This window comes from Ursus arctos, unplaced genomic scaffold, assembly GCF_023065955.2.
Source record: "Ursus arctos isolate Adak ecotype North America unplaced genomic scaffold, UrsArc2.0 scaffold_23, whole genome shotgun sequence".
Classification (NCBI taxonomy): Eukaryota; Metazoa; Chordata; class Mammalia; order Carnivora; family Ursidae; genus Ursus; species Ursus arctos.
In genome coordinates this window covers 6,982,297-7,494,370 of record NW_026622908.1, presented here as the reverse complement: position 1 = coordinate 7,494,370, position 512,074 = coordinate 6,982,297, and the positions used below count along the sequence as shown (strand labels likewise).

The following is a 512,074-nucleotide window of genomic DNA, read 5'->3' as shown; positions in this document are numbered from 1 at the left end:
TTCAATAGTTATTACCCTAGGGCTAATCTTGTTTTATCCATATTAGCTAGGATGGGCCTAGGTATAAAAATCTTGTTTTATTTTTTTAGGATTCGCTATTCTTAAATTTTTCTTCAGTTCTGAATATTTTATTTTGACTTCCTTTCCAATTAACTACTTCTTTCTTCAACTGTTTAACTCATCCATTTAGTTTTTAATTTTGGTTGTTGTATTTATTTTTTTAAAGATTTTATTTATTCGACAGAGATAGAGACAGCCAGCGAGAGAGGGAACACAAGCAGGGGGAGTGGGAGAGGAAGAAGCAGGCTCCCAGTGGAGGAGCCCGATGTGGGGCTCGATCCCAGAACGCTGGGATCACGCCCTGAGCCGAAGGCAGACGCTTAACCGCTGTGCCACCCAGGCACCCCTGGTTGTTGTATTTTTATTTTCTAGAGCAACTATTTGGTTATTTTTGTTTGCATCATGATCCAGGAAAGACACAAGACTGCCACGATCAATGGGGAAAGAGGTTTTTCAACAAATGGTGCTGGGACAGTTAGCTAACTACATGCAAAAGAAGGAAGTGTAGGACTATGAACAGCATATACAAAGATTCAGAATACATCAGAGACCTAAATTAGCTAAAATTATCAAACTCTTAGAAGAAAACATAGGTGTACATCTTTGTAACCTTGGATTAGACCAGAGTTTTGTAAGGATGACACAAGAAGCCCAACCAACAAAAGAAAAATAGATAAATGGGCTCATCAAAATTAAAAACTTCTGTGCATCAAAGGACACTAGAAGGTAAAAAGACAGTTCTCAAATGAGAAAGAATACTTGCAAATCATGTATCTGATAAGGCGCTTGTATCCAGAGTATTTAAAGAACTCTAAAACTCAACAACAGAAAGCTACCCTAATTTAAAAATGGGCAAAGAACTTCAGACATTTCCCCAAAATGGCCAACAATCACATGAAAAAATGCTCAACTTTATTAGTCAATGGGGAAATACAAATCAAAAATACTGTGAGGGACACCTGGGTGGCTCAGTTGGTTAAGCATCTGCCTTTGGCTCAGGTCATGATCCCAGGGCCCTGGGACCGAGTCCCATATCAGGCTCTGCTCAGCTTGGAGCCTGCTTCTCTCTCTGCCCCTCCCCCTGCTCGTGTGCATGCTCGTTCTCTCTCTCTGACAAATAAAATCTTAAAAAAAAAAAGAAAAACTACATGAGATACCAATTCATACCCACTAGGATAGCTAGAATTAAAAAAAATTGTGGAGAAACTGGAGCCCTCATTTCTGGTGGGAAAGAAGTGGTGCAGCTGATCTACACAACATTTGGCAGTTGTCAGAAAAGTTAAACAGTTACCCTATGACGTGGCAATTCATAATGTAATTGTATATAATTTCCAAGAGAATTGAAAACATGTACTCAAATACTTGTACACGAATGTTCATAGCATTATTAATGATGGCCAAATAGTAAAAGTAGGCTAAATGTCCATCAGCTGAGGAATGGGTAAGTAAACTGTGGTATATCCTTGCGGTGGAATACTATTTGGCCATAAAAAGTAATGAAGCACTGGGGCACCTGGTTGGCTCAGTCACTGGAGCATGTGACTCTGGATCTCAGGGTCCTGAGTCCAAGCCCCACATTGGACATGGAGCCTACTTTAAAAAAAAAAAAGGAAAAGTAATGGAGCACTGACAGATGCTACAACATGGGTGAACCTTAAAAACATTGATAATGAAGAAACCACATACAAAAGGCCACATACTGTATGATTCCATTTATATGAAATGTCCAGAACAGGCAAATCCATAGACACAAAGCGGATTAGTGGTTGCCAGGGCCTGTTGGGGGAGGAGAGACTGGAGAGTTAATTGCTTAAAGAGTACAAGTCTTCTTTCAGGGTGATGAAAATTCCTGGAATTAGTGGTGATTGTACTGTGAAAATACTAAAAGGCACTGAATTGTACACTTTTAAATGGTTAAAATAGCAAATTGTATGGTATGTGAATTTTAACTCAAAAAAGATATCTAAAAGTTCAATCCTGGGGGGTCTGGGTTGCTCAGTTGGTTGAACTTCTGGCTCTTGATTTTGGCTCAGGGCCGTGGGATCGAGCCCTGTGTCGGGTCCCGGGCTCAGCAGCAAGGAGTCTGCTTGAGATTCTCTCTCCCTCTCCCTCTGCACCCCCCTTGCTGGAGCACATGCGCACTCTCTCTCATAATAAAATCTTTTTTTAAAACAGTTCAATCCCTAAGGGTGCCTGGATGGCTCAGTTGGTTGTGTCTGACATCAGCTCAGGTCGTGATCCCTGGGTCCAAGCCCACCTTGGGCTCCAAACCATTTGATCACTGAATCTCTATTTTTATTAATTGTGTTAACAGTAACCTTTTTAGATAGAATTCCTGTCTTATAAAAAAATCAGGTTTTGATTCACAAAAGGTTCAAAATATGCCACACATAAAGGCAATACGACATGCCGTAAGAGAAGGTAAACACCATTTGATTAACATTCAGCACACACGTATTTTACCTTTGATATTACTAAATATACAAACAGCCAGATAAGGTGAATTAAAAACTAGGGGAACGGGACACCTGGGTTGGTTAAATGTCTGCCTTCGGCTCAGGTCATGATCCTAAGGTCCTGGGATCAAGTCCTGCCCGGGGCTCCTTGCTCAGCGGGGAGCCTGCTTCTGCTTTTGCCTGCCACTCCCCCTGCTTGTGCACTCTCTCTGATTAAAAAAACAACTAGTGGAAGGCTTAAACATGACTAAAACAAAAAAAAGCCACCTGAAATAATAGTTATAATTCCTATTCCATGAATATTTAAGTCAACATTCCTTATTAGAAATATTATATGGTCTTTTTACCAACTGATTCTAATGATCTTTTTTTTAAACCAGAGTGACAATCTCAAAAAACAATCTAGTGTTACTGTTGGTTATATCATAATCCCTCAGTCAATTCCACCGTAAGACATAACTGTGGGGGCACCTGGGTGGCTTGGTCGTTAAGCGTCTGCCTTCGGCTCAGGGCGTGATCCCAGAGTCCTGGGATGGAGCCCCACATCAGGCTCCTTCTCTGAGAGCCTGCTTCTTCCTCTCCCACTCCCCTGCTTGTGTTCCGTCTCTCACTGGCTGTCTCTCTCTCTGTCAAATAAAATCTAAAACAAACAAACAAACAAACATAACTGTGATGACAGGTCAGGGGGCTCAAAGCAAATCATTCCAGCAATGCCTGACCCAAATTACATACAGATGTATTGTGATCTGGTCTAGTTTGCCAATCTTATTCTTCTATCTTCTGCCTCCTGAAAAAAGTTAGTAGTCTAGACATCTTCAAATGGGGAAAAAATTAGCCAGTGTCATTCAAATAATTATTGAGTGCCTAACTTCCTGCCTGCCAGGCACTGTTTTGATTGCTGGAGGCAATGAAAAAGCAATGAACAGTCTATTCTCAGAGTTGGGTGTTGTGTTGTGTTGTGTTGGAGGCAGACAACCAAAAAAGCAGCTATAAAGGAAAATGTCAGAGATTTGTGCACTATGAAGATAGCAGGATGTTATGTTGGAAGGGAAGACGACTTTAGGTGGTCTTCCTCAGGGGAGGCTTCTTTTGAGATGACCTAAGGTCAGGATCTGAAAGGCAGACCTGAGAAAATCTTGGGGGAGAGCAGTTCAGGTAGTAGCAACTGAGAGTAAAGGAACACCCCTGTTACCTCAGAGGGTCAGAAAGGGGTCTAAGTGTGGCTGGCATATTTAGAACCAAGGGGTGTGGCAAGATCAAGGGTTTGGATTTTATTCTAAATGCGCTGAGAACACAGGAGGCAGGGATTTACTCAGAAGAGTAGATTATCCGATTTATGTTTTTATTTTATTTTTTAAAGATTATTTATTTGACAGAGACAGAGCGCCTGAGCACAAGCAGGGGGAGCTGCAGAGGGAAGAAACAGACTCCCTGCTGAGCAAGGATCCCCATGTGGGATCAGGACCTGAAGGGAAGGCAGACGCTTAACCAACTGAGCCACCCAGGCGAACCTCGATTTCTGTTTTTAAAAGATCACTCTGCTAGGGGTGCCTGGGTGGCTCAGTCGGTTAAGGGTCATCTACCTTTGGCTCAGGTAGGGGGGTCCTGGGATGGAGCCTTGCCCTGGGCTCCCTGCTCAGTGGAAAGCCTGCTTCTCCCTCTCCCTCAGCAACCCCTCCACCCGCTAGTGCTCGCTCTCTCTTCCTCTCTCAAATACATACATTAAAAAAAAAATTTTTTTTTTAAAGATCACTGCTGGGTGGAAAATGTGTTGCAAGTGTTTGTGGTGGGCACATGAGTGGAAAGCACAAATAGCTGGGATACCACTGAGTTGCCCAAATGAATGATGATAGAGGCTTGGAGTAGCAGCAGGAATGGAGAAGTGCGAATGTATTCATGATATATTTTTGTGGTAAAGCTGAGATGACTCTTTTTTTTTTTTTAAGATTTTATTTATTTATTCGACAGAGATAGAGACAGCCAGCGAGAGAGGGAACACAAGCAGGGGGAGTGGGAGAGGAAGAAGCAGGCTCCTAGCGGAGGAGCCTGATGTGGGGCTCGATCCCAGAACGCCGGGATCACGCCCTGAGCCGAAGGCAGACGCTTAACCGCTGTGCCACCCAGGCGCCCCGCTGAGATGACTCCTAATGGGAACAAGACAAAAAGGACAAAACGAGATTCCAAGGTTTGTGGTTTGAGCAAATGGGTAGTGTTTAACTGAAATTAAGGGGTTTGGAGTAGGTGGATAGGTATGGGGCTTAGGAATTGGAGCCTTGTTAATTTTGAGTTATCTATTCCGTATCTGCACTAAAGACGTAAATTTGGCTAGTGGTAAGAATGCATCTTTGCTACGGGACAATAGATTACTCAATTTGAATGGAATTCCTAATGCTTTAGAAGAAAATTCCTCATCAGGCAGTGACAGGTTGAAAGATTGGTGGTGGATGTTTTAGTAATTTCTTTCTAAGTCTTACCACTTACTTTAAACATTGACGACAGCCGTTTCCTGATTTGACTTCCCCCCTTCCCAGACCCATGCGGCTTTTTAAACAAGCCCCTTCATTTGCCCATTCTTTCGACTCATTCCTATGTACCAGCACTGAGTCTTAAAGAGTTACAGTGACAGTTCCCTTTTGCCAGGAAGTTCAATACCTGTTTCTATTTCTCATCCTCCACACCTCCTCTCATCTCTACACCCAGCACCTGCCTTTGCAATCGTTTCCCTGTTGGCCAATCTCTCTCACAGGGGCACGCAACTCTATGAGGATCCGCCCAACACGCCTCCCTGCTCAGCCAAGAGCCCCACAACCCTGTGTAGGGGAAACGTGGAAGTTTACCAGGTGGAGGGGTAGGTAGTGGGTAGGGGGTCCAACCCGGCCTGGTTCAAATCTCTGGGTTCTTCTCTGTGGTCAGTAAATTCTCCACAAGACATTAAAGTAGGATAGAAATAAGAAATGGGAGGGCGCCTGGGTGGCTCAGTGGGTTGTGTCTGCTCAGGTCGTGTTCCCGGGGTCCTGGGATGGAGCCCCGGGTCCTGGGATGGAGCCCCGGATCCTGCTCCCTGCTGCGCGGGGAGTCTGCTCATCCCTCCCCCACTGTCGCTCTCCCCTGCTCCTGCGCGCGCTCTCTCTCTCAAATAAATAAATACAATCTTAAAAAAAAAAAAAAAAAAAGAAATGGTAGCGGTGGCTGGGCGGTAACTACCAGGCCTTCCACTGTAGCACTTACCGACATGGTATTTTACCAGTGAATTTATTACGGGCAGGGACAGACTTTGAAGTAGCTAGCCCAAGACAAGACCTGGCGCTGCTGAATGAATGAACCGTTGTGTATGGCTGAACTTCAGGCACCCAAATTCGCTGAGCGGCGGTGTCGCACATGAACGGCCCTTCTAGGGCAAGGACCAAATCCATCAACCCCTGCCGCAGCTGCGCCACGCTCACTCCCAGGCCGGGATTCGAACCTGCACAATGGTAGCGCAGGCAGCTCCTCCATGAAGTCGGCCGGCCGCAGTCTTAATTTCCCGCTCGGGCCACGAGCCTCCTCAAAGACCGACGCATGCTGGGATGTGTAGTCCTGTCGATTGAGGAATCTTGCAGTACCACGCTGAAGTGCATTTCGGGATATGCAGCCTGCGGACGCCGGGGCCACGCAGCGTAGCTCGCCGCCTGCACGCGAGAGGCGCTGCCGTGTGTGAGGTCACTTCCTGTGTGCTGGGTGGCTTCCTGCGGCGTTCCTATCCTCGCTCTCTTTTTCGCAGCTTGACCGCCGCCATCATGGGTCGCATGCACGCTCCCGGGTGAGCTCGGGTTTCTGAGCGGGTTGCAGGGCTGGGCCGCGGGGTGGAGTGGAATGGAGAGAGTGTGGGCAGCGAGTCGAGAGGATGATCTTCTAGGCCGTTGTGGCACTGAGCACCATCTCATCCGGAGACTGTTTCTTTCCCCAGGAAGGGCCTGTCCCAGTCTGCTCTGCCTTACCGCCGCAGCGTCCCCACCGTAAGTAGCGTGGGGGGACGCCGGAGAAGTCGGGGAGGGGGGGCTGCCATCCGTTTCTCGGGAGACTCGGTGCCGGGTCGGGGGCCATGTGTGCACGAGGAGCGCCGCTGAGGGTGGTGAGGACGGCAGTTTCGGAACCATCTCTGGTTTCTCGTCGTAAGGCCAGTTTCTTTTCCATAAACAGTGGCTGAAGTTGACGTCTGACGACGTGAAGGAGCAGATCTACAAACTGGCCAAGAAGGGCCTGACTCCCTCACAAATCGGTGGGTGTTTCTGTGTAACGTAGCCCCTTCCGCCTGCCCTCGTGTGTAATGTGCTGGAAAAGTCGCTGGGGGTAAATGTGCCGCATACGTGCTTTGAAAACTTTTTGCTCGTTTTCCTGGCTTTTCTACTGATGACCGGCGCCTGGTGTTCATTTGTTGGACTCTCAAGCTCTTATTTGGAAGAGGAGAACATTATTAAAATGCTCTCTGATGGGCTCGGTGCTGTCCAGCTGAATGGTTCTAAACATATGTAAAATATACTGACTGCATTTAGTTCTGACCGCTGTTACTTTGAAATGCGAAGTTTTCTCCATCTTACAGTTGAGGAAACTGAGGCACGGGGCAGCTATACAACTAGCTCCAGATCACTCACCTATTAAATGGAGTAGCTGGGATTGGCAACTCAGAGTACTTGTTACACTCTTACGTTGTGGTGTGAACCTCAGTTGTGTGTAACTTCGTGCAAGTCGTTTGATTCATCCAATGTTTGCCTGCTGTGTGGTTCTGGACCGTGAGAATACAGTAGGCCAGAAAAGGGCAAAATATGTGCCTTCTTGGAGCTTATATAATCTAGCAGAGGTATTATACGCTGTAGGAAATAGGTGATAGACTGTCAAGTATTCAGATGGTGCTATTTTGAGGTTTAAATAATATATGTAAAGTTTTTAGCAGAATGTCTGATACAATTTCTTAATAAATGTTGGTGGGTTTTAATTATTGAGCAAATATACATAGCAGAAATCTCATTGATTTCCAGCAGGTTCGCTCTGATGATGGTCTTCCAACATTTGCAGTTTCTTCTAGAAAGGTTTTTCTTAGCATGGGGTAAACCAGCCTGGGATGACTGAGCTTTGTGTGCATTCTCATGGTGGTTTCTGTGATATATAAGTAACCCCATTTTACAGAGGAGAACTTGGAAAATGACTTGATCATAGAGCTTTGATATCACATGCTTCAGCTGTGTGTGTGGTGAGGGAATTTGTATTACTCCTTTTTCAGGTGTGATCCTGAGAGACTCCCATGGTGTAGCGCAAGTACGTTTTGTGACAGGCAATAAAATCTTGCGAATTCTTAAGTCCAAAGGACTTGCTCCTGATCTTCCTGAGGATCTCTACCATTTGATTAAGAAAGCTGTTGCTGTTCGAAAGCATCTTGAGAGGAACAGAAAGGTAAGAGAATAGAATTGCTTGTACGAACATATTTCAGTAAAGTATAATGCATCTGATGTGAATTACGTAAAGAGGCTTAAAGCACAAACTTGTCACACTCCAGTTGCTTTGAAATAAATTGTACCAGAAGAAGCTGGGGTGGGAGAGTGGCTTTGGCTCTGCAAGATACGGTATATTCAGTTGGTTGGAAATGTTGAGGTGTTTATTTGCAGAGTTTTGTGGTTGCTTTATTTTTTTTTATTTGCAGAGTTTTGCCAATCATTCATGTTAAGATTTCTGGAAGCCTTAAATTACCTTAAGGACTTACTCTAGCTACGTGAACCCTAGTTTATGATTCTGTTACAGGCCATTGGGTAACTTCATTAGAGTGTGTGGTAGCTATACGTTCTTTTGTTAAAATAATATTTGATAATGTTGTTTTGAGTTTTTTTTTTTTTAATTCCATCAATTTTTACTTTTAGGATAAGGATGCTAAATTCCGACTGATTCTGATCGAGAGCCGTATTCATCGGTTGGCTCGATATTACAAGACCAAACGAGTCCTCCCCCCCAATTGGAAATAGTAAGTATTAATCTTTTTTAAGAACAGACGTTAGCCATATAGTAAATATAGTAGCAATGTAGTAAAAGGCTAGTTAGTTACACGTTTTCGGCCATGGCTACTTGGTCAGCTACTCTTTCAGCTTTGCCATTATTAGGAGGAATACAGCCATAGACAGTACATAAACAGGCATGGCTGTGTTCCGCTGAAACTTTATTTCCAGAGACAAGCTAAGGGCCATGGTTTGCAGATCCCTGGTTTAAAACATGAATAAGCCCTTTGAATCACTTCTAAATGGTGGGTAAAGTTGCAGTTCATAGCACTGATCTCCGTGTCTATGTTGTCTCCAGTTTTGCATAAATTGCTCACTACAGTAATTTCCAAACATTCACAGTTGCTACCAGCAGGGTTTTTCCTTATTTTAGCCAGTTCTCCCTTAGATGAGTGACCATCTTCATCCCTTATGCTGGACACAATGAGCTAATTCAGGAACCTGGCATTTCAGTGCATTTTATGTATCTGTGGTTTATTTTAGCTGTTTCGAAGTAGCTGTGTTAGGTGTGAGAGTCTGTGAATGAATATGGAGGACCTGTTTTAATTCAGTTCTTCCCCCTTTTTTCCTTTTCAGCGAGTCATCCACAGCCTCTGCCCTGGTCGCATAAATTTGACTATGTACTCAAGCAATAAAATCATTGTCTAACTAGAAGGATATTTTGTATTTCTTTCCCTAAAACATACGTATCATTCATTCACGTATGTTGATCTTTTTTGATGTGGAAGTGTGTTGGCACAATAAGCGTGTGATTCCGCAGGGAGCAACCAGATAGCACCCATCAACTAGTTGAGCAGTTTATAACTTCATGGGTGGTTGTTAAATGGGGAGGGAGGGTGGCAGGACTGGAAGAGACTAGGAGGTGTAGTGACTTAATTATTTTGATGTCATGACAAAGATGTTTCTAAGTATTTTTTTTTTTAAGATTTTATTTACTGAGAGCATGAGCTGGGGGAAGGGCAGGGGGAGGGGGAGCAGCAGACTCCCCGCTGAGTGCAGGGCCTCATGTGGGGCTCCATCCTGGGACCCTGAGATCATGACCGGAGCCAAAGTCAGACAACTAACTGACTGAGCGACCCAGGCGCCCCATTTCTAAGTATTCTTGCTACGTTTGCTGTTAATACTAAGGTGGACCTGTGATCAATGTCATCCAGCATATGTAGTAGTCTAGTCTAGTCTAGTCAGAAACGTGTAAGAAAGCTCTTCTGCGGGGGGGCATCTTTACTATGGACGGACCGCAGGAAGAACTGGTGTTTGATCCCAGTCTTGCTGGTAAGACTTAAAGATGAGGAAGAAGGAATTCAGATAATAGCAAGCACAGTTCCATCTGGAGCAGAGGGAACCAGAACAGGTGACTGAGCCTTGCAACTTTTGGATGGGTTAAAATAAAAGGGACTCACCTGGGTGTTTGCAGAATATTTAATTCTTCAAACAACCTTATGAGTGATGTGTGGGTATCCCTGTGTAAAAGAGGCAAGTTGGCACAATGAGTTGTTGAAGATTGTAAGACAGTAAACTAATAAGCTTTTTACTTAAGCTTTATTCTAAGCAATTAGTTTGAAATCCCACTATTAGGCAAAGTCCCTTGTTTTCAAGAGACCAGTATCAGCTAGCACTGATGGCCTTTGGAGTGCTGTGCTCTGGGGGTACAAACACCAAGTGACTTGCTCCTTAGGGCACTTGCTATATTCACCTACCGGACACTGTGTGCTCTATGCTGTGTATACAAGCTGATTCAGCCCCCGCTTCCTAATGGGTTCACAAATAATAGGAAGAAGTCTGTTTTCAGTATTTTACTCAATTCTTTTTTTTTTTCTTCATAATTCCTACCTTTTTTTTTTTTTTTAAGATTTTATTTATTTGACAGAGACACAGCAAGAGTAGGAACACAAGCAGGGGGAGTGGGAGAGGGAGAAGCAGGCTTCCTGCCGAGCAGAGAGCCTGATGCGGGGCTCAATCCCAGGACCCTGGGACCGTGACCTGAGCCGAAGGCAGACACTTAACGACTGAGCCACCCAGGCGCCCGTTTTACTCAATTCTTAACCTCGTGTTAGATTTCTTAATCCCTTGTGTTTGCGTTCATGTCTTAAAAGTGGCTAACCATCATTAACCAGGAATTAAACTGACTAATAAGACAAACGTCTCCAAGAGTGATGAACAAATAAAACAAGGTAACTCAACACGGTCCTTTGCAATCCCTAGGTAGCTGTGCAAATGTTGGATATTGGTGCTTCTGGACCAAAAACTAGTCAATAGTTGGTGGGGCGTTTGATGTTTCAAAGCATATCTAGGTTTCTTTTTAATTAAGTATTTGCGGGGCGCCTGGGTGATTCAGTCGGTTAAGTGTCCCATCTTGACCTTAGCGCAGGTCTTGATCTCGGGGTCAGGAGGTCAAGCCCCGTGCTGGGCTCTGCATTGGGCTCCACACTAGGCATGGAGCCTACTTAAAAAAGCATTTTGTGTATTTGTGTCTTGCCATCAAGCCAACAGAAGTACTGCAAATATCAAATATGACTACGTGTGGGAGGTTTTTAATGCTTTAAAAAATTAGTATACTCGATAGTAAATAATAAAATGTAAAAACACCTGCAGTCCTTTTAAGGAGTGGATAGAGGGGGTCAAAGTTGGTTTTCGGCAACAGCCCTGCCACTGAAAGGCTGTGGGGGTAAAATCTCAAGAATCTAAATTACTGTAAGGACTACAGGAGGTACTTAATACGTGGTGGTAGTTAAATCATTCAGAGAGACGTAGCAGTTTATTCGGTGAACACTCCCCCAGAGAGCTGCCTGTTCGGATAGTCACAAAGGCATTTGTGGTACGTGGGCATCATTCCATCGTCATTTTGTACTGCTTTTGTCCTGGTTTTGGAATTCCATAGGTGTCACCTACTGTAATTTGCCTTGTAGTTGTCTCAAGGTAAAACTCAGGAATGGGAACTTTGGCATGGATCTTTTATATACATTTTGTGTATTTTGCAAAACTGCATTTCAAGATTCTACTGATAAAGTTCTCAAGTGCATGAGAATGTCATTTCTTCACATCCTTTCAGAATTGGTTTTGAAAGAGAATGAGAATGATACTGTTTTTGTTTTATTCTGTTGTACTTATTTGGTTAACAAATATCTTACGGTTCCTTCTTGTGAGCTGCCTATGCATGTTATTCCACTTTGTGTCTTTTGGAACATGGTAATTCTTAACACTTTATCGTGTGCTACAAATATTTTCCCCAATTTTCTGTCTTTTCATCTTGTTTAGAAGTTTAAGAATTTTATTGATACTGTCCCTGATGATTTTTCTTATGATCTGTTTTTAAAAAATGGATCAGTCTAATTAAATCGTTTTTTTCCTGCTTCCCCTTCTGTTTAATAGGGTCTTCATCTGTCTTTCAGACTTAGACATTTATTCTTCCTTTTTAAACAAAAGTTTCCGTGTGTTTTTTCTTCATAACATCTTTTCTGACACAGTTGGAATCAGCATATGCATACTGTTTGTCCAAATCTACCCATGTGTGAGCAGCTAGGGTTTGAAGGTTTCCTTCAACAACTGTTCTCTTCATTTAAAAATCATCTTTTTGGGGGTGCCTGGGTGGCGCAGCGGTTAAGCGTCTGCCTTCGGCTCGGGGCGTGATCCCGGCGTTATGGGATCGAGCCCCACATCAGGCTCCTCCGCTATGAGCCTGCTTCTTCCTCTCCCACTCCCCCTGCTTGTGTTCCCTCTCTCGCTGTCTCTATCTCTGTCAAATAAATAAAATCTTTAAAAAAAAAATCATCTTTTCTTTGGGATGCTTGGCTGGCTCAGCTGAAGGAGCATGCAATTCTTGACTTTGGAGTCCTTGTGAGTTTGAGCCCCATGTTGAGCATAGAGTTTACTTTTTAAAAGCAACTTAAAAGGGGCGCCTGGGTGGCGCGCGCAGTCATTAAGCATCTGCCTTCAGCTCAGGGCGTGATCCCGGCATTCTGGGATCGAGCCCCACATCAGGCTCCTCTGCTGGGAGCCTGCTTCTTCCTCTCCCGCTCCCCCTGCTTGTGTTCTCTCTCTCGCTGGCTGTCTCTCTTTGTGTCAAATAAATAAAATCTTAAAAAAAAATAAATAAATAAAAGCAACTTAAAAATCACGTCCTTTAAGTGACAGGTGTTCGGTTTTTTTTAAGTAAACTATACATTTAAGCACTTAACCACCTTTACTACAACCGTCCTAGCCCAAGTCACTTTCTACTCCTACTACAGTGAAAGCTGCCTAACTGTTCTCTTTCCACCTGTGAGCCCCACTGAGCATTTTCTACATCCAGCATCTAGAGTGAGCTTTCAAAATGTAAGTTGTTAGGGCGCCCGGGTGGCTCAGTTCGTTAAGCGTCCAACTCTTTTTTTTTTCTTTTTTAAAGCGTCCCAACTCTTGATTTTGGCTCGGTCGTGAGATCTGAGCCCACAACGGGCTCCGTGCCGAGTTGGAGTCCACTTAAGATTCTTGCCCTCTCCCTCTTCCCCCACCCTCCACCCCCCCATTCACACGCATTTTATAAAAAATAAAATGTAAGTTGTATGATAGCTCATAGGTTCAAAAACCTCCAGTGGTTTCCCATCTCATTCAGAATAAAATTGAAAATCCTCTTGCCCTATAAAGGAGTGTCAGGCTCCTGGTGGAAAACATGTCCTACTCACATTGAGGAATTTGGAAAGAATCTACTAAAGGAACATTTTACAAAGATGTGAGTGGGGTTTAGGGAAGCCACAGGGCATAGTGTGTATGATTCCCTCAAGCTAGAAACCTTGGGGAGACACTGGGCATTCTCACCCCTAGCCTGCAGAGTGCAAGGGAACTCAGAGCTGGGGAGGGTCACCTGACGGAAGCTGTGATCCTCAGTAAGGACTCTGGCCTTCTGATTTATTGCAGGGGCTTCCCATTGGCCAAATCTCAGGAAGCCAGAGGTCAAGGGAGCCTGTTGATGTGGTCCGTGAACATCAGGTTCCCAGGCAGCAGAGAAGGGTGGTGAGTGGGTCTGGAGGGACAAGAGGAAAGTATCCAGTACAAAGGGCCCCTGTGTCCTGGCCTCCTCCGGCCACCTCTGTTCATCTAATACCCTTTCCAGTCCTGGTGGCCTGATTTCATAGATACTTCCCAGAGCCATTGCCCTTGTTAATTCCTCTGCCTAGAAGGCTCTTACCCCAGCTACCCATGTGACTTGTTCCTTCCGTAGGTGTGTTCAACTATAACATAGGCTCAATCTAAAAGAGGGCACACTCCCAGCCCTCCTTCCCCTCAATTCCTGCCGTTCTTCAGAGTACCAGTTACTACCTGGCATATTATGTTGATATTTTCAGATTATAGGATCCATTAGAGCAAAGACCTTGTTTGTTCACTGCTATATCCCTAGTATTTAGAATAATGTCTGGTACATAGTACGTTTTCAATATTAATGCACATAAATGTTAGATGAATGTACACAAGAGTAGAAAAAAGTTTTGGAGATCTTGGAAAAAGGCTTTTTCCAACCCTCATTAATGGTTGATAGAGAACTTGACTTGGAATAGAATCTAGGTGGGAAATAATTTTTCCTAAAAGTGTTTAGTGCTTATTGTTTCTAGATTAAAAAACTGCTGTTTGAGAAGTCAGGTGTCATTCTGTCTCCCACTCCTTTGTAACCTGTGTCTTGTCTTTTTTTTTTTTTGTGGACTTGCTTTTAGGATCGTCTCTTTATAGCTTAGTTTTCTCAGTTTTGCAATAATACCTTGGTTTCATTTTTTTTTCATTTTTAAAAAAGATTTTATTTATTTGACAGAGAACACAAGTAGGCAGAGCAGAGGGAGAGGGAGAAGCAGGCCTCCTGCTGAGCAAGGAACCCAATGTGGGGCTTGATCCCAGGACCCTGGGATCATGACTTGAGCTGAAGGCAGACGCTTAACCGACTGAGCCACCCAGGCACCCCCTTTTTTTTTCACTCGTTCCATGAGGTACTCAGTGAGCTATTTCTTTTTTTCTTACCTTTTTTTTTTTTTTGAAGATTTCATTTATTTATTTGAGAGAGAGAGAGAGCACGAGTGGGGTGAGGGGCAGAGGGAGATGTAGACTCCCCATTGAGCAGGGAACCTGATGGGGGGCTTGATGCTGGACTTGATCCCAGGACCCTGGGATCATGACCTGAGTGGAAGACAGACACTTAACCGACAGCCACACAAGCGCCCCCGCAGTGAGCTAGTTCGGTCTTAAAATTGTCTTGCAGTTCTGGGAGATTTTCTTGAATTATTCCTTTAATGTTTCTTTCACACTATTTTCTGTGTTCTCTTTCTGGAACGCATTATTTGCTCAGACGTTTTGGACTGATCTTTTTATTTTTTTCTTCTTTTACCAACTATTGTCCATCTCTTTTCCTACATATTTTAAATTTCCCAGAGTCAGTGGTATGTCGGTGTTACATGTATGTTGTTGCATGTGTATACACATATGTGTGTATACATATATGTTGTGGGTATACACACGTTTATGTTGTACACATGCATGTATGTTTTATGTTGGTGAAAGTTTAGCTCTTGTGGAGGAGATGACAACACTGATTTGTAGTGTTTGCCTATTTCGGTGGTGTAAGAACTCCCACTGTGGCCTACTGCGAGCTACCAGAGGGATGTCGTCGTGCGGAGTTGGGAAGAGATGCTCGGCGGTGGACCATCGTATAGGAGTCCCCAGACAGAAACAAATGTAAGTGGCTGCAAGACCATAAGTAATGGTAAAACTATAAAACGGGAAATGATGGGTTAAGTATTGATTACGTTTGTTTTGAATATAATTTATTTACCTTTGAGTTCATAATTTTATTTTTAAATAATGCCTGTGTTTAACTGGCTTGCAGAATTCCCGAAAATTTAACAGTTGGCTCAGAGCTCATTTTTGTTCCTTTAATTTTTTTTTTTTAAGACTTTATTTAGGGGCACCTGGGTGGCTTAGTCGGTTGAGCATGTGCCTTTGGCTCGGGTCATGATCCCAGGGTCCTGGGATCAAGCCCCACATTGGGCTCCCTCTTCCATGGAGCAGCTTCTCCCTCTCCCCCTGCCTGCTGCTCCCCTGCTTGTGCTCACTCTCTGTGTCAAATAAATAAATAAATAAATAAAATCTTTAAAAAAAAGATTTTATTTATTTGAGGAATGCTTGAGTGGGTCAGTGGGTTATGTGTCTGCCTTAGGCTCAGGTCGTGATCTCAGCTTCCTAGGATCGACCCTGAGTCAGGCTCTCTGCTCAGTGGGGAGCCTGCTTCTCCCCTTTTTCCTGCTCGTGCTGTCACTATCTCTGTCTCTCTCAGATAAATAAAAATCTTTAAAGACAAGATAAAATGCTTATAGTTGCACATTTAAAAAATATTTGTGAGAGAGAGCACGTGAGAGAGCACAAGCAGGCATACCCAGATGCAGTTACTCCTTTTCGCTACTAGGTGGCGTAGTGTCGTTGCTGCTGCTAACAACGACCATATAACCTGCAATGTACGTTCACATTTATTATTTCTTTGATTTTCACACCTTTCCAAAAGTTAACTCCAGATATTCTTGGAAGGAGGCTGGCATAAACTCAAAAAAATATATATTCCATTTTAAAGATGGGGAGGGATACCTAGGTGGTTCAGTGAGTTGGGCATCTGACTCTTAATCTCAGCTCAGGTCTTGATCTTAGGGTTGTGAGTTCAAGCCCCACATTGGGCTCTGCACTGGGCGTGGAGCCTACTTAAAAAAAAAAAAAAAAAGAAGATGGAGAAATTGAGGTTCAGAAAAGGTAATTCAAACCAAGACCATTAGGAGGTCTAGTGTTCCTATCACTATACCTTGATGCCTCCTGCAATCCTTTTTTTCAAGTTTTTTTAGATTTTATTTATTAGAGAGAGAGCACAAGCAGGCAGAGGGAGAGGGAGAAGCAGGCTCCCACTGAGCAGGGAGCCCGACGCAGGGCTCGATCCCAGGACCCTGAGATCATGACCCGAGCCGAAGGCAGACGCTTAGCCGACTGAGCCGCCCAGGCGCCCCTGTAATGCCTTCTTTTCTAGCATAGGTTTAGGTGCAAGGGGTTTTTGTTATAGTCTCTGTGTCTTTTTGTATGTCCAACATAAAAAGTCTCTGTGAGGTCTACCATTATAAAAGCAGTTTGTTCCCTCAGCAGATATTTACTGAACACTTCTGCGACAAAGATTCTTCTATACAGCGGTGAGCAGCAGTCGACCTGGGGTCTGCATTCATCGCTAATCCATTCCCATCGCACACTGAGTGCACAGTTTCTGCTGTGGGCACCATGCTATGCCAGATGCTGATAAGATGACCCGTGCCTGGCCCTGCACTGCCTGGTCCTGCACTCACTGCCTGGCCCTGCACTGCCTGGTCCTGCACGTGAAAAGACCTCCAGATTGGGGCACATTATCCGTGAGGCATGCAAACCTCACGAGGCCGAAATTAGCTTCAGAAGAGAGATGAAGATAAAGTGTTAAGGAAAAATCACAAAATTTGGAGGGCTTCAGGAGAGGAGATGGCAGTTAAGCTGGATCGGGAAGGACACACTGGGCAAGCAGGGAGGGGGTGCACTGCAGGCAAAGAGGCTTCGAAGCAGAGGAACAGCGTGAGCAAAGTATGGAGGTGGAAAGCGTGCAGTGTGAGGGTCCAGTGAGTTATCTGTTCGGTGAACTTAGTAGTAAAGTCTGGGAAAGGAGTTAGGTCAACTCCCAGAGGGCCCACGTCCAGGCCAAGCTGCTAGACTATTCTGGAGGAGACCTAGGGCTATCTGCTGTTAGTAAGGGCGGGAGAATAACCACCTGGCATAGCACAGTCGGGATGGCCCCTGGTCTGTGAGTGCCTCCGCCCAGTTTTCTCCATTCCCGCACCGCCTCGCGGTGGTGGCCAAGTCTCACTGCGGGCTGACCCTCATCTGGAAAAGGAGCTTGGACCAGGTAGGCATGCTGAGTTCTGGAAGAAGATGAAACTATCCAACTCCAGAAGATAGCCCTGGGGCAGGGACGATGAGTGTTTCCAGTCCTAACGGAATCACTTTTTCCTCCAGCTTACTAACAGATTCCCTTCTGGCCTCACCTCTGCCTGAAGGTTGGAAAATCAGGTGTATTGTGAGTCGTCTTCTGGGCTCCGTCCAACCTGCCCATTTCTTCATTCAGCAATGTTCTCTAAATGCTTCCAATGGCCCTGGCCCCTCTCCTCCCCTCTCTCATCTATCCATCCATCCGTCCATCCATCCAATCGCCAAATGTTTATTGAACTATGTGTCAGGTGCTGTTTTAGGGTTTGGGATATAAGAGTGAGCAAAACCAGACACGGTCCCTACCCTCATGGAGCCTGCAGGGTTTTGGAGGAGAAAGATATTCAAATAATCACCACACAAATGTAGATGCCAGCTGTAACAAGTACAGAGATTGCCTGGTGCTACAAGAGCCTACCAAGGTTGGGAGGGTGAATCTCACAGGTAGGCGGAAAAGGCTTCTTGGAGGAGGTGACCCTTGAGCTGTTCATCTGCAGGAAGGGGGAGCAAAGTGGGAAGGGGCATGGGCATTGCTGGCACAGGGATACGAAGACCTTGTGGCAGAAGGGAGCAGTGAGTGTGCGGGAGGGAGAGTGGAACTGACAGGAGGGAGGGAGGGAGGCAGGACTTTGTGGACCTTTTAAAAGATCTGCCTTTGCTTTAGGGCAATAGGGATAGAGGGCATTCATCAGGGGGGAGTGCCATGATCAGCTTTACATTTTGAAAATATTCTGTCAGCTTCTCTGTGAAGAAGGGATGTGGGCAGATAGAAGGGCCTAGTGACTTTGCAAGACCAGTAAGGAGGCCAGAGTCCAAAGGAGAGATGACTGTAAGTTTGGACTAGGTGTTAGGGTAGAGATGGAGAAGAGTAGAAAAATTAGAGAAACATCTAGAAAGTAAATTTGTTAAGACTGGGGTTCGGGTGGGCTATGGGGAGTGAGAGAGAGAGTACGAGGTATAAAAGATGACCGCCAGGCCTCTGACATGGGCAAGAGGAGGGAAGGTGGTCAGTTCCTGTAGGGAGGGGACACCGAGGAAGGGGCAGGCACGGGCAGCACATTATGAGTTCAGTGTTGGGGACGTTGGGTTTGAATTGTCTTTAGGATAACCACACAGAGATGCCAAATAATAACAGCCACTTACTGGCCGCTTACATGCGTTAGGCTGGAGGGGGAGAGTAGCAGTGCCTCCATTGTTCACAAGAACACATAGACAGGAGTAGAAACTGAAGCCACAGTCAAATGGTATTGCCCCTGGAGAGGAGTCCAGCTTCTTTCCCGCCACCCCACCTCCAGCTGGGCCCCACTCAGGCCCGCCCTGCCATGCTGGGCAGCCAATGGGGGGCCTGGGTCACCAGGTGTGGTAAATGGTGTCAAAGACGGCCACAACGAGACCTCCCGTCCCACTGGTCTTCTTGGAACCTTACTCTTCTCCAGTTCAGACATGGTGTCTAATCATTTTCCTGGTCCATCTGGCAGGCCTGTGGCTCGCTTGTAACCAACAGGATTCTGAGAAGTGACACTTCAGGACTTCCGTAGTGACGGCAGGAGAGGCCCTGTTGCCTGGGACACTCCTGTGTGGGGTCCTGAGCCGCCACGTAGGGCAGCTGGGACCCTGATGCCTCCATCTGTGTGAGCCGACGCCCTGCATAGGCGCTCTGGAAAACTGCCACAGTTATGGCCCAGGAAATAGTACTAACCTTGGGGCACGCGGGTGAACATACCTCCGTGTGACTCCTGCCCCCAGCCCTGGAGTCACCCCCAGCCACCGATCATCCCAGCGGAGGCCCGAGACATTTCAGAGCAGAGACAAGCCATTCCTGCTGTGCCCTCTGATTTCTTGACCTATAGAATTCTGAGCAAAAGAAGATGATTGTTTTGAGACACTGAATATTGGGATAATGTGTTTCACAGCAAAAATGACGGGAACATCTTACTGAGGAGGGGAAGGGGAGTTTCTATAGCTTCATGGTGGCTGGAGGGACAGGGCGGTGGCTTCCCTGCCTCTCTCCATTTGCTGTGACTTCCAGTTCTCGCCTCATCTCACCCTGATTGGAATGACACATGGACGCGTCTGTCTGCCCTGTCAGGCTGGCTGGGAGCCCCCGTGGGAAGAGGATGGCTGGGCTGTCCTGGTTGCCACGTATCCCAGGCACCCGGCACAGAGCCCGACAAGAAGAGAATCGGTAAATGCTCGCTGGGTACATGCCTGCCTGCGGTTGGTCTGATGTTTATTTCGCCAAGGGTGGGGATCTCAGACTTCTTCCGAGTTCACAGGGGAGCTGCACGGAAGCTCTTGCTTGCTGGCTGCCTCACACAGATCTAGGACTGGACTGAAAGCAGTCTTTCTGAAAGCATTCTCATGAACACAACATTTTGATTGAAACAATGATTTGATTGAAAATAAAAATTCCCCAGTTGCTGGGTTTTTTTTCCCTATTGTGTCAGCTGTTTTCATGCTCCATAAGGCAATTTTCAATCCTCTAAAAATTTTTAAGCATTTTTGTCCATTTTCAGAACTTTTCAGAGTTTTCCCCGTATTTGAAATTTGTTTTAGCCTATTTTACTGCTTTTCAATACTTGCAGTGACTGAAAGTTGGAAGAGCCTAAGGGTCTAGTTGAGGAAGGGACTGCCCAGGACCACTGACTTAGATCTCAGAGGAGGAAAGCCAGACAGGCACTTTATTGGGGTGCTCATTTTTTCGTGTATGGTAAGTTGAGGCTCAGGGTCACAGAGTGAGGGGACAGTGAGGACTAGAACCCAGTGTCCTGGCTCCTGGCCTACTACTCTCTCCCCTCTGTTCCTGCTCCAGATAGGAGCAGAAATGGTCTCCAGATGATATTAAATCTTCATGTCTATTTTCTGATGTTTCTAAAGGAATATCAATTGCCTTTGGCAAAAGATAAAAAACAAAGAGTGAAAGAATAAAAAAATCCTATTAAAGGCATTTCACCTGAAGGACCCACACCCCCCTCCATCCCTCCACCACACACACACACACACACACACACACACACACACACACGCACAGAGAGAGAGAGAGAGAGTAGTTTACCGCCCGCCCATACAGCATTGCCTCTTTCAAGACAGTGGCCTTTATGGACATTCTGGCTCAGACACATGATCACACAGGTCCCAGCTTTGAGCCACCGGGGCCAGGAAAATCCAGTATATTCTGGGGGCACATACCCACCCAAGTAGACGCCAAGCGGAGAGAGGTAGGTCCTGAAGAAGGACGTGAGCCCTAAGGAGCCCCAGCAGAGGGCAGCAGGAAGCTGGCCCAAAGACTCTTAGGAGTCCCCCTGCTAAGAATATCACTGGGGGTCTGGAGGCTCCATGGAGGAGAATTTGGGTCAGAGGGAGGGGAGTGGAAAAGCTAGTTTAGGTTTGTGTATGGAGATGGCCTGTGTAAGTTTGGGGAGACAGGAATTAAGAAGGCAAAACTGCCAGAGGTGAGGATGGGGACTGAAAGTTCTATGCAGGCTGGGTGGAACTGTGTCTGTTTCATGCGAGCAGCTATACTGTTAAAACAGTGCCTGGAATACAATATAAAGTAGTATTTGTTAATTAAATGCACAAATGGAGATACCGTGGGGTGGGGGTGAGGGAGGGAAGGAAAGGGATGGCAAATGTTTGAGTGGAAGACAAAAAACAAAGGAATTTTTACTTGTTGAGCACCTGTTTGTGGGTAACATGCCGATAATAAGCTCTTTAAGTTCATGATATCTCTTTTTTTGCAAGTTAGTTTTTTTTTCAAGATTTTATTTATCTATTTGACACAGAGAGAGAGAGAGAGAGAGCGCACAAGCAGGCAGAGGCAGAGGGAGAAGCAGGCTCCCCACTGAGCAGGGAGCCCAACGCAGGGCTTGATCCCAGGATCCTGGGACCATGACCTGAGCCAAAGGCAGACACTTATCTGACTGAGCCACCCAGGTGCCCCTCAAGTTAGTTTTTTAATTGAAAAATAGTACATTCTTAAGGGTAAAAAATATGAAACAGGGGCACTTGGGTGGCTTAGTCGGTTAAGCGTCTGCCTTTGGCTCAGGTCATGCTGTGGGGGGAGGTCCCGAGATAGAGCCCACGTGGGACTCCCTGCTCAGTGGGGAGTCTGCTTCTCCCTCTCCCTCTGCCTCCCGCCCCACTGCTAGTGCTTTCTCTCTCTCTCACATAAATAAATAAAATCTTAAAATAAAAAACACAAAACGAAACAAAAATTTAAAAATAAACCTCCCTCCCAGACCCTCAAGCACCCTCAGAGGCTGACAATGTGTTTTGCGTATCTTTGTAGAACTTTTATATATCTCTCTCAACCTCCAGGTTGAGATCAGAGTGGCATTTTTCAAAGTGTGGTCTGGGACCACCTTCAACAGAATCACCTGGTGGGGATATCACTTATTTAATGCAGAATTTGAGGGGTGCCTGGGTGGCTCAGTCGTTAAGCGTCTGCCTTCCGCTCAGGGCGTGATCCCGGTGTTCTGGGATCCAGCCCCGCATCAGGCTCCTCTGCTGGAAGCCTGCTTCTTCCTCTCCCACTCCCCCTGCCTGTGTTCCCTCTCTCGCTGGCTGTCTCGCTCTCTCTGTGTCAAATAAATAAATAAAATCTTTAAAAAAAAAATTAATGCAGAATTTGAGGCTTCCCGTACACCACCATAATCAGGATAAGGGAATCCCTGATTTTAACAAACTACCCTGGGCATTTTTTTTCTTTTTCTTTTTTCTTTCTTTCTTTTCTTTTCTTTTTTTTTTTTTAAGATTATTTATTTATTTATTTGACAGAGAGACAGCCAGCGAGAGAGGGAACACAAGCAGGGGGAGTGGGAGAGGAAGAAGCAGGCTTCCCAGTGGAGCAGGGAGCCCGATGCGGGGCTTGATCCCTGGACCCTGGGATCACGCCCCAGGCCCAAGGCAGATGCTTAATGACTGAGCTACCCAGGCGCCCCAATCTTTTTATTTATTTATTTTAGTAATCTCTACACCCAACATGGGGTCCAACTCTCGACCCCGAGACCATGAATGGCGTGTTCTTCCAACTGAGCCAGCCAGGCGCCCCCTCCTGGGCATTTCTGATACCCACTAAAGTTTGAGAAGCACTGACCCATCTCACAGGATCACTACATGGGGGTGGGGTCCAAAACAGCTCTGGGTACAGGGGCGCCTGGGTGGCTCAGTCGGTTAGGTTAAGCGTCTGCCTCCGGCTGGGGTCATGATCCCAGAGTCCTGGGACTGAGGCCACCATCGGGCTCCCTGCTCAGCAGGGAGTGTGCTTCTCCCTCTGCCTCTGCGGCTCTCCCCGCTTGTGCTCTCTCTCCCACTCCCTCTCAAATAAATAAATAAATAAAATCTTTAAAAAAAATAGTTTTGGGTACAAATCGAGGATCCCCTAGGCCCTCATCTTATGACCTTGGCCTTGGGGGACAGCACTTTACTTGTCTCAGTCCGCTTAGGCTACCGTAACAAAGTACACCCGGCTGGGCAGCTTAAATAATGGACATTTATTCCCTTACGGTCCGGAGGCTAGAAGTCCAAGATCCAGGGGCCAGCAGGGTAAGGCCTCTCTTCCTGGTTTGCAGATGGCTGTCTTTTCCATGAGTGCTCACAGTCTTTCCTCTGTGCCTGTAAAAGATGGGAGAGGGAGATGGGGTGGGGGGAGAACCGGGAGGGAGTCAGCGCTCTGGTCACTCTTCCTCCTCTTCTTCTTCTTTTTTTTTTTTTTTTTTTGATTTTATTTATTTATTTGAGAGAGAGAGAGCACAAGCAGGGGGAGCTGCAGGCAGAGAGAGAGGGAGAAGCAGACTCCCTGCTGAGCAAGGAGCCTGATGTGGGGCTCAATCCCAGGACCCCGGGATCATGACCTGAGCCGAAGGCTGATGTTTAACCCACTGAGCCACCCAGGTGACCCTCTCTTCCTTTTCTTATAAGGACACCAGTCCTACTGGATTAGGGCCCCACCCTTATCACCTCATTTAATCTTAATTACTTCTTTAAAGACCCTATCTCTAAATAGTCACATGAGGGATTAGGGTTTCAAGATACAAATTTGGGGGGTTACTAATTCAGACCATAATATCTCTTATTCCTGTCCTCCCCCCAATTTGGTGTCTTCCTCCTCACAGCAAGTCTCTCCCATTTACTCAAGTTCTATAAACTTTGTAGTAACTGCTATTTTATATATATATATATATAAATTTTTTTCTCCACATTGAATTTTCACATTTCTAATAAGTTTATTGCTAAATATTTTAATATTTAATATTTTTTAACTTTGCCACCCCCCAATTTTTATTTGGTAAACATTCTAATCTATAAAACAGTTACAAGATATAAAATGAATATCCATATTCCTGGATTCATCAATTGTTAACCTTTTGCCACATTTCCTTTATCTTTCCCCATGTATCTCCTTTTTTTCTCCTGAACCATTGTCTCCAGGCTCCTGCAACGCTCCCCCAGCTGCTCCACAGCAACTCTGGTCTTCCGTCATTTAAAGGACATATTTCTTCCACATACTAAGAATTCTTCAGGGGAGGGACCATGGTGTGTGTTCCCCCGAAGCTCTGGGATTTGGTAGTGTCTACTGCCAGTAGGTGTTCAATAAAGAGGAGAAGGGGCATGCCCAAGGCCGCACAGCCTCGTGAGGGCCAGCAGCCAGAGTCTCATGCAGGCCCGACAGACCCCAAAGTCCACGCTCTTCCATCAGGCCATACCGTCTCCTTGATAGCAAAGCAGACTTTTTACAGGAGAATAATGCGTTATTGGTGACCTGGAAGCTGAAAACTTGGAGGCACGTGTTTGGTTGACAGAATCGCATTGATTCATCTTGGAGCAGGAACTATTTTGCGTTTAAGTTGCTGGCTTAGCACCATGCACACCAGCAGGACTATCTGGCATAAACTGAACTGCTCCACTACGGTGGGGAAGCGAAAGAGCTCTGGACAAAAGCTGCTTTTATCAGAGGTGGTAGCGATTTGTCCTGAGACAAACTGGTTGGAAAGGGAGGGCCTTGGACGGGTGTCACGAAAGGTGTGTTCCAATCTAGGCTATGTTATGTAACTAGTCACACAATCTTTGGGAACCCACTTGCCCTCTGTGGGTCCCAATGTCTTCATCTAGAAATGGGGATAAAAACTCTTGCCTTGCCCACATCCTGGAGATGCTGTGACCAGAAAGGGGAGAAAGCACACAAACCTTTGTGTTGTTGTTTTTTTTTTAAGATTTTATTTATTTATTTGACAGGGAGAGACAGCCAGCGAGAGAGGGAACACAAGCAGGGGGAGTGGGAGAGGAAGAAGCAGGCTTCCATCGGAGGAGCCTGATGTGGGGCTAGATCCCAGAACACTGGGATCTGGGATCAGGCCCTGAGCCGAAGGCAGACACTTAACGACTGAGCCACCCAGGTGCCCCCAAACCTTTGTGTTTTATTTATTTTTATTTTTTAAAGATTTTTTAAAAAATTTATTTGACAGAGAGACAGCCAGCGAGAGAGGGAACACTAGCAGGGGGAGTGGGAGAGGAAGAAGCAGGCTCCCAGCGGAAGAGCCTGATGTGGGGCTCGATCCCAGATCACTGGGATCACGCCCTGAGCCGAAGGCAGACACTTAACGACTGCGCTACCCAGACGCCCCAAACCTTTGTGTTTTAAATCCATCATCTACTCCATCCGCTCAGAACCAGCTCAAATATTAGTAACTGTGCTCTGAGAATCATGTAAAACTTGAAAAAAAAAAAGAATTACTTCATTTTTATTAACCGAAAATCTTGCCATGATCAGGTCATAAGCTGGGAAAAATTCACATCTTGTTTTGATCAATCACAGGAGGAATCTATCTATCCGGAATGGAACTGGCACCACGTCTCAGATTTAAATGTTACTTCTTAGCCTCGTGAGTACCTTTCCTTAATTGTAGGAAATGATAAATGTGAAAAAGAATTCTGTAGGGCTTGATAGCTTGAGGTCGGTCATGGTGGTTATTAACCTCGGGAATACATTAGAATCACCTAAGGGAGATTGAAGATCGTACCGATGCTACCAACACCAATTGTATTTCTTGGGGTAGGGCCCAGGCTTTTTTCTGTTCCTTTCCTCTCCTCTTCCTCTTCCTCTCCTCTCCTCTCCCCTCCTCTCTTCTCCTTTCCGCTCCTCTCCCCTCCCCTCCTCTCTCCTCCTCTCCTCCCCCCCCCTCCTTTTCTAGATTTATTTATTTATTTGAGAGAGAGAGAGCATGAATGGGAAGGGCAGAGGGAGAGGGAATCTCAAGCAGACTCTGCACTGAGCACAGAACCCAACACAGGGCTCAGTCCCATGACCCTGAGATCATAGCCTGAGTCGAAACTAAGAGTCCCATGCTTAACTGACTGTGCCGCCCAGGCACCCCTGGGCTTTTTTCTTTTTAATGCAACTAGGTAGGGGTGCCTGGGTGGCTCAGTCAGTTAAGTGTCTGCCTTCGGCTCAGGTCACGATCCCGAGGTCCTGGGATCCAGCCCCGTGTGGGCTCCCTGCTCAGCCAGGAGCCTGCTTCTCCCTCTCCCTCTGCTCCTCTCTCAGCTTGTTCTCTCTCTCTCTCCCAAATAAGTAAATAAATAAATAAAAATCTTTTTAAAAAAAAAGCAGCTAAGGGGGCGCCTGGGTGGCACAGCGGTTAAGCGTCTGCCTTCGGCTCAGGGAGTGATCCCGGCGTTATGGGATCGAGCCCCACATCAGGCTCTTCCGCTATGAGCCTGCTTCTTCCTCTCCCACTCCCCCTGCTTGTGTTCCCTCTCTCGCTGGCTGTCTCTATCTCTGTCGAATAAATAAATAAAATCTTTAAAAAATAAAAAATAAAAAAAAATAAAAAGCAACTAGGTAATTTTAATGGGCAGTAAGGTCTATAGGGACATGAAAGTGTGAAATGAAAAAGCTGTAACAGTGAATTGAAATATGATGTGAGCCACAAAGGTGAGCAAATACACGTGACTTAAAATGTTGCAGTAACCACTATTTTAATAATAAATTTTACATAAGCCAATACATCCAAAATATTATTTCAACATGTCATCAACACAATTATGAATGAGATATTTTACATGTTTATAGTAAATCTTCAAAATCTTTTGTATATTTTATACTTAGAACACATATCAATTCAGAAGATGCAGACTAGTCATAGTTCCTGGGGCCAATGGCTACTCTTTGGAGTAATGCTGAGCTAGAATATATAACATAAATGTTTTCTGCTTATAATTCATTGGATGATGGAGTTGCAAGAATTTCTAAATCTTACCAAGACCCTTAGAATGCATGCACTGCTTTCTTTTTTGTTTTTTTTTTTTACACTTACATGCTTAAATTTGAAATAAAGTTGTTATAACATTCACTATCTCTCAGTAAAGCTTTTCAGTTTTCATCATACAGGTTTTATACATATATGTCTTGCATATATTTTTTCATTAGGATTATTCCTAGGTCGCTCGTATATTTGCTGCTATCATAAGGGAGAGTTGTTCAGTAGCTGGTTATTGAGCTATTGATTTTGTGATACTATCTTGGTCCTGGGCTCCCTTATAATTCTAAGAGTTTGGGGTTGTTTTCCACATAAAGCATCATGCCATATTCTCTGCAAATAAAGATAATTTTATTTCCTTCCCCATACTTAAATCTCTTATTTCTGTTTCAGGTCTTATTATATTGGCAAAAACTTAAAAAACAACATTAAATACTAGCATCACTATAGGTATGCTTGTTTTCTTTTTAATGTTTTCTTATTGTAATGAGAATGTCTTTAAATGTTTCATTGTTAAAGAATGTTTCTTTTTTCTTTTTTTTTAAGATTTTATTTATTTATTTGAGAGAGAGAGACTGAGAGAAAGAGAAAGAGAGAGAGAGCATGAGCAGGGCAGAGGAAGAGGGAGAAGCAAAGCTCGAGTCAGGGCTTGATCCTAGGACCCTGAGATCATGACCTGAGCTGCAGGCAGATGCTTAACGGACTGCTTAACAGGTACCCAGGTGCCCCTGTTAGAGAATGTTTCTATGGGTCTGAGAGAGAGACTCTCAAAAGAAACATTTGGTTATTTGTAATTTTCTAATACTTTTTAAAAACTTTCGAGATAATTATAGATTCACAGAATTTTGCAAGACAGTAGAGACGTCTCGGTTTACTCTCCACCCAGTTCCCCAATGGTTATATCGTATGTAACTGCAGGACAATAGCAAAAGCAGAACATTGACATTGGTACAATGTGTACTGCTACAGTCATCTTATCCACCTGTGTAGCCGCCATGGCAGTCAAGATAGAGAATGGTTTCATCACTACAAAGACCTCCCGCATGCCATTCCTTTACGGCCACATCTTTCCCTCGCCCCACCACCATCCCTAGTCCCTGGCAACCATTAATCAGTTCTCTGTCTTTATAATTTTTCTTATTTTGAGAATGTATGGCATCGTATAATATGTAACCTTTTCAAATTGGCTTTTTCAGCATAATGCCTGGCCATCCATTCAAGTTGTTGTATCAATAGTTTGTTCCTTTTTATTACCAAGTAGTATCCATGTGAAGTACCACAGTTTTATTTTGTTTCTTAATATGAAACACTTCAGGAATTTGCATGTCATTCTTGTGCAGGGACCATGCTTACCTCTGTACTGTTCCAATTTTAGTAAATTTGCTGCTGAAGCAAGCACTGTACCACAGGTTTTTTTTAACCATTCACCTATTGTAGAACATTCTGTTTGTTTCCAGTTTTTGTCCATTACAAAAAGCTGCTGTGACCAACCATGCACAAGTTTTTATGTGAACATGTGCTTCATTTCTCTGAGATAAATGTCCAGGAGTAGGATTATTGGGTCATACGGTAAGTGAATATTTATTTTTTAAAGAAACTGCCAAAACTACTTTCCAGGATGGCTATGAGATTTCACATTCCCACTAGCAAAGTGTGAGAGATACAGTTTCTCTGCATATTCACCAGCATTTGATACCGTCACTATTTTTAATTTTAGATTCTAGCGTAATTTTAAAAATTAGCGATGGTTTTTATCAAATAAATCTTTTGACATTTACTGAGATAATTTCATGGTATCTCTTATTGGCTCTTTTGATGAATTACATTTTTTAAAAGATTTTATTTATTTATTTATTTGTCAGAGAGAGAGAGAGAGACAGAGCACAAGCAGGGGGAGCGGCAGGCAGAGGGAGAAGCAGGCTCCTCGCCGGGGAAGGACCCCTTTCCCGGACTCAATCCCAGGACCTTGAGATCATGACCTGAGCTGATGGCAGATCCTTAATCAACTGAGCCACCCAGGCATCCCTGAATTGCATTATTTTATCCTTAAGTATACATATACTTTGTTTTTCCTCCAATGTTACATTTTACTTTTTTTGGCGGGGGGGAGAATAGGAGAAGGAAGAAGAGGGGGAAACAGGTCCCACTGGAATCTCCAAAGTATGAGACTGGTAGTACAAAGATGGGAGGAGATGGCTAGGCAGATTGGATGGAAGGCCTCCAAGATTCTTTTTTTTCTGATTTCTATACTCTAATGAAAACGATATGACATATGTAAGTGCCTAAAACACGGTATTCGGTAAATGTCAGTTGCCTTTCCTAGCAGGGTTCTCCATAGGCTAGGTTTTACCTAGACATCATCGTCCTTTTCCTTTCCAGGAATGAGACTCAACCTGCGAAACTAGGGCACTGACAGTACAGTAGTTTGGATGATGTGTTTGGTTAGCTGGCTCAGTGCAGGGTCTCACTGTCTCCCTGTCCTCCCCACTCCACTCCGCCAGGGATGGTTTCCCCAATGGCGGCCCTGGGGCCTAGCCAGCTTTTCCCAGCAGATTCCAAGCATAGGGCCGTGGGTTGTAACTCTCCAGTGCACAGTCCTCTCCTGGTGATGACGCTTATACAGGGAGACGCAGACACGCGTGCTGACTTTGCTGGCTGTCTTCAGTGCTCAATCTCTTGGAAATCCACATCATTCACAGCTAGGGTCTGGTCTCTTTCCTGAAGTCCTGCCCAATGTGTGTCAGAGTAGGGAATCACCTTGGAAATGAAGACACCTAGCTGGGAGGCCTCTCCTTCTTGGATGTGAAATCCCAATTGAGCTCCAGGCGGCTTCTTCAGTGTGATGACTGGGGGCAGAAACTGGGTCAACTCATTGTTGTAGCCTTCGTGGCATACCCCCTCCAGAGGAGGAATCCGTGTAGGGGCAGGGAGGGGGGCGGCGGTGCTCACAGGCAAGGAGGAAAACTGCCAGGTAGTCATCATAAAGAATCTAGCCGTCCATCTCCAAGGCCCCAACAGCCGGCCTCAGCCACCTCAGGCTGCGCTCGCTGCCAATTCCACATATACGTTTTAAACGATAAAAATATCAAACAGTACAAAAAGGAACACAAGGAAAAGTAAGTCTCTTCCCATCACTACCACTGGAACAATCACTTAACCTGTTTCTTGTGTTTTCATCTACTATATATATTTGTATTTATGGTTATTTATGTATTAGTTTTAACAAGTAAGACGTGTTGATTTGATGCTTACAGATTGTGAAGTGATTACCACAGTAGCATTAGCTAACAGCTCCATCACCTCACGTAATTACCATTTCTTTTTTGTGGTGAGAACGTTTAAGATCTAGTCTCTCGGCAACTTTCAAGTATATAATACAGTGCTGTTAACTATAATCACCATGCTGTATATTAGATCCCCAGAACTTAAAACCAGATGTTTGGACACTATGACTACGTCTCCCCGTATCCCCTACCCTCTGGCATCCACCACTCTACTCTCGGTTTCTAGGAGTTCACCTATGAATTTAGATTCTGCGTGGAAGTGCTATCACAGTATTTATTTTTCTCTGACTTTTTTCACTTAGCGTAATGCTCTCAAGGTCTATCCATGTTGTCACAAGTAGCATGTTCATGACTGAATAATATTCTCATATATATATGAGAATATAGATAGATATCTCTATTCTCTATATTCTCTATATAGAATATTCTATATTCTAGAATATTCTATAGATTCTATATATAGATTCTATATATAGATTCTATATATTCTATAGAATATAGAATATTCTATAGGAGTTCACCTATGGAGTGAACTCCTATGGTTTCTAGGAGTTCACCTAGAATATAGAATATTCTATAGAATGTATTCTCTCTCTATATATCTATATCCTCATTTAGATATAGATACCTGTATCTATATACATCTCACAACTTCTTTATCCAGTCATCTGTTGACAGACATCTAGGTTGTTTCCATATCTTGGCTACAGTAAATACATTTCATGCAGTGAACGTGGGAGTGCAGATAGCTCTTTCCTTTGTTTTTGTTTTTTTTTTAAAGATTTTATTTATTTATTCGACAGAGAGAGAGACACCCAGCGAGAGAGGGAACACAAGCAGGGGGAGTGGGAGAGGAAGAAGCAGGCTCATAGCGGAAGAGCCTGATGTGGGGCTCGATCCCAGATCGCCGGGATCACGCCCTGAGCTGAAGGCAGACGCTTAACCGCTGTGCCACCGAGGCGCCCCTCTTTCCTTTGTTTTCATTTCCTTTGGATGTAAACCCAGAAGTGGGATTGCTGGATGATATGGCAGTTCTATTTTTAATTTTTTAAAGTTATTTGCGAGAGAGTGAGAGCACCAGCGGTGGGGGGCAGAGAGAGAGGATCCCGAGATCAGGACCTGAGTTAAAATCAAGAGTAGGATCCTTAACTGACTGCACCATCTAGGTGCCCCTATTTTTAATTTTTTGTGGAAACACTATACTATTTTCCATAGTAGCTGTACAAATTTACACTCCCCCATAGTGCACAAGGTCTCTCTTTTCTCCACATCCTTGTCAACACGGATTATTTCTCGTCTCTTTGATGAGAGTCGTTCTAACAGGTGTGAGGTGATATTTCATGGGGAGTTTGATTTGCATTTTCCTCGTGATTAGCGATGCTGAGCATCTTTTCACGTATCTGTTGGCCATTTGTGGAAAAATATTCAGATCTTCTGCCCACTTTTAGTTGGATTGTTTTTGGCTATTGACTTGTATGAGTTCCTTAGTTTGGATATTAACCCTTTATCAGATATAGGCTTTTAAAATGTTTTTTCTTCCATTCTGTAGGTCGCCTTTTCATTTTGTTGATCGCTTCTCTTGCTTCGCAGAAGCTGTTAGTTCGATGTAGTCCCGCTTATTTTTTATTTTTATTTTTTTTGCTTTTGATGCTTATGCATTTGGTAGCATATCTGAAATATCATTGCCAAGACCAATGTCAAGGAGCTTTTTCTCTATGTTCTTTTTTTTTTTTTTAGAGATTTTATTTATTTATTTGACAGAGGAGAGTGAGCACAAGTAGGGGGAGTGGCAGGCAGAAGGAGAAGCAGGCTCCCCGCTGAGCAGAGAGCCCAGTGTGGGGCTCAATCCTAGGACCCTGGGATCATGACCTGAGCCGAAGGCAGCCACTTAACGAGCTGAGCCACCCAGGTGCCCCATCTCTATGCTCTTTTATAGGAGTTTAATGGTTTGGGGTCTTAAGTCTTTAATCCACTTTAAGTTAATTTTTGTGGATAGTGTAAAATAGGGATCCAATTTCATTTTTTCTGGATGTGATTATCTGGTTTTCTCAACCCCATTCATTGAAGAGACTATCCTTTCCCCATTGGGTATTTTTGGCTTATTTTGTCAAATATTAGTTGACCATATATGTGAGGGTTTATTTTTGGGCACTCTATTCTGTTACACTGGTCTATTTTTATGCAAATACCATACTGTTTTGATTATTATAGCTTTGTAGTATAGCTTGAAATCTGGGGTTCTGCCAGCTTTGTTCTTTTTTCTCAAGATTGCTTTAGCTATTCAGAGTCTTTTGTGGTTTCATATGCATTTTAGGATTGTTTTTACAATTTCTGTTAAAAATGCCACTGGAACTTCAGTAGGGATTGTATTGAATCTCTAAATGGCTTAGGGTTGTATGGACATTTTAATGATATTAATTCTTCTGATCCACAAACATGGGGTATCTTTCCATTTATTTGTGTCCTTTTTAATTTCTTTCATTGAAGCCTTATAATTTTCATTGCAAAGATCTTTCTTCTCCTTGGTTAAATTTATTCCTAAGAATTTCATTGCTTTTGATGCTATTGTGAATGTTTTCTTTATTTCTTCTGCACATATTTTGTTGTTATTCTATAGAAATGCAACTGAGTTTTGTATGTTGGTTTTGTATCCTGCAACTGTACTGAATTTGTTAATTAGTTATAACAGGTTTTTTTTTTTTTTGGTGCAATTTTTAGGATTTTCTATGTACAAGATCATGTCATCTGTAAACAAGACAATTTTACTTCTTCTTTCCCAATTTGGATGCCTTTTATTTCTTTTTCTTGCCAAGTTGCTCTGGCTAGGACTTCCAGTGTTATGTTGAATGGGAACGGTGAAAGTGGGCACCATGGTCTTGTTTCTGATCTTAGATTAGAGGAAAAGCTTTCAGCCTTTCACAGTTAAGGATGATGTCAGCCATCAGTTTCTTATATATGACCTCTCTTATGTGGAGGTGTGTTCCTGCTGTACCCAAGTTGTTGAGAGTCTTCAATCACGAAAAGATGTTGTACTTTGTCAAATAACTTTTATCTTTTGAGATATGATGTTTACTTTTTTATAATGTCCATTTTATAATTGACGGAAAGTGAAAGTATGCACACACACACACACAAAGAAAATAAAAATATTCATGCCACCCAAAGATAATTGCTTTGTCAAGATTTTGGTGTAGGACTTTCCATCTTTCCCCCCAATATTTCCAGACCTCACCTAGGATCCAATGACTAAGGTATCCAGAGCCTTACTTTAGGACTATGGCTAGCATTCCTTCTGTTTGCTTACTACCTACGTCTTTTTATTTTTTAAAAGATTTTATTTAAGTAATCTCTACACCCAACATAGGGCTTGAACTCACAACCCCAAGATCAAGAGTCACATGCTCCACTGACTTAGCGAGCTAGGTGACCCTTTTAATTTTTAAAAAGATTTTTTAATAATGGGCAGAAGATATGAACAGACACTTTTCCAATGAAGACATACAAATGGCTAACAGACACATGAAAAAATGTTCAAAATCATTAGCCATCAGGGAAATTCAAATCAAAACCACACTGAGATACCACCTTACGCCAGTTAGAATGGCAAAAATAGACAAGGCAAGAAACAACAATTGTTGGAGAGGATGTGGAGAAAGGGGATCCCTCCTACATTGTTGGTGGGAATGCAAGTTGGTACAGCCACTCTGGAAAACTGTGGAGGTCCCTTAAAAAGTTAAAAATTGGGCTACCCTTTGATCCAGCAATTGCACTACTGGGTATTTACCCCAAAGATACAGACGTAGTGAAGAGAAGGGCCATATGCACCCCAATGTTCATAGCAGCAATGTCCACAACAGCTAAATCGTGGAAGGAGCCGAGATGCCCTTCAACAGATGACTGGATTAAGAAGTTGTGGTCCATATATACAATGGAATATTACTCAGCTATCAGAAAGAACGAATTCTCAACATTTGCTGCAACATGGACGGCACTGGAGGAGATAATGCTAAGTGAAATAAGTCAAGCAGAGAAAGACAACTATCATATGATCTCTCTCATCTATGGAACATAAGAACTAGGATGATCAGTAGGGGAAGAAAGGGATAAAGAAAGGGGGGGTAATCAGAAGGGGGAATGAAGCATGAGAGACTATGGACTATGAGAAACAAACTGAGGGCTTCAGAGGGCAGGGGGGTGGGGGAATGGGATAGACTGGTGATGGGTAGTAAGGAGGGCACGTATTGCATGGTGCACTGGGTGTTATACGCAACTAATGAATCATCAAGCCTTACATCGGAAACCAGGGATGTACTGTATGGTGACTAACATAATATAATAAAAAAATCATTAAAAAAAAAAGATTTTTTATTTGAGTGTAGTTGATACACAATCTTGATGAGTTTCAGATGTATAACATAGTGATTCAATAAGTGTATACATGATGCTATGCTCACCACAAGTGTGACTACCAACTGTCACCAGACAATGCTATTAAAATATCTTCGGGGCACCAGGGTGGCATAGTGGGTGAAGCGTCCGACTCTTGGTTTCAGCTCAGGTGGTGATTTGTGGGATTGAGCCCCATGTTGGGCTCTGCAGAGTCTCCTTGAGACTCTCTTTCCCTCTTCCCTTACCCCTCCCCCCACTCTCTCTCTCAAATCAATCAATCAATCATCAGTCAATCTTTAAAAAAATATCTTTGACTGTATTCCCTATGCTGTGACTTCTATCCCCATGACTTCTTCATTCCATACCTGGAAGCCTATATCTCCCACTCCCTTTAACCTATTTTGCCCATCCTCCCATCACCCACCCCTCTGGCAAACATCAGTTTGTTCTCTGTATTTATAGTTCTGATTCTGCTTTTTATTTGTTTAGTTTTTTAGATGCCACAAATGAGTGAAATTATATACTACCCGTCTTTCTCAGTCTGACTTATTTCACTTACAATACCCTCTAGGTCCATCCATGTTGTTGCAAATGGCATGATTTCATCCTTTTTATGGCTGTGTAATATTCCACTCTGTGTGTGTGTAATCTCCCCAATGTTTATCTTTCATTCTAATATGTGGTATATCACATTTATTGATTTGCATATGTTGAGCCATCTTTTCATCCCAGAGATAAATCCCACTTGATCATAGTACATAGAACATCCTTTTAATGTGCTGCTGAATTAGGTTTGCTAATGTTTTGTTGAGAAATTTGGCATTTATATTCATTGGGCTATTGGCCTGTAGCTTTTTTGTAGTGTTCTTTTTTTTTTTTTTTTTTTTAAATTTGAGAGAGAGAGAGATGGAGAGCAAACACAAATGGAGGGGAAGGGCAAAGGGAGAGGGAGAAGCAGGCTCCTGGCTGAGCAAGTAGCCTGATGCGGGGCTCGATCCCAGGACTCCAGGATGACCTGAGCTGAAGGCAGACACTTAATGGACTGAGCCACCCAGGCACCCTTCTTGTAGTGTTCTTATCTGGCACTGGTATCAGGGTAATGCTGGCATCTTAAAATGAATTTGGGAGTGGTCTCTTCTGCTCAATTTTTTTGAAGAGTTGGAGAAGGACTGGTGTTAACTTTTTAAATTTAGTAGAATTCACCATGGGAACCATCTGGTCCTGGGATTTTCATTGTTGGGAGATTTTGATTACTGATTCAATCTTCTTGCTTGCTATTGGTCTGTTCAGATTTTCTGTTTCTTCATGATTAAGTCTTGGTAGGTTGTATGTTTCAATGAATTTATCCTTTCTTCTGGGTTATCCAATTTGTGGGCCTCTGTTCGTAGTAATCTTTATGATTCCTTCTATTTGTACAGTTGTAGTGCCCTCTTTTTCATTTCTGATTTTGAGTCTTTTCTCTTTTTTTCTTAGTCTAGGTAAATATTTGTCAATTTTGTTTATCCTTTCAAAAAAGTAGCTCTTAGTTTTCATTGATCTTTTTTATTGTTTTTCTGGTCTTTATTTCATTTATTTCTGCTTTGATCTTTGTTATGTCCTTCCTTCTGCTAAATTTGGGCTTAGTTTGCTAGCTTTTTAAAAGATTTTATTTATTTATTTATTTATTTGAGAGAGAGTGAGAGAGAGAGCAAGAGAGAGCACGAGTTGGGAGGAGCAAAGGGAGAAGCAGGCTCCCAGCCGAGTGCAGAGCCTGACATAGGGCTCGATCCTGGGACTCCAGGATCCTGAGTGGAAAGCATTTCTAATCAACTTAGCCATCCAGGCACCTCTTAGTTTGCTATTTTGATTTCTTTTTTGGCCCATTTCTTTTTTGACTCATACTCATTCAGGAGTATATTATTTATTTATTTATTTAATTTTTTTTTTTTTAATTGAGTAAACTGGACCCCCAACATGGAGCTCAAACTCATGACCTGGAGATCAAGAGTTGCATGCTCTACTGACTGAGCCAGCCAGGTGCCCCAGGAGTATTTTTTTAAAAGATTTATTTATTTATTTGAGAGAGGGAGAGGGAGAGAGAGAGAGGAAGAGAGAGAGAGCGCGCAGGGGGAAGGGCAGATGGAGAGAGAGAATCTCAAGTAGACTCCCCACTGACATGGGGCTCTATCTCATGACCTTGAGATCATGACTGGAGACCAAATCAAGAGTTGGACACTTAACTGACGGAGCCACCCAGGCGCCCCAGGAGTATTTTATTTAATTTCCACGTATTTGCTAATTTTTCAGTTTTCTTCCTGTTATTGATTTCTAGTTTCACATCATTGGGGTCAGAAAAGATACTTGGTATGATTTCAATCTTCTTAAATTTGCTAAGACCTGTTCTGTGACTTATCACATGATCTCTCCTGGAGAATGTTCTGTGTGCACTTGACAGGAATGTGTGCTCTGCTGCTGCTGGATGCAATGTTCTGCGAATGTCTGTTAGGTCCATTTGGTCTAAAGTGTCATTCAAGTCCATTGTTTCCTTATTGATTTCCTGTCCGGATGACCTATCCATTGTTGAAAGTGTGATATTGAAGTCCCCTACCATTATTATATTTTCTGTTTCTACCTTTGGATCTGTTAGTATCTGCTTAATATAGTTGGGTGCTCTAATGTTGGGTGCATATATTTTTAAGCTTATCTTCTTGATGAATTATCCCCTTATCATTATATAATGCTCTTCTTTGTCTCTTGTCACTGTTTTGGGTTTAAAGTCTATTTTTCTCTAATATAAGAATAGCTACCCTGCTCTCTTTAGGTTTCCATCTACATGGAATATCTTTCTCCAACCCTTCCCTTTGAGCCTATGTGTGTCCTTACAGCTGAAATGAGTTTCGTATAGGCACCATATAGTTGGGTCTTTTTTTTTTTAATTTTTAAAAATTTTAAAAAAGTTTATTTAATTTATTTTTAAAAAATATTTATTTATTTTAGAGAGAGAGAATGAAAGCAAGTAGGGGGAGGGGCAGAGGGAGAGATTCTTCAAGCAGACTCCCTGCTGAGCAGGGAGCTGGACTTGGGGCTTGATCTCACAACCCATGAGATCATGACCTGAGCCGAAACCAAGAGTCAGATGTTCAACCCACTGAGCCACCCAGGCACCTCTGTATACTTTTAAGTAATATCTACACCAAGGTGGGGCTTCAACTCATGACCCTGACATCAAGAGTTGCATGCTCTTCCAACTGAGCCAGCCAGGTGTACCAGGTCTTGTTTTTGTTTTTTTTTTTTAAATCTATCCAGCCACTCCATGCCTTTTGGTTGGAGAATTTAACCATTTACCTTCAGAGTAATTATTGATAGGTAAGGACTTACTAATGCATTTTAGTAATGGTTTTCTGGCTATTTTATAGTTCATTTGTTCCTTTCTTCCTCTCTTGCTGCCTTCCTTTGTGAAATGATGCTTTTCCTTAGTGGTATGTTTTGATACCCTTCTCTTTATCTTTTGTGAATCTACTGTAGGTTTTTGCTTTGTGGTTATCATGAGGCTTACATCAAACATCATATAGACAGAACAGTCCATTTTATGCTAATAACAACTTAACTTTGGTTGCACAGAAAATCTTTACCCTTTTGCTCTCCTCCTTTTTTGTTTTTGATGTCACAATTTACCTCTTTTTATATTGTATATTCACTAAGAAATATTGTAGTTATTTTTAATATTCTTGTCCTGCATCCTTTATCCTAGAGTTAAATGGTTAACATACCACTGCCTCACAGTATCACGAGTGTTCTGAATTTGTCTATATACTTGTCTTTACCGGCATGTTCTATATTTTGGTATGTTTTCTTGTTGCTAATTAGTATCCTTTCATTTCAAGTTAAAGAACTCCTTTCAGCATTTCTTTTAAGTCAGGTCTAGCAGTAATGGACTCCCTTAGCTTTTGTTTTTCTGGGAAATTATTTCTCCTTCATTTCTGAAGGATAACTTTGCCAGGTAGAGTATTCTTGGTTGGTAGTTTTTGTTTTATTTTGTTTTTCTTTTAGCAGTTTGAATGTATCATCCCATTCTCTCCTAGCCTCTGAGGCTTCTGTTAAGAAATCTGCTGATAGCCTTATGGGGGTTCCTTGTAAGTTACATGCTTCTTTTTCTTCCTACTTTTAAGATTCCTTCTTTGTCTTTCATTTTTGGCACTTTTATTATAATGTGTCTTAGAGAGGGTCTCTTTGAGCTTCTTGAACTTGGATATCCAAACCTCTCGCCAGATTTGGGCAGTTCTCAGCCATTATTTCTTTAAATAAGCTTTCTTCCCCCTTCTCCCTCTAGAACTCTGTAATTCATAAATTATTATTATTTTTTAATATTTTATGTATTTATTTGACAGAGAGAGAGAGCACAAGCACGGGGAGCAGCAGGCATAGGGAGAGGGAGAAGCAGGATCCCCACTGAGCAGGGAGCCCGATGTGGGGCTCCATCCCAGGACCCCAGCATCGTGACCTGAGCCAAAGGCAGCCGCCTAACCGACTGAGCCACCTAGGCGCCCCTAAATTATTTCTTTGGATGGTATGCCATAATTCATGTAGGCTGTCTTCACTCTTTTTCTTTCTTTTTTCTTTGTTCTCCTCTGACTGGATCATTTCAAAGTTCCTATCTTTCTAACTCACAAATTCTTTCTTCTTGATCCATCCTGATGTTGGGTTTTTGAGTTTTTTTTTTTTTTTTTTTAGATTTATTTATTTATTTGAGGGGATGGGGAAGGGCAGAGGGAGAGGGAGAGTCCCAAGCAGACTCTGAGCCGAGCACAGAGCGAGACACAGGGCTCCATCTCATGACCCTGAGATCAGGACCTGAGCAGAAACCAGGAGTCAGGGGCTTAACCGACTGCACTACCCAGGCGCCCCCTGTTGATGGTTTCTATTGCAGTTTTCACTTCATTCATTTTATCTTTAGCTTCAGAATTTTTGTTTGGTTCTTTTTTTTATGAATTCTCTTTGTTAAACTTCTCATTTTGTTCATGTATTGTTTTCCTGATTTCATTGGATTCTCTTCTGTGTTTTCCTTTAGTTCATTGAGTTTCCTTAAAACAGGTATTTCAAATTATCTATTGGGTAAATTGCAGGTCTCCATACTGAGACTGGTTACTGAAAGATTATCGTGGTCTATGTTTCACATTCCTTGAAGTTTTGTATTGCTGTCTCCATATTTGAAAGAGCAGTCACCTCCTCTAGTTTTTGGTAACTACCTTCTTCAATGCATCTAAACTTGTGTTTTTCCTCCAGCTGTGTGCTGGAACTTCTTCACTGGAAACCTGTACTTCTACAAAGACTCTCTCATCTGTAAGTGATTGTCTAAGACAGTGCTCTCCAGGGGCTGCTGGCTGGGAGAAGCTGGGGTTGATTCATGGGCCACTGAAGGTCCACAGTGGGACCAAGGTATGTATGCCCATTGCCCAACGCAACATGTGGGTGAGACTCTTCTCAGGTCCCTTGACATATGGTACTGTTTGTTTTTTTTTTTTTTTTTTTTCACTGCTAGCTCATTCTTTTTAGCAGCTGAATAGCATCCCATTGTAGCAGTATGACTTAATTTAATTAACCTGTTCTTTTCTATTTAAGTTGAGGCATGATTGACACATGACATTATATTAGTTTCAGGTGTGCAACATAATGGTTCAATATTTCTATATATTGCAAAATATCACCATACTAAATCTAGTTAACATCACCATACAAACCTGTTCTTTTTTGACAGACATTTAGGTTGTATCCAGTCTTTGTAACTATTGACAATGTTGCAGTGAATACTCTGGTACACAGGTCTTTGTGTCTCTGAGCACCAATGTAAGATAAATTTCTAGTAGTGGAATTACTAGGTCAAAAGGTATTGCATTTAAATTGTAATAGCTGTTGCCAAATTGCCTTCAAAGAGACAACCATTTTATAGTCCCACCAACAATGAATGTCTTTCTCTACAATGCACATTTTTGCCAACCTGATATCTAAAAAATAGTATCTCACCTTAATTTTAATCTGTTATTATGAGGTGGTTGAGTATCTTTTTTTTTTTTAAGATTTTATTTATTTGTCAGAGAGAGAGAGAACAAGCGGGGGGAGCGGCAGTCAAGAGGGAGAAGCAGGCTCCCTGCTGAGCAAGGAGCCCAATGTGGGACTCGATCCCAGGACTCTGGGATCATGACCTGAGCTGAAGGCATATGCTTAACTGACTGAGCCACCCAGGCATCCTTCTTTTTGTTTGTTTAGAAGCCACTTGTATTACTTTTCTATGAACTGTGTCCATATCCTTTGCCCATTTCATTATGATTTTGAATTAATATTTAAGAATAAAAACACAACTTTCTCATTGTCATTTGCTCAAGAACCTCCTCGAAGGCTGGAGACCCTCTCAAACAGATGTTCAGTGGTCTCCACAATCACACCAACTCCCTCTTTTTAACTCCTATCAGCCACCTTCCCCAACAACACTGTCTCAAGGAAGGGCATCTTTATGGCCTCAACATACCATACCCTTCCCAGGAGCCTGTGTTTGTTCTCCCATCCTTCCCCTCTGGGATGCTCTCTTCTGAGTCAAACCTGACCACTCCTTCTGGGTCCAACTGTCTGGGGTGCCTTTCTGAATAACAGTGCCCACACTACCTAGAGTCTCCTGTGAGCCTTTCCACCAATTACAGCCTATGCTGCTGGAAGGTTGGGCTTGACATCTCCCAGAGTCCAGTTTACTATGTCCATGCTCAGCATACAGGATATCAGTGTGGAGTGTGTATTATGCACTTTTCCAGCATTTATTGAATGTGTACACCAGTCAGGCCCTGCTCTAAGCATTGGGAATATGGCAGTATATGAGACAGAACAAGGTCCCTCCCTCCTCTCATCCCCCTGAAATTTTAGTGTGTGTGCAGGTGGCTAATATACAACATACAAGGCAATAAACACACACACGTGCACAAGAATGTCAATGGAGTGTACACAAGTAACGGAACAGAGAGTGAAGGGAGAAGGGAAAGGGTCTCCTTTGGACAAAGGGGTCAGGGGAGAGACCCCCCCAGGAGCTGAGATTCGAGCACAGGCCTGACTATCAGAAAGCTCCAGCCATGTAAAGAACTTTCTAGAGGCCTCACTAGAGGCCCGGTCTGGAGGGTCTGCTCTTCTAAAGATGACTGAGATACAGCCGGTCTACAGCATCTCTCTGTCACTTGACAGGAATCGAAGGCAGAAGCCTACAATCCGAGTAACTTCGGGGCTGTGTATGGTGTATGTGGGGAGAACCTGCACCCTGCTGCTTCATATGCGAGCTGCAAACCTGGGAAAATGAAATCATGCTTGACCTGCCATTAATAATAGAGCACCTGCTCCAGGCCAGGGTCCAGTTAAGCACTTTACACCACTGTAACTTCATATAATCTGCACAACAATCCCTTGTGGCACTTACTGGTAACTTTATTTTGCAGAGGAAGGTACAAACCGAGGCTCGAAATATGGATGCCACCTGTTTAGGTTTGCGTGGTTCAGAAAGAAGTACAGTTCCCGGAGGCAGAAGGTTTGTCATGGGGGTCGGGTGGGGTTCCCTGGAGCATTCGGGGCACACCTTGTTTCCGGAGTTTGCTCGCGGCGCCCCGAACACGGCCCTCGGCCCCGCCTGGGGCTCCGGGCCTCAGGGGCCAAGGGGCGCGCGGCGGGCGCGCCGGGGCCGGCGGGCTGGGGGCGGGGAAGGCGCGGGGACAAAGGCCGCGGCCACCGCGCTCGGGTCGGCCCGTGCGGCGGCGAACTCCGGCGGCCGTGCCGGGACCCGGGACTCCAGGGACGTCGCCGCCGGCCGCGATGGAGCGCCGCCGGCCGCCGCCGGGGCCCGCGCAGGCCGAGCCCGCCGTCCCGCCGCCCCCTCCTCCCCCTCCCCCGCCTCCGCCCCCTCTCCCCCGCCCCGCGGCGGCCGCGGCGGCTCGGCGCTCGGCGAACATGGCGGCGGCGGCGGTCGGGCGGGACACTTTACCTGAGCATTGGTCCTACGGCGTGTGCCGGGACGGCCGCGTCTTCCTCATCAAGTGCGGCGCGGGCAAGCGGGCACGCGGGCGTGGGCGCGGGGCCGGGCGGGGTGCGGGGCCGGGCGGGCGCCCCCCGGAGCGGCCGCGGCGCTAACAGGTGCGCCTCTTTCCCGCAGTGACGAGCTCCGCTGCACGACCTGGCTGCACCCGCGCACCGGAGAGCCAGTGAACTCGGGCCACATGATCCGCTCAGGTGGGAGCCGGGCCGGCGGGGCGGGGGGCAGCGCTCGGGGGGGTGCGCGCCTGGGCGGCTCAAGTTTGACCCGACTTTTTTGGCGTTTCCGCAGACCTGCCCCGCGGCTGGGAGGAGGGCTTCACGGAAGAGGGAGCCAGCTACTTCATCGAGTGAGTGACCCGGGCGCCGCGCTCGCACCTGTGCGGCGGGCTCCGACCGGTTCCCGCCGCGCGCCCCCGCCCTCCGCCTCCCGCGCGGGTCCCGGGCGAGTTGGCGCGCACAGCGCGGCGGCCGCACCCCTGTGGGGTTTTGTGTGCCGGAGTTGTGCGGCGGGCTCCGGGAGAGGGGCGGCGGGGTCCGCATCTCCGCTGGGGGCCCGCAGTCCGGGCCACAGAGGGGGCGGGGGCCGCAACCTACCCCCGGGTCCTGCAGTTGGGCGGGATTCGGGCGCTGGTGTGAGGGGCCGGACACGCCTCCCCGCCGGGGTCCCGGGCAGCTCCGACCCCGGCTGTGCCCCACCGGGGTGGGCGGGGGTGGGGAGAGTGGAACTACGAGTTGCGTCCGGGGTCTGGGAACTGGGGGCTGGGAAGTGGGGAGTAGAGACGGAGGGAATCTCGTGTGGGGAGGACTTTGGTTTCCGATGTCTTTCTCTGGGATGGTGGTGGAGAGTCGGAGCCGCACCTCCCTGGCCATCCAGAGCGCGGGCCTGCGGGGGAGAGGTGGGGGGTGGGGAGGGAACCCATCAGCCAATAATATTCCTCGAACACCGCGCGTCTGGGAAAGCCGGTGCTCCGCGGGGCAGTCACTTCTGCCTCCGCTAGTCAAGCGGTAGTTGTTCAGAAAAGGCCCGCGAGCGTTGCGCCGCTAGCCAGGTTACCCCAGACCTGGCGCTAGGGACCTGAAATCGCGGGGCAGTGCGCTAGGGCGCCGCCCAGCCGCGAGCATTAGTATGGCCGTTACTTTCCCGCTCCGGCGGGTAGCGGGCGGGTACCTGTGTTGCTGCGTTTCTGTGTAACGCTCTGCGTGCTCGGCAGTCAGCTCGCTGAGGTCAGAAGCTGCTTTTGGTCCTGTGCCCAGTGCCTGGCACGAAGTAGGCACTCGGTAAATCTTTGTTTACGGAATGAATGAACTTGCCAAGGTCTGGACGGCGGTCTGACAAGTGCTATTACTTTTGGGGGCCGTGAGTCAGAATTCCTTTCTTCACCACCTGGAAACACTACTAGTCCGTACTGGGGCAGCCTCATCGAAGCTCGATGGTCACAGAAAGTCCTGGATCCTTCCTCCCTAGTTTGGGCTCTTGTAGGATGTTTGAAATTCTGGTGGATGAGATTTATACAAGTGGACACTAGGACTGTGGCTGGGGTCCTCCCTCACGTCTGTGTGTGAGAGAGAAGTTGGAGAGCTAAGACCTCAGAACTTGTCAGTCAGTGGGCCTGTCTGGGCATAACTGCATTCATTGATATTTATTAGATTTCTCCTTGTGTGCCACGCATTGTTCTAGGCATTGGAACCTCAGAAATGAATGAGGCAGATAATATCTGGATGCTCATGGAGTTTGCAGTCTGGTGGGGAGAGGGAGCAAAAAATAAATTTAAAAATCAAGAATAGTGTCAGCGGTAACTACCATGCAGAAAATTAAAATAATGTGATATCAAGTGACTGGGTGGTCATTGGTGGTGTTTCTGAATAGGTGACATTTAAGGTAAAATTTGAATGAGAGGAAAGAGCCATCCTTGTGTTGATGAGATGGCCAAGCATTTCCAGAAGAGACCAGCCAGTGCAAGGGCTTTAAGGCAGAAAAAGCTTCAGGTTCAGAGTGGAGAGGCCATTGTGGCTGGAATATGGTGAGCAAGGGAGAAGGTCACAAGAGAAGAGGTTACAGATAGGAGAAAGCAGATGGTGTAGGACTTTATGAGCAGGGTAAGGGATTTTTAAACTTTATTCTAAGCCCAGTGAGAAATCACTGGAGGGTTTTAAGTGGGGGACCAATGTGGTTTGATGTGCATTTTTAGAAAGATCATTCTCCCTGTTGTAGAGTGGGCTGTATGTAGGTGGGCAGCTGTAGTGGGCAGGATAGCAGTAGCAGGCTGTTGCTGTTGACTGAGCGTGTAACACTGGAGATGCTTTCATCTGAAGTGGTCAGATCAGGCTTGATGATTTGGACGCAGTCTGTGAGAGAGAGAGGAGTCAAAGATAACTCCCAGAGGCTTAAGCACCTGAATGGATGGAACTCATATCATCAGATGGGAGGGTTGGGAGGAGGAACAGGCTTGGAGTGGGGGAGAGCACGAGAGCCTGTTCTGACATTTGAGATATGAGTATGTCCACTAGTCAGATGGATGGATCCTGAAGCTCAGGAGAGAGAGAGGACTGCAGAGGTCTATTTGGGTATTGTAGGTGGTGTTCAAGGCCACAGCATTAGTTGAATTCACCTTGGAAGAGAGTGTAGACAGTAAAATGACCTAAGCCTTGGGACATAGCAGCATTTAGAGGTTGGGAAAAGAGGTGGATCCAGCAAAGGAGACTGAGGAGATAGGAGGAAACCCAGTAGAATGAGAGGTTCACGAAAGCTTAAAGGACAGAACCTGACTGGAGTAGGTGGAGGGGAAAATATGGGGCGTGGAATTGGGGTCAATAAGCATAGGTGAATCTTTCAGGCAGTTTTGTTATGAAGCAGGTTTGAGACATTAGCTGAGAATTGGGGAGGTTGTGGGTTTGAGGTGGGGGTGGAGGTATCTGTTTTTTAGTGGGAGAGGGTAGAGCATGTTTTGTTCTGCTGGGAATGATCCAGTACAGAAGGAGAAATGGATGATGCAGGAAAGAGATGGGACAGTTCCTGGAGCAGTGTTAGTGACAAGGTGAGAGGGCGGGGATCTGGGGATCCCGGGCTTAGGTCTCAGGGGTCCTAGCTGGGAACAGGGCCTTTCATTCATTTGATGGGAGGGAGGGCTGCCCATGCCAGAGCCCGTGCTAGAGGCCAGTAGGTTCGATGAGGGGAGACATGGGTGTTCCTGTCTGACGGTATCTGTCTTTACCATGAAATACTAGGCTAAGTCTTGACTTGGGGGACTTGAGGGCTGGGTAGGCCTCTGTCAGCCATTGCCACAGCCTCCCGACCATCCTCTCTTTTGTTGACTCTTCTGTGGTGACTCTATGAAGTCCCTAGTGATTATCCTATAGCAAGCTCTGGCTCCCCACCCCCAGGGTCCTCCTAGGCCTAGGGGAAAGCAGTCGCCTTCTGAGACAACTTCTTGAGAGACTGAAGGGTTTGGGAGTAATTGTTCTCCTTTTGCTCACATAAAAAATGCTTTGCTTTAGTCGGTCAGCTTTCTGAGATTTGTTCTGATCATTTCTGAATGTTCTTTTTTTTGGGGGGAGGAATCCTCCTCTAATATGCCTCAGTTAGAAGGACAAAGCATCGGCGTAGCTGGGTTTATTTTCCCCGATGGTCTGGAAGGTTGTGTGAGGTTTTTAGGGTGCATCAGGTGCTCCTGGTATTTAGCAGATGTTTGATCTCTCCAGAGCACCTGCCTACCTTTCTTCCTTCTCTTTTCTTTTCTTTTCTTTTCTTTTCTTTTCTTTTCTTTCTTTCTTTCTTTCTTTCTTTCTTTCTTTCTTTCTTTCTTTCTTTCTTTCTTTCTTTTCATACAGGGTTCTTTAACCTTGCTGTACATAAGAAAACCCAGAGTTTTTTTTTTTTTTAAAAAAGCCCCCAAATGGGGCTTGAACTCATGACCCTGAGATCAAGAGCCTTATGCTTTACCAACTGAGCCAGCCAGGCACACCCCCCCTCCCCCCCCCGCCACCGAGTACATGTCTTAAAGCAGAAAAACTCGAGCTAGGGCTGGTGAATTTTGATTTTGATTTCTGCACTTGGGTTCAGTTTTGGATTAGGGGAAATACATAAAGGAATCTACTCCTGGATCTCCTAATTCTAGACTGGGTGATGCTGATATCCTCTTTAAGAAGACTTACATACTCTAGGGGCGCCTGGATGGCACAGTTGGTTAAGCATCTGCCTTTGGCTCAGGTCATGATCCCAGGGTCCTGGGATCGAGTCCCATATTGGGCTCCCCGCTATTGCCTGGCACTCCCCCTGCTTGTGCTTTTTCTCTCTCTCTGTCAAATAAATAAATAAAATCTTAAAAAAAAAAAAAAAGAATATCCTTAAAGTGGGGGGCCTGGGTGGTGTAGTTGGTTGAGTGTCCGGCTCTTGGTTTTGGCTCACGTCGTGATCTTAGGGTCGTGAGACTGAGCCCTGCGTCAGGCTCTGCAGTGTCCGCACTCAGCGTGGTCTGCTTGGGATTCTCTTTCCCTCTCCTGTCCCCTCCCTGCTCAGCTGCGAGTTTGCTTCTCCCTCTGCCCCTCCCTCTGCTCATGCTCTCTTTCTCTTTTGCTTTCTCTCTCTCTCAAATAAATAAAATGTTAAAAAAAAAAAGGAAGACTTATACTCTAAAACTTTCCCACTTTCTCATGAGTCTCTTAGCCAGGTAGCAAGATATAATACTAATGGAGATAATAGTGTCATTAACAGCAGCAGCAATAACAGTAGTAGCAATTATGTAATAGCCTCATCTTTTCCAGTCTTTGAAAAATGCCAGGAACTGTTTTGTAACTATTATGTGATTTAATTCTCACAATTTGATGAGGTAGGAACAGTTACTAGTTTCATTTTACTGATGTGGAAACTCACAAGAATCCTGGGCATTCCAACAGCAAAGGGCAGTTGGCTTTTTCTGGTACCTTTTCTTACTGGGTTTTTGTAACAGCAGAAGAGCAGAGATTATCGTATTCTTCAGATGATCAAACTCTGGTCTATGGAGGTTCAGTGATTTGTCTGGAGTGCTTAGAGCTGGGACCAGAAAGTAGGTCTTCAGTCTCTAATATGGTACCCATGGTAGTGGGGTGGCTTCTGCCCCAGGTCACAGATGTGAGGCAGCATTGGTATTTGAAGGAGCCTTGTACCAGGTGCCATTGCTCCGAGTCAGGCTGACCAAGGCTCACAGGGCCAGAGTCCTTCTTTGCATTTGCTGGGGATTGAGGCGCCCCAGAAAGGCAGCAGCCCTTGGTCTCCTGAGCTGATTGGTGGTGGTATCAGTCTTTGGTTCATAAGAAATGGAAGACATTAATTATTAATTAGTAAAAGCAGTGTGGCAGACACAGCCTTTTCGAATGTGAGACCCATGAGGGTAAAGTTCTAGAGCAGGCCTTAGGAGCAAGAGTCTTACACTGGGCTGGTTTTTGGGGGGTCTGTGGCACCCCGTGGGTTGGGTTCTCCCTGCAGCAGGCTTTGAATAGGTCCTGAGTCATTAAAGAGGATGCATGGAGAGAGGAGGGGTCTTAGCCACCCTGCCTGTGCCGAGGCGGCTCCTTGAAGCCTGGTACCCTGTTCTGCATTTCAGAGACATCGGTACCCAGCCCAGCGTTGGGCTGTGAGTAGGCACTTGGTATTTATTGAAGCAGTAGTGTCTTAAGGGACTCAGTGAGTTTAGTAGGTATTCCAGGTTTTGGAAAACTTGTTGGGGAGGAGATCAGGGTTGGGGAAGACTGGGCAAGGTGAAAGAAGCAAAGCAACCAGGAACCATGCCTGTCAAGGCTGGTGCTTGAATCTCAGCCTTCTTGGATATAGTTGCTTGCTGTCAAGAACAGCACTTGAGGTAGGAACCCAGCCTCCTCTGGCTCCTTCACCCCATAACCTCATGCTCTGCATCTGGGGAATGGGTCATCTGTTGGTTCTTTGCCTCCCTGGTTGCCAGGTCCTGGTGTTTTCTGTGACTTGGCTCCAGGGTCCTGGTGGGAAGCAGCTGATTATGCAAGGTTCCTTTAAGTTCCTCAGTTTTAGCTTTGGAGACTTGCAGGCCATCCTGTGTAGGTGCCATTCTCCTTGTGGGTGTGCAGCCCCAAGTGAGGCCAGTGAGGCTCTTGGGAAAGACAGTTCTGAGGCTTGGAGCAAGACTGACTTTCCCCTCTCTAGCCCTTCGGACCGCAGCAGGTCCTGCCTGGCTACATCATTTGCAGGACTCAGTGCAAAATAAAGTGTGGGGGTACTTGCTCACAAAGCCGAAAGAAGTGCCACTCAAGGTATTTAAGTATTAAAAACTTTTTCTTTTCTTCTGTAGTTTTTTCTTCAACTTCTCATGGTGTTTTTTATTTGCTATTCAAAGTTATTCTAAATAAAAAAAATCAAATTACTAGCATGACTCTCAGGTTCATGTCTGTATTGTGAAATATTTTTTTCTGAATTCAGAATGCAGTATTCTGAATGCAAACATCAGGGCGATGACCTTGTGCGCTGAGCCGCCGCCACCATGCCCACTCCAAGCACCACAAGCAAGAGTACTGGTGCTCAGGCTCTCCTGGACAGGAATGAAGAGCAGGGAGGCTGGATGGAGCTTGGGGCTCTAGGTGGCTGGGAAGAGGCAGTTAAGAACATGTCCCGTGGAGGCAGGGAGTGGGGACAAGGCACGAGCCAAGACTTTAAACCTTCTTCAGAACGGTTACTGTGCTAGAGATAATGCTAAGTATCTGGAGCATGTTTTTGTATTCAGGAAACCCATTTTCTCTGAAATTAAAGGGAAAGCGGAATTGGGGAATGAAGGCTGAACCAGGGACGACAGAATGTCCATGCGGGTTCCCAGTGGGCTGTAGGCACCAAGTATGGAAGGTCCTTTGGAAAAGTCTGTCAATACTGGAAGGCCCGGGAATGTGCCCTCTTGAGATTTAATTATGCCATCACCCAAGGGACAGTCTTCCAGGCCCCCCTACATTTCCTGTCTGCCACATTTTTCTCCCCAGATAAATATTGAACTTCATGTTAGTGAAATTTGTCTTGTAGAGTGCCAAACTGTTTGTTCATTCATTTGCCCTCTTTCTCATTTGTCATCTTTCTCATTGCTGGGAACAGCAGTCCCAGAAACTTTATTTCAAACCAGAAAGCAACAGTTCTGCAAAGAATTTCTGGGAAACGGCAGCTCACATCTATTTAAAATGGAAATTCTGAAACCTCTTGTTGAAGGTTAAGAAAAGCTTCTCCCAGCTTGGCCAGTTTTGGCATAATCCCACACTTTACGTTTCATTTCCTGGTTGTTTTATCAAGAGTGAAAACTGGCTCAGGGATTGGAGTGTTAGGTCCCGTACAAAGGGAACAACAGCGGTGTTGTGCAGGAAGCAGAAGGAAGGATTAGGAGCCGTGATTTGTACCACGCTCTCAAAACCATCCCAGAAAAGATCTGGGAAAACCTCTTTAAGAAAAACGGTTGTGAGTTGCTCTTAAGGCTCTTCACCCCTGTGAGAGATGTGCTTCAGAGAAAGGACAGGGGTGGGTGGTGAGGAGGGGTGCTATCCCCGATTTCCAGTGCTGTGTGTATGGAGGGGGGTGGTGGAGTTTTCATGTGCATTCATTGTCCATTCTCTTGGTATTTGTGGGAGTAAACTTTGGGCTTCTTAAATTAGGGCTTCAGAAAAAGGAGTCTCTTTGAAAAAGCACATCAGAATGTGGACTCTAGTGATTTAATGAGGTGCTTGCTCCACTTTTCCCATCTCTTCAGAAGAGAGCATGGGTTTGAATCTCTGCTCAGTAAACTGGCATGGGTCTTACGTCAATACTGGCAGAGGGAGAAACATGGAGGAATATGGTTTTGTTTGCCTGTTGCCTTTAAATGGCTGTCAAAACATTTGTTTCTGATTTTCTGAAATGACAAGTGTTTTGGGTTAATGTTTTATTGTTTACAGAGCGCTTCATGAACATATCTGGTTGGAGGCTCACAGTTACTGCATTTTTCAGTGCAGAAAAGTGGGCTCAGAGGGATAAAGGGACTTCCGAAAGCCTCATGCTGTGTTAGTTCAGTCTTTTCAGAGTTCAGAGAAGACATGGACATGTTGTTGTCTCAGACAAGGGCTTCTCAGACTTCTCAGCCACAGCTGAATGACAGAAGAGGATGAACTCCCCTGGGAGATTGGATGGTAGAAAACGTCGTCAAAATGTGGGTACTATCCAAAAATTCATGTAGTCTTGACCCTCAATTTAACTTATTATAAAATCCCTTCCCATATCTTCCATCAAGATCAGTGCTTTGGTGGGACGTATCATGTTTGTCGTATGGCTTTGGTTTTCCTAGACAGAAACACGTGCTCCCGGGACACCCAATTCCCCTGTTCAGTCTAAGGGACCAGGGGAATGTGGGGAGATGGCTCATTGGCTTTCCAGCCTCTCTGGGCTGTGTCTCCAAGATGTACAGCCTCTGAGGAAGACGTCAGCAGCTGTTGAGACCTCGGGGCATCTTTTGAGTTGTGCCAGACCACCCCTCTGTCTCCCGGTCACCTGGATGCTGCCTGGGTTTTTCTGGAAGCCAAAGCCAGCCAGGCAACTTCGTCGTGCAGAAAAATGCACAGGCGTTGTGTATGTGGTGGTAGTGTGTGTAAGGAGGTGGTTGCTGGGTAGGCGCATGGGCTCTGGATTCCCAGATTCTAATTCCAGTTCCACCAGTTACAGCTCCTTATCCTGGTAGGTTACCTACTCCCTTTAAGCCTCACGTCCTCACCAATGAAATGGGGATAAATGTGGGGATTACATGAATTAATTGGTGGAAAGGGTGCCTCGCAGGTGCCTGACACCTAGTAAATACCCAATAAATGTGAGCTCTTTGTACATCCATACAGCTATGAGATGGGGTGGAAATGTGAATTCTGAGTCTATTACATTCAGCTGCTGGTGGAGAAATCTGGTGCCCTTGAACTGGGGTTGCCTGGGTCAGGAGCATGCAAACTGTAGGACTCAACTCAGAATTTGGACCAGTAAAAACTGTGTAACCATTATGGTTATTAAAAAGATGTCCTCATTCTTGGGAAGTACTGACGCATTTGCTCTCCAATGGTTGAGAAAAATGGTGTGTCTGTGTGTCGGGGAGCAGATGTTAGAGCGGATGGAGCAACATGTTAACAATGGATGATGCTGGGTCAGGGGTGCTATTCTTGTATCTCTTCTCTAAGTTTAAAATGATTTTCAAATTAAAAGTTAAAAAAAACAACACTACCTTGACCATCAGGGCTATGCTGCCCCAGGGCCACAGGTACCTTGTCCAGGCTGCAGGGACCTGGGGACCAAGAGCCCAGGGTAATGAGGTGTGAAAATACTCCTGGGTTGGCTGTTTCCTGGGCATTCAGAAGGCTGCACAGATGTCCGCCCCTTAATCTGGGTGGCCACCTGGTTATCGGCTCTGACTGCTGAAGACAGACTTACTGTCTGGTGCTGCCTGAGCCCCAGATGTCAACAGTAATAATCTTCATGGTACTCTGTAGTTGAAAAACACATACATTCCTTTTAGAGGCAGGTATTTTTATTAGCCTCATTTTACAGATCAAGCAGTGGAGGCTGGGGGAGGGACAGGGGTTAAAAGATCTTCCTGATGCCAGAGCAACAGTAGGCGAGCTGGGACTTAGAACCTGAGTCGTCTTGGCTCCAAATCTGTGCATTGTCTCTACCATGGTGTCTTCTGACTCGCATAGCCACTCCCTCTGTACTGAATCCTCCTGTAGGGTTATCCCCCCCAAATTGGTCCTCTGTACCTTCCCTGATGACCGTTTGGGCCTCCTTCAGAAAGTGATGCGTGGGTTGGATGGTCCCTAGGCAGGGCAGTGGGCAGGTCCCTGGTGCTTTGGGAGAGTGGCCCGCGCCCCACCTCCCCATGTCAGCTGACCACAGCTTAGGGGCTGATGAGCCTCTTAATCCTGCTTACAGCCAGGCTGTCTCTTTCAGGTTCTGCCAGGAGAGTGTTTCCAGCATCACAGCCAGTGTTCTCAGGGTTTCTCAGGGACGTTTTCTGCCAAGGCAGAGCCCTCACCCTCTCGAGGTCTGACAGCTTGGAGTTAGCATGCAGTCTCTTCCAGGGGCTGCTGGCTACCTCTTGTACTTCCCTGGAACAGTCTGCACTGCAGGTGGGGTGCGGTGTGCTCGGGGATGCAAGGGGCAGAGGGCCCATTGAGGCCCTCTACCCAGGCCCCTGGCTGCATAGCCTCCAGCGTTCTTGCCCCCTGGGTGAAGTGGGAGGTGAGACAGTCTCCTTCCCGGGAGGAGTGGAGCCAGGAAGGTTAGATTAGTGCAGTCACCTTTGCAGTAATCTTACCTTCTTCACTTGCAAACTGAGTTGTCTGTGTATGTTCACAGATGGAACCAGTAGGCCACCTTGAAGAGTGGTGAACATCTTATTGGAGGGGCAGTTTAATGAGAGGCTGGATGGGCTTTTGGTCCAGGATTCACCTGTTGAGACACCAGACTCTGATGAACCATCTGCTATATGCCAGTCTCCACACTGGGTGCTGTGGAGAGGAATGCACATCATCATCTCTGCCTTCCAGCAGTGCCAGTCCAGGAGGGGAGAGGGACACTGGACAACTTCAGTATAGGTGACAGGGGCTGGGGGCCCTGAGGACGGGGCCCTAGGGAGCTTCAGAGGGTGAGTATGAGGAAGGCCAGGCATCTGTGGAGCAGAGCAGTGCGCAGCCCGAGGCAAGAGAGGCCAGTGGAGGAAACTGGAAGGAGTTGGGGGTGGGGGCGAAGGTAGAGTATGTGTGTGCTTGTCTGCGTCTTGAAGAGGCTGGTGCTGAGTTGAGGCATAGGGACTGGTCCTGGATAACACCCTTCACCAGTAGTAGCTGGGCTTCAGGAGAGTGGTATAATTGGGGATATTGCCGTAGGGGGTCCCCAACTCCTGTGTCTGAGGGGTGCTGCTGCGTGGGGCTTATAAAACATGAATTCTGGAGTCTGAGTACCGGGGTTGAAATCTTGGCTCTGCTGCCAGCGTGGACAGGTCACTTAAACCTCTCTGTGTCTTCAGATGTTTCTTCATCTGTAGAATAGGGACAACGACTGTACTGTCGGCTTAGAATAGTACCTCACAAATCTCACAGGCTATGTAAGAATTAACCATTATCATTACTACTTCTAGAAAGGAAGCCCCTTCCTGTGATGAAGTGAAGTGTGGCACAGTCAGCAGAGAGCTGTGGTTCATTGTCTTTGGGGAAATCTCCCGAGATCAGGCTAGCAGGAGGGAGAAGTGTGTTTTCTTGTCGAGACTTGTCCTTAAAAGGAAGCTGGGCACTAAGTCATTGGTGCCTAAATACCAAAGAAACGATTCTCCATCTTTGAAGCCCTGTGTGGCTGTATCCAACCAGAGAGAAGTTGAATAAGTTTCTTGTACTTATGATCAAGACATTTTCCAAATGGGCGGTTTTGATCTCCTCCCCTTTCATCCTCCACCCCCACCCCCTGGGGAGAGGGTTCCCTGGTGTTAGTATTAGTGTTTGCATTGCCCAGCAGGGCATCTAGCTCTTTTTTTGGAGGTAGTGACCCTGGTGTCTATGCCAGAGCACTTCATGAAGGAGTAGTAAGGGTGGACGTGAAGTAGAAACTGTTCTAGAATGCTGAGTCAGAACTTCTAGAGGGTGGACCTGGGAATCAGCATTATTACAAGTTCCATGAGTGGTTCTGTGGATGCCAAAAGTGGAAACGTCTCAGAGCTTCAGCTTCCCCACAATAATGATATTGTGCAATAATGATAATGCTGCTTTCCTTTCTGGTGTTATTGAGAATTTACTGAGACTCTGATGTGATGGCCTGTCTGCAGCTCCGTTAGGCACTTGGTAGGTGTTCACGCGTTGCGAGCCTTTTCATTTACAGAAAGCCCTCTGTTGGAACTGATTGGATGAGGCTCTGGGAAGGCCCTGAGAAAGTGTCAGTAGGCACAGCTCTCTGTTAATGCCCACCCTGTTACCCAGAGTAGATCGCTGGCCCCTGGTGGGCCTCCGGTTTCCCCCATGGAGGTTGGGCATGTGCTGCCATTCCCTCTGCCCAGACAATGCTGGCGGTCCTAGAGGTAGACAGTAGGGCTGGTCATGTGGGTAAGCACTGAGTGGGGACTACATCTGCCTACGGGGGTGGGTTGGCACATCCGCATCTCAGAACTCCAGGACTACTTAGCGATCCTTCTGAGGGCAGAGGAAGGCCTGGAGTAGGGGTGTGTTATTCTGAGTGATGGACGTTGAAAGCCAGAGCCGGCAAGCACACTGCAATTAAGTTGAGAAATGGGAATGCTACTCTGCGTGGGAGAAGAGATGTGTCCTGGTGAGCAGTGGTGATGATGAGGGAGTTGTAGAGGTGTCTGGTGTTGCTGTCGCCCCTGAGCTGGTCCTGGGGGAGATGGAGCAGGGGCAGGACTGTGACTCGGGGCCACGAATAGCTCACCAGCTCCTTGGGAACAGTGTCAGGCACAGAGCCAATCCTCAACCAAATTGGTGTGGGTTGGTTGATCTGACATTTGGCATGACCTCCTTGACATTGGCAGACATACAAGGAGAGAGAGTTGATTGGAATTGGGAGTAAATCGCGACTGTAGGCTGACCACAAAGTCCATGGTCAGGATCCCTGGGAGGGAAAAAGGTTTCTTTCCTTGCCTACGAAATTGTTGGGAGAGATTTTTTTCTCAGCACATTGTGACCTGGGGATTTAAAGAAATGGAAGAATGCTGTGAAGCTGAAGATCTCTAATCACCATGCCCATTAATGCATTTCTAAATGGAATTGGTGGTACCCGAAATTACGTCCATTTACCGAGGCTTTGAATAATTACATTTTTTGAGCCCTGGTGTGTGGGCGGGAGCTGGAGAGCTGCTCCGTCGGCTTCTCTCAGCCCTCCGCACCTGAAAATGCATAGATGTGTTTGTGTGTTTGGCACCAGATGGTTTATAAAACTCAGTGGGGATATTAATTCTTTGGGGTGGAGGAAAGTAATTGGCTTCCTACTCTGTGAATAGGTAGATATTTAAATTAGAATCCAAAGCACACTCTTTTTATTTCAAAAGCTCCATGTGTCTGAGGAGCCCAGCGATTCTAGATGTAATGACTGTGTTGTGGACGATGTCCCTGGGCCTTTTGAGGCTGCTCCTTGGGGCCGCGCGACTGGTTGGTGCTGATTGTCTTCTTGAGTCCGTGGAAAGGTTTGAGAATTTGTTTTTTTCTTTAAGGTCTGTGTTGGATTTGACTTGGTTTTGGGGTTCAGTGAGTGCTAGGACAGAGGGCCCGTCACACCGAGAAGCCAGTTGCTTTTGTTGAGTCCTTATTTGGTTGTTTTACAAATGTTTATCTAGTGCTCAACACGGGCATTGTTTTAAGGGCTTAACAGACATGGGCTCATTTAATCCCACTACCGACCCTATGAGGTAGGTACTTATCCTCATTTTACATGAGGACTGTGAGGCCCAGGCAGGTTAGAGAACTTGCAGCACTGGTGAGAGGGGGCAGGGCGGGGATCATCCCCAGCTGCCCCTAACTGGTGGTCTCCACGCGCCCTTTGCCTGCGTGGCTGCTTCCACCGTGCTGCAGTGCATAGGGGAGCTGTAGGGCTGCGATTGGGCTTGCAGGCTTGGCGGCCCAGCTTTGTGGCCGTGGAGCTCAGGTGAGTCATTTGACCTCTGAACAAACCGGGGCGGAGGCCGGTATCTCTCCCATGGGTCCTTTGTTGTGGTTAAATGAGAGTAATACAGACAGGCCCCCACTTATAATGGTTCACCTTATGATTTTTTGACAGGACGGTGGTGGTAAAGTGATGCTCATTCCCTAGACACGATACTTTGAATTTTGAGTTTTGATCTTCTCCTGGGTTAGCGATAGGTGTTGCGACATTGTCTGGTGATGCCGGGCAGTGGCAGTGAGCACAGCCCGCAGTCAGCTGTGAGATCATGAGGGTAAACAACCAATGGACTTACAACCATTGTTTTTTGTTTTTTGTTTTGTTTTGTTTTTACTTTCAGTACAGGATTCAATACCTTACACGAGATTTTCAGCACTTTATTATGGGCTTGGTGTCAGATGATTTTGCCCAACCGTAGGCTAGCCTAAGTGTTCTGAGTACATTTGAGGTAGGCTAGCCTAAGTTATGGCGTTGGATAGGTTAGGCGTATTGAATGCATTTTTAACTTTGATATTTTCTTTTTTTTTTTAAAGATTTTATTTATTTATTTATTCGACAGGATAGAGACAGCCAGAGAGAGAGGGAACACAAGCAGGGGGAGTGGGAGAGGAAGAAGCAGGCTCATAGTGGAGGAGCCTGATGTGGGGCTCGATCCCAGAATGCCGGGATCACGCCCTGAGCTGAAGGCAGACGCTTAACCGCTGTGCCACCCAGGCGCCCCTAACTTTGATATTTTTGATTTACAACAAGTTTATCAGGATATAACCCCACTGTAGGTTGAGGAAGTATGGACATGTGAAATACTCAATTCTCAGAGCACAGTATAGTTTAGCAAATTTAATAAGTATTTCCATGAATGCTTTTCTCTGTAATGGCTGATTGGTCCAAGCATATTTGGGTAATTCCTTGGCTTGTATCTCACAGCAACTCTTATCTTCTGATATACACCGAGGGTACTTGTGTATACTGTTCCAGTTCAGACTTTCAGTTACAGGCATTTTCTAATAGAGGACACAGAACATCCTGATGCGTTTCGCTGAGGGTTAAAAATGTCCAGCTGTGCTTGCTGTTTGTAACGACTGCTGTATCCTAATTATGACGTTGACTGTTACAGCTGAGGAGCTTATTAGGCAGTTTGGATATAGTTGCAGCAAAGATCGTATCCGACCCAAGCTCTGGCTTGCTTCCCCTGGGCATGGGGAGACATAGCTCTGGTAATAATGGAAAAATGAAGAGGGGAGGCTGGATTCAGTTTAGCCTTTGCTGTGTACTGGCACCATATTTGTTGCACTCAGGGGAAGTTCAGGGAGCCCAGGGAGCTGGTGAAGCAAGATACCTGCACAGCTTCAGGTGATAGGACGGTCAAGTGGTGTGTGACTAAGTGTCAGGTAAGTAGTGTGGGTGAGGCATGGAGAGGAATGTCCAGGAGGAAACAGTTCAGGGGTTGGAGGAGTCATGGAAAACTTGGGGGGGGGGGTTATGAGTTGGGATTGGGTGGGGACAAGAGAGGGAGTGGGTGCTTCAGGGGGACAGCATTCAACATCAGGGTCCCTTCATTTAGCAGACTTTTACTGAGCGCCGCTGTCTGGGCACTGGATACCAAAATGAGTAAGGCAGGCTGGAGAACATAGTATTGAGAGGCACAGTGGCCCTTGGGAGCATAGTGTGGTGCGGGATTGCCTGGGTTTGAATCCCTGCCCTGCCACGTACTAGCTTATGGATCCTGAGCAAGTTAGATAACGTGGAACATCAGTTTCTTCATCTGTAAAATGGGAATAATCATGATTGTGCTGGAGATTAAATGAGTTCATATAAAGTACTCAGAATAGTCTTAAACGTGGAAAGTAGTCCTGTGTGTTGGCTGTTTATTATCCTAGAACGTGACCTCCACGAGGGCAGGAATTCTCTCTCTCGGGTTCACTGCTATGTTGCTGGCTCTCAGATGCTCTCTGGTACATAGTAAGCCTTCAGTTAATGAATCAAAGTGCCATTGCTGTCGTCCAGGAACCTGGAAGCCTCACCTGTGGTGGGGACACAGACATGTGGACAGCTAGACGATACTGTGCAAATGACTTGATAAGGAGAGCATGGGGACTGGAGGGGCACAGAGGAGGGCTGGCCAGGAAAGGCTTTCTGGTGGGGAAGGGGAGCCTGAGCTGGACCTTGGAAAGCAGGGATTTGTTGGATGACAAGAGGGAGTTCGGCTGGGAGAGGAAGCAGCATGGGCAGAGCAGTAAGAGAATACGACTCGTTCAAGACGTTGGAAGAGGGAGAGAAAGGAGGCGCAGAAAAGGGCTGCTCCGAGGAGCTGCGGCTCCGTCCTGAGGGCAGTGTGCATCCAGGGCACGAGCAGGGCCATGACTGGGGCCCCACCATGGTTGTGCGGGAGGAGAAGGGGATATACTGGGGTGCTGGGCATCCGCAGAGGGGGGCTGGAGAAAGTGGGTTGGAGCCTGTGAGGGATCCCCCCAACAGGTGACGCGTTGGCCTCCAAAGGAGGAGAAGCTGGGTAACCCATACCGCTGCCTGGCAGCACTGCTGCCTTAAAATAGAAAGAGATGGAGATAAAGACTGGGTGGTGTGAGTGTCCTAGCGGTGACCTAGTTAAAACCTGACCCCCTGGAGGGGCGCCTGGGTGGCACAGCGGTTAAGCGTCTGCCTTCGGCTCAGGGCGTGATCCCGGCGTTATGGGATCGAGCCCCACGTCAGGCTCCTCCACTATGAGCCTGCTTCTTCCTCTCCCACTCCCCCTGCTTGTGTTCCCTCTCTCGCTGGCTGTCTCTATCTCTGTTGAATAAATAAATAAAAATCTTTAAAAAAAAAAAAAAATAAAAAAATAAAACCTGACCCCCTGGAAGGGCGAGAGCCACCCTCAACCTCGCCCTGCTTACCTGGTCCCTCCTCAGCTCTGGGCGATGTGCATAAATCCTGTGGCGGGTGACCTTGGCCCCACCTGATTGCAGGAAGTCTGGTTCCCAGGCTGTGTACTCAGTGCTTCTAGGGGAAAGGGGTAGGGGTGGGGGTGCTGTGAGTAAGGGAAAGGAAGGGGAAGGAGCTGGAGTCGATTGAAGAAGACTTTGAGGAAAAACTCTTTATATTTAGGCTTTAGTTCCCCCACAGAGTATCATAATTCCTCACAGACTTCATGATTGACAGATAGTAACACTCTTCCCCTCCCTTGTCTCCCCACCCTGGCTCCTGACTTCCTTAAATGCCACCCAGAGATAGTGGGGAAGAGTAAACGTGGAGGCTGTCACTTTCTTAGGCCCACTGCCTCATTTTCCTTTGGTCTGACTTCTCTGAGGCCTTCAGGACTGACTTAGAGAGCTGATAATTCCCATGCAGGATCTGCTGAAGGTTCTTGAGCAGGACGTTTTAAACTTGACCTGGGGTTGTGAGTCTGACACACTGTGAAGATGGCCGGTGAAGGCGTGTGGAGTGGGTTCCTCTAACCATTGTGGCAGTGGTGTTTTTCTGGTCTGCAATCTGGTGTTGGGGGCGGTGCCCCGCATTTGTTTCTGTAATCACGTAACCACCATGTATTCAGCACCTACTGTGTGCTTACTGGTCCTTCTCGAGGGCCCTGTGAGGCTGGTGCCGCCAGCAGGGAGAGCCCCTGGAGCTGAGAGCAGAAGCTGCCACCGAGCACCCATAGTGCTGGTTGTTTCTAGGGAGCTAGAGCCTGAGGCAATGCTTAAAATGGGTGGGACAGGGGCGCCTGGGTGGCTCAGTCGTTAAGCATCTGCCTTAGATGCCTTTGGCTCAGGTCATGATCCCAGTGTTCTGAGATCGAGCCCCGCATCGGACTCCCTGCTCAGCAGGAAGCCTTGTTCTCCCTCTCCCACCCACTCCCCCTGCTTGTGTTCCCTCTCTGCTGCCTCTCTCTCTGTCAAATAAATAAATAAAAATCTTAAAAAAAAAAATAAAATGGGCAGGACATTTTGCTGAGCATGTGGGAGTGGGCTCCTGGTACTGAGCCTGAAAGGAGGGAGGAGTGTGAGCTGAGGGTCTTCCTAATGCCTCAGCTTCTTCTCATGGTGGGCAGGTGGGAAGGGTGGACAGGGTTGGCAGGGGCGAGGTGATGGCATAGAAGAGATTCAATAGGATCAGATCAAATCTCACTTATAAATATCACCAACATTTTTCACACATTTGTTTTAACCCTCACGGTAGCCCTAAAAGGTGTTATTCCCCCCACTTTATGGATGAGGATGCAGGGGCCCAGGGAGACGATACGTCCAGGGTCACACAACTAGGAGTGGGTAGTGTATTCTGATTCACCTGTTGGCCAGCTTTTGCACAGCACACATTTAAACTTTGTAAGAACCTTAGGTCGTATGTTACAATTCTCATTTGCACCTGTGGCTCTGAGACCCAGACTCAAAAGACTTACCCAGGGTCACACAGTGGGAGGTAGTGGAGCTGGGACTGGGACTCAGATCACCAAGCTGCCTCACTGGTGTCCTTGTGAAGGAGTTTTTCCACCTTTAGAAAACAGGAGCAGTTTGCCCATGAGCCACCCAGCCCTTTAGAGGCAGGGGGAAAGGGATGGTGAGTGCTGCAGGGAGAGACCCCTCCTGGCCAGGTGAGGGCTTCTGCACCTCTCTTCACACCCAAACCCAGAGTCACATGGCTTCCTGCCTGCCACTCTGCTGTCATGCACTTTCCATATTCGTATGTCTAGGCTGGGGCTCTGGAGACCAAATTCAGTTTGTCTTTTGGTGTACTCAGTACAAGCAGCTGGTAATGCCCAGGACTACTTGGCATCAGGCACATTTCCAGGGAACTTTTAAAATCCTGCCATCTCTACTTTGAAATACATCTAGAGTCAGATTGTACCCATGACCTGTTACCACCTAAGTCCACGCTCTTGTCATCTGTTGCCTGGACTGTTGCAATACCTTCCTTACTAGTCCCTGTGCTTCTCTCCCCCTCCCCCAGTACAGCAGCTAGAGATTGTTCTCCAGTGGAATTTGGATTATGTCACCCCTCTCAAACCACCTAAAGGCTCCCATCTCCCACACAGCAGAATCCTAGGTCCTCGAGGCTCTGCATCATCTGCTCCCACCCCTGCTACCCCTCTGACCTCATTTCTTCCCGCTCTCCTGCTGCTCTGCTCTAGCCATGTTGGCCTCCTTGCTGTTCCTCCAGCATGTGAGGCAACCAGCCTTCGGGCCTTTGCACGCACTGTGCTCTTTACCTGGAATGTTTTCCTAAAGATATTCCACTGGCCACTGCTCCCTCACTTCCTTCAGGTCTCTGCTCAGATATCACCTTTTCAGGGTGGCCTTTCTGGACTCCCCTCCCCCAGCACACTCTATTCCCTTAACTCTCTCTTTTTCTTTAGAGTTCTCAGTCAACCCAAATACATTATATTTTAATTTGTCTTTTCCACTAGAATTTAACGTCTTTGAAGACACAGAGAGTGTCTGTTTTAAGACTGTACCTCTAGTGCCTGAAACAGTGGTTGGAACAAGTAGGTGTTTAGAAAATATTTTTTTTTAGATTTATTGAGATACGATTGACAAAAAAAATTGTATGTAATTAAGATGTACCCCTGATGTTTTGAGATTACACGTATATATGTATATATACATACACACACGCATATTGTGGAATGATCACAACTGAGATAGTTAACACATGCGTAACTTCTTATGGTTACTATCTTGGTGTGTGGTGAGAGAAGGTAATTGTTGAATGAATTTATTAAATGGTACATTGAACCTGTGCTATTCTCTCTTGGGACTCTTTCTGAGAAGCTAGTCAGCCACTGAGTGGTGCCTCCCTGTACCCAAGGGAACTGTAGCCTGAAAGCAGAGGGATGGGCCTTGGGTCTGCTGGCTGGGGTGTCCCCAAAGACTCCTCTCCAGTCTGGGGATCACATGGCATTCTTATTTATCTCCATTCTGGCTTCCAGTCACTCCTTCTGGGGCATTTTCTGAAAAATCAATGTGTTCTGTCATGCTTATCCACAGTGACCACAGCAAATGAAAATGTGCTGGCTTACCAGCTAACCACTGGGAGTATTTGGATGCCCGTTGAGTTCCCAAAGCTGTACAGATCCTTGTGGCGGCCGGAGGAGATGCCATCCCGTACCTCGAGGTTCTCCCTGCGGAGCTGGATTTGAGCTGTGCCCAGGACAACAAAATGATTCAGAGCTGAGGGTGTACTAGGCTAGAAGGAAAGAAATCGAGGTCGAGTGAACCCCTATTGTGTGTCGTACACAGGCACGATGTTTACGTAATCGTCTCACACCGAACCTTGAGGTTCATGATTGTGTGCCCATTTGATGGGATGAGGAAATTAAGGCTCAGAAGTGATGGGACCAAGACTCTCACTGACTTCAGAGCCTTAGGGAGTAACTGGGAAAGGCTTTAAAGGGGAAATCACAACCTGGCTGTGAAGGACCATTAGTATTTGGGTCATGGGGACAGGTGGCATCGAGCGGCGGCACAGATCATGAGACAAGAGTGCTCTATTAGGTGTGGCTTAGATGATTTTGAGACAGCCTGCTGAATATGAACAGGTGTGTCCTTCTTTTTCCTATTATTAATTACCTGGGAACTGGGAGGGGATGTCTGTAATGAAGCCCTCGAGAGCTGGGGCTGGCGAAACCCTGGCATCACCCCTCCGCAACATAGGACGTATGCATCTTGGGGTCACCAGGGGCCATCCCAGACAATGCTCATCTGACTCCATGCAGCTCAGCCTGGCTCCAGAAGCAGGTGAGGGCAAACCTCACCAGTGTTGGAGGTCTTGTGGTTGGGGAAGGCAGAACGTGGCCATGTCCTGGGTGGGGGAAGAGCCCAGAGAAAGAACTGGGGACTGTGACCTTGGCTTCCCTGTCTGGGCGTGGGAGGTAGTGCTGGCCTGATTCGGTATGCAAGCCCTTATGAAGTAAATGCTTCTTGCCCCCCAGCTAGTGCTGGTGAGGTTGGAGCTGCTAAGAGGGCAGAAGGGGTTTCTATCTTGGTATCAGTTTAATCAACTTGTTCACACAGTCATTTGCTCATCACAGTTTATTAGCTCCTGCTCTGTACCAGATGGCACCATGCCAGATTCTGGGGCTACAAAGACAAGGATGTCTTCAAGGAATTCATAGTCCAGCATAGGGAGAGACAAACCAAAGATGATCTTCAGGGGGTAAGGGCTGTGGGACAAGAAGACAGCCTGGGGCTGTAGCATGGTGCCAAAGGCCACAAAGCTTTGTGTTGGCAACTTGGGTTTGACTCTTAACCACTTATCATCTTTGGTCTTGGCATGTTCTTGGTCTGGGCTAGGTGCTCACATACTTTGTCTCATTTATTCCTGGACTCAGCCTAGGGAGGAAAAATTTTTCCTCATTTTGTACTTGAGGATTTTAAAACTTGGAGAGAATGAGTAATTTGTCTGAGTCGCTCAGTAAATAAGTAGCAGGACTAGGATTCCAATCCAGGTCTGACTCCAAAGTTCCTGTACTTTCTGCTCTATCCGGCTGAGGAGAATGAGCTTTGTTCATGCTCCTGCATGGCTGATGCCCCCTGGGAGACGCAGCTCGGGGGGAAAAGGAGTTTACTGACCATGAACTCCATAGGAGTTGACAGGATGCTGTGACCCTCCAGAATGCTGGTTTTGTTTTAGGCTGCATTAATGAAAGTATGGTGCTCACCACAGGGGAGATGATGGTGCTTCTCTCCTCTTGGAGATAGAGTATTGGGGTCCATTTTGGGATTACCTTTTTAAGAGGTATGTGACTCCTCGAAGCCCTTCTGAGGAAATGACTATAATGGGCACTGGAAACCTTGTCTTCTGAGGAACAGCTGAGGGAACTGGTGGGGATTTCATGTGGGGAGGAGGAGACCCGCAAGGAAATAAGGGCTGGTTGCAAATCTCTGAAGGGCTGTCACATAGAAGAGCCTTATTATCTGGAAAATCTATAGGGAGAAAGGGTTTGGCTCTGGGTTTACAGAACCTTCTAAAATATCTCAGTCTATAGTGAGCGAACTGTCACCAGAGGTAATCACGCACAGATGGAGACTCTGTGGAGAGTACGGAGTAAATGTTCTCTTCCATCCTTTGGCCTGGAGTCCCTGACTGTGGCTCTGTCTCTGCTGCTGTTGGTGTCGCTCCCAGGAGTGGGTACAGAATGGGAGGACTTAGGTGACTTCTGCCCAAGCCCAGATCTCAGCAGGCTCCAGGACTGCATGCACCGCCAGGCAGGCCGCCAGGCGTGGTTGGGAGAACACAGGGTTAGAATCAGAATGGGAAGACCTGGGTTTAAATCCTAGCTCAGCCCCTTGTAGCCGTATAACCTTGGGCAGCACATTTGCTCTCTCTGTAGAAGGGGATCATACCAGTTCCTCCCCTGCTGGACTTTTGTAAGGTAGTGAGTGAGAAAGCTCTCTGTCAAGGAGAAAGGGGTCAAACATGGGTCATTAACAGGTGCTGCTCTGGCCACCAGGAGCATAATCAACTTCAAGGAGCTTGGCCTTCCAAACAGTGTCTGGAAAACTTCACTCAGTGGTATTGAGGACTTGTTAGGTGCAAATGCTTTAAAGAACTGGCTCCATCGGGGTGCCTGGGTGGCGCAGCGGTTAAGCATCTGCCTTCGGCTCAGGGCGTGATCCTGGTGTTCTGGGATCGAGCCCCACGTCAGGCTCCTCCGCTGGGAGCCTGCTTCTTCCTCTCCCACTCCCCCTGCTTGTGTTCCCTCTCTCGCTGGCTGTCTCTCTCTCTGTCAGATTAATAAATAAAATCTTAAAAAAAAAAAAAAAACTGGCTCCAGGTTTGTGCAGAGCCCTCCGAAATATTTTGTGATAAAGTTCCCCGTTGCTAGCGATGAGTAAGAGTCCCCTGCCCTTGAGACCTGTTGAGTGGAGGAGGCAGGAGAGAATGGAACAGGTGTTAAGAAGGGAGAGATCCAGGAGGCCTTCATGGAAGAAGTGACATTTGAGTAGGGCCTAGACAAATACTTCATTATGTGGAGAGAGGGGCAAAGGCCTAGAGGAGGCACAGGCAAATGGATACAAATGACATGGAGAGGGAGAACCAGATGCTGGGGTGGGTGTTTCCTGCCAGCTGGAAGACTCTTCCCTTCCTGACAGTAGAGCTTGAAGCTCTCTGGTAGATTAAAGAGATTCAGATTTACTTCAGTTTGCTGGTGACACTTGGGTCATGAAGAGGTGGGAAGAGAAGTTCCTGGGAGACTTTATATTCTCTTTGTTTCTCAGAGGAAGGTGAAGCCAGAGATGGGAGAGGGTTTCCTAGCCAGCATAGGGTGAGCTGAGGCTAGAACTCGGTGCCCCATACGTCATCTGGGGGTTGTTTTCACTGTGCCCCGTGGATGACTTTGCCCAGACTCCATTTTTGCTGGTTCTGCCTCCTGGCAGGCTGTTACCCTTAAGAGAGAAAAGGAGGAGAGAACAAAGTTGTATTTACCAAAGGGGCTGGTTGGGCAGGTCTTGCTGAGGCTGGAGTCTAGGCCAAGGTCAGCTGGGCTGGCTCCTGGAGGGTGGAGGTGGGTGGGGTCAGGCCCTGCAGGGCTATAAACTGGAGGCTTTTGGTTGGGGGTGACTAATGATAGGAACTGAGGTTTGTCCAGGGTATTGCCCCTGAGCGCAGTGGGCTGGAAAGATTACAGCTCATGCATTCTTTCTCAGATTAGGGCCATGGGAGATTATGGGATATGCAGGAGGCTGTAGGAGGCCTGTAAATTTCCCATTTGGGGTAATTAATTTGATGGATTGTAAAACAGCTCACCACTTCCTCTCCCCCTCCCTTGGCTGGGCAGTTAGACTGGCCAGAGAATGTCCCAGAATGCTCTTCCCAGAGTTCTGCACTACCTTCCAGGGCCCCTCGTTAAAATGTTCACTGGGGGCAGGGCCTGGGCATGTCCTCCTCTCTGGTACGAGGAAGAGCACACAGTAGGTGCTTTATAGAGCCATGCAGAGCTGGTACCTATCTGATTGGAGCTTTTCCAGGGTGTTGTTAAGGGTGGGTTGGGATGGGGCTCGTGGTGGCAGCTCTGGTTTATAGATGGGGAAGCTGAGCCCCAGGGGGTGACGTAACCTGCCCAAGGTCACTCAGATCATTGGTGATAGCTGGGACACTAGCCAGATTTCTCCTCTCCTACGCCAGGGTGTGTTCTCCCAGTTCTGGTGTGCTCAAAGTGAAAGTGAAATAAATAGCACTTTTTTTTTTAAAAGATTTTATTTATTTATTTGACAGAGACAGCCTGCAAGAGAGGGAACACAAGCAGGGGGAGTGGGAGAGGAAGAAGCAGGCTCATAGAGGAGGAGCCTGATGTGGGACTCGATCCCAGAACGCCGGGATCACGCCCTGAGCCGAAGGCAGACGCTTAACCGCTGTGCCACCCAGGTGCCCCCAGAAATCTCACTTCTAATAAATAGCACTTTTTCTGGTTCTCTCCCCTGACTTCCTCCTTGCCCCCAGCCAGTCACTGCCTTGGTGATTGTGTACAGGGTGTGACATGGTTCTACTCCCATCTCCGCCAAGCAGTTTTGCAGCATGTACTTCTGTGTGCCCACAAGCCTGCAATGGCTCATCTCAGTGTGTCCCTTGCCAGTGAGGTCCAGCACCTGTAACTGGTAAGGGGTTCCTGCACATTGCCTTTCTCTGGTGCCTCCTGGAGGCCCTGCCCTCACCAGCTCACACTTGGGCTGGTGCAGTTGGTCCTGACATTTGTCAAGCCTCAGCCCTGTCTTCTCTCCAGGGACCCAAAGACCATCTCCTCACGTACCTCCTGATTAGGGCCTTCCCAGGTGTTCCTACCCTGGGGCTTCTCTTTGTGTGGTCTGCGTTCCGGCAGAGCCCCCTGTTCACCTTGGCCTGAACTCAGCCCAACACCCTCATATTGTGTCCAGCACTCTCCTGCTTCTAAGCCTTTGCTTTTGCAGTTTCCATTCCCAGGAATACTCCATACCATCCAGATAGCTCCTGTGCGTGCTTAAGGCTCAGACCTTACCTCGGGAGGGCTTCCCTGACCACCCTCCACCAAGGCTTTGTGATATCCCTTCACGGCGGCTTTCTTCTCTTGCTCAGCAACCATGTCATGCGCAGCGGTGCCCACAGTGTTACAAGTGCTGGGGATTACAGCCCGTGAATGAAACAAGGCGCCTGTGCTCCTGGAGCTTACAGCCTAGCATCCTCTCTTGTCACATATCTCCTTAGTTTATGCAGTGTTTCTCTCTCTCCCACAGTAGCCTGTGAGTTCTCATGCCTTATTCATTCATGTATCTCCAGCACTCGGCACAGGGTCTGGCAAAGAAAACCTTAAAAGTTAGTGTTGGATGAATGAGAGACCCCCCTAATCCACCTGAGGCTTGCGTGCAGCACCCCGTCTTCCCCCGGGCACTCCCGGCACCGTGCGTGCTGCTCACATGACCGGCCTGCTTCATATTACACCTTTTGTGTCTACATCCTCTCTTTCTCCCTCCCCTGGTTGTCAGTTTCTTCAGGGCAGTGTCCATTTCTGGTTCCATTTTGTGTACTTGGAGTTTCTGCCCTTCCTCGTAGTCAGTAAAATGAAGAGCAATATCTGAAGTGCTGCAGAAAGAAAGAAAAATGTAAGGAGAGACCAAGTGCCTAGAGGTGGGTCGATGTATTTAGAAACTCTGGTGGGCACCTGCTGTGTACCGGCCCTGAGCTAGGTGCTGGGCATTTTTGATGAAGGAAGCAGAGGCATCTGCCTTGAGCCCAGATGGAGGAACATGAGGACGGTGGGGTGTAGGATGCTGGATCCTTCCCCTTGGTGGCAACACAGAGTTAAAGGGGGTGTCAGACAGGCCTGGAGTTCAATCCCATCTCTGTCCCTTGGTATCTAGCTGACCTTGGACAATTGAGTCAATTTTTCTTGAACTTCAGTCTTCTCATTTATAATAAGGGACTAGTAAAAAGGTCTCCTTTGTAGAGCCATTCATCCCTCCCTCCATCCATCCATCCGTCCGTCCATCCCTCCATCCATCCATCCATCCATCCATCCATCCATCCATCCATTGAGTTCGTAATCTGTGCCAGGCATTGGTCTAGATGCTGGTGAAGGGATTGTGAACAAAGTCAATAAAAGTCTCTGCCCTCATGCAGTTTACATCTCAGTGGGAGAAAGACGGGAAACAAAATGGTTAAAATATATAGGATCAGGATGGTAACCTCAATGAAGGAAAAGAAGCCAGGAAAGAGGTGAGGAGCACTGGGAGAGCAGACTTGGTGGGGAAGTAGAATGGTCAGAGGAGGCCTCTCTGCAGAGATAAAATTTGAGTAGAGATGTGATCAGGCAGGTAGACATCTGGGGGCAAGACATCCCATGAAGAGGTAACAGCAAATGCAGAAGCCCTGAGGCCACAGTATGCTTGGCTTGTTGATAGAATAGCAAAGAGCCATTGTGGCCAGGATGAAGGGAATAGGAGCTGAGGTTAGAGAGGGGGTGTGTGTGTGTGTGTGTGTGTGTGTGTGTGTGTGTGTGTGTGTGTAGAGTGTTTGCAGACCTTTCATGGGACTTTGGCTTTCACCGTAAGTTAGGTGGTAGTCCTGGTTTGGAGGGCTTTGAACAAAGGAGTGATATGGTGCACCTCTTAGTTTAGGAGAAGGATAATTCTGGTTGTGCAGAGAACAGACAGCTCAGAGACAGTGTAAGTGGTGTGCTTAGCACAGGGCCTGGCATGGAAGCCTTCCTTAAGTGGTGGTAGTGTCGGTCTTGATGATAATGTTATTAAAGATTGACCTGGATGCCTGCTGGTCCTGGCCTGGGCCCCCCTCCTACCTACCCCCTGCCCTCCCAGGAGCTGCAGCATCCACGATGCTTTCTTTCTCCCTGAGCAGAGAGATGGGTTCTGGGCTCAGGAATAAGGAGGGAGAAGGTGTCTGAATCTTAGGCTGTGTTTTTTCTTGATCTTCTGTTTAGTAGTCTTGGTGAGGGGGTGGTGGCAGTGGTGATGTTGGCAGTGGTGCAGGAGAGGAGGCAGGAGAAAAGTCCTGGCCGCTGTAAACCTGGACTAGAAAGCCTGACCTGGCCCTCGGGAGCTTCCCGTCAGTCGCATGGCTCACTCCAGGTCATGCCAAGCCAGCTGTCCCCGGAATGTGTGTCTTCTCCATCTCTGCTCCTTCCTTCCCCTGGTGGTCTAGGATTCTCAGGAGCGGCTGGAGCTCTGCATGCAGTGCTCCAGCCCCTCCTCCCAGGGCTTCACCATGATCATCTCCTCCTGCCTCCACCCCCAGAATCTCAGGATCTCAGGCCTTTATGGAAAGATCTGGTCCCTGATGTCTCTGAGGCAGTTTACCTGCTCACCCCATATAGAAAGGCCTCTGGCATCTGATCAGACTGCCTCTGATGGATTACTTTGGATAGCAGAAGGGGTGCACAGCCTGACAGGGCGGCCCCTCCTGGAGTGGTGTTTGGAGGCTCCTCCTGGAGTTGTTTGGAGGCTCCATTCTGAAGTTGAAATCTCTTCTGCTCTGACTTCCTCCTTTGCTTTTAGTTCTGAAATACAGGGAGTGAGTGATGGTTCCTCTTACTGCCCCCCCCTCTCTATCTCTTACCCACCCTCTATTAGGTAGAAGTTTACTAGTTTCTCAAGAGGCTTTGTGCCGTTCTGGCTCTGTTAACTCAGGGATCACCTGGTTGGAGAGGTCAAGGAGAGCTTTGTAGAGTACAGGGTGCTTGAGTGGGGTCCTGCAGGGGGAGGGGTTAGCCAGATCGGGAAGGGAAGAAAAGCCTTTGCGGCAGAAGGTAAGATGGTGTCTTTAAGTAGTGTGTAGAGTTCAGGAATTCTAGATTCTAGGTAATTTGGTATCACTGGAATAGTAGGGGGTGGGGGAAGAGGGAGACAGTGGGAAAGAAAGGGAGGGAAGGAGGGAGAGAGATAGGGAGGGAGGGAGGGAAAGAAAAGGAGGGAGAGGGAGGGAGGGAGAGGGAGAGAGAATGTGTGTGTCTGTGTGTGTGTGTGTAGGATACAGGGTACTGTGGGGAAGGTGAAGCCTGAAAGGTCAAGTCAGAGCACACCAGAGTCAGAGCATGAAGGGCCACCTGTGACCTGCCAGGGGTGTGGACCTGAGGTCAGAGGACTGCCTAGGGGAATGGGTTTTTGGGGACCCACGGGTCTCACATTCTCCTAGAACTGATACATGGGTTTTTGAGTACCTCTAACTCTCCTTTCTGCTGTGGCCTGGGGTTGCCGATTAAACCTGTCCTTCGGACTTCTGCAGAGTGGAGCTGGGGACAAGTCAGGACCCTGAATGAGCCTTGGACATCCTGTTTCTGTGTTCAGTGTACGGGTGCACCTGGTTCTCGGCTCCTGCATCTTGATAACCCCTTTCATGGGTTGAGAAGGAGGCCAGGATGCTGTAGCCATGGCTGGTCAGCCTCAGTTTGTCTCTGTCCCATAGTGGGCTGGACACACAGGCCTGTCTCTGCCCTGTAGGGTGTCTCATTTATGCGGGGACTCGGCACGAACAGTGTCTGGACTCCAAGCCCTTGGCCAAACATTCCAGATTCTTTGGCCATAAACATTTTCTAAAGGGGCCTGGGACCCTTCCAGGGCCTGGCAGTTTCTGTTTATGCCCCACACAGATAGCTTTTTGTATCTGATTTTTGTATATTCCCCAAAGTACATTTCCAGCCTCCTGGGGCAGGGGCGCTGTCTCTCCCAGCCTGGCCGCCTCCTCGGGAATCTTCTGGCAGACCCGCCTCACACTGCTGGCATATGGAGTGTCCTCCCACCACTGTCTGTCCTTCCTTGGTGTCTTGGATGCTGAAGGGCTGATGGTGGAGTGGGGCTTTTTGTTTTGTTTTTAAATAGGGGCAACGTGGGTAAACAGAGCAGCGTTTCTGGTGCTGTTGGGAGGGCTGGGACCCCACATTCCGGTTCCATGACGACAGCCTGTTTCGTTGCTGCTTGCTGGGCTGTGGGCAGCAGCAGTTTAGACGGAGACAATGGTGGCTCTGTTGAAACGCTGCTGAGCTCCAGCAGAATGCATTTTAATTGAACACTTTACACCCTGAAGTCTGCGGGGATCTGGTGGCCCACTCCTCCTCGTATGCTCCTTTTCTCTTTGCAGCTCAAGAGCCAGGTTGTTACTGCAGCGCCTTCCCGCTCTAATATTAGCAGCCTCTTGTGGGGGCAGAATGGTTTCCAGCCTGGGGGTGGCTTGCCCTGGGCTGACTTGGCACTGGGAAGAGAGAGGAGGGCTGGGGGTGAGGGCTGCAGGTGGCTGGGAGACATACCTGTAACTGGGTCTGGGTGTCAGCGTGGGGCAGGGAACAGCAGGTGCTCCGGGAAGCTCTCCTCCCCTGGGACTGGACTGGCTGGTGCTTGGGAGCACTGGGCCTGAAGTCAGGCTGACTGGGTTGCAGTTCCAAGGTACACTTCCCAGCTTAACCTCTCTGGACCTCAGTTCTCTCATCTGCAAAATGGGGATAGGAATAGCGTCTGACTCCTAGGACAGTTGTGAGAATTAAGTGAATTTAGCAGTATCGAGTGTTATGGATAATACCTGGAACCTAGATTTACTAGTAAGTTTTTTACTTTACTCAGTAAGTACATGCATCATTATATTATGTCAGTTTATTTTTTAAAGATTTTATTTATTAGAGAGATTGAGAGAGAGCACGAGTAGGAGGCAGAGAGAGGGAAAAGCAGACTCCCCGCTGAGCAGGGACCCTGACATGGCGCTCGATCCCAGGACCTTGAGATCATAACCTGAGCCAAAGGCAGACGCTTAACCAACTGAACCACCAGGTGCCCCATATTACATCATTTTAATATTATGTCTTGATCATCATTAATATTACATTTTACCCTGCAAGGGTTTCCTCTGAGACTGCAAGAAGGACAGAGCAATATTCTTTCTAAAATGCAAGTTTGTTCTTGTCACTCCTTAGAAAGCCTCAGTGAGTCCCCATTGATGCCTCTGCATACGGAGGAAGGAATTTCTGCTTATTGAAGGCCTACTGTGTGCTAAGTACTGGGCACTTGGTGTACATGTTTAGAGTAAGTCCAAAGTATAGCTTTCATCCATTGGCCCTATTTTTATTTTAGTAATTTATTTATTGAAGAATAGTTGACATACAGTATTGTGTTAGTTTCAGGTGTGTAACATACTGATTTGATATCTATGTACATTATGAAATGGTCTAGTTACAGTATTATTAATTATATTCCCTATGCTATACATTACATCCCTGTGTAATATTTTATTAATGGAAGATTGTTCCTTTTAATTGGCCCTTATCTTGCTAATCTTTTCTCCCCTACTCTGCCAAACCAAACCAAAAAAAAAAACCCCAAACCAAAAAAAATATAACTCTGCCTCAAAGGATGGCTTGTTCTTCTCTGGTGTTTTATTGGCCTTTGTCCTCTATGTCTTTGTGCGTGTTCTGCCTTCTGCCAAGGATGCCCTGTGGGTGGTGGCTGTGGATCTGGAGAAGTAGACTGGCCTGGGGAAGTTTGGGGGTTCCCACAGGGGATGGTGGATGCAGGCTGAGAGCCCACTGGCCAGTCTGCAGGGGGCTGGCTCTGGTTGAATCCTGCTCCAGCACTCCCTGTGTGGCCCTAGATACGCCCTACTAATAGCTGCCTCATAGGTTTGTTGTGAGAGTTAATACATATCAAGTTTTCAGAATAACGCCTGACCTATTTTGAGTGTCAGCAGATGTTAGCTGTTCTTGCTTTTGCAATCTCTCCAAAGCTTTGATGTAACATTTTTTCTGTTTGGAGTATTTCTCTTTCCAGGCTCAACACTAGACCGGTGTTCTTTGGGGAAAAGAGGAATTGGAGAAGTTCAGTGGCTCAGGGAGGTCTAAGCAGGGGTTCCCTATCTTACCTAGCACTTCCTGTGGCCTTTGGCCATTATGTGGGCCAGGGACGGTTTGCCTCACTCCAGTCTGTCCATGGCAGGACCCCTTCCTTCTCAGGCAGTGACTGTGCTCCTGGATGTGGCCACTCCTTGTGGTGACAGCTAGGTAACAGACACAGGGTTGACTCCCAAGGTGTGGAGACTCTGTGTACACAGACCTGCTTGCTTATGGATGGGTTTACCTGTCCGTGGATGGGCCACTTGGTAACCAAATGAGAAGTCTTTGTGGACCAAAGTGAATTGCTCTGACTTGAGATTAGCCAGATAACCCATTTCTGCTGAAGAAGGCTGGAGTATGTGTTTTTTCATCTTGCAGACTTCACAGGGCCAGGTTCTCAGAGACTGAGTTATCTTGCAGGTACCTCTCACTGAAACAATTAAACTGGTGAAATGCCTTAGAAAGAGCAAGGGAAACAAAGGGGGGGGGGATTTAACTTTGGGAAGCCATGCTGATGTGCAGTTCATGTCCCCTTGGTTCTCTGATTACGGGGCTCAGCAGTCAGGAGAGCTGCGGCCTTATCCTGGTTCTGTCACTGACTATATGACCTTGAGCAAGTTGAGCCTCAGATTTCCTATCTGTAAAGTGGGAATAACCATCTAGCTTTGCCTGCCTCCCAGGGTAGTTTTCAAGGTCTTGTGTTCTTGTGTATTCGCATTTGTTCACTCCTTCAATTAATTTTTGCTAGACCTACTGAGTCCCAGAGCCAGGCATCTAAGTATGGACAGAATATGATCTCCTCCATCCTGGAGCCTAGAGATGGAGGTGAAGGTAGGCAGATGCAGGTGAGTGAATAGCCATCATGAACATGACTGGCAAGTGCTTTGCCAGAAGCATATAGAAGGTATGTTGGTTCTTAACTCTGAGAGGTCAGGGGATACTTTCCAGAAGAGGTGACACTTGAGTGGGGTAGAGATAAGAAGGGAAGGGGGCACAAGCTGGAGGCAAACATGGCTTCGTGCTATAGAAATATGCCCAGGGTGAAGGTGGGGTTGTGGGCATGTGGGGAAGAGGCCACCTGCGGATCGGGCTGGAGATGGGCTAAGGGTTGAGTCTTTGTCAGGGGTAGGGGCAGAATGGCTTGAGGCACTGGAGTGCAGGATCAGGTTGGTATTTTGCAGATCTCATTCTGGTGGCCCTGTGCAGGGAGACCTGCTAGCTGCCCTGACCGTGATCGCCCATGACGATCTCCGTGAGAGATGATCCAGGCCTGAACTGAGGCAGGGCTGTGGGCACGGAGGAGAACACGAGGCACATTTGTGTATTGTATGTGTGTGTGTGTATTTGTATGTATGTGCTCTGGGAAAGGGTCAAACCTTCTATGTGCACATTGGATAGTTTCCTTGCTGATTGAGATCGTCAGAAGTACAGACACCTAGCATTTCCCTTGCTATGGCTCCATCCTTCCAGGGTGGGAAGTAGACGATTGGCAGAGGTTTACGTACAGGGTGGTCATCTGCAGCCTTGTTTATAATACTAAGAAGCTGAAAACAACCTAATTGTCCATCAGTTAGGAGTCAGTTAACTAAATTATGGAGACACGCTACCATGAAATGTTGCTGCTGGCCTATTTTTCTGAACATAGCAAGATAACATACATGTATCACATGAAAGAGTAGAATAACATATGTACAGCACCTAGCCTGCTACCCCTTTGCCATCATTTTCCATGATTCAAAAACCCATTGAGGTCAGACTTGCTCTTTTTCCCTGTGTATGACTTTCTGTCTTAATGTTACTTGATAACTGTTTTGTGTCTGGGTCTCTATGAATAAGAACCATGGCTTGTTCTTGCTGCCTTGCTTCCCTCAAGCAACAGGAGTAGGTGGCCGCTAATTATTGCAGAATTTAATTGAGGGATGTGAACAAAAGGCCTTGTTATCACCATTAAGTGATATTAAGCTGTAGGCTGATTCTCCCTCTTATAAAGAGAAACAGTGTGTCTGGCTCATAAGGAAGCTTTTAAACTAAAGTTGTGTTAACAAAGACCTCTTCCAGAGACCTCCCTGCTTGGGGGGAGCCGGAGGACATTCAGGCTTTGTTTCCTCTGTCTTAGGGAGCCAGCTGGAGGTGAGGGGAGATGAGGTGTGCTTGCTGTCCAACCGGTTTCATGCACATCTGAGCTGATGGGTTTTTGTTGGGGTGGCAAAGGGGCGGGGGAAGCTTTGCCTTACATCTATTCGGTGCTAGCACCTTATGTTACCTTGTTTCATCCTTACGGCAGCCTGAAGGTGAAGGAACAACTCTGTCTCATTTTGTAGACAAGGATACCAAGGCTCAGAGGTTGAAAAACTTGCTCAGCTTGCCCAGCTGGGAATCGGTAGAGCCAGGATTTGGTCCCAGCTCTGTCTGCCCTCAGACTTTGCTTTCTGCTCACTGCTAATGATTCTAGAGCAGGGGCTGGCTCCAGGTTGGTAGGCCCGGTTGCTGTGTGGTTTAGCACTGGTGGTGGGCAAGGGGTTGGGAGCGTCTGAATTGGGGCAGGATGAGAGTTCACCTGTCAGGTATTTAATTCATATCTGCTGTGTATGCAACATGATGCTGGGTACTGGAGGACACAGAGAAGAGGCCAGGATGACACTGTCCTTGTCTAGTTAGCCATCTGGTTGAGGTCACTCATTCTTATCTGGGGAGATAAAGCTGGAGGTGGTGAGGGGTAAAGAGGGATGGCAGAAAACAAGAGGTGGACGGAGGCTGAAGACAGCAGCCAGTGGAACAGATGTGGGCTGGTGGGCTGCAAGAGGACGCCGTGAGCAACTGTGTAGGGATGGCGGGTCTGGGCTGAAGTGGGGGTTTCTTGGAGGTGAGGAGTGCAAGCTTGGTTGGGAGGCTTTGCTTTTTTTTTTTAAATGGAGATATAATTGACATACATTATATTAGTTTCAGGTGTACAAGATAACGATTCAATATTTGTATATATTGTGAAATGATCACCACAGTAAGTCTAGTTAACATCCGTCACCCATACATCCAGATTTTTTTTCGCTGATGAGAACTTTTACGATCCATTCTCTGAGCAACTTTCAGATATGTAATGCAGTATTACTAATATGGTTGCCATGCTGTACATTATATCCTCAGGACTTATTTATTTTATAACTAGAAGTTTGTAGCTTTTGACTCCATTACCTATTTCGTCTACCCTCCTCCCCACCCCCCCACCTCCGGCAACCACCGGTCTGTTCTCTGTACCTGGGAGCTTGGTTGTTGTTTTTAGATTCTACAGATAGGTGAGATCATAGAGTGTTTGTCTTTCTCTATTTGACTTACTTCGGTTAGCATAATGTCCTCGGGGTCCATCCATGGTGTTGCAAATGGGAAAATTTCATTTCTTTTTATGGCTGAATGATATTCCACTGTACGTGTGTGCATACACATACCAGTTTATTCATCAGTGGACACTTCGGTTGTTTCTAGATTTTGGTTAGTGTAAATGGTGCTGCAGTGAACATAGGGGTGCAGATATCCTTCTGAGTTAGTGTTTTTGCTTTCTTTGGATGAGTACCCAGAAGTGAAATTGCTGGATCATCTGGTAGTTCTGTTTTTAATTTTTTGAGCGATCTCCATATTGTTTTCTGTAATAGTTTTACCAATTTACAATTTCTACCAAGTGCTCAAAGACTTCCTTTTTGCCACATCCTCACCAACACTTGTTATTTTTTGTCTTTTTGATATTAGCCATTCTGACAGGAGTGAGGTGATCTCATTGTGGTTTGGATTTGCATTTCCCTGATGATGAGTGGTGCTGAGCACCTTTTCATGTGTCTGTTGGCCATCGGGATGTCATTGAAGGGTTTTGAACGGAGAGCTGATATGGGGGAGGGGAGCAGTCCTAGGGTTGTTCATCCAGCCATGGTATAAAATGTGGAGTGATGAAGGGAGAGAGGGAGAGCTGCCTCACCTCTCTGGAGTGTTTACCCATCCACCCTGAGAATAATGGTGGGAGGGGTAGAGATGTCCTGGCTGAGGGGGACTGGGTGTGTCAGATCTACTTTGACTTGGATATGTGATAGTCCTGACAGTAAACAGAACAGATAGCTGTGTGTGCTAGTCCAGGGGGTGTGTGGTCACACTTACAGAAGGGTTAGATTAAAGAATGGTTGGCAGCATGCGTTCATTCAACAATTATTCATGGAGTGTCTACCATTGCACTTAAGCTAGAGTATATGGTAGGGAGCAAAACAGACACAATCCCCTCCTTGGGTCTGGCTTTGAAAGTAAATGTCATGTGAGGGGAAAAAAAAAAAGGGACAGAAAAAACATCTGAACTGCTTTAAGAAAACAATTTGCTCCATAGCCTGGTGGTTCCACTAGAGTGAAAACATTGCTTCTCACTATAGGTAAGATCTTATGGAGGAAACTCTGGGACAGAGCTTTACTGGAGGTGTCGGGTTTTAGACAGCATCTAGTCCAACCCCCTTAACTTAGAGGTGAGTCAAACAATGGGGCCTTCTAGAGGTTGCGGGAATTCCTATGAGCTGTACAGCAAGTTCCTGTAAATCTCTGTGCTTCTTAGTAGTCCTGCCCCATACCATACTGGTTCTTCTCCCTGGATGAGCCAGTGTTTCCAGCCTGGTTTCTGCCCTTGGGTGGGAGAAGGGGCTAGAGGAGAAATGGGGAATAGGGTAGACATTAAAAATGGAAAGGTGAGGGGCGCCTTGGTGGCTCAGGTCGTGATCCCAGGGTTCTGTGATCAAGCCCTGTGTTGGGCTCCCTGCTCAGCAGGGAGCCTGCTTCTCCCTCTGCCTGCCGCTCCCCCTGCTTGTGCTCTCTCTCTCTCACCCACACAAATAAATAAATAAAATCTTTAAAAAAATAACTAAAAATGGAATGGTGAGGGGCGTCTGGGTGGCTCAGTTGGTTAAGCATCTGACTTTTGATTTTGACTCAAGTCATGATCTCAGGGTGGTGAAATTGGGCTCTGCACTGGGCGTGGAGCCTGCGTGGGATTCTCTCTCTTTCTCCCTTTGCCCCTTCCCACTTTTGTTCTCTTTTTCTCTCTCAATAAAATAAAATAAAATAAAATAAAATAAAATAAATTTACATAGAAATGGAAGAGGGAAAATGTTTCAAACAGGAGCAGCCTCCCTTCCTCTGTGGGTCATTGAGGCCCCAGATCAGAAGTTCAAAGAGGCTTTGGCTGGGCTCACATCCTCATCAGTTGCCCAAGGTTTGATAGCTCATTCCCAGGGCTTGTTTCTGAAGGCCCAGGTGGTGGCGACCATGTCACTCACTTCAGAAGACCACATACCCTGAGAAACTCAGTGGCTTTCCTTTGAGCCTTGGGGCTCTGGCCAAATAGCCCCTGGTATGGCTGTAGCTCTGGTCTCCATAAGTACCTGAGGGCAAGGCCCTGTCTCAGAGGGGCAGGACTTCTGTCTGGCTCCGTGAGGGTAAGTAACTTCTTAGAGTCTGTCTCAGTCAGTAAAGGAGCTCACTCTGTGTGCTTGTGGGCCAGCCCACCCTACCTCAGGCAGAGCTCCTCTTCCTGCCTCCCGGGGCCTGAGTGTCCCAGCCCTTGTGGGGGCTCACCCAGATGAACAAGGCCTTGCTTGTGTGACACTCGCAGTTTTTGGGGAGGAAGACCCGGATTGAGTAACTAGAGGGAAGAGCACCAGCATGGGAGGGCTTGGACTTCTGCGGCATACAGAGTGGGCTGCAGCCCCAGCCGCACCCGTTACTGGCTGTGAGACTCCCAAGAAGTCACTTAGTTCGCTGAACCTCAAGCCCTGTACCTGTGAGATGGCACTAGGGAATGTTAATGCCACCGGATCATTGGGAGGAGGAAACGTGGGTGTGCTCAAAGCAGAAGGCACAGGGCCTGGCTAAGAGGCAGCTGCTCAGTCTAAGTTGCAGGTTGGATGTGCCCATTAGGCTGTATGTGAGAACCTTCTGGTATACTTCCAGTCAGAGTGGAACCTCTCCCTTTTCACCACTAGTCCACTTTTTCCCCACGAACCCACCTGGGTCCATGGGTTTGTTAGGGGTCGTGGGATCTATGCCTCTTTGGGAAACCCTTTGTTTTATTGTAGCAGGCGGTATGGTTACTGGCCAGAAGGTGTCTAATTTTTCAGGCATTTTTGAAAATTAGCTGCTTGGTGACACTGCATGTGTCTTGGTATGTTGATGTCCATTCATCATAATATTTGGAGGTGTTTAGAAAATAAGGAGGCCAGAGGTGCCTGGGTGGCTCAGTCAGTTGAGCGTCTGACTCTTGGTTTCAGATCAGGTCATGATCTCAGGGTTGTGAGATTGAGCCCTGACTTGGGCTCTGTGCTGAACATGGAGCCTGCTTGGGATTCTCTCTTTCCAGCTCCTTCTGTCCCTCCCCATTTGTACACTCTCTTTTTCAAACAAACAAACAATCAAGCAAACAAACAAATTAAGAAAAAATATTAAACAAAACAGGGGCGCCTGAGTGGCTCAGTCGTTAAGCGTCTGCCTTTGGCTCAGGGCGTGATCCCAGGGTCCTGGGATTGAGCCCCACATTGGGCTCCCTGCTCTGCTGGGAGCCGACTTCTTCCTCTCCCACTCCCCCTGCTTGTGTTCCCTCTCTCACTGGCTGTCTCTCTCTCTGTCAAATAAATAAATAAAATCTTAAAACAACAACAACAACAAAAAACCCCCCAAACAAACAAAACAAAAAACAAGGAGGCCAGATTCTAAAATATCCGTATACCAGAGAAACATTTTCAAAAGCCTAAAATACTAGATTGAACTTGGATATCTCACCGCAGCCTGCGTCATGATAGTAATGGTGGCTAATATGGCAGTAATAATAGCTTACATTTACTGAGTATATTCTAGAGTTCTGCACTTGGAACACCTAAGCTCAAAGGGTTGCTGAGGAGATTAACTATTTCCATATCAGAAATCAAACCAAGCAAAAAACTGCTTCCATTCACTGGTGATAATAGTCATACAGTGAATTACTATGCATGCATTTAAAATGGTGCTGTAAAATATTAACTAATGATATGGAAAATGTTCCCTGTACCTTGGTAGATAAAAGAAAATTATGAAACAGGCTGGCATTTGGAGGTTCTCAGTGAATGTTTAAACCCACATTCATACAAAGCAATGCTATCGCCTTCCTCATTTTATTGGAAGGAAATTGACTTGCTTAAAGGTTACATAGGATTTTGGGTTTGGGGCTTTTGTAAGAATCCAGTGTTGTCCTTACTGCCTTCATCTGTTTCTATTAAATAAAATAGACATTCTGTAATCAAGAATTAATTGCTGTGTTCAGAGCAAAAAAGACAAATGAAGCAGGGGTACCTGTTTAAGAACTGCATTGCTTTGTTTCCATAGCTCTTAAAATTGGCAAAACACTTTTTAGGATTTATAGTATATATAATGTATTCCTAATTTTAAAAAGAATACATGTTCATTGTATAATTAGGAAAATAGAGAAAAGTCCAAAGAAGGAAAAACTATTTATAATCTCTCAAGGATAATCCTTGTTAACATTTTTCTTCCTTTTTCTTTGCAAATGTATTGTAAAATTTATAAACTTGGGATTGTGTTGTACATATGGTTTTGATTCTTGTTTCTTTCACTGATCTGTTGTAGACATTTCTGCCCATCATTAATTGTTCTTCTGCAGTGTCTAGTTTTTATGAGTGATCCTCAAATCTAGGACATTAGGTTGCATCCAATTTTTTCATTATTATGAATGATGCTGTTATAAACACCATTCCCTTTATGAACGTCACTGGTCGTTTCCTTAGGATAAAATCTGGCAGAATCATTGTTGGGTCCTATGACATCAGCCTCTGATAATTCACTCTCCATTTACATTTTCTCTTCTGATCCCTAAAATAACCTTTGAAGCTGGTTTGGGAGGGATTAGTATCTCCATTGTACAGATTGGAAGCTGAAGTTTATAGAAGTTGCAGTTTCTCAAGATACGAAACTACTTTGGAATGATAAAAAGAATCACTTTAATCCAGTGAGTTAGAATAGAGTAGGAGGTGGGTTCAGGTTTATCAGTTTTGTCATACTATACAGACTTTCCAGAAATTCCACTTTCTATAGCTTCCACCCATGTCATGGATCTGCTCTCTGGCCCCACATAGAACAAGTTTGTTCGTTAAATATTAACAGAGACTCCCATGTGGCCATAGCATGCCCTTTTCTGAGTTAGTTCATCCTTTCTTGCTCATGAAGTATGGTTTTTCATTTATTTACTGTCTTTGGTACTACCGTGGACGTATAGTAATTTATCAGTAATCCTCTTAATGTGTGTATTAATCAGGACTTCAGGTTGGAAGTGACAGAAACCCAACTCAAACTAGCTTTAACAGAAAAGCAAGTGTTATCAGTTCCAGTAACTGGGAACTCCAGGGGTAGATCTGACCTGGCCTTGGCACTGTTGGACCCCAAGTGCTCACTCTCCTAGGATCTGTGTATCACTTCTTGGAGAAGATTTTGATCGGCCCTGTTTGGATCCTAGGCTCACCCCTTGGATGAGTACCCTTTGGGTAGCTGACAGGTGCAAGGTAGGGGAGGTAGTCTTCATTGAAGAAAAGTGTGTAAGTAGTGCATGCCTATACTGTGATATGTAGGATTGACCATTGTGTGCCCGGTGGTCTCTGGCCAGCTCAGAAGAGAATGGAATCACCATCTCTCTTTTTCTCGACATTATACTTCTATTAATGCAACCTAAAATCAAAATAGGTTCCCTATTAATGTGTAGTCATATCACACCAAGTGCTGCTGCTCTCTTTCTCCTCTCTTGTACTATTTTTGCTGGGATATTTTGGACTGAAATTTAGGTTTTTACGCTTATCCCTGTTAGATTTCATATGGCTGTGTTGGGTCCAGAGAATCAGCCTGTTGAGACCCTTTAGCCCTGATTCTGTCATGTGGCATATGGGCTCCCTCCAGCTCAGTGCACTCTGTAGTCAGGTGATAGGTGTGATTGACATTCAGTGAGGGGAGGAGGGATGGGGGGGATGAGGGAATGAAGGCCTCATTAAAAGAGCCGGAATCTTCTCCGACCTCCCCCTCCCCCTCCCCTGAAAACCTCTACAGTTTTTGTTGTTGTTGTTGTTGTTTTATTTTTTGTGGCCCATGAGGTCAGCCTTCTGGTTCAAGTTCAGAGCTTGCCAGGAAGGGCATCAGGCAGTCTGCTTTCTTACTGAGGCCCCACACGGACTTAGCTGAAGTAGGGAGGATCCAGATGAGATATTAAGAACTTGGCATGGGTGGGTATGGGAGGTATGCTGGAGAAAGCAGAGGTCCATTTCCAGAGGCTACCAGGCACTGCAGGTTCCCTAGAAGTCTTCAGTGGTACAGGGTGGCGAGCCCTGGATTGGAAGTCCCTGGGGGCTTCGTTGGGTAATAGGTTGATTGTGCCAGCCTCCTGCATGCAGGCATTCTTGGTGGTGAGCGGGTGGCATTGGTGTTGCTCTGCTGAAGGCTCCAAACCGTGTTGTTCAGCTATAAAAACAGTTTTCTTCCTTTGCGAGCAAGAAACACAAAGCGGCCCTTCAGAGAGGACAGCTGGACGGGCAGCCGTTCCGGCGGTATGTGGTGCTAATCTGATGCAGCATCAGATGGCCTGGCAGAAGCAGACTTGGACAGCAGCGTCCGGAGGGACCCCTGGAGAACAGGGGACAGTGGGGGAGCCTTGCCCTAGAAGGTCCTGAGTCCACAGACAGTGACAGGCAGGAGGTCTAATCTAGGCACTGGCTTGCCGGTGAGTCAAGCAGGAATGACACCAGAGAATGGCCTTTTCTCTGTGGCCCCGTGGGTCTGGGGGAGCCTGGTGTGCTGTGTGTCTTTGTGTCTGGATCTGAGTCTTCGAGCAGTTCCTGTCGGTTGCCTGGGAGGAGAGGGAGGCGGTTCCCTCTGAGCATGAGCATTAGGGGCGCCTGGGGTCTCCTCACCTCAAGGTGGGTCTGCCAGGCCACTCAGTACTTTGGCAGTCTGTCCTGTTGGCATCTAGGTGACTTCCCGTGACTCCCTAGTAGCTCTCTGTCCCCCTGGCTGCACCAGATCCCGGTTGGACTTTTGGTTTTGCTTTGTGCTGAATGGGGTCTGTCTGCTCATCCTCGCTCTTTCACTCTGTCTCCGTCTCTCTGCCTCCCTTCCTCCCTCTCCTTCGTTGTTTGGGGCACTTTTTTTTTCCTTCACTACATGCCTTGAGCCCCCATTCCACCCTATGGGAGGTTGGGGGTTGGTTAGACCAGGAGCAGCTTCCGCATATTTAGATGAGCCCCTCTTGCAGGGCAGCAGGGTTCAGGAAGGGTCTAGAGTCCAAGGCTGAGGTTGGCGGCTGAGGAGGGGTTTGAGGCGGTGAGCTGGCAAGTCTGTGTGTCTAATGGGGGTGCCTAAATCACTCTGGTACCTGGAGGATGCAAGACAAATGCTTGCTTGTCTGGGGCTCGTTTTGGGCTCCTGGGCTGTCACACCAGAGGAGACTGGTTTGCAGAACACTTTTGCACTGGAGAAGGGGAGCAAGTGGAGGGAGGTGAGACAGCTGGTGGGCTGTTCTTTTCTGGGTCCAGGCTCCAGTGGGACCCTGAGCTCCCTGGCAGGAGATGACTTGTGGGTAGACCTCAGGAATGGAAGAGGGTCTTGTGGCATCAAGCAAAGCTGTTTTCTGCCTTCCCGTTCCCTAGCCTGGTGGAGAGCTTTCTGTTGAGTGTCTGTTTAACATTTGTCCTTGATCGGCACAGCCCAGACTTGGGATACCAGCTGAGGGTCTCTTTGAATTGTCCTTATCTCTGCTGCAGGAGAAAAGAAGCCAGATTGGGAAAATCTGAGTGGGGGAGAGGACGAAGCTGCTAGTTGAGGCCTGCCCTGATGACATGCTCTCTGGCCTGTTCTCAGAGTTGGAGAAATTATATGTTAATGGGAATGTTCTTTTCTAAACTTTAACTGGCAAACCAAAGAAGTGTTTTCCTGTTAATAATGTACCTGGTAAGCTGTTGAGCTGAACTTTCACAGCCAATTTAAAAAACAAGGTAGGGAATTTAAAAAATAGGACATCCAGAGCACGCGTGTCCTGGAATGATTTCTGTGTTTCTGTTGGAATAAGCGGTTTTGTGCTGACTGGGAGGGTTTCAGTGGCCCTGTTCTTGTTGGTGGCCTTTCCAGGAGGTGCTGATGTTGGGCTCCCTGTCCCTGAAAAGTCATTTACTGTGCAGCCCATTCGCAGATGAACCAGAAAGCCATTTCCCCCACTTTGTGAAGCCATAACTCCGGGGCAGCTTTTCCCAGGGTGGGAAGCCCCGTCAGAGAGGCTGCCGCAGAGCCGTGAGCTCTCCACATCCTGCAGCAGACTGATGCTCCGGGCGCAAGAACGGTAAAACCCTCAGGGCCCCGCAAGGGTGGGGCTGGCTGAAGGAATAAAGCAGGGAGTGGAGTTCTGCTCTGGTATCTGAGATGACAAAGTCCTTCTGCAGAGTTTGCTTTGGAAGAGAGAAGAAGTTAAAAAAAAAAACAAAAAAACCCACCGAAATCTCTGAATGGAAAATTTAGGGAAATTGAAACAAAGACTCTTCTTGGATTCTGAGCGGTGTGTGTTACAGCAGGAGATTGGTACCTTTTGTTGGAGTCCCTGGATCTCAGTCAGGCCCTCTCGAAGCTTAAGCTTCCGACTTCACTTTCACGCTGTGGCTACTGACTCCAGATGTCCTTGTACCTTGCTGGCTCTTGCTGGTGCCCCGGTGGGCTTGTGGTTCACAGTGTGGCCCCGGACATGAGCTCAGACAGTGGACTTTGTCTGGTTTGTAAATGTGTCCCTAAAAGTGTCTGACACTAGTGGTTGCTCAGGGGATGTTTGGGGAACACATGGGGTGGTAACTTACAGTTGTGTGCAACATGCGCGTGCACACACACACACACACACACACACACTCTCCATGCCTCCACTCCTGCCCCCAAGTCTGTCCTATCTCCCCAGCCTCATCCAGAGTTCTCCTCTTCCCTCGTGTGTGTCCTCACCCCACCTGTGTTAATAGAAGACCTAGTCCACACCGAGCAGGCGTTGCACTAGTGTTTTATGTCGACTGACTCCCCACAGCCACCCTGGGAAGTAGGTGCTAGTATTATAATGTTGCCATCTTACAGATGAGAAAATCAAGGTCAAGAGGGATTCATTTATTTGCCACAGAAGTTAATGGTGATTCCACGGCTTACCCACAAATATCTCTGATTCAAAAGCTGAGTTCTTAACTTCTAGGCTACAAACCTCCCATTTTCTAGGCTTTGAGCTGGAATAGAGTAGGTACCTGGGGGAGAAAAAAAAATGCTTCCATTCTCCCCTCCCCAGCATTCCACTGTTTACAGACAGCTGTCTCTCACCTCCCTGGCATAGGAGCCCCATAAAGGTGAGTTGGCAGTAGAGAAGTGTCAGGCTCTGAGAGGTTTGCCGTGGTGGGTTTTGTGAGTTTATTTCCCCCTGTTATCATTATCATGGCCGTCGGTATAATATATAAAAATCAGAAGGGAAAAATGGCAACAAAGGAGGGGTCGGTCTAAGGTAGGAGTCTTCAGACTTTTTTTTTTTTTTTTTTTAAAGATTTTATTTATTTATTTGCCAGAGAGAGAGACAGCCAGCGAGAGAGGGAACACAAGCAGGGGGAGTGGGAGAGGAAGAAGCAGGCTCACACCGGAGGAGCCTGATGTGGGGCTCGATCGCGGATCGCCGGGATCACGCCCTGAGCCGAAGGCAGACGCTTAACCGCTGCGCTACCCAGGCGCCCCCAGACTTTTTTGATCATGTATATCCCATTAATAAATTAGCATGTACCCAAATATATGTAGACGCATTTATAAATTATATACACAAACTGCTGTGCTAATGTACGTAGAAGACACGTGCACACACACACGCACACACTTAAAAGGATGATGTACGGATCATGATCTCAGGATCCTGGGATTGGCCTGCGTTGTTGCGCTCCCTGCTCAGCGGGGAGTATGTTTAAAAAAAAAAAAGATGATGTAGAAATAAACATGAATAGATGTTCTAATATTTTCTTCCTGAACTGCAGTAGGTCATCTTGAGCACCTCAAGGTTGAGTATGCCCCACTTTGGAGACCCCTGCTGTCCCCCCAGTTATCGGATCAATGCTCTGTGATTGTGGTGCCCTGTGAGAAGGCACATGTGACAGAACCCTCCATTTGTAGGTGCTCTAATTTGCAGAGGCGGGCAGGTCCTGGCCTTGCAGCCTCATGATTTTTGGTTAGAGTTTTACCAAGTGGACTGGAACCAAGGGGGAAGCTCTCCTAGCTGCTGCTCTGGCTGCAGGCCTCTGTTGTTATTCCTGAGCTCGGCAGTCAGTCCCAACACCTTGCAAGTCATCCTAGGGATGATGAGGGAAAGGCTGTCCCCTGGGGCTTGGGTACAGCCCAAAGATCGGTGAGGGTGTGGAGAAATTGGGACTCTTGTGCGTTGCTGGTGGGAATGTAAATGGTGCAGCCACTATGGAAAACACTGGTGATTTCTCAAAAATCCAAATAGAATTAACCACATGATCTAGCAGTTCAGCTTTCAGGTATATACTGAAAGGGTTTGAAATAGGGACTTTACAATAGCCGAAAGGTAGAAGTATCCATCAACAGATGAACAGAGAAACAAAATAGAGTATACATGTGGGATGGAATATTGTTTGGCCATAAAAAGGAAGGACATTCTTACACGTGCTACAACGTGGATGAAGCTCAAAGACATTCTGCTAAGTGAAATAAGCCAGACAGGAAAGGACAAATATTCTATTATTCCACCTGTATGAGGTAGCTAGACTAGTCAAATACATAAAAAACATAAAGATTAGAAGTTACCAGGGGCTGGGGGGCAGGGGGGAGGAGGGGTGTTATTGCTACTAATGGTTATAGTGTTTCTGTTTGGGCTAATGAAAAAGTTTTAGAAATAAATAGTGGTGATGGTTACACAACATTGTGAATATAATAAAATAAGAAAAAACTTTTAAAAAGGAGGAGGAAGCAAGGAGAAGAGGCTGGGGGTTGGGGTGGGAGGACAGGCGGTTGATTACTTCCTTTGTCCAAATGTGGTGCCACTGTGGGTCAGATGGCAGACTGTCCCCATCCCTGTGGGCACCGGTGCCGGGCATTAGGGCTGCTAGAATGGGACACCTGTGGCCACACCCTGGCCATTCTGACTGGCTGTACAACTAGCTCTCCAGCCTCCCCTCAGGGGAATGGTCATCAGGATTGAGGCCATGAAGTAGGTCCATTTGTCCCCCGTCTTGTCCCCTCTCCCAGTCAGCTGTTGCCCGCTCTGGTACTGCAGCCCAGCACCCTGTGATCGAGGACACACCTCTCTGGCTGCTCGGTTGTCAGAGCTCTCTGATTTTCAGAAGCAGGTAATGGTTTTCCTGGGAGGGTTGGAATCATGAAGTAGGGCAGACAGGTTTCTTTGGAGTTAAATTTAGGGCTTAGAATCCAGGGGTGGCTGAGAGAAGCTGTATTTAACTGTTACCCCACCACCAAAAAAGAAAAAAAAATGTCCTAAATTAAACATGGTACAGGGAACCTGAAGATACCTCAACCAAATTAGAACACATCCCTCTAAAAATAAAAGATGCTGAAATCTGGAAAATACCATGTATGGCTGCTTGGTCAGGTGCTTGCTTCTCTGCTTTTCTATTTTTGCCACCCCTGCCCCGTCCCAGTGCTGGAGCGGTACAGGGACAGCATCACCCTCCTCCCAGAAAATAAGGCCCTGTCTTTCACGATGCATGTTGCTGGTGGGGGGAGTGGAGGCTTCCTGTTCTACAGATGAGGAGGCTGAAGCCAAGAAGTGCCATGACGACTGTCCCCATGGGTCACCGTGGCCGCCCCTGCTTCTCATTATTGCCTTTCCCAAAATGTCGGTGAGCCCTTGATTCTCCTGGGGACAGGTGCCCTTAACTCAGAAGCCCCTTTGTAACACCTAGTTCCCAAGGCTCCAGTGGCCAAGCCCCACATCTCGGGCACGGTGACTTTTCTTGTTGCTCCTGGGTGCTGGCAGACTGGGGTGCATGAGAGAATCTTAGAAACACAGGTTCAAGGGGCATATCCAAGGGCTGGTGTGCACAGGCCCAAGCCGAGACTGCAGGAACAAGGACTTGGGGTTGTTTTAGGAAGTGAGTGTTGCATGGAGAAGATAGTAACTGTAGTGAAGGATGGGCACTTACTGCATATGGGCCTGTCTCCGAGGGTCTTTGTGCAGACTGGCCTCACGATAACCCTGAGAAGTGCACATTGTGATCGTGCCCAGTTTGAGTGGGAAAACTCTTAAGTATCCGGCCCAGGGCCACCCAGACGGCAAGAGGTAAAGACGGGATCCGAACCCAGGCAGTCTGTCTCCAGGGCCTGTCCACCTAGCTGTTTCTGCCAAATCCACAGGCCTCCTCCTCCCCTGAGGCACAGAGTTGAGACTCAGGGCCCTGGTGCTCTTCCCCTGACCTCCTGAATTGGGAAAAAGGACATAATGAAGGTTGCCCTGCTGCATTCCCCCACTTATTCCTCTCCTGGAGTGGTGGTTGTGACAGCCTGACTTCAGCATGCAGTCTCCTGCTTTCCATCTGGTGCATTTTGGTGGGGCCCACCATGACCACCTACTGTATGCAGACCCTTTGATAGGTGTTCACCCATATTATCTCAATGGCCAGGGAGGTAGGTATTACTGCTCCCAATTTACAGGTGAGAAAACTGAGGCTCAGAGAGGTGAGCAGCTTGCCCACATTAAATAGCTAATAAGCAGAACCTTAATGTGATTTCAGGACCATCTGACTCAAAAGTCCGTGGCCTTTTCACCCTCTTCCCCATGCAGCGCAGTGGGCCTGCTCTGACCTCCCTCACTCTTGGCTCTGCCGAAATCCTATCTCTGGCTTTGATAATGCCAGGGTAGGTCTGAGGGCCAAGGTTGAAACAACAGTGCCCTTTCCAGGAAAGATGCTGGGGCAGAGACAGGTGAGGAGGGTCCTCATGACCTCCCCCAGGTGTCCCGCAGGTGCTGTTCTGGGAGAGTAACAGCTAGGGTGCCCCCATTTGGGTGTGGCCGGGGGGGTGTGCAGGACCAAGGGCCTCTTTTCTGGGCCACTTCTCCGGTTGCCTGTGGCCCGTAACTGTAAACTCTCTGGAGTTCTCAGCCAAGGGCAGCAGAGGGAGGATCAGTGCCTTTAAGGGGCCGAGGCAGGTGTGAGAAGCAGGTGCTCTTCCCTTTCTGAGGCTTGTCCTCTGATGAGCCACATGGGAGCTGGCAGCAGGATCATTCGGGCTGGGAGCCTTTCTGCAGCCCTTCCTGGCTGAGTTGCCGAGACTCTGTCATTTCTTCAGGAGCCTTGGTTTTCCTGGTGAGTGGCTGAGGAGTAAGCTTGGGTCAGGGGTGGTTTGGGAGACTCAGTGAGGAAACTTTGCTCAATGATCTGATTTTCCTAAAACCTGAGGGCTTTGTGTTTTGGGTTTGGAGAAAGCTGTAGCCAGAAAATGAGGAGGAATATGTTTCAGAGAATTAGGCTTTTCAGTCAGAGACCCCCACGGGCACAGACGGCCGTGGGCTTCCGGGAGGGATGCAAGGGGGAGTTGCTGGCTGGGTCTGTTCTTGGGGAGCATGGACTGGAGATGTGGAGGGTGGGGACAGAGGTGATGAGAGGAAGCCCGAAGTTTGAGGACAAGTTTGGGTTCAAGGAGCTGGCTGGTAACTAGAGTGAGAGCTTCTTCCCCACCTGGGCCGGCCCCCTGTGTGCCTCAGTGCCTCCACCTGTATGTCGGGGTGAAATTCTCTGCTGGTAGCATTGCTGCCGTGCGGCTTTGCAGGCCGCAGCTGTGGAGTGTAGCCGTTACTCTGTTGTTGTCATTATTTATTATTTAAGCACCTCTCTTGTGGCTGAGCAGGGGCCTGTGGGTGGAGTGTCACCTTAAGTTGCGGGTCCCCTTTCTCGGCTGGACCCTGGGATCACCTGTTTGTAGTTAGCACCAACTGCTTGCCTAGGGTGTGCACAGGTGTTCCACATGGCTTAGTCGTGGAGGCCAAGGAGCCGTTCTGGAATTTCCAGAGAGGCTCTTCCCTCCTGTTTGGGCTCCTGCAGTGCCTGTGTCTGCTGGTACGGTATGCATGTCCCTCTCTCCGCACCCTGTCCCACCCTTCTCCCCTGCCTCCAGGGAGTGTTGCTTACTCTCATGGTGCCTGGCACACAGGTCTCAGCAACCATTTAGTAAATCCAGCGGGGAGCGTGGAATCCACATCTTCGGTGGCTTCTCATCTCATTCCTGTTTCCTGGCCCAGCTCAGGCCCTGGGTGCCATACCTCCTGCTCAGAGTGCCAGACACTTGGAGGCTGTGCTGACCTCTCCCAGGGCGGTTAATTTTAAAATTAACCATTTTAAAAGCAGGAGTGCTTGGGCATTTGGGACAAAAAAGGAGTCAGCATCCAGGAAGAAGAGGTCATGGGAACTGAAAGGAAACGTGGCCCAAGGTGGACAGAAAAGCCAGTTAACAGCAAGGGGTATGGTGAGCCGTGGGCGGATATGAAGGTGTGAAGGTGTGTGTGTGTGCGCGTGTGCATACAGTCTTAGTGGCAGTGTGGAGGGCTGCGACGTGGAGTGCACACAGTTGGCACGCATCCTTAGGTCTTCAGTGGGTCCCTTGGGGGCAGTCGGTTCCAGCTCTGAAAATCCATTGGTGGTATCTGGGCTCTTTCCCCTGGGTTTGACCTGGGGTGAGCCATTTGGAGGTGCGGGCCTTTGAGGGAACCCTCAGCCCCCTCCACCGCAGAGCCACATTTTATGGGAGAGCTCCAGCCAGGAGCATGGCTGATAAAGAAGTGTTCTCATTCTCAGGGACGTTAATCACCACAGATTAGATTTCTACTGAGTGGGCCTTTTGTTGCAGGACCCTTTCTAACCAAGGTGGTTTCACTACTCGGGCGGTTTCAGTGAGCCAATTCAGGTTCATTACTTTGGTCTGTTACCACCTGGGGTATTCAGCCCTGATGTTATTACTTAGGGCCCGGTGGGTTTGCTTTTTCCAACTCGGTTTAACTCCTGGCCTGGCGTCTCCCTGAGACATCACTCTCATAGGGTGCTGAGCCTGGAAAAAGATAACCCGAGCATGTAGAGACGTTTTCTTGGCTCTGTGAGTTTTATTAAACATTTACAAACGTGTTTTCTTCAGTTTCCCGAGGTAATCTGGCACAAACAAGATGGGCTTTGAATGTTCTTTCCAGTTGTCATGTTCATTTATAATTCCATCAGTTCCCACTCTATGGAGGAGACTGGAAATGGCTCAGGCAGTGGTGGTAAGGAGTCCAGGAGGGAAGTAGGAAAGGCTGGGCCAGTTGGTGGCCGGTCCCCGAGTGTGAAGACGGAGAGTTTCTGGCTTGGGCAGGGTCTGGACACTCACCCACCCGCAGCCTTGACAACTTCCATTCTTGCAGTGGGGACTGCTTGTGCTCCTGAGAGACCTCACGCTTTTCCTTTTCAATATTCTTTCTCTGGTTACAGCTGCTGTGTCACTAAGGAATTAGCAAAGAGGAAAATAAGTCACCCGTAATCCTTCCACCGCAGGATAATAGATAATGATAGTCAAGGTCTTACCGTATTTCCTTATAGACTTTTGGGGGCCTTTAAGAATATTATTGAGGTCTTGACACTCTCCATATCTGTCTATATCTTGCACTTACAGAATGGTTATTTCTTATGACAGACACAGTGCACATTTGATTGTGGAAAACTTGGAAAATACAGAAGGAAAGCACAGAATGAAAAGTAAAAATGACTCGGATTATTCATCCAGAGCCAGCCATTTGCTGTGACTGTTTGCATTCACTGCCAGGATGTACACACGTTATCTCTCACCATGAATTGGTATCATGCATAGAAAGACATCCTTTTTCTTTTCTCTTTTTACTTAAAAATATCCCATAAGTGTGTGTCATGACATACAGTTTTCCTGAGACATGATTTTTAAAAAAATAATTTATTTAGGTGAAATTTATGTAATGTGAAATGAACCATTTTAAAGTGAATGGTTCAGTGGCATTTAGTATATGCAGAGTGTTGTGCAACCACCACGTCTGTCTCGGTCCAAAACATCTCCCTCACTGCAGAGTAAAACTCCCTACCCATTAGGGAGTTCTATTTCCCCCAGCCTCTGGCAACCAACCCATCTTTATAGATTTATCTCTCCTGGATATTTCATGTAAATGGAATCCTACGTGAGACATGATTTTTTTCTGTGTGTTTTGTTTTTGTGGGGTTTTGGTTGTGTTTTTTTTTTTTTTTTTTTTTTTTTTTTGAGACATGGTTTTTAATGGCTGCATGGTGTGGTTTTTATCTACTTGAGGAGGTCCCAGGTCTTCAATGTGAGGTCCACCATCCACGAACTGGGATTCTGTCATAGGGATATACCATAATTTATCTAATCCCTTGCTTCTGGACACTGAGGGGGTTTGCAGTTTTTAATGCCTACAGGTAATAATGTGTCGAACGTCTTTGTGCGTAAATTTCTCTTTGTATTTCAGATTGGCAAGGACACGTGTTCTTGAATATATCCATGCAATTTAATTTGGAGTCATTTGAAGTAAAATCATTCTTTTTCTTTTTTCTTTTTTTTGGGGGGAGGTCTCCTTGAATGAAATACTCTTGCCTCTAACCTTTGGGCTCCCTGTTGCTTTTTTGAAAGTCTTCTCTCTCCCATCAAAGCAGTTCCTTAGCAAGGGTGACTCCTGCTGCCTTAGACCCTGCAAGGTGATAGTGCCTCAGCACTTCAACCTGCCTCTTCCCTTGGAATCATCTAGGCTGTTTTTGCAGAATCTTTCTGTTCTTCAAGGGCAGCATAACTTTCGCAGAGACTGGTTAAACTGCTTTAGATGGAGTTGACAGGGCTGGCCAGTGCTTGCAGAACTTGAAACTGCCAGAGACCTCAGGTAAAGGTAATTTGCTGCTGCTTGTCTCTCATCCGGGTGCGGGAAGTGCCAGAGTAAGGCTGGCTGTGAGATGTCCCTGTAGACATTGTGGTGAGGGCACAGCCAGGAACAGGCTTCCTGGAGGGGCTTCAGACTTCCTGCAGAATTCAAGACTGGCATGATTTCCTTTATCCTTGTCATAGACCTGGGGTAGGTGTTATTAAAACATGAGCTACCTTTGACTCCTGTGGCCTTGTGAGCCGGGGATGCTGATGGAAGGAACGCTGAAGGGAAGTCTTATCTTTGCTGTGCCATTAATTAGCTGTGTGACTTTAGGCAAGGCACTGCTCCTCTCTAGGAAACAGGTCATCTGTACTTAAGTGAGTGTTGAGTTGCCCTGGGCATTTGTGCCCCCCTTCAGAATTGCACTTGCTGGGCCATCAGTGATGACTATTTTCTCCAAGCCTAACACAGTGCCTGGTCCAGAGTGAGCACTCAGCATGCACTTGTGTGAGCACGCACACACATGCACACTCCTCTGAGCTGCTCTATTATTATGACTGTAGGCTATCCCTATTTGCCTGGTCCCTGTAGGATATACACAAAAAGAACATACTCCTACAAACTAGATCACTGGGTGTGGTTCCACCCACATTGGTTTCCAGTTGCTGTGTATGGTCTCTCAAATCTCCCCTTTTCTAGGTGGGTGGGTCTCTAACCATGCCCCAGTCATTTTAAATCCATTGTGTGGGCTCATTAACCCTGCCTTCCTTTTAGGTAACTGGGAGTAGCCCTTAAAATACCATCCTTCCCTTCTGCCATTGTAGAGTTTTTTGGGGGTTGTCTTTACTGTTCTTTATGGACATTATGAATTGCTGGCTCATGTTTGACATGGCCTGGAGAAGAAAAAAAAAACAACTTAGAATTCTATCTAGATCAGTAATTTTCTTTAAGCTTCATTGATTCTGAGCTTAAGTGTGTATATACTATCTTCTCTTTTAGTCTGTAAACAACTGAATTAATTCAGTTAACGCTGGGGAATCAGAGAGGAGCAAATCATGGCTTCTCAAGATGCCATAGTTCAGTAGGGACAAACAGATACACAAACAACTGTAATGTAACAAGTGTCCTCAGGAGGATGTGTATAGAATGCAGCAGGAACCCAGTGGGGGTGTGGGGCTTGGATCCATTCCATGGGACAGGCTCAGTTGGAAGTAACGTTTGAACCAGGCCTTGAAGGATGGATGGGTAAGAAGTTGCCTTATTGACGGGTACGGGAAGAGTATTCTGGCAATACTCATTCTCATTCATCATTCATTCATTCATTCATTCATTCAGCAAGTCTCGTGTTTACCCGCTGCAGCCTAGGCCCATGGTTTGTTAGGAGTTTTCAAACTGAGGGCTTCAGAGGGGAGGGGGGTAGGGGAATGGGATAGGCTGGTGATGGGTAGTGAGGGCACGTATCGCATGGTGCACTGGGTGTTATACGCAACTAATGAATCATCGAACTTTACATCAAAAACCAGGGATTGGTGACTAACATAATATAATAAAATAATATAATATATATTATATATAATTATATATGTATATATATAATATATGTAATCATAAATATATATAAAATATAATCATAAATATATAAAAAATAAAATATATATATATAATCATAATATAATAAAAATATTATTATAAAAAAGTTTAGATTTTCTTCTTTGTATTCTCTACGGTGCTTTGCATAGTGCTTTGTATATACCAGTTGTTTGGAAACACGTGAGTAAATAAAAAATTTCATCTAATACGTAAGGGAAGTAAAAATTCTGACATTTGTAGAAACCGACTTTCAAATGAATGTGTATGAAAATAAAGCATTAGGCAACTTTAAGGTATGCATTTTATATTTAACCCTCTTGTTAACTGTTTTGTTTTGTTTTCTAGAGGGATTTATTTGGAGGATTTTTTTTTTTTTTTGCTCTTTCAGATAATTACAACATCTTATATATTTTTTTATTCTGTGCTTTGATAGTACTGGGTAAGAGAACATTGATGGTGATGTTTTTATTTTATTTCGTGATTGGTTGTTATTGAGTAACACAGTATAGAGGGGCAGAAACCCTACAAATCTCTCTTACCTTGTGGGGTTTCCTTTGTGTGAAGTCTGCTGCTTACCCAGTGAAACCCTGAACTTCCATTCTCACGCCTTGATTCAGGTTAGCTTCCTGTGGGCCTGAGGGGTCAGTTTCTGAACTTTCTATAAGTTTCTGTTTGGTGAGTCAACTTTCTAATCATGATAAAGGCCAAATTATTCTTTTAGAGACCTGGTGCAATTTGGCACATTCCTGTCTTACCAGTTTCTTGAGGGGGAAGGGAAAGAAAAACATAAGCACCCTCTAAATCTGTTTTGCATTTTCCTGCAGAGTAAATAGTAGACTTTTCATTTATTTGAACCACAAAAATAAACACAAACTAGAAAAACATTGTCAATTCAACCAGGTTAATTTTCCTTTAGCAGATAGCTTAAATTGTGTTTATAAATGCAGTACTATTTATTCAAACATTAAAAGCTAATTAGTAGGGGCACCTGGGTGGCTCATTCGGTTAAGTGTCCAACTCTTGATTTCAGCTCAGGTCATGATCTCGGTGTCATGAGATTGGGCCCTGAGTTGGCTCTGTGCTGGGCGTGGATCCTGCTTAAGATTCTCTCTCTTCCTCTCTCTCTGTCCCTCCCCCTCCCACCTTCTCTCCCTAAAAAAAAAAAAAAAAGAAAAAAAAAGCTAATTAGTAAAGAGCTTGGATGTAAACTTTGTCAGTAGAAGTTCTTCTATTTCAGTATAAAAATACATAGAGCATAAAATGAAATCTTACATTTTAAACATGTGATCAAGGGTCTACGTGGTGTATTACCATTCTGAAAATCCCTAGTCCTTATCATTTGGTCTAGCTTATTTAATTTTTAAATTGCGATGGTGCACATAATTGTTCATATATATATAATATATAAATATATATAATATAAATATATTTGTATATAATATATAAATATAATATAAATATAAAAAATATATAAATATATATAAATATAATATATAAATATACAAATATATATATTTTTGGCACAAACTCTTAGAACTCTAAGACTTCTTGTAGATTACAGTCTCAGCACTCACAAGAGAACTTTCTTATAACTTTTTCTGGTTCCTTCACTTTTTCATTTAGTCAATAAACTAATATTAGCTGATTAGCTGATTACCGTGAAGAGCAAGGTTTAAGGCTTGTCTATGAGAATATATAATCCAGTGGAATCTGGATGTATCATTTCCATGCCTTTACATATGCCTGGAGTGCTCTTTCTTTATCCCTCTCGTGCATCTGGCACCTTAATCCTTAGCCTTTAAGACCTAGCTCAAGCCTTCATGAAGCTTTCCCTGACCTTCCTGTGTCTTTCAGGGTAGTGGTTCTCCAACCTTGGGCACTCAGTGAATGTTCCTTGAAATAGTGATCAAAGGATGCTGGGGATGTAGGTAAGACTGGTTCCCTGCCCTCAGGGAGCTCACAGATGATTTATACCCAGTGTAATGAGTGCCAAAATGGAAGGATTCTCTGAATGTTGTGGGAACTCAGAGGAGGGAGTAGTTGGGGAAATGTGAACAGGGAGGTGGGGTGAGGGGTGGGTAGGAGACAGTAGATATGGGGCTTAAAGGCCTGGGAGTTAGGTAAGGGTACCTGAGTCAGGAAAAGATGTTTGGAAGAAGGGGCTTCATGCAGCGTAGCCCTGTGTGCATCGGCTTGGAGGTGTGAAAGGCTCAGGTTGAGGGGACAGTTAGATGGTGTGTGTGGCCAAGGTGGGTGGGGCTAAACTACCTGTGGAGGCAAAGTGGCAGGTAGGCCAACCGGGCACTTGCGCAGTAGACTGGGTCATGCAGACTGTGCTTAGGAGTTGGGACTTCATTCTGTATCCAGTAGAGGTTTTCTTTCATGAAAAAGAAAAATCGATCTGATTTTCTCAAAGGTCAGGGAAATAGGGAAATCGCTCCTTTCTGGGTGTGCATGTCTTTTTTGATCCCCTGATGGCCTGAAGGAGTTGCTCCTCACATCCCTTTCTGTCCAGCTCCCTGGAACATTAGGGACAGCTTTGTGCCAGGAAGCACTGGTTCCCTGGAAACTTCTCCACAGTGGGCATCTCTTCCCAGCACTGGTGTGGGAGCTCTTCTTCCATTCCTTCAAGGGCTCCTCTGCCTTCACCTGAGACTTCACCTGTAATGGTAGTCACGGCCATGCCCATTGGTTCTCCATGGTCTCACCTCACAGATTCTAGGGCCATGGTCTGTAGTGAGGAGGAAACCCTTCTCAGCTCTCTGCTGCCCGACTCTGACTTCTCCTTTCTCTGTGGCCCTCTTCTGCCTCCACACACTCAGTCACTCCATCTTCACTGGTTTGCACTCCCCACTCCTCTCTGAGATCTGCTTGGCTTCCTGCTTACCAAGCCCAAAGGCCACTTCCCTCACTCTTTGACTTTATTAACCAGTCTCTCTTTCTCAAAGCCTCATTTTGGCTGCTGTTTGGGTCTCTCCCCTCTGTTCCCCTCTCCTGTCTCCAGTTTGATTTCTCTCTCTCTGAATTTCTGTGGCTTATGATATCTCTAATGGCATTTGTTTCTCTTTTTAAAAATTTTTTTCATTTTAAGTAGGCTCCACACCCAACTTGGGGCTCAAACTCACGACCCTGAGGTTAAGAGTCACATGCTTTACTGAGTAAGCCAGTCCGGTGCCCCACGTTACTGTCTTTCTTGTACTTTGGTTTTCTGTGGTGATTTATATTCATGTCTTTTAAGTCCAGTGCTAGACTCTTAGGCAAGATCCAGTTCTTAATTCTCTATATTTCCCCGGGGGCCTAGTACAGGCATATAGTGGGACATTGGAATACAGGAATGAGCTAACACTTTTTTGGGATTTGCTGTAAGTTAACCACTTAGTGGAGTTTCTCAAAATGTTTCCCATAAACTGTCAGCATCAGATCCAGGTATGCATGATGACTTTTTTTTCCCCCCCAAGATTTTAAATTTTATTTATTTCGGATGGAACATGAGTAGGGAGGAGGAGCAGAGGGAGAGGAAGAGCGGGAAGCAGACTCCCCACTGAGCAGGGAGCCTGATGCAGGGCTCGATCTCAGGACCCTGGGATCATGACCTGAGCCAAAAGTAGATGCTTAACCGACTGAACCACCCAGGTGGCCAATGCCTTACTTGTTAAAAACACAGGTTTCAGGGCCCTTTCCGGATTTACTGGAGCAGAATCTCTGGGAGTATGACTCTGGAGTCTGTGATTGATTGATTAAGTTTTTATTCATTTGAGAGAGAGAGAGGAGGGGCAGAGGGAGAGGGAGAAAGAATCTGGAGCAGACTCCATACCTAGTGCGGAGCCCAAACCAGGGCTTGATCCAACAACCTCCAGATCATGACCTGAGCTGAAACCAAGAGTTGGACGCTTAACCCACTGAGTCACCCAGGCACCTCTGGAGTCTGCATTTTAAACAAGCAACCCCCCCCCCCCCCGCCCGGGGATCTTATTCTTACTGGAATCTGAACTTCTTGTTTAAGGGTCAAGCTTATAAATGCATTTCAGTTGCTGAGCACCAGGTGTCTTCTAGATGAGATCTGAGAGGTGAGCTGGATTGCTCTCAATCCCTTCTCACCTTCAGGGCAGATGGGACTTGGGTGGAAGTCATGGCTTTTGTAAAGTGGAGAATGGGAGGGGAGCACAGAGGAGGTGGGGGAGGTCACACTGAAATGGGTGGACAGATAAGGCTTGCTAAGTAGAGGTGGACAGAGCATAAAGAGAGGGGCAGTTGGGAGGCTTTCTGGGAGGGGGCACCGACATGAGCAAGGCGTGGAGGTGAGAAATCTGGAGTGTGGGGATGACAAGGAGTCTGGGTTGGTGGATGGGAATACATGAGGGGGAGCAGAAAACAGACTCAGGTCATGAGGGCTTGAGAGCCATGCTGAGGAGTGGTGACTTCCTGCCTTAAAGATGCTGCGGAGGAGACTGGAGTGTAGGCCTCTGTGTGCACCTGTTACCTGCAGGGCCTGCTGTTCCCTCTCTGTGTTGAGGATGTCCTTCAGGAGTGGGGGAGATGGGGAGGGGCTTCCTGGAGAGGGCAGTGGGAACCCTGGTGCTCACGATCAAGTTCTAAAACGCTTCATCCATGTTTGATGTGAGAATGTATCTTCCTTGTTTCAAATTTCGGTGCTTTTAAAAGTCATCTTCAGCTTCTGTGAATTTGCTGGAGAACCTAGAAGGGTGTGTGTGTGTGTCCCCTTTATCCTGCCTCACAGTTTCCCCATCCGTGTGTGTGTGTGTGTGTGTGTGTGTGTGTGTGTGTACACGTACGCGGGTAGTTGTGCAGATACTGTTTTACCTAGCCTTTCCTTTTTTTTTTTTTTTTTTTAAGATTTTATTTACTTATTTGACAGAGACAGCCAGCGAGAGAGGGAACACAAGCAGGGGGAGTGGGAGAGGAAGAAGCAGGCTCATAGCGGAGGAGCCTGATGTGGGGCTCGATCCCATAACACCAGGATCACGCCCTGAGCGGAAGGCAGACGCTTAACGACTGCGCCACCCAGGCGGCCCTTACCTGTCCTTTCTTCCTCATTGCTACCACTGGTAGCAACTTGCTGTGTGTGAGGGAAATGGAGGGGGAGGGAATGCAGGATACGCTGATACATTCGGATGTGCTTTTAGTTGAGAAAACAGTAGCCTATTCTGTGTCACCAAAGGGGCTTAATAACACTACAGCTCCCCAGGTCGGGTGGGGCCCGGGCGTCTGTATTCTCCACAAGCTACCAGGGGCACTTGCTGATGCTGATGGAGCTGCATTTTGGAACCATCAGCCCAGATAACCCAATCACTTTATCTTTCACCCAGGGATTAGGGGCCGTGAATTCCTCCGCTGGAATGGGTTTTTGAACTTGAGAATGACTCCTTCCTCCTCCACGTTGATCAGCAGAGAGGAAACTGCCTTACAGAGGAGAGAGGCAGCTGCGGGATGTTCCCCTAGGTCTGCAGTGTGCGGTGGGTGTGTGTTGCCGGAGCTGGAGTCGAACAGAATCTCATTAAGACCCACAGCAAGTTGGGGCCTGTCAGTAATGAGTACTCTTTGCTGTTTTCTACAGAAATTTCACTTCAAAACCTGATTTGCCTTCAAATGCCCTGATTTGCCATTCTAATTAGGCACTGGAGTCGGGCTTTGTGGGCAGGCTTGTGGCACCCTTTGTGCATCCCGATTTTGTGAACCTCTTGGGAGACACTTGAAGTGAAATTCTTTGAACACATCAAAAAAGTCAACATAAACAAAAATCCCGGTGATTCCCAAACCCTAAAAATTTTGGGTGTCCAATTTTGAAGTTCCTATCCCCCCTTCACTTTAAGGTTGGTGTAATCCTGCTTTGTGATACTAAATGAGGAAAGAGGGTTTCACACTTTAAGAGGGGGAGTCTCAGGATTGAGGGCTCTGCAGGTGGGGGTGTCCAGTCCTCTTCAGGGCTGGTAATTCAGTGACTAGACTTTGGGAGAAGGCACTGGGAGGAAGCCTGGAAGCCTCAGTCCCAGGGTGACTGGGTTCCTGCTCGCATGAGTGCCAGCTTCCCTGGTCAGCTTTGCCCACCTTTCCTCATCTAGCAGCATGAGGGCTGAACCAACAGCGGAAGCACCCCGTGTGGAGAGCGAGGGTGGCGCCACAGACGGTTCCTGCTGCCCCCGTGAGGACGACTGGGAAAGTGAGGAACTTCCCCCACAGTGGAGGTCTGGCTCCCCCTATATGAAGAGGCTGAGGAAACCACAGTGGAGGGAATCTGGCTGGCTGCTGTCTGTGGCTCCATGGGTGAGCTGACGCAGATTGCCTATCAGGGAATGCTTTTTTTGCTTAAAAACAAAACCAAAAGTACCAGTCATCAAAATGAGAGAGCAAAGCAGTGGTGTGCTTTAAGGCCAGAGAGTGAAAGTAGGAGATTTCGTAGCACTTTGTTCCAGTCAGGTCCTTACTGGGCTCATGGTCCAGACTTTTCCTACACCCGGATCCCCGATTCCTTTGAAACTGCCTTTTAATACAGCCTTCTTATTCTGGTACTGTGCCTTCTTCTTTTCAGATCTGTTATCTGTAGGACCCCCAACTCCCCTCCCCCCATGTCCCCTTGCAGCCCCTCACCTCCAAAGAGCACCAGATATTCCTGACCAAAGATTTTATTCTGTTCCTTGCTTAGTAACCTTATGGAGCTTCCATTTATTTAGCTGATAAAGTCCAGCGACCTATCAGGCTTGTATCCATCCAACTAACGCTTACCCGGTACTACAGGATTTTGTGACGTTTCTGGGTACAGAGACACATGTGACAGAAAGAGGTACAAATATTAAAGAACCCCAGGCCGCTGGAGAAGGCAGACAACAGTCAAGTACAGGAGCAAGTTTGGTGGGCTGTGGGATGACAGAGGAGGGGCACCTGGGCTGGATTTGTTAATGGTCATTCATCGTGTAAGATGAGAACAGATTAGATGCTGGGATGAAACCTACCAGTTTTGAGTACTAAGGGGGATAATGATAGTGATGCTTTTTAAACAGACCTACTTCAAATTAAGCTTGTTTAAAAGTATTAATTCTTATTGTGGCACCTGGGTGGCACAGTTGGTTAAATGTCTGACTCTTGGTTTCGGCTCAGGTCGTGATCTCAGGGTTTGAGAACAAGCCCCATGTTGGGCTCTGTGCTCAGGGCAGAGTCTGCTTGAGATTCTTTCTTCCTCTGCCCTTGCCTCCTACATGCTCGCTTGCTCTCTCTAAAATAAATAAATAAATCTTAAAAAAGATACTAACTCTTCTGAACTTCAGCTTCCTCATCTATAAATTGGATGAGGCGTAACAATAGCACCAGCCTCATAGGATTGTTAAGGATTAAATGAGGTAATGCATATTTGTGGAACATAGTTACTGTTCCATAAATATTGGCTATTGTAATTATTATCAAAGTCAGAGAAGAAACTTCCTCCGGGATCCTTGGAGGGAAGTCACTGAAAATGCAGAGAAAAACGTGAACAATTTGCTCAGCATGAATTCCCCAAGTCGTATAAACCTGTCTGTTGCAACATGCTTCAGCATAAGTGAAAGGAATAACACCAACAGTGCAATTTGGTGAAAGAACATCTGCGCAGGGCCTGGAAGTCTGTGTTTTAAATAAGTGCCTTCGGACAGTCTGTTTTGCAGCTCAGGGAACCTAGGACAGAACCCGGCACTCTGAGGCCAAGTACTAGGCTTAGCTTCTCCTGGTACTGCCTCTGTCTACCTGAGTGACCTGTTGGTTACTAGGCCCTCTGAGTCCCAGGCTTTTCAGATGTGGGTGTCTGACGAGATGGTGAGTGAGAGCACTAGTATGTGGGCTCCCTAAATGTAATTATCATTTCTGTTCATTCCTTATGACAGTCTCTTCCTCTCAGTCCCACTTCTTCCCCTAACAATTTAATCAGAGTCACCACTGCACACATTTATCTTTTAAGCCTGTGGTTGCTTCTCATAGGATTTAATATTGTAAAATAAGGAGTAAGAGCCTGTGCTTTGGCCTAACAGCAATTTTTTTTGCTGTTAAAAGCCTCTGATTCTAAGCTCGGGTCTGTCTGCATACTTTTCTTTTATCAGGTGGAGGGGGAGACAATGCCAGGCGTTTATGATGAAGGATTTGAAAGCTTGAGGTCTGTGCTGTCGTGAAAGGTAGCTGTTAGCTACATGTGGCTATTGAGCACTCGGAATTTGAAATACATCCCAGATCTGAAAGACTTAATGAAAAAAAAATGTAAAATATATCAATAGTTTTTATACTGGTTACAGGTTGAAATGATAATATTTTGGAAATATTGCATTGAAGTATATTATCAAAATTGATTTCACTAGTTTTTACCTTTTTTAATGTGGCTACTAGGAAGTTTAAAATTGCATTATGTGGGGTGCCTGGGTGGCACAGCGGTTAAGCGTCTGCCTTCGGCTCAGGGCGTGATCCCGGCGTTATGGGATCGAGCCCCACATCAGGCTTCTCCGCTATGAGCCTGCTTCTTCCTCTCCCACTCCCCCTGCTTGTGTTCCCTCTCTCGCTGGCTGTCTCTATCTCTGTCGAATAAATAAAAATAAAATCTTTAAAAAAAATAAAATTGCATTATGTGGCTCGCCTTATATTTCATCAGGCAGTACTGCTTTCTGGTTTTAGTCAATTTTAGGGGCCAGTTCAAAAAGTTTACGATGTTTCCTCTGTTTGCAAATTCAAAAGGTGGGCTTTACATTTGAAATGGACATACAGAGCAGTTATTCCAAATCATTTAACTTGACCTTGAATATTTGAAGTGTTGTTTTTGCTTTTTTTTGAAGTGGAGATTTCATGAAATTGGGTCCAAAGGGCATTTGTGGCTCATCTGCTATTTTAAAAGAGTCTTTTCTAACATCTCTAGGAGGGGCAAGAAGAAAGCCTACGTGGAGAAATGGCTTTGCTCAGATCGGATTTTTATTGCAGAGCTGCAAAGCCCAGAAGACAGCAGTGTGTGGTGGACACCGCCGTTCATTTTTTTAACTGTAGGCTTGGGATGAAACCGCTGTGCTACAGCAATGAAAGCACTGCTTACCCTTTTTCTAATCATTTTTGGCCTCTCCCTGGCCCTCTGCTTTCTCTCTCTCTTCCCCTGATGTGGTTTTGTGATTACCGTGTGTGAGACCCAGCCAGGCACTCAGCGGTGAGGTTGAGAAAAACACATTTAGCAATGGCCAAGTTGGAGTGGGCACTGGTTGCTGATTTCTCTCTCTAAATGGCAGTATTCCTGGGAATTCAGAGCATTTTCTTCATCTCTGAAGTGGCAATGCTAAAAGTTCTTGTGTCTGCCTCACGGTGGAATTATGAGAAATAAAAAGGAAAAATCAAAAGGCAGGATATTAGGTACACGATAGTAAAGGTCTAGTTTCTCTGCCGTTAACTATTTCTGGGGCAAGCAGGCTCACTTCTGTAGGTCTCAGATCTTTCTCCTGCAATACATTAAGGAAGTAGAGGCTCAATGTAGTTAAAAGTCTGACTCCAGACTGAATTCCCGTTCTGCTGCCTACTAGCTGTGTGACCTTGGGAAACGTACTTGATCTCTCTGAGCCTCACTTTCCTCATCTGTAAAATGGATACTGGAACCTCTTGTGAAGTTAATCGAGCTAACAAAACCTGTAAGAGTCTTAGAATAGTGCCCAGAAGATAGTAAACACTCAGTGAACATTGGATGCATTCAGTCAGCAATAGTTTTCGAGTGTCTTCTATGTGCCAGGTGCTGTTCTAAGCACTGGGCAGAGCAGTAAAAAAGCAGTAAAAGTCCCTGGGAGAGAGGCATTTTTAGTAGAGGAATTTAAAGTGTATTTATTAATTATAATTACCAGAGTATGTCACTGCCTTAGGAGCCTTACAGACCCTGCTGCTTCATTTTATTTTATTTATTGGATTTGACAGTAAGATTTTTTTTTTTAAAGAATTCTATTGCTAACACAAAATAAAGCAAATGCAAAACCTTGGATTTCATTCCTAGCTCCCCTGGTACTGTGTGACCTTGGGCAAGTTATATTAACTCCCCAAGGTTTCATTTTCTCACCTATAAAGAAGTTAACAAGTAATATCTTACTCAAAGGAGAGTATGAGCTTTCACTGTATTAAGTGAGATAATGCCTGTAAAGCTCTTAGCATATGCTTGACTCCTAGTAAGTGTTCTATAAAGGTTAGCTATGATTGCCATTGCCTCTAGCTGTAGAGATTCTGGACGTCAGTGGTTCTAAATGAAAAGATCCTCAGGCTGGTGGAAAGGGAAATTGACTCACGTTCTCCTCTGGTGTCCACTCTCTAAGCAAGGTTGTTCAGGACTACCTTGGAAACCATATTCTTTTCCTGAGAAAAACAACAGATCCAGAATTTCAGTAAAGCTGCCCAAAGATATAGTGGGTTTCTTTGAGAGGTAGTGAGTCATTCATCATTGGTGATATCTAAGGCAGGCCACCAGCAGGCAAGGGATGGGCCTTGCGGTTGTGAGCTCTGGGGTTATGGAGGCTTTGTTTAATCGTCAACATAGGATCCAACTGTGTAAGGAAGCCCGAGGGAGGGGCACTTGATCACCCTAGCACCTTGGGGCACTCATTTCTAAAGGGCAACTGGTGACCTTGGAGGCACTCTGCCCCATCCAGCCAGGTGGGGGCATTTGCTGTGGCAGACTTTCCTCTCGTGCTTTTCTTCTCCTGCGTGGAGTAATTTCTCGCAGGCAGGCATTAGGGTTGAGTTGGAGAGGGGCAGATCCTTCGTCACCACACTCTTCATCCAGAAAGTAGAGGGCACCTGAGCTTGGTGCCACACCTGCCCTTCTCTGGAGTTGGGGTAGATGGAGGTAACTTCAAAGCCAGGTGGCGAGTGGAGGAGTGTCTGGAGCGTTCAGCCAGCCCTGGGCAGACGCAGCCTGCTTTTACGTTTGGTCTCAATCACTCCTTCAGCTGTTGGCTACCCTGGACTTGCCTACAGGGAGTGAAAAACAAAGGCACTTGTTCGCTGGATTCATTTGCTCTTTTTCTTTTTTTTTTAAAATGATAATTATCGGGGCGCCTGGGTGGCACAGCGGTTAAGCGTCTGCCTCCGGCTCAGGGCGTGATCCCGGCGTTACCCCGGCGTTACGGGATCGAGCCCCACGTCAGGCTCCTCCGCTATGAGCCTGCTTCTTCCTCTCCCACTCCCCCTGCTTGTGTTCCCTCTCTCGCTGGCTGTCTCTATCTCTGTCAAATAAATAAATAAAATCTTTAAAAAAAATGATAATTATCTTTAAAAAACAAAGCAAAATGCTGTTCTATCAGGCAGTTTATTTGGTTTTACAAGAACCATTTCCTGAGCATCTGCTGATACAGAGCACCTGCTAGCCACCAGAGGGCAGAAGAGAAAAGTTGGGATCTTCTGTTTTTCATTCCCAGAAGTAGCTCGGTTCTTCTATTCCCTCAAAGTGCCTGTGATGTGCCGGGCACCGTGCTAGGGCCTGGCGATACAGGGCTGAGAAGACACAAGCGGTCCTTCTCGTAGAAGCTGTAACCCAGCAGGGGAGACATGCGCTGAGTCAGTAATTTTAAGGCCCTGGTTGTCTGTGAGGGGGAACAGACCCACACAGACAGTCCGAATGGTGGCTCTTCCCTAGCTGTCTTGCTCAGGTCTCCATGTCCCTGCCTTTGGTTTGGCAAACCTGGGACCATTGTCTGCTTTCCTGGGTTTCTGACTCACTTCCTGTGGCGATGTCTGGGTGTCACAAAATCCTGGGTGTCAGTGAAATGTGACTGGTCTTTGTCACTTCACTCTGGTCAGATACCTCTGTCCAGGCAGCTCAGGGAAATCCCCTGCGCCCCGCACACGTTTGCTATGCCTGGGCAGCCTTTCATCCTTCATAATCTGCAACAAACCAGGAATCCTCTGGCTCGTAATAGAAGGAAGGCCCGGAGGGATAAGAGTGACATGGGGATGTGTGTTGCCAAGCTAGCTGGTCTGGAGGAACACGAGAAGAGAAAAGGGGGGCGGGGAATGGCCTCAAATGAACTGCTTTATGAGAGGGACTTAAAAAAATAGACTTTATTTTTTGAGCGGTTTTAGGTTCTTAGCAAAATTGAGCAGAATTTACCCTCCCATACATACCCCTTTCCCCCACATACGCACAGCCACCCCATCACAGCACCCCCCACCTGAGGGCACATTTGTTACAATTGATAAGCCTACACTGACATGTCATTATGACCCCAAGTCCATAGTTTACATGAGGGTTCACTCTTGGTGTATATTCTGCGGGATTGGACACTTGTCGTGACTTTTACACTGTATCTGCAGGGTTTTATTTATTTGTTTATTATTTATTTTTAAAGATTTTATTTATTTGAGAGAGAGAGAGAGTGGGAGAGAGCACGGGAGCAGGGTGAGGGGCAGAGGGAGAAGCAGGCTTCCCACTGAGCAGGGAGCCCGATGCGGGGCTCACTCCTGGGACTCTGGGATCATGACCTTAGCCAACTGAGCCACCCAGGCGCCCCAGCATTTTTCTTTAAATTGACCCAGTTAAAACTAAAGTGAATTTAAAGAAATAATTTCATATTCATTTTTATTAGCCTTCATCACTCTTATCGATGTTACATGTAACTATTATTTATAGTATTTATGTATTTTTTTCCAAGCGTTCTTGCCACATGCCACCTTAGGCGCCCTTGGGTATTTGCTCCATTTTTAGGGAGAGTACCCAAGAAGTTAATGAATGGACTTTTAGGAGGTCCTTGAATCCCCTCAAACTGTCCAAAGTTGTGTTTATGTATTTTTGAGATAGTTTAAAGTTTTCACCATATAAACGGACCCAATAAGAAGAACAGCATCTCAATCTGCAGTTCTTGGAATTATGTCTAATTATCATTTACAAAGATTTTATCTTCCCAGGAAGAGGAATGGAGTTTTCTATAAGAAATGGACCTTTTACTCATAAAACATCCTATTTTTTTAAATGGTGTATATAAATGGCACATTGAAAATCAGCAACAGCCCGTCTCACCTCCCCTCATCTCTAATCTTTTTTCAACTTTCAACATGTGAACATGAATTCATCACAGGGGAAGAATGACTGTTTTCTGATCCAAAACTTGTGACGTATGGCCCGGTGAGGGATTTGTATGTGTGTACCATGCCTTTCAGAGGTGTAAAGGCAATGCTCTAGTTATATACTTAATGAGCTGTCTTTATTAAACAGAGAAAGTTGAAAAAAAAATAAAAGTGGGGGTGGGGAGGGAAGGGAGCTCCTATCTTGGAATATCCAGAATATAGGTTCACTGTAAATATAGGTCAGTGAACGTTTCAGGGAAAAATGAGCTAAAGGAAAGCTGCTTGTTAGGATAGAAATGTGACACGATAACGTGGCTCTGGGAAAAAGCACGACTGTGCTAGATGACACAGTCACAAGGAACGCACTGCTTGTACAAAAGCGGACCAAGCCACATGTCTTTTTCTGCCTCTGGGGTAACACGCCAGGCAGGGATACAAAGGGCACTCTGTTAATTCTTTCCAGTTCAGCCCCTTAGCCTTAGAAAGAGTATTAATAAGTCTCTGTTTGCATCCTGCTTCCTTCTACCCAAGATCCATGAACACTAGATACGATGATAAAATAGAAATAGGAATTTGAAATCAGGATCAGGGAAAATATAAGTAAGAGGAAGAAGACAAACCAAGGGGGTTGGGGAGAGTATAAATACTCATGCATTACGGGTTTGTATTATTGTTGAGCTTTACGTTGGATTTAGAGCTTCCTGGCAGCCAAAACAAAAAGGGAATAGTAGGTTTTCTGGATTTTACTGTTAGGAAAAACATCCTACTCATTAAGAGGAAGCCAAGAGCGTCCTACTTTGTTCCTTTAAGTTAAATATCTTATGTAGAGGCACTGAGGGTGTGGCACCAACGTCCTCTTCAGCTTTCTTCTTTGCCTTTACTAAGCCCTTGGCCTCCTGCAGCTCCTCAGACCGGACCAATTTCCTCATCTTAGGTGGCCATGTTACAGATGGCCATGTACCTTTCCTATATGTACTCACCACAGACATACATTTACATCTACTCTTGTGTTTATTTTGAAAGCTTGTCGTCTTCTTAGACTATCAGACTCAAGAGGCCAGGCCATATTGTCCTCGTGCTTCGCGTAATCTCGGCACACTGTAAGAGCTCAGCAAATACTTGTTTGCACAAATGAGTAAGGCCAAAGCAGCCAGGGATTTTATGTGACTGATCCTTGTACCTCTCACGGAAAATTGAGGCTCTCTCAAGGTTGCCAATTATCTCTTATCCAGAGAGCTTGACCACCATGGTGCCCAGGACACCCCAAGTTCATTTAACTCCACCGTGCCCTTCAGGGACTGTTCATCGTAACAGCTCCAGGGTATCGTGCACCTTCTGTAAGTCCAATCCTGTAGTCGGCCCTTGGTGCACGTTGCTGCCAGTCCTACCAAATGAGGGAAACTGAGGTTCCGGGGAGGGAATCAGCTAGCTCAAGGTCACAGAGCTGGTAAAAGTCAGGCTGTTGGTCTGACTCCAGAGCGCCTGCTCTTTCCTTTCTGTCTGCTGTGTCTGAGCCTGAGCCACAAGTGTCTATGTGAGTTATGCGTTCTTATCTCTTGGCAATTAGAGCTGCGCAGCCAGAGTATTTCTGGCATAGGCCGTTGCTGCTTTCTGACAGCTGTTACGTTCCAGTCTCTCTTGAGTTTGGGGAAGGAAGGCCCACACCTGGGGTTGGCAAAGGTGGTCTCAGATCTCATTCTCCCTGGTTTTTGCACACAGAGAATATGTTTATTGCTCTTGTCACGTAGTCTCCTGAAGTGCAGGTGCGTTAACGTTGAATATTATTTTCATAAAAGTCACTCGGGAGAAGGGGAGAGGAGATGCACAGTTCGGTCGTCTCAAGCAATAATTGGATTTGCCCAATGATTGGTAGAGTGCAGGTGGGAAATGACTGCATGCCAGGAAGTACATTTGATGGTGCATGATTCCAGATTTGTCAGGCATGTATTTTTAATGACTTTGTGCCTGTTGTCATTATTTTGATAGAGACCTAATTTTTAGCATGGAGTTCATTATTACATTAAACTTTCCCTATTCACCAAGGCTGGCAAATGGAATAGTCTCATGGCTCAGTGTTGCCACCTACCGTGTTCTGCGTGGAGTGTCAATCTTCAAAAACCGAGAAGGCAATAAAACACATTTCAAACTACAACAAGGCATAATTTGATCTGTCTGTTCCTCTACAAGGTTGCAAGTCCTCAGGGTGCACGTTATAAGCATCTGTCATCACTGTGTGCTCTAGAGTGCCAAGACACTGGTTCCAGTGACTTCTGGTGATAAAAAATTTTAGTCTAAAACACCACATTTCCTTTGCTCCCTTGAGGATAAGCCTCCTCAAAAACATTTGCTGCCTGCACATGGGGATCTGAATAATTGCTACATTCAGGGTTATGGTAGAGAGAGTATTCCAGAAGAAGGCACTTAAGGGGATGTTTGTAAATGCGAGGAGGCTTTTGGTTCTATCTTTGGCCCACTCGTCTCGGGAAGGATTTTGGGCTCATGTCAGTGATTTAGAAAACCTAATAATTTTTATGTCTCCAAAGTTGCATTCCCAGGCTGCCGGTTACTTCATATTCTTAAGCTTGTTCCTGCATTTAGGAGGACACCAGAGAATATGCCTTTACCTCCCCATGCCAGGAAAGGATGGAGATTCCAGCTCTGTGGATAGATTTAGATGGAGTCTTATTCTGATCTCTTTCAGTGGCTTTGACAGTTTCTTATTTGGAAGATGAAGCATCACAATTATTGTACTGGCATCCTGTTGTTCCCAGTTTGAATGTTAAGAGCCACAAAATCATCCATACCTACGTAAGACAGAAGATTTCACCCCCTCTTTCCCCATAAGTTATTGTGTAGAAAATTAGAGACAGAAAAATATGAAAAATGCAGGTGTTCATTATTACCAGACTTTTTTTTGACATAAGGAGATCAAAATTTTTAAGTGTTTTACATATTAATTAGGGTATTTCTTCCCCGTTACCTGCAATTAATATCCACAGTAAACAGCCTTTGAGAACTATGTGGATTTGTAAGTTTAATATCCAGGAATGTCAAGACGGTGCACTATTTGTCTGTTCATCTCTTGCTTCATCCTATTCCACAGTGGATTTGAGGCTGCTTGTGGGAGGGAAAGGGATACAATATGAATAAGAAATAAAACAATCAGCATCAGCCACAGTTGAGTATAAATTATGTTAGGAGATTAAGCCTAAGGACACAAGGAGAATGAGAACAGCCTGGGTCTGTTTCTGTTAAACTAAAAAGCCGTTTCATTGGACAAGTTGATGTAGCCATTTTTTTTTTTTACAGCTACTTGGAAGTGGGTCTCCGTTTTGGAAAGCTCTGTGTAAACATGGGCTACTTCATGTTCCTGACATTTCAGCTGAACTTTAAAAGTTGCCATTTTTTCTTTCTTCCAACCTCTACCTGACCTCTAACGCACACACCCATTTCCTCCGAGCCAAGGAGGTGTCCATACCGAAGGTATTTTATCAAGCGAGGTTGCTGCTTTTCTGGGACTGCTACAGCCAAGACGCCAGGCTGGAATTTGGGAAGCCTGAATGTGGGAGGCTTATTTTGGAAACTTTCATTATCATTGCTCTCAGGCCCTTGTGAGCAGTCCGGGGACTCACACCCGGACGGGCTTCAGTGATAGGAGGACTGAAAAAAAGTGTTGAAGTGGAAGGGAGGGGGTCAGAAGTCCCCTTCTCACAAGCCGGCAAGATGCCCGATAACCTTCCTTCCACAGCTATTTCCAGCCTCTCCTCCTTGACCTCTAGGCTCTGTGTGTTGCCTCTTGGAGTCTGGCTCCCAGGAAGCTGGTTCAGAGAATGGGGCTGGGATGCAGACTTTACTGGACCACAGAAGGTCGGCTGGGCAGGGTGCTTTCTGCCTCAGAGCAAGTTGTGAGCTTATGTTGAGATTCAGCTCTGCCCTTGCTTGTTACAACCGACCAGAAAGGTCTGTAGCTGGGAGAGCCCTCTTCCCCCACCTCTCATAAACACGCAGATACTAAGGAGTCATGTGGTGATGAGATTCCAGAGTGGAGACTGCCACAGCTCACTGCCTTTCGGACTTCTCCACTTAGACATCCTCCTCAGACCTAATGTGTCCAACAGAGTTTTTTGTTTTTTGTTTTTTTTAGATTTTATTTATTTGAGAGAGAGAGAAAGAACACAAGTAGGGGGAGCAGCAGAGGGAGAGGGAGAAGCAGGCTCCCTCCTGAGCGAGGAGCCAGATGCAGGACTCGATCCCGGGATCCTGGGATCGCAACCTGAGCCAAAGGCAGACGCTTAACCACCTGAACCACGCAGGCAGACGCCTCTAAAACAGAGTTCTTGATTCACTTTAATGCCTCCCCTCCCTGGATTTGTTCTCCCCCCAGGCTTAATCATCTCAGGAAATTGCACTGGCATCTACTCTTGCTCAAACCAAAAACTTGGGAGTCTTCTTTGCTTGTCTCTTTCCTTCACCCCCGTCGTAAATCCTGTCAGTGGTGGAATTAGCTACTGCCAGCAAGACGTTTCGTGCAGCTGACTTCCCCTCAGCATTTACTCTGTTGTCATCTTGCCAGCCACTACCCTCTCTCGCCCATACTCCTGCAGTGGTCTTTTTACCTTGTCTCTCTGGTTTTCCCCACTTCTTTGGAAGGCGCTGGAGAGGCGTTGCAGTCAGACCATCCGGGTTTGTATATTGGATCCTCCATTTACTGGGAGGCAAGTCACCTGATCGCCTGTGCCTGCTGCATTTGTCATCTGAAAAATGGGGATAACAATGATACTAATGAGACTCACATTACAAGTTTTCATGAGGATTAAAGATCATACGTATAAACTGCTTTGGACGGTTCAGAGCACGTAGTTTAAACACTAAGGAAATATTAGGTTTTTATTTATTGTCCCCAGCCCCCGGGCTGTTCTCCATATAAAGGCTACAGAAGTCTTTTTAGAAAGCAAATTAGATCATACCTCTTCCGTAGTATGATCTTTGCTTTTAACCCCTTCCATGGCTTCCTATCGCATTTGGAAGAGAATCCAAATTCCTACCAGGTAATATGTGGCCCTCCTTAACCTCTTCTGACTCCTCAGCTGCTTCTTTTACTGTCGTCCCCCCTGGTCACTGACTTCCAGCCTCACTGTCCTTTGGTCCCAGGAATGTACTTTGTTTGTTCCCGCCTGTTCTTGTGCCTCAAATGCTCTTCCCCTAGATCTTAGTTTAAATGACACATCTTGGGCCTTTTACTGATACATATCTTGAACCCCCATATCACTCTATCATATCACTGTTTCATTTTTTAAAATATTTTATTTTTTGAGAGAGAGTGCGTGCGTGCACATATGAGTGGGGATGGGGACAGAGGGGGAGAATCTCAAGCCAACTCTGGGCTGAGCATGGAGCCTCTGTGGGGCTCGATCTCATGACCCTGAGATCATGACCCGAGCTGAAATCAAGAGTTGGTCGCTTAACCGACTGGGCCATCCAGGCACCCCTGTTCCATTTTTTTAATAGCACAAATCAATCTCTGAAATTATTTATTTGCTATCTTTTTTTTGTCCCCCTGTCTCTTTTGTCACTTACTACTGTCTTCTGTGCCCACAATGTCTGACTTGTAAAAGACCCTAATAAACATTTTGCCATTGAATGAATGATAGCCACTATTTACTTAGTCCTACTACGTCCCATTCACCTACACAATTCTGTTATTTCATCCTCGTAACAATACTATGGGAGTGGGTATTTTAAATCCCATTTTAGGGCTGGAGAAATAGTGGCTGAGGGGAGAATAAAGTTCGTAATTTTAACTCCAGACTGGCTGAGTCCTTGGAGTTCTTAGGAGGTAACACTAGTGAATTCAGAGAGTTTATACCCGGCTTACGAGTACAAGGTGAGACTAGACAGGTATCAAAAGTATACTATCCTCATCCTTTTAAAAGATAACAGTTTTGGAGCATTTCCTATGTGGTAAGTGCTTCCGTGTATTTTCTGTGCTGTGGCATTCTTTATCGTGCCCTAGTTTTGTTGTAATTTTGTTGAGGTTTCACAGGAAGTATTAATTGGATTCATTCAGATTCAATTTTCGAATTGATTCAAGCCTGCTTGGGTGATGCTTGCTAGAAGTCGAGGGGAGACAGGTGTTAGGCCCTCCTGGCCTTTTAGCAGCAGGTATCTCAAAGTGTGGGCTACACAAGACAGCCAGATCACCTGGGGTGCTTGCTAAATGCAGTTTCCGGGGCTCATACTAGACTTTTATCATGAGATAAAAGGGGTGGACCTCTGGAATCTGCTGTTTTTAAACAATCACCCGGAGGTTTTTCTGATTAAAATAGGTGTATGAAGATCACTGATCATGGACATGTGGTCCAGCTATTTAGATGTTTTGTGATTTCGTTTCCCTGATTTAACAAAATCTATAAAGCTATAAATTTAGTTACTCATTTTATCAAAACTCATTTGGGTGGCTTTGGTTTCTGACCATGGAGCAAGTAGGCTTCCCCCCACTCCCATTTTAATGGTCCTTAGGCTCCAACTTCCAGATCCAAGTTGGCTTCGTTGGTCAGTATTTTCAATATTTCCCACTTCCGTGAAGTAGTGTCCGTTATTTCTGCCCCTGAGCTGTTGTCTGGCTGTGGGGGGCGGGTTTGTTCTTGAGGGGGCTGGATAGTTATACACTAGTGGACCTTCTGATACCTGTGTCCCCGTTCAGGTTATTTTTAAAAATCAGGTTTGTTCGTATTACTTCCTTCCCAGAAACAATTCTGGAATGCTCAAAATTCCTAGCCCTTGATGTCTGAGCTTTCCTCCCCTCCACTCTCTAAACAAAGGCCCCGTGTTTAATAGACACCATAACAGTAAAGTTAGCTTTATTAGACTCTAGGTGGACTTAAAATGTAACCTATTGGCAGCTCTCTCTGGCTTGTCATGTGTTTAATTTTGAGCAGAGACCACGGGTAGTGGCAGTGCCTGGTAGGGGATTAAATGATGATTGCATTTAAGTGGCCCAGTAACACAAGCGTCCCTCCTCTTCAGATCCTGCCCTGGTCGTTTTTGCCCATTGTGTTTCAGGAAACCTGCCCCCCCCCCCCCGGAGTTTTTATTCCAGCCACCCTCAGTCTTTGACTTCAGAGCTCCTGAATTGTGCCCCAGGAGAAGTCGCACTGTGGTCTTTCCCACCTCTGCTCCCACATCCAGCTCCTTGGAAAGCTTGAAAGGTGAGCCAGGCTGCAGTGTACCAGCCTTGTGTCACAGGACCTACAGCTAGCCAGCTCCCTTCTTCCCCCAAAAGTCCCAGGATGTACTTTCCCATTAAAAGGACAGTGCTGTTCACTTTGTCCTAATGCTTTTATATTCACCCCCCTTAAAAGAAAAGTAGAGCCTTTATTAGGCTGTTTAACAGAGGGAATCTGAGGCACAGATCACCCAGCTAGTCCTGGCTGAACGCAGTCTGATTTATGGCCTGTTCTTTTCTTACTGGTCCTTACCAGCGTGACTGGTGGCACCACCAGGTCTTTGAAAAGCAGACTGAACAGTTTTTAGTCCTGAGGACCAAGGGTATGTGCTTTACATGTTCTCAGCTTATTTATTTGATAGAGTTTCAGGGGGTAGGGGACAGCTCCGTTAGCGGACGGGCATAGCTGGTTCATTTCGGACCCTTTAGTCTAAGCTTCTAAGCATCATTATAAGCACAGCCTAGGAGGTAAATGTAAAAATAATCTTCTTGCCAGGTTTTCCCGCATGGTATCCTAGCGACGATGTACTGTCTGTCCTTGCGTGTTGGGGCACCAACTGGGGCAGAATCAGAGCTTGCAGAGGGGAGGGATATGAAGGGCATGGTCAGAGTCACCCCTCTTAAAGTCAAGGCCTAGTTTCTTTTTATCTTTTGGAGAGTTTTTAACCCACTTATTTTTAAGTAACATTTTATTTTCTGATTAAAAATATTTCTCGTCAGACAACTTGGAAAACAGAGAATCCCAAGGAAGGAAATAAAAATCAACTGTAATTCTAACGTTGTTAATATTTTGGTAAATACCCTTCTGGTCATCTTTTTTCTTTCATACAGTGATTAGGTTATAAGTTCAGAGCGTAAGTGGGCTCCTGGGTGGCTCAGCTGGCTAAGCATCTGCCTTTTGCTGAGGTCATGATCCCAGAGCCCTGGGATCAAGCCTGGAGTCCTTGGGCTCCCTACTTAGCGGGGAGCCTGCTTCTCCCTCTGCCCCTCCCCCCTGCTCATGATCTCTCTCTCTCTTTCTCTCTCTCAAGTAAATAAATAAAATCTTTGAACTCAGAGTGTAAGGGGAAAAAACTCGTAAAGTCAAAATTACTCTAAACCAGCCTGGACAGTAATTTTTATGCTTCTAAAGTTTGGAAACCACTGAACTAGACTCAAGGACAACTGAAAAATCTATATGAAATGAAAAGTCTGGGGGGGGGGAAAAACCCCTATCTATCAAATCTCTGATGGTGAGTGGATGGTAGTGGAGAACTGAACTACGTTCCTGCCTGTAAGGTTTATTTCATTCTGTTTTAATATTAAGCTTTTGCAAGTTAGGGGTTAATAGATTTCCTTGTGAGGATGGCATGCCACAGTGGCATGATGTTTTGCTTCAGGGGTAGGTTCTGAGTCAACCAGTAAGGAAAATGAACACAGTGGAACTCCACCATAGGTACCACCCCGCCCCCAAATGCACACACATGTGCACATGCACACACAACTGGGATCATTTGTTTTATAACCTTTGTTTTGTTTAATTCAACAGTAAATATTCTATATCTCATTTTCAAAGTTGCATATGTATCTTCAGTTGTAAAGATGTTTATTAACCAATCTCCTCTTGTACCTTTAGTTTATTTCCAATTATTTGCTGTTCTAAAAACGGTGACGTGAACATCCTTGTGGATAAATCTTTGTGTTTATCCATAATTACGTCTTGAGGATAAATTCTTAGCTGTGGAATTGATTGTTCAAAGGATATGAACATTTTTATTTTTTTTAATTTTATTTATTTATTTTTAAAAAGATTTTATTTATTTATTTAACAGAGATAGAGACAGCCAGCGAGAGAGGGAACACAGTCAGGGGGAGTGGGAGAGGAAGAAGCAGGCTCATAGCAGAGGAGCCTGATGTGGGGCTCGAACCCAGAACCCCGGGACCATGCCCTGAGCCGAAGGCAGACGCTTAACCGCTGTGCCACCCAGGCGCCCCGGATATGAACATTTTTAAGTCTCTTAATTCATACTGCTAAGTTGTCCTCAGGAACATTGTATGTTTCCATCAAAGTGTCTATATCCCAGCATCACTGGAGATTATCATTCAAAAGAGTCTTCTATAACATGCCTTTTTTTTTTTCTTTTTTAGATGACCCAGGGCTTCTTTTCATTAAATGGTCAGTTTATCCTGGAAAGAATAAACAAAATGAAGCTAGAGATGATAAGTGCTGTTGGGTAGGTTCATGTGGGAGGGACAGGGACAGATAACTGGAAAAGTGTGAGCTTGGAGACCATTTTTTCATTCCTGCCTCCAGGTCTTCAGCAGATATCTAAAGACAGAATATTAATATTTAAAGGACATGTAGTTTTTTAATTTAAATTCAATTAACATATTCAGAGGTAGTTAAGTGATTCACCAGTTGCATGTAACACCCAGTGCTCATTCCATTGAGTGCCTTCCTTAATGCCCATCACCCAGTTACCCTATCCCCTCACCCACCTCCCCTCCAGCAACCTTCAGTTTGTTTCCTATAATTAAGAGTTTCTAATAGTTTCTCTGATTTCATCTTATTTTCTCCTCCCTTCCCTTATGATCCTCTGTTTTGTTTCTTAAATTCCACATATGACTGAGATCATATGATGTCTTTCTCTGACTTATTTTACTTAGCATAATATTCTCTAGCTCCATCCGTGTTGTTGCAAATGGCCAAATTTCATTCTTTTTTATGTCTGTAATATTCCATTGTATATATATATATATATACCACATCTTTATCAATTCATCTGTAGATGGACATCTGGGGTCTTTCCATATTTTGGCTATTGTGGAAGGGCATATGTAGTTTTAAAAGCATACTTAATATAATTTTTGATTTGGAAAATGATTTGATGTCATTATAGATGCGACAGGACAGGAATGACATTTGTATATTTACCCAAAAGGGAGTATGGTTTTATTTATCTTTATTTTTTAAGAGACTTTATTTATTTATTTGAGAGAGAAACAGATAGCAACAGAGAGCACGAAGCGGGAAAGAGAGGGAGCCCCACTTGGGGCTCGATCCCAGGACCCTGAGATCATGACCTGAGCCGAAGGTAGACGCTTAACTGACTGAGCCACTCAGGCGCCCAGGTGTATGGTTTTAAAAAGATAAATGGAGAAACACTGTCTTAATCTAGCACCTCATCTTAGAGAAACTGAAACCGGAGAGTGGAAGGGATTTCTGAGAGCCGCACAGCAAATCGATGATAGAATTGAAGCCACAAGTAAAGGCTCCCAACTGCCTCTTCAGAGTTCTTCTGTTGAGGTGGGCCATCATGGTTCAGGAGGAGGCGAAACACAGACACAAGGTCCTCTGGATAGATGGCCAGGCTTTCTTCAGAGCCGTGAGCTACCCCACTCCCCTCCTGGACAAAGACCCAGGTGTCCCCAGTTCACTTCTTACACCTGTAAATAGAGTGAGCGTGCACTAATAATAACCAGGGTTTTTGCCTGACCTTTCCTTCGTCTTTAATAACTTCTCTTCATGCCGCAGCATCTCGAATGTCACTTCCTCAGGGAAGTCTTTCCTGACTGCCAAGGTAGTTTAGGGTCCTTGTGTGAGTTCTTGTAGCATCTCTTAACCTTTAATACCCTTGTCGCAGTTATGATTAGTTTGCATCGTATGTTCTCTCTCTCCCTGACCAGACTGTATGTTCTGTGAGTGTTGAATGTTGGTTATCTTCCGTTGCTCTTGGCCTAAGCATTAATAAATACTTGAATGTTTGATTATTTGGATGGATGCTAATGTGTGAATTGGAAGTGCGTGTGGTTGCTGGGCGGTGCTGTTTCTGATTGCTTGCAGAATCAGGAGGACTGTCCCTTACTGCCAAGGGCATTGAGAGAAGAGAGAAAAAGACTCCTTTTTAGGCTGCTGGTTATAGAGACAAGCCAGAGGGTATGGACCTGCTTTGCTGGTGCCCCATAGCGGCCTGCTGGGTGATGGGGTCAGCAACCTATCCAACCAAGCATTCATTCCTGGCTTGTCAGAATCAGTCCCAGCAATTTAGTAGGGATGGTTGTAGAGAAGCCTCCTTGAGGTATTCTGGGGAAGAGAATTCAAGGTCAGGGCTCTCCTTCGCGGGGAGGAAACAGCAACCCTGGTCACCTGCAGCCTGGTCTTCACAGTCAATGGGCACTTGCAGCAAGGGCTGTAAGGTCTGCCGGTGGCTGGCTGGGCTCCAGTGCAGCGCCACTGTTAGGCGGCAGGTCCTGCCCCCTCTACCGGTTTCCCTCCCCCTCCTCCTTCTCCTTACCCACTCCAGTTTGCAGCATCCTCTGCAAGGAGAGGAATGTGCTGCTCTCGGACGCGCCGTCCTGGCGGCGCGGCGGCACTCGGGGCGCGCTCTGGACCGCCGGGGTCCGCCGTCTGGCGCTGCGCCACGTGTTTTGATCCGCGCTGATGTCAAGTGGGTGTGGGCTCTTAGGGAAGGCCCAGGCGAGGACGAGGAGGGCGCGCGATGCGCCGCGGGCGCGCTGAGGCCCCAGCGCGCTCCGCCGCCCAGCGCTGCTGACCGGTGGCCACCCCGGGCTTGAGAAGCAGGCGCATGGAACCGTGGCGCTGCCCGCCCGGGGACGCGTGCCCCGCCGCCCTGGGGGGCTGGCGGGGACCGCCGCGGGGGGCCTGCAGGTGTGTCCGCGCTGTAACTTTCGGGGGGTTGCAGGCTGTTGGGCCGGCAGGGCGCAGGGGCTGCATTTGGGGGTGCTTTTGTGCCTGGGCGCGGGCGTGACGCTAGGGGCTTCGTCCCCGGCCGGCCATCCGCGTGGGAGCTGCAGCTCGCCGCGGGAGTTTCAGCGAGAGAATTTCTGGGGCGGGCGCCCGGCTGGGGGTTACTCATCGGGAAGGGCATCGAGGGAGCTGCCTTGTTGTTTTGAGAATTGGGTCTCCAAGTACTGCCTGCGTTCATGGTAACAGGATTAGCTCTCAGCAGAGAGCTCGGCTTCCCGAGAAATCAGAAATCGGCGGTGGTTGGGGGCACAGATCGGTCGGGGGTTAGGGGGGCGAAGTGGGCAGAGGCGATCTCTCCTCCCCGTTTCTATCGCTCCCCCCCCCCGTTTCTATCGCTCCCCCCCCCCCCTTCTTGCTGGGAGCCAACTAAGGGGGAGGTAAGGGGTCAGCTTCGTTTGACAGGTCTGGTTTCAGACACACCTTCCCAGAGGAATGCGGAGGCTTTGTTCCAGGCGCCCGTCCCAGCCCTGAGCCCAGAAGCTTGCGGGCATGGGGCTGGGGCTCCGGTGCCATTACTCATCTTTTATGGCAACGCCGGCAAGCTCCCGGGTAGGCAAGTTAATTATTAATGTGTCTAGGCTGGAGACAGGGAATCTGGAAATGAGATTGGTGGGTTGCAGGTTTTTCTTTCCCTTTTTTGGCATTGGCACAGAGGTTTAAGCCCAAGGAATTGCAGCCAGTTTCCTGAGAAGGATGCTGGTGTTCCCCCAGTGACTGGCACTCCGAGGAAGGGATCCCTTTCCCAGCCTGTGGGACAGCACCATCATCCCCGGGAGGACAGAGACAGAGCAGCTGTCGGTTTTTATCTACTTTTGAACCAGCCTTTCCCTTTCCTCCTTTGCTTTCTGAACCCAACCATACTCCTACCCCTGGTCCCAGGGCAGCTTTCTGATGAGGCTTCCAGGCCAGGTGTGTGAGCCCTGGGTCCACCACTAGCCATCTGAGGCTTTCTGGAAAGGGCTGCCCCAGTACCTGAAAATCTCCACACTTGCTCAACAAGTGCCTCTCAGTGTGTTTTCAGGCCCCTGATCTGTAGGACTGTGGGCTGAGGCAAAAGGGTCTGCCCGGTAGTCACCTGACCTGTCTCTCCCAGTGCCCGGAACACTTAGTGGAAGGAGGAGGTCAAGGTGGGGAAGAGCTGAGGGTGGAGGGCAGCTCCTCCCTCAGAGGCTTTCAGTTTCCCTCCCCCTTGGATGGGAAAAGGTGGATTCTAAGACTGGTACTCTCACAAGGTGTGCTGTGTGTTTCGGGTGGGCCCCTATTGATTAGGAATGGAAGAGCCCAGGCTTCAATCAAGGGCTGTGGATGGGACTTGGCTTTGGGGGAGGTTGGAGGGGGCTGGTTGGAGGCAAGCTTGCCTGAAGAGATTTTGCCCCAGCTGGGGCCTGTGGAGAGTTGCCAAACTCAGCCCTCCTGGCAGCATTATGCTTTAAAGACCTGGAAACTGTTTTTTCTTGTCAACTGAGTGTACTAAGCCTTGTAAAGCGAGGGCTTGATGGATCTGCAGTGAGTGTGATGAGAAGATGGGCATTATCTTGGAAGTTGATGCTCAGAGGCGTGCAAGAGGGGCTGGGCTTTCTGAGGCTAGGTGTGGGGAGGGGGATGGGCTTTGGGGGGTGAGAAGTGTGTGGGTTTATATGGAGTGCAGGGAGGGAGATTTTAGCTCTGCTTGTGGGCTGTGCATTGTGTCAGGGGTTCTGAGATAGGCTGCTATAGTACCCCACATCTCTCCCCTCAGTGTCCTGCCCCCTATTTCAGCAACTTGGCTTGTCGGATTCACCTTCCTCCTGGTTCTGGTCTCCAGGAGCTGGACTGTTCTGATGGCTGCCCAGGGGCACATAGTCCCTATCTCACTCCAGCCTTCCAGGGAGGAAATGAGTGAGAGGGCTTGGCTTCAGAGAGGCTGCTGATCCTGATACTCGGGTTACTGGGGAGTCTGTGCCACCTGTCCTCCCACCTAGGCTTGTAGTATGGATACTCAGTGGCACCCCTCCCCCAAACATGCTTTCAGACTGTCACCTTCTCCAGGAGGGCCCTGTTCTGCTGATCTGCGGGCACTCTGCAAGTTGAGGGTTTGGAGATGGCCCTGATTAGGAGCAAGTTTTTTCTGTTACGGAAAGTCTGCCTGTGGCTGCCATCTAATGTCTGCTCACCTTGCAGCCTGCTGGTCTTGGCTGAATATTCACTGGTAAAGGCCTGGCCACCACCTGGAGAAACTGCTCAAGGTGATGCTGTAAAGAGTGGGTGGGTAGGGGCGCCTGGGTGGCACAGCGGTTAAAGCGTCTGCCTTCGGCTCAGGGCGTGATCCCGGCGTTATGGGATTGAGCCCCCCATCAGGCTCCTCCACTATGAGGCTGTTTCTTCCTCTCCCACTCCCCCTGCTTGTGTTCCCTCTCTCGCTGGCTGTCTCTATCTCTGTCAAATAAATAAATAAAATCTTTAAAAAAAAAAAAAAGAGTGGGTGGGTAGTAGGGTCCCTGGGGTGTTGTGAGATAAGCAGGAGGTCAAGGGATTGTGGGGAAAGTGAGGCAGTCATCAGAAAGGCTGTGGGATTGTGGGGTTAGCAGGTGGGGGCCAGGATCACCATGGGTTGTAGGGTCAGAGGACTGAGCAGGGCCGGTTTGGAGAGACTCCCCCCCCCCCCCCCCCCCCGCCCCGTGGTGAGTCCAGCAACAGCTAAGTCCTCTGTCCTGGGGCCTAAATGCCCCTGTGACCTGGGAATAGGGCCAGTCTGTTTATGTATACCAGCTCCTGGGCTTATCTTCTCCCTTCCTTCTTAAAGGAGGCACTGGGGTTGCTGGTGGCTGTGACTGTGTCCCTCAACCCCACCTGTAGCAGGGAGCCTTTTCCTGGGATGGACAGCAGGACAGAGTACCCAGGCTAAGAGAGAGGTGCCCTGAAGGTTTGTTCTGAATCAGATAATATCAAGAGGAAAAAGACAATAAAGACCTTGACAGGCTTTGTCCTCTTGGTTTGGAAAAGCACAGAATTCCTCCCTAGGTTTTATACTGTCTCTGAAGAGAAAAGAGGCCAGTATTCCAGCTATGCCTCGTGGGTATCCAGGAGCAAGGGGAGAGAGAATGAGGGTTATTGAGGCAAATGGTGTTTGGTTTCCTTGCCTCTTAAAGAGGGATAAGGATACCTCTATTCAGTACCCCCTGCCCCCTAAGGATAATTGTAAGGATTATGAGATGTTTGTAAAGAATTTAATACAGTGCTTGTTAATTGGCAGCTATTATTTTTTATTAATTAAAGGTAACTGGAGGCTCCTTGGAACAGCCGCTGAGAAAGTTTTATGCAGAAAATGGGAATGTCAGAGATGCCATATTTTGCTAACCCCAGAGGCCATACCTGGGCTCATAGGGTCAGATGTGAGAACTGCCCTGGAAGAGTTTCTGCTGACCTTCACATCAAACCCACATCAAACCTTTTCCAGCCTTAGATCATTCAAGGAGGCTTTGGAGACCCTGAATCCCTGACTACAGGCACACAGCACAGTTGAACTGGAAAGGTAGCATGCTCAGACTCTTGCTAACCCATCTCTGGTCCAGCCATGATTATGGAATGTTAGAAGAGCAACTGGCTGCTTGGCACTTTTCAGCTGTGTAACTCTAGACGGGTCCTTTTATCTCTTTGAGCCAGTGTCCTAGGAGAATAGTCAAACCTGCTTCACACAGTTCTTATGATCAAATGGGATCACGTATGTTAAACTGTGATGCGGTGTGCAAATGATAATTTACGATGTACCAGACACTGTTCTAAGTGCTTTTGTGTGTTATCTCATTTAATTTTCACAATAATGTATGATGCAGTTAATTATCGATTAGAAAGTGGGTGAGGAAGTTGAGCTGTTAAGAATTGTAATTATCATTGGCTAACCGACCCCCTCAGGAGATCACGCATCTGAAGACTTATCTCCCACAGTAGGAGTAAACCAAAGTTTCTGCAAAGGTTCACGGGCTGCCTTTTTTCCATTGACCTATTCTAACATCCTAGGCTAATTCTCAGTATGTTTGTAAAATGAGTAAAAGAGGTCCTTATGGGTCAGTTTGTTTTTTTGGTGTCCCTTTCTTTGCTTCTCATCCGTAGGTTCTGTGGGGCTTAGAGACACAGCACCTTCTTGGCTGTGACTTTTAAGTGTCATTTGTGCGGGACTATAAGTCCTCTTGTGCTCACTCACCTAATGGTCTCTTTTAAGAATGAGGTTGCTGGTGGGCAGAGTTGACATTAGGATGGTACTGCAAGGTGTGTTAAGGGCATTGGACGTTGGCTCGGCTCAGTGCTGGCCAACACTTAGATGCTGGTGGTCGGTTTTATCTCCTCCCGACTTGAGTGTAATTCATATAAACAAACTGAATGTTTGTGGAGAAAGAAGGAAAGAGGTTGCTAATTTGATTTGACTTTAGGCAAGAGAAATGTTTGGTTTAGAGCCAACCGTTAGGCTCCAAGTTTCCAAGGTCTCATCCTTTCTGTTGATTCTAGTTAGCTGTTTTGTCGCCTTCCCTCTGCTCCAGAATGTATCTGCCAGTGAGCACTCAAGTCTGAAGTTTTAAATGTATTAGGAAAAAAAGGAAGAAAGAAACGCCCTGTGAAAATAGTGGCTCACGGCTGGTGGTGTTTCTAGTACGGGTGGTGCTCATTAACAGAGACTTACGATCACAGCCTCAAATCCATCCTCATTACTTTTGTAGTACATTTACAGGATAAGGAAGAGGCTCCAGCTTTGTGGGTTATTTTCTCTTTTTATGACAAGAATAACATTTATGGGACGCCTGAGTGGCGCAGTCGTTGGGCATCTGCCTTCGGCTCAGGGCGTGATCCCGGCGTTCTGGGATCGAGCCCCACATCAGGCTCCTCCGCTGGGAGCCTGCTTCTTCCTCTCCCACTCTGCCTGCTTGTGCTCCCTCTCTCGCTGGCTGTCTATGTCAACTAAATAAATAAAATCTTTAAAAAAAAAAAAAGAATAACATTTATGAGGGTATCACACAAATGAAAGGAGTAAAGGTCTGGTTAGGAATGAAAAGTGAAAAGCAACTGGTAGGGTTCCAGGCATGCTCAGGAGGTTCTAGAGCTCTTGTTAGTGGGGTGGGGTTTTCGTGGCATGGACCTGGGTGTCCTGGTGCCCACAGCAGCCTGATGATGTTGTCAGAGGAGGTATCACTACTGTCATTTTACTGGAAAGTGGAGTGGCTTGCCTAAAGTCAAATAGCTAGATACGTAGGTAGGTAATGGGGGATACTGGACCCCACGTCTCTGACTCTTTGACTCCAAGGCAAGCAGTCTCATTTATCCTTGTAATAATTTAAAGTTTTTTCCTATTATGTGTACATTTGGAATATTTAGAATATTCCAAAGGAAGATTGAAGGGGAGAATCATGGCTCAGCACTGAAGGCAGCGCTGTTTATATTTCAGTGGATTTCTCGACTTTTTGGTGGGGGAAGAGGGAACATCTGTTTCCGTCAGAGAAGATTTGCTTGTTATCTGTACATCTCTGGGAATATTCAGTTTCCTGTCTTGGAGCAGGAACTCTGTCATAAGAGGGGATTCCCTACATAGTCAAGTCAAATTCTTTTCCTTTGTGTGAAACACTGCTAGGCACTGTAGGGAAGAGAAAGATGAACAGGGTGTTTCTGTCTTCAGAGAGCTTATAATTAAGTGGAGAGGCTGATGTGCACTGAACCAGTTAGTCCAGGCCTAACAGTAACAGCAAACGGTGATCTCCTCCAGCTCCGTTCCAGGTGCTCAGACAACGTTCCTCACACTTAACCCCAAACAGCCTCGTGGAGGAGATATTACCCATTTTACCCATTTTACAACTGTAGAGACTACAAGGTGCAATGGCTTGCCTAAGGTGATAAAACTAACAACCACCCAAGCTGAGATGACAAAACCAAGTGCCCTCTCTCATGAGGAGCTGATGTAGAGTCGCAGGACGGCAAAGCACAAAGTCAGAGGCATATGCTGCTTTGTCATTCTCTCTTTCATCCTTCTCTCTGATTTTAAGATGGTTGATTCTTTTTTTTTTTTTAATTTTATTTATTTATTCGACAGAGAGAGACAGCCAGTGAGAGAGGGAACACAAGCAGGGGGAGTGGGAGAGGAAGAAGCAGGCTCATAGTAGAGGAGCCTGATGTGGGGCTCGATCCCATAACTCCGGGATCATGCCCTGAGCTGAAGGCAGACGCTTAACCGCTGTGCCACCCAGGCACCCCAAGATGGTTGATTCTAATTCTATTGAATGGTATTCATTACCTTTTCAGAAAGATCCATGCCCAGATTCTTTTTCTTATTCAGACCACTTGATAATAAATCTCAGAATCTTGGAACTGGAAGGAAATGGAAAGTGGTCTAGGCCACTCTCTCTAGCCTGTTCTCTTGTTTGGAAGAAACTGAGTCTCAGAGAAAGGAAATCACCTGAACACACATAATAGTGTTTAGTTGAGCCAGGTTTTTTCACCAGAGTTTCCCAGAAAGCATATGAGATAATACAGGGGTGAATGTTTTTTTTTTTTTCTTACAATTTTATTTATTTATTTGAGAGAGAGTGAGCAAACGAGCATGAGCCCCAGGTGGGTGGGTGGGGGGACAAAGGGAGAAGGAGGAAACAGACTCCCTGGTGAGCAGGAAGCCCAACACAGGGCTCGATCCCAGGACTCTGGCACCCTGACCTGAGCCGACGGCAGACACTTAACTGAGCCATTCAGGCGCCCCAAGGGGGTGAATGTTTTTAATTTTAGTAGCTTTATACATGAGTATATAATTTCTCATGTGTATTTGAAGAGAAGTATAGCTAGAACATCAGACTCATTATTTGGCAGCTATTACTGTCTATGTAGTCTATTTAAAGAAAAAAAGTGGAAGTACAGGGTGGGCCGGGAGGTGGCAGAAATCACGGAGGTGGTGTGTGGGCGATGTGTGGATAACATTAGGGAAACAGTGCATATACACCAATTTGCACTCTCCTAGAGCATTAACTTGCCCTGTTAGCTTTATTATTCCATCCCCTAGTGGAAATATACTACCTGCTAAGCATTTTACGTGGGCTCAGTATGTGTATATTGAGGAAGCTCAGAGAGGTTGATTAACAAGCCCATGGTAACACAGGATAGATTGAAGAGTCAGGATTCAGATCCCAGCGTGGGCTTCTTCCACTGCCAACTCCTAGCCACCTGTCATATTCTGTACAGTGGGTGAGCCCTGGACCCAGACCGCTCCTCTCCTCAGGGGTTCCAACATCTTCCTGTTCGGGTACCAGGCTCAAGTGGAAATGCATGTGGTTGGTTTGCTAGGTTGTTTACTGTAGCCTGCTAATTTAAAGCTTGATTTTGATAGAATTTCAAAGATTGTGCTGTATTTATAATATGTGGTATTTATCAAATCTGACTCATGCTGGTAAGTGATAGAACCCTTATCTTGCTGCCTTTTGGCTTCTGTTCACATTGTGATGCTGCCATGTGGATTGTGAGCTCCAGGAAGACATAGACTGTGCTTGTCAGTCTATCCAAAGGGCAATTACCAGATGCTTTTTGAGATTGATTCATCTAGCCAGACTTTCAGAGTTCAGAGAACTAACTAGTAGATTCTTACCTAATGTGGAGGTATAGAGATGTAAGTGTGGCTTGCTTCCAGGTTAGCTGAAGAAATCTGGAGTTTCAGGTTATGGAGAGAGGGCCCCTTTGGGATATTTTGACTAGAATGGGGGGAGGGGTGGTTGTCTAGGCTTCGGGACTTTCCTAAACCAGCCGAGAAGATTCTACTTCTCAGTAGTTTAGGACCACATGGAACATGGCCTCTTGCATGAGGCAAGTGATCACTGCCCCTTTGCTGTGTATTGGGTGCTGTGATAGTGGAGTAGGCCAAATGATCCCCCTGCCGCCTCCCCAAAGATGTCCGTGTTCTAATCCCCAGAACCGGGGAATATGTTACTGATGTGGTGGAAGGGAGTTTGCAGGTATAATTAAGCGAAGGATCCTGCAATAAGAGATTATTCTGGTTTATCTGGGTGAGCCCAGTGTAATCAGAGGGGTCTTTATAAGAGGATCAGAGTGAAAGAAGGAAACATGATGAAGTTAACAGATTGGAGTGATGCAGGGCCGTGAGCCAAGGAATGTGGGCAGCCTCTAGGAACTGAAAAAGGCAAGGACTGGATTCTCCCTTGGTAGAAGATGTGCAGCCCTGCTGACATTTTGATTTTAGCTCAGTGAAACTGATTTTGGACTTCTGACTTCCAGAACTGTCAGACCATAAATTTGTGTTGTTTAAGCTACTAAATTTGTTGTAATTAATTAGAGTTGCAGTAGGAAACCAGTACAGATGGTACCGAAGATTGAAGAGCGAATGTAGCCATAGTCTCTGCCTTCAAATGGCTCTCAGTCTAGTGGGGGAGACAGGCAAGTACACAGCCAATTTGGATACTAGTGGTGAGCATCCCCTAGGGCTGTAAGTCCAGGAATCTATGAGACCTAAGCCAGTCTGGGCAGGTAAGCGAAGACTTCTTGGGTGAGCTGAACTCAGGTGCCACTGATGGAGGGTCAGAATTAGGGCATGAAGTGGGGCAGGGAAGGGCCTTTTTGGAGAGAGGAAGGTGTGTTCAAAGTCATCTCAATAAGATTTGAAAGCTAGGTGCAGGCCTTTGGCCAGGCCTTGCAAAGCAGAAAGCTGGTTCCATCTAAGTTGGTGTGGGCCCTGATGACCTTGTTTTCAGACAAATCATTTTGGGCCTTGCAGAGTGGGGAGATAAGATGGAAATCTACCTTCAGGGTTTTGTGAACACCTGCTATCTCTTTTACATGTATTATCCCATTTAATTCTCATAGTAACTATGCAAAGTAGCAACTGTAATTTCTTCATGTTGCAGTGGAGCAAAATGAGACTTAGGTTGGTGGGGGAGGGTGCAGAGGGAGAGAGAGAATCCTAAGCAGGCTCCACACTCAGCGTGGAGCCCAACGCAAGGCTCAGTCTCACGACCCTTGAGATCATGACCTGAGCTGAAATCAAGGGTCAGACTTTAATTGGCTGAGCGATCCAGGCGCCCCAGAGACTTAGGTTTTAAGTAATGGGCCCAGGTTGCACAGCTTGTCGGTAGCAGGGCTGAGATTCAAATCTAGACCTTCAGGCCTCAGAGCCCAAGTTCTTAGTATTCTCCTCCCTTAGAAAGATCACTGGGCCAGAAATCAGAGGACCTGAGTTCTAGTGCTACTATGCTGTTTATTAGACTTGGAACAGGTCAGCCAGCCTGCTCTCCAGCCTCAGTTTTCACATTTGCAAAAGGGGACGAGAGGCCTGCCTTCTTCAGAAATGTGAGTGTAAAGGAGATTGTCCTTTACGAATATAGGCATATTCATAAATATTCTCACCAGGGTTTGAGACACCCCGGAGAGGGGCTTGTTAGTGAGCCTCATCTTGCAGTGCTGGGTCATTCTTAAGGGTCATGGGGCAGGTTGGGGAGTTTGGCCACAGTAGGTCATTGACGTGTCCACATGGGGTTAGAGTGTTTGCATCCGTGGGTAGTGGTGGAGACGGAAAGTGGGCAAGAAACAGTGAGTGGCCTCTCTCAGGTGCCGAGGGTGGGGGTGTAAGTCGAGAAGGAAGAAGTGTGTTCTGCATCTTGTTCCCGGTGATGATGCTGATGTTGGAGGTGACTGGGGAAGAAGCCATTCCTGACTTGGAGTTGTGCAGGCAGCATCTAGTCCCAGCCCTGCCACTGATGGTCTGTGTGATTTGAGGTAAGTTGATGGCAGTTCTAGAGCCTTTAGTCTCTTTCTGTATAAAACAGGGCTAATGATTCCAACTTGGCAAAGTATGTGAAAGCATCCTGTGCAGTTCCTGGCACATAGTGGACATTGAGTAAATACTGACCATCTCTAAATCTGGCAGTTCAAGACTTCTCAGGGTTAATCCAATAAATCCCCGTTCTTTGCAGGATTCCACCTTTCTCCCTCGCCTTTCAGACTCACTTAGGCATGTTGTAATTGGATGTGAAGGGAGGGTCTGGCCACAGAATGAGAGCCCCACGAATGTTCGAGGGGGAAGACCCTGTGCTTCCCAGTGGGAAATGGTGACGAGTGGTTTTCAGGTGGCTATAGTGGGTATGCTGAGCCATTTTGGAACCAAGAATATGTTTGTCTTGCCAAGTACAAGATTGAGTGTCACCGTTTTGCTTTCTGGGAATAATGGCCGTGCAGATGAAGTAGATTTATGGCGCTGAGGTATGTCAGAGAACAGACTTTTTTTTTTTAATGTCTGCATTTTCTGATTATCAAGCTAATGTGCTGATTTTATAATGTCTGGAGAATACCGATTGGGAAAATAAAAACGTTTACTTCCACACTCAGAGATGATTACTGCTAACATTTTGGTGTATTTCCCACCATTCTTTTTCGAAATGCACGTATACTTGTGTGTGTGTGTGTGTGTGTGTGTAAAATTCACAGTTTATGCTTTATTCACTTAACGTTAAATCATGTCGTGTGCATTTCCCAGATTATTACCTATTCCTTAAAAACATTTTTATTTGCTACATAATAGTCTGTGGAGTACATGTGCCATAATTTACTTAATCATTCCCTATTTAGTAGTTGGGCATTTAGATTGTGTCCACTAAAATACATAAATGCATATTTCCCCTAAAATACATAAAAATATTTGACTGAGGTTTGTTACTGTTTTCTTAGATTCCTAGAACTGGAATTCCTAGAACAAAGAATAAGTCTATTTAAGAGTGTGTATTGGTGGGGATTATCAGACTGGTCTATTTATCTCACACTAAGAAGCAGGAAAGTGATAGCATGTTAGATGGTTGTGGGTCAGCCCCGTGAGGTCCCTGCTTCTGATCATTGTGGGCAGAAGGCTGCCTCCCCACAGCTCACTTCTTCCTGGCGGACAGTACAATCAGCCTCTTGTGGCTCCCCAGTGAAATTTAAGTAATGGGTCAGCCTTTCCAGTGCTTCCCTTTCTGTCAGGAAGTTCATCTGTGAATCTAACCTAAATCTCAACTACTGCATTTTAAATCCTCACCCTCTGCTGGCTCCCCTCAGTGGAGCGGAGCGGAGCTGAACTGTGCACGATCTGCAGGCAGCCCGCTCGTCTCTGCCCCACTGCCTGACCGCCGTGGCTCTGGCCACCAGCCTTATGTTACCCTGGAGGAAACTCGAGGGTCTCTGGCTGCTGCTGTCTCGACTGGGAGGGCGGTCCCTGCATCGAGTTGCGGACGATAACGCCAGGTAGGGTTTCCAAACCTGAGAGTGCCCACGCTGTGAGGGCCAGCCTCCTGGCCTCTCCCGTGTCCTCTGCAGGACTTGTGGGGGCAATTAGCATTCAGAGCGGTGCTCCCTTATTGACACTGCGGGTCTATCAGATTCATTCTCTGGGAAAAAAGAAATGTGGCTAGAGCAGGGATTAATTATGTTTCAGTCCCAAGCACGTTGGCCAACTGGTAAATGTGCAGTGAAGAAAGACGGCCAGGCGGGCAGGGGCATTTGAATGTATTCTAGTGATGGGAGAGCCGGCTGTCAGTGTGGGGAGGTAGGGTCTTATCCCGGGCCTCCCACCCTTGGCATCAAGAAACTGCTCTGCCCTCTGCCCAAACAGCCTGGGCCACCTTTCTTAGCCAGCATCCTTTGTTGGGAGCTGACAGCTTTATTACGGGGCAGTAGGATGTTAATTTGGAAGGGAAATGAATATAGCTGCAACTTCACGGGCAGTAAGAGGCCCCTTGTGTCCCTTGCTTAGACATTTTAGAGCTGGCTGGCAATAGGCCAGCAGGGTGGACCAGATCATCCAGGAAACAGACTGGGAATTGAGTCCTGCCGCACCTGTGGGAGTATCTGAGCGTGGCTGGAAGCCCAGAGGAGGCTGGAGCCTGAAGCCTGAAGCACCCCTGGGGCCGGGCCCAGGCTGGCTGAGCTCCTCCAGCTCCTTGCCCTCCCCTGCAAGTCAGCACCAGGAGACCCTGCCTTAACATGAGCTGCTTCATGCTTCCAGTTTTCGTCCTCTGAAGGTCTACACTTGTAGACGAGTTGCCTAGTTTCACACTTTGCTGTTTCTTTTTTCAGTGCCTGGTACAGGTCTAGCACTTGATTGAAATAAATATTTAGGGGGCAAAACCCAGTGGTTTTATGTACTTGGTAAAGAAGCTACTTCTTTGGCCTTCAGCCCCCATTTAAAATTTCCATGTCAGATCTTTCTTCTTCCTTTTAAAGAGGGGAAGCTTTTTCTTCTGCACCCTGTTCTTTTCCCAAATCCACTGGTACTTTGAGTTGGCAAATTGAAGCCCAGTGTCCCCACTGTGAGGCCTTAGCCCAGTGGATGCCATCCCTGGCTGCTGGTTAGAATCCCTTTGGGGCTTTTAAAAAATATTGATGTCTGGGACCCACTGCCAGAGATTCTGATGTATTTGGTCCGGGTTGAGGCTTCAGCATCATTTTTAAAACATCCCACAGGTTATTCTATGTTAATTATTAATGTCCAGTGACTTTCTCAGAATAAGGAGTAAGATGCGCCTGCCGTGTCCTATCAGCAATTTCCCTTTATGAGAAGACATGTGTTAGAAGCAGGGGATGTCTATAGTAGTTAGTTTGCTCCAGATCCACTATGGAAGCAGAAAGGGCAAAATGACAAATGAAAGGATTGTGTTAGTCCTTTCCCGTGTGGTATTGGCTGGCTGGGAAGTCCCTGTGAGGGTACCTAGCATCTGTGTCTATTACCAGCGTGTGCTCTGGCTGTGCCGCTCTGCCTGGTAGTTAAGTAGGGGACCTGGACAGGATGCAGGTGCTTTAGTGAAGGTTAAAGATAAAAAGGTACAAACAGGATATGAATCTGTTTATATTTGGTTCATTAGCCAGGGCCCGGATTCACTTTTCTCAGACTTGTGGAGCATGGGCCCCAGGATGGAAGGATGGGAACAGGGCTGTGAATGATGGCAGAGGATTGCTTTCAGTTTGGGTGTAGAGGACAAACAGGGCAACGTAGCAGGTGCTTGCAGTGAACAGTCAACCCTTCGTGACTCTCATTACCCCTTGTAGGCTGGGATTCCTAAGGCCTCACTTCTGCCAGTATCCTCTTGAATGTTGTAGGGATGTCTTCCCAGAAGGGTTAATAGGGACTGAATTACTGCCGTGAGTGAATGAGCCCCTTCTCTAAGTGTATTTGGATTTGCCTGCGGGTTCCTCTATATGACTTGGGAATGGTCATGCTCCTTGTTGGCTAATGCATTATTCTTGGTGTCCCAAAGCCTGTCACCTTCCCACACCCTCTCCGGAGTGTGTGTGGCTGGGGCTTTGTTCCATGAGCAGCTTCTCAGGTTGAGGGGCTGTTCTTGTAGTTTCTGCTGCTCCTTAGCTCATCTTATGGTGGGGCTGCTTCCCAGGCCCTGGGCCCTAGAGAAGTTGGAGCTCCCTTGAGAGAGCCCCCATGGTTTTCCCACAGGTAAGGAGGCCTCTACATTAACCCCCATGGTGCTTGGTGGCACCATTCCTCAAACTCACAAATCCTGCTTAGAAAAAAGCTATACGCACTTCATTTCATTTTTAAAAATTGTTCTCATGCTATTCAAACTGTACTAACTAACTAACCATACGAGATTCACCTGGGTGCTTGTTAAACACAAAGACTCTCTGAAATGATATCTAGGAATTTTGCATTTTAGCCAGAATCCCCGGCCATTATCAGGTGTAGAAATGTTTGAGAATCACTTTGTTAAAAAATGTTCCTCCCCCACCTCCCACCTTGTTTTACAGGGAAAGTATGACACAGATTGGTCAAGTTACTTGCCTGGGATCACACAGTAAATTGAGGGTCGAGCCAAGCCTGGAAGAACCCAAAGACAAGTCCAGAATGTTAATACCTCCTCATAGATGTAAAGAGCTTTGTTCTTTGAAAGTGTAGTTTTTTTTTCTGTTCTCCTTGTTTGCTAAGATAGTGTCATCTATCATCTGTTTTGAACCGGATTATTCTTTGCGGTGGGGGGCTGTCCTGTGCATCGTAGGATATCCAGCAACATCTCTTGCTTCTACCCCCTGGATGCTGGTAACATTCCCCAGGTGTGACAATCAAAAATGTCTCTAGACAGTGCCACATGTTGCCTGGGGGCAGAATCACCCCAGTTGAGAACCATTGCTTTAGCGGCAGAAGCTGTGTGTCAGGGACGTTCCCTAATGGCATCCTAGACATTTATTTTTAGGTTTGGGGGCCTCACTTTTAAGATTTGCATTGCTGGCTTCTCCCCAACTTGGCTACTGTGCTGGGTTACACACATAAATGAAAATCACGCTGAATATAAGCTCTCTCCTCCTCTCCGTTTTGGCTTGCAGAAGGAAGGCATAAATAAACCTGGAAAGACCACTGAATTTGGACTTCAGGCCATGGTCTGCCTGCCAGCCCTGCACTTCCTTGCTGTGGGATCTTGGGCGAGTCGCTTCGCCTTCTTAAGCCCCTTTCCTCATCTGATGATGATAGAAAGAAATGTTTGTTGTGAATGAGACTTAAGTGACACCTTGAATGTGTTAGTGTTTATAAAACATTACTCATATATTAAGTGGAGATGATAAGATTCAAGTCTAATTACCAACACTTGAAGGTTTTCTCAAATTCAAAAGTGCAGAACTCAGCACAGCAAATCTAGACTTGTATTTGGCCAAGTATATTTACCCGTGTCATCTTTCTGCCCCTAACATGAATCTTCCCCTCTCTCGCTTTAAATTTCACCTCCTCTTTCTTGGTGGCCATTGCGATACCTCTTTTGGGTCATTGTCTCTGCAAGATTTGTTGTTTATTATCTGTGATTGGTGAGATGGTTTCTTTTTATGGTGTGACTTCTGAAGGACTGTCAGATATTTTGTGAAAATCAAAACCAGTGCCACCACCTTTTTCCCTCATTGCCAGCACCCAGAGAGGTGCATGGTGACGGTGTGCGAGGCGTGAATGCGGGCTGCGAAGGGCCATGCAGACGAGCTTGTAGATGAAGGGTCTCTGAGCTCTTGGGCACAGCAAAGCTCAGCCAGTCCAGCACTAATTCCGCAGTCAAGGAAACTGAGCCGAGAGGGGGAGCGTATCGGAGGTGGCGTGGCGGCAGAGTTTGGTTCCTGCCCACGCTTTCCACGTGCCGGGGCTCCTGGTGCGGTGGGCACGCCCGTTCCCGCTGCTGCCTCGGCTGGTGCGGGGGGAGCAGGCCCCGCTCCGTATCCACGGTGCTGCGGCTGCCTTCTGTTTGACTGATGTTGCCTTGTCGGTCTTGCGAAATCGTCTCTTTCTGTTCAGTAATGTATGGATGGAAATTCATCAGAATTCACACAGTACATGACATGATTTCCACTGATTCTTTATAGCAGGACATCTTGAGGGGAAAAGGCACCGAACGTGAAGGGGCTCCGGTGTCTTTGTGAACAGACTGAAGAGGAAAAAGACTGAGAAGCTGAAGGTCCTTTTGTTTCTTCAGTAACCTTGAACGCTGTGTCTTGGCCATGCGTTTTCTCCCGCTGTGATGTGCTGTTATATCATCGTCACTGCTAATATTAATTGTTAGTATTTTTCATACTTGCTGCTGTCTATTGAGTGCTGACTGTATGCCTGTGTGTGTGAAGGGTTTACCACAATGAACACATCACAGTTGAGCTGCCTAAAAACTCTACAAAGAGGGCACTATAACTAGCTCTGTTTTGTAAATGAGGAAACCAGTTAAGTAACTTATTCATGGTCACAGAGTAGGAGGGGGAGCTGAGATTTGAACCCCTCCAGTGTATGAGTCCTGACTAGGCTCGCTCCTGGTCTGTAGTTCCTGACTCCCATGTGGGCGGTTATTGTAAACTCAGCCACTGATACTCCTCTCCGGCCAAAGTCGATGCCTTCAAGGACGTGCTGTTTGTCACGTGGCCTGTTTGAACCTCTAGGGCTGTCCCCCCTGGGTGGCGCCCAGCTCGCTAGGCCACCACCTCTCCCAGACGTGTCCTCCGGCTGTGCCAAAAGCCTACATGAGAAGAACTGTCCCTGACTTGGGAACCTAGAGGCCTGCTGTCAAGGGAGACGCAGCCTTTAGAGACTAAGGCCTGGCTTTTGGCTACACGGATCCCTTAACCCTCCAGAGCCTCACCTTCCTCAACTAGAAAGTGGAGGTGATTCCTGTCTCACGATTTTATTTGTTTTTTAAGATTTATTTATTTATTTATTTATTAGACAGAGAGAGACAACCAGCGAGAGAGGGAACACAAGCAGGGGGAGTGGGAGAGGAAGAAGCAGGCTCATAGTGGGGGAGCCTGATGTGGGGCTCGATCCCCGAACGCCAGGATCACACCCTGAGACGAAGGCAGACGCTTAATGACTGCGTCACCCAGGCGCCCCTCATCTCACGATTTTTTTTTTTTTTGAGAGTGTTAAACGAAACACTTCCTTTTGAAAGTGTTTATAAACTCTGGATTTAGGTGGGATTGTGAGACAAAAGATAGTAGGTTCCAGAGGAGGGGGAGTGGGAGCCTAGGGAAGAATGTTCAAGAGAATGAAAGACAAACAGCTGGGGGGAAAGAAGCAAACTAGTCTCCCTTGCCAGTCATTTCAGAGGCCTTCTTGCCCAGCCTTAACCTTCACACAATACCATGACATCATGTATGGATGTGTTTCTACTTCCCTGCCCCCTCTGGAGGAAGTGCTCACAGGCATGGAGTGGGGCTGGGGGTTCCTGCAGAGCCCTCCCTGCAGATATTCACCTGAGGGCTCCATCCTGTTATAGCCTGGGGCTCTGCAGGAGCACACGAAGAAGGCTGCCTGGGGGGACTTGGTTGTTTAAAGGCAAGTTGCTAATATGCTGGATTATGGTGACTTTGAGGAAAGCATAGAATTTTTAAAATTATATTTTTCATTATCGAGGTAATGTAACTACATTACTTCCAAAATTGGATGATAGAGAAGAGGGGAAAAAAGCATTCATTTCATTTCATCTTAATGTATTTTTTTCTGGATGTTTGGGGAAGGTGGGAATAATCATTTTCATTTATTTTAAATAGGTATACCTAACACAGCACAAATTGGACAATACAAAACAGTGAAAAGCAAGTCTTTATATATATGCTTTTAGTCATTTTCTATCTATGATTTTGACTCTGTCAGTTAATATATTATCTTCATATGTCTAACCATTTCTTATTCTTTCCCATTTTAAAGATTTTTAAAAATTTTGCAAGCAACATATGTAAACTGTATTTGTGAATTTTTAGTCTTACATAAGCAGACAGCAGAATACCAAATTTGTAACAGTGGTGACGTATTACAGGTGACTTATTTTTATTTTTTATGCTTTTATTTATTTTGTAAATTTTCTACAATGAGCAGGAATATTCAGAGAAGTATGCCGAGAAGATATTGTGCATAATCTTAGGATTAACATTTTGGCCTTTTTTTATCCAGTATTTATTCTTTGCACTTCATAAACATGGTTAAGATAATATTTTATATCTGTGTGTGGCTACTGCTCGGTTTTCATTTAACATAAGCATTCACTAATCTTAGATTCTTCATAGACTTTGCTTTTAATGGCCAGGCAGGATTCTATCAAGTGGAAACACCATATTTTGTTTAACCATTCCCTTATGGTTCAACAATTGGGTAATTTCCAGTTTTGTTTTTTTTTTTTTCCTGTTCAAATAATACCACAATGAACAACTTAGGGAACAAAGTATATAGACGTATTGACCCTGAAACAGTCTGATGTTTGGAGCAACCGTATTCCCAATGGAGGAGTATACAGCAGGCGCGCAACAGTTGTTTGTGCTTAGTGAATCAGGAGACATGCGTGAAGGGGTGTTCCGCAGATGACTTGAATAAGTGATAACACGAAGGAATAGAGGATATTTTATGGCAATGCAGGCCTGTAAAGAGGGCCTTCCAAAATGGACCACGATGTCCAAACCTGTCGTGCTCTGAGAGCGTCCAGGTCTTTGAGCGGGCCCTGCTGTTGGGGCCATGAAGGATACTGGGGGAAGAGGATGGTTTGCAGAACTGTACAGCAGGAATGTCGGGCTTGCTCTGTCTTTGCGCCATGGTGGGGAACCCAGTGGCAGTGGCACTTCTCCCGTCGGAAGGAAGGGAACATGGCAAGGACAGAAGCCTAGGGGGCGGTTTGTTGTCTGAATGCGCGCTGCCCCAAACGGCTGCTGAAACCAAATCCATTTGTGGAAGGCTGTGAGGATTTTCTTGGCTTGACTCTCTCTTTTGGAATTGAATAGGAAAATAGAATTTCTCTGAAGAGTGTCTCTCTGTGTTTGTGCCTGGAGCACTCTGTAATTTGGACCCTGTCAGAACAGCCTGTCTTTATTTTGAATTTGGAACCACTGACTCCCCTTTTCTTTACACCGTGACTTATTTATACGCCCAAAAGCAGAAGTAGAGGCCTTTTCACCTTCTCCCTCATGACTTCAAGAAATAAATAAAGGAAAGCAGCATTCTCTAGAATCTGTAATTCCTGAGTGTTGGCAATAAAGAGCTGAAAAATATTCTAATGTAGGTATCTTTGCAGTGGTGATGGGCCATGAACGGGCAGTGAGAAGGTTGACTGCCCAGTCTTAGGTGCTGTTTCTCAGCCTTTCCTAGGGCCTTTTGGGGAAGGAGTCCTCAGTCACCTAGCTGAGCATATATCCCAAATACATCCTCTGTCCACTTATTCACGTGCTCGTTTCGTTTGGTTCACTTCGGTTATTGATCACCTAATGTTCTATGTCATGCATTCTGCAAGGCCGTAGTGATATAAGCCGCGATGAAGCCTGTCTGCGTATTTCCATCAGGGTTCAATGGCAATAACAGGAAACTCGCTATTCTAAACAGAAATGGGTTTAATACTGTGAATTAGGTGCTTACATCATTATTGAAAGGGTGGGAGAACAGGATCAAATCTGGCCTTTGGCAGTGACTCCTAAAACAAGACTCTGAAAGTGGTCCACTAGTAACTGTTTTCTTTTTCCTTTTCTCTCACTCTTTTGAACTCCTCTTACCTCCTGTTCCCAGGTGCTCTGTCCTAGAGGTTAGACTCTCATGTTATGGGAAGAACTGCTTCCGAGAGTTAATGGAATGTGAAGTGTTAATGATCACCTCTGTTGTTCATAATACTTGCTGTCACTTGCTGATCCTTTACTGTGCCCAGCTGTGTTTTAAGTCCTCTACGTGCATTATCTCAATTCTCACATCCTCTGTTAGGTACTGAGTAGTAATACAGGTAAGGAACCTAAGTAAAGGTTAGTACAAGTTAGAGCTAGTAAAAGTTAGGTGACTTACCCCAGAATTGCTCAGCTAATAAGTAACACTTGAATTCAAGCAGTATTCCTGTCCAGGGGTGCTTGCAGTTTAAAACAAAAACTGGGCCAAAGAAGATACACAAACAAATGGCAAAAAAACGGGGAAAGATGCTCAACATCATTAGCCATCAAGGAAATGCAAATCAAAACCATGAGATACTACGTAACACACACACACACACACACACACACACACACACACATCTATTTAAAAAGTAGTTAAAAAGTGTTGGTAAGAAGGGCACCTGGGTGGCTCAGTCGGTTGAGTGACTGACTGATGGTTTTGGCTCAGGTCATGATCTCAGGGTCATGATATCGAGTCCGGTGTCCAGCTCCCCGCTCAGTGGGGGCATCTGCTCGAGATTCTCTCCCTCCCTCTCCCTCTGCCCCTCTCCCTGCTCTCTTTCTCTCTCTCTCTAAAATAAATAAATCAATTTAAAAAAAAGTGCTGGCGAGAATATAGAAGAATTGGAACACTAATACATTACTGGTGAGAATATGCAGCCGCGTGGGAAACCAGTTTGTGGGTCCTCAGAAGGGCAAACATAGAGTTACCGTATGATTCACAAATTCCACTCCTAGGTCCATACCTAAGAGAAATGAAAACACATGTCCACACAAAAACTCAGACGTGAATGTTCAAAGCGGTGTTATTCATCATATCTCCTAAGTGGAAATAACCCAAATGTCCATCAGCTGATATTGGGTAAATAAAATGGGGTACATTGTATAATGGAATATTTATTACTTGGCAATAAAAAAAAAGTGAGGTCCATGCTATAAGGATGAACTTTGCAAACATGATGCTAAAAGAAAGAAGCCCGTTACAAAAGATGACAGTGTGTGATTCCATTTCTATGGAATGTTCAGAATAGAGAAACTTATAGAGATAGAAGATAGAGCTGGAAGGGGAATGACAGCTAAAGGGTATGAAGTTTCTTTTTAGGGTGAGGAAAATGTTCTAAAATTGATTGGGGTTATGGTTGCACAACTCTGACTATATAAAAGCCATTGCATTATACCCTTGAAATGGATGAATAGTTTGACATGTGAATTATGTCTCAATTAAGTTGTTATCAAACCAAAAAAAAAAAAAAAAGAAAAGAAAAGCTAGAAAGGACAATGCTTACCCAAATAAATTGCTAATGGTGGAATTTAAGGAATAGTACATAAATCCCATCTAATTCTCTGAGACTTTTGGGTTATATTAGTTTGTCCTCACTAGAATCTGGTTGGCGGACTTACAGGTGATTTTTTTTTTCTCAGTTGTCTATTTTTCTAGGTTTTTCGATTTTTCTCTAAGGGGGTGTGTATTTTTATAAGTAGGGAACCAAGAATAAATGATGTCATAAAATATGTATTCCATCGGGTTATGCAAAAAGAACATTATGACTTCCACGTGTTGTACCACTTGAACTAGTTTGAGAATTTTTGTCCTAGAATAGAGATTTTTAGGGGGAAAAGTGGTATCACAAGTGTTCATCCCTGCTTTGAGCTGGTGTCAGAATCCAGTCACTCCTGGAAGCTACCTGCCTTTTACCCTCTCATTTCGTACTTACCTTTGAGTCTCTCCAAAGACTACCAGGTTTTTAATGATCGCAATGTTGTGTACAATTTTGTGCATAACTTTTTTTTAATTTATTTATTTTATTTTTTTTAAAAGATTTTATTTATTTATTTGACAGAGATAGAGACAGCCAGCGAGAGAGGGAACACAAGCAGGGGGAGTGGGAGAGGAAGAAGCAGGCTCATAACGGAGGAGCCTGATGTGGGACTCGATCCCAGAATGCCGGGATCACGCCCTGAGCCGAAGGCAGGCGCTTAACCGCTGTGCCACCCAGGCGCCCCATAACTTTTTTTTTTAAACAAGGAAAAGAACATGGGGGGTTGTTGGTGGTGGTGATGGATAGTCACGTCAAATTGAATACAAGTAAAAGGAAGAAATGTAGTGGGGTGTCTGCGCCCTTAGGTAATTTGTTCCACTTTATTTATCTAAGTATAACTGCTGATGCTGACATTTCAGAGTCTACTTGTAACCCGGTACATACCTCATGAAAGTTGTAAGGCCCGCACAGAAGGGGAATTCACCGTGGCCCCTTCCTTTCCACCCGAGTTAAGGGCCAGCTGGACCACGCATATGTGTTTTGTTTTGTTTTGTTTTTTAAACAGGATTTAGGATCAGTGGAGTGAAATTTATCAAGATCCAACTGTATGTTTGAGGGCAGAATATGATGTCAGGCAGTCAGAGTAAAGCTGAGGATTTACAACCCCCAAGAGGCTTAAAATGTGGAGAGTTCTTCCCCCATTACACAGTAAGTTGGCAACTTGGAGCGTGACCTGGATTTCTCCAGCTCCGAGGCTGCCTCATTTATTATGTGCACATGTATCTTTCTGTAAGTAAGGTCCAGGCGCCTTCCAGGTAAAAGGGGGAGTGTGTCTACTAGGTGCTTCTCCCTGCACCTACCTCCCCCCGTGAGCCTGCCAGCACTTTCCCGTACAACCTGGGCACCTGGGCTCTCTGTCTCCCTGCTGATACCTGGGACTGCTAAGAACAGATCTGGAACAGCTCACAAGTATGGCAGAAAGAGAAATCCCAGAGAGCAAGATTCGGGTTCTCACTCTACCACTCACAAGAGGTCTTTGCCTTTGGGCAAATCACTTACTTTTCTTTAGGTTTTCCTAATCTTTAATAGAAGTAATGCTGTCTACCTTACATGCTCACGATGAGTATGAAATGGAAATCATATGGAAAACAGCACAGTGCTGGAGACACATTAAGCCTTTGATAAAGATCATTACCTCTTTCTCAGTCTGCTTTTCTTCTTTGCCTCCCCTTTCCCTGGCTTGATTCCTACACTAGGTTGGCAGGGAAAGTTACCCAGTTTTCTCCACCTCCAGTCGGAGGCCACCTGTCAGTACTTTTATTAACATATTTTCTCCCCGCCTCCCTATTTTTTGTGCTAAATTCGTCTATTTTGAACACATTTCTCCAAAATAAAACCCACTGAAACAAAAAATTGTTTACCGTAGAGTAACACTGCCCATAGAACTTCCTACGGTAATGAAATATTCTTGGCCATTCTTGTCCTTTTGCTCTTCAACTTAGATTTAAGATGGGTTTGTGACGATCCATGAAAACCCTGTGAGACCTTGACTGGTGTCTCGCTGAATTTATAGGTTAATTTAGAAGAGAATCAACATCTTTACAACATTGGGGTTTTCTAGTTCTCCTTTCATTCAGGCCTTTTAAAATATTTTTCAATAAAGCCATAGTTTTCTCCATGAAAGTTCTGTCAAGAGGTTCACCCAGAGCCAAGTGACCAACGCAGTTCTGGATTTTCGAATATAGGTTGGGTGGCCATGAGGACAGTGGACCTGAGGGAGCAGTGTGTGGAAGCAGGGAGGTCACTGAGGAGGCTGGTGCGATAGTCCAGGTGAGAGAAGACAAACGTTGGGATTTAGGCCCGTGAGAAGGGGGAGGAGCCAACACATGCCAGAGAGGTTTCCTAGGAAGAGGGAACAGGACCTTCTTAATTCTTCCAGGGCAAAATAAGGCAGAGTCATAATGATACTTGCTGCCTTTTACTGATAGCCCAGTATGTACGGGGCCACGTGCCGCTGTGTTGCGATCACCATTGCTTCTCTTGATGCTCTGAGGCAGTCAGCGTCCCTTTTGTCCTCCAGATGAGGAAACTAAACCTCAGAGAGGTTAAGTAACTGACCCAAAGTCACCCAAGGGAACAAAGCAAATGTTTAAAGCTAGATCTCCTTCCCAAAGGCCGCTGAACACTCGTCTAATCTTGGGTCCTCTCAGAGTTTATTGGAAGTACTTTATGGAACTATGCCAGACCTTTTGAATTTTATGACTGAAATAAAAATGACTAAAATCCTGTTCTCAATCATAGTCAGAAAATTAAATTGGAGTGTTTACCTAGTTTTATAATGTTTGATAAAAGATCTAGACGTGTCTGGATTGATGAGATCTATAAAATTTGAGTTGTTGAAGGGGCAGGAGGGAGGGCTTTGGGGATGCAGATCATGTGACTCAGTGGAAGGCCTCAGAAGTATTTTTGAATTCTGAAAGTGTTCCTGGTCATGTATTTCTGGATAACATTTTGTTGATGTTTTTCTTCCATTGGTCAGACCAAAAAAATGAATAGCCTTAATTAAAATTTCTATTGTCTTTGCCACAGAGGAAGGAAGCCTTTCCCTGGTTGTCATGGTGATGTCTGAATGACACTGTTGAAGTGGGTAGTGATTGCCATCCAGAGCCCTGAAGTGAGCATTTATCATTTTCCTTGCCCCCTGAGATGCCTGCAGAACCAAACTGCATATTTCCTTAATCGCCTTTTAAATTCGCATTTGAGCCAAATGTGTGTGTGTGTGTGTGTGTGTGTGTGTGTGCGCGCGCGCCAGGGAATACACTCTGTGCAGCCATGGTTAGAATCATCAAGTCTGAAACCCTATTTCTATTTGCTTTGTGTTCCTGAAGCCAAATGGCATATGTGAGGTGCTCATGAAAACTCTGAGAAAGTAATTAGGAACTATCAGTCTTTTGCGTGGCACAGCGGGATAGCTCCTGAGGGAGGCTTCCTCCCGTCCCAGCTCTCTTGCCCCCACTCCCAGGCACTCCGCAGTCTTGCCTGACACACCTCTGTACGCAGCCCATTTAAAGGGGCTTGCACTTAATACCTGGCAACTTTAAATGCTGCTGCTTCCCACCCGTCCTCTGCTGTCCCCCTGCACCCAGCAGGCTCACTGGAGGCGTCGTGCAGCATGTAGCCACAGTGCAGCTGTTTCTGACAGTACACCCAGGCTCTTTTGCTCGCTTTGGGATTTCTGCACAGAGTGATTGGGGTGTAAGAAGGGGAATGGGGAAGAGTGATGTTGTACAGCTGGAGAATCTGGATAGGTTTTTCAGTTCTGTCTGCACGTGGGGCTACCCCCCACCCAGGCCTGCAAGGACAGGACAATGACACCCCCCCTCCACAATGGTGCTGTGCAGCTGCATAATGTAGATGGATTTTCCAGAGCTCTATCTGCAGGTGAGATTACCCGCAGGTCTAAAGAAGACAGGCTTAGGACACCTCCCACTCCCAACTGGATATCTGTGCTATAACCTTTCATGTAGAATGGTGTTGTGACAAAGAGCAAAGAATTTGCCATCAAGTCTTGGCTCCACTTCTTAGCTAGCCATGTGAACCTGGATAAGAACTCAAACTCACAGAGCCTTAGTCTCCTCTGTGAAAGGTAAAATGGTAATAATGACAGTAACTATCTCTCCAGGTCATTGTATCTCATTAGGTGATGCTTTGTCAGCTGTAATTCATAAAGCTTATACTGTATACTAGGCTGAGTGCTGGAGAATCGGAGCCAACCAAGAGGCAGGGCAGGAACAACAATCAGAATAAGATGGTAAATGTGTGATTCCAGTGTGCACCAATAGGCACTTAACTCTGCCTGGTGTCAGGGAGGGATTCTGGGAGGAGGTGACCCTTGCACTGACCCTTGAAGGATAGACAGAAGTTAGCCAGGAAGACAGGGAGACAGCCTTCAAGAGAAGGGAATGGTGTGTGCCAAAACACTGAGACACCACTGAAACATCGGTATCCTCAAGGGAGTGGTAAACCGTGAGACAGGGAACAGCGGAAGGGTGGTGTTTGTCTTTATCCAGAAGGTGAGGGGAAGCAGTGGATGATTTTAAGGCAAGGAGTGGCATAATTTAAAGGTTCAGAGATATGACAGGTAGCTGTGTGGAGGACTGTTGAAAGTTAATCAGGAATAGGTGGTGAGTACAGAGACAGAATGATGACCGTAGAGGCTACTGCAGTCATCCCAGTGAGAGTGCTGTGGGGATGGAGAAGATGGGCTGGTTGGTGATATGAAAGCAGAGTTGACTAGTCTCTGACAGGGAATGAGGGGAAGAGGTGGGATAATTTCCAGCATTTCTAAATGGTGTTCCTGTTGGCATTTGGAGAGGGACAGATTTTCAGTGTGTGGGACAGTGTTATTTAGCAGCCTGGGCCCCCTGCCCACTAATGTCACCTAATTGTTGTGACAACAGAAATGTCACCCATTTTTCCAAATGCCCCTGCTTGAAAACCACAAAATAGTGGTTTACCATCATGGGGAATGAAAGAGAGAAACATGGTGGGAAGGGCTCCATTTTGAAATATGTTGATGTAATGGTGCCCCGGGGACATCCTGGGAGAAGTGTCCTGTAAACAGCTGGCTCTAGGGATCCAGGGCTCAAGAGAGTGGACAGCACTGGCGATACAGCTTCTGGAGTCCTCCCCATGGCAGTGAATGAGCTTTCCCAGGGAGGATAGCGTGAGAAGGGGGAGGTAGATGGCAGAACCTTGGCTACCATCATGTATCTTGTTTGATCTTGTGAGCTGGGAAGGAGTGAGAGTATTCCCGGACTCACGGGGAAGAGGAGATCGAAGCTCAGGGAGAGCCGATGACTTTTCCTAGTTTCTCTTTTAATCAGTTTTGGCCCAGTCAGTGTCCAGATGAGGCTAAGGAGAAATGGAAGATGAGGCTGAGGAGAAATGGATTTCGCCCCTTCAGTTTCAGGTTCTTTCAATGTCTTACTTTGTAGCCAGTTGGCCCAAGTGTCTCAATGACCGGGCTGTCCTTATCACCGCCTCACCTTGGGTTTAGAAGTCTTCGTGCGTTAGTAAGGAGACTTCCCAAGATTTGCTTTTTTCCCTGCAATGGCGGATTTTTCCTTGGTGCCCTCTGTGTTCTTGGTTCACTGATTAATAGACACTTGAGGAATTGCAGGGAGGCGTTTAACATGCATCAGATACCATCACTAGCAGAGAAAGTGATTCACTGAGCATTCTCTCTGCTGTCTGCATCCCTCCCCACCGACAGAGTTTGACGTTGGGGAATTGAGTCTGGACCTGGAAGAGCACAGTGTAAATGTGTGATTCAGAGTCAGTGACGGCGTGCAGCTGCGGCCAAAGTGCGGGGTGCTCGAGAGTGGTGGATGGTGGGGCTGTCACTCCCACGTCCTTCACGTCACCCTCTTCAAAGGTAGGAGTCATTCTGGGTCAAAAAGCACCAGCAAGTTCTGGGCTCCGACCTTCAGGCTTTCCACCAGTTTCCATATTTTCTAGAGTGTTGGGACTTCAGACAGGGATGTGGAAGGCTGGTGGTTTACTTTCAGCGTGCGGAGATTCTAATAAGAATGGCCTCTTCTAAGCCCTTATCCAATAGTAAAGTTTTCTTCTTGCCATGGAAAAGTAAGAGCTAGTTTTGCTATGTTTGTTTTCATGGGAAAGGGTCCAACCTTTGACTCCAGCTCTGGAGTTAAAGACCTAGGTTTGAATTCTGGCTCTGTCCCTACTTAGTTGTGTAATCTTGCATAAACTCCTTAGGTATCCTAATCTGTAAAATGGAGATAGTAGTACCCACCTCCTAGGATTATACTCAGGAATGATATAATACCTACAGAGTGCCTAGAATATGCTATGATACGCTCCCGGAAGTTACAGTTTGGGATATCTGTTTTATGTGGTTCTTTATCTACTCCTCCTCCTTCCTGCACACATTTTTGGCTCTCTGCAGAAATCTGGCACTCCAGTGTAGCATACCTACTGTTTAGGGATGTGGAGAGCTAGTAGGTTTTCTTTAGGAAGAGAGACCTTGATAAGACCAGCTACCCTTACTGTTTGTCTCCTTGATGCTAGGCACCATTTAGAAGGTCTTCCACAAAGCCCACATTGGCAGTGTGGGGTTGCAACTGGAACCCAGTTCTGGCTCCAAACCCACACCCTCCTGTTGTTTCCCTTGTTCTGTCCTCTGTCAGTCCTGCTTTGCCCCCTGTCCTAAAAAATCAAAAAGAAATACTAGAATAAAGCCAGAGAAGTCTGTCAGGATATTCTCTGTGGATTCCGTGGTTTGCTCACTGGAAAGTCTGGGTACTCTGGGTCCTGTGGGTCAGGCGCCTTCTTCCTGCTGTGTTTTTTGACCCGAGGCTCCCTTCCTGAATGGGCATCACTAGGAAATTAAGAAGGAAACTGGTTTGGGTGGGGGGTTTCCGAAATCATTCCATTTTGCCCTTTTCTAGAAGTGAGGTAGGCAGAGAGAACCCCTCCCGGACCGGATGTCTGGAGTCCTTCTCCCTCCCCCCTGCCCCCTGCACTGAAGGTGGAATGGTCTCTCCTCTCCAGGTCACAGAGGGATGCTGTGTGATTGGGCCTCTGGAGGCCCTTTGCTCTGACACCACTGCATGCAGACTCTGGAAGAGGCGGGTGGGAAATAGGCGGCCTGAGGAGGTCCTACGTGAGCTGGCTCCTGAGAAAGCAGCCCTAGAGGCTGGAAGGGTGCCCTCACCGGGACAGCTACAAGAGACTCCTCCCACTGGAATGTGGCTGGACTGCTTTACCTCTCACAACCCTCTGACAGCTTTATCTTTTCCAAACAAAGACCCTGTGCTTTAATTCCTCGTGGACATCCTCTGGGCACAGCTAGACTTCAGATCCGTGTGCTGATCCTTTACAGCACCCCCCCCCGCCCCCCGCCGCCGCCAGTTTACGGAGTAAAGTGCTACATGTCAAGATTTATGTGGGTCATTCTGTGCTGCACACCTGTGAGTGAGCTCATAAGGCCAACTTTGGGCCTGTTCTTGGTTTCCTCTTTCCATTACTACCCTGACCTCAAGGTAGCATGGGAAAAGTTGCTAGCTGTGTCCCCCTTGTGTTGAGTGCCAGAGAATGACCACTTCCCCTGTCACCCCTTGCTTAGCCCTACCAGTATGGAGGTGACAAGGAGAAACGGAATTTGGTAGAGCAGTACCTAGGGCTCGGTGTCAATTATCTCCAGCTTTTTCCCATTTTACAGATGAGGGGACTGTGGACCAGACAGAGAAAGCCATCTCTTTGCTTCCCCGTTGGCTGCTTTTGTTATTTACCTTGAGCAAATTAAATGCCCAAAGTAGGATGCAAAGGAGACATCATGATGCAGGAAAAGAGTTTGGCTTCTGGACTTGGATTCCAGTGGGAATCCTAAATCCTGAAATGTATGACCTTAGACAAATAACTCAACCCCTCTTAAACTCAGTTCCCTGAGATAATACCATGCAGTGTTGAAGTGACAGTAGGGGTAATATGTGCAAGCATCTTAAGCAGTTACTCACAATGATAGTTATGCAGAAAACAGTGACTGTTACTTTTAATATAGTCGCAGCGGCTTGTTAATGCATGCTGGCCAGATCGGACTCTTAAAGCTGTGTATCTAAAAGAGAAAGCTTGACATAGGTACTGTCAATCTCAGCATAAGCTTCCTATGAGAAGGGGCATAAGGAGCCTAACCCAGCTTCCACTACTGGGCTATGAGCGCCTGCTCCTGCAGCCGGGTTTCTGGGAGTAGGCATAAGTTCTCAGCCATATCTGTGTACAGAGTCTTGTTTTTTTGTTTTCCCACCAAAATATCTCCTAATGCTCAAGATCTCTTCATCCTACCCATATACTTCAGATTTCACACGATTGCTAAATGGTATGTTTCATGGGTTAATAGATTCATAGAGCTGGAAAGGGACATGAGGCTGTCTTGGCCGATTACAGACCTGGGGTTTGTGTTCTTTCTTTAGCAACATCCTGCCACATGGTTTTTGGCCTGGGCTTGAAAACTTCCACCAATAGGAGGCAGCCAGCCAGTCAGATGTTCAGAAGCTCCTCTGACTTTGACATTGGTAGACACATAATTTCTTGAAAAATATGCTTCCCAGTGACTCCTCCTACTGATCCTAGTTGGCCCTCAGGGAACAAATCGAATTACTCTTCCATGTGGTAGCTTTACAGAGAGGATGATACTGGTCCTGTGCCCTGAATCTTCCCAGACCATAAAACTCCTGCTCCTTCAGTGATGTGGCTGTGACCCGTTGGTACCCTTCACAGTCCTGGCTTGTCCCTCCTCTAGCTTTTCACTCTGGCCTGTAGGTACGGTTACCAGAAGAGAACACAACATTTGGGTGGGGTCTGATCAGTTCAAGAGAGAACATTATTTACCTCCCTCATTTTGGACTATTCTGTGAGTCCCAAGATCCCAGTTGCTTTGTGACAGCTTTTCCATACCGTTGACTAGTTGGGTCTGTAGGAAATCAAAGCCATTAAACGAATACAGATTCTATATTATTTCCTAGGGCTGCCTTAACAAGTTACACAGACTTAGTGGCTTAAAACATCAGAAGCTTATCCTTCTAGTTCTGGAGGCCAGAAGCCCGAAGTCAAAGCATCAGCAGTATTGCTTCCTTCTGAAGGCTCTAAGGGAGAATCTGTTCCATGCTTCTCTCTTGGCTTCTGGTGGCTGCTGACAATTCTTGACGTTCCTTGGCTTGTAGATGCTTCACTTCAGTCTTTGCCTCTGTCTGCACATGGCCTCCTCCCCTGTGCATACTTTATATACCACTTGAATCCAGACCAGTGGCTCTGGATTTCTGTGCAAGGTCTTTTGACCAGATTCAAGGATTCCTAGCTCTAAAATATATTTTTCATGTTTGTTAGTGGCTATTAGGCACTGGAAGATGGATTTTGCTTAAGGCGTAAAATTAATTTTAAAACAATGTATGATGTTTTTTCATAATTCTTGTTTCCAGGAAGCTAGTGTTAATTTACAGTAAGTAATCATGATGACCTTGAGCAATTCTCTAACCTTCTCAGACCTCTGTTTCCTCATTTGTAAAAGAGATTGGATGAGGCAAGCTCTGTGTCATTTTCAGCTCTAAAACTCTTTAATACTATGATTTCTGGAAAACAGGGGTTACCCTTTGTGATAAAAGGTTTCAAGTTGGCTACATGAACTGAAAATGTACAACTCTTGACTAAGAAGACAGATTATGATTCATGAATCTGAAAATCTGAAAAATTCTACCCTTTTGTTCACCTTTGACAGGATGCAGAGACTAAGCTGTTTATTACACATTCCCACCCTCTTCTTGGTTACTCACATAGTGTAAGATACTACGGCACTGGGCATCTATTTGGCTTTCAAATATTTGTTACGTGAATGAATGAATATACTTATGTCACATACCATTATTGGGAACAAGTAATGCAATATCATTCTAGTCTGATCATCTAGTAAGTGTGGGCCTTTTAAGATTCCTCCTGAAAATTATTATTGTTTTTATTAGTAAAGGCTCCACACCCACCATGGGGCTTGAACTCATAACTCTGAGATCGAGTCGCATGTTCTACTGACTGAGTCAGCCAGACACCCCCCACTGACTATTACTTTAAAAAGATGGTGGCCATGTTTGGGATGGCTGTTGAGGACTGGACTCCAGGGCTTGTGCTCTAAACACCACAGCAGAATGTGCATTTTTTTTTTCTGTTGGGGAAGGTCTGTGATCTTGTTCCAGGTGGCACTTGGTCAGATGCTTTTCTGTTATAGGAGCCCCTACCTGCTTTCAGTGGCCCTGTGGGTGTCCCTAACGGGCTGCAGCCACTGATACCTCCCTTCCTTTGGATTCTTTAGGGACCTCTGTTGGCAGTGCCTCTCTGGGTTTTTCATTTTGAGGAAGACACAATCTGTGACTGTCTGGGGTCTTACCTTTTCAGGAGTCTTTTCAGGGAAGGCTAAGAATGAGTTCATTTGCCATCATTGTTAGGAAGATTCTTCTAAGAATTTTTTTGTGAGGGACATTTTATGGCCTATTTTTGCCATCTTCTTTTTTTTTTAAATTTTTATTTATTTGAGAGAAAGTGAGAGTGAGAGAGATCACAGAGGAAGAGGGAGAGGGAGAAACAGACTCGCCACTGAGCAGAGAACCCGACACAGGGCTCAATCCCAGGACCCTGAGATCATGACCTGAGCCTAAGGCAGACAGACACTCAACCAACTGAGCCACCCAGGTGCCCCTATTTTTGCCATCTTCTTATAATTCTTACTTTTACACAAGAAATTTTCATTCTTTAAAACAGGGCTCCTTCCTAAAAGGAAGATCTTCCCTAGAATCAGTGGTGGTGGTACAGAGTAGGGGTTGCAAACTCAATGTCTGTAGAGGCTTAGTGGTTAACAAAAAAGCAGACTGTGTTTATGCTCTCCAGTTCGTTTTTGGAATACTTGGCCTACTCTGTGTATCTTTGGTTTTTCCCATTCTGGTTGAGATATGGGTATAAAGAAATTGCTCTCCTGTAGGAGAATGAGAAATATGTGTGATGTGTGATATGAATAGCACTAGGTGTACGCCCTCAACCCTGGGAATCAGTAGGGAGTGGTGGGGACCGCAGTGAACTAGACAGGCCATTCCACCTCTCATGGTGGCCCAGCATTGCAGTTTTGGTTTTTCCAAAGCAAGCTAGATTTTTGTATGAAATGTTCCTGTTCTTAAACTTCGGTTCAATTGAAAACATCTGTGTGACTCAGATCTCATTTTGGGGACAAATTCATTTGCATGTCATCAATTTCAAAGCTCTGATAGGTGTTTGGAGCAGATTGACCTATCAGATGGCTTCCCAGGTCATCATCTCTGTCTATAGGTTGGTCTGGTCTGATCTGGTGTAGGGTCCTAAGGAAGCTATCATTGTGGAGAGAATGCTCATGTTCATCCTTGCATAGAGGTATGGGGGAATCCAAGATACATAAAGTAAAAGGCAAGGTATAGAATAATACGTACAATTTTCTATTTATGTAATTTTTTTCTAAAAAGATGTATATGTAAAACTTAAAAAATGCATACATGTTTCATACAGGCAAAATATAGAGGATACTTAAGAAACTGGTAAAGGTATTGCTTCTGAGATTGACACTGGATTGGAGGCAAGAAAGCGAACGTCTGCTTTTTACCCTCTGTAACAATAATTTTTGGAAGGTAAAATGAAAAGAGTCGTTGGGATTTATAATTGCTACAGAAAGAGCGTGAGCCTTCAGTGCTGACAGTGTTGAGGAAGTATGGAAGCAGCGTGGCCTGGAGTGATCAGGAAGGACTGTTGGAAAGAGAAGGGGCCTTGATGGTTGTGCAGAATCCATTAGGGAAGAGGACAGCAGCTGCCAAAGCCCGGAGGTAGGGAAGCAGGTGTCTTGGGGACTGGGGAACAATTACATTTGGCAGGAGCTGTGGGTAGGGGGAAGTGATGAGAAGGAGGCTTTAGCAGTGAAGGAGGGTGTTGTATAGCAGGAGGTAATGGAATGCTCGCCGTGCTCCAGCACGATCCGTCTGGCGACAAGGACAAGGGAGTTTGTAGGCAGGGCCCTAAGGTAGGAGCTATTCATGTGGCCTCTTCTGGCTCCTGGGTAGCTGCCACTGATCCCTGCTAGGGTGTTGCCTGGCGAAGGGGTTTATACCTATACGCCTGATGAATACGCCCATGGCACTTCCTGTTCCTCCACTCCCAAGAGTGTGGGCTTTGGAAGCTGGCCCACCTCTGCTGCTGCCTGCTGTGGTTCCTGTGCCTCTGAAGCCAGCATGTCTCTCCAGACATTTTAGAGGTTCTGTAGAGTGACTGGCCATTGACTGAAGTGTAGCTGCTAAGAACAGGCCTATGCTTTGGAGTCAGGTAGTTCAGGGCTTGAATTCTGACCTTGCCACTTACTGGTTATGTGGTCATGGGATGGCACTTGACCCCTGTGGGCTTCATTATCCTCTGTGCAAAATGGGGATAATATGATTTACCTTTTAGGGTTGTTGTACCTGGCAGACTGATACCTAGCAAATAGATGTGTCTTCCTTTACTTTTTATATTATGGTACCCAATCTGACCTGTAGTCCTAGATCTGTATTATTTATGTTTAATATATGAAATACATACTTACCTGCATCTATTTATGACCATATCAGTCTATGCTGTTGGACTGTAGGCTCCTTTTCAGTGGGGATAGTATGTTCTGATCATTGCTTTACCTCAAAGCACTCAGAGTGCTAAGTACATAGTAGGGCTAAATAAATGTTGGGTGAGTGGAGTCTGTGTTCTTTAACCTACTCCAGTCTTTGTAGCAATTGACTTGTGATCGATTAGGACGTGTCTATAGGCTAGGGCATATCTCCAGTGTAGTGTAAACAAGTTTTGTCAAGCCACATGCCCTTGTTAGGATGATGTATCAGGATGGCTTGTGAGTCACTTATTATTTCATTCCACTGGGGCCCATCTGCAGTTTGTGGGCCGTGATGTTCGTCAATTTAGGAGGTCGTCTTTCAAATCCTGTAGAATTGCAGAAGGCATGGAAACGCAGGGCTAGAGCCCTTCCCAGGGCCTTACAAGGGGCTTTCGGAAGTGAGAGGTGCTAATGCTTTAGCTTCATTAGTTTCAAGTAAACCATGTCTGCATTTCAAGATTCACAGAACACTCACTGTCGGCAGTAGTAGGAGTTATGAAGGATAAGGAGATTTCTAAAAGGGAAGAAATGGTGGCAATGAATACAGGTTTTAGTAAAGCTGTCCTCCCAAGTAGGCTCAGAAGAAAATCCCCTGTACGTTTTTTTTTTTTTTCATTAAACAGATATCTTTTGAGCACCTACTGTGTGCCAGGTACTATGTAGGCATTGGAACATAGCTGTGAAAACAGAAGTCCTTGTCCCATGGAGCTTACGTTTCAAGTAGTCCCCTGCATCATGACTTGCAGACCTACTTAGACTGCAATGAAGAGCCACAGTACTGATCTGAGGCTGTAGCAGTAAAGGCACTTCGATGCCTTAGTTTCCCTTTCTGACTCCTCTCCTCTTTCCTCTCCAGGCCTGCTGTGGTTCAACCTATGCTAGGGGGACCTGAGCCATCCCAAGCAGTGATGAAAGACTCATAGCCGACTCCCCAGGGGAGCGGGGATGGTGGCTTGGGACTGCTCAGGCTCTTCCCTGCCCTGCCTGTGGGACAGAGTGATAAAGGAGCATCACCTTCCCACCAAGGGCTGTTTTAGGGCTGATTTCAGCCACAGAGGTAGCACAGCAGAACTAAAGGAGCAGTTCATTCAGACTCCAGAGCCCATAACCGGAGGTGTTTCCTATGTCCTGCTTCCAGAGGAGCAGCCAGCCCCACAGTCTCCAAGAAGAACAGCGGAGTCAGGAGACGCGTAGTGTCTGCCTCGCTGTTTACCCCCAGCCCGTGCTCCGCTTGGCCACAGCAGGGCGATGACTCAGAGCTGGAGCTGTGTTCCTTCGCTGTTGCCAGATTTTGCATGGGGGGTGGGGAAGAGGGAGAATGAATGAGTAGGAGCAAGTGGCTGCTGGATTTGTAACACCTTCGGAAGCAGCTGCTGGAGAACCGAAATTGAGAGTAGGCGGGCTGTGAGCCTCCGCCTCCCCTCTTGCAAGCAGCTGGGCCCTCCTTCCCTGTCTGACCGGAACCCAGGTTTTCATTAGGCCGAGGCTGGGGAAGAAGACACAGCCCTTCTGAACATGGAGCTCGAGGAGAGAGTGAGTGTGTCTGCCACCTTTCCCAGCAAGATGGGGAGAGCAGGTTAGTCCCGTACGGGTTTCACGGGGACTCCGTTCACTGCGATGTGTTCTGATTCATGAAAGTCAACTAATAAGTAATGACTGAAGGGAGTTTCCGATAGTTTTTTTGGGAGTGCCTGCAGTTAAAACAGAACAAAACAAAAAAGCAAACTCCAAACCAAACAAGCCAATTAATCGAGAATAAATGGGACAAAAGTATCATTAACTACACCTCCCTGATACCATTACAAAGGGTTTTCTGTTGGCATGTGAGATCGGGGAGGACAGTGTTCTGCCTCGTTCCTTTGTGTTTCAATTATGTGTAGTGTTGTTCCATTTCAGTCTGCGGCTCTGGCAGTAGTCAGAGGCGAACCTCGGCGTCTCAGGAGGTGATCGTTGGAAGACCCCTACGGTATCACTTGGTCCATCCTTCTCATTTTACACTGGAACCTAATTGAAGAGTATTAAACAGAAGCATGGAACTGGGTATTCTCTGAGGTTGAAAATGTTTCCTGTGAAGTTTTAAAACTTCTGTGCAGTGTGCATCCCTGACTCAGCGAGCTCGCTGGGGAGGCTGTTTTTCTTGGGCTGTGCTTTCTGAACGTTGGGGCCTGACCCAGTGAGGGACAGAAGTGAGGCTGAAGGCAGGTGCCTACTGATCTTAAAGTACTTTGCCTGGGAGACGAGTTCCTTAAATAGAAGTTTGAACAGGAGGTTGGGTATAGTGCCTTATTCAAAAGGAAGAAAACGTGTTCTTGAGCCGCTGTCCTATGGCAGGCTAATAATACTGGCGTTTACAACACGGAAAAAGGCAAAACAACTCTATTAGTGTGGAGTTTTAGAGCTAGCAAAAGAAAACTCTAACAGGCACTAAACGTGGAGTGCTGCAGGCCAGGCCCATTATCAGTACTCTTCAAACCAATCTTGCAGGGTTGGAATTGTCTTCTCTTTTTGCAGATAAAGAAACCAGCGCTCAGAAAGGTCGGTAACTCATTCAAGGTTGCGCACTGCCAAGTGTGCAGCAGAGCTGGGTTTGAACTGCAGTCTGTCGTGACTCTGAACAGCAGCCTGGGGTTCACGCTTGGCAGGCGTCACGTGGCCTCTGCATTGGACAGATGAGGAAACCAAGACCCAGAGAGGCTGAGTGTGTGCTGGGGTGGGTTGTGGAACTGGTAGTGACAACGCTGGCACCTCGGCTCCTAGAACATTGCTTCTCTGCCAACTTTCTTTTTTAAAAAAATTGGAGCAGGAGGCTATCTGGGCTTGATTTCCTCGTTCTGTCAGGAGTTTGGCTTCAGTCTTTTCATGGTTCTTGCGGTCCTGTGAAGTCAAAATTAAAACTCCCTATTAACCACATAGGAATCCTAAGTGCTGGGGCCCCATGTGGGAGCTCAGGAAGAAGGCAGGTCTTACACATGGGTTAGTGGGTCAGAAGAGGTAATTTATGAAATGAGTTGGCCACTGAGCAGATCTCAAAACATCTGGAGTCCCTAATGAAATATAGAGCTTTTCAAATCATGCTAGGAGACTTGAGTCTGTTAAATCCAGAGTTTGGAAAGGACAGCTCTCTTTGTAAGATAGGTGAGCTTTGAGTTTGCAGAATTAATTTTGTGACTCCTTTATGCCCAGCTCTGTCCGTGCCAGGCTCTGCCCCTTTACCGCCTTTGGGTGAGGAGAGCAGGGATTGACTGTCTGTTCAGGTGGTAGGTCTGGGCTTTGGCTGGATTTCGGAGTCTCTGCTTAATTGGGTGTGTGAGTGAAAGCCAGGTGTGGACAGCGTGGGAGTGGGGAAGGCCGTTCCTTGGTCTGTGCCATGCTCCTCAGGGCTGCTTAGTGTCTCAGCCTCCAGGTGGGAGCCTTTTTAGGCCTACAGACCCTTCTCTCCCCCACTCTCTCTGGGGGAGCCTTGACAGGTTGGGCTACTGTGATCAGAAAATGAGGTGGGTTCTGCACAGCCTGTCCCTGAAAGTGACGTGTGTTTGTGCTCAGGCTATTGAGATAAAGGAGTTCAGGTGCCTGCTCCATGGGCATTACTGTACTGTGCTGCAGGAGATAGATGAGAAATCAGTCAGTGACGGCTCCCAGCCCTCCAGGAACTTAGGCTCTCACTGGAGGGAGGGAGAGTGGGGAGGAGAACAAACACACATGAAGTAAGTAGAGAGCAGTATAAGAGAGAGTGTATAATCAGTCACCAAATTGTAGGTTTCGTACCAAATATTCTCCCAGTTCACAAAAGGGAGATACAGGTGATGTTTGTATTATCCTCCTGTGTGTTTTTAATCACTCAGTAATTTCCTCTCGGGTGTTTGCATTCCATTCTTTGATTCTCTCTGTTGAGTGTATTAACCTTCTTTGCGGGGGTGGGAGGGGGGTGGCAGGGGAGGGCTAATTTCTCCAAATTATATTGTAGCACAGTTGGGAGAGAGCCGAGGATGAAGCGTTCTTGGCATGTTGGTGTCTCATCCTTCTTTCCTTTGTCACTAAGAGAGAAGCCACTGCACTCTGATGGCTTTATGACCCTTTAGATTCTTTTGTCTCTGTTACTTTTGCCCAGACTTCAGTAGGGTTAGCTAGCCTATTTGGACACATGGCCTCACTTTAAGGTAGAAGTCTCTTTAGTTGTTTCTTATTCATTCATTCATTCATTCAGCAAATGTAACCAGTGCCAGACACTGGTATAAGCCTAAGGGCAGTGAAGAGACAGACAAGGTCCACGCTCTCCCAGAATACACATACTAAGGAGACTGACAACAGTCAAAACACATAAGTAAGAGAAATGACAGGGTTAAAATAGGGTGACATGATATGAAGTGACTGGGAACCTACTTCGGTGGGTGGTTGGGAAGGGCTCTGAGGTGGTGATAGTTGTGCCAAGGTCTGAATGTTAAGGAGCCAGTTATGCGAGTGTGAGGGAAAGAGCCTCCAGGTGGAAAGGCTAGCTAGTACAAAGACTGTTAAGTTGGGAAGAGCCTGATGTTCAAGGAGCGGAAAGGAGGCCAGCGTGGCGGGGGAGGGAGAAGACGTCCCTTGTATTAAGAAGGTGATACAGCTGGTCGGGGGTCAAGTCACCTAGAGTCAAGCCAAGGTAAAGAGCTGGAATTTTACTCTGTGCTGTGGAGCTGTCATAGGGTTCCAAGGAGGAATGCGACGTGATTTAACTTCCATTTGAAGAGACCCATCAGGCTTCCAGTGAGGAGAGTGGGTGGTACAGAGGCCAGGGTGGAAGCAGAAAGAGCAGTTAGGCTGTTGCAGTATCTTTGACTGGGTGCTGGCTGTAGAACTGGAGAGTTGTCTTGGAGGTAGAGGCACCCAGGGCTTGCTAAGTGTGTGGGGGGGTTACGGTGGAGCACGGAACGGAGAGTGACTCCCAGGTTGCGGGATACTGATGCTGTTCATGGAAATAGGGAGCCTGGAGAAGGAATACTGGGTTTGGTGGGAATGGGGGGCAGGAGGCTCATTTTGTTTTTGGTCTGTTAAAATGTGGATTCCTAGTAGTCATTGCGGCGGTCAAGGCCCATGTTCAGGTTCAGCAAATACCAACTGAGTACCTTCAGTATGCCAGGCATTGTGCAAGTTTCTTTCATGTGTGTCCCTCATGTATCCTCACAACAACTCTTTGAAGGATATTATTTCTGTTCCCTGTTTGCAAATGGAAGAACTGAGGCTCAGAAAGGTGAGGTGGCTTGCTGTGGTTTGAACCCAGGTCTTCTGATGCCAGGGTTCAGGGCAAACACTGAAGTTAGTGCGGTGTTGATAGCTTTCACTTGGAGAGAGGATGGGGACCTATGTTGGCTCATCAAGGCCTGATTCCCATGATTTCTGAAGAAGGGCCTGTCAGAGGAATGGCCGTGTGCAATGAGCTGTTGAAAATCTTGACATTTCCAAAATAGTGCAAGCTCTAAAGACCATTTCAGTAAGATTCTCAGTCCCTTTAGGAAACACCACATGAACAGCGGTGACACTTTGTACTAAATGAGCCATTTTATAAAAGTGTTAAATAAAATAAAAGGAACTTGGAAATGTTGAGGGAATGTCGAGATGCTGCTTCAGCCTTTGGTTGCCACGTCTTTATTCTGTGGCCCAAGTAGGAACTGAAGAAGATAGGCAATTTCTTTTGTTCTTGGAGTTTCGGTTACCAGTTTGGGGACCTAAGTAGGAGCATTATTAGGTTACCCACAGTCCTTGGTTTTCTTGAGACACTGGGATTTTGAACAAAGACAGTAAGTGCCTTAAGAAGCCTGGAGGCAGTCCTGCACGTGGCATCAGGCCTGCAAGGTGACGCTCTTGCCTTATTCGGGGAGCCGCACTGAGGAGCCCGAGGGGCCAGAGTGGCAGATGCTGCTGAGCATACCAGTGAGAAGAGCCTTGATAGAGTCCCTCCTTAGGCTTTCAGGCTGGATCCTTTTCTTACATTTTAAGCTGTTTCTTCTCTCTACAGCTGGGCCAGATAAGAGCTCATGCTGAGTGCGTGCATTTGTCCCACACTCAGCATACCAGTACCACCACTGTGAGAAAACCAGATTTATCAGGGTGCTCTGACCTCCACTCGTGAGCACCATTCCTGTAACTCCAGAACTTCTTGCTATGCCAAAAGAAATTGCTATGCTAAGTAGTTGGAACCTTTACGTTTAACTGACCAGAGTCTCACTGCTCACATTATGGTCAAAATCTGTAGGAATGGAAAATTAATCTTGCAAAAATGTTGCAAGAAACTGTAGGACTCGTTTACATCTTGACTAGTCCTGTCAGTGGTTGTAGGTGGGGCTCCTCCTTATATTAAGCTCAAATCGGTTTCCACTGCTCCCTGGTCCTCACTCTGTCCTCTTGTCACATCTCTCGTGTTTGCTGTTGGACTTCTTTAGGGCCTAACCCAAGTCCTTCCAGGCCCCGGGCTTGTGAAGACATGCTTATTTATGTGGATGGTTATGTATGGCCCCCCTTCAGGGGGATAATCCTTCCCTGCAGCCTTCTGTGCCAGGTGAGACTGGCTGCCATTGAACTTAGAGGGGCTGTTCCTAGGAGGAAGAGCAGGATCTGAAAAGAAAGCCTACCTTGTGTTTTAGGTCATTTGCCAAGTTATTTTCTCAGTAGCCTGAAGAGAGACAGAGGCCCTTGTATGGAGGAAAGAGCGTTTCTGTGCTCCCTTGAAACCGGCTACCTGGCTCCCAGCCGGGCCATCTCCATCACTACCAAGGAGCAAGGTGGCAATTCAGGTTTAAGAACAGGTATTTCAGGGGATTTGTCTGTGCCTGCTAAATGTGTCTTGAGACAAAGTGATAGGACATGAGATTCTTCATGGATTTTAGAAAAATCAGGAAATGGAGCAGGGCGGGGGCTTTTGGGCTGAGGTCGGGGACAGCAGGTAAAGTCAGAGGGCTTTGCAATCTCTGAATGGGTGTGGGGATTCAGCTTTTACTGTGCAGCCTTTGTTTGGTGAGGGTGAGCTTGGATTAGTAGAAGGAAACCAGAAAGGTGGTGGTGTGCAGGAATGTAGAAGCCGACTGCCATTGTGGGCAAGTCATCTACCCTTCCTGGGTCTCACTTTCCTCACCTCTGGTCTGGTGTGATGAAGCACAGCCTGCCGTGCTGGGTATTGGGAAGACTGAATCAAATAACCCAAGTACCTAACACTTCTTTTGCTCAGAAAGGGCTGAATCGGAAACTCTGCATGCTGGGCAAGCTTGATCAGAAATGATCGTATTTTAAGACCTCGGTATTCAGAAGGTATTATTCTGGTTTATCTCTTTTCTCAATGTAAGAGCTCCCTTTCCCCCTTAATTTAGTGTTCCAGTAACATCATACAACCTTAGATCATCAGTTTCCTTATATGTAACATGGGAATAAAAATATCAGCCCTGCTTATCTCAGAGGATACTTGGGAGGGTCAGATACAGTGATGACTATGACCATACTTAAAGCTTCATGGAAACTCAGGAGATGGTAGTGGTGATACTGTAGTTAACTATTTTTTTGGCAAAAAGGGCAGCATCTATATTAGGGAAGAAAGGTTGGGGAGCTCCCTCTAGATCTGATCAAAGAACAGCTATATTTTTGTCCACCTTAAAAATCTGTGTACCTTCTAACGTTAGGATGCAAACTTCATCTTAATGTCTAAACCTTTCAGCGCAGGATTCATTTACCCAAAACTCTAGGCTTGTTTAAGCTGGTACCAGCTGGGTGTGGGGAGCCCAGGAGTTGCTCTCAAGGTCATGCAGCATATATGAAGTGGTTGCTGGATCCAGCATATAGAAGATTCGCTCTTTGCACATTATCAGAGATCTCCTAGCTGACCTTGGATTAGGACCAAAGGTTGTTTGGGGGCTCCTGAGTGCCACACAGGTGTTGTCATTCAGAACTTTGGTTCTGGGCACAAAGGAAGGAGGGAGGTGCAGAGGAAGAGAGAGAGGGAGTAGCAATGGCTGGTGCTGTTTTTCTGATGCTTTGTCTTTAGGGATTTCTGGTTGTGGCCAGGAACCTGTGAGCCCCATAGACTCCTAAGGAAAGGGGACAGCAGGTTATCATGCAAAAAGAATATTGAATCTAGAAATAGAAGACCAGGATTTATGTCCCAGTCTTATCACTTAATTGGTGACGTTATCTTGAGCAAGTCACTTAGCCTCTCTGAGCCATTTCCTCATTCATAAAATGGGGGTCCGTGGTGGTAATAGCTAAGAGACATAAGGAAAGGTTTTGAAGACTGTGGAGTCCTTGAGAAGTAACAGTAGATAGTGGTGCTGTTGCTTCATTATTGTTCTGATTATGAGCAGGGCATTTTTTTTTTCCTCCAGGTGAAAATGAGGCAGGCTTAGAGTTTGTGTTTTCACAATTCCCTGCTGAATGGAAGTGACTCTCTAAAAGGAGCTGAGTATTATTAAAAAAAAAAAAAAAAAAGAAAGAAAGAAAAAAGAAGCTGGGTATAAATAAAGCCTAACCCTTGAACATGGTGCAAATATTTCTGGACCAGGTGTTACGGGGGCCTGCTTTTCATCCTTATCTAGATGCCTGTGCCTTAGCTCTGCTTTTTTGTGGAGGTCAGACTGCTGTCTGCCAGGTGGAGTCCTGGGATTCCATGGGCTTGCTTCAAACCTAGAGCTGGGAATGTGGAAGCTGGAGCAGTTGGGAGGGGTGAAAGTGTGGCGGGGGTGGTGCACAATCACAGGGCCAAGGAGCAGCCTGGTGTGATGGCTCTGACTGCTTCACATTTGGCTTATTAGCAGTCATGCTGCTCTAAACTCTGTGCCAGCTTCCCCCGGCCACTGGAACGCAGGACGCTGTGGCCAGGCCCCAGGGCAGAGTAAGAAAAACTTTGTAGGTGTGGAGAGTTTTTTCTTTTTTAACCTTTATACTATGCTCATTAAACCTACTAATCTCTGGGGTGGCCCTGTGCTCAGTTTGGAGATGGGGCTGATACTTTAATGCTAGCAAAATGAAGTGCTATATTGACTCGGACAGTGAAAGCATTTTAACCATCTGTATTAGGAGTCTTTAAGAAAATGACCGTGCCCTTTGATTAAGTAATTTTACCTCTGGGGCCTTAACCCAAGGAAATGATTTGAACTTCAGGAAGAGTCTGCACTAAAAGATGTATAGTGCACCTAAAATATCCAGCTTTAGATGAATGTAAATCTTTCTAGAATGTAAGCACCATGGAGTAAGGACCTCTTGTTCATTCTGTATCTCTAGCACCTAAAGCCGTGCCTGGCGCACAGATGGCCAATGAACGTTTTTTAGATGGTTATAGACAAAAAAAAAATTTACATCCATAGGATAAAACTCTTACTGGTTCCACCTGCTATCGGGAAGTAGAGCATTTCTGTGAAACCTTCTGTAAGACAGAATGATGTAAGGCAAAGCAGCGATTACTATAATTTATGTGGAAAAATTTTGAGCATCTTGGGCTTTTCTGATATCTTAGGACACGTTTTGTTAATAGATGCACAAAATAAACCGAGGCAAAACACAGTTGCTCACACACACAGGTCAAAGCTATGGCGGCTTGGTGCGGAGATGCTGGTGTAGTTCCCAGGTAGGGAGCTTGGTGGCGCCCCTCGCTGCGGGGGGGTTGCATTGCCTCTGCGAGGACTCCCTGCCAGACAAATGCTGAATGCTATTTTCGCTTTTCAACTTTTTTTGTGTGAAAGTGAAAATTCTCTTCAGATTTCTTTCAGTTAGTGAAAACAGGTACTAATGTAGGTCTTTGCTAAAAACGAAGTGGCATAACGTGAACTTCCAAAAAGCAGGGGATGCATGGATCCAGCTATTTCAAATGAAGAAGTCTTTAGGACATAGGAAAATTTCTATGTGAATAGGATATGAAAAAGGCAGGAGACAGATTTCTAAATACAGCAAAATTTTAATTTTTTAGTAGAAGGGAAAAAAAACTAGGGGAGGAGAAGATACTCAGGTGTAACTGTAAGTGGTGAGATCATGGGTGACGTTTTTTCTTTTCATATTTCCTAAAATAGCTAAAAGGACTGATTTTTTGATTGGGGAAAACACTTTAATATAAATCATATTCTTTGGGGGGGGGGGGAAGGACATTAGGTTAGTTTATTCATGGAGCGAACCAGCAGCCCCGAGAGCCCTCTCCTCCTTCCTTTCAAAGAACCAGGCAGCCTTTGTGAATGCACAAAACACCTACACACTTCGGTCGTGTCTGTCAGCTTGGCATGGAAGCTGATCCCTCCTAACTTCAAAAGGGCGATAGAAACTCCTCAGTGTTGAAATTGTGCCGTCATGTTGCAGAGACATGCCCATACATTTATATCCCGTCACTGCAGTGAAGGCATTTTGTAGTAGGGAGAAGAATTTTAAGAAGATAGATTTTTTTTTGGGCGGGTGGTTAATTCTTGGAATTCTTTCCCTGGTGCATGGTTTTGGGAAGCTGTTGAAAGTGCCGTCTGCTTTCCTTCATTCTTGTTTTAGCTCGTGCCGTCTTAAAGTGACTTGTTGCTGAGCAGTTCGGTCTGTCAGAGTAAGTACTTCCTGAAATGTCTCTCGACGGTGCAGTGTTCTCTTGCAGCCGAGACTTTCCTAGAATTAAAATCTCTGCGTCGTCGGTGGGCTTTGGCACCTGAGCTGGAAGTTCTTGTTTTTTAAATGCAACTGGGTCCTGACAGATTGAATGCGTCTTCGAAGAAAGGCCCGCTCGCTCTCTCACCCTGGGAGGAATCTGTGATGATCACGGATCCTCAGACGTTACTGACCTGTTGTTGTGTCTGCAAGCCTTTCCATTCCCATGACTTCTCATTCATTATCTCTCTTTCTTTCTCTTTAGCCATAACCAACAGACCACAGCATTCAGGCATCCTGTGAGTGGGCAGTTTTCTCCAGAAAATAGCGAATTTATTCTTCAAGAAGAGTAAGTACTTCTCTGTATTCTCCTTTTCCAAGCAGAGTTTGGGAGCTTAAAGGCATTGGCTCAAAACAAAGCTTGTTGGACTATTTTCCCTCCCAGGTAGAGGGGCTTGGAGTGGGTTGGTTGATTCAAAGTGGAATGCAAGAATTTTGTTTTTCAATCTCTGGACTTCTCTCAGTGGGAGGATGTGGAAGTGTGGAGATGACACAGGTGTGTGCCATGATTGGTACTGTCAGAGCCTCTTGCTAACTCCTTTTCCCCTGAACAACCTCCCCCCTCCCCCCCAGGACCATCTAACACACTAGCCGTGCTCTAAGAGGGCCCACTCATCTGGAGCGAAATGGCTTTAAACACAGCCTCACACCAAACTGAACCAGCCTTCCAAGGAATCCTCTGGAAGAGTCCAAGGCCAGGGCTTCGAAGGGAGGAGGGCTGTGGCACCTATTGTCCCTGAACGTCTAGAGTTCTTTCTGCTTGTTTTTTCCAATGTGGGGACTGATTTTCTTCTCAGTCCGATTTCAGCAGGGCCCCTGGGGTGCTCAGACATAGGTTCTACCGCCCAGGGCTTGTCTATTTAAAAATGCATATGCAGCCCAAGCACGATGTGTTCTTCTCCCAAAAATGAAGGCAGAGAAATGTATGCACGTGGCTCTCTTCCCTTCTGCTCATCTGAGACAGTTTTGTTTGAAGAAAATAATTGTTTGAGAAATTAATAGAGATGTTGACTTTTTCTCCCTTTCATATCATTTTTCTGTTCAGTCATCTAGACCAAATATGTCTGAAAATAAATGATCAGTTTATAGTTTTAGAGCATTTCCCTCCCTCAGTACTTACACTTTTAAACTTTCTATTATGGAAAGTTTCAAATCTACACAAAAAGAGAGAAAGTAATAAATCTAATATCTCCCATCTTCAACAATTTCCAAAACATGGCTGATTTTATTTCATCTATAGCTTCTCCCTCACCACCTGGATTATTTTGAAGCAAATTCCAAACACCATTTTGTTCTACAATATTTTCAGCTTAGAATCATTATCTTACAAAACTTCTAAAGCTAGAACTCTATGGGGCGCCTGGGTGGCTCAGGTGGTTGAGCAACTGCCTTGGCTCAGTTCATGATCCTAGAGTCCTGGGATCGAGTCCCGCATCGGGCTCCCTGCTCAGCGGGGAGTCTGCTTCTCCCTCTGACCCTCTCTCCTCTCATGTTCTCTCCCTCTCAAATAAATAAATGAAATATTAAAAAAAAAATCTAGAAATCTGTCATGATGATACTGACATTGCTTGCCCATTTACTTTGTGCTGAGGGTTATACATGCATATCTGATGTAACACAACAATCCTGAGAAGTAGACCTTCATCACCGTTTTAGAGATGAAGATACCAGGACTCAAAGAAGTAGGGTCATTTGTTCAAAGTTGCATGGCTGGAAGTAGAAAAAGCCAGGATGTCACCCCCGCTTGATCTCTTCAGTCAGGGCTAACCCTTGCCACTAGTCAGAGGCTACTTGCTAAATTCTTTTGATGCTCATGGCCCATGGGTCATGATGCCAGACGGGTTGGGGTCTGACTTTGAAAGCATCAGTACTATTAGAAAGTGGATAGGAGGTAAAGATTGCCTTGTTCTGAGACAGAACTGCTATGTAAAGATAGAGCCAGAATGTGGATTCTCCACATTCCAACTTGGAATGAGCATGTTTAAAGAATCCTGAAGGTCAGAAGCTCTTGGGAGGTCAGTGGGTTCAGCCCCCTTCCTTAGCCATCCTAGAGACACGGCTGCCTGTCATTTTTAAAGGTCTGGATGGAGACTCCATTAGAACACCTAGCTTGGGAAGTTACCAACTTTAATAAAAGCTTCTAGAGAAATGCAGACTTCCCATCACTAAACACCTTTGTCTTACACACACCTCCTTTTCCTCGCTATTAAGACTTTGTCCCTGTCCACTTCTGAGAAGGTAGCCTCTTTTATCCTCCGAAAATATCTCTGTAGGTAATCGCAATTCCATCCAGTTTCCAAGAAAAAGATACTCCTTTTTTCCAAGTGTCACTTTTCGCCTCTAGGTCACATTTTCTGGATGTCATAAGGACTGCTTGCTTGTCTCAGGTGGTGGGTGCAATGTCTGGGTGACCAGACACATTCCTTGAAGCAGGCAGAATGTGCTTTAGGCATTGAGAGGAAAGGAGGATTCCTATGAACTGATGTGGTGGTCCCTGCATTTACTCCTTAAATACTAAGTGCCTATATTGTGTCAGGGGCTGTGCCAGACTCTGCAGTTACAGCAGCAAGCAAGACAAATGTAGTCCTGTCTGCGAAGAGTTGACAGTAGAGTAGGGCAGATAAATAAACAAGAGATCACGAATGTGATAAATGTTCTTGGTAGAAAAAAGCATAGGGTTCAATGGGAGTTGATAGAAGAGGGTTCTAACCTGGCTTAGGGATTGTGGGGGGCCTCTTCACAATTGAGACCTGTCCAGTCCCAGTGCCCCGACCTAGGCAATGACCTAGAGGGGAAAGAGGGTAGGGAATGGTGGATCTATACCAGTTGAGTTAGAATGAAAAATGAGACACACCAGATGGACTCTGGAGGTACAACTAGACTTGGGAGGTAAAATTGACAGGGCTTGGTAATTGATTGGCTCTGATGGGGATGAAAGAGAGGGAAGACTTTCTTGAAGTGCCTGGCCCTAAATTGGAGGAAGGGGGATTTAGATAAGGGGAGATAAGTGTGCACGTGTGTGCATGGGTTGTTCACAGCTGAGGGAAGTGTGACCGGCCTTGGTGGGGTCAGAGGGCAAGAGGGACTGGCTTATAGCCCAGGTTTACGAGGGGAGTGAGGACATGAGGTTAAAGACGGAGTTGCAACCAGTTATCTAAATTGCTTCCTCCTGAAATACACCCCAGTTTACCCCTGGTGCAGCTCTGGATGCAGCATGATTTCACCTCATAGAAACCCAGTTTTTAAAAATGTGCCAACGAGGGGTGCCTGGGCGGCTCAGTTGGCTAAGCGTCTGCCTTTGGCTTGGGTCATGATCTCCGGGTCCTGGGATGGAGCCCCACATGGGGCTCTCTGCTCAGTGGGGAGTCTGCTTCTCCCTCTCACTCTCCCTCTGTGCGCTCTCTCCCTCCCTCCCCCTCTCTCTCATTCTCTTGCTGTTTCAAATAAATAAAATCTTAAAAAAAAATATTTGCCAACAGAGAAGACTCCTGTTTTTTCCCTTAGAGGAACTTAACTGCTGTGTAGTGTGTTACGTGTTGAGGAAAAAAGACCGAGATAGCTATTCATGTGTCCTTTACACATCAGCTCTCAGATTAATGTGGTGGGTGGAAAACTGGCTCTTTTCTTTTTCTTCTCTAAGGAGTGTCTGTTGAGGCCACGTGGACTCCTCTTGCCGGAGCCTCCAGCTGAGGTTCTTGAAGTGAATCCTTCCACAGCAGTGCTTTTCAGTGTGGTCTCTGCACCAGCATCACCTGGGAACGTCTTAGAGATGCAGATTCTAGAGCCCCTCCCCAGACCTACTAAGTCAGAGGCTCTGGAGGTAGTATTTTAAAGGCTTCAGGTGGTTCTAATTCAGGTAATAGTTTAAAAACCCCTGATTTAGACAACTTGCTATTTTCATACCTCCTAAATTACTGCTAGATTCTTCCTTTCATCCTTAAATCGGCTCCAGATACCCATCATTCCCTGGGCTGCGGTGACAATCTTAGATGATTTTTGGTCAGATAATCTTGGGCTCCTTCTTGTGTGGGGAGAAAAGCCAAACTGGGCTCCATGGTGGCTTCCTTGAGAACATTGCTGTGTGGACAGATAACACATGTATCCCACTGGTGGTGTGGGGCTTACCTGAGCTTCTTGGTGTAACAGGTGTATGCCCACCCAAAGATGACTTCCCACCTGACAAACTGGAAGCGTGGAGAAAAGAAATAATGTGAAAGCTATGATGAGTGGCTCCAGAGGACATGAGCTCTGAGTATTTTAGTTTCTGTCAGTAATACAAAATCAGCCAGGATAGGCCAGGGTCTGCTATGCTAACAACAGCATACAAAATCTCAAGACAGAAAAGAATTAAGGCTTATTTCTTGCTTTAAAAAAAAAAGATTTATTTGAGATAGAGAAAGACAGTGTGCAGTCAGGGAGGGGGAGAGAAGCAGACTCCACTAAGCGAAACCCGACACGGGGCTCGAATCGCATTACCCTGAGATCATGACTTGAGCTGAAATCAAGAGTTGGATGCTTAACCAGCAGAGCCACCCAGGCGCCCTTGTTTTTCACTTTAGCTCCATGTCCATCACAGGTCATCTGAGGGATCCTGTTCCGTCATTTGTATTGAGGGGTGCTCCATCTCTGTGCTTCCGTGATGGCCAAAGCCGAGAAAAAGGGAACTTGGTGAACTGTGCACTGCCCTTTTACTCACACTTCATTGGCTAAAGCAAGTCACATTACCTCACCTCGCTTCACGGGGCCAGGGAGGTGCGTTTCTACCATGCATCTGGGACGACTATCCAAAGTAGTTGTTGGCCAGCACTAATGACTAGATAATCCACAGTCTAGATTTATTAAGGGAAGTAGGACCTTTTGAGTCTGTCACTGACAAGCTTCTTTTGCTGCATGATTAGAGGGTTTGATTTCTCATTTCACCTTTTCTGTTACATGAACTAGTTCTTTGTCAGAACTGTCAAGGCAGGTGGGTATCAGTCAACAGGTCCTACAGCCTTGTTCCCCAGGGGACACTTCTGTACCCCCAAGCCAACAGGCCTGTGGAAATCCCACTTGGAAGAGTTAATGTAAGTTCAGGCTACGTTAATAAAAGTACAACACATAGAGAAAGGAGAATAGTTCTGTATATCATGGTGTTTGTGGACTACTCCATCCATTCATTCCAAGTTTATAGAGCATCAAGGACATGCCAAGCCCCAAATACTTTGATCTGGGGACTACGTTTCAAGAGGAATATTGAGCAAATGAGAGGAGGGGGACCATGATGGTGAGGGGTCTGGAAACACTGTCCTGTGACCTTTCACGGTTAGTCTGCAGGAGAGAAGATGAAGGAGGGTGTGCTGTAAGTCTTCAAGAGGGGCTGGCAGGCAGAAGTGGGGTCTGTTTATTGAGTGGCTGCCAAGGCAGGCATCAGGTCAATGAGTAAAAGTTCTAGGCTGCCAAATTTTAGCTCAGTTCATAATTTTCTAGGAAAAGAGATTTCCTAACATCTCTTGTTTGGGGATCTAGAATTTTATCTTTAACATTAAATGAAGGAATCTACCTCCTAGACTAAGACTTGGCTTTTTCCATTAATAATAATCTTGTTATTATTTTTACAGTGAACATTTAGAGCCCTTAGTATGTATTACCAGGTACTTTTCTAAGTGGTTTGCATATATTTATTTTTTTAAAGATTTTATTTATTTGAGAGAGGGAGAACTTGAGCAGAGGGGAGGGGCAGAGGGAGAGGGAGAAGCAGGCTCCCTGCTGAGCAGGGAACCTGACATGGGGCTTGATCCCAGGACCCCGGGGATCATGACCTGAGCTGAAGTCAGACTTTTAACCTACTGAGCTACCCAGGCACCCTAGTGATTTACATTTATGAGTTTTATTTCCACAACAGTCTTATGAGGAAGATACCCATTATGGTCATGGATACTGAGGCACAGAGAGGTTAAGAGACTTGCCAAAAGTCACATAGCTAGTAAGTAGCAGTTAGGATTTGAATCCAGGTAGTGTGGCCCCAGATGCTGTGCCTCCAAGCACTCCAATACTGCCTCTCATTAGAGTGGTCTTCGAGAGACAGTCCTCTTCCTTGGCTGTCCTTAGGTGTTAATGTGCCGACTGAGTGGGCTAGAGATTTTTATTTTATCTGCAGTAACGAAATTTGATCTAGTAACTTCATTCTTGCGTGAAAGATGCCAAGCCTCCTTGGTAGTCTTTTCTCCAGAAAGTGTTCTCCAGCTTTTCTACAGGGCCTCATTTCCAGTGATTGGGTCATTTGAGCTCCTCCTTTTCAGCCTCTTTTCCTGATTCTCCGTGATTTTCTTGAATTGGGAGCGTGCGGTTTGCCTTTGTGGCTTAAGGGGCCACACATAGGGGCCCTCCTAAAGAGATAATCTTGGCAAGAGGGACTTCCAGGCTGGGGCTGGGGCTAGGCGCGGGACCATGTTCTCCTCAGAGCGGGCTGTCCAGGAAGCCGCTGACAGACGCCTCCGCAGCTCTCTGGGAAGAGGAGAGAAAAGCATTCCGGAGCTGTGACGCTGGCAGCTGACTGACAGCAGGCTGTGTACGCTGATCCCTAGGCTCTGTCAAGCATTTGATGTTGAGGTGGGGCCTCGTTGAGAGAGACTATGTGCTCTGGAAGTTCAGAAGCCTGCTGCTGTGCTCAGAAGCCAGCTGTAAGGCACCCCAGATCTCCTACATTCCTTCACCTGAAGGGAACCCTTTCCTGGCCTGACTCTCCTGGCATCCTTGTGACGTTAGCTTGTTCCTTCCATTGGAGTCTGAGCAGCCCCCCGTTTTCTCCTTGGATTGTTTGGAAAGAACTGTAAGTTGGAATTGCCTGGAATGTCATGAGTGGTGTTTGGAGGATGCCACTTAAAAAGATATCTTGCTGAAGGTAAGAATTACCTCCCTGACCTTTGACTGCTTCAGGGGTTCATTTGGTAGAAGCAGGGCAAGACTCTCCCAGGCATATGCCTATTATGGGCCTGGGGGTAGGCTGTCTCCTACTGCTAGGAGACGAGAGGCTGACTCCTGCTCCTCCCGCAGTTACAAGTTGGTAAAAATTTGCAGTGAGAGATGAATAGCACAGGAGGGGGGTGGGGTTCACTACAACTCTGAGCCCGGAGGAGTCTGTCCTGCTGTTCATCTGCACAGCCCGGATGGTGCGGCTGATAGAACCAGCACCTTGTCTCTCCAGCCTGGCAGTCTTGGGCTAGCTTTGCCTGTTGCATTTGGTTGCCATGGCAGCAGAAAAATGAGGAAAAATGGAAACATCTGGCAAGCAGTTGCAGGAACTTGACTGTGCAGTTCTCCTTCCTGGTCCAGGAGACGGCATTTGTGACGGTCACAGGTAGGGGGAGAGGTGGTGCTGGTGTCCGCAGCATTCAAACCCCTGGGTGTTGACTTGGCTTTGGCGTTGATGTCTCCAAGGGCACCGGCACTGGGGGCGCGGTCGTTGCCACGGAGCACTCATGTCTGGGGCTCTGTCTGTGCGGGGTGAAGATGCTGCAGTGGAGACTGCCGTGTGTGGAAGGGAAGCTGCTGCTTGCAGGCATTTTGTTTCTTCCGGGGACTTCCCCTCTGGTCCTCTCTTACCTCCCTGGCCTGGGAAGCTCCCCCGCCCCCCGCCATCTGCATTAGAAAGGGCTGTTTTCTAGTGAGGGGAGTGGCTGCCTGGTAAGCCAGGGGGAGCTGAGAGGCTAGAAGAGGGCTTGCCGATGGCTGGAGTTAGCATTGTAGCATGTCTGAAATAGCACAGCAGAGATGGGACGAACAGTAGAGGTCAAGGTCTGGTTCTTCTCCAGCACAGACTGAGGCACAGGGAGTGGACAGCGGACAGCGGAAGAGACTGGTCCAAGGTCATAGAACCGAGCAGGACTCAGGCCGAGTTAGAGCAGTGCTTGGGTTTGGGGGCGGAGAGGGGAGCACATGGGGCTCACCGGGCTGTTTTCATGCCAGGTGAGGGCTGCTCTTTGGGCTGGTTTCCAGCTCCTGAGGTGGGTGGGGTGGGGTGAGGAACTAGAGCCTGTGTTCCCCGAGAGGATTTGGGTTCGGGGGGAGGGGAAGGAACACAGGAAGCCATAGTCAAGTAACAAGGCCTCACTTGCTGAATGAAAACCCGTGTCAGACAGCCTCCCCCCGGGTGTTGGGAGTATACAGTGAGCGTTGGCAGTCTGTCTGTGTATCTCTTTCTCTGAGAAGAGGGGGTGTGGAGGTGTCTGCCTGCTTGGGACAAGAACTTTCTTTTATTCCTGCTTTTCACTGTGCATTGCTTTTCCCAAACCCCTTAGGTGGTGGGTGTGAGCACTTTAAAAAATTTGCTGGTGGTTAGTGAGTGTGCTTTTTCTCATGCACCCTCTTCTCATAGCGTTAATTCTGGCTGAGCTCTCTGTGTAGAATCCTTGAGGACAGAGCATGAATTTGGGGGCCTATTTTTCCAGGAATTGATGGGATACAAGCGACATCTCATGATGGCTTCTCAAGGGGGGATTCCCAATTCCCCATAGCTTTCCAACCTCCTGGGCAACGAACAGGAGTCCAGTCCCCCAGCCACAGGTTTATTATACTTTAAAGGACCCCCACCTAGATAAGGTGCTTATAGGGGTGTCTCTAGGAAATGATTTGTTTAGAAGTTAATTGTTTGGCACCTTGAACTTTCTGGAGAGAAGTGCCTTGGAAATAAAAATAGAGTGTACCCGAGATTTAAATTCTGGGGTCCCCACTGGTAAGAGCCACAATGATGCTTTTCATTTAGCGCAATGCGTCATGGTTTTCAGAAGATCATTAGAATCCACACAACCACCTTGTGAGGTGAGAGTAGTTTTCACCATTTTGCAAAAATGGAAACTGAGGCCCAAAGGAACGATGTGACTTGTGGAGGAGGGACTAAGCTGCAGAGTTTTGTTGAGACCCAGTTATTCCAGGCTCCTGGTCTTCCCACCACCCCAGGATCCTCTTGGTTTGGGGTTGGGGCTTGGGGCTGGGAAGAGCAGCAACAGCCTGCTTCTGTGACACCTTGGGACTTGCCATGGGGTGGTGTCTCTGTGGGAAAGCCCAGGGTTTGGAGTCTAGCTTCTGTCTCAGACAAGCCATTCATCTCACTTAGCCTCAGTTTTCTCATCTACAAAATGGATATGGTAAAGCTGGCTCTTCAGGATTAAGTGACATAATGCAGGCTAGGTGCCTGGCATGCAGCAGGTGCTGGACAAGTCCAGCCCCGGCCCTCTGCTTGCTTGACCTTGTGCACCGACCCTGAGGGTTGCTGATTCTTGGCTTGGTGACCTACCTATTAAGACAGTGATAGGGTAGGGAAGGGTGTTGCTGTGATCCCACTTGAGCTTGCTCCTCTTCATGATGTTGACCGAGAGGCAGCTGGGGATCCCGTTAACCAAACACACCTAAATTCAAACCCAACAGAAGAAAATGACTTCTGAATTTATAACCTCCCTCTCACCACACGGTCATTGTTAATGTGCATTTCCTGGGTATGTAGGTAGAAGAAGCAGTTCCTTTTATAGAGAGGGAAATCGAGGCACAGAGAAAGTGATTTCCTGTCCAGGCTCACTTGACGCATCCTTCAGGAAGTTTAGGATGAAATCACTTTCCTACTGGGCTTCCCCAGACTGATTTTTGTCTAGTCCTAACTTCTTTTGTTCGTCTCAGCTGGGAGGCAGTTGAGTTAAAACTCCAGCTCACTGTTTTGAACTTCAGCCCACACCCCTCTAGCAAAATAATCAGCATTCATGTAGCCCAAGCCAAGGAAAGAGACGTCTTTGTTCAAATCATCCCACTGTTCTTTGGGAATCCAGAAACCTGGCAAACAGGCTTTTAAGTTAATAGATTTTATTTAATGACACCAAGAGTCTGCCTTCCCATAGCGTGTGCAGGTGTTTGGTCTCCTCTCCTGGGATCCGTGTGACTCATGTGCCTGAGGGCATGCTGTTAACTGAACCACCTTTCACAGCTGCTCAGCTCAGGGGCACAGGCTCTTCTCTGAGGGAGAGGACGGATCTTGAGTGAAACCCGTCAGGAGTATACCTCAGTCTGAGGAGTTGAGGACGAGTCAGTCTCTGCCCCACCAGGCTCTTAAGTGGGAACCCTCCTGTAAGATGAACCTTTCAGTATTGTCTTTCTTCATGAGGGTATCCACATAACACCATCGATAGTCCCATTGTTCAAAACAGTGGTAAACGACCTCCAGAACTTTCCATCCAAGCCAGCTTTTCAGTAAAGTGGGAAAATTGTTTTGGGGACTTTTTTGTTCTGTTTTGGGGTTTTTTTTTTAGGTGGGGGGATTGGTGGAGGGGCAGATGGAGAGAGAGAGAGAGAGAGAGAGAGGAGATTCTTAAGCAGGCTCCATGCCCAGTGCAGAACCTGACATAGGTCTTCATCTCAGGACCCTGACATCATGACCTGAGTCCAAATCAAGAGTCGGACGCTTAACTGACTAAGCCACCCAGGCACCCTGGGACTTTTTAAATATCTTTATTTTTGGGTACCAGATGGTGTCCCAAGCATGACCACCACCTGTTTTTTGTTGTTGTTGTTGTTTGTTTTTAACTATTTGTAATTCCAGATAACTAGCTATTTTCAAAGTCGTATTTACTCTTGGGATATCTAGGAGATCATTACCCTTATTGCGGAGATTCAGAGAAACATCCTCTGAAGGCAGACCTTGTCACTTGGCTGAGTGGATGGCTGTGTGCACCTTGTTCTTTCAAAGAGCCAGGTCAGGGACTGCCAGGTAGACGTTGAAACTGTTGCTTGAGTCGGGAGCTGTCCCTGCCCATGGGGAGCCCTGATGAAGACATTCACTGTTTATGGAGACAACACGGTCTCTTCTCTGGGACAGATATAGTTTTGGCTTTAGTCATATCACCTGATAAGCCAGCATTCTCTGGGTGTGGCTGAGCAGAGGTCTCTGTAGAATGAAGATGGAATTGTCTTCATGTTTTTCTTTCTCCTCCTCTTGTACTCTGCCACCCCCTCAACCGCTGTGTTCCACTGTCCCTCACTGATGTTCAGTGTTGGGACCACAACCAGTCCTTCTCCAGCTGAAATCTTTTCAGAGTTGGCTCCTTAGGTGGTGGTTGTACCTTCTTTCCTCACCCATCTAAGGCTGTAGGACAGTACTGTTGTCGGGAGGAGCTCCCTGGCTGGCCACCATCCCCAAATGGGATGGGGACATGGGGCTAGAAACCAGGAGCTTAAGATTGTAAGGTACAGAAATGGTGCAAGTGGCCATCTATCCTGAATCTTCTGGGCCAGTCACACATCCATCCAAATAGCCTTTTCTTTGTCCCACAGTGGAGAAACAGTATATCCAGTTGATGGAATGTGATGTGGTCATTTAAAATGATGTGGATGTGGGGTGCCTGGCTGGCTCAGTTGGTGGAGCATGTGACTTTTGATCTCAGGGTTGTGAGTTCTAGCCCCATGTTGGGTCTAGAGCTTACTTAAAAAGAAATAAAAATAAAGAAAGAAATGAAACGATGTGGATATGTTTAAAATAATGGAGAAAATGTTTAACTTACAATAAGCTTTAAAAAATTAAAATGCAAAATCATAAACATAGTATATAACAATTACATAAAAATGAAAAAGCACTCTTCCCCTGCCCCCCCCCCCCCGCCAAACCAGACATATAAAAAAGAGTGGAAGTATATATACCAAGTGTTAAAAGTGGCTTTCCTTTGGGTAGAAAGACTACGATAATTTTTTTCTTTCCTTTTAGCTTTTTAAAAAATATTTCCCAAATATTCTATAATAATTCTCTGTGTCTTAAATGGGAGCAAATTAAATTTGATAAATCCCAAACAAATCTATTTTATCATCAGATTTTGTGTCCTGAATTTTGGCGTACAGCTACAGCCGCCATAACTGAGAACTCATCTTTGTTTCAACCTCTGGAACTCCGAACGTCAGGCAAGGCTAGGTTCCAGACAGACGTTTTGGGCATAGTTCTAACTGGAGGCAGGGGCTGGACAAGGCAGCCTCTCAGGGCCCTTCTCACCCCCCGCTGGCTGGCGGTGATCTCTGTGCTGCATGCTGCTGCCAGCAGTGAGCGGGCTGAGCGCACTGACATTCTCTGAGTGGGGAACAGTAACAAAAGTCTGGCTGGGATGGAGGCCGGGGGCGGGGAATCTGAAGTGAGTGCCTGAGCTGATAAGGAGCCAGTGATCTTTCTGCCTGGTGGGACTTGCACTTCCAGCTGCCAAGCATCCGGTAGAGCTCAGCCCCTCGGAAAGCCGGTCCCGCGGCAGTGGGCCTGCTGCTGGCACAGCTCAGAGAGCGCGGTGGTCACGGCTACTTCTGCGAAGAAGTAATGGTGCAGGGTGTCGGGGCTGTGTTTTGGGGCGCAGGAAGGATCACTTATCCTTGGAGCAGTAGTGGTTTTGAAGGAAGCAGCATATCTCCAAGGGGGAAACTAGGATCTTCCGTCGTGGCACCTCTGTAAAAGTGAGCCTGGCGAATGGACACCCAGAGTGCTGCTTCCTCGCCGAGTCTTGTCTGGATCCCCCGTCTCTGCAGGCTCCTGCCCCAGGCCTCCAAGTCCGATTTCCTGCACTCCTCAGGCAGGGAGCCTCAGTGTACTGCAGCTGCCTGGATCGTGTTGCCCGTCAGAGAACCCAGCCACAGGACAAGGACACTTAGACTTTGAGGAAGCCTTACTGATCCTGCAGTTAGTAGAGTCTGGGAATCAGGCATCAGGCTGTTCGAGGATAGGCATTGAATTTGCTGGAGGCACTCGCTGCCACCCGGGCTTGGGAAGACTGGCGAATGCTGGGGCTGTGCGGAAGCAGGTGAGAGGGGTTCTCTGTAGTGTCTCTTTAGTGTCATACTGAGATGTTCCCAGAGTTTTGGCTCTCCCAGGGCAGGCAGACCCTCTTGATGGGAAACATGGTGTCTCTAGCTGCTGTTGGGGACACAGAGAGGGGATCTTCATTGGGGGCCCAGGCATGTTTCATTGCTTCCTGCTCCCAGGCATGGCACAAGGGGTTAATATCTCTGATGGTTCTATTTTGGGGCAAAGGAGTGTTCCTAGAATAGGACTCTTTGTTGAGTAATCTATTTTGGGAGGCAAGCCCCACTGGCGTTTATGTAAGCGATTCTGTGTGTGTATCTGGGGGTGTGGATGTGTGCGCAAGTGATTTCTTATTACTAATTATAAACAGCTTCTTTTGGGAGCCAGAGAAATGGAGGGGTGTGTGTGTGTGCGTGTGTAAGGAGTATGGGTTGCTCTCTGTGAAGAGTGGTACAACTGTGCGTGCCCATCTGAGTGGGCAGTTGCCACAGACACCTGAGTAAGAGAGTAAACGTGGGGACCTTAGGACAGCAGGCAGGAATGACGGCCTTGGCCCCTTTGTGGGGTGTCAGCTGCAAAGGTGTGCCCATCTACTATCGTCTTGATTCCCTGAAGCACCTGGACATTGCAGTCCTCTGGCTACAGTCTGAGTCAGGTGGTCTCCGAAAGATCAATCATGGCACATCAACCAGTTCTAGTCTGGAATGAATCTCAGCTTCCACTTTTTTTTTTTTTTTTAAGATTTTTATTTATTTGACAGAGAGAGAGATAGCCAGCGAGAGAGGGAACACAAGCAGGGGGAGTGGGAGAGGAAGAAGCAGGCTCCCAGTGGAGGAGCCCGATGTAGGGCTCGATCCCAGAACGCTGGGATCATGCCCTGAGCCGAAGGCAGACGCTCAACGACTGAGCCACCCAGGCGCCCCTCAACTTCCACTTCTACTGCAGTGTGGTACTTACTGGACTCTCCTGTGTCTTCCCACAGGCCACAGCCACATATGTCGAAGCAAGAGAGAAACCAAAGACCGTCCAGCATGGTCAGTGAGACGTCCACAGCTGGAACCACGTCCACTGTGGAGGCCAAACCTGGCCCCAAGGTGAGCTCCTGGCCACTTACTCCTTCCTTCCACCCTTTAAGATTTTGCAGATGCCCATCGACCCCCACCATAGTTTTGTGAGGGAGGCGTGTAGGAAGTATCTTCCCCAAATGACATATCAGGAAATTGAGACCAACTGGGGTAGTGTCACTTGTCCAAGAAAACAGGTGATTGCTGACAGAACCAGGACTGACAACTAAGTCCTTAGATGCCATCATCATTTTCCTGGCTTTTCTTGGGAGGGCCACACCTCTGTTCACAGGTGTGTTACGAGACTGCCTGATGAGATTTGTGAGGAAAGGTGAGATGTGGGACCATTGACTGAGGAGCAGGGAACAGAACCAGCATTGCAGAGAAGGGGCGCAGAGGACCGAACCCAGATAGGACGGTAAATATCTGGAAATTGGCAAAATTTGTGACCAAAAAGTAGCTTTGCTCCAGAAGGACTAGGACATATGAGGACCAACAGCTGCTGGAGAAAGTTGATGGAAAAATCCCTTTTTTTCCTCTGTGACCCAGATGGGAAGCTTGCTAGGTCTTGGATTCACCTTTGCATTAAAATGCTGTGGCCATGTGGCCGCCGGTTCTGGTCTCCTTGCTATTCTTTTGATCAACAGGCACTGCCACTTAGAGTAAGGCAGGGGAGCCTACAGCTCTCCTATCATGCAGGTGCATGATAGTCATGCAGGTGACTTCCCAAGTCCCCTAAATGGTGCTAGAATTCGAGTCTGCTTTTTCCTAGATCATGAAGTCCAGCAATAAAGTCCACAGCTTTGGGAAGAGGGACCAGGCCATTCGGAGGAACCCCAATGTTCCAGTGGTGGTGAGGGGGTGGCTGCACAAGCAGGTGAGGACACTGGGAGGGGAGGGTGGGAGAGGGGGATGGCTCTTGCTGATCTCCTTCCTTACCCTGGCCCCTGGGAGCTGGGGACAGACTCATAATAAGCTCTCTGCTCCTGAGTTTGTCTGAGGCAGGTGTGCTGTCCATTTTTATGAGTGGACCATCTGCTCAATGGCTACAGCTTCCCTCCCCAAACCCACTTGACCCTTTGGGCCCCCAGTGCTATTGGCTGCCCTGGGACCCAGGCACTGGTGTGTGGGTGATTCAGCATGAATCCAGCCTTACCACCAATCCCCGGCCAGCACTTGTCCTCTTGATGTTAAAGAGCCTTTGTTATCATTTGGTTGAAAAATCCCATCTTTTCCTCTCCTCTGGTCTAGCACACATGTCTGGCTCCCCGCAGATTCCTAATCAGCCAAACTCAGCCCATTGCTTCCTCACCCCTTACCTCTCTTTTTTACCCAACCTACTTTTTCTGGGTCTTGGTGATGGTACCACCATTCTCCTAGGCAACCTGCTTAGAAACAGCTCTTCTTTCTCCCACATCCCTTCCCTTCGGAAGCCCTGTCAGCTCCCCTGAGGCTGTCCTGTATCTCTAAACTCACCACCAATTGTTCTGTCTCTTGTCCTCTGGCCACAAATAGGCTGTGAGCTCCCAGGGTCAGAGAGCATGTCCCTTTTGTCTCCTTCCTTTTCTCCTTGCCATCCATCCATCTGTTCGTCCATCTGTCTGTCCATTATTTACCAAGTGCCTGCCGGGATTTTTTCTTTTTCCCCAAAGATTTATTTACTTTAGAGAGAGAGAGAGGAGAGAGAGAAAGAGTATGCAGGGGGGACGGGCGGGGGGGGGGGGAAGAGAATGTTAAGCAGACTCTGCACTGAACGCAGAGCCCAACATGGGGCTTGATCCCACAGCCTTGAGATCACGACCTGAGCTGAAACCAAGAGTCAGACTCTTAACCGACTGAACCACCCAGGCACCCCCGCCTGCCAGATTCTAAGTGCTTCCACAGCAAGTATAAAGAGGTGAATAACATGTGGTTCCTGCCGTTGAGGAACTCAGTCTACTGGGGAAACAGACATATCTCTCACATGTCCTATCGTGGCCCTCACAGTCTTTCACATATCATAGCATCAAAAAACCCCACAAACTCCAAGAGCTATGATGTTAATTTTTACCAAACGCTCTGTGGGAAGACAGAGGAAGGCATTGCATTGCGCACCACACAGAATCCCTAGAAGACCCCTTGAAATCTCTCTCCCATCAGATTCCCCAGCACAGCTTCTGTAGCTCTCCAGCCTTCTCTGTCAGACAGCGGGTTGGCACCTCTCTCAGTGATACCCTCTTCCCTCACAGCTTTGTCTCTTTCCTTGCCTCTCTGCCCATCTCTTTTACCTGAATAACCTTCTGACTTTCCCATTTGCATCCCCATCCCCATTAAACAGAAGTATGCTGCTTTGATATGTGGAGGGAGAGGGAAGGGGCTGTAAGTAGTTCTTCTCCCCAGCCCCCACTGCCCAGCCCAGCAACTGTAAGAGGCCTATGTGGAGTGCTGTGGACACACAGCACAGAGAATGTAGCTGTGCTTGGGGGATTCCTAAAAGGCTTCCCAGAGGAAGTGACATTTGTACTAGGTGTGGAAGGATGGAGAGGAGTTTTCCAAACAAAGCAATATGCCAAGATCTTAGAGATCGTCTCGTCAGAGCAGAGGGTAACACCAAGAAATGCATGAACTCAGCGAGTTAAATTGGTTTTTAGCACTTTAGTAAGTGGAGAATGGACAAACTTGATGTTGTGCTTAGGGTTAGAGACTGACATACTGTTATTTTTTAAAATTTAAACTTGTCAAAAACTTTTGCAGAAGGAAAACAGTTTTAACAGCTAAAAGCAGCTCTGGAGTTTTCCTAGGTTTGGGAGAAAAATGATCCTACAGCACGCCTATTTTCCTACCCTAGCCTTGTTTTTTTAGAATTTTCACAATCATCTAAAATGTTTCTAACAAATGTATTGATTTATATTTTAGGTGCGTAAAGACAAATTCATGTTATGAGGCAGTTTGATAGCAAGACAATCCAAGTCTCTTTACACTGAATGGAAGGAAAATCCATGGCAAAATTAGCCCCTTATGATAGAGAACTGGACTTAGTCAAATGAGAATGTTGTTTCATCGATTAATTAGCTAACTTAAATCCTTGTTTCATGCTATGTAAATCAATTTTCTCTTCAGCATAAGTGAAGGTATTTTACAGAATAGCACCTAAATAAATAAATAAATAAATAGCATCCTTTTTGTTAAAAACTGATTTCTTTCTTAATGGAAGAATTATTTTTTGATTTCACATCTTCCTTTCTGAAAGAAGGATACTTAACATTAATCTGTTTCCAGGATACACGTAACACTTCCTGGGGACAAACCATCGTTGAATCTAAATTTTAATGTCCTATTAAAAAATGGCCATGCAATAAAAATTCATTAATTCATTAATTTATTGAAAGAACGAGTGGATATGGGTAAGTTTTGGTTCTAGCATCACGCCGTGCATGATTGGAAAGGGGGAAGAGTGTGCTCAGATATTGTCTGATTAGTTTTCTTTGCTTTGCAGGACAGTTCTGGGATGAGACTGTGGAAAAGGAGGTGGTTTGTGCTTGCTGATTATTGCTTGTTTTACTATAAAGGTGAGCTGAGGCTCAGGCCACCAAGGGCTCTTTGTGTTGGAGGGGGTGGTGAGGTGATACAGAGGCTTATGTTCTCAAATGCAGTGATTGCCAAAGTGTTCACTTTTACATGTGTGGGTGGTTGGTGACTTTTATTTTTACCAATCCTTGCACTCGGAGTGACATTTGTTGAGTTAAAATAAATAGAATCCAGTTTATCTGCTACTTAGACTCTCCCAGGTCTGGAGTTGTCTGAGCTTCTACCCCATTTGGGACACAGGCATACCTTTGACACAATCGGGAGAGGTGGGAAGAACAGATAAGTCATTGTATTTGTAACTTGCTGTCTGGATCCATCCCCTATAATACTGGATGGACAGCTGGTGAATTGAGTTGGCCACATGTACATTTACGGAGCACCAGTACATAGAGTTAGGGGCTGTGCAATAGTGAGAAGAGAGAGTCTACTTGTATAAGACAAGACTAGGCTGTGTTAGGTGCTTTAGAAGGCGTTTAACGTACTTAAGCAATTCAGGGGAGCAAGAAATTAATTCCATATTGGAGAATAAACGGCATTTGAGTTGGGCTTTTAAAGATACGTGGAGCTTTGCCTGTGTATGAAGGGCAGATGGGCATTTCAAGCAGAGGAAGCAACTTGAATAAAGTTCTAGAAGCAGAAGAAAGTGGAATGACAGACCTGTGAGGCGAGAGTGAGGTCAGCATGAGGGACATAGTAGGAAAGAAGGCTCAGGAGGTGGGTAAGGGCCAAAATGCAGGAGGGCTGTGCCACCAGGTGGAGTAAGATGGACTGCGTTTTGCATTCAGTGGGCAGTCAGCAAGTGCCTTTGAGTAGGGGAGTGACAGGACCAACGCTGTCATTAGGAAGTTACCTCTGTAATGAAGATGGTTTGGAGGAGGAAGAGAATAGACGTAGAAGGTAGGATATTTTGCACACGCTCTAACTTTGCTTATGAGGTTTGCTCTTCCCAGAATGCCCTTCCCCATCCTTTAAAACACTAGATACCACCTTCTGAAGGCTTCTCCACCTCCCCAGACTGTCACTTCTGCCTCTGTGCTCCCACAACACTTGGGGTACTGCCATATTTCAGGAGTTCACAGGTTGCGCTGAGCATGTTTCCATGCCTGTCTCTGCCCGGCTCGCCTGTGTCATTCCTGCATTAGCACAGAGGTCCCCAGGGAGCACCTGAATGGACGATCAGTGACTGCAGTACTCCTAGGGAGCTATAAGGAGCCCTGAACGGGGGCAGTGGGATGGACCAACCCAGGGAAGGTGCCGCAGAAGGCTATTCTGATGTGTGTTTTCCATTCAAAGACAGCCGAGAAGAAGCGGTCCTTGGGAGCATCCCTCTACCCAGCTACGTGATCTCACCTGTGGCCCCTGAGGACCGCATAAGTCGCAAGTATTCCTTTAAGGTACTGCCCCCTCCCCTCCAGAGCGCAGTTCCACCCTAAGAAACTTTGTGTTCCCAAAAATCGCTTCATAAAGGCAGTTGTTTTTTGTGGGGAGTGGGGAGAAGTTAAGAAGCTAGAGCATTTCGGGTGCATGTTAACAACATTGTAAATTCTTTAAATAAGAATAATACCACATCAAAAGTACTTTCATTTGTATCTGAGCTTCTGAGTCCCCCAGCTTTGCGTAAGTATTCAGACCCCTCTTATCGCTACTGTCCTGTGATTACTCGTCCCCCTCATGCCTTCTTATCACTATAATCAGCCAGTCTAACTAGTGTCCAGCCACTACTGCAAGTGATGGTTCCTCACCATGGATTTACAGCAATTCTATTATGAAAACTTACATTGAGGGTTAGAAGCTCATGTTGAAGAGATTTTCAAGTTTATCTGCTTTATCTTGTCAGAAAGCAAATGGAATCATATTTGATTTGTTTTCTGGATCACTAAAGATTCCCAGGGAACTCCCTTCAATAGTAAAATCCCTTTTCTACTTTCTGCTTGGTCACATGTCAAGTGAGTGTGGCCATGAGAATTGATGGCAGTCCTTTGATGCCTGCTGGCATCTTCAGAGCTGGGCATGGAGGCTCCAGGAAGGTGCTGGTCAGGCCGAAACTTGGGGAATCCTGAGGCCATCTCATTTGGTGACCTCCACACATTCCTTCACTGCTGCTGTTTCTTGGGTCCCTAGGGATGGTGAGGATAGGGTGGGTTGAATTTCTACTTTACTGGAAGTTGAGTGGAAGTCTCAGCACTGGAGCAAGTGGCCTTTGGTGCCAGTAGCTGCGGGGAAACGCCCTCTCTCACTGCTCAGGATACAAGGCAATGACATGCATTTCAAGTGGGGTAGGGGCTCCTGCCCCCACTACTCATGTAGCTTACCTAGTCCCATGTTGGGGGTGTAAGGTGAGTACTGGACATTAGGTACTAAAGCAGAGATTGAACAGAAGTCAAGTTTGCCAACCATAGATAAAGGATCATGGAAAAGCACAAGATAAGACGCCAGCGTTCTCTGTAAGGGTTAAAGAGAGCGTTGGTATATGGTATCCATGGTGTCTGCATCAGCGTCTTGATCTGGAGTCCATTGTGGGGGTGGTGGTTTCTACCTTTCTTTCCTGGGCTGATGCTTTAGCTTTGTTCATTGCCAGGTTTGAGCCGTCCCTCTCTTTCCCTTGGCTGTCACTATCCCCGATGACTGCAGTGTTGCTATAGGTTGAAGATTCTGGGATCCTTCCCTATTTCTTGTTGCATAACATAGTATTGCCTTATATTTGTAAAACCTTTTATGATCAGAGAAGTACTTCTATCCAGGTAAGCTCCTTTAAGGTCGTGGAGAGCCAATGTTGTAAGGTCAGTGTTATTAGCTTTATTTTATAGATTAAGAACACAAGGGTTAGGGTACTTAAGAAACTTGCTCAAAGTCATAAAGCTGGAAGATGATGGTGGACAGAACTTGAATGTGAACTCTGTCCTCTTACAATTGCATTACAGGGAGGGAGGACAGTTTCTTTCTCTTCCTCTCTACTTTTCTTATTTTGGTCACCTTCTGCACACACATTGCAGGAGGTGGGAAGTGATTCAAATTAATGTTCATTGTTATCATTTTAGGAATACTCTTCTATTTAATCATTCAGAAGCCTCTCCTGCTGATTAATGGCTCTGAAAACATTGTGTTCAGTGGGTTCCAGACTGGTCTTTTGCAGCCTTAAAGTCTTCCTCAGAAAACCTTCCTTTCTAGGGTTCAGTGTTGCTACTGGGCAAACAGTTGGGATAATGTTGTATGTAATTTTTGGGGATAGCATTTGAAATATGGTCAAAGTAGCTGATTGTAACTATATATATTTCATCTTAACACTTCACTGGGAGGTGTGAAAACAGATTTAGAAAAACATCTTTTATGTGTCGTAGATTCTTTTCTCTTTGAAAAAAATTTTTCTTAGAAGGACTTCGCCAAGAGTGTTCCTTAGCTAAATTTTTGGTCTGAGAGACAGAAGGCATGCATGTGTTTGGGGATCCCTGTGGGGGGATCCGCAGGGTCTGGGAACAGACGGAAGCTGCTACAGGCAGGTCTAGTGGTGTTCAGCTGGTCTTCCACAGAGGGCTGTGGAAGTGTGAAGGACTTCCCTTTCCCTTGGGCTGCAGCGTTGTTCTTTTAAGGGCCAGGAAGTGGGACCCTGGGGCAGTTCAGGATCTGTGTTCTTGGGCACACTGAGGAATGCACAGTGTTTAGTGTCTTGAGCTTTATGCCTGCTTCTGATGTCAGCTCTTCATTATTTCCAGAGCTGAAATTCTCTGACCGTTGCTAGGGCACCTTGCCTGAGTTTGTTGAGAGTATCTGTGATGGTAGATAGGCACAGCCTGAAAGGTTATATGGTCCTTTCCTTGTCTTTCTTTTTCGACTGTGCTCGCAGCCTGGCAGCCGCTATGCGTTACCAGCTGGTGCAGGATGGACCCTGAGACGCAGGCGGCTCTGTGGGAGGGCCAAGTGGGGCCCTTGGTGGCATCTAGGAGACGTTCTGCAAGGCCCTGACCAGCAGGCTTTTTGCGCTCTGCTGGCTCATCTGGGTGCCTCCCCAAAGAGCTCCTTGAATGCACAGCAAACTCTTGGCCCACGGATCAGCTCTGAGCAAGCTTGCCCCTCAGATCCAGGATCTGGAGCAAAAAGCATCTCCATGTAGCAAACGGTTCAAGGATCCTCAGTGGGGAAAAAGCCTTTATTGGGCTCCTTTGAGCTGCTCTTCCTCTCTTAAGACCAAGGGTTCCTGACCTGAGCTCTACAGCTTCCCAAGTGTCAGTGGATAAATCACATCTTTCCTTTTTTAACCTATAATGTTTCCTTTGATTACGAAGGCAGGGAAAAACAGGTGTCTGTAGCACCTGTGCCTTGGTCACCAGTAGAAACCAGAAAGCTCTTCATACCACATTGTGACTGTTGTACATACCTTGAAATAGCATTATGCTCATCACCACTTTGAAATTACAGTAATTATTACTACATTGCTTATGTGATGATTTATTAAAGAAGCATACATATCATTATACCACATTTAAGAAAATTTTGGTAATTGTATTTCAGTATAACAAATTTCCTTTGTTTTACTTGCATATGTAGAAACATTCTGAGAAGAGTTCTTAGGATTTAGGAAACTGTCCAGAGGGTTCATGCCCCCCCCCCCAAAGAGGAAGACCCCTGCTTTAGCTTCTGGTTGGAGGCCAGACGAGACACGTGGTTTTTCACTTATTTATATTCAGCCAACTTTCATTGTGCTCCATTGTTCTTCTTGGTGGGATGCAGATTCTGGGGATACCACAATGAGAAGGGTAAGGTCCTTGCCTTCATGGGGCTTATATTCTAGAGTCTCCATTAGCATGGCGGTCATTAGGGGGTAAGAAGAGAACAGGGAAGAGCTGCCCTTTTCCTCTCCCATTTCAGTTTTGTCCTCCATCTACTCTTCTCCACCGCCCTGTCACTATTCTGTCTTGGCTGTTGTCATCCCTCCTGTTGGTAACTAGCTTTCTGCCAGAACAGTGCCTAGCACATGGTGAGTGCTCTGTAGGTGATGTTACTCCTGCTTCAGCCCTCAGACTGCAGCCTCCGATCATTCCTCCACACTGTTCCTGAATTGCACGTCTGTTCAGACTGTGCTCCCACCATAAACCCATCAGTGGCTCCCCATTGCCTGCAGGAAAAAGCCTGGTCTTGGCTTACCAGCCCCACCTTATCTATCCATTTTTAGCCACTCCCATCTTAGACTTTCCCTCCACCCATGTACAGTTGCCTGGGGCCCCAGGGCGTTTCTTGCCCACAGGCCTTTTCCTGAGCTTCAGCCACAGCCCAGAATGTTCTTTCCCCAACTCTTACTGGTCCTTCAGGTCTCTGCTTGGGGGTCACCTCCTTCAGGAAGCCTTCCTTGAGCCCTTTGGATAGGTTAGGTGCCTTTCTTCTATACGTCCGCAGCTCTTACATCACTGCACTGCAAGTGTTTGATTTACCTGTCCAGAGCTTTCACCAGGAAAATTAGCCCATCAGCTAGTTCTACCTGGGTAGATGGGGCTAGTCCCATTCTGCAAACAGAGACCACATAGGGTAGTCATTTGTTAGAGGAGTCTTAGTGAAGTGACTCTACTTACACTTCCCAAGTTTAGGCTTTCTTGTAATTCATGTTTCGTTCTCTGTATATTAGCAATGGGGAGAGGGCAGAGAAGAATCTTCCAAAGTTTCTAGAAAGTTCATTCAATCAGCTTAGATTACTCAAGTGACTGGTCCTATAATAACCTCAACTAACATATCTTTTGAGCCTTAAAAATGGTGGTGCTATAAGTTCCATATATGCATTATCTCATTTAATGCTCACATAGCCTTAAATGGTAACCACCATCATCACCCACAGTCCCATTTTAAAGATGAGGAAACAGAGGCCTGGGGAGGTCAAGCAGCTTCTCCAAGGTTGCCCTGGGGTAAGAGGCAGGCTCACCACGCATATCAGGCTGACTCTAGGGCCTGAGTTCCTACTCAGTTCACTGTGCTGCTCACAGTCAGCCCACAGGTTGGGCATGAGGAGTTCCTTCTTAATGTCAGCAAACGGGCACCATAGTCTTTGTAAGTCATAAACCTGACAGTCTTATCCTTGACAATTGTCATTCTCAGCTGTCATGTCCAGTCCATTCCTAGGTCCTGCTGATATTACCTGCTACTTTTGTCCAGACTCAGGGCGATCCTCTTCTTCTCAGCCCTTACCACTGTCTCTCACCTGTATTCCTGTACCGGTCTCCTGCCCCTATCCTCTCATCTGCCCCAGCCCGGCTCTAACCTCTTCATACTGCAGCCAGAGTGGTTTTTCCAGACAAAAATCTGATCTCCCCACTCTGCCGCTCAAACCCTTTAATAACTTCTCCTTGCTCTTGTAAATGAGACAAAACCCTAACATGACCACAGGACCCTGGTGACCTGGCCCTGCCAACTCCAGTAGCTTCATTTCACTCTGCCCTCTCCTTTTCTCCTTACCAGGGACGCTGGCTTCATCTTTGAGCATATCATACTCTTGTCCACCTTGGGGTCCCACACATCCCTCTGTGCTACTCTTACTAAAATATCTGCTTCCTCTGTAGAGGGCAGCTTAAATATCACTTTTCTGGGACAGTGGATAACCCCTTTTGCATGCAAGGAAGGATATCAGGTTTGCTTTGGTCACTGTAGGGGCTCAGCTGCAGGCTAAGTTTGCCTATACTCTCTTGGAACTAACTGGATAGATTCAGGTATGTCAGTGTCAGTAGTAGGCCCGTATTTTATATGCATTTTGGACCTAGATGTTAGCGTGGGCCACAGAAACCAATGTTGACAGTTCATCTGAGAGGTTTCATCCATGACCATTAGTGATTCTAGAAGCATGTTGTTTCCCAGCTTCTAATTGGTTCTTTCCTTTTGTTTTCTCTGACTGGTCCTTGCATGAGGTCTGTCTTTCAATCTGGATCCAGATTATTGGACCAGTGATCTGTGTAATCATTACTAATTTCTGGGTAGTACCTGGGAACATTGTATAGAGAAGCTCGGACTCAGAGTCAGATAGACCTAGGAACAAATCCTGGTTCCAACCCTTCATTTATTCAACTAACATTTGTTGAGCACCAACTATGTGCCAGGCACTATTCCTGAGGATACTGTAGTGAACAAAATAGACAAAGTCCTTGTTCTCATGGAGTTTCTATTCTGGAGGGAAGAGACAGTTGATAAGCCAACTAGTGTGTAAAATAGATAATGCCAGGTAATGTTAACGGCTGTGAAGAATCTGTTCCTGGGTATGAAGATCGGGGAAAGTTACTTAACATCTCAGACCTTCACTTGTCACATTTGTAAAATAGAGATTCTGTCCCTGCCTTTCAGGGTTGTTGGTACTAAGATGAGATTAAAGTCATGGAAGTACCCAGGAGACACATAGTAGGCATTGATCAGCTCTACTGATCTTCCTTCTTGTATATCTTCCTATGTAGATTTGGTGAGATTTTTCATTACAGAGTTAAGACAGGCCCCTGCCTATCAGAACACAGAGGGAGGAACTGGCCTTGCCTCTTGTTTGCACCCATCCTGGTTGCTTTTCAGTGGTCATTTCTGGTACCTCTTCACGGGCTTTTTGCAAGGATTCATGTGAAAGCACCTTGAGGCTTCCTAGCACATAGTAGGTACACAAGGATTTTCAGTCAAATGTCAAACTTTGTAGTGCCTCTTTGGAGAGAGAGAAGAGCAGCAGCTTTGACGGGAACACATCACATTTCACCGCCACGCTGGGAGGCCCGGTGAATACCTGCGCCAAGCCACCTGCTGTTACTGCTGATTGTTGGCTCAATTCCCGTAATCACGTGCTTCAGAAGAACCCAAACAGGGATTCCGGAGAGTTTGCTTCTACAGAATGAGGGTTTTGAAAAAAAGTCTCTCACAGAAGCCTTGACTGTGTGCCCCTCCCTGAGCAGGAGTAGGAGAAATAGGGACAGGTACAGCTGCAGGGCTTTAGCGCGGGGACGGGACACAGCTGTCACTGGGCTGACTGCACTAGGAAGGGGGAATCCAGCTGTGATGTTTTCCAGGTGTCGGAACAGGCTGGGCGGTGCCTGGGCTTTTAATGTGGAAGAGGGGAGAACGTGGCCAGAGTGTCTTCTTGTTTTGGCTCCCAGAAGTAAAATGTACGCTGACCCCTCTGACCTGGGTTTCCGCCTCGTGTTCACAGGCTGTGCACACGGGGATGCGAGCACTCATCTATAATAGCTCCACGGGGGGCTCTCAGGCCGAGCAGTCAGGCATGAGGACCTACTACTTCAGTGCCGACACCCAGGAGGACATGAACGCATGGGTCCGGGCCATGAACCAGGCTGCACAGGTGCTGTCTCGATCATCGCTGAAGAGGTCAGTCCCAATGGAAGGTCCCTGTCAGAGTACTTCCCACATTAGGTTGGGGACCCAGATAAGAACACTTGGGTGCCCCAAATTCCACCTTGCATTCACTCATATTAAGCACTGCCCTTTCTTTGAGGTCCTATTTCTTGAGGTCCTGTTCTTGAGGTCCTATTCTCCCAGGGAGGAGAATGCATACACGGTAAGGTCCCTCAGAAGTTAACTGGTCCTCTCTTCACTGGGCAGAGAAATGCAAAGACCTGGAAGGGTACAGTGATTGCCTGGGATATGGATTCTTGGAACCTGGTGTGTGTGTTTCTCATTTATCCTTCTCTGATGGGGGGCAGGAGGGACAGCCTGGGGGCACCAGACTGGGGAAGAGGGAGAAACAGATGAGAAAGATCTTGCAAACTGAAAATGTGCCTTAGACTGCCCACCATGTTGCTGGAGCTAGCCAGGGAGCTATTGTCCAGCCACGCCTTCCTCAAGTGGGCAAACCAAGGGTACAATCAAGGATCTTGAAATTCCTGAGTTTGTTGGCTGTGGGTAATTTCCTGAGAGAAGGCACAGGAGGACGGTGACTGGAGTCAGAGGCTCAGAGAGGGTAGGGGAGCCCTGGAAAAGTCAGGGTGTGCCTTTAGCCAGTCCTCCTCTGACGTGGGCCTATTTTTCACTATCTGGACGCCTTGCTCTGCTTAGAGGTCTGTTTGACTGTGGTCTTTCAGTGAGGCCTCAAAACAAAAGGTTATTCTCCCATCAACCTAAAGGCAGGATTTTTCAGCAACTATAAATGGATTTCACATGGTGTGTTTTAGCTTGTCAACCTTTTCCAGCTTACGTGAATGTGACTTTTGGTATTAGTGGTACTTTCTTGCCTCATGCTAGCTTTCTTTTCTTTTTTTTTTTTTAAATAGACTCTCTCTTTTTTTTTTTAAAGGTTTTATTTATTTGAGAGAGAGAGAGACAGCCAGTGAGAGAGGGAACACAAGCAGGGCGAGTGGGAGAAGAAGAAGCAGGCTCCCAGTGGAGCAGGGAGCCTGATGTGGGGCTTGATCCCAGGACCCTGGGATCACACCCTGAGCTGAAGGCAGACGCTTAACGACTTCATGCTAGCTTTCTTGCAACAAATAGACCTTTGGTAGAGAGTGACGACCTTCAAGGGGCCAGCTGGGGGTCTGGCTCTCCCCCTTGGAGTTTCCATAATACTTCAGTCAGGCATTTCCCATGCTGTTTTTTCCCCCGCCTTCTATGTACTTCTCAGTGTCCTAGACTTCAGGGAGGGATTGTCTTTGTGTCTTCTGCACACCTGACAGGGTAAGGTGTCAAATGTCTGGTGAGTGAGTGACTGAAAGAATGAATGAATATGTTAGGACAAGACCATTGACAGTCCTGGAAGTTCCCACGTGGACCCTGAATCAGTAACTTCAGGTGTTCAGTCAAATCTGACTCTACCTCCTAGAATTGTTGTCCAGCCTGCATTTTTCTATTGTGCTCATGATGATGACGTGAAAGCCTCTGCCATTAGCCTATGGGCACTCAGTTCGTAGAGACGTCAGCATTTCCTTCATCATCCCAGGAGAAGGAAACTGGGTACATTTGGCACGTCTTGCTCCCAATGCATATGCTGGTCCCTAATGCTCACTGTTTCCTAGTCTTTGTTTTTCATCCTTACAAAATATATATATATGTGTGTGTGTGTGTGTGTGTGTGTGTGTGTGTATGTGTGTGTAGATAATATTTTTATATATTTAATTATACAATAAATGAAGACATTTTTATTACAAAAAATGCAAAAACCAAAGACAAAAATATCCTTAATCACCTTCCCAGGGTAATCTCTATTATCAGGTTGATGGGCATCCTTTTTAACTAAATTCATTTATATACATATTTGAGCTTATAGAAATACTTAAGTTTCTTTTGTGTTTTTTTATTTTTTATTTTTATTTTTTTAAGATTTATTTATTTATTTATTTGACATAGAGAGAGAGAGACAGCCAGCGAGAGAGGGAACACAAGCAGGGGGAGTGTAGAGGAAGAAGCAGGCTCTCAGTGGAGGAGCCTGATGCGGGGCTCGATCCCAGAACTCCGGGATCACGCCCTGAGCTGAAGGCAGACACTTAACCATTGAGCCACCCAGGCGCCCCTCTTTTGTGTTTTTTTAAAGCATGAGTGATAACATCTTGAAAATCCTTTTTTTAAAAAAATGTATTTTATTTATTTAGGGTGCCTGGGTGGCACAGATGGTGCCTGGTTAAGCATCTGCCTGGGATCAAGCCGCATGTCAGGCTCCTTGCTCAGTGGGGAGCCTGCTTCTCCCTCTCCCTCTGCCTGCTGCTCTGCCTGCTTGTGCGTGCATTCTCTCTCTCTCTTTCTCTCTCTCTGTCAAATAAATTAATAAAATCTTTTATTTATTTATTTGACAGAGAGAGAGAAAGAAAACATGAGCAGGGGGAGTGGCAGGCAGAGGGACAAGCAGGCTCCCCGCTGAGCAAGGAGCCCAATGCGGGGCTCAATCCCAGGATCCCAGGATCATGACCTGAGCTGAAGGCAGACACCGACTGAGCCACCCAGGCACACTACCTGAGAGGTTTCTTGAGCCCGTTTCTGAGTTCCCTTAAGGCCCTGGGGCCTTTCCCATCTTCCTCCCTGTCTTGAACTTTCAGTCTCTCATAACTAAGGTCGTTTTCCTTTCCATGGAGAAGATCATGCTTCTTGATGAAGATATGGAACTAAACCCAGAAGTTAAAGCATTTAGCTTTATTTATGCACATCGTCTTCCCCAAGCAGAGATACCTATGTCTCATATTCTTTTAAAGCCCTCCCCTCCTTCGTTTTAATTCTTAGAAAGTAGAAAGTTTGTTTTTGTTTTGCTTTGCTCTACATAAACCAAGCTCAGCTCCTTCTAGACTCTGCCCCTTTTGCCATCATTCCTGTGGGCCCATTCCACTGTGCGTCTGTGCTTGATTTTCCGCCCCTACCTTCCATTTCTTGTGCATGTCCTTTTCTAGCTTGAGCTCTGGGAGCTGCCTGTGTTATTGTACTGGCTTCTTTAGACCAGCAATGGCAGGTGGGTTCTTTCTTGTGTTCCGTTTCTGCTCAATTCATCATGGCTGACTAGGGCACTGGGTCAAAGGTAGCCTAAGAATGAAATCAGTCTTAACAGGAAGAGGTATTGTGATTGAAAAGTGACGCCTGCCTTGAACTGTTAGGGATTAATTTGCTAGCCCATTTTTTTTTTAAACTTTTTCCTGCCTGAAGATGTTCCAATTTTTTTACTTTTTTTTTTTTTTTTTTTTTTTTTTTTTTAAGATTTTGTAATTAACTATCAGATTCTGTTTTGGAGAGGCTCCACCCCTTATCTGTTGGGCTGCCTTCCTTCCCTTTTAGGGTCTCAGGCTATTGTCCCTAGATTTTCTCTGAACTTTTAGCATTTGTTTTTTTTATGCCCTTAATAAATTCTTAAAATCCCATAATCATGCTTGCCTAAAGTTCCTTCCTTAAAACAAAACAAAACAATGTGTTTTACCATCTGAGTCTAGATAAAGGCAGAACAGCATTTTCCCTTAGCTTTCTGAGAGATGGAATAGTCAGCCAAGCAAATCCAGACTTATTAAGTGTTCTGTTTTCCCAGAATAAGATGTTCAGACATTTGGTTAGTTAGAATTATTCATCAAGCAGTACTAAATCTTCCCTCTCCTCCAGTTTGGTGATCTGCATTGGAAAACCTCCATCTGTGTTAAGTGGGGGGCCCCAGTGGTCATGTATTCATCTCTGCCCAACTTGTTTCTCACCAGATGCTTCTATTCTTATAGTAGGACTCCTGATTGCAGGTAGCAGAAAATGCAGACAAATTTATCTTTTTTTTTTTTTTTAAAGATTTCATTCACTTATTAGCGAGTGAGAGAGAATGAGTAGGGGGAGGGGCAGAAGGAGAGGGATAAGCAGACTCCCCACTGAGCAGGAAGTCCGATGCCAGGCTTGATCCCAGGGCTCTGGGATCATGACCTGAGCCCCCCAAAGGCATATGCTTAACTGACTTAGCCACCCAGATGTCCCCAAATTTATCTTAAATAAGGAGGAATTCATTGGTTCCCTTAACTGAAAAGTTCAGGATAGGTCTAGCTTTAGAAACAGGTGGGCTCAAAGCTCAGACAATATTATAAGTCATTGTCTAAGGCTCTGGGCTCTGGCTACCTCTGGTTTGGATTCATTCTTCAACTCCATGTGGAGGTCCCTGGCAGATCTTAGATCTGGTGGCAAGGTAGCTGCAGTAGCCCTGGACTCCTGTCATCTGTGGGGGGGAAAGTCCAGCAGGAAAGAGCCAGAGTCTTGTCCAGAGCCATTCAGATTAGACAGGCTTCAATCCCATTTAAACCCTAAACCGTGTACTGTGGTACATCCTGGGAATGCACATCCTGATTGGCACAAGCCTGGGATACGTGCTTCACTTCTGAGAACCAGACCACAGGGACTGAGGGTGAGGTAGGGGTGAATGGCCAAGTCAATGCCAGGGCTGTGGGCAGAGGAAGGAGAAATGACTCATTGGGATGGGATAAAGGAGGCCCAGACAATGAACGTCCAGGCCAGCTGACTCACCCCTCACTTTCTTCTGTGTTGGTTTCTTTTACCTTTAGTTTTCTTCCCCGAGCTTTGTATCTGAAGTCATAGATGTGAGTTCAAATCCCAGCTCTACTACTTTCTAGCTGAGTCACTTGTACAGATCAGGTATGCTTTTAAACCTCAGTTTTTCTCAGTCCATGGGCTATTACAAGCGTTAAGTTAAATAAATGAACGTAGGGGTGCCTGGGTGGCTCAGTTTAGTGTCGTGATCCCAAGGTCCTGGGATCGAGGCCCACATCAGGCTCCCTGCTCAGCGGGGTGTCTGCTTCTCCCTCTGCCCCTGCTCATGTGCTCGCTCTCTCTTTCTCTCTTGCTCACTCTCAAATAAATAAAATCTTTAAAAAAAATAAATGAATGTATAAAGTGCTTACTTAGTAGGATGGCTAAGATACTTTGTATCAGATATGCTACCTTCTATAGGGTTTGGTTTAACAATGTCATGGGCTCTTTTTTCTTTACACCCTTCCAGTTTCATCGTTCTTCCTCTGGGTCACATTGATGAGGAGTCGTCTGTGAACAAATTGCACTTTCTCCCTTATCAGGATGTACTCATCCTGTAGCAGTGTGAGTGTGGTTCTGTTCTGCCCATCCTTCCTTCTACCTGCCCCTCTCCCTTTCCTCCTCCCTCCTCTTCCCACATCATTCCTCTGACCCAGGAGCAGAGCTGAGCACCCTTGCTGCAACTCCTGAGTTTATCCCCTTGTTTCCTACATAGGCTTCACAGTCTCTTGATAGAAATTCATTCACGTATTCTTAAGATCCCACCCCACACACTGGATGGGGTACCACGCAGTGTTGCCAAAGCCTGCTCACTAGCTCCTTCGGTTCATAATTTCTTCCCCCCATTTTCATGTTCTTCCACTTGTCAGACTTTGGACTGTCTTGAAATCTGTCTTCCCAGCTCCCCTGCATTGGACTGCTTTTTGTCTCTTGTCTAAGGATGTCTTGTCCTTTGCAACAAGTTAAAACACTAAACAAGGAGGTTAGCTTGCTTTTACAGCTCACAAAACTGGCAAGCAGCTCAGATAGGAGGGCCTGTCAGAAGACAACTGATCTCCTTTCTGTTTCCAAACCTCTCTGGTCTCTGTGTAACTGTAGTCCTGTCTTCGGACTGAAGGAACTTATAGTCTAATCACCTTTGGAGTAAAAATCAGTTTCCTCAGGGACTTTGAGCACTGCATGGGTCTGGTCCCTATGACACTTGGGCTCATGTCTTGCTATTCCCCATTCTCTGTGCCCCAGTAGTACTGAACTTCTTAAATTGGGTGCATTTGTGCACGTGGTCATCTGTTTAGTCTTTCATTCTACAAGTTTTTATGGAGGGCATGTTGTGCATCAGACACGGTTGAAGGTGCTGAGAAATACAGCAGTGTTCAACAAAGAGGCAAGTCCCAGGCATTCTTGGGTAGGGATGGTGGAGACAGATCATAAGCAGGTAAACATCAAGATGATTTTCTATCATGATCCATGCATGAAGGCAGTAAAATAGGGTGATGGGATGAGAGGGACAAGGGCGCAGGGAATAGCCACTGTTGTTCGGGTGGTTAGGGAAGATATGGAGGAGAAGCCCGATTGATATATGAGGCTGAGGCAGAGTGCTTTAAGCAGAAGGAATGGCCCTTACAAACACCTGAGGCAGGAATGAGCTTGGTTTATTCAAGAAACAGAAAGCTAGGGAGTGTGGCTGCATCTAAGAGAGCAAGGGGGAGAATAGGCTGTGATGGAGTCTGGGTGAGAGATGGAGGGCCATCTCAGGAAGCACCAGGATCCATCTGGGCCTTGCTCTTCTGCTGCCCCAGCCCTCACCCTTATTAGGAAAAAGTCAGTGCATGCTTCGGGCCTTAGCCTAGATGTTATTTCCTCCTTCTCTGACCCTTCAGTGTTAGATGCCCCAGCTTGTCATTCCTTTTGCACAGGACTTTCATGCTCAAGTTACATTGGCCTGCTTTCTCATTGTCACCCCTAGTCATCTATAAACTCCTAGAAAATGGGACGGTATCTGCACGCAGTAAGCAAACAGTGCATGGATAGATGCGTGGCTGTTTGGCTGGCTGGGCAGCTGGGTGGATGGATGGATGAGCAAAACAGCTATGAAACCTCTACCTGTAAGGGGTTCGAATAAGGATTTGGGGTGTTTCAGAGCAATCCAACCACTGTTGTGGAATTGACCTGTGGGGAATCATCCTGCTCAGAAATGGCGCATACATTCCTGACTATCTGCACTGTCTTCAGAGAACTAAATATTTGGCCTTCCAAAACCAGATCATGTTGAGTAAAGTGTAGCAGGAACACCTGAGGTTGGACAAGCCCCTTGCACCTTGAGCAGAAGTAATTTATGGCAATGTTTTCAACCAGGTGCAGGGCTTTGGAGTCAGATCAGATGGGGTTTGAATCCTGCTTATGTCACTGGTTGCATGATTCAAGGCAAATTGGTTAACCTCTTAGAGCTTCACTTTTATTACCTGTAATGAAAGATTAATAATATCTCTAGCCTTGGAGGATTGGACAATGATAAGAGGAGGTAATATATTTAACTTATTAGCTCAGGGTTTTGCATTTAGTGAGTGCTTGGTGATGACTGTTGCTGCCACTGTCCCTATTCTTTGGTAGAGACAATTTATTGTAGGTACTTACTGACTGTGTGCCCTCAGCCACTCTGGGCTTGACAGTACTGACCTTGCAAAATTGTTGTAGGGATTAGAGATGGTCTATGTCAAGTTCCCGGCACACAGTAGGACCCCAAATATGGTAATTACAACCAAGCATTGGCCACACAAAAAATGAGTGACCCAGAATGGTGACTGCCACAGGGAGATGAGAAGTGCGCAACGTGGGCCAGAACCCCAGACTGGATTGGGTTGAACTTTGATGGTTGAGCATGACTTACACCCGCTAGAAAGAAGGAAGGATTCTTTAGGTAGGAATGAACAAACTGAGGAGACCTGGAGTGACCAAACGTCCTTTATCTGATTTGTCAGTCCTTAAAACTTCACAAGGGACTTTGCCAGTAGCCACTTCTTTGAGGCAGGAGGCACCTCAGCCTGGCAGTCCAGTGTTTCATTTATTTTTTAGCCTCGCTCTTCTTTGGGGGAGGACAGCCTGACGAGCTGGGGAGTGTGTTGTCAGAGCGGTCAGGCCCTCTATTGTTAATTTAGAGCAGAGCGTGAAAGGGAGCCAGATATCTGCTCCACTCCCAGGGGGACTGCCCTATTTAACTCTGGGGGAGAGAAGAAACAGACTCCTGTCTCTATTTCTCTCCAGCCATTTCCTTCCTCAAATGCTAGGAACTAATTCCAGTGAACAGACCTGCCATAGGCTCCCAAGATACTTTGGGCCCCTTTCTCCTTAGCCTTTTGTACAAGTCTGCAGACTGTGCCTAGGGTCAGTTGTGACTTTTGAGCCCACTGTCCTCCTGAGACCGGGGTCAGTGCTCAGGACTCAGCGTCTGTCAACATAGGCTGAGCTGGTTTCCCAGGGCAGGACTTCCGCCACCTGATCTGGTTCAGACTAAACTCTCTAAGAATATTGGTGGCCTGGGCCTTGTTCTTGGGTTCCTAGTTTGGTCATTTCAGTGTGGAGAGTAGGGAGGAATCCTCTAGTGGGAATTTGATAGAAGGGCTGTATCTGCCATGGGACCAAAGTCCAACCAAGGCCCTACAAGCTGTCATTCCTCTTCCCACCCAAATCTTTGGAAATAATAGTTCTTATTTCCTGGTAAGATAAAGGGTTTAGATGCAGAATAAAATAATGATCAGTGCTTGGTATAATCTGTTAACTTCTAAGTTCTTGTGAAGAAAATGAAGATGAAAGAAGTATCCCCGGTGTGAGATGAGTTCTTTTCCCACTTGCAGGAGGAAACAGGAATATGTTCTAAGCAGACACAGAACACTGTTGTGATGTGCTAAAAACGGAGGGACCCAATTCATGCTAATAACATTTAGCCCCTTGCAGCAGTTAGGTATTGTGTCTGGTTGCTAGTAACAGAACAACCCAACTTAGGATAGCATCATCAAATTGGGTTTTAGTTTTCTCACGTGACACAAATCCAGAGGAAGTTAGTCCAGGCTGGTATGATGCCGTCAGGGATCTGGGCTCTTGCTCGCTTTCTACCCAGGTTTTAGCGGGTAGCTTTTATCCTTGTTTTTGTCACCTTGAAATCCAACATAGTCCAAATTCCAGGAAGGAAGAAGGGAAGGTTTAGCTAACCCAGCTAAACATCTTCTTGGCCAGATCTAAGTCCCATGGTCACCCTCAGCTCCGAGGGAGGTTGGGAAATGTGACTTTTTACTGGCTACTTTGCCACTTAGAAAAACTTTGGTCCAGGAAGAGGGAGAGAATAGATATTGGGTCGTCAATGCATGTGTATTTGAGGGCACACTGTGTGCCAGGCACTCTGCTGTGCTCTTTCTGGGCACTGTCTCCTTTAGTTCTTGCCACAGTCCAACAAAGCGGGGGTTGTTGTCCCCATTTTGCAGATAAGAAATCTGAAACCAGAGAAGTCAGAGACTTGTTCAGGGTCACCCAGCTTGTATCAGGTGGAACCAACCCTTGAATTCAGGTCTGACTGGCGCTAAACCCTGTGCCCACTGGGTTTGACACACTCAGCCAAAATGGTCACCAAATGCCAAGAATTCCCTGTGACTTTGAACAGTCACTGAGTCCAGGTGCTCACAATAATAGTAGTGACCTGCACTGGAGGGCTTGTGTCATCTTAGCTGAACATGTGTGCCCTGCGTGGTCAACTTCTCTGAATGATGGTCATTGAGAGCTGAAGGATGCTTCATTCTTTTCCACCATTGTGCTAAATTGAGCATTGCAAATCTATTTTGTGACAGGTCTCCTGATTTGAGAAGTTGTGTGTTAAATTGTAGGGAATGCAGGGAGATGGGCGAAAACCAGAAAACATTTTTGCCTTAAATCATGTATTTTAGCAAGTTAACTGTTTAAGTCAGTTAAGGTGGGGGAGTAGAGGATATTACCTTCATCTTTCTTACCTACAGCTGTAGCCTGAGTTTTTTGGGCCCAAAGGCATCTTATATAAGGCCCAGTAGTCAGAGACCAAGAACTGTTCATAATCCCAAGTTTGAGGGCCTAGAAGGCTGCTTGGTGGCAAGCAGACTACCATTTTTTTAGCCGCTCTCTTTAGTCTTATTTTGCAGTAAATGGGGGTGTTAATCTGAAGAAAGGATTGGTCATTCTCTATCACCGTTATCAGCAGGATGTGCTGGCGTATGTGAGGATGTGCACGTCGTATGTACACACATAGTAAAGACGGGGATTTATAGTTATAAATTGGCTCCAAGGTGAGAAAAGACTGGAAACCCACGATTTGGGGTCAGTTAATAAAAACACTATTAAATGTGATTACCATGATTAAATTGGGCTTTAGGGTTGTCTGGCTTTGAGGGCAGAGACCGTTTTCTCTGCTATTTTCTTATACCTCAAAGTGCCCGCCCCAGTGGGGATAGATGGTTGCACATTAAATACATGGACGTTGATTGGAAGAAGGGAAAATCCCCATTATAGTTGGTTGGGCTGTGTCATCATACCCACCGTCCTTGGTTTTTGGAGTTGAGGAAACCCCCTTTTCCTTTTAGTTTTAATGTTTTTTATGTAGGTGGCATGTTTGTTTCACAGCCTGGTTTTCGTGACCAAGTGCTGTTTATCACTGGGGTGGGAATAACAAGGAGGGACAGTTGCTTAAGTTCACAGTTGGAGTAACCAGGTTATCAAGCTTCGGTGACTTGGCTGGGGTGTGACCCAGAGGGCAGCCAGAGCTCTAGTCCCCTAGGCAGCAGCCTTAGCACAGCCCCTCCCCTGGGGGGGGGTTTCCCCAAGTTTGAGAAAGAGTAAAGAAGATCGAGGCCAACCTAGGCAACCTGAAGGCTACTGGTGGGGGTTACACTGGTGCAGTTATAGAGGGTTAAAGGAAGAAAGGACAGTGTTAAAACCTATAATGTATACTGTGGAAAAGAGTTGTTCCTTAATGAATGTACAGTAAGAATTGCTTTTTCTTAAAGTGTAGCCCCTGAATATTTCCCATATATTCCCACTACTGGAGCTTACAGACTAACTGAACATTAGGAATGGAAGGGCCCTCAGAGATCACGATCTAGACATGTCATTATAAAATGATATAATAGGACTCCTTCCACTAAGAGTAAAGAGCCCAAACTCAAACTAGCTCAAGTGAGAAAGAGAATTTATTGGTTCACAACCAAAGAGTCCAAGGATATATCTGGTTTAGGTGTGGCTAAATCTCACAGCTCAGGCCAGATATTTAGGATTCTCTCTCTCTCTCTCTCTCTCTCTCTCTCTCTCTCTCTCTCCATCTCCTTTCGTTGGTGGTTACATTCTCAAACAGCTGATTCCCATATAGTTATAGCAGCTCGAGACCAGCTCCAGCCAGAACCCCAGAACTAACTCTGACTGGCTTGGAATAGGTTATGTGTCAGCCCCCAAACTAATCACTGAGACTGGGAGCCTCAGCTGGACAGGGAGTAGGAGAGTCAGCAGCACCCAAACCACATGGATTGGGAGTGGGGGAGGTGGTCCCCAAATGAAAAATGAAATGCTGAAATTGATTTTTTTTTTTTTTTAAACAAAGCTTTGGGTTTTCATGGAAAAGTCAGGAGAGTACATGGACAGTGAGATGTGTGATTGCTTTTCTTAGGGGTTACATTGTTACTTTACACTGATATATATATATTTTTTACACTGATATTTTAACAGTCTCCCAGACCGCATTGATTCTGCCCTGAGTCTGTGCTGATTATTGGTAGCTGGGGTTCCTAGGTTGTTGTCAGGATGCCTGGGTTGTGGCCACTAAGTTATAAATGCAGCCGCATTTCCAGTGTATGCTTTCATGTTGAAATGGAGAGCCCTCTGGCTTGGCCATCTGAGGAGTGATGGATCTCAAGGCCAGGACCTTTTTACCGAGGAACTTGGCTGCCCCAGCCAAGGGTCTTTGGTAATTTTCTGGTCTTTCTGGGCTGGGCTGGAGTGTGTCCTCCTTCCTCCCCAGTCTAAATTCTTCACAGCCTATGGAGCTGCTGCTCTGTCCCTGCTACCAAGTAATGGGGACGTAGACATAACTAGGGTCCTGCCCCAAGGAAGGGGGGCAGAAAGGCAGCTTACAGTGGCAGACAGGCCACGAAAGAGGAGTCCTTCTCGATGCCCCCAGAAGTTCTTCCTCTAGCCTCAGTTCACATCCTGACTGATGGCACCCCCCATTCTCCTTTACAGTTTCTAGGTCTGCACGTATGTGGGCCATGGGCACACATTTGGAGAGGCAGTGGGAACCACATGGGCTCTGTAGCACTACGCTCGTGGGCAAATCATTTATCTTCTCTGTGCCTCAGTTTCCTTATCTCTAAAATCTGACTAGTGCTGCTTCAGAGGATTGTTGTTAGGCCAGTGTTCTTGTGGGTTCCTGTTTGAGCACTAGGTAAGAGGTCATCTGAAGAGGTTGCTGAGCCAGTTCTCTACTCACCATCTTGGGAGAATGTTCATTATGTGCTAATTGTCCTTTGGGCTATGCTAGATGCCAGTGGGAGAGACCCTGGGCTCGGGAGCCTTCTGTCCAAGCTGGACTGCCCCAGACAGACAGATGGACAAAGAGCAGATGGGAAAGGCATGAGATTGTCACATGTTTCATTTATTCGATCAGTAGGATTTATAAAGCGCCTACTGTACACCAGTCATTGCATATGCACCAGTTGTGGGCATATTGTAATTGGACAGATGGGCCTCTGGCCTCAGGGAATTCATGGTCTACTTGGGCGTTAGATGAGTAAACACAGTTATGGTCCAGTGTGGTTAGTGTGACAGTGAGTCAGCTAAGGTCCCAATCTAGACTGGGAGTATGTGACTGGAGTGGCTTCCTGGAGGAGGCAACATGTAGGCCAGGTCCCAAAGGAGTAGAAGTCAGGCAGGAAGCATGAGGGACTAGGTGTGAAAGGTATTCCAGGCGGAGGGAACAGCCCAGGCAAAGGCCTGGAGGAAATTCGAGTACAGTGTGTGTTCTCGGGGGAGTCTTGGATGCCCGCGGCGCTGTCTGGAATGGGCTGAATGTGCCTCTGTCATTGCAGGGACGTGGACAAGGTGGAGCGGCAGGCGGTCCCCCAGGCCAACCACACAGAGTCCTGTCGAGAGTGTGGCCACGTGGGACCTGGACATGCGAGGGATTGTCCTCATCGAAGCCATGAGGATTCTTTTGGCTTTGAGAGGCGGGAGCAAGAGGAAGAACGGTACCGTTCCCAGAGGGACCCACTGGAGGGCAAGCGAGATAGGAGCAAGGCCAGGTCCCCGTACTCCCCAGCTGAGGAGGATGCCTTGTTCGTGGACTTACCTGGTGGCCTGAGAGGCCAGCAAGCACAGCCCCAGCGGGCAGAGAAGAACGGGGTGCCGCCCGCCATGTATGGCCCAGGAGAGCAGAACGGGACCGGCGGGTATCAGCGGGCCTTTCCTCCCAGGAACAATGCTGAAAAGCACAGCCAGAGGAAGAGCAGCCTGGCCCAGGTGGAGCACTGGGCGAAAGCCCAGAAAGGGGACGGCAGGAGGTCAGTAATACACTCAGGAGGGCTGCTACTCATGAGCATAATAATGCAATAATAGGAGCTATCATTTCCCCAGCATGTGCAGGGGAAATACTGGCCTTAAACTCTCCACCTCCATTAGCTCCGGAAATTTCTGTAACAACCCTGCAAGGATGGGATGATATCCCCAAGTTATAGACAAACTGGGGCTTAGAGAAGTGAAGGAACTCGCCCAGGGCGCACAGTAAGTGACAAAGCCAGAGTGCAGACCCAGGTCTATGACCCTCCCGAGCCTGTATGAGATTACATCAGGTGGCTTCTTGGTTCCCCAGCAAGCGTGCAAGCTACGATGGACATAGCTGATCTTCTCCTCTTACTCCACTACTTCTCCGCATCTGGGAAATGTTTGTAGAAAGTAGAGTAAATACAGATCCGTTTTCAATTCCAGGCACACAGAGAAGTGCTTAGGCACTGTTGACAGTAGGCTTTATCATACCTATTCCTTCAAGAAGCAGTTTTTAATTATTTAGGGGGCATGCGGTTTTTGCTATTTGCAAAGCACCGTTTGTATTTTATTACAGTTTTAGATTAGTAAGGGCGCTTTTCTGAATGTGAAGAATTCAGGGTCACCAGCTTCCCCATTTTCTCCAGAAGCCGCTGTGTTTTGTCCTCCTTAGGAAGACAGTAAATCGTTTCATCATCCTCGGGCTTCTAAAACCAGCCACTGACTGGCGAAGGGATAGCAAATCCCTGGGGCTTTCAGAAAGCTCCCCGGGGACTCAGGGGCCGCAGTGGATGTGCCAGAGCTCAGGCTGAGTCTGCCATAGACTAACCTGCCTGATAAACATGTTCTAAAAACCACACTGCATTTCCCCCTGTGGGCTGGGGGGGGAGTGCTCCTAAGGGAATAGCCTCGGCCTCTTTCCAGGTGTGTGGGGATGCTGTGCGCGTGCTCGTTGTGTAACCTCTTTAATCTGGTCTAGGTGGGCAGTTGTGAGGGGAGATGATGGAGAAATTACAGTGGAAATCCCCCAAGGAATTGGTAGACATTGTTGTGGGACAGGCTAGGAAGAGGAGGGCGTTTGGTGTTGTAGCTAAGATACCTTCCCATTCCCAGCCAGGACTGACCAGGTGTCAATTCCATTTGTTCAAATTGTGTGTCTTCTTAAAAACAGAAAGCTACCTCCCAGGGACACAGGGGAGAGAAGCCTGTATTCTTGGTGCTGGGCTAGGTAGATCCCCCCCGGGAGGTGATTCAAAGTGCCCTCACTGCTGAATGAGGTTGGAAAGCTGGCAGGCATTATATCATGCAGGTCTCCTAGTCCAAGGTAAAGCAATTGGATTTTATTTGAAAAAGCAATAGGGGAAGCCACTGGAAAGTTTTAAGCAGGTAAGTGACATGATCTGATTAGTAATTCGGGAAGAAGAGCCCAGGGAAGATGCTGTTGCGATAGTCCAGGATAGTAACAGTGAAAATAGGAGGAAAGAGAAAGATTTGAGGTACATTTTGAAGGTTGAAACAGCAAAGTTTGTTAATGCGTTGGATGCTCAGGATGAGAGAAAGGGAGGAACAAGGATGATCCCTAGAATTTTGACTTGAACAACCAGCTGGTTGCTGAGACAGGGAAGGCTTAGGAGCAAGATTGGGGGGAAATCAGGGTTCCCATTTTGGACAGTAAGTTTGAGAAGCTTATTAGCTATCCAAGGGGAGATGTCAGGTTGACAATTGGGTATGGTGTTGGGGTCTGAGGTCCGGTTGGGAACAGTCAGCACATAAATGGTACCTCAACACTTAGAAGTTCGCAGCAGAAGGGGGGTCCGGCAGAGGAGACAGTGTGTCAGAGAAGCTACTCATGATAAGTTAGCTATTTTCTCTTACATGTCACACCTCCTAGGAACTGTAGTCAATTTGGACAGGCTAGGGGAGGTAAAAGCAGGAGAAACCGGAATTAGGGGAGGATAGGAAAGCTAAGGGTTTAGCTCAGATGAGCTTGTATTTCTTGCTAAAGAGTTTGGATTTAGTCTTGGAGGCCTGTCAAAGCCATCGATGGCCTGAAGGGTATTGGCAGGAAGGAGGCATCGGGACACCTGGGGAGATTTTGCAGCCTAGACAGTCCTTCCTACATCCCAGCTCCAATATAGCAAGTCCATGTATACGGTGAAGAAATCTGCCAGGTGATTCTGATGTGCCCTGCCCCAAATGAAAATGGTAGTTTTAGTTACTCCTTACTCTTAAAAGTTTTTTTTTTTATTGTATGCACATAGTTTAAGGACTTCAGTAGTATGTCCCCCATCCATCCCTACTCCTGATTTCTGTCCATTTGAGGTAGCCACTTTCAGTTCTCTCAGTAGTTTTCCCAATTTATTTCTGTATTTCCAAATAAGATACTTAACACTGCTCTTTCTCGATTTTTCAGTTTTAGTTATCAATAGACATTCTACTCTAGAAGATAAGGATTGAAGTGTCTTGTTCCCCGCTGTGCCTTTCCAATAGACGTACACTTACTCTTATTTTAGCTTTACGATACAGCATAATTTTTTTACAGATCACTAGTCAGTTTTTATATTATTATGACAATATAAATATTCACAGCTGGGCCATAATGTACTATAATTAAATTTCATTTGTTGAACAGTTTTTTGTTTTCTGATGTTGATAATTTTCACGCTTGTGGTTCACTTGGTTTTCTTCGTACCAATTACTAATTTAATCACCAAATTCATAGCTGCTTGTGTAAATCTCCCTTTGCTCAGTACCCGCAAATAATCAGTAATCCACTCACAAAGTTAAAAAAAAAATCCAAATACCAAAGGATAAATATTGAGAAATAAGGGTTCTTCTCCTTTATTTTGGAAACCTACTTTCACTCCCTAAAGACCAACCGCTGTGTTAAAAATAAACCGTGTCCTTCGCCTTGCTTTTTTCGCTTAAAGTATCAGTGTATATGCAAGTGTGTATGTCAATATCTGGATGTATCTTGGCTGTCTTTCCATATCAGCCCACATAGACATGTATTGTGACTTTGAAACAAGCAGAGTGCTCCACTGTGTGCGTATGCAGTGGCATTTATGCCATGCCCTATTGATGCCCAGTGAGGTTGGTTACGAACATTTGCTATTACAAACTATGCTGCAGTGAATATCCCTGCCCCGTTGTCTCTGCATACAAGTGCCTGTGTACTTAACAGATCACTTGAAGTGGAGTGACTGGATCAAAGGGTATATGCCATTTCAATTACGACAGTTATCACAAAATTGCCCTCCAAAAATGCTGTTTCGGTTTATACCCCACCCGAAGTGTCCTTGTTTGTCTCCCTCCACATCAGCACGGGGAACTCCTGTTTCAGGTTAACTCCTTGCTCCAGCGACAATATGGAAGATGGTTTAGATGGAGAAGAGCCTGGAAAGAGGCAGTGATTGAGTATAAGGTGGTCATAGCTTGGGTAGGAGGCGGGTGAGACCCAAACCAAAGCGGTGAAGATGATGAAGATTTTGAGGAGGATGGGAGGACACACAGAGGTTGAGGTCGAGCAGGTGTAAGACTTGGCAAACCGCTTCACTGAGGCCGGGAAGGCGAGCAGGGCCACAGGTGGAGCTGGCATTTAACAGTGTGGCTCGGTTAATAGGTAGATGGGGTACAGCCTGGCTGTCAGGAGTTTTAACAACACACCCCTCCCCGCCCCCCTTGTGACTCTAATGTGCAGCCAGGCTGGAGAATCCCTAGCTCAGAGTGAGCCATAGCAGAGCATGAGAGGCAGAATGCTGAGGACCTGCAGCCCAAGGGGTGGACAAGAGCAGTGTCTGTGAAGGAGGTGAGCGGGAAGGTGGTGGTGGGGGGGAACTGGAGTGTTGATGAAGGGAGTTTCGTTTAGAAGGAGTTTGCACTGGGAATGACTTCTCTTTGGGGCTGCTGCCTTCCGAGGAGGCCGGGAGCCGCTGAGTGTCTGGAACCTCAGATCTCTGCTGTCTTCTGCTCAGTCACTGGCGCTTTTGGTCCCACTGAGCTGCTTGATGGGCTTACATGAGCAGACCTGACCTGTCCTTAGTCAAGCTAGGATTTTCAAGTTAGGTCAGGAGGCACAGTACGGAAAGAGGAGGACAGGAAAAAATCAGAAAAGGTCGCATGGCCAGTAAGAAACCCTTTGTGGCGGGGGCACAGAAAGGACTTTCAAAAGCTGTGTGACTGATAACGCAGTTATAAGTTGTTGGTCGAAATGTCTCTACATAAGTGCTTCTGGCAGCCCACAAACCTGTTGTTCTGCTACACACAGGGGCCTGTACTTGGGCTCAGGGGCCCATAGGGGAGCTGAGGGATGCTAAGTCAGTTGCAAGTAGATGACAGGGCTGGGGAAAGCATTGGACTTTGCTTGCATAGGAGCTGGAAGTTTGAGCCTTTCTCGTCTAAGGGGCAAGGTGACATGAGGTCTGGAGATGAAAACAGTTCATTGGCCTTGAAGGTCACTGAGCACACAGTGAGAGGAACTTCAGTCTAGCAATGGAAGCAGATCTCAGTGGGCTGAAAGGGAAAAGTGAGGAATTGAAGACACCCTTTTGAGAAGAAAGCTGTCTGAGTAAGCGAAGTGCACAGTCTCTGATCATTTACTTGCATCTGGAAAGGACTGCATGTTGCATTCTCAGAACTGCTGTTTACCTTAAAGGTGTATTTGTATTCTCTTACAGTCAAGTAGTAAGTAGATCTGGCTGCTTAGTGAAGGAGCCTCCAACATTTGAAAATACAAAAGAGGGATGTCTGTGCTTTGTAGGATTAAGACTGTGCCAGTCTCGTTAGATTGGGCACATTAGGCATTGGAAGGAGGGTTATTTGCACTGTAATATGATCTCATATTCGTGGATCTAGACCACAGAAGAAATTATTTCTAACGGTTCTTTTAGTACTTGGAGACAGGCATTATGTTTCCCATCGTTAAACTCCTTAGAATGATGTTTCGTGAGGACAGACTAACATACCCTTAGAATTCTACATTCTAAGAGATTGTTTTGAAATTCTAGCCTTCCGTTTTTCCCCCCTGCTATTTCAAGTAATTTACATACTTGTAATAAAAAGGCAGGGGTGGGGATGGAATCAAGGACTCAGCTATTACAATGAGGAACAGAGTAGAAAGTGAAAGTCTTGCACTGTTGATGTGGAGGGCAGGGTGAAGAATATCTACTGCATAAGTAATTGGGTATAGAAATTGATTTTACATTTTGATATGACCAGTTCGTAGTGGCTGTATCAGAATATCCTGTTTTGTGCCTTTTGGAACAGGGAGGCCCCTTGGCACAGAGCAGGGTATGAGGGCAAGAGACCAGAATCTTTCTTTTGGGGTAAGGATGGGTTTGGGGGCCAGCAAATGGATCTGCTCTCAGGGGCAAAGCTGCTGTGGGTGCTCCTGCCTATTTCAGGGGGACCTTTACGTCTTCTTGCAAACTTATTGCCTCATCCCTCAACTCCACCATTGGTTAGTTGTCTTGGTTTGGCCTCTGGAGCTCACCATTGCACTGGGATTTTGGGGGTTGCCCCTAAATGGCCAGCAGCGAGGGCTTGGAGGTGTGGCAGACACTGCGGAAGCAGAGGGCACAGGCTAGAGGATGAGCTGAGGGCTTTGGGGCACCACTCTGTGGGGGACTCTGACTGTCAGGGTGGCAGGCACCGAGAGCCACCTACAGAACCAGACCAAAGGGGTTTGGGAGCAGAGCTAGGACATGCTTTGCATAGTCTGAATTTTGCTTCAGCCAGAGTGACAATGGTTGGTGAATATGGAGTCCCCAGGGGAGGCCCCCAGCCTGATTTCTGCCACTGCCAACACTGCAGTTTGAGGATTCAGCCACTGCCCTTCCTCGGAGACCCATTCCCACTCTGATTTTGGGAAATCAGCAGCAAATCCTGCCACCTAGTGGCAAACAGACACACTAGCCGGATAGACAAGTCTGGCTGAAGAGATCTTAAAATTACCTCCCATAATCGCCAAGATAAAAATAAAAAGAGAAGAAAGCTACCGTTTTTGAATGACAACTATTTCTAGTCCCCACAACAATCTATTAGGTTCTTCGTATCCCCATGTTATAGTAAGGAGAGTGAGGACATAAAAGACACAGAGGTCATAGTAAGGAAGTGATTACATGAAGTGAATTTAAGAACAATTAGCACTTCTCAAACTTTGGCCACCTGGAGGGCTTGTTAGGACACAGGAGGCCCGGCTCTACCCCCAGGGTTTCCGATTTGGCAGGTCTGGGGGGGGGGGCCTGGTAATCTGCGTTTCTAACGAGCTCCTAGGTGGTGCTGAAGCTGCCCGTCCAAGCCCATATGTGGATGCACTGGCTTAGAACAACGGCTGGCTGGCTATGCATCAGAACTTTGTCAGACCGTGGACAGTACTGCAGAGTGTGACATAGTTCCTGCCCTCTGAGGATTTACAGCTTGGCTGGGGAAGAGATGTCTTGCAAGGATGAAAAGGTTGCATCAATAAAAAGACCTTGGACAAGTTTCCTACAACATAATAACTAGGTCAGAGTAGAGTGGGAGCCCTTAGGGCTGCAGAAGTCCTCTCTGGAAGGAGCATAGGAGTCGTGGAAAATGAGTGAGATTTGGGTGAATAGGGCAAGGGGAGCCCATACAGGTGGGGGAGGGAAGAACAATATTATGAGAATAGGGAGAGGCAGAAAGGGAGAACCCATTGAGAAGTTGCGTCAGTGTATCAGGCGTGGACCTGCGTTTTCTTGTCTCATTTACTGTTCAGAACAGCCTTATGAGGGAGATAATTCTGTCCTTATGCTACAGGTGAGGAAGCTAAGGCTTAGCGCAGCCCCGTAAGCTGCCTTGGGTCATCCAGCCAGTGGATGGTAGAGCTAGCATTCAAACCCAGGTCAAGCTATCTCTGCATTTTCCCACTCTGAGAAGTTGCCCAGGTGTGGAGGAGGCTAGGTGGGATTAGGGTCAGGCTCTCATTCCTAGGCCCCGGCAAGTGCAGGGGTGCACCTGAGCGGATGTGCCTCTTTAACTGTTGGGCCCTAGATGCCTGGCTTGCCCCAGCCCAGTCCTGTTGGAAGAGCAGTGAGAAAACAGCAGGACTGCAAGGTGGGTTGGGATCAGGCACTAGAGAGTGGTGTGTTCTGGGCTGAAGGGTGTCAATTTTATTTCATAAGCAGTGGGAGTCATTGATATTTTTGGAGCAAGAGAGTGATTGGATCCAAGCAGTTGAATGTGTACGGTGTGGACACTGGTTAGGAAGGGCTCAGAGTGATCTGGGGGAAGATGATTAAATCAGTATCTGGACTAGAGTAGTAGGAAAAGAAGAGAGTTGGTGCCAGCCACTTCCTTTGGTGTGAGGATACGAGCAGAGGGCAAGTCTCAGTGACTGGGGAATTACGGGGCATTTCCTAGAAACAGACACACCTGTTTGGAAGAGCTGACTGACAGCGAGAGGGAGAGGAGGAGGCAGGTTTCATCACCTTGCACTTGAAGCGATGGGAGTGAGGCAGTCGGGCTGCCTGGTAGGGTTGATACTCCCAGGTTGTTGGAGAACAACGGTTTTGGAGTGTTCCGCATAGGGAGTGACTGAGGTCCTGGGTGTCTGCTTTGATTGTTCTTTGGGGGTTCTGCCAGGGCTCCCTTGTGGGGCTGGCGCTGTGGATTTACTTAGCCGTGTTTCCAGAAGCCTGGCAGACCCTGTGCTGGTCGTCTTACCCATCTTCCTCCTCTCTCCTCAGCCTGCCCCTGGACCAGACCCTTCCTCGCCAGGGTCCTAGCCAGTCACTGTCCTTCCCAGAAAACTACCAGACTCTGCCTAAGAGCTCCCGACATCCCTCAGGGGGCTCCTCGCCTCCTCCCCGCAACCTGCCGAGTGACTACAAGTACGCGCAGGACCGAGCCAGTCACCTGAAGATGTCGAGCGAGGAGCGCCGGGCGCACCGGGACGGCACGGTGTGGCAGCTGTATGAGTGGCAGCAGCGCCAGCAGTTCCGGCACGGCAGCCCCACGGCGCCCATCTGCGCCGGCTCCCCAGAGTTCGCCGACCAGGGCCGGAGCAGGAGCATGCTGGAGGTGCCCCGCTCCATCTCAGTGCCTCCGTCTCCCTCCGACATCCCTCCTCCGGGCCCCCCGAGGGTCTTCCCACCCCGGCGGCCACACACACCAGCAGAGAGGGTCACCGTGAAGCCACCAGACCAGCGGAGGAGCGTGGACATCTCACTGGGGAGCTCTCCCAGGAAGGCACGGGGCCACGCCACCAAGGTGAGACTCCGGAGGGCTGCCGGGCAGCTGGGTTCAGCATTAGGACACCAGGATCCTCATGTGGTTTGAACACAAATTAGAACAATTTCGAATAAGGAGAGGTGACACCCCTGTGGTACTTGTAGGTGCCAGGTGCAGTGCTAAAGGCTTTGCTTTAATGCTTACCACAACCCGATGAGGTAGGTGCTATTATCATGCCCATTGCACAGATGGGAACCCTGAGGCATTAAGAGATGAAGGATCATCCAACTAGAAGTCTGCAGGAAAAGATACCTGTGTTCAGTCGGTTCAATAATTTATAATAACCCGACTTCAGCTTTACCTCTCCAAGGAGCTTTCCCAGTTTACCGTTGTTGTAACCCGGTAAGAAAGATGTGGACCCCCCATTTCACAGATGAAGAGGGGTAGTGCCATGTGGCAGCCCGTCCCGGCAGAGAGGGGCAGAGGGCCGGCCCGCAAGCTGACTTCCTGTCTCCCCACTTGTAGAACTCCTCTCACGTGGACCGCCGCTCCATGCCCTCCATGGGCTACATGACCCACACGGTCAGCGCTCCCAGTCTCCATGGAAAATCGGTAAGCCGCTCCTCATCTCCCCTCCCCATGAATGTGATCCCGCCTGCAAAGTGCCGGGTGTTCCGCCACCCCGAGCCAGTCACCTGCAGTCTGCAGGGCAGCTGTCAGCCCCCACTTTAGAGACGGGGAAGCTGAGGCTCAGAGGAGTCCAGTGACTTGCTCCGTGTCATCCAGCTGACATGGGGTCCTCCCCAGATCAGAGGAAGAGCTTGGGGGACGTGAAGGAGAATGGGGGCTTTTCTTCTCTTTCAGGCAGCATTTTGCCTGCAGCATTTTCCCAGCCACGTGCCTTTCTGCCCTTAGCTCCTCTCCTCTCTCGTCCAGGTCTTTGCTTTGGTTAGTTACCTTTGTCTTCAAAGTCCGAGTTGGGGTGAGGTTGCACTGTTGGCTGCCGTTTCCTGAAGAAAACAAAACAAACTGCTTCCTGCAGCCCCTTTTCTGCCAGTGCCTTTATTTGTCCTGATGACAGAATTAATGCAATAATTACTTAATGGTGTCACATCAGTGCTGTCCCGGCACCGGGGTGAAGAGTAATTATAGCGTCGTGCTCCTGCGGTGGCTAATTTCCTCGTGATGTGTCTACACACCTGCAGCTGGAGGAGCTCTCGCTGCTTCTCACCCGCTTACGGCGGCACCAGGCCAGGTTGGCCAGCGTGCGAAATCTCGCCGTCGGCCAGTTACTGCAGCACCAGCTGACCTTTCCCGCCTGCCAGGTCAGCGCTGGTGGGCCCTCTCAGGGCCGGGGCCACCCTGGTGGGGGGCAGTGAAGTGACGTGCTGGCCCGTGTTTTCTTGTGCCCACGCTCTCGTCTGTATTTGCTGTCTGGCTCGTTCCCTCGCTCCCTGCCTGTTTGCTTCTGGTCACTACCGCCAGACACTGCGCAGTGGTGGCAGGGCCCACACCCCTGGTGCTGTGGAGGAGCTTGCATGTGGCGTGAGGGCCCTCACCTGTGGCTTCTCCGGCTGCGAGTAGTGACTGCCAGGCTGGTGTGTGGTCATGTCCGAAGGGCTGTGCTGGCTGTCACCCTTGTTGCCACCGTGGCCACTCCTTGGGATGCAGAAAGGTGTGTTTCATTGGTGTCAGCCCAAGGGGAAAGGCAGGGTGCCCTCTCCCATCTGGACAGTGCCCTGCTGATGGACAAAGCATCCGCACATCCCTTATCTTAGAGAACCTCCCTGTACCTGGGAGAGGTTAGGCAAGACAGGAGTTATTACCACAGACAAGGTGCTGGATCCAGAAGGGGAAGCGACTTGCCCGGGATCCCTCAGCCAGTGGCATGCCGGCTGGAGCCAAAATTCAGGTCCTATCTGGCAGTGTTCTAAACCTTCTGGGACATGGAGGTCTGCAGGCAAGCTCCTCAAGGAGTGGCCAGGGAATTGCTCTCTGAGGCATCTTGACCAGCTGTCCATACAGGATTGGTCCCTCTGGGCTGCACAAAAGTAGGCAGAGGACAGGAGAGGAAGTGGACAGGAGTGTCACCTTCTTTAACTGTCCTGTTTTAGTGAGCCCTGAGGGACTCAGGAAATGTACTTGGAAAAATGAATGTAAGGGAACACGTGCAAAACCCCTAAATTGTGAATTGGGGTGATTTTTAATAACATTCCTCTGCTCAGTCTTCCTTACTGCTATTGAAAGTGTATCGGGACTGGGCTGATTAGGGAAATAGGGATGGGTAAGTGGACAGTTTAGGGATAGAAATAACATCTTGGAAGTCTCCAGTGTCCCTGTCAATGGTCCTTCAGGTCTTTTCATGCTTAAAAGTACAGCCCGAACATCTCATATTGTTTACTTGTTTGACATCAGAGATGTAAACAGGGCCCTTTCCCCCAGCTCTGGCTTGCCTCGGTTTGCCGGGAGACCTCTTAGCTGGTTGTGAGTAAGTGGCACCTGGGCCATTTTTCTTAAACTTTTACAGCCCCTCTGCCTAGCAGTTAGCTTCTGTGGTCCATTACATGGGAAACACGGGTCCTAGAAAATGAAAAGAATCTTTTGCTTATTCTCACTGTTCCTGGTAATTACACTGAAGAAGTCAATAGATTGTCAGAGACAGTGCAAGCAGATAGGTCTGACATTGAAACTTCCTCAGCTAGCTCCAGACATGGCCCCATGCTGAGCCAAGGGAGCTGAAAGTAGCTGCTGGGGCTTATCATCCTAGGACCCAAGATCAACATCCTGGGTCCCCAGATCAACTCCCTGTCCCTTTAGGGCATTTAGCCACCAAGGGTCATTTTGCTGCATGCATGTGCGGTGAGCTAGTGCAAAGGTTTGGTGCCAGGGATTGGAGCAGTGGTGATTGAGGGGCCCCTAGCTCAGGTGTTGCCTCTCCTCTTCCAGCTAGATGTCTCTAGTTCTGTCTCAGGAGCTCACCACTGGCCTCAGCTGCACCGCTGTCCTAGCCCTGTGGTGGTATGTGTGCTGTCTCCCTCCTCCGCACCAAACTGTCCCCCCAGCCAACGGCAGGACTAGCTTGGCTTTTCCCCACAGTGACCTGCAAGATCAGCATGCTGAGAGAAGGCTCTGAGCCGCGCTGAGACATTTGTGCTGGCCCTGGATGTGTCAGTCTGCTGTCGTTCCTTTACCCCAAAGCTGTGCAAAGTCCATGATTCACACATGAAGCCCCAAGTTTTGGAAACTCCTGGTGTTCGTAACTGGCTTTTTTCTCTCTGTGCTTCATTTGAAGGCTGACGATACCTACCTCCAGCTGAAGAAGGACCTGGAGTACTTGGACCTAAAGGTGAGGGACATCAGGCGTCTTGCCTCCCTTGGACACAACACCTTTCTGAGCGTGTCAACCTCCTTGGAGCCAAGCCCAAAGCCAAAGGCTGTGCAGGTCTTATCAAATCTGGATCCCAAATGAAGACGTCTCCTGTGTAAATCAGAAGAGTTATTTCTTGCTGCCTCAAACTCTGGGCTCAGTTCTTTGTGATTTCTGCTGTAAGATTTCAGGCTTATGGGATGAGGGCATGAGACCTTGATCTCTTCCATCCTTGGTCAGGATGCAAAGGCTTCTACATAGGAAGTAGTTCCTTCCTCAGAGCTGCCAGTGGGGTTGGGTTTGGTTCATAGGGTGCCACGGATGTGCATTTTCATCCACGAGCATTTTAGTGGACTATCTTGGTTTTGTTGCTGGGGAAGGATGTTCCACATGGAGTTCTGCAGCTCTGAGGCCCACTGTGGTCTCCCGTATGGCTAGTCTCCCATCCGCATTCAGGAGAGGAGCGCTGGACGCCTCCCTGTAGGTAATAAAGCTTCAGGTTCGAAATCAGCCTTCAGAGCACAGAGCGCGAGAGAAAGCTGACGGGGAAGTGTGAGAGGCATTCTGCGTGAAAGAGAGCTGCTATTGTCTCCTTACCACAGCTCTCTGAAAGCTCCCACTGTGAAAAGCACTTCTGATGCCTAAACCATGAAATTGACTGAAGGAATGTGACCTTTAATTAACTGTGGGTGTGAGAGAGTTGGGGGGGGGGGCTGTGGGAGGACACCCAGGCGACTGCCACGGGGCATGCCTCCTCCAGCTCCCCTGGGTACCTGGCTTGAGGTATTTTTAACGTGGGGATTGACATCCAGCCTTGTAGAAGCAAGAGGATGAACCTTAGGCCCTGCAGGAGCAGATGAGGGGGGCCTCCCCACACTGAGACAAGATCAGAGCCTTTGATTAGGAAGCAACTAGTTAGCTTCCGTATCTGATGAGCACTTGCTGTGTAACCAGCTCTGGAGAAGCCTAAGGGACATGTAAGAGAAAAAACGAGACTCTCTGGCCCTGAGAAACTCCCAAATGGTCTGGGTTAGAAAAAGAAAATCTCCCAAAGTAACACAGACTTGTTTATAATGAGCTTGCAAAGATCTGTCTGGCCTATGCCCAGAGTTGAGATAGTGAAGGTCACCGTGGGCTGTAATGCTGGGAAGCCTTCTGAAGGAGGTGGCATATGTTTGGAGCCTTGAAGAGCCAGAGGGTTTGAGTTGGTTGACATTAAAGGGAAGGGAACAGTGGGAGCCAAGGAAAGCCAGGGGGAGGGTGGTTTGGCTAGGGCTGGAGGAGGCAGACCGTGCATATTCCTGATTCTTTAGGAAGGAGGGGTGCAGTGAACAAGAGTCAGACTTGGCTTTCTGACGTGAGCAAAATAAGGAGGGTTCTCTCAAAACCAGGACGTTTTCTAGCTTATGGGAGAGGCAGATCACACAGAGCATGAGTGAGTATTGTAAATATGGTAGTCATGCCTCAGGATGCAAAATGTACAGCCCAGCCCATCCTGCTGTGCCCTGATCCTGGGCATGGTCCTTCCACCATGCCCACCACCCCCACCTGACCTGGAGACATCCACCTTCACCTGCCCTGTGTTACCGCCTTGTCTCCATTCCCTGGGCTCCCCAATAAGCCAGTCACCATGCCACCCCTCGGTTCTTCTCACCTCTGCCCTGGGGCCATGCAGTCAGTCAGAAGTATTTATGGAGCATTCATGATGTACCTAGGCTGATAAGAGAGGTTTGGTTCCCCAGCAGCATGGGTGTACCTTGAAACAGTCCTCAGAGTGCTTGGTGCATGGTGCATGGTGCAAGAGAGAGCTTAGAGAGGCTGAGCTGGAGTAAAGGGAAATCTCTGTCTTCTGATTCCTGTTTGTATGGGAGAGCAGAAACTCACAGCTGGTCCTGGAGGGAAGATTCAGTTCAGGTCTGTTTTATTTCAAGATCGTAGAATTTGAGTTAAAAGGGATTTAAAGAGAAACTGAGGCACAGGATAGCAGAGCCAGGAGTCCTTGGGTGTCCTGACTACCAACAGAAGCTTAGTATAACAATAGAGGGTATAATATGTGACAGTCACTGTGTTTCACTGCTGTTAAATTATGTAACTCCCACAGTATCCCTGGAAGGAAGGTGTTGGTATCTTTTATTCACTGACTAAGGCTCAGAGAAGTAAATGACTTTCCCAAGGCCACATAAGCGGTTACTGAGGAGTTGGTATTTAGATATAGCTCTGACTCTGAAACTTGAGTCACCTTGCCTCCCAGCCTCTCTTAAAATGCTTCTTCCACTACTGTGGACCCAAAGGCATTTCAGTTTTTGATGGAGCTGAACTGTGGTCATTATCCCAGGAAGTGTGTTTAATGTGATACAGGCAAGGTGCATCCCCGGGGTGTTCACTAGCTAGGAGCTGTCTGCACCCAGAACATTAACCAGTGACGCTCTGGAAGTTGTCACTGTCATGGAAAGCAGTTATGTTGATACCAGAGTTTCCCCAGTCTTATTTTTGTTATTCCAGTTGCTAGCTCCTCTCAGAGAACTTTCCCCCAAATGAGCTGCACTGGTAGCAGGGAGATGCTGGGGTTTGTGCTGTGTGTGAGTTGTCTGTCTGACATGGCTGCCAGAAAGGTTGGCACCACCTTGGTCGCTCTTCAAGGTGCAGAGAGTATCCACATCAGGACCTGCTCTGCTCAAACCCAGCTGGGGTATAGGGCTCCCAGATGGTGTCTCACTTCGGGACTCAGATGAAGAAAGGGCTGGAAGCAAAGCAGAGGTGTTGAGGGTTTCTAGAACCATGGCTGAGGATGTATTAGGTAGGGTGCTTTTGTTTGCAGGTGTCTGAAACCCAAATCAACCTGCTAATAAGCCGAAGAGGGAATATACTGGTTCTTTTAGCCAAGGGCTACATCCCCGGGGCTCAGGCCATGCCATCACTGTTCTGGTGTGTGCGCTGTGTCCGCATGGCAGTGAAGGTGGCCACCTGTAAACCCAAGTTCACTTTCTCCCTCCCCAGCATCCCCATGGGTGGACACTTGCAACCCAGACTCCCTGTGGAGTGGGGGGAGGGGTTCCCTAATGGGAAAGCATGCTGGGCAGAAACAGGAAAGTCTGCTGCACTGCAGAATGGTGGAGAGAGTTCTGGGTAATTCAGGAGCCCTAGAGACAGTCTACAAAACTCTGAAATGTTACCACGTGTCTTCTGTGGCTGCAAGGGGGAATGAAGACAAATGGATAGCATGTGTCAAATGTACTTCAATTAAAAAAAAAAAAAAGATAAGTGGATAGCAGCTACAAGTAGAGGGGTTTCTGAAAGGACCTGCTCAGGTTTTGGGGAACCCTCCCATCTCTGGGTTAGTGAAGCTAGATGAGCACTGCGGGGCAAGGGGGGGGATGCGTGTGACTGTGTCAGGAAAACCCTAAGGCCTGTAAGCTCTTGAGATTAGGACATGCTCAACAAAATGAGACGATGCAGAGCTCAGCTGGGGTCCCTGAGATGAGGGCCCTGTGGACACCGTTGAACGGGCCCTGAAGCCCAGCCTAGGTGTGGTGATAGTGGTGGCACAGCCCCGCCATGACAGTGGTTTGTGAGAGGTTCCTCTGGGTTCTTGGGGGGAGAGGAAGGAGGGAAGCCTCGCTGGAGAAAAATAGCCCCCTATCCCTACCTGGTTGGCCTAGGCTCCTCCCCCATGTCCCTGTTCCAAAGGCCACAGACTTAAGGATCCAAACTCTCCCCTCACCATGACCACCACCCATCAGCTGATGCTCAGCTTCCAGAATCAGTTGGTGATGTTTGCTTCCCCACATGTTGTGGGAGCTTTTTCTCCCTAAAGTGAGCCTTTCTGTTGTGGTGTCAAGTGCTCAAACAAAGGTGTACTCCAGTCTTTTAAAAGACACTCTGTATTAACGTTCTTTTTGCAAAATGTTTACTTATCTGGCATTTTACTTGTTGGTGCCAGGGTGGAAAGGACTCCTCCTTGATGAAGCATCTGTTCCTCCCTGGTGGTGTTTGGGTGCTTGTTGTTCATTATTGCACTTGGAGCAATAGGAATTATTATCCTCACCTTCCTAACCAAGAATCCAAGCATCAAGAGAGGTCACTTCCACAGCGATAGGTCTGGAATTTAAACCCAGGGTCTAACTTTACTCCTGCCTTCTTTCCTCCGTGTACCATGTCCTTTGCCCACCCTAAAGTTGTAGTCACTGAATTGTGTTTCTGGCATCATAGTTCTGCTCTTCAGAACCGTGTACGCTGGCTAGGTCTGAAGAAGCAGGCGTGGGGGCCGCTGTTGTTGACAGCTTAGATTGCTTTTATGCATCTGTGAAGCACAGCTGGGAAGGGGATGTGGAGGGGAGGGTATCCGCTGCTGCTCAAGGGGTGCCTTTGTAGGTAGAGCAGATTGCAGCCCACCCCTCAGAGGCGGTGGTTCCTGATTGAGGGCTTTGTCATCAGGGGCTCTGGTCGCTTGGCCTCTAGCCTCTTCCTGACTGAGCCTGAGATCAGGGCTACTCTGTTCAGGGTCTGTTTCCAAAGTTAGCTTCCAGAGCAAAGTTTCTTAAGTTGTAGTCTGGGATACCACCTATTTCAAGATCACCCGGGAGCTTGATGTTTTTTAATGTACAGATTTGGGGGGTTCTGTTGAATTAGAACCTCTGGAAATGGTGCCCAGAATTCTGCTTTTTTGTGTATGTTTTTGTTTTTTAATTTTTATTTATTTTTTTAAATAATATTTTTTATTATATTATGTTAGTCACCATACAGTACATCCCTAGTTTTTGATGTAAAGTTCCATGATTCATTACTTGCGTATAACACCCAGTGCACCATGCAATACGTGCCCTCCTTAATACCCATCACCAGCCTATCCCATTCCCCCACCCCCCCTCCCCTCTGAAGCCCTCAGTTTGTTTCCCAGAGTCCATGGTCAAGCACGAAGAAGTTTGAGATCGGTTGTTCTGGAGCAGAGATTATTAACCCTGGCCAATAACTAGAACAACCAGGGGAGCTTGTAAAACGAGTGTCAGTGCTTTGATCCTACCCCTTAGAGACTCTGATCTACTTGGTAACACTCAGGTATTATTCTTTAAAAACAAATCAACAGGGGTATCTGGGTGACTCGGTTGAGCGTCTGGCTCTTGGTTTCAGATAGGTCATGATCTCACGAGTCATGGGGTCAAGCCCTGTGTTAGGCTGCGTGCTCAGCACTGTATCTGCTTGAGAGCCTCTCCCTCTCCCTCTGCCCCTCACTCCCATTCACATATGCTCTCTCTCAAACAAATAAGTAAATCTTAAAAAACAACAACAACAACAAAAAAACCTCTCTAGGTGTTTCTAATGTATGGCCAGGGTTGAGAAACATTGTTTCAAAGCAGTGGTTCTCAAAGTGTGATCCCAGACCAACAGCATCAGCAATACCTGGGAATTTGTTAAAAATGCAAAATTGCGGGTCCCACCCCAGATCTGCTCAGTGAGAACCTGTGAATGTGCGGCCCAGCAAATCTGTTTACGGTTGACCCTTGAACAGTGTGTAGGTTAAGGGCACCAACTTCTCGCACAGTTGCAAATCCAGGTGTAACTCGATCCCCCAAAACTTAACTCTTAATAGCCTGTTGTTGACAGGAAGCTTTACCAATAACTAAACGATCAATTAACACATATTGTGTATGTTACATGTATTATAGATTGTATTCTTATAATAGAGTAAGCTAGAGAAAAGAAAATGATAAAGTCACAGAGAAGAGAAAATTTATAGGACTGTACTGCATGTATTGAAAAAAAAATCACATGTAAGTGGGCCCTCACGATTTAAACGCTTGTTCTCAAGGGTCAGCTGTGTTAACAAGCCGTCCAGGAGATTCTGCGGTGCGCACAAGTCTGAGAATCACTTTTACAGTAGTAGTGGTTCCCGGGTCTTGGCTGCACATCAGTATCCTCCAGGGGGGCTGTTAAGGATCTGGCTGCCCCAGCTCCACCCCAAGCTGATTTACGTCCACGTCTCTTGGAGTGGGACTCAGGCACCAGTTGTTTTCCCTCAACCACCTGGGAGATGCCAGTGTTCAGCCAGGGCTGAGATGCACTGTTTTAGCAGGTAGGGACAGTGTTCCCTCAAAGGAGCTGATTTGGGATCGCTCGGTAAGACATCTTTATTTAGATGAACAGAAGTGTGGAGGCGAGGGTCTGGTGGACCGAGGGTGAAAAATGTGGTGCAGGGACGAGACCAGTGCCTAGTGCCATTCCAGGGTTTCAGTATCTCACAACGTCAGGTGCAGGAGGACAAAGGAAGAAGCCGAGTTTCCTCTTGCCTTCTGCAGGATGAACTGGAAGGAAATGGGCCCTGACATTGGCCCTCTCACATAAATGAGCCTGCACGAAGATCCTTCGGGCAGAACGTCTTGTCTTCCATGTTATCGCTGAGGGCAAGGAAGGGAAAGGCCAGCAGCTGGGAAGCAGCACAACCAGGCTGAGAGGCGATCATTTGAATTGCACACATACATCCCCCTTAAGGTTTCCCCTGGCCAGTTCCCCAAATTCTGGCTCCTTCAAGTGTCTTTTGATGTCTCACCTGTTACGTTTTGTTGTATTTGCCTTTTTGTCTGGAACAGATAAAAAATAATGAACCTTTGATCAACGTGCTTTACAAAGTGCTGAAGAAGTCAGCACGGGGCTGTCGGCCCAGGAGAAGCGTAAGATGATCTGATCTGTGTCTCCAAGCGGGGCCATTCCATTGCTTCTGGCTCAGTGCCGACCTCATCACTTGCTTAACCAGGGGCTCTCCTGACCGCCCCCAGGCTTCCTGCAAGTCATTTTGGTTTATTTTTTTCTCCTATTGAAACTCCCTTCAGCATTTTGGCTGGTGCACCAGGCTGAGCCTCTCATCCGCGGTGTTCTGTGACTCCATGTTTTGTGCTGCCACGGGGGTGGGGGGTGGGGGCCTTGCCTGGCTTGCCACCAGCTTGTGTTGTGTTCCCATTCTCTCTCATCTGCCTCCATGGTGAGGACTGACCTCGCCTGACACCAGTGTGGTCTGTGTAGTCAAGTGTGAGTTCCTTGGGAAGGAACAGCAGTTCCTGGTCACCTTGGAGGAGCTGGGGTATCCTGAGATTCCACCATGGCTCTGGGATTAGGGTGGCTTTTCTTCAGGGCAGGGCATTGATATTTGAAAACAGTCTAGAGCAGGACTAGAACGAGGTGGTTCCCCACCCCCCCCCCCCCAGGATCCCCGCTTTGATGATGCAGGAGCAGCGCCTGAAATGGGGCCGGCTTTTATAGCTTTCCCAGGGAGGCTGCAGGTTGGGAAGCAGATGCTGTGTGCAGTCATCCCAAGCCCCGAGAAAAGGTGTGGTTGGGATGTGTGGAGGGTGAGGTAAAATGCCTGGTGGCCTTCAGTTCTCTTCTGGTGCACAGACTCTGATTTCAAAGGGATGAATGCCCGCTGACTTTCACTTTTTCTGGGGACAGAGATGCTGGAGACCCATAGTTGACATTTTAAATGGACCTTAAACATTGCTATCACAAAGCACAATTTTAAAAGGAAAATTAGATGTAATAAACTCCTTGTGGATACTTTGTATAGCCTCTCTGGAACAAAGCTAAATTCAGAAGTTTCAAGGGCCTCTGAGCTGTGTAAACACTTTCATGAAGCTCGTGCTCTCAAGCCTGTCCCTTTATTCCATAGGAGTAGAGCCACCTCTCTCTATTTTGTTACATTCACAGGGTCATTAAGCACACACTTCCCAAATATCCTCAATATGCTGGGCCCTGGCTGGACTTTAAGGACACAGAGAAAATGTGTCCCAGTCCCCACAGTCACCCCTAGTCAGGTTACTGTCGATGGAGGGGAGCAGAGCATATCATCTGATGTACTAAGGCCCATAGACTGGGAGACACGAAGTATGGGAGGACCTCCCCTGAAGGGCACCAGACCCCTTGGAGGGAGGGAGGGAGTTAGGGAAAAGCAGCTTCTGTCACCTCTGTTGAGTCTCCAGTCCTAACAGACTCAGCCATTTGAATTCCTAACTCGTAGCACCTTAAACGGGAACAAGAGAGAGTTACTTCTTAGAAAAGAAGGTGTACTTAAATTCTGAGATGGAAAAGAAACATTATGTGTCAATCTATAACGGAAGTGAAAGCACAGAAATTTAAGAGCATTTAATCAAGGGGCAAATAGTCCTAAAACATTAACTTCTAAGAAATCCCATATTACTGATTTTTATAATGACTCTGATTCATCCCTGAAAGGTTGAATTTATATTCAGTTCTATGAAGGCAGCGTAGGACTTACTTTTAGAAACCTTTCCGTCAAAAAGTTTAAAAGGTTCAGCTTTCTCAAAATGCCCTTTTTGTGTAGAACCCGTCATTCCTTTCCTGATGGTGTTGGGTAAATGAGGCATTGCTCAATTAGATTCTCTGCCTTGCTATTTTCGTATCAAAAAGATATCATCTGTTAAAAGCTCCAGTGAAATCAAGGAAAGAGTTTTGGTGGGAGGAAAAAATCTCCACAGCGTATCTCAATTTGAAAATGATTTCTTCCGAGGAAATGAGCCAAGGGTCAGCCCCTTGGAGAGTAGACAAGCTCATTGCCCTCTGCTTTGATGAAGGACTGTGACACAGAGTGACCTCCTTACCTTTACCTGCTGGGTTCCCCTGAGTTTAAAGGCCCAAGTCCTGCCTGGGAGGTCAGCTGTTCGAGGTTCACAGGATTAATTCCACCCCCCCATCTCCGTCTGCTTCCTCTCCCCACCTTTCCCACCCCTCTGTCTTTGCAGGAGCCAGCAGTTTGCTTGTGGATTGTGGCAGTAGTCCGTGTGTCCTGTGACTGTGTGTGTGCATGTATGTACACATAGTCTGCCAGTCTGAAGAGCAGAATTTGGCTGGAGTTCTACTTTTTCCAGGAATTCTGACCCACATGTGTTTCCCTTTGACCTATATCCGATGCAATAAGCATTTTCCCTGTGCCTTCCAGCATGCCAGGCTTTATGTTCAGGGCTGACTTTTACCAAGATAAGTAAGACGGTGGTCCCTGCCCTCTGCTGTGTGACCAAAGGGAGCACGGGAATGGGTTGAGGGTGGGTCTGCAGCTAGACTCTGTCCTCAGCCCAAGGCATGGAGAGGGTATTGTCCCTTGACCTTTGCGTTTGCTGATGATGATAGGGAGAAGGAGTGCAGGACAGTTGGGCACATGAATGGCTTGAGTTCTGAGGGGAATGTTTGCCAATATATTTCTGCTTCGTATTCACACAACTTACTGGACCTCTCAGATGGGGTAGGGAGAAAGTGAGAGCCATCTCTCCAGTGGCTGTCCGTCCATCGACACTGGGACCCTCAGCATAGTATACACACCATCTATCTCATGGAAGAGAGGGGTTCCACACTCTCTTTCCCTGTCATATCTGTAAAGTGGAATTCAGCAAGATGGCCTTCATTGCATGGGGCACACTCGACCTTGCTCTCTCTGACCATGGCTTGGCCGTGGGGGTGTATCTGTGGAAAAGTCCCCCGACCCCTCACCCGACACAGCTTTTGGCAAGTAGGAGATTAGGGGAAGAGAAAACATGGGCTAAAGAGTTCGGTTTAGCTTTGTAGGGATCAGTGGGAGATGCCAGTGTGGTGCCCACATGGGGTCAGGGGAAGGATGGACAATGTTGTGAATGCCCGCTGACGCATAAGTTTGGGTGATTTTTGTCTGCTGTTTTTTTGGTTTCCTTTCTTGAGAGGACAGGGTAACTTGTGACTTATACAGATATGACCTGCCTCAGTTATTCAGGGATCAATTGAAAACCCCAGCCAGGAATTATCCAGGTTCCTTCATCCCCTGACCTGATTCTCTTCCCAAATGGTATAGGGTGAGAAAGGCTGACCTTGCTCCTGGGGAGGTAAGCAGCTCAGAGGCTTCCTTAAACTAAGGCTTGGCGATGCCCCAGGGCCTCACTGGTTCCTCCTGGTCCACCTCACTGCCCTGGGCTGGGGGTCATAGACTTCTATAACTTGGGTAGCAAAACTCTGTCTTTTAAATCTTCCAGGATTCCTACTGAACTCATTCTGGGCAAATTGAAGCTTCCATAGTCAATGATACCATAACTTGAATATCTACTTTTTATTTAAATTTGAGAAATTTACAAGTGCTTCTTGGATTACAAAAAGGTTTTGGCTTTTCCCTATAATGAAGCGGGCATAAAAATCAGGTCTCGCCTGAGTTTTTGCCCATTTCATGCCATGACCCTACCCACCAAGACTTCCACACTCGTCCATCATGGGGCTAACTCTCCTTCTCGAGATCCAATCCTGAACCTTGTGGTTAATCTCTTTTAAATTGTTCATCTCCCAGATGACGGGCCGGGACCTTGTCAAGGACCGAAGTCTGAAGCCGGTGAAGATCGCGGAGAGTGACATTGACGTGAGTGAGCAGGCTGACAGGCTTGACCCCCTGGCTGCCTGCTGCCCCCAGACCTGAGGCGGGCAGCTTCAGGCAGGGCTTGGATGGTTCCATAGCCGAAAGCTTTCTGATCACACTTCAAGGTCGTGTCCTTTTCTCATCATCCCAGGCCCTCTCCAACTTGTTCTTGCTCACAGGTCAAACTGAGCATCTTCTGTGAACAAGACAGGATCCTCCAGGACTTGGAAGACAAGATCCGAGCCCTCAAGGAGAACAAAGTATGCCTCAGTTTTGCATAATCTCGGGCTGAGTGGAGGGGGTTTAGTCATGCTGTCTTTCCTCAGACATAGATTGCACTCTCATGTCCTAGGTATTCCTTTATCCAGAACAGGTATTAGTTGATTCAGAATAATGTGTCCGCTTCCAGGGGCATTTCTGCCTAAACCTGGAGGAAATCTTATGGGGAGACTTCTGCCTGCTTATCCCAAGTGCCACCTACCCCTCCTCCACCTTAGTTCTGCTCTGGCCTGCCTATCCTTAGAGGCCTCGTGAGGTCAGCCTGGGAGAGGAGGGCTCCATTGGCTTATATGTGATGACCCCAAGTCCCTGAACTCCATGGAAGGGGGCTGCCTTGGAGAAAGTGGCCACAACTGTAACAGGACAGAGGCTGTAATTTCTTAAAGCTCTTTTCCTCCTAGAATCTGGGCTACGGTGGAAGCAAGTCCGGATGGGAGGGGAGGAACCGGCCAGGGGCTGCCCATGTTTGGTTTCTTGGATACTTAATGTGATTTTTTTTTCTTTTTTGAATTTTAATAAGGTATTTGTGATGCTGGAGATTCATAACATGCCCTTTTCCCCAAGAAAACTTAAGAGAACTTTTCATCTACTCTTTGATGTATCCTTATAGTTTATCTCATAAAGAGTGGATGACCTTGGGGCGCCTGGGTGGCACAGTCGTTAAGCGTCTGCCTTTGGCTTGGGGCGTGATCCCAGAGTTCTGGGATCGAGTCCCACATTGGGCTCCTCCGCTGGGAGCCTGCTTCTTCCTCTCCCACTCCCCCTGCTTGTGTTCCCTCTCTCGCTAGCTGTCTCTCTCTGTCAAATAAATAAATAAATAAAATCTTAAAAAAAAAAAAAAAAGAGTGGATGACCTTATGCCCACTTCATAGATGAGAAAACTGAGGCACAGAGATGTTAGGAGGCCACCAGTGGGCAGAGTTAGAGCTGGAATCAGAGGCCCCAGCTGGGCAGTGGGCCCTTCAGCCTCAGTTAGATCCAGCAGGTTTGTTTAGTTCCTGGCATGGGATGGGGAGGCCTGCAGGGGCTGTCCTGCTATCCCATTGTTCTTTGGCCCTTGCCCGGTGTAGGACCAGCTGGAGTCTGTGCTGGAGGTGTTGCACAGACAGATGGAGCAGTACCGGGACCAGCCCCAGCACCTGGAGAAGATTGCTCAGCAGCAGAAGTTGCTGCAGGAGGACCTCGTCCACATCCGGGCAGAGATCTCCAGAGAGTCCACTGTGTGTAGAGGGTGTGGAGGGTGGCAGACACTCCCCTGCCCCCACCCCCCACTCCCAAGACGGGCTGGGCAGGGGGCTGGGCAGGGGTCTGCTTCTCCTGTCTCACAAGCTGTAGCTGAGTTGGTGGCCAGGGATGAGAGTCTTGGAGTAGCAGAACTTCTCCAGGCTGCCTCCTGATAGTAGCTCACCTTGTCTGGGGGCAACGTGTCTGTCTCTGCTGGTACCTCAGGGTGCTTTCCGTCAGCGACTGCTGTATGGCTACAGTGACACCCAAGGGACCAGATTTCTCAGAGCAGGCTCTTCCCCTGATCTGTGTGCGGTTAATTCCAAGACATCAGAGTTTCTGCTTTTTTATTTGTCCATCCGATGTGGTGCAGGCCCTTTCTGCCAGGGCTGGGGACCAAAGCATCTCCAATGGTGGGAGAGGGGACAGTTCAGGTGGCCAGGGTGAGAGCAGGAATGGGAAGACAAGCCCTGTCTCTCTCCTCCCAGGCCTGCCTGAGACCTGCTGGGCTCCCCTTCCCTACTGGCTGGGTCAGGAGTGGTCAAGAGCACAGGTGCTCATGGGGCCGTCTGGGGGACAGGGGATAACTAAGACTCAGGAGCATTTCCTTGGCCAACAGGAGATGGAGAATGCCTGGAACGAATACCTGAAGCTAGAGAGTGATGTGGAGCAGCTGAAGCAGACCCTGCAGGAGCAACACAGAAGAGCGTTTTTTTTCCAGGTGACCCGAGGGCTCTTCATCCCTTCTGAGCTCTGTTCCTTCTGAGAGCCTTCACCTGTGGGGCTGTGAGCCCTATCCAGGGGCCTTTTCTCCTTCTGCTGGGTCTCAGCTTGCCTGCCGCCCAAGCTTTCCCTCGGACATCCCTTCCCCCTGCCAGGCTGTGAGGAGAAAACTCACCTCAGCGCCCCCTACCTCTCTCCTGTCGAAGACAAGTTCTTGGTGTTTTTGTAAGGGTCTTACTACTGATCACTTGGGGAAATAGCCCTGAGAGGAAGGAAATACCAAACCTGAGAACCTTACAGAGACTCGAGAATGATCTATGTGCCCTGGATTCTCGGCCCCAGCTTGGCGCTGCTCGCTTAGATAGCAGCAGGAAGCCCCGCCTCCTTCCTTCCTTCCCTCTCTCCCTCCGATTCCTGAAGTTAGATGTTATCAGTCCTTCACCTGAGGAGGTAATGTGAATCCAGGTGCATCTCGGTGCCTCCAGTCTGCAGGCGGTCACTGGCATTTCTAGGGCCAGGCTGGGAGATACCCATCACCGTGGCCACTGCCCCACTCAGGAAAGGCAGCTAAGCTTAGAGCCCTGGATCCTCTGCCCTTACAAAGCAGGCCATTCCACTGATGGCTGCTTCTGCCCCCAAAGGTGAGAGAAGAAAGGCCCTGTGTGGTTTTTGTTCTCCGCAGTTGGGTCCTCCAGCTGCCCAGTGTTTCCCCATTGTGGTGCCCGATCAGGCTTCTTCCCCACCCTCAAGTTTTTTAAAAATGGAAAATAATCTGCTTTTGAACCCTGCTTCAGCTCTACCATAGCTCCTCTGTCAGGGTCCTGACATAAATTCGATGTGTTTGAAATCAGCAAGCATTAATGGAGACTTCTTGTGCCTGAGGCACCATGCTAGGCCAATTTTGGTGCGAAGCTTGCTAATCTATGAACTAGTTCTAGCCCAGGCTCTTCCTTCAAGTGATTTCATGGATGTCACCTGCCCAGAGAGTGAAGGAATTCAGGTGTGTGGCCTGCGAAAAGCCTGCTGTCCCCCCACTCACCGTTGGGAGCTGATTCCCAGAAAGCCTGGTCTAAGCCCATGTGGAAAAGACTCTTGCCTGTGGCTCAGGGCTGGCCTGCTAGGTCCCCCAGAAGTTGTCTGTCTCCTGCTGCTGCTTTTTTTTCCCGCCTATAATTTCCCTGTCTCCAAACTAGCATTTTCCTATTCTTATTTGGTACCCCAGCACTTGGCATAGTGGCTTGAAAATACGAGGTGAATATTGTTGACCATGTCCTTCAAATGATTATTTTTAGTTACTAGTTCCTTAAACCGTTCTATCCCGTCATGCTTATCTTCTTGGATCTTCTTTAATTAATTTTAACAGTGATTTTCTTTTTTAGCTTTTCATTCCTTGTGTTTCTATAATTATAAAAATAACACATGAATGCATCTCTCCAAACAGGCCAAACAATAAGAAGCAAAAGCAAAAACTGAAATAAAAGCTCCTCTGCCCCACTTCCCTTTCTGACCCAGTCCCATCACCTTCCCTGTATGTAATCCGTGCCATCCCTGTGCAGTGTCGCCTTCCATACCATTTACTGTGCATTTGCAAACATATGCCCATCCATAGAATCATATACTTTATTTGGGGGTGGGAGTTGCGTTTACTTAAAGAGGAATCATACTTACACATTATTTGGTAACTCACTTTTTTGTCATAACTTCATGTTGTGGAAATCTTTCCAGGAAAGATACCCCCAAGTTTATGTTGCCTGATACAGTAACTATTTAAATGTAAACATAAATTAATTGAAATTAACGAAGATTAAAAATATATTCCTCAGTCACACTAGAATCATTTCAAGTGCTCAGTAGCCACATGTGTCTAGTGGCTGCTGTACTGAACACAGATTATAGAAGATTTCCATAATCTCAGAAGGCTGCGTAGAGTAAAAGAAATTAGTTCTTAGCTGCTGCATAGTATTTCGTAGTCTCAATATTCCATACTTCAGCCATTCTTTTCTGGTGGGCATTTAAGTTATTTGCAGTGTTTTGCTTTTATAGATGGTACCACAGTGGACATCTAACTGCCCTTTCAAGCTCATTTATGAGCGTTTATCTATGATGGGCTTCTAGGGTGGGCTTGCTAGGTAGAAATGAATGTACATCTTCAGTGTTGGTGGATGCCGGCCAGTCACCCTCTAAAGGGCTGCACTCATCTGCCCTCCCCTCTGCAGTGAATGAGGGTGCTGAACCTGTTTAGCCACATCCTCTCCAGCACTTGACGTAATCAGTCTTCTTAGTTTTTGCCAGTCTGCTGGCTGAAAAAGGACATCTTGTTTCAATTTGCGTTTGTTTAATTACTAGTAGGTTAAACATCTTTTTATATGGTCATTGGCCATTTGTGTTTCTACCATGCCTTATTTCATGGTGACTTAACATAGTGCAGTCCCAGAATCCCTTTTTCTGCTCTGGAAAACAAATGGGTGCCATGTACAAGTCTCGTCCCGGACTCCCTGAAGAACTTAACCACGTAAGTAAGTTACGAAGAGATAGGCTAGTTTGAAGCCTAGCCCCTGCAGCTTGACTGCCACCTAGCCTGGTGGCGTTGCCCATGCTTTCCCTGAGTGCCACAATGATCTGGGAGGCTCACAGAGCCCTTCTTTGAACAGGCTTTGTGCTAACTTGTTTGGTGTAATTCTAGGCCAGGCAAGCTGTTAGAGTCCTAAATAAATCATGGTCAGTGGAGACATGCGTGCAGCCCCATGTACACATTCTCAGGAACGGGGCTTGGAGACTTGCCTCCCTTTAGCCAGGTTTGGCTGTGAGAAAATTCACGGGCTTTTCAGTAAAGATGACTGTCTGCATTTATAAAGATCCCCATGACTACCTGCACAGGGAGGCCAGAGGATAAAAGAAGATCGAGGTAACTACTGTGAGAGCCAGTGATAGATGAGGCTGCCTGTCTGTGTCCCTGCTTCTGGACAATAAGTTCAGGTGTTCGCTGAACGCAGTACATAGGAGCCTTTCTGCCCAGCATGGTGTGAGGATCCAGGGATGAAGCACCACCCCCTGCTCCCCAAAAGCTTCCTTCACCTTGTCATTAAGTTCTGAAATTCCATCGTCCTTGGAGAACCTTAGAGGTTCTTTGGCTTTTGCTTGTCCTTGCTCTTCTCTTACGTGTGAGGGTGACAGAAAGGCTAAATGGGGGCAGGACTGTGAACTGACAGGTCAAAGTATACCAGGTAGACTGCCAGAGGAGAGGGGAGAGAGTTGATTTTAATGTGACACTCCTCCTTTACTTGTTCCCAGCACTCTGCTTGGGGACCTCCGTTCCTGAGATAATCCTGTTAGCTTACACACACACACACACACACACACACACACACACACACTCACACACTCTGCCATGTTCATGGTTCGATACCATGTCTGTCTTAGGACACTCGTGCTTTGGTGTGGAGCGGAGCAGCAAGCCCATTCCTTATTTATTAGCCCTGAGGATGTGCGTTGGTGCTGGAAGGGTGGAGCCAGTATGAGAATGTGAGCTTCCTTAGGAGGGAGGCTTCAGACATCTGTTGTCACAGCTGTTGAACAGCATTGGATCAGGGAATTTTATGTGATTGGTCCTTTTTTCACTCACCATCCATGTGCTGAGAACCTGCTGGGTACCCAGGCCTGTATACCCAGGGGTATACCAAGGGCACAAAGTCTACTTGAAGAATCAGGCAAGTCCTAAGTATCTCACATGCGAGAATTCTTCCACTCAGGGGTGGCTGGGTGCCTTGAGAGGAGATGGGGTTTGAAGCCTTTGTTTTTATGTCCGTGGGCAGTGACCAAGGCTACCTTCTCCCACAGCAATTTAAAAATTAAAAGAATATTTGATGTATAAACAACTCTATTAAAAGGTGCCCCCAGGTTAATATACAAAATATGTAAAGGCCTTACACAAGTCAACACCAAAAAAACCCAAAACAAAACAAAAATCATTAAAATCATTTAAAAATGGGTAGAGGACCCTAGTAGGCATTTTTCCAAAGAAGACATACAGATGGCCAACAGACACATGAAAAGATGGTCAACATCACTTACCATTAGGGCAGTGCAAATCAAAACTACAATAAGATCACCTCATACCTGTCAGAATGGCTAAAATAAAACAGACAAGGAATAAATGTTGGTGAGGAGGTGGAGAAGGAGGACCCTCACGTGCTGTTGGTGGGAGTGTAAATTGGTGCAGCCACTCTGGAAAACAGCGTGGAGGGTTCTCAAAAAATTACAAATACCATATGATCCAACAATTCCTCTACCGAGTATTTAGGCAAAGGAAATGAAAACACTAATTTGAAAAGATATATGCACCCCTATGTTAATTGCAGCGTTATTTACAAGAGCCAGGATATGGAAGCAGCCTAAATGTCCATTGCTAGATAGCTGTCTAAAGAAGATGTGTTATACACATACACACAATGGAATGTTATGCAGTTATAAAAAAAGATGAACTCGTGCTGTTTGCAGCAACATGGATGGACCTAGAGGGTATTATGCCGAGTGAAATAAGTCAGACTGAGAAAGAGAAATATTATTTCAGTCATGTGGAATCTAAAAAACAAAAGACTAAACAAAAAAGGCAGAATCAGACCTGTAAGCACAGAGAACAAACTGATGGTGGCCAGAGGGAAGGGGGTTGGGGTGACGCACGAAACAGGTGAAGGGGAGTGGGAGGTACAGGCTTCCAGTTATGGAATGAATAAATTGTGGGAATAAAAGGCACAGCATAGGGAATATAATAATATTGTAATAGCGTTGTATTGTGACGGATGGTAGCTACTCTTGTGGTGAGTGCAGTGTAAGGTATAGAGACATTGAATCACTGTTGTACACCTGAAACTAATGTAACATTCTGTGTCAACTATACTCAGTAAAATGCCCAGAGTCCCTTAATCACGATAAAACCTGCTCACGTCTTTCTAGGACCGATCCCCGTCTGCTTCCGTTTGTGACTTGTCAGAGTGTGCATATGGTCGTGTAGCCTGCCTCTTTTCCCATTGTACTTTTAAAAAAATAACCGTTTTATCACATTATTCACATACCACAAAATTCACCTTTTTAAAGTCTACAATTCAGTGGTTTTTAGAATTTTCAGAGTTGTGCAACTATCACCACAATCAGTTTTATAACATTTTCATCATCCCTGAAAAGAAACCCTCTCTCTGTTAAGAGTCACCCCTTGTCCACACCCTCAACTCCCCAGTCCTGCTCTAGAGAACTGCTCTTCTACTTTGTGTCTCCGTGGATTTATCTGTTCTGGACGTTTTGTGTAAGTGAAATCATATAAAATGTGGCCTTTGTGTCTAGCTTCTTTCACGTGGCATAAACATTTTCAAGGTTGATCCATGTTGTAACACGTATCAATACTTCATTTCTTTTTATTGCCAAATATTCACGGCTCATTGTGCTCTTAAATGAACCTCAAATCTCAGGATTCAGCTTTGTCTTTTCAAAGATGCTCTTTATATTCTGGGGATAGTGTAACCTCTAGTCTATGCCTTCTCTTCCCTTCTGCCATGGTTGCTTAAAGCAATCTATTTTTTTTTAATTGTGATAAAATATGCATAATGTAAAGTTTATTACCTTAGCCGTTTTTAATGGACAGGTGAATAGTATTAAGTACATTCACCCTGTGCAGCCAATCTGCAGACTCTCTTCATCTTGCAAAACTGGAGCTCTGTACCCGTTAAACAACACTCCTCGTTCCCCTCTCCACCCCAGCCTCTGGTAACCACTCTTCTGTCTCTGATTACTCTAGATATTTCATAAGTGCAAGTGTACAGTATTTAAGGCAGTCTATTTCTAAATTAGGGGGAGGCAACAGGAATCAGTGAAGTCTCCTCTGAATTTCTCCCCTGGATTTTGGGCGTCTTCCATATGTATGCTTCCCTATGAAGCTCTGAGGCAGGCGTGAGTCCAGCCCTGGTGGAGTTTCCAAAAGGGATGCTGCCCCCCAGGGTGAGGGACTATGTCTGAAATGACAGCGTAAGTCCTAGTGAGAAACTTCGGTGAGGTGCTAAGAAGGAAATGAACCATCACCTTCTCTTTTTCAGGAGAAATCGCAGATACAGAAGGATCTCTGGACGATTGAAGATGTCATTGCAGGCCTGAGTGCAAATAAAGAGAACTTTAGAATTCTGGTGGAGTCGGTCAAAAATCCAGGTGAGTGGGCCATCTTTCTGGGGGCACGGGGGGTTGGAGGCTAGCACCCACATATATAGGCTGGCCCTTGGGGAGGTCAGCTTTTTATGGCATAAGTCACTCCCCTTGTGCTCCAATTTCCCTCCATGCCCCTTAGAGAGAAAAACGGTGCCTTTGTTTCCTCACCCGCCTGTGCCTTCACTCTTGACTTCTGAGAGCAAGCCGCCCCCACAGCCCAGCCCTCCCACCAGCCCTGTGCGGACCCCTCTGGAGGTTCGACTCTTCCCCCAGTTGCAAACCTATGTGCCGTACCGACCTCATCCACCCCAACTGAGGAAAGTGACGTCCCCTCTTCAGTCACCAACCAAGACGAAGCCCAAAGTTGTAAGTATCGATGACCAGGAGCTGAGCGCCACTGTTTTCTCTCTGGGAGATGTTTGTCTCTCTCTGTCCTCAGGTCAGCTTCTGTTGGAAGAGAAGCTTTTGGGGAGACCTGGGGAGACAGAACTGAGCTATGAACAATTAAGGAGTGGTTGTGCTTTAGACTCCCAGAACTGGCAGCGCCCTTAGAGAGGATCTAGCCCAGTCTTCGCATTTTGCAGTTGGGAAAAACTGAGGCCCAGCAAGAGGACGTGACTGTGCTAAGTAGGGTGGAATTTGTGATCTGTATCGTGCAGAGGACTCCGTGCAAACCTGTGGTTACAGAAGGCTGTGGGTGATGGACCCCGCTCAGCAAAAGAGTATCTTTGTCTCCACTGGCAGTTGAGCACTCTGCTGGGTTGTAGGATACGGTTGATCTTCACAATAACCTCATGGAATATAGACAGGAAGGTCTGTATCCCATCCCACACTAAGAGAACTGAGGCCCAAAGGTGTTAACAGTTGCTGAAGGTCGCCATGTTAGTGGATCCAGTCCACATCTCCTATTCTTTGTGCCATCTGCCATCTAATTGGACATTCAGCCCAGCTCCTCAGGTCAGGTTTGTGGCCCGTGTGGTTGCCTGAGCCAGCACGTTGGCTTGCCTGGCAGAGATAAGGGCCAAGCTTTTGACAGAGTCTGGGAGCATAGGAGACTTTAAAAAAATAGAAGATGTGGTCAGGTACTGTGAAGCCTCGCGTCTCCAGTGCCAGGCCAGCCTTGGCTGGAGAATATAAGGGATGTCGTCCAAGTGACAGGGAAGCCATAGTAGAGGGGATCTTGGAGCGGGGACCTTCAGGTTTTGCCAACAAAGGCTTAGAGGAGCTTTGCCTGGGCACAGAGTATGCCCAGGTTGGTGTGCAGTGCTGGCTAAAACACACAAGTTCCCATACCTTGGCCCTCACTGTCCACCTGCTTCCAGCCATCGCCCAGGGTCCAGAGCTGGAAGACAGGTGCTGGGACTGAGTCATTGCGAATTTCTTCACGTTGAGATCTCCTTTCTAATTTTATATCTAAGAGGCAGTGGGGTATCAGCAACAAAATAGGAGGTGGGAAATAGCAAAATACAGCAGGAATGGCTTGGGCAGATAGCTCCTGACTTAAGCTCCTGACTTAAGCTCCTCATCCTGTTAGCCAGGATGAGGAGCAGAGGGAAAAGGTGGTAGCCTGGGAGCTGGACTGCCTGGATTCCAGTTCTTGTTCTCTCACTGGGTCCTTGTTCTCTCACCTGGGTTCTCTCACATGGGCTTCCTCAGTTTCCCCTTGTGCACAAGAAGCAACTTGGAATAGTTGGTCACAGAGGCTCTTCACAGCTGAGTCCTCTGTGGCCCACAGGCAGGGCTTTTCAAGTTGGCTGAGCGTCAGAGTTCCTGGCCGGGGAGGGGGGGTCTTCTTTCCTTTCCTTCACAAGGTTTACCATTTGTTATTGTTGTTTGTTTTATATTTCTATTTATGAAACAGTGATATCCTGAGATTGACATAAAATATGAATATATAATTTAACAAATAATAAAGAAACCACCTGTTTATACCAACACCCAACCAAGAAATAGAACATTGTCAGCAACTAGAATCTCGGGCCCATCGAGTCCTTTTCTGCGAGAAGGAAGTAACCGTTATCACTGTCTTGACTTTTTGGATAATTTCCTTGCTTTTTTTTTTTTTTTTAATTTTGCCATTTATGTCTAAACACTTGAGTTTTGCCTATACGCGGTACTATATTCTTTTGTATCTTGCACCTTGTCTTCAACATTGTTAAGACTTGTTGCAAGTCCACATTGTTGCACATAGCTATCGTTCTTTCGTTTTCATTTGGCTTATTTTCTTGAATTTAATGTCACTAACTTTTCTATTAGATAATATTCTCAAAGGGCACAAAATTCAAAGATACAAAAAAGTATATAATAAAATGTCTCCTCCTACCCTCCATCTCCAGATGTTCTATTCCCTTGAATCAAAGGCAGTTTTGTGTTTGTGTCAATGTTTTGTGTTTATCTTTCTGGGGAGCTTTTTAGAAATTGGTGATTCCAAGACATTGTCAGAGTTGGAAACCGCTGATGCTCAGAGAACACGTGGGTATCTGGGACAGGAGGCTTAGCTTTCACACAGTTAGTAAACTGTGTCACTTTACTAGAATGCTGATAAACCTTCATAGAGCAAGCTTCAGCACCCTTTCCTGACCTCCAAAATCCTGAAAAACAAAGCAAAATTAAACTAAGGAGGGGGGCGGTTAGGAAGGATGGTCCCTGGTTCCAAGAGTGGGTGTTCATGGCAGTCAGGGGCCAGGCTGTTGGTCTTTGCAGAAGCCACAGCCCTCAGAGAGCATTTATTAGGGGGTGAGGGGTCAGTTTCAAGGAAAATAGTTATATTCATCACCGCCCAGGGAGTGGGCTGCCAGGAAGGCAGTGAGTCACCCATTGCTGACTGCTTATTCAGTCCCTGAGTCAGGAAGGAGGAGATATTGTGTAACCACGCACATTTCTGATAGGGCACGGACAGGCGATGTAGACTGTCCTTGCTCAGACTGCGACCTGTTGAAGGATCCAGAGACCATGTGGGGACAGTGAGCCAGCTCGGTCTGAGAGCTTTGGAGTGGGGTAGATGTTTGTTCTCTAGGTGGCGGTGGTGATGGTGGGGTGCTGTCACAGACATGCAAATAAACACAGAGTTACCAGCCTATACCCTCTCTCCCTTGGTATGCCTCAAGGAAGTGGAGTAAGACCATGGACCCAGAAGAATGGAGTTCTGGATTTTGTATCGGTAACACTTTGAAAAATGGAAAGTGAGTGAATTGAAGGGAAGAACAGGATTAGAGCACAGGCATCCCCCTTCTCCACAGCTCACCCGGGGGAAATGCTGGCATCCCTGGGCTGAAGTGGTCCTCCTCCGCGGGCCTGTGGGGGTCCGCTCTGGTCTTTTGGGCCACCACTATAGTGATGCCACCAGGCATCCTCTCTCCAGCTCCCTCTCCCCGGCATTGATTCTGGTTCTTTTTCTGAGCAGGAAGACGAGGCACCTCCCAGGCCCCCACTCCCCGAGCTCTACAGCCCAGAGGACCAGCCTCCGGCCGTGCCGCCCCTGCCGAAGGAGGCCACTGTCATCCGGCACACTTCAGTGCGGGGTCTGAAACGGCAGTCGGATGAGAGGAAGCGAGACCGGGAGCAGGGGCAGTGTGTGAATGGGGACTCAAGGGTGAGCAGGGAGGACCCCTGGGGCTGCCCCACTGTGTGTGAGGGGAGGGAAGGTGGCATGACACTGGGCAGGTATGATAGCCTCAGACTCTGCCCACAGGTGGAGCTCCGGTCATACGTTAGTGAGCCCGAGCTGGCGACTTTCAGTGGGGACATGGCCCAGCCCTCCCTGGGCCTAGTGGGCCCTGACAGCAGGTACCAGACACTGCCAGGCAGAGGTAAGGCACACCTGTCCATGGAGGCTTTCTGGGAACCCCTGCTCCTACCATACCACTGTTCCCTAGTCACTCACCTGGTACCTTATACCCTTCCGCCTGCAGCTTTGGGCCTCAGTGTGGGCAGCAGCTGTCAAGGAGACTCTGGGCTGCAGGGAGGGCCTGTCCTTCCTTCCTCTGACCCACATCCTGATTCTCTTCTTCTTTTATTACATCTGCCCCTGGAAATAATGATAATAGCAATTACTTTAAAGCCCAGCACTATTTCAGGCTCTTTATATTCACCTGGTTAATGTTTATAATAATGCTATGAAGGAAGTACTATTATTATCCCCATTGTAGAGATAAGAAAACTAAGACTCAGAGAAATTAACTAACTTGCCAAATAGCCAACGAGGGATGGAGACGGAGTGCAATCCCGGTGTTCTGCTCCAGAGCCACTGCACCCTGCAGGCTGGGTGTTGGGTGACGGCTGTCAGTTTGGCCATCTCCGGCCTTCCAGAGGGGTTTTTGCTCTCCTGTATCACTCAAAGACTCCATGAGTCCTTCATGCAGGATGCAGAGGAGTGCACAGGAAGAAAGGATGAAGGGCAGTCCTTCCCCTTCATCCTTTCTACCTGCCAGGCAGCCCAGGTCTTCTGCATGTGAAGGAAGACTAGGGTGGTCTACAGATCTCCAGGGATGCTGTTCCCCACTGGGGACAAAGAGCACCCCTGGGCTGGACCGTCATCCTGTACCTGGGGCCTTGCTCTTCTAGGCCTCTGGGGAGGAAGAAGAATGGGTTGTTGACTAGGTCCTCTTGGTTCCCTCTCAGGAATGGGAGGTGATTCGGGAGGGGCTGGTGGCCTGTCCACCGCATCACAAATATACTTGCACTTCTCTTTCCTCATTAAGGTCTGTCGGGGTCCACGTCAAAGCTCCAGCAGTCATCCACCATTGCTCCCTACGTCACACTCCGGAGGGGTCTAAATGCCGAAAGCAGCAAGGTGACCTTCCCTGTGAGTGGCCTTGAGAGGGAAGGGCTTTGAGGTGGATGGTGCCTGGCAATTCTGTGAGCCCCAGGGATGGCCTCTCAGGTGACCTCAGCCCCTCCTGAGCTCAAGGTCCCTGTCACCATGTGCTCAGTGACACCTTTCCCACTGGCCACCTAGAAGGGCATCATCTGGCTCTCTTCCTTTCTTAAGGACCACCCCTCACCTTTCTCTCCAGCCTTTCAGGCTCACAGGAGGGTACCCAGAAAGTCTGTACCCTGAGTTCTGGCCCCATCACATGCTACATGTGTGTCCAGTTGGACAGGCCTGGGCCTCAGTGTCTGCATCTGCAGAATGGGGTCCTCTCCAGAGAGCCTGTGAGCGTGCTTCGAGGAGCTAGTGTGTGTGTGTGTGTGTGTGTGAGAGAGAGAGAGAGAGAGAGCGGGGATGATGGCTGCGCTCTGAGTCCTGGCCCAGCTGTCCTGTCTCTCACCGTCCTGCTTCTCAGAGACCCCAGAGTGCCTTGGAGCGCCTGTACTCAGGGGACCGCCAGCGCGGCAGGATGAGTGCGGAGGAGCAGCTGGAGCGCATGAAGCGGCACCAGAAGGCCCTGGTCCGGGAGCGCAAGAGGACGCTGAGCCAAGGAGAGAGGACGGCTCTGCCCTCATCCCGCTACCTCAGCCAACCTCTCCCCGGAGATCTCGGCTCAGTATGTTAGGAGGGTCCAGGCAGGTGGGGCTGGGACGGGGAGCAGAGCTTCCCCGAGTTCCCCAAACACAGGAGCATCACACCCGGAGAGAGTAGGCCTTCGACCGAGATGGTTCAGAGAACACCCCACAGGCTGTGTGTCCACAACCCGGGCCACATGTGTGACCTGGCCAGAGGGTGATCCGGAATCAGAGAAGGAGTGAGGATGTCACGGCAGGAGCCTAGGAGCCAGAGAAAATGTCCCAAGTTTGTTCTCCAAGCTGAACTTGAGAGAGGACTTTGTAGGATTCGGATCTCAGTTGAATCAAGGACTTGGGAGTGCGGAGTTCAGGAATGGAGGAGGAAGATGGTGATATGATTTGGTGAGGAGGAGCGCAAGCCAGCCAGCCTCCCAGACCTCTGAGCGATGCCCTGTGGAGCAACTGAGCACAGGGTCGGGCTGCACAGCCCTGAGGGCTGGTGGTCTCCCCCAGCCTGTGGTGCTGGCAGGCCTTGTGGTGCAACACCCGCCTCCGGAGAGCCGGGGGATCTGTGCTGCCCCCTGGTGTGCTTCCAGGCACTGCACCCTGCCCACAGTCCCCTTCTGCCCCTTCGGGAAACATTCCATTTTCACTTTTCCGTGTTGTTTGAAATCACGTGTTTCCCTAGCCCTCCAGCCCGACTGCTCTTTCCCTAATTCATTGCACAAGCTCTTTTGCTTTTAGTGTTACCGCTCATTGCCTCTCTAATCCTGCCTGATTGTGTTTACGGAAGCTTCTAATTTGCATTGAATGTTCTCTAACTGGCCTGTGCTCTTTGTTACCAGGCTTGTAATAGCAGCTGTCGTCTCCGTAGCCTAGCTAGCACTACCATGTGCGACTCACCTTTCTACTGCCCCCTTGATGCAGGCCCACTGACTCATAATTCACTTAACCCAAAAGCCGCCCACGAGGCTGAGCCAGCCTGCTGCCTGAGGACCGTGATCAAGGGCAGAGGTCTGGGCACTATGAGTTGATCCAAGTCCATGCCTTCCACCTGGATGGTAGACACAGTCTTCAGAGATTGCACGTTTAAATAAATCCTACCAAGTCTAAAGGGGTTCAGTTTTAATTCCTCCAGTCCTATCTCACAGTTTCTTATGGAAAACTTTTTGTGTTTCTAGTATTTAATAATTTGAACGGATGCCAAGATATATTATGTTCTGTATTCCGAGGGCCTCTCTGCAGCTGTTAGCACAGACACCAAAGGGGTAAGACCCAGGACACTCATATCCTGAAAAGCTGCAAAGCCGATAACTTTTAAACTTTATAAGCAAATGTCATTTGGGGTAACACTGACCTTTTACAACTTGATGTCTCAAATGTAGAAAGATCTAAAAATCGTAACTTGAGTATCTTGTAATTTTTCTCTTAAAAAAGACTTGTGTAAGTCTCTGCATCAACGCCAATAAACGTGTTGCTTAATGACAATGGATTGGCGTGGTTCTTCCCCAGGATACATCATAGAGTCTAGCGAACTTTTCCTGTTTGTGGAAACAATCAGGCTGGGTTTAAACGAGGACTTGTCTCTATTTGGGGCACTTGTGAGCGTGTAAGAAAATGTACATTTTCTTTGTGAATCATTAAATTAATTTTTCATCCTTAAAACTTCAAATGCCTAATCCTTTCATACTGTAATTGGAAATCATCACCTAAGAGCAATTACATTGGTTTGGAGTCAGTATTGAGAGCTTGTGCATGAATGGGTGAAATGTGTTGATAGAGCTATGGGTTTGGGGCTTTGGGGGTCTTGAGGGGGGGCATCAAAGATAATCATGACCGCTTGGGGCTCTGTGAGATGTATGGGGTGGGATGGAGGAGGTCTGCTGGGATGGAGAAGCATCTGTTTGGTTTCTGCTCAAGAAAAGAGAGGCTTTGAGCCTGTTGCCTTCCCTCTGCAACGTGCTCAGGGTCGAAGGCCCGTGAGGACGTAAGCCATAGACGACTTGAAAGGCCCCTATAGAGTTGCAGGATTGCGTTTGAATCTTGAAATGGCCAGTTTAGTTTTTCCCTCTGTGCATGCTTATTACACAGCTGGTACTAAGGAAGAACCTGGGAAATATTGCATTTGATTTAGCATTTCAATTTTATATAGTTTCATTTTTTTCTAACTTAAAGTATCTGCCCCCAAATAGACGCCTGGGTAAGCAGCAGTTTAGCTGTCTCCCTAGGCCCAAACTCTTCCTGCTTGGACCTTCCCTACCCTGCTGTGGGTGCAGTATCCCCCACCCCTAAATGTATCCTCTAGGGAGTACCCGTTAGAGTCTTCACTATTGGTACGTGCTTACCAGGGCCTCAAAGGGCTTGTTTTTTCCATCATTTCTGAGCTGAAATGTATGGCTCCTAGACCAGAAAGCCTTCCACAAGCTGTGGGGCAGCTTCTCTGGAGCTCTGTCCCAGGCTCTGTTTCGGGGTCACCCTCTTGGACCCAGAAACTTCCTGTATCTCTGGGGACCGTTGTGAGTCTAAAGTCATGGGTCTTAGAACTGGGCCCTAGAGGTGCATGTGTGAATCCTCTGGGGGCCCAGATGGGAGAGAAATCCGCAGCCTGGCATCAGGCCCTATAAAAGGGGCAGAGGCCTCATTCTGCTTTACACCGGGGTTCCAGCACCCCGCAGGGACCGTCCATGTCCCCCAACCGCTGCCTTGTTTTAGAAGAGGTTGAGGGCCTCATGGCCACACAGCTTTTCCCCAGCGGGTCACAGGCCCCCTTCCCAAGGATCACAGTGCCTGCAAGCCCCATCTGAAAGGGGACAAGCCTGGCTCCTTCAGCAGTCGGGAAGTGACTACATTTAACCTTCTTGTTCTGTTGCCAGTGGAAGCGCGAGCAGGACTTTGACCTGCAGTTGCTGGAACGGGCCATGCAAGGGGAGAGAAAGGACAAGGAGGAAAATGGCTGGTTGAAAGTGCAGGCCATGCCTGTCACTGAGTTGGACCTGGAGCCTCAAGACTATGACTTGGACATCAGCAGAGAGGTGAGGGCAGGGGCTTCCTTCCTGTCCCCCCCAGGAGAAACAGCCTTCAGCTTGTGGCCTGACCAACCCTCCCAGTGGCACTGGGGGGTGGGTGTTGTCCTGAAAGGGGACAAGGCTCAGCTTCCGTGTGGCCAGGAGAATGGATGAATAGCAGCTCGAGGCAATAAAAGGAGCCAAGGCATTTTTTAAAAAAGATTTTTTATTTATTTTTCTGAGACAGAGAAGGGGAGAGAGAGAGAGGACGAGTAGAGGTCGAAGCAGACTCCCTGCTGAGCAGGGAACTGGATGCAGGACTTGATCCCAGGACACTGGGATCATGACCTGAGCCGAAGACAGACACTTAACCAACTGACTGAGCCACCCAGGCACCCCAGAGCCAAGGCATTTTGGTGCAGATCCCGGTCTATCCATTTCTCTCTCTCCATAATTGAGGGCAAGTCATTTAACTTCTCTGAGCCTCGGTTTCCTCGACAGTAAAGTGGGTTGTGGTCAGGATGAAGTGAATCAGCACATTGCCTGGAGGATTAGCAGTGGTCAGAAAACCGTGAGCACAGGGCCTGGCACATAGTAGGCATGTGCTGAGGTAGCTGTTGCTATGGGGAAACGCTCCCCGGAAAACGAGGAGTTGGCCTTGCAACTGGCCAGTCAGGCCAACTTGGGCAATTAGACTTGGTTCCGGGGCTGGAGGGCAGGGGCGTGGGGGGGGGGGGGGGTGGAGGCGAGCAGGTTCGAAAATCACAGGTGAAATTTTTCAGCCCTGGCTGAACCTAGGAGACCCGCATAGTTCTGGTCTGAGTTCTTCTAGTGCCCTCTGGTGGCGCAGATGCATTATGACTGGCCAAGCCCAGGAAAGCAAGTAACCCCTGGGTCTTCTATCATTCATGAATGTGTCTTACCCAAGGGAAGAACAAGGAATTAGAGGGTGACAGATTCAGGGTCTTCAAGACATGGGGACATGTCCTGTAGCCTATGTTGTGTCATCTGTAAGCTCCATAGAACAGTGTCTATGGCTGTTTGGTTCACCTCTGTGCACCTAGTGCCTAGCACAGGGCCTGGCACGTAGTAGGTGCACTGTAAATACTTCCCAAGTGACAACTCTATTGAATGAAGTACACGGGGGCCCACAGATACCCCGTAAGTATTTGTATGGGTACTTGGCATGTCCTGAAACTCCACGAAAGGAAATGTTCTTATCACTTGAAGGATAGATTTAGCAAATTGACACCTGTGGTGTTGCTGAGTTCTGGGGTCAGCTGGGGCTCTAGGGGTTAAGGAAGCCAGTCCCCTGCCCTCAGACCTTTTCCCTTTGGCACCTCGGCAACAACCAAGGGTCTGTGCTTTCTCAGATTCACGCAAGAAGCTGCTCCCTGCTGCCTTGGCAATGGAGGTGCTTCGTGGTGTCCTAATTGGCCTGCCAGCCAGGGGAAAAGTTCTTTCTTATCTCTAACCTAAATCCCTCCTGCTACAATGTAATCTACTTCCTTCCTCTGGATCTGCCCTCATTGGAAATAACAGAGAAGAGCTTATTTCTTCCCATCTTTCACCAGAATTGAAAGGTCTGCCTGGGTTTAAATTCAAGTGCAGATCTGCCCTGGGATTGGATTTAGCTTGTTTTTAGAAGCTGCAACCAACCTTATTTTAACGTGCTTTTGTAGTTCCAGAAGGAAGAAACCCCCTGGGGCGTGCCGAGGTTGCCTTTAGCGTTCTGAGTCTAAGCAGGGTATCACCGGGCTGAGGTTGCTGCTGGGCTCACGTCAGAGACTGGTGGGGGGGAGCTGGGGACATTGTCCTCTTGCGACCAGTGAATACTGCATGGCTGCTGCCCGTCTAGAGCAGAGGAACTTCTGTAGGAACAGAAAGCATTATCACTTCCTTTCATCCATCCACCCACCCACCCACCCGTCCCTCTACCTACCCATCCAAGGAGTATTTGCTGCAGGGCTACTGAGTGTCGGGTCCCTGCACTAGACAGCAGAAAGACAAATAGAAAACGGGACAGGATGCTGGGGGCGGGGTGAGGAGGGTCAGGGAAGACTTCTGGAAGTGAGGTCCACAGGGTGAGGAGGAGTGGAGCGAACGGAAGAGCATCCCATGCAGAGGGAAGGACAGCAGCAGGGGCCGCACGGTGGGTCAGTGTGGCTGTGGAGGTGGGCAGGGCTCAGCTCACATCGAAGGCGGCATTAAGGAGAATCATTTGGTCCTGAGGGCTTCCAGCCTCGCTGGCTAGCCTTTCCCCTTCCCTTCCATTGGCCTGAAGGAGTTTGTCCGGTGTGGTGGAAAGAACACGGTTCAGATCCCGACTCCACAGTGGACTGCCGTTGATCTCAGCAAGTTACTTAACTGTGTGGGCTCTGTGTGCTGGGGGACAGGGCGAGGAGCAAGTTCTAAACCCAATATCTGAGCCCCCCTGCCACCGCCGCCCGGTCCTTTCCTCAGCTGGCCAGACCAGAGAAGGTGTCCATCCCTGAGCGTTACGTGGACCTGGAGCCTGAGGAGCCGCCCAGCCTGGAGGAGCTGCGGGCGCGCTATCGCAAAGCCGAGAAGATCCGCACCATCCTCACTCGTTCCAGGTCAGCTCTTATGACACCTGTTGACAGCCTGCCAGGCTGACCCCGGGACTGTCTGTCCTGCCTGGGCCCTGGGCCAGGCTGGCTAGGGTGCATGTTTTGCCAGGTCTCTGACTCAGGTAAGCCCTCTTTATTGCAAAGGGTAGGCTGACTCTCAGAATGGCACGGATGGGTCTGAGAGGAGGCTTGCTAGGTCATCTGCAAGTCCTGAGTACGCCATAGAGGGCCGCCCGGGTCCTTGCCGCCAGACCTGCGTCTTGTCGATGTAGGGAGTGGAGCCAAGTGTGACGGTGAGGTGACGTAGCTGGAGACCAGCCCCAAGCTGGTCCTCTGGGGTGAGGGCCTGTGTTCCCTCACACAGATCCCTAGACCAGAGCCGGGGGCTCAGCCTTGTTCTGCGGTGTTCTGAGGTGCCAGAGGACTTGCCCGCTTCCCTGGAGGCCAGACAGGAGGCTTTGCTATCTCCTCAGCCCCTGAAGCTTCAGGAACATAAACCTGGTATTTGAGGGCCTCTCTTTCAGAGTTAGGTTAGCCTTTTCATTTCAGGATTTGGTAGGAACGCAGAGCTGGAACTCTCTTCTTAAGGCCGTGATCCCCCAGAGGAGGAACAGAGCTGTGGCTGGGTGTTTGGGAGAAGCACATACCACTTGGTCTAGAGAGAAAGTACACTGTGTTTATCTGATGCCCCTTCAAAGGGTGAGAGCCTCTAGTCCAGGGAGACCCTCCTCTCTGGGGCAGGTGCCCGGGGTGGGGAGGGCCCATAGCCTGCTTTCTGGCCCTCCTGCAGCATGTGCAACCTGCAGCCGACACCAGGCCAGGACCGGAGCAGCGCGGCCGACCTGGACTCGCAGCTGCAGGAGCAGGAGCGCATCATCAACATCTCCTACGCGCTGGCCTCTGAGGCCTCCCAGCGCAGCAAGCAGGTGGCAGGTGAGGCCATGGATGCCAGCCTCCAAGTCTGGCTCCCACTCACTGCTTGGGCTCGGAGCCCAGCACGGCCTGTCAGGGAGTCTGCAGAAAACCAGCTGTCAGGCTTGGTAGTTGCGGCGGCGTGTGTTCTCCTGTCCCACAAACACCCCAGGGCGTGGGAGGTGAGACGGGGCAGGGCAGGTGGTGGGAGAACTGAAGCTCGGGAGTGTCAGAGGCAGGAGGTCCGGGAGAGGGCGTCTGCAGCTCATTCTTAAATCTGGGAGTTTCTCTGAGAATGTGGGTTAAGAACAGGTTTTTCAGGCCCCTGAGACAGGGGGCCAAGGCTAAGGTTTCTGGCTTCATGAGAAAGGGAACAGGAAAGCATTGGTGTTTGGATTTCTGGCTGGCGCGAGGCAAAGGGGACCTCTCTAGCCCTCCCTGGGACCCCTGCTTTGGCCCCCAAATCAAAGCCACTATCCACTTTATCAGAGTGGTCTGTGCCAGTAGCAGGACTTGGGAAGTGGGACTTCGCTGGCCAGAGGGGAAGACACCATGGGATGGGAAGGGGTATGCGTGCGCGTGCACACGAGTGTGTATGTGTGTGTACAAGGCTTTCTCTCTCAGCCAGGAAACAGACTCGTGACTCCTCCCTCCACCCACATCTCCGTTCCCCGTGTGTGCTCTCCCAGTTGACCCAGTGCTCTTTGTCCCCCAGATGCAGGGGCCACTGTGTGTCTGGGCAGTGCCCGTGGCCAGGTGTGCGCTAGGCCTTCCGGGGAGGGAGTGATCATAGAGTCTGAAGTGCTGTTCCACTTCCGTCCCCCCAGCCCTCCAACCCTGGCCAAGGGGTCTGCAAGTGACGAAGGGCGGGGCCTGCTGGGCCCTGAGGGGACTGGCCCTGGAAGTCTGGTCTGGGCAACAGAGCTTGAACATCACTTCGAGAAGCCAGGGGAATGGCCTCGGACAAGGGGAGGGCTCTTCTCTGTCCCCCTCCCACCAATGCTGTGACCCTGCACAGAGTCCCTGCCGTTCCTGCTCTCCTCACTCCCTTGAAGACGTGCAAAGTGGGCTGAGCGGTGGTTGGTGCAACCGGGGAGACCATAGGAGACTCACCCGGGCCCTCCTCCCAGTGATCCTGCGGGCTCCTTGTGGCCCCTCTCAGTCATTTGACTCCTTTCCGTGTTGAGGGGTCCAGCAGGGATACTCCCCCCGCCACCACCACAAGGTGCCTCCGTGTCTGGCCTGTGCTTGCCCTACCCACGTGGACCTCAGCTTCTTCACGGCTGGCAGGCAAGCCACAGCTTTCCCTTACTCTTGCTCCCTCTCTCTAGCTCAGAGGCATAGCTGGGAACTGCAGGCCAGTCCCAACTGGGCCCCCACCGGTGGGTATGCTGCCCAGGCCATTAGTGGTGGGCAGTGCGGCCCACGCCACCCCAGCCCTGCCGAGTGTGGGGCATCAGTGCTGCAGGAGCAAATGAGGAGCCTAACGCCCCGCTTGATTCCTGTGTGCCCGTCTAGCGCAGCAGCTGGCCCTCCTCCCGCCTAAAGCCCCCCTGTCCTCCAGGACGGTGCCACCTTACCCCCCCTTAAGCAACGGACTCCACTACACCTTTGTCTAACACCTTCCAAGTAAGAGCCCTGCCTGGCCTGCCCGTCCCCTAGTGCCGAGCATGCCCCCCTCTCCCTCCGCCGCTGAGATGATTGCAGTGCCACCTGCTGACGCTTCCTTCCACTGGCAAAGCGGCCGCTGGGGAGACCGTCCCTGGTAGGCGGGTGGGGGATGGACGGCTTTTAGGAACTCAGTTCTCAATGGCTTCACTGCAGTAGAGGCTGGGTGATCCAAGCCCCCTGCCTCCCTGAAATAGAAACTAGAACTGTATCCCTTCTACCCAGCTGTCTTTTCTGTAGGGAGCCCAGGGCTACAAGGGACCAGTGCAGGCCAGGCTGCCAGCTTGGGGTTGGAAGAGTTAGTCTTGGCCTCTCGGGGCTTTGGTCCGAGAATTTGACGAACTGGAAGACTAGAAAAATCCAGGAAGCTGAGGCCCAGTGAGGAGATGGAGGGTCACTCCAGGCCAAGTGGAATTGGTGTGGGAGCAAGGAGTGGGACTGCCCTTTCCGGCACTTGAGCACCTAGGAGGGTGAGAGGAAGGGAAGCTTCGGGGGGAGGCCACCCAGAGCAATGTGAAGTTGGCCCTCAGCATTCAGAATGTTCTGGTACCACCCTTTATGGGGCCTCCCCTTAAGAGCATTTAGTGAAGAGAGGCAGGGAGGGATTAGGGAAGGAGCACTGGAGCAGGAGCCAAGAGGCACAGCGTCTGGTGCAGCCTTGTGGTGAGTTCGAGGCCTGAGCGCAGTTGCCTCACCTGGACAGGGGAGGGTCAGACCAGAAGTCTCAGCAGTGCTCTTCCTGACATTCCATCTTGCCGTCATTTTGTAGGGTTTCCCTCTCTTCCCTTTGTATGTACTTGTGGTTAGCATTGTCGATACCTGCTGGGTGCCAGGCATTGTGCTAAGCATCTCCTTCGATCCACACAACCACCCTATGAAGATGTTCACCCCCATTTTATAGATGAGAAAATGAAGCTCAGAGACCTTGAGGGGCTTGCCCAAGGCGTTGAAGCTGTAAGTGTCAGAGCCAGGGTTTGAACCCCTACGGTGCAAGTTCAGAGCCTTTGTTCTGTGTCACTACCGTGGACTCCTCGGGGCTACCCTCGGGAGCTCTAGGTGTTGGAGAAGGGAGGCACAGAGAGTGTGTGCATTGGGGGTGGGGTTCGTGATTCTCAGGTGTCCCCCAGCCTGGTTCCCTGCCTGCCTGAGGGTGGAAGGAAGAGGCTGGCCTGCTTGGGCCAGGCTCTCGGAAAGCGTGCACCAGAGACCCCGTGACTGAAGAACCACAGGGAAACGCTCCAGCCACGTCCTTTGTAAAGGCCACAGGGACCTGTGGGGGCCACAGTAGGGTGTGTGAATTTCTCCTGGAGATCTGAGTGTGGTGACACCGCTCCAGGCCACGGAGAGGCAGGGAAAGGCCCTGTTTCTCCCGGCTTTTGACACCCCCATAGTTGTGAGATCAGCCTTTAACGCTTTCTTTTGGAGCTCATCCACAATCCCGCTTGCCCTCCTGTTAGGGTAAATCCTCATTAGGAGGTGGGTATGATCATTCTGTTTTTAGGTTAAGAAAAGAAATGGGACTCATGGAGGCTGAGAGCGTTACTCAGAGTCACTGAGTGAATGAAGGGCAGGGCCAGAACTGGCCCCGGAGTCCTCTTTGCTCAGGCCTTTTGCCCTGTCAGAGCAGAGACCCAAACCAGGGGCCAGCATGTGTCTGGCAAAACTTTCTGGAAGTGGTAGGGGTGAAGAAAGGGTGGGGCCAAGTGCCCATGAGTCCTAGAAGCTGAGGGTCCCCCAGCAGCGGCCGCATTGCCCCAGCCCCCTGCTCAGTTGCTCTCTGTCTTGTCAGCCTGCCATTCCCCGTCGTGTGCATATACAGACGTGCCCACTGCGTGCTCCCCCGATGTGGGCTGGGATCCTGCCAGCCTCTCACTGTGTCCTGTGCTTTTTGCCAGCCCAGGCAGTGACTGACCCGTGACCCAACATGCAAAGGAGAAGTCTGGAGCCAGGGGCCCCGTGGAACCAGTTTCGTCTGAGAAGATTGATCTTCCTTCCCCCGAGGAAACCCCTTCCAGCTCAGCAGGGGTTCTGGCTGGAGGAAGGAGCAGCGCACCAACTGTGGGGAGTTCACCATAGGGCTCAGTCCTACCAACCCCCACCCCCGACTTGTTTTCGTTCAGACTCCTTTTTACATGTGACAGAGGCACTTTTGATACACACTGTAAAATACTGACGCTGTATTTTAGAATCAGAGTATATCTGATAGTGTTCACCTCAAGGGCTGAGTGGCTGGAAGGTGAGGATGCAGGATTTTGGAGCTGCACGTTCAGATTCAGGTACCGTGTGGGTGGTGGGTGTGGGTTGGGGAGAGGCACAGGGCGGGCAGAGGCCAGTCCGACATCCAGTGAACTCAGGTGAAGGTTGGATTTGATATGTGCTTCCGGTGGAGCCCAGCGTTGGGCTCTTTGGCATGCTCTCTGGGGGAAGAGGGGCCCTTAGCTGCAGAGGTCAGCGGTCCCTGGCCTGGCCAGGTGAGCAGAGCTGGGCGGGGGGGGGGCAACTCCACCAAGCTGACATGTGGAACCCAAGTCTGTGCCTTGGCCCTTGGGTTAGGTTTAGGGGCAGTAGTGTGTTCAAAAGGTTTTGCTCCCAACCTGGTCATGAGGCTATCTCAGCAAAGGGCTCTTCTTGGGAAAAACAGAACAGTTTGCTTTAATTAAAAAAAAAATTCATACATATACACACTTTGAAATACAGGAAAGGTGAGAGGAAGCACCTTTTATTGTATCATAAGCAATAAACTTCACACTGGGTGGCGTCTACCTAAAACGCCCTGACTCCACACTAGGCTGTGATAGGACGTCGCTGCCTGCCCTGGAGAACCTAGGTCAGCTTCCCCAGGACATGGGTCTGGTGGCCAGAGGGCAGGCAGTGTGCCCCCAGCATCCCTGATGGATGGTGGCAGGATTTGGACTTGACTTCCTGTCTTAAGTGAGGAGGGGACTGCCAAGCCAGGTGCAGTGTTCGTGGCCCTTTATTTAAGTCATGAGCTCGTGATATTCTGCATACAGAAAATGATGTTTTACGGAAAAACAAAAACAAGAAAACCTCCATTGGGTGGGGCCACACTTTAAATGAAAATTTGTCTTTGACTATGGTCGGGAAAAAAAATCTTAACTATATTTAGAAATTGCTGTCTATTTTTAACTAACTCCATATGCTGCCAGTATCAACTTCATGACACTTGCCAAAATAAGATTTTATTTTTGCCTTTATAAGATTTTGTTGGAAAAATGAATATTTTGCAAGAAAAAAAGTTAATTTAAATAAAAGTGTAATGGTTTGCAAAAAAAAAAAAAAGAAAGAAAAATGTGATGTACAGATTAAAATATTAACCTGATATGCTTCCTGCTTCTGGCTGGCTATATCCTCATGAGTAGCCTGTGTTAGTTTTTTTCCATTTCTTTGGAAAATCCCCAGTGTCAGCTCTCGATCTTGCTTGTGTTCACCTATGAAAAGTTTCTCCTGCTGACAGCTCCTTGACACTTGATTGACTTTGGAGGCCCTGGGGGAAGAAGGCCTGTGCTTTGGGGCCCTTGGCGGGGCTTCGGCAGCTGCTCACAGTGACCCCCCACCCCACCCAAGTCGAGGGGCCTCCAGGCTGTGGACTCCCGCGTGGGGCTGGTTTGGCAGGCAGACCGCAATCCAAGATAGCAGGAGGGATGCCAGGGGACCCTTTCCAGCCCACACGCCGCCGGCTCGTTCCAGTGAGGCGGGTTAGTGACGGACCATTGCAAACTAGATTTGTTTTTAATTCATTCTGACTTGTGATGTAGGCTTAAAACAGAAGCCAAGAGGGGCGCGGGTGGCTCAGTCCTTAAAACAGAAGCCAAGAGGCCAGTTCAGCTTGGGGATGTGTGTAGTTCCAAGTTTGTTGTTACGGCAGTTTTTTTCTATTGCCAAGAAGAGCACCCAAGGTTTAGAGTGACTTTCCAACTATTTAAACTGGGAAGAATAGATTTCAGGGCATTCTGAACAGGGAATGCCGCTGCTTTTTAGCTACTGATCTCTTTTTGAATTTTAAAATTAAAAAACTCTGGTTTTAAGCATTACTTGGAGATATCGCCATACCAGATGGAAGGGGTTGGGCGGGGGAGGAGGGAGCGGAGATTCTTCAATAACTGAGTGCAAAAGTTAAAAAAAAAAAAAAGTACCCCCTACACCCCTACACACAGGGTGGCCATCTGTAGACATAGAAAGAAGAAAACATGTCTGCGGTTTTCTTCTCACTGTTGGTCTCAGTTTCTGTTTCACACATACAATCCTGTGTAGGAGGGAACGTGGCAGCTCTCTGTTCTCTCCAGCTCCAGCCAGGAGAAGGGGTAGCCTCTTCTGTGAGAACTGTGACCCAGACTTCAGTCTACAGAGAGCATGACAGGCCCTCCACTCAGACTCCATGAAGAGCACGTGTGGTTTGGAAAAGGCCTGCTCCAGCCACATCACGTGTAAGCAGGCAACAGGGCCTAGCCCCTTTTCAACCCTCTCAAGAGGATTCGTTACTTGAGGTAAGATGGGGTCCTCTGTGAAAGTACGTGCCGACTGGCAACCTTCCAGGTGGGACCACTCTGGAAAACCCCATGTGGCCCAGTGATTCCAGCTTTGCTTCTTAACAGGGGCACAGGGCCTGAGCAGAGATTGATTGATTGATTTTTATGTTTTTTCCTGAGCAGAGTTTTAAACAATGGGATTGTGGTTGACAAATGTGAGCTGGCTGCTCCTGCATCTGTTTGCGACGTCCCCTCCCGAGGGGAGCGAGTGAGCCCAGGATGTCTAATTTTAGCAAGAATCAACGGGAATGCTTTAGCATCTAGTCTGCAGTGGGGGTTGGGAATAATCCCCACTTTAGCTGCCTGACTGCCCAGGTCCTCAACACGTCCAGGGCGTTGTTTCAGTGACTAAAGCTGAGATGCGCCTGCGTTTCTGAGCGCACGTGAAGTAGCGGTACCCAGACTGGTGTAGACGCTAAAAACTTGTTTGCTCCCCATCATCCACTTTTCTGCCTGCCTTCGTGGCTGGCTGTGAAAGTAGAAACTTCCCTTAGCCTGTTTGCCTCCCTCTACCCCCTTGACTGTGGTCTTCCGTTACACTGGGTTCTCCAGAATTTTCCTGGCTATTATAGATTGCAGCCCAAGGCCAGGGGAGCCTCTGTCTGCCCCAAGTCAGTTTGGGGATGGGAGGGATGGGGGTGGATGTGGACCCTGGCTCAGCTAGACCAGAGCTCATTTTGGGCCTTGGGATTTTCCTCCACCAGTGGTTACAGTACTCTATGGCAAGTCCTTTTGTGTTCACACCAAGGGTGGGAAAGAAGCAGCAAATTATTTGTCTAATCCACAAATCACATTTCTGAGACATGGTAGGCAAATTCTGGGAGCCCCCTGCGTCTGATTCAGCATCAGACGCCGGGGTGCGCGAGGGACTTTGCCCATGTGGGTTTCGTGCCGTTATGAAAAGAACAAAGAGACAAGGCTGGGGGGCTGTGAAAAAATGGCAGCCCCTCCAGGCCCGGTAAACACGCCATTGCCTCCACTCCAAAGGCTATCACTTTCATTGCTCTCCGAGCAAAGAAACCTTTCTTCAGAGCGAGTGGCGGGGTACAAAGGCAGAGTACAAAATGTGTGCACATCACAGTCCCTGCAATTCTGTTTGAACAAGCATATTGATTGGGCCCGACCCTGTTACATTTTTTCCCTATTATTTGAAAAGGTGCATCTAAGTGAAGTGAATTGAACCCGTGGAGCTGAACTTTCCATGAAAACTTCTCGAGATATTTCTTTAGTTCAAAGCTTTTGAATTTTAAAGGGCATTTTTAATATGAGTCTGTTGAGTATTCTCCGCCACAGCCCAACAAGGGATGTTAAATGCAGATGAGGCTGGAGCCAGGGCGCAGGTGGGGGTGGGCCTGCCGGCACCGTGAAGGGTGCAGGTCATGGTTGGAGGTGCGGATGAGCCCGGGAAGGGCTGGGCTTTAGAGCAGCCCCTAAGAAAGGACCCTAAAAAGGACCTCTCTGAGCTTACTGGGTCCAGCTTAGGAGTCAGAGAAGAGGCTTTCCAGCTGAGCTTCTCAAAGGCTTTTAAATGGAGAGCCAGAAAAAGCACTTGCTAAGGGCTCCTCCTGTTAAACGAGGGTTTCAGCCTCGTGAATAGGGGCTCCTGACTGCTCGGCTGCTAGCTTTCTCCCACACTCTGCTTTAGAACTGAGAGGGAATGAGACACAGTCCCTCAGCTGAGGTCAGAGTCAGACATGAGGCTCCCATTGTCCTCAGCCCTTGAGCTGACATCACTAATCAGTCGCAGATGCTTTCCCAGAGCCTGGAGCCGCATCTCCATCCTTAACTGACTTGACATCTTGGGGCGTTTTGCTAGTCCTGTGGGCTGTAGCAGGGGTTCCTCTGGCCATCATGGCCCTGGGCCCTGGAAGCTTCCACAAAGTCTCGTTTTCCCCACACGTAGCAGGGGTTCTCCTGGCCCCCTGAAGGCACACAGCCCCCTTTGACTGAGTCCCTGGCTCACTGTTGGTCCAAATCCCTGTTTGCCTCTGGAGGCCTCTTGAATCTAGAGAGCATCTCCTTCCTAGGCCTCAAATCCAGGTTCAGAGGCAGAATTGTCCCTGGGAGGAGCTAGAAAATTGGGTCCTATGCGGAGAATGTAGACTCTGGGCATCTCAGCAAAACCCTTTTAGTGTCCTTGCAAAATCCCCAGCCTTAGAAGACTATGGCCTGTGGAGGTCAAAATAGGGTCAGAATCATATTAACAAGCAGGTGTTCGGGTATCTTCTCTGCCACAGTTGCTCCTGCCTAATTCTGGGAGCCGGCGAACGGGTTTCACACACACACCAACATCTTCTTGGCTGTCACTTTCAGGCCTTCTTGCTGTTACCTGTGTTTCCTGGGACAACGCAAGACAGGTGGGCACACGTGAGGTCCCGGTCACAGGAACAGAGCAGCTTTCATGGCCTCTGCCCCCTTCTGCCCACAGTGGGGGGCCTCTGCCCAGGTCCTCCCTGGTCATTTCACGGAGTCCCCAGGCATATCTCACACAAGCTCACAGTAATCCTTTCAAGTTGGAGCACTTCTACTAACAGCTTCTTGATGCCTTCTGGCCTTGAGGCCACTGCCCGTGTGCCTCAGGAGAGATGTCTAGCTTGCGGCCCCCTCCCAGGCTGCAGAGCCCTGAAGTGCCAGATGGGTGATTGTCTCTGTGGACCTCTCCCTGCCCAGCCCCAGGCTGCATCTGTACATGAGGATGGAAGATCATTTGTCCCTAATTTTGTGTCTTATGGGCACCAACGCAGGGCTGTGCGTGCTCTGGTTCACTCTGGGGAGAAGCTTCTTCAAGCTTCTACTCAGGTCCTCTCTCCATGGGGACTCGGACACATACTCTATGTCCCCTCCCTCTGCCTCAGGGGCACACCCCCCTCTCTCTCTTGATGTATAATAAACCAGCCCCAGCCCATGTCTTATTTCTCATGATTCTCCAGTCTGGACTGGGCTCAGCTGGGCAGACCACCTCCATGCAGTGATTGCAGGCGCGGGTTGTACAAGGTGGGGGGTCTTCACTCCCATGTCTGCCACCCCAGCTGGGAGCTGGCTGGGCATCTCCATCTTTCCACACAGCATCTGCAGTAGCCGCTTGGTCTTTTTGACAGCGGAATGTCTCCGGGCCGTTGGACTCTGGATCTGAGCGGGCGGGTCTGGAATTGGCATAGGGTTGCTTTCTCCACATCTCTGGAACAAGGCAGGGCTCAGGGCTAGCCGGATTAAGGGGAGGGAGATAGACGCCGCCTGCCGAGGGGTGGAGTGGCCTGCCCGTACCGGAAGAGCAGGAAGGGACAGTGGCCGTCTTTGGAGACACTCTACCCCAAGATCCTCTCCTCGTTCTCCTACAGCCACACTGACTCAGGTAAGAGCCTGTGAGGCTCCCTCCAGCTTTCTCTTCCCCTGCTGTGGCCGTGGGAGCCGCATAGCCTGAATGGCGCAGCCACAAGATGCAGGCTGATTGGTCTGAAGTCTCCGCCGGGGAGGGACTGCCCAGGAGAGGCCCCAAGGTGTGCAGCTAACTTCGCAGGAGTGAGAAATAAACATTGAGTTACCCCTCCCCTGGGATTTTAGGCTTTCTTTGATCCCATCATATAATCTAGCCTACCCAGGTGGCAGATATTATTATTCCCATGCTACACACGAGAAAACTGAGGCACAATGGCTCCACGAATAGTAAGCAAGTGTGTAGAAGTTTGAGCTTGTGTCTGACTCCAGAGGGCTTTTAACCATTACATTGGCTGCTGTTACCTTGGAAAGAGGAGCTGTCCCATGGCCCTGGATTCTGGGTCACTTGAAATAGAATTGCCTCTGGTAAGAACGATGAGCTCACGGAGAGCCTGCAGAGGGGCCTGTGGGAGAGTGCCTAACACGGTACCTAGTGAGTAGTATGTGCTTAGTACAGGGAAGCTGCCGTCATGGCTCTAATTTGACAGCGTCTCCTGGGGATCCCATGGAGAGTGTTACTGGGGCATGCTTGACCCAGCCCTCCAGCCCTGGGCTTTGGGGCTCAGAAACCAGATTTGTCAGCATCAAGAGTTGGGCTCTCAGGGCAACGATCACACTGGGCTCAGAAGACAGATGGGGAAAATTGGGTGAGAACCTAACTGCCAGGCCACTCGTGTTCACTGACACACACACACCCTTCCCGAGGCCAAGTCTTCCTTGGAAGGTTGCCCGGCAGTCTTGAGACCAAGGCAATCCTGGGGTCACTGAGCAGTACCAGCTGAGGTCCTATCTCCACTGTAGGATGCTCCCATCCTGACGCCCGATGACATGTTTCTAGACCAGGGCTTCCTCTCTCGGGACAAAATAAGATGCGTCACCCCTCAGGTGCTCCCTTCCTCTGTGACTGTGGCGGGCTGGTCTCCTTTCAGCAGGTTGACACCCTGGGAAGGAGGCAGAGGTAACAAGCACAGGCTTTGGAGCCAGGCTGCCTGGAATCTAACCCTGGCTTACTCCATTTGGCCAGCTGTGACCTTGGCCAAGTTACTTAAGCTCTTCATGCCTCAGTTTTCTCGCCTGTAAAATAAAGGTTTATATTAGCAACTAACCTCAGTAGAGTTGTTGTGAGGATGAAATGTTATTACACAGGAAATGCTAAGCACAGTTTCCAGCCCCATAGGAAGCACTGGGAGAAAATGTACGTTATTCACCTGCATTTAAGCTATCATTTCAGACATATCACACTCTTATTCTTCATTTCTTTACTTACTCATTGCGTGTCTCCCTCACAAAAATATATGCTTCGTGAGAGCAAGGGTATATCGTCTTGTTCGAATTATCTCTAGGGCCCAGAATGATGTCTGCCGTAAGAAGGGACTGAGAAATGGTGTGTTGGACATTGAACGAGAGAAAGAAGTCAAGGCTTGTTGGCCAGGGGGTCTCCTGTCTTCTTCAGATGACTTTGCCTGTCTCTGCTCTGCTCCGTTATGTGTTTTATACTGTAGCCCCTCGAGAGCATCGCCTGTACCCTCTTCATAAGTTCCTCGAGTAATAGGTAAGAGGAGGGATGTGGAATTGAAAGCTACCCTTATTAACTCTGACCTTGGGCAAGTTCCTGAACCTCCCTGAGCTGTTTCCTCCTCTGACAGATGGGAATAATAGTACCTCCCTTCCTGGGCGATTGTGAGGACTGGATGGGATCATGCTTGGACACTGTTGCTGGTGTGGGAGCACTCAGCCAGGGTTCACCGTGCTCATTTGCCTCAGTGTGTGCTCTTTACCGTGAAGAGCGGGCTTCCAGATGGTTCTTCACATTTCTACCATCTCCTTTCCCTGCTTTGGCAGGTTAAACAGGTTCATCTGTTATCCCTAGTCTTGCTGCCCTCCACTGTCTGCCTGCCATTTCATTTATTATTTTTTTTTAAGATGTATTTCTTTGAGAGAGAGGTGGGGGGAAGGGGCAGAGGGGGAGAGTATCCAAGCAGACTCCCACTGAGCCCGACGTGGGGCTCGACCTCACGACCCATGAAATCAGGACCCGAGCGGAATCTGAGAGTTGGCTGCTCAACCACCTGAGCCCCCCCAGGTGCCCCTGTCTGCCATTTTAGACAGCTGCCTGCAGCAGGTGAAAACAGCCCAGGGCTTTTGAAGTTGGGGTTCACAAGGCCGTGCCACTGCCAGGCTTCCTCCCTGAACTCTCCAGGGGCCGAGGACAGGAGAATCCTCTAAGGCCTCCCCCTGCAGCCCTGCGGCTGTCCACCTGACATCAGATCAACCTGCGCCTGCCCCTTTGATGTCAATTCCCAAACTGGAGCCTCGTGCCCTGCTCTGAGGACCTGGGCTTTGAAGTTGGCCTATAAACTGAGCTTTCAGGAAGAAAGTTGTCTGTTGTGCCTCAGAGCACGGCTGGGCCCTGTAAAGGCATTCAGAGTGCCATGAACACCTGATAAATAATTCTTTCTGGGCCCAAGAAAGATTCATTCCGTTTAAAGGGGAGGAAAATTCCCTTGACCTTTTCGAGGGGAGGTGGGTAGAGAGGGTTTTTGCAGCTGCTCGCTGAAGTCACGTGGGGCAGGCAGGTTATCACTGAGAACTGAGCTCCAGTGACTGCTCCAAAAGGGCTCCCTAGCCCTCACTCCTGACCCGAGGGCCTCTCCACCAGTCCTGCTCCCCCTCCCATTCGCTGCCTCCTACCAGCAACAAGGGAGAAGACTGGGCCTTCTCAGGGAAAGACAGGCCTCAGCTCTGCCCCCAGCCCCCCCGTCCAGGCCAAACCCTGCAGCAAACAGCAGGCCTTCCTTTCCTTCCAGCGCCTGTCGCCTGCCGTGGTCAAGAGGTGAGGCAGACAGGGTTTCCTACCTGCGGGAGTCCTGGAGATGTGTGTGTGCAGTTCTGCGGGCAAGGTCTGACGTACCTACGTGTGTACACACGGTAACAGGGGCAGCTCCGTGAAAGATCGACGACCGGCACCGGCGCACGTGCTGCCTCGGTCAAGAATTCAGTTCGCCCGGAAGCCCGGAGCCGCTCCCGTGCTCCCTCCCACTCAGCAGGCCCTCCCTCTCCTGGGAAAGATCACTTTGGCGGTAGCTAGTTTTACTGTCTAAGCAGGCATCGCCAAATTCGATAGCTTAGGTTTGTTTTCTGAGATGTGCGCGGATGGACTAATAAAGAAGGCATTCCCTTGTGTCTGGCTTTGTTTCACTGAACACTATTTCCGATAGCTGTCCTTGTGACTGTTTCACTTGGTTCGCTCTTGTATAGTATTCATAGTAGGAATATTCGACGAGTACTTACCCGTTCTACTGTCAAAGGACCTTGGGGCACTTCCAGTTGGGAGCTATTATGAATAAGGCTGCTATAAGCGTTTTGTGTGTGTCTCTTGGTGCTCGTACGTTCATCTGTCTTTTGGTATATACCTAGCGTAGACTTGCTAGGTGATAAGATAGGCATGTCTTCAGTGGAGGTAGAAAATGCAAACTGTTTTCCAAAGTAGGGGTACTAATTTTTAGTCCTACCATGAATGTGAGTTGTGCCACATCCTCGCTGTGGTGGCAGCCTCTGAGGTGGCCCCAATGATCTCTGCCTTCTGGTATTCGCATCCTGTCGGCCCCTCCCACTAAGTATGGGCTGGAGCTAGCAGTTCCCTTCTAAGAAAAAAGGATGGGACATAACAGGATGTCACTTCCAAGATGAGGTTACAAGACTAGCTTCTGTCCTGAGCATCCTCCCTTGCTTTCTCACTTGCTTACTGTGAGGGGAGCCGTGTCATGAGCTCACCTCTGGAGAGGACTGCAGGGCAAGGAACTGATGTCTGACCAACAGCCAGCAAGGACCTGAGGACTACAGCAGCCATGTAAGTGAGCTGGGAAGTGGGTCCTTTCCCCAGGCAGACCTGGAGATGATGGCAGCCCCAGTTGCCATCTTGATTACAGCCTTGTGAGAGACTCTGGGCCAGAGGCAGCCAGCTAATCAGATTCCTGACTCAAGGAAACTGTGAGATAAATGTTTATTGTGTTAAGCTATTAAGTTTGGGGGTAACTTATACAACAATAGATAATCTACACAACAGAACTTTCTTTTTAACTTTAGCCATTTTGATGTGTATGAAGTAGGTTTATTAGTATCTCTCTGATTATTAATGATATTGAGCATGTTTTCAAATGTTCATTGACCATTTGGATTTCTTTCTTTTTCTTTTCTTTTCTTTTCTTTTCTTTTCTTTTCTTTTCTTTTCTTTTCTTTTCTTTCTTTCTTTCTTTCTTTCTGTCTGTCTTTCTTTCTTTCTTTCTTTTTCTTCCTCTTCTTCTTCTTCTTCTTCTTTTTTTTTTTTTTTTGGTAAAGTATTGTCAGGACTTTTGTCGTTCTGTGGGATTGCATATCTTTTCCTTGTTGATTTGTAGGGTCTCTGAATATGAGCCTATTTTGGCTTGGGTTACTCCTAGAAAGCAGAACCTAAGGCAAGGGCTTGCAGGGAGATAGTTTACTTGGGAAATGATCCTATGGAACAGAAGTGGAAAGCAAAGAGAAGAAACCAATAGAAGGATACCTTTTCTTTCTTTCTTTTTTTTTTAAGCTTTTATTTATTTATTTGACAGAGAGACAGCCAGTGAGAGAAGGAACACAAGCAGGGGGAGTGGGAGAGGAAGAAGCAGGCTCCCAGTGGAGGAGCCTGATGCGGGGCTCGATCTGAGAACACCGGGATCACGCCCTGAGCCAAAGGCAGACGCTTAACGACTGAGCCACCCAGGCGCCCCATGAAGCGTACCTTTTCAACCTGGTGACTGTGGTGGGAAACGGGCTCAATCTCACTGGGGCCTTCTGAAGAGCCATGTAAAATGCACCTCAAAATTATCTGAGGTATGAAAGAGAAGACCACTTATCTACTAGCTCAGGGACCCCATTGACCAGGGGTTTCCCCCATAAGGTGTCCCCCATATCTTCTGATCCCACATATGTCTCCCATATGAATCCCATATTGGGGCAGCCAAGAGGCCATAGGGCATCAAATGAGAGGTGAGGCTAAATGAGACCCCACAGCAGTAATAGCTAGAGTAAAATGGGGCCCTAGAAGATGTGCAGTGGAGCACGAGAAGTATCTGACACAAAGCCTTGTATTGGTGATAACGAATTGCTAATATCTTATACTCTGTGGCTTGTATTTTTACAGTGTCTTTTAAGGAATAGACATTACTAATTTTAAGATAATCAAGTTTATAAGGTTTTCCCTTTGTAGTTTGTGGGTGTTTTTGTTTTGTTTTGTTTTTTGTTTCGCATCTTGTGTAAAGAGTCTTCCTATACTTAAGTCATAAAAATGTTCTTCTATAGTATTATTTTTTCTTATAGTGTTGTCTAAGAGCTTTATTGTTTTGCCTTTTACAGATCTACAATCCATCCGAAATTGATTTTTAAGTAAGGTGTGAAGTGGACATCAATTTTCATTTTTCTATGTAGATATCCAGATTATTGAAGAATCTATCATTTCTCGCTGCTGTACTCCGCCACCTTTGTCATAAATCAAACATTCATATGTGTGAGAATTTATTTCTGGGCTCCTTTTTTTCCTAATCCGTTGTCTATTTGTCTATCATTGTATCACACTATTTTAATGACTGAAGCTTCGTAGTAAGGGTTGATACCCAGAAAAGCAAGGTAGTCTGTTTTATTCTTCACAAATATCTTTGCCTATTTTTGGTCTTTTGCATTTCCTCACAGATTTTAGAATCAGCTTGGCAAGTTTCACCCCCCACCATCAAATGGATGGTTTTTTTTTTTTTTTTTTTTCCATTGAGACTGCATTACATGTAGATTACTTTGGAGAGAATTGTATCATCTCTACAATACGTGTCCTAATCCATGAACATGATATATCCCTTCATTTATTTAGGCCTTTAAAATTTTCTTTCCAAAATATTTTACAGAAAGAAAGAATTCTGCTTCTAGCAATGGTGGACAAGGTGACTTTGAATCAACTTCCTGAGAACAAATAGAAAAGGAGGCCAAAGTACAAAAAAAAACCTCCATATTTGAAGGCACTGGAGAGTTGTCAAAGCTCTGTATGGAGCCAGGATTCAGAGGAAAGGTAGAAGTACGAGGTCAGCATTTGGTACCATTTTCCCCGAGGTGCATCACCCATTCCAAAAGCAGTCAGCCAAGGACCCAGGGGAGTGCCTTTGCATAGATTTGGGGCTTGACAGCTCCCCATCTCCAGTACTCTTCCTTCCAAATCCCGTCTCCCCAACAACCTTGCATGCTGGTCTCTGTTTCTTCCACCCAGTGAATCTGCTGCTTCTGTTTATACTTCTTTCCTTTACTGTGGTTGGAAAATGACCTCAGGGAGAAAGGAGGGTTGAATGTAGAAATCAGTGTGCTTCCTTTCTCTCAATGATCAGAAGCCCTGTGTGGGCTGGCCAACACAAATTTTTAATCTTCACTCTTGAAGCACATTTTCACTGGATAGGATTCTATGTTGGTGGGTTTTTTTGTTTTTTTGTTTTTCCCTTTCTCCCAGTGTTTTGAAGTTATCATTACATTGTGTTCTGGCTTCTTTTGTTTATGTTGAAAAGTCAACTGTCTTATTTTTGCACCCTTAAAGACAATGTATCTTTTCTTCTCTGTTTGCAGTTACTTTTCTTCTGTCTTTGGTTCACAGCACTTTTACTAGAATATGTCTAGATGTGAGTTTGTCTTTACCCACTTTGGAATTTAGAGATTTCAAGTGGCTATCTTTTGTTAGTTTGGGGAGATTCTTTTATCTCTTTTATCTCAGAAAAATTTATTTTCCTCATATTCTATTTTCTCTCTTTAAGGGATATATAATTGTATGAATGCTAGCTCTTTTTACTCTATTTCCCTCGTAGGAAACAATACCGCATTATGCAAGAATTGCATCTGTGTGAGAAGGATTTGACAAATCAGTTAGTCTTTCTCTTACTGAAATGCTTTTGCCACTCTGATTCTCCCATACTCTGAAGCGGTGTGTCTCTGACACGAGCAGTGGCAAAACCCACAAACCATCATGGAATTTGGACATAGTCACCTTTTGTTTCAGGGACATAGGGCAAAATATGTGGAAGATTTTCCTGGTCACAGGGTTAAATGTTTAAGGTTTTAGGCTGTACTGTGCCAGCCATGAGTGGCAGATTCTGAGCGATAAAGGCGCCTACTTGCTCTTTGATAAATGTGTTCATTTGTGATATGCAGGGCCCTTTAAGGCATGGGCCCCAAAGTAGGAGCCCATCTTACCTGGGCTTAAGGCTAGCAGTTCTCAGTCTCGACACTGACATTTGGGGCCAGATGATTCTTTGTTGCAGGGGTCTGTTCGTTACAGGATGTGTAGCAGCATCCCTAGTCTCTACCCACTAAATACCAGTAGCACCTCCCAGCAGCAACAAGTAAGGGTATCTTCAGACATTGCCAAATGTTCCTTGGGAGGTGAAAATCCCTCCTGGTTGAGAACCACTGGTCTAAGGATAATACTCCAGACAAGAAAGACCCACATGGTAAGTTGCACTTAGAACTTAATACCAGTAGACTGCTTTATGAAAGAAAGCACATAACTAGTTTAACTAGAGACCATGGGTTATAATGAGTTGTTTTCTCCTTTGGCTTTGAAAGGAAAGGCTTCCTGTGTGCAAGCTCAAGGCAAAGTTTCATGTTTATTACATTAACTGTAAGCCTCAGTTTTCAGGACTGATTTATTTCTAATTTAAGAATCCTTTTGGAAATGGCTTCACGTGATTTGACGAGTGGCAGGCAGAATGACTCTATTTGAATTCAGCCTGAGAAGGCAACGTCTTAGTACTGGTAAAGGCACAAGAGGCACCGTGTTCAATAGAGCGAATTAGGCTCCTTGAAGCAGCTTTGAGGGGAGTGAACAGCAGTTTGGGGAGATGGAGGGAAGAGGGAAGGCTCTGTTTGGTATCTGTGGGGAGCATACAGATGTTCCTTTGGTTTATCCTGTGCCAGAAGTAATTGTGCTTTCTGGAAGTGGGCTGGGGAACTGCAGCTCAGAAATCAAACTAGTGGGGTTTAAGCAATAGTAATTTGGGTGTGGTAAGTTAATGGTACTTACTTGCAGTTTAGAGACAGAAGAGTGAAGTCACTTCTTCTTTTGGAAATCACCCAAAAGCAATAAGGAAAATGAGAAATGGAACTACAAACTCCAGCTTCAACAAACCCAGGAGACATCTGAAACTTGTAACTCTCAAATAGGTGAGAATTGAAAAAGTAGTGAATATCAGATGAAGAGTACAGGAGAACGCTCGCTTCTGCAGTATCTGGACCTAGCCGGTGTCTCTCTAAGGTGAGGCTCCTTGCAGGACCAGTCTGTAGGGTGGCAGGGAAAAGACGACCCTGCATGTGACGAGCCTACTACTGGGGCATATGAACTTCACTGGCAGGGCTAGAAGGATTCACACACATAACTCTGATCACGGTAAACAAAATCTGTTAGCTTGTCCCCTCCTCAATATGAAAATCCTGCAAATACCTGGGAAGAGCTTAAAGAGGAGTCACCAGTTTTCCTCATATATGTAAATGGGAACTCATTCTTGACTCCTCTCTCATATGCTACATCCAGTCTTCTGGCAAATGCTGGTGGCTCTACCTTCAAAATACATCCAGAATCAATTTCTCATTACTTCCACCATGACACCCTAATTTACATTCCTGTGCTCACCTAGAATATTGCAGTCATTTTGTAACTGGGCTCCCCATTTTGACATTTGACTCTCAATAGTATTTTTTTCAAACACAGCTGCCTAAGCTACATTAGATCATGTCACTGTAATCAGAAATTCTCTCCAGTATCTTTTCTGCTCAGCATAAAATCCGAAGTTCATACTATGGCTCTAATGACCTTATGCGTTACTGCTGGCTCTGAACTCACCTCACAACTCTTTGTGGCCCCTAGCTTATTCAATTACTTACATTGCATCCCTTTGCCCTGTTTCCTTAGCATTTGTCTCATCTGATATCTGTGTCACCCCTCCACCAGAATGTAAGCCTCATTAAAGCACTGAGGATTTTTGTTCACTGCTGCACTCCCAGTGGCTAGAACTATGCCATACACGCAGTGGGTACTCAGTAAATATTTGTAGTTGATAAAAATGATAAAAAAGAACTAGCACAGGCTTTGTATGAGGTTATTACAATAGAGGAAAAGATCAAGAAAAACAGACATTACTGAAGAACAAACACCAAGAAAACATTGCCTCAAAGTTGTTGAGAATTATGGTCAAACATTTCATGATAACCTTAATATCGTAATGGAAGATTCAGCTCTATAAAATAAGAACAGACGTGAGAAATACAAGAGGATATGATGAAACAACAAAGAATGAAATGTGAGCTGGCAGAACTTAGGGAAAAAAAATTCATAAAAATGAATATAAAATTGGACTGACAATATACAGTGCCCAAATCACAGTAAAGGCAATAGAAAATTGGGTTTGAAAATAAAGAAAAATGACGTGGAGATAGAAGATGCAACATGCACATAACTTGGAATTCCTGAAGGAGAAAATTTCTATTTTTATAGGTGAAAGCACCAAGAAACCTTGCTCGTATGAAGAATTGGTAATAGGTTTTAGAAACTTCACTTAATCCTCTGAACTCTTGGCATCTAGGCCAAACATCAGAGTGATCTTTCACCAAAATGTATCCCTAATAAATTAGCTAACAATTCACTTTCTCTACCAATTTTATTAAACGCATAGAACTGGAAACCACCTGACTTGCTTTCAGGCCTCAATATCAACATTTCAAATTTCCCCTTTTTTTGAGCCTTGAACACTTCACCCACTGGGAAGATAAATCACTGTAGGTTTGGGGTGGTGACGAGGTACTGCCTTTCCGTTATTGAGTTAGTCCACCATGAAAGGAGAGGAGTTTTCAGGGAGACCAATTTAGGAACATGTGGACACACAGAAATTGATTCTTTTGAATCCCTTCGTGAACCCCAAGAATGGATACCCATCTGAAGACTGCTGGTTAACAATGCCAAATACTGCTAACAGGTCAAGGAATTAACGAAAAATGTTTTAGGAAAACGAGAATCACTGATTTGATGAAAGTAGTTTTCAAAGCAGTTGTGTCAAGGTTGGGTAGAAACCATACTGAAACGAACTGAGGAGAGAGGGGATGGCAGCGAGGAAGGCAGTAACAGAAGCAAGTTATTAAAACTGGATGTGGAAGGCATGAGGTAGGATGACAAGAGCTGAACTATATATTATCTAGGAGTGATTATTTTTAAGATGTGAAATACGGGGATACAAATATTGACAGAAAAGGGCCAACAGACTAAGGGAGAGATTGAAGACTCAAAGGAAGATGATCAAAACACTAGGTTCACAAGATGCAAAGGATTAACTAAAGCTAGTATTTATTGAGCACTGAATACCTACCAGTGTGAAAAGCTTTTAATCTGCTTAATCAAATTTTCACAGTAACCATACAAGGTAGTTGCTATTGCTATCCTCATTTTACAGACAAGGAAAGGAGACCCAGAGAGATCTAGTTATGCCCAAGGTCACTAGCTTCTTCACTATGGTGGTAGAGCTGGGCTGTGACCTAAAGCAGGGGAACTTCTGCATGGTCGTGAATTTAGAAGGCAGAAGTTGAAGGAGTTTCTGCCTGATAAAACCTATTTCTTAAGTAAGCTAGAAGGCAAGGACAGGTTAAGAATGAAGGAATGGTACAAGTTTATGAATAGAGACTTCAGACAATTGTTAAGAAAATGGGAGAAGAGTTGACCAGACAAAACAGTACTGATAACATGCAGTGTTGAGGCCAGTTAACATTAATCTTAAGTAATACTGGATCTTCTCCAGAAATAATCGTAGAGGATTGGATACATCTAGGGATGGGATTTTCCAGGCAGGTATGACTGAAGATGATTATTTAGGACACTGACAACAGTGATATTGAATTGACAGACCAACTCATAATCTAGACAGGGCTTGTGAAGCAGGTGAAAACAGACTGACAACGACCTAATCCGAACATGTGTAAAGGAACAGAACTGTTACGGTCAGAGGTAATTTCTAAATTAGCAATTTCAGAGGTAAAGTAGTTTCTGGATATTGGAAGTATCTAGGATGTGGCTGTCGCGGAGACAGTGATGGAACCAAAGCCCTGTAAGAAGTGGTCACTGAAGTCAACCAGGTAGTTGAAAATTTCTCCGCAAAATTTACTAGAAGAACTCTTTCTGATCTCAAACTGCTATTTAATCAGAAAAACAGTAATTTCGAACTTTCTTCTGTAACTACATTTCTCCCAGGTTTAAAAAATTACAGATTTGAGGACTTTTACCTATTATTACACACAAAATTGGAAACTATGTTCCTAAAAAGCTTTTCAATAAAAAGACTGTTAAATCATTGGCATAGGTAAACATTTGGAAGAAGTGCATTTCAGGTAAGAAATTATGATAGGGGCAAATTTGGCATTAAACTTTTGACTGAATAGTCTTTCACTACACAAAAATAATTTGTATTTTTCCCACCTGCTTCTTTAATAGGGATATCAAGATGGCAAAGCATCTGTCTCCCTGTTTTTTCCTTAAATTTGATAAGAAAAAAAAACACAACCCTGATATTCATGCTTACAAGATAGCCATGATGTTTAATGTGGTGCTGGGACACTAGACCACATGGACCAACAGACCTGAATTTATTCAACCCTGAATTATGTCAATGGTCCAATAATGTATGAATTAGTTGGAATATCTCTATTTGGACATGAAGAAAAAGGTCTTCTGGTGTAGTTATTTTAGAAGAAGACTCTTCTACTTACGTATTAAGAACCAAGACTTATCAACAACCCAGCATGTTTCAACAATAAACTCAATGAAAATACTTTTTAAAATGTAATACTGATCTCTCCCACTTCCATTCTTAAACATAAATCAGCCTTTATTTACAACTTAATTGTAATAAGCAACCCTAGAAACTAGATATCTAAAAATCTGTGGCCAACTGAAATTTGAATAAAGCCACACATATTCAAACCAAGTATCTATTAAAGGTCATATATCCTGTCTACTACCCACTGACTTGGTATTTTACTACACAGGGTGGCACCTATTATAAAACGATGTAAGAAATAAGAAAAATCAAAAGCCAAATGTTGGGGGGGTCTGATCTACGAATGGATTGCATAAACCAGATTATCACCTACTCTAGCTGCTACACTAACATTTTAAATTTCAAAGTGACATAGGAATTTGTTTTTTAAGTCCAACACATCAAACGCATACTTAAATATCTAGATATATAAAAATTCAGCAAACAGGTTTGACTCAAGCCTTTGAACATGTTACTTTGACACATTTTGGACCCAAATATTCAAAGATCATGGACTAGTCCATAATGCAGTTTGTTAATCTGCTGTACGTATCAACCAAATAACACCAGAGAATTCTAATCTCACTCCCGCAGAAGCAGCAATAAAATCAGAAAGCAATACTACTTTCCAGTAATTCAATAATCAAGATAACAGCATTGGGATAAAATGAAGAGAATTTGTTTTAGCTTCTTTTTCAGTAAGGCTATTCCTCATTTTAGATGAGGATAAAGGTATCACAAACCAAATATGGGAAACTGCTTTTTCTTTATTTAGGCCTTAGGAAGAAAATTAACTTTGGTCACATATTACCTTAAAAAAAAAAATTCCAGTTTTACATATTCCTAAATAGATAGATAGGACCAAATGATCAGAGAAATAATTTCTTCTGTAAAAATTGGCCAAATTTTATCAAAAACCTAACATACAATGTAATTCAAATTATATAAAGACTGCTTGGGATCATAACATTCCAAATGTATGACAGTTGCAACTCCATCCTAACAGGGTGAAAGTATTTGCTCTCATGTTGCTTTGGTCCAAAAGAGTAGAGCTGAATCAGTAAGAGTAAACTAAGTACTTAATCTTTTGCAAACAATTTAGATAGTTATTGGCAGCAGAAATATCCATGATGAATAGTTCTGCTACAGCAAAGTAAAGGATAATAACTGAGTATTTTTCATGAACACATCACAGTATCAGATTAAACTTCTTATAAGAAAAAAATATGAAGGAACAAAAAAGATGAAACAGCTACCACAAAAAAGTGTCTCCTCCAAAACTATCTGAAGGGGTAAAAAGGTGAGATTAGAGTTTGATGATGCTAATATGAAAGGAAATGGAGTACTGTATTTATTTCTTATTTTATACAACTCTTACTCTTTACAAAAATGGTTATAGTCATGCCCATAAAAGTGTAATCCATGGCATCTGAAAGCAAACACTCTTTGTAATTATTTAAAAGGGCCTTTTTAAAAATTATAATACAAAGGTCTGTGCTCTATAAGCAGTCCTCCACTGTGCATTATAACAATAAGGCTTACTTTTAATACAAAGACTAAGTGTTTGGGAGTTATGAACCACTGGATTTAACAAACATCATTTTATAGTTGCTTTTTGCATCCTTTTTGTTCTTGGGATCCTCCACATCATCAGGGTGCTCAGCAGCTTGGAGTTCTTCGGCAGACTCTTCCTTCTCGGACTCTGAATCGCTCTCAGAGTCATCTGGACTTTCAGGATCAGCAGAATCATCATCATCCTCCTCCTCTCCAGCCACATCACCTTCTCCATCATGATCTTCTACCTACGAACATCAACCAACAGGCTCTTCTTAAATACAGTTACCCAGTACAAAATCTGGGAAAGACACTAATTTTTGTCACAGTCTCAAAACACCCACTCCCTAGCCATTAACATCAAGTTTTAAGACTGTATTGTGATCAGAGGCCGCCAAGGGAAGACATCGCCCTGTGTTTTACCCATTAGGACTTAAGTAGGATTTTATTTTAAGCAACAGCTCTCTAGACCACTCACCTGACTTCCCTCCCCTTAGTTTGAAAGCTACCATAGCTTCCTGAAAGAAACAGTATTTTTTAAAAAACAAATAAGGCAAATTAACTACTGACCAATGGAAATGTGGAAAAGTTACCAATGCTTTACATATTACTTTGGAGTAGTTAACCAGCACTTATAATATGAAAAGAGATCGCTGAGAAAGCTCCTAAACTAGTATTTACACGAAATATTTCCTCTTAACTTGTATGTTGTTCATGCTTATTAAAGATGTGCCATAATGACTAAGCAGAATTTACAATAAGCTTCTATCAGAAAACATTTGTAAAACTCAAAAATATCTCTTCTCATTACCTACGAAGACCTATATGGGCATACAGAAAATTAAGTAACTGTAAAAAGAAAGCTTTGTATATAGGATTCCTGATTGCTAGAGTAATCTAATAGAAATAAAGGATCAATTTAGAAATTATCTTCCCATTTAATGAAAATTTTAATTACTACCTCACTGAAGCCAAGTCCACAATGTCGTCGATATCTTCCTGATAATTTACTGTCCATACTTTGCTGATATTGAGACTCCAGTTCTTCATTAATTTTCTTGTCTTCTTCCCCTGCATGTCCAGTGTACTTTGGTTATGTTTCAGTCAAATTAATAAAAACATTTGATTACACAAAAAAAAACCCGTATTACAAATGCTATTATATTCAGGGCTGATTTCTCTGTGACTAATTTTACAACGCGTTTTGTGGATGGGTTTCCTCTACCCAACAGGTGGTTACCTAACAGACACTAAAAAATTGAAGGATGTATTTTATGATTACTTCTCTAGTAACTAACCCTCTGAACTACAAAAGTTTATAAAAGATGAAGAACATATATTTTTCTGTGGTAAGTTCAAATTAGACAAGTCTCAGAACTGCCTGAAGTTCAGATATTATAAATATTAATTACTAAGAACTTTTGGGCCTTTAATATTTTAGCTTATTTATAGTCCAATAAATAACTGCTTCCCTGAAAGTGAGTTTTCTCTCACATTTAAAACACCAGCAACAAACAAAAGTTTCTGTCTTTTAACATATATAATGAAAAGGCAGGCATTTCTGTTCAGAGAATGGCTAAATAAATAATGGCTCTACTTCATGCCTTTCTTACATACCAGTTCACTGAAACAACACGATCTTATCTACAACTAGAACATTACTAATACCATCAAAGCTTTCTGAGGGGGCGCCCGGGTGGCTCAGTCAGGTGAGCATCCAACTCTTGATTTCAGCTCAGGTCATGATCTCAGGGTCCCCGGATCAAGCCCAGAGCTGGACTCCCTGCTCAGCGGGAGGTCTGCTTGAGATTCTCTCTTTCTCCCCTCCCACCCACCCCGTTTCACCCTCCCCCTGCTTGCAAGTGCTCCTGCACTCTCTAAAATAAATACATAAATCTTAAAAAAAAAAAAAAAGTTGACTATGCCATTTTAATTTGTAAATATAAGAGTTTTTTAAATCAGAAATGACAGTGCTTGCATTATTTTTATTCATAAAGTCCACAGTTATAAAAGAATAAATGCAACAGTTAAATATTTTTCCATTCTACAAAGCTCAGGTATTCTTTTTCCCTTTTCTAACAATGCAAATCAATTTGAAATAATTATTTAGAAAAATGAAAGACCTGTTAATTTCTGAAATGTGCTACATATCCTAGATCAGTATAAAGTTAATTTAAATAATTTAATAAAAAAATTTGTTAAATAAGATCCAGGTCATATGCCTTGTTATTAATAATGTCCAAGATTAGGGTCAATTTTATATAGGAGAAAATTTCATTTTTCAGCAGCCTGAATTCAAATCCAAACTCTTCTTTTTTAGTTTTTATTTTAAAAGTTTTTCCTCTAAAATTAATTTCTTCAGGCTTTGCAACAAGTTTATATTCTTTATTAAGGATTTCAAAACAACAGTGAATAAATTCAAAACCAGTTTAATATGCCAATAACAACACTGTATGTTAAATAATTTATTATGTAAAAAATTCAGAAATACATATTACATAACAGTTGGCAAGATGAGGCATAAAACCTCACTACCATAAATATGTTATGAATCAGTAAAAATGAAGACAGAAAAAGGTCAGTTTCTTGGTTAGAATATCATTGATATATACTCTCAAATCTTTAAAAATTAGAGTATATGCTAATTGTTACATATACATGTTTACATATACATTTCCAGATCTAATATTTTAACCATTAACACAATTATACAGAGAATATCCTGAAATACATACGAATATTTCACATTCCAAATCTAGCACTACCTCTTAAATTATATTTTATTTTCTTACCTGTTCGGAAGTGAGATGTTGACTTGTGGTCTCCTATAACAAGACGACCAGTGTGTTCTTTCTGTAAGAAAGTAGAAAATGTATTAGAATTTGAGACCACTAACTTAAAATAATTATTGAGTGTCTACTATGTGTTCTGGGATACAGTGAAGAAAAAGAAGTAAATTGAGATCCTTGTCTTTATGGAACTTACATTCTAGCAAAGGTAGAGATGAGGAGGGGAAATGAAATCAATTATTATAGTATGTTAGAAAGTTATAAGGGCCATTAAAACAAATACACAAACAGAGCAGAGAAAGGGAGTGGAGAGTACGCAGAGATCAGACTGGAGTTTTAAATGGGGTAGATAACTAAAAAATTGTGTCAATTTAAACATTTTCTTTCCTAAAAGGCCAATTAAATGAGTTGCTTTAACTTTCCCACCTCTTCTTTCTGATGCCGCAGGCACATTTCATAGAAAGCAAGCAAAGGAAATTATTTAGCTAGATAAAAATGAAGTAAGAGACTTATAATGAACAAAGTGATAAATCTTTAACAAATACCCAGCTCATTATTATTTGACTACAATAAATACCCAATCTTAAACTGTCAAAAAGAACAGAATTTAAAACAATCCAATTGTACTCTAAAACATACAAATAAATCCTGATTCAATGTTACTAACTGATCAGGCTACATAATTACTCTCAATTATCAGTTACAATCCACTCCTTATGGTTCATATTTAGTTTCATAAGGTAAAGAAATTCTTCACTAAAACATAGTGAAGGAGAGATTAAATGTAACTTTGCAAAGTAATCTTAACCAATCACCGTGAAGATACAGTACATAACAAATCTTCCTATTGTCAAAGAATGACAGACACATTTTCCGTACTCCACGATATTACTGAAAGGCTTCAAGTATTAATACTTCACTGCCTTACATGCCATTATCACAGAAGCAAATCAATGACTCAATATGCTGCTGCTTTACATTGCAGAAGACACTCCATTATCAAGATCTGAGAATGTATAATACATTAAGTTATCTGAGAATGATGATAGTACTGCCCTAGTCTATTCATACTTTCTCCTAGCTGGTTCTCCCTGTGACCAATAAAATACTCATGGCAGCTGGCTAGGGTTAGGAATATACTTCACTGTCACAAAACAGAATAAATCCAAACAGCCTATATATAAGATCAAAGCTACAATCTCAGCCTTGCTAGAAAAAAATTTAATGTATGCTAAATAGCTCATTTCTTGGTAGTCAATTTTTTTAAATTGTTCAATCTGTTTTCTTCCCCACAGTTTTAATGATATATTTGACTCTGCATCTGGTATATAAAACTGGTCGCTAAATTTCATACACTTTATGTTAGGGTATTCTTCCTAAGTACTCAGAGTTTTCATTCTACTAGGTTAAGCATGTCCCCTAAATTATTACTTACCTCATATATTCTTAGCAAATATTTTATTTGCATCAATCAAGACAAACTTCAGACTACTTTCTATGATAAATCACAAAATTACTGGGAAATCTAGATTTGTAAGATATTATAAAAATGTATCCTTGTACAGGTCTTATTGTGTTGCACGATCTCTCTGTACCCTGAACCCTGCTGTTTTAGTCTGGCTAACTCCTCTTTGTTTCACCAATTCTATTTCTGAGATGCTTTCCTCTATCACTAAGGCAGAGTTAGCTACCCTTGTCTGTTGATTCCACAGCACTATGTGCACAGTTCTTTCACAGCAATTGTAATTCTAAATTATCTGGTTTCCTCTATTACATGATGGCTCCAAACAGGTGTTCATGATCTGTGTGACCCTCAGGACCTAGCACGGTACCTGGCATGCTGTAAACGGTTAATAATTGTTGGTAAAATGCATGAATGAGTCCCCATATGAATAACAAAAACAAAGGGCAGAATTAATTTTGAGGAGCTTAAAACAGAAAAAAAGTTTTCTTATTTCATCCACATTTGGTTTGTAAATTTTGGGGACAATGTTAGGAAAATAAATTGACTTGCTTACACAAAATAAGTATCTAGAGAGAACTGTATTTGCATGTAAAAATTATTGCTAGGAACAAGAAGGGAATTTCCCCCACAGATGATGTTTTCCTGGCACCTATATTTTCTATCTTCTACTACGTTAATCAAACTGAAAGGGATTTCAAAATATATTGAACATTTTAAAAATTAGGTTTTTCATAAAGGCTTGGCTACTACCTCAAGGGCTAGAGGGAGCTATAAAATATGAAAGGCCTACCAATTGGTCTGCCCAGAATAAAACTTCTATTAAATCATTAAGCTAACAGCAAATCATAAACCTTCTTCCATAGGAGTCTCCTCAAACCAAGGTTGCTCTCTATTCAGTCTCTAAACCTTACTGCCCAGTGGTGCTGAGAATCCCAGACATGGTGCAGAAATAGTATAAATTTTAAGTGCTTGGTTAGGTCATTCTGTTTCCCAAGCCAGAACAGGAAAATGGGATCCCAGTATATTCAGTTTGGCTCACTCAACAGACAACATAAGGATATTATTTTCACAGAAAAGACTTAAAAAAAAAAAATACTGTTTGATGCTTACCTTTCCTGCACCCATAAGTCTCAAGAACTTTTGTTTTCTTTCCTCATTACCTAAGTCTGCTGCTTCCCAATTGCTAGATCCAAGCTGCAAAAGAAATTAGCCAATTAGTTTTTTTGCATAATATTAAAAAATTTAAAGTCTACCCATACTCCCAAGGTTGTTTCTCCCCCCTGTCATTTTTAACTATAAACAGGACTCACTGATTTTGTTTAGGTAGTTAAGCATATACACCATACTCAATATATACTCCTGTTGCCTCAAGGCAGAAGCCTTCCTTTCTTTTGCAGCCAGAGCTTTGATTCTGAAGTCTGCACTTACCAGAATCACCTGGAGGGTGTGTTAAAACCCAAACTGCTAGGCTACACCCCAAGAGTTTTAGATCCATTAAGTCTGGGGTGGGCTCAAGGGTTTCATTTCTAACAAATTCCTAAGTGATGATGATGCTGTTGATGTTGATATGAGGACCACACTTTGAGACCTACTACCCTAGAGCCTTGCAAGGCCCTGAGTACCTAGGATTTCGAACCCAGAGGCTGCCAGAGTTGTTACTTGAAAGTTAGTCTGGCTTTAGTGATAGTCTAAAGGACCATGGAACACAAAATGGACCAAATTTTAGGTTTTCAATTTTTTTGTGTGTGCAGTTCTAGTTATTTCTAAGGATTGATATGTAAGACTTTTAGTCTTTCTTAAAGGTCTTCCAAAGAATAAACAGAAAACTTATTTTAAAAAAGAGTAAAACTCATTCTACTTTGTAATTATCAAATGGTCAGTTGAGCCCTTTTACAAAGCTAAGAAATATTATGGAGTCCTAGTGATCATATTTTTCCCTATATCTTGAAACAAATGTAGGAAATATATCATTATGATTTATTAGTTATTGCCAACTATGCTAAAAATGACTAAAATAAGGAAACAGAAAAATGGCAGAAGAGTTTTCTCATCCTATTGTCCAAGATACTGCATCACCTTTCAAGACCTCATCACTCCTCCGTTGTATGCTTCTAGCTTTCATGGACACAGTTGAGAGTCCAGAATTATTCATTTCTACCCATAATGGCAACTGGGTAAAAACTGGAAACTGACAAAAGTCATTTCACAGTTATTAGAGGAATAAGGTGAATGCAAAATGATAGGTAGTGTACCCTAAACTAATAGTAATGGCAAAATTAATTGTGTATGCAAAAATCTTAAGATTGAATTTTTGGATGTTTAAATACTACATGACCTTTCTCCAACCCAGGAATCAAGAGACAAAGAAAAAAAAAAAAAAAGACAAGGAAAAATATGACACTCTCATCTAGAGAGTCCTTCAACAGGGAGACTTCATCTTGCAATACTGTACAGTAAGAGCCTGGACCATCCTGTTTTTCTAAAAAAAACCAAACAAACAAAACGTGTGACTGCTTCATCTTTTATATTTGTACATCAAAATTAGGTTGATAGGATTTGAAACTGGACAAGTGCTAAAGGCAGATGTATATACAAAGGTGACTGGAACGAATGTAGAAAGAAAACATTCATTGGATTAATCATTCTAATTGAGTTTATAATCTAAAAATGAAAATATTTTGCAATTGTGGAGCAAAGATGACAATCTCCCTTCCAACACAAAATTATGAGCACAAAGGTTTAAATTCTTCACATATTTTGATGATGCAAATGCTAAAGCTACAATAATGATAAAGCTAACATCTATTAGAAATTATTTGAAATCTGAAATTATATGTTCCAGTTTTACACACAACTGACAAGCACTTAGCTGTATTCAGAGGACGCTAACCATTTTGGGTATATATGTCACGAAAATCAGGAAGCCATGTAATAGAAATTTGGGTTTGCTATGGTTACATTCATATTAAAATTTTCAATTAAACTGTTTTTCACTATTTTTATTCTTCTGGAAATTATCTGTAGAAGACTTAGAAAATATTTTTTAAAAGGTGACCATTTCTCTAGGGATATGAGTTTTAAAGTATTTGTACATGGAATATTAGCCATCAAAAAATTAAATCTTCCCATTTGCAATGACAGAGATGGAAATAGAGGGTATTATGCTAAGTGAAATAAGTCAATCAGAGAAAGACAATTATCATATGATTTCACTTAATGTGTAATTCCATATGTGGCATTTAAGAAACACACACAGGATCATAGGGGAAGGGAGGGAGAAATAAAGTAAGATGAAATCAGAGAGGGAGACCAACCACAAGAGACTCTTAACTATAGGAAACAAACTGAGGGGTGTTGGAGGGGAGGAGAGTGGGGAGGTAGGGTAACTAGGTAACGGGCATTAAGGAGGGCACTTGATGTAATGTGCACTGGGTGTTATATACAGCTGATGACTCACTGAACTCTACCTCTGAAACTGTTAATACACTATATGTTAATCACTGAATTTAAATAAAAATAAATTTTAAAAAATTAAGTATTTGTACAACACTGGACTCACTTGTTCTTTTAAATTCCTTTTGGTGGGAAGCTTTATATGCTTTCATGATTTTGGCTACCTAACTTCCAAATCTCCACTTCTTTCCAACTGACAACTAAATATCTTTTTATATGCCAGTTAGTTCTTAACTATTTCTGGCTGAACATAGTTAAGAAATAGAAAAAAAAGAAAAAAAAAAAAAGTACTGATTCTCACTAAATCCCTTGCTCTCTGAGCCTGGACCAGGCATTTAACTTCTTAGTTTTCATTCCTAATCTACACAGAGGAATAGCTTCTTTAAAAGACAAGAATAAAAACACGTAAGAATTGCAGAGTGTTTTACAACTTACAAACGACTGCTCATATATGTTCTCTCAAGAGTCCATTAATAAATAAGAACACTGAGGCAAAGTGACTTAAAAGTTTAAGTGACTTACTCTGATCCTTTTGCCTTAAGTTCTCTGCTCTTTCCACATCATACTGTACATGACCAAATGAGACAGAATATGTGAAAGCAGTTTATGAACTACAGTTATAAAAGTTATGGAATCAAGTTAAAAACAAAACAACTGTCTAAAAGCCAAAACTTTTCCAAACTCTCTACTTCTATTAAAAGATCAAATACCTTCCAATGTCTTTATGTTTTTTGTCCTAATGTTTTTTCCAATCAAGTCCTACTGGTTCTACCTTTCAAAGACCTTAGCATACAACAGCCAAGTACCCTGCCCAAGTGCTGCATTCTCAAAAGCACATGGGTGCCGGATACATTCTTAGAGGGTCTCCTCCAGTTACTAAAATTAACTTCCCCTCACCTCTTACACTCTAAAAAATAGCTTTCATTTCTCCACTCCAATCAAACCAATGAGACAGTTTTAAAGTTCTCCTTAATACCTTTTACTATAGAATTATTGTCAATTTACCTCCTCCTGAATATATAGCTTAGTAACTCTTAGAATTTACTTATAACATCAGCATCTTCTTGAAGCTGGATTCCATGTTTAATATCTACTTTTAACGTCTTTATTTTTAAAAGATTTTATTTATTTGAGAGAGAGAGCGCGCACGAGCAGCGGGAAGGAGCAGAGGGAGAAGGAGAAGCAGACTCCCTGCTGAGCAGGGAGCCTGACCTGGGGCTCTACCCCAGGACCCTGGGATCAGGACCTGAGCTGAAAGCAGACTCTTAAAGGACTCAGCCACCCAGGTGCCCCCTACTTTTAACATCTTTCAAAATATTTTGTTATCTCCATTTAATATGTGAGGTCAGTATGCAAAAAAACTGATTATCTTTTACATGCAGTGTATGTTCATTAGAAATTGATGACCAATTACAACTTCAATTATAATTAATTTTCTACAATTTAGATGTATATTTCAAAATTATATTTTTAAATTTTGTATATAGTATTTAAAAATGTTTTTAAAACAAGTAAAGATAACTCCCAATTACCAGTAATAGTCACATGAAAGAAACTGACTTAAAAAAACCACAATCAAAAGACAAGTTACTGTATTACACTTTAAATTAGCAACATAATCATTTTTAGATAGTGTGTCAAAGTTGCAGGACCTAATCTTGAATTGCAACTATAACCATCTCCTTCAAAAGAGAATGCTTCTAAGTCTGGAAAAGGTCTTAAAGGTCATCTTAAACTGATCGCAAAAGAAGCTGTAGAGTTAATTACTTAATCTCTTTAACTTTCTGTTGAATTACCTAACATCAAGAGGTTTCTGTTAAGCTAAAAGATATTTCTGAGTCAACAAAACAGATGCCTGACATTCGAGGAATCAAGTCACAGTTAAATACCAGGAGGAAAAGTGTAATAGCTTTTAAAATGGCACCCAGGTTACTCAAATGCCTTAGATAAATGCCTAACAAGTACTGGATTACCATATTAACAAGAAAAGATCTAAGAGCCAGTAGCAGGGAAGACCAGAAGGCAACCAAACACCTCACTATATAATTATTCATCCCCAAATCTTTCCTGATTACCAATCTTTCTGCAGAGTTAAATTCAATTTAAGAACCTTGGTATTCCAGTCCTAACCCCACCACCCATCCAAAGAGGGGTGGGTCCTATACATCTTATGCACTAGTAGACTTTAGTGAGCTCTTAACGGTTCACAAAGTAAGGTATTATGAAAGGCACTGAACTGCACCATAAAGAACTCTACATATTCTGAAATTAATACTGCTTTAAACAGTAACTTAAAGAAAGTCAGATGTCTCTCTTCTATCATCCTTAAAGATGACCTCTCCATGCCCCCACCTACACCTCCCCAAAATTTCTCAATCAACGTTTCCATGGCGTTTATCCATTGTATGAAGGACCTAGTTTTCCGTTTACTGCAGTCTCCATGACACTGCGCTAAGAGCTAGGGCAAATATACAAAAAGACTTAGGATAAGCACCGTACTTACTCATCTTTGAATTCCCAACACCTGGCACAGCAGTAAATATTTAATGGCTTACTTTAAGGAATGAATGGTTTGCTATTTAAGCTGACAAGCTTGGGGTGGGGGAAAGAGGAGGAAGGTAGCGGAAATCAAAATGGGCTTCTAGTCTCAACATCTTAGACCTCACCACCATGCGTCAGTAAGAAATGACTCCCCTGGTACAATTTTCGGTTGAATACTGTTCTCGGTTTACTCTTAACAGTACTTTGCGAAAATAATTCTGGCCGGAAAAATCTGTCCAAACATGCACCAACATCTTGGCACTATCACAGGAGCATTTTAAACCTCAAACAGGAGGGATCTTGCCATCCCTATCCTAAGTAGAAAGGACCGACAAAGAGGCTTCATCGGCCCCGAATCCGCTTCCCGACCCTCTCAGGACTTCCTTCCTCGAACTCCCTTCCTACGCAGGTCTCTGGCTCTTAGGATGTAGACCTCTTCAAACCTTCCGTCCCTAAGTAAGGAAAGGAGACATTTCCCAGTCATTCTTCTGGTTCCTCCCCCTCAGCCCTACCCCTTCGGGCCACCTCGGACGCTTCCTCCTTCTTAAACCACCCGTCCCGGCCTACTCCAGCCTTTGGTAGGCCTCAACCCTCATCCACTCCGCCATTGTTATTTACATCGTCGTCTGGGGAGGCTGAACGCTTCACCCCGTGCGGATGGGACTCCCTGGCAGCACTCATCGTTGCTGGGACCCCGACGGGAAACGCCGAACCCACTCGCGGTTCTCTTCAGCAGCGGCGCCAGCAGCCTGCAACCTGCCACCGGCCCAAGCAGCGCCACTCCAGAACGCAGAGCCCCTGCAGGCCTTCTCCGCCACAGTCGTCACCGCCGCGGCTACTCGCCACTACGGAGCACTCTGGCAGTTGTAGTTTTCTGGCTCACTCCATACCCATCTGAACAAAAGGCATAGTGGGGAGAACTAAAACTACAATTCCCAGGAAGCTCAGCGGCGCAGATCGCGCTGTGTGGCGGGAGTGCCCTCTGAAGTTCCGCCTTTTTCGGCTGGTGGAGGGAGCTTTCTCGCGGATGGGTATGGCAGTGAGCGTTCGTTTAAGCGGCTTCGAGTCTTCGTCGCCACAGAAAAAGGCATTTCGCTGTGAGATGCTGCGCGACTGACAGATGCATCTGTCCTAGTCAAGCACCTACGTTTAAATGTAACGTTTGAAGATTATTGAATCCTCGCTGGTACCGCCCCCCCCCCCCCCCCGCGACAAAAACCTTTTAAAAAAATATGGCTTCTACTGTTTCCACCCTCGTGTTCACTGTTGCTCCTAAGGGATATCTAGATGACCGGCGGTGCGGCTTTCTGGAAGATTCTGATGAATATTTTGCCGCTTTGTCATTCTCACCGAAATGAGTTCAAGATGGTGCCAGTTAATTGGCTGTTACGGAAACACGGTCCGCCTGAGGGAATTATGTAAACTGTCCACACAGCTTTTTGTGAAGTGGGAGTGACCCTAACCGACCTCCATGCTGGTATATAGGCATTGTGCTTTTGGGGCGTTCCCTAAGTAAAGCCCCTGTCTGCCAGAAGGCCCTGTATCTTAATTTTCTTTGAAAAAGTTTTTTTGTTGAATTGAGGTGAAGTCCATGTAATGTAAAATTAACCACTTTAAGGTGTACAATTAAGTGGCATTTGGTACATTCACAATGCTGTGCGACCATCATCTCTATCTAGTTCCAAGACATTTTCATCACCCCAAAAAGAAGGTCAGTACCCATTGAGTAGTCCTTCCCCAATCCCCCCACCGCACCCCCAGCAGCTACTAGTCTGTCTACTAAGTGCCGTGTCTAAAGGTTTTATTGAGATGTTGGAGATTCATTCATGCGGTATCAAGGTGTCTGATTTTTTTAACCAGGCCTGAACCTGTGTGCCTTCAGTCCTAACGTTCTGTCAGGATCCTTGTCCTTACTTATTCTGAAGCTTTTTGACCTTGATCAAAAATTTTAATTTCTTTTAAGCAAAAAATCAGCAAATGGTGTGACAATATAGATCTAGTGTGCATTTTGGTGATGAGAGCAGCCTGTGAAACAAAGCTTAACTGTCAGCTTCTGAATTTAGCAATTACTGTAGCTTTGACTGCCTCTAGAAAAAATATTACTGTACTAGATTTCAGATCTTTGTACCATTTACAGAACTGTGAGTAGTAGAAGATAGTTCTTTAATTTATTCAGTCCTATATCCAAATTCTGCTCCTTTGTTTTGGAAGCAAAAGAATGACAATGCTAATTAGGATTATATGAAAAAAAAATCTCAGATTGGGTCATATTTTATAACCAAGCAAGGGCACCTTAATCAATTAGTTCTTTGGTAAGAATAAAACAAGTGGAAGAGGAGAGGAGTAAGCCCATGAGGAGAAGTATTTTGGGGAAGTGGTTACTTGCTGTTTACTATGAATTAAAATATTTTTCATATTAACTGTGATTCTGCAAAGATTGTATAAATGTAATTACAATGAAATTACAGTTAAGTTACAGAATTTTCTAGGATGAACTACAGTTCAAATCCAAAGGGTTTGACAGACCATAAATATATACAATTTAGAACTTAGCTTTATTAATAAATAAATGAGGTGGCTGAATAGGTAATTTTGAACTACTAAAAGAATTCAGAAATAAAAAAGGACTATCAATAATGTTAGTAGTTACTAAATGGTTCTAACTTAAATTGGTAAATGTCCAGAAGAGTTTAATGAGCTAGCAACCTGCCTTTTATTTCTTTACCAGAATTGTTGGCACCTGGATGACTAAATCTTCACGTTATCATAAATCAAGATCACAAGCCAAAAAGTAACATAGGAAATAAAAAAGCCTGGATCATTTTACCAGATTTTACTCAGTTTCATTACAGAAGGCTATATAGGTAAGGATGGAATTATAGTGCAATAGAAATTCATATATGGCACAGAAACTCAGTAATATCCTTCCTCCTTGTTTTGTAAAAACAAGGAGAAGGTACTCTGTGCAACTGTTCCATTGGGGGGCAGGGGTGTGGGGGAGAAAGAGAATCTTAAGTAGGCTCCCATGCCTAGTGTGGAGCCCCATGCAGAACTTGATCTCACAACCTTGAAATCATGCCCTGAGCTAAATCAAGAGTCAGATGCTTAACCATGTAACCGACTGAGCCACCCAGGCACTCCAACAACTGTTCCGTCTTAATTTTTTTGTTCCTGTATCTTCCAGTACAATGTGCCACAGAGTAGTTAATAAGTTTTTTGAATTAATGAAGTATGAAATTATATAATGTAACAGAGTGGTACGTAGAAAGTCCTAGAAACTCAGCAATAGCCTTCTTTATTGGATAGTAAAGACAAGGAGAGGAGGCCCTGTTCCTAATAGCATTTCGAAATACTTACCTGACCATGCCTTTATTTTTTATGGACCCAAAGCTTTAGCATGTAGTAGGCATTCATAAATCTTTGTTGAGTGTGTACATTAATTTTCCTTCAACCAAGAGCAGTCATAACTGAACATAGTTAACAAACCTAAAGAAGACATTAAAGCTCTGATGAATATGCTCTGTACAAAAAAACTTGCTACTGTTTTATCTGAGACTAAAAAAAAAATAATTTCTGGAGCCATAGTTATAATTACTATTTATTGAATATCCACTATGCACTATATACATTGCTAGGTGCTTCTCAAAGCTTCACAACAATTTGCAAGGATTTTTATTTTATATATGATGAAGCTTAAGAAAAGTTAAATGCTTGCTCATGATCACATAGCTAATGAGTGAATGGCTAATCTGCGATTTAGTCCTTAAATCTGTCTAACTCCAAAAACCTGTGCATTTTCCACTGTGCCAATATAACGCAACATTTATATAGGGAGCTTAGTATGTGTCACACATTTATGTAGGGGGCTTAGTATGTGTCAGGCAGTGTGCTAAATTTGAAGAAAACCAGAATAAATAATGTATAATCCTTTACCTCGAGGAGTTTATAGCTTGGTAGGGGAGGAATGACTAAATGGCACCAGGAAGTTACAGATAAAATGCTATGGAAGCAGTTCATTTTAGTTGAGGGAAATGGGGAAATTCTTCCCTGAAAGTTTTTGAGCTAGATCCTGAAAAAATATGGAAGCCGGGTGGGGCATGCATTCAGGAACAGTTAGTGTCCTGTGAAACTGAAACCTGAAAAACACAGAAGTATATTCTGAGACAAAACTCTATAGGCTGATCAAAGCCTTGAGTTTGAATCTCTCACTCTGTGTGTTCAGATTCAAATTCTCTGTTTCACTGATTTATAGTAACCTTTTCCCATGCTCTAATAGTTCCCCAGTTAAACCCATTTTACATATCATAGCCAGACCCATCATCTGAAAATGGAATGTAGAGACTCTCCTGCTCAAAAACTGCCTAGAGCTTCCCATTTTGTACAGAATTAAGTTGATAAAGTTGCTATAATTAGCCTACAATTGAGGGTCTACATTTGACCTCAATTGTCCACTCCGATCTTATTTTCCACTGCTACCTTTTACTTATCTTGGTTAGTCTGTCATCGCTAGTGAAAGTAAAAATAAATGTGCTATAATAGAGGTATGAACAAAGATACAAGTCTTGCTGGCTATTCTAGACTAAGAATCTTTTGAGTAGAATCTAAGCTTAGCAGCGTGACTTGTATATAAAACATGACTCACCAAATTTTTGTGGTATTATATGAATGGATGTGGTCAGAGGGAAGCAGGTTTATATGGTAAGATAATGAATTTTTTATTTTAGACACGTTAATTTAAGGTGTTAGTGGGATACCAAGTGAAACTATCTAGTAGGCAATTAGAAATATGGGCTTCAAAGTTAGGAGACAGCCATATATTTGGAAATCCCAAATCTAGAGATGATGGGTAAATTAAGAGAGTGACTGAGTTTACTGAATGGTCACATAGAAGAGAGTTCCTTGGAAAAGGAAAAAAAAAAGAAGAGAACATTTAAGGGTGGAAATAGCCCAAGATTAACAGATAAATGGAGAACAAGGAGAGGTAAGTATCATTAAAGCCAAAAGAAAAATATTGGAAGAATGCATTAAGTGGGAGACTAAGATGAAACTTATCTTAAACCTGATTTTAAAGGCATCATATAAAGAGAACTGTAGGGCCTAACATACAATCCCGAAGACAAGGTATAAAAAAATAAGTATTTGTGATTGATGATGGTTGATGATGATGAGATGAATTCCCATTCTGGGGCGCCTGGGTGGCGCAGTCGTTAAGCGTCTGCCTTCGGCTCAGGGCGTGATCCCGGCGTTATGGGATCGAGCCCCACATCAGGCTCCTCCGCTAGGAGCCTGCTTCTTCCTCTCCCACTCCCCCTGCTTGTGTTCCCTCTCTCACTGGCTGTCTCTCTCTGTCAAATAAATAAATAAAATCTTAAAAAAAAAAAAAAAAGAATTCCCATTCTGTCCATGGAACATGCACATTTATCACATTGCGACTGTAATTTAAAATATGGTGACATAAATATTGGGTTGGTTATTTTACATATACCTAGAAAGTTAAAAGAATACAGAATGAAAAGGGAAATGAAAATTTATTTGCTTATAAAATTGCTTCAGTAAAATTGTTGATACGTATCATCTGGTCATAAGGTCTTTAGATACAAAAAGCAGCAATATTCTAATAGTTGTCAAAAAGAATTTGTGACTTTAAATCAATGGTGTTACCTTTTTTGGGGGGCAGGTGGAATTTGAGAGCATTTTATTCTCTAAAATTACTTTGTTGTTCTTGCCAAATATAAAAGTAATCTGTCAATATGAGACTGGCTAAATGAATTATGGTAAATCCGTACAGTAGATAATGTACAGTAGGCATGTAGCCATTAAAAGGAAAGAGGAAACCCTCAAAAATTAAAAATAGAACTACCTTATGATCCAGTAATTGCACAACTGGGTATTTACCCCCCCCCCAAATACAAAATCAGTAATTCAAAGGGATACATGCACCCTACGTTTATTGCAGCATTATTTACAACAGCCAAACTATGGAAGAAACCCAAGTGTCCATTGATTGATGAATGGATAAAGAATATATGGTGTGTGTGTGTGTATTTATATCTCTGTATAATGGAATATTATTCAGCCATAAAAATCTTGCTGTTTGCAACAACATGGATAGAGCCAGAGAGTATAATGCTAAGCGAAATAGCCAGAGAAAGACAAATACTATATGATGTCACTCGTATGTGGAATTTAAGAAACAAAATAAACGAGCAAAGAAAAACAAAGAGAGACAATCCAAGAAACAGACTCTTAACTATAGAGAACAAACTGATGGTTACCAAAGGGAAGGTGGGTGGGAGGATGGATGAAATAGGTGATGGGAATTAAAGAGTACACTTATGTTGAAAAAAATAAAGTAAAAAAAGTGGGGGGGATGCTTGGGTGGGTCAGTCAGTTAAGTGTCTGCCTTCGGCTCAGGTCATAATCCCAGGGTCCTGGGATGGAATCCCACATCAGCCTCCTTGCTCAGCAGGGAGCCTGCTTCTCCGTCTGCCTGCCACTCAATCTCTCTCTCTCACACAAATAAATAAGTAAATAAATAAGAAAAAATAAAAATAAATAGAAATAAGTAAATAAAACAGTAAAAAAAAGAGGAAACTTTTTAAGTACTGATGAGGGACAGTCTCCAAGATCTATTGTTGAATAAAAAAACCAAAATGGAGAACAGTACATATATTATATTGTATTTGTATTAAAAAGACAGAAAAGAGTCAATATATATGCATGAAGTATTTCCACAAAATACCTAAGAAGCTGATAATATTTATAGATTCCATACTTGGAGTGGTGGTGGCTGGGGAGCTGAGGTGCAAAGATGGCAGGGAGACTTTTCACCATATTTTTTGTATCTTTTGAATTCTAAATTGTCTGACTATATCAACCTATTAAAAATTAACCATAAATGAATGCGTAAGTAAATTGGTTTAAAAAGCGTCAGAGTCGCAAAGATAAGCAGACTCATATGGTAAAATAAACCCATTGTAAAAATATGGAAAATAAAGTATAAAGAAATAAAAATCATTCATAGTGTCATAGTAATGAGGTAACCACAGTTAACTTGTAAGTGTAATTCCTTCTAATTTATTTCTTCTAGTGATTTGGAGGATATACGTTTTGGTTTTAATACTATTAATGGTTGTATTTTAGTTTTTACTCTAGTCAAGAGTAAAACAATATCTGTCTCATGACTCCCTATATGTGTGAAGAATTTTGCACTTCTCCTTTTGCCCTGTTCTTCCCTCCCTCAATTCCAGGATAGTATCATTTATGGTTTAGGTGCAGATTATTGTTATTGCATCAGTTTTTATATCACGTATATTTTCCATCAATAATATTTGGGCATATGCCTTCAGCCTTTAAAAAATAACAGCTTTATTGAGATATAATTCACATACCACATAATTCACCTATTTACACAATTAAATGTGTTTTGCTTTGTTTTTTATTTTATTTATTTATTTTTTAAAAGATTTTATTTATTTATTTGACAGAGATAGAGACAGCCAGCGAGAGAGGGAACACAAGCAGGGGGAGTGGGAGAGGAAGAAGCAGGCTCACAGCGGAGGAGCCTGATGTGGGGCTCGATCCCATAACACCAGGATCACGCCCTGAGCCGAAGGCAGACGCTTAACCGCTGTGCCACCCAGGTGCCCCTGCTTTGTTTTTTAAATAGGCTCCATGTCCAACGTGGGGCTTGAATTCACGACCATGAGATCAAGAGTCACATGCTCTTCTAACTGAGCCAGCCAGGTGCCCCAAATGTTTTTTAATACAGTCTCAGAGTTGTGCAGTCATTATTACCATCAATTTTATATCATTTTTATTACCTGCAAAAGAAACCCTGTATCCATCAGTAGCGACTGTATTTTCCTCCCACTGACCCCAGCCCTAGACAACCACCAATCTACTTTCTGTCTCTATAGATTTGCTTATTCTAGCCATTTCATGTAAATGGTATCATATAACACATGGTCTTTTGTGACTGATTTCTTTCACTTATAATGTTTTCAAGGTTCATCCATGTTGTAGCACATATCAGTACTTTATTCCTTTTCATGGCTGAATAAAATTCTATTGTATGGATATACCACATTTTGTTTATGCGTTCATCACTTCATGGATATTTGGGTTGTTTCCACATTTTGGCTATTATGAATAATGCTGCTATGAACATCTGTGTACAAATTTTTGTGTGAACATGTTTTCAGATCCTCATGGGTATATGCTGGGTCATGTATTACTCTATGCTTAACTTTTTGAGGAACCATCAGACTGTTCTCCAAAGTGCCTGCATCATTTTACAGTCTCATTAGCATTGTATAAAGGGGACAATTTCTCCATACTCTGGCCAACACTCATTGTCTGTCTTTTTGGTTATAACTATCCTAGTGGATGTAAAGTTGCCTTCAGTTTTGAAGCCAAATCTTCAAAGTAGTTTTGTGACAAAAGATGAAGTGTGTAAAGCATTAAGTATACTAATGGCTATATATATTAACGGCTTTATATAAGTCCAGAGAGAAAGGGATAAAAATCTTACTAATTTGCACCAGTGGTTCTCAAGTTTTTGTGTGTGTGGAAGACTTTCTGTGAGTCTGTATTATTGGGTCCTACGCAGAGCTTCTAATTCAGTAGGATTGCGAAAAGTGAGAAAATTTACATTTGTAACAAGTTTCTAGATGCTACTGTTGGTCTAAAGACCAAATTTTTGGAACCATTGATTTAATAAACATGATGGTAATGCTTACTTTGAGCCCAGTTTCTTCCTTAAGTGTTTTACATATGTTCATTTACATAATCTTCACGCAGGTATGCTCTACTATTATATCATTTTACAGATGAGGAAATTGAGGCATGTATAGATTAAGTAACTTGCTCAAGGGAATAGATTACATGAAGGTTGAGTAAGTTGCTCAGGATCAGATGTCTGAAATTATTTGAGCGGATACCTGGTCTGGCTCTAGTATTTATGCTCTTAATCACGCTATGTGATGCTGCTAGACATAAAGTTAATTCACATGGTATACATGATGTTCATTGAGTGAAAACTTGAGAATAATCCATTTCTTGCAAATTTGGGATTCTTAGTTCCAAGAAAGAATTCTTTTCTTTTAAGACAATAATCTAAAAAGGCAAGGATTTCCTCAGTGTGCTTATGTCTGCTAATCCATTCATTCATTACTGTGTCCAGTAATTCTCAAAGTACTTTTGTGTTTATGATTCAGTTTTAGGTAACATAGGACTACTGTGAATTATTTTTATGTTAAGAAGTATTGTTGAATATCTAAGTAATTGTGTGATCTTGGAGAGTCCCTGAAATTCTCTGGGCTTCAGTTTCTTCATCAAACTGTGCTTCTATGATTTGGATTTAGTTGTCCTGTTATAAAATTCAGATGATGACAATCATTTCTTAGTTGAGAGGGAAGTTTAGTTTAGTAGATAGAATTTCCTGTTTTAAGATTTTCTCCCTTGAAATTTTCTCAACTTTGGAAATTACTGATAGAAAAACTCAGAGTTGATCAAGCTTTCTCTGATAGCTTTTCTTTTTTTTTTATGGACATTTGTGTTTGTGATTGTGGTTTTGTATTCCTTACCTATAAATTACTCATAATTTCTTACACAGCTTTTCCTATTTTGTATCAGTATTTCATGACTTTTTAATAATTTACTAATGTGCAATCATTTAAACTGGTCTGAAGTTTCTAAACTTTGTACTACCTCAAATATTTTGTGATATATCTTGATTATAAACATACTAAGTTCAGAACACTTTACTAAACATTTCTAAAGCATGAGACATTATGTTTTCTGCCTTCAAGGAATTTACATTTTAATTGTAACAGTTTTAATTCAGTTTACTGATTAGTAAAATATATCTGGAAAATTTGTCAGACTTGGGCGTGGACAAAAGTGATTACTGGGTTTCCTTTCAAGAGAATGCCAAATGTCTAGGGACCCTGATTCTAAATGAGTGTGCACTTTGGATCATCTTTGATTGACTAGGCTATTTTAAAACTCTGTAAGGATAAAAGTTAAATTGTAGAAAACTGAAAACATTGCAAACACTTTCTGCCATTAACACTGCAGATGATTCTTGTTCTTGACAATACAAATGGGTTTTGTCCAGGAGAAAATATAAATCTCTGTAAGTCAGATTACTATGAATTAGTTTTCACTTCTTTCTGATTTCCTCATTGATTAATAAGGAAAGGAAGTCTGACACTTAACATTTTGATTCATGGTCTTTTAATATTTACATGAGAATCATGATTTTACCATTTTGGAAATTACACTTCAGAATTTTTATGTACTTACATAATGCACATATAGTTAAATATAAATATATATGAATTTTTAAGAACTACCCATATATATATGCTGAAAAGTAATAAAATAGCACTTATTTTTTTAAACTAAGAGTAATATTTTCCCTTATCACAATTAATGCATGTACATGTAAGATGAACTAAAATATATTCATAAGCAATTAAAAAATAAAAACATTTTATGGTCTCAACATCCAGAAATAATCACTGTTAAGACCTTGGGATACAGTGTTTCAGACTTATTTTTTGTATTTATGTAATTTTCTTTCTAAAGTAGGGGAATACTATATCCTATATTGATTTAAACCTTTGTTGTTTTAACTTCAAAGTATATAAATGAGCACCTTTTTGACATTTTGTTTTTGAAGTTTGTATTTCAGCATTTCTAGGGAGGGGGACTAACTCTAATTACTTAGTAGGTGACATGTCATTTTTAACATGACAACATGTTAAATAGGGACATGAAATCACCAAGTGTAGGAGAAATTAAAGCAAAAATGTTTGAATACAAGAGGTATCCACTCCGTTAGGGATCTTAGAAGTCTGCCTGTACACACACCATGATGAAATCTTTTTTTGTTTGTTTTGTTTAAAAAAAAAAAAAAGGAGCTGGTAGGGGCACCTGGGTGGTTCAGTGGGTTAAGCATCTGAGACATCTCAACTCAGGTCTTGATCTCAGGGTTGTGAGTTCAAGCCCCATGTTGGGCTCCACCCCCAGCATGGAACATACTTAAAAAAAAAAAAAAAGTTGGCGTACAGGTTATTGGGGAATTGAGGGTGGGGGAAGAATCCAAGACTACAAAGGAAAGGAAGCTTGGAATATCAGTATAGGCAAGCAGTCCTATCCTAGCTGTTAACATTTAAAAAGCCTTTTCAAGGACTAAAGAAATAAAGGCTACAAATGTCTGGAGCTTGAAATGGCTTTTATACTTTTGAACCTGTTATGAAAGCTTTTCTTAGAACTCTCTTTCCTCCCCCTTCTCCAAAACAAAATAGTTAAAAAAAAAAAAGAAATTAAACAGGAAAAGACCAGATAAAAAGGATGTTGCCGCATAGTCTATTTTAAATTTCTGAGCCAGAAGAATAGCTTCTTTAAAAAAATTTTTTTTGAACAAAGAATGGTCATATTTGAAAGTCTGAAGGAAACAAAGAGAATAAGTTGTTATATTCTTGAACCTTGTGAATTGCTAGTAGCTCAAATGTCGGTGCATTTCTAGCAGGGATCAACACCTCTTGATTTTGTTGCTCTTACACTTGTTTACAAACATGTTAGAAAAAGTAAAAGAGAAGGAAGCAATATGCACCAAGACTGTTCTGTTTTTAATACAATATTTGGTTGAACACAAAGGTTTTATATTTATCTTCATAAAGAGTAAGTTTTAAAAACTGTTCAAAGGACGTGGATTGCCAATCCTTATAAAGTTCCTCACCAAAAGGCTAAGTATGACTTTCTTCCCTTTTTTATGATTTATTTGTTTATTATAAATGAAATGGAAATATAAATGACAGACATTCAGTGACTTGTAGATTTTGCCCTTGTAGCATTATAAACCATCAAGATTGTCAAGGGATTTCCAGTCTTTCTAATGGAGTCTAACTCTACTTAAATTAAAAGCTTTTGAAAGTACTGCAATGTAATATGGAAGTTCTGAATTTTAGTCCCATCACTTCTATTAATTTAGTCATGGTACAGTCACCCAACCTCTCTCAGAGCCAACTAGTTTACTCTGTTTCTTCCATCTCTAAAGCTCTGTAATTCTATGAATTTAAAAAAATGTGAAAGTAATGTCAAGGATAAAATTTTCTTTAAAAAGCAAGTCTTAAAATATTCTTAAATTCCAAGTGGTGTCTTAATTAGTAATATAAAACAAAATTTTAGTATACCACAGAAATTTTTTTTTGACCACCAAATTTTTTTCTTTTGAGCCCAATTTCTTTGTTTTTTTAACATTACAAGAGCCACTGCTGCTTCTACATTTAGCAATTTTTTGACATATATTAGTTTCAGGTATACAATGTAGTGATTCAACAATTCCCTATATATTATAAAATGCTCACCACAGTGTGGTCACCATCTGTCACCACATAGTTGTTACAATGTTATTGACTGTATATGCTATGCTGTATATTTCAGCCCTGTGACTTCTTTATGTTATAACTGGAACTTTGTATAGATTAATCCCCTGCATCTATTTTTTCATTGAAATATAATGGACATATAGAAAAGTGCACAAAGCATAATTATATAGTTCACTGTTACAAAATGAGGATATCTATACTCTACTGTGTGAATTCACCTGTTGATGGGTCTATGGGTTTCCAGTTTGGGGCTAGTATGAATAATGCTGCTGTAAGATTTTGTGTACGTTTTTTGATATAAATGTGCATGCTTTACTGTTGGGTATATGCTGAGGAGTAGAAAATAACATGAAAAGCTTTTCCAAAGTATATGTACAAATTTATATTTCCATTTGCTCAGGCCATAGAATTTTAACAGTTCTTTCATTATCAAAATGAATTGATCTCTAATATGAAGCCTTTGAATTTTCCCAGGAGAAAACTGGTATGTGGACACTGATGAAGCTTATTAATGCTTATTTCTGAAAATGTCATAGCCATACTCTTTGGTGACTAGGACTCTGGAATTTCTCACTACCTATTATTTGATACAGGGAAAAACAATTGATTTTTTGCTAATTTTTGTTCCCTCAGAGAACTGAGAGTGGTTGGAAAAAGTAAAACTTCAAAATCATTGAACTGTTGTTTTCATTTTCTTTTTTCCTCCCTTGGCTAAAGTAAGCAATGTTCTAATAATAAACTCCTTTAGCTGTCATAACATTCTTGAATAATATAGTACTTTCTGCTTTGAGCAGAGAGGAGATTAGTATTTATTATCTATTCCTATAATGTTTCTCCCTCCTTCTCTCTCTCTTTAGTGCTAATTCTTATTGAAAGTATACATTTTCATTTAAGGACCTTGCTGTGGGCTATCCACCCACCACAACATATTAATCAAAAGCTGTTTCTTTGTGGAAAGACAAACACCAAAAACTAACTTAACTGTAGAAATCTGAATGTCCTATCTACTAGTGTCATGATATTTTTGTTCTTTCTTTAATTCAATTCTGGAAAATAGATTTTCCCTAACCAAAGCATCATAAAAATGCAGGATCTTAGATGATGATGGTTTGAGTTGATGTGGAGAGAGGTACTAAATCAAAGTAGAAGATCAAGAAGATCAAATAAAGTCATATATTTGACAGTACTTGGCAGAATTTACAGTGTTGTCGTCATCATTATCATCATGAGAAGAATTTAGTTTTGTAAGAGAAGGAAGAATAAATAGTCTAGATACAGTAGAACTCTCTTAATTACAGTGGGACCAGTGCTGTCCTATAGAAATATAATGTGAGCCACAAATGTAACTCATGTATGTAACTTAAGATTTTCTAGTAGTCACCCTAAAAAAGTAACAAAGTAAAAAGAAACAGGTGAAATTAGTGTTAATAATGTATTTTATACAGTATATCAAAATAATATCATTTTAACATATAACCACTATGAAAATTACTGAGATATTTTACATTATTTATTTATACTAAGTGTTCAAAAATCCAGTGTGTGTTTATACCATAGCACATCTCATTTGGGGCTAATTACATTTCTAGTGCCCAATAAACCAAGGTTGCTATTGGCTACCATATTGGGACAACACAGGTTTGGTGCTTTCCATGATAGAATGGGAAAGTGCTCCATGCTATACCAAGTGGACGTGATTTACTCATGCTTATTTACTCATGGAATAGTAAGTGTGGATACCTTGTGCTTAATAGAGAAATAAAAAGTAAAAAGTTGTTGACAAAGGAAAGTTGGATCAAAGTTTCCTCCATTAGTCACCAGTATTTCACCGTAATGCATACTAATAGTGAGTTGTTAGTCTATTTTGAGATATAGGATTTTTAGTTTATAAAGTAAGAAAGAACCCTGAACTCTACTACTGAAATTCATTTTCTAAAATTTTTCCAACAGGACTGTTTTGCTAGATTCTAAATGATAAAAAATAGAGCCTTGAAACCCATAGAAATCCAGTATATTCTGAGGTAATTTGCATATTAATGGACAGCAGCAAGAGACACATCTGATGGACTAAAAAGACCCAATGAAAATTAAGTGACACAACATTCAGAACAACTGGTAGGTAAATAACAAAGGTGTATATGTTAATTGTGAAATTTTTATGAGGGCAAAACAACGAACATGACTGATCATAGGAGAAGGACTTTGCTATAGAGTGAATGTTTATGTCCCTGAAATTCTTATGTTGAAACTTAATCTCTAATGTGATGGTATTTGGAAGTGGAGCCCTTGGGAAATGATTAATTGTCCTTCTAAAAGAGAATTCAAGAGATCCCTTTCCCCTTTCTACCATGTGAGGATACTGCAAAAAGATAGCCATCTATAAACTAGGAAATCAATGTTTCTCACCAGACACTGAATCTGCCGGGGCCTTGATCTTGGACTTCTTAGTCTCCAAAACTGTGAGAAATAAATGTTTGTTGTTTAAGCCACCTAGTCTATTGTATTTTTCTTAATAGCAGCCTGAAGTTGGAAATCAATAGTTCCATAGAAGTAGATTTTTTTTCATAGAATAATGCTGTATAATGTCTCATTCACTAGGATAGCCTATATAAACCTATTTGAACGATAATATAGCTGAAATATTTGTCCTTTGCAGTAATTACTGTTATAACACTAAAAGTAAAAAAAAAAAAAAATTATTATTCCTAATACTTTTGAAAAATTATGTAGAATTCTTTAGAGGATGAAGTAGATGGAGACATAGTTGTTTTTAAAGATTAAATGGTTAATGACAGAGCTTTTAAACTTTTTATTATGGAAATTAAAAAATATATACACAAGTAGACTGAATAGTGAGTATGGATGCTTTTTGCTTAATAGAGAAGTAAAAAGTTGTTAGCAAAGAAAATTGGATCAAAGTTTCCTCCATCGGTCACCAGGTGACAAGAGCAGCTCAAGATGGTTTTGTAGTTATCTGATTTGTGCTCTGGAGGAATAGAAGGAGCTGGAGGCACTATGCATTGATTCATAACTGAGTAAATAGATACATGGCTAAATTCTTCACTGACCAGTGATTAGATTCTGGAAGTAGGCAGTGTAGGATTCCTGAGTTTGATTGTTTCTTCCTTCATCAGTGGTTGTTAATTATGGATATTTTGCTTGTTTCTTGGTTAGTTTCAAAATTACATGAATTTTATATTTTATGTGAATTTTAGAGAATTCTTGGCTATTGAGAAAACATAGTGAATTTTTAGGAACAAAGTTGATTTCCCTAAGAAAGTTTATTCTAAATGAATTATCCATGTTAAATAATTTTTTTGTTTATATTGTGAAGTAAATGATTTATGTTATGTAAAATAGAGAACTATTCGTCTATATTTTCAAATGTTTCATTTGTTAATAGGAATAGTTATGTAAAAGATTTTGTCAACCAAATGCTTTGTTTTGTAAATGGTTGCCAAAGTTTTTACTGGTATTTTTGGCCATTTTGTGGAAAAGTTGTTAGGTGTATTTTTGGGTGGGACTAACAGCATAAGACAAGGTGATACGTAAGAAAAATCCTGAATCACAAGTCAGAAAGCTTGGGGTCATTGTGGCCGTGTCACTTACTTTGTGTGTCCTTGGGCAAATCACTTGTCTTTCTGGGCCTCAGTTTTTATGTTTGTCAAATGAGAGGTTTGGACTAGATGATTTCTAGGATACTTTAAGGTGGTAGCATGATATAGTGGAAAGAACATTGGTTTTGGAATTAGACACACCTGGTTTTTGTTCATTCAGCAAATACTTATTGAGAGCTATTTTGTGCCAGGCACTGAAAATATTAATAATATAAATAAGTAATTAGTTACCTAATTAGTTACCTTTATGGAGCTTATGCTCTATTTTGGTAGACAACAAAAGACAAATACATAAAACAAATACAAAATATAATAAGTGCCATAAGGAAACAAGGGACTCTTGATAGTGTGGTTTGGGAATATCTCTTTGAGTTAGTGACTCAAGGATGAGAAATTGCTAGCTAGGTAATTAATGGGGAAGTGTTTCAGGTAAAGGGAACAGCATATGAAAAGGGCTTGAAGCTGGAAAGAGCTTAGTGTGTTCTGCATGCTGAAGGAAGACTAGTGTAAATTAGAGTATAGTGAAAAGAGGGGAGAGTGGCATAAGATGAGATTGGAAAGATAGGCAGAGTTTTGTAGATCATGATAATGAAGTTTGGATTTTATCCTAAGTGCAAGGGTAAGCCATTGTAGGGTCTTTAGCAGAGGAGTGATTGATTTAGTTTTAAGAAGACCCCTCTTATTACAGTCTGGGGAATTTGATTAGAGGAGGCTCAAGATTAGAAGTAAACATGTTTCATAGTCCAGGTGAGAAATAATGAAGAGCTGGGTTAAAGTGGTAGAGATGGAGAGATGTGGAGCAATTTAAGATATATTTTACAGGAAGAAACAACTGGATTTGCTGCTGGATTGGTTATTGAGGATAATGGAAGGAAGGAATAAAAGATGGCTCTCAAGCTTCTGGCTTGAACAACTTTTGGACCCAGGGAAAGATGGACAGATTTGGGTGGGTAGGTATCATGATTTCTTTTTTGATTTCTTCTTTGGACATATTAAGTTTACACTGTCTTTGAGATGTTTAGGTGGTGATGTAAAGAAACTAGACAATTAGATATTTAAACCTGAAATTCATATAAGTCAGGGCTAGAGATACATGCTTGGGATTCATGAGCATAAGGATAGTATTTAAATCCAAGGGAATGGATGAAATGATCCAGGAAAAGAGACAAATCTCAAAGGGCTCTGGCCTGAGTTTGAGGAACCCTAGACCTTACAAGTCAGGTAGAAGAGGTAGATTAAAGAGTGAAAGCTAAGAGGTAGTGGTAGTGAGAAGAGAATAAACCCGGAGTATAGTATTTAGAAGCCAAGAGAGGTCAGTGTTTCAAGAAGGAGGGAGTTGATTGCATTGATTTTATTCAATGCTTATGAAAAACGAAGTTAAGATGAGCACAGAGAAATGACCATTGGGTTTTGTAACATTTGATTTTGACTCTGACTCTGCTACTTACTAGTTGTGTGAACTTGAACACTTCATTTCACATAATTGTCTCAGTTTTCTTATCTTCAGAAAAGGGAATAACAATACTTTTATCACGTGGTTATTGTAAGTGTTGATGAACTAACATGTGTCTACCTAGAACAGCATCTCATAAATTTGGGATGCTCAGTTGATATTAATTCCTTTCTTCTCTAGGTCTGTGATGCCTTTTGAAACTTTGAATAAAGTACACCTATCCTTTGCTTAAAGATGTTAATTTGTTTCTGAAAATTCTGTGGCTTAGTGAAAAATCTATAAAATAAAAAATGTTGTCATTAATTTAATGGTAAAAATTATGACATATTTAATCTCAACCCAAGATATCTAAATATTTTCACAGATAGAAAAATGTATCATTTAAGGAACAATGAAAACAAATTTATATAAGTAATGATATCATTTGAAAGTAAATGGGTAGATTATACATAAGCTATTAAGTAATAAAGGCTTACTATATTTGCCAAAGGAGGAAAAGAAGAATTGATAATGGTTGTCGGCTGGTAGAGGAGGAGTGTGATGTATTCATTCCTTGGAAGATATGTTATTCTTTCTGCACCATTTTTCCCATCAAATTTTTCAGCCTTTTAGGGGCTCCTGATTATCTTGCCTTCACATGAACCTAATGTAAAATTACAGCATACCTTTAGAGTTGTACAGGAGGCTACCTCTTCATTCCTTATTGGGACAATGGGAACATTTGGGTCACCTAAATATGGTATACAATGCAAATTTTTCCACGTGCTATTCTCTGATGAGGAGGTGTTATGTTGAATAAATTGGTGAGTATTTTTGCCTGAAAGTGTAACATCAAAATACCATAACTTATAGTATATTTATTTAGTGTGTTTTGGGGTGAAAAAAATATTTTGGAAAAAAAAGTTGTCATCTGAAACTGATAAAACTTTTTCAGAGCCATTTTAAACTAATAATTTGCTATCTGATGTAAGTCTTTATTTACTGATCATCTACTCCATGCATGGCTATGTTAGGCTCTGTGGAGATAGCTAATATGTTTATAATTTAACGAGTAGGTTTTAGCAAGCAGAATTTTTAGGTGATTTTTAATTTTAAAGGCAAAATATTGAAAAGGCAAAAGCCATTGATTAGTGACATCTCTCTAATAATGTGAAATAATCTCTCAATTGAGTAAAATATGAAAACCTAATTTGTATTAACTGGAAATAAGAGAATCCGATTAAATGGGATGCCTGGGTGGCTCAGTTGTTAGGGGTCTGTCTGTCTTCGGCTCAGGTCATGATCCCCGGGTCCTGGGATTGAGCCTCACATCTAGCCCCACATCGGGTTCCCTGCTCAGCGGGAAACCTGCTTCTCTCTCTCCTACTCCCCCTGCTTGTGTTCCCTCTCTCTCTGTCTCTCTGTCAAATAAATAAATAAATAAAAATCTTTAAAAAAAAGAGAGAGAATCTGATTATAAAAAATATAGTTACACTTTTAAACTATGTATTTTAAAAAGCATATTTTTAAAATTGGCACCAATACCCCCAGACTGGCAAACCATCTTGTGGGGACTCATAAAGCCACTCTGGCAGATGGGTAGGAGTATGGATGCACCAAAGAACCACTGTCCAGGCAGGTTGGATTTCCATTTCATGCCGAGCTTACACATCTAAGGCACGTGTATTTCTTGGCAAAAATCTGAATTTCCTGCTGCAGGTCTTGGCATAGATAAGCATAAGATCAATGAGTTCCAACATAGGGTTTTTGCCGTAAGTATCTGTGTATAACTTTTATTGCCATGATGCTTTAAAGGAAACATATTTGATAGGTCACTCATTTCCCCCTCTGAACTATAAAGTTGCTATATGGTAGTTTTAATAATATACTGTACAACTCTTGTTACTGGTTGGTGTCGTACATGTCTCGGTCCCAGAGCAATAGTATGTGCAGATTGAAAATCAACCCAAAAGACTTCCTTGCGTGATTATTACAAACTGAGACTTAATTCTATTTCTCTCTGATCATTTTCTTTTTGTACTGATACTAGATTTAGTATCCACTCTAGTAGCCCATCCAGTGATGGGTTTGTAGGCATCCCTAAACCTGAAAAAATGGCTGAGATGAACTCAGGGGCATTCTTTACTTTTCTGAAAGTAACTCTGTGTGGCTTATTTCAATTTATTTACTTTTTTCTCCAGAATTACTGTAAAGGTTTTCTATTTCACTCATTACAGCACAGTGTTTTTCACATTTGAATAGACTGCATCAACATGAATTCTTTATAAGGACCTTAAAAACAAACTTTGCCAAGTCCCCGAATACAGAAGTGAATTCACATCCCAATACTCAGCTGCCTCATGAATAAAGGAGAGCCTGTGCCTGACACTTTGAAGCTGTAGCTGTTAAACCATACAGAATATTTACCTCAATAAATCATTATAAGAAACTAAGGTACAATTATACCCACAGAGAAAAAGAATTCAAAACACTGATTTATGTGTTTCAGTGCCTATTCCCTTTCCCACTATGTTTTGAATTTTATGCATGTTTGTCATCTTTGGCTGCTCCTATGTATCTTTAAACTAATGGGTTCTGATTTTTTTAACATTCCTCATTAAGTTTGTTATTTTTCTTAGACACAGACATGATTTGCATAGTGTACAAAGTTTTACATTTAAAATGAACTATATCTCATTTCTTAGGGCTGAAGCACAAAATGGAAAAAGTGACTTATTTTAAATAAAACACTGACTTCGCTTAATTTGTGGGCATTTAAACGTAAGTTCCATATAAAGGATTTCATTTGGCATTTATTTTGGAGTACTGGGAAGCAGTAAAGAACTGCGATATAAGCAGGAAGTAGACCACTGCCCTAAAGAACTACCTTCTACTGAATTATTTTGCTTATTTAAAATGATAATAGTATTGTGGAAAGAAACGTTTGTTTACCAGTGTGTATTTTGTCTTTCTGAAAGTAAAAAAAAAACAAAAACAAAAGTAAGCCAGTAACATGGAGAAAGGAATGGCAGTGAACTTTACAAAGAATCAATGTACAGACAGGAAAATTTTGCCTAGAATAATTTACAATGTCATCTAGATGTGGTGGAAAAAAAGTTTTCTAATGGTATGTTATAAATTGAAAAAACATAAAAAGTATTTTAAAGCAGCAAAATAATTTATCAAGATAATTTATCAATAAGAATAAAAATGTTATATCTTACTGGTTTAATTTAAAACAATTTAACCTTTGTAATTTTAGAAAAATCAAAGTACGTACTATTCCTGAATCTTATCATAGAAATAAGGGACTGAATTTAACTTAATTATTTATGTGATCAGTTTGGATCACAGGGTGGTACTTTTAAACAATGTAATGTTATCTAGATGTTATCCCCTTTTTCAATCAGTGTGAAATTTTAGATATTTGTTGAATTAAAGTCAGACCTTTAATGAATTCCTTATTACTCAAGTAATAAGATATCTCTTATTGCTTCTTATTCTTTTCTAATGGGAATAATACAAGGAGATATATATATATATATATATATATATATATATTAGGTTATTTGGGATTCTGGAATCTTCTCTTCCCCTGCTTCTCTAATATTACAACCTGCTTATTTCCTTCCATTTACTATTATAGTCTATAATTATTTTATTTGTTGTGATTTATTGTGTATTTTGTTTATTGTATATATTCCCAGTAAGAGCTCCATATAGCAAGGTGTTGTTTTTCTTATTAATAATGTATTCCCACCACCCAGATAGATGTTTCTGGTGGACAGCATATGCCTAATAAGTATTTATAGAATGAATGAATCAAGGGAGCCAGTGTAGTGGGCACACTTGTTTATTTTCACATTTATTTACTATGAGTACAGGGTGGGTGAGGTAAGTGGAGTTAGATTTTGAGGGGAATGAGAAAGCCAAAGAAAGAATCAGCATAAGACAAGAGAGAATCCAAATGGAGAAAAGAAAATAAGACCTAGTTATTGAAGAGCAAATATTCAAAATTTATTGACTTTTCATGTAGAAAGTGATTCACAATAAGAAGTCATATGACAGGAGTAAGATCAACAAATCAAAAAGGAAAAAATAAAAGAGAAGCTACAGTGAAAAAATAACCCCATCCACTCATTCATTTTGAATACATTTTTATCAGGCACCTACTCTGTGTAAGGAACTGTGTTAGGCACTGAGGGTGTTCCCGATACACTTTTGCCTTCAAGGAGCTTAAGTCTAGCAGAAGGATAAAAACGTGTACATGGTAACAAAGAAAAAAAACGAGAAGCAAAAGAAAAGTACAAGCAAAATTGGTGAGAGTTCAGGCTAGTCACAAAAGACAACATATTGTATGATTCCGTTTTTATGACTGTCCAGAATAGACAAATCTGTAAAAGCTAAAAGTAGATCAGTGGTTGCTTAGGGCATGGAGCAAGGTAGGAAGAAACAGGGAGTGATTGCTAATAGGTATGGGGTTTCTTTTGGTGGGCTAGAGCGTGATAAAGCTGTTTTAAAAACGGTTATGGTGATGGCTGCACAACTCTGAATATGTTAAACTCCACTGACATTAGCACTCTAAACGGGTGAATTATGTGATATATGAATTATATCTCCATAAAACTGTTATATAAATGTTTTCAAAGCATTCAGTGAGAGTTCTGAAGCGATATGGGCAGAAGGAGTGAAGAAGGGGGAATTAGGAGATTTTGAGGATAGGGAAGATGTAATGAAGAAACCATGGGTATTCAGGTGGCAAATAAATGGGACAACTTAGGGATGCTTAAGCAGGATTTTCCTTTCGTAGTTTTAAATAGGAAATTTCTGGGAATGGGGAAATAAATTATTAGCACTGGAAATAAGAAGACACCAAGTGCTTAAAGGAAGAGTGAAAAATGTATAGAGAGATTTCACTTTGGAGTTAGTCCTCTGTGTGGGTGAATGAAAGAGAGTGGGGGTAAGAGCAAAAACTAGAACCCAAATAGAAAAACAAATACATGTGTCACAAATAATTTGATCATTTACCAGGAGGTTGAGGGGAAAAAGGAAAATAAGTATAAGAGAATTAACTAGGTGAGAATGACAGGGATGGAAAAGGTAAGTGGCAAGAGAGAGAAAGTGATGTTAATGACCTATTCCTTTGTTTTCAGTTCAGACACTCATTGATGGTCTCTTTTCTGGTTCTTTATTTTCTTTCAGCAGCCCTATCCTTTCAGATATCCAGTCCTTGCCTATTAGTTACTCTGAGATCTGATCAACTCATTTGCTCTTAAGAAGTAAGCATATCAGGCTATTCCTACTTTCAAGATCTCTTATTTTTAAAGAGGACTATAAAGAGAATGTAGTATTTAACACAAAGATACTAGTGATGCAATTTAGACATCTGATTAGAAATCTTGACTTTTTCTTCAAAGAGGTAGAAGGGAATGTTTTTTATCATACAATATAAGCAACTGCCTATTTCTTTATGAATATGAGCAGAAGGGATAGAAATCTAGATGATTTCTAGTTTCATGTTGCTTCATGTCAAATAGATTTTTTTTGCTATTAAGTAATGTTTTTAAAAGTTTCCAAGAGAGTATTTGAATATTCTTGCTGGAAAATTCTTTAAATCTTCTCTACCTTTCCAAGTATTACGTATGATTTTGCACCCTAGTTTAATTATCCAAAGAATTGAGTTCTGAACTATGTTTTATGAAGTTCACTTTTAAATTTGGGGGAGAGTCCAATCTAGGTTTAACCTGTGAACTGAGAATTTGGGTATTTTGTAGGAAACTCTAGGTAAATATAATGTTCTACTCTATTCTTCTTAGCTGTGTAATTAGGAAACTTCACTAGGCTTTTATTCATTCAACAAATTATTTATTGAATACCTACTGTATGCCATGTCCTGTGCTAAGAGTCTCAGTTTCTTCACATTAACATAAGTGTAATAATACCTGTTTTGCAGGGTTATTATGGTGGTTATGTAAAATCTACCAAAGTGCTTGATACTGATGTTTAACAAAAAAGGTTGCTATTGTTTGCTTAGCTTATCATTCTACTATCCGTTTGATTGTTTATAGTTTTTGCCTTGTAATTAACAAAGAAATGTAAGTGGGAGAGTAGGGACCATGTCTTATTTATTATAGTACTTTGCAAATAGTAGGTTTCCACATACTTCCAGAAAGGAACTGATTGTAATTCCTGAAACAAGGCAAATTATTTTCAAGTAACGAAGTGGAGGAGATAATTTTAGCCGAATTGAGTACAACATTTGGTTTCAGGCTTCCTGGCAATCCAGAATAAATGAAAATCATAGTATTGTTATCCAATAAAAAGGAAGTATACTTATTTCTCAAATAATACAAACTTTTCTCCAGCATTCAATTCTAAGAGGAATTTGATCTTTCTGTAACCGATTCTGTGCCTTGACTTGACAGTGTCTTCAATAGCAGATTAGATTTGTTAGTCTGACAATAGGAACTGTTCAAAGGTGAGAGGTCAAGTTAGAAATTGTATAATTGGTAAGAGAAGTTAAGGCACTTCACTGAGCTTTATTCATTCATTTGACAAGTATTTATTGAGTACCTGCTGGTGAGAGAAAAATAGAAGAATTATACATGTATTAAAGTGATTTGCAAGGTGTATTACAGAGTGATACAGAGTGATAGCTGTTGAGAGAAATACAAATTCTTCTGTCTTGTAACTCACAAGTGATGTTCCATGGGTAAAATTTTAAAACACAAGGTATCATGTTATAACAAGATGAAATAAACAAATAAGCACAAATAAATTTTTTAAAGTTAGTTTGTTTTTGATGGGGAAGGAAATAAAAGCCAGATATATTGTTTGTTTTATAGCACTCAAGCTTTCCATTAGCATTCCCCTCTACTTTCCAGATTATATTTCTAGTTTATATTATTATGAAACACTTTGAGAAACTCAAAAGTGAAAAAGGTCTTTGTAATTTAAATAAGTCTTTGTAATTAAAAATTCCTCTGGACTAGAACTTGGCACTGAGGTCTCTTTCTATCTTGAATAGTCTTTTTCATAAAAAATATTCACCAGCCATTTTTTAATCAAATGAAAATTTAAAAGAATGTTTCTGGCAGTCATGCGACATTATACATTCATAAAAATAATAAAATGTTTTCATTACCAGGTGTTCTGAGAATTTTACATTAACCAATTTACAAGTGTAATTTGATCATTTACCATTACCATATGAAATATTTTGTGATACCCTCATGGTCATTAATCCATATTTGTGAACTGTATACTTTCTATGTATTGTATCACACTGATTAGTGTGATTTGATCATGTAGTAAAACAACATTCTGTGCACACACTATATAACTTATTAAAGTTCAAACATACAATATACATTTTTAATGTCACAGGAAAGTAAATTCAAATTTGATGTCACTTGTGACCTTATAATAATTGTTTTTTTTATTACTTATTTGCTAAATGTTCAAGGGAAAACTATCCCTTAAAGAGGTGTGTGGGGAAGAATTTTATATATATGTTTATTGCATAGGTAGTTTCTTTGACATGGACTATTTCAGTTGAGATGTAAAATACAATATTCAGGATTTTTTTTCCTTGTTCATAAAATATTACAGTACAACACAGGCTTTCTGAAGGTGTCTGGGACTTCAAACGCCTTTAGAAGATTGGGGACTCAGGAAAACAAGAAGGCTGGCCAGTGGGTTTGGAATGGGGAATCTTCCAAATTCTCCATGCCCAGAGGGAATAAAGGATACTAATGGAAAAAAAGTGACTGAACTTCAGAGCTAGCCAGTGTCCTTGGACTGGAAAAAGGTCTGTAAGAGGAAGGTTCTGATGTTTGTAAAAGTGCCTTCCAGTGGTCTGACTCAGGAAATCACATATAGTAAACTAATTTAATGATTTACATAGTTACTGTGTTTCCACAAGCAGTGTCCTTATTACTTGCTGGCACATAGACACAAGCTTTTATTTCACAGAAGGGTTAAAACAATTCAGAGAAGTTACCTCTTCCAATAAAGACCAGCATTGCATTTTTAAAAAATACATGGAAGCTTTCCTTTAGACCATAAAGTCTTAGATGAGAAGGATTTGGGAGTTTGTTTTGAGTATGTATAGTGGCTAGCAAAAGTGCATGAATGTTAGTGTACATAACTGATATTTTATTATAAAAAATACAATGAGATAATCCATCAATTTGGACTTTTATTAGTTTGTAAATCATTTCTTAATTTCCCCAAATTATTAATAAAATATTTCCTTCAGGTTTCAGAAATACTTTAAAGTAATTAAATAACATTATTTAAATATTTACATTGGGGTGCCTGGGTGGCTCAGTCGGTTGGGCATCTGCCCCTCCCAGGCTCTCTGCTCAGCGGGGAGCCTGCTTCTCCCTCTCCCTCTGCCTACTGCTCCCCCTGCTTGTGCTCTTTCTCTCTCTCTGCGTCAAATAAGTAAATAACATCTTTAAAAAAATATTTACATTTAGACTAACTCTAGGAACCAGATAATGAAGTGTGTTTAGAAAACTTTGAGCTAGTATCTTTCTTTTTTCCAAACATGAGCTTTTGATCTTGGGTCAGGTAGAACTGCATGCTCATGTTATTAAATGTTAACACATTACTTTGTTTTCCCGGGCCAGATTTCTGAGGTTTTCAGAGGCCATATAATCCTTATTAAAATCAGGATAAAAGTCAGTAATAGGGAAAAAAAGTGTGTATCACATTTGAAAAGGTTATTCTCTGTTTAGAATCTATAATGTAGGAGGTGATAACGGAGTGTGACATAGTTTAAAGTGCATTGGAATTATAATAGGAGACCTAGGTTTTAGTCCTTGATCTGCATTAGGGAAGAAACTCACCAGGTCTCAGTTTTAGTTGGTTTGTTTTTGATGAATGCTATGTTTTTGAAGTAAACTTTAACACTAAAGCCTACAGCATATTAAGTATGTAATTGAAAGTAAATCATAGTATGCAGAATTAGAAAGCTCACAAGCAAGTTTATCAAATATTTCAAGTGTATTTCAAGGAAAGAAAACATCTAGGTATGTGTGTCTGATATGGTTGCCACTAACCACATATGGCTATTTAAATTTGGATTTAAATTAACAAACATTAAACGAAAATCAAAATTTAGTTTTTTAGTCTTACTTAGCTATGTTTTGAATTTTCAATAGTCACATGTAGCTAGAGGCCTCACAGAGAACATTTCCATCAAGGCAGAAAGTTCTGTGGCACAGCACTGACCTAGGTGCTCAGTCAAATGGTCTTGATTTCTGTAGTAGTCGCAGGGGCATTATAGGTATGACCTATAATTCAGATTTCTTACTAGGTATCATTCTATCATAGGCATGTGGGGTGATAGCTGCTTGGGTCAAATGGATTATTTTGGGACTTGGGGCTAATGCTGCTTGTCTAGAGAACCTCCAATATTTATTAGTCTCGGGGAAATCCCTTTCTTTCTAATAGGTTAAGGAAGGCTGTGGAATAGTTAGAACTGAGAAATTCACATCAAATTAGACTTCTTTTGGAAGCATATTTGTAATATATATTCATGTATGTATTTTATTTTATTATATTTTTAAGTTTATGCATACTTCTACCTTCTAACAATGATTTAGAGCAATTTCTCCTTGGAAAATTTTTCGGTTATTTTCCCCAAAGTGACTCATTCAGGTCTATTCAATATATATTTATTAAACACTAATGCCCAGCTAGATATAAAACTCTGGGAAATATTCAGATCTTTGAAGAACAATTCCTGCCATTAAGGAGTTTGTAGTAGGAATGGGGAAAATACATTTTTATACAAAAAGTTTAAAAATGCAAGATAATCTGGGTTAAATGTGTAATAAATGGCATAGTACCATATGTATTATAGAAGGAGATTTCTATGAGCTTGAGTGGTTGAAGAAGTTAAGAAGGAAAGGGACTTGAACGGAGATTGAATATGTTTTAAAAAACTTTCCAGCAGAAAAGAGCCAAAGAAAATATGTAGGAATCAACAACATATGGTAGATATTGCATTGAGCGTAGGTTAGTCTGCTTACATTCTATTGGCTAGTATTTAGTTACATGGTCAGTTATATGTTCCAACCAATGAAGGAGACTAGGAAATGTAGTCTAATTGTGCTCAGGAAGGAGAAGATATTTGGTGATCATCTAGCAGCCTTAGACACACACAGGAAGCCAACAAATCAGTTTGGCTAATAATATTGAAGGTCAGTATGGGAGAACAATGAGCAATAAGACTGGAAATTTAGCATAGGGTTATATTGTGGGAGATTTTGACTGACAGTCTAAGCATTATGAACTTTGTTTTGTAATCACTTGGATGCTTTTGTACAAAAAGCTTTTGTACAAAAGGAAGAGAAGGTGAAAATGGGGGTTTACAAGCATTAGTCCAGTACAATGAATGCATTGGAAGAAGAAAGATTTTTAAGGAAAAAGGTAATCCAGGTTTGAGATGACAAGGTCTTGGCCTAGGGCAATAGGAGTGGAAATGAAAGCATTGATTTATAGCCTACTAGAAAATATGATGATTTATTAGTTTGGGTCCTATGGAAGAGGGAGGAATTAAAATGGTGGGGAGAAGGGAGAGAAATTTTGTTTCTGCTCTAAACATTCAAAGAAAAAAAATTAGCATTCAAAGGAGTATATGTGTATGTGGTAGTTGTCTTATTATTTCTGATTTACCTTGAAAAATTCATTTTCAGTCTTTTAGACTGCTTAAGGATCTCCTAGGGTGTGTGTTAAAGGGGGAGATCCTGGGCCTTCCAGAGATTCTGATTTAGAGGCGTGTGTTTTTTATAAGCATGCTGAATGATTCTGATGCAGGTGGTCTGCAGACTACACTTTGAAAAACGTTGCCTTAAATATATTGGCTCATGGTAAGTGATGCTTTACTTTTTTTGTAGTGAATGTTTGGGAATTACTTACTTTTATAGGCTGATAAAAATACTTGAGTCTTTAGGTTCTGAGTAGAATGATCAGAAACATTCTTGACAGTGTGTTTTCCTTATTGTCCCAGTACTTTTGGGACATTGAGCTTTATTTCCACTTCTTTCAGTTCCCTGAAGTGCTGGTATCAAGAATCAGAAGTGTTTCCCATTCTGTCCTAAATTAGCCCAAGTCATTCTCCAGCCAGCGAAATAGAAATAACAGTCTGCTCACTCTGTTTTCAAAATTGTACTTTTTTGTGGATGGCACTGATACTAGGGTGGTATCTGAATTTTGTGGGATTGTTGTGATGCACACATACTTTGGAATATCTTAGTCAGAAGAGAAGGAGTATTGATTCTTCCCCTTCCCAACATGTATGATTCCATCTTCATTCTTCAAATGCAGTGTATATGTGTAGAAAATGTCTATAAAGATATATAGCCAACTTTTAACAGCAGCACTCATAAGTAGAATTGGGAGGTGAAAGAAAGAAATGGGGCTTTTACTTTTTATTTTATATTTTTCTCTTTTTATAAACCATGAATATATATTAATTTTAAGAATGTGTCTTTTACTTTTCATCCTACATTAAATATATGTAATAGTGATAGTAGCTACCACTTGTTAAGTGACTTCTTACTATTAACCCTTCACTTTATTTAATATTCATAAGAATCCTGACAGGTAAGTATTAACATTCCCATTTTACATAGGAAACGGGGATTCAGAGAGTAAAACATGCCTAAGGGCATACAACTATTAAGTGGCAGAGCAAAGAACTAAATCCGTGTTTCTCTGACCCAAGTCATGTATTTTATGTCTACATTACAAAGACCTTGTTCACCCTAATTCCTTTGGATGGCTAGGACCTGTGTGTATGAATAGTGATGGTTTTAGTCCTTCAAGAATCTTTTAGTAATTAAGAAGACCCAACTACTAAGAATAAAGTAATCAGTGGAAATAAGCAAAGAAAATTCCATGGGGTGTCCTATGACTGGAGAAAGTTCAGTTAGTCTGGTCTTTTGGTTACTAGATATTTATTGTGTGTCACTTTGTATGGATCTTTTTACTAGGCCCCTGAATACCTCACTTGTTATAGTCCTAGCAGGAAACAATTCCACTCAGAGGAAAAGGTTTTAATGAAAGGACTACCTTCAAAGATGTGGGCCTGGTTAAGAAAACCAAAGAGAAATGCTGAGGCACCCAGAGACCAACAGGTGGAATCCATTACCATTCTCATGCCTGAAGGGACAAAAGGATGGAACAGTGCTATTGGAGCCCACAGCCCTGGAGGAGGGCCTACTGGGCAGGAGCCATTGTTCAGCTATGCAACTGCTACTAGAACTGAGACCCCAAAGTAGGATGAGTGGAGAAGAAATACTCTGTATTTTCTTTCTTGCTGCCACTCTCCTGCAGGTGCTTCCCCTTGGCTTAATACAAGTTGAAGCCATCTGACAATGAGCCCAGGTGATGCAATATGAGGTTTTAGCCTCTCAGGGCTCTAAGTGGAGAATGAGTCTGGGGGTGGGGCAGAGCAAATGGAGAATAACCAGTATATCCCTTCATTGCTTTGCTATTGTTTCAAGATAAAGACAAAATTCTTCACATGGTCTATAATACCTTATACTGGTGACTCCTTAAGCATTTTTTCATTCTCTCCTCTCTAATTTTCCTTGTATATCAGTCCTTTGTTCTCTCCAAGTACCCATCTTCAACAAATGCCCTTTCATATGCTCATGCTCTACGCTTTTCTTAGATATTTCCTTCTCTTTCCTCCCTTTCACCTAATTAGTGGTTACATATCTTTCAGATCTTAATTCAAAAGTTGCTTCCTTAGGGAAGCCAGACTTCTCTGACCAGATCAAATTCTTTTTTGTAAGCTTTTTTTAGCGGAGTATAATTTTTCTTTATAGCATGCATTATAGTAGCAATTTATGTTTACATTTATCTAATCGTGTTTACATTTTTCTGATTATTTCATTAATGGATTTCTTCATGCTAGGCCAAAAGCTCCATGAAGGAACTGAGTCTGAATTTTGCTTACCAGCAGAGTTCCAGTGCCCACATAATATTGGGCACTAAGTAGGTACTTAATAATATTTTCCAGTAGAACAAATGAAGATAAAAGATGAATAGAAGCCTCCAAAGGATTCACATTCTATTTGACAAAGATAATGCATGCATGACATGAATAAAACAATATAACAGCAAATACAGAGCAGCAATTACAGCAGTTAAGGCAAGATCTCAAAGATTCCACAAATGTTCTTCACTAGAGATATTTGTGTCTTATTGTCATGTCCCTTGCTTGGAGTCTGACACAGATGTCTCATACAAAAATGTACTTACACAGCACCTAGTATGGTGTGACTTGAGCATAATGGTCATTCATTAACTATTTAATTAGTGAATATAGACAAATTACGAATGATATAGTAGGCTTAGAATTAGTGTGCATAAGAATCATCTGAGCAGAATCATTTATTTAAAATATAGATTCTGTTCATTTACTGATGGGCTGTTGGGTTGCTTCTATATCTTGGCTATTGTAAATAATGCTATGATAAACATAGGGATACATATATCTTTTCAAATTTGTGTTTTTGTTTTCTTGGGTAAATACCCAGTAGTGGAATTACTAGATCATATGGTAATTATATCTTTAATTTTTTGAGGAACCTCTGTACTGTTTCCCATAGTAGCTGTACCAATTTGCATTCTACACCTGAAACTAATACAACACTGCATGTTAATTACACTTCAATTTTAAAAAGGAAAAAAGAAAAGAAAAGAAAATATAGACTCCACTCCATAGATACTGGTTTCAGTAGAACTTGAGTAAAGTCTGAATATCTGCATTCTAAATAAGTACCCCAAGTAATTCTGATGCAGGTGATTTGAGGACTACATTTTGAGAAATATTGGACCATAAGCTCCTTGGTGGCAGCATGATATTCTTGTTAAAAATGGGCTTGGGAGTCAGAAATTCCTGGGTTTGAATCCTGGCTCTTATACTAATCAGCTATTATTTAAACCCTCTGGATCTCAGTTTTTGGCTATAAAATGGCTCTAATAGCATCTACTTCCTAAGACTATTGTGGAAATTGAAATAAATGAGAAAATATATGTAAAACATTTACCACAGTGCCTGTCATATAAATGTTCAATAAATGGTAGAATTGGTTTTAGTAGTCAACATTTAACCTGATACCTAGAACATAACTGATGTTCAGTGAATGTTTAACACGTGAATGGAGTATAGTTATAAGATTATCACATTTATAGCTAGAAGGTCATTTGAAATCATCTAGTCCAATATCCTCATTTTACATATTGGGAAATCCAAGCTTACACAGGTTAGATGACTCATCCAAGGTTACAATGATCTAATTAGTGGCAGAACTGAGACCAGAAGTAAAGGGTGAAAGGAAAGATCTGATCATTACTATTTGTCTAGTATTTGTGGTTGGAGTTACATTTAGATTGTAAATAGGTAGATTGACATATATTTCTGTCCATAATCTATGATGCCTTCTAAAATGTTTCTTTCTTTCTTTTTTTAAAGTAGGCTCCACGCTTAACATGGAAACCAACACGGGGCTCAAACTCACCACCCTGAGATCAAGACCTGAGCTGAGATCAAGAGTTGGATGCTCAACCAACTGAGCCACCCAGGCCCCCCCCACCCCAAATGTTTCTTTCTTAAATATTAAAACAGCAAACAGAAAACTAGTAAGTAAAACTAAATGACTGTGTAGCTGTTGTTAGATTCTATTTTCTTTCTAAATATTGTCTCAGAGACAACAGTGTTTCCCAAATAGAACATAGACATCACTAGTGTGCTTAGAGCAGTAGAACAATAAGCTACTTGAAGAACTAAGGTTATCTCTTGCCTTTGGACAATAATGGTGGCCATATTTCCTGTCTCTTTCTGAAGCTCTTATAATAAATGTTAAATTGCCATGTAGTATTTGTAGCAGATATGATAAATGAAGGATTGGGATCCTTATTTTGAAAATAATAGTAATGGGAAAACTGGGCAAAGAAGAATTAGAAGAATTATGCACACAACTAATACCATATATGCTGAATTAAAATGAAAAACTGGTCATTCTCATCAGCAATGAAATTATTGCAAAGATAAACAATAATGAAATACTATTTGTTGAGTCTCAGTTTTTTAGTAGCAGTAATGCTGTCCAGGGTATAGTAAGATGGAGGTACTCCTGAACTATTAGTGGTAATCAGAATTGGTACAACCTTTATGGAAAGGGGTTACTTTATTATTATTATTTATACAATTTGACCAGTATGATCTCACTTCTAGGAATAGAGCTTAAAATCTTAGCCAGACGTACCATCAAAGATTTGTGTATAATAATACTCATCATAGCATTAATTTTTATAGGAGAAGTGGAAAACATTCTAAATGCTCAACAGTAAGGGAATAGTTATGAACCACATGAAAATGCTAATATTTGACTGTTACTGACATACAAAAACATCAATTTTATATGATACAACCTAATGCTTAACATTATTGTTTATTTTGTGTTGCTATAAAATAGAGTTTATAAAGAATCTATAAAGAACAGAAAATGCTCACTGTATCAGGTAGACTGTAAAAGTAGGGTACAAAACTTTATAAATAGGATAATATTAATTTTGAAAAGAAAGAATGCAAGTATGTTATAAATATGTATATATGTAATAATATGGAGAAAATATTATTTACCAAATGCCTTTTGGGGAGAATCTCACACTTATTTGGAGAGAATACCTTAATAAACTACTTGGAGTGAAGTTTAAGACTCCAAGCTGGATGTTCAATTTCAAAAGTTGGTAAACTGCTCTGTTTTACTGATCTCCATAATGAGTTTATGTATGTAGGTTTGAATGTAAATGCTAGAGAAGAACTCTACAGGGAGGGAAGAGTGGTAACAGAGTCAGGAGAGGGGATCTACCTAGAATGTTGGGGCAGGCTGCATTGAGGAGGAGTTTGGGAGAATAAAAATATCCAAGGCAGATTCTAAATTTGTTGACTGTGGAGAGAGCCCACTAAAAAATCTTCAGTGAAGTCTAATTGCTTACTAAAGCCTTTTTTCTTTACTCCTTCCCCGACCCCCCCTTTTTTTTTAATTTGAGAGAAAGAATTTAAAGAGAAATAAATGGGGAAATACTCTGTAGGACTCCAGAGCCAGCTATAAGGGAGTGGATGTATCTGGCTTTACAAATGCATAGAAAGACTAGAGAGATGTAATCTAAAATATTAATAGTGGTCATCTTGGGTGATGGTGTGTGTGTTTTTTTTCTTCTTTATACTTCTGTTTTATGTTTTGTTTTTCAAGTTTTTACTTAAATTCCAGTTAGCTAGCATGCAGTGTAATATTAGTTTCAGGTGTACCATATAGTGACTCAACAATTCCATACACACCCGGTGCACATCACAAGTGCACTCCTAATCCCTATCACCTATTTATACATGTTTTATTTTTTAAATTTATTACTTTTGTAACCATAAAGTTATTTTAAAAAGTCTCAGATTAAGAACAAAGTGATCTATTTCCTTCATGTTTTGTTTTAGTTGCCTTTCTCTTGACTATAAGTGAATTCTCATTAACACAATAGGAAATATCTCTAACAAACCTTAATTTGTTTCCCTTTGTAAAAGGCCCAAGACACACATGACCACGCATCATCAGTTTTTCCCTTGCTTTCTATCTTTCCCTCTTTTTCTTTCTTTTTGCTACCTACCTCCCCTGCCCTATGAACCTTGATTAGCTAATAAATTACATAGCTTGCAAAACCAGTTCTGTGACAATACTATTCTGATGGCTATTAGTATTGCACCAACTAATCCCAAGCAGGGGCATGAAAATAAGAATGGCCCCCAATCTTGAGTTTCAGTTAAAATAAAAACAAGCAAACAACAGCAACAAAAAAGCCTGTTTCCTAAGCCAAAACTGCAAGGACCCATGCCTTCCCATATCCTGTAAAAATTCTGACTGTGCTTCAATCAAGGAGTCACCTGATCTTCAGTATTATCTGATGTACTGTACATCAGCCAAGTAAAACCTTTAGTGTGTGTGTGTGTGTGTGTGTGTGTGTGTATATGCATTTTTTTTCCCAGTAGGCTCCATGCCCAGCATGGAGCCCAGTGTGGGGCTTGAACTTATGACTCTGATATCAAGATCTCAGCTGACATCAAGAGTCAGATGCTTAACCAGCTGAGCCATCCAAGCACCCCAAAACCTTCAGCCTATATTTAAATCTCTTTTATTTAAAGAATTTATTTGGCACTATAAAAATATTTCCTTATTGAAAGCTAATACTTATTAAGGTGCTGTTATATATCATATATGGTAGCAGACACTTTGTACATAATAACCCATTTAATCCTTTTTGGATTATGAAAATTATTGTTATTCCCACTTCACAAATGAGGTAATGGAGAGTTTTAAGTAACTTTTCCCAGGTAACTGATTGTGGAAGTGGCCAGAAGTGACAATTCTTTTAGATTTCCAAAGACGATGTTTCCTCGTATTGCACGAAAAGCCAAGGAATTAAGCCATGTAAAGAGGAGGCGTAAAGGAGGGGGAGGGGAGGGGGAGGGGGAGGAGTGGAGGAGGTGGAAGAGGAGGAGGAAGAGAAGGGAAAGAAGAAGAGGAGGAGGTGGCAGGGGAAGGGGAGGAGGAAGAATTATCACCAAAGTATATGTAATGGGATAGTATTTTGAAATATTATAGAAAAAATTTCCTTCTTAGCAGTTCTGTTTTATCTTGCAGCCCTTATAGTATAAAAACTAGACTCCAGGGCTGAGATTTTTTGCCTCAGTGAAGGGAAGCCAGAAAAGAACCCAGCAAGAATGGAGAGCCAAATTCTTTCCTTTGAATTTCAAAACAAACCCTGTAAAGCTGATAAAAGAGATAAAAACCTGGAGAACAGGATTTCCAGCCTTACCAGCTAAGAGCCCTGGAGATGCAGAGGTTTGAGTTTATGCCATAAGCCACAGACTGAATGGTGCATTTTCTAAGCACAAAAAAGATAAAAACACTTATGCAGGCAAGAACCACTCTAAAGGGTTAGAAGGAATAATATTCACTGATCAAATAGGGATGGGAATAGTTCCAGTTTTCCACAGCCAGAGTGAAAAATCTCATAATTCACAAGACATCAGGTAGTAAACTCAAAAAAGGTTTGCCTCGGTAGCAGGGCAAAATAGCCTTAGACTATATTACTGCTTTTATTCTACCTCATGAAGCTTAAAAGCAAGACCAAGGGATCAAACTATTTTCAAGTGACTTAACCTTTTCTTAGAACAAAGCTCAGGGATAGTTATAGGAATACGGAAATATCCAGTCATTGCCAAAGTAAAATTTACAGTATCTGGCATTCAATAAAAATTTAACAGGGTTGCAAAACAGCAGGAATATATGACCCAGTAAGAGGAGAAAAATCAATCAATTGAAACAGACTCAAAAATGACACCAATGAATGAATTAGTAGAAAACATTAAAGAGTTAATATCATGGTATTCCATATGTTCAAGAAGGTAGAGGAAAGATTGAACAGAGGCATGGAAAATATTTTTAAGAAGATACAAATCCAACTACTACAGATGAAAACTATGTCTGAGATTTTGAAAAAATACGGAGGGTATGACTACAGTATAGTAGTCATTGCCGAAGAAAAGATTAATGAACTTGATGACGGTGATAAAAACATTCCAAAATGAAACAGAAGAAAAGATGGGGGAAAAAATGGACAATCAGTTACCTGTGGAACAACTTCAAGTAGTCTAGTATATGTATAATTGGAGTCCCTGAAAGAGAAGTGGAGAAGGGAAAGAAAAATATTTGAATGAGTAATGGCCAATATGTTTTCAAATTTGTTGAAGACTATATGCCCCAAGCACAAGAAACACATTATAATAAAAATTTATTAAAACCAGTAATTAGAGAAAAGAAAGCCAGGGGGAAAAAGACATTCTATACAGAGATACAAAGTTTAAAATGAAAGCAGATTTCACACTGGACATAATGCACATGACAAGAAGATGGAGCACAACTTTAAAGTACTGTAAGAATAATATTGTCAACATATAATTCTATTCTCAGCAAAAATATCTTCCATAAATTAAGGTGTAAAAGACTTTTTCATACACATAGAAGCTGAAAATTCATTACTAGCAGGCAAGTACTACACAAAATGTTGAAGGGATTTTCTTTAGGCAGAAGGAAAATGGTAACAGATGAAAATCTAAATATAACAAGAGAAATAGTTACTGTGTGAGTTACTATAAAATCCTTTATTCTTATTATTGAAATCTCTTTAAAAGGTAAGAGAAAAATTAGAACAATGTTTTGTGGGATTTATAACATGTAGAAGTAAAATACAAGAAAACAATAACATGAAGGTGGGATGAAGTAAACCGTTATAAGTGGTATACTACAGATGAAATGGGATAGTACTTGGAAGTAGTCTCATGATAAGTTAAAATGTACACTATAACTTTAAAATAACTAGCAAAATAATATAATAAAGCATTTTTAACAAATAAGCCAACACTGGAGCTTAAAATGGATCCATAAAAAAATTCTATTCAAAATAAATTAGGAAATAGGAAAAAAGGAACAAATAATAAAGGAGACAACAAATAGTAAAATGGTAGATTTTACCATTTTGTAAATGGCCTAAGCATTGCATTTAAAAGGCAGAGATTGTCAGATTGGCTAAAAAGGCAAGACACAACTATAGATTGCCTACCAGAAATCCACCTTAATGGGTTGAAAGTAAAATGTTGGGAAAAATAAACCACGTTAACATGAGTCGAAAGAAAGCTAGAATTCCTGTTTTAATACCAGGCAAAGTAGGTTTCAGAGCAAAGAATATTGTAGGAATAAAGACTGTCAATTCATCAAGAAGACTTAACAATACTATTTATGCATCTGGTAATAGCTTCAAAATACATTAAAAAAATGGATAAAACAAAGTATCTGTAAAAATATAAAATTAGAGTTGGAGATTTCAACAATGTTCTCTCAATAATTGATAGAACAAGTATGTAGGAAATCAGGAAGTATATAAAAGATTGAACAAAACTATCAACCAACTTGACCTAATTGACATTTATGGAATACTATACCCAACAACAGCAGAATACACATTGTTTTTAAGTGCACAGGTGATATTTACTAAGATAGACCATATTCTGGGCCAGAAAATAATTCTCAACTTTAAAATGATTCAAATCACACAAATATATTCCCTGCTTACAATGGAATTAAATTAGAAACTAGTAACAGAAGAGATATATGTAAAATCTCAAATATTTGAAAGCTAAATAACACACTTCTAAAAAACACATAGGTCAAAAAGAAACCAGAAGGGCAATTTGAATGATTTTTGAATAGAATAAAAATTAAAATGCAACATATCAAAATTTGTAGGATGCTGTTCATTTAGTATTTGGGAAATTTATAAGACTAAAAGCTTTTCTAATAAGAAAACAAAAAAGGTCTAAAATATATGACCTCAGCTTTCACCTTAAGAAATAGAAAAAAAAATAAAATGAATCAAAAGTAAGCATAAAAAGGGAAATAATAAAGATCAGAACAAAAATCAATGAAATAAAAAAAAAGGAAAAATCAATAAAACCAAAGTTGGTCCTTTGAGAAGATTAATAAAATTGATAAAGATTTACTCAAAGTGATAAGGAAAAAAAAGGAAAAAAAAGACCCAAATGACATCAACAAATACTCTAAAGCTATTAAAAGGATAATAAGAGAATTTTATAAACAACTTTATGCCTATAGATTGGACAGTTTAGAAAAAGTGGAAAACATTTTTTTAAAAGATGCAAACTACCAAAGCTTACTTAAGAAGAAATGAATAACCTTAGTGTCTGTGTATCTATTAAATTAAGTGATTTTGTAGCTCAAAACCTCACAAAGGAAACTTTGGGGCTGGATTGCTTTATTGGTGAATTCTATCAAGCACTGAGGTAGAAATAGTACCAATTTTATGAAATTTTTTCCAGAAAATTGAAGAGGGAGGAATATTTCCCAGCTCATTTTATGAGGTCAGCATTACTTTGACATCAAAACCACAACATAACATCACAGGAAAGAAAATCACAGATCAATACTCCTTATAAACGTAGATTCACAATTTTTAAATAGTTCAATGAATCAAATCTAACCACATTTAAAAAGGATAATTTATCATGACTAAGTGGGTTTCCCTCCCAGGAATGCAAACCTGGTTTAATATTAAATACCAGTCAATATTCTGTAACATAAGCAAAAATGGCAGAGCAGGGACCTCTCAAAATTTCTATTTCCAGAAAAGCAGTGATATGCTGGCATAAAATGTCGAACTTAAGTTTTTCAAAACTCTGGAAACTAATCAAGCGCTTATAGCAACCAAGGGAGGTTTTAATCAACAACAACAACGACAACAACAACAACAACAACAACAACAACAACAACAAAACACACGTCGATCTTGGTAAGAGAACTTTGTGGCACTTTAACTTACTCTGGTTGTCCCTTCACCCCATTCCACCATGATGGTGGAAAGTACACATAATATGCATTCATATACAATTTGATTATTTTGTTCAAAGAAATCTGATATGTACTATACTTTTGTGATACATGAATAACTTTTTAGCAGCCATTTTTAAAATTAAAACATTAAAAATTTTTAATTTTTTTTTTTTAAAGATTTTATTTATTTATTCGACAGAGATAGAGACAGCCAGCGAGAGAGGGAACACAAGCAGGAGGAGTGCGAGAGGAAGAAGCAGGCTCATAGCAGAGGAGCCTGATGTGGGGCTAGATCCCATAACGCCGGGATCACGCCCTGAGTCGAAGGCAGACGCTTAACCGCTGTGCCACCCAGGCGCCCCTAAAAATTTTTAATTTTTAATTGAAGTATAGTTGACCTACAATATTAGTTTCAGGTGTACAATAGTGGTCAAACAATTATATGCATTATAAAATGCTCACCACAATGTGTAGTTACTTCTGTCACCATACAAAGTTATGACAGTATTATTGACTATATCCCCTAAGTTGTACTTTTCATCCCTCTGACTTATTTATTTTATAGCTGGTAGTTTGTACACCCTAATCCCCTTTACCTATTTTGTCCATCCCCCCCAGGTCCCTCCCCTCTGGAGACTATCAGTTTGTTCTTTGTCTTTATGTGTCTGTTTGTTGATTTGTTTTGTTTTTTAGATTCCACATGTAAGTGAAATCATATGGTATTTGTCTTTCTCTGACTTATTTTGCTTAGCATAATATACTATGTCCATCCATATCGTTGTGAGTGGCCAAATTTCATTTTCCTTTATGGCTGAGTAATATCCCATTTTATATATATATCACATCTTCCTTACCCATTTGTCTATCAGTGGGCACTTAACTCGCTTCAATATCTTGGCTATTGTAATTAATGCTGCAATAAACATACGCATGCTTATATATTTTTGAATATATGTTATATATTTTTGAATTACCATTTTTGTTTTCTTCAGGTAAATACCCAGAAGTGAAATTACTAGATCTTATGCTATATTTATTTTTAATTTTTTGAGGAACTTCCGTACTGTTTTTCATAGTGGCTGCATTAGTTTACATTCCTACCAGTGGTGCATGAGGGCTCCCTTTTCTCCACATCCCCATCAACCGTTGTTATTTCTTGTCTTTTTGATAATAGCCATTCTGACTGGTGTGAGGTGATAGCTCATTGTGGTTTTGATTTGCATGTCCTTGATGCGTAGTGATTTTGAGCATCTTTTCATGTGTCTGTTGGCCATCTGTGTGTCTTCTTTGGAAAATGTCTATTCAGGTCCTCTGACCGTTTTTTAATCAGATTGTTTGTTTTTGGTGTTGAGTCAATGAATCATGGAACACTACATGAAAAACTAATGATGTACTGTACGGTGACTAACATAACAACAATAAAAAAGAATTCTTTGTGTACTTTTGCTATTAACCCCTTATCAGATATAACATATACAAATATATTCTCCCATCCAGTAGGTTGTCTTTTTGTTGATGGTTTCCTTCACTGTGCAAAACCTTTTTAGTTTGTTATAGTTTCAGTTGTTTATTTCTGCTTTATTATTCCTTGCCTAAGAAGAGAGACCCAGAAAAATATTGCTAAGGCTAATGTCCAAGAGTTTACTGACTGTTTTCTTATAGGAGTTTTATGGCTTCAGGTCTTATATTTAGGTCTTTAATCTGGTTTGAGTTTCCTTTTGTGTATAGTGAAAGAAAGTGGTCCATTTCATTCCTTGCATGACGCTGTCCAATTTTCCCAACACCATTTATTGAAGAGATTGTCTTTTATCCATTGTATATTCTTGCTTCCTTAGTCACAGACTAATTGACCACATGAGTGTGGGGTTCTTTCTTTCTTTTTTTTTTAAAGATTTATTTATTTATTCATTTGAGAGAGAGACGGTGTACAAGAACATGAGCACGGGGGATGGAGGAGTTCAGAGGGAGAAGGAGAAGCAGACTCCCCACTGAGCAGGGAGTGTGACACAGGGCTCAATCCCAGGACTCTGGGAGCATGACCTGAGCTGAAGGCAGATGCTTAACCAACTGAGCCACCCAGGTGCCCCAAGTGTGGTGTTATTTCTGGGGCTCTATTCTGTCCCATAGATCTATGTGACTGTTTTTGTGCCAGTACCCTATTGTTTTGATTATTATAGCTTTGTAGTATACTTTGAGATCTAGGGTTGTGATACTTCCAGCTCGGTACTTCTTTATCAAGATTACTTTGGCTATTTGGGGTCTTTTGTGATTTCATACAAATTTTAGAATTATTTGTTCTAGTTAACTGTGAAAAAAACTATTGATTTGATAGAGATTGCTTTGAATCTGTAGATTACTTTGGGTAGTATGGACATCTTAACAATATTAATTATTCCAATCCATGAGGATGGAATATCTTTCCATTCATTTATTTCATCTTCAATTTCTTTTACCAATGTCTTATAGTTTTCAGAGTATATGCCTTTCACCTCCTTAGTTAAATGTACTCCAAGGTGGGTTTTTTTTTTTTTGGATGTAATTGCAGATGGGATCATTTCATTAATTTTTTTAACAGATCTTATTTATTTATTTGAGAGCAAGAGAAAGCATGTGAAAAAGAGAGATAGAGGACAAGCAGGGAGAGGGGCAGAGGGAGAAGTAAGCTCCCTGCTGAGCAGGGAGCCTAATGTGGGGCTCAAGCCCAGGACCCTGGAATCATGACCTGAGCTGAAGGCAGATGCTTAACTGACTGAGCCACCCAGGGCCCTCTTTCATTAATTTCTTTTTCTACTTGTTTATCATTAGTCTATAGAGTTTATTTTGTATCCTGCTACTTTACTGAATTCATTTATTCTAAACGTTTTTTTAGGGTTTTCTATATATAGTATTGTATCATCTACAAATAGTGACAGTTTTACTTCTTCCTTACCAGTTTAGATGTCTTTTCTTTCTTTTTATTGTCTGATTGTTGTGCCTAGGACATCTAGTACTACGTTGAATAAAAGTGGTGAGAGTGGACATCCTTGTTTTATTCTTGATCTTAGAGAAAAAGCTTTTAGCTTTTCACCATTGAGTACGATGTTAATTGTGGGTTTGTCATATATGGCTTTTAGTATGTTGATGTATATTTTCTCTAAACCCACTTTGTTAAGGGTTTTCGTCATGAGTGGATGTTAAATTTTGTCACATGCTTTTTCTGCATCTATTGAGATGAGCATATGATTTTTTTCTTCATTTTGTTAATATGGTGTGTCATGTTGATTTATTCGTGGATACTAAACTGCATATTCTTGCATCCCTGAAATAAATCCCATCTGATCATGGTGAATGATCTTTTTAATGTATTGTTGGTTTGCTAATATTTTGTTGAGGATTTTTGCATCTATATTCATCAGGGAGATTGGTCTTTTTTTGTACTGTCTTTGTCTGGTTTTGGTAGGGTAATGCTCACCTTATAAAATGAATTTGGAAGCATTCCTTCCTGTTATATTTTTTGGAATAGTTTGAGAAGGATATGTATTAACTCTTTAAATGTTTGGTAGAATTCACCAGTAAAGCCATCTGATCCTGCACTTTTGTTTGAAGAGAGTTTTTTGATTACTAACTCAATTTATTACTATTAATTGTTCTATTCAGATATTTTTTTCTTCTTGATTCAGTTTTGGAAGATTGTATGTGTAGGAGTGCTGACAATACTGTACTCCATCTTCAGCCTTCCATCTTGTTTGTGCCTGTGCAATGACCTCCCTTGGGGCTGTGTGTTCTAGGCTCATTGGAGGTTAATGTATACCCTAATCAGAATGCAGGACGGCTTGTTCTGATCTTCCCTAAAGTGGCCATTTTAGGTAACTAGTAGAGATGACTGGTCACAGAACACCCCTTTTTAAGGAATTAGTATAGAAGACCAGTGCACAGAAGGACTCACTTTAAATAACTAGTAGAGATGACAGGTGCACAGAAGGCCTCATTTTAGCTAACTGGCAGGGATTCTCTGGTGTACAGATGGTGCCACTTTAGATAACTACCCTTTGACCTCACCACATTGCCACTCACTCTATAAAAGCTGTGGGTAGAGGTCTGGACATGGCAGAGAATGGAGTTGAGGTACCTTTGTAGATGCCTGGATCATTGCCTGCCTGATCCCCCCGTCAGTAATTTACCCTGAGTGAAACTGTGTAGTGGTTTCGAGTGGCTTGGGTTGTTTTTCAGTTTCAAAGTGCCTTCTCAGTTTGGAGGATACTTTTCTTTCTTCCACCTTCTAGCAGTATGTTTCTAGAAATTTATTCATTTCTTCTAGATTGTCCAATTGTTGACATAATTTTTTATAGCCAACTCTTATAATCCTCTATATTTCTGTGGTCATGGCTTTAGTTTCTCCTCTTTTTTTCTGATTTTATTTATTTGAGTACTCTCTCTCTTTTTCTTGATCTACTAGTATGGATGAAGACATCAGTTTTGTTTATCTTTGTTTCAAAGAACCACCTTTTAGTTTCATTGATCTTTTCTATTTTTTGGTAGTCTTTATTTCATTTATTTCCACTCTGATCTTCTTTATTTCTTTCCTTCTACTAACTTGGGGCTTTGTTTGTTCTTTTTCTTGTTTCCCTTAGTGTAAGTTTAGATTATTTATTGGAGATTTTTCGTTTTAGTTGAGTTTGGCCTATATCACTATACACTTCCCTCTTTTGCTGCATCTTAGATTTTGAACCATCGTGTTTCCATTTTCATATGTCTCAAGGTATATTTTGATTTCCTGTTTGATTTCTTTATTGACTCATTGGTTTTTTATTAACATGTTGTTTAGCCTCCACGTGTTTGTGTTTTTTCCAGTTTTCTTTTCTTGTAATTGATTTCTGGTTTCATACCATTGTGTTTGGAAAAGATGCATATTATGATTTCAATCTTAACAATTTATTGAACCACCCTTGCATCCTAGGAATAAATTCCACCTGGTTGTGGTAAATAATCCTTTTAATGTACTGTTGGATCCTATTGGCTAGGATCTTGGTGAGTATTTTGTCATCCATGTTCATCAGGGATATTGGTGAGGGTTACGGTGTTATTGGTGAGGGGGGGTTGGGGGAGATGGGTAACCGGGTGATGGGTATTAAGGAGGGCATGTGTTGTGATGAGCACTGGATGTTATACACAACTAATGAATCCTTGAACACTACATCAAAAACTAATGATGTACTATATGCTGGCTAACTGAACATAATTGAAAAATTTTTAAAAAAACTCAAAAAAGTTGTAAAATTAAAAAAACAAAACAAAACACAATTTATTGAGACTTGTTTTGTGGCCTAACATGTGATCTATCCTGGAAAATATTCCATGTGTGGTTTGTTTTTTTACTGGGGAGTTTGAATCCTTTGTATATTTTGGATAACAGTCCTTTATCAGATGTGTCTTTTATAAATATTTTCTCTGATTTTTGCCTTATCTTCTTATTTCTTGACATTGTCTATCACAAAGCAAATGTTTTAGATTTTAATGAATCCGGCTTATCAACTATTTCTTTTATGGATCATGCCCTTGGTGTTGTACCTAAAAAGTCATCACTGTGCCGAAGTTCATCTAGGGTTTCTACTAAATTATCTTCTAAGATTTTTATAGTTTTGCATTTTACATTTAGATATATAATGTTTGGAGTTCATCTTTTGTGAATGTGTAAGGTCTGTGCCTAGATTCAGTTTTCTGCATGTGGATGTCCAGTTATTTCAGCATCATTTGCTGATAAGTCTATTTTGTTACATTGTATTGACTTTTCTCTTTTGTCAAGGTCAATTGACTATATTTATGTGCTCTCTTCTGGGGTCTCTGTTTGGTTCCCTTGATCTGTTTGTCTTTTCCTTCCTCGATACTGCACTGTCTTGTTTACTATAGCTTTATATTAAATCTTGAAGTTGGGTAGTGTCAATTCTCTAACTTTGTTCTTCTCCTTTAATATTGTGTTAGCTATTCTGGGTCTTTTGCCTCTCCTATAAACTTTATAAATCAGTTTGTTTGATTTATATTTTTTGATATTTTATTTAATTTATACCTAAGTATTTCATTTTTGGGGTGCTAATGTAAATGGTATTATGTATTTAATTTTCAATTCTTGTTCATTTCTAATAAATAGGGAAGTGATTGATTTTATATATATTAATCTTGTATCCCAAAACCTGGCTATAATTGCTTATTAGTTCCAAGAGGATTTTTTTGTCATTTCTTTCAGATTTCCTATATAGATGATCATGTCATCTGAGAAGACAGTTTTATTTCTTCCTTCCCAGTCTGATTTTTTTTTTCCTTGTCTTACTGCATTATCTAGGACTTCCAACATGATGGTGAAAAGAGGTGATTAGAAGAAACATCCTTGTCTTGTTCTTGATCTTACTGGGAAAGCTTCTAGTTTCTCACCATGAAGTATGATGTTATCTGTCTGTTTTTTAAATTTTTGGTAGATATTCTTTTTTTTTTAATGTTTTTTTTATTATATCATGTTAGTCACCATACAGTACATCCCTGGTTTTTTATGTAAATTTCGATGATTCATTAGTTGCGTATAACACCCAGTGCACCATGCAATACGTGCCCTCCTTACTACCCATCACCAGCCTATCCCATCCCCCCACTCCCCTCCCCTCTGAAGGCTTCAGTTTGTTTCTCAGAGTCTATAGTCTCTCATGCTTCATTTCCCCTTCTGATTACCCCCCCTTTCTTTATCCCTTTCTTCTCCTACCGATCTTCTTAGTTCTTATGTTCCATAGATGAGAGAATTTTGGTAGATATTCTTTATCAAGTTGAGGAAGTTCCGTTGTATTTCTAGTTTACTGAGAATTCTTTAAGTCATGAATAGGTGTTGGATTTTATCAAATGCTTTTTTGCATCCACTTATTTGATCATGTGGTTTTTCTTTTTTCTGTTGATGTGATGGACTATATTAATAGATTTCTGAATGTTCAAACATCCTTACATGCCTGGGATAAATCCTACCTGGTCATGGTGTATAATTCTTTATATATTTTTGAACTCATTATGCTAGTGTTTGTTGAGGATTTTTGCATCTGTGTTCATGAAAGATATTGGTCAGTAGTTTTCTTGTATTATCTTTATCTGGTTTTGATATTGAGGTAATCGTGGCTTTATAAAATTTGTTAGGAATTATTCCCTTTGCTTCTATCCTCTGAAAGGCATTATAGAGAGCTGGTATAATTTCTTCCTGAAATTTCTGGTAGAATTCACCAGTGAACATGTCTGGGCCTGGTGCTTTCTGTTTTGGAAGGTTATTAATTATCAATTCAATTTCTTAAATAGATATGGATATATTCAGATGATCTTTTCTTCTTGCGTGGATTTTGGCAGATTGTTTGTTTCAAGGAATTGGTCCATTTCATCTAGGTTATCAAATTTTGGGGCATAAAGTTGTTCATAGTGTTCTTTTATTATCCTTTTAATTTTTATGGGATCTGTAGTAATGTCTCCTCTTTTATTTCTGATATTAGTACTTTGTGTTCTCTTTATTTCTTGGTTAGTCTGACTTCAGGCTTATCAATTTTATTGATCTTTTAAAAGGAACAGCTTTGGGGTTAACCATTTTTTCTATTTCTTGTTTTCAATTTCATTTATTTCAACTCTCATTTTTATTATTTATTTTCTTTTACTTAGTTTGGACTTAATTTTCTCTCTTTTTCTTGTTTCCTAAGGTGGAAAATTAGATTATTGATTTTAGATTTTTCTTCTTCTTTCTAATATATGCAACTAATGCTACAAAATTTTCTTTAAGCACTATTTTCATTCCATCACATACATTTTGATAAGTCGTGTTTCCATCTTCATTTAGTTTAAAATATTTTTTTCATTTTTGTTTTTTAACATTTTATTTATTTATTTGATGGAGAGAGACAGCCAGCAAGAGAGGAAACACAAGCAGGGGGGGTGGGAAAGGAAGAAGCAGGCTCCCAGTGGAGGAGTCCGATGCGGGGCTTGATCCCAGGACTCCGGGATCACACCCTGAGCCGAAGGCAGACGCTTAATGATTGAGCTACGCAGGCGCCCCGATTTAGTTTAAAATATTTTAATTTTTTTCTTGAGATTTCTTCTTTGACTGATGTGTTATTTAAAAGTGTGTTGTTTAGCCTAAGTAATCAGACAACAAGAAGAAATCCAAATTAGCGAAGAAGAAGTCAAACTTTCACTCTTCACAGAGGACATGATACTCTATTAGAAAACCCAGAAGACTCCACCAAAAAATTGCTAGAACTGATACAGGAATTGAGCAAAGTTGCAGGATATAAAATCAACATCCAGAAGTCTGTTGCATTTCTATACACTAACAATGAAGCAGCAGAAAGAGAAATCAAGGAATCACTTCCACTTACAATTACACCAAACCCATAAGATGCCTAGGAATAAACCTAACTAAAGAGGTAAAAGATCTGTACTCTGAAAACTTAGAACACTTGTGAATGAAATTGAGAAAGACACAAAGAAATGGAAAAACATTCCATGCTCATGGATTGGAAGAAAAAATATTATTAAAATGTCTATGCTACCCGAAGCAATCTACGCATTCAGTGCAATCCTTATCAAAACGTCATCAGCATTTTTCACAGAGCTGGAACAAACAATCCTAAAATTTGTATGGAACCAGAAAAGACCCTGAATAGCCAAAGTAATGTTGAAAAAGACCAAAGGTGGTGGCATCATAATTCTGGACTTCGAGCTATATTACAAAGCTGTAATCATCAAGACAGTATAGTATGGTACTGGTGACAGATAGATGAATGGAACAGAATAGAGCACCCAAAAATGGACCCTCAACTCTATGATCAACTAGTCTTCAACAAAGCAGGAAAGAATATCCAATGGAAAAAAGTCTCTTCAACAAACAGTATTGGGAAAAAAGCCACATGCGGAAGAATGAAACTGGACCACTTTCTAACACCATACACAAAAATAAACTCAAAATGGATGAAAGACCTATATGTGAGACAAGAATCCACCAAAATCCTAGAGGAGAACACAGACAGTGACCTCTTTGACCTCAGCTATAGCAGCTTCTTGCTAGACATGTCTCCAAAGTCAAGGGAAACAAAAGCAAAAATGAACCACTGGGACTTCATCAGGGTAAAAATCTTTTGCACAGCAAAGGAAATAGTCAATAAAGCTAAAAGGCAACCTATGTAATGGGAGAAGATATTCAAAAATGACATATCAGATATAGGGTTAGTATCCAAAATCTCTAAAGAAGTTATCAAACTCAAGACCCCCAAAACAAAAAATCCGGTCAAGAAATGGGCAGAAGGCATGAACAGACATTTCTCCAAAAAAGACATACAAATGGCTAACAGACACATGAAAAAATGCTCAACATCATTTGGCAGTAGGGAAATACAAATCAAAACCACAATAATATTCCACCTCACAGCAATCAGAATGGCTAAACTCAACGACTCAGGAAACAACAGACGTTGGTGAGAATGTTGAGAAAGGGGAACCCTCTTATACTGTTGGTGGGAATGCCAGCTGGTGCATCCACTATGGAAAACAGTATGGAGGTTCCCCAAAAGTTAAAAATAGAACTACCCTTTGACCCAGAAATTCCACTACTAGGTATTTATCCAAAAGATACAAAAATAGTGATTCAAAGGGGCACACTCACCCCAATGTTTATAGCAGCAATGTCCACAATAACCAAAGTATGGAAAGAGCCCAGATGTCCATCAACAGATGAATGGATAAAGGAGAGGTGGTATATATACAACAAAATATTACTCAGTCATCAAAAAGAATGAAATCTTACCATTTGCAATGACATGGATGGAACTAGGGGGTATTATGATAAGCTTTGAAATAAGTCTGAGAAAGACAAATACCATATAATTTCACTCATATGTGGAATTTAAGAAACAGAATAGATGAGCATAAGGGAAGGGAAGGAAAAATAAAATAAGATGAAAACAGAGAGGGAGGCAAACCGTAAGAGAGTCTTAACTGTAGGAAACAAACTGAGGGCTTCTGGAGGGGAGGTTAGTGGGAGATGGGTAATTGGTGATGGTCAGTAAGGAGAGCACTTGAGGTAATGATCAGTGTATGTTATATGCAACTGATGAATCACTAAATTCTACCCCTGAAACTAATAATATGCTATATGATAACTAAATTGAATTTAAATAAAAAATATAAAAAAGAAGTGTTTTGTTTAATCTTCACATATTTTAGGATTCTCCAGTTATCTTTCTGTTACTGATATCTAGTTTAATTCCTTTTGGTAACAGCAGATATTGTATGATTTCTGTTCTTTTAAATTTGTTAGGATGTGTTTTATGGTCCAGAATATGGGCTATCTTGGTTAATGTTCCATGTGAACTTGAGAAGAATGTGTAATCTGCTGTTGTTGGATGAAGTAGTCTATGGATGTTAATTGTATCCGTTTGATTGATGGTATTTTTGAGTTCAGTTATGTCCTCACTGATTTTCTGCCTGCTGGTCCTGTCAATTTCTGACAAATGAATGTTGAAGTCTCCAACTATGATGGTGAACTCATGTATTTCTCTTTGCATTTCTATCAGTTTTCGCTTCACATAGTTTGATGCTCTGTTATTAGGTGCATATACTATAAGGATTGTTATGTCTTCTTGGAGATTTGACTCCTTTATTATTATATAGTGTTCTTTTTATCTTTGATAAATTTCCTTGTTTTAAAGGTTGCACTGTTTGAAATTAATATAGCTACTTATGCTTTCTTTTTATTAGTGTTAGTGTAGCGTATTTTTCTCTATTCAGTTACCTTTAATCTATATGTGTCTTTACAGTTAAAGTGGGTTTCTTGTAGACAACACATAGTTGGGTCTTGTTTTTTGATCCATTCTGACAATCTTTGTCTTTTAATTGGTGCATTGAGATTATTAATGTTCAGTGATTACTGATATGGTGGGATTACTATCTACCATATTTGTGACTGTTTTCTATTTGTTGCTCTTCTTTGTTCCTATTTTTGCTTTCCACTCTTTTTCTAACTCTTACAGTTTTTTTAAAAAGATTTTATTTGTTTATTTGAGAGAGAGAGAGAGAGAACAGGAGTGGGGGGAGAGCAGAGGGAGAGGGAGAAGCAGGCTCCCTGCTTCCCATGGGGCTCAATCCCAGGACCCTGGGATCATGACCTGAGCCAAAGGCAGATGCTTAACTGACTGAGCCACCCAGGTGCCCTGAATTTTTATGGTTTTAATTGAGCATTTTGTATGATTCCATTTTCTCTCTTTTTGTAGCATATCGGTTATACTTCCTTTTTAAAAACATTTTTTAGTGGTTGCTCTAGATATTGTAATATACATCTACAACTAATCCAAGTCCACATTCTGATAACACTAGATCACTTCATAGGCAGTGTGGGTACCTTATGATAGCATAATTTCTCCCTACCATTCCTTGTATCATTGCTGTCATTCATTTCACTTATATTTGTATATATATGATGCTCATGTAAGCATATATATGTATGACATATACATAAGCATACATAATCAAACAAATATGTTGTTGCTGTTATTATTTTGAAGGAACTGTTATTTATTAGATTAAGAAAAAGAAAAAATAACATTTTTTATTGTATTTTCACTTATTTCTTCTTAGATGCTTTTTCTTTCTCTATGTAAATCTAAACTTCTGACCTATCTTATTTTTCTTCTTTCTAAAGAATTGCTTTTAACATATCTTTCAAGGCAGGTCTATTGGCAACAAATTTCCTCAATTTTTGTTTGTCTGAGAAAATCTTTACTTTTCCTTCACTTTGAAGGAAAATTTTTCAGAATACAGAATTCAGGATTGGTTGTTTTTTCTCTCAACACTTCAAATACTTCATTCCATTCTCTTCTTGCTTGCATGGTTTCTGAAAAGTTAGATGCAATTCATATCTTTCTTCCTCTATTGGTAAGGTGTTTTTCCCCCTCTGGCTTCTTTCTGGAGCTTTTTCTTTATCTTTATCTTTTTTTTTTTTTTTTTTGTAGTTTTAAAATTATATGTCCAGGTGATGTTGTTGTTGTTGTTGTTGTTGTTGTTGTTGTTTCATTTATCATGCTTGGTGTTCTCTGAGCTTTCTGCATTTTTGGTTCAGTAACTGACATTAATTTGGGGAAATTCTCAGTCATTATTGTTTCGAATATTTTTTCTGTTTCTTTTCTTTTTTTCCTCTCCTTCTGGTATTTCATTATGTGTATGTTACACCTTTTGTAGTTGTTCCATAGTCCTTTTTTCTTTCCTTTCAGTTTTTGTACTCTTGTTTTCCAGTTTGGGAGGTTTCTATTGATATATCCTCAAGCTCAGAGATTCTTCCCTGACATGTGTCCAATCTGCTAGTAAGTCTTTCATAAAGACATTCTCATTTTTGTTACAGTGTTTTGATCTCTAGCATTTCTTTTTTGTTTTTTCTTAGAATTTCTATCTCTTTGATTACATTGCCCATCTGTTCTTACATGCTATCTACTTAATTCATTCGAGCCCTTAGCATATTAAAGATAGTTGTAAATTCTAGATGTTATAATTCCAATATTCCTGATATGTCTGGTTCTGATGCGTGCTCTGTCTCTTCCAACTATGTTTGTTTTTTTTTTCCTTTTATTATGCTTTGTAATTTTTTCTTGATAGCCAGACATGATGCAGTAGGTAAAAAATTATCATAAATAGGCCTTTTCTAATAGTAAGATGTGGGGGGAAGGGAAGCATTCTATAGTCCTATGATTAGGTCTAAGTTTTTTAGGGAGACTATGCCTCTGGACTGTGAATTTCACAAGCGTTTCTGTTTTTTTCTTCTCCATTAAGTGGGACAAGATGGCTAGAGTAGGCTAGATTTTGGTATTTCTTTTCTCACACATGGAAGGGTTGAGCTCACTAGAGTTAGGTGTTTTATTTCTTCTAGGTCAATTAGGCTTTGATAATAAACCAGGAGGTGAGGCTCTGGTTAACTAGTTTCCCCTGACTGAAGGACTTTTTAAGAGGAAAAGACTCCTCTGGCATATTATAAAATGTTCCTGTTTTTTCTCTCCCTGCCTGAAGCATTAGAGGAATTTTCTCTCTTATTTACTGTGAACCTGGTCAAACTCCTGGAAATAAAACAAAAATGTGGGGTCTCCCATGCTGGGAGGTCCCTTTGAGCTTTAACTCTCATACTTGTCTCACTGAGCTTCTACCAGTATGTCTGAAGGTTCTAATTTCTCCACATCTTTCCCAACACTTGATATTGTCTATCCTTTTGGTTGTAGCCATCATGGTATGTGTGAAGTGGGATCTCATTGTGGTCTTGATTTGCATTTGCATAATGACTAATTATGTTGAGCATTTTTTTATGTTTACTATGAGCAAGATGCTGCAGAAATGATATAAAATTTCAAACCTGACAATATTTTAGATATTGGACTTATTAGACATGGAATATAAAATAGGTATATTTTATATACTTAGCAAAATAAAAATATATTAAGATATGAATAAAGAATAAGAGACAGTAAGAGATGACCTACTGATATGAAAAAGAACCAAGGAGAGATTATGGAAACAAAATTATAATATGGAAAATTTAAAACTCAATTAGGTACAGCTGGATGGTAAAGCTGAAGAAGTTTTCTACACTATAGCCTAGAGGGAGAAAGGATTAGAAAACATGAAAGAGAGGTTAAGAGACAGAGAACAACATATGAAAATCTAATGTAAATCCAATTATGGATTTATATGGGAAGAGAAGAAACTGGGCAGAGGCAACATTTGAAGAGGATTTTCCTGTATTAGTGAAAGATACCAATATAGAGACAAAAAATCCATCAAATCTTAATGAAGACAAATAAAAATATATCCACAATTGGACATACTGTAGTGAAACTTCAGAGCACAAAAGACAAAAAAAAAATCTTAAGGAAAACATAGAGAAAGATTACCTTTCAAAAACAACAGTTAGACTAACAGCTGTTTTATCATCAGGAACAGAGGAAGGCAAATGATAGTGTGTGAAACAATGATTATAACTGTAAATTTGTGCATCCAATGAAATGGTCTTTAGAGAAAGGACAAAAAGAAATTTTTTTCAGACAAATAAAAATGAGCAAATTTGTAACTAGCAGACCCATGCTAAAAGAAATTTTAAGGAATTCATGCAGAGTGAAATGATACAAGATGAAAGGTCTGCAATGCAAGAAAGAGTAGTGAATAATACATATGGTATATAAAATACTGTATAGCAATAAGTTGGTTAAAATGTGAATCAACTTAAATAAATACTAAGTGTAAATGACAAAAATATTTACAGGAATAAAAAACTATTGGACAAATAGCTTAAAAGTTTGAAGGTATTGATTGGGACACCTGGGTGGCTCAATTGGCTAAGCATCTGATTTTGGCTCAGGTCATGATCCCAGGGTCCTGGGATTGAATCCCGCATCAGGCTCCTTGCTCAGCAGGGAGCCTGCTTCTCCCTCTGCTTCCTGTTCCCCCTGCTTGTGCTCTCTCTCTCTCTGACAAATTAAAAAAAAAAAAAAACTAAAAAAAAAAAGTTTGATGGTATTGGCCAGAATTAAAGTGTTCAAAGTCCATGTATTGTTTGGAGAAAAAATAAAATATATTAATTTTTTTAGACATTTATATGTTAATCACATAATGGATAGAATAGAATGTATATGGGAGAGGCAAATGTGCATTGTGCCTTAGTTACAGAACCTCAGTTTCATTTAGGTTGTTAGTGTTTGCAGTATTAAGGAGGGCATGTGTTGTGATGAGCACTGGATGTTATATGTAACTAATGAATCATTGAACACTACATCAAAAAGTAATGATGTACTATACAGTGGCTAAGTGAACATAAAAAAAAAAGTAAAAAAAAAAAAAGAAGGAAGATGTTTTCTGGCTTCCCATGTAAGGTCTAGTTATGTGACCTAAGTTCAGATATTTAAGCAGAAGTGTAGTGTGGAATTTCCAGAAAGATTCCTCAAAAGGCATTTTTTTTTTTTTTAAGAGAGAGTGCAGGAGGTGGAGGGACAGAGGGAGAGAGAGAGGGAGAATCTTTTTTTTTTATTCTTTTTTTTTTAATGTTTTTTTTATTATATTATGTTAGTCACCATACAGTACATCCCCAGTTTCCGAGGTAAAGCTCGATGATTCATTAGTTGCGTATAACACCCAGTGCACCATGCGATACGTGCCCTCCTTACTACCCATCACCGGTCTATCCCATTCCCCTGCCCCCCCTCCCCTCTGAGGCCCTCAATTTGTTTCTCATAGTCTGTAGTCTCTCATGCTTCATTCCCCCTTCTGATTACCCCCCTTTCTTTATCCCTTTCTTCCCCTACTGATCTTCCTAGTTCTTATGTTCCATAGATGAGAGAAATCATATGATAATTGTCTTTCTCTGCTTGACTTATTTCACTTAGCATTATCTCCTCCAATGCCGTCCATGTTGCAGCAAATGTTGAGAATTCGTTCTTTCTGATAGCTGAGTAATATTCCATTGTATATATGGACCACAAATTCTTAATCCAGTCATCTGTTGAAGGGCATCTCGGTTCCTTCACAATTTAGCTATTGTGGACAATGCTGCTATGAACATTGGGGTGCATATGGCCCTTCTCTTCACTACGTCTGTATCTTTGGGATAAATACCCAGTAGTGCAATGGCTGGGTCATAGGATAGCTCAATTTTTAACTTTTTAAGGGACCTCCACATTGTTTTCCAGAGTGGCTGTACCAACTTGCATTCCCACCAATAATGTAGGAGGGATCCCCTTTCTCCACATCCTCTCTAGCAATTGTTTCTTGCCTTGTCAATTTTTGCCATTCTAACTGGCGTAAGGTGGTATCTTAGTGTGGTTTTGATTTGAATTTCCCTGATGGCTAATGATTTTGAACATTTTTTCATGTGTCTGTTAGCCATTTGTATGTCTTCATTGGAAAAGTGTTCATATCTTCTGCCCATTTTTTGATTTGTTTATTTGTTTCTCATGTACTGAGTTTGAGAAGTTCTTTGTAGATCTTGGAAACCAGTCTTTTATCTGTAGCGTCATTTGCAAATATATTCTCCCATTCCGTGGGCTGCCTCTTAGTTTTTTTGACTGTTTCTTTGGCTGTGCAGAAGCTTTTTATCTTGATGAAGTCCCACAAGTTCATTTTATCTTTTGTTTCTCTTGCCTTTGGAGATGTGTCATGAAAAAGGTTACTTTGGCCAATGTCATATAGGTTGCTGCCTATGTTCTCCTCTAGGATTTTGATGGATTCCCGTCTCACATCGAGGTCTTTCATCCATTTGGAGTTTATTTTTGTTTATGGTGTGAGAGAGTGGTCAAGTTTCATTCTTTTGCATGAGGCTGTCCAATTTTCCCAGCACCATTTATTGAAGAGACTGTCTTTTTTCCACCGGATGTTTTTTCCTGCTTTATCAAAGATCTGTTGCCCAAAGAGCTGAGAGTCCATTTCTGGGTTCTCTATTCTGTTCCATTGGTCTATGTGTCTGTTTTTGTGCCAGTACCATGCTGTCTTTGTGATCACAGCTTTGTAGTACAGTTCGAAATCCGGCATTGTGATGCCCCCAGCTTTGTTTTTCCTTTTCAACAGTTCCTTGGAGATTCAGGGCCTTTTCTGGTTCCATACAAATTTAAGGACTATATTTGTTCCAGTTCTTTGAAAAATGTCATCGGTATTTTGATTGGGATAGCACTGAAAGTGTAGATTGCTCTGGGTAGCATGGACATTTTAACTATGTTAATTCTTCTGATCCATGAGCATGGAATATTTTTCCATCTTTCTGTGTCTTCCTCAATGTCTTTAAAGAGTGATTTATAGTTTCTAGAATATAGATCCTTTACGTCTCTGGTTAAGTTAATTCCAAGGTAACGTATGGTTTTTGGTGCTATTGTAAATGGGATGGATTCCCTAATTTCTCTTTCTTCAGTCTCATTATTCGTGTATAGAAATGCAACTGATTTCTGAGCATTGATTTTGTATCCCGCCACATTACTGAATTGCTCTATAACTTCTAATAGTTTGGGAGTGGATTCTTTTGGGTTTTCCATATAGAGTATCATGTCATCTGCGAAGAGAGACAGTTTGACTTCTTCTTTGCCGATTTGGATACCTTTTATCCCTTTTTGTTGTCTGATTGCTGTTGCCAGGAGAGAATCTTAAACAGACACACTGGGCAGAGCTTGATCTCATGACCCTGAGGTCATGACCTGAGCTGAAATCAGGAGTCAAATGCTTAACTAAGTGAGCCACCTCAGTTCCCCAAAAGGCATTTTCTTAGGTGGGAGATGGGCCTTGTGTCCTCCTCCTTCTTTCTTCTGCTGGATGCAGTATTGATGTGATAGCTGCATCTTCATCAACCACCTTAGACAATCTTGGACCAGGAGGGTGGTTTTAAGTCTGCAAGCATGGCCTGGGATGATTGTGCAGAAAGATAGAAGGAATGTGGGTTCTTAATGATGTTAGAGCCTCTATTCCAGCCTTGGACTATCTCTGGACATCTTTTAAATGAAAGAGAAATAAATTTCTATCTTGTTTTAACCCTGTTATTTTTATTTTTTTTTATTTTTTATTTTTTTAAAGATTTTATTTATTTATTTGACAGAGATAGAGACAGTCAGCGAGAGAGGGAACACAAGCAGGGGGAGTGGGAGAGGAAGAAGCAGGCTCATAGCAGAGGAGCCTGATGTGGGGCTCGATCCCGTAACGCCGGGATCACGCCCTGAGCCGAAGGCAGACGCTTAACCGCTGTGCCGCCCAGGCACCCCTGTTATTTTTATTTTTGTTGTTTTATATTAGAAAGCTTATCAGCATCTAGTCCTGATCCTAGTTAATACAAACTTTTAAAGTGGTAGAAGAGAGAATGGAATGAGAAAAAACAGACAGTAACTCAATGAATCTAAAACAGGAAAGAAAAGAATGAGAGAAAAAAAGCAGAAAACAGGAAAAGCAGGACAAATAGAAAACAAACAATAATGACTGTACAAATAAATACATGTATTAGCAATTATATTAAATATAAATATATTAAACTCATCACTTAAAAGGAAATATTCTCCTAGATTAAAAAGAAAATCTCAGCTGTATATGTTGTATTTATAAAAATATTCATGAAACACAAAGACACAGGGAAGGGAAACTTCCAAATTCATTGTATGAGGACAGTATCACTCTAATGCCAAAACCAGATAATGACACCACCGTAAAAGAGAACTACAGGGCAGTATCTCTGGTGAACATAGATGCAAAAATCCTCAACAAAATACTAGCAAACCGAATCCAACAATACATTAAAAAAATCATTCACCATGATCAAGTGGGATTTATTTCTGGCTTGCAAGTTTGGTTCAATATTCACAAATCAACTAATGTGATACATCACATCAATATGAGAAAAGATAAAAAGCATAGATGCAAAATAAGCATTTGACAAAGTACAACATCTATTCATGATAAGAAACCCTCAACAAAATAGGTTTAGAGGGAACATGCATCTACATAATAAAGGCCACTTACAAAAAACCCACAGCTAACATCATCCTTAATGGTGGCTTTTTACCCTAACATCAGGGATGAGAGAAACATGTCCACTCTCACCACTTTTATTCAACATAGTACTGGAAGTCCTAGTCACACCATCAGACAACAAAAAGAAATAAAAGGCATTCAAATCGGTAAGGAAGAAGTAAAACTGTCACTATTTGAAGATGACATGATACTATATATATAGAAAACCCTAAAGACTCCACCAAAAAACTACTAGAACTGATAAATAAATTCAGTAGTCATAGGATACAAAATCAATGTACAGAAATCTGTTGCATTTGTATACACCAATAATGAAGCAACAGAAGGAGAAATTAAGAACAACAGTCTCATTTACAACTGTACCAAAAATAATAAGATACCTAGGAATAAACCTAACCAAAGAGGTGAAAGACCTGTACTCCGAAAACTATAAAAAACCAATGAAAGAAATTGAAGATGACACAAAGAAATGGAAATTCCATGCTCATGGACTGGAAGAACAAATATTATTATGTCTACACTATCCAAAGTAACCTACAGACTTGATGCAATCCCTATCAAAATACCAACAGCAATTTTCAGAGAACTAGAACAAACAATTCTAAAGTTTATATGGAACCACAAAAGACCTCAAATAGCTAAAGCAAGTCTTGAAAAAGAAAAACAAGCTTGGAGGTATCACAATTCCAGATTTCAAGTTATATTACAAAGTGCTAGTAATCAAAACAGTATGGTATTGGCATAAAAATAGACACATAGATCAATAGACTAGGACAGAAAAACCCAGAAATAAATCTTCAATTATATGGTCAATTAACCTTCAACAAAGCAGGAAAGAATGGGGAAAAGACAGTCTCTTCAACAAATGGTATTGGGAAAACTGGACAACTACATGCAAAAGAATGAAACAGGACCACTTTCCCACACCATATGCAAAAATAAACTCAAAATGGATTAAAGATCTAAATATGAAACCTGAAACCATAAAAATCCTAAAAGAGAGCACAGGAAGTAATTTCTCTGACATTGGCCATAGCAACTTTTTTCTAAATATGTCTCTTGAGGCAAGGGAAATAAAAGCAAGAATAAACTGTTGGGACTACATCAAAATTAAAATCTGCTCAGCAAAGGAAACAATCAGCAAAACTAAAGGCAACCTACTAAATGGGAGAAGATATTTGCAAATGATATACCAAAAAAGATTTAGTATCCAAAATATATAAAGAAGTTATAAAACTCAACATCCAAAAAATAAATAATCCAATTAAAAACAGGCAGAAGACATGAAGAGACATTTCTCCAAAGAAGACATCCAGATAGGTAACAGATACACGAAAAGATGTTCAATATCACCCATCATCAGGGAAATGCAAATCAAAACTACACCTCGTATCTGTCAGAATGGCTAAAATCAATAGCACAAGAAACAATAGGCATTGGTAAGGATGAGGAGAAAAAGGAACCCTTGTGCAACTATTGGTTGGAATGCAAACTGTTTGCAGACAATGTGGAAGACAGTATGAAGTTTCCTCAAAAGTTAAAAATGAACTATCCTAAGATCCAGTAATCACACTACTGGGTATTTACCCCAAAAATACAAAACACTAATTCAGAGGGATACATGCACATATGTCTTTATTGCAGCATTATTTATAATAGCCAAATTATGGAAGCAGCCCATGTCCATCAATAGATGAATGGATAAAAAAGAGGTAGTATATATATAGATATCTATATCTGTATTTATCTCTGTGTGTGTGCATATACTATATATGTACAATATTATATATATATAATATTCAGCCATAAAAAAGGATGAAATCTTGCCATTTGTAACAACATGGATGGAGCTTGAGATTATAATACTAAGCAAAATAAGTCAGCCAGGAAAAGACAAATAACATGTGATTTCACTTATATGTGGAATTCAAGAAACAAAACAAATGAGCAACAGAAAAAAAAAGAGGGTGAGACAAACTAAGAAATATTCTCTTAACTATAGAGAACAAAGAGATGATTACTAGAGGGGAGAAGGGTAGGGGGATGGGTGAAATGAATGATGAGGTTTAAAGAGTATACTTATCATGATGAGCACTGAATAATACACAGAATGGTGAATCACTATATTGTGCACTTGAAACTAATCTAACACTGTATGTTAACTATAGTGGAATTAAAATAAAAAATAATAAAATAAGATGAACCTAGAACCCCACAAGGACACAGGTTGAAGAAAAATAGAGAATTTAAAATATATACCAGGTAAATACTATCAGAAAGAAAAGTAATAGAAATACATTAATAGATAAAATAAAGCAATAAAAGTGATTAGAGATAAAGAGAGTAACTGTGTAATAAAACACAGATTAAAACACTGTATTAAACCTCTGTCCATCTAGTAGCATGGCTTCAATATGTATGAATGCAGAAGACACAGCACTTAAAGGAGAAATTTACAAAAGATTTAAAAACATCTCTTTCAGTAAATTATCAAGTGCACCAAGTGTAGTAATGAAATAGAAAAAATTTGAACACAAGAAGTACAATCCAATGAACCTATGTTCTACCCAACAATCAGATAATATTTATTCTTTTCAAGTATAAATAGAATATATTTCAAAATTGAGCGTATACTAGACCAGAAAACAATTTTAACAAATCAAAGTAATATTTCATTTTCTGATTCCAATCTAATTAAGTTAGAAATCAATAAGAAAAACATAACTAGAAAAAAACCCCATACATTTGGAAATTTAAAAACATCTAAATAATGCATGGGTGTCTAATAATGAGATCTCTTAGAGGATTGTCAGGAACTATGAAGGGTCTGATATTTAACTCTGCTTACAAGCGAACAAGGTAGCCTGTCACAGTTTTATGGATACTGGCAGGATATATGAAACACCTAGATCAGATAGAAAGGACAGTTTATTACTCTCAGCAAGAGCAGAAGCTAAAGTGTCACCATTTTTACGTGTTGACATCCCAAGCCCAAATCCCAACAGGATGACATGATGGAGGACAAGGCGATGTTTGCATATATAGTAAGTTGCAATATAGGAGAGGAATCCTGAGCTTAAGGGACCTGAATTTTTTAAAAAGAAAATCTTCTCACCTTTTTGGCCTAGTTGATCAATAAAGTGCCAGGCTGAAACTGAAGGTGGTCCTGTTACCTAAAGGAAAAAAGGGAAGAATGAATACAGGGTGAAAATTAGCAGTTTGTACTCCAGTCGTTCAATACAAAAAAAAGATTGAAGAAGAAAGACCTCATGAGCATTTCAATAAATGGCAAAAACTGCATGATAAATTTCTAAATCCATTTATGATAAAAAGAACTCTCTTAACAAATTTGGAATAGAGAGGATTTCCTTAATATGAGAATAAGATACTACCAAAACCCCACTTTATAGATCACATTTAATTTTGCAACAGTAAAAGCATTCATTTTATAATCACGGATAAGACGTTGCTATTACCTCTTTTATACCACATTGTAGAGTCTAGTTTGTGTGGTATAGACAGGCAAAGAACGAAGGTGTAAAAGGATCATTGTGGATTATATGATTATCTTCTTTGAAAAGCAAAATTAATCTATAGATGTTATTGGAATTAATAAGAATTTATCAATATTTCTGGATGTTAAATTAGAAAATAGTTGTATATTTATAGCATTAGAAGTAAAGCATTAGGAAGTCCAATAAAAGACCAATTATAATAGCAAAAAAAATGTAAGTACTTAAGAATATATCTAACAGAAGATTGCAAGAATCTTTGAGGATAATATTACAAAACTTTATGGAATAATGTATTAGTTAGAGTCATGCTGGTTTAACAGATAAACTCCACTTGCCAGTGGTTTGCCACAGTAGATGTTTCTTTCTTTCTGAGGGTAATCCAGAACAGGTGTTTTGGATTAGTGGGTGGCTTTCCATTAAGTACAGATTTAGGTGCTCAGGCTCCTTCCGTTATTTTGGCTCTGCCATATTTAACGTGTAGCTTCCTAGGTTGCTATAATAAACAGACATGCAGGATCACGCAGAAGTTGCTAAACCTAGAGCTAGCAACTTCTATGAGTATGCAATTCCAAACAAAATTCTGCAGTATTTTTTGTAAAAATCGACAAACTGTTTCTAACATTTATGTGGAAAAGAGAAGAAACTACAATGGCCAAAATTTTTTGAAAAGAGGGACAGAATTAGAGGATTTACACTAAAGCTATATAGTACTCTATACATTATGATATTGGTGGGATAAGCACATACATCAATAGAATAGAATAGAGAGTCTAGAAATAGACCTAAACATATATGGCAATTGATTTCATTGAAGGAGTAGAGGCAATTCAATGGAAAAAGTCTTTTAAAAAATGGTGCTGGAGCTGGGGTGCCTGGGTGGCTCAGTCAGTTAAGGTCTGCCTTCCGCTCAGGTCATGATCCCAGGGTCCTGGGGTTGAGCCCCAAGTCCGGCTTCTTGCTCAGTGGGAAATCTGCTTCTTCCCCTGCCCCTCCTCCCTCGCTGTCCCTTCCCCCTCTTGCACCCCCCCATCTTGTTCTCTCTATCTCAAATAAATAAATAAAATATTTTTTAAAAATGATGCTGGAGCAATTGAATATGCTGCAGGTATTGGGAAAGGGGGAGAGAAAAGAGAAAAAACAACAAAAAAAGAACCTTGAATGATACTTTACTCCATATATAAAAATTAACTCAAAATGGATGAAAGACCTAAGTGTAAAACCTAAAATTATTGTTTCTACAAGAAAACGGGAAAATCTTTGTGAGCTTTGTCTAGCCAAATATTTTCTAGATATGGCACAATTGCACAGTCCATAAAATAAATTTGACTTCATTCAATTAAAAATGTTAGCTCTTCAAAAGCCTCTGTTAAGAGAAAGGAGAGGCAAGCCACAGGTTGGGTGAAATATTTCCAAAACTATGGGACGTTAGAGGACTTGTATCCAGAACACATAAGGAACCCTCAAAGCTCAATAAATAAATTGGGAGATTATTTTCCACATGTGAAACCGATAAACATTAATATTCAAAATATATAAAGGATATGTAAAAACTCTGACGTTTCAAAGAGCTACTAATGGCAGGAGGCTATAAAATTTACTGCCTATTGCTGCCATAAATCATAGCTTAATCAAGAAGTAAATTAAGTCTTTCTTCCTTGGAATTGGTTTCATTAGCTGACCTGTGATATCTCCTCTCATATGGAAAGGACCCCAAGCCACTGTTGCATGGTCTGGATTTGAACTTGGGCCTGAGGGGTTAGATGGATGTAACTATAAATACATGAAGTGAGAGCGGGAGTAAAGAGAGAGAATTACACAAAATTAAAATTTCTACATAAAATAAAATTACAAGCTAAAATCTAAAACATATGAAAAAACAAGTTATGGCAGACATCTGAAATCAACAAAAATTGATAATTGAAATAGAAATGTGTTACATATAAATTGAGTTTGTAAGAGTCTAATGAAGGCTTTAAAGTGAGTGTGTTTATGATGTCCAAAGAGATCAAAGAAAGCATAGCAAAAGGATCAGAAATTATGAAACTATAACTGGAAGAAATTTAATAAACATAGTTGGTATTAACCTCATTCTCTATTTGTTTGCTCCTGACATATATGCATGCACTTATTTTAAAATATGAACCTTGTTTCCTGTGACCTTGTTAAATTTACATATTAATTCTCATGATTGGTAGATTTCTTAAGCTTGTAAAATTATATCTCCATCTCCAAAGAGTGTTTTACATTTATTTTCTATTCTTTATGGTTTTTATTTTTATTTTTTAGTTTTCATCATATTGCAAAGCTAGGACCTTCAGTGCAATGTTGAACAGTAGGGTGAGTCTGAGCATCACTGCCTTGTTCCCAATCTTCATTCATATTTCACTATTAAGTATGACATTAGTTGTAGCTCTCTCCCACCCCCCACCCCAGAGATGCTATTTATAAAGTTGAGGAAGTTTCCTTCTATATCTAGTTTTTAAGAATTTCTTAAATCGTGAATTTCTTTTGCATATTGTCCAATGCTTTTTTACATCTGTTTTTTCTCTTTCATTCTGTTAATATGATACTTAAGTGCTAAACTAATCTTGAATAACTGCTTTGTTATTATTTTTTTTAATGATTTTTTATTATATGATGTTAGTCACCATACAGTACATCCCCGGTTTCCGATGTAAGGCTCGATGATTCATTAGTTGTGTATAACACCCAGTACACCATGCAATACGTGCCCTCCTTACTACCCATCACCAGTCTATCCCATTCCCCCACCCCCCTCCCCTCTGAGGCCCTCAGTTTGTTTCTCATAGTCCATAGTCTCTCATGTTTCATTCCCCCTTCTGATTACCCCCCTTTCTTTATCCCTTTCTTCCCCTACCGATCATCCTAGTTCTTATGTTCCATAGATGAGAGAAATTGCTTTGTTATTATTGATTGTCCTTTTTACATGCTGTTGGATTTGATTTGCTAATATTTTGTTGAGGATTTTTGTATCTCTGTTAATGAGGGAGTTAATAGCAGAAAACCAAAGACAAAGAAGAAATCTTGAAAAAATCCAGAGGTAAAAACCATGTTACCTGTAGAAAAATAAGAGTAAGAGTAATGTTGGGCTCCTTTTCAATACCACACAAACAAGAAGATAGTAGAGTGAAATATTTAAAGTGATGAAAGAAAACCTTTCATCAATATAGAACTCTGTATCCAGCAGTTATTCTTCAAAAGTGAAAAAGAAACCAAGAATTTATCATATAAACAAAAATTGAGGAAATTTGTTGCCAGTAGACGTACCTTGCAAGATATGTTAAAATTTCTTTAGAGAGAAGGAAAATGTTCAGAAAATCGTTGGAAACTTGGGACTTTCACAAAGAAAGAAAGACTGTTTGAGAAGGAGCAAATAATATAAAACCTTTTACTTTTTTTTACCTTTTAAAAAATTAGTTGATCTCATAGATCACTGTTCATTTAGAATAATAATAGCAACAGTGTGTTGCATGATAATAGCTTATGGATAGGTGAAATGGGTGACAGCATTGTTATAGGACAGCAGGGAGAAATTTGGAATATTCTGGTATAAGGTGCCTGTACTACCTGTGAAGTTCTATAGTGTTATTTATCATCAGAAAGGGCTTTCTTGACTACACTTTATAAAATATTAACCACCCTCATTCTTATTATCCCTGGCCTGTTCCCCTTACTCTGCTTTTTTTCTTTATGTAGCTCTTACCATCTCCTGACATGTTATATATTTATTTATTGGTCTGTGTAGCTTTCCATTCTAGAATATAAACTCTATGAAGGCAGGGAGGAACCTTGCTCATTGTGGCATGCAGTAGATGCTCAGTAAATATTTACTGAGTGAGTAAACGAATGAAGGAATTAATGAATTGTCTTAGACTAATGAGTATTCATCAATTGGGGCTGAGGATGTGCATATAAATCACATGGTTCCAAAGATTGAAAAATATTTTTCTTTATGCAAGGTGGGGTGGTTGATGAATTGGCAGTTAATGATGTCTGCCATAGGATACAAATAGTCAGTTTACAGAAAAGAAAGTATAAATAGCCAGTAAACTTATGAAAAGATAATCAGGGAAATGAAATTAAACATCAGTAATAATCTATTTGTCATCAGAGTGACAGAAATAAAAAGAGTGATAATATCCAGTGCTGAAAAGGATGACAGGAAATCTTATATGTTGCCAATGGGAGAGTAAATTGCTACAACTTTTTTTTCAAAGTTAACAGTTTCTATTATATTAAAATATACACTTTTAACCTAACAATTAACTTTTGGAAATTAAACTTAGAACAACAAAAGCAACAATAAAGGATATTTACTGCAGCATTTTTATGATATTAAAAATTGCAGATAATTTGCCCATTAACAGGGGTAGGGTTATAAGTAATTATAGTATACCCATGTGTAATATATACAGTTATTAACAGAATGCATTTGATCTATTTTGGTGGAATGTCTATGCAGTATTGTGAAAGCAAATTGGAAAGTGTTATAAATACCATTATCTCATGTTTCCAACAAATATTGTAGAATATTTGTATATAAATTCAATATATATATGTTTGAATAAATGTGAAGAAAGATATTAAAAATGCTGGAAACTATTAACTTTGCTTATCTCAGGAAGGTGGTAACGGGAAGTTTGGTTTTATTAACTTTTTCCTAAGAATCCCAGTATTATCCCACTAGTTATAATGAATATCATAATGCCTATTTTTTTAAATAATAAAATAAACTTGCAAAGGAAAATAATCCAGAGCAAAGGAAAATAATACAGAGATTAGACTACGGTAAACAAAGTAAGTGACTTAGTTGTTAAACAAAACAAATAGGTGTGATTAAGCATAAATAAGAATATTGTATGAGAAAAATCAGTGGCCAGATCTTCCCATTGTGACATTTTGTGAAAGCACAGATTAATCTTTTTCTAGAAATAGTACCCACTTTGAGGCTGTAAAACTTTAGAGGGATGTGGAGAACTCAGAGAAGAAAGCTGCAAGTATTATAAAAATTTTAATTATTAGACGTAGAGAATGAGGCTAATAGTATATCTGAATAAGAATATGATATTTAGAATAAAGCAAATCTACCATTAACTGAGTACTTACTGTAGGTCCATAATAGGAATGTTTTTGGCTTTCAGTGTCTTAAGCAATGAAAACAGTTACTTATTTCACGTGAAAAGAAGTCTAGAGTTTGAAAGTTTAGGGCTGTCAGAGCAGTGTAGTGATGTTATTAAAGTTTTAGACTCTTTCTATACTTTTGCCCTACCACTCTCATTATTCATTGAACATTTATTCATTCTAGAAATATTTATGGAGTACTTGCTATTTGCCAGGAAGAGTTCTAGTTATTTTTTAATTTTTCAATTGTCTTTTCATCTTGATATGTATTGTCTCATGATTGTAAGACAGTTCTTGCCACTCCAGACATCACAGTCACATTTAAAAATAGAAAGCTGGGAGGTGCAGTGACAAAAGATCTTTTCTTCAGGGACATCTATTCTTTTATCAGGGGAAGAGAACTTTCTCAGAAGCATCCAGAAAATCATATAAAATTAAAGAGACTGAAAGTAAAGAAGAAGTAAGAGTTTCAGAGAATCATTTTAGAAGTTCCAACATTCCAACAATAGGCATTCCAGAAAAGGAGGATAGAAAATGGAATAGGGTAGAAAAAGGAAAAATACAAGAAAGAGTCCAGAAATGAAAGACATGAATTTTCAGATTGAAAGAGCATTCAGGTGCCCAGGACAATGAATGAAAAAAATCCACACCAACGGGCATTATTGTAAAATTTTAAAACAATAGGGGTAGAGATTGCAAAAGCTTCCAGAGAGAAAAACAAAAGTAGGTCATGTCAGATTAGGAACACTGAAGTTTAGAGTACAATGGAGCAATGCTCACAAATTTTTGAGAGGAAATGGTTTCAACCTAGAATTCTGTACCTAATTAAACTATCAACTGAATGTCATGAGAGATAGATAACTTTTCAGATATATAACAACTGAAACTTCTTATACATTGTTTTTATTAAAGAAGTTACTAGAGAATGTACTCCAATAAAGTGAGGTGAGTAAACCAAGAAAAAAGATGTGGGCCCCAACACAAAAATCATAAACGCAAATACCCTGGGTGACCATTATGCAATGGCATGGAGGGCAGTGAGTTTGAATTTGAGCTGAAAGACAGGTGATTTATTTGACAATTAGAGAAATAATACTGATTGGCAAAAACATGTGGAAAAAGTAATGATGAAAGGCCCTTAAAGGTTAGTAGATTATTACAAGTGAGTCTTTCAATAAGGGAAAACAAATAAATTCTAAAAGAAATGGCATGTATTTATAGTATACTACTTGGCTCGGCCATGAACAAAATTTACTTTGTGTGATAATGTAAACATTGACTTGTTTTAGCCAAGGGTTGTTACATAATCATTTGGGAAGATGGGAGAGATGATATATAAGAATTAAACATTTACTTGCTAAAACAAGAAGACAAAACAAGAAGATAATGACTAGTGAATGTAGAAGTAGTACTTAGGAAGTAGAAATGACTTAGAATATACGATTATTAATAGATGTGTCAAAGTACACCACAAGCTCAGCAGTCTGAAAAGAATTCTGCAGTTGAATGTATAAATTATTTTAGAAGCTGATTTATTCAACTGTGCTGGTCTCTTGTTTAGGGTGGTATCTAAATATATATAGTCAATGAGAACAAAACTGTAATATTAAAACAATCCGATACTCTTGGTCATCTTTGTGTGCAATGCTATACTCTCTGAAAAATTGAGATATTACTTCCACTATGTCTAGGTTGTATTTGCCTTTTGTGACATTTGAATGATCATTCATTTCAGTTTGTCTGATGGATCTTTAAACGCATCTGTTGGAATGACTTGTGATGATTGTGAACTATATGCTTATGGAAACCAGATACCGTTACTCTTTTCTTATTCTTTCTAGCACCCATGCCTTGCACATTTGGATTTGGCTTGGATAAATTGCTCTTAGTTCTCTCATTTTAGGATTTTTAGTTTACTTAAGATACCACAAAATAATTGTAAGTAGTACGTGAGCACTCCTTGTGTAACTACAGAGCAGCAGAATATTAGCTGTTGTACGCATCACTTTGTGAAGTACTAATTACAAACAGGCCAAAACCAAGTTTGCTAATTGTAGAACACATTTAAGTTTCCAGGATGACCTACTGTTCATAAAAAAATTTAGGTTGCACACTTTTTCAAATATAAACACACAGATAAAAGCAGAATGAGAAAGTTCACATTTTATACTATATTATATACTACTGTACTTTAGTATATTAAATTAGAAGTCTGTTGGTGATTTTAACAGTCTTTTAACTAACATAATATCAGGACTAAAGTGTTGCTGGTGCAAGGTAGTTTCTTTGCTCCCTGTGTTTAGATGTCATGTTCCTAATATAATTGTAATGTTCATGTAAATAATTAACTTACATTTAGAACTTTTTTTAATTGAATGAAGTCAATACATGAATATATTTCATACTTTATTATAATCTGGGGGATAATTGAAGCTTCATAGTAAAATACATTCAATTTCAATAGTAATATTCATATATAAATGCTTATGGGTTATTGAATATTTAATACAATTTTAAGGACAAGTAATTATCTTCTGTCATTTTTCATATTAAACAAAATTTTAGTTTAAAAATGTAAATGTTTTAATATATTCAGGAATTTTTCATAATTAGATGTTTTTGCTCAGTTTGTGCCAATCCAGGTGCTGTTATATATTGTACATATGGCAATATTGTGCCTGTCTCCACTCTTTGTTTCAAAATGTCTTTTCCATTTTGACTAATACAGAAAATGTCAGGAGTAAATTTAGTAAGTAAGCCATCTGGGCAATAGAAATACCATATTTTTGTTATTTATTAGGATATACTTATTCTCTGCTGAATAAGAACAAGAAACAACATGGACAATAACCAAAATTACAACTTATCTATTACCCATAGTGGATACCAAATACACAGTTACTGCGATGTAGGCAGAGAAAAATGCTTCATGAAGAAGATTCATTATTAAGATTTATTTTCAGAAAATAAAAATGCCCAAATACTTAAAAAATTAAACATTTTTAAGGTGCCTAGCATGGTGCTTGGTTCAAGAAATAATATAAAAGACAATTAAACATTAGTTGTATTTTAAGGCTTTTTTGTAATGTAGGTCCATGATTATGGCAGACAACTTTTAAAATATTCATTTGACATTTTCCAATATAATGCTAGATAGATACTACTAGATAGTATTGTTATTGCCTTGCAAGGTCACACAATTTTCAATTTTATCATTGTATTTTCTCACAATGGTGATGTAGTAGTTAATGGGTTGGTCTTCAGTTGTGTAGACAGCAGACACCTGGCTGACTCAGACTAACACTTTTACACCAGTAAGTAAAACTTGGTAGGATAGATTGTCTAATGCACAGATCTTATGCTGTAGTTATAGTGTTAAGAAGTCCTTGTTATTATGAATGTGCATTATGAGTATATTGTACACAGTCCTGGTATGCAAATGTGTAGCATTCAGAGAAGTGAAATAATTCTGTGTTATTATTATCTTTGTAAATTACATCTTAAGAGTTTTTGAGGACTTTATGATGGCAGTTTTCTATAGTCACAGTCATACAGTATGTGCAGCACAAAGTGTTTTCTTTCACTATTAACAATAACTGAGCCAATGAAAATGCTTTTTAAATATACACTCGGCAAGCAGTTATCTGGCTCTTCCTTCTTACTATCCACAAACCATCTTTTATCGTCTTTTAAGACAGCATATGAAACAGCTTTGTAAACATCTGTTTTTCATTGTTAATTGTCAGGAAAACTGGGGATTTAAATGCTTCTTTGGAAGGAATCCTCCTAATCCTATCAAGAAGAATAAGTTGTGTATGTTTATCTTTTCTTCTTTAGATTGTTTCTTTGCCATTAAAAAATACACACATACTGTATTCATTTATTTTTCTAAAAATTACTGTTAGTATTATAATATTTTTATAGCTATTTTGAGGACATTGCTTTATAGTAATTAATTGAAATTATTAGCAACAAAGGCTACATTATATCTAAAAAGAGATGCATGATAAATATAGGCTTGAATATAATTTGCCTTTTCAAATTATTTTCAGAATTTTCTTGGGCATAGTCCATATAAAAATGTGCAATGAGAGAAAATATAAGGAAAAGGTATTTGTTAGCCAAAGAACAGATTAATTAAGAGCTCCAGATCGTTTGCCGTATTTATTCTTTAGGAAATATATGCTTTATTTTCATAAGCTTTTTCTGTTCCAGTAATTGAGCCATTAATGTCAATGGAATATTTCTGGCAGTGACATACTAAGAAGGCTTTTGCAATAATACATTGTGTCTTCCTTCTAAGTGAAAAGGATCTGTTTCAATAATTACTTAAAAAATATTAAAAATTCTGCACCAGTTGTTTTGAATTTATAATGTAAAAGCAAATGTACCTATCTCTAGAGAACAGAGAGAGCATCCATAATTTAATAATTAAGTAATATGTAATAACCAATAATTTTTGTTACTGATAAATAAACCTAAGTAACAAAAGTATAGAATACTAAGAGAAGTAAAGTAGTTGATTGTTAATGAAAACTTTTTTTTCAGAATGTATTTATTTAAAACATTTTATGATCTTTATTAAATTGCTATCCTTTCATGCAATTAGAATGCATTGTGCATTTTTCTTTTTAAAAGGCTTGTACTTTATTAGTTTCTAAACTGGTATAAATTAGAAACTCACTATTCGCTATTTATATCGCTTTTCAGTCTTTGCTTTTTAAACTTGTATTGAAGTGATGTAGAACTAGGCCTTATCACTGCATATAAAATTAATTGAAATGACATATTGTTGCAGTTTCTATGGCAACCATATCATGATGCTGATGCTCTTAAAAATTTATAAACTATAATCTGAAATATGCTAATTCTAGTGAACATAGTTAACGCTTATTTGCTTAATATTCAGTTTAGTACTAAACTTCATCAACTTGGAAAGTAGGTTGATAACATATTGTATACGATTAAAAGAGGTTTCCGTATTGAGCTCTTGAGTTTAAGTATTTTCTCCAGAACCCTGCTATTCTAGAACTCTAAGTGTGAACAAGTGAAGCTTTTCATTTATTATTGTCTTAAACAGACTTGAATTAGCATGAGGGTGATCGTTGTTGCAGATTCTCAGTGTTTCTGCCTTTCCCCCTCCCCCTATTAAAAAGATAAAATATTCAAACCTAATGCAAAACATCCTGATGAAAACTTAAAAATTCAATAAAATCCAATGAGTTATTTAAATAATTGAAAACATCCAGATACTTGGAACACTGGCTTATTTTTTTAGCTTTCATTTGTTTGTTTGACTTTAGGTAGATAATATCTTTATCTTACATATATGATTGTGATACATGTTAGAGACCTAAAACTATCAAGTTATAGAATAATTTTGCATAGCACTTATATTAAAGACTGATTTGAAGATATGGTTTAAAGTTTCTTTTAGAACTGATTTGGAAAATAAAATACATAAAATATGTTATTTGGAATTGGATTGTAACTATAGATTGTTTTAAATAAAGCTTTTTTTTTAAGATATACATTTTGATAAGTCAGAAGAACTTTTAGAAATGTCTGTAGTTGGTTAGGAAAAATATCTGAGGTAATTTAAACAGTATATGCCAAATAAAATGAATTAACGTCATATGCAATTATCAGATATACTTATATTGAACAGAATACTTCTGCTGGCATAATTGGTATAAATTAACTTTCAACATAGAAAATAAATTTCAGTAGATGTGCAAATTTAATTAGTATTTATTAAATCATAAAAGTGCAAAAGATAGATCCTTAAGTAACACACTTTTAATTATTTGCTTTGCACATATTAGGCACTCAATAAATATTTAAATGTGAATAAAAATGTGGAAAACAAGCAAAAGTCTTCAACATAATTGTGATATTTAAAAACATACACACAAAAGAAATTCTCTATTTAGAAAATTTAAAAATATCAATCTGGAATTTAGAGGAAAGATTTTTAAGTAACAAATTTTAAATTTAAGAGAATTCGGTTAAATTCAGTTTTTAAAAACAATGCTAACATAATACAGAAAGCCTACAATTGCTGAGGTAAATTATCAAACCTTTAAAGAGTAGTAATTTTAGTAAATTATTGTTTTATTGTTTGATACTTATCACTGAGCAGTTTTACACCATTATTTTTGTGTCCCTTGTTTGTCTTTTATTAGGCACTGGAATGGAACTGTAGGATTTATCAAATGTTTCTAGTGTGGCTAAAGTGTATACTGAATGAAATGGTAGTCATCTTAGTGATTGTAAACCTCAGATTTGGGAAGGGGTAAGTGTTGGGAAGAGAAGCACATATGAAGGAATGCACATGCTTTCACAAGAGTACTTAATAATGGAAAGGTAATAAGATATCTCGGGAGGATGCTATTGGGATGGATACTTTGAATTTTAGTGAATAAAGGTTATTTCTGTGGTTGAATTATCCTATAACTCTTTATCATATTTTTCCTTTCTGTGGTTTTTGTGATATTCATGCTTACCTATGTAATTATTTAGATCACTTTATTTAGAAAAATAATTCCGTGTTTCATTGTAAGACAAACATTTGGATACAAACTTCACTTTTCATCTGGATCTTTTAGTGGCAGTTTTGGCAGCCTTAAGCTATAAAACAATCAGTACTTTAATAAATAATTTTCTTTCAGATAGTATTTTAAAAACATTAGGTCTGGCATTTAAAAATATTAGGTCTGATATGTATTTTTGAGGGGGAATTTGTAGAGTTTTGTATTTTCTGGTTTCTACCACATTCCTTCTTATGATGGTTTTATTTCATTTTATTTTTGCCATTGATATTCTATTTATAGTAAAGAAGCATATATGCCAAATAGTGACAACTTCTTCCATGTTGTTAGGATTTTGATTTAAAGATCATGGAATTGGTGCCTGACTGCCCACGTGCCATGTGTTCCAGTTTCGTAGTCACTGGTCTTTGATTTGGTTTTTCTTTAAATGAGGTTTTACCCACGCTTAGTTTCTGGCAGTTACATTAGGCTTCATGTGTGTATCCCTTTTACTTAGGAGAAGATGAACTGTCAGGATTATGAATGGTAAAACCAAGGCCCCTCTGAGATAAGGCTCTGGGGGCATTGCACGAGTCTAATGTTCTTCCATGAGGTTGGCCCACCCCAATGCGACTAAGAAATGAGATGATTTGAGGGCTATTACATAGTTAAGGTTTTCATAGTGGATTAGAATAGCATTACTTAGCACAGGTGTTTCTATAATTGGGATTCCCTGGGAAAATTCACTACTGTATTCAATAACACTCGGCTTTCTACATGAGTGGAAGAGGACCTAATGTTAATTTGCTAGGCTGTGGCGTGAAACCAGGGAATGGGGGTCTGGGTTGGGGGCCTGTTGCCTCTCTCTTTGAAAAGACATTTCTTGTCCATTATTAGCACTGGGTTGCTGTGGTTCTCTTTTTTAAATTTAATGTACTAATTGATTAATTATTATTATTAGTATTACTATGCTGACCAAAATAGTGAAGGCCCTGGCTGGAGTCCGTAACCGGTGATTTATGGCCTCATATAACACAAGATAGTTCCTAAGGGTCCTTTTTCTTGAGATAAATAAAATTATTCTTCCTCTCCTTTGACGAAGCGTTACATTTAAAGAATGTCTGTGCACCCAAGGGGTAGGGAAGACGGAGGCACCCTTGTGGCACAGTTCACGGAGGAGGATGGACTTAGAGCAGAAGGCAGTGTCCAGGCATAACAAAGAACAACCACTAAGTTATTTCAGGATTAGGCAGGGAATTCCTAAGCCTGGTATCCTTATAATATAAGGATGTAAGTACAGGAAGAACAGTGTGTGTAAAGGGTTTCAGTAGAGGTAGGGGTGGGAAGGTTGAAAATCGATGTAATAATTATCATTATTATTTTGCCGAATCTGTTGTTAGACAATCAGAAGGACTGATTTTCTGAGAAATGGGCGACTACAGAGCTAAGTGTCCAGCTCTCGAAGCAGGCGACTGGTTTGCCTGAGCGTCCTTCTCAGGAGTACAGTTCTTGTCCGGGAGGCTGCTGCTAGTGACCTTGGGTCTGGCCGCTCCCCAGTCCCTTTGTCTTCTGCCCCGAGGCTACAGAAGAAGCGGGAGAGGAGCCCCAGGGAATGCGGAGTCCAAGTTGAGCCTAGGTCACTGCAAGAGGGAGCTCGGTCCTCGGCCAGGACTGGAGCGGATGTTTCGCCCCTCCGAAGCTGCCTGCACCCCTCGCCACTGGCCTGGGAGTTAGTGCTTGAAGTTTCGGGGCAGCCGCTTCTGTGTTGGAGCTGCAGAGTCCTTGGCCCGGAGCTTTGCACTTTGCTGGAAGAGTGCGCCTTCCTCGGTTCTTGGCTATTGGTTTTAGCTTGCGTGCAGTTTCAGCCCTCACTCTTCTCGACCCAGGTCTCGGAGAGCAGGCCTTGTTTTGCTCAGCGGGTCGGCTCGCGGGCCCTCCCTTAGCTTCCCTTTCAAGCGCTCCCGGCTGTCGCCATAGGCGGCAGGGCCAGTGTCCGCCGGGTTTGTCTCGACAAGCCGGGAGCCGGGCGCAGTCTTCCGCTCGACCTGAAGGTGGCGACTTAGGCACGTAAACAGAGCTCCGCCAAACAGGGAGGTTGGCACCCTCGCGGTTCATCCACGTATCATCCTAGTTTTCCCGCTGCTCTCAAGCGGGCTGAATTGACGGTTAAAGGGACTTGAGTTTAGATGAGGAGTTCGGCCAGATTGTCAGAATGTGTGTGTATCTCTGTGTGCGTCGGTGTGTGCGTGCGTCCGCGCGCGCGAAGGCGGCGGGAGGTGGTGATCTGATAGAAACCCTCAGCGGAACCCGTTTGGGACGCCGCGAGTCTCCCCAGCATCACCTGAGCGTTCAGGCCAGGCGACCGGCGGGCTGGGGCTGCAGGAACGCTCTGCAGCCCGAGATGCCGCGATCAGCGCGCAACCCGCAGAGGGACAGAGGGTTTGGTCGCTGCAGCCAACGGTAGAAGATTTGCTAATTTCGTTTAAGTGACACCCACAATTTATGAGTAGAGAGATCTGGAAAATAAAGACCGTCGTGTTGTGCCCTTCTCCGGGGCGCATGCCAGTTGACCCGAGTGGGAGGGGTCCTTGGGGGTGGGGAAGAGAGGCACAGACAGCGAAAGAATAAACGTGCGACAGTACACAGTCTTACCTCCGGGACGAAAGGACACGGTTCCTAGAACTGAGATATCCATAGCCAGTCTGCATCCCAGCTGTTTCTTCAGTAGCCTCTTTCCTGCCTAACACAGCCTTCTGACTAACTTGGACAAGGCTTAGCTGCCCCCTCCCTTTTTCCTCCCACCCCCCCTTTTTTCTTTCCAGACATTCCCTAAACTCAACTCAGGGCAAATCCAGAAGTCGGTACAGTACAGAGCTTCCATTCAATCGTGGGGGGGAAAATCCCGTTTACAGTTTCTCTTAGGCAGATGGAAGAAGTAGATGGTTACGGGACTTTGGAGGGGTGCGTGGGGCTGGCATGGGGTGTTGGTGGCAGGGAAGCGCGATTTCTCTTAGGTCTTGGTGCTTCAGGTAAGGTTTCCAGATTCCAGCTGCCCTCGTGCTGAGCTGCGGTGGTGGGTGAGAGTGGAGGGCGATCCTCGTCTGATTAGTGGGGAGTGGAGGAGGGTGGAGTGTGTGTGTGTGTGTGTGTGTGTGTGTGTGTGTGAGAGAGAGAGAGAGGGGGGGGGGGAGGAATGGACCCTGGACAGGCTCCACGGACACATTGTCTTGGTTTGTATCTGTGCCTGGTCTCTGCTGCTGCCTCTGGAGCCTTTTGAGTAGGGTAGTATGCCCTAGGCTTTTTCTCCCTCCCCCACCCCTCCTTTTAAAATGTGTTTAAAAAGAAGTGAATATCTTTCTAAGAGAAGTTAAAAATCTTTCTTTGACTTTCCATTTGAGATGTCAAAAGGATTAAATAAATGAAACTTTATTTGACCGGGGAGTTTACCCAGAGACTCAACGACATCTCGGGTCTTTGGCCTTATTCTAATTCCATGGTGGTAATTACCCTTCGTTTCTTTAAGTGCAATAGATTTATTGCCTTAGAGACTATGCACAGTTTGATTGAATTATTCATTTTTTTTTCTTTGGTGTAGACTGCATCTGGGGACTCTGATGTGACGTGTAGATTTTTTTTCAGGAACAAAGGGAATGTGGAAATGAAAGAGAGAGGGAGAGAGAGGCTGGCAGATGTAATGAGACGCGGTGAAGGTGTACGCAGACTGGCACTCCCACTCCTCCCTTCTGCTCTCACTGCAGCCCTGGGTAACTCGCAGGCTAACACAAACAGCTTTTCTCCCGCAGCCTGCCCTCTGTCACTGTAAGTACATCAGCCTTCTCTTATCAGCATGCAGATTCCAGCCACGCACTCCCCTCGCTCGGCTTTGCACCTTAGACAGCAGAAGCACATTTAAAAATTAACTTTCCTAAGCCAGGAAAGACATGTCTGTAAAACTTATTTTTGATTTATCTTTATTTTTCTTTGAAAAAAGTTCATGCATTTTTACCACTTTTCCCCACCTCCTTTGTGACGGTGCTGCTGCTACTGTTGCCACCGCTGTGGTCTTCCCAACAGGATGATGCGCAGATTCAAATGAAATTTAATGTTATTGTCTAGCCACTTAAAGTCCAGGGACAATGCCTTGTCCTTTTGCAAAATGACGTCTTAAAGAACACAGAGCATTATTCACAGTTTGTTTTTTGCTTTTGTTGTTGAAACACGAGTTCCGACCTCTTTGAGGTAGAGTCCCAAGGGCACTGTTATTTGGGAGTTTGGGTTATTTGGTTACACCAAACTTAAATGAAGTGCAGTGGGCTACTGAAGTGCTGTTATGTTTGTTATCCCTGTTTAAGGATACCAATTGCTAAAACTTTTCTCCGTGCTGTAATTAAAGTTTTCAACTTCTTCCTTTTTGGCTTTTTATACTCTTTCACTTATTCTTCGTTTCAGTAAAGTTCTCATTCCCCGTGTTTTGGAAGTAAAGACATTTGTATTTGTCCTATTTATACAGTAGCTATAAAGCCCTTCCTGAAAGAAGTTAGCGACCTTAAGATGTAGATCTGAATTGTTCGCCCGGCTGGTGTAAGGAGACTTTCACAGCGAGAATTCGAGGTTTTAACAGTCGTTATGATTTTTGCGTGGGTGTTTTAAATATTAACTTCTTTAGCAGAATTCATTGCGTTGCCCTTCCCAAGTTCAGGCGGACCTTTCTCCAGGAACTGCGCGCGCTTTGCCTTTGCGGGTTCGCGCCTCTTCTCTGGAGGTGCGAGGCCATACTTAGCAAAGCCGAGTTGCCTTTGCTGGTAGCTGTGCGCAGGGACACCGGGACTGCGCGGAGGCAGCGACAGCTGCGGCAGGTAAGTTAGCCCCCACGCGTTCGCCCCTCCTTGCCTCCCTAGTTCCCCTAGCTCAGTGCCCAGGGTTCTCGCGCCGCGCGATGCTCCGACCCCCAGGGCAAGTGAGCTCGAATGCGCCTGGATCTGGTCGAAAGGTGCCTGGGTGTCCTGCGCTGTCTGTGGGACTTCTCGGAGCCCCCAGGCCAGTGCGGACCAGGTGGAGAGCCCGGCACTTCAACCCGCTGGAGCGCTCTCCGCTCGCCCCCTGCGCTGTACAATCGTGCTCAGGGCTTGAAAGGAAACCCTTAGGGTGCACCCCCGCCCCCAGGGCCACGTGTCACCCCATGCACAGCCCGAAGTGCAGCACAGAGACCCCAAACTTTAGTTTTTTAACTTTAGGGACCAATGTTGTGATCAGCTTCGGGTTTCCGCCTTATCAATCTACTTTGGTATCAGTTTATCAGGTAAAATCTAAAGAGAGTTCCTGCCGCTCCTAACCGGAAGGTCCCCCGCGGCCCAGTATTAGGGCCTTGGACTCCAGAGGTCTTGAAAATGTCGCCTTTCCCCACTTTTTGCCTCCCGCCAGCGGCCTGCATCAGGTTGGCGGGGTCAGTCTTACCCCTAGATCCCCAAATGCTGTATGATTTAAAGAGATGGATGCGCTGGTGCTTGAAAAGCCAGACTTGTCGCAGCAACTCCGAGGAACCCAGTCGCATCTCAGCGTTTCATCCCGGATGTTTCACCTCCCTGGGTGGCTCTTCCATGAGGATTCAGGCTTTGGGACTGAAACTACCCCATCATCTCTCTGCCCCAACTCTGCAGGCATTTAGGACAGGTCATTCGATTTTGACCTCTTTAGGCTTTGGAGAGGTTTTGTTTTTTTTTTTGTTTTTTTTTTTTGTTTTTGGCCCCTATGGTTGAATTCCGGAGCAGGCGGCTGATGATTGTGAGACTCTGGAACCCAGCGCTGGGCCTGACTTCTCTCATTTACAAAACCAAAACCAAAAACAAACCCCAGAAAAGATTTGGCCCATGTCTAGGCTAGAAACACTGGTTTGGGTTTGTCCCTTGGGCCTCGGAGGTCAAGGGGCATGCCTGGTAGTTCTGGGAACCCAGGGTGGGAGGAACTGGCTGCAAGGTGCCAGGCATTCTCTTTAATGGCCTCTAGGCTCTGGCTCCTGGGGGTAGACTTTCTAGTTCTGGAAGTCGCTGTGGGCTATGGGAACACAAGATTTCTTTTTGGGAACTAGTAGTCTTCTCAGCCCACAGTCATCAAGTCATTTTTAACTTACAGTCCCCAAGCTCCCAATTCTCAAGCATCTTCTTTCCTATTGGGGTAAAAACATCTGGCTATTCCTTCTGCCCCACTAATCCGAGATGCTCATCCCCATCCTTGTTTCTTTTTCCTCTCTTGTCTGGAGTTCATATGAAACCAAACATAAAATATACTTTAAGAAGCCAATATATGACTGTCATATCAGCTTGTTCCATCTTCTGTCCTTGCTTACTCTCTCCATTTCTTTTAAAGTGAATGTAACAAAGGTGAGGCTTTCTCCCCTTTATCATTTTTATTACTTAATCTGTGGGAAGTTTCTTAGTCATAATTCCTGTCCCATCTCTCCTGGTCCATATTTTCTTAAACAAAGTCCCTGTTTATGAAGTGTCCCAAAGTGGCCATCTCATATCAGTTTCTACAGAGTAAGGATTTTTCCTCCACAAATGTCTGCAGTAGTTATGTAGGTGTGTCAGAACCTCTCTTCCAGCTTTTAATCTTGATATAATTTTGATTTGCCACTGACCTCAGTTTCTGAAATCTAGTCTACTTTTGGGGCCTGGGTTAAGGCAGGCCAACATCACCTGGTGCATACTGCCTCGAGTGAGCTCTGTGTCTGCTGCTGTCAGAGCTGGTTTTCTCATCTATCTCTTTTACTCTGCATCTCTACTACGTGACACCAAGATTATTCCCTCCCCTCTCGGTCCTTCAGCTTGTGTGCACTAAGATAAAGTTCCAGGTCTCTGCTCCTTTAGGCCATTCTGTACCCTTGAAAATCACATGCATCAAAGAGAATCTTTAATTTATGTGGGTTTTTGGGGGGTGCCTTTTATTAATATAATTTCCTACATCTGACATGCATTTTCACATGCTGTTCAGGGTGACAGAAACTCTTTTCCTCTTCTACAACTTCCAAGCCACCGCTCTTGAAATTGTAACTCTGAATCTTTTCCTCTACAAAGTTGAGGTAATACATATGTATCACTCACCCAATTTCACGTAACACAAACTTATCTATATAATAAATGTGGAGTTATTTTATTTATTGCTGTAAAGGTATAATTTTTCTTTGGTAGTTTGTACATGTCTTGTTATTTCTAATCATTTTAACCCATAAACTCCATAATTACATGGTCTCCAGACCATGCCACCTACATATATTAAGGATCTCTTATGTCAATTGCTTTTTCTTCTTTTCTTTCAAGCCCTCCTCCTCCTCCTTTTAAAATAAATTTCTCTTCCCCCATTTACTGAGATCCTACTAACTGGTGTGTTTTCATTGTTTCTGGTTCCTGCATCTCTTTTTAAAACTCTCTTTGTTTTTCATTTTCTTTCATCCTTATTATTCATCCTAATATTCACCCATCTTTCCTTCTTCCTGGTCTGCTTCAGCCCTGGTCCTTCCCTTTCTCTCTGTATCTACTGTGACTCACTTCTGGGGTCCACCTCTATAGCTCAGTACTTGTTAATATTCAGCCCCTTCCTCCGCTGTCACATAACTTTTTCAAAACACAAATTACCGCCCCTACATTTTCCTCTCCCACTTTCCTTCTCCTCTTCTCTATTTGCTTTCTTTCTATGCAGTTGTCTACCTTTGCCCCACTGCAGTTCGCCTTCCTCTTGACTCCTCCTCCCAGCAGCCCCAGCCTTAATAGTGCTCCTTTGGTCCTTTACTCCTCACCCAGTCTCTCTCCCACCTAATACTTGTCCCCATTCTCCTCTGACCCCAACTCTCTTCTTTGTCCCCTTCCAATTCTCTCCCAGTAGTTGCCTCACTCTTTCTTCCCAGGCGCTTTCTCCAATTTCGACCTCCGCTCACGCCGTTCTCTGCCCTCTCTCTCCGGTTCTCTCTTGCCTTTGCCTCCCGCTCTTCCCTCCTTCTTCTTCCTCTAGCCCTCCCCCTCCCTCCCAGCTTCCCTGCCTGGCTCGCTGCCTCCCTCGCCTCTTGTCTCATCTTGCCTGTGTTGTCTGGGAGGGGAGCCCTGCCTCCTCTCCCTCGCTCAGATCAATGCCCTGGCCACTCACTTTCTGATGTTGCACGACGGGAAATGCTTTGAATACTTACGACATGGCCGCTCACACTGATTGCCAAGATTGACAGCACTAACCATCGCCTTCACTTGTTTCAAGGGGGAAGCCCCTAGTCACCCCGCTCTGCGCGCACCTCCTGGCACCCCGGCGGCAAACTTCTGCGGGTCAGCGCTCCCCCCCGCCCGGGGCGGGACACCCCCGCAGACTTGAGTTAACGGGCTGTGCCGGCCGCGGCGCTGGGGGGTTCTGCTCCCTTGCTCCCCGGGCTGTGCTAATTGACCTAGCATCGACTCCCCTTCCTTAATTTTTTTTTTTATTTGTATCTTTCCCTTTTTCTTTAATGCCATTTACTCCCGCGGCGCAGCGCACAAGGAGCCCTCCCGTGCGGTACCATCCTGGAGCCCGCCCAGGTAACCGGGACGGAGCGAGCGATCTAGAGAGCGAGGGAGGCAGAGCGTGAGCGCGCGGCCCGTTTGTGAGCTACCTGTTGGGGAGTAGGAGAGGGCAGGGGGCAGGCACCCCGGGCCGGGCCGCCGGCCCTCAGTGCCTTCCGCTTCTGCCCTTCCGGGCCGCTTCGGGTTTAGTTTCCCTGTGCTGGGACTGAGGGGCTGGGGTAGGGCAGGCGGAGGGACGAGAGCTGAGCGCGCGGAGCCCTGCGAGGGCGCGGGTTGCCGGAGCGGTGGCTGCCCAGCCCGGGCGGGTTTCCGTACTTGGCTGGGGAGGGGAGAGGGGAGGAGGAGCGGGAGGAGGGCGCTCCGCGGGGCCGACGCAGAGGGGGGAGTAGAGGCTGAGAAAGGGGCCCGAGCGTCTGCCGCTCGCTGGTGGACGCGCGGATCCCCAGGATGCGTCCCCCTCTCGGAGAGTTGTGCCTTGTTCCGGAGGCGGTGACAGATCTGCGTGGCGGGCTTCTGGTTTTCTTGCCACCCCCCCACCCCCAAAATCCACTCCGAGAAAACACATGTTGTAGCTGTAGATAACTGTGCGTAGGACACTAAGGCAAAAAGGGCAGGGGAGAGACAGACAGACAACGCAACCTTTGACAACAGAAAGCTGTTATCGCCATCCTAAGTATTCGTCCGGAAATCTGTCCGCCCTCTCGGCCCACCTTATTCCTCCTACTCCGCCTCCCTGTATAGATATTCTAATCTATGTAACTGGGAATGATATGAAAAAGAAGTCAGGTGGCTTAGAGAATGAATTTGTAAGTCTCCGTGAAGTTTGAGGTAGGTATTTCATTGAAGTTTGCGCAACTGTGTGATAGAGGAAGCTTATGTGCCTGCGTGTGTAGTTCTCTCTCCCTCCCTCCCCCCCGCTTTTTCTGTGTAAGCAAATGCGTGTGTGCTCTGAGGGTGCAGATGGGACCGCTGGGTGGTAATGCCCTCTATGCCCACCAGAGGGCAGCATCCTGAGGGCTTTGTGAGCGCTGTTCTTTCTCGTTATCGCTGCAAGCTTGGGTTTAGACAAAGTTATACCGAAACTTTCAAACTGATATCACATCTTATTTCATGATATTAAAAAAGAAAAACATAAAAAAGAAAGAAAGAAATAAGGAAGGAAAAAAGGGAGAAGTAAAGAAAGAAGAGGGAGAGAGAAAAAAAAAGAAAAAGCAGGCGACCAGCCTACTCCGGGAGAGTCCTAGTCACACCAAGACTAGGGGGAGGGCTGTTTTAATTGTGGGTTTGGCCGACTGACGACTGGAGTGCCCTCCTCGGCTGTCTTAGTTGTAGCCGGAGGTCATGTAAATCGACCTTAAAAGAATGCATAAGCCATAAATTAAAATAAACCCTCACCCAAGGGCTGATCCATAAGTAGACAATATCCAACCTGGACAAAACGAGCTTTCCTTTACGAGCCGACTTAAACCGCATCCCCCCAAAGAATAGAGACTAAATGCAAAGTAAGTTTCCCAGCGAATATTTTGTTTTCTTGAAAAGTGTTGTGTTGATTCGCCGTGTGACTGCGACGCCGCAGTTTTCCGGAGCGCTTCAGTGTTAGCCAGGCTCGGTCGGGGTGCGGGAGTTCGGGAGGACCAGCTGGGTCTCTGGGTTTCTTAACGCTCCCCCCACCCCACCCCCATTTTGGTTTGGAAACTTTGGCTATTTGTGGGGTTGACGCTGGCCGAGGGCGGGCGAGAGTCGAGGATCTCCGCTGCGCTCTCCTACGGGGTGAAGTTTAGCGCGAGGAGTTCATAAAGAAAACCCGGGTCGCTAGAAAACCCGGCCGCTCCCTTCTCCCACCCTCACCCCACAACCGCTCCGCCGCAACTTTCTCGGGACCCTGCGCGAGTCGCCTCCAGTTCTCTCCGCTCTCGCCCTTCCTCCCCCTCCCCCCATTTTTGGACGTGACTTTTTATGATCTTTTTAGGAATAAACAAACCGAACTCCAAGACAATCCGAAACCCAAGTACTAATCTGTGGTCCTCTTTGCTCGGGACGCAAGGGCAGTGGTGCTGGGCCGGCGGGGGCGTGTGTGAGGGGCAGCCCAGCCCTGCTCGGTGCGGGCTTGGCCTCGGAGTCCGCGGGCCCGGCGCACGGTCGCGGGCGCGTACCTTCCCCGCCCCGCGGTCTCCCACCCCGAGTCCCTGAGCCACGCCGGGGCTCTCCGTCCTCCTCGGCGTCCTGCCCGGGCCCTGCCGCTCGCAGTCCTCCCCGCGGACCGGCCGAGATCCGCTGCTCTGGGGCTCGGCCCAGGCCCGGGGGCGGTGCTGCCACCCGCCTGGGGTCTAGCCCTAGCCTGGTTGCTCCCGGGGGAGCTGCTTTCTTCCTTCTCCCTTAAAGGGCCCGTCAGAGAAGGGAAGGGGCTTGTGCAAAGGCTGCTGGGCTTGAGCTCCGGCTCCAGGAGGAGCGGCCCGCGGCTGCGGAGGCTAGATTAGCTCCGTTTCCCCGGCGCTCCGCGGAGCTTTCAGATAAAAAGAGAATTGGTGTGTTCCGAGCAGATAAAAGGTGGTTGTTGCCTGCGTGTTTTCAGTTTTATTTAAGCTCTCTTAGGCTGACCAAGTTTGAAAAGGTTTGCTTGTATGAATTACCAGATATTTAATGCTGCCCCTATTTGGGGACTAAAAATAAGTCTTCGACTGTGCTGGTGGGGCTGGGCTGTTAGCGAGATGGGCTGTCCCTGGCTACTTCTGTGTGTGTGACCTCCTCCGAGGGCCGTGCTTGAAGTTTAGGTCTCGAGATGGCCCAAAGCCGTGGCTGCGGCAAACTGGGCTGGGCTCGGGACCTCCCGCTGCACTGTCAATGGGGCGCTCGGATGACGTCCCTGTCCGGGGCGCTGGACCCGGGCGCTCACTCGGCGGCCAGGCTTTTGGCCCTGGCGGGGTGGCCCAGACAACAGCCCAGTGGAGTCGGGATGCAAAAGTTCCCCTCTCCCCCGCCTCCCCAGGGTCTTCTGTCTTCTGCCCTTTATAGTCACATGCCCAGGTTTTTCCCCGGTCCCAAGGAGAACAGATACAGCCCCGCCCAGTCTATTTCTAGGAGGTGGGTTTGGTGAATAAAAAGGTCAAGTGGTCGGGTCTGCAAGCCGGTCCGTGGAGAGGGGGGACAGGACGGACACCTGGCAAGGACCGCCCCGCCTGTCCCCCCCACCCTGGCTGGTCCGCCCGCCCACAGCTGGCCTCCCCAGGGCACATTCTTGCACTAAGTGCGAGAGGCTGTGGGAAAAGCAATCCTGAACCGGCCAAGAGCCTGCGAAGCTGATCCCGCGATGGCATTTTGTTTTGAACAGTTGCTGGGGTTGACGTTTCCTCATAAGGTAAGGTGTCACTGGACGGTCGGCTGCCCAAATGCCACATGTATAATTAGCTTGCCCACTCAGCACCTCATCCCCGAGGCCCATAGGCACGGGCTTGGCGGACCTGGTCCACTCAAATCTGTTCGGGGCTACAGGATTCCTGAGGGAAGGCCGAACCTACCAGGAAAGCCCTGAAAGGCCCTGGCACCAGGGAAGACTGTGCCAATGTAGTCTTGTCTTTGATTTCTCTTCTCTTTTTCTCCCCCATCTCTTCCTGTTTCCTCTATTTTTCGGCTGAGGGGGAACTGCTGGTTAGAGGGGTAAATGGGACAGCAGCAGCAGGCTACAGACTGAATGGGGAAAGGAGATGCAGAGTAAAATCTGGCAGTATAAGTCTTTTCCATAACCCTTCCATGGGGAAGGTCTGCTAGTGCCCCTCTATCTGCACTAATCCAGTAGGACCAGCCCCGGCTTGATATTGTATCTTGGCTTGGGTAGGGGCTTTAGGCTTCTAGTTTGGACTGTTCACCTGTCTGTGTGCTCCTTCCTACCCCCAAGCTAGGGGTCTGAGAGTTTCTGTGCCCTGATTGCAGCTTCTATTTTCCCCCTTCAGGCCTAGCCGCTTGGGGCTGCTAGTGTTCACTGTGGGGGCAAGCCTGGAAAGATCTGCAGTCTCTTCCTGTATCACTCTTGTTCAGCCTGGAGTTCTTAGGAGCAGTGCCTTGTATTCTCGTACCCAGAATGGTGCTTGAACTTCCTACCTAGCTTCCCAGATCCCAGCCTCAGGTCAGCTTTAGCCTGCATTCTCTGGTGGAGACCAGATTTCTGTAGCCATGAACCTGACTTTCCCTCTTTCACCCTGTGCAGTAACCATGGAATTCAACTCTCAGCATTAGGTACTTTCAACAGTCTCCCTCCTCCCCTTGTTCCTAGGCCACTCAGTTATGCCTGATACCTACTAGAAGATTCTCTTTATTGTAAAACAAACAAGCAAACGTCCTAAATCTTCCACAAGTTTAGTGGGATAGTGTTAGCTTTTCTATGGCAGCAAGAATACACCTGTCTGGTGGGAGGTGGGGGACACAATTTATTTGCATTTGCTCTTTATTGAACCAGTGAAATATTTCATTTTCTTTTAGTAGAGGAAAACTTATGACTGAATTTTTAAAAACTCTACCAGATCATAAATGAATTATCTATATACTTTTGAGAATATCTTCCTGAATACACACATGTGAGCACATGGATAGTAGGCCAAATGACATGTAGATTTTTTTCTCCTACATTTTTGAAAACCTCATAAATAAAGAGGGATTATTCCTATTCTAAAACGACAACAAGAACAACAAGACCAAGAACAACAAACAACCAAAAAAAAAAAAAAAATCCTTCAGACTCTGAAAGCAAGCAAGTATGCACCGCACATATTAGATCTAGTTTATGACCAAAGGCAGTAAGAAACCAGTATCCAGACAAGTGATAGGTCATTAATTCCTTAGGCAAACTGACATCCCCGGTCACTTTTCTCATGTACCACCAACACCTCCTTTCTTCTCTGCTCTCCCACCGTGTTCCTTTACTTATAATGGCAAAACTAGATGGTTTTTTATTTATAATTTATCCTGTTTTATTGTTGTTCTTAGTTTTTGTTTGGGAAGTGATGATAAGGAACTTTCTCTTAGAGTATATGTATTTTTTAAAAAGCAAAAATATTTATAAGTTTATTATTATGGAACATGATACAGACTACTACAATAGTATATTGTGTAACTGCAACACTCAACATTATACTGTAAATATAAGTGTAAAATATATTGAATAATAAAGCAGTATCAATATCTATACCTTCAGCTGATTCTATTCTATAATGAATTCACTAACTGAATACCTTGAAGAGGTAACATTGAATAGGAATATCATACTGTCTGTTGGATATTTTTTCTTTAGTAGCAGAAAACAGCAGATTTTTTTTTAAGTAAGGGAAAAGCATACATTTAAAATATGTTAACATACTTAGCAAATCTTTCTTTTATAGGGTCTTAAAGTGTATTACTTTAAATACATATATGATATATTTTGGTGTCATTATTGAGACTTTATGTCTGTTTCTATTTGACTTTTAGGAATTATTGGGTGGTGGCCCCTGATGAAATTGCTACACATCTTATATGGAAGAAATTAGTGATGTTTTAAATAATTCCCTTTCAATTAGTATAATAGGTACTAGAATAAATGAATTTTCCTTTTAACAAGGTTTAATATACATTGGCTTTAACCCTTTCAGTATTTCCTGTACTTTTCAGTTTTCTTAGATTATATATCTAAGTTTAAAATAATTCTCTTGTGAGACAATTCATATATACTTTTTCACTATTTACAAACAGCATTATATAAAAGAATAGTACAGTACAACTAAAACTTTGATTGATCTAAGAGCTATTTGTTTAAATATAGTTTGGGGTGCATATATATCAATTGATGTTTTTGAAGTCAAGTGAAACATTCCATCCAGCTAATGTGTCTGAGAGTACCATATCAGGCACAGACAGGTACTAGAAATGATAAAACACAGATAACATAGAGCAAGATGATTCGCAGATGGGACGTATTATCTGCTGTCATGAAGTTAGATGGGTCATATTCCTGTTTTTTTATAAAATCAATCTAGATTATTTCAGAATGATCAAGTTATGTGGGTATGTGAGAACAAATTTTATTTCAGAAATCTGCTAATAAGTAAACAAATATTCATTGCCTTTTAGAGGAAGAAATGGACTGTCTTTGCATTTGAATTGCTTATTGTTTAAGAAATATGGCTCTCTCCTATTATATTTTTTCCTAAAAAAGAAAATGATATATTGAACATTCTGTTTTCATCCTAACTACACATTTTCTACTGATTAGATTATATTATGAATCTCAGCATACTCAAGTTAAAAAAAAAAAGCTGGCACTCCGGTATAGCCTATGAAAAGCAATTTTTATTAGATGTAAGTGCATTTTAAATATGTAGCATATCCTTTTTGCCTGATATTCTTCAACTGTGATCTGAGAACTAACTGTTTTGATAAGTTATATCAGAAACTTTCATCATCCTCTCATTATATATTTTTTATCCATTTATAGGAAGTGTGTTTTTATTTTCCTTGTTCTGTGGAAGAGGGTAAAAGCTTTTTAGGTTATTATTTTGTTTAGACATTTGGTCAAACTGGAAATAATTTTAAAGTTGTGTCATTGCTTTTTATAGAGCTTCTCAAGTTTTAAATATCCATTGTTATAATTTGGATAAAAATATCAATTGAAGAATGTGGGTGGAGGTTGTAAGATGGAATATCATTTAAATCTACTACAGACTCTCTCACCTCCAAAAAAGGGTACTGGTCTGTTTTTCCTCAAATCTGTGGTAGTCTCAAAAAAGGGAACATGAAATCCTAAAACCTCAGAGAAGCAGTATCAATTCGGTTCTTAACTGTAAATCCTTCATATCGTTGCTCAAAATATCCAACTTTACACCAATATTAGCCATTCTTTTTATAGTGACACCATGCTTAGTAAAAAACTTCTAAGCACTGAGGTCAGGTGTTGAGATTGGATTCTAGTTTATTTTTTATGAATCAGATAAAGATTTCTGTGCATGAGACCATATGTGAAGATGAGAGAACAAGAACATTTCCATATCAAAGGCAATATATCTGAGGCTGCATGGTAATTAAAATGCAGTGGTTTGGACTCTGTGCACTAGCACTTAAGCAGAGCATTGCCGGGACCTTGTGCATCATGCAGGCGGTTGCCTCTTGCATACTTCTTGAAATACACTTATAATTTTGTACAAACATTTATGCCAGTCCACACTTTTCTGTAGATAATTTGTATTTCATCCAAACCATTCAAAGTAGAAGTTATTTTTTGAGCTACCCCCTCATTATGGCTTTTGTGCATCAACTATTTTTATTCTAGTTGTTTGTATTTCCTTTTACCAGAATGATGCCTTGTTTATATTCAGAATCTCTTCTTGCTCCTTTAAGACCCCTTATGTATTACTCATATTTTACTATTCACTCAAAAAACTTCCATCCTTAGGAATGATGTGAATTATTTTCTGAGGTTAATTGTAGATGCTGTCATCTATTATAAACTAATAGAACACATTTAAAAATCAAATGTCCAGTTATTTCTACTTTATAATACCGACATGTTTAGTAATCCTCCCTAACCTGCCCAGTATATAATATTGGGAAAACTCCTTTTCAAAATGTTTAAAGAATTCTGAAATGTTCTTCTTTACCTTTCAATGGTATGAAAATGTGTAGTGGCATTCTCTTTTGTACTACTTCAACTGAAAAACAATCATTTGAAGCTATAGAAATCTTTATCTTTATCTAGAGAGTTATCTTTTTGCATTTATAGGGTGTTGTTTGGCTTTATTTATAAAGAACTGGGTTAGTATCTTAACCTGTAATTATTTGGGGATTGAATAGTGAAATTAGAAAAATCCAACAATTGGTAGTCCACTGTTGTATATATTTCAGAACATTTTGCATCTTTGGTAACTAGCTTGAATTTGCTGCTCTGTAATTTTCTAGATTTTCTATTTCCCTATTTTTCTCTACGAACATTCTACTCTGGCACATATAGCAAGGAATTCACTGGTATATTTTATTTACTAAGCTCCCCTGGTTTATAAAGCTTTTTAAAGATTTCTTTGGATTGAAGCACCATGTTTTGAAGAAGCCTAATGTGATATTATGAAATTCTTTAAGAGTTTTTGTGTTTTAAACTATCTTGAATCAAAATTACTTAAGTATATTGATTTGATGCTTTTCGGTGATGACCTGTATAAATAAGCTTGATAAATATAAGGTAAATTCAAAGTACATTATGTGATATGCATATTAGCATCTATGCAAATATTCTATATTCTCTCATTTCAAGTTCTCCCTTGATCTCTTTCTTCTCTAAAAATCTCACAAGATAACCCTTTACATGATCTATTATCCCTACTGCCTTCAATAATTTGTTGTTTCTAGGCATCTTAAATAGATGAATTGAATTGTCTATCTTTAATATATCCATTCAAATGCAAAAAGGGACTTTAGTGCTATTTGTGATTTTGACTTCACTGAGCACAATCTCTTCTCTTCTTTGAAAAGTAGTTCTTTAAAAGTAGACAAAGAAAATTAAAGATGCTTTACTTTCCACGAATACACAAGCACAATATGTGAAAAAAAGAAAATGTAACAGGTTTTTTCTTTTCTTTTCTTTCTTTTTTTTTTTTTTTAAATAATGAGCATAGATTTCAAGTGGAACTCATTCTGAGACATGGTTGCAAATGTTTCCTTTCATACTTTAGAAACAGATCATTGGGTAACATGATTGAGCACTTACTAAGTTCTAGGCACCCTGAAGGGCATTTTTGAAGTCACAAGTTTATTTTTTAAGGATTTTCCTTTCTATTAAAGATTTTTGATATTGGTAGGTGGGGAAACTTAGCTGCAGTTGTCATGGTGCTAAGCAGGTCATTGGTAGATCTGGAGAAGAATGTTCCTAACTAGGAGAGAATAATTCATCATTCTTTCTTTTTTTTTTTAATCTTTTTAAAAAAGATTTTGTTTATTTATTTGACAGAGATACAGACAGCTAGCGAGAGAGGGAACACAAGCAGGGGGAGTGGGAGAGGAAGAAGCAGGCTCCCAACGGAGGAGCCTGATGTGGGGCTCTATCCCACGCTGGGATCACGCCCTGAGCCGAAGGCAGACGCTTAACCGATGTGCCATCCAGGTGCCCCTCATCATTCTTTCTTGGAAAAGAATATCAAAGACCAGCAGTGTTATTTTCTCAGAAATAATCTCTAGCTATCTCCATGGGCATTGAACCTCTTCTATTTAGAAGTCAGCCATCCTATCCACCCGTGATATATCCATGATGTAATCCCTAACCCTCCATTTCTTCATCTCTAAAATGGGAGTAATGATAATATCTACATCATAGGATTATTGTGAGGTTTAAATGAGATAAATGAATGTAAAGCACTAAGCTCAGGGCTTGGTATAAAATAAATGTTTAATACCTGTTGAAATTACTGTTGAAGTAGTACTGTGCTTATCATTACACAGATCGGGCTTCCCATTTCAGCTTCCCTACGCACTCGCTATGAAATCTTTGGTGAATTACATAGTCTGTTTCTTTTACTCTTATATGAAATACAGAGATTATGGGTTCCTTCCCTTCTTTCCTAGAAAGCAGAATTCATTAGTCATCTGGAGACTTGGGATAAATGCAGAGTTTGGATGTCCAGTTCTCAAATTTGAGAAAATTCCAATTCTAAGGACTCTAAGATTAGATTTTGATCTAATGATCTTTCAAAATCATTTCGTCTGTCATCCTGCATTCCCCAAGGGTGTATTGATCACCCATTCTGATCAGTTAAGAAGGTCTCTTTATTTTGAAAGCCTGCAAAGAATGAGATTTTATAATCTCCTTTGTTTATATACTTCAGTGATTAACATCAGGAAGTTATTTGTGTCAAATATACACATCTTAATCTGCTTTCTTTTGGTTTCATTTAAAGAAAAAAATGGAAACCTATATTCTTCATTTGAATGATAGACCTGTGTGTGAGAAAACCAATATTAAACTCTGAATTTTTATTTCTTGAATCTTTCCTTTGGAGTCTTATTTCCTAAACTAATTGTATGACCTTGGAAAAGTTATGCAACCTCTTCAAGTCTTGATTTCCTAATTTTTAAAATGGGATTGTGATAGAATTTACCAGATGATAGGGTTGTTGAGAAGATTCAATTTGAAGATACTGGACAATGGTATTAGGGTTACTTGACAATTATTAGGTGGTCAGTAGAACTTTGGCATGAAAAGGCTAATTTTTAATTCTCTTAACATTTTATAGAACTCAGTTTTCAAAGTGCTTTCTGATTCATTGCCTCTTTCAGTAAAAGGCATGCAGGGTAGATAACCTTACCAGTCATACTGTCTAACTTCCTACCTGATATGAATAAATGTTTCCATTGGGTTTTGCTTCAGGGTATTATTCACTACAAACAAAGCTTGTATGTCATAAATTAGGGCTGGCTTTTTTGGCCCTCCTTTTTTTTCCCCCCAGTCTCTTCTATATAATGTCAATGTTCATTTATTTTATCTTCATACTTATTTCCAGAGCCAAACCATCACTGCATTTCCCATATACCAATGTATAAATGAAAAATATTTTGCTGATCAGAAACACTAGGTATCAGTTATATATTCTGATTAGTAAAAATTAGAAAATGATTTATGTGGTAAGTGTGGCTAGTTTTATAAGCAACTCTCTCAAAAAATGGGGTTCATCAGGGAAGATTAATGAAAGGATCCTTGGCTGGGAAAAGGTGGGAATCACTTGATTACATGATTTCAAAGATGAAAATGCAGTGAGGAGGTATGAATATAGGTGATTCTATGCAGCGTGCTAGTTGTGATAATGGAGATAGGTATAAGAGCAGAAGTACTTATGTAAAGGACAGCTTCTAGTAGGAGGTGGCCTTTGAGCTGTGACTTGAAGGATGATTAAGAATAGGTTATTTGACGTAACATCTTGAGGATCATTGGACATGTGGGAAATATTTGATACCATTATTGATTATTCTATAGTTATGACATTGAAAAGTCTCATATTTGTGTCTTCGTGACTCCTAGAAAGGCCATGTCTGATCATGCATGTGATGTGGCCATAGGCCAGCAGCTTAACTGCTACACTTCTCTTAGCTCAGTTTTGTGGTCAAGGACATTGTGAGTACATTTTAAGGTACAGAGGAATTTTTCAGATTACTGCTTTTCTTCGAATACTTCAACTAAGTATTAAAAGTAAGTGGCTTATTAATATATGAATGGGTGATCAGTACTATGAGTTAATAAAATCTTATATCTTACACTATATGGGGCGCCTGGGTGGCACAGCGGTTAATCGTCTGCCTTCGGCTGAGGGCGTGATCCCGGCGTTACGGGATCGAGTCCCACATCAGGCTCTTCCGCTATGAGCCTGCTTCTTCCTCTCCCACTCCCCCTGCTTGTGTTCCCTCTCTCTCTGGCTGTCTTTCTATGTCGAATAAATAAATAAAATCTTTAAAAAAAAAAAAATTTTTTTTTTCAGTTGGCAAACATGGTCTTAGAAAAAGGCCAATACCTGGAAGTTTTTAGATCTGTGTGTTATTTCCGAATTTCCTTTATTTGTTACAGGTCTTTGGGCCTCACATTTGTAATTAAGCTTTTCTAACTATAGAGTTGGCATGTTCCTAACTTCTTTTTTATTGAGGGATAATATGAACATAAAATAGCCCGAAGAGTGAGTCAGAATTTTTGGATGAAATTGAAATTATTGTTTCACAATGATGATAGCGAAACAGTAGCAAAAGCAGTAGTAACAACAACTGCCCCTCTCCACTTTTGATCACTCTCAAATAGGGATGCTAAATCCACCCTCTTCAGTTTTGTAGTCTGGGATCTTATGTTCCAATGACTTTTTGAATACCTTTTCTCTGAGTCCACAAGCCTTCTTTGCTGTTTTTGGCTTAGATGTTTTCTGGTGTTTAATGACTTGTTTCTTCAAATTAAATGCACCTATTGAGGTTTTGCGCTTATATGACTGTGACATAATCACTTTCTGAAAAGGGCTTGGTGGTCACATAGGCTGGAGAACTTATGGCTCTAGTTTCTAACGGCCTAACCTATTATTTTTCTTACCACTGCTTTGGCATGCTGGACAGTTGCAGTGTTGATCCATGACATGAAAAATATGATGAAATCTCTCCATTAAAAAGCAAGGCTCTGAAGCTAAGGAGGAAAAAAAGATACAAACGTTCTATAGAACAGTTTAAAAACATCCGTTAGTCATATTAAATTAGTTATGATGCTTTTAAGAACTTTCCTTTAGAACTTTTCTTTAATAAGAAGCAACTCCCCTCCCCAAAAAAAGAAAATAAAAATTGAAATCATAAAGCAACTGAACAAAGCTTAACTAACTTGGAACACAGCATATTAGTTAGCTGAGTCTCAGGAACGTTTATTACTCTTGAGTCTGAAGATCCAAATACACACTGGAGGAAAATTGTTCTTTCCCATTATAAAGGTCGAATTGAAAATAGATACACTGAAGTTTAAAGAAGAATTTAAATATTGGAACAATTAAAATTGTAATATTTCATTTTTATTTTTAATGTAATATTCTAAGACATTATTAAAAGAAATTTTTAGCTTTTCTTGGGTTAGACCCCTTAAACTTTTGCAGACAACAGTTCCAGAGAGGGCCTCCACTTGTATTTTTGTACAGGTTTGTGTGATTTACGGGTATGCTAAGGTAGGGTCATGTACACTGAATTTAAATTGTATAGCATTTTGTAAGAGGCTTATTTTCTCTGAGGTGAATATCTATAACAGCCTAAATTAGGTGGGACTAGTGAACTTGGGCACTCTTAATTCTTATTTATGCCATGGCTGGGAAAGAATGAAAAATAGCTCAGCTTTTAATTATGACACCTTGGGACCTTTTCCAAAGAGCTCATCATAATTAGCCATGACTTAGTTGTGTATTTTTGTGTTTAATTTCTTTGTTATGTCCACATGGAAAACTCATTAGAGTTACCAAGAGCTATTTGAATAAAGTATAAGGAAAAGTATACCCCTCTATATTGTATGCTAATTTTTTCTTCTGAATTTTCTTAGCACCACTTTTACATCTTTAGGTTATTTTCTTCTTCCTCTTTGATGTGCATGTACACTAGTTTCTATTACTAATATGCCAAAGAAATAGGACATTTGAATCAATGTCCTTTAAATTTTATTTAGGCTGTGATTATATATTCTTTAGTTTTGCTTACTTAACAAATTTACATCTGATGTAATATAAAAACACAAATATAATTTTAGTAAATTTAGTAAGAGGGCATCAAATTATTTGATCACCCTAAATTGTTTCAAAGCCTCCATTAAATAAGTTAAATAAGTATATTGCTAGTGCATCTTAAAAATAAATATGTTTGATTATTAATATAATGTTTGTTTGAATATCTTCCCTGCTTGATTACGGTGAATGTAGCATTTTCAGTAGCTGAGGTGAAAGGAGCAGAATTTAGGATGCTTAAAGAGAGAAAGAAATAGAGATCTTAGATGGTTTGGATAGCCCAAGGGTGACCTGAGAGTATTGTTGCTAAGGGTGAGCCTGGAAGAATTCCTCCGGCAAGATAATTTTAAGGCTTATTTGGGAGAACTTCTGACTATAATAGAATTCTGTAATAGGATAGAATAGAAAAGTCTTCAAACTTTTTGGATAGAGCAGATCATAAGCAAAATGTTTATGAGCATGTTATATGTGGGCTAGTGTGCTAATGTGTGCTATAAAACATTCATAAATTGATATTAAAAAGAAAGAGTTATAGATAAAATAAATAATATTTTAAAACTAACTGTGGTTCCCCCAAACCCTATAATTTAACATTCTTTGTTATTTTAAAAAGTCAGTTTAACACTTCATGATGAAATGATTTATAAGTTTGTTTCTAAGTTCAGTTTACTTTACTACATGATTTTAATGCTGCCATAGCTGAAACTTATACTTCAAAAAGAAAAATGGATCCAAATTGAAGAAGTACATCATTATTTGCACTTACTAAATTATGTTACTAATTTATTAATCTTATATACAAAATATGCAAAAATGTGTTAAAATCTTCCTTGATGGCAATCAGTCGTTTCTGGCAATGAAGTTGAAGACATAGCATTTTAATATTTTTTAATAAATGGACTCAAAACCCATTGAAACTCTTTGGAACATCATTAAACAGGTTAGAATATTCTCTGTTGCCAATTTTAAAATTGAAAACAGATGAGCGTTTTTGTAGATGGTAGACATAGAATTTTTGGTAACAAAATCACACTATGATGGAATCGTTTTCAAACATATGTTTTCAAAATACTTTTTCATAGCACAAATCTGTTTTGAAAAGCATTTACTTTCTCATTTGATAAAATGTCACCTTTACTTTGAAGAGACAGATTAAGTTTGTTTGATGGTTTGTATATATGTAAGTATCTGGTTAGCTAGCTAGTTAGCTACTTGGTAACACACACAGCTTCTTGCCTCACATGAAAGGTCAGCACATTTGGTACGCTAGTTTTATTTTTTGTTTTGTTTTGTTTTTGGTTTTGTTCCTAATCCTTAAGTTTAGAAACTTTTCTATGAGATAAGCAGTGGAACCTCTGGGTGGTACAAACAATCCTCATGGTTACTTCCCATTTCATTTCAAAGCATTGTAAAGCTTTTACTATGTTTTACAGGTCTTATTTAAAAAAGTGATTGCATCATCATTGCAGTACTTGGCTTCAACATTGTGTTGCAATTGCTTGGCTATGAACGATATAGTTAGTGAAGTCCATGGTGCTATCTCTGTCATCTTATGCCTATTTTTCCCCCCTTTAGTCCAGCTAGGGTAACCTTTCACCAGTGGTTACACTTAACCAGTTTTCCCTAAAAATTATTTTTATTTAGAAAAGTAACACTGTTGAGATTATGTCTTCTTTGGTACTTATTGTAATGGCTCACTCAGAAGTTGCCTATCAAATATCATAAACTGAGGCATGTTAAAAATATATGCATTCATTTATCTGAAAAAGAGGCATCCTACATGATGTAGGTTTCTTTCTTTTTTTTTTAAATAATATTTTTTTATTATATTATGTTAGTCACCATACAGTACATCCCTAGTTTTCATGACGTAGGTTTCTTTTTCAAATCTTCAGCCATGTTTTCTATGCAACTTCCAACGCTATGGCAGTGCTTACCGTATAACCCTAGAGGACGTTGTTCACATTTCATTCTAGGTAAATGGTTACCCAGAGCTATGCACTGCGACAGCTCTGATTTTTTAGCAAGGGAGTTTATTTAAATTTGTTGCCGTCATGTTTTCTGTGTATTGTTTTAGCCATTTTAATAGCAGCAAGAAGAACATGTGCTTTTCTAATAGTGTGGCCTTTTGTCTTTTCTAATTAAGGAACTTCAGAAGAGGTTTCTAAACATTTAACATAAGTTTTGTGAAATTTTGTAAAATAAAGGATTGAGTATTGTATGATTTTAAATATTATTGGAAAAATTTCAGCCATTACAAAAATTTATATCTCTATGCTTAGTTTTTAAATATCTTACTGATTGTAATGGCTTCATATTCTTATTATTTAGTATGTCAAAGTACAACAGGATAAGGTACACTGTTAGTGATACTAGATATCCTGTAATGTGACCACTAAAGGCTGCAACTACGGTACAAGTGTTAGTTAAGTCTCAGTATTATTGTCATGAAGGCCTATATTATTCATATTATCCAAACTATATAGTCTCTTTAGAAGGGTCTTCTTAAACCACTTGAACATTTGTTCAAGGTTACTTTAGTTAAAAACTAGGTATTATTATCCATAATCCCTCCCCTCTCTTTCCTCCAGTACAGGATGTGACACATTAATGTTTGACATATAGACCCAGGGTGTTAATTTGTATTTAAATTTAAGTAAGGATTAATTTTTCTTACTTTTAAAGCAGTACATATACATCAGTAAATTTATAGTGTACTCTTAGGATGTGTGAGCTCACTTTGGACCCCAGTGAAATAGAAAAGTAAATGGGAGAGATGGATATGGTTATGATAGGTCAAAGAGGAAAAGCATGGTTTCTAGAGAATACTCTCCTGGGACAGGATCCCTGTGAAGAATGTAGCCAACCACTGGAAACCTAAGACAGGGAGTGGGGCTACAGATTTATCAGCATTGAGGTTCAGAAAACAGTGGTGTGGCATTTTCACAAGACTCTAATATGAGAGAGGGACAGACTTAAGCCGTCTGTTAACATTTTTTTGATTTAAATTCAATTTAATTAACATACTGCATTATTAGTTTCACAGGTAGAATTTAGTGATTCATCAGTTGCATACAACACCCAGTGCTCATTACTTCAAGTGTCCTCCTTCATGCTCATGACCTAGTTACACCATCCCCCCTTCCCTCCAGCAACCCTCAGTTTGTTTCCTATAATTAAGAGTCTCTTATGGTTTGCCTCCCTCTCTGTTTTTGTCTTATTTTACTTTTCTTCTCTTTCCTTATGTTCATCTATTTCGTTTCTTAAATTCCATGTATGAATGAAATCGTATGGTATTTGTCTTTCTCTGACTGACTTATTTCACTTAGCATAATACCCTCTAATTCTGTCCCCATTGTTGCAAATGGCAAGATTTCATTCTTTTTGTTGGTTAAGTAATATTCCATTCTATACCATACATTCATCTGTCGAGGGACTTGGGCTCTTTCCATATTTTGAGGTAAGTCATCCTTTATTCTTCAAGGCAAAACAATTTGAGTCATTTGTTAGCACAAAGGGCTCAGTGAGATTCATTCCATAGTCAAGTGTGTTTATCATGTTGTAGGAGAACCAAGTGGAGGATCACTATTTCCCCAAATGCTTGAGGCCCTTTGTTGCTTCCTTACTCAACCTTCCTAGGATTTAGATACAATTACAGCAGAAGATGGGGAAGGTGAGAAAGGCAGCCATGAGGGATGGCTATAGTCTAGCATTGTTTTTGGCTCTCTCTCATTTTCTCTTTTTCTCTTTTATCTCACTTGATATACTTGTTGGGCAGCATGGTTTAATAGCAACCCAGTTTGGAAGGTTTAGCTCTGACAATAAACTTTGGGTGACTTTGGCTAAGTCACTTCTTTCTAGGAATTAGTTTCTTCATGAATAGAATGGGAAGTTTGATGATCTCCAAAGAGGTTTCAGCTCTGACATCCTGTTTATACTGTTCTGGGATAAGGCTCTGAGCTGCTTCTTCCCAAAGAACTGTCAGTGAAATTCCCTGTTCTGTATGTCAGTCTCAAGGCACCATGTCTATTCTGCCATCTAAAGTGACAAATGGCTAAGAATTTAACTGAATAAATGAATTTATGCTGGTGGATACATAAGCAAAAACTGTGTACTATTTCTAGCTTCTTCCCTCCTCTCTTCCAGACAATTTTGATAGAGTTCATTTCCACGGTGTGATCCTAGATAGTGCCCTTGCTTTCTAACCTAAAGTGGCTAATGAGAACTTTAGGAAGGAAGTGTTAGCATCTGAAGGGTTGTGTCTGTGAAGGAGGTTGGGCTGGATGAGATAGGCAGGGCATTGGGACACAGCCATCAATTCATTGCATGTGTTTGGCGAGGCTGGCAGCAGTGGCCAGTGCCAGGTTTTTGAGTATGGTTTCTGGCACCAACAGAGTTGGCTGTCTTTGAAGTCTCTTAGTTAACCTCTTCCAGAATCTTAGAGTACAACTAGCACTCAAGAGGAGAGGGATAAAGGAAATTCTAGGAATAAGAATACCCCCGCCCCCAATTTTCAGTAAGAACTGAATTCTCCTCTTCCAACAGTTTTTTGAAGCATCTAATACATGAACAGATTTCAGATTTCCCTGTTTTCTTTTCAGTACCTATCCATTGCCATGGATAGAGGCAATACTGAATAATGAAATAGATGCATATCACCAAACATATATTGGGCAATTGCCATATGCCAGACATATTTTTGGATGCTTTCATAAGATAGAGATAATAACCTATATCATAGTTTTTGAGAGGTTTCAATATACAAAACACACTTGGAAAAGTGCCTGATTTGTTGTATCCTCTCATTAAATATTAGTGATTATTATTTTATTATTTCATTTGCACAATAACTCTAGGAGGTGGATGTAATTATCCTTACTTTACACACAAAGAAAATAAGGTTTGGAGAGAGAAAAGGACTTGCCCAAGGTCACGTAGCTATTAAGTGGCAGAAACATAATCTAAACCCAGATGTACTGACTGGAAGTCCCATGGTATTTCTACTGTATAATACAGCTGCCTATAATAGGCAAGAAAGTCATGAGATTTCTCACAATCTACAAACTAGATAATCAGGAGCTTGGATAATCAGGATAATCAGGAACTAAACATATTATGTGATGTTGAATTTCAGTTAGTTCAGTTTTAGGGCCATCTTTGCTTTGCATGGCCTGATGTTAATTAAAACTTGTGTTATATCAGAACTGTATCCTCTCTTCGCATAGTTCTCATCTTTACATAGTTCAGATGTCATGGTTTGATCTCAGTTACTATAAAACCTTGCACAGTGAAGACCTGGCTCCAAAATGCACTAGTTTCAGCTAACATGATATAGTGCAAAGTGAGGACTTCCTATATTTCTATCAACTTCATATTCACATACAGAAATTCTCAAATTCAAGAGAATTTCTTGAACTGGTCCTTTGGACTAGTTAGATGGGTTATTTCCGTTTGATGACCTATTATCTTTTGTGTTGTTTTGCTTAAAAGGTTCTGTTCCTGCTAAGGGAGAGCACTGTGTTGCATAAGTAAGGTCTTTGAAGGTCACTGATGATTGGCCTTGGCTTATAGGCATACTACCTTTATTGTGTGCAGCTGTAGATCTCTCTCTGGACTTAGAAACACTTGTTTTCTTCACTTTTTTTGTTTTAACTTTCCCCACTTTCCATTACATATTTAAGTTTCTTTCTGAGTTGATCTGTTTCTTTCTATCTGTTCCAGCAATGTAAAGGAAGGCCAGTGAGGCCGGTTATCTCTCAGTTGGTGTTTTATATATTGCAGTAGACAGTGAGAAGCCATCAGGTAAGAACTGGGTCTATTTAAATTTCTTTTTAGATACAGATGCTTAAATTCTTTTTGAGCACTAAATGATTTCAACCTGAAGACAGATGGGTTGCATAGATGTCAATTTTAGGGCAAATAATATTGAAAAATACTGGTGCTTTGAATTTCCTCCTATCCCCAAAATTTAAAACAATTCTCATCTCGAATATTTATTGTTGTCATGCCTCCTCTCCCACATTTAAGATTATGTTTTTAAAATCTGTTCTTAGTTTTCTTTGTCAAACATTTTGTTTTTTAAAGATTTTATTTATTTATGTGACAGAGAGACAGCCAGCGAGAGAGGGAACACAGCAGGGGGAGTGGGAGAGGAAGAAGCAGGCTCACAGTGGAGGAGCCTGATGTGGGGCTCGATCCCAGAACGCCAGGATCACGCCCTGAGCCGAAGGCAGACGCTTAATGACTGCGCTACCCAGGCGCCCTCTTTGTCAAACATTCTGAACAGTAGAAATCCTTTGCTGACTCTAATTTTATTCCTCTTACCTGTACAGTGCTGGAGAATTAGTTTGGGGTAGAGTGAGCTTGTAACATTGTGACTAAGAGCATGCTCCACCACTTTCTAGCAGTGTGAACATAGGCCTATTACTTTAATCTACTTTAATCTGTAAAATAGTACGTATTAGTGTTGTTTTAGGAATAAGTGAGTAAATACAAGTGCTTAGAACAGCGCTTGGCACATGGTGGGTGCCATGTAAGCATTATCTATTATTAAAGTGAATGTTTTTAAAAGGAGAATCTGGCCCAAAGGAAAGAATACTTTACTTCAAAATACTTTATTGAAGGGGTAAAAATGAATGCTACTAGAATGTGATGTGAAAGCATCCTGCAGTTTCCCCAACACAGTGATTCGAGAGTACTACTGAGAGGGAATACTATTTTATAGTAATAGGTACTTTGAGAATCTCTTCAGCTGTAAATCAACAAATCAAATGGAATGAAAATTCCTTTATTATAAAGCCAATATCTTCATTTTTGAGCTTCATAATTTGTGGAGATAAGGTAATTTGGGTACAGAACGAGTTTGGGTGTGAGTTTTCTCAGGGCTAACTTTGTGACAATAACCAAAGAAGCAGTGGTGCACTTAAAGAGGTGGCAGGTAACAGACAGGGAGCTTGACCCAGGAGGCATTCCCTAGGGAGGAATGGCTTGGGGTAGCCTGGCTTGGTCACTGATTACAGAACTAATCTCTAAGTCCTAGAAAGTTACAAGTAGAGGACAGCTGGTTGAGATTGGGGTGTGGAGTTGGTAAGCTTCTATTACCATCAAGGTTTCTTTGATGCAGGCTCCTGTGTCCTGTCGACCCAGGAGGTATCCCCCAGGAAGGGCTGAGTCTCAGCCACACATGGCCAAGGATTGCAGGCTTAATCTCCAGGTCCCAGAAGATTTCTAGTGGAGGCAGCGGATTGGCTATGTTAGATCTGGATTTGAACCCAGGTCTGTGTGATGATAAAAGCTAAGCTCTTTCTACTAATGACTCCATGATGTTTCCTTGGTGAAGAGGGTACCAGTGGAGAGAAGGAAAATAGTTGAGGCAGTGGAGGCATCAGTGACTTCAGTATTTAAAGGGATAGATTATGTACAGTATCTGAGAGGGCAGCTGTGAAATCAAAGGGGTTGCCTAAAGGCATCAATACCATGGTGATCTTGCTGGAGGAGATGGCAGTGGTATGGTAGTTGTTATAAGCCTTTTATGGGTAGATTAGAACTTGGGAATGCATTTCTGTGTATTCCTATAGTATTTATAGCTCAAATCATAGGCTCACTGTCTTTGCCTTATGGAACCTCAGACTCGAAAGGGTGTTTTAATCATTCTTTTTATGTTGTGAAATCATATATGTGATCATTCTGTCCATGCTAGGAGGAGCAGTGATAGAGAAGTTACTTTCTCCTCTCCACTGGAATGTAAGCTCCAGGTGGATAGGAATTTTGTCTCTTTGTTGTTTAATTTTTAGTGACTGAAGCAATGCCTGGAACCTAATAGCACTCAGTAGATATTGTTGAATGAAAGAATGCCTGGGAAACTTGTTTAAAATTTTGTTTTATATAATGAATAATATTGTGTACACAGTGTTATCTCATTTAAGTCTTACCTTAACCTTGTGAGGTATATATTATTATTTCCAATTTATGGGTGAAGAAACTGAGACTCAGGAATTAAGTAATTTTCTAAAGGTGACATTATTAAAACATGATGGTCAGGATTTGAATCTATGAATATAACCACTACATTATACTGTAAAATTATTACCTCTGTTGTTCTAGATAATATTATTTTATTAATGGAGCCTAATTTTTATGGAAGCCACAGCGCACTGTTGGTTCATTAATCTTACTGCCAACTAAAACTCCCAAGCCTTTTAGTTACCATGTCTCATCCATCCTATACTTGAGCTGCTGGTGTTTTGTTTTATTTTGTTTTTGGAGCTAAGTGCAGGAGTTTGCATTTACTCCAGGTAGATTTTACTCTGGTTAGATTCATTTGATCTTTCCTTAATAAGATCTTTTGGTTTAGTATGGTTTTAAAATTTCATCAAGAATTTTTTTGGCATTTATTGACAAAATGATTTTTTTATTTCTTAGTTTTAATATTCTGTTAAACATGTTGATAGATTTCCTTGTGTTTTCTTATCTTTGCATTCCTGTATGCACATGTATGTAATATGTATAATTAATTTTGGTGCTATCCTTATAGAGTTTTGATAGTAGGGTCATGCCAGCTTCATAAAATGAATTGGAAGCTTTCCATCCTTGTCTGTGTTCTGAAAGCATAGGAGTTATCTGTTTTGTATTGCCATCTTTGTCTATTGGAGAGCATAGGAATTGACCTTTTTTAAAAGTTAACACTTACCTCTAAAGTCATTTGATCTTCACACCTTTATTTTTAAAATTTAAATTCAATTAATTAACATATAGTGCATTATTAGTTTCAGAGGTAGAGTTCAGTGATTCATCAGTTGTATATAACACCCAGTGCTCATTACATCACGTGCCCTCCTTAATACCCATCACCTGGTTACCCCATCTCCCCGACTGCCCCCAACAACCTTCAGTTTGTTTCCTATGATTAAGAATCTCTTATGGTTTGTCTTAAGATGAAACAAATTTCATCTTGTTTTATTTTTCTCTCCCTTCCCCTATGATCCTCTGTTTTGTTTCTTACCTTCCACATGAGTGAGATCATATGATAATTGTCTTTCTCTGACTGACTTTATTTCATTTAGCAAAATACCCTCTAGTTCCATCCGATCTTCACACCTTTAGAAGAGATAGATATTTAACAGTATTTTATTGGTTTGTTCATATTTTCTATACTTTCCTGAGGCAGTTTTGATAAATTTATATTTTTCAGAAAATCATCTACTTTCTGTAGATTTTAAAAATATGTTGGCATATGTTGACATGATGTTCTCTTATTTTCTTTTTTTCCATATCTGTGGTCATATTCTCTTCCTTATTATTTATGTTTTTAATTTTTTTTAAAGATTTATTTGAGAGAGAGAGTGCACAAGAGGGGGTAGGGTCAGAGGGAGCAGCAGACTCCCCACTGAGCAGGGAGCCTGATGTGGGACTCGATCCTGGGACTCCAGGATCATGACCTGAGCCGAAGACAGTCGCTTAACCAACTGAGCCGCCCAGGCACCCCTATGTTTTTAATTTTTAAGATCCTTTTGGATCCTGATTCTTAACATATTGATTATTAAAACCTTTGTTGAGCATGCTAGCAGTTAGCTCACATTTATTCATATATCCACAGGGTTTAATTAATTAAATAAAATTAAACAAGTTAAGTATTTTTATATGCCAGATAGATGCTAGAGATATAAAGGGTGCTTAAAACTGTGTCCTACTGTAACAAACTTACAGTATAGCAGGGATACTTGAGACCATTTGTCAAATGGCTTGTTGAAATTCAGATAAATTATTTCTAATGTATTACTCATCAAGCAATAAAGTACTTTTGACAAAGAAACAAAAGATGTTAATATGACAGGACCTGTTCTTTGTGAACCCATGTTTGGTTTTAATGATTACCTCTTGTCCTTGTAGGTGGTCAGTTATAAATTCTACAATCCTGTCCTGGTAATTAACTTCATATAAGGGATGTGTTACTAGAATAGATCTTGCTCATTAACAAAGATTCTATTGGAAAATTTTCAAGGAATAATTTAACCATTCTAGGAATTTATACATTTTATTAGTTAGAGAAGTGCTTCTTAAATTTTGCTAAGCATACAAATCACCTGGGGTCTTCTTAAAAACATATTCTGATTCTATAGGTCTGGGGTGGGTGGTGAGATTCAATGAATTGTGCTGGGACAACTGGATATCCCTACGCAAAAAATGCAATTGGAACCCTACCTCACACCATATACAAAAGTGAATTCAAGATGAAACAGAGGCCTAAATATGGGATAAAATTATAAAACTCTTAGAAGAAAACATAGGAGTAAATCTTCATGACCTTGGATTAAGCAATTATTTCTTAGTCATGACATCAAAGCATTAGTGGAAAAAAAAGATAAATTGGACTACATCAAAATTAAAAACTTTTGTCTTTCAAAAGAAACTGTCAAGAAGGTAAAAAGGCAACCTATTGAATGGGTGAAAATATTTGCAAATAATAAATTTTCAAGAGACTTGTATCCAGAATATATAAAGAACTTTCACAGCTTGACAATAAAAAGACAAATAGCTGACTTTTTCAAAGATTTCATTTATTTATTTGAGAGAGAGAGAGAATGTGAGCATGAGCACACAAGCAGGGGGAGGGTCATAGGGGGGAGATAATCTTAAGCAGACTCCACCCTGAGTGCAGAGTCTGACATGGGGCTTGCTCTCACAGCGCTGAGATCATGACCTGAGCTGAAATCAGGAGTTGGATGTTCAACTGACTGAGGTACCCAGGAGCCCCAATAACCAAATTTTTTAAACGGGCAAAGGATTTGTACTGCTGTTTCTCCAAATAAGTTTTATAAAAAGCCAATAAGCACATAAAAAGATGTTCAAGATCATCAGTCATTAGGGAAGTGTAAATCAAAATCACAATGAAATATTGCTCCTTCACACTAAAATGGCTGTGATTATAAAAATTGAAACCAACAAATATTGGCAAGGATGTGAAAATATTGGAACCATTATACATTGCTGTTAGGAACATAAAATGACGCAGTCACTTTAGAAAAACAGTTTAGCAGTTTCTCAAAAAGTTAAGCATGTAAATACTGTATGACCCAGAAATTCCACTTCTGCTAACTGAGACATGGTCCTTTTCGAAGTAAATACATAATAAAAAAGACTTTGATAGCAAGAAGGAAAATCAGGAAAGTATATTATAATAATTAATATTGTGAGAAGCCAATACATAAGTTGTTTTTATAAAGCATAATAATGTTAAATATTTTAAAATTCTCTTGTCATACCCTTTTTGCTTGTCAGCTTAATAAGTGAGAGAATGTACATTTGTGTGTATACATTTGAAAGTGGAATGTGAGATTCTGTTTTTAAAACTAAGAATTAGTGAAAGTAAATTAATTAGCTTCTTCAGTTTCTCCCTCCCCCTCTCTCCTATTTTCTTTTCTTTGTTTTCATTCATTTTTTAAAGATTATTTCCATTAGTTATTTATACTTTAAAAAATTTTCCCCTTAATTTTTTAAAGATAGCTTTCTGGTAAGTAGTATCCTGGAAAAGCTATTAATTGAGGATAGAGACCTTTGGCATAGGAATGTTGTAGAGACATGAAATAGAGTATATTTATTCTAAATCTGAAAATCCCAAGTCTTCTTATTGGAATTTCTTCAGCAATCCCATATAGTTTCAGTTATCTGCTTAGTTCATTTTCTCAAGAGGTATTTTGATTTTAAGAAAGGATAATGTTTTAATCCAAAGGAATGAATCTCTAAAAGATGAATGTTAAACACCTTTTTATAATATTATAGAAGACATGTCTTACTACTTTGAGGTGACAACATATGTTTTTGAAGTAGGGAATTTTATTTTATTTTTACAAGATTTTATTTGTTTATTTGAGAAAGAGAGAGAGCACGAACAGGGCAGAGGGAGAGGAGAAGCAGACTCTCCACTGAGCAGGGAGCCCTATGTGGGACTCAATCGCAAGACCCCAGGATTGCGACCCATGCCAAAGGCAGACGCTTAACCAATGGAGCCACCCAGGTGCCCGAAGTAGGGAATTTTATTCCATATAGGTTATTTCTTGGTTTATGAATGAGGGAGGTTCCAGTCCTTACCTAACTTTAAAAAATGAGTATGTTTGTAGTTGTTTGTAATTTGTTTCAGAGAGCTTTTTCTCATACATTATTCCACTTTTATTCAGAATAACTCTTTGTGAAGTAGAGTTGTTCTTTTTTTTTAAACTGAAATGTAAACATGTAAACTATATAAAATACTGTTGCATGTTTGTGTAATGAATACTTATAGAGTGAATTCCATGTAACCTACATCAAAGTTAAAAAAGAAAAAGAATATTGATATTATCCCAGAAGCCATTTGTGTCCCTTCCCAATCATACACCCACACTTTCTTTCAGAGGTAACCATCAATCTGTATTTAACGTTAGTCGCTTCCTTTGCTTTATAGTTTTACTACCTATGGATGCATCTCTGAACAATATAGTTTGATTTTGCCTGTTTTAATGCATTATGTAAATCATGCAGAACCTATTTTTTATGTGTGTTGCAGTTTTTGCTTAACATGTGTCATCATGAAATCCTAGTTCATTAATTTGCTTTTTATTGTGGGAGTGTCAGAATTTATTTATCTTCTCTATTGTCAGTGAACATTTGGACTGTTTCCAGTTGCTGATTATTATGAACAATGCCGCTATGAACTTTTTGTACATATATCCATTCTTGGTGAACATGTGTACACGTTTCTCTAGGTTGTATATACAAGAATAGAATTGTTGGGTCAGAGGGTATGCCCATCTTCTTTTATACTAGATAATGCTAAACTCTTTTCTAAAGGATTATACACCCACTAGTACTCTGTGAACATTACCATTGCTTGACATCCTTGCCAACAGTCAATGTTGTCAGATTTTAAAGTTTTGCCAGTCTATAGTGTGCAGTCATTAATATCTCATCATGGTTTTAATTTGCATTCCTGATTACAAATGATATTAAACAGGTTTTTATAAGTTATTGATCAGGTAAATTTCTTCTTTTGTGAAATGCCTGTTCAAGTCTTTTGCCCATTTTTCTATTAGATTGTCTTTTTTTTTTTAATGGTTTATAGTGTTCTGTATATTCTGTGTATTAATTCTTTGTCATTTACATGTGTTGCAGATACCGTTCCCCACTCCTGGCTTGTCTTTTACTCTCTTTATGGGATTGTTTGATGAACAGACATTCTTAGTTTTAATATAGTTGAATATTTATTGATCTTTTCCTTCTCAGTCAATGCTTTTCCTATGTTGTTTAAGACATTCTTTCCTATCTGAGATCATGAAAGTAATTTCCAATGACTTTCACATTGGCCTTTAATCCACTTGTAGTTGTTTTGAGATATTGAGATATTTTTTTCTTCCTTTTATGGGTATCCAGCTATCAGATAATTTATTAAAATTCATCCTTCCCTGACTTCCCTGTAGGGGTACCTCTGTTATATATCAAATGCCCATATAAGCATGCATCTACTTTGGGGTCCTATATTATGTTTCCTTGATGTCTTTACCTTTTTTGCACACATATACCCTGACATAATTATATTTGCTCTATAATAAAAGCCTATTATCTTGCAGAGTAAGTTCTGCCACCTTATTCTTATTTTTCAAGAGTGTCTTGGCACTTCTTGGCTCTTTGCATTTAAATATAAATTTAGAACTAGCTGGTTAAGTTCCATAAAACCTGTTGGGGTTTTCTATTCAGTTTGTATTTAATCAATAAATCAATTTTTAGGGAAATGATACCTTTATAACATTGGCTGTTCTAACCCATGACTGTATTATATCCTCCCATTTATTTTGGCTCTTTTTAAAGTTTCCCAATAGAGTTTATAAATTTTTTGTACAGGTCTTATACAACATTAAGAAAATTAAGTAACAGTTCTAGACAATAGTAACAGAGAAGGCAGAAAGTTAATTTGTTAAGTGAACAATACAAACAATATGTTTCTTTAAGGATTCAGAAAAGGAACAGATATGCCTTAGTATTTCATAATAGATTACACTAAAAGAGATTTTTGGTCAACTATTAATTAAGTAGTATTATTTTGGTTCCCTCATAGATGTTATATACATGTCTGGAAATTAATTGTTGTATTTGTAATTGTTGTAGGTTAAAAAAATCAAGGTACTTGTTGCTTTATTGACTAGCGGCATAGTTCCTATTTTAGTGATTCCTTTTTCTGTTGAGGAATCTTTTGGTTTGAAGTGGCTAGCCTTAAGCAGACATTTTGGTATCACTAAAAATATCTTAAGGGAAAGGTCTGTATAGTCATTTCCAACCCAAGTATGTTATAAAAGTTTTTGAAATGTAAATGTTTGGTGTGACTTCTGAAATAATAAAATAGTTCATTAGTTGCTCCTTAGTAGTAAGTTCAGCCATTTCCATTTGGCCTATTAATTCTTTGAAAACATGAGAGGCCTTCTTTAGGCTTTGGGGAAAATTGAGCCACGTGCATGGTTTGACATTAAAATGTAATTTATTTTTTATTTTCAAAATAGAGATTGGCATATTTAAAAGAATAAGGCGGCATTCTTAGTTTCTAATAAAAATAAATCTCTGTTGGTAGTGAAGGTTGTTGTACAGATAGGTCCTAACCTTGTCACTTCTGGGGAACAGCAGTGAAATTGTTTGTTCCTGACAGCAGACAGCCCCACTGCAGAGCCCTGGTTTCATGTTACATTAAGTATTAGTGCTGTTCTTTCAGGAGCTATTATGCTGTGACATCAAAGATTTTCTGACAGGGCAGTGGTAGGTTAGCACTGAAGTTGTCTACTGAAATTTTAAAGAATGGAATTAAATATATATGATCAGACTTTAATATAAGAGATAGAGACAGAATTAGAATGGTTAAAAGAGAGTTGCAGAAATGATGAGTCTATAGGCTGGCCTCTTTGTCTCTGCTTGTTTAAGCCAAATTTTATTACCTTTTATTTCTACAGCAAGCACAAGTGGCCATTATGTTAAAGCTAGGATAGTTGATCATTTTCAGAAAGACATTATGAATAAGGAAAAATAGTCTTTGTGAAATAAAACAAATGGGTGAAAAAAATAGGCTTTTGTGAAATAAAACAGGTTTAGGCTGACCTGTAGAGTATTTGATATAAATGAACATGTGGACAGTAATTGCAATGGCCTGACTTCCTTCTTGGTGATCCACTAATTAGTTAAAAGGATCAAACTACATACTCTATTAAAGTTACAGGAGTACAATTTAGATGGCAAGAGATGAAAAGTCTTGCAACTAAAAAGGCTTAATTTTTCATAGCAGTTATATAAATATAGGTAACTTGAAATTAAGCAGATTACAATGTTGTCTTTTGAAAAGAGTAACTTTTGTTAAATGTTGAAAAATATTATTAGTCATTTTTGTTTGGATAAGGTTTCCATTTAAGAAAAATAAATTAAGTATTGTGATTTCAGCTATTTCTTAAATATTTTTTTTGTAGTGAAATCAGAGTTGCTATTACTATAACATTACTATGACATTTTTATGAAATAATCTTGGTAATGAGAAATTCCAATTAATTTTATAAGTACAATTTAATGTCTGGACATTTTAGACAATGTAACAGTTTTTTGAGATTAAGTAAATAAATCATGCTGAAATTAATATGTTCTCAGTATTGTAGTATTCTTTTTAAAAAAAGTAATAGTAAACAAAACATTTTTTTCAATTATATGCAAGATACACTATGATACATTTATTTTAAATAATATAATACTAATACTGTCAGTTGAGAAGTAACTGGAACAAAAAAGAAATTTTCTTTATAGATACCTGTTTGTTTGATCATGTTTCAAGGTAATTTCCATCTAGTTCAAAGTAATCTATAATATAGTCATGAAAACAGTTATTTTTAAAAATTGAATTTAAAGGTCTTTGCTTTGACACATATCTCACAATTTTATTCATACAGATTGAATTATACAGGGAATATTGCTACATCCTTTAAAAATCATTAAAAGTGATTACTCTAAAAAAAGGCCCAAAAAGCTCTACTGTTTTCTCATGCTATTTGTTGAAAGTGAAATACTTGAGCCTGTAGGTCTGAAATGAATTTGTTTTATTTTATTTTATTTTATTCCAGAATAGTTAGCATATAGCGGAATATTAGTTTCAGGTGTACATATAGGGATTCAACAATTGCATACATCACTCGGTGCTCATCACAAGTGCCCTTCTTAATGCCCATCACCTATTTCATCTACCTATCTCCCTACTGGTGACCATCAGTTTGTTCTTTATAGTTAAGAGTCTGTTTCTTGGTTTGCTTCTCTCTCTTTTCCTTTGCTCACTTATTTGTTTCTTAAATCCCACATACAAGTGAAATCATATGGTATTTGTCTTTCTTTGACTTATTTCACTTAGCATTATACTTGAAATGAATTTGATTATATAAAAGTACTTTTACCTTTTAAAAGTTTTTTTGTTTTTATTTTTGGTATAACAAAATGCGATGGTAGCAAAAAGAAACAAATGTTATGATATCTTCTCTAAGGACCCTAAAATCTTATATTCCAGAAGTGTTGAAGTAGATTAAATATTTTTCTTTTTAAAAAGTTATAGTTTCAGAGACTCTTGGGTGGCTCAGTAAGTTAAGTGGCTGCCTTTGGCTCAGGTCGCAATCCCAGAGTTCTGGGATCAAGCCCTGCATTGGGCTCCCTGCTCGATGGGCAGCGTGCTTCTCCCTCTCCACCACTTGTGCTCTAGCTCTCTCTCTCTCAAATAAATAAATAAAATCTAAAAAGGAAAGTTATAGTTTTAAATTGCATCATTTGGTAGAAAAAAAAGGAATAATATTGGGATAGATGTTTATTCATTTAAAAGCATAATCTTATATAAATATTATCAGTTTTTTCAATGCTTTTACTTCTGTGAAGCATAGCATCCTAATTCAAAATGCTTTGAATTGCTATTCTACAATTAGGATGCATATTAGTTTAGTAATGTCATCAGCTGGCTAAAAGCAACATAGGTGTATCTGAAAATTTTTAGTATACTTATTAACTGAGGTACTGAAGGACTACAAAGAATTTTGGTCTTTTTCATATAACGATGTAGGACAATATGAGTACTTTAATTAATCTGAACTGTTTTGAAAAACTTGAAGTCTGGTTCACCACACCTTCTGTAAAACAATTGATCAGTACTAGTGTTCCCAAGAAAGCTGCTTATAGGTACAGTCAGCCCTTCATAAAGGGCTGCCAAATCAATGTTAAAAAAGGGGTTGTTTATTTATTTCTGAAAATTTTGTGCATTAAATTAAAAGCGACTGGGAAATACATTTTGGAGAATTTGTTGTACAATATATTACAAGAGACAGCTGCCTTTTCAATAAAAGTATTCTTCCATTAAAAAAGCCCTTAGCAATCAGACATCCCTATTCATCTGTATTGTTTTAAGTTTAAATATGTGTTACATGATTTTTCAAATCAGAAAATAATTTATTAGGTCCTGACTATGTGCCAGGACTTATGGGGATAGAAAATAATTAGTGTGCATCTCTGAGTTAAAAGATTTTAATAATTATTAGGGCAATACAAGAGAATATATAATCAATTGCTAGAATGTGTGGTAAGACCGTATCTTCAGACATGAGAAAGAATAAAATCAGCTACAGGAAATCAGGGTGGGCTTCAATAAATAAACTTTTGAGTTAAACCTTAAAACCATTACAGGACTTAGATTGGCATTGCAGAAGGGCGAACATCTCAGAGTGGGTGAGTTTTCCTTTGTCTTTGTTGTGTTTGCAAATTTATATTATTTGTGTACTTTTTCTGAGCTTATATTAATTAGTTCAATTTATTAAAGAAAACATATCTAGAAATTTTTCTGCACAGAATATCTTTTCTGTAAATATATCTAGCTTTATTTTCTGCATAGAATATCTTTTAAACTAATATAATATCTTTGCTTCTCTTTTAACGAACAACAGCAAAAATGACTTGAAAGTTGCACCAGTAAATAGGTTATGTAATTGAGGTGAATCCTCAAAATCTAGTTTCCAATTTTATTTGGTAAGTGAAAGATAAGGGATGATCTTTAAAGACTGAAAAGTGACAGAAAAGAGGGCTTGTTTTTTGATTTTTGTTTTTTAAAAAATTATCTTTGTCTTCCTACGGCAAATGTAACACATTTCATACATTGTATTAAGTCTGTTTCAAATCTGTGCATAAAAAGAATCATAATTATATTATGTAGTTCTTGGCAAATATTTTCAGTTTTTTGGACTAGAGATTATTACTATTCAGTACCCTCATTTATGTTTTTCTAGCATCAAAAATATATATCTGGTAAATTCCAAATTATCCAAAAGTTTTAACAGTTTATCTTCAAACATTTTAAAAAATAAAATTACTGAGGTGTGATTTAAGAGCTCAACATTAAACTTCAATTTATATAAAGTGTATATAACCAGTGTATATAAAGTGTATTCTGACCATTTTACTATACTACCATTTTGTTTTGTTTTGTTTAATTTTGAGGTATACTCGAACTTTCAAAAAAAAGTGCTAAGATGTATATATATTTGTTTAAAAATTAAAATGATTGAAATTAATTTCAATTTCAGATTTTTAAAAAAATTTGTTATGTTATGTTAGTCACCATACAGTACATCCTTAGTTTTTGATGTAGTGTTCCATGATTCATTTTTTGCGTATAACACCCAGTGCTCCATGCAATACCCATCACCGACCTATCCCAATCCCCACCCCCCTCCCCTCTGAAGCCCTCAGTTTGTTTCCCAGAGTTCATCGTTTCAGATTTTTTAAAAGAATTTCACAAGAGTTTGAAAATTGCAGCCAGCTTGCTATGTTAAAAAATGTCAAAAAACAAAGATCTGGGTTTGGGGTTTATTGATAGAACAAATCCCAACTTAAAATGCAGAAAATAACTTGATAATGTCCTTCAACCTGTATGATCTTTACATGCAAGTCTACATTGCACTTATTTGTTTCTTCTTTCATTCACTTAACGAATTTATTGAGCATACACACTGTGTATGTGTAGGCACCAAGGTTATAAAGATGAAAAATAAATGGCTACTACCCTGGGTAAACTCATAACTGGGAGGTGGCAGAGGAATCATTGAAAATGAAGGAAGGCAGAGAGAAGAGATACATTGGAAGAGTAAAGGTGAGCTGTGTAAAAGACGTCAAAAATGTTTTCAGATTCTGTACTGTGATGACTTTTAATGGAGTAATGGATAGTTGTCTGTGTGAGGACGTAAGAGGGCATATTAATATTGACTTGAGTGAAGGGTCCACAGCTACTATTTTTTATGCACACAATTTGAATTTTTTGTTATTCACTTCTCTGCCTTAAGGTCAGGTCAATATGTCATTATTTTCTCATTTTTAAAATTGATGTTGAATTTATATAACACAACTTATCCATTTTAAAGTGAACAGTTAAGTGGCATTGGGTACGTTTATAGTGTTTTGCTACTTCCACATATGTCTAATTCCAAAACTTTTTCGTCACCCCAGAATGAAACCCCATGCCTATTAAACAGTTATTCCCAATTTCTCTTTCTTCCCAGCACCTGGCAACCACCAATCTTCTTTAAGTCTCTATGGATTTACCTTTTCTTGTTATTTCATATAAATGGAACTACACAGTATGCAACCTTTTGTGACTAGCTTTTTTTTTTCACTTACCATAATGTTTTCTAAGTTCATCTATGTCGTAACATCAGTACTTGATTCCTTTTTATGACTGAATAATATTTCATCATGTATATACCACAATTTGTTTATGCACTTACCCATTGATGGACATTTCTTGTTTCCACCTTTGGCTATTTTGAATAGCGCTGCTATGAGCATATGTGTACAAATATTTGAGTACCTGTTTTCAATTCTTTTGGATATATACCTAGGAATGAAATTGCTGGGTCATATGGTAATTCGATGTTTAATGTTTTTAGAAACTGCTGTACTGTTTTCCACAGTAGCTGTATTATTATATCCCCACCAACAATGTATGAAGGTTCCAATTTCTCTATATCCTTGCCAGCACTTGTTATTTTCTATTGTTTTTATTATGGCCATTATACTGGGTATGTCAGATACTGTTGTGTTGCCTATTTCTTGAAGTCAGAACTAAGGATTTCTGAAGATTTTAGGGAAGTGATGGAATTGTTTGAGCTCCCAATTGGTTGAGATACAATAGGCTTGACTGACTCAATCTATTTCTTCATTCTATCAGGAATTATCCTAAAATTCCCAGAGGTATCTTTAGGCTGATAAAACTTCAATATGACATAATGTTCATTTTCAGAATCTGTTTTCATCAGGGCAGGATCCTAACTCCTGCAGGACAAGTGAGAGTTAAATATTTTAAAGTCTGGTGACCATATTTTTGGATTCTCACAGGGCTTACTTTGACGATGACCCTAAGGAGATGTTGCTCATATTTCAGAAGGCTCTTGAAGTTTTCTGATGTAGCACTTAGAAAGCTATTGGTAAACTAAAGAGCTTGTGCCTTAAGTCGGAATTTCTAAACTTTTTGGTCTCAGGACCTCTTTGCACTTTAAAAATTACTTAGGACCCCAAGACCTTTTGTTTATATGGGCTATTTCAATTAATTTTTACTGCATTGGATTTTTTTTTGATTATTTTGTTTGCTTTAAAATTATTTTTGTCCACCAAGAAGAGAGTAGATTACCATGAATATTATTTCAATGGGTTTTTCTTAAAAAGATAAGAATTTTTGCATCTATATTCATGAGGCATATTGGTCTGAAACTTTCTCATTTTGGTACTTTTTTGTTTTGTCTGGCTTTAGTATTAGGTAATACTAGCTTTATAAAATTAATTGGATAGTATTCGTTCCTCTTCTATTTTCTGGAAGATATTGTGTAGAATTGGTATTAATTCTTCTTTAAATATTTGTTAGATATTTGGGCCTGGAGATTTCTTTTTGGGAGTACTTGTGAATTCAGTTTCCTTGATAGTTATAAGGCTATTCAAAGTATTTATTTCATATTGGGTGAAGTGTAGTAGTTTGTGTTTTTCAAGGAAGTCCATTTTATCTAAGTTGTCAAGTTTGTGTGTAACGTTATTAATAGTATTCACTTATAATTCTTTTTAAGTCTGCAGGTGTGTAGTGATACCTTATTTCATTCCTGATATTGGTAATTTGTGTCTTTTCTGTTTCTTTGTCAGTCTTGATAGAGGTTTGTTAATTACATTAATCATTTCAAACAGCCAATTCTCTGTTTTATTGATTTTCCCCCTAGTATTCCTGTTTTTAATTTCATTGGTTTCTATTCTTTATTGTTTCCTTTCTCTCTTCCTTTGGGTTTATTTTGCTCTTTTCTTATAGGTTCTTGAAGTAGGAGTTTAGATTATTATTTTTTTAAAAAGATTTATTTATTTATTTGAGAGAGTGAGTGAGAGAGAGAGAGAGACAGAGACAGAGCATGAGCGGGGGAGGGGTAAGGGCAAAGGGAGAGGGAGAAAGAGAATTCTCAAGCAGACTCCCCACTGAGCAAGGAGCCCCACTCGGGGCTCTATCCCAGGATCCTGAGATCATGATCTGAGCTAAAATCCAGAGTCAGTCACGTAACTGACGGAACCACCCAGGTGCCCTAGGAGTTTAGATTATTGATTTAACTTTTTTTTCTTTTGTATGCATTTAGTGCTAGAAATTTCTCTGTGAACACTGCATTATCCCTGTCCCCCAAATTTGATATGTTTTAATTTTTGTTTTGTTTAATGTATTTTTAAATTTCTGTTGATATTTCCTTTTTGATCTATGGATTATTTAGAAGTGTGTTGCTTAGTATCCAAGCATTTGGAGATTGTCCTGTTATCTTTCTGTTGTTGATTTCTAGTTTGATTCCACTGTGGTGAGAGGATACATTCTGTACAATTTCAGTTCTTTTAAATTTGTTAAGGTATATTATATGGCCCAGTTGATGGTCTGTCTTGGTATATGTTCTATAGGCACCTGAAAAGAATGTGTATTCTGCCATTGGGTGGAGTGTCCTATAAATGCAGTTAGATTTTGTTGCTCTTGTTGTTTGAGTTTTTCCTCTATCCTTGGTGTTTTTCTGTCAATTTCTATCAATTGCTGACTACTAGTGTAGATTTTTACCAGTTTGAGTCAAATATGGACCCTTATCTCCTTTTATTTTCAATTATTCTTTCCCTTTTATAATTGTCTCAAATATTTATTCTACATACATTTAAAGCCATCAGGCAGTGTGTTTCAGCCATCAAACATAATTTAGAAAACTTGAGATGAAAAGGAGAGTGTATTGTATTTGCCCATGTTACCATATTTTGCTTACCTTGTTCTTTCTTCCTTCTTGATGTTTCAACAGTCTTTCTTTTGTTTTTCCTCTCTGTTTAGAGAACTTTTAGTCATTCTCTTGGGGTGGGTGGATTCTGCTTGTGATATGCTTTCTTAGCTTTCTTTCATTTGAGAATGTTTAGGTTTCCCCTTCCTGAAGGATATTTTCACTGCGTATAGGATTTTGGTTCTATAATTCCTTTCTTTCAGCACTTGAAAAATATTGTGCCACTTTCTTCTGGCTTCTGTGTTTCTGATGAGAAATCCAATGTCATTTGAATTGTTTTTCTTCCATAGGTAAGGTGTCATTTTTCTCTGAATGCTTTCAATTTTTTTTCATTGTTTTTAGCTTTTGGAAGTTTAATTATGGTGTGTCTCCATATGGATTTTTTTGGGGGGGCTTATGCTATTTGAGGTTCACAAAGCTTGAGCCTGTGGGTTTATATCTCTAGGTAGGATTTGGATGTTTTAGAAGAAAGGGATAAAGAAAGGGGGGTAATCAGAAGGGGGAATGAAGCATGAGAGATTATGGACTCTGAGAAACAAACTGAGGGCTTCAGAGGGGAGGAGGGTGGGGGAATGGGATAGGCTGGTGATGGATAGTAAGGAGGGCACGTATTGCATGGTGCACTGGGTGTTATACGCAACTAATGAATCATTGAACTTTACATCAAAAACCAGGGATGTACTGTATGGTGACTAACATAATATAATAAAAAATATTATTATAATAAAAAAAATAAATCATTATTTCTTTGAGTAATTTTAACCCCACTTTTCTTTCTCCTCTCTCACAGGACTCTGATGACATGAATATTAGATCTTTTGTTACAGTCTCAAAGGTTCTTGACAATCTGTTCATTTATTTAGTCTATTTTCTCTGTTATTTAGATTTGATAATTTCTATTGTTCTATCTTCCAGTCTCTTCTGTCTCTATGATTCAGTCTCTTCCATTCTGCAATATTGTAGTTTTCAGTTCTAAATTTTCCACTTGATTCTTTCTTTTTTTCTATTTACTTATTGAGAATTTCTATTTTTTTTTTTAACTGTTTCCAGTGTGTTCACAGTTGCTCATTTAAGTGCTGTTAATTTATTATGGCTGCTTCAAAATGTCAGATAATTCTAACATCTTGATGTTGGCATTTATTGATTGGTCTTTTTCATTTAGATCTTTTTCATTTAATTTGAAATCTTCCTGGCATGATAGTGATTTTTTTGCTTGAAACCTGTTTTATCTTTTCTTTTTTAAAAAAAGATTTTATTTATTTATTTATTTATTTATTTATTTATTTATTTATTTATAGAAAGTGGGAGCAGAGGGAGGGTCAGAGAGAGAGGGAGAGAGAGAATCTCAAGAAGACTCTGCACTGAGTGCAAGCCAGATGTAGGGCTCAGTCCCACAATCCCGAGATCATGAGCTGAGCCGAAATCAAGTCAGATGCTTAACTGACTGAACTACCCAGGTGCCTCATGACACTCAGTTTCTTATGTAAACCTTCTGTTTTAGCTGGTTTTCTTTGACACTGTTCCACTATGGGAAAGGTGGCTGCTACTTTGTTACTGCCAAGTGGATATAGAAGTCCAGGTTCCCCACCTGTTTTGGGGCTCCTTGTTACTGCTGGATGAGGAGTTCCAGCTCTCCATGTGGTCTTCATTGACATCACAGTGAAGGTGGCCTTGTTACTGCTGGACAATGGTCAGCATTTTGATTCTTTACTAGACTTCTTCTGATATGATCCCAGAGGGAAAGGGAAGAGCACCTCTTCCTGCCTGGCGAAAGTGGAAGTCCAAGTTCCTTACCTGTTCTTACTGATACTGCACAAGAGGAGAGAGAGCAGACAGGGGCTTATGACTGGCTGGTGGCAGTGAAAGTCTCAGATCCTTACCTGGCATTCTTTGAACCTCCCTGGGGGTGAGTGTTGGGTGCCTCATTACAGCCATTAAGAGTGGAATTCTAAGCTCCCACTTGGCTTTAGTTTGAATAGGTCAGGGTGGAGCCACAGTTTTTTCTGTGGCATTTATCTGAAGTTAGAGCAGTTATTATTTTGCTTTCTGTCTTGCTGAAAGCTGTCCTCTTCCTAGTTCTTTGGCTAGAGTGAGCAGGCTCTTCTTGGGGGGATGATGATGATGATGATGATGATGATGATGATGATTTTGGTCTTTGTTGGTGTTTCTAGGTTCCTTGCTTCTTTAGCTTTGAGTCTGGGAATATGAGGCAAAAGAAAATCCAGAAAATTCACCACAGTGTCATTCCTCAGATCCTGAGGATCTAGCAAGTTTGCCTTCTTCTTTTCACCTTTTAAAGTCTTCTAATGTTTACTTCATATACAATGTCCAGAGTTTTTAGTTGTTCTTAAAGGGAGGAATAGAGAAAAATACTTTTACTCCATCTTCCCAGAAATAGAAGTCTTCATATAAGAAATTTTAAAACACAGCAATGCAGAAGGACATATTCCATTAACTTTTGGAGGAATGACATCATTATACAGTCTTTGGAAAACTCTACTGTACACTTACAAGATAATGTGAAAAGGGCAAATAACATATTGTTCTTGTCATGAAAATAATCTTGAACTTGCAGATATCTGGAAGTGTCTTGGGGACCCTCAGAGATCTCATGACCATTTTTGAGAACTGCTTCCCTAAACTGTAGTCTATTCAGGGACCTAGAAATATCGATGTCGACGATATCAATTTTAAAGCAATTGGTATTAAATACCTGTTGTTCTAATCAGGCACTGATCTAGGTGCTGGGGATATAGCAGTGAAGGAGATAGATGAAGTCCCTGCCCTCATAAGCTTTGAGTTCTAGTCAGTTGATCTGGCAACTGAACGATGTCATGAGTTATCTATTTGTCTAAGCTAAGTCCTTACTTTCATATCTCAGGGTTTGTCAGGGCATGTGCGGGGCTGTTTATTTACAGCAGGTGAGGCAGTACAGCTGCAGTTGTTGACAGAAGGTCAGACTACTGGGCAGACTGTGGTGCCCAAAGTGAGTGGTTAGCAATACTTGGTTGCAGCCCAAACAACATGATTTTTGATTTTGCTACTTTTAAGATCCCTGTATTTCTTCTTTTTCTTTCCTTCCTTTCTCCCTCCCTGCTTCCGTCTCTTCTTCTCCATTTCTCCCTTATTCACACCACTTATTCCTTCTTTCCACTTTTTATTTGTAGATAGATTATTTCTTCAATCACCTCTGTAATCTTATCACCCTCTCAGCCTGGCAAAGTTATAGCCTCATGCTTCTTTATTTTAAATATTTAAAAATATATTTAAAAATATATTTAGCTTTATATATATTAAATACATATTAAATTAGATATTTACATTATAATATATAAGTACATATGTAAATACTTAAAATACATAATAATGTATATATAATATACATATTATACACACACTTTATATTTTATATTTATATATGTAAAACAAGCATCTGCTGTGTTTCAGACACATTGCTGGGTACTAGCATTAATGCTGGCAATTACTTCTGAAGCCCTCTGGTCTTAGAGCAAGAGTTGGAATATTTTAGCATAATGGCTTAAGGAGATCACCCTAGGGCATCTACTATAGAGCTTGCAATGTCCCTAACCATTCTAGTGTCCAATTTTAACTGGGTTTAACAGTTTGTTTGGGTGAATCATCACAACATTTATGAATGGATTGGCTTTGAAAACTTTCCTTATCCTGTCTCCCACTCTTAGCATCTAACTTGTAGAAACTAGGTTTGATTTTAATTTTCTTGGGCCATTGCTTTTTTGGGGACAGGCATTGCTTTTAAGAGCAGTCAGGTATTAGGCATCAAAATATGCTAACTATGGCTGTAGTCTGAAACTTTTTTTTTCTTGACAAGGAAAAGGCAAAATAAAATAAACCCCATTTTCGAATTTTTACTTCAATTAAAATAAACTTATTGGAAATGCATTTTATTTATTTTATTTTTGGAAATGCATTTTAATGGTGCACTGATAGCCCAGGAACATTAGGAGTTCAAAAATAAATATTGCCAGCACTGCTTAGACTCTAAGTAATAGCAACAAATATTGTGAAAATTACAGGTTAGGAAAGAAGATTAGTATGATACAATTAGTAAGGCACAAAAGGCAAGTAACTGAGAGGCGGGGGTAAAGTGATTTTATTTATTTTAAAGGTAGAAAGCTGCATTTTTATGTTTTGATTTTGCTTCTAAGACACCTGCGTCCCACTTGTTACAATCACAAATTCCAACTGTGAATAATGGAAATCATCGAATGATTATAAATGATATATTGACTGCTCTTTTCAGTCTATAACATACCTTCCTTGTTGGCACCAAACAGCAATGAGTGAGGCATTTTATTAAAACTGAGGCTTGTGGTTCTAATCAAAGGTCATTGGTTGGCTCTCACTTTTCAGTTTCAGATTTGTCTATGTTTGATCAGGGGGCAGCAATGAAATTATTATAACAAAGGCTTTGTACTAGGCTGTATCTGTCTGTTGAAACTTGAAAGTCTTTGGAGCCATGATGTTGACAGCATGTGAACACTGAAGGAATGTGCAAGCTGTGTAATGTCTTAAAGAAACCTTTAAGTATCATCTTCCTTTTGTGTTGTTGGAAGGAATTTCAGATACTATTAAGGGACTAGTGAAAAGGTGTTTCATTGATTAAAGAAGATTTTTTTTCCAACAAATATGCATTAAGACAGTCTTCCTATTACTTTTTCTGCTCAGTCTCTGCTTTATACAGCAAGTTCATTAACATGTAGATATGCGGTGATTGAAGTCAGACTGCTTTTTACAGTGGAGTTGTCTCGATATAATGAGCTCCTCTTTAATGTTCAAAAAATTGTTGTTACTTTCTAAAAAGGGTTGTTTGTGAATTTCATTAAATTTAATCTCCTCTTCAAACAATTTCGGCATTGTTCAGTTTACTACAATTAAAATGCTTTCTGATGCTAAAAAATCACTTTTTACAGATGTATCACAAATGTAAGCACTGTTAGAGGGCCTTTGTTTTTTACTTTGAAAGAAAAGCTGCTATTTAGCTGAGAATTCTCATTTTTTTAAATTGGTGCTCCATATGGAAAATCAGGAAAGGGTACACTTACTGTATTGCTAAATAGTCTAGTTTGCTCAGAGGGTTGTGTTTCACAACTAGTTCATTCAATCTCTGAACTAAAGCATTGGTCTAATCATAGTTGAAAAACAAGGGCCTTAACCTTGCCTTCTCAGTTTACTAGAGTGCAACCCCTTCATCTTTAGATTGTTAGAAGTCTTGAGAAAGAACAGATATAGTGAAGTTAGGTTTCTGCTTTGGACAAAAGTTTTCAAAGTGGCATATGAGAAACCTGACTAAATTCTCCGTTGCAGAGCAACGATTGTAGTTCATAGTGAATAGCTTCGTTCTTTGTAAGTTATCCTTTCCATTTAGGCAAACATAATTTCCCCCTAGTCTCTAGGACTTGAATGGTATGAGAGCAATCCATGGTATTTCTTGAAGATTGGGCACAAAAAGAGGTACTATGTCTTTTGGAGAGTATTTAGCTGGTGGCAGATTTAAAAATTCCTAGGTGGTAGCAAGGAAGTTTTCTAGGTGAAGCCCAGGAAGGTTGGCTTGTGAAGGCAGGAGGTTGGAAAGTTGAGAATAAATTATTTGGTATCTTAAAGTTTTGGCCAACCAGCAGAATTTTTAGAGTTATGTGAGTCTACTATGACCAATCCTCAAGAAAATATTCTTCCAGGATTCTTCTTCCTGCTTTAGTTTCAGAGGCCACTTACATAATGTTAAAACATCTAGTCAAGTTAGGGATACACTCAGATTCTTGATAGTTGGCATTGTTTAGAAAAAATATTTTAGGTGTTTGGCTAATTTTTGAAATTGTGTTTTGACTTCTAAAGGACAGAGACAGAGCCAACATCTGAAAGTTAACGAGGGTCTTTAGTAGATATAGGCCTTTATAAGTCATTATGATTTAGCTACATAGCAAAAGGGCTTATCGGGTATCTTTATTACCCAAAATGTTAGATGACACTATCACCTGAAAAAGATGATTCTTGTGCTATGTAAGTCATGAAATACTTCTATAGACTTGTAGGAGCTAATAATGATGAAAATAATATTACTGATATTATATTTATTTATATTGATATTTACTTATACTGATATTATCATATTATCATTTATAATTATAAAGGTATATCAGATAAGAAATAAGAATATTTGAAACAGATACATAAGAGACATATATGAGCAAAGGGTAATTGTGAAATAGTGAATGAGAGTCATGGAATTTTATGTTTAGATTAACTTTTATGTGGAGATTGTCAGCTTTTTGTTAGTTAAATCAGAAGAAGCTTCATGAAAGAAAGGAAAGTTGGTAAGCTGGAACTAGCTAGGGAGGATATTCCAGGGGTAATGTATAGTCAAGAAGAAATTTGGATGAGGGAATGGATTAACTGGATGTATTTAGCGTAGAATAAATTTTCCAGAGGGGAGTTTAGGGTAAAAGGTGAATAGAAGAAGGGGTGCTGAGGAACAAATCGGAGAAGAGTGAAGGCTTAAGAAATTTGTCAAATGAATTGCAAATGCCATGTGGAAAATTTCCTAACCTTACTTTGCCCATCTTAACAATCCACGTAGATGTGCACACACACACACACACACACACACACACACACACAGACACTTTAATTATGCTTATGTGACTTTCTCTAGTATTCAAGGGAAGCTAGGATGGAGAGATAAAATTTTGTGAAAAACCATAGTTATATTTAGTGCTTGTGATCAGTGTATTTAATATGACTAACTAGAAACAGTATATTTTGAGAATATCATCAGAAGTGCTGGGATTCTCAAGCTTGGAGGATATTTAACTGACATTGAAGAAGGGAAATTATGTGTGGCAATCATGTTATGGCATATAAGAATAATGACAAGTTAGAGAATAAAGTCAGAAATTCCTGGAATGAAGTTACTTAATTTGATCCTAGAAGCACTCACAGCTGAGCCCTATGATTGTGTTGTATTGTTTGTCTACAGAATAAAAATTGTAAGCATTCTATATTGTATGAATTTCTCATGCTTTTTATTATATGCAAAAGGCAATAAAGCAAAGTACAAGAACAATGATGCTTAAATAATAGCAGCAATTTGAATAAAAGTAGATTTACGATCAGGATAAAATATTAATGCTGAAAACAAAGCTGTATTACATGGCTTGATACCAGATACTTCAATATGAAATGTTAGAACATTTTAATCAACATAGAAAATGTTAGAGATGCTTGTCCTAGATTAATAGCTAATGCTTTTATCGTTACTTTTGCATGTAATTCTGTGGTTGTATTTGAACTATACCTTTAAAGAGGATAGCACAGCTACCTTTTCGTTATATTTGAATATTTGGGTCAAAAGATTTAGTTGGAGTACTTTTATTTTCATAGGAAGAAGTATGAAAATGTGGTGTTCTTTGAGAAAAAAAGGAATTAGGTCAGCATTGCAGGTAGTTTTTAGAATATAACTATTTAGTATATTTTCAGCTGTGGTTCTATTTATTTTGGTTTAACTGATGGCTGGAGAGTGTTGTTGATCTAGGGACATGTAATTTCAGTGCTTTTGATTTTTCCCTCATTTTTAGACTATGACTGTAATGAATCTCTGATAATTACGACTGTAATATCCTCAGCCATTCTGGCTATTTGAACCTATTACTAAATTATCTGTTTCCAGTGATGATTATATATTCATTTAAGGACCTTTTGTTAGATGCTTGATGTAGAAAATACTATAGAATATAATTAAAAGCTATGACATTCTTTTGAGTAAGTCCTCATTTTGAATCAAACATAATAAAGTTTTGATTCTTTTTTCTTTTACATAAAAAGTATATATAGCAAAAACCTAGAAGTAGTATGTCAGTTTTTCCAATCAAGGTATCACAATCAGAGTTTTGAGAAGGAAACACGTATATTAAAAAGCCCATCTGGATATAGAATTACCAAAACACATTATTGAATTATTGGTAAATATGAATTGTTCATAATATTACTTAACTAGCAAGGTACATGGGAGAAGTCACTTCAGTTTATTAATATGTTCATCATATCTCCACTTATTAAAGTGATTTAACTTTCTGGTGTATGAAATTCTTCTGGTAAAATTTTTTATGTGTTTAAGACTTTAGATGTAATAATAATGATAATATATTTTATTTAGGAAAAACATCTAAATGCTTAAATTACCCATAATACCTGAGTAAAAATAATTAAAAAAAAGAAATAATTATAGTTATCTTGGTAGATGATCAGCTAATTCATGGTAGTTTAGACTCAATAAATGTACACAGTGAAAGATTTAATGAGTTTTCATAGCATTGTCAACTTTTTATTGTATAAGTTAAAAAAATTCTTTTCTTTTTCAGATTGTTGAATTTTTAAAATGTTATTGATACTACAGATTCTATTTGTTTGTTTATGTATTTATTTTTGGTTGTGAATTTTGCAAATTTTCTTACTGGCCAGTATGTGATTGAGATTGAGATGTATTCCAGTTTTAGATATTTCCGTGTGAAACATTCAAAGAAGTAATCCTGAACACCTTTTAAGAGTCAGTGACCTTATCTTTTGCCAAAATCAAATGACATTCACTACTGATACTATGGAGAGAGGAATCAAAATAGACACCTAATTATAATTACTTTTTTCCCCATCATTATATCACTACGTGCAGAACAACTGATTTTTAAGATATCACATAACTGCTGAATTTTGGCAGGTACAAAGGTTTTTTTTGTTTTTGTTTTTTTTTTTGTTTTTTTTTTTTGTTTTTTAATTCCTTCTCCCTCCCTCTTCCTGCTTTCATCACATGTAGGATTTGTTGGAACAGTTCAGGCTGACCTCTTTCTTGATTTTCTTTGAATTTTAACAGTTTATTGGAAATAGCAGAAGTATAAAGGAAAGTTAATATGTTTATGATTGCTTCATATTTTTAGAAATCCTTGACATTTATGGTACAGTTCAGTTGTTGGGAGTAAGAATAGTTTGGGGTAATTTTGGGGAAATGACTATAAAGGCTTGGACCAAATATTATACAGTTAGCTGCTAGAATCACTGTTTTTGGAATAAAATCAGTTGTGAGCGACATTTGAAGGCATAGACTATATCTTTTTAACTATTTTGGCCTCTACAGAGTACTGTGCTTGGCACATAATAGATATTTAATTGTTGTTGAAAGAGGAAAGGAAGATAAGGTGGGGAGGGAAGGAAGAAGGAGAAAAAAGCCTAAATTGATTGGATAAAGTAGTAAGTTCCATGTTACCCTGTTATGGTTTATTTGGCTGATACATTGCTCTCCCAGACCAATAACTAACAGGAGTATGATCTTTACACAGAGCATGAACATCGTGTAGCTTTGAGAAACCTAGCTTTGCAAGGGTTTTAGCACTTTTATTTGCTGTTAGTTCACAGTGATTCAATTCTTTTCCCTACTATTCATTTTTGTTGGGTAATACTGGGAAGTAATGAGACTAAGGTTACCTGTAACATTTCCAGGAAAGCTTTGATGATGATTATCAATGTATTTATTGCCTTTTCTCTTAAAACTGTTAGGTCCCAATGACCAATTATCCTTTCAAATGAGCTGAGTACTATCTCCCAGTAGGGGCTACCACTTCCTATTTAGTCTTGTTGACCATACTAAAATACTTCAAATACTCTGTAACTTCTATGTGATATTTAAGAGTCAAAGATACCCACTAGTTAGTTCATTGACAGAAAATGTTTTATTATTCATCTTTTAGAGAAGGTCACTGATGAAGTGGTGTTAGAAATTAGGACTAGTTAAGGACCTGAATAATAGAGTTCATTATTTTGTTGTTAGGTCACCAATGAAACTCATCTAGCCTGTCTTTATGAATTTGTTGTCATTTTACTTATTGTTAGTTTTATCCTGTATCCGCTTGGAGTTAGGGCACCAATTTATATTAGATGGTCCTAGGATGAATACCTTTTAAAAGATATGGTCTCCATTTGGAGATGTGGCTGCTAGATTGTTGCCATTCACACACTTCTGTTTTAAAGTGTTATCATTTCAAGTGTCTTTCTTTTTACACATAGTTTAGTTACTAAAAGGAAGATTACTAATTGAAGAAAGAAAATATTTTTGAAGATGATAAATTCCTGGGTGTAAAGTCCAGATTTTCAATCTTTTTTGTTGACACTATTTAATAATTGTTATTTTTATTATGAAATATAATAAAATGATCATAAAAACAATCCTCATATTTTTATAGTGTTACTTTTTGAGTAATTTTATATCAGGGATTTTTTATTCCCTTCTAGACCGGTATTATAAATTGCCATATTAATTTTCCTGGTTCTCCATTTGTGTCACAGTTCTGTGGTATTTACCAATCACCCTAACTTATGAGTGTCAGCCCAGAATACTCTGTAATTTTTTTATGGCAAAGAGGATCTCATTTAACCTTGCAGATCATAATTTATAACTTTTAGGAATTTTATATAACACTTTTTTTTTAATCCTCTGGTATGCTGAGAGACCTGAACCTCATTCTTCTGTAACCTTCAGGATTGGACAAAATATAATAGAATTACCACTGTTTTTTTTTTTTTTTAAAGATTTTATTTATTTGACAGAGAGACACAGCAAGACAGGGAACACAAGCAGGGGGAGCAGGAGAGGGAGAAGTGGGCTCCCCGCCAAGCAGGGAGTCCAATGCGGGGCTCAGTCCCAGGACTTTGGGATCGTGACCTGAGCTGAAGGCAGACCGTAACGACCGAGCCACCCAGGTGCCCCCACTGTTTTCAATTAAAAAAGAAAAAAGGCAAAAACCCCACAAAAAACCCAAACAAACCAAACAAACAAACAAACAAAAGGATGGGGAAATATAAAGTACATATTTCTTTATCAAGTGTCATTGATAGCAACATCTTGTCAATAATTGTTTAGAAAAAATACTTCCATTTGTGGAAGGCTCTAATTGTTGGGTGCAATAAATATGTGATTCAACCTTATTCATTTGACCAAACCAATAGACTCTAGGGGCACCTGGGTAGTGCAGTCGTTAAAGCGTCTGCCTTCGGCTCAGGGCGTGATCCCGGCGTTCGGGGATCGAGTCCCACATCGGGCTCCTCTGCTGGGAGCCTGCTTCTTCCTCTCTCACTCGCCTGCTGTGTTCCCTCTCTCGCTGGCTGTCTCTCTGTCACATAAATAAATAAAATATTAAAAAAAAAAACCCAATAGACTCTAAAGTGTGAATAGATAAAAACATAACTTCTACACTAACAGAGTGAGATATATTTTGATTGCATATGTTTTTGGAGGGAGAGGGTAATAAATTATGCTTATCTTTCTAAATTACATAAATCTTACGTTTGGCCTAGAGAATTCACTTCCCACATTTAAGTGGCTTTTTTTTTTCATGATAAGTATACCACTTAATCCCCATTACCTATTTTATCCATCCCTCCACCTTCCTCTCCTCTGGTAAGGATCCGTTTGTTCTCTATAGTTAAGGGTCTGTTTCTTGGTTTCTCTCCCTTTGTTTCTTAAATTCCACATATGAGTGAAATCATATAGTGTTTGTCTTTCTCTGACTGACTTATTTTGCTTAGCATAATAGTCTCTAGCTCCATCCATGTTGTTACAAATGGCAAGATTTCATTCTTTTTTGTGGGTGAATAATATTCCATTATATCTCTATCTATCTATCTATCTATCTATCTATCTATCTATCTATCTATCATCTATCTATCTATCATCTATCATCTTCTCACATTTTGTAGGTTGTCTTTTAGTCTTGTTGATTGTTTCCTTTGCTGTGCAGAAGTTTCTTCTTTTGATGTAGTCCCAATAGTTTTATTTTCATTTTTATTTCCCTTGCCTCAGAAAACATACCTAGAAAAAAGTTGCTATGGCCAATGTCTGAGAAATTACTGCCTGTGCTCTCTTATAGGATTTTTTATGGTTTCAGGTCTCACATTTAGGTCCTTAATCCATTTTGAGTTTATTTTTGTGTGTGGTGTAAGAAGTGGTCCAATTTCATTCTTCTACATGTGGCTGTCCAGTTTTTCCAACCACTTGTTGAAGAGACTGTCCTTTTCCTATTGCATATTCTTTCCTGCTTTGTTGAAGATTAATTGACCATATAATTGTGGGTTTATTTCTGGGTTTTCTATTCTGTTCCATTGATCTATGTGTCTATTTTTGTGTCAGTACTATACTATTTTGATTACTACAGCTTTGTAATATAACTTAAAGTCTGGAATTGTGCTACCTTTTCTTTTTTCTTTTTTTTTTCAAGATTGCTTTGGCTATTGAGGGTATTTTGTTGTTCTATACAAATTTTAGGATTGTTTGGTCTAGTTCTGTGAAAATGGCTGTTGGTATTTTGATAGGGATTACATGAAGTCTGTAGGTTACTTTGAGTAGTATAGACATTTTATTTTTTATTTTTATTTTTTTACATTTACTGTTTTTATTTTTTTATTATGTTAGTCATACAGTACATCTGAACAATATTTGTTCTTCCAATCCATGAGGATGGAATGTCTTTCCATTTCTTTTTATTGTCTTCAGTTTCTTTCATCAGTGTTTTATAGTTTTTAGAGTACAGGTCTTTCATCTCTTAGGTTAAGTTTATTCCTAGATATTTAATTGTTTTTGGTGCAGTTGTAAATGGGCTTGTTTTTTAAATTTCTCTTTCTGTTACTTCATTATTAGTGTTTAGAAATGCAACAGATTTCTCTACATTGATTATTGATTATTCAGTAGTATTCTTTGACTACTGAATTCGTCTGTTCTAGTAGCTTTTGGTGGAGTCTTAAGGGTTTTCAATATATAGTGTCATGTCATCTTCAAATAATTTTACTTCTTCCTTACCAATTTTGATGTCTTTTATTTCTTTTTATTGTCCGATTGCTGTGGCTAGGACTTCTAGTACTATGTTGAATAAAAGTGGTGAGAGTGGACATCCTTTTCTTGTTCCTGTCCTTAGGGAAAAAGCTCTCAGTTTTTTCCCCACTGAGTGTGTTGTTAGCTGTGGGTATTTCATATAGGCCTTTATTATGTAGAGATATGTTCCCTCTAAACCTACTTTGTTTTGTTGAGGGTTTTTATCATGAATGGATATTCTACTTTGTCAAATGCTTTTTCTGCATCTATTGAAATGATCAAGGCACATTTAAGTTTTTATAGTGGACTTTATTTGTAAAATGTCAGTTTTATAACATGTATTTTCCTACTTTTATTTTAGCTCAAAGGATTTTTATGATTAACAGAGATTTTAAAATGTAGCACATAAACTCTGTTTTAGTTTATAATTTGTCAAAAGTACTAATTTATTTTTGGGGTCATATATATTAAAGTTTAAGGTATTAGAAAATTTCAGATGATTTTTCTCTGTATATAGTATTCAAATATAAATGAAATATGCAAAATTGGGAAAATAGAAGGTATAGCTTAAAGTGTGTAAGAAAAATGTACATTATAGATTTATTTAAAATGGTCTAGACTATTTATAGAGAATGCCTTGAAATGTTAATTAAGAAATGCATTAAACATATTCTATTTGATCAGTTTTGTTTTGGGATAAATTTCTCATGTTAAAATTATTTTTGTGCTACCCCTTTAACTCTGTATTTATAAATATTATTGCGTATATGCCAAATAGAAGAGTGTCACATGGTCTGAATCTATTTTAAAGTGGGTTACTTGTAGATGGTACATAGTTGGATCTTGGTTGCACCATTTATATTTAATATAATATCCGTATGGTTTTGGTTTAATTTACCATTTTGTTATTTTTCCCTATTTGTTCCATCTATGGAGTATTTAAAAGTGATTCCATTTTATCTCCACTGTTGTCTAATTAGCTGTCCTTTTTTTACTGTTTATCGTTGCTCTAAGGTTTCATATATATGTATATATATGTATGTATTCATATATATGTACATATATATATTTAAAGATTTAATTATTCATGAGACACAGAGAGAGAGAGAGAGAGAGAGAGAGAGAGAGAGGCAGAAGGAGAGGGAGAAGCAGGCTCCCCGTGGAACAGGGAGCCTTATGAGGGACTTGATCCCAGGACCCTGGGATCCTGACCTGAGCCAAAGGCAGACGCTTAACCCACTGAGCCACCCAGGTGCCCTCTAATATATGTTTTTAATTTATCATGATCTGCCTTTAAAGAATATTATTATATGTCATGGATAGAGTAAGAACCATATTTGACAACAGTGTATTTCCATTTCTTCCCTCCTGTCCTTTGTGTTATTGTTGACATACATTTTACTTTTATATATGTCAAAACCCCCACAGTATGCCGTTCTTATTTTTCCTTTACGCAATTAATTTTTTTAAAAGTCAGGTTGAGATATAATTTATATATAATGAAATTCAACCTTTAAGGCATACATTTCTATACATTTTTATAAATATATGCATCATGTAAGCTAGCATCACACTCAAGATATATTCATCATCCCCCAAAGTTCCTCTATGTCCCTTTTTAGTCAATCCCTTACTCACCCTTCATCTCTATCAACCACTGATCAGATTCCTGTCTTTATAAGCTTTCCTCTTCCACAATGTCATATGAGTGGCTTCTTTCATTTAGCACAGTGCTTTTGAGATTCTTCCATGTGGCTGTAGGTAACAGTAATATGTATTTTTCTTTTGCTGAGTAATATTCCATTGTATGGATATGCCACGGTTTGTTTTCCCATCACCAGTTGATGGTCTTTTGGGTTGTTTCCTGTTTTTTTTTTTTTTTTTTTTTGGTGATTATGAGTAAAGCTGCTCTAAATATTTGCAACAGATCTTTGTGTGGACATATGTTTTTGTTTCTTTTGGATAAATACCTAGGAATAGAATTACTCTGTTGGGTGATGAATGAATGTTTAACTTTATAAGGAACTGCCAGAGTTTTCCAAAATGGCTGCACCAATTTTCTATTCCTATAAGCAATTTATAGGCGCTATTGCTCCGTAACTTCACCAGCACTTGGTATTCTACTTTTAAAAAAATGTTTTAGTGATTCTAGTAGATTTATAGTACTATTTCATTTGAGATTTGATTTTGCAGTTCCCTAATGATTGATGTTTTTGAGAATTTTTTATGTGCTTACTTGTCTATATATCTTTGGAGCAATATTTTTTAAAATCATTTGTCTATTCTTTATAATTAAATTGGAAGAGTTCTTTATATATTCTAGATAAATGTTCCATGTCTGATGTGTTTTGTACAGATAACGCTCCCAGACTGGGCTTATCTTTTCATTTTCCTAACAGTGTCTTTCAAAAAGCAGAAGATTTAAATTTCGATGAAATCCAATATGTCAGTTTTTTTTCTTGTATAATATATATTTTTAAATAACCTCTACTTAATCCAAGGTCAGAAAGATTTTCTCATAGATTTTCTTCTAGAAATTTTACAATTTTATGTTCTGTATTAAGCCCATATTAGGCCTATTTCAGCTTTATTTTTAATATATGGCATGATAGTATGAGGTAAGAGTTAAGGTTCTTTTTTTTGTTTGTTTGTTTTTGTTTTTTGCCTGTGGAGGTCTAATTGTTCACAAATATCTTTTGAAGAAATGACAAAAGGAGAATGTTTCCCGTTAGAGTTCTGTTAGTATAGTTATCATTTCTGGCATTATTCATTCCTTTGGTAAATCTAGATTTCCATCTAGTATTATTTTACTTCTATATGAAGAGCTTTCTTTAACATTTCTTGTAGTGCAGATTTGCTGCTGGTGTATTCTCTCCCAACTTTTGTTTGTCTGGAAGTCTTTATTTTACTTCATGTTAGAAAGTTATTTTTCTTAGGGTTCTATGTTGGCAGGTCTTTTTGGCCCCCTCCCCCCAGTATGTTAGTGGTGTTGCTTTATCATCTTTGAGCTTGTATAACTTCTAATGAAGAGTTTGCTATCATTCTTACTTTTTAAAAAAATTAATTATTTTTCATTCTTACTTTTTTTCTTTACATATATTGTGTCATCCCCCCCACCCGGCCCCGGCTGTTTTAAAGATGTTATTTTTATCACTATGCAATAATTTGATTATGAAGTATTTTGTATCTTTATATGATTTCTTTATGTTTCTTCTGCGTGGCCTTTGTTGAACTTCTTAGATCTATGGGTTTATAGTTTTCTTCAAAATTGGAAAGCTTGGGCTATATTCCTTTCTTTTGAGATTCCACTTATGTGTATGGTAGACTACATGATGCTCTATTCATCTGTTAAATTTTTCTTTTCCTTGAGTGCTTCAATTTGAATCATTTGGTTCTATCGCTCTGTGTTCAAGTTTAGCTGTTAATCCAATCCAGTGTGTTTTCCATTTCAGATATTATACTTTCCCTCCTTAGAAGTTATATGCCTTTTTCGCATATTCCATTTCTCTTTAACATGTTCATGTTTTTCTGTATATTTTTGAACATGTGGAGCACATTTTTAAAGCTCTTTTAATATCCTTACCTGCTAGTTTTATCATCTCTGTCATTACTGGGTTTATTTCTATTGATTGATTTTTCTCCTGGTCATGAGTCATGTTTTCCTGTTTCTTTGCCAGCCTAGAATTTTTTTAAAGCTTTAAAAAATTATTGTGGTAATATTCATCTAACATAAATAAATAATTTCAGAAATTTGGTACATTCATTATTTTGAGCAACCATTACTGCTCTAGTTCCAGAACATTTTTGTCACCCCAAAAGTAAAACAATACCTTTTAAGCAGTCATTCTTCATTTCTCACCACTACCCCAGACCCTGGCAACCACTAATCTTTCTGTCTCCTTGAATTTGCCTATTCTAAATATTTCATATAAATGGCATCATATAATGTGGCCTTTGTATCTAGCTTCTTTCACTTAGCCTATTTTCTAGATTCATCTCTGTTGTAGCATGTATCAATACTTACTTCATTTTTATGGCTGAATAATATTCCATTGTATGGCTATACCTTAATTTATCTTTCTGTTTATCAGTTGATTGACATTTGGGTTGTTGCTACCTTTTGGCTATTATGAATAGTTCTCCTGTGAACATTCATGTTTAAATTTTTGTTTGAACATCTGTTTTGATTTATTTTTTGGAATGTACCTAGGATTGGAATTGCTAGATCATATGGTAGTTCTGTGTTTAGTGTAACAGGAACTGCCAAACTGTTTTCCACGGTGGATACAACATTTTACGTTCCTACCAACAATGTATGAGAGTTCCACTTTCTCTGCATCGTCATCAATGTTTGTTATTTTCTGTTGTTGTTGTTGTTGTTGTTTTTAATTATAACTAATCCTAATGGGTGTAAAATGATTTGTGAATCTCATTGTGATTTGATTTACATTTTTCTAATGAACAATGATGTTGAACATATTTTCATGTACTTATTGGCCATTTGTATATTTTCTTGGGAAAGTATCTTTTCAAGCCTTTGAACCTTTTAAAATTGGTTTGTGTTGGGGAGCCTGGGTGGCTCAGTTGGTTAAGTGTCTGGCTTTGGCTTGGTCATGATCCCTGCTTCTCCCTCGCCATCTGCCCCTTCCCCCTGCTCGTTCTCTCTCTCTCTTTCTCTCAAATAAATAAAATCTTAAAAAAAAAATAAAATTGATTTGTCTTTTCATTGTTGACTTGTAAAAGTTCTTTATATATTGTGGGTACTAGGCCCATATTAGATATATGATTTGCAAATATTTTCTCCATTCTGTGGGCTTTCACTTTTTGGTAGTGTCCCTTTGGTGTGCAAAAATTTTTAATTTTGATGAAGTCCAAAGTAGTTTTTCTCTTGTTACTTGTGTCATATCTAACAAAAACAAAAACAAAAACCACACAAAAAACTGCCAAGTTCAAAGCCATGAAGATTTACTCCTATGTTTTCTTCTGAGCGTTTTATAGGTTTAGTTCTCACATATAGTTCTTTGGTCTATTTCAAGTTATTTATTTATTTATTTTTTGTATATGATGTGAGGCAAGTGCATTTTGCATGTGAATATTCAGTTTTCCTAGCATTGTTAGAGTAACTATTCTTTCTTCATTGAATGGTCTTGGCACCCTTGTTGAAAATCAATTGATCATAGATGCATAGTTTATTTCTAGGCTCTCATTCTCTCTTCTATTTATCTATATTCTCTCCTTATGCCAGTATCACACTGTTTTGATTTCTGTAACTTTGTAGTAAATTTTGAAATTGGATAAAGTGAGTTCTCCAATTTACTTCTTCTTTTTCAATATTGTTTTGGATATTCAGGGTTCCAGGCACTTTCATATAAATTTTAGGATCACCTTTTCCATTTCTGCAAAAAAGGCCACTGGTTTTAGTAGGGATTTTATTGAATCTATAGATCTATTTGGGGGAATACTTCTGTCTTAACAATATTAAGTCTTACAATCTATGAACATGGGATGTCTTTCTTTTTATTTAGGTCTTCTTTAATCTCTTTCAGTAATGTTTTGTAAGGCCTTCATTTTTGATTGATTGATGAGCATTGTGAATTTTATGATATTGAAGGCTAGATTTTGTTTTGTTCCTTTAAATAATATTGTGATATGTCTGATACATAAAGTTGCTTGAAATCACTTAAGTGAGGCTGGCTTTTAAGCTTTTTTAGTGAGGCAGTATGTACTAGGAATAATTTTAGAACCACTAGCTGATGAGATGTTTTTGATGATTCTTCTTGATGTCCATGTATTATGATGTCTTTTCTATGTGGCTGTGGGAATATGAACTATTCTCAGCCCTGTGTGGGCTTCCTACATTTTTCTTTTCTTTTTTTTTTTTTTTAAGATTATTTATTTATTTATTTGACAGAGAGAGAGAAAGCCAGTGAGAGAGGGAACACAAGCAGGGGGAGTGGGAGAGGAAGAAGCAGGCTCCCAGCAGAGGAGCCTGATGTGGGACTGGATCCTGGAACACCGGGATCACGCCCTGAGCCGAAGGCAGACGCCTAATGACTGTGCTACCCAGGCGCCCCCCTACATTTTTCAACCTATTGTTTTCCAGTGGTATTTTTCCAGAGTAGTGTAATTTTCTCTAACCTATATGCAGATCTCTATTCAAAGACTGAATGGGACCCCTGCGTATGTCTCTGAATCTCTTTCTTTATGCAGCATTCTTCTTTTGTGGTGATCTTCCCTGTTAATTCTAGCCTGAGTCTCTGATCCTTAATCTTTTTTGGGATCCCCCCTTTCTGTTCTGTGACCTGAAGCCTCCAGGAGCAATATTTAGCTCACTCATTTCCCTTTTCTCAGGAATCATAGTCCTGTGCTGCCTATTGTTCAGTTTCTGAAAATCACAGTTTTTAAAAACTTAAAAAAATTTTTTTTATTTTAATGTTTTTTTATTATATTATGTTAGTCACCATACAGTACATCCCTGGTTTCTGATGTAAAGTTTGATGATTCATTAGTTGCATATAACACCCAGCGCACCATGCAATACGTGCCCTCCTTACTACCCATCACCAGTCTATCCCATTCCCCCACCCCCCTCCCCTCTGAAGCCCTCAGTTTGTTTCTCAGAGTGTATAGTCTCTCATGCTTCATTCCCCCTTCTGATTACCCCCCCTTTCTTTATCCCTTTTATGCATTTTGTTTTCTAGTTGTTTAAGGTAAATCCAGTTGTTGTTACTTCATCATTGTCAGGAGTGGAAGTTGTGGATCACCTTATCTAAGAAAAATCAAACTGAGCTTTCACTGATGTAAAGTAAAGAGGAGAACATCTTCATTCTTGTTTAGTACCTGGATGAATTTAGTATATTTGGTGTAATTTTTCATGTAAATTCTAGTTTAATGACACAATAAATACCCACACTTTAAGAATTAAGGAGGGCACATATTGCATGGTGCACTGGGTGTTATACACAAACAATGAATCATGGAACATTACGTCAAAAACTAAGGCTATACTGTATGGTGACTAACATAACATAATAAAAAATTATAAAAAATAAAAAAAAACGCAAAAAAAGAATTTTATTTAAACTTCAACCTTAAAAGCATAACATTCTTTTTTTTTTTAATAAAGATTTTATATATTTATTGGACAGAGTGAGAGAGCACAAGCAGGGGGAGCAGCAGAAGGAGAGGGAGAAGCAGGCTCTCCACTAAGCAGGGAACCTGATGCGGGGCTCAATCGCAGGAGCCTCAGATCATGACCTGAGCCAAAGGCAGCTGCTTAACTGACTGAACAACCCAGGCACCCCAAAAGCATAGCATTCTAATGGAATAAATATAAGTTGTGTGTGGTAGAGGGAAGGGGAGATGCTTCAGTTTATCTTTAAAATAAAGAAAATAATATAATTATTGTGATATATGTAATGTGATATACTAAGTGCTGTATAAGTGTGAGCCATGATTATTAACTTAATCATAATCATTACTTTTATTATCATATGAAGAGACAAGGAGGGGATTAGATCATGAGATTGAAAGCTGTAAAAATATTTGTCTAACGGTGCCTGGATGGCTCATTCAGTTAAAATCAACTCTTGATTTTGGCTGGGGCATGATCTCAGGGTTGTGAAATCAAGCCCCGAGTTAGGCTCCATGCTGGGCATGGATTTTCTCTCTCCCTCTCCTTCTGCCCCTTTACTCCCACCCCCGCTTGTGCATGCACTCTCTCTCTCTAAAAATATATATATTTATCTAATTTCGTATCAAATTATATCTGGATGTACTAATTTTGAATATCATTGGCATGAAGATTTGAAGACAGAACATGAAGTTTGGGCTGGTAATATAGAGCTTAATAAAGAGCTTTGGTTCTGTGAAACTTGTATGTTAGCTAGCATACTTTTCCCTCTTGTATCTGTGATATCACTACTGGAACCATCAATATTGAGAACTGAAAGGAAATTAACGTGAGATTTTTCCTGTGTTAGAAATAAAAAGATCTATATCATAGCCATCACATTTTAAAGATTTTTAAAATTTATTTTGAGAGAGAGAGAGAGAGTACACGGGTGTGAGTAGGGGGAGGGGCAGAGGGAGAGAAAGAGGAAGAGAAGCAGACTCCTCACTGAGTGGGGAGCCGGATGGGGTTGGATCCCAGAACCCTGAGAACATGACATGAGCTGAAATCAAGTCTGACTGAGCCACCCAGGTGTCCTACTCATCACATTTTAAAAAGAGGCTCAAATTATCAATATTATTAAATTATAAAATTATAGTTAAATAATGATAATGATATTATCGTTAAACTTTGGGCAACAATATATGCTGATATATATTGGTCTATAAAGTAAATGTATTCCTACAAAGCTACATATTCATTTAATTATGGTTAGTTAAATTTACTTTCAATATTAGTATGGAGGATTATATTACTACTAAAAAGAACCTGCTTTTGAGGTGAAGAGTTCCTTGTTAATAGACATTGCCTGGCATATTAGTAGGTGCTCAATTTATATTTCTACCTAATTAATTTTTTAAAAGTTTTCTTATGGCAGTGTGTGTGTGTGTGTGTGTGTGTGTGTGTGTAGACTGCTTTTGATTTGGAAATAAAATACTATACCTTTTCAGAAGTGGAATTAGGAGACTATGAGTAATGTAAATATGAACTGTCACTTACCAATTACTGGTCCCTGGTGTTGAAAAAAAGTACTCCACTGAATTGATCACAGTCTTTAAAATAAAATCTCTTTGTTGAACAAACTTTTGAATTCTAATGGTACAGAGCATGGAGTTCCTTAAGAAATGAGTATTTTTGTTCATATTATATTAGGATTAGATAATATTTCTGTTTTAGCTAAACAGAATTTAAATGGAACTACATAACTGATTCCGAAGTCTTCTTGATTTGCTGTTTCATTAATAACTGGGGTTATTAAAATTCTCAGTCACAATATTGATTAAAATGCTCAAGATTTCTTACCTTGCTAAATTCTGTAGGACAGATTTATCCTGGGAGGTTTTTGTGAATCTGGAGTTCAACAGTTCAAACGATTGCTGTAGAAGTTTGCTTGTGAGGTCATAATTTATACCATTATTTTTATAACTATCACCACAAAATGACCATGCTATTATAACCAGCAGCAGAATTTGGAAATGGTAAGTTCTAGTATGTGAAGTTATTGCATATGAATGGAGAGAGATGTTATTTCAATGATATGTTTTTATTACTAGCTTCTGTTTTTATTAAGGATAATGAGAACCTTGTGTCTGGGCCTGTGAACAAAACTAATGTGACCTTTGATGTGACCCACCTGTTGTGCTTTCACAATCGATAACAGTCCCCTCATGTGAGGCTGATCTGGAGAATAACAGCGTGCCAGCATGATGGAAAATAACATTTGCGAATTTCAGTTGCAGAAATTGAAACATGCTTGGATCAGGTCCTAGATGAAAGTAATGAAAACAACTTATCTAACCAAATATTTCAAGAAAAGAAGATATTAACAGATGCCTGCTTCACAATGCCTTTTTTGGGGGAATTTCTCCTTGGTGATACACTTGTCTATCAGGCTCCTCATAAAATAAATGACTTCCTAAATCAGTATTTGGCAAATTTTACAACTAAAGATAATCAATGCCTGGATTTTAGACATCCCCAATGTTGTTGTATTCATGGAAAATTAAAAGTTATATTTAGCATTTAAGACCAATTTTTAAAAGTATCGATCATGCTAAAAACATGATTTCTCTCTAAAAAAGAGAGACAAGGAATAAACAGTGTGCTTATATGATTCTTGGAGCATGGCTATAAGTAATAGCTTTCCCTGCTAGGCCACGTCTGGCCTGCATTTACCTGGAGAGCAGTCTACTAGCCAAAGAATTTTATCAGTTTTGCAGATAAACTTAAGGACGCCATCATCCGGTAGACACTTTTCACCAGCTTGCAAAATATCTTTAGCATATTCATTCTTAGGAAGATCTATACGTGCAGTAAGCAAACATCAGCATCTCAAAACTAAAAAACTAACGTACTTCTGCTCTGCAATGGGCAGGTCAAATTCCACCTTTATGAGGAAATCACTGTGATTATAAAACATTCACATATCTTGGCTTCTGGATTAGGTTAAAGATAATCCCTAACTATCAATACTCATCTTAAATCTTCTGCAGAATTTCTCCTCCCTCTTTGGCAGCTGCATGGACATTAGTGTCATGGCTATAGCTTTGTTGATGAGGGTTCCACTGAAAGGGCCTTTGTAGAAGGAGGAAAAGAAGGCGGCATTGAAAGTGTAATGGATGACACTTTACTAATGTCTCATGCCTTGCTCTTGAAATTGCTGCTGCTGACATCAGTAGATCCTTCCTCCTCTTGGCGTGGTGGGGAGTGAGGATCAGGAGTCAGTTTGTCTTGGGATTTCCAGAGAGACCTTAATACATATTTTCTTAGAGAAACTAGAGTGCTACCATAATCCAGTGCTCAGCTATGCATGAGTGGACTGGCATAGGATTCTATTTGTATCATTGTTTCTATGAGAAAGTACATTCCAAGTTCTAAGAAGACTTTCAGAACTAAATCCATTTGTGTGCTTCTATGTTTGCTATAGAAAATACAGGACTTCCTATATTTCAAAAATTATAGAACTGCATTATTTTAAAACTGGAGAGACCTTGGAAGTCATCTATTTCAAATTCATTTTATAGATAAGACAAAATTCTATAGAATTTAGGTCCTGGAATAAATATGATTCTGTGCGATTAAGCCTTTAAAATATTTTAATAAAATCAATTTTTATCTATAGGTGTATTTCTTTTAGGTTCCAAGGCTTTGTTTTAGAAATTTTCATAGTTCCGTGATGTACAGGCCTAAGAATTAACCATTTGAGAATTTTCCAGGTTTCTCTGTATGAGGACTTCTGCATCACTAACCAATATTGTATAATCTGTAGATTAAGAGATGATAAAACCTTGTATATTTTGTTAGACTCATCTCTTTTGCTGTGATTGTTTTATTAATTGTATTTCATATAGTGTTGAAAATGTGTTATAATGGACAAGTTATTGCTTTAAATGGCCAATTTATAATTATGAATTGATTCATTTTAACATTCCTAATTATATGTTTATTTGAATATATGCTTTGGATCTGTAGATTGGTGTTATGTTAAGGAGGACAAGAGAAGAACATGTGCTCAACAAATGTAATGTTATTGTTTTCAAAAACTGATCATAATTCAAAATTATCCTTGTTTGGGACTGTGAATTTTTATTTTTGTGTGATTTTTTTTCTTGATATCTTGTAGGATAGCAATAAACTGTTTGTAGGAAGAATATATTTATTTTTCAAAATAACATTTGAACAAATCTGTCATTACCAAATGACATAATATTATTTATTATGGTATATAGGAACTTCCCTTTTACGTCTTGCTCCTGCTCAAACATGTACCCTAATAAGACAAAATGAAAAGTTAGAGATTAACTAATATTATGCTGAAGATGAAATTTCATGTTTTCAGTGAGGATATGCTATCTTTAAAATCTTTTTCACTTTAACATGTTAGGATGAAAATGTAGCAGCCATTTTCTGCTGCTGGAAAAGAGTGATGGGAAGGAGTTAATAGTTGACTTTCAAGTATGTTTTTCACCTTTATCTTCTCCAGAATTCATATCTCAGAATATGATTTTTCAGATCTCAAGAGTCAGTTTTTTTGGTCTTAAGTCTTGCATTGAGCTTTGTGTTCATCCTTCGTTTTACCTAATTTTTAAGGATATACAATTTTTTTTAGTTACCATGAATATCTATCTTACCCATTTTCACAGACTAAATTATGCCCCAAATACGAAAGATATATTAATTTAGTTTTAAATATTATGTTTCCACCTCAAGGTACTGATATTATATACTTTTCATTTGTGTTGAACATTTTAATGTGTTTTTTGCTGAATCAATATAATCAGTATGCTAAGTATTATGTTTTAAACAGATGCCAAATATGTGATTTTGCATCTAAGTATTTTTTGATGATATAGGGCATCAATATTAAATGAAATTTTATTCAGTGATTTCATTTCCTTGAAAATATTTCTATCAGAAATTCATATTATACTTGTATTATGCTGAACATGATGAAATGTTATCCTCTTTCCCTTGTTGTGTCCTTATTGCAGCAATATCCAAAACATGCAAAAGTTTAATTTAAACCAAAATGTTTCTCCATAGAATAAACAGAATATCTCACCTGTGAAGGGTGATTTCACTTTGCAAATTTGTTCTAAGACCTTTGTAATTCACAACTTACAACTTTGTGTGCCTGATGCTTAAAAACATTGGCATATCATGTTTCAAAGATATGTAGATATTTTTGAATCTTGCTATTGTCTCATTGAAACCAGAAATTGATATTGAGACTGGATTTTATTTGGACTTACATATTAAGATGTTTTAGGTCTAGGTCTGTTTTTATAAAGTAATTTTATTAAGTTGCTGTGGAATACATGTGGTTATTTAAAAAGATTTTGAATCATGATATAGTAGACATGTTCTAAGTAAGATTCAGTAATTGAAATTTGCTAAGGAAACTATAGGAATCCAAAGTTCCCTTTTATTATTAAATGAACTAGATTACTACTAGATATAATTGTATGTTAGACACCAGGATCGAACAATTTTTACAGAACCAAGTAAACTGTTATGGTTTTGGAAAATTGGATTTAGAGCCTAGTGCTGATGAGATAAAGGTCATGAAATTATGAGCCAGTTAGTTAGCTTTGCTTTATTTTTTGGTCATACTATGGATTAAGAAACGTAAAGAATAAGGATAAATAGACCCCTTTCTGAATAGAGTAGTGTTGAGGGTTCCTTAGGGATTAGTTCTAAAACTAGTCTCTTTTTATTTATGCATGTGAAGAGAAAATATATGGGGAAACCTCTTGTTTCCTTGGGATAGGAAGCCTGCATTTCATAATTGTTGAATTTAATTTTTCTAAAATTTAATAAAAGAACTTAAATGAAATTGGGGATATTTCCTAACTTCAGATATATCTTTATAGCAAGACATATTAATTCCTAAAGATCTTTGTGAAATAACAAACAAGCAAATAAAGAGGATAAGGTTAAGGTCATTAAAAAAGAAAACCACCTAATTCAACTTAAATAGTACCCTCTGCTATGAAAGATAATTAAATTAATTTATACTTTTTCCCTATCCTCTTCTTTCACTCCCTGCTTTGATTTATTATTTCCACATTGTATCATAATTTACAGTGTTGCTTAGTACTTTTAGCACTAGCTTCTTTTTGATTCATTGCTTGCTTAGGTGGATTTTATCTTCAGGTAGTATTTTCTTCGAGCAACCTTCAGTAATCTTTATGTTTATATATTTTTATGTTTCATCTTTGTTGCTTTTATACTTGAAAGATAACTTGGCTGGGTATAACATTATTAGGTCACACTTACCTTCAGGATTCTGTAGACTTTGCTCCACTTTTTCTCTGATATTTAATATTGTTGGGGCAAAGGCTGAGACCCACTTTATTCTTGCAACAACCCCTTCTACCTCCAGTTTTGCAGGTGATTGTTTTTTCTTACCTGTAAGTCTTTAAAGTACAAAGTTTATGATGTTATATTTTAGCATCATTGTTATGTTTTACCGTTTCCTGGGGACATGAACTATTTTCTTCTTTAATAAGTAATTTTTTGGTGTGTGTAGATCCATTTAAAAAATTATTTTCTTCAGAATCAATAATGATATATATGTTGCAAATCCATTATTTTCTTAATTATCAGTTCTATCCCCAATATTTTCTTTTTGTTCATTTTTACATTTCTTTTTAAATGATTTCCTTAATCCTTCCTCTATGCCCTAGTTTCAGTTGTTAAAACAATTTTTTATTACATCTAATGAGACTTTCATCTATGTAAAATGGCTTAATTTTCCTTCTTCCATTTCTTTTCTAAGTTCTGTCAGCTCACTTTTCAACTACTGTTCTCTTATCTTTTCTTTGAGTTCTTCTCCTCCACCCTCACCCAGGTCATGTTATTTTTATTTGAGACTGAGGAGAAATATTTGTCTAAACTCTTTGTTTCCTTGAGCAGGAGAGAAAATCATTATTCTTTTACTGTGTGATCTGTGTCTCTAATATCCTGTTTTTTTTCCATTATGTATGAATATATAGATCCTGTGCTAATTTCTTTCATATTGTTTATCTTTAGATAGGGGCATATTTATCGTGATAGCTATTTGCTGAAAAATAATATTAAGAGGGGTAGTATAGAATGAATTGGGGCAGTCTTAGCAGCTTTAAAATTGGCATGTGTTGTCTTGTAAACCTCATTTTTTTTTTTTTAAACATTCTGCCTATATCTCTCCTTAGTTTCTGGCATTAGAAGTTTGGTGTGGCTTACAATGAAGCACCTTAAATCATGCTATCTGTGTTGTGATCTGGTCATCTCTGCTTCCTTTCCCTCACTTCAGGTAGTGTTTTAGGAGATTAGGTTATAGACAAGATGGCGTATCTGCATGTTTCTTCCTTATTCAGTTGGACTTCACCTGCAGTTCCTCAGTGTGGAACTGGGTCTTCGCAGGAATATTCCTTACGAGTTCTATTATCTCTCATGCCTCTAAATCTTATCACTTTAATCAAAGGATCGTTTGATATCCTTTCGGACTGTGGTACTTTTAGAGAAATTTATTCTTTCTTGAGGTCTGAGGAGGTGGGTGTCAGCTTGTAGTATTCTCCTCTATTCTGGTTTAGATCTCAGTAGCATATATTCTTCATTTTGTGGTTTGGACTTGTAGGTATTTTATTGCTTCATTGAAGATCTCCCCAATACTCTCTCCCCCTCTGCCAATTTTCATTCTTTTTGGTTCTTTTCAAAGGAGAAGAGTTGAGAAAAAAATGCTTTTATCTTTGATCAGAATGCTGAATTTTCTCTTTAAAATATTTATAAATACATTCCCTACTTTTTTCAAGTCAATTAAATATTTCCTAATACTAATTGAGTATCTGCTGTGTATTAAGTCTTGTTCAATGAGATTTATGTAACTATTATCTCTCTTAATCTTAAAAATCCAGTACATTTTCAATATTCTCTCATTTAAAAATCAGAAATCCTAGGTTCGGAGAAATTAATTGCCCAGGGTTACCCAGTAGAAGACCTAGAATTAAAACTCAAGTCTGTTGGACTCCAAAGCTATATTTTTTTCTGTTATACCCCATCTAGTTACTCTCTGTATAAGTTTTGAATAAGAGATTTTATGTGTACTTCATAGTTAGAATTTTCACTGCCAACTTTTGGCTGATTTGAAGTTGATAAATGTGTTTATACATATTATCCACCCATGTATATAAATACTATTACTACTACTAATGTTGTAGGGCTACCTTGATGGTTTGTGTCTGCGTATGTACAGACACAAAATGTATTAGTAAAAATTTTCTCCTCTTTGAGTTATCTATCAAAGGGACCAGTGGTACTCCTTTCCAAGTAGATTAATACACTGGTGCCTGAGCATGAACAAGATAATATTTCTGAGGTAGATTATTCATGCACCAATTGATCCTATTATGATTTAATCTACCATGTGATTTATTTGACATTCTAAATTGCAGGAAAATATCCAAAGCCATCTTAGGTAAATATAGCTTAGTTATTTTATTAGCAGATTGTGAGTGGTTAGCTATGTAGCAACATTTAGGGAAAAAGTAGGTAGGGTTTGAAGAAGAGAAGTAGGTAGGGTTTGAAGAAGAGAATTAATTCAGACCAGGTTGTATGGACAACTGACTACTCCAGTTTTCCTCTCATATCTGGGAAAGTATATGCTTGTGTTCTTTTTAATCCCCCCCCCCCATTTTGTTATAGAGTAACATGGTCTTCAAATATACACAGGTAAAATAGCATGGCATACTAATACAAAAATTATTACTTGTAATGGTTTATCTTTTCTCCACCAGCAGTCTGGCTATCTGGTGTGACCTGCTAAAAGATTCACCAGCTTTCTGTTGCAATACTAATGTTCTGTGGTGCCTCTACTGCTCTAATTACCACTTACCTGATGATTAGAAAGTATTTTGCTGGCATAAGTATGTATCTCTAATCAGTTTAAAATTCTTGAATTAAAAAAAGTCAACAATAACAACTAGAAGTTACGTTGCTACCATAGTATGTTAACATTTCAAATGGAATTACAACTGTAGTAGAAATCGGCAGAGAGGGCGGATCACAGTCTGGAGACCCAAAGTGTGACTCAGATGAAAAATAACTCCCTAACTGTATTGAGAGCAACTCATTCAGGTTCATCAGGGATGGCATGTTTTTTGGATTTTAAAAAGCACATGATGTCCAAAGGCCAGTGACCACCAGTTTCAAAATAGGTGCTGAAGTGAGTACACGGTAGTATTCAGACAGCTACAAAAAAACCTGGGTGTTTATACTTTTTAAAGAAAAGGGAAACACCCTACTGCTTTTCTTATGGCCTGTGAAATCAGAGTCTAAAAAGTTTTCCCCTGAGGCAAGCTATTTTTGTAAGTGCTCTTGCCCAGAGAAGTGCTATCAATTTCTCTTCTTATTTTCCAGTTCCTTGGGGTTCTCATTGTTGTGCTCATTCCTATCTATCTTTCCATAAGTCTATTTTCATAGATGTTTCCCCTCTTTTTTACTACCCTTACATTGCCCTATTTCACTTAGATAGGTTAGTTATTGAAGTCTTTTATAGCCAATACTGGTTTTACACAAGGACAGATCCCATCTGTTAAGTTAATGCTTATAACTTGACAGAGAAAAACCGTGTGTGAATGTGGAGTGGGTGTAAGACCAAGTGCTTTGGAGTCATGTATTCCTGGACTGGGATTCTAGGCCTCCAATCACACCTCTTTGGAATATCTTTGGATAAGTTAAATTATTTCTCCAAGCCACAAATTTGTAAAAGATGGAGATAATGCCTTCTTTACTGGGTCACTGTGAGATACAGTAAGACAACTTACATAAAGTATAGCTAGTACAATGATTAAAACATATGCATAAGTCATGGGGATAAAAGGTATAGGGAATATAGCCAATGCCATTGTAATAGTGTTGTATGATGACAGATGGTAGTGAGCATAACATATAGACTTGTCAGATCATTATGTGTTACACCTCAAACTACTGTAACACTATGTGTTCAACTATACTTCAGTTAAAAAACATAATAAGTATAGCATATTGTACTGTTGATTACAATTATTTATTCCTTCACTTCTTATGGGTGAAGTATATTTCCTCCTCCTTATTGATTTTGGGTTTTGGCCATGTCATTTCTGAGCAGAATCTTTTAGAAGCATTGCAAGTTTCCCCTATACCTCTTACTACTTTGTGCTTTGTTATAAGAAGAGCATGTTTCAAATATACAGTGTACTCAGCCTGGGTTCTAGAATAAGACGATGGAGCTGACTTGAATCTGACTCAAGGCCTAGAGCAGAGACATGGAAACTGATCTGCTTCCACCAGCATATAATAAGAGCAGAGAAATAAATAGTTGTTGTAAGTCACTGAGGTTTTGAGGTTATTATTCAGTATAACACCATTTCTGTTCCCAATTTCTGTTATTTGTAAGTTTTGGTGCAGTCACAAAGAATCCCAGAGTCATAGTGGCTTAAAACAACAAACATTTACTTCTCTATCATGGATCTTCAGCTTGCCTGTGGCTCTGCTTGGCTTTATGTGGCCATATGGCATTTCAGTCTCTGATCAGGTTGAAGGAGCAGCCCCTATTTGGGACGTGCTGTTCTCAGAGTAGAAGCCAGGAGTACAAAAGGCTGAAGCAAATTGTGTCAGTGCATTTCAAGCTTCCATGAAGATATAGTGTATGTCACATCTTCTCATATTCCATTTGCCAAGTCACCTGTCCACGCCTGGCGATGGGGCAGGGAAATATACTCCATCTACTGGGAGGCATTGGAAGTCACATGTCAAAGAATAGGAACAGATAGTTGGGAACATAATACAACCGACCACAGTAGACTTTCCACGCGTTAGATTTCTTTTGCCTTCAGTACTTCTGTTTCTTTTATTTTTTTTAAACTGTATTTTATTTTATTTAAATTCAATTAATTAACATATAGAGTATTGTTAGTTTTAGAGGTAGTGTTCAGTGATTCATCAGTTGTGTATAACACCCAGTGCTCATTACATCATGTGCCCTCCTTAATGCCCACCAACCAGTTACGCCATCCCACACCCCCCTCCCCTCCAGGAACCTTCACTTTTTTTCCTAAGATTAAAAGGGGAAGGGGGTGGGGGATGGGGTAATGGGGTGATGGACACTGGGGAAGGTATGTGTTTAATGAGCACTGGGTATTATATAAGACCGATGAATGGCAAACCTGTACCCCTGAAACAAATAATACATTATATTTTAATTAATTTAATTAAAAAAAACTCTCTTATGGTTGTTCTCTTTGATTTTGTCTTATTTTATTTTCACCCCCTTCCCCTATGACCCTTTGTTTTGTTTCTTAAATTCCACATATGAGTGAAATCATATGATAACTGGCTTTCTCTGATTGACTTATTTTGCTTAGTATAATACATTCTGGTTCCATCCATGTTGTTGCAAATGGTAAGATTTCATTTTTTTGATGGATGAGTAATATTCCATTGTATATATATACACCACCTCTTCTTTATCTATTCATCCATCAATGGACATCTGGGCTCTTTCCATAGTTTGGCTATTGTGGACATTGCCCCTCTAAACATTGGGGTGCAGGTGCCCCTTCTGATCACTATCTTTGTATCTTTTGGGTAAATACTTAGTAGTGCAATTGCTGGATCATAGGGTAGCTCTGTTTTCAACTTTTTGAGGAACCTCCATGCTATTTTCCAGAGTGGCTGTATCAGGTTGCATTGTCACCAGCAGTGTAAGAGGGTTCCCTTTTTTCTGCATACTTGCCAACATTTGTTGTTTCCTGACTTGTTAATTTTAGCCATTCTGACTGGTGTGAGGTGGTATCTCATTGTGGTTTTGATTTGTATTTTCCTGATGCCAAGTGATGTGGAGCATTTTTTCATGTGTCTGTTAGCCATTTGTATGTCTTCTTTGGAGAAATGTCTGTTCATGTCTTCTGCCCATTTCTTGACTGGGTTATTTATTTATTGGGTGTTGAGTTTGATAAGTTCTTTATAGATTTTCGATATGAACCCTTTATCTAATAAGACATTTGCAAATATCTTCTTCCATTCTGGATGTTCTTTTGGTTTTGTTGACTGTTTCCTTTGCTGTGCAAAAGCTTTTTATCTTGATGAAGTCCTAATAGTTCATTTTTGCTTTTGTTTCCCTTGCCTTTGGAGATGTGTCTGGAAAGAAGTTGCTGCAGCCAAGGTCAAAGGGGTTGCTGCCTGTGTTCTCCTCTAGAATTTTGATGGATTCCTGTCTCACATTTAGGTCTTTCATCCATTTTGAGTTTATCTTTGTGTGTGGTGTAAGATAATGGTCCAGTTTCATTTTTCTGCATGTGGTTGTCCAGTTTTCCCAACACCATCTGTTAAAGACACTGTCTTTTTTCCATTGGATATTTTTTTCCTGTTTTGTTGAAGATTAGTTGAACCATAGAGTTGAGGGTCCATTTCTGGATTCTCTATTCTGTTCCATTGATCTATGTGCCAGTATCATACTGTTTTGATGATTATAGCTTTGTAATATACGTCAAAATCTGGAATTGTGATTCCATCAGCTTAGGTTTTCTTTTTCAACGTTTCTTTGGCTATTTGGGGTCTTTTCTGGCTCCATTCAGTACTTCTGTTTCCATTTCATGATTGCTAAGCAGATATAGAAGACAAATACATCTGGGAAAATTTCACCTAGGGTAGAATTATTAGTTACTTTTCTCAGAGTAGATTCTAGCTGAGGGTACGATAGCAACACAAAAGAATAAATAAAATAGTTAACTATTAGGAAATGTTTTGGATCCCTGCAGATTGAATATGAGTCCCAGAAAGCATTGGCAAAAAAATTTCATTTTGAAATGTAATTTTATTATGCTGTCAGGTTTCCAGGATTTTAAAAGGAAATGGCTGCGGCAGGACCCTCTTTCTGTTTGACTACTTGCCTATGTTGATTTTTTTATCCCCTCCTCAGTGCTCTGGGAATTTTTATGAGCCTCTTTAAAGTAACTGAGATGCCAGTTAGGATACTTGTAACAAACAGGTGATATTTGTAGTCTGGTTGTTGCCCCTGAGTGAAAAGTCCTTTTGGCCACTGGAGTTTCTTCTTTGAATTGGCATCCACTGTACTGGGGCATGAAAGCTCATTAAAAAAGTGTTTCATCTATTATATTACCTGCCAAAGTTTCGTTTCCCTACATTTATATATGTCTATGGGGGTCGGAGTATCTTAGAAGGTGTTTGGGGAGAACTTGAACTTAATGCCACATTTAAATTGATTTTGTGACCTTAATTTCTCTTCTCTGTTCTATGTCTCTATTTTCTTGTCACTTTTAAAATGTCTGAGTCTTATTTTAAGCAAACTTGATATAGGAGAAGATGCATTAGCATTCAGATAAATTAGTACCTTCTAAACTTAGTATTGCATCATGAAATTTGGAGGAGAGGTTTAGCCTGTTGAATAGAACTTGAAAGACATGGCTAGTAATAAGTAATAAAAATAGGATTTTTATCCTAGCTACTGAAAACGAAAACTCATTTATGTTATTTCTTTCCTTTGATTCCCATTTTCTCAAAATCTGGCAGGTGGGGAAGAATAATAGCCTTCCCTCTCTTACTGGGATGGATATATATGGTAGATCTGAAAACACTTTGCTTTCAGAAGAAAGGTGCAACAGAAATTTTGTTAGTGATAGAAGTATAAAGGGGAATTCTGCTCAGATATGAATAAATTTGTCTTGGATGATGAATTTATTTTTCTGTCCAGCTTTTGAAGGATAATGACTTATGTTCATGAATTGAGTTCAAGAAATAGAGAGAAGTTTTTGGAAAGTCAGATACACTTCTTTTGCCATGAATCATGATTATTGAAAAGATTGCTGTTGTGTGTTTGAAAATAAAGGATATAAGTGCAGCTTTTTAAGTTTTTGTTTGTTTTTAAAACAGCTGCCAATGTTTGAAGGAGACAAGATACATGATATGATGTGGCACACAGCATAGCAACTATTTCCCTCCATCCATTAGGGAATGTGTTCCTATTTATTTCTTAGCTATGATTTTTCTGGGTGAAGTTTGTTTACATAAGGGGTTTCCATATTTAAATTCAAAGGACATATTATAGAATTCCTGATATTCAGAACACTCTTCTAGGCTTTGTAGGTGAAGTTAAAATGAAGACAAGTCTTCTTCCCTCAGTGAACTTATAGCTTAGTGAAAGAGACAAGAGTTATATAAATTATCATAATAGGAACCTATGTGTCCAAGCAAAAATACATAAACCTATGCTATCAGCATGCTAAGGAATGAGAGGTGAACTCCATTTGGGAAACTTAACTCCTGTGGAGGAATTAGCATTTGCATTCAACAGGTTGAGGTAGAAGGGAGTGGCATTCCATTTGTCTTGAAGAAAGAACAGGAACAAAGGCCAGAAGGAGGAAAATGCAACTCACTTTGGGGAAGCAGGGAACAGTCCTATTTGGCTGAAGTTTTAGCTGTGTTCAAGATGATGAAGCTGTGAAGAAAACTGTGGCCAGATTTATGAAGACCTTGAACGAGGTAGTAAACATTTTGGGCTTTATGCTGAGGGGTGAAGGGGAGCCAAATAGATTTTGAGTATAGTAGGGGCATGATCATATCTATATTTAAGGAAGAGAACTAGAAGGATTATGGATGGAGTGAGCAATGAATAAACAGGAGAAGAGATTGGAATTAGAGAAATTAGAGATCTTAATCAGGCTGTTTAGAAGTTCAGGTGAGATGTGGCTGGCACACACACACACATACACACACACACACACACACACACACACACACACACACACTGAGGAATATTACCCAGCCACAAAAAAGGATGAGATCTTGCTATTTTGTGACAATATGGATGGACCCCGAGGGCATTATGCTAAGTGAAATAAGTCAGACAGAGAAAGAAAAATACCATATGATTTCATTTATATGCAAAATCTAAAAAACAAGTGAAGAAGCAAACAGAAAGCAGAATCAGACTTATAAATATAGAGAACAAACTGATGGTTGCCAGTGGGGAGGAGGATGGGGAAGATGGGCAAAATGGGTGAAGGGGAGTGGGAGACACAGGCTTCCAGTTATGGAATGAGTAAGTCATGAGAATAAAAGGTAGAGCATAGGGAATATAGTCAATGATATTGTAATAATGTTGTATGGTGACAGATGGTAGCTACACTTGTGATGAGCATGGCATAATGTGTAGAGTTGTTGAATCATCATGTTGTATACCAGAAGCTAAAGTAACATTGTGTGTCAACTATGCTAAAAAAAATGTTCAGGTGAGAGACAATAAGGGCTTAGTCAAGGGCCGTGAGAGAGAATAGGAGGGAGTTAACAAATTTGAGAATCATTTTGGAAATGTCATAAATACTGATAAATATTTCATTTGGATGTGAAATAATTTAATGACATATTGGTTTCCAGACTCAAGATACATTTTGTAGATAGAATTCAGGAGATCTGGCAATCAGTTATTCAGGAATAATTTTAACACAGTATTAACAAAACTACAGTAGCAATTATTTTCTTCTGTCTTCTTTGATACCTGGGTATCTGATGTGGCCATGAGTTTAAGTTCTAGTACTGCAGGTATGATCCACTGGAGTGTAAAATCTATAGGTTTTCTATAAGGAATATTGAAACTGCTGCTAGCATGTCTGTCTCTTCCTAAAGCTCATGTGAGAATGAAAGTAAAAGTACTGTTTTGAGTGGTTATAATAATATCTTGATTGTAGAACTTTATATTTTCAAAAAATTTTCATTCTTTCATCATATCCCATTCTTTCAACAATGCTCACACAATAAATATTATATATTATATATTTTATAAGTTTGGGGCAACTGAGAAACAGTAAGATTTAAGGGACATTTCAAAGGTCACACAGTTAGCTAGTACCAGAGAAAGGAAGAGAATGCATAACTTGGACTGTTAGCTACTATATATACCAACATCTCTCTGTTTTCACTAGTTTTCCTTTTGTCTTACCTAGTTTTAGTAAAATAAATGTGCATAGATATCCCAGATAACTCCTCCATTGTCTCTAATTCATTTAAACAACACAATAACATATCAATAGTGTACTTCATGGAATTTTTTTTAACTTAAAATTTTTTTAACCAATAGTTTGCAGCCTTACGTTTAGATGGAATTTTGCATTTATATTAAAAATCTTGTGTACTAATTAAGAATGTGAAACTTTCAATCAGATTTGAGTCTCATCCTTTTTTATTTGTGGAATAAGGGCCATTCCTTCATATCGATTGGCATTATGTTTTGCTATAGTATTCTTGTTGGAATCACAGTTTTAGGCATTGCATGGCCTCATCTTAAGTCTATCTTCCCCTGCCTTTAGATGAGAATTTATGGGTTGTTTTAGGTTTGTGATCCTTTTTACTCTGTGTTGAGAGGATCCTTCTCCTTGCATGGTTTTGCTTTATTTCCCTCTTTTTTTCTGTATCTGTGTGTTTTACAGTCCTAAGACCTTGTTTTCTTTCTTTTTTAGTATCTTTTTCCGCATGTGCATTTGTACATTTCCTGGTTTCATTTTGGTCTGGGATCAGAAATACTACCAGATACTTCCAGGATACCTCTGAGTGTGAAGTTGCATACATGCTTATTTTATGTCTCTGTGACTATCTAACCTAACAATGTAGTGTTTCCAGTGGGTTTTTCTTCCGTTATGTGGAGTACTTTTGAGTTACTTTTCTCACGTTGTCTCATTGCTTTCTTTCACATTTTTCCTTTTTAGATTGCATATGCATTTTGAGGCACTGACTTATTTGGTACTGACATCGAGACTATTGATTTTGCTCACAGTAACCCCAGGCTCATTCTCTTCCTCTGGACCGAGTTTATTCAGGCACACTTGGAAAAGTGTATTTTCAGATACTTTTATTATTTTCCTTTATTTATCACCAGTGACTTGCCTTCATTTACTTGAGTCCTGTGTATTTGTGAGTAAGCAGGCTCTGAGACTTAAAGCCAGATGTTCTCAAATTTTCTTTGTTCATGGTGTCTTTAGTGTGTCAGTAATTTTTTCACAATGACTTTGGTACAAGAGAAATACATAACAGTTTACTTCAATACGTAGTTGGGATCAAACAGCGTAAGTGTTTATGTACTACAATCTTAGTAGCTGTTTGAAAAAAATACAGGTAAATTGAAAGTAAAAAAATCCACAACTTTAATTTCATTTTTAAATAATCATAATTGCTAATGAGATGTCTGTGCCTTTTGGGCACTGTACAACTTTTTCAAACACTGAAAACAGATTGGACATTGCCTTCCTCATTTTCTGTTCCATATCAGTTTTAGCACAGTTGCTTTTTTATCACTGTAATCACTGAAAACTCAGCTTTGCAAAGATATGAAACCATAGAAATGAATGTAGTATGATACAACGTTGAAATTCGTCTTTGTAGTTTGCAGAGTGATCAACAGATGTTGTGTATCACTGTCCTCTTGAAAAGTTAGCATATCCTCTGGTGTTTCTGTGAGTTCTCTGTGGCATAGTGGGGTGCCTTGGTGCAAAATTTAGGAACTGTAGCCTTTGGTACTTTCTTTTTGTCTACCATGACAGCATGCTTTTCTGGTCTATATCAAAGTGTCTGGAAGATGATAGGTACTCGTTAAATTTTGGTTGGTTTTCATTGTTGGTAGGCAAGCAGTTGGTTCACAGAAGCTGGGACCAAAAAGAGAACATATGTACAATCTGCAGTTCTGGAACAAGACATATTTTGAAGCACAGTACTTTGCTGAGTTATGTTTTGCCATGCTTCTTGCTTTCCCCTTGAATGAATTCTGACGATTGTAAGACACTCATATGGGCTTGTTAAAGGCATAGTTCAAAACCTTAATCTCCTCCCATTTGTTTTTAATGTGAGGAACTCATCTTAGACATCTGTTCTAAGAAAAACAATTAGAGAGAAATTATGATGCAGTGGTCTTATCCTGAATGTTATTTTGCAACTTGGCTAGCTCCTGTGCTTTTAAGTTTTAGTAGCATAATAGTCTTATTTCATGGTAAACACTGCGAGGCAAGTGTAGCTTCAAATTTCTTGTCGTTAGTTGACTGAGTCACCTTGCTCTGATTCACCACTGCAGACAACCAAATTGGGAATAAAAATTTAGTGGGTGGATGCAAGGGGTAACATCTGCTTTGCCAGCATTCTACTCACTGAATATACTATTTGTATAGTTCAGGTATTGCAATTAAAAAAAAAAAAAGGTAAAGCCTGGGCATATGAGATTTCCTTTAGCAAAAGTTTTTAGACCTTACAATTTTGTTTTGACTTGGCCGGAATGTTTCTTGCTTAAAAAAACTGATTTAATCCTCCCTAGAGTGTTAAGTGCTAACTCAATATTTTGCTAATTATGCAGAAGGAGTACCAGATGGTTTCTGAGGATGACACTGTATGGGTGGGAGCATTGGTGAATGAAGCTGTGGTAAACTTTGTAGCTCCAGGATCATCATCATCCATAGCAACACGTGTTTTTGTGACAGAGGAATAGACACATAACATTTTAAGGTAAAAAAAAATACAGTTAATTCTGAGGAAAGAGTTTAGGTTGGTTGTAAACTGCCATGTAGTAAGAAGGTATCATTTAGAATGAAGCTCCTATTGTATTATAATCATCGAAGAAATGTTGGTATAAAATACAAAAAAATTTTTTTTCCCTTACTCTCCTTTTCTCTTTGCCCTGACAGTCATCTCAAATTGTTACCTTATTATTTTTTTTAATTTAACAGAATCAGAATACTAACTTAGTTAAATTTTTTTTTCTGGGTTTCGTTATCTTTGTCTTCAATTAGCGTGCAAGAAGAATTGCTTACTATCCCTACCTCCTGATCAGTTTACCTACACTGGAAAATGGAGAATTGAAAGTAATTGCTACATCAGAAATGTCTCTATGCTGTATCTCAAATCCAAGGGAATGGTGGTACTAGTCTCCAAGATGTAACAATATATAACAACAAATATGACAATATGTAAATTCAGAATAACGTACCCGACAAGAGTATCTTAGTGTAAAAAAGAGCCAGGGTGTTAATAATAATAATTTACCATAGAAAAATGAGTTCTTATTAAAATGGACTTTGATTAGTAAATTGATATACATCAGAATATTTCTTTTCGAGTAGACTAAATTGTTTTTTGCTTTTTAAAATGTGGTATAATAAAAAAAATTACTGAAGTCTTTGTACCAAGACAATGTGTAGATTTATAAAAGGAAAGAGAAAATACAGGTTTTTACCCTTAAGAAATTTATAGTCTGAAGAAATGCATATTGAAACAATTGAAGAGTTGCTCCATTCATGTAGGCCAGGGTCAGGTGCTTAATTAATATATGCTGAAGGAAAAAATACAGTTGTACATAGCATTAAGAGAAATAAGGCCTTACTCCAACTAGTTCAGAATAGATTTTTGTTGATTTGAAGAAACAAGTAAATAAGTAACTACCTGTAGGTTTAAATGTGAATTCAGGAGCTTATAGTCTTTAAAGCCTGTAAACAAATGGTACAGAACCATGTTGTCATCTACTAATTTGTGAAATAACAGCTTCTGATTTTAAGAGCGGCAACATATTTCTTTCTCAGATGTCATTCATTTCTGTTTATTCTGGTGTGACATGAGATTGGTAAATCATTTACAGTGTCCATGATTGTATACAAAATGAGGTCTGTAGTTGAATGAACTTAAAGACAGACATGAGATTAACTAAAATGAAAAAGACATGCATAAAAGCCATGGGAAAGTTAGACTCAAGGATATTAAAATGATCTATGGTATTTCCATTTTCACCGAGTTGGGTTTACAGAGAAAGGGATAAGTTGAAGTGAAGATCTGCTTGATTTAACCCATTTTGCAGCAACCATTTTACTTTTTCGTAAATGGCTAAATTCTCACAGTATCCACAAAGAGTATGTATGCCAAAAGGTGGGCAGAGTCAGCTGGAAGAAAGAACTGTTTATTGCTCAAGTATGCTTATTTAAAATAAAATAAAAATTATGAAAAATTATGGAAAGAGGGAGTATATGTTTAGTGGATCTGTCTGGGCATAATCATGACTTGCTCTCCTGTCATTTAAATGATCTGGTTCTATACTGTTTACTCTGCTATTCATTAGCACAAGATAATACTTCTCATCTTTGTTTTGTCTAACACTGTTTTGTAATATATTTGAAAAACCCGTGTCATTTTAAAGGTGCTTCCATTATGCTGAGACCATCATACCAGGACGGTAAATCCCAAAACTTCATTCTTAGATTTAGTCAGTTATACTGACTTCAGGAATATAAAAGATGTATATAATATACTAAATAGTACACAGGATAGCATATCTTAAAGATACAGCCTTGACAGGTAATCTTTGTATCTTATTACTATTTATAAGATTAGATATTTGTTATGTGTCAGGGACTGTGACGACTTTTAGGAAACCCAATTCCAAAATAAATTTATTTACTCAAATAGGTCATATGTATATATGGTAAAAATTTATGAAGGTACAGAAAGTGCAGAAAACGCTTACCTCTTGTAAGTTCCTCAGTTTTGCAGATTCCTTTCCTAAAAGCCATGTCTATTACCAGTTTCTTATGTATCCATGTAGAGCTATACTACGAAATGCTTTCTTTTTTTAAAAAAAAAATTTATTTATTTATTTGACAGGGAAAGAGAGAGAGAGAAAGAGAGAGAGAACACAAGCAGGGGGGGCGGCAGGCAGAGGGAGAGGGAGAAGAAGGCTCCTCACAGAGCAGGGAGCCCAGAACCCTGGGATCATGACCTGAGCTGAAGGCAGATGCTTAACCGACTGAGCCATCCAGGCGCCCCTATATTATGAAATGCTTTCTTAACACAAATGGTATTCTTAACACAAATGGTATATTATATATATTTGCCTGTATCTTGCTTTTTTCATTTCCACAATTTATATATTGAGGATATACCTATTAGGACATTAGGAGCTTTCTCATTCCTCTTAAATGACTACATAATATTCAGTGTTTGAGTATATTATAATTTATTTAGCCCTTCCTCATTAATAGACTCTTTGGTTTGTTCTAATCTTTTGCTACTACAAAAAACAATATTGCATTGAATATCCTTGTAGAGTCTTCTTTGTGTTTATGTACAAATATATCTGTAAGACTAATTCCTAGAAACGGAATTGTGGGTTAAAGGTTATATGCAAATTAAATTTTAAATTTAAAGTTATTATCAAATTGCCTTTCATAGCTGCTGTGCCAATTTGTATTCCTAAAGGTAATGTTTGAGAGTGCTTCTCTCTCCATACCCTGGACCATGCAGGTGAAAACTGGTATCTCATAGTTTTACTTTACATTTTTATCACTTTCTTTAGATTGCTTATGTTTAAATGTCAGTGATTTAAGAAAGTAATTGTTTTTAACCTTTGTATTATATAATATAGTCTCCAAGTAGAAAGGTGTGCAAAACAAAGATGTTTTATCATGAAGTGAATATCTGTATAATCACCACCCAGGTTAAGAAATAGAATGTTTCTAGCATCCCCAAAGTTCTTCTTGTTCCTCTACCAACCAGTACTCCCTTTCCTCCTCCAAAGGTAAAGTTGTCACTCTTTCTTATGGCAATCACTTCTTTTTTTCCCAAGTTTTTATTTAAATTCCAATTAGTTAACATACAGTGTAATATTAGTTTCCGGTGTAGAATTTAGTGATTCATCACTTACATACAATACCTGGTGATCATCGAAAGTATCCTCCTTAATACCCATTACACATTTAACCTGCCTTCCTGTCCATTTCCCCTTTAGCAACCCTCAGTGAATTCTCTATAGTTCAAAGTCCGTTTCCTGGTTTGCCTCTCTCTTCTACCCACCCCCTCCCATGTTCATATGTTTTGTTTCTTCCTTACAGTTTCTTGTCCAGGGCACATATCCCTAAGCAATACAGTTTGGTTTGCTTATTTTTCTATACTTAATATAAATGGAATCATACATTATATATCCTTTTATATTTGTATCTTTTCATTTCCTATTACATTTGTGAGATCCATCCTTGTTATTTTGTATAGCAGTAATTTGCTCATTTCATAGTTGTACATTATTGCATTGTATGACTATATCACAGCTTACCCATCCTATTGTTGACGGACATTTCCAGTTTGGGGCTAATATGAATAATGCTACTATAAGCATCCTTCTACACTTGGTTGCATTTCTGTTGGATAAATACTTATAAGTGGAATTGCTGGATCAGAGGATACGGTATTTGATCTATATTAGATAATGCCAACCTGTTATCAAGTCTTTCTAATTTATACTTCCACCAACAATTCATAAGCGTTCCTGCTATCATGTGCCTTTGCCCAGTATCGCGATTATCAATTTTTATAGTTTTACTTTGATGCTGGTGGGTATGATGTAACATCTCATTATGATTTTAATATGCATTTCTGTAAAAATGAAGTTTAGTACATTTTCATGTTTATTGGCCATTTGAAATCCTCTTTTGTGGTTTCTTTTTAATTTTCATTTTTTTGGTCTAGTTTTCTATTCAATTTCTTGTCTTTTTCTTACTGATTTGTAGAAATTCTTGATTTATTTTGGGTACAAACCAGTTTATATGTTGTTTTAGTTTGGGTTCCAGCAAAACCAGAGCCCATGATAAGGATGAGAGTACAGATAACTTTTTTTTAATTAAAGATTTTATTTACTTATTTGAGAGAGAGCATGAGGGGAGGGAGGTGGCAGAGGGAAAGGGAGAAGCAGACTCCCCACTGAGCCAGGAGCCTGTTGTGGGGCTTGATCCCAGGACCCTGAGATCATGACCCAAGCCAAAGGCAGACGCTTAACCAACTGAGCCACCCAAGCAGCTCAGTGACTGAAAGTGATTGAAAGTGATTCTAGGAAGTGAAGAGAAGGAGTGAAGACAGTGAAGCATGGAAGAAGGAAAAGCCATTATTAAGATCACCACTGTAGGCATGGGGGGGCGGGGCTTGATTGCTCTAGGACCTCTGAGAAGAGCATAGAACATCTTCCTTAAGCAAGAGTGTCTGGAGCACTTACTCAATGTGGTTGAGAGTTCCTTTTAGAAGCATTTATTTCCCCAACTTCCAAGCTGAGCTTGCGCTGGGCAAAATGTTCTCCCATAGCTTTTAGAGAAGGTCTAAAGCAGAAGGTGGCAGAATGCTCTGTGAGCACTTAAGAAATGAAATACTTGCCAGAACCAGGTAAGTTTGGTCTCACATGGAACTGTCTATTTAACTGGCTAAAATCAGAAATGGGCCAGGGAACTCTTAAGGAGGGGCACCAGTGGTGTCCTTTGTATCTTTTAAATATATTTCCCCATATTTGAGATAACTTTTACTCTCTTAATATTTGAGGTGACTTTTACTCTCTTAATAGTGTTTTGTGAACAGAAATGCTTACTATTTATGTAATCAGATTTATCTACCTTTTCCATTTTGCTAATATTTTAATCTCTTAAGACATTTTACCTTGAGTTCATGAGGACATTATAACCTTTTTTTTCAATAGTGTGTTTTGAGAAGGTGATAAAAGGTATAGATAATTTCTCCAGGAAAATAACACATGATTACATGCAACTTCGAGGTGTTCATGGAACCTCTGAACAACCTTTCCCTGGAACCCTTAGAGATTCATTGATCTGAGGTTAGGAATTTCTGGTTGTTGTCTTACCTTTCAAATGTAGACCTATATACCACCTGGAACTAATTTTTTAGTATGATGTAAGTTAGGGGCCAATTTTATTTTATTTTTCCATGTGGATATGTGATTGATCCAGCATCAGTTGTTGAAGAGGCAAACAAAATCAACCCCGTCCATTCCCCACTGCTTGGTAGTGCCAACTTACAATTTTGTTGTAAATCAAGTACCTATATCTGCTTAGTTTTTTTTTTTTTTTTTCCTTCTTTTTCTGGGTTCTTGATTCTGTTCCTTTGGAGTGTTTTTCCCCTTGGGCCAATTTCTCTCTGCCTTAATTACTACTGCTTTACAATAAGTCTTGATATATGCAGAGCAAGTCTGCCCTTTGTGTTCTTCAAGATTTTCTCGGCTTTTCTTGGACATTTGGATTTTCATATAAGCTTTAGAATCAATTTAGCAAGATATAGATATATTTATATATCTATATCTATATATCTATATCTATCTATCATCTATCTATCTATCTATCTATCTATTCACATGCACCAAACTGTTGGAATTTTTATTGGAATTGCAATGATTTTATAGATTAATATGGGGAGATTTACTTCATTACAGTTTTGAGTTTTCCAGTCCACGAGCATAGTGGAACCCTCCACTTATTAAGTCTTTTAACCTATTCTCAAAAATGTTTTATAGTTTACTGCAATGAGGTCTTGCTTTTCTTTCATTAAAAGTTTTGCTTAGATATTTGATATTTGTAATGGCTTTATGTAAATGATATTTATAAATTCTGTTTTGTTTGGGGTTGTATATAGAAATAAAGTATACTTTTGGGCACCTGGGTGGCTCAGTCGGTTAAGTGTCTGCCTTTGGCTCAGGTCATGATCCCAGGGTTCTGGGATCAAGTCCCACATCGGGCTCCCTTCTGAGGTAGGCAATATAATTATTTTTATTTTATAGATGAGGAAACTAAGATGCAGAGAAATTGAATAATTGCGCATGATCACACATTTAGTAAGTGACAGATAGGGTTTGAATCTGGGTCTGATTCCTAGTCTTTGTTCTTTCTCACTAAACTAGACTGCCTCTGGTTCCTTTTGTTCTATGGGGTGTGAAATAATGGAATAAATATTAAAGAAGATTAAAAACTCATACTGTGCAATGTAATTACTATTCTAAGAGGTTAGCTATGCAAGCACAGCTGACTATTTTGAGGTTCTTTGTGCTTACAATTCTTGAACATAGCAATAGTAATATTACATTCTTATAAAAATGTATATTTGCAGAATTAGGGTTTAAATAAGTAATTTCCCAGATATAATTTTGTACCTTTCTCACACTCAACTATTTTAAGGTGGTTCTGATATTTAGATATCCATTTGCAATTTAGAAAACATCCTTCTTTCATTCTGATTAGTTTTGCATACAGTTGATCATAATAGGAAGGAGAAAGTAAACATTTTAAGGTCAACCATGCCCACAATAGTAACAGTTGCTACCACTTATTGAGTGCGTAAGTGCCAGGAGACTGTACTTATTACATATAAAGTAATCTCATTAATCTTTGCAACAAATCTGTGAAACAGAATACTATTATCACATGCATTTTATATGTAAGGAAACTGAAGTTACTTATCAAGGAAAAAGTAGCTGATTTACCTTACTCTGTACCTTCAGAGGAATGTTGCTGATTCAAAGGAAGTTAGGTAATTCCATTGGCTACATTAAAACTCTATTATATAATGAAGTGGACATCACACCACATGAGCATTTTCCCATGCTATTACCTAGGATTCTAAATAAATGTTTTAATTGCCATAATAATATTAGGTCTTGTAATGGGCTATATTTTACTTAAACTTTCTCTTATTTTTGAATATGGGATATAGAACTCACATTACTAATTAAGGAGGTTTACTTGCATGTTAATTATATGGTAGAAAAACCCTTTGAATGTTGGTCAAGATAATGACATTTGTGAGTGTGAACTCTGTACAAAATAGTAGAATTACATACTTTTTTCTGCCTCATTTACTTTTTCCAATGAAAGATGTTCAGCATTATGGAAATTTAGAAAATTACAACAAGTAGAAAGAGAAAAAAGAATTTACCTCTATTCTCATGCCTGGTTACAATCTTTGTTAACAGCTTAATAGTTCCTCCCAGTCTTTTTTCTTAAGCATCAGCTTTTATTTTTTAAGAAGTATGTGAATATAATTTTTATCCTTTTTTTGCTTCATATTATCACATGAACATTTACCCAGGATTCTATCAACATGCTTTTTACCCAGGATTCTACATAAGAATTTTGATAGACATAAAATATTTATGCCTATTAGTAAGTGGACTATATTTTACTTAAATTCCCTTGTTTTTAGGTATAGGTTGCTTCGAATTGTTATTGTTACTGCTGTTTTATCTCTTTTTTTGCACTTTATCTTATTTTGGGGGGGAGAGGTAGAAGGAGAGGGAGGGAGAATCCAGTGAAGAGCTGGACCTGGGGCTTGAGTGAGTGGACTATATTTAAATTCCCTTGTTTTTAGATACAGGTTCCTTCGAATTGTTATTGTTACTGCTGTTTTATCTCTTTTTTTGCACTTTATTTTATTTTGGGGGGGAGGGGTAGAAGGAGAGGGAGAGAGAATTCAGTGAAGAGCTGGACCTGGGGCTTGATCTTACAACCCTGAGATCATGACCTGAACTGAAATCAAGAGTCGGACACTTAACCGTCTGAGCCACCCAGGCGCTCTTCTTTTGCATTTTAAATTATAAAAATGTAATCATGCTTATATCCAAATTGAAATATGTAAACATGTAAAGTGAAAAGTAAAGATCTTTGTCCCACTATCAAGAACTTCCTGGGTATTCTTCAAGAATTTGTCTATGACTTTGTAAACACATTTGTATCTATCCTTATTTTACATAAGTAGAATTTGTAACCTGCCTCTTTGGTTTTGCTCTTTCACGTAATGTTGGGTTAAGTATATTTGTGGAAAAATTATTTTTGTGTTTATGACTATTTCCTTAAGACAGACTCTTACAAGTAGAGCTGGGTCAAAGCAATGGACAATTTGAAGGCTCTTACTAAATTTGCCAAATTTAATACGCTGCTATTTTAGGAAGAGTATGTTAATATTACAAAATAAGAATTTATTCTACCATTATAACTTATACAAACTGTATGGAAACCTGGCATGCTAATTTTTAAAAGCTTTTTATAAAGGCCCAATCATTTATGATATAAGTAAGTAAATATATAATGGCATATCACATTTATATCTATATATGGTATGGGTGTAACATATCTACACACATATTTGTGCATGTATAATATGTATATATATATACACACACACTGAATTTGTTTAAGCAGGGTGGTTCTAGTAATTTTTCCCACTTTAGACTTAGCGTTGTTATTCTTACTCTTACCGATAATTAAGATTATCTTTATCAGCATCATTTTTTGAGGTTACAACTTGTTTTAAAAAAAGTTGTATTTGAATCTTATTTAAATCTTTACCTATTTTTAAATTTTTTAAATTTTTATTTTTTTTAATTAAAAAAGTTTTTATTTAAATTCCAGTTTTGTTTTTAATACTAGTTTTTATACTAATTCCACTTTTGTTTTTATACTAATGGAAAAAATACATATGCTTCCTAAGCCTTCCCTCTCCACACCACCCCCCAGTGACAATAGGCTGTCGATATCTTCCTTGTTGATAAATATGGATATATGCCACAATTAAATGACTGCATTATACTCTATTTTGTGGTTGTACTCTACTTATTCTTTTTTTAAAATTATGTTAGTCACCGTACAGTACATCATTAGTTTTTGATGTAGTGTTCCATGATTCATTGTTTGCGTATAACACCCAGTGCTCCATGCAATACGTGCTCTCCTTAATACCCATCAGTGGGCTAACCCATGCCCCCACTCCCCTTCCCTCTAAAACCCTCAGTTTGTTTCCTGGAGTCCATAGTCTCATTGTTCATCTCCCCCTCTGATTTCCCCCCCTTCATTTTTCCCTTCCTTCTCTTAATGTCCTCCATGCTATTGCTTATGTTCCACAAATAAGTGAAACCATATGACAATTGTCTTTCTCTGCTTGACTTATTTCACTTAGCGTAATCTCCTCCAGTTCCATCCGTGTTGATGCAAATGTTGGGTAATCATCCTTTCTGATGGCTGAGTAATATTCCATTGCATATACGGACCACATCTTCTTTATCTGTTAGTCCGTTGTAGGGCATCTCGGCTCCTTCCACGGTTTGGCTATTGTGGACATTGCTGCTATGAACGTTGGGGTGCATGTGGCCCTTCTTTTCACTACATCTGTATCTTTGGGATAAATACCCAGTAGTGCAATTGCTGGGTCTACTTATTCTAATATTGGTGAACCTTTGGTTGTTTCCAGATACTTGCTTGTATAAACAACACTTCAGTCAACTTTTTTGTACATATCCCCTTTACCCATTTGTCCAATAATTTACTTAGGATAAAATAGAAATACAATTTTTGTATCAAAAGACATGTACATTAAATATTTGGATGTAATAGGGCATTTTTTACTTTTTTTACTTACATTTTTCATTTTGTTTTAAGTTTTTTCTACAAGTGATATAGTGAATGCAGAATTGTCAAATTGCCCTCCGGAAAGTTTGTGCTATATTGCATTCTCATCAGTGAATGGGAGGGCCCAATTCCTCATGCTTATAAACATTAAATATTAACAATATTTTAAGTTTTTGCTAAAATGTTATTTTGTATTGAGATATTAATTGTATTATGTAGCATTTTAAAAATTGTGATATTGAATACATTTTTTAATTTATTTGCTCTTTCTATTTTCTCATTTGCAAATATTCCACTTATTTTTGTGGCCTATTTTTCTGTTTTTTTAAATTGATTTATGAGCTTTGAAAACTCCCTTTTGTATACCATACCAAAAGTATGCTTGCTTAAGTTTGTGGTTTACATTTTAACTTTGTTAATAGACTTTTGTTAATATAGAAGTTAAAAAATTTTAATGTAGTCAATTTTATTAATCTTTTCCTTGTCTTAATGTTATGCTTAGAAAGCTGTTTCTTATCTAAAGATTTACAAATACAGGGGTGCCTTGGTTAAGCTTATGCCTTTGGCTTAGGTCATGATCCCAGGGTCCTGGGATCGAGTTCCATATCAGGTTCCCTTCTCAGCAGGGAGCCTGCTTCTCCCTCTCCCACTCCCCTTTTTTGTGCTCTCTGTCAAGTAAATAAATAAAATCTAAAAAAATAAAATAGAAAAATAAAATTAATGATCCTCAATTAAAAAAGGTAAAGATGATACAAATATAATCTTTATATTATGTAAATAGTTTAAAATTTTTAAAAGATTATTTATGTTTTTAGTTTTTACATTCAAAAAATTCATCAGGAATTTATTTTAATATAAAGTGGTAGGGACTTAATGCAATTTTCACCCAAATGTCTACCTCTACTTATTGAATAGTTTATGATTTATTGCATAGTTTATTATTTCTCCACTGACTTGAAGTATCACTTATATCATACAATATACTCTTCTATAAACTGTCATTTATTTCTAGATTTTCTGTTGTTCATTGATCTGCCTGTTATTCCTATGCCAATAATACATTGTTTTAATTTTTGTACTTGTGTAATATTTACATTAAGCCTTTTAAACCTAAAATTTATTTAGGTTATCTTATTCTTGGAAAGAGATCAAGCTTCCATATTTAATTTTTGAAATAACTCAAATATGAATTATTTATTTGATGCATAAAATAACATCCTTGACCTTAGAATATCTCTCTTTAAGTTTTCATATGGTGTATATGATATACATGATAAAAAATTTCAATTTTTTAGAAGAAAGACTCTTCTGTCTAGTAAAATTGTTCTGGGGAGCTGCTCTGAGGTAGAAGATGCAAGGAAGCTTTGAATTGTAGGCTGATATGTGGATTTGGCATAGTGCCTGTCCTAGAGAACTCTGGTGGTTGAAGCACAGGAGTAGGATCAGAGTACAGAAGTGATGGGATTTAGAATCCTTTAAAAGAAGCTCTTTTAGCATCAGGACCAATAGGTTTTCAAAGCCGAGCTTCTGAAATGTAAAGGAATGCTGTTTAAATGAAACAAGAACAGTGCACTAGCTTTGAAACCAGAGGTTGTGAATTTGAGTGCCAACCCTGCCAAATTACTACTTTTGTGAATATCTAATCCCACGGAGTTTCAGTTTTTTCATTTATAAAATGAGGATAGTAATCCCACCACAAAGTAATTATGAGGGTTAAATGAGAAAATAAATATCAGTTGAACAATGGTTGGCCTATAGAATTGGCTTCATAATGCCTGGTCTTCTTTTTTTATTGTGAATTCTGCAGAAACAAGGTTGATGTGGGTAAAATTTAGGGCTGGGATTTGAGTCTTGGAGAGCTCTGTGAATTTATTCCATCTCTGCACATTAAAAAAGGCAATGGTTTTTGTCCCAGTGCTAGCATGAGAGCACTAATGTAGGAAAATGGGAATTATGTAATGTGTAGCAGGGTATTTTCCCTATGTATACGTGCGTGCACACACACACACACACACACACACACACACACCCACGCACCCACGCACCCACCCACCCACACAAACGCACAGCTCTAACAGTCTCATTATGGATCTCAGAAAAAGAAAGGGAAATTAGGAAAATTCCAGGACAAGAAGATATAGAAATTGGTAATTAATTGGAACTGGGGGAGATGGGAAAGTGCTGGCATTGGAGAAATGTATTTAAAAATCCAGTTATTTACCCCATTTCCATTTTGGAATGCTTTTTATCAAATGAGTTAAGTTGGAGAGCAAAATATCAAATATTGGCATATTATGAGAGAAGTGAATGCCAACTATCCCATTCTACAGATGAAGTAACAGGAGACATTTATGTTCCTCATAGAATGAACATAACCCCAGCGAATGAAAACTCTGACTGAAAATGAAAGCTCTATCACCAATTTGTCATATGGTCCTAAGTGAGTTATATGTCTATTTCCTTGTCTGTAAACTTGGGCGTATCTCATTCTGGTATCTCTAATATTTTTCATTTAGGAAAAGAGGTAATTTCTGATAGATGCCACGTGGGATCTTGTCTGGACTTTACAGTGAAATCTTTAAGTTGTTATGAAGAATATGCAGCAAAACGATAAGGGTCTTTTTACATGATTCTCTTCATTTGTTTCTGTGTTTTTGAGAATGAACAAAAGACTTAATAATGTCTGAGAAAGACAGTCTATAATGTGTGACTGAGCTCCCCATGGGTATGCAGTGTGTTGTTACTGAGTTTGATGATGGAGTAGCATTGCAAAAGACACAACTCTCGGGTCATGTATCCTTGAGACAGTCTTCTTTAAAATGTGGGTGGTTATATTAGCTACAAGGTCATTGGTGTAAGTTGTTACGTGGGCATATTTCAAGGAAAAAGCAAAAATAAGAATACATTTATAAAAGACATTTCCATCTAGCATGTTCATATCTCTAAACCTTACTAAAACTTTGGGAGCTAGATAGTAATATCTCCATTTCCTATGCATATTCTTTATTTACTTATATATATTTTTAAAGGGTTTTTTTAAGATTTTATTTTTAAGTAATCTCTATACCAAATGTGGGTCTTGAACTAACAACTCTGAGATCAAGAATCTAATGCTCTAGCAACTGAGCCAGCCAGGTGCCCCTCCTATGTGTATTCTTTATTTCAGGAAAGGAGATTGTATAGCTTTATAATTTGATTTCTTCACCTAACAAATCTCACACAAAATTAATAATTTGTCTCCTTTACTAGACTTGGAACTTCTTGAAGTTACCAACTCTATTCATTTTTGTTTTTTTTTAGTACTTAACATAGTGTGTGGTGCAGAGCAAACAGTAAATGATGAATAGCTATGATTTATTCTAGGAATCAGGACTCTTAGATAATTAGCCATAGTCACCAGATCTTTATTTTTCTCTTCTTTTAGCGTCTCTCCCCCTTTCAATTTCTATCATGAACTGAGCAATTCTTTAAAAGTATAAAGTGCTATATACATGCTATGTAGCAAGTTAAGACCATATTGACTCTGAATTCACATAAATTGTTTTCTGGTCTGAATCCAGTTGATAATGCAGCTGTTATTTTTATAATCTTACCCTAAGTACATATTTGCACAACAGGCGGTGTCAACTCATCTAAGTAACTTGGTGTTATTTGCCTGATACATTAAATTATAGAGCTCCATTACTGAAGTCATTATTTGTGGTTAAGAGGGAGTTGTACTGAGAGTGGTAACAAGAAGAGTTTTTTTAATATGAATATCAAACTGGACCCTCTTCAGATGTCTTTAAATATATCTTGATTTAACTACCTAGAAATGCAAGGAGCAGTCCTTCCTCCTTTGTGTATTAGTTTACTCCACAGAAAATAGTAGGCTGATTTAAAAAAATATCTGGGCTTAAAAATTAGTACTTTTTGCAAGCTTTTGTTAAATGATTAAAGTGTTCTGACACTTTATTTTGTGAGCAGGACTCCGGAGAGAAAACTCAGCAGGGATGGAATCCTTTCCTTTTTCTGGGTATGATAATGCAGTGCAAATGTTGAGACTATTCTAACTATAATATTTATCTTACAATGAATCCAAATTGTCAGTTGCTGGAGATCTGGAATTGTGCTTTATTGTTCTTTATCCCTAGAGGTTCCAATTCATGTTATGCATCCTGTGGGCTCTCAGAAATGTTAATTGAATTGCTGGAGAATTGCTTGTATCATTCTCAAATTAAAAAAAAAAAATACAACATCCTACAATCACTAAGACTTAATTTTTAAGTTAAATTCCCTTGTCTAGCTTCTAATTCTCCTTACATTTAAGAAAATATTTTATTTTTAAAAATATTTTATTTATTTATATGAAAGAGAGAAAGTGAGTGAGAGAGAGAGAGAGAGCATGACCCAGGGAGGGGGAGAAGCAGACTCCCCTGCTGAGCAGGGAGCTTGATCTTGACCTGAGCTGAAGGCAGTCACCTAACCAACTGAATCACTCAGACGCCCCGAAAATATTTTATTTTTTAAAAACAGGAACTCCAAAATCATTGAGAATCTTTTCCATAAGATAAGACATTTTATAGAGTTACAAGATTTTTGTTTATGCACAAAAGCTTTTGTAAGCTTACCCACATTTAACACAGTTGCCCTTTAGTCCAGCAGTCATTGAATTTTAGTGTGGATAGGAATTACCTGGGGGCTATGCTTTAAAATAGATTCCTAGGCCATACTCTCAGAATTGCAGAATCAATGGGTTTGGGTGGGGCCCAACAGTCTTTTTAAAAAAATTAGTTTTAATAAGCATACCAGGTGGTTCTGATATAGGGAGTCTGAGGATTATGGTTTGATAATCACTTTTTTCTCCAGTCCTACTTACACAAGTCTTTCTCTGAGTTCTGTTATTAAACTGAATACCATGTATGTCTGAAACTAGATAGGCTGCAAGAAAAAAAATATCAAAAAACAATAATACATGTTATTTCCAAGAAGGAAATTTTGCTAAGAAAAGCATGGTATGTGAAAGAACACATGAAAGAGAACAAGTTTACTGTGTGAAAAGTTCTAAAATATATTCTGAATGTCTTTTTGGCCCACTGCTAGTTTTTTGTTTGATTCTGGTCAAGTGACCTTGCTGCCTTATGTTGTGTTTATGAATTTTTTTTTATAGTCAAGACCTCAAAATACAAGAGTTTTGGGATTAAGTTACATGGTGATTCTGTAAATAGGTTTTGGAAGTTTGTTGCCCAAATTTTTGCCTTGGTTCATAACAGTAAGCTGCTTTTGTAAAGTATAAGACATGCTCCCTTCCTCTAAATAATCTCATTCATTTTTCATGTAGACACAATTTTTATACTGACTATCCTTGTTCACAGATAGACTTCTTGAATTGTTATTTCAGGAGGGCAGTAAAGTGTTGGCAGTTGTGAAAACATGTCAAACTTTGGCAATTTTACCTCTGATTTTCTATTCTGCTACACATGTTGGTAGAGGTGAACTGGTGTGCCTAGAAAATACACCATTAATTTCTCTTCTTAGGACCGAGAAATACCTTAATCTGACCATGTACAATGTGTTAAAGTTGGCTTAGGAAATGTTACATTAAAGTGTAAGCATATACTTCTCAGTGGATGTGGATAAGATATAAAATTGTTAAATCTTAGAGTGGTAGGGACTTTTAGAGTAGGACTGGCATAGTAGTTCTTGAATACCATCTACAGCTAGGCTGGCTTTAACAATCACCTGTGGAGCTTTCAAAAAGTGGAAACTCCAGGCCCACTCAAGGAGATTCTCATTTAGTAAGTCTCCAACAGGGCCCAGAAATTCAAACATTCTAAAAGATTTCTAGTCAATTATAATCAGCTAAGTCTTATTGTAGGAATTCTTTTTTTGTTGTTAAATTTTTTATCATGTTATGTTAGTCACCATACAGTACATCCTTAGTTTTTGATGTAGTGTTCCATGATTCATTGTTTGCGTATAATACCCAGTGCTCCATGCAATATGTGCCCTCCTTAATACCCATCACCGGCCTATCCCAGTGCCACACCTCCTCCTCTCTGAAGCCCTGTTTGTTTCCCAGAGTCCATAGTCTCTCGTGGTTCATTCCCCCTTCTGTTTATACTCCCTTCCTTCTCCTACTGATCTCCCTGCTATTTCTTATGATCCATAAATGAGTGAAACCATATGATAATTGTCTTTCTCTGCTTGAGTTATTTCACTTAGCATGATCTCTTCCAGTTCCGTCCATGTTTCTGCAAATGTTGGGTAATTGTTCTTTCTGATGACTGAGTAATATTCCATTGTATATATGGACCACATCTTCTTAATCCATTCGTCTGTTGAAGGGCAACTTAGCTCCTTCCACAATTTAGCTATTGTGGACAATGCTGCTATGAACACGGGGGTGCATATGGCCCTTCTCTTCACTATGTCTGTATCTTTGGGGTAAATACCCAGTAGTGCAATTGCTGGGTCGTAGGATAACTAGATTTAGTTTCTAATATAAAAATATTGATAAATGTGACCATAGCCCTTTGGGATTTTCTGTAATTTTTAGAAATGTAAAGGAGTCTTGGACCAAAGAGTTTGAGAACCACTGGAATAGATGGTCTCTAAAGTTCATTCCAGCTAACCAGCTTTAGAACATGCGACCATTCTAATGTAACATGGTTCCTGTAAGATTTCTTAGCCATTCTCCTCTGAATGCTTGTCAATGTCCCTTTTAAATTGTAGCTCTCAATACTGAAATCATATTGAAGATGTAGGTCGAGCAGCATGGAATAGATGAAGAAGCTATTAGAAGGAGCCTTCAATAATAACTATCTTTGGAGATCTTTCAGAAAAGGGAAAATTCCTGTTTTTTTGAGGAAATCAATTCTTGTTCCAGGAAAGCAGAATGTTGAACTAGGTAGCATTTTAAATTGTCCTCCTTGACACTTCAGAAATACTCTTAGTTTTGCCTTAGAAGAAAAGAATGTCAGTAACTAAACCCTCATTTTCCATTCACTATTGTGATGTTCTTTATTAGCATTTGCATTGAAAAAATTGGACATTAGCTTGGTATCAGTTCCTTTGAAAGATGAAATTGACATTTTACTTTTATAGTTAATTCAAAATCTACATAATTTGGTATAATTATTAAGAAGAAAAGGGAAGATAAGAATTATGGAGTTCAAGAAACATGGCTTTAGCCTACAAATGGTATCTAAAAACAACAAAAGTGATAATAATAGTAAAGAAGGTTTTACATTTTTAAAAAATTGATGCAGTTTGGGGGAGAATAGCAGTTGTAATGAAAAATAAAATCTCCAGGAAAACTTATTTGAATTGGCATATAGGATTATTTTTTAATGCCTCCCTAATATTTGTTTGTTTGTTTATTTATTTATTTATTTAAAATATTTTATTTATTTATTTGTTTATTTGAGAGAGAGAAAAAGAGAGAGAGCATGCACCCTTGAGCAGGGGGAGGGCAGAGGGAGAAGGAGAAGCAGACTCCCTGCTGAGCAGAGAGCCCAACTTGGGGCTATATCCCAGGACCCTGAGACTATGACCTGAGCTGAAAGCAGACACTTAACTGACTGATCCACCCAGGCTCCCCCTCACTAATCTTTATTTTGATGTATAAAAGACCAAGCACTGATATCTTTTCAAGTCAGTTGAGAAAATAAATGCTTTAAAGGGAGTTGTTTTAACTCAGTGCCTCATTACGTATGACATTATTAAATCAATGATTCCGTATATTTAAAAAATTTAATCTTTGACTTGAGTTTTAAACATGCAATAGCTATAATTTAATGTAAAGGTGAACAAAATTTTGTTACAGGTGTTTTTGGAAGCACTTCTCTACTTAAAAAAAATACCTCAGAATCATTGACTCTCAGGGTTGGAAGGTCATTTAATCCAGCCATCCTTTTGATGCTTGAAACTTCTTGCTAAATCAAATAATAATAATAATAATAATAATTTAAAAAGGATGAGGATAAAAAAAGAAATGGGTGTGACTTAGAGACAGCTTTAAGAAAGGTTTAAAAAATCTTTGAAAGCTTTTAAAGTGTAATTATACAGGGAGGTGGCAGTGTTTTTATTTGCTGTTTACTTTTGATCTATTACCTATTTTTGGTAGAGTGAGACATGCTTTTGTGAAAATGTTTATGGTTTCTTGACTGGATGTCAAAAGACTTGTTTGAAGTTGCCTTGTAATTCAGAGATTTTTCTTTTTGTAACTAGTATTAATATTTGGCTTTGGCTGCCAGAATAATAGTAAGTTAGTCTGGGTTTGGGTGACTACTTTTGAAGAGATAATATACTGAATTTTAGAAATAGCTTTATTGTTTGTGAACAAATTAGACATGTTAAGTGTAAATAAATCTAAATAACACCAACTTATAAGAATGAGAAAGTAAAAATAAGCCTATATCTCACTCAGTGTTAACATTTTTGCTAAATTGAACGTTACTTTGTGAAACTTGCGTGCACATGTATGTGTGCAGGTACACATCCTTAATTTTCTATAAACTGGTTATTATACATGTATTTTTTAAATTCAACAATACATTTGGTCATCTTTTCATATCAATAAATATACATTTATATCAGAATTTTTAATATTTATAGTGTTATATGTATGTATCATAATTTACTTATCCAGTTAGTAGGTTCTTTCCAATTTTTGGCTGTTGTAAAAATGCTGTAATGAACATACATATTATATAAATATATATATGTGTATATATATATATATACACACGCATACATATATAACATACATATTATATATACACACATATATATACATGCATATATATGTGTGTGTGTATATATGTGTGTATATATATATATATCTTTTAACATTTTTGTGATTAGTTCCTTAGGATAAGTTTTGGAAGTAGCATTGCAAATTCAAAGGAAATTGACATTAAAAATTTTAACACTTACTCTCAAATTACCATTCAAAAAAGTTGTACCCAGTTTATAATCTCATGGTGTAGGAAAGTGTTTTTTCTCCCACACCCTCACTAATAATAGTTTTTGTCCAGTTTATAAAATATTTTGCCAGTATTTTAGTGAAAATATTTTATTTATATTTCTTTGATTATTAGGTAGATTATACACATTTTTGTGTTATTGGACATTTGTATTTCTTCATTTGTATATTTCCTCTTTGTATTCTTTTTTTTATATATTGAAGTGCTTGCAACAATGCACTTTTTATTTAATAAAGTAAGGATGTACAAAAGATTTGACAGTCAGAGAATATGAACCATGCCACCACCATGGTCAGATGTGAGAGTCTGTGGCCCAGGTTGAATTATTGATAGTTTTAAGAATCCTTGAGGGGAAAGGCGATGACCTTTAAAAAAAAAAGTTATCTATCAATCAATTGAGATATAATTTACATATAACACTGTATTAGTTTTAGGTTTACAACATATGATTTTACTTATTTAAAAAATTGTTCATGTTCATATTGTCTGATACAGTCTCTCACCCACGGTCATCATTTGCTGAATGAACGAATGAATACACAGAGTAATGGGACAATCCATGGTGACTGGATGTTCTGAGGATTCATTTTCCTAAACAGATTGTGATTTTCCAGAATAGATGGTAATCTGCTCTGGGAATTCCTTCTCTATCTTTTTAGGTTTGTGCTGCCCTTAAGACCAAAGTGGTCACTTTTATTTTGGAAATGGCCCAAACTTTTCTAGTTCTTAAAGAAGTAATTTACTTCAAATTGTGTGTTAATTCTTGTGAGTTAATTCTTAAATCTTTTCCCATCATAAGATATTACTTGTTTATTCCTAAATTGTCTGCAGGACGAAGTATGCATTAAAGTCTTTTTTTTTATAACAATGAACTGTGATTTTAGAAGCTTATGCTTTTTAAATTGTTTGCTCCAAAATTCACCAGTAGTATAAAGCAGATACAGAGTTGCTTTTAACATATGTGGTAAGACTGCACTGATATGACAGATTAGATTTATTGATTTCATATTGATGTATAGTAGAATATTATTTGCCCTGAATGTCTAGAATCTGATTTGTTCCAAATTTAAAATATTTCCAGAGTTAGAGATCTTAACTCCTAAAGAGTCCAATGATTGAAAAAATGAGATATATGTCAGCCACAATATTTTTTGGATGCATTTTATTTTATCTCCATCATTTAAATGCAAATGAAGGAATGGGATATAGTCTGTATTTTTTTATAATAATTTTTTATTATGTTATGTTAGTCACCATACAGTACATCCCTAGTTTTTGATGTAAAGTTCCATGATTCATTACTTGGGTATAACACCCAGTGCACCATGCAATATGTGCCCTCCTTAATACCCATCACCGGCCTATCCCAATCCCCCACCTCCCTCCCTTCTGATTTTGCATAATTCCAATTCATGCCTTTAAAGGAATAGTTGCCGGAAAGACAAGGTGTGATTATTTGTATAATATGTAAGTATTGGATTCTCCCAGAGTTTGTGCTTTTGGGTATTCAGCATTTTGCTATATGTTTATTTTGTGGATAACTTCAAATTATAATTTAAAACTCGGGGCAGGATAAAATGTAAGAATAGCTTATATCAGAACAAGTATTCTTTGCTGGCTTTCAATAGTACACAGAGTGTGTCCACATAGTGTTATGTAGTGTCCCAGATAAAATTGTTCTCCTGGAAAACATCAGAAAGCTGTGAGGAAGCAAAGGGTGTTATACCAAAAATAAATTCAGAGCTACCTTCCCTGGCCAGACTCTTCTGTACTTCTTGCATCCACAGAAGTAGGCATCATAGAATTGTTCGAAACTGGTGAAACTGGAGTGAAGAAGGCCTGAGGCACCATTCTTTACAAAGAGAAGGACGGCTAGTGAAGAAAGCTAATAGGTGTATTAACCATCAATACATAAAACTGTCCAAATGCCCAGAACTTTACTATCTATCAGTCCTGACTGGAAAATAGAATAAATTATCTGGGTCACTTAGGCAAAAGCATACTACAGGAGCTGGGGAAGGGCTGAGTTAGATATTTATTTCATATCCTTAATTTCAGATGCCTAATTCATTATGGCCATTTGTGCTATATATAAAATATTGGAAATAGTGTTTCCTACCAATGATGTTGATCAAGGTTCACTTTTTTCCAGAATGAATTTTATTTAAATCTAGTTAGCTAACTAACGAGGTTTGTTAAATAACCTAGATGTTACAGCTATATTTAAAAAACATGGATTGAATAAAACTAATCTCTAAGTCTAGGAAAGTTTCTGACCTAAATTAGGAGCTCAAGCTCCATTATTATTTTAAGTTGAACACTACTCATAGCCATTCTCACATTTTGGAAAGAATATGGCCTTCGCAACAAAGTTTCTTTGTTTTCATGGAACTAAAAATGTGCTGTATTTAGACCAAACAATAAAAATAAACTACCAAACTACCTTCTAATGCATGGGGGTTCTGGAGAGAGGAAACCATAGATATTTAGAGGCATAAAGTGACTCATTGTGCTAGTTAAAACTTTTTACAAGGCTAGCTCTGTGTGTTTGAGTTGCATCTGTTACCTCTTCAGCCAGAACTAAAGTGTGTGCATGCAAAAGAATTTTGGATTGGATTGTGCCTCATACAGAATGCATTACATATAGCCTAAGTGTCTAAATGGGTTCCATACCTTTAACAGAATAAAAAGTGCATCTTTTCATTTTTATTCTACTTGTAATATATTCCTGTTGGACGCATCCAAGATATTTTCTGTGAAGTGCATTCATTTTAACTTGCAGACATAAATTAAACATGTTCTTCAAATGTAATGTGTAAGCCTCTATTCCCTCAAAAAAATTTTTACTCCTTTTTTTTTTTTAACTTATTGATACTTTAAACACCTACTTTACTACTGACTTTTTTTTTTTTAAAGCCATAATGAACAGAGATGCTGTATTCCTAGAGGTAGAACAATGGAATAATTGTCTCTTTTGGTATTATCATCTTGGAAAAATTTGTTAGAGTAGATGGGGACAACTGTCTGAGTTAAAAACAGTATAATTTATAGATAGAATGTATATATTCCTTTAATAAAACATATAAATGCAATTTACTTATATTTTAAAATTTCATTTTCTGTCTAAACTTTCAGGTCACTTTCATGAATTCAAAGGCAATTTACCAGTGATTTCTGGGTGCTGGGGCTGATTTTTTGTCCGTATTTGTAAGTATTGGTTTATTTATTGCTTTTCTCATTGCATAATGAAACAGTTACAGTTTATAAACAAGAGCTTAATTCCTTTTGTATGTGAATTTTTATTATTTTTTCTGTTGCTTTAAGTGTTACTAAGTTTTTGTAAGTGTTTTCTTAAGAGGACTATAGAAATAGTACCAGCTGGTGAAAAAAAAAACCCAGTTTATTGTGATTTCCAGTGAAATAACACAATGGTGGGGCCCATTACAGTAAGCTGAAAGAATAAATATCTTACTTTTTGAAGATGGGTCTCAATTATAGGAATGAATTACCTTAAAGGGGCTAGTCTATATACACATGAATAATTTACCCTGCTAAACTTCTTACAGTCTTCTGGTTGTCTGGACTTGAAAAGTACTATGTGCCTGTGCACATAGAAAAGACATGAGATGATATAGAATTCAAAGAGCTGTCAGCGCACGAGGAGATTATGTACTAAGGAGCCAAAGGCTTATTTAGTGAATGTATAATGTGTATCCAAATGGGGGTATTCCTGCTTTCTTCGCCATCCCCAAAACAGTATTAAATTTTAAATGATATTTGGGAGAACAAAGATACTTTTTTCTCAGAAAAGAGGTAAATTTCAAGAAAAAAAATGGAATGAACTTGAATGATCAATTACAGTACTTTAAATTGATATATATTTATTAGTATAGAAGTAGTTCAGAGTATGAGGCAGGTATTAAAAATGGCTATATACATATAAGACCATAAGTTACTTGAGTTTAAAATATATTAAATGTGTATTTTGTTGGAATCTAAGGAGCTCATAAACATTTGATAACAAAGACAGAGGAAACTTGTCCTCTGTTAGTGTACTCCTGCAAAGGAGTTTTAGAGGATGTACTTCCAGGAAAAGTATTTTAAAAAAGCCAATATTATAAGTTCGAGTTTAAGTTATTCAGTATCTAAGCAGAGCACAGTGAATATTTATTTAAAACCAGCTTTATCTTTCTTTTAGTAGTAGCATTGATTGGGACAAGGATTTTGAATCAACTTAAAACATAGATGTGAATGTTTAATATAGTTTAATGCATTTTGCATATATTTAATGCTTTATGAATGAGTACATTATTTTTATGGAACTATCAATTCACATTTTATTATTTGAAGACAATTCTTATGTAAAACACAAAATATTAAACTGCATGTCTCCTTTGGATTAAATGTAAGCTTTTAATTTGTGCAAGGTATCATAGTGAGGATTAGGAGGCGAAGAAGATGGAGAAAGAAATGTAAAGTATCTTTGAAGGGCTCTCATGAAAAAGGATAATTCCAAGGAGTTGAGCTTATCCTATTAGAAATCTGAGTGAAAGGAAACAATTTTGAGTTGTTCAAATCCTATCTTAGTTGCTTTGTCCTTTCTTTTACCTTCTTTTTCTCTTCTTTCATATCATTCAGTCATTTCCTTTAGTAAGTTTTTTAGGATGACTAGATTTTTAAAATGACAAATACAAGATAATTACTGGCAGTTCAACCAAAATGGCCTTTATTAAAATATTAAAATACAGTTTACATTTCTCATTACCAAAGGCTCTCTTTTCTGATTTCTTTACTCCTTGTCTGTGTTCCCCCTCCACCAGACATACATAGGCTAGCTTTGACTGGAGGTGATCCAATTAGCTGAGATTTTTCTAGCTATCTAACAAAGAGAGAGACTAAAATCAGAAGAAGGGATACTGTCGCTATAGTTTTTATATGGTTATTTCTGGAGTTCAACTTAAAAAAAGACAATCTTTTAGTTAATTTTTGTCTGATCACATAGGCAGAAGTCATACTAATCATATGGACCCAAAGTAATTGTTTTTCAATCTTGAGAATTTCCATGTTCATTTAGGGCATGGACTTTGTTGTTCCTAAATTCAGTGGTCTCAAGCTTTGTTAGGGCCATCTTCTAACTGTGGAACTTTCTTATTAAAGGATTGTAGCAGGATACTATGACTAAGATAAGTCAGATAAAGTTAACATGGCATCCAGAATGCTTGAGTTCCCATCCCTTTCAATTATTGCAGAAACTGTCTACCACTTACACTGAATGATGAGTCAGGGAAAGCAATGGAAATATTTATCTGGTCTGGCCTAAGAACAAGCAAATGGGATCAGTGACAATGGCTTCTTTTAGGAACTTTATTTTTATTTATTTTTTTAAATAATATTTTTTTATTATATTATGTTAGCCACCATACAGTACATCCCTAGTTTTTGATGTAAAGTTCCGTGATTCATTACTTGCATATAACACCCAGTGCACCATGCAATACGTGCCCTCCTGAACTTTAATTTCCATGCTGGAACTGCTTATTTGCTACATGATCTAAGGCAGAAAGTTATACCTCATGGCCATGGGAAGGTTTCTTAGTAAGGTGTGCAGAAGCCAGTCTGTGAGATAAGGAAGGTGGGATATTGTTTTGCACATCCATAATGAATGGGCCACACCAAGGGTGTGTGAGAACGGACTGGATCTTACCTACTTAGGTCAACTACCTGTGTCAGGAGAGGAAAACACTGTGAAGGAAAATGGTTATCTTCTCAGATGCTGAAAGCATCTTATTCTATTTTTTTTCCTCTTTAAAAAATAAAACTACCCTTGTCTTTTTCAAAAGTAGGCATTGTATAAGAAGACCTTGTTTTGCATGTTAATATCTCACATTTAATTTTTTTATCTCTAATTTAAAAAATAATTGTATAATTCTGATCAATTTTTACCAGGGCAATAAATTATTAGTTAAAAAAATGAAACAAAACAGAAGTAGGTCACCCTGCTTTTTCAGGTTACCCAGGCCTTTTAAATAATTTGATGATGAATTTACTTTTATAAAATTCTGTCTCTGTTCATGGTCTTGAATGGTGACGTTTTCCCTGAAAAGATACAAAAATATTTTATTCTCTGGCACAAGAAGTGATTATTGCTTAGCCCCACGCTCGAGGCAATAATAAGAGTATCTTAATTTGGTATAACACTTGCTTCTACATACATTAAATTGGCTGAGTTTTGTAAAAACTGTTGGGTGAGTAGGAATTATCCTTATTTTTGTAGAGTAGCAGTACTCAAATATAGGGATTCATGGTATAAATTCAGTGCTCTTTCCATAAAACCAAGCCATCCTGTCACGGAGAGAATTTTAGCTCTCTTTCTTTTGTTGTTTTTGATCACTATCTCAGTGTCCATTTGGTGGCTGTACAAATATTTTTGAAAAGTTGAGGTAGAGTAAGTCAGGCAGGAGATTGTAGAGTGCCTTCTGCTAATTCATTTCCTCATTTCCTGGATCATTTGCTCCTCCCTGACATTTTCCTATCTCCCTATTCCAAAACTGCCACACGTCGTGCTTCAGCTGAAATTTCTTGAATTGCGTAGATTTTCAGGAAACAAACAAAAAATCACAAATTCATCTCTTTGTGGTATTTTAAAATGGAAAGAAATCTGTTTCAGACTGAGCATAACCCAGACCACAGCTCCCTCGGTGAGAATGCCTGTGATTTTCAGGACAAGTAGGTCTAAGTGCATTATCTTTAAAAAATATTATTCCAGGCTAATCTTGACATAGAGCAGGTAAATAAAAAAGATGAGCTGTGAAAATCCACAAATAGGGTTTGAATGCCATTTTCCATGACAACGGGAGCTGCCCCATGAAAGCATTAATGCTGGGAATGTAAGGAATTTAAAATTGTGCCTTCTCAGTTTTACAGTTGTGTGCTCATGTTAATTAGAGATATACTGACATTTGAAGTATCTACATTAATACACCAGCTACTGTACATTTGTGAACTGTGGCCAGAAATCTACTTTAATTGAAAGCAGTTCACTAATCTGAATGTGTATATCCATTACATTTTAAGCTTTTAAATTTTATATACTAGTGCCCTTAGATACTTGTTCTTTCTGCTCTCTTCACTTTCTGTTTCTAATTTATTTATACCTGAAAGGACAGCCTGGCCTATTTTAATCTCCTAGTGGTGTTTTGGAGCAATATTGATGGAATTTTGAGGAAAAAAAATGTTTTTAATAGTGTCCTTTATTTGCTGTAGTTTGAATCTCTTTCTAAATTGTTGGTTTTTCTTGCAAACCTGTAAGATGGCCTGCCGCCGAAATAAGGCAGGATTTAGGTTTATGGAATTTGCTTCACTGGCTATATTTAAGCACTAAAAAGCTACTCTTCACAGTCACGCTATGGTTTTAGCCAGAAAAACCCAGTATTAGCGACCTTGATGGGATGAACAGTGAAGAGGCATTCTGTTTTTCCTAATATAGCTGGATTTCATCCTTCCCTCTTGATGTCAAGCCATGTATCTTAATTTTTGATTTGCAAATATGTTCACAATAGCTCAATGGCTTCTTGAGGTCATCTTTAGCCCTAGAGTTTTTGCTTTGTCTCTCTTACAAAAAGGAAGATCTTACATTTATTTTTTGCAAGCTTGTATTTCTTAAGAATTTGCGTGTCAGGATTTTTAACCTAATTGTTTTGTGCTTGTTGTCTAATGAAACTCCCACACTTACTTTTTGGACCAATCCCTGAATATTACACAAGACCAGTTAGAAAGAAGCTTCATTTTAGTAGAACCAGAACAAACTGCTCTAAAAAGTTTGTAATACTCTGGACTTGTTTCATTAAACCATTTTACTGGCACCATTAAACCACTGAGACCTGGGACCATTAAAACTTACTCAGTATTATTATTAGGATGATGGCCTATTTTGCCCTTTATTACTTTTATTCACGGTGTTAAGTTTCTCTGTTCTTTATTCTTTCATGTTGCTTACTACATATTGTGCCATCACAGCACATTTGGTAATTCCAAGTTAATTGCTCAATTATCAGTGATAGTCATGAAGCACTTGAAACATGCGCAGTGGAAGATTTAAAAAATTTCAAAATAAGTTGGTGTGTCATAATCTCAAATGTGAAACATGCCAATATCTGCAGGCATAAAAATACACTGCCTGAGCTAGGCATTTCAGGGAAGGCAGAAATCTACTCTTAAAATCAGGGCTTTTGTCTGGCAGTGAAGTGTTTCATCTTTGCTAATTTCAAACAACATGTCTAAATTTGGTCTTGGTTTACTTTTCAACTCTAAAAATTTGGTCGTGGTTAGAAAAGAAAAGGGAAGGAAAACTATTGATTCTGTTTAAATGTTTTACCGGAACCTTATAATCATGATATTCACTGTTAAGTGGAATTTGATGTGCGATAGATCCATGTTGGATATCAATCAAAGAAACTGACTTACTAAGGACACAAAGTGATCTCTTTTAATGTTTCTTCACTCATAACGCAGTCCTCTAATCAGAGGACAGCATTACAGTGAAGGTAGTGTGTTGATGCTTTATTTATGCTGGAAAAAAAGAAAAACGCATGAGAACAATGACACTTTGGAGACTTATTCTGAATCTCATACAGTAATATTCTCAGATGCCTTCAAGATAACTTACACATTATGGCAAAATAATTATTGTAACTCTTTTGGCAACTAGGCAAACTATCATTAAATTTTGCATTAGTATTCAGTTTAGGGTTTTCTCTAAACTAATATAGCGCCAACAGCTCTTTTTTAGATGCTATTATGGTTCTTTCACATTTTTATAGTACTGTAGTAAAGCTGAATTTACTGGCTACATTTGAAGGTGGAGTAGAGCAGCACAAGAGTCAACATTAAAGTGATTCAGTGCCCGTTGGAGAAAAATTCTTCTTAACTTGAGATTGGAAACAATGTGGGGCTTGAGGGCAGTTTGCTAAGAGCAGCTAATAAATTTGAATATTTCCCCAAGAAGCTGTTCTCTGAACTTGTTTTTAACTAAGAAGATAGGCTTAATCATCTTTCAGTATTCTTACGTAACTTTCATTAGTATTTAAAGGAATTAAATGTATATAGAGAAGGAAAATAAAACTATAATTTGAAGTGGGTGGTGGTCTCAAATTAGGGACATGAGGGAATGTCAATAAATGCAGTAATTATGCACAGTTAACCATTATTTTATCATATAATGATCTATAATTATGTATGTAATATAGAACATATATATAATATATGTAATATAATATACTTCAGTTAACAGCAGAGTCATTGATTTACTCAAGCATTTAGTAAGAAATTGTTTAGTAGCTGTTCAGTTTATAAACACTGAATAATCAACAAAATCTAGTTCTTTTTTTTTTGTATACTTGTCTCTACACATCACTGTCAGCTTATAGTCTTATCTGAAGTACATATTTCAGGTCATCTTGGAGTATGGATATAAATGCTTATCATTTCACCAAATTTTTGCCAGCTCCAAACATGAAAATGTGACTTAAATATTGCTAGTAAAGATAAAATATTTTCTGCGTTCTCTCCTTTTCTCTTTTTCCCTTCCTCTATTTCCCTCCCTCCTTCCCCAACCTCTCTCTCTCTCTCTGATATATATATATATATCACCTACATATATCTTATTGGAGTTTTTCAAAGATGCAAGGCAATTATAGGGTAAAAAGATTAATTTCCAAAGCATCACCTTCCATAGATGACTGGCGAAAGAGACCGATCCTTAATGTTTAATCAGTCAAAAAAGTGTCCACATGATGTAATGCTTATTTTTATTATTATTTGTTTAGCACTAAGGGCTTGGCACAGTGCTTACAAGAGAAGAAAAGATGGTCTCTAACCTAAGGGCTTAAAACATGATATGTTGCTAGAGAGTTTATGTGGGTGGAGTTTTCTTTGGATACAAATTGTACTGGAGTTAGCTCTTTTTCTTTTCAGCTTATACAGTTTCATATAAACTTAAGTGAATGAATTCATTAATAAAAGCAGATTTTCTATTTTTATTTCACCTTTGGGCTCTTTTATACCTTTGGAACATACAAGCACAACAAAAAGTTATGTTTGACAGTTAATTATAATTTTTCCCTTTTGACCCAGGCATAATAGATAATTAAGCAATAACATTAATGAAATCTAAGTCTGCACTCCCATAGCTGCCTACATTGGGTGGAATATAGTTCTTTTCTTTTTCCTTAAAGCTATGGCAGGCTGATAAGCCTATAGCTTGATTTTAGCTATTGCCACTAGTGTTCTGAGTTTCATTTAACAAAGTGCAGAAGAAATACGAATATTATATACAGATATTATTCCTTCTATGAATATTATTTTCTTCCATAACTATGTACATATAGCATCACTAACTAGATTGGGTTTGTTTTTGAGGTGAGATTGGTCACACATAATTTGATATTTGATATAGCAGTAAGTACACAGTGAATAGCTGACAGGTTTAAAGGATGGAAACATTCTGGCCTTTCTGGTAGTGGCCATTTGTAGAAGGAACTGTTGATTTTGTGACTAGTTACAAGGAGTTTTTCCCTGGACTCACAGTCACTGAACAGATAGGAATTGAAAGGCAATACCTGGGGGAAGGCTGACAAAGTAAGGCATGAAAAATGTGGGTGTAAATAAGAGAGCTGAATATAAGAAAACTTTGAGTACCTGGAGCTTTTTGAGAAGCTATGGTTGAATAAATGAAAGAAATACCTGTCCCTCCAGTTTCACTGTAGTAATTGAACAGAGGGGACAAAAGGGAGAGAAATTAATGAAACAAGATTATTGAAATAGATTTTTGTAAAATCAGGAAATGGACTTGAGGATTGTTATTTAAGATGTGGAAATATTTATTTGGATGACAGTAACTTAAAAAAAGTTCTATTGTTTCCCCCTCTAATTTGTTTAATTTTATTGATTTCAATTCAGTGTATTTTAAGAACAACTGTAGGAATTTTGGGAAATGGGTACCCCCTTGGTAGAAAAACCAATGATAATAATTTTGCTTTATTTGGGGAAAGATTGATATAGATATATATGAAAATATTCATATATGTATCACACCCTAAAATTTTATATGGGAGATCTGTAGAAATGTCTCATTGTAACTATTACCAAGAAACATCCGTGTGACTTCTAGAACAAAGAATCGTGTGAATTAGGTTTCAAATATGTTATATGATGTTTTTAGTCTTGGAGGTTAGGAAGTTTTTTGGAATCACATTTCTGTAAAGTGACTTTTAATGGTATGAATATTTCTTTCCTCCCTCCCTCCTTTCCTCCCTTCCTTCCTTCCTTCCTTCCTTCCTTCCTTCCTTCCTTCCCTACCTACCTCCTTTATTCCTTCTTCCTTCCCTTCTTCCCTTTTGTCTTTTCTTTCTTTCATTTAGAGTTTGTTTTCAATTAGCCTGTATGCTGCTTGCAAAGTTGTAAGGACTTTGCACGTGTCCATTAAATTGTATGCAGGGTCACCTTTTTGATTAAGGACGGAAGAATCCCTGTTAGGTTTCTTATATGAACTAAGGGTACTCTTGCTCATTTTGTACAGAGACTGAAACTGTTGGAATTAGTTTTACTGTTATGACGTGATAAAGTTAAGATAATGGGAAAGAAGTGATAATCTTTATTGATCTAGCAGTTTACTAAACCTGAATTAGGATTTGTCAATTTTTAAGGCTTGTTGAATGTTTGGTCTCTAAGAACAAGATAGAGGATTAATCATGGTCAAAAAGCATCATTTTTAAGTCTTCAGAAAGACTTCCTACGATGAAATATTCTATTCAGCCATATACTTACAACCTTGGAAGCAGTCTTTAGTTGTGTTTTTCTAGCAAGTCTTCCACATAGAATGAATTCATCTCAGTTTTTGATGTTGGTTGTTTCTTGAGAATTAGTTTGACTGAGGGTTAAATATCCCATGCACCAAACGGGGTAAAATTTATAAATGATCTCAAGGATACTAAGCAGGAAATGAAACCCAAATATGCTTGAAACAAAGTTGTGGATTGATTAAGGTTATGATCATATAGAAAACTGATTGAACAACAAGCTGTGCAGCAATCTGAAGCGTTTAAGAGGGAATGGGCTGCCGTTCTCCCACAACAGTGCCAGCCAGACCAGTGCTCTAACACTTCCCAGTGTCTGTGGAAGGAGAGGAGTGGGAGGGAACCAGGGCTCTATATTTGGCAGAGAGAAGTTAACAAAAAGCAGCTGTTGCTTGTGTTGAGCACCTGTAAGTTTTGGGCATGGTGCAAGGCACTTTTATGTTGTTATTTTTAATCCTTCCAATAATCTTAAAAGATAGTTTCCTCCCTCTTCCAAGTCCCCAGTTATTTTCTCTAAATTCTGATTTCTCTTTTGCTTTCATAGCACTTAAACTGATTAATAAATATCATACATTTGTTTGTTTATTTAGTGTCTATTTTCTTCACTGGATTAAAAGTTCTGTTGGGGCTGAGACCATGATTACTCTGTTCAAACCTGTATACCCAGTTTCTGTCACAGTGCCTGACACAGTAATTTTCCAGTAGATATTTGTTGAATACATGAACAACTGAACAAAAATAAAGATAAAGGAAGGAAGAAGGAAAGAATGCAAGGAAGAAAAAGGCAGAGGTGGGATTCAAACATAAGCCATTTCACTTCAGAACACATCTCTTTCCACTCTAGAACACCAGCAAGGATTCACTTTATTTAGAATATATATATATTATATATATATTATAAATAATATATATATATATATAATATATATATTTTAACACCCAGCATGGAGCCCAATTCGGGGCTTGAACTCATGACCCTGAGATTAAGACCTGAGCTGAGATCAAGAGTCAGACATTTAGCCGACTGAACCACCCAGGCGCCCGCAGAATATTCTTGATTATGAACTTATCTGATAAAATTTCATAAGTTCATAAGTTCATCTGTTGTAGAGAATCTCAGATCTGTTTACATTGTAGTCTGAGAATTCTTTTTTTTTTTTTTTTTAAGATTTTATTTATTTATTTGACAGAGATAGAGACAGCCAGCGAGAGAGGGAACACAAGCAGGGGGAGTGGGAGAGGAAGAAGCAGGCTCATAGCGGAAGAGCCTGATGTGAGGCTCGATCCCATAACGCCGGGATCACGCCCTGAGCCAAAGGCAGACGCTTAACCGCTGTGCCACCCAGGCGCCCCTAGTCTGAGAATTCTTATATCTTACTCTGAGCCTAAGTGCCATGAAAAAGTCCTGTACTGTCTTTTTCTCATACTGTTGGAATATTGCAACCATTTTATGCTAATAGTTCTCTTCAGAAATACAAATTTCATGTTCTAGATTTAGAGTTTGTTTTCAATTAGCCTGTATGCTGCTTGCAAAGTTGTAAGGACTTTGCACGTGTCCATTAAATTGTATGCAGGGTCACCTTTTTGATTAAGGACGGAAGAATCCCTGTTAGGTTTCTTATATGAACTAAGGGTACTCTTGCTCATTTTGTCCTCCTACACAAAGAGAGTGCATTTCTCTTCCCTTCTCTGGTATTGTCCCTTAATTTAGATCCTTGTGCTGCTAAATTGGCTTTCAGTAATAGGCAGAGTGACTACTGTATGCCTTGCTGAGTTTTTTCCTGGAGGAGAGGTGTGCCACTCTGTTTAGAGAGAGCCTGTGGGAGAAGCTGGGCTCACCCAAGGAGCTCTTATCCTGGCAGGTGCCACACGCTGGGGCTTGGTTTGGTTATTGAGCAGTGAGCTCCTTCTGTTTACCTCATTTTTGCTGCTTGAATTTTTCCTTGTTATTAGTAAGTATCATTGTCAAGAAGTTTTTTGTTTTAATAATTGGTTTTTGAATAATGCTGTTGGCCATTTTCATTTCCTTCTATCTCTGCTTCCATCTTTTAAAATAGCCTTACTGTAACTTTCCATTCTATGTCCCCGGAAGGGAGGTTAAGAGTAAATTCAAGGTTTGCCCAATGTCATAGTGACAAAAAGTGTCATTGTATCTAGGCTTTCAGCAATGCTATGTATAGCCTTGAAAGCTACATTTTAAGGGTGTGGCGACGTGGCTAGGTCAAACAAGAAGTGTGTATCTCCCAGATATATGCATATTTAAATATTGATGTCAACTTAAATTGTCCTACATAAACTCCTAGGAGAGTGTAAGAAACAAGTACAAGATTTCTGTGATATGAAGCAATAATCATCTTTGCTAGACCAAACTGACAATCTTGGAAGCTCTGGTCATATGGGAATTTATCATTTGAAGCAGCCTGTCCTAGTTGGAAGTTAGTCTCTTAGTGAGGAGTGATCTGACCCCTTAGAGTCTTCACATTGGATGGTGTAATCAGTGGTCAATCTAACTTTCAACTTGCCCTTTGAAAAAATTTAAGATGCAATTGTTTTCCCAGTTATGGAAAATCCCTTTTTTTTTTCTGGTAGCAAATATTTACTTCCCAGGAGAGTGCTTATTATCTATTGGAAATTAATTCAACTCCACAAATATATACTGAGTACTGATTATATTCAAAGCAGAACATTAAATGCTGCATTGGAAATAAATACAAGTGCACAAAACTCCCATCATCAAGAACCTTAGAATCTAGGCATAATTATTAAACACTCTTATTCCTTTTTGTGTACCTAGTGTCTAACTCAGTGCATGGCTCAAAGGGGGGATTAATAAATGTTAATTAAGTTACATTGATTATTGCAGAGTAGAGATATAATCCTCTATGCAGAATATGTTAAGTGCCTTAATAAAGTAAAAAAATAGTACTCTGGAGGGGGGTTCAAAAGAATTAAAGATACATCCCTTTAAGAAGAAAGACTCTAGAAAGTAGACTCTTCGCTGATCCTTTAAACTTGAGTAGAATTTTGTCAGTGAAATAGGGGATGAAGAGAGGAGCATCCTGTTAGTGAGGAGATATCACAAGGATGGGTATGGGATAGACATATGGAAACAGGAAAGTATGAGATAGGAACAATGAGAAATCCAGTTTGACTGAGGTATAGGGTATGTATAAGCCAGAAAATTTAGTAAGATCGTATTACTGTGGCCTATGAGGCTAGGTTAAGGCATTTGGTGGATTTTAGGGGGCCATCACAACCAAATAGTCTGGTGGTATGACAAGAGCTTTGCTTTTGAAAAAGTAGTTCAACCAGCAGTTTGTAGAGTTGATTAGAGGGAAGAAAGACTTGAATTAGAGAAACAGCTTGTGAGGGCTATTGCAGTAGTTCAGGCAGGAGGTAAAATGTGGGTATTTGGGGAACAGAAAGAAGAGACTTGCCAATGTAGGATCAATGGGGCTGGTCAGATTATATGTGGTGAAGAGTATGAGGGAAAGAAATGAGTCAAAATGACTCCTATTGCTTTCCCTGTTCCTGTCATTCATCACAGTACTGAAAAAGGAGAGGGAAATGATCATGTTAATTATCTCTTGTCAATGCTCAAATCTCTTGCTGTCTCATTGGTTAGATCCCCAGTGAAAATTGGGAGTATTTTTTCTTTCCATGGAGAATAGGGAGGAAGGTGTGTTTTTAAAGAAATGAGAATATACTTAAACTTATTTTTAACCATAAGAGACTCTGGAGTCCAGGAAACAAACTGAGGGTTACAGAAGGAAGGGGGGGGAGGATGGGGTCACTGGGTGATGGGTATTAAGGAGGGCATGTGTTGTGACGAGCACTGGGTGTTATACGCAACTAATGAATCATTGAACACTACATCAAAAACTAATAATGTACTATATGCCGGCTAACTGAACATAATAAAAAAAAACAGAAAAAAGTATTTTGAGGACTTAAAGGCATAACATAAACACAAAAGACATTAACACCAAGGGTTAAAATGCACCAGGCAAGGCCTTGTTGATTTCAGAAGGGTAAAGTAAAACTTGGATACTGGGAGTGAGAAAAGTAACTATGCTTGAGATTATGGCATTCCTATCAGCTGGCTTTCACATAGGGGTTAGTACATGGAATAAAACAAGTGCACAGAATTTGGTTACTTTTAAAATTCTCTCAGACTAAGTGATGAGTATGACTCTCTGGTTATATTGCTGTATTTTGTCCTTCACAGAAGGTGTAGTCGCAGCACATGTTATACTTAGGATATAGGCCCTCTCTACTTTCTCTTTCAAGGGAAGAGGAAATAGTGCAGGAAAATAGTCTACTCATGAGCAAGAAAAGACTTATGAAAATAAAAATTAAGAAAAAATAGACTTTTTCAAGAGAATGGGAAAAAGTCAAGTTGATTTCGTAAATGATCCTTGTTATTCTCATTACTTTATCATTCAGACTAACACTAATATGCATTCATTCATTTATTCATTCACTCAATAAGAATATGAATTCAGGACTCTTTGGACATCAAGTGGAATTTAAAATGGAAAAGGAAGTTTTAGTCCCTAGGAATTTATAATCTATTTGTGGGAGGAAATAAAATGTACATATATGAAAAAGAAGAGCAAAAAAGTGACTGATACAAACAAAACCTAACAGTTCCTTCCTGGGAAATGCTTTGGCCATTATTCCTTCTTCCTGTCAGGAACCTTGCAATTGGTGGAAGGAAAATGGGCATTATTCTTTTTTTGGAGACCTACAGTTTCTGGTCATTTCTGTCTTCCATTCAACTGTATATGCACCTTAGCCTCCTGACACACTGAGCACCTTGCCATTGCAGGGGAAGGGGCAGAAGGAGAGGAAGAAGCAGACTCCCAGCTGAGCAGGGAGCCTGATGCAGGGCTCCATCCCAGGACCTTGGTATCATGATGGGAGCCCAAGGCAGATGCTTAACCTAACTGACTGAGACACCCAGGTGCCCCCACACCCATTTTACATTTCTAGTAGCAATGTATGAAAGTTACAGTTGTCACATCCTTAGTAACACTTTGTATGTTTACTCTTCAATTTTAGCCATGCAAGTGGCTTACAAGTGGTTTTCATTTGTAGTTCCCTAATAACTGATGATGTTAAGCACTTTTCATGTGCTTATTTGCCATCCATCTACCTTAAGTGCCTTAAATCTTTTGCTGTTTTTTTAATGGGGCTGTCTTCTTTTTTATTGAGTTGTAATAGTTTTTATATATTCTAAGTTACAAGTTATTTATTGGATATATGTTTTGCACATATTTTCTACTAGTCTGTGACTTGCTTTTTAACTTTAAGTGTCCTGAAGAGCAAAAGTTTTAAATCTCGATGAAGCCCAATTTAATATTTTATTTATATATCATGCTTTTTGTGTCACATTTAAGAAAATTTTGCAAAACCCAAGGTCACTAAGATTTTCCCCTTTGTGTTATTTTAGAAGTTTTATAGTTTAAGCTTTTAATTGAGGTTTGTGATTCATTTTGAGTTAATTTTGGTAATGGGGTGAGATATAGTTTGAGGTTTTTATTTTTGCTTATGGCTGTCCTTTCCCCATTAAATTACCTTGGCACTTTTGTTGGAAATCAATTGATCATCTACAAATAGGTTTATTTCTAGAGTCTCTATTTTCTTCCATTGATCTATTTTTCTATTTTTTAAATGCCACTATCTTGATTACTTGATTCCTGTAGCCTCACGGAATGTGTTGGGAAGTGTTCCCTCTTCTCTGGAAGAGTTTGTGTATAATAGGTATTATTTCTTTTTGAATAGTTAAAAGATTCCACTAATGAAGCCATCTGTGCTTGGAGTTTTCTTCTGGGAAGATTTTTAACTGAAAATTCAATTTCTTTAATAGATATAGGGCGATTTATGTTATCTATTTCATCTGAGTTATGGACTTTATTTAAGAGCATTTCATCTAAGTTGTTGAATCTATTGGCATAGAGTTCATAATATTTACTACCCTGTTAAGGTCTGTAGAATTTCTAGTGATATCACCTCTCTTATTTCTAATATGAGAATGTATACACAACATATCAAAATTTAATATTGCTTTTCTGCTTTCTATTTTACTGATTTTTTAATCTTTATTATTTCCTTTTCTCTGTATACTTTGGGTTTAATTTGCTCTTCTTTTTCTGGTTTCTTAAGGTGAAAGCTGAGATCATTAATTTGAGACCTTCTTCAGTATAGGTATCACTGCTATAAATTTACTTTTAAGTACTGCTTTAGCTGCATCCCACAAATTTTGATATGTGGTGTTTTCATTTTTATTCAGTTCAAAATACTTTCTAATTTCCTTTTTGATTTTTACCTTGATCTGTGGGTCATTTAGAAGTATTATTTTATTTCCTAATATTTAAAGATTTTCTGGATATCTTTCTGTTATTGAATTCCTAATTATTTTGTTGGGTGCCAAGTTCTATAAGTGTAAATTAGGTAAAGTTGGTTGATAGTATCATTCAGGTCTTCTATATCCTTACTGATTTTTTATCTACTTATTCTATCATTACCTGAGAGAGATATTGAAAACTCTGATTATAATTCTCCTTGAAATTTTATTAGTTTTTCTTTCTTGTATTTATTATTTTTTTTTAAAAAAAGAGATATCTATTTGAGAGAGAGGGCATGAGTTGGGGAGGGGCAGGGAGAGATAATCCCAAGCAGATTCCTTGCTGGGCAGCAGAGCCTGGCCCGTTGAGGGTCTCAATCACATGACCCTGAGATCAGGACCTGAACCAAAACAAAGAGTCAGATGCTCAACCGACTGAGCCACCCAGGCACCCTTCTTTCTTGTACTTAGAAGCTCTACTAGGTGGATGGATGTTAGGGTCATTATATCCTCCTAATGAATTGACCCCTTTATCATTATACAAGGATCCCTTTATCACTAGTAATATTCTTTGCTCTGAAATCTACTTTCTCTGATAGCCACTGCAGTTTTCTTTTTATTAGTGGTACTATGGGTAATATATTTTCCATCTTTTCACTTTTAAAGTATTGTGTCTTCATTTTTAATGTGAATTTCTTGTAGACTGCATGCAGTTGAGTCTTGCTTTTTATCCAGTATGACAATTCCTCCCTTTTAATTTGGATATTTAGACCATTTATACTTAATGTGATTACTGATGCAGTTGAGTTTAAATACACAATCTGCTCTTTGTTTTCTATTTGTACCATCTGTTCATTGTTCCCTTTTCCTGCTTGCTTTTAATTTATTGAGCATTTTTTATGATTTCTTTTAAAATTCTTTCTTGGCTTATTACTTTTAATTTTTGTTTTAAGTACGTTTTAGTGGTTGCTTTAGAATTTATAACAACCCTATATGACTTATCACAGTCTTATTTCAAGTAAATTATCTCACTTCACATATGGCATAAGAATCTTACAATAGTATACTTATATTTCTCCCTCCTGTCTTTGTGCTATTGTCATACACATTACTTCTGCATATGTTATAAACTTAAAAATAATTATTTTTGCTTTGAATAGTCAACAATATTTTAAAGAGATTTAAAAAATAAGAAAGTATTTTATATTTACCACATATTTACCATTTTCAGTGCACTTTATTCCTTTGTTTAGATTCAGTTTCCATTTGGTAACATTACCTTCTGCCTGGAGCTTTTTTTAAAAAAAAGTTTTATTTATTTTTTTGAGAGGGAAAGAGAGAGAGAGAGTACAGGGGAGAGGTAGAGGGAGAGTGAGAGTGAGAGAAGCAATCTCAAGCAGACTCCTTGCTGAGTGGAGACCCTGACGTGGGGCTCGATCTCACCACCCCAAGATCATGACCTGAGCCAAAATCAAGAGTTGGAAGGTTAACCAACTGAACCACCTAGGCGCCCCTCTGCATTTGTATTTCTGAGAAATCTTTATTTTGCTATGTATAGAATTTTTGGATTCACTCTTTTGTTCAGTAATTTAAAAATGTTGATCCATTGTTTTTTGGTTTGCATTGTTTTAAAAAAGAAGTCACATATAATTGTTATATACATTCCTCTGTATGTGATATGTCATTTTCCTTGGCTAATTTTAAGATTTTCTTTTTGTCACTGGTTGCAAGCAATTTGATTACTATATGTGTTAGTGTAGTTTTGTTAATATTCTTGAGATCAGGGTATTTTGAATTCTTGTATCTGTGGGTTTATAGTTTTTGTCACATCTGGAAAATTTTCAGCCATTATTTCTTCAGAATTTTTTTGTTTACTCCCATTCTTTGTGGAATCCAATTACACATATATTAAGCAGCTTGAAGATGTTCTGCAGTTCATGGATTCTGTTCACATTTTTTCATCTTATTTTTTCCACTCTATTGCATTTTGGGTTGTTTCTGTTGATAAGTCTCCAAGTTCATGTGTCTTTGTCATGCAGTGTCTAATCTGCTTTTAATTCCACCCAGTGTATTTTTCATCTCAGACACTGAATTTTTTATTTTTGGAAGTTCAACTTGAGTCTTTGTAATATATTCAGTATCTCTGCTTAATAGGTTCAGTCTTTCCTTTAGTTGCATGAATAAATAGAATGCAACTATAACTGTTTTAATATCCCTGTGTACTCATTTCCATCTTTGTTATTTCTGGGTTAGTTTTAATTGATTGATTTTTCTCCTCATTATGGGTTGTGTTTTCCTTCTGTGTTTGGCTGGTAATTTTTTATTGGATGGCAACATTTTACCTTGTTGAGTACTAAATGTTTCTGTATTCCTATAAATATTTTTGGACTTATTTCCTGGTATGCAGTTAAGATACTTGGAAACAGTTTGATCTTTTCAATGGTTACTTTTAAGTTCTGTCATTTGAAACTAGTACAGCCTTTAGGATTAATTATCTTCACTACTGAAGTAATACTGTTCTAAGTACTTTGACAAATGCTTCTTGTGTTATGAAGTTTTAAACTTTTGCTGATGGAAAAATAAACTATTCCTGGCCTTATGTGAGTTCTGAGGATTGTTCTCTCTGCTCTTTTTACACGTATCTTTCCCCAACCTTGGTTAGCTTCCTCACAAACATGAGCTGATCAGTAATCAGCTAAATTGTTGTGAGAATCTGCAAATTTCTGTTAGTCTATGTGTAGGTCTCTCTCCTGTTACTCTGCACTATGAACTATAGCCACCTTGGCCTTCTAGACTCCCAGTGCCATCTTCTTAACTCACTGACACCATTAAGCTCTGCCTTTGTACACTGTAGATGGTAATTCCTTTCTCCGTGTGATAAGCTGGGGCAACCATAGGGATGACATTCAATTTTCCCCTTAGGAATCGCTGTTCATCATTGCTTGATGTCCTGTGTCTGAAAACTGTTGTTTTTATATTTTGTCTATTTTTTTCCCCAGTCGTTTAAGTCAGAAGGGTAAATCCAGTCCCTGTTAGTCCATCTTGGTCAGAAGCAAAATTCTCCATATATGTAAAAAATTTACATAATATATATTGATCATGAATTATACTAAGAGTGCTTCTCACATAGAAAATATTAAATCATAGATGGTTATTACTATTATTTCTCTGCCACATCCTGTTATCCAATGAAGCTTTACTATATATACCACCTTCAATATGAAGCTTTTCTGGACTACTACCACCCAGATGATTTATTACTTTTTTTGTACTGACATCACTTTTTTTTTTTTTTTTACATGACACAAATCTATGTTATAAGTTTTGGTTTACTTATCTTCCTTTGTGGTAGATTGTAAGCTTTTAGACAAAAAATGTCTATCTTATTTTTCTATCCTTAGTTTCTGGCATACAGTAAATGCTTAGGTATTTGTTGCATACTTGATAATCAGAAGTGTCTTACACCTTTTTTGAAGTATTCAGGAGTAGAACTTTTGATTGGGAAGGACAGAGAGGTAGTTTAGGGGTATGAGAACATTTGAGCAGAATTAAAGCAGAGGGTAAGATTTTGGGGATCCAGAGAGCAGCATGAGAGCAAAAGTGGTTTGTTGAAGTTGGCAATATAATAATAATAATAATAATTCATAATAATAATAATAATACTATCACTAGTAGTAGCAGTAAATTTCCTATGAATCTGAAAGAGGTAGAGGGGTATAGAATGGAGAATGGGAGAGACATACTGTAGTGTCAGTGAAGCCATTTTGTGATTACATTGCTGTAATATAGATGATAACATTGGGTACATTATATTAATGTATATTGTGTGAATCAGTATAACTTGAATTATTGTAATAGAAGCTTTTAAACAAACTGCTGAGAACACAACATACTTTGGAATAGGTAAAACTTAGAAGGAAGTGGTAGGAATGGATTAACTGAGAAGAAGCAGATGGGGATTCTAGATAGTGAAGAATAACATAAACACAAAAATAGTGTAGGCCATAAATAAGTGTAAGATAGCTGAAAGAACAAATGGACTTTGGAGTTGGGTTCATAGGGCTTTATTCTCATCACCACTTGGTTGGACTCCAGACAAATTCCTTTGCCTATTTGAAACTCAATCCCCTCATCTACAAAATGGTTATGGTTGTTGGGAAGATTATATGATGCATAGAGAACATTTATTTTATATCTGGCAGATAGTGGGTCCAATAACGATTAGTTTCTTCTTTTTAGACATTCTATATCTTCTGATGAGGAAAGAAAAATGCTTCAAGAAGGACTTTGTGACCCCTCATCACTTTGTATAAGAGCCCAGGTATAATATATATAATTTATGAGTATAACAAATGTTCCCATTTATTTCCTACTTCCATGGCAAATGAAGATTGCATTGCATTTTTGTGGTCCAATACTAAGGCTTAGCTAACTTTAACACTCAGTTTCTTTACATCTTCTACTTTTAAGTTATATTTAAAACTATTGGGATTATTGGCTAAACTTTCCATACAAATTAAACCATTTTACTACCACAATTCAATATTTTTCAGAAATGCTTCTATTTATAAGGGACATATGTATTGAATAAAGGATTGGAAAGAGGAGTATCAGAAATCCTAAATTTTCCCAAATCTTGAATTCATTTGCATTTAATTAATTAATTAATTAATTAATTTATGAATAATTGATATATAATAGTACATTAGTTTCAGGTGTAAGTTTTTTGTTTTATGAATAAAATTAGTTTTGATTTCAAAAAGAAGTGATATAAGATACACAGAAGTGATATAAGATACAAAGTAAAGCTTAGAAACCTTTGACCTTAAAAAATAAGCATCCTTTAAATTTCCAATCATCTTATATAAGACCTTATATAAGACCACTGTTGTTTGTTTTTCTCTTTAAGATTTTATTTATTTGACAGAGAGAGACACAGTGAGAAAGGGAATACAAGCAGGGGGAGGGGGAGAGGGAGAAGCAGGTTTCCCGCTGAGCGGGGAGCCCGACGCGGGGCTTGATCCCAGGACCCTGGGATCATGACCTGAGCTGAAGGCAGACGCTTACTGACTGAGCCACCCAGGTGCCCCAAGACCACTGTTAATGTGCACTTACAAAAATATTTTGGATACGTGGGGATTTAAAAGTGACTTAGCATAACTAATCTAGAAAACAGAGAAATCTTTTTATATATTCACTGAAGAAAAAATTCAGGACTAGTTAACTAACTCTGTATTTGCTTAAGAGAACTAAAGAATTCACACAGTTAATAGAATAAAAAGTGATAAACCGTAATAGTTTGGGAACCAATTTTTAGCACTCTTTTTCGCTCTTGAATATTTACATTAACATCTATAACTCATAGGTGTAGTATATAATGTTGCTGATTCTGCCAACTGAAGAACCACCTCTCATCAACTGCTGGGTGCTGAGTTGACAAGGATCTAGCATGGGGTGGCACCTGGCTTCATCTGCCCCCTTTGTTATAGATTGGTTCTTTGCATTTGTGAACCTCCCACTGACCTTGATGACAGTTTGCTTGGTTGAGAGTTACCTCCTTTTTAGCTTAAGACATATTGCCCTAGGATGCTTGTAAATGTGTTGAGAGACTAAGTTTTGATGAATTACACAAAACTACTCTACAGGGCATGAACTGAAACTGAGGAGCTGACAATATTAATAATCCAGCATTTGGCAGTATTGTAGTTATTAATGCATTTATAGTTCAACTTGACAAACGTTGGCCTCATCATATGCAAAAATGAGTTTGGTTGTCTCATTTTAGTTTCTGATGAGTATGTTTTATACTTTTTTTTCAGCCTGTACATGTGATAAAGAAAATATTAATCTCCCCTTAGAAATGCAAGGTTCATAGGCCACATGACTGTGTTGTAGAATAAAAAAATATGTATTATAATAAATTGCCAACTTGATTTAATGAAAATATTGTTAGGAATTTTTGTATTACATTATGGCTGATTTGGGATATTTTAAATTGCCCATTTATTCAAAATTTCAAGGTGAAGTACCTATTTTGGTGTTTCAAGTAAACATTTAACTCCTAACTTTAAATAACCAGTAAATTTATGTACTCTATGCAGGTAAACTATATAAAGCATTTATCAGAAAAACTGAAACATGCTAATAATAATAAGTACTTGTAATACCTAAGTATATTCAGTATTTAGGACTTAAAGTTATTTCACAAAAATTACTTTCGTGGGGAAGTAAATATATTTTCTTGTATTAAAATGCTATAGTAGTGACACAATTTCTATTAAATTATTAGTAACTCCAGGACGCACCTCATAATTTGTGTGACGTAGAAATAATATGGCAATGACTGGAGTGGAAAGATCTTGCTTCTTAAAATTTGATGGCTTGTTGGACTGTCTGAATAGTCTATGTCTGTCTGCCACATACCAAATACATCTTACGATTGCAAAGGAATTATTTTTAGATATCTAACGAGCCTCTTTTGGACTGACATAACCACTTTGTTGTCAGATTTCCTTTCTTAAAGGATGTAAATGAGAAATTTAAATTTTCATATAAACAAAAAGTGTATTAGTTGGTCCTTGAAGTTTTTGTGTCCATATTTTTACCTAGAAATCCTTATTATTATATTCAGGTTGAATTACAAGAAGGAAAATCTTATAAATTTAAAATAACCTTTTGTGGTGATAAGATGTGGTTTACATTACTTGGTGAAAGACACTGACTTAATGAAACTGAAAGGAAATAAACAAATCAAATGGAGACTATTTTGTTTTGGCTGCTTATAAAGCTGATTTTAACCTTTAATAAATTTTAGTATAGTGAGAGACTCATGTCTCAATATTATATTTTCACTAGCATACGTCTTCAAATGGGCAATTATGTCCACATGATGAATATAGGGGTTAATGATGGTAATTTGCCACCTGTGTCATGAAACATTTCCTTTTGATCCTCAGGTAAAATTTTCCATAATTTTCTTGGTAATTCTTTAGAGTTTAAAAAAAATCTGAATTAAAAAGAAAAAAATTTAACACTACAAAAATCTCACTCTTGTCAAAAAATGAATCATGCATAAGATCTGAAAATAAGTAGAAAAGAATTAGAGGTATATTTTAGATAGCAGATGGATCCATTCAATGAATTTTAGGATTGTCTTTATTATGCTATGGTAATAACAAATGGCATTGTGCTACAAGCTTAGTAATGAAAATGGAATAGATTTTAAACCACAAGCTAGTTTAGTAACTTAAGCTCAATATCTCTCCACTTCTGTATCACTTGCAAAGGAGGATGTACTACCTCTCTGTGAACAACCTGAATTTCTCTTGCCCTGGAAAATCATAAAGTCCAACTTGGCTTTTGACACAGTCTAAGCTACATGGATTAGGTAAAACTGATCTTAAAAGAGAAAAATTGGAGACTCAGCAAACCCTAGCAGATATTTTGACACACTCTTGGAGCTGATAAGAGTCGTCATAAATTTAAACATTATCTTTCCTAGCACAGAAACTTCACTAATAAATGGCTTTGAATATTTTATGAATGATTGAGGATCCTGTTTGCTAATAAGTCCTCTGGAAGCTATGACTTTTTGGGATGGTTTTGCTTTTGGAGGAAGGAGTGTTGAAGAGAAGGTACTGACGAGGTGTCATATAATTTTACAAGTTGCAAAACTGCTTTTAACTATGAAACTATCTCTGATTAAAATAACAATTGAGCTTGTAATTTTTTCTGAACAGCTGTTGCTACAGGGGGTCATTACCTTAGAGAGCTTGAAAATAATCGTACTCCTGATACATGAGTTATGTAGTCTTGTGTTTTACAGCAAAGCACAAAGTTTAAAGCCTATAGAAGAATGTTATTTGAAAGCTGTCAAACCATGTTAAAAAAGACTGCATCGTCAAAAGGCCCTGGTGGCCATGATTCTGCGTGTAGCCTTGTCTTATTCATTATAAAATGCATGTTTATAAAGTTCCACAGAGCATCCAATTCCCAATTCACTTATATCAGCAAGACTTAACTTGCTCATTAATCTAAATTCTTTTGCAACTTTAATCTACATGTTTAATTAATCATAAAATGAGGCGGTAAGTAATTTCAGCAATGTGTGGCTTGTTATCAGATGCATTTAATCACTCTTCTGTGAGCTCATTTGGAAACACCTGAAGATGTCGAGTGCAGTTTGAATAAGCATAAATTATTCTTTGTCAGTGTACTTCACTCAACTAATAAGACATTAATTTAAAAGGCACTGTTTGTCATTTTTAGATCTTTACCAATATTTTTAGCTTAGCAATATAACTCTAATTGTATATATGATTCACAACTAGTGCCCGACATAGGAAAGGGTAAGAGTTTAATTCATTTTTCTTATTTACATGTAATTATGTCATGTAATCTTAGTTTTTAATGAGGATTAACCATCTTGTAAGTATTCATATGCTTTTGGAATAAGGTACTAATGAATTATAGTTGGAAAAATTATTTGTTGGTACAAAGGCTTGTGATTCCTTGTCTCTTGCCTATGTTAGGTCTGAAAGGACTTGAGATTTGGGAAAGGGCATTTATTTGAGGATACAGTTACTGCACAGAGGTTATATCATGCAGATGTTAACCTTAAAAAAATCCAAGTAACACAGTTATATTCAGCTATCTCAAATAATAACATATGTAGTCCTTGTGTAGGACCAGCTAGCCTGAAATAATGACAGTCCTATTTTCCCCCAGTCTCTTAAGAGTAATGCACATTTGATGATAGCATTTTTTAAAAAGGCAAAAACTGAGAATAACAATAACAAAAACCCACTCATAGTTTCAGAGCAAAAAAAAAAAAATTCATGAGAGCTGAATGGGTTATATATCTTGATGTCAGGGGTATAGGAGTAAAAATTGCATTTTATAGGACGTCATCACCTGTCCTGTTTATGCCATGAGAGTAGTGGCATACAGTAAGAATAATTATCTCAGTGGAAACAAATTGATTTACCTGCTGTGGAGCATCCCTGTCCATCTTACTCATGAACTCATCTCACTCATATGCTATCTATGGATTGTCAGTAGTGAGCCAGAGGGGCTGATTCCTGAAAAGAGAGTATTGGTTTGAGCTGAGATATAGCCATATTCTCCATTTTTATTTGATGTGCACATCTCCTGGGCTACTTCCTTTTCTTCGGGGATCCTATACCCTGATCTAACGGTTATTTTATGTCCATTTCTTGCCCTATGCCTCATGACTATGTAAAATTTTTTTTCCTGTTTTCCTTTCTAAGGGAAAACAAAATCCCAGAAAAACTCGTTTGTATGGTTCAAGTCATAGAGGCCATAGCAGCACATTGCAATGAAATGCCATTTACCCTTACTTCACTTAAAGCACTGTAAATTGTTTTCTTAGGACCACTGGCGAAAACCTCAACCCTTGAAGACTTTTTTAGAATTATCCTTGAGAAACAACATTTCATTTGAACTTAACTTTCTTAATAAGAATACTTTTTAAATTTTTGAATAATCTTAGAGGATAGACACATACAGTCTAATATGAAGGCTTGCTGTCAGTTTTTCTTAACAAGAAACCTGAAACTTCCCTAACTCTCTTTCTCCTGGCACAACTTGAGATAATTTTTCCAAATGGATTTGTTTTCTAGTTTGTTGTTTTGGGTGCAAAGAAAGAATACCATGTACTCCTTCTTTTGCCCCAACTGATGTGTGAGAGGCCTGACCCATTTCCTATCAGGTCCTTCCACACAAAGACAATGATTATTTCATAAAATTCTATATGTTAGCTGTAGCTACTTGCCTGTATGATGTACTTCAAGAGGAAAATGATATTTATGTTAAAAATGAGAGAACAATGACATATTCAGCTACGCTTTATGTTACCTCAGGTTAATGCCTGATATCTTTCTCTCCTCAGTCCCCAACTTGCCAACAAGTGGCACGTAAAATTCTGTTGTAAGTTTACTGAAAAATTAATGTATTGTTTCCTACAAACACTTTGATTTATGCTCATCCATTTTTCCTTTGAATCCGGGCTTTGTGAACATTGTTTGCCTTTCTATAGCAAGCTAGTTTTTCTCAAATCACTTGAAATTGGCTTTTATTAGAAGATCATTTTATTAGAAGATCATACCAGTATAATACATATTTGATGGTTTTTTTCAAAAAATATTTTATTTATTTACTTATTTGACAGAGAGAGAGTGCACATGATGGGGGAGGGGAGGAGGGGGGCAGGGCTTAATCGCAGGACCTGAGCCTAAGGCAGACACTTAACTGACTGAGCCACCCAGGCACCCCATATTTGGTGGTTTTATGAGAAGTTCTTATCCTACATGTTCAAAGCTCTGCCCAGATGACATTTTTATAGATCCACATAGCCTTGCTCACATATGAAAATAAGGTGTTAGGTTATACAGGTGGTTAAGTGTGTATTTAGTTATTTCTCTGGAATTTTCATGAGAATGGGTTGACTTATAGTTGTGTTAACTTTCCTAGTTATCACAACTTAGAAACTCTGTGTTTTTTTTTTAAGGCAGCATCTGAATCACTTATGTTCAGAAGAACGTAGTAATACATGTAATTTTAGAAACTGTTTTATATTTTCTCTATACATACGTAGTATTGGCATAGTTATTGTTCTTATTGGCATCATATAATGTGTTACAGCCACTAATAATCATTTGTTCATACATACTTACAAGTACTGTATTTGAAAATCCCAGACTTGACTAATAGTAAATGAGGAAGTAATTTATAATTTTCATATTGCATTCTTGCTTTTAAAAAAATTTGCTCCCCCTTTTGTAGAGCATACGACCTATTTTAAAAAGACTGATACTTAACTACCTAATTTTTTAGTATTTCTTTACCTGTATCACAAAAAGACATCTCTGAAATATTCATAGGGCTGTATTTGTAGGCAGTCTCCAACTTACTAACAGGTAAAGTTCTGAAAGTTTATTGTTTAGAATTTGGAATTGATATTCTTATAGAAACCAGATTATAGATGGTGACTTGGTTCACTGGGCAACCTACTGATACCCATTTACCCCATAATATGGCTGAATTATACTATTAACAGTACTATAGTAGCTAACTAGTGTCTGTTAAATGGTTTTGGTAGGAAATCTCATTTTGAATCTTGTTTTAATAACATTCTTTTAATAAATTTCTGGTGGTAGGATTTGACTTTTCCTGCTTCCACTCTACCAGTGCACATTCCTTGAAATGGAATTTGGGGGATAAGGCTGACTTCTTGATGTCTCTAGCTATTGAAAGAAAGTAACTGGGTATCCTGACTGAAGTAGGAGGGAATTGGTGACCTTGGTGGCCCTGGTATAGAGATGTGTGTCTGTTTTACAAATGAAGTTTATCCCATTAGAGATGAGATATATATTGATATATATTGAGAAAGTGAAGGAGCATTTTTAAATTTTACACTGATGTGCCAAAGGGTGGAGAAGATCAATACTTTTACTCATTCACCATGCCTCACAGTATATTCCAAGTATTTGCATTGTGTATCTTGTACTTACTCATTCCCACCCTCATAATTTTGGCTTTCTGTTTTTAAGTTATAGCACTTTTCAGAGTAGTTTGGTTTCTAAGAGGAAAACAATTTTGGAATATATTATTGATTAGATCTTATGTAAGGTGAGGTGATACAAGCTTATAGGAAGCAGCTGAGGTTGACTCAAAGTTAAATATTCCCAAATACATTACAATTCACCCAAATGAAGACCAGTTCATCCCTGTTTAACTTACCTTCTGTCTCTCAGGTATCAGAAGAAGGTCATATGAAAGTACAAATAAGTAATACGAAGTGTATTTGGTTACACATAGAACATCATCTTGAACTTCAGCAACTGAATTGTATTTATCCTTTATACTTCAAATCTGGCAAATGGTATATTTTTTTGATTGCCACGGGGGCAAGTATGAAAAGAGGATAGTAGTAGGGAGAAAATGAGAGAACTGATATTTAAAAGACTCTAAAGATTTAAATTGTTAGAGAGAACAGTTTGATGAGTTACAGGTAAAATAGAATTTTGTTCCCCACCTCCCAAAATACATGGCTCAAAGTGGGAGGGGAAAATGCTTGACAATACAAACTGTGTCTTTTTCTTAACCTGGGGAGTTTGGGAAAAAAAAAAAAAAAAACAAAAAAGAAAGAAACATTTGGCAAAGTGAAAACTCAGCTGACTTCATGCCTACCAAGTAAAAAACCTGATCTTTTATCATCTAAGCACATAGTTGGGTAACTCAGAAACAGAACTACCCAGTGTATAGGTTGCAGTGGCAAGAAGCCAACAGTGAAATCAAACTCATAAGCACCCTATAGAAAACCCCTCAAATTACTGCTGTGCTATTGCCAGCTGTACTGCCAGGGAACAAGAGCTGTACAGATTTCTGTGGAATGACTGGGTTACTTAACACAGCTTGATTGGCTCTGTTCCTACTCCTGTTCTCTTTGGTTGACAGCTGACCACCATACTGGTTTGGTTTGAAATAAGACTGAAGTGAACACAACCACTTATATGAACCTTACTGTTGTACACTGCTCTCCACCTGCCACCCCAAACCCCATACATACCTTATAGACCTTGCAAAAGGAGAGAGAGATACAACAGTGTCTTTGAGTAAAGCACACTGGAAGTGGGTGACACTTCCTAGTCCTTTTATTCCACAAATCCATCAGATCTTTAGAAGAAGAGTTATTTCCTTGGTCTTTATTAGTAAGTGCCTGGATTTATTGACTGTGAAAAGAATGACATCTTAAATGCACATAATTTTGTTAACTTTTCTTCATTTTAAATCATTGCTTTCTTCATGATCCTAGAGCTAGAATGGTTATTCAGAAGCCATCTAGTCTCCCTCTTGTCTTGGATAAACTCTCATAGGTAGCTACTACTGTCTTACAGTACTTCAAAAAAGAAGATACCAAAGATATCCCAAAGAGCCCTAGATGGCTTCAATTGCTACATTCCATGAATTAGAGAAAACTTTGAATGAGCAAGGTGGTTGGATCTTCCTTGTGACGTGAAACCCATGGATTCACATGGGTTCCCATTAAGTTTAGAGGCTATCAAACTTTTTTTGACTGATGCAGGGTAAGGAATAATTTTTTATTTTGACCAAGTATGTCATATAATATAGCTGAAATAAAGTTTTCATGAACAATACTTACCCTTAATATGCACAAAGTTTTCTATTTTCTCTTTTCTTCTCCTTGCCTCCTCTTCCTTTGTTTCTTCTCTCTCCCTTCCATGCTCTCCTTTTCTTTTTAATAAAAAAATGCCAACTGGCGCTCAGAAAATTGATTTTATTCATCAACCCATGGTTTGAAAAATACTGCATTAAAATAAGCAAGCTTTTTATTTATTTTTTTTTTAAAGGCTGGAGCTTCATGTTCTTGATCTACCATTGTTTTTAAAGAATTAAGTCTCCTCCAAAGGACACTAATTCTATTGCCTATTTTGATAGTATTATTAGGAAGATAAATTTTATACCTCAATAGTGGCATAGGATCTATTAATAATACCACATATTAAGTGCTTAGTTGTACCAAATTTTGTATTAAATATTTTCTGTTTATTTGTCATGAGAATTTTCTCATTTAATCTTCATAATTACCCTGTGAGGTAGAAACTGTTCTTACACCCATTTTTATAGTTTATAAAATTGAGGATCAGAGTAGTATATCAACTTTTCCAACACAGTAAATGATAAATCTTCGAATTCATGATTGTTTAACTCAATGATCACACTGTTTCTCTTAACTCTGATAACTTCTTGATTTTGGCTTCAAAAAAATTAAGTGCCTTTGTAAAGAGTCTGTATCACAAAGCAAAGAAAAACAGACTTGTGAGGATGATTGCCATATATTTTTAATAATGTAGATGGAAACTTATTGATAAAATACTTTTCACTCTAAAAGAAAAATAGAAAAAGGAAAGAAGAAAGAAAACCCTCTCTAGCGCCATGGATAGAAAAAAGTTGCTGCTTTATTTAACTCTTGTGTAATTAAGTCTCGTGAAAATTCTCTTTTTAAGGAAAAAAGAATAGATATACATGGAATTACATCTTATGCTACAGGCCAGAATATTGTAGCAAGTCAGAGGAACTCAAACATGAATGAAGAGTGGAATTTTCCTTTCATTTTCTATAATAACTATGTTTTTTGAAGAGAAAAACGGAGGAAAAAATGACCATCGTGCCTAGTTTTGAAGAAAACTTGTTTATATGTGTAATACATTGGAGAAATTGTTTGGATCATTTTGACTATGCAGAAATGTGGCCACTGAAATTCTTAAGCAAGATGTGGCGCTATCGGCTCCATAAAACTAATTAGGTCATATAAGAGTGATTATTTGTGAAGGTAATTCACTTAGCTCAGTTTTCCAATCTTTCTCTGGAAAAGGGAAGACATTTAAGAAAGAAAATAATAATGGATAGGATTGGGTTTTATAACCTCTTTTATTTATGTTCCCAACCTCTGCCACAATCTTAGGGTTAATACTAGATAATTTCTGTCTTTCTTTTCTTTTCCCCTCTCTGTATCTTTCCTTTCCTCTCCTATGACTTTTCTTTCCTGTCCTTCTCTCTCCCCTCTACCTTACTCTCTATTTTCTCATCCTCTCTGCCCCTTCTTTCATTTTGCATTTTTATGTGCAATCCTAGTAATATAACCTTCATTCTCTTGTTAGAAAGATGATTCTTTTATCTTCTAAGTAAGGTGGAAATGGATGTTGTTTCTTTTTTTTTATAATTTTTATTTTATTATATTAGTCACCATACAGTACATCCCCAGTTTTTGATGCAATGTTCCATGATTCATTATTTGTATATAACACCCAGTGCACCATGCGATATGTGCCCTCCTTAATACCCATCACCGGCCTATCCCAATCCCTGCCCCCGGAAATGGATGTTGTTTCTGTTTATTAAAATGACCTTGAAAAATAACATCCTTTCTGTATTCTTGCATTCCACTTTCTCCTATAAGCCAAATGGATTTCAGAAGAAATCTATTGTCCTATTTCTTGAAAATGTTAAAATGTTGTCTTCTACTTTTTATCTTCTTGGGAGTAAGATGTGTCTATGGTCTTTGTATGAACATTAAAGAGAAAACCAAAGATTCCACACTAAAAATTAGCACCGATCCAGATATTTCTGCCACACTAACTATAAATGAACCTTTGTAAGTACACTTTTTTATACAAGGAGATGAAGTTGCTCAATATGTGATTGCCATGTGATGCTACCCCAGAGGAGAATTTGAAAGGAGGCAGGTGTGCTAGATCTAAGCCTCACGGAACTCAAGGTCAGGATTCTAAAACCAGCCTCCTCAAGGGTACTCAGACAAGGTGGAATAAGATGAACTTGGATTTAAAGATACTACAAAAACATGCTTTGAAGTCCTGAGGAAGGTAAGAAGGAGTACTTTCTATGATGGTAGAGTGTAATAAGAACATGATCAGTAACAGGTACATGACTGAGATATGTTGATGAAACTGTCAAATATTGCTGTGGGTGGACAGATTTGATTTATGAATAAAGATGTAAAAACACTCACAGACACTTGGCTGCAACCATGTTGGGCAAATACACAAATGTATAAAATGTGGGGCAATTTTTAATCTGTTGGTAGAGTGAGACACAGAACAAGAAAGAAAGCATATCTATATTCAGATAAATGGGAGATAAAGGAGAGCAATAATTCACTGTTAGTTGGGAAAGAATATGTAGAGTTGGTGGATTATGTAAGTGATGGTTTCCCTTGTTTATTGAGTCTAAATAATAGATCTAATGTTACTCTGGTGTTATCTTGTTTGTCTATTTTATTTATTTTTTTTTAATTTTTAAAAAATTTTATTTATTTATTTGACAGAGAGAGAGAGAGCACAAGCAGGGGAAGTTGCAGGCAGAGGGAGAGGGAGAAGCGGGCTCCCCGCTAAGCGGAGGTCCTGACATGGGGCTCAATCCCAAGATCGTGGGATCATGACCGGAGCTGAAGGCAGACACTTAATCGACTGAGCCACCCAGGCACTCCTTGTTTGTCTATTTTAATGTGAATCTTTAAGTAGAATCACGCTTATGCATTTTTAGATATGGATTCTACTCTTGATTCAGGATTCTTCTGTATCTTAGGATCATGTACTGCTATCAAGATGAAGCCTCTCCCATTGGTTCTAGTAGCTCTTAAAGGTAACTTGAATAATTAAATTTTTATGATAGGGCAAAAACAGCAAATATTATGAATTTGATTCATATGTGAAAGTTAACTTTGTTTTGTCCTATACTTTGGGCTTTAAATCTAAACTTGGCCAGCCTCACTGGTCACAAGAAAGAATTGGCTGAGAGAAGGTAGACACATTACCAGCAATCTATAATCTACTTAGGAAACCTCATCCCTCCTCTTTATCACTCTTCATTTCAATGTTTGACCTTTCAACTATGTCTAACAAAGATAGACACTTCACTTTCCTCTCTCTTTAGTCTCTTATTTGGCAGTTCCATTAAATATCTGTGGAGTGGAAGCCAATTTTGCATACAATGTCAGAATGATTCCATAATAGCAATCTGCTTTAGGACATGTTTTCTGGGTCCTGTGTGTTTCAGGGTAAGGGGGACTGAAGAGAACTACCATTTATTGAACACATGTGTTATCTCATTTAATTTGTACAAGAACTCTGAAGTGACAATTGCATTTAGATAAGGAAGCTATTTGGCATCAGGAAACAATCCTATTAAAAGAGCAAAATTGCCACAGAGTCTTATTTAAAAAACAACACTTGGAGAAAATGCCAACTTATCTTTGCCATTATAGTGGGTTGGAATGAGAAATAAGGGAGATATAAAGATATAAATGAGAAAATATGAATAATGAGACATAAATTATTACTATTTGCCTCACCTCCACAGTGAATTATTAGAAATAATGCATCTAAAAGAGGAAATAGCACTGTAAGTAGTTCGACTTTATAACATGGTATCTCAGAAAAGACAATGTTTCATATTTCTGCTCAAGTGAGAAAACTATTCTAATTTACTTACACGTATATTGACTAGATAAGGGAGCCTTCGTAGAACCACAGGCATAAACTATTTTTACATGTTCATATAATTTGACTCCAGGGAAAGGGGTCTTTTGATGTGAAGGGTCTTTGATGACAAAAGACATCCTAAAATGACATAAACTTCAATTTCTACTTCTTGCGTTCCCACTTCAAGTTTCAGTAGATAATAATGACCAATTTTTAAATAAAATCCCCCCCAAAATAGGTGAGGTCAAATGTTTAAAAAGGTGAGATGAAAGGTAGAGGAGCTATCTTTTCTTTATATTTTACTTTAAAAATTTGTGGAGATTTTGTCAAGCACCTAATACTGTGGTTGATTTGTAACAGATGCTTAATAAATATTATTGAAATGAAATGTGGAAATAAATATGTGCATATTCATTTATTCATTCTTTTTTTTTTTAAACTCAGCAGACATTTACCGAGGGCTTAATATGTTCCAGATAGACATGTTTGAGATTTCAATGTGAATAGCCTATTAGAGCCAGCCTTTAAGTAGCCTAAAATCTAATGGAGAGACAGGGAGAGAGAAAATATAACAACATATTAGTCTTAGAATTGAGATATGGGGGCGCCTGGGTGGCGCAGTTGTTAAGCGTCTGCCTTCAGCTCAGGGCGTGATCCTGGCGTTCCAGGATCGAGCCCCACATCAGGCTCCTCCACTAGGAGCCTGCTTCTTCCTCTCCCACTCCCCCTGCTTGTGTTCCCTCTCTCGCTGGCTGTCTCTCTCTATCAAATAAATAAAATCTTTAAAGAAATATATATATATATAAAAAAAGAATTGAGATATGATTGAAGTGAGGTGCATAGAATTTGAAATTTTCCAGGGAGAGTTTGGGGAAGGCTTCATTGAGTAGGTTAACATTGGAACTGCTTCTTAAAGGAGTAATATGGAGTTACTTAGAGGGGATGTGACGATATAGAGAATGTTCTCTCCAGGGAATACCACTTGTAAAAGCACCTAGACATTAAAAAGCCTTGGTATATTTTGAGAATTGTAAGAATTCAATATCATTGCCACATGTGGGGTGGAGGAAATGGGTAAAGGAATTAGGCTGAAGAAATACACTTGAGAGTTTTTGGTGGTGCAATTGATTATTTCCTGATATGAACCTGGAAAATGTTTAATTTAATTTCAACTAATTAATTTCAGTAAGATGTGGGTTTTTCTAGGAAATAACCCATTTTATTAGAATCTCCCTGATACACCTTAATGCCTTTACTATAGCAAATGAGATATTAAGCTGTTAAAATGATGAAATTGTGCAGTGAGTGACAAAATGTGGAAGGAGTTTGGAATGATGTATTGAAAGAGTTGCTAGTCACTTTTCCTTAAAATCATCCTTTCTGAGTTGCTTTTTGAACTTACTTTTACTTTGTCAACCAGTGGATTTGCTAGACAACTTATAGGTCGGTCAAATGACTCTAAATCCTAAGAAGTAAAGACACTGGGTGCTAACATAAATGCAGTTTATTTATGGTTAATAGTTCTTATTTCTATTTTTAAGAGAAAACATAGAATATGCAAAGTATGTGAATGCATATCATCTTGCTAGCTGCCGAAAAATGTTAGCTGGTTGTAGTTTGGGTTTCTTCATTTCTGTGAACTACTTATGATATACACTTTAAAGACTTTATTCCGGATGCAGGTTTCATTTTCACATAAAAAGAAGGTCAGGCGTTACAATGTTTGTTATTTTCCACTTATTTTTTTCTTCTAGAGAAACACCTCAGCGTTCCAGACTTCATTTTAAAGAAATTAGAGTTCCTTCAACTTTAAATTGCTTCAGTAGGTCACTACCAGATTATAGAGAGCATGATGTGCTTTACAAGTTGAAAAGTTTTCCACCAAGTAATAGCAGCAGTGAAAATTGTCAGAGAAACAACTAATTAATCTCTGCTCCTTTACAGCTGTTTAATGCAATGCATAACTAAAAGTCCTGTTAAATTAATTAATGATTTCAATTATGAACTTTTCTCCAAAATGTTATGATTCGTATCAGGCTGATAATGCAGTGACCTGGGAGTGTGAAATCTGTGTTATGAAGAGAGTCGCCAGTTAATTGATTCACAAATTATTTAAAGTTTGTTGCACCCAAGGGAGTGCTCAATTTCATGACAGTCATTTCTTAAAGTGTACAAACTCCTTTTTCACCTTAAGAATGTCTTCAGTTATTAAGCATGATAAAATGCCAGCATGTTTTTGGGGCTATGAGTAATCTTAACATTTATGATATAGAATCTGTAGGTTGAATACATGGAAGTTAAATCTATTTTGAAGGAGGAACAAGTTAGCTAAATTATCAATGACTCTCTTTCATGGCAGTTTTTTCATTGCTTTTTACTTTACTAATTTTAGTTTTCTAAATATCACTCCTTAAAATTTCTTTTTTTTTCTTTTTGCATTTGCTATGTACATTGAGCATATTTCATGTTAAAAAACAATATAATTATGCATTCTTGGGAAACTTTTTTAGGAAACTTTTAATGGGTTAATAACACAATATAACTTGTTTTGATAATTGGCATTTGAAGCATTTGGATTGCTGGTAGGCCTAAAATGCCTAGCCTTAAATGTTGGAGAAGGTTTTAACTACTCGATGCAAAAACATTAATTTCTGTACAACACCGTGAGTCTTTTTTTATAGTATATAGGACAAAATTAAGAGAGTCTTTGCTACCAGTATGATTGTTTTACCCCTAACTTAAATAGTGTATAAAAGTGTACATATGTATAAGAAGAAGGGAGGGAATCAATAATATTATTAATATTTTATAATGTATTTATTAAAGTTTTATCAATTTTTTAACACTGGACTTGAGCTGATTTCAGTTTAGATGATATGACCGTAAGTAAGAATCCTTTCTTGATTGCCCATGGCTGGCTGAGGTAGAAGGGAAAGAGGTGATACTTGAGGAATGACTCAAACAGGAGGAGAAGGAAGCAGGGAGGTCTCTGGCCATTAGTGGAGGTTATATTCTTATCGGCCTCTATAGTCTTTTTGTTCCATACACATATTAGGGCTTAATGAATAGCTAAAAAGTCTAGTGCTTTTAGGGTGTTTGAACAATATCTTTAGTACTTTTACTCCAATTTGATAGGCAGTGTAAGAAAGACATTTTTAATTTAACTTTTTTAAAAAAGATTTTATTTATTTATTTGACAGAGAGAGAGAGACAGCGAGAGAGGGAACACAAGCAAGGGGAATGTGAGAGGGAGAAGCAGGCTTCCTGCTCAATGGGGAGCCTGATGCGGGGCTCAATGCAGGGCTCGATGGGGGGCTCGATCCCAGAACCCTGGGATCATGACCTGAGCCAAAGGCAGACGCTTAACGGCTGAACCACCCAGGCACCCCGAAATTTAATTTAACTTCTTGAGAGAATTTTGTCTCCGACTTGGTAGATGTATTTACAGGATGGAGCAGGAAATTTGTATTTTGGACAAACCCTATGTCTGCAAATTTTACTTATCCTGATGACTCTTGTGTTTCACTCCCCCCACCCCTTTTTTTGACCTAAGAAAATTGCCCAAAGAGAAGACAAAGAGAGAAACAATATTATTAAAAATAAGTTTATCTCTGTTAAACTTGCTGCAGGGCAAAAAGAAATGGACTTGAAAGGGAAGTAAATTTATACTAATTTTTGCATTGTAGGAAATGTACTATTTCAGACACTGACTGACTGCTTCTGTTTTCTAAAATTAAGGAGCCTATAATCTCAGCACCATTAACAAGTGCTGTCATTCAGATACACAGTGTCTGGCTGATTTAAATAAAATGAAATGAAGATAGTTGTTTCTGGTCCCTTGGCTTCACTCATTGCCATAAACATATGCTCTGCGTCCCGCTTCTTTCCATCTTATTTATGACTTTAATTTGTTGTGTGGGCTGCGCTAGAAATTAAATTTAATATAATTCTCCAAGGGACCCTGTCATATAATAACATGGTAATTTCTGTGTATCCTTTTGAAAAATGAGGAAATTAATTCTTCCTGACATGTTCTAATTATTCCAGTGTGAACGGCAAATCCGTTTTTCCTAGCCCCTGAAGTGTTATAGGCAAATGGCTGGTGTTCAAAGCTGAGGTGCTAATGCTGACCAGCAGTGCGTTTAATTTGAAACATGAGCAGACACCTTTCAACACACCTTTGTAATATTGGAGTACTTTACAGAAATTAATTCACTACTTATTTGGCAGCTTAGCCTTGGGGTTATGTTTTTTTATTCATCAATACTATAGTCATGTTAGCATAATATTTCCCATTTCTTTCAGTGCCTGGTGTCTATGTATGAAACTTAGAGTGTGCAATGGATAGTTCAACTGTATGAATGACAGAGAATCCACACACTTCAGCAATACCAGTTGTATGCCAAACTGTATTTACACTTTATAGAGAGGTGGAGTAAAGTCTTGAATGTTAACTTAATTATAGTCTATGCTTAGCAGCTTTAACTGAAATTACATAGCGTAGGAATTATTGGGACAATCTTGCTGTGAAAAGACTACTATACACTGTGCTGCCCTGCTGTAAATTTCAGTTGTGAAAATTCAATTTATTTATACAGGGAATGATACTATGAAAAGTCAGTCTGTGAATAAAATTTATGGAATAAGAATCTTAAATTCTGAACTCTGCTTGAAAGATGTAGCTATACCCTGGGACATAAAGGGTTAAAGCCATTTATTGGTGCTATTGGACATATAAGGTACATGACTTACTCATTTGGGTGATTTGAACTCCTTGGTAGGTCTATGTGGCATTTTTTAGAGGAATAACAAAAATAACTTCCTGATACTTAGCGCTTTGTATGTAATCTTCATTGTAAAATTAGCCATTATACACTTCTCTCATCAGGGCAATCATTTGTGTCAGCCCTGATACAGTTCCTTTGTTTCAGTGAGCAGTTGATATATACCATTACATATTGGCCATTTATTGTTATGATTAACAAGACAAGTGAATGTATGAGATTCTACTTAAAATAGAAGATGGAAATACAATTAAAGGAAGTAGAATTGTGTTTGGAGTGGCTATAATCAAGGTTCTTTGTTTATCTGTTTTTGTATCTCTGTATTATATTACCTTTAAAATTTAATTTAACCAGGAGAAATGTGAATGATAATAAATAATTGTTCTGATAAATAGCATTAATATTAATTAATTAATACCATATTTTTTCCATTGACCATTCAGCTGCTAGATAAAATTTTATTCTCACCACCAATCTACTGGGGGCTACTGTCAGATTTAGATTATGGACAGGAGGAAACATACTTAAGACTTCTGTCTTAGCTTTCCTTTATACTAGATCAATGGAAGAAGTAGTCTTCTTTGGTTGGAAATTGGGGAGGAAGATTTCTTTATTGGTATGTCTTGGCAGTCTTGAACATCTGGGGGTAGGCAACAGAACATAGCAACATGCTTCTTCCCATTCAAGTATATGTCCCTCTACTATTCTTGTCAGGGTAAGGTTATTTCTGTGGCCCTTTGTAAGGGTAGGAGATGGCAGAAGGTATTTGGAGGTAAAGAGGGAGCCAGGTTGTCCCATCCTAGACCACAGACTATAAACGTTGGTAAAGATATCCTGATCACAGAGTTTTCCTTTGTGCTCTAGAGTAGGAAGGGAAATCTGCTGCCCATCTGGCCCTTCTTATCTTTTTATTCTCCTTTTTTCCCCCCACTGAAGTTATGGAGGAATTAGCACCAAAGAGCAGAGACAGGCCATATCAGATCCTGTCCTTACTAGACCAGATCATTTTCAGAGCCAGATACATCATTTAAATGGAACTGATTGAAAGAAAGAATTCAGGATTAAAGAATCAGCTCAATTTTTGGCAAATCTTAACTAGAGAGAACAAACTGATGGTTACCAGAGAGGAGGTGGTTAGGAGGATGGGTTAAATAGGTAAGGAGATTAAGAAAGGCACTTGTGATGAGCACTGGGTGATGTATGCAAGTGTTGAATCACTATATTGTACACCTGAAACTAATATTACACTGTCTGTCAACTAACTGGAATTTAAATAAAAACTTAGAAAAAAGAATCAGCTCAGTTCTGGGGCGCCTGGGTGGCTCAGTCATTAAGTGTCTGCCTTTGGCTCAGGGTGTGATCCCAGGGTCCTGGGATCGAGCCCCACATTGAGCTCCCTGCTGGGAGCCTGCTTCCTCCTCTCCCACTCCCTCTACTTGTGTTTCCTCTCTTGTTGGCTGTCTCTCTCTCTGTCAAATAAATAAATAAAATCTTTAAAAAAATCAGCTCAGTTCTTAATATTTTCAAAATAAAAGATCCAGAAAAGTTTGTTGAACAGGTTAAAATAAGCTACTCATATGTGCAATGATGCATGTACCTAGTTTCATGCTCTTTCTGGGAAAGAGACTGTATTTTTATATGTTTCCATCAGGATGCCGCAGTCCAGCAAAATAAATGAAAAGAGGTAAATAGTCCCCAAATTTTAAGTTCTTTTAAAATATTACTTAGGCTCAGTTTTTAGTCATTTTAATTTTAAAAAATCTTTTACTATAATTTCAAGTTAATATCCAGAAAAATGTGTTAAACTTATTTCTATATACTTTTAATTTGAATCGAAGGAACTTGATGAAATGTTAAATTTTATTTAAATAGATAAATTAGAATTTGTTTATTATTTATTTTGCATGCCTGTGTGTGTATATATGTATATATGTATGTATACACACACACACATACACACACACACATGCACGCACACACACACACACAAATAAACACATGGATTCTTCTAAAAGGCCCATACTTGATTTATCTTCCCCCATTAAACTCATCGATACTTTCCTTTTACATCAGTATGTTTCATAAAGCATTTTCATTTATTTTGCAAGTTTATTCAATTTTGTTTACTGATTACTATAGTTTAGAACAAGGTTTTCTCTATACTTACATATGTTTATATTTTTACACCAATGAAAACAAATAACATTTATTAAGCATATGCTATATGCCAGGCACTGTGCTAATCATTTTATGTGCATGTCTCATGTAAAACTACAAACAACTCTTTGAGGTAATTATCATAATTTATGAATATGAATATATTTATAAGCAAAAACATTTTATTATTTTATTGATGAGGGAACTAAGCACAGAGAAGTTAAGTAATTTGCCTACAATTGCATAGTTAATAGGTGGGGGAATGGATATTTTAACATATCAAGTGCTTAGAACAGTGCCTTTCACATACTAAGCCTTCATTGAATGTTAGTTGTTTCTGTTTTTGTGTGTTAGAATGCTATGGGTTCTGAATTTCAACCAGTATTTGTTGATTCTCTTTATTATGAATGAGATCATGAGGCTTCCTCTAGAAAAAGTGAGGAAGAAACTAGACTAGCTGATCTTTAAACCTAGTTTGTGAGCCTAGCTACTTTTAAAAGCTTCAATCTTAATTTGTCTAAGCAGATAGTCTTCCATCACCTGTAACATATAAGGTTCTCTTTTAGGTTCTATACAGTATGTAAAATGTTTCTACTCTCACAGAGTTTACAATCTGGTGGGCGTTGGGTGTAGGGATATGGGAAAACATAGTGACTATAATACTGGGTGGAATAAGATTAATTTTATTTTATACTTCGAAATAGTTCAGCAGAGAATTTATAAGTCCTACCATTCTTAAATAAGCTCATAGTCTCGACCAGATTTTATGCGTGGTTCACAAATCAGGTTAAGATTCTATAAAAGGATAATAATTTGGGGGTTAGGCCTCAAGATGTGGTGATTTCCTACATATAAAATTTAAGCTGCTAGTTGGACCAATATGTGGAGATGTCAAATAGATAAAAAGATAGCAAAGTGACATTTACTGAAAACTTCCTATGGAAGAAGCAGAGTATAAATCACTACTTAGAAGGCATTTTCTCATTTAATCCTTTTAACAACCTGGTAAATTAGATATTATTACAATCAGCCCTATTTTACAGATAAGGGAACTGAGAGAGGTTAAGTATTTTGCCTAAAGTTTCAGAATTAGTAGGTGACAGAGGTGGGACTTAAAATTAGATCTATGTGATGCTATGCTTTTTTTTTTAAGATTTATTTATTTATTTTAGAGAGTGCGTGCACAGGTGGGAGGGACAAAAGGAGAGAGAGAGAATCTCAAGCAGACTCAGAGCTGAGCGCAGAACTCGATGAGTAACTCGATCTCACAACCCTGAGATCACGACCCTGAGATTACAACCTGAGCCGAAACCAAGAGTCCCATGCTTAAGTGACAGTGCCACCCAGGCGCCCCTGTGATGCTATGCTGTTAACCACAAAATTGTACTGTGTGGAAGTGCAACTAGAAGAGAATTCTGGGTTAGAGGTGTAGGTTTGGAAGTTATCTGTAAAGAAGTGATAGTTACAAACATGGAATTTATTATATATCAAGGAGAGAGAAAGGGGCGCCTGTGTGGCTCAGTCCATTAAGCGTCTGCCTTTGACTCAGGTCATGATCCCAGGGTCCTGGGATCAAGCCCCGCATCAGGCTCCCTGCTCAGTGGAGAGCCTGCTTCTCCCTCTCCGTCTGCTGCTCACCATGCTTGTGTGTGTGTATGCTCTCTCTCTCTGTCAAATAAATATATAAAATCTTAAAAAAAAAAAAAGGAGGAGGAGAGGGGAACAGTGAAAGAACAATAAAGTAGTAGTCAAAGAATAATAAATAGAAAAGTTTTTATGTCCTAGAAGTCAAAGAAGAAGAGAATTTCAATAAAAAGGGAGAGACTGGGGCACATGGCTGGCTCATTTGGTAGAGCATGTGACTCTTGATTTCCGGGTCATGAGTTCAAGCCCCACGTTGGGCCTGGAATCTACTTAAAAAAAAAAAAAAGGAGTGACCAACTCCTTTATCAAATAATGCTGAGAATTTTAGAAAAATGAGGATTTGTCAATAGGAGCTTGTTAGTGAGGCCAGAAGCCAGAAAGCAGAGGACTGAGGTGGGAAGATGATGATCAGGAAGTGACGGCAAAACAGTAGAATACTTTCAAAAAGAAGCTTGGTGGCTTAAGGAGCGAGTGGATGGGGCAGTCCCTTAATGTTAGAGAGACCACTGACCGAGGGCCTTTTTTAAATGTTGGAATAGGGAGAACAAAATTGTTGATATAAACAGAGGGGAGCAATCAGGGGAGAAAGAGAGGAGAGGAAGAGAGTTGAAAGAAGAGAAAGGGGAGAAGAAAACTTTTTTCCTACTTCTTGAAATAGTTTTGCTCAAAGATATTTTTGATTATTCATTTCCAAGGGCTGCTGTAACAAAGTACCACAAACTAAATGGCTTAAAACAACAGGAAGTCATTCTCTCACAGTTCTAGAGGATACAAGTCCAAAATCAAGGTGTTGGCAGTGGAGCTTCTGGAGGCTTGATAGCAGTGGTTGGCATGCGTTGGCTTGCAGCTGCATAACTCCGTTCTCTGCCTTCATCATCTCGTGATGTTCTCCCTGTGTCTCTGTGTTTTCACATGGCTGTCTCCTTATAAGGGCTGCAGTCATATTACTTTAAGATCCCACTGTACTCCAGTATGACCTCATCTTCATTTAGCTAATTTTATCTGCAACTATGTTCAAATAAATTTGCATTCTGTGGTATGAGGATTAGGACTTCAACATATCTTTTTCTTGGCCGGGGGCGGGAGGGACACAATCTAATTCATAACAATAGGTATTTATGGGTTAATTTATCTTTAAACCCAATATAAATCCAAGCTACTCTTTAAGTATATCTCCCCTCCTGTAGTATTATTTGTTCATTAATTCTGCAGATAGAATGTGGGTAACTTAGAGTTTTTGATATAGGAAGCTAACACTTATGCTGTTTCTATTTGAGGTCTGACACTTACTTTGCTCACTTAGTCTTCTAATGTCAGCAGTGCATTCCATGTACTATTATGTTAATTCAAGAAATATTTGTTGAGTACCTACTGTGGCTGAGAACCATGATAGGGACTGTGGGACACAGCTTCTCAACTGGAGTGCTGTGCAAAGTTTGTTCTTTGGATTACAAATGTTCCAATATATGGATCCCTCCAGCCTTAACGCTGTCAAATAAAGTTTGGGGTGGCTGGTCAGGATAAGCACCTCTAGCCATTAGCATCCTTGAGAGTTTCATTCAGCATGCCATCAAAATCTTAACATTTTCTCTGTGTGCCATGGAATATGAAAGATGGGAGCACTTCTGGATTTACAGAGAAGTCTAAAGTCTCTGCCCTCTGGGAGATTATAATCTGGCTGGTAACTAAGAACAACATATGAGGGGTGCATGGATGGCTCAGTGTATTAAGCGTCTGCCTTCTGCTCAGGTCATGATCCTGAAGTCCCTGGATCCAGCCCCACGTGGGGCTTCCTGCTCAGTGGGGAGTCTGCTTCTCCCTCTGCCCCTCACCCCCCTTATGCTCTCTTTCTCTCTCTCTCTCAAATAAATAAATAAAATCTTAAAAAAAAGAACAACATATGAATGATTTAGAATGGAAGCCAGTGTGTGATAGATGCCAAATAAGAAATTAGAGAAGGTGAGTGGGGAGTAGGGCATTGTTTTTAAGAGAAGAGATAGGAATATATAGGAAAATATAGGAAAATTTATAAATATAGGAAATATAGGATATATATAGAATAAATATAGAAAATTTATAAAAGACTTGTTAAGGTGGATTGGGGTCAGCTACTGCAAATGATCTAAGGGCTGGGGTCATGCCTTAGATATTTTTGGTCACCTGTAATGTCTAGAGCAGTGCCTTGCATGTGTTAAGTGTGTGGTAAAGTAAGTTTGATTGATTGGCTGATTGAAGCCTTAAAACTAGGGAATGATAAAATCAAAAAAAGAAGAAAAATAAAAGAATAGCATATTATAACTTAGGTCTATTATGATTAGTGGTTATTTTGATGACCCAAAGGCTGCTTATTCTCTCCTGTTTTCCTGGTCATTTAAAATGTTTTATGATTTTTTTCTTATTGTGTGCCTTTGGCTTGTTTAATTTAGTAATAAGCTGAATAATCAACAGACCTTGAACTAGTCTGTCAACTGAGTCATATTATTGAGATGGGGGAGAGAAGAACAATGACAAATGTTTTAAAAGACTGTTTTTCTTGAATGCTCAACTCTGTGGTCAACTAATCTTCGACAAAGTGGGAAAGAATATCCAATGGAAAAAAGTCTCTTCAACAAATGGTGTTGGGAAAATTGGACAGCCACATGCAGAAAAATAGAACTGGACCGTTTTCTTACACCAGCACAAAAAATAAACTCAAAATGGATGAAAGACCTAAATGTGAGACAGGAATCCATCAAAATCCTACAGGAGAACACAGGCAGCAACGTCTGTGAACTTGGCTGCAGCAACTTCTTGCTACACACATCTCCAAAGGCAAGGGAAACAAAAGCAAAAATGAACTATTGGGACTTCATCAAGATAAAAAACTTTTCTACAGCAAAGGAAACAATCAACAAAACTAAAGACAACCTATGGAATGGGAGAAGATATTCACAAATGACATATCAGATAAAGAGCTAGTATCCAAAATCTATAAAGAACTTCTCAAACTCAACACCCAAAAAACAAATAATCCAGTCAATAAATGGGCAGAAGACATGAACAGACATTTCTCCAAAGAAGACCTACAAATGGCTAACAGACACATGAAAAAATACTCCACATCACTTGCCATCAGGGAAATGCAAATCAAAACCACAATGAGATACCACCTCACACCAATCAGAATGGCTAAAATTAACAACTCAGGAAACAACAGATGTTGGTGAGGATGCAGAGAAAAGGGAACCCTCTTATACTGTTGGTGGGAATGCAAACTGATGCAGCTGATACTCTGGAAAATAGTATGGAGGTTCCTCAAAAAGTTAAAAATAGAGCTACCCTATGATCCAGGAATTGTACTTCTAGGTGTTTATCCAAAGGATACAAAAGTAGTGATTCAAAGGGGCAGCTGTACTCCAATATTTAGGGCAGCAATGTCCACAATAGCCAAACTATGGAAAGAGCCCAGGTGTCCATTGATGATGGATGAATAGATAAAGATGAATGGATAAAGAAGATGTGAGATATCTATCTATCTATCTATCTATCTATCTATCTATCTATCTATCTATCTATCTATCTATCTATTTATCATCTATCTATCATCTATCTATCATCTATCTATCTATCTATCTATCTATCTATCTATCTATCATCTATCTATCTATCTATCATCTATCTATCTATCTATCATCTATCTATCTATCTATCTATCTATCTATCTATCTATCATCTATCTATCTATATCTATAATGGAATATTACTCAGCCATCAAAAGGAATGAAATCTTGCCATTTGCAATGACGTGGATGGAACTAGGGGGTATTATGCTAAGTGAAATAAGGCAGAGAAAGACAGATACCATATTATTTCACTCATATGTGGAATTTAAGACAAAAGAAATGAGCAAAGGGGAAGGGAAGAAAAATAAAATAAGATAAAAACCGAGAGGGAGGCAAATCATAAGAAACTCTTAACTATAGGGAACAAACTGAGAGTGGCTGGAGGGGAAGAGGGCAGGGGATGGGATAATTGGGTGACGGGCATTAAGGAAGGGACTTGATATAATTAGCGCTGGGTGTTATATGCAACTGATGAATCACTAAATTCTACCCTTGAAACTAATAACACACTATGTGTTAACCAAATTGAATTTAAATAAAAGTTAAAAAAAAAACCTTTTCTTAGGGGGAGGGACTCACTGAAAATTTAAGAAGCTAGCCAAAATATTGATTAGCTCGTGTTTTCAACACCAAATTTCTTCATCCTTAAAATGAAGGCTTTGAAAAAGATTTCCTATTTGGGCCCTTCTAAATTTAAAATTCTATGATTCTACAACTAATAGACTATATTATTATAGTTCATGTTCTTAAAGGGAAACTTGCATACGTATTGCCTGCTTTGGCTGTTAGCCTCTAAGTTGATGTTTTATGTAGATAAGTACATCATTATACAAAGACAATTTAAAGATAATTTGGAATTTGCAAAATATATAAAAGCAAGCAATTAAAAATAAGTATAAAGTATATTCTAGGGTTAACTTTTCAGTTCTTGAAACCATAACCCTCCTCCAAAGAGATTAAATTTGATTACATTTAAAATCATGTGATTTTTAACCAAAAAAATACACATATGCAAATCATTTGTACTCTGTACAATTATTAGTATTCATGTGTTTATTTTTAATCAATATTCATTTTGTTAAATTGCAATAGAACACTGAAGAAATATTTCTTGCAATTTCATCTACTGTGCAGATGAGTCCTCGATTAATAATAACTAAGTTAACTGTGATGAATACTCTTATTTCTTACATATTGAACAAGTAGTTGTATACTTATGGCAGCTTGTACAAAGTTAGATTGTTATTGCAAGTTAGATTGTTACCATCTAATATGTAATGTAACATCTAATATAAACCTGAATGCTAAGAAAACATCCAAGATATAAATATATCTTTAAATATTTGTAATTACCATTTTTTGTGAATGATTTTATAAAGTATAGTATTTTTCTCTCAAGTGATTATTTTTAATGTTTAATTTATAAAGACTATAGAGATGGCATCTCAGACAAATTTTGATGTAATATTCTATCCACTCACTCACCAAACATTTCTTGAGCACTTGCTTATGAACCCAGTGTTCTGCTAAAGGCTGAGGAATCAAATCTAAGCAGGAAAGGGTTGCTATGTGAAAAGCTTATAGGTTACCCTCAACAGTATGGTCAACTAAACTTCAACAAATCAGGAAAGAATATCCAATGGAAAAAAGACAATCTCTTCAATAAATGGTGCTGGGAAAATTGGACAGCCACATGCAGAAGAATGAAACTGGACCATTCCTTTATACCATACACAAAGAGAAACTCAAAATGGATGAAAGACCTCAATGTGAGACAGGAATCCATCACAATCCTAGAGGAGAACATAGGCGGTAGCCTCTGTGACATTGGCTATAGCGACCTCTTTCAAGACGTGTCTCTAAAGGCAAGGGAAACAAAAGCAAAAATGAACTTTTGGGACTTTGTCAAGATAAAAAGCTTTTGCACAGCAAAGGAAACAGTCAACAAAACTAAGAGGCAACCCATGGAATGGGAGAAGATATTTGCAAATGACGTTATGGATAAAGTGCTGGTATCCAAGATCCATAAGGAACTTCTCAAACTCAACACCCAAAAAACAAATAATCCAGTCAATAAAGAAGACATGAACAGACACTTCTCCAAGGAAGACCTACAAATGGCTAACAGACATGTGATAAATGGCTAACAGACACGTTCAACATCACTAGCCGTCAGGGAAATACAAATTGAAACCACAATGAGATACCACCTTACACCAGTTAAAATGGCAAAAATTAACAAGACAGGAAACAACAGATGTTGGTGAGGATGCAGATAAAATGGAACCCTCTTACACTGTTGGTGGGAATGCAAGCTGGTACAGCCACTCTGGAAACCAGTATGGAGGTTCCTCAAGATGTTAAAAATAGAGCTGCCCTATGACCCAGCAATTGCACTACTGGGTATTTACCCCAAAGATACAGACATAGTGAAAAGGAGGGGCACATGCACCCCAGTGTTCATAGCAGCAATGTCCATGGTGGCCAAACTGTGGAAGGAGCTGAGATGCCCTTCAACAGATGAATGGATAAAGAAGATGTGGTTCATATATACAATGGAATATTACTCAGCCATCAGAAAGGACGAATACCCACCATTTGCATTGACATGGATGGAACTAGAGGGGATTATACTTAGTGGAATAAGTCAAGCAGAGAAAGACAATTATCATATGTTTTCACTCATATGTGGAACAAAAGGAATAGCACGGAGGACCATTGGGGAAGGGAGGGAAAACTGAATGGGAAGAAATCAGAGGGGGAGACAAACCATGAGAGACTCTGGACTCTGGAAACAAATCTGAGGGTTACAGAGGGAGAGGGGTGGGAGGATGGGGTAACCGGGTGATTGGTATTAAGGACGGCACGTGTGGTGATGAACACTGAGTGTTGTATGCAACTAATGAATCATTGAACACTACATCAGAAACTAATGATGTACTATATGCTGGCTAACTGAACATGATAATAAAAAATAATAAAATAATTAAAAAATAAAAAAGCTTATAGGTTAGAGGGGTAGATGAGATAGGTACATAATTATAGTACAATATGCTACCCCATGATAAAGGTTTTTATAAAATTCTGTGAGCCAACAGAAGAAGAAATTAATTTTAAAAGAAGACGTGTAAAGGAAATTTTGATCAAAGCGGTGACTTTGAGTCAGGTACTGATAGAAGAGTAGGATTCAAAGAAAGTGAGCCCCGTAATGGCTGAATCTCTGTTTTATTCACTATTCTATCTCTTGTGCCTAGAACAATGACAGGCACGGAAGAAGCATTTTAATAACTATTTTTGAATGTTGATTCAAACACAGGGTATGGGGATTTAAAAAGACTTAAAAAGAACAAGCCCAGAAGCAGGAAAACCATAGGCAAAATCATGAAGACATGGAAGGTCATGGCATATGTGAGGACTTACGATTTAATTTTTATGGCTGGGATGAGGGAGTATAAAAAATATGTACCAAAATCTAATGATTAAGAGCATGTACTTTGGAGCATGTACAGGCCAGATTTTGAATCTCGGCTTCATCTTATACTGCTTTTGTGGTCATGGGTAAAATTCTGATTCTCAGTTGTTCCGCTTAAAAGTATATCAAATAATATTTGTTTATAATGTTACTATACCGATTGCCTGGCAATAGTACCTGGCAAATGGAAGGCATCAAATAAATTATTTAACCATTAATACTTTTTTTGAGATTTGGTGGGCCCTGAGACTGGAAATACAGATATTATGAAAATTGGAAGTACTTTGTGCGATATTAAGGAGTTTGGACCATCCTTCGGTGATTGGGAGCTACATGTTATTTTTGAATCTTGAAGCAGAAATTATGGGTAGTAAGGAGGGCACGTATTGCATGGTGCACCGGGTGTTATACACAACTAATGAATCATCAAGCCTTACATCGGAACCCGGGATGTACTGTATGGTGACTAACATAATATAATAAAAAAATCATTAAAAAAAAAAGAAATTAGGTAGTCTTATAAACCTTATAATATTAGAGGATTGCTGGCTGTACAGGAGGCTCACAGAATATATATTGAATAAACGATTTTTAATATTTAAGGCATGGATATAAAATAAAATGTACTGGGATCTAGAATTTTAGTTAAATTTTAAATTTAAATTAAATTTTAGTTTGCTATTGAAAATGAGCCACAACATATATACATGCTACTCTGCAAAAGGACATTCAGAAGCTTAAAAACTGTACTTTATCCTATTTTAATAATATTCTATTACTGTTACACAAGTTCAACATTCCTCATTCTGCTTCTATTGCTCAATTATTTGGTGCTCACTCCAAACAGGGAGTAGACAGCATTAATTTATTAACTTGGTTAAGCAAAATGACCTTCCTCATGTCTACTGAGGTTAGGAGATGAGTTAAATCGCACATAGAAGGAAACCAAAAATTTAAGAAAAAACCCCAAGAATAAAATAATTAAACTGGATGGATGTTATTTATAAGACTAATATATCAAAGACTCAAAACATAGTGGTACACAGCGGACGATCCATTGGCTGATAATTGAAAGTTGATTTTACTTTTGTAGGTCGTGTTCCAAATCTGGCTGATCCAATAAAGTTTTCTGATAGACTACAAGATCTAGAGTTCATCCCTATACCAAAATCTTCTTGCACAATGTCTTATATATTATATATTCATAATTATATTTGTTGTTCAATGTCATAGTTTATATTTCAGTTGATATAATCAGTGTTTACTCCTTTTTAAAAATGACTTAAAGGGCTTTTTTCCTTCAATAGGGCAAAGAGAATGGAAAAATAATGAATGGGTGTTTTTTGTTGATGCAAAGAATTGTTATTTCCTACTGTTAACATTGTTAGGGTGGAAAAGGACAAAAATATCACTTCTCTCAGTCCTTTTAAGTGAAATTAATGCTGATCATTTGAAAGTTTTGATTAGTATAGCTTTGGCAGTTCAGTCAGGCTCAAGAAGTTTTCTACAGTGGGGAAATGATTTTTTTTAAAAAGGCCTTGACATGTCATTTTTGAATCCTGAAGCAGAAATTAAATAGTCTTCTTATAAGACTTATATTATTATAATATTGTATTGTAATATTAGAGGATTGCTGGCTGTACAGAGGACCCTCACAGAATACATACTGAATAAACAATTTTAATATTTAAGTCATAGATGTAAAATGATACATACTGGGATCTAGAATTCATGGGAGAAGAGTACTTTGCTAAGAATGGGTAGAAAATAGTACCACTTGGGCTTTCTAGATCAGTATTTCTCCACGTATAATTTGAGTGCCCCTAGCTGGATTAACTAACTGTATAACTATCTGGATTTGAGTGCTCGTTAAAAATGCAGATTCATGATGCCCCCAACACAGCATCTCTTGAAGCCCAGGAATCTTCATTTAAACAGATTCTATAGATGATTCTAATCACCACAGACATTGGGAACCATCATTCTTTTTTTTTTTTTTCAATTTATTTTATTTTTTTTTTTAATGAATTTTTATTATATTATGTTAGTCACCATACAGTACATCCCCGGTTTCCGATGTAAGGCTCGATGATTCATTAGTTGTGTATAACACCCAGTGCACCATGCAATATGTGCCCTCCTTACTACCCATCACCGGTCTATCCCATTCCCCCACCCCCCTCCCCTCTGAGGCCCTCAGTTTGTTTCTCATAGTCCATAGTCTCTCATGTTTCATTCCCCCTTCTGATTACCACCCCCCCTTTCTTTATCCCTTTCTTCCCCTACCGATCATCCTAGTTCTTATGTTCCATAGATGAGAGAAATCATATGATAGTTGTCTTTCTCTGCTTGACTTATTTCACTTAGCATTATCTCCTCCAGTGCCGTCCATGTTGTAGCAAATGTTGAGAACTCGTTCTTTCTGATAGCTGAGTAATAGGGAACCATCATTCTGAGAAATAATTTGGTAAAAAGCTAAGCTTTAAAAAAAAATAAGACAAATGTAAAATTGGATTTCTGACTAAGGCAGCTTGTATCACTGAGTACATCTAAACTCTGATATCGAAAACTGACCTTTTAAATTCATTTGTTTTAAAAATTTAAAACTTCCAAAGTAACAACATGTAAACAGTCAGTTCATATGTTATTTCAGTTTCATTTATAAATTACTTTTGAATCCTTTGGATTAAAAAGTAAATTCCACAAATTTACTTTTGACTATAATTAACTTGGCATATGGTTTTGAATTAATAATGAGCTCTAAAGTCCCTTAAAGAGCTTTTAAAAAGCTGTTGATGTCTTTTCATTGTTCCTAAGTCACTGAGTGGGGTGCAGATATTTGTCATAAATGAAATAGTGCTAGTTAAATATAGTTATTCATCTCTATCAATTGACTGAGGTTAACTATATTTTTGAATTGGAAGGAGTAGAGGGATGGAAAGTGAAAGAAGTGACATGAAACTTGTATGAAATGAATGCCAGTTAAACACAGAGAAAGTATAATGATTAAGATTTTGTGGTAATTGGTTTGCTAAGGGAACTTTTGGGGAAAATCCCTAAATAGCACCAATACCTTGTTTCCGAATACAGTACGGTTTTATTTTTTCTTCCCTTTCTGATTCCACGCCTTATTTCCTATAGAGAACGTCATGATTATTAGAGCTTAGGAAATGTTTGGTAATGTCTAACTGGATGGAACCGTTAGTACTTTCAATAGTAAAAATGTAAAAATGCTTATAATGCCTTATGTAACTCAATAGACTATAGGAAATTGGGGCTTTCATGAATACTTCCCATGAAATCTGAGTCATCGTGCGATAATTCAAACACTAGAAATTTAGTAAATTTAAGCCATCAGTAAAAATTAACTTTAAAATGCCTCTTAGTTGTTAAGCATGTGCAACCCTTTTTTATCTTATAATCTCCTGTTCCATTTCTCTCTACCTCATGTTTCCTTCATTTAGTTTATAAATTTGAATATTTGCATTTCTTAACCTTGTATCTTCTTTTCTTAACTATAGTGTAGATTGAAATACCCAAAGGGCATTGGGATTTTGCATAGTTTTTATGAAATGACTTGAACTTTTATTTAAAAATTTTTCCAGCTGTATAAATTGTTTATTTTGGAAATCTGTCTGGTTTGTTTTGTGGAAATTGTCATCTTAGATGAAGTGTTTACCACGTGGCAGGTATTGTTTGAGACAATGGAGATATAACAGTGAATAAAAATCCTTGCTCTCATTAAGTTTATATTCTAGTGGTGTGGGGGAGATACTAAAAAACAACAAATAAGCAAGTAAAATAGAGTATGTCAGAGGTGATATGTGCTATGAAGAAACAGTAAGCAGGATAAAGGAGGGAGGGAGTGCTAAGGTGGGGACTTGGCTATTTTATTGTATAAAATGCAGTAAGGCCTCATGGATAAGGTGATATTTGAACAGAGATCAGAAAGAAGTGAAAGAGGAAATCATGCAGATATCTGGGGGAAGAGCTTTCTAGGAAGAAGAAACTAGTATCTTGATGTATAGGAGTACACTTGATGAGTTGGAGAAATAGTAAGGAGTCCAGTGTAGCTGTGTGGTGTGAATGATGAGGATGTGCCAGATTTAAGCCACTGCAAGGGCTTTGGCTTTTACCCCGAGGAAGATGGGAAACCATTGGAGGGTTCTCAGCTGAAAAGTATCATGATCCGACTTCCATTTTAACTCTGGCTGCTGAGTTGATAGATTATATCAAGAAGACTAGTTAGGAAAGAGGTTTTTGCAGTAATTTAGGAAAAGACGATGGATGGGGTCTTGGATGAACGAATGAGTGACTGAATGAACAACTAAATAAACAGTGGTTGTATGTCATTCTGAATAAATATAATGAAAACTGAGCTAGTTAGGTAAGTCTTCCCTGAGGAAGTAATGATTGAACTGAGATCTGAAAGAATAATAGACAGTAATAAAATAAAAGAGCTCGGGAGGGAAGTAACATATTATAGGCAAAGGAGAGAACATATGCAAAAGTTCTGTGGTGGGAGGGTGCATGTTGTGCTCCAGTAACTGGAAAATTGCTGATGAGGCCAGAGCTCAGAGAGCTAACATTGATATGCTGATTATTTGACCTATTTCTCGAAATAGTTTTAGGTAGTTCTTATTTCCATTTTACAGTTGAGGACGTTGAAGCTTAGAGGAGTGAAGTGACTTGCCCAGGATCAGATTACTAGGGAATGGCAGAGTTTGTTTATTGCAGCCCTTCTCCCCATCCCCACCACCACACTCACCATAGTATATGTTTAGTGAGGGCAGAAATTTATTTAGTTGAAACTGTATCTTTAGCAATTAGAATGGTGCCAGGCACTTGGTAGATGCTCACTAAATACTTGATGAATAAATGAATGAGAGAATGAGTTAGAATCAAGTTGTATCTAACTCCAAAGTCCATGTCCTTAACTTAATCCAGAATATTCAGATGCAAATTGCAGTTATCAGATTGTTTCTTAGAGGTTTCGATAAGATATCAAAGCCTTAGGCCAGTGCAACCCAAAAGAGATGAAGAAAAAAACATTACTGAAGGGGAAATAAAACTCAGAAAGAATAGAGTAAGTGGTTCAAAATAAAATTGCTATAAACTAGAATAGGTGAGAAGAGAGGAGGAAAAGAAGGCTCTGATTCTAAAGCTGCGTGTCTAACTTCCACAACAGCTTTCACTAGAACCTGGACCTGGAAATTGTCTTGCTTTGCTATCCCACAGCTGCACATTGCTTTGATTTAGCCAGTCTGTCTCCTGGGAAACAACATAGTCAATGTGCCCCCACACAATTTCTCTCTCTGGTTCTCTTTAATTCTTGTATTCGCCAGTTCCCCTTCCTCAAACAGTTTTCTTTTCAGGTGCTCTCAGATAATTTGTCCCTAGTGCAGTATGACGGTGGGGACACACAGTGTAGCAGTTGGTTTTTGGTTCTGAGTTAGTAGTTCTGGTGTGTAACTACAGCTGCCCATAGATCCATAGATATTTCTCTCTGAAACAGAACTTTGTGTATCTCATTCCATTGTGTATCTCACTCCTTGCAAAGCAAGAAAATTTCCAGGCCCATGTAGCGAAAGCTGTTGTGGAAGTTAGCCACTCAACTTTAGAATCAGAAACTTCTTTTCTTCCTCTCTTCTCACCTATTCTAGTTTACAGCAAAATTTAGGCATTAATCTTTCTGTTTCTTCACCTTGCACTATCTCATGTTCTTTTACCACTTCAAGCTGTTTATCTTTTCCCTTTTGTTACAGAGGAAGAAACGTTCTGTCTCTTCATAAGGTGGACATCTCCACCTGCGTTTTTTACTTCCATCTCCTCCTACCTCAGCCAGAACTTTGCTCTGTTAATTATCCCCAGTACGTGTCTGGCAACACGTATCTGCTCTTTTTCATGGAATTAGAGATTTAAGTTCTAATTCCTGTTTTGCCACTTTCTGGCTTTGGAAACTTGAGCAAGTTATTTGACTTCTTTGAGTCTCAATTTCTTGATAAATACCCATTTTCTTGCTAATAGCCTTGCAAGTTTATAGTGAATCAGTTACAGTATTGTATGTGATAGCACTTTATATACTACAGAACACTCTTTGCCATCTGTATCTCCTTAGTCCTCATTCCAGTGGAATCTGGCTTCCATTTGATTCTAGATAACGCTATTGAATCTACTGCCTTCAAGATTACTGGAGATTGCCTAATTTCATATTTAATGCCTTTTTCCTCAGCTCTTACTCTTCTTACTTTCTATTGCAGTTGATATTTTTGGCTAAAAAGGGCTCAGCACAGTACTTAATATGTAGTATATATTTAACAAGTTATTAGTAAATAAATGTATTCTCTTTAGCCTTTTTTGGGAGAATCCACTTTTCCCCCTCATAAACCAAATATATTCATCTCCAAATTTTGTTTGTCTCTGCTATTTTCACTCTATAGTCTCGTAGAAGTCTGGTCTTTTCTAAGACCTTTCAGTTCTACATGGATGGACCTCACATCTACTTTTTCTCTTCTGTCCCGAGCCTTAGTTCTGCCTATTTAACCCCTGTATCTCTACCTGGACATCCCATTGTCAGTTCATATTCACCAAGGTTACCATCTCCTTTCCCTAAACCAATTTCTATTTTAGGCTTTTGTATTTTTGACAGTGATACCAGCACTCAGCACCTAGACTTGAAACTATAAATGCATTGACTCCTTTTTCCTTTGTATCACTACAGTAGTTATTCATTTGTTCATTGAGAGTGACAGAGGTGCTACTTTATATTGGGTTGTCCAAGAAAGCTTCTCTGATATGGAAACGTGTGATCAGAACCCCCGATGATTCATTCCCCCTTCTGTTTAACCATGAGAGACTATGGACTCTGGGAAACAAACTGAGAGCTTCAGAGGGGAGGAGGGTGGGTGAATGGGATAGGCCGGTGATGGGTATTAAGGAGGGCACATATTGCATGGTGCACTGGGTGTTATACGCAAGTAACGAATCATGGAACTTTACATCAAAAACTAGGGATGTACTGTATGGTGACTAACATAATATAATAAAAAAAATTATAAAAAAAAAAGAAACCCCGGTGAAATGAGGGACTAAATCATGTAAATTATTGGGTGAAGAACTTTCAGGCAGAGGGGAAAATGTGCAGAATGGCCTTGAAATGGAAGGTACTTGGCTGTTCAAAGAAAAGTTGCTACCAATAGTGTGATTAGAAGCAACTGACTGAGTAAAAGGGAAGTTGGCGATGCTATTAGACCATTGGTGGCCAGATCAAGTAGTATCTTCTAGACTGTGACTTTTATCTAAGTGAAATGGGAGGCTATTGGAGGGTTTAAGAGAGGAGCATGATGTAATTTCCATTTTTAAAAGAATCACACTGCTGTGGGAAGAATGGACTAGAAGAGCAGGTGTGGTAGTAGGCACGCTAGTTAGGAGGCTGATACAAAAGTGTTCAGATGAGAGATGATGATGGCTTGGACTAGAGTGGTAGCAGCAGAAAATGGTACATGCTATGAATGTGTAAATTGGAAAGAAAGAGCCTTTTCTGGGGATGTAGCCTCCCCTGGTAGCATAGCTTACTGGATTGGTGAAATCTTTCTTCCAAGGTTCACTTTCCTTTAGATGGTTACAGCTTTATGCCAGGGTACATGGCTTAGTGAGCAGAGTGGTAGCTACATTTGTAGCCTACTTCCCTTCATCTGTGCACCCTTGCACACTGAATAAACTCTATAATAGTCCACAGTTTTCCTGGATAGATGTGAGGGGAATGAAAATTCACTCTTCTTTTTTTTAAAAAACTCCCATCATTCTCATCCAGGCCTTTATCACTTCATATATATTTAATCTCTCCAGTTAGATTATAAAGCCACTGAGAACCAGCACTATGGCTTTTTTTTTTCACCCTAGATCATGATCAAATATGTTCTGACAAGCTATGTGTGAAATGAGTAGAGGCCAGAAGGCAAAGGAATGCCGTATGAGAAACAGGAGCTCTTAACTTGTGTTCAAGTCATGGACTCTTATAAAAAAACTTTAAAAAAATTTTTTTAACTTATTTTATTTAAATTAAATTAGTTAACATAGTGTATCATTAGTTTCAGATGTAGAGTTCAGTTAAGTCATGGGCTCTTGAGAACCCTTTGAAAACTATTGGAAGTCTTTCTAGAAAACATGCACGTGCCCAGCATTTTGCATATGACTTCAGTGGTCCATGGACTTTACAACCCTTACCCCAGACTTTGGTTAGATATCCATTTGCTCTGTACCATGTCTTATTCTTTGTTTCACTAGTACCTGACATGATGTCCTATCCGTAGTTTGATATTTGTTGATAGTGGCAAATGAAAGCATTTATGTCTATTTTTTGCAGAGATCATTGTCCTAGAGTGCCTGAGCTCTAAAATAGTTCTGCATACTAATCAACACTAATTATAACATCTTATGTCCACTGTTAAGAGACATGGACTATCAAATGTAAAGCTCATTGATATGACCTATTTAAGTTAAAAGTAGATGTGGTTTTTGTATCATGTAGTATTAGTCGTTATTTGAGAGGCTGATTATTTCAGTGTACCTGGGTTTGTATTAATGGTTGATACCAACTGCAAGGAAAGTAACAAAATACTTGATGTTTTTCATATGTGCCTAGTTCAATAACCCAGCAATATCTTGAAATGACCTGGTGTGGAGGATGAGAAAAGTCTAGGGACTGCTGCCAAGTCCTACAGAGCAGCAACATGGAAGTTGTTTAGTGAGTTTTACTAAAAGTTTGAAATGTACTGTACTAGAGGCACGTGCAGAAACTGTGTTAATTGCTAGCTTATTTTCCATATGGTTCTGTTTTAATGAAGCATATTTGATGCAGATGGTTGGAAGTAATGTCTAAACTGGCCCTAATTCCTATAGTGCTTCCACTCCAATACTTAACAGTATCTTTGTAAAGTTTCTTCATTCACGGCTTGAATTTTTTTTTAATTTTAATTTTTTAGTTGAAATGTGGCCTAGGATATCTGAAAACTATTCTTTAAACTTGACCTCTGAAGAGAACAAGAACAGTCATTTCCTCTCTGATACCAGGTCAAAGCTACTCTCCAACTTGGTTTCTGTAGTATTAGTAGTGTTCTCTTCATCCTTATGGTTTTCTGAATGTATTTAGTTGAGGAAATTGGCATTAAAAAGGATCACGTATAGGAACTGAAGTGACTTTACCAATAGCTTTGTTAACATGATAATACTCTTACCTCTTCAGGGATATGAAATACAACAGCCTGGAATATTAAGAACTATCCCTTATTTGCACATTCTCTGTATCTTATGCAATGAAATTGGACTTGGTAGATATTAATGTTAAGTTAGAAGTGCAATCAAGGATAAATTGTCCAGCAATACTGCAAAAATCCTTCCATTTCCTTTTTTCCCTTCTATGAGACTAGAATATCAACATATAGTCATTGTGTTTGTCTTACATCTTTAGAGAGAGTTCAGATATGTTATCTTGCTTAACAATCATATGCTGATTTCCTCTAAGTGTTTTATTTTCATGTACTTGTTGC

At 41.4% G+C, this 512,074-nt stretch overlaps 5 protein-coding genes and 1 pseudogene across 21 annotated transcripts in view; 3 read left to right on the top strand and 3 right to left on the bottom strand.

The window, feature by feature from the left end:
• The first annotated feature begins 5,786 nt into the window (after nucleotides 1-5,786).
• RPS13 (ribosomal protein S13) lies at nucleotides 5,787-9,190 on the top strand. Its single transcript, XM_026487203.4, has 6 exons — nucleotides 5,787-6,315; nucleotides 6,463-6,511; nucleotides 6,696-6,774; nucleotides 7,774-7,943; nucleotides 8,405-8,505; nucleotides 9,113-9,190. The coding sequence occupies exons 1-6, from the start codon at nucleotides 6,293-6,295 to the stop codon at nucleotides 9,144-9,146; spliced, it is 456 nt and encodes a 151-aa protein (XP_026342988.1). The 5' UTR covers nucleotides 5,787-6,292; the 3' UTR covers nucleotides 9,147-9,190.
• Nucleotides 9,191-28,079: 18,889 nt separating this feature from the next.
• On the bottom strand, nucleotides 28,080-28,179 carry LOC113246631 (U6 spliceosomal RNA; annotated as a pseudogene).
• Nucleotides 28,180-29,445: 1,266 nt separating this feature from the next.
• LOC130544686 (PDZ domain-containing protein 11-like) lies at nucleotides 29,446-29,763 on the bottom strand. Its single transcript, XM_057317591.1, has one exon. It carries the CDS (start codon nucleotides 29,761-29,763, stop codon nucleotides 29,446-29,448), a length of 318 nt encoding a protein of 105 aa, XP_057173574.1.
• Nucleotides 29,764-42,388: 12,625 nt separating this feature from the next.
• On the top strand, nucleotides 42,389-249,378 carry PLEKHA7 (pleckstrin homology domain containing A7). 4 transcript variants are annotated; one of them, XM_057317202.1, is made up of 29 exons: nucleotides 42,395-42,496; nucleotides 42,613-42,689; nucleotides 42,784-42,841; nucleotides 163,380-163,463; nucleotides 176,950-177,061; nucleotides 177,804-177,908; nucleotides 180,507-180,579; nucleotides 181,892-181,992; nucleotides 188,748-188,923; nucleotides 201,625-202,095; nucleotides 209,782-210,304; nucleotides 210,791-210,877; nucleotides 211,471-211,590; nucleotides 213,558-213,611; nucleotides 220,217-220,297; nucleotides 223,939-224,007; nucleotides 224,184-224,264; nucleotides 225,354-225,503; nucleotides 226,127-226,228; nucleotides 232,314-232,422; nucleotides 232,559-232,785; nucleotides 235,823-236,011; nucleotides 236,111-236,228; nucleotides 237,120-237,223; nucleotides 237,705-237,905; nucleotides 240,738-240,896; nucleotides 243,333-243,466; nucleotides 244,251-244,393; nucleotides 247,936-249,378. In XM_057317202.1, exons 1-29 carry the CDS (start codon nucleotides 42,411-42,413, stop codon nucleotides 247,956-247,958), a joined length of 4,017 nt encoding a protein of 1,338 aa, XP_057173185.1. In that variant the 5' UTR covers nucleotides 42,395-42,410; the 3' UTR covers nucleotides 247,959-249,378. The 4 variants fall into 4 exon arrangements, with proteins under 4 accessions (XP_048071118.2, XP_057173185.1, XP_026343003.2 ...); XM_026487218.4 differs by lacking the exons at nucleotides 211,471-211,590; nucleotides 220,217-220,297; XM_048215161.2 differs by lacking the exons at nucleotides 211,471-211,590; nucleotides 220,217-220,297; nucleotides 244,251-244,393 and having other exon boundaries at nucleotides 42,389-42,496.
• A 15,844-nt stretch (nucleotides 249,379-265,222) lies between these two features.
• CUNH11orf58 (chromosome unknown C11orf58 homolog) lies at nucleotides 265,223-278,678 on the bottom strand. The gene is made up of 5 exons (XM_026487232.4): nucleotides 278,283-278,678; nucleotides 272,781-272,864; nucleotides 270,209-270,269; nucleotides 268,378-268,487; nucleotides 265,223-267,664 (listed from the first exon to the last, which is right to left on the bottom strand). Exons 1-5 carry the CDS (start codon nucleotides 278,343-278,345, stop codon nucleotides 267,434-267,436), a joined length of 549 nt encoding a protein of 182 aa, XP_026343017.1. The 5' UTR covers nucleotides 278,346-278,678; the 3' UTR covers nucleotides 265,223-267,433.
• Nucleotides 278,679-359,198: 80,520 nt separating this feature from the next.
• Nucleotides 359,199-512,074, top strand: part of SOX6 (SRY-box transcription factor 6) — a 587,380-nt gene continuing 434,504 nt past the window's right edge. For 2 of the 14 annotated variants that reach the window (XM_057317517.1, XM_057317523.1), the window contains exons 1-2: nucleotides 359,393-360,329; nucleotides 454,760-454,831. The gene's annotated coding sequence lies outside the window, so the exon portion shown is untranslated. Of the gene's footprint in view, nucleotides 360,330-361,057; nucleotides 362,183-377,768; nucleotides 377,850-389,750; nucleotides 389,793-391,083; nucleotides 391,210-432,808; nucleotides 432,958-445,019; nucleotides 445,096-446,276; nucleotides 446,671-454,759; nucleotides 454,832-474,064; nucleotides 474,147-512,074 lie in introns of those variants that run through there. The other 12 variants (XM_048213406.2, XM_057317515.1, XM_057317513.1 and 9 more) reach the window with 12 other exon arrangements.

What these genes read in the sequence shown, in the direction of transcription:
- RPS13 (XM_026487203.4), top strand. Translation starts at nt 6,293, where the DNA reads ATGGGTCGCATGCACGCTCCCGG. An exon ending in GGTCGCATGCACGCTCCCGG is followed by an intron (nt 6,316 to 6,462) that starts GTGAGCTCGGGT and finishes TTCTTTCCCCAG; the next exon opens with GAAGGGCCTGTCCCAGTCTG. An exon ending in ATCTTGAGAGGAACAGAAAG is followed by an intron (nt 7,944 to 8,404) that starts GTAAGAGAATAG and finishes TTTTACTTTTAG; the next exon opens with GATAAGGATGCTAAATTCCG.
- LOC130544686 (XM_057317591.1), bottom strand. Translation starts at nt 29,763, where the DNA reads ATGACTACCTGGCAGTTTTCCTCCTTGCCTGTGAGCACCGCCGCCCCC.
- PLEKHA7 (XM_057317202.1), top strand. Translation starts at nt 42,411, where the DNA reads ATGGCGGCGGCGGCGGTCGGGCGGGACACTTTACCTGAGCATTGGTCC. An exon ending in GTCGCAAGTATTCCTTTAAG is followed by an intron (nt 181,993 to 188,747) that starts GTACTGCCCCCT and finishes TCGTGTTCACAG; the next exon opens with GCTGTGCACACGGGGATGCG. An exon ending in ACCATCCTCACTCGTTCCAG is followed by an intron (nt 243,467 to 244,250) that starts GTCAGCTCTTAT and finishes GCCCTCCTGCAG; the next exon opens with CATGTGCAACCTGCAGCCGA.
- CUNH11orf58 (XM_026487232.4), bottom strand. Translation starts at nt 278,345, where the DNA reads ATGAGTGCTGCCAGGGAGTCCCATCCGCACGGGGTGAAGCGTTCAGCC. An exon ending in GACTTATGGGTGCAGGAAAG is followed by an intron (nt 270,270 to 272,780) that starts GTAAGCATCAAA and finishes ACTTTCTTACAG; the next exon opens with AAAGAACACACTGGTCGTCT. An exon ending in AACATCTCACTTCCGAACAG is followed by an intron (nt 268,488 to 270,208) that starts GTAAGAAAATAA and finishes CTGGACATGCAG; the next exon opens with GGGAAGAAGACAAGAAAATT.